We start from the raw sequence: 546,301 nt of genomic DNA, 5'->3' as shown, positions 1-546,301 counted from the left end.
GGCTCCAGGCAGGTGTGCGGCCCCGGGGAGACCGGCTCGAGGGGCCCACTCCCTGCGGCACAGTTCCACAGAACAATAAGGTGTTCACGTCTCAGTGCCTTATCTGCTCCTCGCAACTTGCCCGCGCTTCATCCCAACGTCCCCATCTGAAAGGTGTCACCAGCAGCCCGGTTTCCCAAGCCAGAAACCTGTGAGTCAGTGCAGACTCCTCCCTCTCTCTCCACGCAGCCAGTCTCCCCACGTCCTTTACCTGTTCCTCCCCGTCCCACGGCCCCAGAGTCGTCCTGCATCGACTGGGTGGCTCCGGTGGCAGCTTCCCACCTGTGTCCCTTGCACTCCACATTTCAACCCACGCAGCACCAGCGTTAACGTCCTGAAAAAAAGAGAGAAAGAACTCTGTTTAAAACAAACAGCCCCTGCACAGAGGAGGGGGGAAAGGACCGTATGCGTGTAGTCTGTAAAACAGAACAAAGTGTGTATAGCTGTTTAAAATAGAGAATATATGCGTATGGTATGTAGAGTATATACCAAGAAAATGAGTGTCAAGACCGAGTGATCTTTCTACTTTTTTGTTTGTATTGTTTGAAATCTTGAGCTGCCCCCATACCTGTCCCTTCCACCTCTCATCCCTCTCTCCACCATCACTCCCTCATTACCCACATGGCCACGAGGAAGTTCTCATCATTCAGGCCTTTTTATACTTTTGCAAATGCTGTTCCCCATGCTAAGATTCTCCAAGACCCTCTTCAAATGTCACCTCCCCTAGGAAGCCCTCCTGGCCCACTTGAGGGCTCCCACAGCATTTCAGGGCACACTGTCATTTTTTTTTTTCATCCATTCAGGTTTTTATTTCCATCAGACTTCCCTTGAGAATCTCCTGAGGGCATTGCCACTGTGCTAATCTCTTGGGCAAAGAATAAAGAAGTCCTTATATAGTCAAGGAGTCCAAATAGCAAGCCCTGGAAATCATAAACTGGTATTCAAGAAGTCAATTTGCACAGTAAGGTGGGAGGTATATCAAGTCATAGGGTAACACAGGGCTGGAAACATCCTGTATCAATGTGCCACAGGTGTCCCTCTTAGCACGAGCCTGTGGGCCCCTTGGGGGCAAAGGCCATGTCTTAGTCATAGCACAGTTCCCTGCAAGAAGTGGGTTTGAAAATTGAATGAATGAATGAATGAATGAATGAGTGAATAAATGAATGAAAGAATGCTGTCAGGTTCCTCTGAGTCTCACAGGTCTCCAGGACACTGAAAAGAATGGGCTCAGCCTGAAGCAGTCCAGGCCACTCCTCCACAGAGGGCACAATGTGTCAGGTCACCAGGAGGCCTCAGCCAGGGCCTACCTTGGGTCAGTAGGGACACCACCGAGCCATCTGGGTCCCTCAGTAAATGGTTTACACAGTAGTGGGCACATGAGTTGTGCCATCCCCCCACCAGTGGGCAGCAATGGCATGGGTCATGCCCTACTTTACAGAGAGGGAAATTGAGGGGACCCAGTCCAGATGACCCGGAAGTAAATGACCTGGACATGTCAGGGCCAGGTCTGAAACACAAGTCTTCAAAGCCCTCTTCCTGCCTCACCCTGCTCAACCCTAAAACCAACCTTTTTTTCTCTCACTTGAATCATTTCAATCAGTCCCTCTGGTATTTCCTGATATCTGCTTTTTCTTTCCTTTCTATTTCTTCTCCCCTTGGTCTGGCTCTTGTCAAAGAACACTGTGCTCAGACATTTGTTGGGGGATAGCAAGGAAGGGAGTATGGTTCCTGCCCGCACACTCTTAGCTGGGATCAAGGTCAACACAGACAAAAGGTGCACAACACCGTTAAGTGCCCTGTGTATGCCAGGCCACTCTGCCCCACACTGCCCTTGGGTCAGCACTTCTCATAGTCCTGGAAGGGTATACACTTGTCCTCATTTTATAGGCAAGAAAATAAGGCCCAGAGGCGGGCCAGTCACCCAGCCACGAAGGGGCTCAAGTGGGCTGCAAACCAAAAGCCGCCTGCTCTTTCCACAAACCCACCTTCCCCAGTTTCATAGGCCTATGACCAAGGAATCCCTGTTTACAGAATGAGTAAGGGCTGAGAGAACAAGGTGGGGAGGGGCCAGAACAGGAGCAAGGAAAGATTTCCTGAAAAAAGTCCATTTGAATCTATCAACATAATGTCTTATGCCACACAATGGCGCCCACAGAAGGAATGAAATACAGATACACGCTATGGCATGGAAGTACCTGGAAAATCTGATGCTCACAGAAAGAAGACAGTCACCAAGGACCATATATTGTCTGATTCCTTTGGTACGAAATGTCCAGAGCAAGGCAAATCCAGAGACGGAAAGTTGATCAGTGGTTGCTGGAGAGAGGGAAGAGATGGTGAATGGCAGCCAAAGGTTATGGGGTTTCTGTTTGGTGTGATGAAAATGTCTTAAAATTGCTGGTGATAATGATTGCACAACTCTGACCATATGAAACACAATGGAAATCTACACTCTGAAGGGGTGAACTGTATGGTCTGTGGACTGTATGTCAATAAAGCTGGCTTTTGACATGTCGATTTGGAAAGAGGGAAGACAGACCAGGAATGACAGAGGGAGGTAGGCCCTCCCGGCAGAAGGAAACAAGTCAGGGGTCCAGTTGGGAGAACACAAAGGGGTTTGCTCTGTGGTGCCAAGAGGAAGAGTCAGGGATGGGGGTGGATTCAATGTGATTGGCATTTCCTAACTGGGGGCTGAGGGATGAACCAGCAGGCAGAAAACAGGGACTGGGACCAGGACTGGCAAAAAGGAAACTGAGGAGAGAGAGACCACCCTGCTGGCTTCAGTGGCCTCCCGCCTCAGACCCCACTGGACACCTCACACTCAGTGGGCCCCAAACAGAGGCTACAACCTTCTCCCCACACCAGCTCCTCCTCACGCGCTCCCCATCCCAGGAACGGCCCTGCCTGTTTTCTGTGGGATTTGGCATAACTTCCCACCTCCTCCGTCCCGAACCTTTCATCTCAGCCCCCCTGCCCCCCAGGGACGACTCCTCAATAAACACACGGTCTCCACAGTTAACCCAGATGTTGCCCCATCTCTTCCACTCCCAGACAAGCTGCCGGACACAGTTGTCTACGCTGACCCGACCTGCTTCCTCTTCTCCCATTCACTGCTTGTATTTTTACTCATAAAAAATTTCAAACAAGTTATAGAAAATAATAATAGACACGTCCACATGATCGAGGTCGGCAATGCTAGCATTTTGCCACATTGGCTTCAGATCTTCAGGCTATTTATATATTTAAGAAATAACACGTCAGAGATGGAGCTAAAGCCATCCTTCCCTGCCTCCATCCCTAAAAGTCACCACTTCCCTAGAGTTACCATGCAAGATGTGTATATTTTCATTAGGTTGAACTATATGAAATTGCTACACTTGACTATTTCACCCCACCTATGACCAATTTCTGTGGTTCATCTAATATGATATATGCACCAAACCATTAATAATATTTGTTTTGGGGAACCTGGGTGGCTCAGTCTGTTAAGCATCTGACTCTTGGTTTCAGCTCAGGTCATGATCTCAAGGTCGTGAGATCAAGCCCCACATTGGGCTCACTCTCAGTGAGGAGTCTGCTTGTCCTTCTCCCTCTGCTCCTCCCCACCCCCACTCACTCTCTCTCTCAAATAAATAACATCTTTCAAAAAATAATATTTTGTTGAATATTGAGACATTTTACATAAATGGCATCTTGTATGATTCCTTTTGGAAATCTTTGCATGCAACATTTCATTCTTTTAATCACTGAGGTAAAATATATATCACATAGTATTGACCATTTTAACCATTTTTCAGCATACAGTTCTATGGCATCAGGTGCATTCACATTGTACAACCATCACCACCATCTAGCACCGGAACTTTCTCATTCTCCCAAACTGAAAGTGTACTTATTCAACAACCACTCTCCATTCCCCACTCCCCCCAGCCCCCAACAATCACCATTCTACTCTAAGAGTCATCTATGTTGTAGCGTGTTCAGAATTTCCTTCCTTTTGAAGGCTGAATAATATTCCATTGTTTGTATATACCACATTTTGTTCATCCATTCGTCCATCGCATGGACACTTGGGTTGCTTCACCTTTTGGCTGTTGGGAGTAAGGCTGCTGCGAGCGTGGGTGTACGAATATTTCTTATTAGAGGCCCTGCTCTATCTCAGTCTGTTCAGGCTGCTATAAAAAATACCATAGACTGGGTGATTTACAAACAACAGAAATGTATTTCTCACAGTTCTGGAGGCTCAAGTCCAAGATCAAGGTGCCCTCAAATTTCATGTCTGGTGAGGACCTCGTTCTTGGTTCATAGATGGTGTCTTCTCACCGTGGACATGGTGGAAGGAGACAGGGAGCTCTCCAGGTCTTTTATAAGGGCACTAATCCCATTCATGAGGGCTCCACGCTCACAACCTAATCACTTCTTAAAGGCTCCACCTCCTAATACCATCACACTGGGGATCAGGTTTCAACATACGAACTTTGAGGGGACACAAACATTCAGTCCATGGCAATGGGTGTACAACACTTGTCATTTTCTGTTTGTTTTTATTTTTGTTTTTTTGATAGTAGCCATCCAAGGGGATGTGAGGTGGTGTCTTCTGGTTCATTCCTTTTAACTTCTGTATTGCATTCCATCCCAGGAACAAACCACATTACACCTGTCTGTTCTCCTAAGGAACAGTTAGATTGTTTCTACTTTTTTCCTATGACAAATATTCTTCCACATCTTCCCAAACTGAAACGGCACCTAGGTGTGTCTCTCCAGGGAGAACACTGAGAAGCAGATTTCCTGGGTTTGAGGGTATTTCGTGCAGAATTCCGGCAGAAAAAGACGGCATCCATAAAACAGACTAACTTGCGGCAAGTTTCATAGAGGAAGTACTTACAAAGTCAGGACAGGTTGCACGGACACCATAAGGGACAGCAACTCGGGGGCTAGCAGCAGCTGAGCTGTTACCACCATGAGCCAAAGGAATGTGGAAAGGAATGCTTGCTGGAACCAGGAAAGAAAGGAATTGTGTGGAGATGGCCATCTTTAGAGGATTCAGCTGGCTGGAGGTGTCCCTGACCACTTTCTCTTGCTTTCTGATCGCCTGCCCGGCCGCCCATGTGAACCCAAGCCCAAGGCCGTGGCAGCCTGCTGAGCTCAGCCTCCTGAGACACGGGGCCAGGTAGAGAAGGTTGAAGAGTGGCCCCTGGAAGGGTATATTGGAGCTGTATGGCACATAGGGTATCCTTGTCTTCAACTCTAGTAGGAATTTACACACCCACCAGCATCGTATTGTGATCCAGACCCCCACGTCTTTGTCAATATTGGCTGCTTACCAGACTTACTAATTTTTTCCCCAGTCTTTAGGGTTGAAATGGCATCTCATTATAATTTTAATATGCAGTTCCCTAATTACTGATGAGGCTGAGCATTTTTACATACTTATTAGTTGTCTGGAGTTTTATATGCTATGAATTGCCTGATATATCCTTTGCTTGCTTATTATTTGGTTGTTCATCTTTCTCTTATTCGTTAATATGAGTTTCTTTTTAAATTTTGGATGTGAATCGTCCAAAAAATAAAGTAAATTGAAGATAGCTTCTCCTGTCTGTGGCTTATCTTTGCATATGTAGTGTCTTTTGTCATATGGAAGTTTTTTACATTTTAATTTCTCCCAGTTTATGACTCTTGCCCTCCAGGGTGTGTATTTGTGGCTTAAGATTTCTTTCTATATCCCAATGTCATAAAAACATTCTCCTATGTTTTTCTCCTAAAAAATTTATCGTTTTGCTTTTTCACATCTAGGTTTGTATGTGGTTTCAGGTAGGGATCAACCTCTTTTTCTTGCTGATAGACGGTTTTGTTTATTGAATGCTCCATTCTTTTCTCTTTGATTTGTAATGTTGACTCTTGTCTTATTCCAACCTCCTCTTCATTCTGTTCAATTAGTCTCTTTGGATTCTCCTGCAACATTATTATAATGTTTCAAATTTAGAGAAACTCCTGATGCGTGGCAAGGAGAGTGTCCCCCACCCCTTCTTCCTCTCCAAAGTTGTCTTGACTTTTCCTGGCCCTTTGCTCTTCTATATAAATTTTAGGGTTAGTTTTTCCAGAACCATTAAAAAAAAAAAGAAATTGGAATTTTAATTGGAATTCTATTGACTTTGTAGATTAATTTTAGTAGAGTCTCCATTTTACTTATTTTTAAAGATTTTATTTATTTGAGAGAAAGAGAGAGAGTGTGAGTGCAAAGAGGCAGAGAGGGAGGGAGAAAGAATCTCAAGCAGACTCCCCACTGAGCTCAGAGCCTGACACAGGGCTCCATCCCACAACCTCAAGATCATGACCTGAGCCGAAACCAAGAGTCGGTCACTTAACGGACTGAGCCACCCAGGCACCCCCTAGAACTGCCATTTTAACAATGAGTCTTCCTATCAGTTAGCAAGCAAGATGGAAGACAGAGGAACCCATCACACAACACTGTGGGATGTAATCTACAAAACCCCAAATCTGGAAAGATCTGTAGGAAACACAACTTGGTTTCCCTTAACAAATAAATTTCAAAGGGAAAAAGCATAAAGTAGATAAAAAGAGATTAAGAGACTGAAACAGTGTAACAAGCAATCACATGCGGATGTTGTACGGACCCTGATTCCAGCAAATCAAAATGATGAGACAATTGAAAATTGAAATACTAACTGGTATGGAATGATATTAAGAAGTTGGTGTTGGGATGCGTGGCTGGCTCAGTCAGAGAAGCATGCAACCCTTGATCTCAGGGTTGTGAGTTTGAGCCCCACATTGGGTATAGAGATGACTTCCTTATAAATAAATAAACATAAATAAGAAAGAAAAATAATAAATGTTTCAAAAGAAATTGATGTTAATTTTCGTGTGTGATAATGATACTGTGATTATATATTTTTAAACCAGTCTTTATATTTTAGAGGCATAGGCTGAAATGTTTGTAGATGGGATAATATATTCTATGGGAGGAGTAGATGGGAAACAGATGAAATAAGTCTGCCCAGAAATTGACAGTTACAGACGCTGACTGATGGGCACACAAAGATTCACGATATGATCCTGTATACTTTTGTGTATCTTGAAATTTTCATAATAAAAAATTTGTAGCATATTGACATATCGAGTCTTTCCATCCACAAACACCATATAGCAGTTCATTTATTTACATTTTCTTCTTCCTGCAATAGAGTTTTATAATTTTTTCTATAAGGTCCTGCACATCTTTGGCTGATCCAACCAATTTGCCAAACCCTCTTATTTGTTCTAACAGCACCGAGAGTTTTGTCTAGAATCTCTTGCGTTTTCTACATAAGTCGTTGGATCACATGTTAAAAAAGAAAAAGAAACAATGGAATTTTGTTTCTTTTGTCCAGTACTCAGAACTTCCATTTTTTTGTCTTGTTATATATATTTCTGGCTAGAAGCTCCAGAATAATGCCAAATACATATGATACATGCATCTAAGTCTCGTTACCGGCTTGAGTAAGAACAGTGTTTCCTATAGATTCATTCATTCCACAAATACTCGGTGAACACCTACAATGTGCCAGGCACTGTACCAGGTACGTGGGATACAACAGCAAACAAAACAAAGGTACCTGCCCTCATGGACCTCATGTTCCAGCAGGCAGAGAGAGATAAACGTTATTTTTTTTTTTTTTTGAAGATCTTATTTATTTACTTGAGAGAGAGAGAGTGCACACGACAGAGAGAACACAAGCAGTAAAGAGTGAGAAGCAGGCTGCCCATCGAGCAGGAAGCCCGATGTAGGACTTGATCCCAGGACCCTGGGTCATGGCCTGAACCAAAGGCAGATGCTTCACCAACTGAGCCACCCAGGTGCCCCATGACGAACGTTATTAATGAGTAAATTCTACAGTAAGTACGAGAAGGTGATAAGTACTATGCAGAAAAGAAATGGATTCTGTTAAGGAGGGTCCAGAGTGTCAATGGTGGGGCGGGGCAGGAACAGCATGTGCAATTTTAAATAAGCTGAAGGAGTCATGCCCTGCGGAGAAAATTATATTGGAGCAGAGACCTGGAGGAGGAAAGAAGTGAGCGTGTGAGTGTCGGGGACCCAGGGCAGAGTTAGCTTGCAGCCCCCCAGCAGGGATGCCCTGGGCTGTTTGCAGATGAGAAGGGGGCCGGAGAGGCCGGCAGGGCTGGGGCAGGCTGAGGTGGAAGGAAGTGAGCTCATGGAGGAATGGACTAGCGGGAGGCCCACTGTGGACATGCTGACTGCGTTCTTGGACCTCTTCCTTTTGCTTTACTTTCTTTCTTTTTGTTTAAGCTCATTCTCCATACATAGCATCCTGACTTCGACAATACTTAGACCCGCTGGGACCTTCAGCCAGGAATACTGTTGCTTCTGGGGGCGCTTGAGTGGCTTAGTAGGTTAAGTATCCTGACTCTTGATTTCGGCTCAGGTCGTGTTCTCAGGATCATGAGATCCATGCTAAATGGGAAGTCTGCTTGAGATTCTCTCTCCCTCTATCCCCTCCCCCCCAAAAAAAGGAGTACTATCCCTCCAGGCCATCAGCTTTCCCCTCTCCGTTGAATCATTCCCTTCAGCACATAAATGTGCTCTTACTTCTCCCGTCCTCAAAAGAAGAAACAAACAAACCAACAAACACCCTTCTCTTGATCCCATGCCCTGTCAGTTATCTCTTCACATCCCAGCTCCGTTTTGCTGCAAAACACCTTTTAAGAGTTGTCCCTACGTGTGGTCTCCTATTTCTTTCCTTCAATTAAAAAAAAAAAAAGTTCCATTTACCCATCCCCCTTCCTATATGACTGTCATATCTTTTATTTCAACATGCATTAATAGACCTCATCTAACACTGTCATTATCACTTTAAATAGTCAGTTGTGTCTAAGTTATAAGAAGAAAACGTTTTATTTACTGTTCCCAGTGCTCTTTATTTCTTCTTGTAGATCCGAGTTCCACTTAAGGACCATTTTCCTCCAGCCCAAAGAATTTCTTTAGCATCTTTTAGCTTCGCAGGACCTCTGGCAACAAATTCTCCCAGCTTCTGTTTGCCTGAAAATCAATGTATTTCACCCTCATTTGAAGGATATTTTTATGGATATGAAATTGGGGCTGATGGTTTTTTTTTCCTTTCAACACCTAAAAGATGCCTTTGCACAGTCTTGCACAGCACGCTGGTCCCCATTATTGCTAATAAACCATTCAGCACGCACTCAGAGTGCTGTTTCCAAATATGTCACGGGTCTTTGTGCTCTTGATGCTTTCAAGATTTTCTATCTCTGGTGTTCACAGCACGACCATGACGTGCTAGGTGCACTTGTTTCCGTTTGGCCCCGCTTGGGGTAAATGTAAGATTATCCCTGTAAATTGGTATTTTTCATCAAACCTGGGACATTTTCAGCCATAATTTTCTTAAATTTTTTTCACCTCAATATCACCTTCTTCTCTTTCTGGGATTCCAATTACGTGGATGTCCAATTGCTTGATATTGTCCCGGAAGCTTTGTTCATTTTTCTTTCATCTTTTCCTCTCTTCTTCCAAGTGAATAATTTCTATTGATGCGTCTTCACATTTACTGACTCTCCCACCAACTCCAACCTATTGTTAAGGCCGTCCAGTGATTCTCTTTAAAAAGTTTTTTTGGCCTCAGTTACTGTACTTTTCATTCTTAGAACTTCCATTTGGTTTCCTTTCATAATTTTAATATCTCTGCTGAAATTCTCTCTTGATTCACTCCTTACGACCACATTTTCTTTTAATTCACTGACTATATTTCCCTTTAAAATATATTTGTAATAACCACTTGAAAATATTTATCTGCTAAGCCCAACATCTGGGCCATCTTTTGTTCAGTTTCTATTGACTGTTTCTTCTTCTTTTTTTTTTTCCTTTTCTTTTCTTGACTTTTAGATCATGGTTTCTTATTTATTTGTACGCTTAGTGATTTTTTGATTGAATAACTGATATTGTGGTTAACATATCATAGAGATGATGGATTCTGTTATCTTCCTCTGAAAAGTATTGATCTTTATTCTAGCAAACAGTCCCACCCCTGGCTGATGCCCCTCAACTTCTATAGGCTTGTTCCTGTAGATCCGTAGGAATCTGGGGTTTTCTCCAGCCCCTCTGACTTGGCAGGACTCAACCTTCAAACTCTGCTTCTGCTATGGCTCTTTTCACGGTTTGGTGCTCGATTTTGTTAGAATGAGTCTAGAATACACCTTATTCTAGAGCAGGATTTGGAATACTCCACCCCCTGGGCCACACCTTCCCATCATCTATTTTCTTTTTTTTTTTAATTTTTTTTTTAAAGATTTTATTTATTTATTTGACAGAGACAGCCAGCGAGAGAGGGAACACAAGCAGGGGGAGTGGGAGAGGAAGAAGCAGGCTCCCAGCAGAGGAGCCCGAGGAGCCCGAGGAGCCCGATGTGGGACTCGATCCCAGAACGCCGGGATCACGCCCTGAGCCGAAGGCAGAGGCTTTAACGACTGCGCTACCCAGGCGCCCCCCCCCCCATCATCTATTTTCTGCCTCACTAGAACACAATCCCACACATTTGTCGTGTGCGTCTGTGGCTGCTTTCTCGCTACAACAGCAAAGTTGAAGAGTTGCCGCAGAGATCAGAGAGACCACAGAGCTTAAAGTGTTACCATGTGACCGATCTTTTTCAAGAAACGTTTGCTGGCCCCTGCTCCAAGGCATCATCCTGACTCTTAAGGCCCAGGTCTCAGCTGGCCAGCGGGTTTCCTGATGAGATGTTCGTGCGCTCGTTGTATCCGAGTGGGACCAGAACTCCAGTGCCCCTGCGCTCCTCTTCCTCTGGCTCCCCTGGACCCTCTTGTTTGGAGCAGTGGCCCTCCGGTAAGCCTGGGGTAGAGTCGCCCTACACAAGAACAGCTCAGCCCTCAGTCATGACTCAGGGGGACCTCGCCCCAAAGACTTATGGGGTCCCTCACTTCAGAGCTTCCTCCTCTCCGATGTCTTGCCCCAGGGATTTTTGCTACTTTAGGTTTGCCGAACCCTAAGTTCTGCCTCCTCCTCTTAGTATGGCCACTATGCCCGTTCAGAATCCAGCTCTTTGACTGGCTGGCTTGAGACCCAGTCCTGAGGCAGAGCTCTGGGCAGCAGTGGGGCTCGCTCACGGATGTCCCTTGTCTTGAGCACCACAGTCTTGCTGCACCCGATGTCCAATGCCTGAAAACAGCTCTTCGTGGATTCCTGTGGTTTTACTGTCGGTTATGTTTGCAGGACTAGTCCAGTAAACACAGACTTCATTGTGGCAGGAACTGGAGGCTCTCTATTTGTTCTTATACCCAATCCAGGTGGGCTTTCTCCCCCAACTTTCCACTGGAAACTGCAATTGTCCAGGGCATCAGTGACCTCAAAGTGGTCAAACGCAACACTTCTCACCTTTTCTGACCTGTCAGGAGCATCAGACACAGCTAATGACCCTTCCTTCCTCCCTCCCTCCCTTCCTTCCTTCCTCTCTTATAAAAATTTTATGTATTTATTTGAGAGACAGCAAAAAAGAGAACGAATGGGAAGAGGGGCAGAGGGAAAAGTAGGCTCTCTGCTGAGCGGGGAGCCCAACATGGGGCTCGATCCCAGGACCCCAGGATCATGACCTGAGCCAGAGGCAGATGCTTAACCGACAGAGCCACCCAGGCCCCATGACTCCCTCATTCTTGATCCACTTTCTTTTCTTAGCCCCAGGACCTCACACTGTCTAGTTTTCTTCCTAGCTCGACTAGTCTCTCCTCGCTGTCCCTGGCTGGTTCCTCCTCTTCTGAGTTCTTGATGCTGGAACGCCATGGGGCTCTGTCCTTTTCTTTGGTCTTCTCTGTCTTCCCTTATCCTGTTGGTGGTTTTATTTGGTCTCATGGCCTTAAATACCCCCTAACTGCCCATGACTTCCCAACTGACGCCTCTGTCCCAGACCTCTCTCCTGAACTCCAGATACAGGTGCAACACATATCTCAAAATTCACATGTTCCAAAACTGACCTCCTGATAGTCCCTCCACAATACCTGTTCTACCCAATGTCTTCTTCTTCTGGTTCACCACAACTCAGTTTTTCCAGTTACATCAAAAAAACTTTCCCTTGCCCCACATCCAACTCATTAAAAAAAAAAAATCCTCTAGGGGGCACCTGGGTGGCTCAGTTGGTTAAGCGTCAGACTTCAGCTCAGGTCATGATCTTGGGGTCCTGGGATTGAGCCCTGTACAGGGCTCTGCACTCAGCAGCAAGCCTGGTTCTCCTTCCCCCTCTGCAGTTCCATCCCCTCCCCATTTGTGCTCTCTCTCTTTCTCAAATAAATACATAAAATCTTTAATTTAAAAAAATCCTCTAGGCTCTACCTCAGAAATATATCCAGAATCCAACCCCTCTTCATTGCGTCACTGCTACTACCCTGGTTCAAGTTACCACCGTCTCTTGCCTAGATTACTACAATACTCTCCTGACTGGTCTCTTCTTTCTATCTCACTTGACTACAGACTATAATCAACTGAATATTCACAATGATTTTTTGAAAGTCCAAACCAGGACACTCCTCTGCTTAAAACTGTCCATGGTCCTCCCACTTGACAATCATTCATTCATTTATTTTAAAAAATATTTATTGTGAGCTTTCTATGGGCCAGGCACTGTTCTCAGAACTTGTAATACACCAGTGAACAAATCAGTAGAAAGTCTCTAACCTTAGAGGGAGAGAGTCTAGCACTGGGAGACGCTATTAAATAATGAACATAACAAATCAACTCTACAGTGCACTAGAAGAGGATAAGTCGTCACTGAGAAAAAAGAGCAGAGTAAAATGAGATTGGGAATGTGGAGGCCAGGGTAACATTTTAAAATATTTATTTATTTATTTACTTATTTATTGCTTCTAGGCCCAGTGTGGGGCTTGAACTCACGACCCTGAATTTAGAGTCTCATGCTCCACCGACTGAGCTAGCCAGCTAAATTTTATTTTTTTATTTTTTTTATTTTTTTAAATTTTTAAAAAGATTTTATTTATTTATTTGACAGAGACAGAGATAGCCAGGGAGAGAGGGAACACAAGCAGGGGGAGTGGGAGAGGAAGAAGCAGGCTCCCAGCAGAGGAGCCCGATATGGGGCTCGATCCCAGGACCCTGGGATCACGCCCTGAGCCAAAGGCAGACGCTTAACGACTGAGTCACCCAGGCACCTCTAGCCAGCTAAATTTTAAATGAGATTGTCAAGGTAGACCTGATTGAGAAGGGGATATTTGAGCAGAGACTAGGAGGGGGTCAGCTGGGAGGGCCCCTGGAGGAATGGCCCCCAGACAGTGGGAATACACAGAACAAAGGTCAAAGGCAGCAGCAGGTGAGATGCGTTTTAGGAAGAGCAAGGACACGGGTGTCTGGGAAGGAGTGACAGATGGGTGGAGGAGGAGGTAGGAGACATAATGATGGACTTTGTAAGGCCGTGCGGAGTATTATAAGTACTTTGGCTTTTAGTCTGAGCGAGATGGGAACCACTGAAAGATTCCAAGGCAGAGGAATGAGGTGACTGGATTTGATTTAAAAGGATCCCTTTCGTTGCAAATCACATATCAGATAAGCAACTTGTAGCTGGAATATATACAAGCTATTACAGCTCCATATTAAAGGATAAATAACCCAATTTAAAAATGGCCAAAAGATCTGAATGAAGAGTTTTTCATAGAGCATATACAAATAGCCAATAAGCACATGAAAAATGCTCAACGTCATTAGTCACCGGGGAAATACAAATCACAGCACAATGAGATACCCCTCCACACCCACTCGAAGAGCTAGAATCAAGAAGACAGGACAAAGTATTGGTAAGGGTGTGGAGAAATCTGAACTCTCAGACGTGACCAGTGGATATGTAAAATCATGCAACCACGTGAGAACGGTGTGGCAGTTCGTCAAAACGTTAAACAGAGAGTTCCCATCTCCCTCCAATTTCACTCCTAGGTATGTTCCCAGGAGAAATGAAAACATACGTCTACACAAACACTTGCCCAAGAAATTTCACAGCAGCATGATTCATAATAGCCAAAAAGAGGAAACAGCCTAAATGTCCGCCAACTGATGAACGGATAAACAAAACGTGGTGCATTCATTCCAGGTAGCATGATTCAGTCCTAAGAGGAGTGAATCACTGATATAGGCTACGGCCTGGATCTGTCTTGAGAACAATGTGCTAAGTGAAAGAAACCAGTCACATGGGACCACATATTATATGATTCTATTTATGAAATGTCGGGGAAAATCTATAGAGACAGAAAGTGGATTAGTTACCTGGGGTTGTAGGGGATGGGGGAATCGGGGGTTATTCTGCTTAGGGGCACAGATTTCTTTGTGAGTAATTAAAATGTTTTGAAATTGACCATGGTAATAGATGCATAGCTCTGTGAACCCCCTAGAGGCCGCTGAATTGCATACTTTAAATGGGTGAATTGTATTATAAGTGAATTATACCTCAACAAAGCTGTTTTTTAATAAAGGATGTCTTGGACAAAGCAAATGAACAAAGGGGAAAAAGAGAGAGAGAGAGAAACCAGGAAACAGACTCTGATAGAGAACAGAATGATGGTTACCAGAGGAGAGGTGAGTGAAGGGATGGGTGGGACAGGTGATGGGATTAAGAATACGTTTACCATGGGGCACCTGGCTGTCTGTCGGTAGAGCACGTGACTCTTGATCTTGGGGTTGTGAGTTTGAGCCCCACATTGCATGCAGAGATTACTGAAAAACCAAAAATCCTGGGGCACCTGGGTGGCTCAGCCGGTGAAGCATCTGACTTCAGCTCAGGTCATGATCTCAGAGTCCTGGGATCGAGCCCCACGTTGGGCTCCCCGCTCAGCGCTCAGCGGAGAATCTGCTTCTCCCTCTCCCTCTGCCCCTCCGCCTGTGCATGCTCTCTCTCTGTCTCTCTCTCTCTTAAACAAATAAATAAAATCTTAAAATAAAAAGAAAAGAGTACATTTATCATGATGAGCACTGAGCAATGCATAGAATTGTTGAATCACTACATTGTACCCCTGAAATGCACATAACACTGTATGTTAACTACACTGGAATTAAAATTAAAAATGTAATAAAAAAATAAGACATAAAAATAAAAGGATGTCTTTGCTGCATTAAGAATAGGTATGGGGTAGGGGGCAGTGTTGGAAACCACAATTCCAGGAAGGAGCCTAAAACCTCGAGGTAGGCACTGGAAGCTTGGGCTGGTATTAACAGTGGAGATGGTAAAAAGTGGTTAGATTGCAGATGTACTTTGAGGGGAGGGCCAACCAGATTTCCCGATGAAGTGGAGAGGCGCGAGGGGAAAAGAGAGGGATCAAGCATGACTCCACGCTTCAGTCTGAGCACCTGGACGACTGGGGTTGCCCTTGACTGAACAGGAGAGGGCTGGAGGCCAAGCATTTTGGGGTGAGAGTGTTGGGAGTCAGATCTCAACACACCGAATTAGGCTTTGGTAGATACACTTTTTCAGGTTAAGGAGGTCACATTTGTCCCTTTTGTGTACTGTGAGTTATCAAAAAGAGTGTTGAATTCCATCAGTTTTTCTGAATAGGAGATGAACTTATATATTTTTTCCTTTAATCTGTTAATGCTGTGAAATACACTAGTCGATTTTCTCATGTTAGACCTTCATTCTCTTCTGGAAACAAACCTTACAGGATCATAAGACAATTGAATTTTTTGGTTTTCCCAACTGTTACCATTTTTAATATATTGCTGGACTTAGTCTGCTAGTATTTATTTAGGATTTTTGCATCGAGTTTTATAAATCAGATTGGCTTGTAATTTTCTCTATTTAAATTGTCCTTGTCTCACAGAATTAGGTGAGTTGCTTTCCCTCTTTTTTTTTTTTTTCTTTTTCCTTCTCTGGGATAATTTGTATGAGATACAATATAATCATTCCTTGAATGTTTAGTAGAACTCACCTATAAGACAAAGTTTGTGTGTGTGTTTGTTGTTGTATTTGCTGTGTTTCTGTTACGAATACAGTATTAACTACTGACTCAAGAGTTTTTATGGTTATAAGTTAACGCATGTATTAAGCCATTTTTCAAAACTGCCTGTTTTTTTTCTGTTTTTAGAAGTCTGGGTGAAAAGTTGTCCACAAAACTCTGATTTTTAAAGACTCTGCTGTGCCTGGAGGGATGCCGTTTATTTGCATTTCTCTATTTTTGTGTGTGTGTCCATCAGTCTCACTAGAGTTTTGTCTATTTTATTTTTCTTTTTATAAAACCAAGTTTGTTTTTCTTGATCCCCTTTATTGGTTCTTCGTTTTCTATTTCACTAATCCCTGCTGCGTATTAATATCAATGTAAGTGGCTTGAACACCGCGATTAAAAGGAAGAAATTGTCAAATTGGGTCAAAAAGCAAAATACAACTTCACACTACCTATAAGAAACTTTAAATTTCTTCCTCATTTCTTTTTTTTCTTTAAGATTTTTTTTTTAATTTGTTTATTTGACAGAGAGAGACAGCCAGCGAGAGAGGGAACACAAGCAGGGAGAGTAGGAGAGGAAGAAGCAGGCTCCTAGTGGACGAGCCCGATGTGGGGCTCGATCCCAGAATGCTGGGATCACACCCTGAGCCAAAGGCAGACACTTAACAACTGTGCCACCCAGGCACCCCTCTTCCTCATTTCTAATTACACTTGAGTTATAAAGACAAAGATAGTTAAAAATAAAAGGATGGGGGCGCCTGGGTAGCGCAGTTGTTAAGCGTCTGCCTTCGGCTCAGGGCGTGATCCTGGCGTTTCGGGATCGAGTCCCACATCGGGCTCCTCCGCTGGGAGCCTGCTTCTTCCTCTCCCACTCCCCTGCTGTGTTCCCTCTCTCGCTGGCTGTCTCTCTGTCACATAAATAAATAAAATCTTTAAAAAATAAAAAAAAAAATAAAAGAATGGGGAAGATCATGAAAACACTAATCAAATAGAGGCTAGAGTGGTTATATTCATATCAGACAAAGTCGGTTTCAGCAGCAGGATTATTATTGGGGATAAAGAGAAACATTTTATACTGATGAAGACATCAAATAATTAAAAGTACATAGGAAAACTAAAGTATATGCACCTGATTCAAAACCTATGAAGCAAAAACTAGTAGAATTGAGAGAATAAATAGAAAACTCCACAGGTGGACTTGGCAATTTCAACATTCCTTTATCAGTACGGTAATTGATAGAGCAAGTAGACAGAGACGCAACATAGATACAGACCTTGAATAACATGGTCAGCCAGTTTGGCTAAATTAACGTTTCTAGAACACAGCCCCTAACAACTGTAGAAATACATTGCTTTTAAACACACATGAAACATTCATCAAGACAGTCCATATTCTGGGTCATAAGACAAATTTGAATGAATATAAGAGGATTTAACTCATATAATGTATGTTTCCTGACCACAATGGAAGCTAGAAATAAATAACAGAAAGCTATCTGAAAAATAACCAAATGTTTGGAGATTAAATAAGATAATTCTAAAAACCTTTTTAAAAAAAGATTTATCTATTTATTTTAGAGAAAGGGGGGGAGCAAGGTCATGTGAGCTGGGGGAGGGGCAGAGGGAGAGAGAGCGGAAACAGACTCCCTGCTGAGTGGGGAGACTGATGCTGGGCTTGGTCTCAAGAGCTTGATCTCAAGACCCTGAGACCATAACCTGGGCTGAAATCAAGAGTCAGAATCTTAACCGACTGAGCCACCCTGGCACCCCTATTCTAAAAACCTTTTATTTAAAAGAAGAAACAATAGAGATGTTGGAAAATATTTTGCAATAGGTGAAAATAAAACTACAACATATCAACATGTGTGCGATGTACAAACAGCAATGCTTAAAAGGAAATTTTTAGCATGAAGGGCTTATATCTTAAAAAAAAAGAAAAAAGGCCTCAAATCAATGGTGTAAGTTTACATGCTTAGAAACTAGAAACAATAGAGCAAATTAATACCAAAATAAGCAGAAAGAAGGAAAGAAAGAGTGGAAATCAATGGAAGAAAACAGAAAAACAATGGAGAAAATTAATGACACCAGAAACTGCTTGCTTCTTTGAAAATATCAATGAAATTGAAAAACTTCTAGAAAAAAAGATTAAAATTTTCTGGTATTAGGAATTAGAGAGGAGAAACTATACATATCCCAGTGGGAGTGGTAATAAAAGAATCCAATGAACAACTTTATGCTGACAAATCCAAAAACTTAGATGAAATGGACAAGTTCCTTGACAGTCTACCAAAGCTCACCCAAGAGGAAATAGATTTAATGTCTATGTCTGTTGAAGACATTACATTTGTTGTTAACTTTCCAACAAAGAATACTCCAGGCCCAGGCAGGCTTACTCACAAATTTGACCAAGAATTTAAGGGAAAAACAAAACTGCACAAGGTTTTCTAGAAAACAGAAGAGGAGGGGCCTCTTATCATTTCATTTCAAGAGGACTGTATTCCTCTCCACCAATAATATCAGACAAAGATTACAAAAACAACAACAACAACAACAACAACAATAACAACAAACCCTGCAGACCAATATTCCTAGTGAACATGGGCACAGAAAGCAAATTTAATATATCACGACCAAGTCGGGTTTATTCCAGGAAACGTCAGATTTGTTTAATATTAGAAAGTCAATGATTGCAATGAACCATATTAGTTGAGCACAGTAAGCCTAAAAGAATATCCATGTCAAATCCCAGGGACCTGTAAAAGTGACTTAATTTGGAAAAAGTGTCTTTGAAGATGTGATTAAATTAAGGAACTTGAGGTGAGGAGATGATCCTGAGTTCCCCAGATGGGCCCTACATCCAATGACAAGTGTCCTTCTAAGAGAAAGGCAGAGGGATATTTGAGACACAGACACAAGGGACAGAGACGTGAAGACCAAGGCAGAGATTTGATTGACGCAGCTACAAGCCAGGGAACACCTGTGGCCACAGGGAGCTGGAAGAAGCAAGGGATGGATGGAACCTCCCCTGGAGCCTTTGATTCCAGAACGGAGAGAGGTTAAATTCCGTTGGTTGAAGCTACCAAGTATGTGGTCATTTGTTACGGTGACCTCAGGAAACCTAATAAACTGATTAGAAAAAAAAATTATGATCATCTCTCTTGATTAAAAAAACCTGACAAAATTCAATAAAAATTCATGATTAAAAAAAAAAGGAAAGAGGATATGACCAAGTTCTGCAGGAAAACTGTGGTGACTCTCAGTCAAACCTCATTGAGGTAAAGAAGGATCACAGAAATAAAAGCTGTGCATTTATGAGAATTGTACAGCGGGAGGGACGTCAAGCAAACCAGTATGATTGGTAAATGGGAAATATTGATTCTGATCACTCTTGATCAGCTTCCTCTTTCTTTTCTTTCTTCTTTCTTTCCTTTTTAAAAAGAAAATAAAAATTAGGTTTAACAGTTTTGCATTACAGGCTTGTGATTCATGCTTACTCTAAAGAGGAGGTCAAGGTTGTTTTAGAACTTCAAGCTCAGTAATCTTGAACCCTGAAACATTCATCTAGGATGTGATAGTGATGTTCGGTATGGACCATCGCCGTTAACACAATTTTTAGCTTTCCTCTAGTTAGTTATGTTGTAGGAATGTACCTCAGCAGCAAGCACATGTGGGTTAAGGCAGTGGCACTTAATGTTAAATGTTGCTGTTATACCACAATTCTCTGAAAACTTTGGATGCGTGTTGAGAAGCATGCTTTTCTGTAAGACTCAAATATAGAAGCTGTGTCTACGATTCAGAGTGAAAACATTTGGCGTGTCTCTTAATTCTACCTGTTTGTTTTTGTTTTTTTTTTAAAGATTTTAGTTATTTATTTGACAGAGAGAGAGACAGCCAGCGAGAGAGGGAACACAAGCAGGGGGAGCGGGAGAGGAAGAAGCAGGCTCCTAGCGGAGGAGCCCGATGTGGGGCTCGTTCCCATAACTCCGGGATCACGCCCTGGGCCGAAGGCAGACACTTAACAACTGCGCCACCCAGGCACCCCTCTCACCCATCTTTTTTAAAATTCTTTTTAATTTTTCTTTTTTTTAGAGGGAGAGAGAGTGTGTGAGCAGGGGGCGGGGGGCACAGAAGGAGAAGGAGAGAGATAATCTGAAGCAGACTCCACGCACAGCGTGAAGCCCAACATGGGGCTTGATCTCATGACCCTGAGATCATGACCCGAGCTGAACTCAAGAGTTAGAAGCTTAACCAACTGAGGATCCAGGCACCCTACTCTAACCATCTTACTTAACATCGTAAAGGCTGTCCTATCCAGTGTAATGAAGCAGAGACAGGAAATAAAATGCATATAGAAATAGCAAAGGAAAAAGTAAAACTCTTTATTCACAGATGACATAATTGCCTCTGTATAGAATCCTAAGGGATTTGGAAAAAAGTAATATAATTGATACATGAATTTATCAAGGTTATAGGATATAAGGTCAATAAAGAAAAGTCAGTAGTATTTCTATGACTATAGTAGCATTTCTAGTAACAAAAAATTGGAAATTGATACTAATTAACAATAACATTTCAAACTGCATAAAAATGTGAAATATTTAGGGATAAATTTAGCAAAAGATGTGCAAGACCCATATCCTGTAAACACAAAACATTTCTGAAAAATTAAAGACCCAAATAAATAAATGAGGGGAAATGCTGCTATGGTCTGAATATGTCCTTCCAAAATTCCTATGTGGAAAGCCTGATGTCCAGTATGATGGTATTAGGACGTGGGGGCCTCTGGGAGGTGATTAGGCCATGAGGGGATTGTCCTCATAAATGAGATTAGTGCCCTATAAAAGAGACCCCAGAGAGCTCCTTAACACTTTCCTACATCTAAGGACACAATGAGAAGTCTGCGATTGGAAGAGGGCTCTCACTCAACTGTGTGGCACCCTGATCTCAGACTTCCAGCCTCCAGAGCTGTGGGAAATAAACTTGTGTTACTTACAAGCCACCCAGTCTGTGGTATTTTGTGATAGCAACCCAGATGGACAAAGGCAGATACCATGTTCAGGAACTAGAAGACTCAATATTGCTAGGATGTTCATTTTCCCAAATTAACCTATGGATTTCATGCCACCCCAATCAAAATCCCAGCAGGAGTTTTTAAAAGAAACACACAAGCTACATGAAGAATGTATATGAAAAGTATGGGACCTAGAAGGGCCAGAAGGTCATAGATCTATCTATCCATCCATATCTGTATCTATATCCTTACCTATCTTATGTGTGTAGTGTCCTTGAGAACAATTATGTTATGTGCCCTATTCATTTGTTAAAGCCCTAACTCCCATGTGACTATGTTTAGAGATGAGACTTTTAAAGAGGTAATTAAGGTTAAGTGAGGTCATAAGGCTGGGGTTTTAATCCCATATGACTGGTGTCTTTATAAGGAGAGAAAGAGACACCGGGAAGGTGCATGCCCAGAGGAAAGGCCATGTGAGGACACAGTAAGAAGGTGACTATCTGCAAGCCAAGGAGAGACGTTAGGAGAACCCAACCCTGCTGTCACCTTGATTTTGGACTTCCAGCCTCCAGAACTGTGAGAAATAAGTTTCAGTCGTTTAAGCCATCCTGTCTAGGTCGCCCTAGCAGACAAATACAAGCTATAATTGTTGTTACACCTTCCCTGTCTGCTAATTCCAATGTCTTGTTTATCTTGAGGTCAGTCTCCACTGGTTGTCTTTTCATTTGAGAGTAGGTCACATTTTTGTGTGTCCTTGTACATCTAGTAACACTGAGTGGTTAATGATATAGAGCAGAGACTCTGAATTATGTTATCTTTCTCCAAAGAGTATTGATTATTTTTTTAGCAGGCATTCGACTTGGCTAGACTGTCTTCCAAATTGTCTTCCCCATAGTGGGCAGCAGCTAAAACCTCAGGTCAGTTCTTTTAGTCTTGCTTGGCACCATAAGGATATATTGTTCATGAGTCAGCCAGAGATTTGGAAAGTTTATACACAGAAACTGGAGCACTCCGTCTGTTTCTATTCTTTCTAGGTTTTCCCTCGATGACTTGTGGGACAATATTAAGCGGTCTAAGATATAAGGAATTAGAGTCCTAGAAGGAGAGGAGAAAGAGAATGGACACAAAAAAATTTTTGAAGAAATAATGGATAGAATTTCCCCATATTTGGAGACATACACTTAATAGATTCAAGAAACTCAGAAAACCCCAACCTGGGTAAACACGAAGGAAACTAGGCACTTCATAGTCAAACTGCTGCAAAACTGAAGATAAAGAGATAATCTTGAAAGCAAAGAAAAGTGGCACAATAGACACAGACAACAAGAACCTAGATGATACTGACTTATCGGAAACAATGGAGGCCAGAGAACAATGGAACAACATCTCCAAAGTTCCAAGAGGGGGAAGAAAATCTGCCAACCCCAAATTCCATATCCAGTGAAAATCTCCTTCAATATTTAAGGTGAAGTAGATATTTTCAGATACAAATAAGAGAATCTATTGCCAGTAAACCTTTGCTTTAGACATGCTAAATGATGTCCCGTAGACTGAAGAGAAATTACACCGCTTGGAAAATCGAATTTTCAGGAAAAAATGAACAATACTGAAAATGGTAAATATGTGGGTAAATATAAAAGAACATTTTTTTCATGTTAATTTTGTTGAAATATGTATGTTTAAAGCAAATGTCAAAGGATTGGACGGTAAGGATTACGATGGACGTAGATATAATACATATGACAGCTATAGCATAAAGGACGGGGGTAGGGAGTAAATGGACCACCGCAAGGTTTCTACATCTCAAGCACAGTAGTGTGACATTATCTCTAAGTAGACTTGGAGGAAATTAAGGAGGCACACTGCTATCCTTAGAACAATTACTAAAGAAATGTTGCACAGAGATACTGCTAAAAATATTCAATTAATAAGAAGGAGGCAGGAAAGGGGAAACACTGAAACAAAAGTAGAGTAGACAAATCAAATGGTAAAATGGTAAACTTAATTCCAACCATGGAAATAATTACATTGTATATTAGTGAACTAAACACTCTAATTAAAAGGCAAAATGGTCAACATGGATTATTTATTTATTTATTTATTTATTTATTTATTTATTTATATTTTTTAAGTAGCCCAATGTGAGGCTTGGACTCATGACCCTGGGATAAAGACCTGAGCTGAGATCAAGAGTTGGGCGCTTAGTCGAATGAGCCACCCAGGTGCCCCAACATGGATTTTTTTTTTTTTAAAGCAAAATCCAACCACATGCTATCTACGAAAGTTTGACTTCATATAAAAAGACATAGGTTGAAAGTGGATGGAAAGATGTATCATACAAGCAGTAGACATAAAGTTGCAGCGGTTCTGTTAATAGAAGATAAAATTAATTTCAAGACACAAATGATTACCAGAAAAAAAAAGGAGGGATATTTCATAATGATTAAAGGGTCAACTCATCAGGAACATGTAACAGTCAAAAATATGTGCATGTTCATTTAAGACTTCCATTTGAAGATGGCAAACCAAACATAGGCAGTTAGCTCCACTCCTTCAAAACACCCTACTAAAATGATACTTAAAACATACTTATTATAAAATTCCAAATCTACACAAAGTATAATGAATTCCCACTCATCCATCACCTAGATTGGACACTTATTTACATCATGTTATATTTGTTTCTCTTTTCTCTTCCCCCTGAAGTATCTTAAAATAAATAAAGTTTTTCAAAATGTTAAGTGGTAGCATTTCACCCAGTGAAAAAATTTAAAAGGCACATAAAACTTTTAGAAAAAAATAGAAAATATTTGTGACCTTGGGTTAGCCAAAAAGTTCTTATATATTACAACAAAAGCACAAGACATAAATGAAAACATTGATCGATTGGACCTCATCAAAGTAAAAATCTTTTGGGGGCACCTGGCTGGCTCAGTTGGTGGAGAGCAACTCTTGATCTCAGGGTAGTGAGTTCAAGCCCCATGTTGGGCCTGGAGCTGACCTAAAAAAAAATCTTTTGTTCTTCAAAAGATATCATTTTCAGAAAATGGAAAGGCAAGTCCATTCTGGGAGAAAACATTTTCAAAACACATATCTCTTAAAGGACTTGTATCCAGAATATATAAAGAATTCTTACAACTGAATAGGAAGAGAAACAATCTAAAGATAATATACAAGTAGCAAGTGAGCACATGAAAAAATACTCAGAATCATTAATCATTATGGAAATGCAAATTAAAACCACACAAAGATAATAATTCATCACACTGGAATGGCTACAGTAAAAAATAAAGAACAACAGCAACAAAAAACAGATAATAACAAATGTCAGGCAAGAATGTAGAGAAACAGGACACATGTATTGCTGGTGGGAATATATAGCGATGCAGCCACTCTGGAAAAACAGTGTGGCCATTTAGTAAAAGTTAAACGTATTCTTAGATATGCTTAATCAGAAGTACAATCAGAAGGGGGAATGAAGCATGGGAGACTATGGACTCTGGGAAACAAACTGAGGGCTTCAGAGGGGCGGGGGGTGGGGGAATGGGATAGACTGGTGATGGGTAGTAAGGAGGGCACGTATTGCATGGTGCACTGGGTGTTATACGCAACTAATGAATCATCGAACTTTGCATCAGAAACCAGGGATGTACTGTATGGTGACTAACATAATATAATAAAAAAAAAATTAAAAAAAAAAAGTACAATCAACAAAAAGAAAAAAAATCAATAAATTGTACTTCCCCAAACTGAAAACTTTTATACATAAAGAACATGATCAACAGAGTGAAAGGCAACTTATGGGTTGGGAGAAAATATTTGCAAATCATTCATCTAATAAGTGATTAATATCCAGAATATAGAAAGAAATCCTGAAACCCAACAAGAAGAAAGCAAACAACCCAGTTAAGAAATGGGCCAAGAGGGGCGCCTGGGTTGCGCAGTCGTTAAGTGTCTGCCTTCGGCTCAGGGCGTGATCCCGGCGTTCCGGGATCGAGTCCCACATCGGGCTCCTCCGCTGGGAGCCTGCTTCTTCCTCTCCCACTCCCCCTGCTTGTGTTCCCTCTCTCGCTGGCTGTCTCTATCTCTGTCAAATAAATAAATAAAATCTTAAAAAAAAAAAAAAAGAAATGGGCCAAGGACTAGAATAGACATTTCTCCAAAGAAGATACATAAATAGACAATAAACACATGAAAACATGCTCCATATCACTAGGAATTGGCAAATGCAAATCAAAACCACAATGAGATTCCATTTCACACCCTTAGGATGGTGCGCGCGTGCACACACACACACACACACACACACACACACATAGAATAACAAGTGTTGATGAAGATGTGGAGAAATTGGAAATTTTGTGCAATATTGCTGGTAAGAATGTGAAATGGTGCAGCCACTGTGGAAAACAGTATAGTGTTTGTTTCAAAAATTCAATGTAGAACTACCATATGATCCAGCACTCCACTTCTGTGTATATACACAAAAGAAGCCAAAGCAGATACTCAAACAGATACTTGAACATGCATGTTCATAGCAGCACTATTTGCAATACCTAAAATGTGGAAGCAATAAATAAATAAATGTGGATAAATAAAATGTACATATACATATACATATACATACAATGGGATATTATTAAGTCTTAAAAAGGAAGTAAATTCTGACCCATGCTACAACATGGATGGACCTTGAAGACATGCTCAGTGAGATAAGCCAGACACAATGGGACAGATATGGTATATTCCACTTATATGATGTACCTAGAACATCAAGCGCATAGAGATAGAAAGTAGAATAGTGGTTACCAGGCTGGGGAACGGGAAGTTTAATGGGTACAGAGTTCCAGTTTGAGATGACGAAAAAGTTCTGGAGATGAATAGTAATGAAATGAAAACATGTATCTGCACACAGACTTGCACACAAATACTTAGCAATATTATTCATAATAGTCTCTAGTTGGAAACTACTTAAAGGTTTATCAGCTGTGGGGTGCCTGGGTGGCTCAGTTGTTAAGCGTCTGCCTTCAGCTCAGGGCCTGATCCCCGGGTCTTGGGATCGAGCCCTACATCGGGCTCCCTGCTCCACTGGGAAGCCTGCTTCTTCCTCTCCCACTCCCCCTGCTTGTGTTCCCTCTCTCGCTGGCTGTCTCTCTCTCTCTGTCAAATAAATAAATAAAAACATTAAAGAAAAAAAAAGTTTATCAGTTGGACAAAATGGGGCATACCCATACAATGGAATTCTATTTGGCAGTAAAAGAGAATGAACTATCGATACATGCTATAACATGAACGAAACTCAAAAATGTCATCGTAAGTTAGAGAAGCCAGGTGCTGGTTAGGGTCCAAAAGAGGGTCTTTGGGCTAGAGAGCAGCAAACACAGGGAAAGCAAAGCTCTGATATTGAAAACAGAGGGACTAAGTGAAAGGTACAAACTAATGAAGAGATACCCAGACTTCTCCCATGATGGTGGCAATTGGGCTTAGACCCCCAGGCAGGAGATGGAAAGGTGTTCTCTGGGGGATCTGACCAGCCCAAGATAACAGACCTAAAGATGTTCACAGCTGGGTTCTGCTTACAATAGTTCCAGCCAGTTCAATAACACCAAATGTGACAAGGCCTTCCCACATGCACAGAGCTTCCAGTCTGCCTTTTAGCAGCTCAATTCCAAATAACAGTGGGTGATCAAGGATCATCAGACATTTGAGTAAATCTCAAATGCACCACCCCCACAAGAAAACCAAGCAAGCAAAGCACACAAAGAGAATAACTTGGAGAAAATACAGACTATGCAGAGAGAAGGAAAAATAGCACGCTTACTAAAAAGAGAAGAATGCATTTTTTAAAGGAATATTCAAAGAATACAAATGGACGATTTTAAATGGAAAGGTTGGAGGAGGAAAAAAGAGAAGAAAGAAAGAAAGAAAGAAAGAAAGAAAGAAAGAAAGAAAGAAAGAAAGAAGAAAGAAAGAAAGGCGAGAGGGAGGAGGGGAGGGAGAGAGGAAGGGAAGGAGGGAAGGAGGAAGAAAGAAAAGGAAAAGAATAGAGAAAAATCTAAGAAAATTGGAGAATTTACAGAGGAGGTCCAACACACAACTAATCAGAGCTTCAGAAGGAAAAAACACAGAAAGTGGTAGAGAGAACATCATCCAAGAAATAACTCAAGAAAATTTCCCAGAATGGATGGACATGAATCACCAGATGGGAGGACACCCACCACCGTCTAGTGCTAAGCCCACTCCTAACATTTGTAGGGTCTGGGGCAGGAGTATAAGTGGAGGCCAATATGCCATATGCCTAAATTTTTAAAGTTATAAATGAAGCTAACAAACCAATAAGTCAAATGTATTCTACCCTCCTACCTTGACAAATACACCTGTAGAACTACCCAGAAGTCCAGGTTCTGATACAGAATACTCAGGTTCTTTGGAGTTCTGCTCCACAAGGTGGAGGTGTGGGGAGAGCTGGTCCCTGCTGACATCCTTTGCCCACTTCCCTTTTTCATCTAACTCCTGGATCTGTCCCACACCATGAAGAGCCTCAGAGCATGCACATGGACATGCCAAGCTCCATCCTTGTTTCCCACAAAGAGCTGTTGCTTGATTACTCCATAAGAGTAGGGGTGCAAACCACAGTGGTGTGGTTGGTCCTCAGGACAGATGTAAGAAAGGTACCTGCATGGGTCTTAGAAGTGGGCTTTAGGCCATCTGGGCAAGGAATTCCAGGTATGTACCTAGGTCATTGCCGAAGTATGGGTACTTAGTTGCCTGATGGATGAAAAGATACACACACCAAGGCACATCACTGTGAAATTTCAGAACACTGGAAGAAAGAGAAGATTCTAAAACTTGTAGAGAGAGGGGGAATAGGTTTCACATAAAGAGCTACCATTATCAGAATGACAACGGACTTCTCAAGAGTGATATTAGAAACTAGAAGACAAGAAGTGATACTTTCAAAATTCTGGAGGAAGTGGCTTCTCACCTAGAAGTCTATAGAACCAGCCAAGCTTTCAGTTAAGTGTGAGTACTGAATAAAGGCAGTTTCAGGCATGCAAACTTACTCCCCCAGGGCTTGGCTGGGTTCTGTCTTCTCTGCCTGGAGTCTTTCAAGGCTGAAACCAAGGTGTTCACTGAGATACAGTCTCATCTGAAGGGTCTAGGGAATGATCCACTTCCAAGGTCACTCAGGTTATTGGGGAATCTGGTTCTTGGTGGTTGTAGGACTGAAGGGCCCACTTTCCTGCTGGCTGTCATCAGCTCCTGGGGATTGCTCTTAAGTCCTTGTCCCATGACCCCTTCCATCTCAGCAAAGATAACATCCCTAAAGGGAGACTCTCTACTCGCAATACTTCTGATACCAACTTCGTGAGTTTTCCACACCAAGCAATTCTCTGTGGACACCAACTGGGTGTCCTCCAATTTAACTCAGTTCTGACACCACCCACAGGGCTGCTCCTACTTCCGATGCCAATCACAGGTTTTGGGTCCCCAGGTTATGCACACTTCTGTTTAACCTGGCTACAAAGAGAGGTTCCCACAACCCCCCTCCTTGGTTTAGATAATTTGCCATGATGGCTCACTGAACTCAGGGAAATACTGCTTACTATTACTAATTTATTATAAAGGCTATTATAAAAGACACAAAGGGACAGCCAGATAAGGAGGGTTACCGAGGGAGGTCTGGAAGGGCCCTGAGCACAGGAGCTTCTCCCTGTGGAGACTGGGGTACACCACCCTCCCAGCACATGGACACATTCACCAGCCTGGAAGCTCTCAGAATCCCGTTGCTCAGGTTTCAGTGGAGGCCATGGGGGATTAAGTCCATCCACAGTCCTGAGCCCCACCCCCACCCCGGAGGTCATGGGGCAGGGGGTTGACAGTTCCAACCCATATGCCTAAATTTTTAAAGTTATAAATGAAGCTAACAAACCAATAAGTCAGTAGCTACACGGTTGATTCCAGACCAGACCAGCCCCATCCTGAAACTATTTTGGGGCTCACCTAGAGTCGCACATGAGCACAAACTCGGGTGTGGCCGAAAGGGCCTTGTGATGAGTAACCGCAGATGCCCCTGTCACCTGTCACCCAGGAAATTACAAGGGTTTTAGGAGCTCTGCACCGGGACCTGGGCAGGAAGACCAAATATGTGTTTCTCCGTACGTCACGATCTCACAGTCCAGCCCACTGAGGCCTTTCGCTCAGAATCCGTCCGATTTCCTCTTCTACCGCCCACCAGAGAAAAACCCTCTGCTTGGGCAGAGCGCGTGTGTGATTGGAATAGGCCCACCTGGAAAATCTCCCTATTTTAAGGTCCAGCGATGAGAAGCCTTGTTTGCATCTGCCAACGCCCTGTGATAGGTAACCTCAGAGTCACAGAGGTCACATCTCCTCGTCACCGTGGGTTCCGCCTGCTCTCAGGGAGGGCGTTACACAAGGACCAGGCTCACCAGGGTCATTCTCGGAATCCTGCTGCCACAGGGAGAGTGGAGGGACATGCCGGGGGGCAGCGCGGCCCCAGGAGCAGACAGGGGGCAGGGAGATCGCTTCAGGACGAGACTGACTTCAAAAATGTGTTGGAACATATCGAGAGATGTCTTTCCTACCTGGGAGAGTTTGCGTCGTGTGATGGGTAACACCAAAGACAACCAAGCCAAATACAAAACAAAACCCTAGGCGATTAATATTTTCCGAGAAAACAACATGTTGCTCAGGAGAGGAAAGGGAATCATGGCATCCACGTGGCTCAGAGGTCGGGACAGGGCAACTGTCATAATACTGTGAAACCTGAGTGTCGATCTAACGGGAACCCAGCTATGTCTGGAGGATAAGGACAGAGGAAGTGTGGTGGAGGGAGAGTGAGACACTCGTCTTCCTCTGTACAAAGTACAAACCTTCTCTGAAAACTAAGAATGAGGAACGGGAGCCCGTTGTTCACAGACAGGGAGGTAAATAAGGGGAAAAATCAGCTAAAACAGTTAAAAGGGAGGTGTTTGGGCGGGAATTCTTTTTTCTTTTTCTTTTTTTCTTTTTGGTAATGGGTCTTGTGAAATTCCTTTAGTCTTTATGTATATCTTTGATAAAAATAAAAACTTAAAGAGGGAACGTTTTAAAAACGGACACATCCAGGCCCTGAAGGTGAGTGAGCCCCTCTCCTTAACCCTGGGGGAATCTCACTGCCTGTGGCTTCCACACCGGGGACCCCTGAAAGCTCAGCTTTCTCTGAGGCATGCCCCCGTGCAGCCACACGCTTGCCGCTGGCTGACCCATGGCCCCTTCAGCTCAACCTGTCCTGCTTGGCCACTTCCCCCACCCCCAAACCCGCCGCCCAACCTGCCCAAGTGTTGAATCCCATGATGGGGCAGCGTCCCCAGCTTCTCCCCTCCCTTCACCCCACACCGAAGCAGTCTCCTCTCCAGCCCTGTGGCTCCACAGCAGCCCTCAGCTCTAATCCACACCCTTGGTCTATGCGGCCAACGGCCGCCTCATCTTATTCATTCCAGCTCATCCCATGCACCACTTCCAGAAAGATCCTTACAGCTAAAAATAAATAAATAGAAACTGGGGTTTAAAAGTCCTCCCGGCTCTTCTGGTTGCCTTCAGGATAGGATCTAAGATCTTTTTCTTAATTGTTTATTTGGCAGAGAGAGAGAGAAAGGAGAGAGAGCATAAGCAGGGGGAGCAGCAGGCATAGGGAGAGCAGGCTCCCCACTAAGCAGGGAGCCCGATGCAGGACTCGATCCCCGGACCCTGGGATCATGACCTGAGCCAAAGGCAGACGCTTCACTGACTGAGCCCCAAGATCTAAGATCTTAGGCACAGAACACCAGACCCCATCCGCCTGTCTCCTGACATTCTCAGCCTCAGACATTCATCAGTCCTGACCATACTGCCTGCCACCCCCCAGCCACCGTCACCCCAAAACGGTGCGTTCCTTCTTCCAGTCTCGTCTGCTGCAATGCCCTCCCCCCTCGCCATGTGCCCAGCACATTCTTGCTCTTCCTTGAAGGTTTAAGATGGCATCCATGCCCCTGTGATGAAAACCGCACAGGGACAGCCAGGCGGCCAGGGCTCCATCCCCTGCGCCCCGGGCCACAGCCCCTCGGGCTGTAGCCGCCTCATTCATAGTTCTCCTGACTCATGGCTGCTTCTCAGGATCAGGGGAAGCACCTCAGGGTAAAGCCTGGCAGGAAATGCTGCTGGAGAAATGAAGGAGATGTTGTGTTTGGGAAGCCCTTTTCCATTAGGATTCTTTTAGTTGCAAATGACAGAAAGCTCACCCAAGCTGTCTTAACCAAAGGGAAGTTGTGGGCTATCTCGGCGGAGCTGGCTTCAGAGGCTGGTGACCTGCTCTCAGAAGGACCCCCTGCTTGGGGTAAAGGTCTGCTGTCGCTGTCTTGCAGTTCTTAATGATGCCTTTGAACTTGGGTTTTGTAAGTGAAGTCTGTGGGTAGAGGAGTGTGCGGAAATGCATGTCCACTGTTCCTTGATGCTCATTGGCATCGAGTGGAGATGCCCCATGAGCAAAGAATGCTGGGCACCCACAATGGCTAGGAGTTCAGCGAGACTCAAAGTCAGCAGAAGGTAAGCATTTCATGTCTATAACGGAGTAACTGGGGGGCTCTGACACCCCCAAGAGAACCAGAACTTGCTTCCAATGCAGAAGAAGCCAGTGGTGCTCTAAGAAATAGAACAGTCAAGGAACGCAGTCCTACCTGTCTCATCTGAGTGTTACAGTGCTGCGTCCTTCAGCCAATGACACTGAAGATGCTGATGTCGTAGGAAACGGTCTGCATGGTTCTCTTGCTTCCAGTCCTTCCTTACACAGCAGTAAAGCTGAAGGCCCAGAGAGTCGGTAGAATGTGCTCCTATCAAGGAGTGGAGTGGAGACAATTGAGTTAACTTTGTGCACATTTCTGCTGTTCTGGTAAGAACAAAACATACGTGCATATGCCGTGCCACGTGACACTAACTGTGTAACTCGGTAATTCCATGTACAAGTGAAATGCTCTCATATTTGAATTTACAACTGTCATTGCGCACGTAAAGGTGGACAGCAAAACTCAAACTAAAAATGTAGTTTTAACGTCTCTGACATTAAATAGAAAATTTAATTTCTAAATTAATTTTCTAAAGAAATTTAATTTCTTTCTGTGACATTAAATAGCAAATTTAAAAATGCCACGAAAAATCAACAGAGGCCACAGAAGAGAGGAAAAAACCTATTTTAGTACCTTTCACGCACTTTGCTCCTGCGTTTGGAACAAGGGGCCCCACAGGTGATGTAGCCAAATCTGAGTCCATGAGTAGATCTGGCTTCAGACACCCCAGGCTTGAAGATTTCAAATCACACAATCAGAACTTGGCTTCTCTCTGCCCCTCAGCCTGGCCTCCATTGGTCTCAGGTCTCACTCGGTGGCAGGACAGCAGCAGCAGCTCCAACACTAGCAGCTGGAGGCTCTTTCCTGGAAGCCGCAGCAAAAGCTTCCTTGAGTCCAACGGGCTTTGTGCCCTTCATGAACCCAGCACTCCTGCTGAAAGATGAGATTCCGCAGGTGGGTTTCATCCCAACTCATTTACTCAGCCTCAGCTGCGCTGAGAACAGGGGAGGGAAATCAGGCAACAGCGACCAGAGGAGCAAGACGGTTTACGTCGATATCACAGCTCTCGTTTCCCCTTCCTGGATGCCCAACAGCCACACATACCCTCTCTCCTTACTCTCCCTCTTTCCTACAACGATGCATTTGCCCTGCTGCCCCCATTCTCCTCTGTGCAAGGATCGACCACGGCCTTTGCTCTCTCGGACCCCTGGTTGTGAGGTCCGTCATGGAAACACCTAAGTTGGGTATTGGGGAGAATATCCCTTCTGGAGGCTGCACGTCTTCGAAAGCCCACTTCTTATCAGCATGAGAAACAGCATAGGATATTAGTGATGACTGACGTTCATTTGCCAGATCTGGGTTTTCTCTGGTGACAGAGACTCTGAGGGTCAGGCTCAGCATTCCGTCTACTGACTTCCTACCACTTCCATCGGTAAAGCAGCTGAAACCAGAGACCTGGTCAGGACAGAGTCTCTGGATAGGACAGGTGGCCTGGGAATGTCTGATTGGCCTCTGCCCCAGGACCTCGGTGTCATGCTGTCTGCTGGGCCAGTGTCACCGAGTTGGGTTTCTGCCAGGTGGAAAGTGGAAGCCATAGCTTCCAAGGTGGGCAGCACTGCCCTCTGCCCGCAGGCTGCATGCCAGCTACGTCTTTACACAATTAAAGAGGGGCCTTGCACAGATCGATGCCGAGAAGGAACTGTGAACTGAGGAGCATAAGTCACTTAATCCTCTGTGCCTGGGTCAAAAACCAGAGGGTGGAGAAAGACTAGCAACAAACCCATTCATGTATCACTGGCATAATTATAGAAAATGAAATGTTTTACAAATCATGAGAAAAACTCAATGACGAGAGAAACCACCGTCAGCCAAGGATTAAGACGTCATGAAGAACGTCATCAGCATTAAGGAGGGACCAAAGGATTTGTCAGACACCCACTGAAGACTCCCGTGTGCGTGGCCTGCAGCAGTTGATTTAAGACGCCAGGCAGCTGAGCTCTGTTGAGCCACTGCGAAGACTCGAGCAGGACCCTTGGAGCCATTGGCAGAAGCCCACAGGACAGTCCTTTTTCTCATCCAGCGTTGAAAGCAGATGACCGTCCCACGCACGCGGAGCCTGAGCACGTGGGGGAGTCGAGCTGTGAGCAAACACACTTGTAGCAAGATTCTCCTGGTGGATCCTTGGTGCTACACATAATCCTTGCTGTGTGACACACCGTCAGGCGTCCATGGCAAACACGCCATCAGTGATATTGTTGCTAGGTCACCAAGCATTTCCATGGTCAACCATGGGGAAGGAGCGGGTTAGAGAGCAGGAGTTTGGGAGGAGGCCCGTCTTAAGTCCCTGTGATATAACCCAGTGAGACTCAGGCCTCAGCCTTCCCACCCCATGCAGGTGACTCCTGAGCCTCATCTGTCAGACAGGTCTGTCCCCACGGGTGAAACAGGCTCAAGGGGGATGCTGAGATCCAGGTCACACTTGGATCGGTACAAGGCAGGCCTCCTCCCCTGGAGTGGGGGAGCCCCCCTGACTATTGTTGGCCTAAAAGTGACCGGGGCTGCAGGGACACATCTATGAATGAGTCTCCCCACCGTCATCCCCATCAGGAGTGAAGGACCTGGTTCCCCAGCTGCTGGGAATGCTCTGGGGATTGCCCTGAATGAGGAGACCAGCTTTCCTGGAGGCCTGCCTCCAAGATGGTGGCTTCGGGGGGAGAAGGTCAGCCACGCACCCAGCCCCACTCCGAGCGGCCACCCTGACGTTGCAGCCTGGTTCCCCCCCATGCTGGCTCCTCACAGAGCACCCCAGCCTCCCGCACGCTCACCTCCATCTCAGAGACTGCTTCCCAACAGCGCAGACTCGACAACAGCACTTGCGTGAGTTTCCTGGGGCTGTCCTGGCAAATGACCACAAACCAGCCTGCTTAAAACAAGGGACATTTACTATCTCACAGTCTGGAGGCCCGGAGCCTGAGATAGGAAATGCAGGGCCCTGCTCCCTTCAGAGGCTCAGGGGAGGAGCCTTCCTTGCCTCCTCCAGCTCCCGGTGGCTCCCGGTGTCCCTTGGCCTGCGGCTGGGTCACCCTAATCCCAGCCTCGGTCCTCACGTCTTCTGTGGCCCTCCCTGTTTGTTTCAACTCCCCCCTCTCTCTTACAAGGACCTTTGTCATTGGATTGAGGCCCCATCCGGATAACCCAGGAGGACCTCATCTTGAGACCCTTATTTTAATGACGTCTGCAGAGAACCTCACTCCAAATCCAGTCACATTCTTAGATTCCAAGTGGATGAGTATTTGGGGGGCCACAATTGAACCCATTGCATCCCTACGGCTTCCATTTCCATGGCAACAGGAAGAGCAAACTGTGAGCTCCCAAGAGGGCAGGGATCTCTGCTGCATCTGTTCCGGCCTCCAGGGGCCCCTCCAGAGGGGAGACAGCACAAACACATGGGCCACTGCCCCGTAAAGGGGGTGCTGAGAGCAACACAGAGCACGGGGGAGACACAGCCCAGCCCCCACACCAGCACCCGCAAAGCTGCAGCCAGTGGGAAAGCATTTCCCACCTGTCATAGCCCTGCAGCACTGGTGACGTCCCCTGGCTCAGAGGAGGGGGAGCAGGTGCGACAGTTTGGACATCTTTTGAAACTTACCCTTGGGAAGAATAACCATTTTTCAGAGGAGCTATCAGGATGAAATCTCAAAAGGCTTGATGGGGTCCAAGCCAGTCTCAGAGACCCTCCCTGCTAATGTGGCCCTGTGATTTCCAGCTGGGGGACCCCAAGTTCCACTGGTAAATCTAGCCAGTTTTCATGGGGAATGTTCTCCTTAAGGAAATTGTTAGCTCCACCCCTGTGATGTTTTCTGGTCAATGTGTGCTCTGATTCCTAGACTGGGGCCTCATTTGGGCCAGTCCTCATTTGGATTCTGGCCCTTCTGCTCTGGTCCCGGAAGCCTGAGATGCACAGAGAGAAACATGGAGCTAAGATGGGAGGTGATGCCCGAGGCCTCTTGACCCCGTTCCTTCCGGGGAAGCCAAGGATGGGTCCTGAGACAACAGCCACGGGAGGGGAAATACTGGGTTCTCAAGAGGCAGCACCCGAGGGGAACGAACCCCTTCAGAGAGAACACAAGACGGTCGTCGGGAGCGAGGTGTGAGCTGGCGTGTGGGGCGGGGCCCTCTGCTAATGGGTGGCCCCCCAGTAAACCCTCGTTTCTGGAGGTGTGAGGCTGTGACGTGCTCCCCGGGACGTGGTGGGTTTCAGGGGCCTGGAGGAACTGTGGGGTGAGTCTGAGTTCAGCCTGGGACTTGCAACCCCTGGCCTGTTGGGTGAAGCCGTGCTTGCCGCCCCTCCCGGGGTTGTCATGCGGCCCGGATGAGGTGACAGAGCTGGGGCTGGGGCACAGCAGCAGGAAGGTGAGCTTTGGACTCCGTCAGGGTTCGGTGGCTCCTCCGCAGGCTTTGCCACCCCCCAGGACGGTGGCTTTGGGCACGTTGGGTTCCCAGAGCCCCATTTCTAGCGCTGAAATGCGGGGAGCATCAGAGGAGCGTCCCTGCATGGTGGCCATGGGAGCAATGAGCTCAGTGCCTGGCCCTCCGTGGGGGCTCCACTCACGAACTCTTTCCCTCCCCGAGGGCCACTGGCTGCTCCGTAGCACAGGAGGACTCCGAGGGAGTCTTCGTGTCCTGGGATGGGGGGCCCGAGGGTGGCTGCAAGGTACCCAGGTCGGGCCAGGAATCCACGAGGGATGCCCTGATCGTCACCTCACTGCGTGGTCATGGTTTTCCTCGACTTGAGGCACACGGAAGTGTAACGACTTGCCCAAGGCTATCCCCAGCTCAGGCCGCCGAGTCCCATCTACCGCAGGGTTCTAAATCAGGAATGCAGTCATGCTTGGTGCACATGACTCATGACACACAGAAGCCCTTACAATGCCACAGACGTGGTTCTGTGTGTTCACACACCCATGCACAGATGCATGGCCCACCTGCCAGTCCCATCTTCGAGATAAGTGGTAAACGCTTAGCGGCAGAGAGCAGAGGAGCAGGCGGACGTGCTGGCTTGTTGTGGGGATCAGAGAGCCACCTGCATTGCTCCTTCTTAGAGGCTCTGGGGGCTTGACTTCCCTGTCGGAGGTGGGGCCAGGACAAGGATCCAGACTGCTGTACCTTTGGGCACCTTTTCCTGCTACCTGGTGGCCTCTTCTCCCCCTTATGTCCTTCTGGTCCTCGTGCCACTTCTCTCTAAACCCCACATGTGTGGCCACAAACCTGGGGTGCCTTTGTCCCTCCTCTACCTCCTTAACCCTCTACACTAGCCTTTAAACCATGATACACACAGTCTTCCACGGCAACAGTAGACTTTACCTGCTCCGAGAGGGTGGTGCTCCTTGGAGGACACACACCCTTCCAGGGCAAATGCATATGGCCAGCCATCGAGATGTAGGTGGACCGGGCCTCATCTGCTCTCTCTGGGCACAGGTGGGCCCCACTCGCTCCTGAGCAGCAGAGGCTCTTGCCCTGCCCCCAGCAAGCCCCCCACACCCCCATCTAGACCTGCTCAGGAGTCTGACGTGCAGTGTGCAGACTGGAGGCCAGTTGGAAGGAGAGAGTCAGCAGTGATGAGGTCACAGCACCCCTTGATGGGCCATAGCACAGACAGAGGGAAGGCCGGCACCGGGACACCAACTGTAGGAAATGGGGCCGGCCCTCTGAATGGTGCCCTTGGAGGACTTACTATGTGCCCAGCGCTTACCACGAGGTAAGCACCTTCCACACTTGATCTCGTTTAATCCTCTCCACAGTCGTGGGAAGTCAGTGCTACTATTATCTCCGTTTTACACACGGATTGCCCAGAGCTCAAAAACGTATTCAAGGACAGGCCCGGCTGACCTGGAAATCAGAGCGTTCAGTCCGGTGCTGGGGAGAGAGCGTGAGCCCGCCCTTAATTGCAGGGCTGGGAGTGATCAAACAAGTTCTATCACATACCATCACCGCAGTCCCCTCCGGCTCTTGGAAGACTCAATAAACACCTCCCGGTAATGGACCGAGGGCAGGGGGAAGAAGAGAGGTGAGGCCAGGAGGTCCCTGGTCCCCCTCTTTCCAGCCCCACTCTGCTGAGCACCCCAAGATTCAGCCAGGGGATGGGCCCCTCCAGGCTCTGCCCCAGTCCTGACCCCTGGCACACTACCGCACGGTGGAGCCCAGCAGGTACCCTGGGCACACACTCTGCTGGCCCCTGGTGTACTGTCTTCGTTCCCCCATAGGGAAACCCTAGATTTGGGCATAAGCTGGGCCCATGGCTGGACTCACACATTTCCAGAAACATAGATTTGAGCGGAGGGGTCCAGCTCCACCAGACGCTGGCTAGAGCGGCCAAGGAACTTCTGGACAATAACTCACCCAAGGAAGCAGGGAGCCAGGCCCAGCGGTCTGATCCCGTGACAGGCAGTTGTGTCGACGGCCTGGCAGCCGGGACAGTCTTGTGCGGTAGCAGAGACCTGGGGGAAAGGGAGGGATAGGTGTGCTGTAAATATGGACGAATGCAGACGGTCGACCCTATAAAACAGGACATGGGCACTGCCCTAGCAGTTAGAGCAGCCGCCATTCCCCGGGAGAGCAGACGGGGCCTGGAGAAGCCACCGCAGCCAATCTGTCTGAGCGTCCTCACTGACACACACGTCTCCTCAGGGGCTGTGGCGAGGCTGGTGGACTCCACAAGTGTGGCCACTGGCTGGGCTGTGAGCACCTCCCTCAGCAGCCTACACTGGAGGAAGGTTGCAGGCTCTGGAGACCTGGGTTCTAATCCTACTCCTGCCACTTCCTTGTAATGTGCCTTGGGGCGAGTAATTAAAGACTCTCAGCCTGGGATGGGTGATATCAAAATATGTCCACAAATTCTCTGATCTTCCCTTCAGGAGGTGGAGCCCAGTTCCCTTCTCCTTGAGTGTGGGCCAGACTCAGTGACATGCTTGTAACTAACAGAATAAAACAGAAGTGACAGTGTGCAGCCTCAGAGACCTGGTCACAGAGGGCACTGTGGCTTCCCGCCGTCCCCTCTCTTGCCTTTGGACCACTTGCTCTGGAGAAGCCAGTTGCCACGTCATGAAAAGAGGACTGCTGTGAAGAAATGAGGCTTCCAGCCAACAGCCATGTGAGGGCGCCATCTTGGAATGGATCCTCCAGCCCCACACAACCCCAGCCTCATGGGAAACCTTGAAGGGGAACCTTCCAGTTACGCTGCTCCTGAATTCCTGACCCATGGAAACTGTGAGATTTGTTACACGGCAATAAGTAACAGACACATACCCCATCTCAAGGTACTTCTCAGAATTTGCTGAGATAACATACACAAAGGGCCAGAGGCCCCACACACATTCAGTCTGATAGCTCCTTCCCTCTCTGGGGTTTCAGCATCCCCCTCCCAGGGTGAAGGCTTGGGCTGTGGGTTCTGACCACTTCAGGGGCCAGCTCTCCAGCCAGGTTCCTGGCTTCCTTCCCATTTCCCCCAGCGTGCCTCCTGGTCTTGCCCAGAGACACCGTCACACAGGGGGAGGCCACTCGCTCTTTTATACGAAGGATCAAAGAAATTCATTGGCAACCAGTTTAATCCACATCCTGTGGGAGCAGCGTGTATCAGGCTCTCTTCTCAGGCTCACCTTCTGCACAGCACAATGGGGATATTCAAACTGTAAATCAGTTCACACCACTTCTTGCTTAAAAACCCTCCAGCGGCTTCCCTCTGCCCTCAGTAAAAATCCCAGCTCATACTGTGGCCACCAGACTCGTGATAAGCCCCACCCCCACTGCATGCTATTAATTACGCTCTAAGCTCCCTCTTCCTTATGCCCCTCAACCATGCGAAGCCTCTGCACCATGCATGTTCCATGTGGAGTGTTCTGCCCCCAGACCTTCCCAAGGCTGCCTCCTCCCTGCCCGTGTCACTTCCTGGAAGCCCCAGACCCACCCCGGGTCCTCACCCCCACATTGTCTTATTTTAACCTTTTATCACCAGCTAAAATGACCCATTGGCTTGTTATTTGCCTGAACCTCACTCTGGCAAGGGCACCTCTGGAGTCCGGGGCTAGAATGGTACCCGGCACCCAAGAGACACTTGATGAACATTTGCAAGCCGAGTGGCTTTTTGAACATCGATCAAAGTCCCCTTTGAAGGCTTTGGAGGCAGCTTTCTTCACGGAGAACACTCTGGAAAATCCTTCCAGAGAGGGAATGAATTACCTTCAGGCTTTCTAATAGTGAGTTTTACCTGCATCATGATCATTTTAATCCAGGAAGGGTCTTGTTACGGATTTTGAAAGAAACACCAGTGTTCCTAGGGGAGACAAGTCATGGAGTCTACCCAGGCAGCTGTCCCTCTGTGGAGAGCAGGGGTCTGAGGACCACATGGCTCTATGATGCAAACCTCTTCCGCACCCACCAGGAGGGCTGGAATGAGCCAGGGGAATGTGAAGAAGCCAGAATGTTTTGAGGCCCTGGAGGTTGGAAGAGGGAAGAGAGAAAGGAGGAAGTGGGACGCAGCAGGGGCTTAGTGGGATGGGGGCTCAGCCAGAAGGAACGGCTACAGGGCCGTTGTCCAGTGCCCAGGGCCAGTGGGGGAGGTGGCCGTGGCTTCCAGGGATAACCACACAGGGCTCTGCTTTGCTTGCTCCTGCTTCCAGGACCTGGGGAGCTGCACAGGCTCACAGAGAACCTCAAAGCTAACTGGCCTCCCCACTTCTCTCAGGGCCTGAACCCCAACAGAGCCATATTCTACAAATAAGATGACCTCAGTCCTCTGCTTGAGATACTCCCCCTGTTCTCAAGACAGACCCAACTCCACACTGAATTTCCACTCAGATCTGCCCACTCACCTCCTCCAAAAACCCTTGTTCACCACACTAACTCTGTTCCCAACCCTGGCCTTCTCTGTTCCCTGAGCTGCAAGACTGTCCACCATGCCGCCTCCTGAAATAGGCCATCCAGGCTCTCCTGGCCAGTCCCCTTCCACCCCCTTCACTGTCCTGTGGGGGCACAGCACTGCCAGGCTTTCAGCTCTGGCGAGTGTGCTTGGTTACTGCCCGTCTCCCTCGCTGCCACTGTCCCTTGATAGCAGGGACTTGCCTGACCTACTCACCACTGCACCCAGAGGGCACAGCCTGGGGATTTCCTGGCACTCAGCAGACATTCAGAACATACCTACTGAGCGAAAGAAAGACTCGGAGGCTCTACGGTCAAGGAGGCATTGCCGGAAATGCAATGAAAATGGCGGTTGGGTCTGGAGAGCTGGGTGACGATTCAGGTACACCCCAGCTGTGTCTCCTGGTGGGCAGATGTGTGCAGAGAGGCCAGTGGGGCAGGTTGTGTCTAGCGTGTCCTTCTGGCTGGCAAGAAGGGATGGGCCAGCTGGGGAAGCCCAGGACATGGTGTCAGGCTGAGACCTGGCCCTGTCTCCCATCCTTCATGAAGACAGCATGTGGTCCAGGAAGGAGAGCTCAGCCCAGAGAAGCAGAGGAGCTGGGAGTGCCCAAGGATGGAGAGACTGAAGGTGTCATGAGAAAGTGCTGTGACCTGACAGGTGCCCAGGGAAGTCCAGAGAAGTACTGAGATCTTACTGCCTGGAGCAGCTGCACAAGTATGGGGCTGGTTAAGTCAGCCTCAGCAGGTCTCCCAGCTGGCCACATGCCTTCTCCTGTTGCGCCACCCAGACTTCCACTGGCTCCTGGAAGACACTGTGCTCCCCGGGGCCTTGGTGTACAGTCTTTGGTCTCCCCAAAACCCCTCCTCGAGGTGGGGGGGGATAACTGGGTGATGGGCATTAAGGAGGGCGCTTGATGTGATGAGCCCTGGGTGTTATATGCAACCGATGAATCACTAAATTCTAACCCTGAAACTAATAATAGAGTGTATGTTAACTAAATTGAATTTAAAATAAGTTTTTAAAAATTTAAATAACAAAGTGAATACAGACTTAAAAAAATAACAACAAACAAACAAAACTCCTCCTCATCTTTCCAAGTTCAGCTCAGCTGTCCCGTCCTCATGGAGGTTTTCCTGACCCTGAGGCTGGTCTAGGTCCCGTGGTTTCCCCCAAACACTCGTCCCTCCAGGGCCTGACTGCTGGTGCATTTTTCAGTTCATGTAATTCCAAAGGGATGAGAGTTTCCCACTAAACTCAGCCCAGAGTCTCAGAACTAGAACAGATGTCTAGCAAGATCTCATTAAATATTTGTTGAATGGATGAACAAATGAATGAGTGGATTTAAATTGCCCACTCTCCGTGGATACCATCACCCCTTCCTTGGCTATGTCTTCAGGTAGGTGGTACCACTCTTACATGGTCGGGAAAATGTGGCTTCTGTAAGGGTGCTGGGACCACTGTAGCAAAGAAAGCCCATGTGGGCTGGCTGCGAGGGATGCAAGTCCTACCAGAGATTATGAGGGCAACGTGGCAACCCCCAGGGGCCAGACCTTTGAAGTCTGAACTGAGTGCACTGGAAGGTTGCCCAGGATACACACTGCTGTGCTGATGGGACCTTTTCAGCACAGGCATCTCCTCCCTTAGCTCACCTTTGAGCACCCATCTCAAAATGCATGGGTGAGAAATATTGTTGGCATTGCCATGGACCAAACAACCCACTATTTGATTTCTCTCTCCATTCTGTTGGACTATTCTGCCGAGATTCCCCCCCCCCCTCTAGAAATACGTGATCTTTCTTGACTGGCTGGAAAGGTGGTAAAACAAACAAAAAGTGGTTAAAAGGGGGGCTTAATTCAAGGACATGGGCTAAATAAAAAAACTGTGATATTCTATCCTTTCCTTGGCACCATACTAAGGGTAATGGGTGAGCAACATATGATAGGTCTCCTGTCATTCGGTGGCCTGAACTGGGAAGGTTTCAGCCAGATGTTTCCTGGGACGGATCCTGCGGGAGCTGAATGCAATTCTGTTGGGGGAGGACCGCACACGCTCTCGTTCCCTCCCCTGAATGGACAGCAGTGGAGTGATCTCCACCTGCATAGCCCTGGGCAGAGCCCCCAAGTCCACATGCTGCCAATCAGCTCATGGCAAGTCTGCTCGCTGGCCAGACCCCCTGCATTCATGTCTGGGACTGGGAGACAGCTGGGAGGAAGCGCCACAGAACTGGAAAAACTTGTTCTGGTGTGGGAAAGGCTTTGCTGCAGGGAGCCCTGCTCACAGGAGCTGAGTGGATAGACGTCCATCTGTGGAGGACTTCCATGGTCGCTGCTAATCTTGAATGCTCCCGGGTCTCTCTGGCAGGAAGATTTTTTTAAACTGCATGTAAATTGGGTAAGATGCACTTGTTTATGGGGAGAGAAGAGAAAGAGATGAGAGGAGAGCCTCTCAGTGTTACAGGACAACCTGAGAAACCTGCCAGGGAGGGAAAATTCTAACAAACATGGAATTAGGCATTTGTCCGTCTTGAAGACAAAGGTTCAGGGACGTCTTTCTTCTGCGGAACAAGCTCAGTGGGTCCACCTCTATCCTGGTGGATGAGGGTGAGGCAGGGAAGCTCAAAGCGGAAACAGAGGTAAAACCAAAGACAGTACCGCTGTTCCAGGCAGGTCAAGATTGATGGCATTACTCATCGTCAGGGACATGCCAATCAAAGCCTCATGGGAGACTACTTCATACCCCCTGGGATGGCCATAGTCAAAAACACCAGGGGGTAGCAACTGTTGACACGGATGTGGATGTGGGAGCCCTCACCCACTGCTGGAGGAAATATAAGACTGAGCAGCCACTTTGGAATACAGCCTGGCATTTCCTCAAAAGCTTAAATGTAGAGTCACCATATGACCCAGCAATTCTACTCCTAGGTACGCACCGAAGAGAAATGAAGATTGTGTATGTGCACAAAATCTTGTACACAAATGTTCATAGACACGTTATTCATTTGTTCCCCAAAGTGGAGAAAACTGAAGTGTCTATAGACTGCTGCATGGATAAACACAATGTGGTCCCTCCATAAAGGGAATATTATTCAGCCATAAAACAAGACAGAAGCACTGGCATGGGCTACAATGTGGATGACCCTTGAAAATGTCATACTCTGTGCAAGGAGCCAGATACACAGGATCACGTACTGTGTGACTCCATTTCTATGAAATGATTAGAACGGGCAAATCGGTGAAGACAGAAAGCAGATGAGTGCTTGCTGGAGGCTGGGGGTGGGGAATGGGAGTGTTAGGGAAATGATGATTAAGGGGTGTGGGGTTTCCTTTTAGGGTGACAGAAAATGTCCTAACACTGATGGTGGTGGTGATCGCAACTCTGTGAATACATTAAAAGCCACTGAACTGTATACTACAAATGTGAATGAACTGTATGGTGTGAATGATATCTCAATAAAACCACTTAAAGGAAAAGGATCCTGATGGGGCAGGGAGTCTCTTCTCAGCTGGTCAGGGGCATCCCCCGGAATCCCCCAAGCCACCACTGGGTCTATGAAATGACTGACCTGGACCAGAAAGGGCTGGCAATGAAGAACGTTCTTATTTAATATGTGCATAAGATAAGGGGTACAGGGATGCCTGAGTGGCTCACTGGGTTAAGCATCTGCCTTCAGCTTGGGTCCTGGGATTGAGTCCTGCATCAGGCTCCTTGCTCAGTGGGGAGGCTGCTTATCCCTCTGCCTATTGCTCCCCCTGCTTGTGCGCGCGCTCTCTCTCTCTCGGACAAATAAATGGCACCCTGAAGATTCAGAACTAACAAGAAGCAGCATATAACTGCAGTGATCTTCAGCAGTGTGGGAGATCACAGGCTTGTTTTGCGAGGCTCTGTCAGGTGGCCTGTGTGCTCCAAGAGCCCTCTATGTTCCTGTGTTCCCTGAGTGCTCGTCGCAGCATCACTGCACGTCCTGGTCTCTGGCTTGTGGATAAACTGAATACAAGATGTCTTCCCCAGGAGGTGCTAAGCTCCTTTAGAACAGAAATCTCTTGTTTATTTATCTTTGAATACTTGATGTCTCTAAAACAGTAACTTATACACAGTAGGCACACAATAAATATTTGCTTTAAAAAAAAAAGTATGATGGGTACTTCTACTTCCAATAATGGTGGTCTAGGTAACTGGTACCAATGTGCCCAATGGCAACAACTAAAAATACTGGAGAAAATATAGAAGACAGTGAAGAGTGAGGACAATTGAGAATCACTAGGCCAACATCCAGGCAGGGCAGAGATCTCAAGTGGTGAGCCTGGCATCACCGCTGCTCTCATCCAGGGGATGTTTGCGATCTGAAGAGACAGCTAAGAAGCTGAGCTGCATGTGTTCCAACTTCGTGGGGCTATGGGGAAAAAGCCAGGATCCAGGGCCTACCACTGGTGGAGACCCTGGGAAACCACCCTTTGGTTTGGGCTCTGATTTCAAAGAGCAGCACATTAGGAGGAAGGGTGACCCAGAAGTAATACGGCTACTACATGATCATAGCCTAGCTGCACATCCCCAGGTATCCCAGACGATACCCAGCCCTGACACAGGATCCAGGAGGTCCCACATTGCTCATGTATTCAAGAACCTGGAAAAAGAAAAAAAAAACCTTTCTGGAGTAAGATACGATCATCCCAGTTCTCAGATTATCCTACAAATAATTATTCAAATACAAAATCTAGCACTGGGATAAGCAGCCTCATCAGACAGCTTGATCATAAATAACAGGAACACAGAAGTGGCTCCATGGGACTCCCAGACATTAGGATCAAACACAGATTTATACAAAAAGAATTCTACTTGTTATATTTAAGAAGATGAAAACTAAGTTTGAAAATTTGGGCAGGGAAGTAAAAATTATATTTTGCAAAGCTGTGAAAAGTTTTGAAAAAGAATCCAATAGGAATTATAGAACTAAAATACTATAGCATGATCAGAATTAAGAACTCAGTGGAAGGGTCCATCAGAAAATTAGACACAACTAAAGAGAGAATGAGTAAAATGAAAGTTCCGAGTACTGTGTGTGATTAGTATAAGAATTTGTGAAGGATGTTTCATTTTCCTGCAAAAGTGAAATTCTTTGACACTGCTTTCATCTCGCTTTGTTATAAACACTCTGTTCTTTAAAAAATGTCACATGTTCATGTGAAACTTGTTCTGAACATGATACTCTTAAAACTTTTTTTTTTTAAGTAGGCTCCATGCCCAGTGTGGAGCCCAATGCGGGGCTTGAACTCATGACCCTGAGATCAAGACCTGAGCTGAGATCAAGAGTCAGATGTTACCAACTGAGCCACCTAGGCATCCCAAGAAAACTTTTTAATAAAGGAAAATATGTTTATAGACAAAGAAAAATTAATGTAAAAAAATGGTTTGCATTAAAAGAAAGCCTAAGGAGGCAAAAAAAGAAAATCTATGCTAACACCCCTGGTTAATATAAACTCTAACCTCCTAGTAGAAATTTTAGCGTAAAACAGTGGCCCACTCTAATGCCACTGGGCACTTAGCAACAATCTGCCTGTGTCTTTCTGGGGAACTCTGAACTGGGTGTTTTGCAGGATGCAAAACACAGACCATGAGGAGATTCCAACTTGCGGTTTGAGGAGGGAAGTCTCACTAGCAGAGGTCACGGATACACCAGCTGAGCATCAGCAGCGGCTCAAGGAGAAGACTGAACAATGCCGGTAAGGTCATGTGTGCCTGCCTGTTACCCCGTCTCCCTCCCACTGACTTGCTCCCTGCTTGGGCGAAGGGTGTGTGTGTGTGTGTGTGTGTGTGTGTGTGATCAGTAGCTTCTCTCAGTACACACTCAATTTATGTTTTCATGGCTAACATTGAGTTAATACTCAGAAGAAAATAATCTAGAGTGAAGTATGAAGAGACAAAAGAACGGAAAATATGATAAACTAAGATATAAATTATATGGAAGGAACATCTAACATATGTTTAATTGGAGTTTTAGGAAGGAAGGAGAGTAAGAGTGAGGCAGACACAACATTTGAATGAGGAAACTGAGGATTTTCCGAAATTGATGAAACTTGGCAATCTACAAATTCAAGGAGTCAAATAAATCTCAAGCAGGATAAATAAAGAGAAATCCACACCTAGTACAGAAACTCCACAACAAAGAATTTTAAAAGTAGCCAAAGAAAAACAAGATGACTTTCAAAAGTGCAAGTTTTGCTGACTTTTCAGCAGCAAAACTAGAAGCCAGAAGTAGTAGAATTGTATCTTCAATATGTTGGAAAGAAAACTAAACAAAACAAAAATAGCAAACTTGCTAACCTAGACTTCTACCCGGTTAGAAAAAAAAATCCTTCACCAAAGGAAATTCTCGTCTGCACCTCAAACAGGAAAAAAAAATTGTCCCAGAAGAAAGGTTGGGGATAGAAGTAAAAATGAAATGTCAAAAGTGAAGGTAAATCCGATTGAATCTTGACTTTATAAAAAAAAATGTCTTATTGGGCTTATGATTTAGAAAGAAAGAAATTTCAAAACATTAAAGCATCTAATATGAGAGAAATGTAAATGTTTTAAATTCCTTGATTTCTCTAGGAGCGGAGTAAAGGTAATGATTCCTATTTGATGGTGATAAGTCAAGGCTGGATATCATAATTTCTAGAGTATCACTAAAAACAATGGTAAAAGCCTGACTCACCATAAACTAACAGAAGAACAAAAGGAAATATAAAAAACTCAACGAAATGAAACAAAAATAAAGGAGCAAAAAACAGGCAAGATGAGCAGAAAGTACATCCACAGTAAGATGATGATGATGGATCAATAATGACATTAGTGATAAGAGGGTCAACTGTTCCAGATATAAGATTATCACAGGGGCTAGAAACAAAATCCTATACATGCTTAGTACAAGAGACACATCTAAATCATCAGGATAAAGAAAAATTGAAAGGAAAGTAATGAAAAGTTACATACCATTGAAATACTAGTAGGACAGCTGGTGTAGCAATTTTAAAATCAAACAAACATACTTCAAGGTAAAAAGCATGTTTAGAATTAATGGTCACTCTATAATAATAAAAGATTATTCTAAATTTGTATGAACTTAATAAACATGATATATAGAGCAAATGTGGACAGAATTATATGGAAAGATAGACGAGTCCATATTCACCGTGGGATACTATGACATACATTTTCCATTAATTAATGGAATAATCAGAAGAGAAATAAGAAAAGAAAGGAAATAAGTAGAAGATTTGAAACAATGTGATATAATGAATCATCGAGCCTTACATCGGAAACCGGGGATGTACTGTATGGTGACTAACATAATATAATAAAAAATCATTAAAAAAAAAAAAAGAAACAATGTGATAAATAAACTCGATTTTATAGACATATATAGAACAATGTACCCATCAACTGTGAAATACATTATTTTCAAGACGATATAACCCATTAAAAATTTTGGCTCTATGCTGGGCCAAAATGCAAGTTCTAACACATTTCAAAGAATGGATACAAAATAATGTTTTCTAACCACACTGTAAATAGGTTAAGAATCAATAACAAGAATATAATTGGAAAAATTCCTGTATCTTTGAAAACTACACTTTTGAATATGTTCCAAAATACCGTTCTAACTAATGTATGGTCCCAGAAGAAATAAAAATGGAAATTAGAAATCATTTTTAACTAAATTACACATAATGGGGAAAAAATGACACAATAAAATTTGTGGAATAAAGCTAAAGCAGTGCTTGGAGGGAAATTTATAGCTTTGATTGCATGTTTTAGGGAAGAAAAAAAAGCTGAAATATGAGCTGAGCATTCATTTCAAGAGATTAGGAAAAGAACAGAAAATAAACCCACAGAAGTTAGGTGGAAGGAAATAATTTAGAAGTATTAACAAATGTAAAGGAAAACACACAACAGAGAGAATGAGCAAAGTCCAAATTGAAAAAACTTACAAAACTGATAAACCCACATGAAAATGATCAATCAGAAAAAAGAAGGCACAGACAGCAAGTATAAGAAATGAAAAAGAGACTTCTCTACACAACTAAGAGGATATTATGAACAACTTTATGCCAATAAACTAGAAAATTAGAAGAGATGGACAGAGTCACAGAAAAATATAATATATCTGACACACAGAAATATCAAAAATCTTAGTCCTATAACTATTAAATAAATTAAATCTGTAATTGATAAACATCTGTTGATGAAAATTCAAGACCCAAATGGTTTCACTGGGGAATCCTACCAAACATTGAAGAAAGTAAAAATTCTTATTTATCTACCTCTGGCAGAAAGTAGAAAAATGTTCTCCAACTAATTTTGGGAGGCTAGGGTAATTCCTACTCACACACAACAAGAATAGCACTAGAAAGAAGGCAAAGACGAATTTCATTCATGAATATAGGTGTAAATCCTAAATGAAATAAAACCAGCCGAATCAGGGATTGTACAAGAGGATAATGCATCCTGGGCATCTGGCTGGCAGAGTCGGTTGAGTGGCCAACTCTTGGTTTCGGCTCAGGTCGTGATCTCAGGGTTGTGAGGATGAACCCCGTCTCTGTTCCAGTAGTAAACAGAAGAATAAATTTCAAAGATACTATCTACCATGCCTTAAAAAAACAAACAACCAATGCCTACAGACAAAAATTAAAAAACTAGAGAAAGATATGCAAAGAGCTCTACATGGAAAACTACTAAAAAACCCCCAAAAATTACTGCAAGAAATTTAGAAAGACCTGAATAAATGGAGATGTGATACATTCACGGACAAGAAGATCCAATAATGCAAGTACGTCACTTCTCAAACGGATCCGTACATCCAATGCGATCCTACTCAAAATCTCAAAGGTTTTTAAAAAATAGAACTTGACAAACTGATTCCAAAAAATGACATCGTTCTGAAGTCCACGAACAGTAGAATGGATAAATAACGTGCAATATTCAGAGGTTGGAACGACAATGAATTTACAACGTGTAACGACATGAACGCCTGTCAAGAAGAAGCCAGACGTGCACACACACACGCACACGTGTACACACACACACACACACACACACACACACACGCAGCCATAGGATTTAGGAATGCACGTTCAGGTGGGAAATGATAGGTAAGCACAAGGAAGTGATTAAATAAAAATTAGAACGAGAATGGAGACGATGTGTGACAGGAAGGGGCATACAGTGGGTTCTGAGCTGCTGGCAGGGTTCTGTTTTTTGGACCTGGGTAGTGAGTGTACAATTATTTGCTTTATGATTAACCATTATGATCATTTTGTGCACTTTCCCGTATGGGCGTCCTATTTCACAACGACATTGGAAAGCCACAGAATATTTGTTTCCCAAGCTTCCAAATCAGGGTGCCTTAAGTCTCCATCGGGGAGACAAAAGGAAAGCACCTGTAAAACCAGCAACCGTTGAATGACATGATCATAACATGACCAAGTCCATAAGAGAAGGTAGTGGCCGGGACTGAGGCTAGGAAAAAAGACTGCCCCCCAAGGCTAAGCATTAGCTGTTGTTTCTTCAGTACGAACAATGGGAGAGGGATGCTCTGACTGGCATGAGATCACCGGCCAACGACAGGGATGACTTCACATCCCACCTCAGCCCGGACAGAACAAATAGCATTACCCAGCCCCCTGTGCTCTGCTTCTGGGCATGCTAAGAAGCCTCCACATGGCTAATTTGGTTTCTTGAGTATTTAGAGACTAAGACAGGGATCAAGACAGGGAGAGCATTCCTTGAATAAAAGGTATGCATTTTCAGAGTTTGGGAGGTCTACTTTGATTATAAATCAATAAAACCACATTCTGGTCTAGTTGTTTCGCCTCTATGGGTACCTGTAGTATGATGCAATTCCCTAGGAAATTGTCACCCTTGGGTTATCTGATAAAATTGACTTCTTGGAGCTGTATAGTAGAAGCTCAGACCTTGGTCCCAGCTTTTCCCATCAATGTGCATGCTAAGGGACCCAGGTGGAACTCTTAGCCTGCTTATCTTATCTCATCAACACTGGCAGGTTATTACTCAGGGCATACCCGGGAACAGGGCCCCACCTGGGGAAAATCTCAGGCTTGGAAATAATCTCTATGGGGAGGAATTCCCCAGCCCTCACATTGTATTTAAGGAGGAAGTAGGGCTCTGTAATAAAGATGTTATATATATACCCTACAGACCAATATACCTCATGAACACAGGCACAAAAATCCTCAACAGAATGATAGCAAATAAAATCTAGTAATATATTTAAAGGATCATGACCACGTGGGGTTTATCCCAAGAATATAAGGTTAGTTCAACATTTGAAAATCAACCAGTGCAATGCCCCACGATAGAATAAATGAGAAAAATTCATCTCGGTAAATGCCTAGAAAAGCCCTTGACAAAATTCATCATCCATTCATGAGAAAGACTCTCTGCAAACTAAGAACAGAATACAATTTCCTCAAAATGATGAAGGGCATCTACGAAAACCTACAATGGACATCAAACTTAGTGGTGAAACACTGAATCCTTTCCTCCTAAAATTGGGAGCAGGAAAAAGATGTTCACTTTCACTACTTTTGGTCAACATTGTACTGAAGGTCCTAGCCACCACAATAAGGCATGAAAAGGAAACAGAAGAATTCAGACTGGAAAGGAAGAAAAATCAGAAAATCACAAAACTAATAACAGAGAGGTCCCCTCTGCCCTTTACCAGTTTCCTCCAGTGGCGACATCTTACATAACATCAAAATCAGAAAACTGGCATTGGTGCAATGTCGGTAAACTGATTTTATGGACAAGAGTGTGCCAAAGTAATTCAATGGGAAATAGTTTCTTTTTCTTTCCTTCCTTCCTTCCATCCTTCCTTCCCCTTCCTTCTTTCCTTCTTTCCTTCCTTCTTTCCTTCCTTCTTTCCTTCCTTCCTTCCTTCCTTCCTTCCTTCCTTCCTTCCTTCCTTCCTTCCTTCCTAGAGAGGGAGACAGAGGAGGGGGAAGGGCAGAGGGACTGAGAATCTTAAGCAGACTCCATGCCCAGCATGGAGCCCGACCTAGGGCTCCATCTCACGACCCCAAGATCATGACCTGAGCCAATAAAAACAGTTGGACGCTCAACTGACTGAGCCACCCAGGTGCCCCAGGAAATAGTCTTTTCTTTTTTCTTTTTTAAAGATTTTATTTATTTATTTGACAGAGATAGAGACAGCCAGCGAGAGAGGGAACACAAGCAGGGGGAGTGGGAGAGGAAGAAGCAGGCTCCTTGCGGAGGAGCCTGATGTAGGGCTCGATCCCATAACGCCGGGATCACGCCCTGAGCCGAAGGCAGATGCTTAACCGCTGTGCCACCCAGGCGCCCCAGGAAATAGTCTTTTCAATAAATGGTGATGGATAACTGGATATCAGTATAGAAAGAATGAATTTTAAACAAAAATTAATTCAAAATGGGTCATAGACCTAAACATGAAAGTTAAACTTATAACCGCCAGGAAAAAATCTTGGGGTTAACAAAAATTCCTTAGGATACAAATATTTCTTGGGACTCACAGTAAAAGAAAAAAAAAAACAGGTACAATAGACTTAAGATTTTCATCTTCTGCTCTTCAAAGATACCATCAAGAAAATGAAATGCTTAATTAACTAAATTTGGGGAGCCCTTTCACAGTGTACACGTATATCAGACCACCATGATGCACACTTGGCCTTACAACTTTATATGTCTATCGTTCTTCAGTAATGTTGAAAAAAACAAAAACACAAAGAAAAAAATGTAAATGAACAAGCCAGCCATAAACTGGGAGAACATATTCCCAATACTTGTATCTGACACAGGAACAGTGTCCAGAGCACTTAAAGTCTTTACTCTTTACTTTCCTGGGGCACCTGGGTGGCTCAGTCAGTCCGGTGTCCGACACTCGATCTCAGATCAGGTCATGATCTCAGGATTGTGAGTTCAAGCCCTGTGTTGGGCCGGGCACGGAGCCTACTTAAAAATCCCAAACTTCTTGGCTTTCCCGATAATGGAAGATAAACCATCTGTTTAGAAACTGAGCAAGTGTTAACAGGTCCAGAGGCTGTTTTCTAAGTGATGGAAATGCTTTGAAATTAGCGGGGATGCTCGCACGACATAGTGAATACACTGAAAGGCGTTGAAGGGCACACTTCAAGATGGTGAATTTTGTTATGTGAGGTATATCTCAACTTCTGTTTTTTTTTTTTTTGTAAGATTTACCTATTTATTTGAGAGAGAGAGTGCATGCAGCAAGCGGGAGGAGGGGCAGAGGGACAGGGAGAGAAAGAAACCCCAAGAGGGCTCCCTACTGAGCATGGAGCCCAACCCAGGGCCCGACCCCAGGACCCCAAGACCATGATCTGAGCTGAAACCAAGAGCTGGCCATCCCACCTGCTGAGCCATGCAGGCGCCCAAGTATATCTCAACTTTTTAAAAATGCTCTAAAAATGGACAAAAGACTTGAAGAGACCCCTCCAGAAAAGATATGTGAGTAGACAATACACATGTTATGTTTTGTGTTTTTATAAGGTGCTTAAGAGCACTAATCATCAATGCTAGGGACACGCCAATTAGAACCACAACGCGTACCTGGCCCCACCCACTGGAATGACTCAAATGGTTTTTTGAAGTCCAGTATCAGGGTCACCTTGGTGGCTCCGTCCGTGAAGTGCCTGCTTTCAGCTCAGGTCATGATCCCAGGGTCCTGGGATGGAGCCCCACATCGGGCTTCCTGCTCCGCGGGGAGTCTGCTTCTCCCTCTGCCTCTGCTGCTCCCCCTGCTTTGTGCTCTCTCACTCTTGCTCTCTCTAGAACACATAATACAATCTTAAAAAAAAAAAAAAAGGCCAGTACCCAGTGTTGAGGAAGTCATGGGGTCCCGGGAACCCTCCAACACCTCCAGTAGGAGCCTAAAGTGGTACAACAACTTTGGAAACAGTCTGACGGTTTCTTGTAATATGAAACATTTGCCTATCTGTGATTTCCACTGCTAGGTATTTACATAAGCGATATGAAAACGTAGTCCAAAAAAAGATCCATACACACATGTTCACAGCAGTGTTATTCATAATAGCTAAAAAGTAGAAGCAGACCAAATGTCCATCTACGGAGGAACGGATACACATCCCGTGATATATCTACTCAATAGAATTCAGCACCACAATGACAAGGAGAGAAGAGCTGATGGGCAAGAAACGTGGTGGGGACTCGGAGACACTGCGCTGATGAAAAGCACACGGTATGCGTGGCACGGTGGTAGTTACAAAAAGTTCTGGAACAAGCAACAGAAATCGGGTCAGTAGTTGCCTGGAGCATTGTGGTCGTGTTTGGGAAACTGTAAAGGAGAATAAGGGAACTTTCTGGAAGAATGAAAATGTTCTGTATTTTGACTGTGAGAGTGGTTATGTGGACGTCGACATCTGTTAAAATTCATCGCACTATAGACTTAAAAATCTATGCATTTTAATTATAATTATATATATTTAATTATAATTATATAATCATATGTGTGTATATATATATGTATGTATATATATAAATACATAATTTACACCTCAGTAAACTAAATAAAAAAGAGCATGGGATCCAGAACCAAACTACCTGGGTTTGACTGTATCATCCTTTTTCCCCGGTTTAAAAGCTGTGTGACCCCAGAAAAGTTACATATCCTTTCTAAGACTCAGTTTCCTCATCTGGAAAATGGGGAGACCACTCAGATGCAGGAGAGGGAATATTCCTGGTTGTGTCCAGGTGTCCTGTGCATATTAAGAATGGTTCTGTGCTTTTGTCATGTGCTGGGCGCTGTGCTGAGCAGTCTGCACGGAAGGGCAGAGGACTGGATGGGAAGAAATGTGCATTGCGGGCTCCTGGCTCCTCGTCATCCTTGAACTCTGGGGTGCTGGGGAGCCAGTGGGGGAGGTATTAGTTGGCCAGGGCTGCCGTAACAAATTACCACAGATCGGGTTCCTTATACAACAGAGACTTATTTCTCACAGTTCTGGAAGCTGGACATCCAGGATGGCGGTGCTGGTAGGCCTGATTTCTCCCGGGGTCTCTCCCTTTGGCTTGCAGAGGCACCTTCTCCCTGTGCCTTCATATCCTGTATCCTCTGTGCATGGACATCCCTATGTCTCTGGCTCTTCTGATCTTGTAAGGATGCCAGTCAGATTGGATTAGGACCCACCTAATAGCTTCATTTTGAATTAATGTCTCTTTTATTCTTTTTTTTTAAGTAGGCTCCATGCCCAACATGGGGCTTGAACTCATGACTCCAAGATCAAGAGTCGTACGTTCTACAACTGTGCCAGCCAGGTGCCCGTGAATTACCGCCTAAGACCCTTTCTCTAAATGCAGTCACGTTCTGAGGTTCCGAGGGTCAGGTCTTCAACATATGAATGAGGGGTTGGGGGGCAGCTGGGGGGGGGACACAATTCAGCCCAGAACAGGGGATAAATCCAGATTTGACCCATCTTGAACAAGAATGTCCAAGAACAGGGCTTTATCCTTGACTAGTTGAGAGGCTGCTCAGAAAAATCCACAAGAAAGATCAGTTAGCTATTTTGCCCTTTTCCAGCTGCTTGACCTTGGATGATGCGCTTAAAAGTCTCTGAATTTGGCAGCATGACCCCCACGCCTCAAAGGGGAGACAGGCTTATTTCACAGGGCTGTTGGGAGCAGCATGGACCGACACCATTAACATGGGAAGAACCAGATCAGGCCATGTCTGGGCCATGGACCAACACACAGCTGTTAAAATGATTGGGTAATTATCTTAAAATAGAAAGTTAAAAAAAAAAAAAGACAGAAAAGACCTGCAGATATCTGTGTACATCTGCGTGTGAAGAAGCAGCTCCATGACCTCTAACCGAACGACCCAAGCAAATCCCAAAACCAGAGCCGGTGGGCCCCAACTCTCCTGCCTTACAGTCACTGTGGATGCCCACTGGATTGTTCTGGAGTGAGACCCAGGCACGGGCATTTAAAAACAAATTAGCTAAAAGCAGACAAAGGTTTTCCTCACACGCAGTCGGCAGCCCGGGGCCGAGGGCCGCTGATAACAGTAAGAGCTATTATTTTGTCCTTATTCTGTAGCAGACACTCTTCTGAGCACTTTGTATAACTCCAACTCCCTGAAGCCACACACCTGCTCCGTGTGACGGATGTTTGTTCCTGATCACACAGCTGGCTGGGGGTGGACGTACCATCTGAACCCATGCGGAGTGTGGCTCCAGAGATTCAGCAGGATTCCATGAGGTGAGGGGAGGCAGGAGAAGAACAGAACTTAGGAATTTTCAGTTCCTGGAGTCTGGGGGGGAAAGGCCCCCACAATCTCATTATCAGCCAGATTTGGAAACCCAGAGCAGTGGCTCCCAACTCCCTGATAAAAAACTGCCCTGGGGGAACTCTTTACATATAGATTCCTGAATGTCTTTACTGGAGATTCTGATGCCCCGGTCTGGGGCAGGGCCTAGGAATCCACATATTTAGCCGGGGTCCCAGGCAGGACCGGCTTCAGGGGCCCCTGTTCTGTGCAGGCACACAGGGCCGTATGCTCAAGAGGGCCCGCACTTGGTTCAAAGCTCTGCTGATAATTTTATCTTAGACCTCATGTTTTGCGGGTGATAGCACTCTCCCACGGACACTGGGGTCTCAGAGCCTCTGCATCCCTGTGATCTCACCTCCCAACACATCTTTGCCTCCCTGGGATGGGTTCTCTGCTGCCAGACCCTGGTGTCCCCAGCTCAGCTGGGTCCCCTGCCCTGCTCCTGCATGGTGACCCCTGCCTTGTGTGCCCTTCACCCTCTCGTCCTGATTCTGCCCCTGGTTCTGTCTGCACAAAGGCAGGTTAGTGCTTCTATGCCCCACCCCTGCTCCACCACCTCCAGGGAGACAGGAGAGCACAGGATGGGACATCAGCAGGGCTGCATGCAAGCCTATGCTACCCAGGGTAGGTGAACTCAAAAGAGGTGATTCTGGGGGCAAAGGCAGTAAATGAGGGTGGGCACAAGAAGCAGAGGAGGGGGTGCAGGGGTGCAAGCAGTCTCCCTCCAGGTGTGAGGCTGTGCTCTCAACCCTTAGGCTTATATTAGAATCATCTAGCAAAGGTAGAAAACGCTGATACCCAGACCCCTCCTCACCCAGTTTAATTGGTCTGGGGTGGGGCCCACAGGGACGGCGGGTGTGCCTACCGTTTCTACGGATGGAATAGGGGCTGCGGGGATCTGTGCTCTTGGACTGGACTTCTAGAGCGGGAAGCGCCCCCGGACGTGCTCAGGGCCACTCCCGCCTGCTGTTACACAAGAAGGAACGAATGCCCCCCTGGACAATGGAGACAGGACAGGGCCCTGTCCCCGCTCCCAATCCGGCGCCCTGCCCTTTCCCAGGCACCGCGCCACCAGAGGCCCCGAAGGGAGCTCGCCTCATCCGCTTGAAGGACGCCGCGCGGCCCGGGGCGTGCGCGCCAGGCCTGGCTCCCAAATCCAGGGATCCCTTCTGCTTTGCTTTGTCCGGGACCCGGCGCTCAGGTGCTCGGATTGCGGGACGGAGGGCCTGCTCCGCGCGCGACCAACGCTAGGTGGCGCCCGACAGCCGGGCCTGCCCTGCTCCCGGGAGGGTCCGGGGGTCCTGGGGCCCCCCGCTCCGCGGCTGGGCAGCAGAGCCTCGCCGCTCGCGTGGCCCTGTTTCCTCTCCTCTTTCGCAAAACTGTCGGGCGGATAACGTGCAATAACCTCTCGAGACCTAGCCCTTGCCTGGCCCCTGGAGAGGATGTGGTCCCTCTTCCCTCCCTCTGTGCCATCTCTCACTATAGGTGGGCCTGGGTGCGCAGGTGAGTCGCTCCTCTCGGGTAGCAGGTCTGGAAGACTCTTCGAAAGTTGCCAGCTCAGAGCATGCCTTAGAGGACTGTCCGTTGGCAAGAAAATCAAATTAAACAACAACAACAACAACCAGGAAATTTATCAGAATAGTCCAAGAACGCATTTTCTACACCAATGTGATGGGAGAGGAGAGTCAGCGAGGACCCTGAGACCCTCTACAGTCTCCACTCCGAAGGGATCCCGTTTTGTTCCGCGTTATTTTCACGTGGAGTGCTTTAAGTATTTTAGGACAATTTTGGAAGCAGAGACCCAGCTCTGAGGTTGTTACTATTGGTAGCCTTCCCTGATGCAGAATGTCACAGAAAACCCAGCAGCCAAAAAGCATTTCGAAGGTGTCAACTTGCAGTTCCGAGCACTTAAAAATACTTCCTTTTGTGAAGCTTGAGTTAACGTTTGCAAAATGGTGTTTCCCGTGTTACCGGTTCCCTTTCTCCCTCCCCATTTTATTTGAAACAATTTCTTCAACTAACAGTTATTTGCCAATCTCTGGGTAAAAATGTTCCAACACCCCCTCCCCCATACCCAACCCTCCAATAAATAAGAGGGAACAGTCCATACTCCTAGGAACCGCCCCATCTAACAGAGAGAGAAGGAAGCATGGGAAAATGCCCACAGGGTGTGCTTTGGGATTTCACAGAGACGTGTTTAGGGGAATAATAAGGGAGCAATTCATTACTTTTTAAACTTTGTTATTACAAAAATATTTCAAATATAAACAAAAGTGAAAGGTAGAGTAAAGTAAATCCTGTCTACCTGTTACTGGACTTACAAAATTGCCAATCTTGCCTCATCTATGCATCACCAACCATAAAAATGCATCTGCTGTAAATGTACAACTAAATGATTTTTATAAATATATATACTTTTATATATTTGCAGCCATCAATCCAATGTCATTTTAGAGTATTTCTACTATCTGCAAAATTTTCATTGTGACTGTTTGCCGTCAGTTCCTGCCCTAATCCCTAGACTTAGACAACCATCAATCTATTGCTGTTGATTGGCCGTTTCTTGACGTTGCATATGGTGGAAATATAGAATATGTGGTCTTCTGCATCCGGCTGTTTTCACTGACCATCACATTTTCAAGGTTCATCTGTGTCGTGACATGTATCGGAACTTCGTTCCTTTTTACTGCTGCCTAATATTCCATTGTGTGAAGAGACCACATGTTTATTATTTAGACCACATAATTGTTTATCCATTATTAGTTGATGGCACATTTGGGTTATTTCTGCTTTTTGGCTATTATGAATAACATGTTTTCCTGTGTCTTTGGTAGGGATCTAAGACTGAGTTACTGGATGTTATAGTAAGTGTAACATTTTAAGATTCTTGTGCCAAACTTGTTTTTCCGATGTACCGCTTTAAATTCCCATCAGCGACGTATAAGGATTCCGCTGTCTTCGCACCCTTGCCAACACTTGTCATTTCTTTTTGATTTGAGCCTTTCTGGTGGGTGTCGAGTGGCATCAAATTGTGGTTTTAACTTATATTTTCCTAATGAATGATAATGTGGAGCATCTTTTTGTGTGCTTATTGGCCATTTGTATGTCTTTGTTGAAATGTCCATCCAAACCTTTTATCCAATTTTTAAATAAACGTTTCACTTTATTACAGATTTCTAGAGAAATTGGGAAGAGAGTACAGACCCTTTGCATCCCTCACACCCAGTTTCTCCTGCTGTTACCATCTGACACGAGTCGGGTACATTCGTCACCATTCACTGAAGTCCACACTTTGTTTGGATTTCCTTTTTGAGTTCTTACCTAATGTCCTTTTTCTGTGCCAGGGTCCCATCTAGGACAGCACGTTACATTCAGTCGTGTCACCTCGGGCTCCCCCTGACCATGACAGTTTCTCAGACTTTTTTTTTTTTTTACCTTGACCTCTGATAACCTTGGTAGTTTTGAGGAGGCCTGGTCCGGTATTTTGTAGAACGTCCCTTATTCGGGATTTGTCCCTTGTTCTTCTCAAGATTAAAATGGAGCTACGGGTTTTGGAGAGGAAGGCTTCAGAGATCAAGTGCCTGCGTTGAATTGGCTCGGGCTGCCATACGAATACCACAGACCAGGCAGCTTCCCCAACAGAAATTTATTCTCTCCCAGTTCTAGAGGCTGGTGCCAGCAGGGCTGGTTTCTTCTGAGGCCTTTCTCTCTCCTTGGCTTACAGATGACCCTCTTCTCCCTGTGTCCTCGCATGGTCCTCCCTCCATGTCCTAACCTCCTCTTCTGAGGAGGACCTCAGTTCTATTGGATTAGGGCCTGCCCCCTGATCTCATGTAACACTAATGACCTCTTTAAAGATCCTATCTCCAAATACAGTCACGTTCTGAGGTGCTGCAAGTTAGGACTTCAGCATATAAACTTGGGGGTGTAGGGCTGGGGGACACAATCCTGCCCCAAACAGTGTCATTCTCATCCTATCCAGGGTCCATGCTATCGACACGACTTATCACTGTGGATGTTGACCTCGGTCACCTGGCCGAGGTGCGTTTGCTGGGTTTCTCCACTGTAAGGTTATCCCTTTCTTTCCTATTCCCATAGTGCGCTCTTTGCAGAGAAGTCAGGACATGTGGCGCACCTCATAGGTTTTGTCCCACTGTAGGGATTACGTTCCATATATTGTGTACACCCCTTAGAAGAAATATAGGGGTAAATCTTTGTGACCTTGATTTTGGCAATGGAATCTTAGATATAATACTAAAGGCACAAGCAACGAAAGAAAAATAGATAAATTGGGCCTCATCAAAATGAAAAACTTCTGTGTATCAAGGGACATCAGCAAGAAAGTGAAAAGATAGCCTATAGAATAGGAGAAGATATTTGCAAATTACAGATCTGATAAGGGCCCAGTATCCAGAATATAGAAAGAACACTTACAGCTTAACAATGAAAAGACAGGGGCACCTGGGTGGCGCAGTCGTTAAGCGTCTGCCTTCGGCTCAGAGCGTGATCCCAGCGTTCTGGGATCGAGCCCCACATCAGGTTCCTCCGCTGGGAGCCTGCTTCTTCCTCTCCCACTCCCCCTGCTTGTGTTCCTTCTCTCGCTGGCTGTCTCTGTCACATAAATAAAATAAAATCTTTAGAAAAAAAAAACAATGAAAAGACAAAACTCAAGCGTTTACAAATCACTGCCGGACTGCAGAACCTTGTACAGAAGATACTGTGCATGTTTCAGATCTATAGAATCAATTCCCAGAAGGGTGTGTGCTTTTCTAATTTTGACAGCTGTTGCCAAAGTGCCTTCCTTGGAGGGTGTATCCGTTTAGATCCCTCTAGGATTTTTTCTTTCCAAACCTACTCTGACATATGCCAACACTGATGAGAATGCTCATTTCAGCGTTATTCGTAATAACTCCAAACTGGGAACAACCCAATGCCCCTCCACACGAGAGAGGACAGACACAGTAAGTTCTCGTCATACCACGGAACACTGCAGGGCAATGAGAACAGAGTTCTGCTTCCCGCAACGTGGAGGAATGTCACAGGAGTGTCAAGGAGTAAAAGAAGCCAGACACAAAACAGTACTTACTGTAGGACTCCTGTGAGGTGGCTCAGTCATGGAGCGAAAGGAAGAAGCCATCCATGATGACGGAGATCCACACAGCGGATGCACACAGCCTTGGATGGTGGGGCACCGACCGAGAGAGTCTCCCCAGGTGCTCAAAGGGTCCTATGCTTTGATCTGTGTGATTGTGACATAGACATATAATACATAAAAACTCATTGAGCTGCATGTGCTCCACTGATGTGAGTTATATCTCAATAAAAAGTAAAAAGCCAAACTGCTGGGCTAACCACAGGGCCACGGTAGCAGACAAACTCCTTAGCCACAAAGAGTCACACAGCAGACCCTGCGTCTCTTTTGTCCAGTCTTGAACGAGCTGTGGGTTCTGGATGTAAAGAGGGGGTGCCTAGCAGGGGAGGGGGCCTCTAGGATTCCTCCCACATGCCCAAAGGTGGGCAGGCCCTTCTCTTACTGCACCCTTCCCAATGCCATCTCCTGCTAGACCATTCTCTTCACCAGTTGCTGAGCGGCTGTCTAGTCATTTATAGCCTTGGGGCTCTGCAATGGCTTTTTTCTCCTGCCATGGACCCTGCTCCTGAGCCCTCTCTCCCACCCTCCCCAGGCTTTAAGGTTTCTGGAACATTCCAGGTCCCACTGCTAGGCTACATGTTGCTATGATGAGGGGTCTCTCCTGTAGGGCCTGCCCCCTCCCATGGAGGTTCCCAGTTCTGAGGCCAACCCCCTCCAGGACAGCTTGGCAAGGGGCTGAACTCTCAGCCCTCACCCCCACCTCTTCTTCTGGTGGGGGCCAATGGGCAGTGTCCTTTGGGAGCCTTGAATCTTCTCTCCAAGCCCCGTTTGGCCCCAAGTTAATCGTGTTCCTCATTTTGGAAAACTAGGATGCCTCCACCCCCACCCCTAATTGGAAGGGTGGTTGGCTGCTCACCTGGCCAGCAGTGGAGGAAATGAACCCCCGTGCTTTCCATTGTTCAGCTTAAAACTTCTCAGGGGAGGGGCGCGTGGGTGACTCAGTCCGTTAAGCGTCTGCCTTCAGCTCAGGTCATGATCCCAGGGTCCTCCGAGGCCCGCATTGGGCTCCCTGCTCAGCGGGGAGTCTGCTTCTCCCTCTGCCCCCTCCCTTCATGCTTTCTCTCTCACTCTGCTCTCTCTCAAATAAGCAAATAAAATCTTTAAAAAAAAAACCCAAAACTCCACAGGGGAGGCCCTCTCCTTTGGCCTTACCAGGCGGGGCAGGATACCTGACCGCAGGAGATAAAATCTAGAAATGCATTTGAAAATCCAAATCCATTTTAAAAGTAGTAAAGACATTTGCCTGCCTCCTCTCTCTCTCTCCTTCCCTCTTTTCTCTTTCCTTTTTTCTTTCTTTCCTCCGTCCCTCCCTCTGTGCAGTGGAGGGTCCTCTCCACTTGGGGAGGAGGGCCGGGTAAGCCGGACTTCATGGACTACCCTGGGTTGGCGTAAGGCCTAGGCCCACGTTCCCTGTGCAGTAGACAGGCTGAGCAAGCTGACACCCCCCCCCCCCCAGGGTGGTGGGATCACCGCACCTGTATGGGCTGAGACGTGGGACGAGGGGGCAGTCTGCTCAGGAGCAGAGGGTGTTCACTTGGCTACTAGGCGTCAGCTTCTCCGCTGAGGGCTCTCCGTGTTCTGCATGCAGCTGACCTATGAGAATCCGCCCTCAGGCCCTGCCTGTGCAGAGCGTGTGGGGGCCCAGGAGCTACTGACAGAAAAACAAAAGCAGAATTAGTTTTCGCCCTCTGAGTCTGTGGCTGCCTGCCAACTTCTTCAAATACGAACATTCCTGTTTTCATTCTGGCAGTTTTTGTCAGGTTATTGCAAATGGAAGGCTGAGCAGACAGAAACAGAATGACATTTGCCGAGCTGGAAGGACGGTTTCTAAATCTATTCTCAAGCGCACAGCAATGTATGTATGCTCTTCGGGGGCATTCTCCTCCGTGGGGGCTGTGAATCCAAGTCAGAGACGGCCTCATTTTACCAACCGGTCTCTGGTCTCGATGCATTCACATTTCCGTGCGCAGAATAAGGAGGCATATGACCAATATATGGTGAGGACCACTGTCAGCCACCACTGGAAACATGAAGGACAGTGGGCACTGGATCCACAAGATAACGGAGGATTCTAATAAATTTCATTGGTATCACGTTTTTATGTTCCTGTAAACTTATGAAAACCTTGAAATTAAAATGACTGCCTCACGACATACCAGAGTGACTAATTTAATTGAAAAACAAAACAAAACCCCTCCAGAAAAACCAAAAAATTAAAACTAATACCGCTTGAAAATGGAGAATGATGTCTCCAAGTTTTAACATTTGCTCCCAGATCCCTTTGGCTGTAAGAATTTGTTAGACAAGGTACTTTCTTGGTTTTCAAAAGAATGTTATAGCCTTGGTACGCTGGCTGCGTCAAGTGAAGTGTCTCTCCAAGTGCAAATGGGCGGGGAACCCCTGGTCTCCAACCTCACAGGGAAGGTCTGAGGGGCCACCTGGGATGACCATATCAATCTCAGGAAAGCCGCTGAGCTGGAAAGTGGTCCCTTCCTGGGCATGACTCTATTTAAAGAGATGCTTTCTTATTTTTACACGAACTTGACAACTGGAAAAAAGGTGAACAATGTAATGTTTCCTCTGTGGACAAAAAAAGAAAAAAAAAAGTTGCCACGGGGCATTTGTTAACAAGCACATCTAAAACTTTTCTCCTTACCTCCCTTGCATATCACTAAGTAGCTAGGAGAGCAAGCCTTTTCTCTTTCCAGCTAATTGGGCTGAATTTTAAAACAAAAATGAAAACAAGTTCAGTCTCCTCCCAGGGGAAGCACAGCTACTCTTGGTATTGTGTTTGCTAACCCGCATCACACACCTGTTCACCAACCAGCCTCACACACCTGTTTACCCAACACCAGCTAAAAAAGTCATACTCAGAGCTAGGAAGTACATACCTAACAGTCTGCACAGGGAAGCTGACCCAACCACACATGGGAAGAGCTCTCTCTGATTCCCGGGCACCTCAGCTGGCCGGCTCATTTTCAGCATATTCTTACAACCCAGGGAATTGGCAGTCACAGTTCTGAGTGAAAAGATTGGGAAACTGGGCCAGTGAGTAGATGCTTACTTTGGATCTGTAGTATTGATTTTTTTTTAAAAAATCACTGGAAAAAATGAGCTCTTTTCTTCCATTTTTGCTCAAAGCAGTCCAAAGAAAACAAGTTTGGTTCACTCCTGTCTGTGAGCTCAGCTCGGTGTCGAACAAACCCCAGAGAAATCACAGAAAAAGCTCACAGCAGACGTGCAGTGCGTCCTATCCACTATTCAGAGAGGTGTCACCTTCCCTTCGCACTGGGAAAAGAGACCCCCAGGGAGAGCACACCTCTTTGCTTTCTTTCTCTACGTGCCTGTCTGCACACGTTCCTGCCTGAGGCGAAGGACTAATGAACCCACCAATCCTGACACTGACATTTGAGGCTCCGGGAATTTGCAGCCACACTGTGTGTTCCTGACACATGCACTCCAGTTAGGGAGAGCTGACGGCAGCTCCACCCCCGGAGGCAGGCTAGAGGGAGGCCTGCAGCCCCTTCTCCCGCTTTCCACCCCCTTGGCCTGCAAGGTGTGTGCACACGCGGGTAAGCTGTATGAGTCCGTGTTGCGTTACAGAGAGGTTTCAGGATTCCCGCAGATAAATGCACTTTCTGACCGATAACTTATACGAAGCACATTTTCTATTTGAAATTGTGCCAAGCCCAGAATAAATAAACAACAAAATAGGAGTTTATTATACTGTATTTTGAATTATTTTCCCAGCCTTCTCAATGTCTAGTGTGAAGTTTTCTTTAATACAGGACAACATTTTAGTACACAACAGATTACAAGGTCTGTAGTAATGAATTAAAGATAATGTGCTTCGATCTATATACAGATATAGCTTAGTATTTCATCGATACAATTCTTCCTGGTTTTGGCGGTTGACAAAGTGTAAGCAGTTTCTTATATATCTATTTATTTTTATTTACAGTTAGGCTCCTTCCCTTTAACTGAAAGCAACCTTCGAGTTCCCCCCCCAGCAGTGCTGTCGGAAGAGAGAAGGAAGGGAATGTGTTCAGAGGGGACGAACGAAAGAGCCATGAGCAGTTTCTAGAAAATATGATTTAAAAAGAAAGCTATCCATGCTTTTGGAACGGAAAGATTATTTAGAATCTGTGATTTCTTTCTGTTTCATGACAAGCAAGAAGCAAAGCCCATGCATAGGAGGCTCTCCGTTGGCACGTGTGTGAAAGAACGCCGGGTTTTGGGTGAACGTACGACCATCCACAGGTCAAAAGTCTGCTTGGACAAACCCGTGCTGCCCCTCCACAGTGACTGACTGCCATGAATGGGAAGCTTGTGCCCTGGGAACCTGTCAGGACAAAGCTGGATGGGGTGATGCTGGCGCGTCGGGTTATATCAGGACTTGTGTGCCTCACAGAATTGGTTTTGGTGTAAGGATCATTGCATGCACTGAGACAGTTGGAAGCTGATTTTAGTAACTGGATCATCTCAGGGACGGCTCATCCTAAAATGCTGTCTGTTACAGATCGTGAAATTGACGCAGGATCTCCAAGAGGATGTTAAGGCTTCAGGCTCTTCACTGGATGCTCATCCGTAGGTTGTGACTGGTGCTTGGGCTGGATGCTGTGGCGTGAAGAGGGTGCACCTGGATGCCCTGCCTGGCGCACCCTGATGGCTTATGGCGCACCTGCAGCCCTGGCACTTGGGGGTCGCCGAGGTGGCAACAGGCTGCGTGGGATCCAAGACCTGCTGCATAGGGTCAGGGATGCTGGTGAACTGCTCTTTGTTGACATCCGTTTCTCTGGGTGTTCCCGAATGGTGCTCTGCTTTGTCCCTGACCTCCCCCAAGGCCAAGGACAGCTTTGGGGATCCCAGGAGACTAGGGATTGGTGGGGGTCTCTGAGAGTCAGGCTCGCTGCTGCCCACGATGGCCCCAGAATATCCACTTTGTGAGCTCAGTTCAGACTCTGAGTCCTGGCTTGCTGCTCCAGCAGCTTCTTGGAGCAAAAACCAGAAGGGTCTTGCAGATTATTTCCTGAAGGGTGGTGGGTGCCACAGGCTTCGCCCAGGACCTGGTGGCAGTTTATGGCAAGGGGCTTGGAGGGTCTGAAGCTGGGCCAGCGTGTGAGGGGCAGACCGGGGAAGGGGGAGTGTGACAAGAGCGACATGAAGGACACCAGAGTTCACCAAGAAGACAAGGAGGCAGCAGGACAGTTGGCCCCGGGTAGGTGCTCGGAGATTGTCTTCTTGCACGGCAGAGGAACCAAGGGAAGGGGAGCCAGTCTCTTCCTCGCTGTCTGACTGTCTCAGGGCACACGGGATGTTCACGCTGGCCCTGGCCGGGCTCCTGCTAGAAGTCATCGAAGGCGCTGCTGCTATGAGCACTGATGACAGAGGTCTTGTGTTTGAGGTGGTGGCAGGAGCCACTGGCTGGAAGCACAGACAGACTCTTTTGGAGTTTCGGACCGTAAGTTCGCTAGAACACGCTAGGTTTTCTCTCAAAGTGCACGGGTCTGTGCTCACTGTAACTCTGCCAACAAAATGGGCGGCTGAAGAAGGAGATGAGGAAGCTTGGAAAGGAGGTACTGAAGGTGCTGAAGTGACCCCTTGTACCGGCTGCGCAAGAAACGTGAATCGAAGAATTTGGATCATTGTGTGATTCGTGCAATCAATTCACTTTGTCTCATTAGAAATATTTTAGGGAAAAGGATGCTTTTATCCTAAATTATCTGGATAACAGCTTCAAATATTTTTTTTCCAAATAGTTTTACCTTATCTTGTTAGGTTTCAATTGAACTAATTTCCTGAAAGTCATGAAAATTGCATTTTTCAATATTAAAAACAAACAAACAAATGCAAATGCTCTCCAGGTATCGTGGTAGATGAGGCTCTTTAGAAGTCTACAGAAGTCCTTGACTGAAATTTTTGGAAAGTACAACTTGTCATGCAATTAATAATAGAAACAGGAGATCGGGGACAATATTCAGCCATATTCTTCTGTGCTGAATGAACATTCCAAACATACCTGTGATGCCGTCAGAAGTCTTTTCTCTTGAGGAGGAAGAGGTCACATTCTGGCAAACCAAAATTACCGAAGAAAACTTCCACCAACCCACCATAGAATAAGACTTGCTGCTAAAAATTAAACTACTGGCTTCCTCAGTCCTTTGTGAATAGTCAACAAAGTCCTTTTTTTTTTTTACCCAAGAGCCCCAAACTGGTGGAAACTGCAAATTACATTCTATGATATTTTCAAGTTAAACAGCCAAGTTATATTTTCCTTTCCCTCTAATACTTCCCTGAAATACTAGAGACGTACAGATATATGGTAAAGGTGTTTTTAAAATGACCTAACATTATACATAATAAAGAATTTATTGTGTAATCAACAGTTGGGGGGGAACCTGATATTGTGTTAAAGGTACGCGATCTGTTTCTGTTCCATTCGCAGGAAGGACAGGACTCAACATGACCTGTGCTTTCCACAGATCTTTCTGAAGGCACTGACGAGTTGCGAACTTTGCATTCCCCTGGCACTCTTGGTTAGCACATGGACACAAGTCCATATGGACACTGGAATAATTTTAAAACGTCTCCATTCTAAGCACACACTAGGTAATAACTTAAATGCTCCATGTTTAATTCAACTAGCCACTCTTACACAAAGAAGGGGAGAGGGAGAGAAGGGCAGGTGTGTTCTACCTTGTTGGGCACTTGGGGACCTACTGTCTAATTTCACCATTTAATTGCATGATGACCCACTCCACCACCTGGATTCTTTGTTCTTTCCTGGCAAGAAGGGGGAGGCCACGACAGGCAGTCATGTGCACTTGGCAGTATGCTCCGGGTTCCGGCTCCGTAGCCAGGAGCTGTGGGCAGCAACCGGCAGGACCAGGGCAAGCCTCTCAGCTACGCTCAGCTCTGCAATCTGTTGTATAGATAAAACACCGCTGCCTACCCACATAGGTGAGAAGTGAATGTTGCGGCCAAAGGGTTATTTTCTTTAAATCAATAAAATGGTAGCTCACTGTGCTGTAGGTTTATCTGTATTCCTGAAGTTGGACAGTGAGGATGGCATATGGCATGGAACTGAAACCTACTTGGGAGGTCAAAGAGAGCGGTGGAAGGGGGTGTGGAGCAGGGAGAGTGGAGGCACCTGTGTCCTTGGAGAGGCACGGCTGTCCGTGAGGTGGGGCTGGTGGTCCTCGGTGGGAGGACTCCCAAAGAGGCCAGTGCCGGAGACCCGGGATGCTGGAAGCCAGGGAGAACGTGAACAGAGATCTTCCCAAGGAAGGGCGCAGTGCACTGTGAGGTTTGCCGTGGGCACAAGGGGGTCACCAGGGAGTCCCACGAGTGTGCAGGCGTGCAGCACTTCCCTTTCCCAGTCTGCTTCCTTTCCCGGGATTATGTGGACAAATCCAAACAATTCCTCCTTTCTGACACCATTCACTGCCCTTCCAACCTATGCAGCAAGAATTTTGTTTGCTGAGAAGAGCAAGAAAGTCAGAGGAAGACGAGAGAGAGCAATTTGTTCAGATTACCACCTGCCAGAAGCCGCTACCTTGCCTGGTAACAGGGCCCAGGGCAGGGACGGGACAAGCAGAGACCTCTCATCCCCCCACCCCTCGGCCACCGGCGCTTCTTTTGGGGAGGGCAGGGAGATGCTTTACTGGGTGGTGCTATTCCAGAAAGGCTCCCACCAGCCAAATCAGCCCAAGCCAATGCCTCGTTCTGAGACCCTCATGCTGGGGCCCCAACTGCCGTCTGGAGAGGATGGTTTTAAAAATAAACAGAGGATTTCATGGGATTGTACATGGCGTGGCCACTCTACCCAACACAATACGGGTACAGGTGTTTTCTCTGTTTTGCTCTTTCTTCAAAAACTGAATACTCCTCAAGACCATGAATACAAAAATCATCTCTTTGTTTACAGATGACACCAAGAAGCCGCTGTTTAAAAATGTCAGTAAGGAGAGGATGTCACTGTGCCAACCCAGACACCTGGAACTGCCCTTCTGTCTACTGAAGAATTCGCAGCGGGAAAACAACAGGAAAACCAGTGTCTCTAATCACGGCTGTTGCTCAAATATTCTCGAGCCTCGTGGCAACTTTAACAGCCAAATAAAGGGAGGTTTGGCATTATTTGGCACATCGTAGATACTCAGTAAATACTGGCTGAGTGCTCCTTATCTGTTGGGAAGAATTTGACTAACTTTGTGAAACTGTAAAGTCCTTCGTGTGGCTCCTTGAATACATTTAGAGAATTCAAGCATAAAACACAAAAATATCATTTGCTTGGGAATGCATATGCAAACAAAGTAGCATTAACATGGTCAACCGAATTTCCAGTGGAGTCCGCAAATGCTTGGAAGCCTCACCTGCAGGTAGTTATAATAAAAAATTATCATTCCTTAGTTGTTGTAGATCGGGGGTACTTTATTTGAATCTGGGGACTCCTGAAATTATATGCAACATTAAGAGGGTTTGTGTGTGTGTCTGTGTGTGTGTGTGTGTGTGTTTCTGGAGAAAAGAGCCACAATTGTCATCAAATCATCAAAGACTCTGTGAGCCAAGAAAGGTTAAGATCACTGCTTTCGATGACCGACATTTCAGGAGGGCCTCGGCTCCTGATACACAACCGCTTAATTTGCTTTTCCTTCCGGCGTCCGGGCCCAACGGGAACAGGGAGAATTCCCCAAACTTACGTTACTCTAATATATAGTGATAACTCTTAAGAGTCACGTAATTAAAAAAAGACAATTTTCACGTAGGAACTGTATAAAAATAGACACTTGGGGAGATTTTTAATTTACACGTATAGGGTGTACAAGTGTGTACTTTTCTTAATCACTTCCTCTTACTTATCTCTTCCCCAGTTAGTTCCCTTTTCCTGGCACACGGGATCTATTCCAGGTGGCCACAGGGAGATTCCCCACACAGAGAAAAGCAACCACACGCAAGAGAGAAACCACAAAGGCTAAGTTCTGAGGCTTACTGCAAAAATTAGGGGCTGTCTTTCGGGACTGCCAAGTCCTCAAAAGTCCCCAGGGTACCCTTTCTAGTAAAAAGACCCACATTCTCACATGACCTCCAGTGCAGCACAGACCACGACTGCTTGGGCTCCAGAAAGGTTCCTAGTTCTCAGGAGAGAAAGACGCCCGCAGCAACGAGCAACGCCCTCATAGGCACCAGGTTCCAGCAGAGAACCACCTAGCAGCTTGTGAGGTGATGAACAAGGACTAGGGGACCACATCTTCACCTCCCCCTGCTGAGTCTACAAGAGGATCCTGTGCTCTGAGGTTGCCGATTAATACTGTAGTCACCAGGAAGAACGTCGTAAGGGAAAAGGCTCTACACCCCAACAGATCCATAGTTTTGCTTCAGATCTGGAGGTGTTGTGAACCCCAGGGATATGTACAAAGGGCATGTATGTGTTTCTGGGAAGAGGCTCTGTGACTTTAAATGGGTTCTGAGATAGGTTTGTGACTTCTCCCAATGTGAACACCCCCAGGAACTCTGCGAGGACAGGCTATGTGGGTGCATCTTTTCAGAAAATCTACTTCATTTTCTCGGTCAATTCCTTCTCCTAAGATCTTGCGGGGAAAAATGATTTAGAAGGCCTAATAAAATAGGGATATCGTTGCAAGCAAAACATGTCCTAACACCTGCTTTTTATTTTTTTTTAAAGTTCCATATAGAGTATTTTTCAACCTAAGGTAACTGTAGCAAATATCTCCATTAAACAAAAAGAAAGAAACCACATACATAAACAGGGCTGTTTTGTTGTTGGGTTTGTTTGTTTGTTTGTTTAGTTGTCTTGTTTTCAAAGTCATGATGTGAAAGAAAAGCAAATCTTCTTATTTCAGCCACAAAACGCAGGGAATAAAGAGTGCCCTAATTTCTGAAGTGCTACTGATCTTTTCAATGAGGAAATACCAGGCATCAAATATTTAGATTTTAGAACATTTTAATATCCATTTCTTGAGTGGATGCATTCTGAAATAATTAGAATTAACAATTTAAAAAGAGCAGAGTGAAGGAAAGATGGAAAATGCAAACAGTTGGTTCTTGTTAATTTAATTTCAGGTTCTAGGCATGATGTGATTTTCTGAAACAACCAGCCAAAAAACGTTTACCTCAAAAATCTAGAAATGCAAACGCAGACAGATCTTTGGAAACTACACATTATTATAGTCCACGTAGTGGGAAGCACGCGGCCCTCTGGCTCTCGGTGTCGTGTGCAAATGTGCAGGTGCTGCCTCCAAGAGCGGAGTCAGTGTCAATGGAGTCGCGTGCAGGTGTTGCATAATCAGTGTGACTCTTCAAGCTACTTAAGGGCTTCATAACTGATGCTCTACCTTTGTTGGCACTGGATAAAATCATGTGTGCTTGTTTATATATATATACATATACATATATGTGTATATATATGGTGTATAATTCGATCTGACTTGGGGCCAAGAAGAAAACAGCAATTGCAACTCAAAGCGACTATTTACACACATTCAATTCTGAAGTATTGCTTCCTGACCTAAGTTTGGAAGAGGTATTGCCTCTGCGAAGAGCACATCCGTCGTGTTGGTAGCACTTGAACCGCCGCTTAGGGACCTGTCCTCAGTGACTCTCTGTTCAACGCCAGCAGGGGTGGATGCACGGCGTCTCCGTTCCAGAGACTCTGTGGTCCTGGGCTGAGGTATGCTTCAGGGCAGGGAACTGGGAAGGACCCAAGTCGCCTAGTGGCCCAGAGAGAACATCTGTACTGGTGATTAAGGAAGGCTCAGGGTGATTTTTTTTTTAAAGACAATTTGAAACTCTGGGTGAGCCAACCATCAAAGGCTCCAGTGTGCACGCTGCTGGACCAGCTCACCAGACATTAAGACCCTCTCCCTGTGGTCCACGGCTTTCCAGGGTCAGGAATCACAAACATCTTTGCGGGAGGGGAAGGGAAAAGAGAATGTGCTGGGGGGGAAGCATGTGCAGAGATGAACCTTGTAGGACATGTTCTGAGCGGAACAGCAGAGACACAGGCGACTCGTCGGCAACCGCCCAGCCCCTTAGCTGCTGCCAGAGCTACAGAGCCTGAGGACAGAAGGCAAAAGGAGAGGACCACACTCAAATACATGCCTTAACACTGATGGGAGGAGCCCCTAACATGCCCACAGTCCCTATGGACAAGGACAGTGTTGGGTAGTGTTTTAAAGTAAAAATAAAAATAAAAATTCTGCAGTATCTTGTAAGAATACATTCTTTAGAAGCAAGAGGTATTGTCACGCCACCCTTCCTCTAGCATTGGAAGACCAACAAATTGACAGTAAAACCTGAAGGAAGATCTTAGTTACTGAGAATGCTCTTGACTCCCTGGGACGTCAAGATCCTGGCTATGGCTGCATCAATGGGAGGCCATCCCACGCATGTCCCCCCTGGGGAGCTGGCCCATCAGAATCGGTATTTCCTGAAGCCAGAAATGGCAGATTCTAGATGAATTGAGGGGGGGATTGATAATGGGACTTGATGTAGATGTGACAGTTATACAGAGATATAGCAGCGAAAAGAAAATGCACATGGTTAAGGTGAAGACCTTAAACAGAGAAGGAGCTAGTCCTCCAACTATCCTGTGAACCATACGCCAGTCACCTTGCAAGTAACCATGCCAATGACAGGGCAACATGAGCCTGAGTTCAACTCTACATATGCTCTGGACTCAACACCGCAAAACGTCATCGCAGGCACGATCAGCAATAAAGGACCCAGAAGTGATTTTCCTTAGGTTTTCTCTACTTGCCCTGGCTCAACACCTCGTATGCATGCGGATGATTCTGTCTCTACACACAGCGTGAGGACTCCATCTAAAGAGGGCTGGGACGCACCAGGTTCAAGCCTGCCACACACAGGCCCTGCACAAGCCAAGAACGGGAAAGGGTGAGAAACTTCTCGGACGTGTGCAGGCCAAGCTGCTGGCACTCACGCGGGGCAGGACTCTGACTCGACCCTTGCAGCGGGTAGGCCCCCTCACGCGGGGCAGGACTCTGACTCGACCCTTGCAGCGGGTAGGCCCAGACGGCACAGATCTGCAGCCCACGGGACAGAAGCGGCAGTGCCCATTAGGTTTTAAAACCATGGCTGAGGGCATCTCTGCCCCAGGGCACACTAGCCGGGTGATCGGGTCTTGCTCAGCTCCTGCATGAGGAGGTGGCCCAGAGCGGCCGAAGCACTAATGGACATCTTCTCTTCCTTCTGCTGTGCCCCCTGTAGACCCCCTCCCCCCAACCCAGCCTATGTCCCTTCGCCAGAATGACCTGGCTGCCCCTCCCCGAAACACACATTTCCTGATAAATAAATAAATAAATAAATGCAACCCTCAGACATTTATTTTGAGTTTCCCTCTCAGAGGATTCAGCTTCCAAGACAAATCCCTTCACTCCCAGCTGGAAGACCCCTCGGTGTCCGGGGCAGGATGAAACACAGCTTTTAAATACCTGAGGCCTGGGTTCAGAAGCTCTGCTACTGGTCAGCATCTGCAAGCTTGGCCTGCACAGGGAGGAAGCCCTAATGCCCCGCGGCCGGGGAGCGGTGCCCCCACAGCCCCCAAGGGCCCGGGTGCTCTGGAAGGCGCAGGTTGGGAGGGCGCGGGCTGTCCTGGCTGGCAGCTGCTCGCAGCCCACGCCCCCCCACCTCCCCTCACAGTGAGTTACTGGCACTTGATCTCAGATTCATAAATGAAAGTGTGTGTGCGTGTACATGTTTACATAGAAAGGTCAGGTCACTGGAGAACACTAGTATGTATACAGAAAAAAACCCCGCAAAAACATTGTACTAGCAAAAACAAAACAAAAACAAAACAAAAACCCAAAGTGTCCTGTGAGAAAAAGCAATAAAAATGATATCTTAACCACAGCTTTTGTTTAAAAAGTCCAGCAACACCCAATGCCGCGATCTCCACGGGCAGCCTCTGTCCCCAGACGCGAGGCCGCGGCCAGCCCCTGAAGGCACTTGTTCTCCATGCTGCTGACGGTCACACCCAGGGGACAGGGCTCCGGGGGAGAAAAAGCAAAGAGACGGATGTGTGTGGCTCACACAGACGTCAGGGCAAGGACCACGCGGTGCCATGTCCGGCGACGGAGGCTGTGGCGCTTGGGATGCACGACAGGCTAGTACACACACGACTGTGTTTCAAGGAGCAGAGCACCGTGGCAGCGACGGGCGCTGCGTCACACGCTCTTGGAAACATTGAGCCTGGTGAGCTCGCTGGCTTCCTCCATGCCAGCTTCTTCACAGTCACTTTTCTCTATGGCTTTGCCAAATCGACACCTTTCTTCGGCTTTGAAGGGCTCTTTCCACGGCCTCTTAGAGGACAGGTGAATGTCCTTGGCCTGAACGTTGTTTTCGGAACCCAGAGACATCTTGTCTGCATTCTGTACAGAAGGCACCAGGTTGGCGATCTCGTCCGTGGGAGACCGCCCAATGCTGCCGTCCACCTGGACTCGGATGTCCGGGGAGATGGACAGCTGGTGCTGTGGCACGGCCCCGCTGTCCATGCACTTTGGGTACAGGTAGGTCTTCATCTGGCCCTTGCCCTTCACGTTCACTGTCCCCCGGTAGTCGAAGTCGTAGCCCATCTTGCTCAGGACGCGGTAGCTCTCCTCGCTCACCTGGATGCGGCACTCCACCCCTGTGCTGTCCATCCTGCTGGCGATGTTGACAGTGTCGCCCCAGATGTCATACAGCAGCTTGGTGGTGCCGATGACCCCCGCTGTGAGCGGCCCATGGTTGAAGCCGACCCTGAGCTTAAAGTTGAACCACAGCATGTTGCTGTTGAAGTCGTCCACCACGCGCATCATCTCCTTGGCGAACTCAAACAGGACCTGCAGGTGCTCCTGCGGGTGGCTGCCGTCCTGGCACTGGGCGCCATTCAGACCCGATGCAGCCATGTACGTGGCCCCAATGGTCTTGATCTTCTCGATGCTGCTGTAGCCCGGCCTGCTCAGGAGCTCGTCGAAGTCCCCGATGAGCTCGTTGAGGACCCGGTAGCACTCCTTGCCCCCCTCGTAGTTCTCCTCGTAGAACTCACTGAAGTTGACGATGCTGGCGAAGATGACACCTCCGCTGTCGTGGTTCTTGGAGTAGGTCTGTGAGACCTTCAGCTGCTCGGCCACGTGGTAGGGGATGATGTTTCTCAGCAGCCAGTCAGCTTGGTCCCTCATGCTCTGGATCTTGGTGCGGTGAAGGTCCGCCTCCACGTCCCCATGGTAGTGCAGGCGGTAGCTGACCTCGAATTCTCGATTCAGGAACCAGACCAACAGGAGCAGGAGAAAGAAGACAAGAATCACCTCCTGGCCAATCAGGCTGGCCGTTCCGCCATCACGTGGCAAGGAACTATTGCACGGATTCCCCTCGGAACTGGAGAGTAAAGAGAAGAGAAAGGGCATACCTTCTTAAGTGCATCTTTTAAGGCAGAGGTTGCTGCTTAGGACGTGCAGTTCTGAAAGAGCCCAGCTAACTAGCACTCTGCACCAGGTTCTGTGGACTTCAACGTGTCAACGACCTACAGCCGCGAAGCCACCCGAGCCTGTTAGCTGGCTGGCTGAAGGGGTGCCGAGATAAAGACTGATTTTTGTCACTGATTTCTGAGTAACTACTTGGCGACTGCTTTGTTTTCCAGGAGTCTTTAGCTCCTTGATTTTAAAAATCTTTTCATTTCCACCAACTTTCTATTTTGATAGGAAAGTTAAGAGACTAGTAATACAATTGTATGCCCTTCTCCTGGACTCAACAATTGCTGCCATTTTGCTGCTTTGTTTTTTCCCTCTGTCAACACACACGCGCGCACACACAGCTTTCCCGCTCAACATTATGAAGGTAAGGGGCAGACCTCATGACACTTCGATCCTGAGTATTTCAGTCCCTATCTCCTAAGAATAAGGACATCTGCCTTTGTAACCACACTACCATCATCATACGCAAGAAATTGAACATTCCCTGACACATTTTAGATTTCTAATCCAACTTTAGTTCTGGTAGATACGTAATTTCACAAAGAATTAGTGTAAGTTCACTATTGCTTACTTGCATAAAAGTCTGCCAGTGTATCACTACCCCCTACTGGGTTAGTTCTGTTTTGTCAAAGTCGTTTAAGACAATGTTAACATTTTTACAAATAATAGGTATACTTTTTTTTTTTAAGTGGACTCCATGCCCATCGAGGAGCCCCACATGGGGCTTGAATTCACGACCCTGAGATCAAGACCTGAGCTGAGATCAAGAGTTGGATGCTTAACGGAGTGAGCCACCCAGGCGCCCCAATATGTATACTTTTAAGAGTAGCGCATTGTGAGAAACTCAAATAGCATAAACAATGGTATAAAATGAGTGTCCTTCCTATGAGAGGTTTTCTTGTGGTTGCAAGAAATCCTAATACATACTATAACAATCAGGTTCCAACCCTGGGCATTTGGGCCGTGCCCATCCCTTTTCCCCAGGGAACCCCACCATGCTGTCCCCGTGCAGAGAAAGGAGTCTGTCTGTGGGATAAACTACTGGAGCTGGCAATGCTGAGTCATGTCAACTACCGCACATTTATGATTCCATTAGACATTTCCACGTTGCCCTTCTCATTTCTGTTCCCTCCAGGAATAGCCTGCTCTTGCGGGGCGGGGGGCTGTTCTGTAGTTGGATGGTGCTGACGAGCAACAGCTGTGACTGAAGATTAGCGCAAACACAGTCTCTTGGAAAGCTTCTTTTTTAGAGGTAATTTTTCCACTTAAAAATACTACATACTCATCAGAAGAAATTTAGGGGGAAACGTAGAAAGAAGAAAAGATTCATCCGTTATTGACCATCCAGAGGCTGTCACTGTTAACGAGCGTTGTGTTTCCTCCTTCTCTTTCTTCTGTTTACAAAGCTGTGACTGCTCTGTTAGCATAAATTCTGGGCCCTGATGGGCTTCTAGATTTTATGTGGCAGTGGGATGACTCATTACATAATTATATATAAAATGGATGGGCTCTCAGTTTCCATAGCTCCATGGCACTGAAAACTCAATTCTGTAACTGGAGTGTTTAATGAGTTTTACTATTACCTGTGACTTAAGGACATTACAAAAAATAATGAACTTGACCAGTCTGGCCATAATGGTTCCCTACAAAACACAGTCACAAAAGCCCTGGCCTTGGAATTAGAATCCCAGGACTCTGTCCCAGCTAAACCACTGCAGAGTTCTGGAACCCTGGTCAAGATTTCTAGGTCTCGATTTCCTCACATGTAAACTGAAGAGGGGCTAGAGTATCGCTAAGTCCCTATTGGCCTCAGATTCTGTGCGGAAAGGAGTTAACATAGCAGGCCTGAGGCTGCCATCCATAGAAAGGCCTACCGGCAAGAGTGCCCAAGGTGGTATCAGGATCTTGGATTTGGGGAGGTTCCCACCCTCCTTGATAAGAGGGGCTCACTGTGCCTACACTGTGCCTTCCTTCTGAGAGTCTGGAATTTTGCTCCCTGCCAGCAGAGATGCCTATGTGACCAGCATCTAATAAAAACCCTAGGTACTGAGTCTCTGATGGGGTCCCCTGATGGACAACATTTCACCTGCACTGTCCAAGCTCGCTGCCGGAGGAATTCAGAGTGTACCGGACTATGCCATGGGGACAGGACTCTTGAGAGCTGGCAACTGGTTTCCTCTGGACTCTATCTCATGTACTTCTTCTCGCTGCTAAATCACAGCCATGAGTACGGCTATATGTGGAGTCCTGAATCCTCCTAGAGAATTCTTGGTTCTCGGGTGGTCTTGGGGACCCCTGCCATAAGTTCCATGACTCAGGCCCTGTGAGCTAAGAACCAAAAAATGCCTTTATGGTAAGACACAGCACACTTATTTATTCTTCTGTCATTTAATCAAGTGGCAGTACCTACCATGAATCTCAAGTACTAAACAATTAACTATTTAAGATGACTGAAACAGATGTGTGTCCAGCCCTGCAAGCCTTCTAACTCACTTGAGAGTAGGGAGAGAATGTGCAACAGGAGGCAATAAGTCTTCTCTTGGGTGAGCCCACCTTGTTGGGTTAGGAGGTGACCATTCTTTGTTTCTCCAAAGCGGTGACATTGAGGAACAGCCCCCTTTATAAGTAGACATCACCAAGGCTTAACATCATCTTAAGGATCCAATCAGACTTTGTAGCCCTGTGGCAGAAATGGGTGATGTGTCTGGCTTTCCTCAAGCAGGCTGCTGCTCTTGCTTTTCTCGCTGTGGCATGGCCTGACTCTGGAGAGGGACACAGGCCAGACCCTCTGGGCAGAGGAGGGGAATTGTGGAACACAGGCCAGTGTGAGAGAGAAAGGGAAACAGACTGTGATGTTTGTTTTCATCTTTGTTTAAAAGGGGAGTCCTAATACACAGATTTACACTTAGTGCCCAAGGGGCTGCCATGCAACAGAGATCTGGAGCAAGAAGATAAGAGAATCACTTCCCAATGATAACCTGTATTTCTCACACAACTACAGAAGGAACAAAGACGGCGGTCTTATTCCTAAATTCAAATAGCAAAGGTCAGTTCCAAAAAGAGGAATTTTATGGGATTAAATGCAAGAGTCAATTTTTGACTTAATAGTTGGACATTGTCATAATTGGAAGTTAAGAGTAAAATACAGTATAATTCACTATCATGGAGAAGAGGGATCAAAACAGAGAGAAAAACAGAAAACAAAGATCACTCATGGTCCTGACCAGGTTAACGTGGGATTTGTTAACATTTTGGTGTATTTCAGTGCCATTTAAAATCTATGCCTACAGATGCAAGGCTGGGGCAGTCACCAAGCTGGGACACAAGGGTGATTCTGGGGTCCTGGTCATGTTCTACTTTTTGGTCCGAGTGGCAGTTAATGGGGTGTGCTCACTTGGGAAAATTCACTGAGCCATATTTTTATGATCTGGGTACTTTACTGTGCACACGGTATATATTCATCAATAAAAAGTTTACTTAAAAAGAAGCTAAGTGTTTTATTTTTAAATACTATAGTTGTGATCATCATAGAAACACTCTGCATTCTGCCTTTGTTTCATACTTTTAATCTCCTTCCCAGTGTCTACATGTCCACAGAGATTTAACTTTTTAATTGTAGAAACAGGATTAAAAAAACCATTCATCACTCATTACCAGATCGTAACTATGACGTATCTTACATTTTTTTTCATCTACATAATGAAATATCTGGCTATAGCCACAGGACAGATGTGGGTTCACATGGTGTTTTTCTTATGGCTGCATCTTAACAGTGGCAATATTTGAGCACATGGTCACAATTTAATTCATTTCTTTTTATTGGCAACTGAAGTTGCTGAGGAATTTTCAATGTTATCAGCCATTGTGATCAACATTTTTGGGCAGGTGGCGTTTATCATATCTCCTAATTATCCCCTCGGTAGATAAGTAAAAACAGAATTATTAGGTCAAAGGCTATGAACACTTTTGTAGGTCATCAAATTGCTTTCCAAAACTATGCACCATTCTGAGGAGTAATGAGGCATGGCAGAAAGAGCATGGCCTGGTAGTGAGGGAGGCCAGGGTTTAAACACTGCCAATGACTAGCTGTGTGACCATAGACAGGTTCCTTAACTTCTCTGAACTTCAGCTTCCTCATCTGGAAAATGGGGATAAAATCATCTAATGTGTCAAGTTGTTGTGAGAAATGAACCGTATGTTATAAGCGCCTGGTAGCTTAACAAAATAAACACCCAACCAGGTACAAATGTGCCAGCCCTTGCCGGTACTGGGTATTCACAATCTAAAGTCTTGAAGGTACAACGTAAAAGATCAAAAGGATTTTGTAGTTATTTAAATGTGCAATGACTTCAGTAATAGCATAGTTAGCTTCTCCCTACATTTTCTCTTGTGAAATTTTTGGTTTTTGTCATTTACGCAGGTCTTGATCAGCTCTTCATAAAACGGCCCATAGCTACTTTCCTCTGCCTGCTGACTCCCCCCACCCCATAAGTGTGTTGATCAGTCTTTTCTTTTTGTGCGTGTGTGGTCCTATTTATTATTTGTAAGGCTGGAAAGTTCTCTCTGTCCTAGGGGCCTGCAAACTAATTCCATTTTTTCTAGATTTTTATGTAGTTTTATATAATTTAATGTTTATTTCTGACTCTTCAGTTTATATAGATTTTAGTTTGATGTTTACAGTAAAGCAAGGGTCTAGCATTTATTATTTCAAATTTCTAGTTAGTAATTTCAAAATATTTTAGGGAATTAAAATAAGTACTTTCTTAGACTTGAGAAATTTCCTTTCTAACATGCTGAACTCTTACATAAAATTAAGCCAATCTAGTATGTTCTCAGTAAGATATTATAACTATGATATGATATTTTAACAAGTGGGTATTTCCCACTTATTCTTTTAAGAATTACATACAATTCTTTTTATTCAAGATACGACTGCTTTTTGGGAAGCTGAGAAAGAAACAGTACGCAGACAGTTACCCTTGTTTGTTCAGACACAAGCATGATGTTAGAAGCTTACCTGAAATTCTGTCCTGCATCAAGGTGTGAAATTACTATGGAACTGAAATTAAAATGCAGAAGAATATTATCATAAAAAGCAAAGACGGCGTTATATAAAGCAAAACTGAGAAGAATTCAAAAAAACAATTGCCCTTTTTTTAAATGTGGAGATCAAGTCAGACAACTAAGGATAGTTAATGCTTTATTGTAATTTGATATTGTGAGTTAACTAAAAATCACAGCAGGCAGAGACAGTGATGCAGCCAACAGGCCTTCACATCAGGTATAGAGGCACCATCGCCAAAGAGCAAAACCAAACAAGAAGTCTTTAAGACATTCGCGTGAGGCGAGGACTTCTCTCTGCGGTGCCACGAGGCCAGAAACCAGTCATGATAAACAGCGATGCCCACTGACAAAGGACTGATTTAGAAAGGAACTGCTGGAGACGCTGGCTGACCTGAGAGGGCACACTTGGCTCCTGGTGTGCCCAAAGCAATTGAATCCCCATTCTGGGGCATGGAAACCACACACAATAAAGAACTCTCTCTTGGTGTCGGGGCAGGACCTGTGACGTGTGGTACCCTTTTCACATCCCTCACAGCTTCCTCTGGGGTCCTGCTGCACCCAGCATCCCCCCAGGCTGGTAAATCGGCCTCGTGCCCACACACTTCCTGGTCTGCTAGATCCATCTGTCCCGCTCACTGCAAAGGGGGACCTTACAAAGCTTCTGCAAGCAGCTCCCCTGGGCAGCAGAGGCAAGGGGATGGCTCAGAGTGGCTTTTATCATCATAGGGGGTGTTAGAGGACTTCACGGGGGAGGCAAGAAAGCAAGAGCTACAGCACAGACACTGTTCTGAGGCTGTATGTCATCTCTCCCTGCCCAAGCGCGACTGTGACACCATCCCTCTCCACATGTGCGCAGCTCTTCTTTTATGTCCGTGTCCCCCTGCGAGGCTGGCATGGTTCTCAGAAGTCCCCTCCCCTACACAGGGCGCCTGTCTGTGCTTGTGATCACCACTCCCCACGCTTCTTACCCCGTGAAGCTCTGCGGTGATGGTGGGGTGGATGGGCTCAAGGGATTCTTCGAGTAGGGAGAAGTACTAGGTGAAGGGGAGGTTCAGCTACAGCCCAAGATCTGCTCTTTGAATTCTGGACAAAGGTGATGGAGTTGGTCCCTCATCACTCTGGTCCCTCCAGATCCAAGTGGAAAAGCCCCGCACCAGTGACTGACTGGTACTGCGAGTGGCTGAGAGGGTATTTGTGATGGTTCTTTTAAAAGGTTAAAAGGCAGATTGATGAATCCCATGCTCTTGGGAAAGAGCTTCATAATGACCCTAATTCCAGATGGTCATACCTTCGAAAGGGAAATGTACGCTTTGTTCTGCTTAAAGTAATTTAACTATTCATTAAAGTTTCCTTTCAAATGCTGAATGACAGTTCTGCTGAAAATTCCCTTTTGATCTTAATTTGCAGAAAACTTGAGTGTCTTTCATGTCGTCATTATTTTATTAAGTCTAAGTGAGGAGAAGGATGCTTACTTTGTCCATTACCGACTGCTGCTTTGGTAATACCCAAAGATATACTATGGCAGTTTCGTATTCGATATTGCAACAAATTGGATCATTTTCTACTTCTGAACTTATTAAGGCAATGGTTCTCAGCAACAGTAATGCCATTCCTAGGGGGCATTTTGGAAATGTTGGGGCTCCTTCCAGTTGTCATAATAATTTGAGGAGCCAGGAATATTAGATGTCATGTAAGGCACAAAGAAGGAATGCCGTGTAACTCTGAAATATCTTGCTAGCCTAAACCCACGGGAATTATAAAGAAACGGTTTTTTAATATGTGCTAATAGTAAAGTGTTTTTATAAGCAGTTACAAAAAAAGGCCAAGATTTAGGAGAAGTTTGTTACAGAAACAGAAGCTTAATGGCTTTAAGACATTATCGTGAACTTTCTGAACCACTCACTGTGAGCGTTCTTGCTCTCCACCGTATCACAGTATTCCCAACTACGAATTTAGCTGAAAAAGGCTGATAGCTGCAAAACCAGTTGCAAATGTGCAACAATCAACTTGAGATCTGTTTTTAACAAACTAAGAATCAAACATTATTCAATTAGTAGGACACATGAAAGACAGGGATCTTACTGGATTTCATGAATATAGGATGTTTTAAATACAGCACATATCATTGCCATTCCTATATACTTTCATTTTTCATTTTTTGTAGCACGATGGTAAGAATGGCTCCTGTTTCCCACAGACACTTTCTTTCCCCATGCCATCCTATCCCTTGGCACCTACCAGTGATAGGGTTTTGAAGGCCATTTGAATACCAGAGACTGAAAGTGTTCTCCAATATGTGGAAGGACTTCAAGATAAAAGATGTATTTCCAGTGACTGGTCATTACTCCATTTCACATCATGACACATGTGTCACAACAGTGAGTCGGTATTTATAAATAAGGCCCAGGCCACTTGCAAGAGCACCTTACCTCTTCCCTTCCTCTCCTTCACCAACCTGCAAGCTGTCTGGGTGTATTCCCCTTACTCAAATGAGGTTAGAACCAGCTTCCTCTTTGCATTCTTGTGTCTCCCTATACCTCTACTCCTTTACTTCCTTGATGATCTCGTTTAGAAATGGCTTCTGGTCCTACTTCGCCATCATAAGTAAGTGCAAGCATGTGTCTGCTGCACTATGGCAGGGAGTCACCCGAGGATGTCTATATGCAAATACATGTATATGTCATGAGGAATGATTTTCTTTTTCTTTCTTTTGCATATTCGTCTTCAGACATTTCATTAAGTTGTTGACATTGTGTATGTTGGAAGCTACGTCATGTTGTGACAGTATCTGGTAGAGCAGAGGGAGAGGGCATAGGCACAGATGTGAGAGACAAGCGAGGGTGGGAAAGGTGTCCCAGCCAGCGAGGGCGCCAGATGCAGAGCGCACTGGTGGACATACCTGTCAGGGCACAGGGAGACATAGAGCAGGAGCAGGGGCCCAGCCCCGACGACTGTGGCTAAGGAGGACCTCATCCAGGAGCTGAGCTGGCAGAAGTTACAGTAGTGCACGACGGTGATCAGGACGGCTGAGCCCATAAACACGGTGAACTGCAACGAGGAGCCGGCGCGGTTAGTGACCCATCCCGCCCTCGCCGTGTGGGCCCCTTGCCTCACTTCCAGCTGAGCATGCTGACATCAAAGGATTCACTCACTTATCTTTCTTTCGATATAAAAATACCACGGGTATCGCGAAGTATCTGGCAGTTTCAGGGACAGATCCTAAACCGCTGGGTTAATCACCCAGAGCTTTAGGCTGCGAGCTCACATGGGCACTAGGACTCTCCTTCAGATGTGTGGAAACTGCGCACATCATTCTGGAGGAAAGGGAAGGTAGGCCACCCGTCTCAACACCGCCACCGTGTAAGTGGTTACCTTTACAAAGCCTTCCTTCAGGCATCCTGCTACATGCCAGCAGAAATGTAATTTGCTGTTAAAGTATCAAATGCAGTCAGCCTGCCTGGCAGCTCATGTTACACTCACTTTCACCAAAAATAGAACTTTCCACAGGGCATTAATTCAGTCTTCGTGGGGTTTAACTCAGAAGCTCCTTCCCTGATGGACAGCAGCCAGCCCAGAGGCCAGTCACCTGGCTGTGCCAGTTTGACAGATGAGCAAGGTATCTTGTCTGGAAACGTGGGACAGACGCGGCTTTGAAAAATGCATAGGAAAATAACTGATTTGGAGCTCGGTGAACAGATGAGGCTGGAGAGGGCATGTGTGAGCTGGGCAGGGCAGCGTCGTAGCCCTCTCCCTGACTGTGGTCAGTGACAGGCTCGAGCATCGAGACAGGCTGTGTGCTACCTTCCCTGCCTGCTCCTCTGTCCCAGGCAAGTCTTCTAAGACAAGCTCAAGGTGGTGACAAAGAGTTTGTACCTCTTTAAAGGCCTATATTTAAACTGCTATCCCAAGTCATCAGGCTTATTTAAAAAAAAAATGAGAGAGTCCCGAAGAGCCCAGGAACAAAGTCACTAGGCCTTTACTTACGTGTATGTTTGTCTCAAATTCAGAGGTGACATGTGAATAGACTGCAAGAGCAGGGAGTGACACCAGGATGGCCCCAATGAAATGGCGCGGGAGCCAGCCGGCTATCCACTCCAGCAGGCGCTTCGTACAGGCCATCACATCCTCCAGGAAAAACACCATCCTGGGATGAGGAGGGGAGAAAGGAGAAATGGGGTGTCTGTGGGCGGGTCAGCCTGCCAGGGAAGATGAGGGCAGGAGACCCACCGACTCTTACCAATGCAGCTACTGTGCACGTGGGGGCAGGCGGAGCCCCCCATCCCCTCACTTTGGGTTGGCGGCAAATAAATTGGACTTGCTCAGCTCACCATACCTTATTTTAAGGTAATCTGCTGCATACTAATAACACATGTTCGCACAAAGCCAATCATAAGCTTCTGCGGGTCTCAAAGTAGCTGTAAGAACGGGGCATGCAAACGTTAACAGGCCCTCTGAGAGGTCACCACTTGTTGTCACAGGCTGCTGGGGCGCTTTGGAAGTGTCTGGGATTCTGTCAGGGCCTTTCTGGTTGCCACAATGACTGAGGGGTGCAGACGGCATCTAGTGGACAGGAGCCCGGGATGGGAGGTGCACTGAGACACACAGTGCGGCTCTGCCCTGCATCTCACATGACTGCCACATGCCCCCTGGACACCCACAGAGGAGAGAACTCTGCTGACAATGACCTCAGCCTGGAGCCTCGCTGTGTCTCGGTGCTGCCAACACACCCTGATCTCCCAGGAATGAACCACTATGAGAAGTGCCCTTTGCTTTGGGGCCTCACCAAGGCTCATTCGGCATTTCAGATATCGTGTCACAGGTGGCAACCTGGCGCGTGTGCCCCCAAGCCCGCACACCGCTAGTGGTCCGTGCCTGGAGCTGTCACGTTTGTGTGATTGTGCACATAAAGACACAGCTGACGACTTTGTTATGACTTCCCGGGTAGCGGTGTCCTGGCAAAAACGAGGGGAAACACTACACATTTTCATTTAAATGGCTCCCTTGCTCTTTCTTCTTCGTACTGGAGTGACAACATTTCATCGACTCCTTCTGAAATTGTGTGTATAAGTAGGCTGTATTTCAGGGTACTGATGTGGACATCACAAAATAATTTTCATAAAGAAGGGGGAGCAAGTGCGTGTCCTGAGAACCGCTGTTCAAAAGGAAGAACAGTCTGGCTAAGTGAGGGGCCCCGGGGTCAGCAGGGGCCAGTACCTGGATGCCAGCAGCAGGAGACGGAAGAAGGGGCACCAGGATTCAGCTGGGCAGGGAGACCCACGCACAAAGACCCTCCCCAGGGAGGGGGAAAGGGACAGGCGTGCTGTCCTCACCTCTGGAAGTGCCAGAAGCCGCTGCTGAGCTTCAACGGCACAAGATCCCCTCAAGTGTCTTTGCCACACACCCAGGGGCCTGCACTTTCTGTCCTGGACACCTGCAGTGCAGCGACCACTTACTACAAAAGCGTGATCGCCACAAGGAAACCTCAAATCTCAGCCATTTTCCACGTGGAGCCAGGCCCTGTCTGACTCTTCTAGGGCCTGGATGGTTCTGGCCTCCTGACACTTAACGGATAATGGAGTCCTGGGAATATTTCCAAGAATAACCACAAATATGCTCAAAGGCAGAATACATAAGCCCCATGAGGAGACAGAAGAAGCCAAGTTCCAACAGGGAGAAGGCAGGACTGGGAGGCCCCCATGAAGGTCCCCAGGACGGCAGAGCTCTGAGGATGAGACCCACCTTCTCACGCCTGCCTGGGCTCGGCACAAAGTGAGGGGAGTGAAGGGATGGGCTACAATTCAAGATGCACAAAAGCCTCTGGAGGAGGTGCCAGGCCTGGGACTGGCCCCTGGAAGAGCTGCAGAAGCAGCCTTGCCGGGGCGCCCATATATTCTGCAGCAGAGATTCCTGCTGACCCTCGGAGAGGTGAGAGGGAACTCCGTCATGTCCCCAGCCCCTCCCAGGCTTTGATGATTTGGGTAAAGTGAACTTTTAAAGTCCCACCAGTGGTCACTCAGGAGCAGCGGCCACCTCACTGGAAGACGCTAGCAGAGCATGTGGGTGTGACAGGCCCAGCACACACGGGGGGCAGCCAGCCTGGCATCTCTGTGGCCTATAGCCCTCTGCAGTCTCCAAACTGGGGTTAGGCCAGATTCTGTAGAAGTGGGTCCAAAGGAACAGGGAACAACGGTGTAAAGGGCTTCTGAAAAAGGTACGGAGACAACGCTAGCCTCTAAGAGAGCCGGAGCCTCACCTAGCTGTAGGCCCGTGTCAGACAGAAACCTGCCCCAGGCAAGGGGGCGCAGGTGTGAGGGGACTCCCTGCACATGGGTGCCAGGTTTTCTCTGGGGAGATAGAAATGTTCTAAAATTATATAGTGATGTTTGCACAACTCTGTAGGTTAACTAGGAATCAATAAATTGTACACTTAATGAGTGAATTACATCATGTAATTGTACAATTACATGAGTGAATTAAACACTTACATATGTGAATTATATCACAATAAAGCTGATTTTAAAAAGGAAGAGACAAACTAGGGGCCTGAAGATGCCTTGGTTTGGATTCCCCAGAAGCAGAGCTGATTTGCGAGTGGGTCCCAGGCAGCTTAGCAAGGGTTGTAGAGCCAAGACTTGAGGGGCAGGCCAATAGGGAGGGCTGTGTTACAAGGAGTCCTTTGCTATGCACCATGCACCTCAGTCCTGGTGGAGAATTTGGGTAGACAGTGAGGACACAGTTATCTCAACCTGAAGGAGGCACAGGGGTCAAGTGTTCACACTTGACCCTTGTGCCTTTTTGCAGAGAAGACCCTCTACAAAAACCACAGGGGTAGGGGCAGTGGTGGGGGAATGAGGGGAGGGTGAATACGGGGAGGGGGGAGAGCAATCCAGCCCATATATGTCAAAGGGGTGTGGGGAGGGGGCGACTAGTGTTCAGAAGCCACAGGGCAGACCCAGGGCTGTTGTTTCCTGTCCTGGGGTATTGGGGAAGGGGGGCAGAAACTCAAGGTCAGGGCCCTTCTCCCCCTTTCTGTTTCACCTCCAGCTGCTGGGGGCAATCACGCAGAACTGCCTGTTGAGATGGACAGGGCTGGACAGAGGAGGTGGTCACAGTGCCCTGGAGGCAGACGGGGGCGGGGTGTGTGCTTGTGAATGGAGTACCCTGTGCATTCACACTTAGTCGCAAGTACTCAGAGTGGCTGTGAGCTCCCCCAGGTGCTGGGCTGAACCCCGGCATCAGGCTGAGTGGATCTTGAGGGCCTACCTTCCCTGAGGGGTCCCTGCTGTCTATTCAGACCTTCTGTCCATTTCTAAATTTTCATTACTAAGCTGACATTCTAGGTATCAGACCTCAGCACAGATGCGGTCTGCATATATGCCCCCGTCCGGCAGGCTCCTTCTCACTCTGACCTGAGAAGTGACTGTTGCTCTCTGGAACGGAGAAGCTTTACATTTTGATGAGGTCCAACCTATCTCTTCTTTCTCTGGCTGCTCGTGCTTTTCGTGTCACATCTAAGAAACCACTGCCTGACCCAAGCTTGTGGAGACTGACACCTACAATCCTTCTAAGGGTTTCAAGTCTCACTCGCACATCTAGAAGAGGCACCTGCTGACCAGCAGGTGGCCGCCCATCATGTGCTCCCTGTACGCTCTGTTCTGTTTCTCTTCCCTTTCTCATTCCTTCTCTTCCCACGTGTCCTTTTTAAGTCTCTGAGTGGGGAGATCCAGGGATGGGCTGGCAGTGGAGGGGCTGCAGGGGACACTGACCCTCTGGTAAAGAAGGTGCCCACCTGTGCCGAGGGCTGGGGTCTGTGATGGACGATGCTGAGCAGCGGAGCTTGAGGGGAGGGAAGGAAAGAGGACGGGTCACCCTAAATGCAGAGGCCTCTGGCGTCGGGAGGCGGCTCAGCGGCCCTGCCGCCAGACTGTGCAGCCATAAACTGCTGAGCCAGCAGAGGGAGCTAAAGGCTAAAAGCTGGAGCAGAGCCGGGCAGGTGGGCCTTTACCTGATGGAGACCACAAGGCTCAGCATCTCCAGCAGCAGGGCGGCGCTGAAGACTGCCAGGGCGGCAGGCGGGGGAGCCGTGGTGGCAGCCCCGTACTTCAGGAAGCAGGTGATAGAGAGAATTAGAAACACTGTCGTCGAAAGAAACACATCCAGGAGGGAGCTGAAGGTGGCACTGGCAAAAGTCTTCACGGGAGAATTCTTTATAACCTGTTCAGGGGTAGGAGGGGAGGTGGGAGGCATAAGCAGAAGCTGCAACAGGTGGCCATGGAGTAGGATTTCAATGGAAAACACTGCTAATATTTGTTGACCACTTGCCCACCCTGGACCCAGTACAGGTGGTAAGTGCTTTCGGTGGAGCACCTCTCCTATCCCATTTAATGAGGAAACTAAAGCACAGAGCAGTTAGGAAACTTGCACAAGGTCACACAGCAAGCTATTACAAACCAGTGAGTTCTCACAAACACATTACATACTAAGCCTGAAAGCTGGGTTATGGACTCTGGGTCTGTAAAGGCTGTTGCACAAAAGCCATTTTCTGGAAGCTTCCAGTGAATGGCTGGGTCCCAGGTTCAGGATGTGTGACAGCTGGCTTCATGACAGAAGTAACACGCAGGCATTGGAGCAAGAGCAGATGAAAGCATAGGCGTGTCAACGGATAGTAAGAGATGCTCGTGCCTTCACTCAAGAGCCTGCTCCGGGCCTGGCTTCATGTGTGGGTGCTGGGGGCAGACGTGAAACATCGCCCTCTGGGAGCTCACAGCCTAATAGGAGACGGAGAGGATCTGAAATGTCAGGGTGCTGTGTGACAAAGAGTCATGCACGTAATGTTAGGGAGTCACAGGGAAGGAGGGAGAAAATGAGGATAATGCCAGCACAGAGCAAAGGGGCCTAGAAATGACATGCCAGTGATGCCAGACAAAGGAGCACAGCAAGATTGGGGGTTTTCTCCTCGTGTGGATAAATTCACATGCAGATGTAGTCTGGGGCTACGTGCTCGCTTCGGCAGCACATATACTAAAATTGGAAAGATGTAGTCTGGGGCTTATGGATTATGGGAAATCAGTACTAGCCTTCATTTTCCTATCACTCGAGGGGCGGGGGGGAAAGGATGCCAAAGCACAAAGCTGCTCGTGAACTATCCAGTGCAAAAAACAAATTTCTTCAGTAGAAGAAGGGGAAACACACCTCTTCTTGGTAGCTGGTCCTATAGGATCGCTCTAGCTCCTGATCCAGGAAGTTCAAGCTGAACTGATTGATGGGTGGCTTGAAAAAATAATCTTTCATCAGGCTAAGAGAAACGAAACATGCAGTTGGTCAACACGGTACACAGCCATTGCACTTTATGCTATCAGAAGACTGCAGTCAGCTCCCCAAACACCATTCCCGAAGCATGTCACAAATTTACCGTGTCTGAGAGTCAATACATGACAGATACTGCTTGACCCCTCCTTTAGAACATACATCTGAAAAGTGCTTTGTGTTTTTAAAACACACGTTATGCTTCCTCTCCACTAAACCATGACTGTTTGCCGTTATTATAGTACATGTCATGAGCACCCTGCTTCTGGAAACATCTTCCAGTGTCCGGGGAAGAAGGAGGCAGCTCTGCTGTGCTAGGAAACCACTGCTCTGGAGGACCAGACATCCCCATACCGAGAAGACTCAGGGTGATTCCAAGGCTTCCAATGAAAACCTAACTCAGAGCCGGCTGTCCTGTCATTCAGAGTACTGACAGTAATTACTGCCATCAGAGCTGACAGGTTGTTATCACAAAACTGTTTATAGTTAGAGTAATTGGAGTGCTATTGTCACATATGCAGACTGCGTGTGAAACCTGAAAAACAACACTCAACGATTTTAATAGCAGAGACATCCAACCTGCTTTACGTGACTTTCATTCTTTTACGGTTGCAAGCAAATAGTAATATCCTTTTTATACTGCTGGAAATGTAAGAGAGTGTTAACATGATTTCAGAAGGCAAATATAGCCATGGAGTATAGTCTCTCTCCCTCACACAATAACTTCCGTAATTACATCATATGAAACAGATAAAGTCCCTCACATGTGCCTGACGCACAGGGTCCCTGCAGCCCAGTGGACTCTCTCTCTGTGACAAGTGTGCCATACCTCAACTATGCTCTCAGACTCAGAAGACAGAAAATTCCATCCCCGAATGTGGACAGCCATTTTCCCTTCTACCCAGCAATTGTGGACGGAGGGAAAACCAGCACAGCAGCCGCACGGAGGATGTGCAATGGCCACATTCAGCTAGACACCGTGCTGCTCCTCTGAAATTAATATTGGCAAGTTCCTTTTCTGGGAATGGAGATTAGCTCCTTTTGGGCCAATCCTCTCTCAGATAACAACAATAAAATCTGGACAAGATATAAAAATGACTCCTGGAATGTAGCGGAGACTGACCAAAGCAGGTGGGAAATTGAGGAGAGTCACACCTGGAGGAAGAGAACAGCACCAGCTTAATTTCCCATGTTTTACCATTTTTCTTTTTTGCCTGAAGACAGCCATTAGTCAGCACCATGTGCAGGGTGGCTAAAACTGAGATGGAAAAGCCACGGTCTCGCTGGCTTGGAAAATCAGAAAATAATGTTTGGGTGCCCACAGCTGGAAAATGAGGTTGAAAATCCAAGAGAAAGAAAAAAACCAGAGAAGGGGCATCCCCAAATTCATCATATGAGCTCTGCTCAAATCTCTGGCTGACCCTTGAAATCTGCATGTGCACAGCAGACTCCAAGCAGCCTAATTAAGGCTTAAAAAACAGTAGCAGCCACCTGTGCCAGGGGAGACAAAGTTTGTTGTCCGAGTTTCAGTAAGTTAACTGCATGCTAAAACAAACAAACAAAATATTGACACTCTTCAGAGCAATATAACAGAATCCAGAGTTCCTAAGCATGACACAAGCCAAATTTACACAACACACAAAGAAACAGGAAAATATGATCCAACTCAACAGAAGAGCAATCAATGGAGACCATTCTGAGATTACCAAGAGGGTTGTATTAGAGGGCTGGGTCACAATGTATGCAGACATATCACACGAGAAACTATAGCATAAGACGTGGGAAGAGAGTAACGCATCTACATAGCTACAGGATGTCTACATTTCAAGTGAAATGATATACGGTCGCCTGGCCAGCTCGATCAGAAGAGCATGTGAATCTGGACCTCAGGGTCGTGAGTTCAGGCCCCATGTTGGGTGCAGAGATTACTTACATAAATAAATAAATAAACTTTAAAAAATAAACTGAAATGATACAATGTAAAAAAATTCAAGGATACCTATCTGTAAGTCCTGGAGCAACCACCAAATGAAATGAAATGAAAAATAATGCAAAGAGGTATGGCTAAAAAGCCAGTAAATATATTAAAGTGGAATTAAATGGCAGAGACTTTCAGAATGATTAAAAAAGCAAGACTCCTAAGAGATACACTTCAAATATAAAGATACAGGTTGAAATTTTTTTAAAATGGAAACTGATATACCAGGCAAAGAGTAAGAATAAGAAGGCTAGAGTTACTATATTAGTATCAGATAAAGTGGTTTTTAGGACAGAGTATTACCAGGGATAAAGAGGGACACTTCAAAATGACAAAAGGACCAATTCGCCAGGAATTTATAATACTCATAAATGTGTATGTACCTAAAAAAAGAGCATGAAAATACTTGAAACAAAAACTGTCAGGACTAAAAAGAAACACAGACAAATCCACAATTACAGTAAAAGAGTTTTAAATTCCTCTCTTAACACTGATAGAGCAATAGACCAAAAGTGAAGAGACAGATGATCTAATCCTGCCAACTGCCTGGACCTAACTGTGTTTATGGATCACAACATTCTACAAATGCAGACTACATTCTTTCCAAGTGCATGTGGTATGTTCATGAAGAGAGACACAAGTGAGACCATGAAACAAGTATCAATAAACGTAAAAGGACTGAAATTATATATACAGTATGTCTTTGGCTACAATGACATTAAATCAGACATTAACAATGAACATTTCCAAATACCATTCTTCACTAAAAGAAGCCAAGGCTCTTTGAACAAATGGCTGATTCCTGACTAGGGTTAGGGAAGATATAAGACAAGTCTAGCATATCCTGTTGTGCTAGAACAGGGTCCTAGAAACTGTGAAAAACAACTGATGGAGGGTGTCCTGGGTGGCTCAGTCGGTTAAGCACCCTACTCTTGGTTTTGCCTCAGGTTGTGATCTCAGGATCGTGAGATCGAGCCCCACGTCGTGCTCCCTGCTCAGCGGGGAGTCTGTTTGAGATTCTCTCTCTCCCTCGGCCCCTCTCCTGACCTCTCTCTCTAAAATAAATAAATTGAATTTTTTAAAAACATGACATGGAGTCATGTCAATGTGCTCCCCTTGCCAATGTGCAGTTGGTACTGAAGTAGGACTGACATTCTGAACCGACACAGTAAAGGTTATTTCAAGCAAGAACCACGATGGAGATGAAATCTAGGGAAGTCTGCTGAGGAATGGAATATGTGCATGATCTTAAAGTATTGCTTAGTAGTCACAAGGAGAAAATAACCACAGATTGGAGAGGTCAACAACAGTTGCCTGGCTGCTCAAAATTACTCTCACTGACGGAAGACAAATGGGCACCATGTGCCTCTGGATGGGATACCTGAGAAGGACACGTCATTTCTGTGGCCAAAATTTCTAGACAAGCTGGAATATGAACCATAGATCAAATACATATCCATGTAGGATTTCCTGAATTTGGTAACCATGATTATGTAAAAGAACATCTTTGTAATTTAGGAAATACAGTATTTAGGGGCAAAGGGCATGGCATATCCAATTTACCAAGAAATGGTCCAGAAAAAAAAACACACACATAAATTTCATAAAGAAAGAGAGAGAATAAAACACAGTAAAATGTTACAAATTGATAAATCAAGCAACGGATAAAATGAGAATTCTTTGTATTATTCATGCAACTTTTCTGTAAGTTTCAAATTACTTCAAAATAAAGTAAAATACTGACAATGGAGGGGCAAACACATGGGGATAAGGTGACTCAGGAAAAGGGAGAGACTCCTACCTGCAAATCTTTACTTTCATTGGGAATGGTTGACTCTTACCTGTCTTCTTTGATAACATCGACAAAATGGGCATCTGTTTTCTCCCGGATGTTCTTGAATCTCAGCGGAAGGAGAGCTGACTGGTCCAAGCTCACTCCTGCCCACCTTCCCTTTTCCTGTAAGATCTCACACAGGGAGGTCTGACTGTTGGTGAGCTTTTCCTCTTGGGGAGGGCTCAGAAGTCCATTCTGAGTTTTGGAATTCGGTGCTCCAGGAGCCTGCCTCAAGACAAGGGTGGTGGGGGGCAGACACAGGCTGCAGTGAGCATGCGACAGTGCTATTCCATCCTAACCTTGCCACGTTGGGGCCCCACTGCACACCTGACCAGCACCTTTACATCTCTGTTCTAACCTGACGCTCCACCTCTCCTCCCGTCTGCTTCTCCCCATCCCCCTATCTCGTCAGATTGCACCTCCAGGGGTTGAGGCATCCAGGAAGGTGACATCGTGGGAAGGGCCAGTGAGGAGGTGGAGAGAAGGTCAAGGAAGAGTTGAGGCTCTTGGAGCTTGCTACCACAGACTCGGCACTGCAGAGGGCCATGGGGGAAGGTCTGGGGGGCTGGGGCAGTGGAAGTGACACGAGGATCCATCTAGGGGAAGGTGGCAAGTGAAACAAGGTGGAGGATAACAGACATAGGCCTCCCTGGAGAGTCAGCCTTTATAAGCGTTCTTGGAAGGGCTCTCAGATTTGATCTTTGTTCTGCTTTCTACTGCAGTCCTGGCTCTGTCTCCAGGTGAGAATTCTTTGGCAGTGTCCTCGCTGCTGGCCCCGACCCCAAGCCTCTCTTCGCGATGCACCTTTGCTCCTGCAGAACCCTTTCTCTCTGCACATCCACACTCTACCACATGTTCTGGCCCCAGAGATCTTCCCTAGCTACTATAGTCCATGTGGCTTCAAGCTTTTACTGTCCCTGAAGGGAGTCCCATCCAGCTGGCCATGTGATTACTCTACTTCACAAGGGCTAGAAGGACTCTCCATCCTGATCTTTACTGATCTATTCAAAATCATCAGGATGAGAAGGTGTGGAATGGTGTCACCTAAGAGGAGTTACTCTTAGAAATGAGAAGCCGACCAGACAGGAATGTCACCTCAGGTAGAGGCACCAGGAGAGGAACTGACAGGAATAACAGACAAGAGCTTGTTACCTTGGTGCTGTTTTTATGCTCCTCTTGACAGCCATTTTGGACCGCTCCTCCTTCTGCACCAGCTTCCGATTTGGGGGCAAACGTGATTCCGCATGAAGGACAGGTCTATAAGAAAAACATACACCATAGGAACACACCCAGAAAGCACGGCCACAACCTGTAATTCAAGTTTATTGTTGCAAGTGGCTGCCACACTGAATGGTAGTAACCAAGTGGAAGGCTTCCTGTGCCGCTTGAGCAGGAGTTAAAAACAAACTGGTGAAGTGAAAACAGAAACACGTCCACACGAAGACTGGCACATGGCTACCCAGAGCAGCGCTGTCTGTAACAGCCAAAAAGTAAAACAACTCAAATGTCCATCAATGGATGAATGGATCAACAAAATGTGGTCTATCCACAGAATGGAATATGATTCAGCCATAAAAAGGAAGGAAACACTGACACCTACTCCAACATGGATGAACCTTGCCAACACTGTCAGGTTACAGAAGCCAGACACAAAAGACCATGGGTTATATGATTCCATCGGTAGAAAATGTCCAGAAAAGGCAAATTCATAGAGATGGTGAGGAGATCAGTGGGTGCCAGGGCTGAGGGGACGAAGGAATGGGGAGTGATCTAATGGGTGTGGAGTTCCTTTATGGAAGGGTGATGGAAATGTTCCAAAACAGACTGTGGTGATGGTCGCACAATCTTGCAAGTATACTAAAACCACCAAACTGTATACTATAAAACGGTAAATTTTATGGTAACGTGGATTATATCTCAATAAAGCTGTTATTAAGCCCACCAACCAGCCAATAGCCTACACGAGTTCTTGAGCTCTGTGTGATGGTGAGTTCTTCATGTAAAACAGGCAGGAAAGTCAGAGGGACATGCTTACAGACCTAGGAGTTCTCAGAAGCCTGAGCAATTAACTGATCTAGAAAAGAGAAGTCTAGGCTTAATACCAACAGGTAGAGCAGAAAGGGCCAGGCTTTGCTTCTCACAACCAGGGTGTGGAGATGCCCCTTTCAAATCACTCACCTGCGTCCTCTCACCTATAAAAGAAGGTGCTGACACAGCTCTTGCAGATGTGTGGTGAGAACTAAGTGAAGACGTGTGTAGATAGTCTAGCCTTGCTCCTGGCACTCAGTGAGTCCTCAATCAATTTACTATCGATGGGACCCTGTAAACCGGAGCCACCACCAAGACAGCAACTAAGAGCTTCCAGTGGAGAAGACGAATGGCAGCAGAACAGATTTAGAGGGACTCTGACAATTTCTAGCAAAATAAGCACTGTGGCACACTGGAATACATTACAGAAGGCTAGGCACTATTTTAGAAATTTAAAGTAAATATCACTTAGTACCCACAGGAAAGGGTATGAGCTACATCACAACCTAAGTGAGATTTCAGGCCTCGGCTGTGTTAAATAAAAGAAATAAAGATTCTAAAGAGTTGTGTCATCTGGAAATCTGATGCAATGTGCAAGTTTGAACATTCATATTCGTTCGAAAAATGAAAATATATACGGCAAAGCAGCAGGCCAAGTCATTAACTAACATACCTGAGTAAACAGCAGTACCAAGGTAAAACAGGCCTATAGCTCTTTAAACACTGACATTATTAACAGGAGCAGAATGTTCTAATTGTCAGTAATATAATATATAAATTTATTTTAATGCACCTTGGTAATGACTGAATTAAACTTCAAAACATGTCACTAATGGGGCCACTGATCTTCTCAAATGAAAGAACAAAATCCAACACTATGCCCCTGGAGCGGCCCTCCCAGCCCCTTCGGGAGGGGTGAAGTCACCACCCACCAGTGACAAGCCAAGCAAGACTCCTGAAGGGCTCCCTAGCAGGGGGTGGGAGTGAATGGCTCTGGTGGTGGCCGTGGTGGCAGGCTGCCCCTCTGGTGCAACAACGGCCTTTGCAAGGGCCACCTGGTGGTCCAGGGGGAGCCGTGGGCACGGCATAGTGCCTCAGACAGTCCCACAGACTCTAGCCTGAGTCATACCCTTAGGGTCTGGGGCTTTCCCCAATCTTGAGCAGACACGACAAAATAGTAATAGTTATTTCTCTGGCCAGTTTTTACACTTGAAGACTAGAGAAGTAGTGTGACAACACTAGTTCTACTAAGTTCCTGGAAGTTAACTCCAGTGATTACTGGTAGTGTAGCACAGGGATCAGAGGCACTGGTTTTGAAATCAAGTGTCATGGACCAAATCCTGGTTGAACACTGACTAGCGTAGGGAGATCTCTGAGCCTCAGTTTCTCCTTTCCACAACAGGGCTGTGTCTCCCACGACCGACGTCATGGAAGAGTGGGCAAGGACAAGGAAGCCGCATCCCGCCCCCGTGGCAGGACTGTGACTGACTGGGGATGTCTGGCAGGGGGGAAGGTTGCACGAGCAGACGCACAGGTATTTACCACCCTGGGCTCTGACTGAGGTGCTAGTAGGTACTCAACACATGTTGGTCCTTAACAGTAAAACTTCCGGTTATGAAGACAATGCAGCTGTAATTTGATGTCCTTATCACAGACAGGACAGCCATCCTTGGTATCTCTTGGTCTTGGTTTGTTCCTAAGTACTTTTCTCTCCTCAAGCACACCGCATGTACTTTAAAAATAGACTGCTTCTTAGGAACCCGCCATACACGCTGGCTTTACACATACAAGATGTTTTATGCACTTAGAGCAACAAATATGCAACAGAGACTAGCAAACCCACTGGACAGCAGAGGGCACACACCATCTGCGAAGGACTCCCTGCACATGCACCGAAGGCACACAACTTCAGCACGGTACCCTCTCTCCGGAAGCTGACTGCAAAAGGGCTGGAAGGCCTGTGGAGACCGGGAGTGTCCATGGGGACTGGGCTGATCTCCAGGAGCCTGTGACCATGGTCTTCACAACTGGGCAACCCAAGTCCACATCCCTTTGACACAGAGAGGCTATGCGGCCTGTACCTGGCCGTGATAAAATGGTCTAATACGGAAGTAAGGTCTGGTAGACGGTCCACAAAAGAACCTCAGGGAACAAAGGAACAGACATAATGTTCATAAATGGCCTCAGAGACTGTCCTCAGGGAGGCTCAGGGGCTTGTCAGAGTCACATGTCAAGCAGCAAAGAGCAGGCACTGCGGCTGGGACTCCCCTGAATAGTGCTCATGACTCCCTCTGCACCCCCCGAGCAGTTTCATCCAGGGAATGGGGACTCCAGGCTGGCCCGTAGCAAAGCAGCCCCAGGAACTGACAGCATATGGGGTCAGAAGATCATTTCATTGTGCTTTCAAACTGTGGCTTTTTGTCCTTCTATTTCTTCCTCATCTACTTTGCTTTGGGGGGGAAATTTCATTGATTAAATCTTTAAAAAAAATGAAACAAAAAAATCTTAGAGAAGCCCACCTGCCCTGATGGAGACATCCTCACATCTTGACATTCCCTTCCGATGTGTGGCGAGCGTCCCTTCTGCACTAGGAAGATCCCAACGGGCAACAGAGGGTGGCTCTGTGTCCCCTCTCTACTACCCACAAAAACTTTAACTATTTCCCAGCTTCATTTTAGTCTGAGTTAAAACATGTCACAAACTGGTTTTTGCCAAGCACACAGATACCTCTGTGAAATGTTTCCCCACCCATTAAATGTCTGCCTCTCCTCCTGCTGAGAAGCCCTCACTGGGAAGAGCATTTTGGCCTTTATGTGGGGTATCTTACCATCTTGGGAGGCATCCCCAATGCATCAGATAAAGTCAACAATGACGGCAGCTGCTGTGATGGAGAATCACCTGTGTGCTGAGGACATACCTGTGAACAGTAATCAGGGCCTCATCCGTGCAGTGTCCGTGGTCTCGTGTGCCTGATCTCAGTTAATCCTCATAACACACCACGAGGCCTCTCGGAGGACACAAAGGTTCGTCAGCGATAGGAGTTGGCTTGCAGGCCCTTGGTCCCTGACCACCATGCAGCCTCTCTCTGGTGTCCCTTCCTAACGCAGGAGGACCCAGGGGTAATCCTGGCACTATGACCTCCTGGGCCTCATTCCCCTGAAGTTACCCAAGCAGTTATGACCACCTCCTGGTTCTTCTAAGTGGTGCTACTGGCATGCTGGCACCAAGGGAAGCTTTATTAAGACCAGCTAAGGTCCCCAAAACAGAGGACTCTATGGGCTAAGAAATGTGCTGGCTGTTGCCTGGGAAACCCAAGATCCCTTGGAGAACACCCAAAAGCAAACTCTGCATTTTCCCAGATGATCTCTGCTCCTTCCCCCAACGAAGACGTGGGCTTTGGAGGGGGTATGATAACTATTTCTCTAACACAACTGAGCACATTTGCATTTGTTTTTAACACATTGCAATACACACATTCGGAATATATGGCATAGAGTTATAAAATAGGTTTTTCTTCAAGGCTATTTCTCTTCACAAGATAAATCATTTCTAAGCCAACAGCTGTCCTTTTTCATAACTGTCAAGGAAGAGAGCAGGGAAACCTCTTTTCTGAGAAATGAAGAGGAAACATCAGAAAAGCCCTGGCTTTGCCTGTTTAGTCTGCTGAGCATGACTATTTGGTAAGCTGTCTTATGACCAAGAGAAGCAACCCTTGCTCCCAAACTCAAAACTCAGGCTGAATGTGGCAGACAGGAACGTGCAACAGTAACAACAAACAGACCTACTGAGGCCCACCCGAGGTTCTCAGCTCTCTGCCGGCAGTCCTCATAAGCCCCCAGGAAGCACACGCTATAATTCACTCCGTTCCACACAGAGGAAACTGAGGCAGAGAACAGAAAGGTCTTGCCCAGAGTCTCAGTCAGAGAGTGACAGAGGGGAGCTTAAGCCCAGGCAGCTGAACCCTGGACCCCATCCGTGCATGGGACATCTCGGAGGGAGCAGGAACTGCCTGCACCGTGGGGCCTCAGTCAGCCTGGCCTCTGCTGCCCTCCGGGGGGGGGGGGTGTGACACTGTTTAAGCTAGTGCGTTAGCATGGGCGTGAACACTTCCAAGATGATTTCTGCAATCAAAATACTAGAGAAAAGGAGAAGCAGAAATTGTTACAGAAAAAGAAAGGCATCCCAGAAGCTTTAAGAATAGAAAGTGCACAATCTAAGAATACAGGAGGCAAATAACAACAAAATAAAACAAAAAACTCGTAAAAATCAGACCCAAGATCTCAGAGTCATGGAGTGTAGAGTCACAAAACCCTGCTCAGACTCCTGAACCCTAAACAACCACCGAGTCTCATAACTGAGGCTGATAAGTTGAGCAGATCATTCCTGTGCTGTGGAAATATTCCATCAGGAAGTCAAAATAAGAAAACATTGGGTAGGGGCGCCTGGGTGGCGCAGCGGTTGGGTGCCTGCCTTCGGCTCGGGGCGTGATCCCGGCGTTCTGGGATCGAGCCCCACATCGGGCTCCTCTGCTATGAGCCTGCTTCTTCCTCTCCCACTCCCCCTGCTTGACTCCCCCTGCTTGTGTTCCCTCTCTCGCTGGCTGTCTCTATCTCTGTCAAATAAATAAATAAAATCTTTAAAAAAAAAAAAGAAAAGAAAACATTGGGTATTTTGGGAAATTTCGTTAACGTGTAATACTTCACTACCTGATGATGCTGGACATATCTTCTCATGTCAATTCATACGTAATATATCATAGAAACACAATGTCACACACTTACGTTTGTATTATATATGATTAACATAACATAAATACATTAAAATAGTTAATACATACGTATTAGACATTTAAACTGTGAAACAGCTTAGACTTATGGAGAGCGGGAAAGACAGTTCAGAGAGCTGCCACGTGTCCTTCTCCGGCATTACCGAACGTCAGCATCTCTCGGCAACCACGGCACGGCCATCGAGACTATGGCGTGAGTGTTGGCACAGTACTACTAACTACGCTCACATTTCCCAGCTTTTCCCCAAACCGCCTTTTTCTGTACCGGGATCCCACACTGCATTTAGGGTGTCCTTGTCTCCTCCAGCCTGTGGCAGGTTTTCAGTCTTATCTCGTCTTTGATGACTTGTCACTGTTGCAATGTCCTGGTCAGGCATCAGGTGTTTTGTAGACGGGCCTTGGATCTGCACTCGTCTGATGCTTTCTCGTGAGTTGGACGAGGTTTAGGATTTGGGAGAAGGACCCCACAAAGGTGACGTGCCCTTGTCAGCACATCACATGATGGAGATGGGGGCACGTACACAACACTGCGAGTCTTATTAATTGTGATGCCAGCCTTCATCATTCAGTGAGACAGGGCCTGCCAGGTTTTCCACTGTGGAGTTACTATTCTTCTCTTTGTAATCAGCAAGTATCCTGGGGGGGGGGGGTCCTTGGAGGCTGTGCAAATATCCTGTTTCTCCTTAAACTTTTACCCACTAATTCTAGAACTCACTGAGGGACCCTGCCTGCAGCAAATACTACTGAGGTCCTCTAGTGTTGGTTCTCTCTCTCCCTCACTCCTTCTACCTCCATCAGGTGGAACTCTTCCGTAAGGTGTTGACTTCCATGGACAGGTTTTCTCCTACCTGAAGGAAACACACATGACTGGAACTACAGATAAAACCTGAAAGTCTTTTTTAAAAAAGCTTACTTTATGTTCACATTTCAGCCAGCAATCAGACTATCTATTTTATAACAGCTTTATCAAGACAATTCACATACCACACAATTAACCCATCTAGAGAGTATATAATTCTGTGGCTTTTAGTGTATTCACAGAATTATGCAACCATCACCACTACCAATTTGACCACCATTTATAAGAAATACTTATTTAATGTCTAAATGATAGATAGATAGATAGATAGATAGATAGATAGATAGATAGATAGACAGATATCTACTACCTTTTCTATTTCTGAAATGAACTAAAAGGCCAGCTGCCTCCTCACACTGAGCCCACGGAGCCTACTCATAGTGATTTTACATACAAGTAACAGGGAGATAAAAGAAGTGACCATTTATTTAGAGTCATTAAAAAAGTCATAGGGACTGCCATAGAAGGATAGTCCCTGGGGCTACCAACCTCAAAGGGAAAGTATTACCCTTTTGAAAAGAGAAGAGATCCTCCCTGAATTGCCCCCATGTGGGCAAATCCACATCATTAGCCTCATTACTAACAGTAAACGTGTAGAAATGCTCTATGAGCGCAGAGCCCCAGGGTTCTGAATAATAGATTAAGGTTAAATTCACAAAGACTAGCTGAGCAGGTGTGTTTCCAATGAGGTCCTTTAGAGATGAACTAAGATGCTTTCACGGCTCACAAAGTTCACTGGCTAGGACTGATGTGATTTAAAAAAAAAAAATCCACATCTTTGGTTTTCGTTTCTTTGTTCTTCTCGAAGATGCTAGACAAGCTATGTTTATTGGCACACGTAGTCTCAATCTGTCCATCACGCACAATGCTCCTGGAAAAGGAGCCGCAGACATCCACTGCAGAGCTGGGGACACACTGAACAGGCCAAGGTGCTCATGCTCCGATGTCACATTTGTGACGTGATTACATCCCCTACAGCGAAAACTGAAGAACCTCCCTCACATCAGAATAAACAGAGAAAGCAAGACCTTCCTGAGAGAGTCAGTGATTCCTTGTTGACAAATCAAAGCAGTGTCAGTCTCCTCCTGCCCTTCTTCACTCCTACCATGGTCATTGTCCATTTCTCCACGTGGAGTGAATACACACGTGTCTGGTTTTAACTGAGCTTCTACTCCAAACCTAACATTCATGGGCATTACTTCAGCTAATCTTCACAGCAAACCTGGGAGATACTCATCACTGTCTCACTATGGCCAAGAGAAACTAAGTGACTTGCTCACAGTCCCAAAGCCAAGGCTTCGAGAAGGATCTTTGATTTTAAGTCCTGGCCCTTTCTACAGTAGTACTCCTCTCCCCCCATTATGCTATCCAGGGCCTTCCTGATGAGAAACTCTCACTACCAGTCACTCTAGAAGCCAAGGCTTGGGTGTGGGAAGGGGTCCCTCTGACCTACGACCTCAGGGCCAAACCCTTTGGCCTTTGACATCACTACTAGGTCATCACAGCTCTCAGACTATTTAATGAAGTATTAGGTAAAAATCCTCCAGCTATGAACTGGGAGACAACTCACATAGGACACGTGCACTAGGAGTGGAAAACAAATGCTTCGTTGACATTACCTGCTTCTATTCAGTTCTGCCTGGACTTCTGAACTCAGTCCTTCTTGGCCTAGCTCTGCAGAGCTACGAGTTCTCTGTGTATCATTCAAGAATAAAAAACTTAAACCAAAAGAAAGTTATAATTATCTACCACATGCCAGGCTGTACACTTGGGAAAAACGTAAGTTATTTCACACATGGGTTCTACCCACATTCAAAGAGCTCATAGGAAGCTGTGTAAGAGACAAGTACAGGTATATGTTACAGCTGAACGGACCGAGGATGTGGAGATGGGGAGACAGCACTGTTAGCTGGAGGAGTCACAGGAAACTCCAATGACACTGAAGAGGGCAAGGAAGAGCAGCTCAGAGGAAAAGGGACAGTGAGGTGCCCTGCAGGTGACAGGAACAACAGGACCAAGGCACACATGCAATCACCTGAGGAATATTCACTCAATACCTTTCCCTAATTTCTTGGTTCCTGCATGAAACTCCTTCCACCACACAATCATTCCGCCATAAGGTGTGGCTCGAAGAACGAAGTCTGTGGTCACAGAAGCACGAGGAGACCGCCGCCACATCCCTCTCTGGAGGCCTATCGTGTGCAGTAGCACACAAAAGGCTCCAAGACGTCCTGGAGCACAGAGCCCTCTCTGCAGCATGTAGCCAGGAACTGTGCAGGTTTCCTTGACCAAAGAATGCTTTTTCCATACTTGCCCCCTATTCCCAACCTGAGAACCTACTACTCAAGGGAATGTACTTTCAAGGGAAACACTGCCTGACACAGGCCCCTTCCGCAAGCCAGGGCTTCCTGTGCTGGGCAGGGAGATGCGGGGTCAGTGACAGAAATCCACTCGGGAGCTACCTCTCGCTGGACAAGGGGGCAGCAGCCACAAAGGAAAGAAGCTCATTCACAGGGAGAGTCAACGGACCCTGGCAAAGGATTAGGAGAAACTGGTCGGCGCTTCTAGCTACACAGAAAAACTAAACATAGTGTGGACAACAGAAGGCGACAAACCAACTACATGTGGGAGATCCTGACAAGTGCACAGGATAAATCCACCCCAAGAACTTATAAGCAAGCAGCTAGTATATTTTCTGTTGTGTGAAAACTCTTACTCAAAAGAAAGACTTATGTCAGATTAGAATGTATATAATCCTTGAAGCAGACCTCAGTTTTCTGTCTTTCAGGCTCAACGACAGCTCCTAACAACTCACTCAGTTTCCCTGCGCTTACTATTTGCAAGGCACTCACAGAGGCCTGCTCTCACCTGACCCCACGAACTAAAAGCAGAGGGGCCAGACTGTGCACGACTTCCCCTGAGCGGCAAAGCCTGAGTAGAGACTGCGCTGTCTATCTCTCCATGCTCCTTCCACTCCAACCGCAGGGGCAGTCCTCATCTCAGATGTCCTCACATGAAAATACCTCAGAAATTGTACTTCAAGATCCAGCTGGTCCTTCCCTCCTGGAAGGGGCACAAAGATCTTTTTTTCCCCCCTAAAATTCCTTCTGGCAGACACAGTTAACTTAATAGATCACAAGATTTTCAGAAAACTTCCAATGATTATTTGGAAAATTTATAAATGACAACAGAATATGCTAAATAGTTTTTGTTTATCCAGATTTTTAAAATAAAGATAAATTTATTTATAGCTATAACTCCAACACTGTCAGTATACATATAACTAGCAAGAAATGTCGTTTTGGGATAAGAGAAAACCTTTTAAGGTCAATTTAGCATCAAATCGCTGTCACTAAAATTGGAAGTTATGGGCTATGCATAGAAATACACATACACGTAATCTTACATGGCAGGCAAACACAACACATCATTTATTTTTGGATTTGAGCTCTGTTTCTCTAGTTAAATACAGCTCAGTTTGAAGCCTGGAGGAAATAATTTCTCTCTAAATAATGAAGCTGTATTTGGAAAACTACGTTTTCAACTTCTCCCCCTACAACTGTTCCTGCCCACGCTCAGGGACAGCCTGTGAGCCGAGAGCTCCTCTTCCTGACTGCTGCAAAACATCGCCCCGAGCAAAGAGGCTGTCCTGACAGTGTGCAGACAGTAAGGAAATTTTAGACACGTTAGCAGTCACACGTGTGCCAGAGGACATGGGAAAGGACCGTGTCTAGTGCCCTACCTCAGGGATTCTCAAGTAGAGGGGATTTTACCCTCTCTCACCCGTCAGGGGTCACTGGGCAATGTCTGGAGGCATTCTTGGTCACCATAACGGGAGGAGGGGGGGTGCTCCTCGCATCTGGTGGGTGGAGGCCAGGGATGCCGCTTGACATCCCACAGTGCACAGGCCGGCCCCCAGCACAAACAGTTACCTGGCCCAAAACGTTCCTGGTGCTGAGGCTGAAAAACCCTGCACTAAATTAACAAAGCACATGACAAAAATGATACACAAGTGCTGTTAGAAAACCTGAGCATGAGAATTACAGAAAGCAACTGGTTGACAGGGACGCTGGATTCTGGCGGAGGGAAGTGACCTGGATGCCCACGTTATGATCCTGTTGAACTTAAACACCAGCAGAGCTGGCTTTCAAAGCTGTGAATGAATGTGGATAAACAGGAACAAACTGGATTAAAGCCGTAACAACAGGCCATCATCCAGACCAACATATCATTTGATTATTTGAGAGCATAACACAATGAAGGGGGAACTGCTATGAGTGCCTCCCCTTTCTTTCTTTCTTTCTTTCTTTCTTTCTTTCTTTCTTTCTTTCTTTCTTTCTTTCTTTCTTTCTCTCTCTCTCTCTCTCTCTCTCTCTCTCTCTCTTTCTTTTTTTCCACATGGAAACAGCAAATATTTCAAGAGTAAAAACAAACAAGAGATGCCAGTGGGGGAAACGAAATCACATGTGAAAACTGAGGAGCAGCTCAAACACTGGCATGGTTTCGTATGCCCACGGCCCGCCATGTTAATCCTGTGGTAGTTTATGATGACAGAAACGGGTACGTGTAGACAGCCACCAAGAGGTCTCTGCCCCCACAATGAAATACTGTAACGTTCCTGGCAGGCCCACACTCTGTCAGCGAGCTACACCACAAGACTCACCCACGCCAACAAAATTTAAAATAATCGTGAGACATTGGATTTCAAGAGACGTAGGAGACTTAAGAAAATGGTCTCTGAAATAAGATACCAACTAGTTCGCCAAGTAAGTTGTGAGAAGAATCACCTTTACTATCACTTATCATTGGCTTTCAGAGATCCCAAAAGACAGCATAGGTCTCAGAAAAAGAAAACAACAGCTCAAGTGAGAAGCACAGTGATGCAGTGTGGAAAGAAAATGGAGGTGTGTAATATGTCAAAAAAGCAAAGATATTAAAAAATGCAAAATGCTGGTAACTACATACGAAATTTAAAAATCGCAAAAACTGAAGTGAAGGGCATTCCAAGTCGTCTGCCATAGACCCAAAGGCTGCTTATTATTTCACATGTTCTACTGCAGAATTAATATAAAATTGTAAAAGTAGGAAAAAAAAAACTAACCTTAAGGTTATCAAAGGTTTTGACAGTCTGCGCCAAGTCACTGACACTCCCTGGCGATGCTGTCCCCTGTCTCCTAGGACCTGAGGACACCCGTGAGCCGTCAATGACCTCAAAGCCAGAAAGCAAGGCCTCTGAGCAGCTGCAATGAGACTCCTTCGCTCTCTGACCCGCTATCAGGTATGTCTTCAAACCTATGGATAAAAATTACAATCAGCACAGATGGAAACCACCGTTGGTTGAAATGCAGCTCGATCTTGCACTCTATGCAGAACATGCTCCTGAAAAGTGGAGAGTAAAGTGAAAATATGAATGTCAAATTTAACTACTGATTTCTATGATCTTTTCAGAGACGTGCAGATTTCAGGGAGAATGTTTGCTTCCGAGACACACCATTTATTTATATCATGTTTTCTTTGAACTTTGGCTGCACGTTTTACCTTGGGGGGCTGAAATGAGCATTAAAAGGTTCCTCCATGCAAGGGCCACATGACTGCTTTGTGCCGGTAGCTGAGCAGACACTGATTTTTGACCCTAGACATTCCTGGGTTTATTTTGTTTGGTCGGTCTATATGTAAGGGTGATCGAGAATATGGACCGCATTACCTATGTCATTATTGCAAAACTGCCACAAAAAATGAGACCGTAATGTGCACCAACGGGAGTAATTAAAACCTCCCTTGATTCAGATGATCGAGTATCAGTTTTCCGTTGGATCAAACATTCACAGCAAGAACATGCAGCTTTTGTCAAGCTGTAGTCTACGAGAATTTTATTCTCTCAAAAATCCTCATTAAAAAAGGGAGGGGCACCTGGGTAGCTCAGTCTGTTAAGCTCTTGGTTTCAGCTCAGGTCGTGATCTCAGGGTCCTGAGGTTGAGCCCTGAGTGGGGCTCCACACTCAGCTGGGAGTCTGCTTGTCCCTCTCCCTCTGCTCCTCCCCCCCCTTTCCCATAAATAAAAGATCTTTAAAAAAAAAAAGTTAGTTAAATGGACAATTAACTGGCATCTTTACAATTCTCATTAAAGGCTGAAATAACACACTAAAGTGGGCCACACTGTTAGGTAGCTCTCACAGGCAGGCAGGTCCCTGCTCCGGGTCTTTGGAAGAACTATCTGCTGGGAAAACACTAAGAAGCAGCTTTTCCAGACAGAACTCAAGCAATTTCTGAAAAGGAAGCAAATCTTATTTAAATGAATCCATTGTTAGTCCCTACTGAAATTTAACCACGCTGAAAATCTGTTGAGGGGAGTGGCAACATAATTTGTTCAAATAAACGTTTGTTTTAGGGCTGGGGTCCGCTATACCTGGAGAATAGACTCAAACAAAACAAAGTCCCTGTCTTGGAGAGTTGAAGCCTCAGGAGAAGGTGGTGATGAAAAGGCATTATGGAAACATTTCAGGTGAGGAGTCTACACTCCTAGACGCACATGGGTGCTCACGTTCAGGACATTTTAATAAATGCTTTAAAAGTAATTACCTAAAGAGGAGGGGGGCCTGGCTGGCTTAGTCGGTAGAGCATGCGACTCTTGATCTCGGGATCATGAGTTCAAGCCCCACGTTGTGGATAGAGATTACTCTAAAAAATTAGTTAAACAACCTAGGGATTACTTAATTATCCTTCATCATATTATAGTTACGCCACCATTTCTGCATTCAATCTCTCCTCATCTCCCTTTCTCCTCATAAAAATACTATATGGTATGTGTTTTTAAGTCACCTAGAGAGATCTTAGAGCACAGCCAAATCACAGGTGGAAATTGAAAGACTTAGATAAATAACTTCGGACAGTAACTCACCCCAAAGGAGATCATGAAATACTCAGTCTTTTTTTTTTTTTTTTTTAATTAATAATGATTTTTTATTATATTATGTTAGTCACCATACAGTACATCCCCGGTTTTCGATGTAAGGCTCGATGATTCATTAGTTGTGTATAACACCCAGTGCACCATGCAATACGTGCCCTCCTTACTACCCATCACCGGTCTATCCCATTCCCCCACCCCCCTCCCCTCTGTAGCCCTCAGTTTGTTTCTCATAGTCCATAGTCTTTCATGTTTCATTCCCCCTTCTGATTACCCCCCCTTCCTTTATCCCTTTCTTCCCCTACTGATCATTCTAGTTCTTATGTTCCATAGATGAGAGAAATCATATGATAGTTGTCTTTCTCTGCTTGACTTATTTCACTAAGCATTATCTCCTCCAGTGCCGTCCATGTTGTAGCAAATGTTGAGAACTCATTCTTTCTGATTGCTGAGTAATATTCCATTGTATATATGGACCACAACTTCTTAATCCAGTCATCTGTTGCAGGGCATCTCGGCTCCTTCCACGATTTAGCTATTGTGGACATTGCTGCTATGAACATTGGGGTGCATATGGCCCTTCTCTTCACTACGTCTGTATCTTTGGGGTAAACACCCAGTAGCGCAATGGCTGGATCATAGGGTAGCTCAATTTTTAACTTTTTAAGGGACCTCCACATGCAAAAGAATGAAACTTGACCACTATCTCACACCATACACAAAAATAAACTCCAAATGGATGAAAGACCTCGATGTGAGACAGGAATCCATCAAAATTCTAGAGGAGAACATAGGCAGCAACCTCTACGACATCAGCCAAAGCAACCTTTTTCATGACACATCCCCAAAGGCAAGAGAAACAAAAGATAAAATGAATTTATGGGACTTCATCAAGATTAAAAGTTTCTGCACATCCAAGGAAACAGTCAGAAAAACTAAGAGGCAGCCCACGGAATGGGAGAATATATTTGCAAATGACACTACAGATAAAGGACTGGTATCCAAGATCTACAAAGAACTTCTCAAACTCAATACACGAGAAACAAATAAACAAATCAAAAAATGGGCAGAAGATATGAACAGACACTTTTCCAATGAAGACATACAAATGGCTAACAGACACATGAAATACTCAGTCTTAACTAAGGTCCAGAACTTCCACATTTTTTTTCTCCAACAAAAATACACAATGTACAAGGTCTTTCACAGTCACAACTAAGTCCACGTATCAACTTGAAATGGACACATAAACTGGAATATGACAGAGGAGCAAAAGCACCTTTGTGTGAACTCCTCAGACTCCATCACAGAAGACATTGAACTCACTTGCCGTCTTGCCTTGGGAGGGTCAAAGAATGCAACCTCTGTGGGCTAATCAGAGAAAAGTCCTATTTCTTACCTATCTTGTAGTCTCCATGCTGGTAGACTTACTTCTGGTCAGAGAAGTGCTTGGTAAGGCCTGTTCCCTAGAGCTGCTCTAATGGGCTCTCCCCTGACAGCACAACAGACAGCCTATAAGTCTCCCGGCAGCGGGTGGGGAAGGCCCAGGCCAGCACACCGTGCTGCTGCAGAGGCCGCCCAGGGGACCAGAAGGAGGGAGGAGGTAGGCAGTGAGGAGCTACTGCTGCAGGGACAGGTTTTCATTATGTCTGTAGCTGGCCCTGACCCCAGAAGACAGTTTCCTGCACGATGCTGGTAGCTCCCCTGCCCGAGGCTGCTGCTCCCTGTGGGTGAGGACTTCCCGGGGAAGGCAAAGCCAGGGCAGCCAGAGAGGCCCTGCTCCCGGAAGTCCTTGGTCAGGTAACTGCTTATGCCCCCCACCATGCAGCTCCACACATGCCCAGGAAGTGAAGGAGGCCTTTCCTGGAGGTGTGACAACCAAAGCAGAGAAAAGGCTGAGCCAGCAGACAGAAGAGCTACAGACTGAGCCCAACAGATATATGCATGAAGCTGAAGCTAGTCTTCCAAGTAGAGGCGTGCCCTCCACCAGGGGACGTGAGCGACAGCGGCCTAGCTCTGCAGTCACGAACTCTGATGCTGCCTCAGGGGCCACATCCCTGAGGCCTGTTGTTGCTGAATCGCTGCTCATTCATCACTTATCAAGTGCCTCCTGTTTGCCACACACTGTGATAGGTGTGGGGAGGACAGGTGTGGACGTGTCAGCCATGACCCCCAGCCGTATAGGGCGGTGACCTGAAGACGGATCTAGACAGGGGGCAGGTGTGAGTACAAAATCCTAGGACTAGGAAGTGAGGGTGCCCTGGGAAGCACAGGAGAGTGGCCCTTTACAGACTTGGGGGTTAGGGAAGCCTGCTGGATGAAGTGCCTTCCAAGCTGAGGATGGAAAGATGAAGAGAGGTCAGCCCACTGAAAGCCAACAGGGCCAGGGGCTGCGGCAGCTGCCATCAGGCCATGGGTGTTGCTACAACACATCATGAACAGGCCCCCAGAAAAGGAGACTTTGGCAGGCATAGTCAAGGGATGGAAGTGAATTTAGTATGGCTGGAACAGGGATGCATGTGGGGGAATGGTCAGGGGTGAGCAGGGGCCTGTGCAGGGCACCATGTAGACCAGCTCTGGGAGTCTTCATGCTAGGAGCAACAGGGGGTATGGGTGGAGATGGCGAGGAGCCGGCATGAGACTTAGGAAAGGCCAGGGAGCTGTGGAAATGCCAGTCACAGTGGGTGATAAGGGAGTTAGGGGACCTGGGAATCAGGACGTCACGGTAGGAACAGGAGACCACTCTCCCCCAGACGTAGTGGCAGAAGCAATGCCTCTACAACGGGCCATGCAGAGATGGGTCAGGGCATGGATTCTGCAGAGAAGCCCCCAGATTCAGGACCCACCACCTCACCACCAGGTGACCTAGAGTAAGATACTTTATCACAGGATGAAGCGAAGAACAGGACTTGCCCCATGGGGCTGACGCAAAGATGAAATAAGTAACACGCATGAGGCCTTTATGACAGTGCCTGGAACAGTGATAACTCCGTAACGTGAGGCATTATCATCAATGTGGGTGTCTGACCTGCCTATCACTGGGAGTCTTCTCTGTGTTCCACATACAAAAACATTTGTAGAACTGTTAAATCAACAATTGCCCCAAATTTGTTTCTAATGTGAAGTGTTCTTTAGGGAGCCCCTGATGATCAACATGTACTGAGAACACAATTCTGCTAGTGTTCCAAAAGTCAGATGTATGTAGGTGTCCACAGCAAGCAAAATGGGCTAAGAAATTAGGTATCCACGCTTCCATGTGGAAACCAAAATCTAAAGTGAAACCTTTTGCCAAATCTGGAGCTGTACTGGCCCGGTAGAGTAAGGCAGCCCCGTGTGAAATTCCCTAGAAGTGTATTTGGGCTGGATGACTGAGTTCCGGCCTCATCAAAGTCTCAAGTCAAAAGAGTTTATAAGAGATAAGGATTTAATGAGGAACCACAACACACTTGGACCCAAGTTCGTAAGAATGACTCTCTTGGAGCAAAAGGTCAAAATAAGGCAGCTAATGATTTATTAAGTATAAATAGGAGATTAATAAGATTTCTTACATTCCTTCTTGGTAATTGATTTTAAGCCTCACCAGCATTGATGGCTTTTTTCATTACCTTCATTTTACAGACATTACAGAAGGGGGACAGGTTTCCTACCACCCTCCTACCCGATGGAGGGGCTGGTCTGGTCTGTGGATCTGTGCACCAAGGAGACTGATGTGGTTAATGTTCTTAAGCATACCATCAATTCTTTGAGGATGAAAACTGTGGCTTGCACAAAACTGGTGCTTGGTTTTGGTGAACTAAGAGTAATTTGAATATATGCCAAAGTCCGTTTTGGAAAAGACAGACTATTCCGGCCTTCTTTCTTTATCGTGGCCTTTTTCTGCAGGGCGTTTACTTTGGACTGAGACAGACTCCATTACCCAGAATCAAGGACCTGAATGTCAGCTCGGCAGATAGAGGAGCATACTCAGAAAGGAAAGGATGTTCTGAGATGCGACCTTGGGAGTTAGCAGCATAACATAACAAATGCCTAGAAGCCTGCATCACTAACGATTTGAAACAATAAACATAAGAGAGGCAATCAGTTTGGCCTAGTTCATAAACATTCTAAAAAGTTATTCCACTTTGTACTGTATTTTTCTTCATAACTAGGTCTGCAATGGCCAAGGACATAAGAATTATTTAAACGACAATGTAGTCAGTCGGGGGACACCTGTGTGGTTCAGTCGGTTAAGCATCTGACTCTTGGTTTCAGCTCAGGTCGTGATCTCATGGGTCATGAGATCGAGCCCCATGTCGAGCCCCGTGCTCAGCATGGAGTTTGCTTGAGGTTCTCTGTCTCTGCCCCTCCCCCCGCTCACGCTTTCTCACTCCTTCTCAAGTAAATAAATAAGATGTTTAAAAATAAATAAATAAAATAAAATGTAGTCAGTCAATAAGGAAAATAAACACTAAAAGATTCATCTATCAAATTACCAGGTTCTACAAAATTAAACATACAATATTTCATAATTATCTGTTGCTTCTGCTTAAGAAGACCAGAAGCTTTGGTGGGGAAAACAAAATAAAACAAAACATTTTGCAGCTTGTTAACATGAAAACACTCTGGATGGGTCTCTGTCCTTTCTGCTCCTACATAAAACCACTAATCACAAGGACTAATTCATCCCGGTTGTCACAACACTTGACAATAAATCACAAGTTCCAATGGCAAATGGGTGTTGGTAAAACAACCTTCTTTACAAAAAATGAAGTCCCAGATAATAAAATAGGCTACAGCTACTCAAGCAGGTAAAAGAAACAAAGGGTGGAAAACTTCAGCTAACACAACAAACTTAAGGACAGACACGCACATGCTCTACACCCTGCCTCTGGAACAGCTGCATTTCTGCACCTCGCTTCCCTCTCTCTACCAGTGGGAAATAAATATGCTGCCATCACAGCCAAATGCAAGTGCCAGGCCCTTAATGACTATGCTCCCACGTACCGTCTTCTTCTTCACTTGCATATTTGGCCTTTACTAAATCCCACCCCGTTCTGTGCAATGGTGCCACGTATTAACACTAAAGAGCCCAGTGGTGAAAACTTCAAAGACCCACTCCTCCCACCTCTAAAATACTCTTGAATTATGCTTTCATGCCACAGGCCTTCACAAAGGCCACAGAAACAAGTTCTTTGAAGGAAAACATTGGACACACCCATAGGGAGCCCACCAGGTACTATCTCATTCCTTCATTTGCCCTTTCACTCATTTACTTATACAACAAATTGACTATTTATTGAGTACTTACTGAGGGTGAGGAACTAACTGGGCAGAGTGTTAAAGGGAATGAAGAGGGAAAAAAGCATACTCCAGTTTTAGAGACTGAGTGTAGTTGAAAAGTGTGACTTAAACACTCAACTCCAGTTCCCTGATCAATAAAATGCAAACACTAGGAACTCAGCAATAATCGCATCTCACAGAGCTGTTGTGGGGATCTAATGACTTAATGTACATAAAAAGGGAGAGATGATGCTCTTCCTTAGAGTGTTTTTAGGGGCACTCAGGAGTAACTCAGTAAACAGAAAAGGCATGAAGTAATGTTCACAAAAATTTAAATCGGGGTGTGGGGGGATGGCAGCGAGGGTGAGGACAGTAAGTAAGTAACGACACACATCTACGGGAAGAGAGAATTACATGGATTCGGGTCTCTGTGCTCATGGGATGTTCACAAGTGACAACGGTTTTCTACAGGGAGCTTCAGAAAACAAACAAGAAAAATGAAGGTCTATGATAACTGCCTTGCAATACAGTAATAATAACAGAGTTTAAATAACCAGAAGAGACTGTGAAACGAGGACAAAAAGAGGTGGTGTCAGGAGCCGAAACAGCAACACCTAGCTGATGGATCGTTATTCGCCAGAGGGTAACACGGAATTGCCATCAGGCAGAGGGAGCTTGGAGCTTAGGTCTGAATCAGGCACAGGAGGAGTCACAGACTGTATTCTTTCCCCAAGAGAACTGACAAACAACTACTAATTTTAAGATTTTAATAGTTAATAGTTAAACTAATAGCTTAAAAATTAATAGTTGCAGAGTTGCAGACTTAAGTACAAAGACGATGGACTCTTGGAAGAAGATAAATGACTCAATTCATCATCTGAGAATAGGGGGCAGCTAACCACCTGACAAAGAAAACCGAAGGAAAACACTGAAAACAGACACAGAGCTATGTGACGCTCAGTGAGAGAAGCCGGTCCCAAAGGCCACAGAGCCCATGACTCCGTGTCTATGAAAGGTCCAAACAGGCAAATCCATAGAGAGGGGAAGCAGATGAGTGGCTGATCAGGGCCCGGGGTAGAGGGAACGGGGAGCAGCAGATGGCTGGGGCTTCTTTCTGGGGTGACGAAAATGTTCTACACTTAGTGGGGATGGTCGCACAACTTTGTGAACATACGATAAACTGCTGAATTGTGTACGTCAGAAGGGTGCATTTGTATAGGGTGTGAATCATACTTCAATGAAGCTGTTTAAAAAAAAAAAAGGAAAAGGAAAAGAAAGCAAGCTATGTGAACTTCAAGATGCAACCTTTCTGAGATTCAGAGGAGACATAAAGCCGGTCAGGAATACACCGTCCTTGGGAATTCAAGGTAAAGGAGTGGGCGGCAGCAGGTAGAAAGAAAAAAGAAAAAGATAGGCTTGGAAGTAGCTAACTTGCTAGAACTAGGATAGGAAAATATATAAATAAGAAACAAGGCTGAATAACCTTGAAGAACCAAAAACTCGACATGGCAAGAGCTCAGAAGTTTGGGAGAGATTAAACAAAACAAAACAAAACACCAGTGTGACCTTCACAAGCTACCTCCCAGGATCATTGGATTTGCTCCCCTGACCATGGCAGTGTAATGCCAGAGAGCCGGGTGACCCTCAGGCTGTCTGGCTTCTGCTACTGCCGACCGATGCCTCCACATGGCGCGATACAGCATGGCTGCCCAGGCACCTCGTCCACCGCTCGCTCGCTTGCTCAGCAGCAACAGGGCCGAAGGCTCGGGCTTCCGTGGCCACATTCAACCCTGCTGTTTGCTCCTCATCCAGGGCAGACTGACTTGTAGAGGCATTTCCTTCTGCCACAGGGGCAGACTACCCGCAGCGACATTTCCTGTGAGCATCTTCAGCTGGGAAGAAGGGCAACATCGCCGGCCTCACCCTTCCCTCCCTGCAAACGTCCCACCATGCAAAGGAAAACACCCGATCCTTACAATTCCTGACTAGCCTTCCCTGGGGGTGGCCACGCTGGTTCCTTCAGCACCTGTTCCTCTGTGGAAATGTTGATGCAGGCTTCTGGCGTGACCCCAAGTCCCGTTTCCAGTACCACTGTGAGCCTGCTGGGCTTTTCCTCACTTTTCAAGCCAGTTTGAAGCTCACATCAAGGTTTTCTCTCCTTTGAGGAGTGTTTTTTGCCTGCTGGCTAGAGCACTGACCAAAAGTTTCCCAAACTGCATCTCCTTGTTCCCAGAGAGCACATGGCAGACTTGCTCAAGCCGTAATAGCTGAGAAACCCAAAACCTCTATTGATCAAGAAGCTATATCATCTTTGACATCTCTGATTTCTCATTTCATTTCAGCACTGGAGGCAGTCTTTCCTTTTTAGAACTTCTCCAGATGACCCACAGCTGTGTTTGTGAGGTCTGTTTTTAGTAACCTTAAAAGTGTGGCCAGGCGTGGGCTGAGAAGCCAGAGTGGGGCCACTCTGCCACCCAGGAGGCCAGGGGCTGGGTGTGCGGCTCTCCCACACCAGCCTCACACCACACAACGTGGGACTGCAACCTATGCCTCCAGAAAATCACAACCGTGTTGTACACTCTTGAAAAAAGCAAAACTGAAAGCAAAACCAAGGCAGTGAGCAGTGAGTGCCCATATGAGAAGAGCACGCGCAACAGGGCACACGGACACGCAGAGCTGGGGCAACAACCAAGAGCCCCTCATTCACACAAGGGGTGGAGGAGTCTTCAGAAGTCGCCTGTCTAGGGCTGGAAAGTGGAGGTAGATTCAGACTCCCCGAGAAGGAAGGTTCCAGATGGTTCGGCAAGCAGGTCACTGCCCAGCAGAGGTGCTGGCCCCACACCACACAGCTGAGTGCTTGGAGGAGGACGACAGGAAGAACAGCAGCTAACATCATAAGAAAGAAAAGAAAAGAAAAGAAAAGAAAAGAAAAGAAAAGAAAAGAAAAGAAAAGAAAAGAAAAGAAAAGAAAAGAAAAAAGAAAAGAAAGGAAAGGAAAGGAAAGGAAAGGAAAGGAAAGAAAAGAAAAGAAAAGAAAAGAAAAGAAAAGAAAAGAAAAAAGAAAAGAAAAGAAAAGAAAAGAAAAGAAAAGAAATTATTCTGAACAACACTAGACTAAAAACACAGAAACACAGCCTGGGGACCTAATGTAAAATGTGGTGACCACAGTCACAACACTGTATTGTCTAAATGAAATGTGCTAAGGGAGTAGAACTTCAGTGTTCTTACACACACACACACACACACACACACACACACACACACAAGATAGGGAGTCATAATACACACTTTAAATATCCCACGATTTTTTGTCAATTTTACCTCAATAAAGCTGAAACAATTAATTAAAAGAAACATGGGGCACCTGGGTGGCTCAGTCGGTGAAGTGTCTGCCTTCAGCTCAGGTCATGATCTTGGGATCCTGGGATCAAGCCTCGTGTTCAGCTCCCTGCTAAGTGGGGAGTCTGCTTCTCCCTCTCCCCACCCCCTCCTCTCAAAGAAGCACGCCGAAATATGCCAAAATATTAACAGGGAAATAGGATTATGGAAAACATTCATTCTGTATATTAGATATTTTTGTTATTTATCTATAAAATAAGCATGAATTTTTTAAATTTATTACACAATATTTTAGACACAGAAATATGTAAGGAGAAATATGTTGACCACTCAGGGTCCCATCAGTGTAAGAAATCAAAGGTCGCTTGCCCTGTTCAGGTGCCCTGCGGACTTTTCTCCATGGCAAGCCCTTCTCCCCCCAGAGAGCTTCTAACTCTTCTGAGTGCCAGGCTGCTATATTGTGGAATGCTAAACAATAGGCAGCATTAACAGCGTTTGTTTGTTTGTTTTTAATTTAAATAAATGACATTTTACAAGTATTCTTCTGAAAGTTGCTTTTTCTGGTTCAGCATTATGTTCGAGATTCATCCATATCAGTGTGCACCAACTGCACTCATTTTTTGTCAATACTGTGAAGTTTCCCACGGAATAAATATACCGCAATTTATAAAAGGAAAACTGAAAGTATTAAATTAACACCAACTATGAACTGTGTTCTGTTCAAAATAAGAAAGAAATACGATAAACAGGGCAAAGTTATACTTAACACAAAAATACCACCAAGCCAATAATACATCATAAATAGAAATTTAATAAAGAGATGGAACTTGTGGAGACTAGTTGAAAAAAAAATCAGGGAGGACCTCAAGGATGAAAGAAAAGTTGCTGGAAAAAAGGCCACCGAATCAAACTCAGGGAAAGTGGCAGGGCTAGGCTCTACAAAATCACACTGAAGTGGAAAAACACGAAAGAGAGAAATAAAATACAAGGAATACAGGGGTCTTCAAACTGCCAAGTTAATGAGGCTGAGAGCTAATAACTCCATTATCCCTGGTCAGGAAAGTCCTCATGACCGATGCAGATCTGGGCCAGTATGCCTGCCACTTATGCCAAATGAGAAGGGACAGAGGGCCAGGGAACACACCAGGCTGACTCGTGACCAGGTTAGGGGCAGAGAGCAGCCTAGTCGGCAATACAGTTTGGCCGGGGACTTCAGCCGTACACAGCTGGGCTTAGAGAAGTGTGAGAGGCAGAACTGGAGGAGAAAGTTCCAGATGGTTCCAGATGGTTCCAGAAAACTGAAGAGGCTTTCATCAAAGGGCAACTGTAGGTGATGGGATAATACAGGATCTGGACTAATGGGAGTGTATAAGGCGTCTAGACCTAGCTGTCCAAAAGAACCGTCCACCACAATGGGAATGTGCAGTAGCTGTCAGTGCAGTGGCCACCAGCCACATGTGGCTCCTGAGCACTCGAAACATGGCTAGTGCGAGAAGAGATAGACTTCTAATGTTTTTTTCATTGTGACTTACATTTTCTTTCTTTCTTTCTTTTTTTTAAAGATTTATTTACCTACTTGACAGAGGTAGAGAGAGAGCACATGCACACACAACCAGGGGGAACAGCAGAGGGAGAAGCAGTCTCCCTGCTGGGAGCGGGACTCAAACCCAGGATCCCAGGAACATGACCTGAGCCGAAGGCAGACACCTCACCGACTGAGCCGCCCAGGTGCCCGGTGACTTATATTTTCAAGAACTCCGTGTGGCCAGCTGCTACTGTACTGAACAGTGAAGATCTAGATTCTTCGTACAGGGGAAAAGGAATGGACTAGCAACAGAAGGCTCTTTCTTTATTAAAACAGAGAAGAGATATAAGAACCATGAAAAGAAGAATGGGTGGGATAAAGAGAACAAGTGCATGTGAAACCAGTAAGTATTGACTTTTATTTATTATAGATGACATTTAGTAGCAAATCTAAGGGAGAAATTACCCTGTACACTAATAGCAGGGTAACAACTGGAAATAGGATAGGAAGGGATACTCCATCAAACAAAATGGGAGGATAATTTCTAATATCACTCGGCCATAAAAAGAATGAAATCTTGGCATTTGCAGTGACGTGGACGGAACTAGAGGGTATTATGCTAAGTGAAATAAGTCAGAGGAAGACAAGTATCATGTGGTTTCATTCATTTGTGGAATTTAAGAGACAAAACAGATGGGGAAGGGCAGGAAAAATAAAATAAGATGAAAACAGAGAGGGAGGCAAACCATAAGAGATGCTGAACTCTAGGAAATAAACTGAGGCTTGCTAGAGGAAGGGGGGGATAACAGGGTGACGGGCATGAAGGAGGGCACTTGATATAATGAGCACTGGGTGTTATACGCAAATGATGAATCATTAAATTCTAACCCTGAAACTAATAATACAGTATATGTTAACTAAATATAATTTAAATAATAAAAAAAAGAAAACCAAGCTTGCAAACACTGAATATATTCCAAAGAAGATGAAAATGGTTTGAAAAATCAGTTCAAAAATCTAATTCAGACCCCATCTGTATATATAGCTTAACCTTGCTTGACACATATTATTCCTTAAAAATTTTTTTAATGTGAATATTTGTAAGCTATGCCACATTTTCCACGTTGTATACACTTTACATCTTACTACATGATTCCTAAAAGCAGTTTATAAAACGAACGTGGGCGCTCTCTGATCTTTTACACCCATTAAAAACAACACATGTAGTAAAACACACCACTAAACAAATTGCCATTTCCTGGGGGTTCTGACTCCATGGGGCCTGCATGTTTAACTAGGCATATGGCCACCGTGCTAATAGGATTTGGCACACACCATTGAGCCAGGCCCGGGAATGTTTCAGGAGTAACTGACCCTTCAGCTGAGGCTTCAGCCCCGGGCAAACTTGAAAAGCAGATAAACTCTGGTCGCCTTGGCCAACCTCCCCTTTCTTTCTGCCTCTCCAGGATCCCACTGCCTCCAGGGTCCTCTTTCTCCAGCCAACCTACAATGTGAACACCTGCCAAGCAGCCAGAGGACCTCTGCTTCCAAAAGCCATGGTGTCACCTGACTGATTTGCGCACTATGCCCTCCTGAACTGAATGCAGGTGACAACATCTAGTGCCCTAGTCATATCCCAGAAATTCTTGTATCACCAACATGCAAAGTTCCTGCAAGGCACCGCATGATGGTGCCTCCCACCGAAGTGGCAGGTCCCAGCATAAAGCTCTGCTTCACCTGGGATCATCATGAATCATGACATTCCTGTTGGGTTCTTTGAAATACTTTAAATTCCTTGAGGATCCATAATAACACCTCTGGAAACCAGACAATGAACCACAGGTTCTCAACCCCATCAGACCCAATGGCTCCTATTTATTACATTTTTATTACACACTTAATTTGTAATGTCCTCTTTACCATCCTGAATAAAATTAAACTCATGGACAATCTATAACCCTTTATCACCGACACCATTAAAAAAACATCTCTAACAATTTCTCAAATGCCCCGCTGTGGAGCCTTTCCTCAAGCTGCCTTAGGGTGCAGCAGTGGGTGCCTGGCAAAGGCAGGACAGCAGCAGAGCCTCCCGTCCCATGGCTCTCTTCCCAGGCCTCTCCCTGCCAAGACAGAGCCAGCTTGAAGGACATCTGAAGGCTAAAAATTCCACAATGCTGTATGTGTGCATCTAATACATGATTGTATATATAATGCATGTGTGTGTGTGTGTGTGTGTGTGTGTGTCTGCCTTATTTAAAAAGGAAAATAATTTATTCTACTCATTCTTATAACAAACAAAGTGCTCCAGAGATCAGCCAAGAATGAGGTTAGTCCTATTACAAAGGCTAATAATACCTTGCACCTGACTATGTCTCAGACCCTCCAGCACCTCTCTGAAGGCCTCACAGAGAGGGCATTCAGGTATGTGAAGAATAGGGTTACTTCTCTAAAGCAGCGGTCTGCTTGCAAACAGCGTGAAAATCAAGGAAGGGAAGAATAAAATAGTGCAAGTACCGTAATTTCTTCGGAGGCTGAACTGTAGAGTAGCTTTCCTTACACGATGAGGAACAGGAAGCTACCTGTCTGCTGATTCTAGCCTCTCGCCCACTGTATGCCAGCCTAGACACTAATGATAAAACTGCAAGCATGGTATACATTGTCCCTGATGCCAAGAAACCAGTAGCAGGGAGCGTAAGCAAGGGTCCAAGTCACCAGTTGTGACTAAGGACCCTAAAGAAAACAAACGGTTCCTGCCACAGAGAACAGCAAGTGAACAGGAGGGCTAGTTTGGAGACAAGACTCAAGGAAGGTCTCTATGAAGAAATGGCACTGAAGTGGAGACATCGATGATGAGAAGGAGCTGGTCACACTGTGGGCCTGGGGCAGGCGGAACTGGATGGGGGACCGGTGTGGGAAAGATCATCATCTCTTCTCCTGGCTGAAAGAGGGCCAAGTGAAGTTGCTGAAGCCAAGTGAGGCAGAAAATGTATCACTCCATGAAGCTGGAGGGGCGAGCAGAGCCCTGGAGCCATCAAAAGCCTTCAGAGTCAAGTGCTTGGCATATGGAAGGCTTTGACAGAGTTTTAAGTTCGTGAATGCACAATCCAATGTTCTTTCTTTCTTCTCTTGCATTTTAATTTTTAAAACCTTTTTAATTTGAACTAATTTATACATACAGAAAAGTTGCAAATATAGTACAAGGAGTTCCCTCATATTCCTTGTCCAACTTGTCCTAATGTTAACATCTTACTGTACTATGTCAAGGAAATTAATGTCGGTACAATGTTATTAACTAGACCACAGATTTTATTCAAATTTCAACAATTTTTTGTCTGATTTCTGTTCTGGGATCCCATCCAGGAGCCCACATGGCTGGCCAGCTTTTTTAAGAAAACCACTCATCTATGGGTGATGAATGGCTTGGAGGTATCAAGAGCAGTAGCAAGAAAAATAAAAATTAAAAAGAGGAGTAGCAAGGACTCATTCCCAGGTCGCTGCTGTGGCCCAGGTAAAGGGTAAGTATGGCCCGGCTTAGGGGACAGCAGGGTAGAAGCAGACAGACTCACAATATGATATCCAGGTAGGCCGGGTAAGACGTTCCAACAGACTGGTTATGGGGGGGTGAGGAGAGGGAATGAGGATGACTCCCTGGGTTCTGCCCATAGTAAATGAATGATGATGATGTATTTCCTGGGGTAAGACTAAGGCAGGTAAAGGTTTTAGGGACAAGATCAGAGGCTCAGTTTTGGACCCCTTAAGTTTAAGACGTCTGTGAAATTGCCAAATGAAGATGTCACGGGGCAGCCACATCATCCCAAACAGAGGGAAGATCTAGGCTAGAGGGGGGATGTCTCTACTACCACCCTGGAGATGATGACAAGAAAGGAAAGGGCCAGGAAGTAAGTCTGGGGAACTCAATGTCAATAAATGGTGTGGGGTGGGGGATCCAGCAACAAAGTCTAAAGGGGGACAAGTGGGGTTGGAGGACAGTCAGACAAACAGGAGTCTAAGAAAGCCAGGAGAGGAGTGTTTCAAGGAGGGGGATGGGGCCACGATGTCTAGTACAATGTGGCTAGAAAAATGATCTTGGGCTTGGTGGTATGAAGACTGTTGATACCTTGACAGGTAGAGACACAGGTGAGTGGTGGAGGGCACCGGCCAGGCCTGAGGCAGGGGGTGACATGTGAGCATAAGTGGGAAGTGGAGAAAGCCCTTGTGCTCAAACCTTTAGAGAAGTCTGGCCACGAAGTACGGCAGAGAAGTAGATGACGTGGCATTCTGGGTGGGGGCTAACGGAATGGTCTAGTAGAGAGGAGAGATTAAAGGTGTAGGAAAAGGAAAGGCAGCTAAAAGAGCCAAGTTGCCGAAAAAGGGAGAGAAGATAGAACCCATAACTCAAGTGAAAGGACTGGGCATTACCAGAAGGAAGCAAACTTCTACTGTGAAGAAAAGAAAAAAAAAAAAAAAGACACACCTATTGGTAGACTTTTGGGGAGGGTGTTGGTGCATTTGGTTTGGTGGGAATGGGGACACGAAAGTAAGACTCTTGAGGCACAGCTGTGGCTGAGAGGATGTCACGTCAGGTGATGTGTGGTTCAGACTGGCACAGATGCTCTCGTGGGTAATTATCTAGAACCTTCAGGATGATAGTGCTACCAGCCAAACGATAGCGGCAGCTAGCTCTTTCAGAACAGCACTGAGAAGGCAAAGAAATAGCAAAGACACAACTAAGGCACTTAAATATCTGTTGAATAAACACAAAATGGATGGATAGATGAATGAGTTGATTCACCAAGAAATCAACTCACAAAGTAAAGCCTGTTATGAAAGTAGATCAAGAACAGACAGGAGAGTAAAGTAGGGTGATGTGCTATGGACACCCGGAGGGGGAGTGAATAAAGAACTCTTCCAATAACAAAATGACACCCCGTTTTTTAAAAAGGCGAAGAATCCAAATAGACATTTCCCCCCAAAGAAGATAAGCAGATGGCCAACAAGCACCTGAAAAGATGCTCAACGTCATTAGCCATCAGGGAAACACACACCAAAACCACAATGAGATGCTGCTTCACACTCACCAGGATGGCCACAATTAAAAAGAAGAAAACAGCTGTTGATGGGGATGAACAGAAATTGCCGTCTTCGTACACTGCTGGTAGGAATGTAAAATGAGAACACTGGCAACTCTTCAAAATGCTAAACACACAGCTTCTATACGTGTTACCAGAGATTCTCCTCCGAGGTATACAAATGAAAACTGACGTCCACACACAAATCTGTACATGAATGTTTACAGCGGCGGTATTCCTAACTGCCAGAAAGTGAAAACCACCCAAAGTTCTATCACCTGAATGGTGTATCCATACAATGAATTCAGTCACAAAAAGGAGTGAGGTTTTGATTCAGGCTACAACGTGGATGAACCCCGAACGCATCACGCCCTGCATGATTCCATCTTTATGAAAGGTCCTGAAGAAAACCCGGGGGGGGACCTGGTCTGCAGGACCCCAACAGCTCTGACAAGGCTACAGTGGATATGGCAGTGGATATCGACATAAGGGCAAATGGGTGAAACAACGGAAAGTTGAGAAACAGATTCTCACACATATGGACATAATTTATGACGAAAGAGACACTACAGAGCATGGGAAAAGGACGGCCTTTTCAAAAATAGTGCTTGGTTCAGGATGGATATCTGTCGCTTCCTTTGCAGCCACCCTCAAGACCCTGGGCTGGTAAATATGCACATGAAAAAATATTAACATTACTAGCCATTTAGGAAATGCAAATTTAAAATAGGAAATAAACATCACCGTATGTCTAGTAGTATGACTAAAACGAAAAGTCCTGAGAATGTCAAGTACTGATGAGGATGAGAAACGAGAAGAATGCTCATACAGCTTGTAGCAATACAAAAAAGTACAGTCACTCTGGAAAAATCTACAGCAGTTACTTATAAAGCTAAACATACACTGATGATATGCCCCAGCAACTCCAAACCTGGATATTTTACCCTAGAGAAATTAAACACTATGCTCACACAAAAAATGTACAGATTTTTACAGCAACTCTATTCACAATTGCCAAAATCTGGAAACAGCGTAAATGTCCTTCGATGGGTGCATCCACGGGATGGAGTACCATTCACCATTACAAGGAATGAACAAATACATGCAACAACTGGGAAGAAGCTCGATCTTTCAATTATACTAAGTGAAGGAAACCAGTCTTAAAAGTTTATATACTCTAGGGGCACCTGGGTGGCTCAGTTGGCTAAGCGTCAGGACTTGATTTCGGCTCAGATCATGATCTCAGGGTCGTGGGATCAAGCCCCGCATGGGGCTCTGTGCTCAGCAGGGAGTCTGCTGGAGATTCTCTCTCCCTCTGCCCCTCCCCCCACTTGCACATGCACACACTCTCTCTCTCTAAATAAATAAATAATATCTTTTAAAAAAATTTTCTATACTCTATAGTTCTATTTTAATGACCTGCCCCTAAATGCAAAACTATAGGGACAGATAACAGATTAGTTGTTGCTGAGGGGAGAGATGGGGTTGGAGGTGGGTCTCTAGAGGGTCCACACAAGAAAAAGACTGGGGGTCGAACTGTTCTATACCCTGATTATACTTGTGGCTACAAAATCTATACATGTGTTAAAATTCATAGAACTGTATACCAAAAGAAGAAAGTCAATGCACAATGATTCGGAAAAATAAAATTATACAAAAAGGAATTACCATACAACCTTGCAATTCTAATCCAAGTCTCTAAACATGAGAAATTAAGACATCTGTCCACACTAAGACCTGTACACAAATGTGTACAGCAGCTTTACTTATCACAGGCAAGATGTGGAAGTAACCCACATGTGCATCAGCTGGTGAATGGACAGACAATGGTATATCCATACAATGAAATGAGACTCATCAGTAAAAAGGAACTGAATACTGATCCACGCCACAATATGGATGAACCTCAAACAGTATGCTAAGTGAAAGAAGCCAGATGCAAAAGATCACATACTGCATAATTTCAATTATGTGAAATGTCTACAAAAGGCAAGTCTATAAGGACAGAAAGCAGATTCTTGGTTGCTGGGTCTGGAAGCAGGTACTACGTACAAATGAGTGCAGGGGGCCTGTGGGTGCTGGAAATGTTCTAAAACCAGATCACTGTGATGCTTATACAACTCCATAAATATTCTAAAAGTAAGTAAGCTATACACTTTTAAGAGGTTATTTTATGGTATGTAAATTATACTTTTAAAAAACTTTAAAAATAGGGATGCCTGGGTGGCTCAGTTGGTTAAGCATCAGCCTTCAGCTCAGGTCATGGAATCAGGGTCCTGGAATCAAGTCCCACACATCAGGCTCCTTGCTCAGCAGGGAGTCTGCTTCTCCCTCTGCCTGCTGCTCCCCCTGCTTGTGCTCTCTCTCTGTCTCTCTCTGACAAATAAATAATTTTTTAAAAAAACTTCAAAAATAGTGCTCAATTAGATATGCATATTTTCAATGAAAACTTGACCTGACCTCACAGAATACACAAAAAAATTAATTCTATGTGGATCACAGACATAAATCTGAAAATATAAACAATAACATATTTAGGCAACAATACAGAAGAGTAATTTCACAACCTCAGAGGTAGAAGATTTCCTAAATAGGACACAAAAAGCATTAACCTAACAGAGGGAAAGACTAGTAAACGTCACACGTAGGTAGAACCACACAGAATTACCAATATCTGAACACTGTGATCTACACAAATGGCAATTTCCTACTCAAAGGCAAGACCAGGGTGGGAGAAGTTATTTGCCTGACATACAACTGGTAGCCCGAATATAAGGAACTCCTGACACTTAACAAGAAAACAAAACACAAAAGATGACTCAGTGGAAACTTGAACAGGCACTTCACAAAAGAAGAAACCCAGATGGCCAATGAAGTAAGAAAAGGCACTCAATCGGGGCAAATGCAAATCAAATCAGGGAATCAAAAATGAAAGCTACCAAAAGAAACCACACCCACCAGAGCGGCTGGAAGCAGACGGGCTGACAGGCACTGGTAGGGTGTCATACACCGGAGCTGTTATACACCGCGGGTCAGAGGAGGAACTGCTAACACAATTTGTAAAGCAGTTTACTCTTCTCTGTGAGAGTTGAAAACATTCACACTCTGTGACCCAACAATTTCATCCCCGGACATTTATTTATCCGACAGAAACACATGCAAGTGTGCACCAGGATACAGGACATCCACATGTGTAGGAATTCTGTCGAAGCCAAGATGGATAAGCCACACATCCGTCAATGGGAGGATGGACAGACAGACTGAGATACACCGACACGGAGAACAGCCTACAGCAAAGAAAATGAACCAAATGCAACTATGGGCAACAGGGATTAATCTCACAAGTTTAACAGTGAGTACAGGAGGAGCCCCAAAAGAACACATATCACAGATTCCGCTTCTATGAAATCCAAACACTGGAAAAACTGGTTAATGGGGCCAGAATGTGGTTATATGTAGGAATCGGGAGTGGGTAGCACTGACAGGCACACAGAGGGAATTCTGAAATCCTGACTATTTCATCTAGGTTTGGTTATGTGGATGTGTTCATTTTGTGATAATTCTTCAAACGTAAACTTAAAATTAATGCATTTTTATTTATGCATATTATACCTCAATGCAAAAATTTATTTTAAAAAGCAGACTTCCAAACTCTTCAAAAATGTCAGTGTCATTAAAGACAAAAAAGGCTGGAAGTTGTTCTAGATCAAAGGAGACGACACAGATGTACGATAACTAAATGCGATAAACGATCCCCGACTGGATCCTGGATGAAAAAAAGAAAAGTTCTAAAGGATACTACTGGACAAGTGGGGACATTTGAATATGAACTAAATATTTGATAAGAGTATTTTGTTAATGTTAAATTTCTTGAGTGTGACCATTTATTTTGTCTACATAGGAGAACATCTTTGTTCTTAAGAGAAGCATGTTGAAGAATTAAGAGTGGGGGGCATGATGCTTGCAACTTACTCTCTAATGGCTCAAGGGCTCAGGAAAGAGGACGCATGCGCACACACACAAAGCACATGCACATATATGCGTCCACTATAAAAGATTTATGTGCATATATATATGTATGTGTGTATAAATATATACACCACACGCATTGAGAGAGAGAGCGAAAGCAAATCTGGCCAAATGCTAACCATTAGTGAATCTAGGTGAAAGGCATATTAGTGTTCATTTTAAAACCAGGTAACTTTTCTGCAAGTCTGAAATTCTCCAAAACAAAAAGTTGGGAAAGCAGCAAAAGCAAACCCCAAATCTCGCAAAAGCAAACAACCGAAGTCAAGTGTGTAAGGATGCGCACTTGGGTAAAAAAAACCATAGAGAAGAGAGGGAAGGGACTCCAAGTAAGGGCAAGAGCATGTTTGCCTTTGGCAGGGAGGGGAAAGGAGGGGACATCTGGGTGGCTGGCAGTGTTCTCTTTTTCAGCCTGGCTAGTTAAGACACAGGGTGTTCACTTTACAATAATCAGACTGTACTTTAGTTTTATGTGGTCTTCTGTATCTTCTCATATTTTACTATTTTTATGAAACTGTGGTTTTACTAAGGACAACACCGAGCAAGGCAGAGCTGCATGTGTGGAGTGCGAGGGGCAGGCACAGTCAGGTGCGGAGGGCGAGGGCAGCTCAGCCACTCAGCTCCGGGCTGCCATGGGTCTCGCCAGCCTCGCGGCGTAACTTCCGGCGTGGTTACACCATCCTAACAGCGCGGCTGCCCTTAGCTGCCAAATGTTCTCACAATTTGGTTGCTATGAAAACACACCTAACTTATACTACAGATTGATTTACGAAAGGTGTGGCAAGCTGGTCATTTTTTGTGAAACAAAGTTGTTTTCCAGGAAGTTATTTTCCCATAAATCACATACAAACACTTAACAAAAAATATTTAAAACTCCCATAGTTTTGGTCCTTAATTCTTTTCTCGTGCTATTGCTACAAAGATAACGGAAACAAAATATTTACTGTTTACAGCTGCTTGGAATTTGGTTCCAAATGCGTTGGTGGGTAGACTCACTTATTGCAGAACTAAGTACGCAAGACTCCACGTTGAGGACAAATTCTCTCCATATACAGGATGGAGAAACCCTGGACAGTCTCTCGCTGAGGTCATTCTTGACAAGCTGACAGCAGCGTCTGTGCTGTATGTTAGCTCAAGAACTCCAGAGCCACACTGCCTGCTCTCAGACCCCAATTCTGCTACATGGAGCCTGTGTGATTCAAGCAAATCCCTTCCCCTCTTTGTGCCTCCGGTTCTCTATCTGAAAGGACAGGATACATCACCCACCGTACAGGGCTGTCATGAGGACCTCCTGCTGAGTGTTCAGCAGGTGCTTAGAACAGTGCCTGGCACAAAGCGTCGTATCAATGCTTCTTCAAAGCCAGGACAGAAGTGAATGAAGGAAACAAGCGGGCTCAATACCTTGAGAACCCCCAGAGAATGTGGTTGAAGGGATCACAGGGAAACTTGCAAGGAAGGGGCTCCAGACAGCAGCGCTGCCCTAGAATTTAAGAGCACGGACACTGGTCTCAAGCAGTCTGGCTTTCAGCACCAATTGTACTACTCTTAACCCTCACTGTGCCTGTTTACTTGTTTGTAAAGCTGGAGCAATGGAAGGTCCCAGATCACGGGGTTGTTGGGAGAATTAAATAAAGATATGAAAAACACCTGGAACGGTGCCTGGCACACAGTAAGTGCTCAATAAGTGTTTGCTGCTGCTGCTATTACACCAGTGTATTTGTGCTGTACTGCCCTATAAAATAAATAGTGCCATGTAGCTGATTCTGGACAAAAAAACTGTATTGTCGATTGGTCAACAGCTTGGATGAAGACACGAAAGCTATTTATCACACATGCAGATGCGAGGAACAAACAAAGGCTTGTGGGTGTTGGAGGAGCTGCCGGCCTCACAGCTGCCCCAAGCCAAGAAGGTAAGCCCATGTGCTCCAGCTGTCTCGTGCTGACTTTCTCTGTGAGAGCACATGCAGCTGCTGCTTCACCTCTGTCTTCTAGATCTTGTGAAAACTGCTGCCTGTGGCCCAAGCTACACGCAGATTTCCAACCATGCTGACTCAATATGAATCCACTGCAATCCGCCAATCCTGCCAACGTGGGATCCATACACACACCTCTTTAACCACACTTAACTTCCAAATAAAGTCAATGGTAAAATCAGACTTCCACCTAATATAATGCACCTATCCCTCTCACAGCCAAAAACATGCTAGCCCTCTGTCCAAAAGAGGATCCCAAGTCCCTTTATAGTTTCCTCATCTAGAGGAGTTATTCCTGCTTTGATCAGTAGCCCCTGGAATAAAGAATGCGATCATGTCCTGACATAGGCCAGAGAGCTGGTAGAACCCAAAGGGATAAGTGTGAAGGAACAGTGCCGGCCCTGCCAGGCACAGAATAAAGCAGCTTTCACCAGCATACCATTTGCCAGCAAATATGTGGATCTGTTACAGCAAGAAAACCACATCTGGCACAGCAGCTGCAACCAGAGCCACCACCTGGTTAAGCTTATGATAGCCCCCTGCCATTCTCTAAGACCCACCTGCCCTCTGCACAGGCCAAGCAGGTGGGCTGGAGATGTGGGAGGAATCATCACCCTTGGATCTTTCGAGTCCTGATGGTGGCACTAATCTCTGCCACCCTGCCAGGAATGTGTTACTGCTCTTGGTGCACTATTTTGAAGGGTACAACAGTTCTAGTGGCTTCCACTTGGCCTTCACACCATAATAGCTCTCACTCCAGGGAACTGATGTCAGAATTCTGCCAATGTACGTGTGCATATTTCAGTTAAACATTACAGAACTGGAGGGGAAAAAACATAGAATAGGTCATTATACCTTATTAATTACTAATATATACTATGCAGTAACGTGTGGTATTAAGGGCGTCTGGCTGGCTCAGTCAGTAAGGTGTCTGCCTTCGGCTCAGGTCATGATCCTGGGAATCGAGCCCCACGTCAGGCTCCCTGCTCAGTGGGGAGTCTGCTTCTCCCTCTCCTTCTGCTGCTCTCTCTGTCAAATAAATAAAATCTTTTTTAAAAAGCGTGGTATTAAATATTACATATTAGTCATTATTCTGAAATTGATGAGTACACTGATACAGGTGTAATGGACATGCTGAGTGATTATGCACACTCACTCAAAAGTTAGCCACACTCATGCATTACAGACAAACCCATGAAACATGTACACATGTTTTCAGGTTACCCTGCAAGCCTGTGTGTGTGCTAAGCCAGTCACACACACACAGGGCAAGAAAAGAATATGAGCAGCTTCCCTTCACATGGAACCCTCATTTCCCCCTTCCTCCTCGGGGGGACATTCCTGTCTCCTGGCTCTCTCCTGACTTCATGACTGTAATTGCCAGGTCTCCTAATTCCCCAATTTGGGCCTTAAACATTCCAAGGGACTCCAGGGTCACCGTGTCTTCATCAAACACAAAGTCTGGTCCTCTCCAGCTTCTTTAAGATCTCACAGACACACCACACTCCCTCACAAGTCCTGTGCATCATAAGTACAACCTCGACAGCATGCAGTCTGCTCAGCACCGTTTGGGAAAGGATGAACAGAACCGTTGCATCCTAGCCCCACAAACCCGCTTTTCTCCTCTTTCCCTAGGGGTCGCCATTCCCCAATCATCCCAACCAGAGGGCTCCATGTCACTATTCTCTTTTCAAGCCCTGCCCAGTCCGCCTGCTGAGCCCACCTTCTCTCCACTCCCTCTGTCTGAACCCCAGGTACCAGCCAACAGCTCCTAACTGATGCACTGTCTTCCCGTTTCTCCTCTTCCAGTTCATGGCCTACACTGTCACCCAACAGATCATGCTCTAAAACCTCAGAGGTGTCCTCTGATAAAAATAGTGACAGCAACAACAACTACTGAAACTAACACTTAGAAAACACTTACTGTGTGTCAAACACCATGCTGAGTGCTTGACATGCATGATTATCGCACTGAGCCCACACAGTCCTATGAAGTAGGTGCCATTACAAATAACGGGTAACAGAATAAAGTACAAACTCCACGCGGCGTGGAAAGTGGTTCACAGCCTGGCCCCAGGCTACCATCCCAAGCATAGCTCCCACGCCCGTTGTCTTCACCTCTCCCCTGCCCACTTACGGTGCTACCTGCCAAGCACCCCTGTGCATTATCACATCGCCACAGCCCTTGTGTGGGCTCCCTGCTTGCCTTTTTAGGGGTTCCACTGATGGTCCAATTCTTATCTTTTTAGGTATTCCAATTACACTTAAAAATTGCTTTGAGGGACACCTGGCTGGCTTCGTTGGTGAAACATGTGACTCTCAATCTCAGGATTGTAAATTCAAGCTCCATGTTGGGTAGAGATTGCTTAAAAATAAAATCTTTAAAAAAATTGCTTTGACTGCAGAATTTCACACTTGAAAATGGAAATTCTACTTTCACTAAAAGAATAAAACTAAGCTTACCATGTCCTTTCGCACAGATAACTCCAATGATGGCTTTAGTCTAAAATTTTCAATTCCACGAACACAGCATTTTACTAATAACTGGACAGTCACTGATGCTCCAGGACAGAAATCAGGGCCCCTGAGTCTGAAATTATCGAAAGGATCTAGGTTTTAAGACACCAAGTTATACAAATCAGCTCAAACTAAGTGGTTTTTGTGTTGCTGTTAAGGCTTTATTCCTTTCTTTTTGCATTTTTATTTAATCAAGAAAGCTTCTGTGGGAGCAGGGAAGCTGCAAAGTAATACTCTCTGGCACTCTTCTTCACTCAGGGTATCAGTACTTTCACAACAAACACTTAGTGAAGGTCTGAGCACTATCACATCTCCGGTTTCTTCCTTAAACAGAGATTGCTCATTAAAACGACACTTAATCAAACAAACATTTCTGGAGTGTCTACTAAGTCTAAGGTACTGATTCCAGGTTACATAAAGTATTACAAGTCTTTTTACCTGTTGATTGAATTGTCTTTGATCACTGTGCTTGTGTAGTACTTTGCATTTCCATGACGTCATTCAATTTTCCAGTGAGACTCGTGAAATGAGTCTGCCTCCCATGACGATGGCCACATGAAGTGGCAGGAGCAGGGCTTTACCACAAGGTTCTGGTTTTAAGCTGGAGGTAAATATCCATCCAAAACTTCAGGATAGAAAAGATCACACAAGGGGGCTCCTGGGGGGCTCAGTTGGTTAAGTGTCTGCCTTTGGCTCAGGTCGTGATCCCGGGGTCCTGGGATCAAGCCCCAAGTCAGACTTCCTGCTGAGCAGAAAGCCTGCTTCCCTCTCTCCCTCTGCCCCTCCCCCCTGCTTTCTCTCCCTCTGCCACTCTTCCACTCGCTCTCTCTCTCAAGTAAATACAAATAAAAAAAATTTTTTTTAACTTTTTTAAAAAATCACACATGATAAAGGCAGAAAAGCAAAGCTCAGAGAGGAAAATCATATATATGGAGCATTAAAGAGCAGCAGTGCTGTAAGACTTCCTACAGAATAGTAAGTTCTAGAACAAAGTTAAGTTTGGGCAGGTAAGAAAGATACCTGCCCCCCACCCCCCATAATTCTCTCTTTCTGCACTTATTTTTTCCTTCTAAAAGGTTAGACTCTTCTAAGTTTTCAGATTTATTGTCAAACTCAAGGAACATTTGATTGCAAAAAGTGTGCAACTCTGAAATGACATAGTAGCAAATTCCATCTTTGTTTACTACCATGTTGCTGGTGGGCTAGTACCAAAACAAGAAAATGATGTGTAAAGAAAAAGTGGGTGGTTCATGAATCTAAAAGAAATTTTTTTGTTTTTATTTATCTGAATTCATTTTTTTTTTTAAGTAGGCTCCACACCCAGTGCAGAGCCCAAAGCAGGGCCTGAACTCACAACCCTAAGATCACAGCCTGAGCTGAAACCAAGAGTTGGATGCTTAACCAACTGAGCCACCCAGGCAACCCTGAACTCATTTTTTTTTAAAGGAGAAAAAATATGACTCTCCCCCCTTATTGTTTGATTAAATTTTATGAACTGAATTCTTAGCATACTTCACCTATTTATTTCTTTCTTCAAAACCCATTTTTATACCAGCACCTTAATCTGGCTGACTCTGTTCAGATTTAATTCTAGATAAATACCCAGAAGACCTGCATTCAACTGTTGGTTGAACTGAATTTTCTAGTTACCAGGATCTGTAAATACTTATTACCTGAAAGAGAGGGGATAAACATACAGTCCTTTTGGAGTACAATGTAATACCTGACCCCTTCCCTCCCCAAAACCTGGAAAACTGGACCAGACCAGGGGTGAGATGAGAGCCCACAGCCCCCTGTGATTCCGGGCTGCACTGGCCTTTCCCTTCATCTGTAATGCCTGCTTCTTCTGGGCTCTCTGGATACAACATAATTTGGGCAAACTATTTGGACACATCCAGTTTGGGTCTGATAACTAACAAAGTATCTGACTTCAGCAAGTTACTTAACTTCTTGGGCTTCATTTCTCTCTTTTGTAAAACAGGAGGAAGAATATTAAGACTGCACCCCATAGGGTTGCTTTGAGGATCACAGAATTTCTTACATATAAACATAAAGCATATAAGAAGAGCTGTATACCAATAGAACAAACTCAAAAGAAGATTCCTTTATTTTCTAATAATTTGGACTCTTTTATTCTTTGCCTAGACTCAGTGCGTTGCAAGAATGAGCTCTTTAAGTTCAAATAACAATATCAGTAAATACTTTGTGATGGGGCAGGGCACTTCAGTTCCATGGACCTCCATTTCTCCCTTTTTAAAAAATGGGGAAGTTTAACAACAATCATCTGAACTACAAAGTGCTAATTCCAGACTATAGGATTTATAAAATAAAATTCTACGATTTGATGGAGTAATTTTTGTCCAAGATGTTAAGCAATGCCTGGCAAAGAGAATCCAAAAAAGAGTCCCGAATAGTTAGACTTACACCTTAGAGACTTGGACGTCTCATTACACACCGATAGAATCAAAGTGTGTAAAATGCGGCCACCAATAAGAGCACAGTTCAACATCAGCAAACATAACTGCACTTAACCTGCAAACAGGGTATACAGCTGTTCTTCATGTAAATCAGCTTTGTGTCTGGATATTCATAAATCCCAATTTAGAAGCCTGTTCTATTTTAAGAGAAACACAGCAGGAGAGTATCACTTTCAAACCTTCATACATCAAAATGATGTCTCCAGATTGAGAACCTGCATGTCAATCCTACCAATTTTCCAGGACCTAGCTCAGAGGCCACTCTAGCACTCTGGACAGGCGCATGAACTCTCTCCATCCCACTTCTGTTGCCCCCGGAATAATAAATCTTTCCCCAGACAAACATTCCACTTCCCAGCATTACAGTGATTGGCCCCTGGCTCCCCTAACTGATTATAAATTCTGAGACTGTGCTGGCTCTGCATTTCGTGAAGCAAGCATGCAATAAATATTTATTAAAATAAACTCATATAAATTAATATAATCTTCTTAATTTATGAGTGTAAGTACAAATTACAAATGTGTTGTAAGTGACTCTTTGGACAAAGTCCTGAATTGAATCCCAGTTCTGTTTTTAGATCCTTTGATGATATTTGAGGGGATCTGAGGACAAAAACAGGACCAAAATAAAGTGGCTCCTGAGAAAAAAAGTGAAACCTAGGTACAAATAAGCAGTCTGAACTGTTTTATTAAGGAAGAGCCAAATAATTTTGCTCCCCAATTTTCTCAGTTCATTCAAGAGCAGAGAAAGATCTCAAGGAATAACTCGCTTTGAAAATCTTTATGAATTTACAGTTCATGTTAATGATGACAGTGAGCCTAAGCTAGAAGTCACTGTCCACGGTCACCTAAGTCGTAAGTGGGAGGGCTCAGCTTGAACAACACATGCATTTTCTCGTATTTCCCAAACTTACATTAATCAATGTACTTTGTACAGATTCATGTGTGAGCACAGCTACAATTCTTATTAGATTTATAAATAAGGAAAAATTGTATTAGCCAGCGAAGTTTGTTGCTTGTGTATGTGTGCCCTGAAAGGGTGTTTTCAGCATTGACGATATAAGTGAAGAAACCAATAATGTTTCCACTCATCCAGAAGGAATCATTAATTCTAAATGAGGCTAGTAGCCACTTTGAAGGCAAGGCTAAATGTGCACACTCCATGGAAAGGCACGGAGACCCTTCTACTGTCCTTTTATTGGCATCTAGTAGGTGTTCCCCTCTAGTAGCACTCTAAAGAAAATAAGATTCTCCGAAGATTCTAGGCTGGTCATCTATGTATGTTTTCTTAAACCAAGATTTCTGACAGGCCTCCCTTATCAAGGTAACATTTCTCTCCAGGTAAGGACCAGAAGACTTATACATCTGTTATAATGTCATTAGGTAAAAAAATTTCTGTTCTTGGGAGGGGGGCAATTGCATGGACAAAGAAGCTTCCTTTGCAACCAATCCCTTTGCTTCTGGAGCCTGAGACATGCGCTGGTGTTCATTCCAAATGGAAAACAACGTGACATGGAAGTCTACAATGGGTCTTTAAGACTTCGCCTGCAGGAGTCAAAGCTGCTTTTGGTTGAAACATTTCATTGCCACAGTTTTACCCCCTCCAACACACACTTTTAAAAAAAAATAGAATTTTGGACACCTTCCATTCCTCGCTTCCGACTCTGCACACACAGCAGGTTCAAGGCCTGGCACAGGTTTTCTTGAACAGTAAGGTGGGAGCTGGGTCCAAGGTTACCCCATAGATCTTGCTTACAGTGTCTGAAAACTACAGAGTATATTCCAAGAATTCAAGAGAAAAAGATCTTTGTTTCGGGGATGGAACATCCCCTCGAATATTTGCTGTTATTGTTTAAAGTGCAGATATCCCCCTAATCTTTCTTACTTAGGAGCAATGAAGCCTCTTGGGGACACAGGCTCTCAAGCTGGATTTCTGTCCTCGCTGGGGCCCCACCCTGACCCACTTGGACTTGTAATTCCATCCTCCCCTCAGCCCCACGAGAGGACCCAGGTCTCCAGTGTGCTCATCCTGGACGGAAACAGGTCTGAGGCTGGGAAAGGCGCCAAACACAGATCTTTTCATGGTTTCTGTCCCCCGTCATTTTGCAGGGAAAAGGAAACACTCAACAATCAGAAATTGTCAGGCAGATGTGAAAGAGATCTAATTAATCATAAAGACCATTTTAAAGCTGTATTTGCCTTTTAAAAAGGAGATAACGCTGGAGAGGAGTTAAGATGGCGGAGGAGTAGGAGACACCGTTTTCAGCCGGTCCTCCGAGTCGAGCTGGATAGGTACCAGACCAGCCTAAACAACCACGGAACCAGCCTGAGACGCAGGAAGATGCATCTGGATCTCTACAAATGAACATCTCCAGCGCTGAGTATTGAGGTACGAAGCGGGGAGCCATGAAACTGTGCACAGATATCGGAAGATAAACGGAAGGGGGAGGGAGCCGCCGCGTTCGGGTGCCGGGAAGCGGTAGCCACTTGCACGGGGGAGCGGGCGGGGCTCGCGGACGGCACCCGCAAAACAGCAGACTGAGACCGTGAGCCGGGTGCGCGCGCCACCAGGCATCTCGCGGAACACCGGAATCCCAGTGCGCTCACTGGATCCAGACTGAGACCGGGAGATCCGGGAGCGCGCGCGGGGCGGCTGGCGGCGTTAGAAACACAAAGGACAGAGACGCGCCGGCCCTGGAAGTGAGGGCTGGGACGCCGGGTGTGGGGTGCACATCCGGGACGCTGCAGGGTTGAGCAGCACGAACAGAAACAGAGTTAAAGTGGCCAGAACATTAGTAGAGAACGGGCCGCAATCCTTCTGTTCCGTGACAGAGGCTGAAATTTGGCCGCTGCTGCTCTGACTCTCAGAAGAGGCACAGCAAACCGCCAGGGAAAGCCGCCAGAGAACAAAAGCCTGGAAATACCGGCTCAGGGAGTGCCCATCCCCATCCCCCCTCGCAGGGGACGCGGAGACTCTACCCAAACAGGGTTGCCTGAGTATCGGCGCCACAGGCCCCTCCCCCAGAACACAGAAGGCAGGCTGAAAAATCAAGAAGCCCACAACCCGGGCGCCTGGGTGGCGCAGTCATTGAGCGCCTGCCTTCGGCTTAGGGCGTGATCCCGGCGTTCCGGAAATGAGTCCCTCATCGGGCTCCTCCGCTGGGAGCCTGCTTCTTCCTCTCCCACTCCCCTGCTTCTGTTCCCTCTCTCGCTGGTTGGCTGCCACATAAATAAGTAAATAAAATCTTTAAAGAAGAAGCCCACATCCCCAAGATCCCTATAAAACAAGGGGCACGGCCTGGGACCCAGTCAATAATTTGGGCTCTGGAAACCCCGCAACCTCTCCTCATCAGAATGACAAGAAGGAGAAGCCCCCCCCAGCAAAGAAAAGACAGTGAGTCTGTGGCCTCTGCCACAGAAATAATGGATATGGATGTAACCAAATTATCAGAAATGGAATTCAGAGTAACGATGGTCAAAATGATGAGTAGAATTGAAAAAACTATTAACGAAAAGGTTACTGAGAATATAGAATCCCTAAGGACAGAAATGAGAGCGAATCTGACAGAAATTAAAAATTCTATGAGCCAAATGCAGGCAAAACTAGAGGCTCTGACGGCCAGGGTCGCAGAAGCAGAGGAACGGGTTAGTGAATTGGAGGATGGGTTAATAGAGGAAAAAATGAAAATAGAAGATGGTCTTAAAAAAATCCACACCCATGAATGTAGGTTACGGGAGATTACTGACTCAATGAAACGATCCAATGTTAGAATCATCGGCATCCCCGAGGGGGTGGAGAAAAACAGAGGTCTAGAAGAGATATTTGAACAAATTATAGCTGAAAACTTCCCTAATCTAGCAAGGGAAACAAACATTCGTGTCCAAGAGGCAGAGAGGACCCCTCCCAAGCTCAACCACGACAAACCTACGCCACGTCACGTCATAGTGCATTTCGCAAATATTAGATGCAAGGATACAGTATTGAAAGCGGCCAGGGCAAAGAAATTTCTCACGTACCAAGGCAAAAGCATCAGAATTATATCAGACCTGTCTACACAGACCTGGAATGAGAGAAAGGGTTGGGGGAGCATATTTAAAGCTCTTTCAGAGAAAAACATGCAGCCAAGGATCCTTTATCCAGCAAGGCTGTCATTCAGAATTGATGGAGAAATAAAGACATTTCAGAATCGCCAGTCACTAACCAATTTTGTAACCATGAAACCAGCCCTACAGGAGATATTACGGGGGGTTCTATAAAAGTAAAAAGGCCCCAAGAGTGATACAGAACAGAAAGTCACAGCCAATACAAACAAAGACTTTACTGGCAACATGGCAACATTAAAATCATATCTCTCAGTAATCAGTCTTAATGTAAATGGTTTGAACCATCCCATAAAACGCCACATGGTTGCAGATTGGATAAAAAGAAATGACCCATCCATTTGCTGTCTACAAGAGACTCATTTCAAACCCAAAGATGCATTCAGACTGAGAGTAAGGGGATGGAGTACCATCTTTCACGCAAATGGACCTCAAAAGAAAGCTGGGGTAGCAATTCTCATATCAGATAAATTGGATTTTAAACTACAGACTATAGTTAGAGACGCAGAAGGGCACTATATTATTCTTAAGGGAAGTATTCAACAAGTGGATATGACAATTATAAATATATATGCCCCCAAAAGGGGAGCAGCAAGATACACAAGCCAACTCTTAACCAGAATAAAGAGACATATAAATAAAAATACATTAATAGTAGGGGACCTCAACACTCCACTATCAGAAATAGACAGAACACCCTGGCAAAAACTAAGCAAAGAATCAAAGGCTTTGAATGCCATACTCGACGAGTTGGACCTCATAGATATATATAGAACACTACACCCCAGAACCAAAGAATACTCATTCTATTCTAATGCCCATGGAACATTCTCAAGAATAGACCATGTTCTGGGACACAAAACAGGTCTCAACCGATACCAAAAGATTGAAATTATCCCCTGCATATTCTCAGACCACAACGCTCTGAAATTGGAACTCAACCACAAGGAAAAATTTGGAAGAAACTCAAACACTTGGAGACTAAGAACCATCCTGCTCAGGAATGACTTGATAAACCAGGAAATCAAAAATCAAATTAAACAATTTATGGAGACCAATGAGAATGAAAATACAACAGTCCAAAACCTATGGGATACTGCAAAGGCAGTCCTAAGGGAGAAATACATAGCCATCCAAGCCTCACTCAAAAGAATAGAAAAATCTAAAATGCAGTTTTTATATTCTCACCTCAAGAAGCTGGAACAGCAACAGAGGGACAGGCCTAATCCACGCACGAGGAAGCAGTTGACCAAAATTAGAGCTGAAATCAATCAAGCAGAAACCAGAAGTACAGTAGAGCAGATCAACAGGACTAGAAGCTGGTTCTTGGAGAGAATCAATAAAATTGACAGACCACTGGCAAGACTTATCCAAAAGAAAAGAGAAAGGACCCAGATTATTAAAATTATGAATGAAAAAGGAGAGGTCACGACGAGCACCATTGAAATTGGAAGGATTATTAGAAATTTTTATCAACAGCTATATGCCAATAAACTAAGCAATCTGGAAGAGATGGAATCCTTCCTGGAAACCTATAAACTACCAAGATTGAAACCGGAAGAAATTGATTCCTTAAACAGGCCAATTAATTATGAAGAAATTGAGTCAGTGATAAACAACCTTCCAAATAACAAAACTCCAGGCCCGGACGGTTTTCCTGGGGAATTCTACCAAACATTCAAAGAAGAAATAATACCTATTCTCCTAAAGCTATTTCAAAAAATAGAAACAGAAGGAAAGCTACCAAACTCATTCTATGAGGCCAATATTACCTTGATCCCCAAACCAGGCAAAGACCCCCTCAAAAAGGAGAATTACAGACCGATTTCCCTAATGAATATGGACGCCAAAATCCTCAACAAGATACTTGCTAATAGAATCCAACAGTACATTAAAAGGATTATCCATCACGATCAAGTGGGATTCATACCTGGGATGCAAGCGTGGTTCAATATTCACAAATCAATCAGCGTGATACATCATATCAACAAGAAAAGACTCAGGAACCATATGATCCTCTCAATCGATGCCGAAAAAGCATTTGACAAAATACAGCATCCTTTCCTGATTAAAACCCTTCAGAGTGTAGGAATAGAAGGTACATTTCTCAATCTCATAAAAGCCATCTATGAAAAGCCTACTGCAAATATTATTCTCAATGGGGAAAAGCTGGAAGCCTTTCCCTTAAGATCAGGAACTCGACAAGGATGCCCACTCTCGCCACTATTATTCAACATAGTACTAGAAGTCCTTGCAACAGCAATCAGACGACAAAAAGGGATCAAAGGTATTCAAATTGGCAAAGAAGAAGTCAAAATGTCTCTCTTTGCAGATGACATGATACTCTATATGGAAAACCCAAAAGAAGCCACTCCCAAACTATTAGAAGTTATAGAGCAATTCAGTAACGTGGCAGGATACAAAATAAATGCTCAGAAATCAGTTGCATTTCTATACACGAATAACGAGACCGAAGAAAGAGAAATTAGGGAATCCATCCCATTTACAATAGCACCAAAAACCATACGTTACCTTGGAATTAACTTAACCAGAGACGTAAAGGACCTATATTCTAGAAACTATAAATCACTCTTGAAAGACATTGAGGAAGACATAAAAAGATGGAAAGATATTCCATGCTCATGGATCGGAAGAATTAACATAGTTAAAATGTCCATGCTACCCAGAGCAATCTACACTTTCAATGCTATCCCGATCAAAATACCAAGGACATTTTTCAAAGAACTGGAACAAACAGTCCTTAAATTTGTATGGAAACAGAAAAGGCCCCGAATCTCCAAGGAACTGTTGAAAAGGAAAAACAAAGCTGGGGGCATCACAATGCCGGATTTCGAGCTGTACTACAAAGCTGTGATCACAAAGACAGCATGGTACTGGCACAAAAACAGACACATAGACCAATGGAACAGAATAGAGAGCCCAGAAATGGACCCTCGGCTCTTTGGGCAACTAATATTTGATAAAGCAGGAAAAAACATCCGGTGGGAAAAAGACAGTCTCTTCAATAAATGGTGCTGGGAAAATTGGACAGCTACATGCAAAAGAATGAAACTTGACCACTATCTCACACCATACACAAAAATAAACTCCAAATGGATGAAAGACCTCAATGTGAGACAGGAATCCATCAAAATTCTAGAGGAGAACATAGGCAACAACCTCTACGACATCGGCCAAAGCAACCTTTTTCATGACACATCCCCAAAGGCAAGAGAAACAAAAGATAAAATGAATTTATGGGACTTCATCAAGATTAAAAGTTTCTGCACATCCAAGGAAACAGTCAGAAAAACTAAGAGGCAGCCCACGGAATGGGAGAAGATATTTGCAAATGACACTACAGATAAAGGACTGGTATCCAAGATCTACAAAGAACTTCTCAAACTCAATACACGAGAAACAAATAAACAAATCAAAAAATGGGCAGAAGATATGAACAGACACTTTTCCAATGAAGACATACAAATGGCTAACAGACACATGAAAAAATGTTCAAAATCATTAGCCATCAAGGAAATTCAAATCAAAACCACACTGAGATACCACCTTACGCCAGTTAGAATGGCAAAAATAGACAAGGCAAGAAACAACAATTGTTGGAGAGGATGTGGAGAAAGGGGATCCCTCCTACATTGTTGGTGGGAATGCAAGTTGGTACAGCCACTCTGGAAAACAGTGTGGAGGTCCCTAAAAAAGTTAAAAATTGAGCTACCCTATGATCCAGCCATTGCACTACTGGGTATTTACCCCAAAGATACAGACGTAGTGAAGAGAAGGGCCATATGCACCCCAATGTTCATAGCAGCAATGTCCACAATAGCTAAATCGTGGAAGGAGCCAAGATGCCCTTCAACAGATGACTGGATTAAAAAGTTGTGGTCCATATATACAATGGAATATTACTCAGCTATCAGAAAGAACGAGTTCTCGGGGCGCCTGGGTAGCGCAGTCGTTAAAGCGCCTGCCTTCGGCTCAGGGCGTGATCCCGGCGTTCCGGGATCGATTCCCACATCAGGCTCCTCCGCTATGAGCCTGCTTCTTCCTCTCCCACTCCCCCTGCTGTGTTCCCTCTCTCGCTGGATGTCTCTCTGTCACATAAATAAACAAAATCTTTAAAAAAAAAAAAAAAAAAAAAAGAAAGAACGAGTTCTCAACATTTGTTACAACATGGACGGCACTGGAGGAGATAATGCTAAGTGAAATAAGTCAAGCAGAGAAAGACAACTATCATATGATTTCTCTCATCTATGGAACATAAGAACTAGGATGATCGGTAGGGGAAGAAAGGGATAAAGAAAGGGAGGGGTAATCAGAAGGGGGAATGAAACATGAGAGACTATGGACTATGAGAAACAAACTGAGGACTTCAGAGGGGAGGGGGGTGGGGGAATGGGATAGACCGGTGATGGGTAGTAAGGAGGGCACGTATTGCATGGTGCACTGGGTGTTATACACAACTAATGAATCATCGAGCCTTACATCGGAAACCGGGGATGTACTGTATGGTGACTAACATAATATAATAAAAAATCATTAAAAAATAAAAAAAAATAAAATAAAAAAATAAAAAAAAATTTCCCTAAAAAAAAAAAAAAGGAGATAACGCTAATAATATCGAAATGAAGTCTCTGTTAAAAGAAAAGGACTACGCGTTGCCCAAATCTCAATTACTTCTTTATTTGATGCTGAAAAACCATCCTTAACTCATTACACACACTGACTATGAAACACAGCAGGCTATCCACGCTTCTCCCTTCTGTGGTTTATGTAACTTCTCTTTGTTCAACAAATGGCGGTACAAGGTCAAGACGGAGTGTTTTATAAAAATGATCCATTAAAACCTACCCAAGAAGAACACATGCTACAACTTCACTACTTTCAAAAGGTCATGGGTGAGGTGGAAAGAAACGTGGACACACCTTCAAGAACCACTCAGACTGGCACCTGATTCCCCTGCAGAGGGACACCCACACAGAAACGATAGAGAACATGGCCACGTCCAGCTCCCTACCTTCCTACAGGTTGCCCATTTCTGCCCTTTCTAGATGAAGTGGAAATTTTTTGAAGTTAGGAACACGTGTCATTATTCACCACTCTGTTTTCCACAGAGCTTGACACAGTGTCTTGCACCAACTGAGGGTTCGATAATGTTGGGAAGTGTTTGGTTCCCAGCGTTACTGAGCATTTCCACTGACAATCCCTCTAGCATGGTTGTGCCAGTCCCTGGACCACTCATAACCCTAAAGTTCCCAAGCAGCCACCTGGGCAGGGCCTCAATGGAGAAAACCCAATAACGTTCCTATCAAGTGAAATCTCTAGTCTCAGATCATGACTCCAAGTCCACACAAGTGACCAGAAAGGCCCTGGGACCATCAGAACTTGAAATGACCAAAGAGTCCTGTATTAGTCACGACTCAAATAAGGAAAGAGTAACCCCAGATCAGAAAGGTTTTTAATACAGGGAAGCAGGGGGCTTCAGGGACCCTCGAGTGTGCCACCTGCCACGCATCTATTTCGGGGGCCACAAACAACAGAGAAATGTCTCCAATGACTCCCACAGTTGAGCAGAACCTAACCTGGGGTCACACAGGGAAGGAGCCGGGAAAATACAGCTCCAGGCTTTCCCTGAGATGAAGGAACACGTTGAGGGGGAGGCAGCAGCACCCCACTGATGCTGGACATACTCCCCACAGTGTTCCTGACCCCATCAGACCCACAGATATGGCTAACAAGACACTGGACAACTTCTGCCAGATTATCCTCAAAATCAGTCACTGAAATGTCAACTTAAATCTCTGCAGTCAGCTCTCTAGGCTCCTTCTGACCCAATCACGGTCCATACAGATCTGTCTGCAGACCTTCTGGTAAACTCACCTCATGCTTCCAACCAGCTCTTCCAAAGCACTTTTACCTCCACAGGCCCATCACCAACAGAGTCAGCTGATTCTTCCAAGTGTCAACACCTTCCAGCGAGGCTTAGAAACCAACATTAAGAAGGAAGGCCTTTTTACCCACTTATGTTGGATATGTTGTTCCCCTGCGGATATTGCTATAAAGAACTACCTCTGGGCTAATGGAATGCCTTTTTAAAGCAAACGTGTAGATTTACAAGTACATGTAGTGCTTGCTGGCAGAGGCCTATGGGAGTCGGCCCACCCCTGGGGGCACAGGTCGGAGGAGGGGATGCTTCTGGGGCCAGGGAGTAAGCACCAAAGTGCGGGAGAAGGCTGGTTACACGCAAGGGGGCTGATCAAATAAATGAAGATGTCACAGATGACAGAAGCCACCTGTTGCTCTTATCGTTGGGGAAGAGAGGTATGAGCAGGGACCGGGGAAAAGCTAACGTGAACCGGGGGATCTGGACTGTAACTGGACACGTCATGGCTCTTACAGCCAGGTGGGAGGATAGAGAACTATACATGCACTAGCTCCCGCGCATATATGTACATACTTGTGTGTGGAGGGGAGCGTGCACATATAGTTTCCTAACAATGTCCCCCGAGAAGGCTTAATAGCTATGATGCCCCCGTGGCAGTGGACACATCTAGTACTCCCATCTTGGTTTGTAAAAACCATTCGCCACTAAAACAAACTGGGACTTACTGAAGAAATGGCTGATTCCAGGGCTGGGACAAGGAAGGTTCAAGATAAACCTGCACGTGTTAGGCCCAAAAGTAAGCAAGCGCTCAAAGAATGATGCCCACGTGTCAGAAGTGCACAAGAGCCGGAATGAAGGGCTCCCACAGGCCAAATGTGGGATAATCTGAGCATCAAAGTGGATAATGATAGTAATGGATTATAACCCAATGAATAAGAGAGGAACCTGTGAGTCCGCTGCTAGGAAAGAAGGGAGGGCGGGAGGGGAGTAGGGAGGAAAGAAAGAGGAGAGAAAGCTCTGCCTTACGGTGGGTTACCAACTAATAAGTGTAAAATAAATGATGCAATCAGTAAACCACCATTTGGCAGCCATCATGCTAACTGATTCGGGTAGGAATCACCACAGGGTGCTAAAACTAGTGGGTTTAATGAGAGACAGGATGTTTACAGAGTCTCAAAATACTTCCTCACAAAATACTTAATAGTTGCCAACTGCTCATTCGTTAATTTTGCCATGAAGAAACCTGGTAGACACCTATTCAACCCATGATAAAAAATGAGCATCTCTGGAAACGGGACAAATCAAAACCGTGAGCCCTCCTGTTAGCTGCACCTAGGACACGCAGCCTCACACTCTTGGCCCTCCCGCCAAAAACGTACAAGCAGAATCTCACTGTGTGGGAGCACGAGCACCAGCACCAGACGAGCCCAGCTGTGGGACACTCTACAAAGTAACTAGCGTCTTCTCTTCAAAAATGTCAAGGTCATGAAACACAAACACTAAGAAACTGTTCCAGACTGGAGACAACCCATGTACCGCACAACCCTGGCTTGGCCCCTGGGCCCATAAAGGACACTACTGGGACAAGTGGCAAAATGTAAAGGGGGCCTATGGACTAGGTGGTGTATGACAGCAGTGTTCATTTCCAGACAGTAGGCGGCAGCTACCCAGGGAGGCATATACACAAAGCATGTAGGGACAATGTCTGCAAGCTATTCTCACATGGTTTGGAGAAAAAAACAAGTGTGAGCAAGTGTGTAACTGTGGAGAGAGACAAGTGTGCCAGGACATTAACAATTGAGGGAACCTGGCTGAAGGGTCTGCATGGGGTCGGCAGGGAGCCCGGACACCCCAGCCGCACAGCTGTGGTTACTACCACCGGGCACAGCTCTTCAGAAAACGTACTTGGGCTAGACCACTAGACAGAAAAGCGTGTTACGGGTGCATTCCTCACTTTCAATACTGAATGGCGTTGGATCATCAAAGCCAAGGTGAGCAATAGGGCTCCACAGACTCCTGAGGGAAAGGCTATGTCATCCGTCTCTGAATCCCACTGTCGCACCATGCTTAGTGCCTTATAAATGCCCAAATAGTGAGTGCTCGACAAATACATGTCGAATGCAAGCTATTTATTGTAGGTTGAATAGTGTCTCCCCCAAAATTCCTGTTCATCCAGAACCTTAGAACGTGGCTTTATTTGGAAATAAGGCCTTTACAGATGTAATTAGTTAAGGATCAACATGGGGTCGTACTGGATTAGGGTGGGCCCTAAATCACTCTACAAGAGACAGAAAGGGACACACAGAGACACCAAGAAGGCGGCGAAATAAAACAGGTGGACACAGAGATTATAGTGATGAGTCGATAGGCCAAGAAATGCCAAGGGTTGCCAGCAGCCACCAGAAGCCTGGCAGAGGCAGGGGGCGGATTCCCGCTCAGAGCCTCCAGAAGGAACCATCCCTGCCAACACCTCGATTTTCAACTTCTGGCCTCTGGAACTATGAGAGAATTAATCCTGTCTGTTTGCAGCCACCCAGTTTGTGGGACTTCATTACAGCAGCCCTGGGAAATGATTACACTACTCGAAGAATATTTAATGTGGCTTTTTCAAACTACACTAAAGCCTCATTTAACATGTTAACTTCATTAAAGGTAAAATCACTTTAACATATTCATATTTCAGCTAAATGACTTCTAGCATCTTAAGCCACGCACTGCAGAAGTATAGTTTCTTTATAAAATTAAGCTGCTCTTAACTCAGCACCAGCGCGGTGAGGAAAGTCAGAGACCAGCAAGAGGGCCACGCTGAATTTTTTTCCTTAAGAGACACACTGATTTTTAAATTAGTGTTTAAATTTTAAATTAGTGACAACCTACTACATGAATGGCACAGCTTCAGCTGTTCTGACAGGTTACAAATAAACTACAGTAAAAATTTCTTGGAAAAGAAGCTAAAAATATGGGAATGAACATATTTAAGAGCACGCATTTCCAGCCATGAATCACACTGCATGTACAACACGGTCATACGTAAGTCTATCATTTCAAATGGGGCCACAGGAAATTTTAAAATGCAGCAAAATGGGCAAGATAAACCTGTAATTAACAGTAAGGAGAGAAAAATACATCTGGATTACAGTATTGGAAACAGTTAAATTACACGGCATTCTTCTGCAGAAAACACAGTTGCTTTTTTAATTTAGTCGGTGAAACAAAGAATAATATTGATGTCTGAGAAGGGAACAGCGGTTCGCATTCATCAAGAGAGCACTTGCCCTCCACATGGAGCGTTTCAGGTTCAAGCCTCGCGTCTATTTATAACGGCCGCACACATGTCACTACAATAGTTGATTGTGCCGTGCAGCTGTGATGTGCACCACGAAGGGTAGCCGTGGACAGCCTGCACTTTGATGTTTCCCTTTTGTTGAGATTTAAAATAACATTTAAAAAACTGCCAACCAGCAAGGTCACAAAATATTTTTGGATGGCACGGGGAACGATTGCAAAGTTGTGGTTCACTTCAGATGCGGCGGTCTGGGACTCCGCCAACAGGCCCGATTGCACAACATCCTGCCAATGCCAACTTCAGAAGTTATTTGCTGCAGGGAGCTCACAAACACCTCCTCCCCGTAATAAAACCACACTCTGTAAGTTTGCAGAGGGTCTCCCTGATAGAAAATACCCAAGGAAACAAGGATTTCCCTGACTGCCTTCTTCACAATTATAACCACTACCGCCAGGCCTCTTCGCTGCCCTCACCCCACGCCACCCCAAAGCCCCTGCCCTTCCCTGCTGACTGTTCTCAAAGCACTTACCACTGACACATACATACTTTTCCAATATATGCGTCGATTTTCAACTCCCTCATTCTATTATATATGGTCCAGAAAAGCAGGGCTTGGGGCGCCTGGGGGGCTCAGTCGTTAAGCGTCTGCCTTCGGCTCAGGGCGTGATCCCGGAGTTCTGGGATCGAGCCCCGCATCAGGCTCCTCCGCTATGAGCCTGCTTCTTCCTCCCCCACTCCCCCTGCTTGTGTTCCCTCTCTCGCTGGCTGTCTCTCTGTCACATAAATAAATAAAATCTTTAAAAAAAAAAAAAAAAAAAAGAAAAGCAGGGCTTTGTGTCTGTTTTGTTCACTGATGGATCTACAGACCTGAGACTCGCATCCGACACGTAATATTTACAGAGTGCATACTTGTGGAATTACCTAATTTAAACAGCAGGGACAATGGTTGCAGGAAACACATGGGAACACTGATGACTGATACTAGACTCCAGAATTCGATGCCGCCCTCTCCCCCTACCATACACATTTGGGTTTTCTTCACACATGTATGGCATGTGAAACTGGAAACAGACTTTTAAAATACCTGATTTTCCCAAACTGTGGTGGAAGGCAAAGACCAGGACCACACGGGGCCCAATTATGAAACAATAATATTCACTTAAACGGTGTCTCTGGAGCTCTTAGATCACAGTGTGTCCATCTGACAAATCTTTTTGCTGGAGACGTTGGACATGCAAAGCCCATGAGCTGATGAAGTACGGCCCTAATTAAATGAGTATTTAAAGATATCAAGTCACACAAAAGAATACAGTATTGTGTGCAACAACTCTTGAGGTTTTCATTTTCTCAGGGTTTTACATCAGTGGATCATGAAAACCTAACTATTTTAGGTAAATAAAATCCAACGATACACCCACCACTCAGAAATTCTGGAGGGTCAGAAAGCGGCACAGAGCAGAGCCCCAAGGGAAGGGGGGACACAGGGCAGAGAGCGACAGGAGACCAAGTGGAGACAGGATCAAGGGCTGTCCCGGCGAACTCTGCAAAGCCTTTCTTTCACGCAGTAAACGGACGGCCACACTCAGAAAGCCCGTTCTATTCTGCTGAATTCACAAGTGAAGGAGACTTTAGAAATGCTTTTTGAAGGGGAACAATTCCCTAGCAGAATAAAGTTGTGGTTTAAACATGAGTCACTCCTTATCAAAGATGCCTGGGGAGCAATAAAGCCCCTGCAGCTACAATGGCTGGGACCGGTTTACCGAGAACCTCAGGCATATGGTTTTGAAGCCACCTTCCTGATAGGAGCAAGCAGTGTTTGAAACGCACAATCAGGGGCTCCCACTCAGGGCTCGGGAACCTTAAAGTCTTCAGCTAAGAGAGGGCAGGTCAAGTTCCACTAGAGACTCTTTTTTTTTTTTTTTTTTTTTGGCCCCTCGGACGTTGTCTTTGGAAAGAATCTGTGGATTCTTGAATAATTTCCTCAACATCAGATCTCAAAACATTTACAGAACAACTGCTTCATGCACAGCTGTTTTCCTACCTGCACAAAAGTTCTGTGGCTACAAAGCAAAATTATAAGTAGGGCATTAGTCCTCCCGAGTCAAAGCCAGCTCTCCCTATAAAAGGCAGAATTCTGACTTCAAAACTGGTCTGGGAGCACCAAGGGGTAGCACGTGACCCGCAGAGGCAGATGGACAGACAGCTCACCTCTGCATCAGTGGCACTCAGCACTGTGCTCTGCCATATATCTGAGGGTGACGAAGGCCTGACATGTGCAGATTTCTCTGTGTGTGTTTCCAGTATGGGCTCCCCCGGACAAGATGGTCACACTCGCCACACCCATCCCCTCCCACTGCAATGTGTGAAGCTGCCTCACCACTGGGAAGCTGCCCCGGGACCCGACGAGTGCAAGCCGCCGAACCTCTCCTCTGAGGACCCAGCCTGGTGCTGGCATGTGGCCATTCCCGCAGAGCTCTACCTAAGCACTCAGTCCTCTCAAGTAACCTGCACTGAGGAAACCCACCTCGATCTTATTCTGCTACAATTTTATGTCTGTAGTGGGTTTGGGCAAATAACATTTTTTTAAAGATTTTATTTATTTATTTGAGAGAGAAAGAGTGTGAGGGAGAGAACACAAGTGGGGGGAGCGGCAGGCAGAGGGAGAAGCAGACTCCCCAGTGAACAGGGAGCCAGATGTGGGGCTCAATCTCAGGACCCCAGGATCATGACCTGAGCCAAAGGCAGACACTTAACTCACTGAGCTGCCCAGGCGCCCCATAACATTCTTTTTAAAAAACAAAACAGAACAAAAAGTGTTGTTTGCTTTCTCGTTTCAAAGACAATACATATTTTTTGCTGGAAATATCTGAAAGAGCCAAAAGTGTAGTGTAATGAAAAAATGAACATGATCAGTAACCCCAACCGGAGAGATCAACCCCTTTATTTCCTTTCCACAATTTTTTAATGCTAGCCCAACTGAGGTGGATTTCACACACCACACAGTGTACCCACTGAAAGTGTACAATTCAGTGATTTTCGATATATTTAAGGAGCTGTGCAACCACTGGCATAATCGATTTACAAAATTCTTGACATCCTAAAAAGACACTCTGCACCATTTAGTGGTCACTCCGATATCTTGGCTTGTCTTCTGTATCTGCCCAGTCACTGTCCTGTTCTGTTTTCTTCCTAACACCAGCCTCCCTTCCCAGCCTACCATCTCCCAGCTAGCACCACCCCCCACACCCTGTAGGAAAGTCTTGACTCCACTCAGGATTTATTAATACCAAAGCTTCTGTGAGCACAGAAGAGGTTCCACTCAAAATTTTCTCTCCTATGTGAGATGTCACTACTAAAGGTAATAACAATGATGTAATCAAGGCGATGAGGACAATGACAACAGAGGAAAGCATTCACTGTGTGCTCCAGAGAACCAAGCACTGTTCTGTACACATTACACAGGGTATCCCATTACATCCTTATCGCAACCCAATACAGCAAGGACGGCTACCAGCCCCACTGTACAGATGAGAAAACCGAGGCCCACAGAAACCAAGGTCACAAAGGCTTAGAAGAAGAGCTGAAATTTGAACCCCAAGCAATGTGACACCAAGCTCAGGCCCTCTTAACCCTATACTACTCTGCCCCTCCCTTCAGAGAACTCTCTAAAATGGAGTCGAGCCAGAGTGACATCATGCTGGAAAATGAGTGGTCAGGCACGTGCCTGGAAAGCCTGGGAAAGGATGAGCTATCAGTAGGATAAAGGGCAGGGGAATGACAACACTGCACACAGAAGACTAGACGAGGGTGGCCAAAACCAGGTCTACTTCAAGGGTAAGAGTCATACCAGCCTTAACGTTCCATCCTCACCAGGAGAGAGGCCCTGGGCTCCTTTCAGTCAAAGTAATTATTGCTAATTAAGTTTATCTCCTTGCATCAAGGAGCTAAAAGAAGCCTCGGAATTAGAAACTGTTGTGGTAAGGGGTAAGAAAATTGTGTTGTGAGAAGATATGACCAAAAACGCAATGACTAAATTTAAGGCTTTAGTCTGGAAAGCAATTCACTAACCTATTAGCAGCAGCTATCTTTAAGGAATGGGAGTGGTAAGTACTTTTTATTTCCATTTTATACATTTCATACATATACATTTTATACATTTCATATTGGTAAATTTCTACAGCAAGCTTATATTACTTAGAAAGTTGAAAAAATATCGATATAAGAGAAGGCTTGGAGGGGAGGGGCAGAACTTCTGGAACAGTGTGAAGCTTGGCAAAACTTCCCTCCCAAAAAGCTATGGTAAAACTGGCCAAATTTGTCAAAAACAACCATCTCAGGACTGGAAATCAACCACAGCTATACAACAGATTAAGAAGTATTTATTCAAGAAGAACCACAGAGCCTCAAGTTAAAACAGTGGCAGTGTGGGCATTTTAGCCTGGGATGCTCCCACCCCTCAGCCCAGCTTATTAACAGTGATAGACCTACCAGGGCACGACAAGCTGTGAAAACTGGTGGCTCCTCTGTTGGAGGGGTTGACTTGACGTGAAATAGACAAGCCCAAGGGCATCGTCATAAACAATAGTGGTCTTGGACAATTACTGACCAACATCTCAGCTAGCTTCAGGTTGTAATACCGATTGAGGCAAGCAATAAAAACTGACAGGTAGACGCAAAGAATAAGAGAACCACAGTGACAAGCTGCCACATGTCCCTGGTGTTCTGGAAAGGTACACATCTATGCAAGAGACTGGAGATGGCCCCAGTTATCAACTCAGCCTAGGTGAAGTGAGGTCTAGTGAATGCACAGAAGAGACATAAGAAGGTCTGGCAGAAAGTAAGCTGAGAAAGAACTGTAAATAACCTCAACGAATGTGTTCCTCAACCTAAACACAGACCCACTGCACAACGATGAAGCTTTATTGGCTTAAGGTGTTCAAGCAGACCTCTAAACAATTGCTGGCTAATCGCTAAGCTATACTGGTCCAGGGGTGATCCTTAGGATGCTGGGCTTAAATATAAAAACAAGGGGAAAAATGAGCGGGCTCATCAGCAGCTGCATACTGCCGGAAAGACAGACTCTACAGAATTCATCCAGGCAAGTCATATACACAAAGCAACAACAAACCTGGATTTTGTCAAGGGTGGTCAGAATCCAGAGTTGCTACACTATATGAATTAAAATACCCAGTTTAAAAAATAAAAAGTGAGGGGCGCCTAGGTGGCTCAGTTGTTAAGCATCTGCCTTCGGCTCAGGGCGTGATCCCAGGGTCCTGGGATCGAGCCCCACATTGGGCTCCCTGCCCCACTGGGAGCCTGCTTCTTCCTCTCCCACTCCCCCTGCTTGTGTTCCCTCTCTCGCTGGCTGTCTCTCTCTGTGTGTCAAATAAATAAATAAATAATATAAAAATATAAAAAATAAAAATAAAAAAATAAAAAGTGAAAAAAAAGCAAAACATGCAGAGAACCAGAAAGAGTACTGGGAACTATACTCAAGAAAAAGAGCCATCAATACAAACTCTAAGGGCGCCCAGATATTGGACTTAACAAAGATCCAAAGTAGCGATTATAAATATGGTCAAAGAAAGAATCCATGTTTAAAGAGTAAAAGGAAAGTATGATGACAATGACACATCAAATAGAGAATATAAAAAAAGAGATAAAAATTATAAAAAGGAATGGAAATTCTGGAGTTCAAAAGTACAATAACTAAAGAAAAATTCACTGTAAGGGCTCAACAGCAGATCATGAGATGGCAGAAGGATCAGCAAACTTGAAATTATCCAACCTGATGAAAAAATAAAAAAGAATAAAGAAAAATGCACAGATCTCAGAGACATGAGGGTTACCATCAAGAATATCAATATGAATGTAAAGGAAGTCAAAAGAAGAGAAAAAGCAGCAGAAAAGTATTTGAAAAAAACCAATGGCCCAAACTTTCCAAATCTGATTTTAAAAAGTTAATCTTCACATCTAACAAACTGGAAGTAAGTTTAACAAACTCTAAGGAGGATTAACACAGAGATCCTCTGGACTCGGCAGTCAAACTGTTGAAAGCCAAACACAAAGTGACAATCTCAAATGCATCAAGAGAAAAATGACTCATCATATAAAAGGGAACCACAATAAAATTAACAGTTGACTTCACATTTGAAATGACAGAAACCAGAAGGCACTGACATGTTCAAAGTGCTAAAAGAAAAAAAAAAACTGTTAACCAAGAAGTCTATATCCAACAAAAGTATATTTCAAAAAGTAAGTAGAAATTAAGACATCCCTAGATAAACAGAGACTGAGATAATCTGTGGCCAGCTGAGCTGCCTTACTAGGAATACAAAAGGAAGCCCTTCAGGCTGAATGAAGAGGATACCGGGTAGTAATCTGAATCCACCAAAGAAATATAGAGCATTAGAAACAGTAATTACATAAGTAAATATAAAAAAGAGAGTTATAAATATTTTCTTCTTTTTTCTACAGGTAACTGATTAAAAAGCATATAAAACAGTAACTACAGACCTTTATTTTGGGACTCATAACATATGACGATGTGATATATATGATAATAATACGACAAAGAAGGGAAGGAAAGAGACTTTATTTTTTGGTCTTTGATGCAGTGTTCTTGTCTGGCTCTTCAAAATTCTCTGATCCTGGGAATGCCAGGATGGAGTTTGCCTATCTATGCTAGCTGTAGAATGGGAAGATTTCCTACATTTGATTGTCTCTCTATATATAAGCTACTTATCTAAAAGAAAGAAAGAAATTTTCCAGGCAGGTAAGAAAGATATTCATCCAAAATAATTAATGTCTTTTTTTTTTTTTTTTTGCAGTCCTAAAGCTGCTAACCTTGACTTCAAAAAAGCATCAGTTATAACTCTTCAGAAGAGATCTAATAGTTGGGAATTGACAGAATCAAAACAGTGTATACCCAATTTTTGGAAAAGTACACTTTATTGGTTAAAATGTGGTTATAACACAAAATGTTCAAATGGCATCTTTGTATTTAATATTACTGTGCACTGGGGTGCCTGGGTGGCACAGTCATTGGGCGTCTGCCTTCGGCTCAGGGCGTGATCCCGGAGACCTAGGATCGAGCCCCACGTCAGGCTCCTCTGCTGGGAGCCTGCTTCTCCCTCTCTCATTCCCCCTGCTTGTGTTCCCTCTCTTGCTGGCTGTCTCTCTCTGTCAAATAAATAAATAAATAAATCTTAAAAAAAAAATTACTGTGCACTGAATGAACTGAGAGATTTAATGGAGAAAAGTTTTTTTAATGGAGAAAAGCTTCTATATTTTATTGGAAATGAGTATTAATCTACAGTAGACCACAATGAGATACGTATTACAATCTCTAACCACTAAAACTATAACTCAAGAAAAAATGTAAAAACTCAACAAATCAATTAAATATAGTAGAACACTAGAAAAAAATCTATTTAAGACAAAAGAAGACACTGAGGAGCAATGAACCAAAAAAGACATGAATCAGAGAAAACAAATAGCAAAATAGTAGATATAATAGAACGATAGTGTAAATTAGAGTGGATTCAACACTCCAATAAAAGGCAAAGACTGTCAAAGTGGATAAAAAATAAAAACAATATCCAACCATATGCTGTCTACAAGAAATGCAAATAAGAAAAAGATGTACTGGGGCACCTGGGTGGCTCAGTTGGTTAAGCGTCTGCCTTCAGCTCAGGTCATGACCCCGGGGTTCTGGGATGGAGCCCCACATTGAGCTTCTTGCTCAGCGGGGGGCCTGCTTCTCCCTCTCCCTCTGCCTGTTGTTCCCCCTGCTTGTGTTCTCTCTCTCTCTGTGTCAAACAAATAAATAAAATATTTTTTAAAAAAGAGAAAAAGAAAAAGATGTACTATGTAAACATTAACCATAAGAAAATTATAGTAGCTATACTGATATCAGACAAAATAAGATAAAAAAAAATGTTACCAGAGAAAAAGAGAAAAGTTTTATAATTATGAAAGTGTCAATTCATCAGGAAGATATGACAATTATATACACGTAAGCACTTAACAAAGAACACCAAAATACATGAAGCAAACCTGACAGAACTGAAGGGAGAAATAGGCAACTCAGAACAGTACTTGGAGACCTGAATATCCCACTCTCAGTAACTGATGTAATAACCAAGGAGAAAATCAGCAAGGATACACAAGGCTTGAATAACACTGTCAACCAACTTGACCTGACTGACATCTTGAGAACACTTCCAGCAGCAACAGCAGAATACACATTCTTTTCAAGTGCACATTTGACATTCTCCAGGACAGACAATAGGCTAGGCCAAAAAACAAGTGTCGATACATTTGAAAGGATTAAACTAATATAAAGCATATTCTCCACAATGGAATTAAATTAGAAATCAAGAACACAAAGAAATTTGGGGATCCTCAAATATCTCGAAATTAGAAAACACATCTAAATAATTTGAGAGTCAAAGAGGAAACCACAGGGAACTCAGAAACGACTTCAAACTCAATGGAAATAAAAACAGAGATCAAAATTACAGAAAACAGCTTTGGAAAGTGCTGAGAAGGAAATTTATAACTTTAAAAGCCTGCAGGAGACAAAGAAAAGACTCAAGTCAATAATATGAAATTCCACCTTAAGAAACTTAGAAAAAGAAGATTAAACCCAAAACAATCAGACAAAAGGCAATAATAAATACTAGAGTAGAAATCAATGAATTAAGAAAAAATAAAATCAATGAAACCAAAAGTTCATTCTCTGATCAGGAACAAGACAAGGACTTTCTGACTCATGTCTTATCACTTCTAGTCAACACTGTAGTGAAGGTCCTAGCCAGTGTAATATGGCAGGAAAAGAAAATTTTAAATGTACAGATTGGAAAGGAAGAAGTAAAACTTCCTTACTCACAGAAGACATGATCCTGCATATAGAAAAACCTAAGGAGTCCACCCAAAAAAATCTAGCATGGTAAGTGAGTTACACAAGTTCACAAGACACAAGATCAATACCCAAAAATCTATTGTAGTTCCATATACCAGCAATAAACAATCCAAAAATGAAATTAAGAAACAATTCCATTTACAAGAGCATCAAAATTAATGAACAGGAATAAATCTAACAAAAGAAGTGTCAAATGATGATACATTAAAAAATATTGTTGAAATACTAAATAATATCTATATAAGTGAAAGGAGATAGACACTGCGTTCTTGGATTAGAGGACTCAGTATTGTTAAGATGGTATTTCTCCCCAAACACAGCTACAGATTCAACACAATCCAGGAAGTTTTTTATAGAAATTAACAAGAATGGCCATAAGTAGATAACTGTTTGAAGCTGGGTTATAGACACTTGACAGCTCATTATGATATTCTCTTCATTTTCATAGATTTGAAATTATCCACAATAAAGTGGGTCTTTTGTTTGTTAAAAAAAAAAAGTACTGGAGGAAAGAAAAAAAATTAAAAACTAATGAGGAAACTCAGAATTTCAAGCACTGCCTTAATATTCCTCGCTCTTCAACCTCTGCCTACACCACTCAGCCACAGGCTCATCCTTGCTCAGAGCCCACTCTGTGCACATGGCCAGTGCATAGGTAGATACGAAGGGAAAACTAAGAGAGCAAATACACAGGCTGACAAAGGGAGCAAAGTGAAAGATCATACGCATTTGCTACAGCCGTTCCTGTGGTTTAATCCATCGCCAGGCTTAAATTTTTGGCAGCTAATAGCAACTCCACAAGTGCACGTGTCAATCGCTAATGATTCAGGTGCCAGACTGGAAGCTACCAGAGAACTGTTACAAAATGCTCCTCTATTGTTATGACAATTGCACAGTAATTTACTTGGATCTGAGCTAAGTACAAATTAGTGGTGCTCTAAGATCAAAGCATCCAGATCTTCAAAGTTGCCATCTTCACTGCCCTACCCCATCCTGTCTGGAACACCTGCACATTCCTTTCACTTTCTGTTCCCAAGTGCACACTATACAGTCCTGGCCGAAAGGGAAAGCAAAGCCTATTTAGTTTCCGTCCAAATATTTGGTGCTTTCCAATTTTACTCCTTCCTTCCCTGATGGAATAATACTTTACATTTATAAAGCATCAGTCATCTCCTCTTAAGATCCTTACCAAACCACCATGACATAAGTACGGCAGGTGTTAAAACTGAAATTATGGCAGAAGTCTAATGTCACATAGCAGCATCCAGCCTCCCCTCCAGTCCGTGACTATAACAAATGGGATGGGCATTCCACTTCCTGCTGCTGCCTCTCAAAGCAAAGGGGCCATTTGCTAGCAATAGATGAGGAGGCCCTATTCTAGGAATGAGTAGGAATCTGCCTGAATGATCTGTGATGGGCAATTAGAAAGTTCCACCAACACCTCATCATGGAAACTAAAAAAATAACTCACAAAAACATAGAATCCTGAAGTTTTAAGAAGTATTAAATAGTTCTAACATATAATACTCCATAAATATTTTGTCTGAAAAAAGCACACGTGGTTTTCTCATTTTGATCTATGACTACAAACGTCCTTCTATTCCTTGACTATGTTTAATTTTCTCTCTCTTCTCCCTAGTCTAGAGCAATAATTTTACTTTTTTAATGAGACACATCATCCAATAACATTTCCACGAGATCCATGAAAAAGGCACATATCACTCTTTAGAATAATAAATAATTCATATCAAAACACTTATTAGCTTTAAAACATTCCTACTTGTAGGAGCAATCAGAATTTCAAAAACGCCCAATGAAACATAATCTTGTCCATCCCAACTTTCTCATTTACATATAATTAAAAGAAAGGATTTACTTTTCCATAAATTTCAATTTTCTTTAGATGCAGCAAAGATTCTTTATCATATCAAAGCAAATGTAACTTTACTATTCAATTTCCTTATCCTTTATGCAATTAAACTGCAAATCATCTGAGACAGAATTAGACAACTTGCTGATGCTCAGCTCTTATGAAAAAGAGTTTTAAGAACTGAAATGACGACTTTAAAACAATCAGAATAACGGAGCGCGGAGAGGCGATGAGGAAAAAAAAAAAAAGCATTCCAAGTTAGAAACATGAGCTCCTGCTCAAAGAGCAGGGCTGTTGGGTTTTTTTTAATGTATTTATGAAACAGATTTAAATAATATTTATAACCAATATTATTTCACAAGTATAGTAAAATACTAATTTTTAAAATCCTTCTTCTTGTACTATGGCTATTTTTGTGTTGGCCAACCAAGTCACTTCCTCTCTCCAGGCTTCTAACGATGAACATATTCTGACAGCATTATCCACACCACAACTCCACTACAGACCAAGATGGTTCTGAGTCAAATCCAAGACTTCTGGTTCAAATTAGGATAGTTATCAAATTAAGATAGTTCTGGCTCAACTGAGTCATCCTACACAGGCAGCTGAGTCCATTTCAAGGTTAACTGCCTGCTGTGGGGTAACCCTGAGCATCCCGGATGGCTGCATTTTATGGTCTGCCCTAAACAGAACTGGACCCCCAGAGGAGCTCCAAACTCAACACAGCTTCCAGGTGGTCTTCAAGAGCAGGTTAAGTTACAGTCGGAACAGACCAAGAGGACAGGGTCTCTATCACCAGCAGGTGAGAGGTCATCTCCCCAAACACACTCCCCCACCGTGAGCTAAGTATGCAAACATTTACTTTGTGAATTTGTGTATCATCACTGAGTCAGCAGAATCAGATCTCTGAACCTACTTTTTCTGGTGGCTGAACTTACTCTATAGTTGCACTTTTGGTGAAAAATCGATTCTTCAGTTAAATAGGCTAGATGGGGGAAGGTAACAAACATTTTTTTCTTCTTTCACTTTTGGGATTTGAGTGTCTTTAAGGGTTTCTTTGGGGAAAACAAAGTCTTTCAATACTATGATTTATAATTTAAGCAACTTAAGACATTAAAAAAAAAATGCAGGGGCGCCTGGGTGGCGCAGTCAGTTAAGTATCTGACTTTTTTTTTTTTAAGATTTTATTTATTCATTTGACAGAGAGAGACACAGCCAGCGAGAGAGGAAACATAAGCAGGGGGAGTGGGAGAAGAAGAAGCAGGCTCCCAGTGGAATAGGGAGCCCGATGGGGGGCTCTATCCCAGGACCCAGGGATCACGACCTGAGCCAAAGGCAGACGCTTAATGCCTGAGCCACCCAGGCGCCCCAAGTATCCGACTCTTGATATCACCTCAGGTCTTGATCTTAAGGTTGTGAGTTTAAGTCCCATATTGGGCTCCATGCTGGGCATGGAGCCTACTTTGGAAAAAAAAAAAAAAGAAATAAAAAATGTACAGAATGTGATACTCTCACACCAAGACAAGTTCATAGCCAATCTGCACCCAGTACTGTCAGAGTTAACCTGCATTCACTTTTCCTCACTTCCATGCTTTCAACACACATTCCCACCAATTACAAAAACTCACATACGGCTTTTTAAAAATTAATAGTTTCTTCTTGTCAATAAAAGTAACACCTGTCTGTTGTGAAAAAAAAATTGAAACAAAAATTATAAAAGAAAAAATCAGAAGTTCATCTAATCCCACCCTAATGATAACCACTATTTATAGATTTATATACATCCTTTAATGCATATGCCATCAGCTCTATGTACACAGACTCTTAAAAAATATCTTTTGATGGAAAGTGAAATCATGTTTCACCTATAGTACAGTCACTTGCTTTTTTCAATTAACAACTAGTGATGGCTATTTTCCACACATTGATACACACAGATCTACCCCTTTCTTACAAATACTTGTCAGTATCCACTACGTGGATAGACTAACTGTAATTTACACTTGATAGATATTCAAGTCATTTCAAGTTTCCTGGTATTACAAGTAAGAAGGTAACCGAAATGCTCCTAAATACATCTTTGCACACATTTGCAAGTATTTCCATAGGGTAAATTCCTAAGAGTGGAATGGCTTGGTCAAATGGCGTGGCATGTAAAATTCTGACAGATATGACCAAATGCCCTCCAAACAGGTTTTCTCAATTTATACTCCCAAACACCAGTAATGTCTCAGTTCACCTGGTTTCCGTGCCCCACCACCACCACCAATTATAACCAATCTTTGTCATCTTTGCAAATGAGAAACATTAAAACTCATCATGCTCATTTCAATCTGTTCTTTTAATTATTAGGGACGGTATGTATTTAGCCTTCTATGTTACCAGATGTGTGACCCTGGGAAGGTGTTTAATCTGTCCATGCCTCAGTTTCCTTGTTTTTAAAATGGGGATAAGAGTAATGTCTTCCTCCTTGGGGGAACTGTGAAGATCTAATGAAATAAGGCAGCTAGGACACTTAGCACAGAGCCTGGCACACAGCAGGAATTGAACAACAAAGATCTGTTCAACAATGGGGTAAGTATACTATTCTATCAGGCAGACTTCCCAGAGTGACCTCAGCAATTACCACTGCTGGTAATTCAAGCACTGTTCAATGCTTGCTATTATTATCAATTGCACTACATTCTTTGAGTAAATTGCTCTTTTGTCTCTTTAGGACCATTTTCTAAGGCTATTCTCCCAGGATTTGAAAAGTGGTACAGTTCTTCCTTCTATTCTTGAGAAAAAATGAACTAGCAACAATATGTCACCTATCAAGTTTTAAGATTTTTTTCCTCATTTAATAAATAATGGTACTTCAAAGCATTCTCATTTGTATTTTTTTTAAGATTTTATTTATTTATTTGACAGAGACAGCCAGTGAGAGAGGGAACACAAGCAGGGGGAGTGGGAGAGGAAGAAGCAGGCTCCTAGTGGAGAAGCCTGCTGTGGGGCTCGATCCCAGGACTCTGGGATCACGCCCTGAGCCAAAGGCAGGCGTTTAAGGACTGCGTCACCCAGGCGCCCCTCATTTGTACTTTTAAACTGCTAGTAAGAATATACATTTTCCATATTACTCACTACTTGTAGTTAATTTATAAATTAACACACACATATTTCTTATTATGTGACTTTTCTTCAACCAGCAAAAAATAAGATGAATAAAAGTTTAAAATAATATTATCTTATAAATCTCATATAATTTCTGAGCTTAACCAGATTTCTCAAAAATAACCAAGAAGTTATTTTAAGAAAGCTAGAAAGAGCATCACCCCGTCTTAATAAAAATTAAAGCCAAAAAAAGCTACAAAAATCACAACTCTTCTTGAACCCAACAAAGAGCTAAGGCCACAAAGGCAACCAAGTAGCCTGAAGTCCTATATAACTCCCACATGAGGAGAGAAGAGACACATGGACTGTCCCAATAGTGGTACAGCCCACGAGAAAGACATGTCTACCGCACAAATGGGATCTAGCGGAACAGGTGGGCAACATGGATGAAGAGATTTAAAGCTAGAACAGAGAGACAGAAAAGCTAGGACAGAATCAAATGGAAATTATAGAAATAAAAAACACGGATTCAGGGGTGCCTGGTTGGCTCAGTTGTTAAGCATCTGCCTTCAGCTCAGGTTGTGATCCCAGGGTCCTGGGATCGAGCCCCGTATCAGGATCCCTGCTCAGCGAGAAGCCTGCTTCTCCCTCTCCCATTCCCCCTTCTGGTGCTCCCTCTCTCGCTGTGTCTCTCTCTGTCAAATAAATACATAAAATCTTAAAAAACAAAACAAAACAAAACAAAAACACGGATTCACAGACAGTAAGTACCAGAGACAGATTCACCAAGCTGATGTAAGAATCAACAAAGGTGCAAATAGTTAACAGAATCCCAGAAGAAAGAAAGAATGGAAAGGTAGAAATACTTGACTACTTAAAGGCCAAGGATTTTTCAAACATAATAAAAGACATCAAGCTACAGACCCAAGGGGTGTAGAGGACCCCAAACAAGATAAATACCAAAATCATATCACATCCAAATTGCTGAGAACTCAAAATAAGAAGAAAACCTTACAAGTTGCTGGGGTAGAGGCGGGAAGGGGGGAGACGCATGACCTTAAGAGGAGAATTACAGCAGACACTGCATCAGGAACAATGCAAGTTAAAAGACAATGGTGCAACATCTTTGAAATACTGAAGGAGAGATTCAACGCCAAAGCCTACACCCTGAAAAAATGTCTTTTAAAAATGAATATGAACTTAAGACCTTCAAACAAAAGCTGAGAGGATTCATTCCCATAAGAAATGTTAGAGGAAGATGTTCAGTCAAAAATAACGTGAGAGAGCAGGTATAGCACCCTGGACAGTGGCAAAGGGGGTGAGGATGGGGTGGCATAAGCCAGGGGCTGGGGACCCCCTGGGGGTCAAGGTTCAGAGTTTGCAGGTTTGAGGCCCAGCCTCAGATGCAGAATCAGAAGCTTAGAGAGGTGAAGTGACCTCCCCAAGGCCACACAGCTAAGTGGCTGTGACTGAATTAGAAACCTGGAGTGTCCGGTTCCAAATCAGTGCCAAGTGAAGTTCTGAGAAACAACAGAAGAGGGAAAAGTTAACGGGCCAGTAGAGCTACCAAGTGTTTGGAAGTGAATCACTGCAGAAGGGCAAGCGGAGAGTACAGGCCAGGCCCCGTGGGGCCAACAGACAGCTGAATCGCACTGTTGCTGAGTTTGTTCTGTGTGTTGCTGATGGTGGAGAGGCCCATGTACAGGGGCCCACATTAGCCCCCAGCCTTCAGCCTCAGGTGTGACCCAGACCCCCGTGGTAGAAGTGAGCATCCAGTGTATAGTTCTGTGGCATCCGTACATTCACATTGTCGTGCCACTCTCACCACCATGCACCTCAGAACTATCTTCCTTTTGAAGGCTGAATAATATTCCACTGTATGGGGCACCCAGGTGGCTCCTGGGTAGCTCAGTTGGTTGAGTGTCCGACTCTTAATTTCAGCTCAGGTCATGATCTCAGGGTTGTGAGATCAAACCCCACATCAGGCTCCACCCAGCACGGAGCCTGCTTAAGATTCTCTCTCTCCCTCTTCCCCTCCCCCCAACTTGCACGCATGCGTGCTCCCTAAAAAAAAAAAAAAAAAAAAATTCCACTGTATCGCTATGCCGCATCTTGTTTATCCATTTATCCATCAGGGACACTTGGGTTGCTTCCAAACCTTTTGGCTATTGTGAACAGTGTTACTATGACTGTGGGCATGCAACTACCTAATACCTGGTTCCATTCTTTCTGGTATATACCTAGACATGGATTTACTGGATCATACGGTAAATCTATTTTTTTCCAGTTTTATTGAGATGGAATTGACATCTAGCACTGAAGAAGTTTAAGGTGTAGAGCATAGTGACTAGACTTACACACACTGTGAAATGACAACCGCAATAAGCTTAGTTAATGTCTATCATCTCATACAGACCAAAAAGAAAGAAAGAAAAGATAATGTGAAGAAGAAACCTAGATCTACACAAGAAACTAAGAGTTCCAGAAATGGCTTAAAAAGAAGAAAGTACAAAATAAATTAAAATGAATTCTACAACTCTGTTCATCGGTTACAACCAGCCACCTCTCAGGTGCTCAGTAGTCACATGTGACTGGTGGCTCCCGTGTCGTACATCACACATACAAGTGTTTCTGAGGCTGCATGAAGTTCAAGTGGACAACACCCTCTAAAAGCTAATTTAGTGTCTAAAGCAAAAATAACAACAATGTATTATGGGGTTTACAACATGTAAAATACAATATTATGACAACAATAGCATTAAGCACGTTTACAAGGTTCTTGTACAATAACAGATCAAGTAATAGAATATTTGAAGGCAGACTATGATAAATGAAAGATGTTTATTGTAAGCTTTGGGTAATCCCTAAAATGGGTTAGAAAAAGAGATACAACTAATAAGTTACTAGAGGAAACAAAAACAGAATCTTAAAAAAAAATACTTGGGGCACCTGGGTGGTGCAGTTGGTTAAACGTCTGACTCTTAGTTTCGGCTCGGGTCATGATCTCATGGGTTGTGGATCAAGCCCTACATTGGGCTCCTTGCTCAGCAGGGAGTCTGCTCCTCTCTCTCTCTGTCCGTCCCCCTCGAGCTCACTCTCTCTCTCTCTTTAAAATAAACAAATCTTTAAAAAAGAAAGTTAAAAAAATAAAATACTCAAACCAGAAAGAAAAAGAAACAACACACAGGGATGGGCAAAACACCTGTCCCCAATAGCCAGACTACATAGCCAAAAAGCTGAATTTTAGTGTATGTATGTAAATTATGCCTCACTACATCGGTTTTATTTTTAATCAGAGAAAAAAAATAACAAAGGGGTCTCTGTCCTGATAAAAGGACACCATTTGGCATGACAACAGAGGTATAAGACTTAATACTTATTTCATTATTATATACAGAATTATTTAGTAGTTGAAAAGTATGGGCTGCCTCACAGACAGCAAAATTTCCGTAAAGTGTGCATTTACAGGTAGCCCTTGCTGGTGATCACGGTTTATAAGCAGTAAAGCTAGGATTCAATTTAAGCCCAGATTCATCTAACCCCGAAGTCCACCCTAAATCCACTCTACTAAATCCAACAGGATTCTGTATTTGATGTTTATGAACTGAGTCACATATGCACTTCAAGAGCCAGCTCTTGATAAAAGCGGGTAGGGGTTTTACACGATTCTTTGCCCTGATAGAGGCACTGGGAATGCCTGTGTGATTAGCACTTTGCCAAACACAATGCATCTGGTGTACTGGTCATCGTAATGGGGCGCCCAGCTGTCAGTTGAACAAACAAGACATGACTGGGAACAGGCCAGTCAATGTAGGCACACGTGGGTGATTGTCGTCAGACCGTCATGGTTGCTGGACAACTCAGGTCGCAGACACAGAGGGAGGCGCCCTCCCCACCATGAGTGGGCACTGATCCCCAGCCTCCTGCGTTCTCCCTCTTGTCCAACAACATGAGAAGAAAATGTACCAGCAGACTGTCTATAAAGAGGGAGGATTAAAAATGACAGAGGAAACAGAGAAGCTAAATATTTCTTTGTGTGAAAAATCTCAAAGGTTATTTTCAAACTAACAAAAACTTAAGCAAAACCATTACTTTAAAAAGTCACTTTATGCAGAATATCGACAAACTGAGTCAAAAGACCTCACCTCCAATACTGAGAAGCGTGCAATACAGGCATATATTTTTATTATTTTTATGTAGTTTTAAAAAAACAGAAATTGGTAATATTTTGAGTACCGTTAATGCTTGACTTTTACCCTGTTCTTTTAATCCCTAAATATTTAAGGCCCAGAGGATTATGAACTTATGATAGAAGTGATGAAGGAAAGAAAACTGGATGTATTTACAATTCACTTTATTGAAAGCATGAACCTCATGAACCTAGGTACCGAGTACCTATGAAGCACCAGACACTGGGGGTACGGAAACATCGTCAAGCGTGTCTCAGGAGCTCACGGTCCAGCTAAGGGAAGAGACAACTCCAACAACCTCCCAAAGCAATAAGAACTAAACACAGGTTAGAATTTGTCCTGGGTGAATACACAGGTAGGAATACCGCACTCCACCTGGGGGCTTAGGAAACACGTCACCAAGGAAAAGATATTAGAGCCAGTTCTTAGAAGGTGAGCAAGGGCTCCATGCACATAAATACTTGGCTAATGAGAGAGCGTGCCCTATTCAGAAGGAATGAAGACAGGGTTTTTTGACAAAGTGACCAATTCTGAAGTCTGGAAAAGTGGGCTCAGTCCCATCATCCTGAAATGCAACAGTGTTACTGATTTCAGTGACAGATACCCAGTGAGTGAGGAGAAGAGGAAGGCACAAAAGCACTAACTGACGACAAATCAAATGCAGAACAGAATTAGAGCCCAGTCCCTCAGGTTCACGCAGGGTTGTTCATCTGTGACAGCTCTGCTAGAAAAGCTAATCAGAGCTAAGAAGAGAAATTCAAAAATCAAACCCACGATTCATGGTGGCAAATCTGTAAGCCTATAAACTTAAAAATTCAACAGAACAAGAGATGGAGACTTTGCGTCTTTTCCGCCAAAGGACAAGAGCTTCCATTGTGTACCTCCCATTCTGTTGGCTGACGTTGTCTGTCGGGTCACAGAGGGTGAGTGACACCTCTTGTAGATGAGCGGTGCTCCAGCTTTCACCTCTGGGGTCTAAGCGGACAGCGTGCTAATCAGCAAGAGGTGAGGCACACTGGGGATTTAAGAAGAAAGTACCTGAAATGGTTACAAAAACTGAGACATGTACCTATCAGCAGCTGTGGCCACCACGGGCCCTCAGATCATTTGATGGCCACACGATGCACTGACAAATCAAGGAGACATCTATTCGTAATACCCCAGAGAGATCCAAATGACAGCAATAAATTAAGAATCAGTCTGCTTTCCATGTATGCTTTCCATGGCCTGTAAGCAGACAATTAGATTTCAGTTGGATTACAGGGTATAAAATGGGACCAAAATTTAGGACTTATTCAGGGGAGTCATAGTTTTGTTCAAACTCACTTACATGGGAAACAGCCCAAGATCACAAATGAACAGTGTAGAACAGACTCATTCTGTTCTAGAAAAACCTAGGACAACTCCTGGTGCCACCTGAGTACAGGGGAGAAAACATTCTCAAAGGTAGTTTTTGTTTCTGGTCTGCTTGTAAGGGCTTTTGGCGGTGGAGAGATCAAATGCCCTTCCCCAAACTCCCTTAGGAATTAAAAGGCCGGTTTAGCAGCAATGAGCACTTAAGAAATAAGACATCATTTCCTTCTTTATGATTATTTCCTGCACTTTACAACACCCTTTCTTTTCTTAGGGAGAGAAAATGCATACACACACACACACACACACACACACACACACACACACACACAGAGTCTTAGGTTACTGTAACTCTAAGCAGAGAAAAGGCCTATTTTCACCCTTTACCTTTCAGTTCAGTGAGTAGAAGTGAGATATAAAGACTGAAAAGGAAAGGATTTTAAATTTATATGATTTTCTACCCAAAAAAACATCTAAGACCGTCTGACTTTTAAAAATCAGAACCAAAAAGCATTCAATAAAGTGGCCAGTCACTCAGAAAAATAACATTTTCAGCTGTATAGTTTCATATAAAGTTAAACACATACTCACCATACAGCCCAGTAATTCAACTCCTATGCATTTAACCAGCAGAAATGAAAATATATGTCCACAAAAGACCTTGTGAATGTTCACAGCAGCTTTATTCATCATAGCCAAGAACTGGAAACAACCCAAACATCCATTCCCTGATGAGAGGATTTGTTTTCCATGGTGAGATAGCCATATAAAGGAATACTATTTAGCAACAAAAAGGAACTAGCTACTGATACATGCAACATGGATGAATCTCAAAAGCATTATTCTAACTGGAAGAAATCAGTCACCAAAGGCCAGAAGCTGTGTGAGTCCATTGCTATGGCATTCTGAAAAAGGCAAGGCCCCCGTGACAGAAAGTGAATCTGTGGTCATCATGAGCTGGGAACGGGAGTGGGACTGCCTGTGCTGGGGGCATGAGGGAACTTCTGGGGTGATGATAATGTGCTGTCTATCAAGTGTGGTAGTGATCACACAACTGTAAATATTTGTTAAATTCACTGAACTGTACACTTAGAATGGGTGGGGTTTCACTGTTATGCAAATTACAAAAATGGGCAATTTTCCTGTAACCAACAGTAACTGCCTACCAAATACAATGAAAAAAGATCCCATTGAATGAAATGAAAAACAGTAGCAATGAAAAACAGTAAAACTTAAGAATACATTTAAGAGAGACATCTGGGTGGTTCAGTCACTGCCTTCGGCTCAGGTCATGATCCCAGAGTCCTGGACTCAAGCCCCATGACAGGCTCCCTGCTCAGTGAAGACTCTGCTTCTCCCTCTCCTCTCCGCTCATGCTCTCTCTCTCTTCGACAAATAAATAAATAAAATCTTTTTAAGAAAAGAATACATTGGGGCTCCTGGGTGGCTCAGTCGTTAAGCGTCTGCCTTCAGCTCAGGTCATGATCCCAGGGTTCTGGGATCGAGCCCTTCATCGGGCTCTCTGCTCAGTGGGAAGCCTGCTTCTCCCTCTCCCTCTACTTGTGTTCCCACTCTCGCTGTGTCTCTCTCTGTCAAATAAATAAAATCTTAAAAAAAAAAAAGAGAGAGAAAGAAAACAAACCAAAACAAAAGAATACATTAATGGGGCACCTGGGTGGCTCAGCAGTTAAGCATCTGCCTTCGGCCCAGGTCATGATCCCACGGTCCTGGGATCGAGCCCCGCATCGGGCTCCCCACTCAGTGGGGCATCTGCTTCTCCCTCTGCCCCTAGCCCTGCTTCTGCTCTCTCACTCTCACTCTGCTCTCTCTCAAGTAAATAAAATCTTTTTTTTTAAATTTATTTAACAGAGATAGAGACAGCCAGCAAGAGAGGGAACACAAGCAGGGGGAGTGGGAGAGGAAGAAGCAGGCTCATAGCAGAGGAGCCTGATGTGGGGCTCGATCCCATAACGCCGGGATCATGCCCTGAGCTGAAGGCAGATGCTTAACGACCGCACCACCCCTCAAGTAAATAAAATCTTAAAAAATATATATATACATTTTAGAAATATGTAAGACCTCATTAAAAACTACAAAACTTTACTGACCAACATAAGAAGGACTTGTATACATGGAGATATATACACCAGCTTGCTGGATGACCCAAAATTGTACAGATGTCAAAATCATCTGTAACCTAAAAGAAACTGAATGAAAATGCCAAAGAGAGTTTGTGAGAAAACAGCAAGTCAAGCTTTGATCTGAAAAAATAAATGTATAAAAACAGAAAGACAAAATTAGCCTGATTTTTCAAATTAATAAGGAAAAGACAAATGCCTTGATTCACAGCCAACTTTTAAAGCAAGAAACAATGACAGCAACACACATATGAAAAAAGGGTTTGGCCTGTCTAGTAACTCATGTGAGCAAAGACAATTCCCAAGAAGAACGTCTACTGTCCGTCACATTGCCATAATTTACAGTACTATCTTCCATCAAATCTGAGATGCCACTTGTAAATGCATCACTGCTTTCTGGTCCATCAGGAAATGAGATAGAGTACTGCCAATGTATGACCCACATCAAACTGTGTGATGACGTCCGATTTGAGGGATGTCTGGGAAATGCACATCCTAGTATCATGACACACGTAATACAAAACTGGAAACAATCTAAATTTCCAACATACACCCCTGTAACAAAACATTACAATCATTTAAAATGATGATGAGATAGAGGTATACACAGAGGAACAGTGGAAAGATGTTCATGATCTGTTAGGTGAAGAACGAGGTTATAAAACACTATGTTTAACAGGACACCACTGTGTTAAGAGATCATTATCGATATGTATACCTGCATTGAAAAAGTCTAACAGCCTTGTATCAAAACGTCCCAGTGGCTATCTCTGGATGGGAAGAGTTTTTTTTTTTTTCTTCCTCTTGCTCATCTGTCTTTCCTGAAAGTGAGATCACAAACATATTTCACTTTTGTAATAAAAAATAAAAATAACGTGCCTACCCCCCCTTGTCATCTGTTTAAATGTAAGTCTTCAAAAGGCACACATTCCTGGGGCACCTGAGTGGCTCAGTCGGTTAAGTGTCTAACTCTTGATTTCGGCTCAGGTCATGATCTCAGGGTTGTGAGATAAAGACCCGAGTAGAGCTCTGGGCCGGCACGGTGTCTGCATGGGACTCTCTCTCTTCCTCACCCTATTCCCCTCCCCCCCAGGCTCTCTCTCTCTCTCTCTCTCTAATAAGTAAATAAATCTTTTTTTTTTTTTTAAGGCACACCTTCCTTAAAGGGGTAATATTTACAAGGGGGAAAAATCTTGTAACAGTCTAAAAGGTCAGACAGGAAATGGTTAAACAAATGATGGTCATTCATTCCAAGGACTATTACATTCTCCTTACAAATAAAAATATGTGAAATATGGAGATGCACAGAAAATAAACAGAAAACAGCAACAGAAAATGAAAACACAACTTGATTGACACCAATTTTAACCAAGAAAAAATTAGTCTGTCCCTAAGAATATGAAATTATAGTCCTAAAAAGAGAGGTCAATTAAGGCATCAGGTTTCATATAATTATTTGCTTTTACCTTTCCATTACTTATTCATATAAAATTACTTTAACAGAGGCAATAAAAAAATACACACTTTCCAGAACCACTCAGCATTCTATAAGTCCCTAACATTACTGCCCAAAAACATTCCACATAGAAACAAATGGCCCATAGATAGCAATCTGTTCCCCTCCTGTCTTCTTTAAACTCCTGTTTACAAGTTTGTTTTTTCAATAACCTGTCCTAAAAAGAAGAAAAATTTCAGGCAGAAATGTCTATACTGCAGGGAAATGTAGCAAAAGTTCCCTTCATCTCTTTTTGTGTGTGCTTTTCTCTATTTTCTGGTTAAGGAAAACATTTTCAAGTACATAAAAACAAGGAACTAAAATTAGATAGACACGAACTGAACCTTGACTCACGGTAGGGAAAACGTTATTTTTAAACTGAGAAATATTTATAGGCCTGTGCTCTATGGAAAAGGAAGACAGGCGTGCTAATGTATGTCGATGGAACAGCCTAGGGTAGGGACAGAAGACCCGAGAAGAGAAAATACTTTCACTGTATGTTTATGTTCCAGGAACCGCGGGCACTTTACATATCTCATGGAATACGAATTAGGACTAATAATTATAGAGTATTTGAGGACTCTATTCACTTAACATTAAAGAAAGTGTTGTAAACAGCTCACACCAGACCATGAAACCATCCCTCCTCCTCCTACTGCCATCCATAGAACCAGGGATGCTCCCCAACCCCCGAAGAGTGGCTTTGCTCTAAACACTCCATCATTCCTGCAGGACAGCCAGTACTTTTCAGAGCTCCAGACGAAAGTTATAAAGTTTTTTAAAAAGACACAGAAGTGAAATCTAAGACACTTAGCAGGTGATATTAAGAAATAAATCTTTAAAACATGTTAAAAGCACATTCATCTTGACATTCATAGCACCACTCAAAAACCTTCAAGAGTGCTTTACCTCCCACCACATCAAGTCTAATGTCTTCCTTTCATTCACTCACACCCACCAGGTCAACAGGAGAGCACCTGCAGAGTCCCCAGTCCAGTAGGGGAGGAAGGCAGTTGTGTCTGCAGGGGTGGGTAGGAAACAGCTAATGGAATGGAGGAAGGGGCGCAAGTCATTCCACTCTGGAGGCCGAGGAGAGAGAAGGGCTGCAGAGAAGCTCTGCTCCTTGAGCAAACTCAACTGGTAGGTGTGTGGATTCTAGGGGGAAAAGAACACTTGCAAGTGTAAGAGACAGGGACCATCTTGGAGAACTGGGAAAAGAAATGCAAAGGTTGACTGGGTTGCATGACACAATTTCACAAGTTTCACCTAAGAATAAGCACCTAAATCTTCATTTTAAAAACACTGCATATGGGGCGCCTGGGTGGCTCCATCAGTTAAGAATCTGCCTTCAGGGGGCGCCTGGGTGGCACAGCGGTTAAGCGTCTGCCTTCGGCTCAGGGCGTGATCCTGGCGTTATGGGATCGAGCCCCACATCAGGCTCCTGATATGAGCCTGCTTCTTCCTCTCCCACTCCCCCTGCTTGTGTTCCCTCTCTCGCTGGCTGTCTCTATCTCTGTCAAATAAATAAATAAAATCTTTAAAAAAAAAAAAAAAAGAATCTGCCTTCAGGGGCGCCTGGGTGGCGCAGTCATTAAGCGTCTGCCTTCGGCTCAGGGCGTGATCCCAGCGTTATGGGATCGAGCCCCACATCAGGTTCCTCCGCTATGAGCCTGCTTCTTCCTCTCCCACTCCCCCTGCTTGTGTTCCCTCTCTCACTGGCTGTCACTATCTCTGTCAAATAAATAAAATCTTTAAAAAAAAAAAAAAAAAAAAGAATCTGCCTTCAGCTCAGGTCATGATCTCAGGGTCCTGGAATCAAGTCCTGCACCAGGCTCCCTGCTCTGCGGGGAACCTGGTTCTCCCTCTCCCTCCGCCTGCCACTCTCCCTGCTTGTGTGCTTGTTCTCTTACTCTTCAAATAAATAAAATCTTTTAAAAAAACAAAAACAAAAAGACCCTGCACGTTTTAACTGAAATCATAGCTTTAACGCTTGGTATCCCTAAGGACCATTTCCCTTCTTCATCCCCACGCCACCACCCCCATCCTCCCTATATCAGAAACCTGATTCTGTTTGCGGGATCTTCCTTCCAGCTGTTCAGGAAGGAGACCCCCTGCCATCTGCCTGGTCCCAATGGATGGAGCTGGGTAAGTCCAGGCTGCTGGGGCCTCATTTCCCTTTGCCAGTGACAGGTGAGGACATGGCCCACGGCACATAAAATAAGATATGCATGAGAGGAAAAGGCCCGCTTCTTCGCTAGATGTCATTGTGTCCCCTGGAAAGGCTGCGGCACTTTGTGCCATGAGGGAAGGCATCTCCCACGTGGCAAGAATGGCAGAGAGCAAAGGCAGGAAGCACCTGGATCCTTGAAAATGTCATCAAAACTCTGATGTAATCAACCCTGGAACTGACGTACTTCTTGCTATATGAGATGATAAATTCCTTTTTTTTTTTTTTTAGCTACTTTTAGTTAGGTCTTCATTAACTCTCACACTATTAATTTGAAGGCTTCTTGGCTTTATTTGTAAGGGTTTTTACATATGCTTGCATTCCTTATAAAACGGAGTTTTCTGTCTTATGGTGAGGTTTTGTTTTATATACTTGTCTGTTCTGTAACAACTCACCTTCTTTAAGGAAAGTACAAGGTAAGAGCTTTGACAGCGTTTTCACAGTTCAGGAAAGGCACTCAATCTGGTGGACGCAAGTACTCCAGTCCCTGGTAATATGTACTCGCTGTGATTTCCCCATGGCTAAATACAATATCACATACTTTAAGATCTTTTGCTCGAATACTACACCCCTTAGGCAATCTTGTTACTATTAATTAGGCCCTCCCAGATATCTTGATATTTTGGAAGAAGTACCCAAGGCAGGAGAAATAAACATTCTAGCCACTGGAAGAGCACAGCATCTCCCCCAAAGTAAACTAAATCACTGACACCTAGTTTATAGTCAGTCCCATGATCAGCATGAATCAGTCCTCCGAAACATGTTCCACTCTGAACACTGAGCTGTAACTCACATACCATCCATCCATTAATAGTATACAGTTCAGCGATTCCTTAGAACACTCAGAGCTGAGTCTACAACCATCACCACAGTCAATTTTTATCACCTCAAAAGGAAACCCCAGGCCCATTAACACTCACTCTCCAGGCCCCTCAATCCCCCCAGCCCTAGGCAACCACTAACTTGCTTTCTGTTGCTATGAATTTACCTGCTCTGGACACTTGAAACAGAATCGTTACATACGTGGCCTTTTGTGACTGGCTTCTTTCAACTGCAGTTTTCAAGGTTCACCCGGGTTGTAGCATGAATCAGTACTTCCTTCCTTTTTAAGGCTGAACAATATTCCACTGTACAGACAGACCACAGTTTTGTTTATCTGTTCAGCACTGGATGGACATTTGGGTTGTTTCCACTATTCGGCTATTATGAGAGATGCTGCTGTGAACATTCACGCACAAGATTTTATGCGGACCCATGTTCTCCATTCTTTTGGATGTACACCTGGAAGTGAAACTGCTGGGTCACTCGAAAACTTTGTGTTTAATGTTTCAAGGAGTCACCAGGCTTTTTCCCACAGCCTTCAGGCACTCCACTCCACATTTCCACCAGCATGATAGGGATAGTCTGGGAAATTTTTCAGACAAGGACTACAGTTTGCTTGTCTATCTCCAGGAGGTACTCAAAAACCTTGTTCAATAAATGTGTGCTAGCAAACGTGACTGAAAGAGAAAGCCAGGGGCGCCTGGGCAGCTCAGTCAGCTAAGTGCCTGCCTTCAGCTCAGGGATGGTCCTAGGATTGCGAGTCTGCTTCTCCATCGCCCCCCCCCATACTTATAATAATGCTCGCTCTAGCTCTCTCTCTCTCTCTCTCTCAAGTAAATAAAATCTTGAAAAAGAGACAGAAAGCCAACAGTGGAGTCACAGGGCACTTTCAAGGGCCGTTTCCTCCCTGATGGGCTCCGGACACACACACTGTGCTCCTTTTGTCCCCTGGAGAAGCTACCCCCACGTTTCCAGAATAGTTTTACGTGCCCACCTCCAGACTTGAATAACATCCTAATGAAAGGCAAAGGGCACTTGCCGGCACGCCACTGGCCTGAGGGCTGCCTAACAGTTTGGGGGATCATCCACTTGTGGCAATAATAATCCAGCTGTCCTATGGGATGTCCAAACTGCCCCATGAGGGAAACTTTCCAGGTGGACCAACAAACATGATTGGGGAGCATACTACTCCCCAGAGGGGAAGGCTGAAGTTGGCACTAAAACAGGCCCCTTGGCACCCATGAACATTTCCCACCCACCCCATCTCCTCAGCAAACGGCAGGATGGAGCCTGGGTGACCTCCAAACTCACCCATCTAGCCACAGAGGGACTCTGCCTTCCCTTTGCCCTAAAGGAGGAATACTGTTTTTCTGATTAGAAACTCAGTTTTCTCCTCTTCTACCCTAAAAAGCACTGACACTTGGTAACACTGACAAGTTTACATACTCTTTCTTGTTTTAACTACATAAAAACAAATAAAAATGAACTATGAACCAATGACCATGTTTGGGAGTTGAGCTCTTTCAGTGGCCAATATTTTTTTAGAAAAACGTTCTATATTAAGGCCGTATTGTGGGAACACTGCTGGCTGTGGGCAGTATCCCACATCCCCGCGTTCTAAGGATAGCTAACAAGCCGAGTGTGTCCCAGACGGGCACAAGGGGCCCATGGGCTCACTCGACCCCACAGAAAACGGAGGGGAAGACTAATTTTACCTTGCTGTATTTAGATAGTTTGAAATTCATTTGAACAAGAAAGTTCCTAGAGCTGTTTTGGGCTTCTTTTTCTTTTTTTCTTTTTTTTTTTTTTTTTTTTTTGGGTCAATATTTAAACAGTACTATTTTTTTAAAGCTTGCCCTAGATACCAATGTTTACCTAACACACAATTCCAAAGTTGTCAAATCCAATGCCAGCCTGAAGAGGACAGACAAAATCCATATGTTTATCAGTAAGAAAATGTCTCTAAACATGTTATATCTACATTATAATTTTATCTTAACCACAATACCACTGCAAGTTACAGTGAACGAAGTCATTATTTCAACCAAGATACATAATTCATAGTTATTACCTATTACTAGTTTGACTCTCAACTTGGAAGATGTTTTCGGAAATATCTGACTGTTAGATAAGGCTTTTTATAGGGCTCTTCTTATAAGTTTCGAGTTTTTCATTTTAAAAAGTGGTAGAGATTTGTCAAAAAGACAAACATACAGTTACCATAAGGCCGAGCAATTCCACTCTTAGGCATATACCCAACAAAATTTTTTTAAATGTACTAAAAAAAAAATGTACATGAATGTTCAGAGCAGCACTATTCACAACAGTCCAAAGACAGTAACAGACCAAATGTCTATCACCGGATCAATGGATAAACAAAATGGGGTCTATCCATACAATGGAATATTTTGCAGCCATAAAAAGGAATGACATCCCAATGTACACGGCAATGTGGATGAGCCTTGAAAACATGGTGCTAAGTGAGAGAAGGCAGACACACTGTTCACTCATGTGAAGTATCTAGCAAAGGCAAATGCACAGAGACAGAGAGATTAGTGGTGTCAGGTGCTGGGAGGAAGGAGGGATGGGGAGTGACTGCTGATGGACACAGGGTTTTCTTTCTGGGGGTGATGAGAATGTTTAATTTTTTTTTAATTTTTTTATTATATTATGTTAGTCACCATACAGTACATCCCTGGTTTCTGATGTAAAGTTCGATGATTTAGAATCAGAGATGATGGTTGTGCAACACTGTGAATGTACTAAATGCCACTGAATTATTAATTTTATGTTATATAAATTTCACGTCAATTAAAAAAAGTGAACAGAGCATCAGGAAACTGTAGGATAAAAGCAAGGGCGGGAGTAGGAGGGAAGTGGCAGAATATGAGGCTTTAGAAAGTTCTAGATATGACACAAGAAGCCCATCTGTGGACCAGGGTCACAGAAAGTTTATGAAAGCAATGAAGACAGCACCACCAGGCCTGCAGTTTAGACTGGGAGGCAAGGTGGGTCTCCGTAAATCCTGAGGCCCCCATCCAAGGATTTTTCAGACACTCTTACGAAGACTAACTTAAGAAATGTCGCTCCTCCCCCGCTCCTCAGAGTCCAGGCACTGGATGAGCAGCTCATGCTTCCCCGTGGAGAAGCCCAAACTAAGTATCTGACACGTGAACATACATTTTTCTTTATCTACAGAAGGCAGGAAGAGGAAATTCAAGTGTTGTATTCCAGGTCTTGAATCAGCCATAATATTAACTCACAACTACTCAGAGGGATGAATGCACCCTTTGCCCACCAGATGTAAAGTCACTCGTATCTGTGACGCTGTCTCACCCGGCTTTATTTTCCTGTGCAGCCCCACCGCTCGCAGGACACTGTGTCCGGTTTCTGGTCTAGGTGTCTATCGCTCTCCCTTACTGGGATCACACTGCGCTTCACACTCACGGCCTTGGGGAGGCGAAGCTCAGGGCTCCATGAGGCACACAGCAAGGGCAGGTGAGTACCAAAGTTCTCTCTGCTATGAGGGAAGCCTGCAGCTGACGTCTTCCCTGAATCGCAGTGGGGGCGGAGAGCTTCCTGCCACTAGCACCTGCTGGGCGTGAGGTTTTGGCATTACAGGGCTCATGCTCCCACTGTGCCCCTTGATTCTCGTAGCTGCTTATGGGGTAATATCTATTACATGGGTTTCAATGCTGATGAAAACAGGTTTGGGCCAGGGCGGGGGGGTGAGGAATAGAGCGAAAACTAACAACTGCTGAACACCTACCATGTCCAGGTGCTCTTATGGCATTATCTCATTTAATCCCAACCAAAACCCTTCAGGTTAGGCAATTTGCTCCCCCCGAGAGAAAACCAATATGCAGACTGCCATTTATTAAGTAATTACATATTAATTACTTTACAAATTAAGAGCTGACAATCCATACTCCAAAGAACTGAATCTACTTTAATTTTTATTTTTTAAACATGGCTTGAACTCACCACCCTGAGATCAAGACCTGAGCTAAAATCAAGAGCCGGATGCTTAACCCACTGAGCCACCCAGGCAACCCAAACCTACTTCAATTTTTAATCTAAAAGAACAGCCCTACCAAATTGGTGGGCCAGCACTTTAGCAAACTTGGCAGGGATGCCCGTGTAACCTGTGGAGTGGGGGACAGAGTGCAGACCTGGCTGGGCACCCTCTGGGCAGCCCGGCACCCGGCCAGCCCCTTCAGGAAGAACAAACCTCCCCAAAACAAGCAACAACAACTAACTAGCATTGCTGAATGCCAGACTGCTCAATTTCTGGGATGAAAGTCCATGCACAACTTCAGTTTAGGCCAAAAAAGAAGAAATACAGCCTATTCTTCCTTGGCAGGTATATCAGAGAACACACAAAATCTCTATACAGTCATTCTTACCAGAGGCTTCTTGGGAAAGTCTGCAAAGCACTTTCCCAAAATTCTGGTAAATTTCAACATCAATACTTCCCCAATTTAACATTCACATTTTAGCCTTGTAATGTAACTAGTTAAAGAATTAATTAATTCTAACTAATTCATCATCCAATCTGTTATTCCCATTTTCTATTTCCACATAGTCAAAAGAAATCTACTTTAGTCTTGTGGAAAACATGTTCTGTTTATGAAGACACAAATTTGATTCAAATTTCCCTTTCTCCTCCCCTTTAAAAAATATGCTAAAAATAACTGTCATAACATCTTACTCATTCTGAACTCAGTACCCAGCAACTTATTCAGACTATAGCTGACAACCAAAAAATTGCACAGAGACCTAATCCTTAGTCCTTTTAATCAAACTGTATCTGTGGAGTTAATAAGCTTGGTTATTTGGGTTTCTTTATGGAATAAAGTAAAAACCAGAAGCAAAGCTATTACAGAAAAGCATACCAATCAATACCTATACAAACTGACAGCACGAGAGCAAGCAGGAAAATTATTTTACAGAACTGGAAGAACTGGAAAAACAGAGCAATCTCACTTTATCTAAAGTAAAGCAAAAATTCCTATTCTTAGAAGGAAATTTTATCAAATGCTGAATAACAGGTAATAAAAATAACTGAGTCATTGAGAAGATTAATTCATTTGACATATTTCATTTTTACGAAGGTAAAGTGTTATATACATTTCAGAAATATAAAACCAAATGTTTAATCAGGTTAAAAGAGGAAAATGTCTGCTTGACTAAAGGGGAAAATACTCAGCTCTTGGGAAATCCAGAAAGGTTTACATTAATTGATATTTCTATTTAACAACATACTAAATGAGGCTGGTTTCATATTCAACCATATGTTTCCCCTAAAGCTGTCTTTTAGGGATCTGGATAGGAGAAAAGAAAAGGATCAGAGAATTTAACATTTAATCAACCTGGATGGAGCTCAGAAAAGAGGATAGCTGTTTAAAAAAAAAAAAAACTGATCACGTGAAACATTTGTATTAAAGTACAATTCGGTATCAAATTTCATTTACTCATGCCTTTCGGGAAAACTTGTAAACATCAGTGAAAACAAAGGGACTAAATTTTAATCAAGGCATATTATTAAGAAGAGTTTTTTTTTATCCCTTCCAACTACTTTCAAACAATCAGCTTGACTGTCGATTTCAAACAAGAGCTTTTCCATCAACTGATGAACAGACAAATAAAATATGGTCTATCCATATGACAGAATATTATAGGACTATAAGAAGGGATGAAACACTGATTCACACCACAACGCGCACGAACCTGGAAAACAGTATGCTGAGTGAAAGGAGGCAGACCCAAAAGGCTGCATACTGTAGGACTCCATTCACACGAAACAGACAGAAGAGGCCAATCGTTAGAGAAAGTAGATTAGTGGCTGCCAGGGGCTGGAGGTTTTAGGGGAAATGGGGAATAACTGCTAATGAGTATACGGTTTCTTTCTAAGGTGATAAAAATGCTTTAAAATTGCTTGTATTAATGGCTTCACAGATCTGTGAATATACAAAGAATCACCAAATTACATGCTTTAAAATAAGTGAATTGTATGATATGTGAATTATATCTCCAAAAAAATCTGTTATTAAAAAGAAGAAGAAAAGAAAAATTTAAAATCATCCACTCTGAGAAACTTGGTCACATTCCTTGTTCCGGAAAGTTCCACACGCCATAGCAATGCTGCCGAAAGAAACAGAAACCTTAGTGCAAACTGGAATGCCTCCAGGGGAGTATATGGAATTGGAAATTTAATAGCGACTAAATAAAGTAACATCATGACTGGAGCCATGAAACCAAACATTTCCATGTGAACGGTCAGATGGCAGAGGGACAAAGTTGGTATCTGAGAATCATCAGCTCTGAAAGTGTTCAGAATCACGGTTTTCTTTCAGGAGCCAGAAAGGACACAAGAGTTAATGAAGTTATTCCAGCTGAGAAATTTACTGTGAGATGTGTGTCAGAGAAGAAAGAAAAGAAAAGAAAAGAAAAGAAAAGAAAAGAAAAGAAAAGAAAAGAGAAAGGAAGGAAGGAAAAGAAAGAAAGAGAGAGAGAGAGAAAGGAAGGCAGGAAGGAAGGAAAAGAGAAGGAAGGAAGGAAGGAAGGAAGGAAGGAAGGAAGGGAAGAGAAGAAGAAAGAAAGAAGGAAGGAAGGAAAGAAAAAGAAAGAAAGAAAGAAAGAAAGAAAGAAAGAAAGAAAGAAAGAAAGAAAAGAAAGAAAGAAAAGAAAGAAAGAAAAAATTTTCTATGTGCATGGGAGCTGTAAGAGTTTTGACCTTCTGCTGCTACTTCTACAAAGTCAGTCACTTTAGTCCTCGAAACATGTGACTCCAACAGGCTGTGAACAACACTTTCTCTGAGGGAAGCTACAGTTTCACAAGGTGGGTCTTTGTTGGGGTGAAACTCTCTCTCAGGTCAGATGACACATGTAGCCAATGACAACACTGTCTTTGAGGACAAAGTAGAGTGTTTTTCCTTTCCCACTTTGTTTCACCAGCCATGGACATCACAGCAAATATTATATTACCTTCCCTGAGCTGCTTTGCTCTTCTTAAGACAGGATAAGAAGACCATTCAAAATCTTTTGTAAATCCTTTATAATTAAATCCAAGGGTTTCCTTTTATCACTGGTGACCTCTAATTTCTAATTGCAAGGTCTAAGGTAGACATTTTCCAGGTACACTAATTTCTGGACTACTAGAATCACACTAAGTATACAGTAAATATATGGGACCCTGGTACACTAAGTATCCAGTCATCAGGTCCAGGAACTCACCATCCAGAGCAAGCAAGTCTTTTACTAATGGAATAATCAGTAAGAACATTATTAAATCCAATATTTGCTCTGTTCTGCTAGTGGAAGAACTTGCCAAAACAGTGAAATTAATTGTATTGGCAACTAACCTTCCAATCTCTCTCCAAAACAATGATCAAACAGGAATTAAAACATATTTTTAAAAAATTTAATCACTTCACATTTTCTCCAAGCCATTTCAAGAGTATTTCTCAAACTTTCAAAATGAAGCGGGGTTCCTCTAATGATACTCTGCTTTATATAACAAATGCGATAAAAACAACAACAACAACAACAACAACATGTCAATCATACTCCTGTAACTCAACCTTACTCATTTATACGTAAAGCAAGCAAAGAATCCTCTACAGAAAGTGAAGAATCCCATACTTGCCCTGGGATTTAGTGGTTCTGTGAATCTGAGTTTCCAAATCCTAGATCTGCCTAAATGAGGGCTCACAGTTTAAAGAGATGGATGAAAAAGAAACTACTACTTCATTTAAGAATGCACACTATTTTCCAGTCATGTGAGAAGCTCCGCTGCTCTTAGAGAAGAGTGGGGGGTCTAGTTGAAACTTTCATGTTTTACAAATAGGAGGAAACTGAGAACCAGAAAGTGTTTCACTAGTTAGTGGAGAAAACATCTTAAGATAAAAAGCTAATTCTCCCAAATTTTGGACAGTTCATTCACAAAACAAAAATTAACATTAATGACTATAAGAAGCATTTTCTCATGGGGAAAAGAACTCATGTATGAAGTTACAGAATACAATGCAATCCACACTTTGAATATTAACACTTAGCAGAGGAAAACTCATTGAGCCAATGTGCAATAGACTCTTTTACTTAAAATGTCAAAGCCTTAATGGTTTATTGTATTTTAATATCCCATATACAAGAAAATAAATCACATGCATATGGGTTTTCTTCCTCTCTACAAACTAAGTGGCAAAAAGCTGAAGTTAATATTTCCCAAACAATTCAAACATGAATATAAATGATTCAAAAGCTGCTTTCAGTAGCACATTTTTCTGTGGAAGGAAAAAAATGAATTTAATAGCATTACATAAAAATCCTGGAAATATGCACAAAGACTACCCTGAAGCTTTGCCAAAAAAAAGAATATGCTGGTTTTTCAGGTGCATACACGATAATCAAATAAGAATTATAAGGAGCTACAGTATTATTAAAGATAAATACACTTCTTGAAATCTCCATTTTAAAAAAGCTTAAAAATGATTGCCTAAACTAAGCCATTCAAGCCCACATTTCCTGGGCGCTAAATAAACACTTGGGTTTCAGTGACCTGAGTTCCTGCCCTCCAGGCCAGCCCTCCCTCCCCAGTGGCCTTCACTGGCAGTGCCGTGGAGCCCTCAGTCCCGAGGTTGCCAGGTCTCCCGCACCCATGCCCTAGGTCACATTCCCAGGCACTGTGCATCAGCAGCTCTCTGCCTCCTTTCCTAGGTCCTTGCAAGACCCTACCTACAGCCATTATTTAACAAACCACACAACCATTCCTTAAAAACCAATCATTGCCTTCTGCCTGCCTCCTGCTGTGTTCTGTGTGGATGTCCGGGGTGTGGTTTCTTGCACAACAGAGTGCCCACATGCAGAGTGTAAGCACTTATCATTCATTCATTCATTAAGACAAATACTATTGAGCATCTACTATAGGCCAGACTATGTTCCCAGCGCTAGGAATACAGCAGAAAATAAAACATGGGAAAATCCCCGCTCTCAAATCACATTCTAGTGGGATGAAGAAAGATCATAAACAAAAATAAGTAAGTCAAATACACGTTATGCAAGATGGAAAGGGGAGTGGCAGGGCAGTCATTTCAGGAAGCACTATTCAGAACAAAGTTCCCATGAAGGGAATTCCTGGAGTTGGGCCTTCTGGAACCTTCCACAGCTGTGCTGGGAGATGGGGCTTGCTGGGCTGGGGGCACTCTTCAGTTTGCAGTCCACATTTTGGTTTAGGATTCCTTTCATTTTCTACTTCTTTGTCTCTACTTACCCACATTCACAGGCACCTGTCCCTGGACAGGCATTAGTGGGAAGACAGAGTACAAAGAAATGCTACATTGCTCTGTAATTCTCAATTGTAAGAATGCAAGTTAAAGCTTCCAAAGAACTTGAAGCAGCATGAACCATTTCTTCTGCAGCGTTGTTTCTTTGTATAAACACGCATACGCTATTAATTTTCTTTTCGAAAAAGGAGAGGGAAAACTTTAGCTCAGTCTCTCAGAATAAACCTATCAAACAGAATTAACAAGATTTTAATACCTATTATTTTTCTCTACTCCTTAAAAATGTTACCAAATGCATAAGAAAGCTATTAAAGACTACGGAGTTGTATGAAAAGGACTCGAGGGCAAACTGAGGGGGCTCCCATGGGCCCAAGATGGGACAATTTGAGCATCAAAAATTGTGATCTCTGTAAGAAAGTGAAATACACCAAATAAGCTAAAATCCAAGAATTTATATTGATTCTTGAAAAAAAGTCATTGGTCGGGGCACTTGGGTGGGTCAGTCGGTTAAGCGTCTGCCTTTGGCTACAGTCGTGATCCCAGAGTCCTGGGATCAAACCCCACATCGCATCGAGCTCCCTGCTCAGCGGAGAGCCTGCTTCTCCCTTTCCCTCTGCTGCTCCCCCTGCTTGTACGCTGTTTCTCTGTCAAATAAATAAAATCTTAAAAAGAAAAAAATAGTCATTGGTCACCTTTTAAGGTAATGTTAAGAAACCAACTCAGCCTGGAAACCCTATAATGGAGGGAGGGGGGCACCTGAGTGGCTGAGTCTGTTAAGCGTCTAACTCTTGATTTCGGTTCACGTCATGATCTCAGAGTTGTAGGATCGAGCCCCGTGTCAGGCTCCGCACTGGGTGTGGAGACTGCTTAAGATTCTCTCTCCCCACCTCCTTCTGCCCATGCCCCCCCCCAAAAAAAACAAAAAAACTAAACAAAACAACTATATAATGGAAAAGAAGCAAGCAAATAAAATATAAACTCCTAAACATACACAGTTCCCGTGATCCTAAGACTTCACAACAGTTGAGGTAATAATGTGCGTGCAAACATTCTGAGAACTGGAAAGAGCCACACAAGGGTATGGGTGTTTTCCTGCTGCTGGTGCTAAGAAAAGTGTCTCCACTTTCACTAACTAATGCATCTAATCTCTGCTGAGTGTCACTGGGTGCCAAGTACTTTTCTACATACTTAGCATCATTTTCTCCTTTAATCCTCACCACAACTCCACCAAGTGACACCAGTGTTTCCTAATACAGTCCCTTTAGGTCTAAATACTGGCTCCACCACTTAGCAGCTCTTTCTAGCTGTGTGGCCACTCCGGGTTACTTAATCTCTCTGTGCTTCAGTCCCCTCACCTGTAAAATGGAAATGATAAGTGTCCCTACCTCCCAGCCCCATTTGTAATTTCGATAAGTAAGTCTAGTGTGTATTTGTTCAGGCGATAATTTGATTAATGTCTACTTCCCCTTCTAGGCTGTATGCCCCAAGAGAGCAGAGGGTTCTTTCTCCAGAACCTAGTTCAGGCCTCACAAATAGTGGGAAATCATCTGATATTTATTGAGTAAATACTGGAGTTTTTAGTAGAAAGTGGTAGAGCTAAATAACTGTTCTAGTTCAAACTTCAGCCAGGATCTCCAGAGTCACGAAGCTGAAGATTTCCCCATAATTCCTCAATTATCAAGGGCCACATCATCTTAAGTACCCCTAAGCCCTGGGGACCAGATGCAGCCCAAGAACAATACTGCCTGAACTCCCTGGGGTTTTCAGTCAAGAAGTTGCCAAACTTGGGAGCTACAGTTTAACCAGGGCTATCAGTCTTTTGTATTTTGGACACTTGCCCTTTTTAATTCGAGAAACTGACACAATCACAGTCCCTGATGTGTTTTGGGTTTCAGTACCCAATTATACAAGACTGCACCAAACAGAGTGTAGGGAAAAAGAAACACCCTTGAGTACAGTACAAAAAGTGACTCACCCAGGCAGAAGAGTTAGTTATTAGTAATCAAATAAATCGATACTGGGAGAGTCACTATGCTAACAAGTGCTTTCCTTCAATCCTCTCACTTGATTCTCCCAATAACCCTCTGACAAAGCTACTGTCACTCCTATAAATTGGAGAGTCCCTACATAATTTGCCCAAGGCTTCCCAGTTCAGAAATTGCACAACTGAACACTGAATGCAAATGTATCAGAAAGCAAAATCCATGCCATCATCCACTAAACTATACTGCCAAAGCGTAAGCCCTTGCAAAAGAAGTTAAAAAAACAAATTAGAGTCTTTGTTGTGAACCCTAAACACCATCAACAAAAATTTGGCAGAGCCACAAAGGATTTCTTTGAGAAAAAAAATAAAGGTATGAATTAAAGTCACTCGCTGCTTCCACAATAAGTGTGCCACGTCCATCACACTTCCAGTCTGAGCAGTTTCAGATATGTGAGAATGTGTGTTTGGGTAGTGTGTGCAAAACCCTCAGCCTTCCTATCTTACAGCTTAGGGAAGCAGTTCCTAGAGTATTTCTGCAGACCCCCAAGTGCCCCTGAGACCTCTGCAGCGCATTCATCTGTGGAGTGAAGACTATTCTCATCATAACACTAGGACGTGGGGCACTTGGGTGGCTCAGTCGTTAAGCATCTGCCTTCGGCTCAGGGTGTGAGCTAAGAGTCCTGGGATCGAGCCCCACATCAGGCTCCTCCGCTGGGAGCCTGCTTCTTCCTCTCCCACTCCCCCTGCTTGTGCTCCCTCTCTCGCTGGCTGTCTCTCTCTCTGTCAAATAAATAAATAAAATCTTAAAAAAAAAAAACACTAGGACATTATTTGCCTTTTTCAGTGTCGGCATCAGCACTGATGGTGCAAAAGCAACTGTGCATAAAACCACTAGGAATCAAGATGGTGGCACGAGACCGTCCAAATTGTCAGTGTGTTCTTGATTATCACGCACTTGCAGAAGGAGAAAAAATAGCTTCACCTAAGGAGGTTCTCTGATGATGCAGTACAAATGAATAATTGTGTTAAATCTCAACCCTGAGTGACTGTGTTAAAATAGGAAGTGCAGCCATAGCACCGCCATTGCACACGCAAGGGCAAGGATGGTGAGAAAAGCACTCTCGCAGTTGTCTGGGTTGCAAGCTGAACTAGCTGCTTTTCAGATGGACTGTCATTTATGCTCAACCTACAAACTGTGGTCACACAGACCAGCGTATTTGGCAGACTGTTCCTAAAAAAATGAACAAAAGGAGTCTGTCACTTCAAGGGAAACCACTGACAGTATTTGTTGCCAGTGACAAAATTCAAACTTTCAAGTGAAAACAAGAACAAGAAAACTTCTGCCCCTGTGAAGTCAACATCTTCCCAGTATTTAAAGACTTGGCTTATATCAACATTTGGAAGATCTACACAACTCAAGAAACCAATATTTTCCGAATGACCAATGCATTTGTTACAAAATCATGCCTGTATAAAGATTCATTCAAAAATAAATGGGGTTTTGGGGCACCTGGCTGGCTCAGTCAGGACAGCACGTGACTCTCAGTCTCAGGGTCCTGAGTTCAAGCCCCATGTTGGCATGGAGCCTACTTAAAAAAAAGGGGTGTGGTCTTAATAGCATACCAAAAAACTGACTAATAGGATTTCTGATTCCATTTTGTAACTAACCTTTAAGAAACTCCCACTTACTGGGTGTTGGTACAGCATCAAAGAAAAATATCCACAATTACCTAAAAAAACTATTAAAATGTTCCTCCATTACCGAACTAGGTAACTCTGTGAAGCCAGATTTCTACACATTCTTCAACATACTGCAACAGACTGAATGCTAAAGCAGTTAAGAAAATCCAGCTAACACACTTAAAAATGGTTAAATTGGTAAATTTTTAATGCGTATTTTAACAATTTTTTTCAAGAATCCAGCAGTCTTTTTGTTAATCTGGACATTAAGGAGAAAATATGAAAGCAAAAATGTAAAATGGTACCACTCTTCTCACCAAATTTCTTTGATTTTGAAAATACAAATTGTTGAACCGCTATATTGTACACTGGAAAGTATTAGAACATTGTAAGTTAACTACACTGAAATTTAAAATAAAATTTTTTTTAAAAAGTTATATTTTTAACATATAATTATTTGTATAAAAACGTTCTTTAAATTGAGATGCAGTGGGTACACTGGATGTATTAGCATTTTGAAATGAATTATAAGGAAAGATTCTCTTAAACATCTCAGTTTGTTTCAATTTCTAATATGATAAATATTGATAGGTAAGGCACATAAACACGAGCTCTTTAATTTCTCCAATAATTTTTAGGGGTGTAGAGAGGTCCTGAGACCAGAAATTTTAAGAACCAAACCCGCGGGCGGATGGAAAGCCTCACCGGTTGGTCACAGCTGTTCCTCATCATCCCAGTCCCAGAATCCCACCTCCGCTCCCAAAGCTGTTCCTTCCCTCACTCCCTTTCTGGTTCTGCGCCTGCGACTCCCACCACCAGTCTCTGGGGGGGCTTGACCTTCCAGCCTATTCTAAGGAAATGGGCCTCTCTCCCAACTTCAGCAGAGCACACATGCCGGGCATTTTCTTACAAGTGCAGTGCAGCAAATGTTGGGGGAAGACAACAAAAACCTGATTTTCAAGAGCGAGCAAGTTTTACAAAGTACAGTTTCGCCAAACCTGACCCAAGGTTGGTCACAGGTTGGCTTGGCCGGTACAGTCTACCAGGGCATGAACAAGACGGTGAATGTCATGGCCTTATGCAGCCGTCCTAGGGGAAGACTACCCCCACCCTTGGTCCACTGCTCTGTGCGTGGTGGCCCCAGTCAGCCTGTGATGCACTCAGTTCCCTCACCTCGATCCTGCATTAACATCTTAGCATGGACGGTCTAGACCTCACGTGGCAGTGCCCTTCCTGTTTCAAAAGCTCTCACCTCCTTATAAAATTCCCTCCAAGGATGTGAGTTCCTTCTGGGAAAAAGTCTTTAGGTGTCTCATGTGCAAAGTACAGATGATGCCAAAAGCCACATGGATGAGGAGCCACTCAGCCACTCCTCTGGTGGTCAGCAGCCTCCTATCACCACCAGGTGAGGGGACCTGCAGAATTCTAATGATTAATGATCACTGTCTTATAAAAATTCCAACAGAAATACCAATACTGAAATCACCAACCAACAAAAAGGAAAATTTAGGCACATGGACACACAAGAGAAAATTCAATGTCTTCTTTCAAGATTATTACGACACAGCAAAGTACAGAGGTGACATTGACCAGCGGGCAGAAACACAATCATTATCTGAACCAGGGTGGCTAGTAAAAAAGGACCCTGAAATTTCTTTACTTATGCTATTTGCTTCTTTTTTAATTTTTCCCTTTCTTAGTTAATTCTACCTAAAAGATTACCCTCCTTCCTTCTTCATTTCCCCTACCCTTCAGCAAACCATATCCTTAACTTTGTTTGCCAAAGGCTAATTCTGCTCAAAAGATGGTCCTCAGAATTAACACCTGTATGCTTCTTGCTGGAAAGCATGTAATTTGGCCTGAAGAAGCCTGAATACATCGTCACCAGGGGCTGCCCAAGCATCAACCCCACAGCTGTTTGTCGTCTCCAATCTCGGTTGTCAAGCCAAATTTTCTGCTTCATCTTGTCTCTGCCACTTACTATCCAAGAGGCTATGTCTCAACATGCACGAGACAGCCCGCTCTAGGGTGCAAGTGAGCACAGCATTTCTCGACAGGACTTAGAGGAAGCACTGAACTGTCAGCTGTAGGCTAGCACTCCAGTGGCAAGGGTACATGCTTACGCGGGGACAAGCCATTCACGCTGACAGGTAAAGCAAGGAGCGCACCTGAGCAAGCAAACTGCACCTCAAACTGGTACTTGAGTAGGGCTCTTAGCTGCCAGGGGGCAGGGAACTAGGGCGCCCAGCCTCCAGTTTGGGACAGCCATTGGCAAAGGCTAAAGCTCAGAGTGCCTCAGCCCACTGTCAATTTGAGAAATGGCCCCAGCAGGGGGCTAGACAGGAACTTTTCTAAGTGCCACCTACCAGTACCGGGGGAAGGTCTCGGTCACTGTGGCCAGTGGCTGATGATCTGCTCCAACACACATCAGCAGATCTTTCCGCCAGTTGCTCAGGAGCCTAAAAGGCTGGCAATAGCTACCAGATATTGCCTTTATAAAGACACGGTTGTTGCTGTAGATTTGGAGTGACTGCACACCCCGTTTCAGCTTCCTAATATTTCAGAGGGGAAATAAAGACATTTATAGATATCTTCTGACAGTTTCGCCTTCTGTCTTTGTGACTCTATCTACAAGAGGGAAAAAAAAACAACAGTTCCAGACAATCCTCCTCACCTTTTTGGCTTGTGGTCCAAGGCTAAAACAGAACAGCCAGTACCCTTTTGGGCCCAGTGGTTTGTCCCAAATGGTGTGAAAGGATCCTTCGTCCCATCGCTCATATCACACTATTTCTCCCTATCTTTAGTAATAATTGTCTTTTACTTTTTTGGATCATTTCCAAAATCCTAGTCCTGTGCTGAAAAGTCTTTCAACCTTCACTCTCAGTGACTGGCCACACACAGACACACACACACTCCATATCCTCCTTTTTGCTTTATGTTTTCTCCTTAAAACTTGATGCAAAAGAAATTTTCTATTTCACTTGTTTACTGTCTCACTGTCCTATTAGAACAGAGTACCACTGCTGCTCTCCCTTGCAGAAGCAGCCTGCATGGCTGCTCAGACTGGTGTCTGAGAACTTCATTTCAGTGCACGACAACATACCAAGAGGGCAGGAATTTTTGTCTGTTTTGTTCACTGCTGTATCCCCAGCACCTAGAACTAAACCTAGCACAAAATAAATTACTTGTTGAATGAATGAATGAACAAGCCAGGGGGGTCTGGGCTGTTTCATATTCTGCAACTCAATTCTGCATTCTCCATTCATACCACAGAAACTTCAAAGGTCTCACTCATTCCTGACTGCAAACTGTCCCCAACGTCAACTCCAGAAACCCCAAAAGGCCATCTCCCATTCAGACAATTGAGCCTCTCACCCCCCAAGCTTCTGTTTAAAGCTGGCTCTACTTCTTATCAAGTCCGTCCTACTACTGCTCATATCTGTTCCACCACCTCCATTGCCCCTGTCCTCACCCTGGTTAAGGCTGCCATCAACCCTGCCTGGGATTTAGTGAACAACTCCCTAATCTCCCGTCTCATACTCCTCCAACCTACATTCCCTAAAACTGAAAAAGTAAGCCTTCTAAACTTGCAAATTAGATCACCTAAGCCTCCTGCCTAAAGCCTATCAGTGGCTCCCCATTACCTACAGGACAGAATACAAACTCCTTTCTGTATGACCCACAGCCTTCCTTGTCCTAATGAAATACTGTACTTACAGCCCATGAAGAAACACAGCCCTGAACCTTTGCTCATGCTACTCCCACTGCACCGAATGTCCTTTTATCTACCTGGAGACCACGGCCCGGTCTCGAGATCCAGCTCAGTATGTGCACCTCCATACAGCATTCCTGACTCTCTGCGCCCTACAACCTTTAGAACTGAAAGTTCGCTGAGGTCAGGAACTGTCCTCACTCCGTCTGCTCAACCACAGCACAGGGCGCATCATGAGAGCACGATGAAGATTTTCGAGGAGTGAGTGAATGTGCAGAAACAATGAAAGTCCACCCTTCCACAAACCTTTTCAGATAAGTTACAGAGCAGGAGCTACTTTTCACACTGCCAGGCTAGTTCTGGAGTGCCCAGTCTACCGATATTCGTTTCTACAGAGTCCTCTACTGCGTATTTTAAACCCCATTATCAGAAAGGGGGATGAGAGGTAAAGGCTAAATGCCCAACATTGTAGAGAGAAAATATCTCCACAAACCCCAAGACAAAGCTAAAAGAAATCTTATTGTTTATTTACTTATTTTTTTTAAACAGTGGAGAGCACGAACGCAGTCCCCCACTACCATAAATTATGCAGTCCGGTTTCCCACGTTTGGGGAAATCGCAGGGGTCAGCACATCCGGCATACAACAGATAAACTTTACCCTGGGAAAACGGCCTTTGTGATCATGGTATCCCCGCTACCAGGTAAGTACAGAAATTTTAAATATATAACCTTAACCTCGTGTATAAAAAGGGTTTTCTACAAACTGTGCTACCTTCTCAATTTAGCAGATTTGTACAGTAACAGGAGAACAGAACTGGGCAGCTTCAAAAAGAGGCAGGAAGTTGTGTAGACATCCTATATTACTGGAGTCATGTCCACAAAGGTTTTCAAAATGAGCTGAATAAAGCAAAAATCATGGTCTCAGGGAAACAGTTAAAGGAGAGAATACTGTATAAAAATATCACCATTTTAGCTAAGCCTTCCATCCTTTCCTACCTCCCATCAGTAGTAAAACTTTTCCCTTAAATATACAACGTACACAAATTTAAAGAAAAAGTTAATTTACCAAATTTACACTATTTGAAGTTAAAAAAAATCAATAAACCCATTCTAACATATTTTGTCAGTGTCTTTGAGACCCTTGACTTGAATCGAAATTGAAAATAAAATTACCCACAGATTAACAAAAGTGGGTATTGCCAAAGAGTCAAAGACTTGGCGACTTCCAGACCTACTTCCTGATTACATCTGTTTTTATTTTTGATATTCAAGAAATACACTGTTCACACTAACACTTACAAAACTGCTATCCTTATCATAACGTTATACAGCACAGCTTCATTCTCTGGAATCTATCCCACAACCCCTGAGGACAGAGACTGCAACACTCAGATCTTGAAGATGCCAAAATGTCAAGCAGGGATTACATCCGCCCCACACTCCACTGGCATCGTTAGACTCTGAGGATTCTGAGAGCAAGAGTCACCCTCCTACGGAGAAAGACAATCGCCATGGCAGAATCTGTAGAGTGAACTGCAAAGTGTAGTTTCTGACCTCCTCGATGTAACATTCACAGCTCTCCAGACAGAGGGAATTATCAGGTGAAAATATTTTTCTACTATATCCATAAATTCTTCAACTACTAGCAAAATTAATAAAGAAAAGTCAGGAGAAGGATAAAGTGCTCTCACCGAGTAACGAGTAAATGACATGGGGAACTCCAATCACAAGCAGGGAAAGTATCAGTCGAGCATATAGGATGATGTCAAGTCCGACAACCTATTCAGGCCCCCCCACGCTCTACCACTTATTGTCTCTGATTTACAGTATTACTTCTCTCCTCTCTGACTTAAGCTGTTCCTTTCCCCGACAAACTCTTTTTCCTACAGCTTTTTACTGCGCAGTCATGCAACGTGTGGGCACCACAAAACACGATAAGCTGTACAAATTTTGGCTTTTAAGAATCAATATTATTTTCTCTACACACTTCCAAAATACATGTTTGCACCCCTCCAACCCAGAAGAGTTTAGTAAAACATATGGATGGTTTTAAAAAGGGGGTGGGATGGGAGTTAGGTATTTAGAATCCTTACTTTGGTCCCACTTGCTTATACATCACTTCCAAAAATTTTTGTCCTATGTGAAAATAAGAAAAATAAAACAAGCCCAGTGAAAATATAAAGAACAGCAGTAAGAGCTTAAGACTGAGACAAAAGACCAGATACAAATCCAGGGGATTGGGAATGGGGGTCTAAATACTGCTCTGGGTCTATTTCTAAAATGCTGCAGTCTATATGATAGGACAAATACCATGATAAAAATGAAACTTGAAAGCTGAAAATACATTTCTAAAAAAGAGACCTAGGCAAAGGCAGTGTGCACGTGGGGGTATATAATTCCATCTAATTCTCAAGAGTCCTGCAAGGCTAAGCCAACTTCCTTATTCCAGCAAAGTGAGGCCTCAAGGCAAGAAAGGTTTTATTCTTCACAGTTCTGGAAAAAGGCATAGAGAAATGTTTTGATGGGATTTAGGGGCAACCAAATGAAACACAAAGACAATCTGTTAAAGTACTTCAAAGTTCAGCCTGCTGACAGGCTCTGACCCCCCATACATTCATCAGACCTGCCCCCGGAATTTCAGAAACAGTAAGAGCTGACGGGCAGGATACGCATTTCCAAAGTTCTCCTTCCTCCTAAAGGTCTCATCTAGGTCAGCACTGTCACAGTGTGAACAGATCTGTGATACTTGACTCACCAGAGGAAAAGTTTCACCAGCCCTGAGATGCCCCCATGGTGAGGTGTCCCAAGACAACTGATCTGCCTCCAGATACTGACACTAGAAAAAGATTGTTTGGTTTTTATTTTCCCCAACACAAACAGGACTGGGGAGGGAAATGTGGAGGCAAAGAAATGCACATACCTTTCAACTGGTCAGCAACAACGCTCTGGCCAAGGCGTTCAGTAACTTTCCCATCTTCCATTTCGTACCGATCATCTAAGTATTTTGCTGTGGCCTCAGAAATGTGAACCTTGCCCGCCACTCCCAGCTGCTCCATGAGATTGGCCAAGTTCACATCATTGGACCACACATCGAATTTGAACCTCCTCATGCCCAAAATGCCGCACAAGACAGTCCCCGTGTGAACCCCGACACGCATGTTCACCATCTCTTTCTTCTCCTGGCAGAATTGCTCGATAGCTCTGATCATGCCCAAGCCCATCTCAATGCAGCAGTAGGCATGGTCGGCCCGGGGCTCCGGACACCCCGCCACACAATAGTAGCAGTCTCCCAGGGTACTAATTTTCTCACACTTGGTCTCTTCACACAACCGGTCAAAGCGACCAAACAAATCGTTGAGGAGACCCACCAGGGCGTGAGCAGACTTATTGGCACTCATCTTTGTGAAGCCCACGATATCTGCAAATAAAATACTGACTTCTTCTATCTGCTGCATTTTGAAAGGGCGGAATGCTATAGGGGCTTTCTGTATGGAAGACTTTTTCTTCCTGTTCTTGGGGCTGGAGGTCGCGTGCCTTTTGACAGAATTCTCGCTCTCCTCATCCCCCTGTTTCATCAGGTCATCAGCTATGATTCTCGGCATCACAGAATGAATCATCCTCTCTTTCAGGGCTTTTTCCACTTCCAGATCCTTTCCATGCATAATTGACTGTCCCACCTTGAGAAAGGTGCTCCGAGATCTCACCTGGGACATGATAAATAGGTGGATCCCAATGGCATGAATGCAGAGGTGGAGCAGGGCTCGGCTCAGCAACTCCCAGTGTGGCGCCCCTGCTCCAGGTGGGGGAAAGCAGTCTTTGTCTCGGAAATGATAGCCAAAGGTCTCAAAGAGAACAGAATAGACCACTCCCAAAAACAAGCTCAAGTACAAAGGTAAGTGCATGACCGTGTAGAGTAAAAAGAGCACTTCGATGCACATGGAAAAGCTCCCCACTTGAGATAAGCAAGTGTCTGTGGGCTTGGCTGCGAGGGTATGATTGGAGCTGTCAACACGTCCTGAGAGAGGCGTCAAAACCTGAAACTGGGCAGCCAGGGTCAGGGCGAACACCAGGAGGGTGAGAACCAGAGAGGTCCACACGTAATGCCGGGCATACAGCTTGGTGAAGGTAAACAGAAAAAAGCCCACACACACTACGAGGAAGCACAGAGCTGGGGCTACCATGACAATCAGTTTGGACCTCACGTGGACCCCAAAATAGATGCTCCACAGAAGGCAGGCGAAGCCGATGTAGAAGAGCGCATATCGGAAGCGGCGCTGGGTCTGCGGGAAGCAGCGCTCCATGCAAGCCTCCTCCAGGTTCACGGAGTCGAACTTGGGGTCCCACCATCGGCTGGAGGCCCTCTCGAACAGCTGGGGCAGCTTCTTCTGCCTGCGCAGGCGGCCTCCAGCGCCCACTCTCCGGGGGACACCCCCTGAGTCCCCAGAGCTGCTACAGCTGGAGGAGATGCTGTACTTGCAGTGCTTGGGGTGGCTGTTGGAGGACAGCTGCTTGGGGTTAATTTTGACCCTCACGCTGTTGCTGTCTCCGCTGGAGTCACAACTCACCTCGGTGCTGTGGTGCTGCAGCAGCTGCTGGTGGGGTGGGGAAGCCATGTTGCCGAGCGCTCAGAACCTTCCCGGCCGGGGTCACCGGTACCTGTCGGCGAAGACAACCAGACTTACACTGGCACTGATCCCTCACAGGTACACCCACCTGAAGGCACGAGCTCTACCGGTTTGCTCCGGGGTGGCCCCGGCGGTCCACCTGAAGGGGCACCATATGCTCACGAAAGCTGCGGCTAACGTCTAACCGGGGCTTCCACTGTCCCGCCCCGATGCCGCCCGCAGAAATCGGGACGGACCCGGCGGCCCCGGGCCGGCAAGGTAGCTGCGCCCCTCGGCACCCCGCGCCGCCCGTCCCGCGCACTCGCCTGCTCCGGCCGCCGCGGCCGCGGAGGCAAATCCAGCGGAGCCCTCTCACGCCGCCAGCCGCTCTCGCCGGCACAGCTCTCCCGCCGCCGCCGGCGGGCCCCTCATGCCGCGCGGAGCGGCGCCTCCCCTGCGTCAAAGGCCGGCGGCCCCGCGGGAGGCTGCGGGCCGGCTGCGAGGGGCAGCAGCGAGGCCCCGGCGCCGCCGCGAGTCTGAGGAGCCCGCGGTGCTGCGGCCGCCGCCGTCGGCGCGGCCCGTCTAGCGGGGCCTGCTCCCGGCCTCCGGGACCGACCCAGCGGGGCGGGGATGCCCAGCGCCCCGGGAGACGCCGGGCGCCGAGCGCAGGGCGCGGCGGGCGCGGGCCCCTCAGCCGGCCGCCCTGCGCGGCGCTGCCGCAGAGCCCGCTCCCGCGACGCCGACCCGGGACGCCCGCCCGCCCACGCCCGGGGCGGCCTCCCGAGCTAGCGACACCGCCGCGGCCGCGGCCGCCGCCGTGCCTCCCGCTGCCGCTGCCTCATGTCGGAAGAGCAGCCACAGCCGCCGCCGCCGCCGCCGCCACCATCTCCGGCCCCCTCCCCCTCCCGCTGTCACTGACAGACTCGCGCCCGCGCCGCCCCTCGCCCAGCCGCAGCGCGCACGCGCGGCCCGCGCACGCCGCCGCCGGCCCCGGGCACGCGCACGGTGCGCGCGCCGGGCTGGCGCGGCTGCAGGGCGGGGGCGGGGGCGGGGCGGGCGCGCTGCGGCTCCGCCCTCAGTCCTCCGCCCGCCGCCCGGGACAGCGCGGTACCCTGGCCGCCTGCCGTGGGCGCTGCTGGGCTGCGGGAAGTGCGGGGACTGCGGAGCGACGGGGTTCTGCGAGAGCCGTTTTCCTCCCGGCTCTGGCCTCCAAACCCGCTGGAGGAAAACCAGTGGGTCCTGCTAGTTAAGGAGCAGCCGGGGTGAGACGTTTAGGAAACGAAAATGTTTGCGTCTCCGTCAGCACACCTTTTGTTTTTATTATTATAAATGCAAGTTTCCAACTATTGCATTTGCCGAAAGAGAGGCACCCCTTCAGCAATAAGCACGGGCCCCGGGGCACTAGCCCCTCCCTGAGCGTGCTCCCCGCAACCACTGCAGTCGGAGCCCCAGCCTCTGGGCCTCGGCCCGGACAGGCCTCAAGGGGGTGCTGAGGACGTCCTGCTCTTCCAGCCCCGGAGACGTGCTTTCCCGTGCCTGCGCCATCTGCCACACTGCTTTTACCTTTCCACAAATGACACTTTCACAGGAGTCTGCTATCTGTAGGGCAGTCGCACAGGGGCCTCACTGAGTGTTGTCTGTATCGTGTCAGTACAATCTTGTTACTCCCCAGTGCACCAATCCTGGCCCTTCCCCGCATACTTAGCACCTCCTGCCCGTCACAAGGGTCTCCTCCCTCCTCCCCTCACTTTCCAGGCCCAGCCCTGGGGCCCACACCGGATTTCACAGTTGATTTAGAAAATAAAATAAAATGTGGTCTGTCCACATAATGGAATATTATTCAGCCATAAAAAGGAATGAAGTACTGATCCATGAAGGCACGGAGATGAAACTTGAAAACACAATACTAAGTGAAAAACAGCCAGTCAGGAAAGACTACAGATGACATGATTTCATTTCCACGAAATGTCCAGAATAGGCAAATCCACAGACAGAAAGCAAACAGGTGCTTGTCAGGGGCTGGAGGTGCTGGGAATGGGGATTGCCTGCTGATAAGGATGGAACTAGATGGAGGTGGGGGGTGTGCAACACTGTGAATGTACTAAATGTCACTGAATTGTACACTTTAAAATGGTTTAAGGGGTAAGTTGCATGTTATGTGTATTTTACCATGATAATGATAAAAGAAAAACAAAACAAAAGTAACACAACATCATGACTGGTAATCCTGCCAAAAGTACATAACCTTGATCTAATCACCAGAAAACACCAGGCGAACCCAACTTGAGAAATATTTCTTCCAAGTAATTGGCCAGTACTCATCAAAAGTGTCAAGGTCATGAAAGACAAAAAGCGAGGAACTGTCACAATTTGGACTAAACAGAATGTGGGATCCTGGTGTGGAAACCAGGATGGGAAAGAGCATTTGGGGGAATTCAAAGAGGTCTGAACTTTAGTGAATGGCATTGCCTCTTGCCGGTGTAAATTTCCTGGATTCATCAATGTACTATGATTACATACAATGTCAAGATCAGGGGAAGCCTGCTGTAGAGTGAAGGGGAACGCTCTAGTATTTTTGCAAATTTAAGTCTAAAATTGTTTCAAAACAAAAAGTCAGAAAAAGTCATAAATAAAACCTTTACTGATCATCAACTATGTGCCAAACAACTCTGATGTATTCTGTTTTTTACAGACGAAGAAACTGAGATTCAGTGGTGTATATTGCACAAGCCAGTAAGAGAGATAAGAATAATAAACTTACACTGACTGAACGTGTCGTAAGTGCCAGAAACCACTGGACGCTTTCACTTGTGACCTATTTGGTCCTTACCACAACCCTCTGAGGTACATGTGATTGTCCCTGTTTTAGAGATGTGAAACTGGGGACTGATGAGTGACCTGCCCAAAGTCACACAAAGTCTAGGGACAGAGCTTAGATTCAAAACCAGGTCTGACCCCAGAGGCCACAGTGCTCTTAATGGCCTTGGCACCACCCTCTCTAAGCCTCAGGGTGGCCCCTCACATACCCCAGCGTCTCACACGCCAACCCACCGACCTGGACCAGAAGCCCTTGGAGAAGGTGCTGACAATTTACATCCCCCATTTAATGCAACCCTGCACTCCCCTCTTGCTGGTTTCCTTCAGTAATCGGAAAGATCTGTCTGTGCTTTTCCCCTCCTCCCATAATCATTTCAGTCCACCCACCACTTGTGGTGACTTTGGCATTTGTAAATTAATTAGTTATGTCAGATTTTTAAGACACGAGCATGATTTTAGATCATGCCGACCTCCCTCCTTCTCTCCCGTATGTCTTCTGGAAGCAGTTGGACAGCATTCCCTGTTGATAAAGCCTGTAAACTGCCAAAGTCTCCTCAGTACCCAGGTTAGGGTGTAAGTCATCCCGTAAACCCTTGGGATTGGGGATAATGTGCCCAGCACTGGGGATTAGGCCCTGGATATACAATGATGCACCATCTGTGTCTTCAAGGGGCTTCTACCTGGGAAAGACGCTGGGGAAGGCAATGGGTTAAGAAAATGGAATCATCATACGTGAGGAAGAATGCTACAAAAAAGGTTAACTGCGTTCTCCTAATGCCAAGACCTGGAGGGGAGTCGCTAGCAAGCCCTGGGTCCCTTCTCCTTGACCTCCAGAAAGCACACAGCTGCCTAATACCCAGCAGATATGGGACAGGTGCAACTGTTTTCTCCAACCGCCAACCAGATTGCTGCCAGGTCTGTAAGATTTTCTCTCCATCTGTGATGTGCGCAGAACTTCCACCCCAACACAGCATGTATCAGAGAGTGTCCACACAAACTTTACCAAAGTTTTCAGTAAGTGTTGCCAGCCTCATCATATCACCGTTGCCCTCCTTCACACGCATGTTCACCTGACCTGTGAAGGCCTCGGCTCCAAACTGTCAGAAGTCACACAGGGTAACAACATGACTGACTTTGAGATGAATAGCACATGGATGGAGCTCTGGCCATTCTCGTCACGCTGGTCCTTGAGGTCCCAGCAGTGCCCATGCTATTGCTGGTGGTCAGGTGGGCAGTCATCTTGGAGAACCACCCACTGGAAGGGGGGATTCCCTGCTCTCATCCAATCAAGCTGCAGTTAAAGCTTTGAGTCCTTCTTCTCTTGCCTGGTAAGGGTAAGTTTGTAGGAATAGATCCACATTTCCCCCCTCCATCCGGTGACATCACAGGTCTCAGGCAGCTGCCTCCACACTGGCAGAGGACCGGGTATCCAGGCAAAGTAAAAGAAGGCTGATTAGGGAAGATCATCAAAATCCCTGGCAGGCTCCACTACAACCCAGGCATCTTTGATCTAGCCATCTATATAAATTCCAAATCCTGCTGTGTCTGGTGCATAGCTCAATAATGCCTATTGAATGAACGCATATGGGAATTATAAGAGACAAGACATGTGTGAAATAGTTAAGCTCTTGGTTGCTTTTAATAAGCAGGATAAGTAATATTCGATGTAATGCTTCTGAGTCTATAGCTCTTTCCACTATACTATACATATACAGTAGAGGTTCTGGCTTGAACCTAAAGCTAAAATATGTGATGGGCATATTTATGACCCCAGGGGGGCCAGGGAGGACCAGTCCAGGGGCAGTCGTGTTTTGAAGTAAGGAGCTGCTGGTTGGTTGACCCAGCAAGTTTGACTGAGACAGACGGTGGAGATTCTGAGTACAGCATGATGACCGTCCCTCAAATTTGCAATCTGGCCCAGCTCCAGCTCCTGCTCGACTGCCCATCCCATTCCATAATAGGGAATCCATAATAGGGTCTTAGCAGATGTAATTACTGAAGATGAGGTCATCCTGGGTTCAGAGGGGCCCTAAATCCAGTGACTGATGTCCTAAAGACAGCAGGGGACATCCAGAGAGAAGCTGGCCATGGGGAAGATGGAGGCAGAGGTTGGAGAGATGTGTCCACAAGCCAGGGAACGCCGAGTGTTGCCGGGAGCCACAGAAGCTGGAAGAGGCAGGGAGGACCCTCCCCTAGTGCCTTCAGAGGGAGCACAGCCTTGCTGGCACCTTAATTTCTGACTCCTGGCCTCCCAAACTGTGACCAAATACATTTCTGTTGCTTGAAACCAAGTTTGTGGTCATTGTTATGGCAGCCCCAGGAAACTCCCACAAACTGTTTCATCACAAACTGCAAGTGAGGGTACAATTAGCACTCCAGTTGACCCCTCTAACCATGCAGACACAAAAGAGGAAGAGCAGGAGGGGCTCTCTCTGCTTCACAGAGGACTAGAGCAAACCTTCAGCATCTTGAGAACTGCAGAGCTGCAGGAGACCCCAAGGACACAGCCCTGACCAGTGCAGGTGAGGAAGAGGAGGAATGGGGTCACTTCTGCTTAAAAAGTCTCTATAGACACCTGCAGGAACTTGGGTTACACAATACTGTGCCCATTTTACAGACCAGGAGCGTGAGCCGAGAGGGCACATTGCCCACGGCTGCAGAGTTGTCAAGCGTCTTGTGGCTTCCAGTGTTGTGAGGAGAGCTCAGATGCCTTCTGACTCTTGATCTTAAGTGTGAAAACTGTTTCCTCTCTGGAAGTTTCCCTGTAGCTCTGAAACTTTGCCATGCTGGATCTTCGCGTGGGTCTGTGTTCATCCACTGTGCTGGGCATTGGCTGGCCCCTCTCCATCTGAAGACTCATGTTCGTCATTTTTTTTTTTAAGATTTTATTTATTTATTCCACAGAGATAGAGACAGTCAGCGAGAGAGGGAACACAAGCAGGGGGAGTGGGAGAGGAAGAAGCAGGCTCATAGTGGAAGAGCCTGATGTGGGGCTCGATCCCAGAACGCCGGGATCACGCCCTGAGCCGAAGGCAGACGCTTAACCGCTGTGCCACCCAGGCACCCCCGTGTTCGTCATTTCTGGAAAATTTTATTAAATTGTGTCTTTGATGATTTCTCTCTTCTGTTTTCCCTGTTCTCTTTCTGCAACACTTATTGTTGGAATGCTGGACCTCCTCTCTGTTCCTTTTATTCACTTATCTCTAATTTCCATCTCTGTGCCTTTGCTTTTTCTCTCTTTTTTTGCTCAGTGTTCCAGGAGATTTCCTTAACTTTACCTTTTAATCTTTTTTTTTAATTTTTTTAAAGATTTTATTTATTTATTTGAGAGAAAGAGAGCACAAGAGGGGGGGCGGCAGAGGGAGAAGCAGGCTCCCCACAGAGCAAGGAGCCCAACGAGGGGTTCGATCCCAGGACCCCAGGACCACAACCCAAGCCGAAGGCAGACACCCAACTGAGCCACCCAAGCATCCCACCTTTTGATCTTATTGAGATTTTTCTTTCTATCCTTTCTTTCCTTTTCTCTTCAAAAACTTGGCACAATAATAATTCTACTGTCATGTTTTAATATCCAAGGGCTTTTCTGTCTTCTGAATTTTTTTAAAGATTTTATTTATTTGAGAGAGAGAGAACAGGAGCTGGGGCAGGGGGTGCGAGGGGCAGAGGGAGAGGGAGAAGCAGACTCTTCTGCTGAGCAGGGAGCCCGATGTGGGGCTCAATCCCAGGACCCCAGGATCATGACCTGAGCTGAAGGCAGATGCTTAACCACTGAGCCACCCAGGTGTCCTGTCTTCTGAATTTTTAGAATCTCATCCTTTTCTTATTTCACTAGTGGATGAACTTCTCATCTCTCTGAAGATACCAAAGATAGATTTTAAAAAAAATTTTTTTTTTGCATAATCTCCACCTTTTCTCATTGTTTTGGACTTTTTCAAGTTAGAGGCTTTTCTTGCATGTCTGGTCAGCTCTGGCTGTCCATTCACAGTTCAGAGGAGTCACTAAAAAACTGATTAGAAACTCAGAGCAGGTGGTGCGACTTGCCAACCATGGGCTTCATTTTACACAGTGCTTCTCAGCCCGGCCACATACCACGACCATTTCAAATGCTTGTGGACACTAATGACCTGACCCCATCCTCAGAAATTCTGCTATGGGGGCCGCCTGGGTGGCTCAGTCGGTTAAGCCTCCAACTTCTGACTTCAGCTCAGGTCATGATCTCAGGGTTCTGGGATTGAACCCCACATCCATCAGGCTCCCTGCTCAGTGGGGAGTCTGCTCAAGGAATCTCCCTCTCCCTCTGTCCCTCCCCCTGCTCATGCTATTTCTCTCTTTCTTGCTCGCTCTCTCTCAAATAAATAAATCTGAAAGAAAGAAAGAAAGAAAGAAAGAAAGAAAGAAAGAAAGAAAGAAAGAAAAGAAAGAAAGAAAAAGGAAGGAAGGAAGAAAGAGTAAAGAAATTCTGATGTGACCATTTGGGGATAGGAAGGGGTACAGGAGGGCATTTCAAATCTCCCCAGGTGATTCTTATGATCATTTACTGCTTTAGAATGTTCTGGTCGGGTCATTTTGTAGGAGACCCCCTCCCATGTCAGTACTTCCAAGTGTTTTTCCTTGGATCCATCAGGTTTTCCAAAGAAGGCTCTTCCAGCCTGGCTGCCATCATCTGAGAAGCAAAACGGCTGGAAAGCTGAGCATTCAGCCTGTAAACCTTCACTTAGCAAAACACTATCCAGGACGGTTCCGATTCTGGTGGACTGCTGCTGGCTTTTACCCAGGACCCCTCCTAGGACAGTCCCTTGCACAATGAACCCACAAATTATTAGCTGCATCCATTGGTATCCACCATGGTAGAACCCCATATACTTGTTAGGATGTTGTGGGTATATTTAGGCACATGATCATATCAAATTACCATTAACACTACTCAGAAAGAAAGTCTGTGAGCTAGACAAGTGTTACCACAATGCCAATAAATACATTTTTTTTCAAACACAGAAGCATCCCAGGAGGAAGTTTCCAGTACCACCTACGATGCTCAATATCAGGTCCAGGCTCTATACGACCAGCACAGGTTTTTTCTGGATCTCTCTGCTGTTCTCATTTATGTTTTATGTTTCAATGCTTCGTGACAAGGTCCTCACACAAGTCATGATGAAAACCCACCATGCCACAGCGTGCTGGGGTTGCGAGAGACAAGCCTTTCTCTTGCACAGTGAGTGTTGGAGCCCATAGAAGACTCCACAATAGGGGTGCCTGGGTGGCTCAGTCGGTTAAGTATCTGACTCTTGCTTTCGACTCAGGTCATGATCTCAGAGTCACGATCTCAGGGTCGAGCGATTGAGCCTCCTAGGTCAGGCTCCTCGCTCAGCGCTCAGCAGGGAGTCTGCTTCTCTCCCTCTTCATCTCCTTCTGCCCCTCCCCCCCCGCCCCACCACATTCAATCAATCAATCAATCAATCAATAAGAAGACTCCACGATATCTCCAAAGAGTGCTCTTAACTAACTGCAACTCTTGGTACCTACACAAGATATCTTTGGTTCTGAGAGTCCCATTGCTCACAGTTTCTAGGAATAGTGTTATAATTTGGGGCAACATCCACATCCTCTCTCAGACACAACCGTGAGGTGGGGAGCCTGGGAGGGGGAGCTGGTGGGTCTGCAGGTTTCTCTCTCGCCCTCCCACTGGTGGCAGTTTGGTGCGATGGGCAGTTTATAAGTGTCTCACAGGCTAAATCCTAGGGTTGTGGCAGGGGCAGCCACCACTGCACCCCTGTCCCCAGCACCCTGTACCCCTTCCCTTGATCCTGAGAACGGTGCTGGGAGGTCAGGGGACGAGACAAACAGCCCCGGGACAGAGGCAGACACCGAGGCTGGGGTTGGTCCTGGAGGTCACAGAGCCATTCCTTGACAGAGGCAGGTCTAGCTCGCTGTTCCCTCTGCCCCAGCCTGACAGCAATAATTACCGCTCTGCACGCTTGCTCTGCGTCCGGCTTCTCCACTTACTGTCTCATTCCATCCTCAACCACCCTTTGACGAAACCAAGGTTCAACCAATAAATACTGGGGAGGGGGTGGGATTTGAACTCCGGAGCATCCCCAGATGCCACCTTCCAACTCAGCCGCATTCAATTTCCTCCCATTCCATCCGGTTCCTTTGGACAGGGTTTCTGGTTTATACAAGGCAGGTTTAGGTCTGCAGTATCACCCCGTTCTTCAGCAGGGACAGGGGTGCAGGGGTGGCTGCCCCTGCCACAACCCTAGGACAGGCAGACCTCGGACAAGCAGGCAGAGGGGCCCATCACACAAGAACTGGGGGACAGGGCCAGTGTACTGGTTCCCGGAGCAGGGCCAGGCCAGGCGGAATCGGCGCTTCTGAGATTCAGGGAGATTGGAGAAAGAAAATCCTCAAGAGCCAGGGCAGCATTGCCAGGACAGCCTAAAACCGCATTCCTGGGCTGCTTAAGTACCCCAAGAAGATGGAGGTCATGTTTCTCGTCTCTCCTGCTGTCAGGCCACAGTGCCCTGTGAGGGCGGGGGGTAGCGGGCTAACTTCATCTGACAACTCAGCCCAGAGCTGGGCTTCCTCCTGGTTCCTTATCAGCTGAGGCTGTGGTCACGGTACCATCTGCAGGAAGTGCGGCCCCCACCAGTGCCCAGCCAGGGACAGTGGCCATGCAGGAGTGCCCGGCTGCCAAGATAGGGACACGCAGGGAGCTGGCAGGTCTCATTCCTCACTAGCTCAAGGTGGAAGTCCGAGATGCGACCTGCCACATGCAAATCTGGACTTTGATTATGTTCAACACACCCACTGTCTGCTCCCAGCAAGCAGAACAGGGGCATAAGACATGGGTGGGGAGAGAAAATACCTTGAAGAGCTGCAAGTCCCAGGAGGGCTCCGGGAGGGCTGGAGGGTCTGGGGGATTCTGGAGGAGGGGGCTGTCCTGGGGGGGGGAGCGGTGAGGAGGTCAGCTGGGCTACAGTGCACGGGGGACATGAGCCAAGCAAGCAGCATGGGCAGGGAGGGACCATGTGGAGAAGAGGCTCAGAAGCCTTTGGAAGATCTGCAGGGCAGAGTGTGGGTGCCTGGGCTGCCCTTGCCACAGAGCGCATCAGCAGACACCCCCCCACACCTGTATCTGCTTACAAAGATGGAACCAGGACAGTTGTAGAAATGTGCTTGGGGTGAAGAAGAAACCTACCTCTCATCCGGGACCAATGACGTCACGCACAAACGCAGACCCATTCCTGCCTGGTGGCACCACAGCTCCAAGTCACGAGGCAGAAACACCTGAGGAGGTGGGGGAGGCCTACGGGGGAAGCCGATCTGCTGAGGCTCTCACGTGGAATCTGGGCGTGGCCGCCCTACACAGGGACTTGAAATGTGCCAGGCTGCAAAGTGAATTCCTGGAGCATTTGTGAGGCTCAGGTGATCCTGAAAACAGCATCCTGCAGACACGAGCTCTGAAAGGCAGGCAGTGGGAGCTGGTTTCACCCAGGAGCCCGGCCCACAGCCCAGTGCCAAACGGATGTCATCCCCAGCTCTAAAAGTGGACTTTGGTTTGTAAGCCTGGAGCACGCAGGGCAGCTGAACAGACTTCACCTGCCAGTTCACATGAGGAAAAGGTTTGGGGACAAGGGTCAGTCATTCAGTTCCAGGGGCTCCTCTTCTTTACCAACAGGCTTCCCGCTGGGAACAGAAGTTATGTCTGCTCCTTCTAATGACTGGTTACCAGGGCGCCTGGCCAGCTCAGTCAGTAGTGCATGCAACGCTTGATCTCGGGGTTGTGAGTTCAAGCCCCACGTTGGGTGCAGAGATTACTTTAAAAATTAAAAAACAAAATATTTAATAAGTAGTTACTATAATATTATATATTTGCACCCATTCCTCCAGTTATGTAAATGCCAAGAAAGGACAAGTACAGAGCAGAAGTCATTAAGCTAGAAGCTTCAGGATGTCAGGGCCAGTGTTCCATTTCTAGCAACGGGGAGGCCTGAGTGGACTGAAACATCCTCCTACTCCACGATACCTAAAGAGAAAAAAAAATTATTCTGACAAAATACATATGACATAAACTTTCCCATTTTAACCATTTTTAAGCGTATAGTTCAGTGGCATCAAGTACATTTGTCCTGTTGTGCAACCATCACCACCATCCGCCTCCGGAACGTGACATCTTCCCAAATTGAACCTCTGTCCCCATTAAACACTCACTCCTCGTTTTCCTCTCTGCCCCCTGTCCCCCGTGACCTCTATTCTACTCTCTGTCTCTACTAATCTGACCATTCTAGTGTCTTGTACGAGAGGAATCATGCAACATTTGTCCTTTTGTGTCTGGCTTATTTCACTCAGCATAATGTTCTCAAGGTCCATCGACGTTATAGCAGGTGTCAGAATTTCATTCCTTTTTCAGGCTGAAGAAGATTCCATTGTATGTCTACACCACATCCATTCCTCAGTGGACATCTGGATTGTTTCCACCTTTTTGCTTTCGTGAATAACGCTGCTATGAACATCAGAGGACCAGTATCTGTTTCGAGTCTCTGCTTTTTCTTGACTGACTTTTAGTTATTTTTTTTTCTAGAAATTTATTCTTTTTTTTCTGAATGTGGAAATTATTGGTAGGTTTTTCATAATCTTTTATTATTCTTGTCATCTCTGCTGCATTTATGGTTATGTCCCCTTCTAAAATCTTCATATTATTTATTTGTGTCTTCTTTGTTCTAGATCATCTTGTCAGAGACTTACCAACTGATACTCTTTCAAATAGCTAATCATATTAGAATTGGGTTCAGGGTGGGAGAAAACCTCCAAATAACAGTCACTTAACCCATTCTCACTGTGATACATCCAGATGGTTCACTATGGGGCTGGTCTGGTAATCCACGGTGTTGGAGAACCAGGCTCGTTAGATCCTGTTGCTCTTTCGTTGTCCAACAAAGGGAAAGTCACTGTCTAATATCTGAAGGTCACCCTTCTGCGTAGGATAGTTTCAGGAGCTCCAGACAGGAAGGAGGAGGAGGGAGAAGAAAAGCATGCACACAGCACTTGTGCTTGAATCTCCCTGGCCAGAAGCCAACCGACTTGCAAAAGAGTTTTTTGAAAAATAATTACACTAGCTATAGAATTCCAGATTGATCGTTTTTTCTTCCAGTGCTTTAAAGATGTTCTGATGTCTTCCGGCTTACATTATTGATGACAAAAAATCTGGGGTAATTCTAACTTTTGTTCTATATTTAATGTATTTTTTATCTCTGAAATTTAAGATTTTTTCATTATCACTGGCTTTCAGCCATTTGGTTATGATGTGTCTTGGTTTGGTTTTATGTTTATTCTGTTTGGGATTCTTTGAGTGACTTAGATCCGTCAATATCTTTACAGCTTTCATTAAGTGTGGAAAAAACTTTGGCCATTAGCTCTTCAAATCTATTTCTTTCCTGATCCTCCCCTTCCTGGGACTTCATTACACACAATCACACATATACATGCTGCTTGACATTGTCCCACAAGTCAAAGAGGATCTGGTCAGGTTTTCTTCTTCTTTTCTCTGTGCATTAGTGTGAATAGTATCCATTAGTATGTTTACCAGTTCACTGATCTCTTCTGCAGAATCTATTCTGCTATTAATCCCATCTGGTGAAATTTTCATTTCATATGTTGAAATTTTCAGTGCCACAAGGACCATTTAGGTCTTTTTAATATCTTACTCTTTTCTCCACATTACATGATTTCCTTTAAGTCTTTGAGGATATTTACAATAAGTGATTTAAAGTCCTAGTCTGTTAATCATTTCATCTCTGTCATTTTTGACTCTGTTTCTATTGACTGATTTTGCTCCAAATTATGGATCACATTTGATCACCTCTTCTCATGTCAAGTAATTATTATTATTTTTTTTTTGGATGCTGGACATTGTGAACTGTGCATTGTTGAGTGCTAGAGTTTGTTGCCTTCTTTTCAAGAGTATCAGACTTTGTTCTAACAGGAAGTTAGGTTATTTGCAGATTAGGTTAATTCTCTCAAAGCATTTTTTTTAAGATTTTTATTTATTTATTCGACAGAGATAGAGACAGCCAGCGAGAGAGGGAACACAAGCAGGGGGAGTGGGAGAGGAAGAAGCAGGCTCCCAGCGGAGGAGCCTGATGTGGGGCTCGATCCCATAATGCCGGGATCACGCCCTGAGCCAAAGGCAGATGCTTAACTGCTCAAAGCATGTTTTTAAACTTAGTTTGGACAGATCCTTAATAGCCTTTCCTGTAGAAATAGTTCAGCTCAACTCGTGAAGCTGACCCTTCTGGGGTCTCTATGAATGCCCATGTGTTCATTGACGACTCTCCACTCTAGCTATTTGGAACTCGAGTATCACCCAAGTATTGTTCAGTTTACGGTTTTCTAGTTGTCCTTCGACAAGCTTCATGGAGTTTCCCCCTGTGTATTTGTGGCTTAGTAGTCAATAACAATTTACAGATTTTTGGAACTCTTTCTCTGCAAAGGATCCTCCTCTCTGGGATTCTGCTCTGCAAATTCCAACTGCTTCAGCCTCTCCAAATGCCTATATCTGTCTCCTCAACTCAGCAAGATTGCCATGCTCCACTTGCATTCTCCCTATTGGGCCACTTGGGTATTCCAGAAATGCAGGGCTGGTTTAATATTAGAAAATATATTAATGCAGTTAACCACATTACCGCATTAAAGGAGGCATGATGATCTCAGAAGGCAGAAGAAAAAAATCAGTGAAATCGATGAAATTCAATAACTGTCCATTTTTCAAACTTTCAGCAAACTAGGAATAGAAACTTCCTTAACCTAATTTTTAAAAGTACCTACCAAAAAACACAAAAATTACAGCAAACCTAAGAGTTTTAAATACATTGCTGTGGTTTAAACAGGGTGATCAGGTCTCACTGAGAAGGACACATTTGGGCAGAGATTTGGAGGATGTGAGAGAAGGGACCACGTGGATATCTGGGGACTGATGCCATCGGCAGAGGGAACAATCAAGGCAGCAGGAGCAGCGTGGAGACAGGAGCCCACCTGACCTGCTCCAGGAACAGGAAGGAGGTCCATGTGGCCCAAGCGCAGAAAGCCAGGGGGAGTGGCACATCAATTCAGAGAAGCCATGGGGGTGACAAGCCACTGGAAGGACTTGAGGTTTTACTCTGAGCAGGATAAGAATCTGGAGAATTCAGAGAAGAACTGAGAAGAGTTACATGATTTGTCTTAAATCTGTAGAGAGGATCCCTCTGCCCACTGGGTTGAGCACAGAGTGTCAGAAGGCAGGGCAGAAGCAGGAAAATCAGTGAGGAGGCTGCCTCAGGAGCCCAGGTGTGAAATGACAGTAGCTTGGTCTAGCACAGTATCAGTGGAGACAGCTAACAGTGGTGACATGACACGTTCTCAAAGCAGGGCCAGCAGGTTTGCTCACAGATCTGGCGAGGAATGTGAAAGAAACAGGAGTCAAGATGACTCCAAAGCTATCAGCCTGAGCAGCTGGAAGGACAGGAGGATGGGGAAGACACACCCAAAGAGGGGCTCTGTCCTGGCTGCTTCTGCTGTGCTCGTAGGAGAGAGCAGCTAGGAGCACTCGCATCCTGCAGTGGTCCGCCGGCCACAGCACATCGTTGTGTCTGCGTAATTAGCTCCCGGGGCAGCCCCTTGATCTGCATTGATCCAAAGCTGACTGGGAGCCAGCAGGCAGCCTGCTTGCTTGTGTCAGCCACTAATGCTGCTCACATTTCAGGCCACTAGCAAGAGCGGGCAAGAAATGAGGACCACGTGAGGTTTCCTCCGTGAAAGTGGGTTTAAGTTTGGGCTTTTGTCCTCTAATTCGCAACACCAATTTGATAATGGCTTAGTTTAGAGATCACCTGGAGTCATGGAATAATCACGGAATACACAGGATACTTTAAAATTGTCTGACTGTGGTGTCAAAAGTCCAGTGATCAATTCATTAAGCTGGCTCAACTACCAGAGTTATTCAATATTTTATTGAGTCCCTACTATGCGCCTCCATATTGAGAACCAAGTTAAGGCCTTTTCCTAAGGCCTGTGTGATTACCAACACTTTCTTACTTAACACCACATTGAAATATCATACTTTTATTTTAAAATGGGCATCTTTTTACCCAAACACTGCAACCCATTGTGTTCATCTATTCACTGTAGCTGGAGCCTTCGTGTCTGCTCTTCTGTAAATCATTTACAGATTTTTCTCAAAGACTCATGACCCAGGCACTGAGGTCAGAGCTCAGAGCCACATTCGTCATGATACACACAGGCTTTTAAAAAAAAATGGATGACGGGGGTTTTAGTTAATTAATTTATTTAATTCTATCAAGGCCAACAGAAAATTCACTTGGACTTGGTTTTCTTCTTTCCTTTTACCACGTAACCAGACTGGGTTGTCAAGAAACATCCCTTCCTCTGTGTTACCTGTGTTCAGGAAGGGGAAGGTAACACTTAGGACAGAGTCTGACTTTTTGGTCTGGGAAACTCCCCTTCTGGCAGCAGGTACCTGTTTGCAGTGAAACTGGAAAACACACGCACAAAAAGCGTGGAACCCATGGGTGGAGAAAGGTGACACAGACCCCTCTGTGTCCACGGTCTCTTCTAAAACAAAGTGTTGGCCTGTCACCACATAGTCCCAGATTCACCGTCGCATCCTCGCAAGGGGAATGGCAGAGCCAGGAAACCCATGAAGAAATGCTCCACATCACTCATCGTCAGGGAAACGCAAATCAAAACCACAGTGGGGTGTCACCTCACACCAGTACAAATGGCTGTTGTCAAAAAGATGAGAGAGAGCAAGTGTTGGTGAGGATGTGGGGCAAAGAGAACTCTGCTCACAGCTGGTGGGATTGTGAATCGGCACAGCCACTGTGGAAAACAGTATGGAGGTTCCTCAAAAAATTAAAAATAGAGCTACCATATAACCCAGTAATTCACTTCCAAGTATTCACCCAAAGAAGACAAAGCACTGATTCAAAAAGATACCTGTACCCCTATGTTTACTGCAGCATTATTTACAATAGTCAACGTATGGAAACAGCCTAAGTGCCCAGCCACAGACGAACAGGTAAGAAGATGATATACATACAACACACACACACACGATGGAAATACATACAACACACACATATGCATACACACGATGGAATATTACTCAGCCATAAAAAGCGAGATCTTGCCGTTCACAACGTGGACGGACCTGGAAGATATTCTAAGTGAAATAAGTCAGACAGAAAATGACAAATACCATATGATTTTGCTTATATATGGAATTTTTTAAAAAAGCAAAAAACAACCCAAAACAAAGCAAATGAACAAATAAAACAGAAGTGGACTCCTAAGAACCGAGAACAAACAAGTGGTTGCCAGACGGGATGGGGACGGGTGACACAGGAAACGGGGATGAAGAGGCACAAACTTCCAGTTAGAAAATAAATACGTCAGACGGATGAAAATGATAGGGGAAAAAAGGAAGGGGAGAATTGGCAGAAAACCCCCAAAAGCTGAGCTTGTGCAAAGCTGACGTATACGAAATCTGTTCGCACCTTTTCTTTCCGTGTGTCCGTCTCCCTCAGTGAATCCAGAGCTCCTCCCCCGCACACAGACCGCGGGGTCCAGAAGACAGGACGTGAGACCGGAGATTAAACCCAGTTGAATGAAAGTTGCCTTGGGCAAGTCGTCATGTCCTTCTCTGGGTCTCAAATTGCTCTTCTGGGACATGAGGCTATTCTCGTAATATCCGCCTTGCCCATCTCCACGAGCTTCGGGAAACCCAAAGGAAAAAACCAACCAAGGAATTGCTTTGTGTGCAGTGATGAAACGCAGGCTGGAAAACCCTAGTGTGTTATCACGGTTAGTCTTAGTTCTGCCACTGACTTGTGACCTTGGGAAAGTCACTAAGTTCTCTAAGCTTCCACATCTGTAAAGCAGGGAAAATATGCCCTACCTCAGATGATTAAAATAGGGATTAGATAGTTAATACAAAACAGACACTGAGCTTTCCCAAGCCCAGGGGAGGTCTTCTCCTCCTGAATAAGAAGATAAGGACTTGATAAGGGAAAGCTCTGCATCCTGTCACCCTTCCTCCCTCTTTCTTCCTGCCTGGAACATACGTTTGAGGCCTGGAAGTGCAGCAGCTCTCTTGCAACCAGAAGACAAGAGGCTTGAGAATAAAGGCCTCTGCTAAGGCTAGAGGAACAGAAAAGTAGAAAGAAGCTGAGTTCCTGGTGATCACTGATACTAACCCCAGCACATCTCCCCTGAACTTTTTGCTACATAGGGGAAAAAAATGGTTTTTTATTGGCATCAGCCTGTAAAGTAGAGCTTTCTGTTGTTCATATCCATATGCATTCCAAACAGATATGCTGTCTTAATTTTTTTAAGACTTAATTATTTATTTCAGAAAGAGAGAGAGCACAAAAGTGGGGGGGGGGGGAGCAGAGAGAGATGGAGGGAGGGAGAGAGAAATTGACCCCCCGCTGAGCATAGAGCCTAACACAGGGCTTGATCTCACGACCCTGAGAAGGTGACCCAAGCCAAAATCAAAAGTCGGAAGCTCAGCTGACTGAGCCACGCAGGCACCCCTACACTGTCTTAATTTACAGTAAGTCTGGTCCCCGCAGAGCACAGCTACGGGATAGGGCCTCGGGGTATGGCTTTTACTGTGTTGGCCAAGACGGCTGAAGTAAATGAAGTTTGAAATTAAAGTCTGAGGATTGGATGAAAAACGTGAATCATGAGAACTCTGAGAAATTTGCGAAGCCTCATACATTTCACAGGTCATGAAAATTGCAGTGTTATCGTGAAAACAAGAAGCTCATCCGTCAAAATGTTCCTCTGGCAAATGCTTTTCTTAAAAGTAAATGAATATAGGGGAGCCTGGGTGGTACAGTCGTTAAGCGTCTGCCTTTGGCTCAGGGCGTGATCCCAGCATTCTGGGATCGAGCCCCACATCGGGCTCCTCTGCTGGGAGCCTGCTTCTTCCTCTCCCACTCCCCCTGCCTGTGTTCCCTCTCTCGCTGGCTGTCTCTGTCAAATAAATAAATAAAAATCTTTAAAAAAAAAAAAGTAAATGAATATAACAAAAGAAGCACAAGGCTCGCACCATGGAAGTTACAAAACATCGTAAACCAGAAAGTAGATTAGTGGTTCCCAGGCCAGGGCTTGAGGTGGGCGGGGAGTTAATGCTAAGGGGTGGGCACTTCTTCTGGGGACGATCAAAATGTTCTGGGAAGATGGGGGCGATGGCCGTACAATTCTGTGAATATAACCACCACCACCGAACTGTGCACTTTAAAAGGGTGAGTTTGGTGGAATGTGAATTATTTCTCAGTAACAAAGAATGAATGTAGAGGAAAAACATAAACAAGAGTAAAGGAGACTGAGGAGTTAGTCAGAGCCCCTTCTGACTCCCATCTGAGTCCAATCAATTGACCCCTTAGCCCAAAGACACATCCATGGAAATTTCCACCAGGGATAAACTGAAAATTTTGCTCACATTGCCTCCTCTTTGGCAACGTTCCAGGCATCTGCCTTCAGTGGTTATGTTGACATATAGTTCATAAGGCAATGAAAAAGAAAGAAAGAAGAAGAAGAGGAGGAGGAAGAAGAGGAAGAAGGGAGAAGAAGAAGGAAGAAGACGAAGAAGGAAGAAGAAGGAAAAAGAAGAAAGAAGAAAGAAGAAGAAGAAGAAAAAGAAGGAGAAGAAAAAGAAGAAGAAAACCCCGCCATTTGCACCCATCTAGCTTGCAATACCAACGCGGAGAAAACAGTCCAGGTTCTTTTACCGATTTGCAGTGTTGGTCCTCTTTGATTCAGCATCTGTGATTTCCAGGGTGGTAAGTACTAAGATTGTGGTCTGATAATAGTATTGTGGTCTGTTGCAAATACTTAGAATTGAAGGAAGTACAAAATATACATTAGGAGCGGATAAAGATGTAATTTTTCCCATCCAAAAAAAAAAAAACCCATAAAGATGGATACATATAGGGGCACCTGGGTGGCTCGGTCGGTTAAGGGTCCAACTCTTGATCTCAGCTCAGGTCTTGCTCTCAGGGTCGTGAGTTTAAGCCTCACATTGGGCTCCTCGCTGGGTGTGGAGCCTACTTAAAAAAAAAAAAAAAGATGGATAGATACAAACACTTTGTGCAGTTCCTAGCATACAGCAAGTGCTCAATAAATGTTGGTTACTATAGTTATTAGTGGTGCCAGCAGACATGTTAGAGAATTCAGAAGCCTTCCATGACTGTTTCTGTGTCGACTTCGCTCCCTCCTCCCAAGGTCCCAGTGTTTGGCTAACCCCCCACTCAGCCTTCCACAGTCAGGACAGATGGTGAGGAAAGGTCCTACATACGGGCTCAGGTTGAGTTATCAGTGGCTACTCGGGCCTCGGCGTGTTCCCTCTGCTGTCTGTCCTCAGACACATCATTTCTTCGGGCTCTATCACATCTAAGTCATCCACACTTGCCACCACGTGGGTGTGCGAAAGCATCAACTTTCATTGATGAAAATGATGCTGTTGCCTCCCAAACTGTTTCTCCTGGGAAGGAGGAGGGAAGGGTCCATGCGGAGACCATGTGGTCTCCATGGCAACAAAGCAAACTGGTCCACCCGAGGGACTGGACTTCTGACCTGGACCCCGACACAGTAGCTAACCACAGAGCCAGGCTTGGACTCTCACAGCCTCAACACCCACCCCTGGAGACACCACAAGCTCCCCCCACACCCCCCGCCCCAAGCCCAGGTTCCCGGCTATCGTCTGACACAGAGGCTGGGCTTGGGGGACCTAGGGCGCCAGACACACCCAGGATGTCCTCACCGCTCCCCAGAGCCAAAACACCTTGCTCAAAAAACAGAGAAGTGAAACTTGTTTCCAGACCTTCAGAGTTCTCCCGCCCTGAGCCACCTATCGCGTGTGTGCACATGTGTGTGTGTGTGTGTGTGTGTGTGTGTGTATACAGACACGGAAAATACTGATCTATAGAGACAGATACAGTATATAGAAAACAGACAAACAGATATGGTCTCTGAAACTGCACACATTTTCTGATTTTATCTTGTCAACCTGGGAAGAAGTATTTCATTGATGAGCAAACCGAGATTTACGGAGATTCTTTCAAACTTAGCTAAGGTTTCCAGCTGACAGGAGACTAAGGTGAGGCTGGTGCCCAGATCTGAGGAACCCCGAGACATGAATATACTCTTTCCGTCTCATTTTCCCCAGGCACGGAGAGCCCCACCCGAGCCCCACTGGCCTTCCTGCCATTTCTCAGACTTGCCTGGCGTCTGCGGGCAGGCCCGGCCCCACCTTCCCCACAGCACACCACTCTTTCCCTCCTTCCAAGACTCTCCTTCCCCAGTAAGCTCCCGCTCCTGCTCTGCCTCCCCATGGATCCTGCCTCGAACTCCAGGGGCATTACCCAGTTCTTCCTCAGTCCTCCCTGCCGGAGCAGAGACTTTGCTCAGCGGAGTCACGGGCTTCTTGCCTTCACCCTCGGAAGCCAGCTCTGGAAGAGTGAGTGCAAGATTGCATCTTTGAATCCTCAGGCTTGGCTCGGGAGCTTGGACGGAGCCAGAGGCTGAGGGGTGCTGGCTGAGTGAGCAAATCAGGTGATATTTTTACATCTTACCATGTTAATTCACAGTATTATCCTTTAAGTAATCACTGATTATGCCACAGTTTTAAAAATTAGGACACTGCCTGGATTACACGCATATATTTTTTATTGTGGTAAAATGCACATAAAATTTACCATTTTAACCATTTTTTTAATATTTTTTATTTATTTATTCAACAGAGATAGAGACAGCCAGCGAGAGAGGGAACACAAGCAGGGGGAGTGGGAGAGGAAGAAGCAGGCTCATAGTGGAGGAGCCTGATGTAGGGCTCAATCCCATAACGCCGGGATCACGCCCTGAGCCGAAGGCAGACGCTTAACCGCTGCGCCACCCAGGCGCCCCCATTTTAACCATTTTTAAGTATAAGTTCTGTGGCATGAAGCACATTCACAATGTCGTGCAACGATCACCGCCATCCACCTCCAGAACTCTGCCCCCATTAAATACTAACTCCCCATGTCCCCTCCCCCAGCCCCTGGCAGACACCGTTCTACAGTCTGTCTCCATGAATCTGACTGTTCCAGGGACCTCATATAAATGAAATCACACAACATTTGTCTTTCTATGTCTGACTTATTTCATTTCGCATAACATCTTCAAGGTTCAGCCACGTTGCAGCACGTGTCAGAATCACACAATTTTAAATTTATTTTTTTTAGTAATCTCTACACCCAGCATGGGGCTCAAACTCACGATCCCGAGATCAAGAGTTTCGTGGTCTTCCGACTGAGCCAGGCCAGCGCCCCAGAATCACACAATTTTTAGCAGACATTCACTGGGTCATCAGCATTTTCTGTTGCAAGCAGGGCCGGCACTCAGTGTTCTAGCTAAAACAAACCAAACAAAAGTAAATGATAGAGTCTCTGCTCCAAGGTGGCAGACAACTAATCTCATTTTTAGAGGGTCCAAAGTGCTGCTAAATGAGAGACAGCTGACACAGCTGGCCTTCTTCTTCACCCTCAAGAATGGCTTTCTCCGCTCCAGCCTACAGACTGTAGACTATTTCCCAGGTGTATCTATTGATTTCAGAAGACAATTTAAAAATGGAATTGACTAATGGGAGGAATTTCAGGCCACACTGGGGTAGCAAGACAACAAATAACGGAGAGAGTCTGGTACCTACTCCTCGGGTCACGCTCTGGTGAAGAGCACCATGTGGACACTAATCTGTGGCTCTCTCCAGAAATCCCAAAAGGTGCCAAGACTTCCCACGCAGTAAGACCGCTGCCTCGGCATCCACCACCCCTGCTGCGCCCGCTGGAAGGCCACCAGGAAGGCCTGGGATGGACTGCAGATCTGAGTTCCACAGAGTGGTGGGAGGTCGAGTCGGGGAGGTGGCATTTACTGGGCTCCTGGTCAATGCCACGTAGCACACTCGGTGCTTCCACACACAGTATCCCACTGAATCATCTCAACCACCACGTCCAGGAGACGCCATCGCCTCATGTGCACAGATGCAGGAACTGAGGCGCAGATGAGCTAATGACAACCCGAGGTCGCACAGCGAATTCGTGTCAGAACCGGGCAAATAAATTCAGGCTTGTCAACCTCAACGCTCTTTTCTTTCACTCATGGTGCCCCTCATTCCGTGACGAGGAGTGATACGGTCCTCGTCTCCAGCCCCCACACTGCTCCTTCACTGAAGACCCCAGACAGACACCTCAGGAAGTGCCTCAGTGGTGGGACCAGCCGAAAGCACAAGGAAAGGCATTGTCCTCCACCCCAACAGGAATCATAAAGGGGGCTGGGGGGGGCTCCAAAGAGGTCTATCTGGAAAGGACAAGACTTCTAAAAGCCCTTAAGTGAGAAAGGAGCAAATTCCTACAGCACCAACAGCTTAAGCATGGGCAGGGCTTCTGACTGAACCGGAGAATGCTCAGGCGGCGTTTCTAATTAATGATGGCTGAGTCATACAGAGAAGGAAAAGTTGGCTCCAACCTGATTCTGAGAGGAGGGTGCCCTCTGTGAAATGCCTCAGTAGGCGTCTGTTGCAGCCATATCCCCCGCTCTCTCCTCCAACACTGATGCCACACCTTCTGGCACTTTCTCGTGGATAGAGGCTGCAAAAAGCAGGAGGCCCAGCCCCACAGGTTTGGGAGAGCTCGCTCTGGCCAACCAAACGACTGGTGGGGCTGTTGGTGGGGAAGACATCTCCACGTGGCGAAACGGATCATGGCTGGTCTTCTACACCAGCCACAGGATAATCTGAGGGGCGATGGGATGTCCCAGCCAGAAACACCTCTCCACGTGGATGTCACTGCCTCTGAGAGTTCACCTTGAAAAATGTTTCTCAGAAAGCAATCAGCCTCATAAAAGTCACAGTCACCATTATTCCAATCAAAATTCCAACATGGGACTTAACATAATTCACCCTAGATCCATATGGAAGAGCACTGGCTAAAGAATATCTAAGAAAATTTGAAGAACCAAGCAGGGAGACTTTATACTCCTTTTCTTTTTTAAAGATCTTATTTATTTGAGAGAGACAGAGTGAGCCAGAGAGAGAACATGAGCAGGGGGAGGGGCAGAGGAAGAGGGAGAAGCAGACTCCCCACTGAGCAGGGAGCTGACACAGGACTAAACACCAGGACCCTGGGATCATGACCTGAGCTGAAGGCAGATGCTTAACCAACTGAGCCACCCAGGTGCCCGGACTTTACAGCCTAATGTCAGAAATTACTGTAACACTCTAACAATTAAGATGGCGTGGTTCTAATACCAGAGGGATAGACAACAGACCAATGAACAGACTAGAGAACTCGAAAACCCATTCGAATATAGAAACTTGATAAATATCAGAAGTGGCTATACATACTGGGAGAAATGTGGACTATCCAGTAAGTAGTGCTGGAGTTAAACAAAAAAGTCTTCTTTGGGTTCCTTTCCCCAGGAGAAGTCTTTTTGGGAGGAGAACATTAATCAACTCCTGGTAAAGTGTTAGGCACAGAATCAAATGGATCTTGAAGGTCACATGATCCTGCCCAGTGCAGGAATCTCTGACAGGATCTGCTTGTATATCCCAGGAATATGAAAATCATAATCAGGCAAGGAACACTGTTCCATGGCTATACAGCTCCTATAAAGTTCTTTATATTAAGCCAAAATATTTTCCCATAGCTTCTTCCCTTCCCCATATGGCGCGGGAATAAATGTGTTTCCTCAAGGCTGCCTAGCAAAGCCCCGAGCACCTCCTGAGGAATCCAGTTCTCTCAGTCATGCTTGTGGCAGGACATTCAATGCACATCCCCCCCCCCAGGATGCCTAATGATGGACCCACTCCAAATTATCAGTAAGACCTCTGCCTGTGTATGGTATTTGTATACACAAACACACACACCCTAGTAACAGGGAAAAGCAAAAGGCTCCAAACCGAGGTAACACAACAGACCCAAAGGGAGTCTCAGATGTGTTAGTTGGGTGTTCCTGGCCATCTGGTAGACCCCCAGGCACCAGGCATTCACAGTCCCTAATTGAGCGCTCTGCCATCAAAGTCATTCATTCAGTTCCCCTCTCATACTCTGCTTCTTCCCATCTATCTCTTCTTTTCTCCTCCTCTTCCAAGCGTGCAGTTGATTTTGCCACATTTCCCAGTCACTGTGGCATGGCTTTCCATGCTGGGCCCTTGTGGAGGTTGCTGGCTACTGCTGCTCAGGGAACAGCCTAAGGAGGCTCATCAGGAGCTGGAGGCACTGCAGTTTCTGTCAGGAGGGAGCAGTGAGCAGGACCAGCCCATGCCTGACCTTCATAGTACAGTTGGTGTCCAAAAGGGAGCTAAAGAGGTGTTCATCTCAGTTCATGGAGGGAGTAAGAGAACACAGACTTCTTGGCTGTCATGTCCCCAGAGAATCAGCTTGGTTCTGAAATCCAGATAGAGGGGACTCAGTGAGAATCACTGTGTGACCTGCTGCTTCTTGTTGGTGATCATGTGGAGCTCTGAATAGGGCCTCAATCCCAAACATCAGCCCCACCATCTGTCCACCTACCACCCTTTCATCCCTCTGTGGCTTCCAGTTTCCTCAATTAAAAAAAAAAAAACGCCACTTAAGAATAAATTTAACCAAAGACATACAAGACTTCTATGCTAAAGGCTACTAAACGTTATTGAGGGAAATAAAAGAAGACCTAAATAAACGAAGAGATGTACCATGTTCACAGACTGTAGGACTCAATATTGCTAAGATGTCAGTTCCCTTCAGATTGATCTATAGATTCAATGTAATCCCAGTCAAAATTCCAGAAGGCTTGCTTTTCAGAAATTGACAAGCAGTCAACTAAATAGAAATTTAAGTAGTCAGGGGCGCCTGGGTGGCACAGCGGTTAAGCATCTGCCTTCGGCTCAGGGCGTGATCCTGGCATTATGGGATCGAGCCCCACATCAGGCTCCTCCGCTAGGAGCCTACTTCTTCCTCTCCCACTCCCCCTGCTTGTGTTCCCTCTCTCTCTGGCTGTCTCTCTCTCTGTCAAATAAATAAATAAAATCTTAAAAAAAAAGAAATTTAAGTAGTCAATTTAAGCAGAAATGAAAAGGACTAGAACAGCCAAAATAATCTTAATAAAGATCAAGGTTGAAGGGCTTACAGTAGCTGATTTTAAAATCTACTGTAAACAATAATAATCAAGACAATGTGGCATTAGCATTAGGGTACACAAATAGATCAATGGAACAGCAGAGTCCAGAAACAGACCTACATATATGAGCAACTGATTTTCAACAAAGGAATGAAATATTCAATGGAAAGACAAATATATTCAACATTTTTGGATAGACACACAAATAATTGTCTATCTAAAAGGAAAAACAATTGAACCACAACTCCATACATCACACCAAAAACAAGCTGAAATGGATCCTAGACCTAAATGAAATATGGCACCTTAAAAAAAAAAAGGAAAAATATCTCTATCACCTTAAAGTAGGCAAACATTCTGACAACACCAAATGTTAGTGAGGATATGGAGCAACCAAAATTCTCATACATTGTTGATGGGAGTATAAAATGGTAAAGCCACTCTGGAAAAAAAGTATATCAGTTTCTTACAAAACTAAAAATAAAACCATATTCCATTTCTAGGTATTTAAGAAAAAGGTAAGCAGGGGTGCCTGGATGGCTCAGTTGGTTGGGCATCTGCCTTCCACTCAGGTCATGATCCCAGAGACCTGGGATTGAGCCCCATGTCAGGCTCCCTGCTTCTCCCTCTCCCTCTGCCTGCCGCTCCCCCTACTTGTGCTTTCTCTCTCTCAAATAAATAAAATCTTCAAAAAAAAAAAAAAGGTAAACATATGTCCACGGGAAGACTTTTACAAGAATATCCATACCAACTTTATGCATAATAGCCATAACTTGGAAACAGCCCAGATGTCCATCTGTAAGAAACTGTGGTAAAGTCATTCATTCTACTCAGGGGGGGAGGGAAAGAAAGACACAAACTACTGTCATAACAACATGAGCAAATCTCAAAAACATTATGCCTACTGGAAGAAGCCTCACACAAATGAGCACCTAATACATGACTCGAATTACAGAAAGCTCCTGAACAGACACAATTCATCTATGCTGGAAAAAGATGCCACTGTGGCTGCCTCTGGGGGTAGGGCAGGACTGACTGGGAAGAGGTCAACGTCTTTTTGTTGTGATGGGGATGTTCTGTATCTTTTTTTTAATAACAGCTTTATTGAAATATATTTCATACGCCACAAAATTCACCTTTTCAATCGGTACAGCACAGTGGGTTTTAGTGTATTCCTAGTGATGCAACTATCCCCACCATCTAGTTACAGAAGAAATCAGATACCCACTAGCTCAGCCCCAACCCCCAGCCCAGCCCTAGAGAGACTGTTTCACACCATTCTGTCAACCACGCATCTACTTTCTGCCTCTATACATCAGCCAATTCTGGACGTTGCACATAAATGGATTCACGTACTCTGAAATCTTCTGTGCCTGGGTCCTTTCGCTCAGCATCATGCTTTCAAAGTTCATCCAGGGGCACCTGGGTAGTGCAGTCAGTTAAGCATCCAACTCCTGATTTGGGCTCAGATCATGATCTCAGGGTCATGAGATCAAGCCTCACATCAAGCGCCTCATCAGGCTCCACACTCAGCGGGGAGCCTTCTTCTCTCCCTCTGCCCTTCCACCCCCCCAGCTCATGTGCTCTCTCTCTCATAAATAAATACATCTTAAAAAAAAAAAAAGAGTTCATCCATGTCGTAGCAGGTGTCCATACTTCTTTCCTACTGCTGAGTAATATGCTGTTGTATGGATAGACCACGTTCTGTTTATCCAGTCACTTATCATTGCAGTTGATGGACATTTGGGGAGGTGCTTAACTGGAAAAGGCACAACGGAATGAACTCTCTGGGGTAATTAACACAGCAGTTACATGAGCGTATGTATTGGCCAAAACTTATTGAACTGTCGGGGCGCCTGGGTGGCTCAGTTGTTAAGTGGCTGCCTTCGGCTCAGGTCGTGATCCCAAGGTCCTGGGATCGAGCCCCGCATCAGGCTCCCTGCTCGGCGGGAAGTCTGCTTCTCCCTCTCCCACTTCCCGTTGTGTTCCCTCTCTTGCTGTCTCTCTGTCAAATAAATAAATAAAATCTTTAAAAAAAAAACTTATTGAACTGTGTACTTAATTGTGCATTTTAATGAACAAACTATAATTAAGGAGCACCTGGGTGGTACAGTCAGTTAAGCATCCAACTTTTGGTTTTGGCTCAGGTCATGATCTCAGGGTTGTGAGATCAAGCCCCGCGTCAGGCTCCATGCTCAGTGTGGAGTCTGCTTGGGACTGTCTCTCCCTCTGCCCCTGCCCCCTGAGCTCTCTCTCTCTCTAAAATCAATAAATAAATCTTTAAAAAATAATAATAATTTTTAAAAAGGCCCCAGAAAAAAAGAATAAAGAAAGAGAATATAGGAAGAAAGTAAGGAACAAAGGAGAAAGGGAGGGAGGGAAGGAAGGAAGGAAAAAGGGAAGGAAGGAAGGAAGGGAGGGAGGGAAGGAGGGAGGGAAGGGAGGGAAGGAAGGAGGGAGGGATGGATGGGCAATCACCCAAGCCAGCAGCACTGGTTTCCCTGTGGGCTGTAGCAACTGCTCTCACCGGGGATCAGGCTGTGCCAGGATCTCCTGTGACCCTGCGATAACCAGAGCATAGACCTCACAGGGCACATTCTGTCCTGTAGAGAAAACCTGCCATGTGCAGCCAGCGTGTCAGAGAGGGCACTCAGCTGGTCTGCAGGGCAGCTGCTTTGGGCTGGCCTGTCCCCACACAGGCCCCTGAGTCTGAACACACTCTTTTTTTGAGCTGAATCTGCTGCTTACAGAGCAACTCTGTAATGCCAAGATGTCTTTATGGGGAGATGTTTCTGCTGCAAAAGGGAGATGTAGCTGGTTAGCCTGACAGTTCTATCTCTTGGTGTAAATCAATAAATTGATGTCAAGTTTGCCATTTAAATATATGTATATTTTACATCTGAAGGGCAGCCGTGTCAGAGGGAGGAAGGAAGAGGCAGGGAAGAAGGCCTGAAGACTTGGCCACCACTTGCATCTGGACTCCCTGGGCAATGAATACTGTCTCTCTGTCAAAAGACACTTAGTATCCTGTAGGTGAAAAATGGTCAAACAGCAGCATTTTCATTTGGCTCAACCCTTAGACTGTCTAGTGGTTGCTAGACTCTATGCAGGGCTGGAGACCTCTGTTCTAATTGTGTTGGGGGGGAAGCAGGGCATATGCAGAAAAAAATAACTCATGATATGGGCAGCAGATGCCAAGGGCTGTCCCAGTGCACGCCATGAAGGCTCCAGTAGCAGAGACGCCAGTTCCCACCACTCTGTCGACACGTGCTCTGTGCCAGGGCTGGATGCCGGGACTCATCACGTGTGCCCCACGCTCCAGGATGCTCCCTGGTTGCCTAGGGGCGTGCACTAACTTGCAAACAAAGAATTGGAAAGCACTGGGGTAGTCTGCCAACCTAGGGCTTCTGCCTGAAAGTGGGAGGAGGGGCGCCTGGGTGGCACAGCGGTTGAGCGTCTGCCTTCGGCTCAGGGTGTGATCCCGGCGTTATGGGATCGAGCCCCACATCAGGCTCCTCCGCTATGAGCCTGCTTCTTCCTCTCCCACTCCCCCTGCTTGTGTTCCCTCTCTCACTGGCTGTCTCTATCTCTGTGGAATAAATAAATAAAATCTTAAAAAAAAAAAAAGTGGGAGGAGCACGTTGGAAGGTGAGGTCAAACTGGGGACATTCCAGAGAGAAGAAAGAAAGGCTCTTGGAGTATCGGCACAGAAGTGGAAAGACGCACAGACCAAAGAAGGTCTCATTTTGACCAGAGAAGTGCTCGTGGTCAAGCTCGGCTGCAGGAACCAAGGCTGAGATGCACCCGGCTGGAGGGAGTGGGGCTTGGGGGAGACCACCTGGAGGAGCCAGCACGAGCTCCCGAACGACAGGAAGAAGCAAGATGTGCAAATAGGAACACAAAGCAGAAGCTGGGTCTCTGGGTGTCCTGCATGGGACAGGCTGAACAATCCCCCCAAAAGATGTCTACATCCTAATCTCCAGATCCGTGTCAACTTACATGGAGAAAGGGACTTTGCCAATGTGATTAAGGATCTTGAGAAGGAGAGATTACCCTGCATGACTCGGTGGGCCCAATATAACCACAAGGGTCATCATAAGAGGGATGTAAGAGGTCGGAGTGCATATGGGAGTCAGAGGTTGGGGTGATATGAGGAAGGGGCTGCAAGCCAAGGAATGCAGGCTGACTCCAGAGTCTGAAAGACAAGGAAATGGAAGCCTCCAGAAGAAACACAGATGGACAGACACCTTGGTTTTCGTCTGGTGGGGCTCCTTTCAGACTTCTGAGCCCACACCTGCGGGCTAATCTTTCTGTTTTGTTTAGAGCCACCAAGCGTGGTAATTTGTCACAGCAGCAATGGGAAACTCATACACTGCCGAATCAGGAGAAATGCAACTTACCTAGACCCCACCCCCCGGTCTACTCCTTTCCCCATCCCCAGCAGATACGTTTCCCTCTGGAGATTTCACGCCATCAAAAAGAGTTGGGATGCAGAAGCATGGTTAGCAAATGTGGTCCCAGTAGCTGCTGCTCCCTTCACTCACTCACTTAGCAAGTGACAGGAACAGAGCAAGGTCCATGATCCATACCAACATCCCTGCCCCCAGAGAACTCTGAATCCAGTGGGGAGTACAGACATGTCAACAGCTGGTCACCACACAAGGTGATAAATGCTTCCATGGAGGGAGGCGCGGGGACACAGCAGCACCGAGGAGAGCCAACTGCTCTGGCTTCCCGAGGGTGGAAGGGCCTGGCACAGTCGGTCTCAGCTGGGCTGGGGAGGACGAGGGGGCAGGCAGGCAGACGGGACTGCACTTAGCAGAATGGAGGCAGCAGGATACATGGCTCACCTGGGGCAACAGAGGCCAGAGACCAGGATAGGTGGCTCCTGGTTACACGGTGGAAACAACTGCTTCATGGCCACTTTCTCGGCCCTGTCTTGGTCAGATAAGAAAGCGAAGAGCTGCAGGAAGATTCATGGCAGAGATGGGCGAGGGTCTAGGGATAGCCTCCCGGATGCAAACACAACCTGAACCTTCAAGCTCCAAGTGACATTCCTGAAAGAGACAGTCTAGGCAGGGAAGACCCCGGGGCTAAGCCCTCTGACCCTGTTCCTCCCACACAATACCTCTTCCTGGGATTCGTCCCCCTGCAAGGCCACGGCCATGACACGCAGACCTCAAGGGCCACCAGCTCCCTGCTGCCCCTTGCACCAAGAGGCAATGCAATCTTCCCACTGCTTACATTCGCAAGCACAACAAAGAGGAGACTCCCGCCCAGGGCGTAGCCTGGCTTCCCGAGCGGGTCTCTGACCTTAGCCATTCCCAGATGGTTGATATTGCTGATGACAATGAATGAGCCAGCTGTGTTGTCACAGTCGCCCGGAAAAAAAGAGCCACATTGTTGAAACAGCTCTGCACGTGGGGAGTGACCAGAGGACGTTTGGCCCCAAGCGTGAGGAAATCTAGAGATGGAAGGAAGGAGGAGAAGGGCAGAAGAGAGGGAGAGAGGGATAGAGGAGGAGACTGGGGGAAACGGGGACAGAGGTGAAGAGAAGCAGGAACCGCATCTCCCGTTGCACAAGGGATGTAGTTCAGACTTTCTAAGACACAGAGAGCCTTCCAGGACCCCTGACCTCAGGGAACAAATCTGGGCCACGGCGGCATTGCAGGCTGAGGCCACGGGGACAGAGTTCAGGCCTCTAACCCACTGAAGCCACAGACCTTGTCCATCATGCAGATCAGAGCAGGAGAGCGTGAGGAACTGTATTAAATACCAAGGGGAAGATTTTGCAAATAATTTTTTTAATTGTCACTGTTTAAGTGCGAAGATGCTGCAGCCTGCGAAGCCACGCTGTATTCTCGCTAAGCAGTCAGAGATAAACACAAAGGAGAACTCTCTGTACTTAGTCAGTCTGCGTTGGTGTGGGCCCACACTTGGCAGAGCATGGCACAGGGGGTGGGCAGCGTTGCGGAGCTCCTCAGCACAGTTTCCCTTCCAGATGGTGCAGGCGTGGAAGCTGAGGGGGCTGCAGCTGAGCAGGGAGACAGCAAACCAGGAGAGAAGCCCGCTGAGCAGAAAGCCACAGGGGCCTCGTGGGGAAGGGTGAACAGCTGCAGCGCAGGTGCACAGAGGCACCCTGTGTCCACAACCCCAGATCCTCCTTTGCCATGAAGGCTCCAGAACCAGGGGCTGTTGGCTGCGCTAGAAGAACGGTGTGGCCCTTGAGTGGAACGGGCAGGAGAGCAAGGAGCTAGGAGCTCTATTACCACTTGGCCGTGCAGCCCTGGGCTAGCCATTTCCTCTCTTGGATCCGGTACCACCTCGTTTTGAAAAGGATGGTGGGTGGAGGGGTGACACTTGTTTCGGTAATGTCTAGGACCTCCAGAAGCATCATGGCTGGACGAGAAGGGCTTGACAACCCTCTAACCCCAGTTCGACCCAAATATGCTTCTCACGTTCAGATATTTGCCATCTTTCCTCTAGCTTTCTTAGCCCCTTATCTTTCTTCCCGGGCCAGTAAGCGTGCAAGGGGGCCTCCAGATCTACCCAAGGGAGACGTGCAAAGTCAGAGTCACGCAGAGTGAAGCCTCAGGGAAGCTCTCCGGACACATGCAACTCTGTGACTGAAGCCCAAAGGCTCTTGGGCTGAGAAACCACAAGGTCTTCCTGAGGCTTCCTGGCCTCCTGCCACAGTGACATGTCCAGGACTGCCTTCCACTTCAGTTTTCCTGTTCCCCAACTCATGACACCCTTGACTCTTACACCCTCAAAACCCTCTTCACTTAGACTGATAGGACAAATAGACGAACGAATGGTGTGACTTGATGAAGGGGTTATGACAGGTGTGGGAATCGGGGGGGGCACTTTTAGGGCCCTATGTAATACAGCTCAGACAACGGCTCGCCCCGTTCCTGATGGGCTCTGCCCACCGTGACATTCTCCCTTCTGTGAGCTTCTGCACGTCCGGGATTAGGACGTGAGGCCCAGAGATACCCCAGGCTGGCTGATTCTGCCTTAACTTTCCATGTCTGCCAAATACAGATGACCAAAGACGTCTCCTGTGTTAGAAGGACCTAAGACAGAATCAGACTTGAAGGAATAAAATGTGATTTGGGGAAACCAGAGGGAGGCAGGGTGACTGAAACTCTGGGGAGGAATGTGGATTCAGCGCAAGGGGGTAACATTCCCTCCTGCTCAACAGAGCTGGCTAATGAAACAGTAACCTTTGCTGTTACCACTGTTACTGTTTTTCTTCTACTTCCAAAATGCACCACTTTAAAACAGCTTCGTGGAGAGATACTTCGCACAGTACAAAATTTACCCATTTAAACTGCACAACTGAATGGTTTTTAGTATGTGTGCAAAGTTGTGAAACCATCAGGACTAAGGCGAGCACATTTCATTGCCCCTGAAAAGAAAGCCCATTCCCATTACACTCAGTGCTGGTGCTGCGCCTCCCCACCTCCCAGCCCTGGGCAAATATTCATCTGCATAGCATTCTGCCCCTTTACACACTTTTCCTACAACGAGGGCTGTAAAATCCTATTCAAGATCTCACGACTGATAAACAAATCACCAACAAGAACAAGAGAAGATGCCCCACATCACTGATCATTAGAGAAATGCAAATAAAAACAAGGAGGTACCACCTCCCGTTCATTATCCAAAAAAAAAAAAAAAAACAACCCAGAAACTAGCAAGTGCTGGCGAGGATGTGGAGAAATCGGAACTCACACGCGCTGTTGGTAGGGATGTGACCTGTGCAGCTGCTGCGGAAAATAGTACGGTGGTCCCCCCAAAAATTAAAAACAGAATTACCATATAATCCAGAAATGTCACTTGCGGGTATATACCCAAAATAACGGAAAGTAGGGTCTTGGAGAGAGATTTGCACACCCATGTTCATATAATTATTATAAACGCAGAATTATTCCACGTAGCCACAAGATGGAAGCAGCCCAACGACCTAACAACTGATGAATAGAGAAACAAAATGTGGTCTGTACGTACAAGGGATCCTATTCTGCCCGAGAGGGGGAAATGCCAGCTCCTGCAACATCATGGAGAAAACTTGAAGACACTGCGCTAAGTGAAAGCCACTCCCGAAAAGACAAACACACTGTATGATTCCACTTCCATGAGGTACTAGAGTAGTGGAAGTCATAAAGACAGAAAGTTACGCGGTGGCTGCCAGGGGCTGGGGCCAGGGGATGCGGAGTCCGTCTTTAACTGATACAGAGTTTCAGTGCTCGGAGAAGAGGACAGTTCTAGAGGTGGATGGTGGTGATGGCTGCACAGCAGTATGAAGGCCCTTAAGGCCCCTGATCTGTACACTGCAAGACGGTTGAGATGGTAATTATAAGGCTACTAATCAGCTGATTTCATGCTAATCAAAACGAGATTATCCAGGTGGGCCTGACCAAATCCCATAAATTCTTTAAAAGCAAAGCCTGGGTGGCTCAGTCGGTGAACTGTCTACCTTCAACTCAGGTCATGATCTCAGGGTCCTTGGATCGAGTCCCACATCGGGCTCCCTGCTCAGTGGGGAGCCTGCTTCTCCCGCTGCCTCTCCCTCTGTGATCTCTCTCACTCTCTCTCAAATAAATTAATAAAATCTTTAAAAAAAAAAATAAAGGTTTTCCGGGGCGCCTGGGTGGCTCAGTTAAGTGTCCAACTTGATTTTGGCTCAGGTCGTGATCTCAGGGTCGTGATTTTGGCTCAGGTCGTGATCTCAGGGTCGTGAAATTGAGTCCTGCGTCAGGCTCTATGCTCAGTGGACAGTCGGCTTGAGATTCTCTCCCTCTCCCCCCCCCAACTCATGAGTGCTCTCTCTCTCAAACAAATAATCTTTAAAAAAAAAAAAAAAAAAAGCAAAGGGTTTTCTCCCGCTGATAACAGAAGAGGAAGTCAGACACTCAAAGCACAGGGGGATGAGAGGCCCCACGGCTTGACTGAAGATGGAGGGACACATGGAAAAGACTGAGTGGCCTCCACAAGCTGAGAGCAACTCCCAGCTGGCAGCCAGCGTGTCCTGCCCGGACCCAGGACCGGCAGAAGTGGGAGGTAATGAACGGGTGCCACGCTGAGCTCCTAAGCTGGGTCATTTGTTAGCAGCAACAGAAGACTGATTCGGTCTCCTAACTGGGGCCAGAAAGGGCAAGAAGACGTTTTAGGGAGCACAGATGAGTCTCAGGGATTGACTCTGTCTTCTTCACATATTTCCACCTCCTCCAGAAAGCTTACCCGCCCCTGAGAGCCATTGAGGATCTTTGCCTCTGCCTTCCTCTGCCGGCAATTATCGACCACTCCCTTGGCCCTGCGCACACGGGCCTGCCAGCCGGAATCCCAGGCTCCTCCACGGTCAGCTTGTCTTCTCAAATCTCATCTAAGTGCATCCAACACAGAATCCACAACTTGACCTCTTTCATATTCCCCAAAGCACCCATTACGGGGCCAAGCACAAATAGATATTCACAAATATTTGGTGACTAAACCATTTCCTTTCAGCTCCAGTGACCAGCAGGGCCAATGAAGGGATTCAAAACTGAGGTGGCCACAGACGCTCGATGAGAGCCTTTCCCATTAGACTGGCTTCACCACCCCCTGGGATTAACAAAGCACCAAGATAGTGACACCCCATCCCAGAAGCTCGACCTTCCATTAACACTAGCCAGTCACGTGTCCCAGCACACGTCAGGCTACCATTTCTCTGAAGCTTTTTTTTTTCTTTAATTTAGTTTTTCTACAACTGGAATTTGCAAACAAAGGAAGTGAGAACAGGATGATTTGAGCTCCCACAAAATACACCACCTGTGTTTGGTTCAACAACAGCCTGACCCTGAAAGCCTGCCATGTCGGGGCACCAAGCTGAGGCCCCAGAGACAGAGACATAAATCACAGTAGCCCCTATTCTTGAGCTGTGGTCCAAGTGTACTCTGAGCACAGAGGTCATGGCAGAGTCTCTGACACCTTGGAAACCAGGAGACGGCGTTTCTTCAGGTCAGACCATGGACCCAGGCCTACTACAGCCAGGCGGTGGGTGGGGCTCCCTTCTGCATTCTACCCTGCCCGTGACTCTGGGGCCGCCTCTGCGCCCCACCCTGGGCTCCAAAAACATGCATATGATGTCACTGTCTACATGTGCAACAGTCTTGGCAACTTTCATCCAAAGCCCTCAAGCACAGATTAAAAAGTACATCCATAGCATTTGGACAGACCTTTACAGTTTCCAAGGCACCGTCATCTTCACGGTCTCGGCCGATCCTCCCAGGAGGCCTAGGAGGTAGGAGGAGTATATTATTACCTCCCATTTACACATGAGGATACTGAGGCATAGAGAACTGAAGTGACTTACCCAGAGTTACCTGGTCTAGAAGCCAAAAACCACATCCTTCCACGTTGGATCTAGTCTCTGGGCCTACACAGGAACTCAGTGGAGACAGGCGAGGGTCCTCCCAGCTGGCCTTAGCAGCTGGTGACTTGAGAGTTTGTTCACAGAAAGAATGAAGGAGAGGTAGGGAATCAGGAATAAGAGGAAAACACAATGATGCCTCATATTCTAGCAACACTTTATACTTTTCAAAGAACTCATATTTCTTATCTCATTTGGTTCACAGAACAATCCCAGAAGGTCAATAAGGCAAGTATATAGTCACCAAAAATGGAATCAAAACTACTCCCCAACTCTTCTGATTCCAAGACTCCTTCTATAAGCTAAGACTGAAGAAACAGGGTGAACATGTGGGAAACATGGGCACAGCCCCTCGTGAAGGCAGCCTCAAGTCCACCGCGGCCCCAACCTCAGACGGAGGCTGGCTGGGATCCAGCTTGGACCGCCTGTGAGCTCTGGGCTGGATCCTGCCCCTGCACCACGCGCTCCCTCCTTCCTCAGGCTCTGTGGACTTGCCGCACGTCCCCTAAATCTCAACCGCCCTCTTAACTTACTCATCTTTTTGCTCTTCAGTTGTTTCCCACATGCGTCTTGCTTTCCCAACTAGACTGAAATACTGGTCTCCTGATTCCTTGAGAACATAGCAGAGGGTGTCTATCTCCTACCCCAGCCAGCACGAGGTGGGCACACAGTAGGTCCAACAACCTGTTTGTTGAATGACTGCCAAAGTCTATCGGCCCAAGAATCATGGGATGACAGTTGTATAAACAAGCAGAGTGGGAAGGGGCCATGCTTGTAACCCTCGCCTGGGATTACAGGGACGGGACTAGGAGAAGACACACACTTCTGGTTTTAAGACGACATTTTATAGAACTGATCTAAATTTATTTTTTTTTAATTTTTTTTATATTTATTATTTTTTATAATGATTTTTTATTATATTATGTTAGTCACCATACAGTACATCCCCCGTTTCCAATGTAAGGCTCGATGATTCATTAGTTGTGTATAACACCCAGTGCACCATGCAATACGTGCCCTCCTTACTACCCATCACCGGTCTATCCCATTCCCCCACCCCCCTCCCCTCTGAAGTCCTCAGTTTGTTTCTCATAGTCCATAGTCTCTCATGTTTCATTCCCCCTTCTGATTACCCCCCCCTTTCTTTATCCCTTTCTTCCCCTACTGATCATCCTAGTTCTTATGTTCCATAGATGAGAGAAATCATATGATAGTTGTCTTTCTCTGCTTGACTTATTTCACTTAGCATTATCTCCTCCAGTGCTGTCCATGTTGTAGCAAATGTTGAGAACTCGTTCTTTCTGATAGCTGAGTAATATTCCATTGTATATATGGACCACAACTTCTTAATCCAGTCATCTGTTGAAGGGCATCTCGGCTCCTTCCACGATTTAGCTATTGTGGACATTGCTGCTATGAACATTGGGGTGCATATGGCCCTTCTCTTCACTACGTCTGTATCTTTGGGGTAAATACCCAGTAGTGCAATGGCTGGATCATAGGGTAGCTCAATTTTTAACTTTTTTAGGGACCTCCACACGGTTTTCCAGAGTGGCTGTACCAACTTGCATTCCCACCAACAATGTAGGAGGGATCCCCTTTCTCCACATCCTCTCCAACAATTGTTTCTTGCCTTGTCTATTTTTGCCATTCTAACTGGCGTAAGGTGGTATCTCAGTGTGGTTTTGATTTGAATTTCCTTGATGGCTAATGATTTTGAACATTTTTTCATGTGTCTGTTAGCCATTTGTATGTCTTCATTGGAAAAGTGTCTGTTCATATCTTCTGCCCATTTTTTGATTTGTTTATTTGTTTCTCGTGTATTGAGTTTGAGAAGCTCTTTGTAGATCTTGGATACCAGTCCTTTATCTGTAGTGTCATTTGCAAATATATTCTCCCATTCCGTGGGCTGCCTCTTAGTTTTTCTGACTGTTTCCTTGGATGTGCAGAAACTTTTAATCTTGATGAAGTCCCATAAAATCATTTTATCTTTTGTTTCTCTTGCCTTTGGGGATGTGTCATGAAAAAGGTTGCTTTGGCCGATGTCGTAGAGGTTGTTGCCTATGTTCTCCTCTAGAATTTTGATAGATTCCTGTCTCACATTGAGGTCTTTCATCCATTTGGAGTTTATTTTTGTGTATGGTGTGAGATAGTGGTCAAGTTTCATTCTTTTGCATGTAGCTGTCCAATTTTCCCAGCACCATTTATTGAAGAGACTGTCTTTTTCCCACCGGATGTTTTTTCCTGCTTTATCAAATATTAGTTGCCCAAAGAGCCGAGGGTCCATTTCTGGGCTCTCTATTCTGTTCCATTGGTCTATGTGTCTGTTTTTGTGCCAGTACCATGCTGTCTTTGTGATCACAGCTTTGTAGTACAGCTCGAAATCCGGCATTGTGATGCCCCCAGCTTTGTTTTTCCTTTTCAACAGTTCCTTGGAGATTCGGGGCCTTTTCTGTTTCCATACAAATTTAAGGACTGTTTGTTCCAGTTCTTTGAAAAATGTCCTTGGTATTTTGATCGGGATAGCATTGAAAGTGTAGATTGCTCTGGGTAGCATGGACATTTTAACTATGTTAATTCTTCCGATCCATGAGCATGGAATATCTTTCCATCTTTTTATGTCTTCCTCAATGTCTTTCAAGAGTGATTTATAGTTTCTAGAATATAGGTCCTTTACGTCTCTGGTTAAGTTAATTCCAAGGTAACGTATGGTTTTTGGTGCTATTGTAAATGGGATGGATTCCCTAATTTCTCTTTCTTCGGTCTCGTTATTCGTGTATAGAAATGCAACTGATTTCTGAGCATTTATTTTGTATCCTGCCACGTTACTGAATTGCTCTATAACTTCTAATAATTTGGGAGTGGCTTCTTTTGGGTTTTCCATATAGAGTATCATGTCATCTGCAAAGAGAGACATTTTGACTTCTTCTTTGCCAATTTGAATACCTTTGATCCCTTTTTGTCGTCTGATTGCTGTTGCAAGGACTTCTAGTACTATGTTGAATAATAGTGGCGAGAGTGGGCATCCTTGTCGAGTTCCTGATCTTAAGGGAAAGGCTTCCAGCTTTTCCCCATTGAGAATAATATTTGCAGTAGGCTTTTCATAGATGGCTTTTATGAGATTGAGAAATGTACCTTCTATTCCTACACTCTGAAGGGTTTTAATCAGGAAAGGATGCTGTATTTTGTCAAATGCTTTTTCGGCATCGATTGAGAGGATCATATGGTTCCTGAGTCTTTTCTTGTTGATATGATGTATCACGCTGATTGATTTGCGAATATTGAACCACGCTTGCATCCCAGGTATGAATCCCACTTGATCGTGATGGATAATCCTTTTAATGTACTGTTGGATTCTATTAGCAAGTATCTTGTTGAGGATTTTGGCGTCCATATTCATTAGGGAAATCGGTCTGTAATTCTCCTTTTTGAGGGGGTCTTTGCCTGGTTTGGGGATCAAGGTAATATTGGCCTCATAGAATGAGTTTGGTAGCTTTCCTTCTGTTTCTATTTTTTGAAATAGCTTTAGGAGAATAGGTATTATTTCTTCTTTGAATGTTTGGTAGAATTCCCCAGGAAAACCGTCCGGGCCTGGAGTTTTGTTATTTGGAAGGTTGTTTATCACTGACTCAATTTCTTCATAATTAATTGGCCTGTTTAAGGAATCAATTTCTTCCGGTTTCAATCTTGGTAGTTTATAGGTTTCCAGGAAGGATTCCATCTCTTCCAGATTGCTTAGTTTATTGGCATATAGCTGTTGATAAAAATTTCTAATAATCCTTCCAATTTCAATGGTGCTCGTCGTGACCTCTCCTTTTTCATTCATAATTTTAATAATCTGGGTCCTTTCTCTTTTCTTTTGGATAAGTCTTGCCAGTGGTCTGTCAATTTTATTGATTCTCTCCAAGAACCAGCTTCTAGTCCTGTTGATCTGCTCTACTGTACTTCTGGTTTCTGCTTGATTGATTTCAGCTCTAATTTTGGTCAACTGCTTCCTCGTGCGTGGATTAGGCCTGTCCCTCTGTTGCTGTTCCAGCTTCTTGAGGTGAGAATATAAAAACTGCATTTTAGATTTTTCTATTCTTTTGAGTGAGGCTTGGATGGCTATGTATTTCCCCCTTAGGACTGCCTTTGCAGTATCCCATAGGTTTTGGACTGTTGTATTTTCATTCTCATTGGTCTCCATAAATTGTTTAATTTGATTTTTGATTTCCTGGTTTATCGAGTCATTCCTGAGCAGTATGGCTCTTAGTCTCCAAGTGTTTGAGTTTCTTCCAAATTTTTCCTTGTGGTTGAGTTCCAATTTCAGAGCATTGTGGTCTGAGAATATGCAGGGGATAATTTCAATCTTTTGGTATCGGTTGAGACCTGTTTTGTGTCCCAGAACATGGTCTATTCTTGAGAATGTTCCATGGGCATTAGAATAGAATGAGTATTCTTTGGTTCTGGGGTGTAGTGTTCTATATATATCTATGAGGTCCAACTCGTCGAGTATGGCATTCAAAGCCTTTGATTCTTTGCTTAGTTTTTGCCAGGGTGTTCTGTCTATTTCTGATAGTGGAGTGTTGAGGTCCCCTACTATTAATGTATTTTCATTTATATGTCTCTTTATTCTGGATAAGAGTTGGCTTGTGTATCTTGCTGCTCCCCTGTTGGGGGCATATATATTTATAATTGTCATATCCACTTGTTGAATACTTCCCTTAAGAATAATATAGTGCCCTTCTGCGTCTCTAACTATAGTCTGTAGTTTAAAATCCAATTTATCTGATATGAGAATTGCTACCCCAGCTTTCTTTTGAGGACCATTTGCGTGAAAGATGGTACTCCATCCCCTTACTCTCAGTCTGGATGCATCTTTGGGTTTGAAATGAGTCTCTTGTAGACAGCAAATGGATGGGTCATTTCTTTTTATCCAATCTGCAACCCTGTGGCGTTTTATGGGATGGTTTAAACCACTTACATTAAGACTGATTACTGATAGATATGATTTTAATGTTGCCATGTTGCCAGTAAAGTCTTTTTTTGTATTGGCTGTGACTTTCTGTTCTGTATCACTCTTGGGGCCATTTTACTTTCATAGAACCCCCCGTAATATCTCCTGTAGGGCTGGTTTCGTAGTTACAAAATTGGTTAGTGACTGGCGATTCTGAAATGTCTTTATTTCTCCATCAATTCTGAATGACAGCCTTGCTGGATAAAGGATCCTTGGCTGCATGTTTTTCTCTGAAAGAGCTTTAAATATGCTCCCCCAACCCTTTCTCTCATTCCAGGTCTGTGTAGACAGGTCTGACGTAATTCTGATGCTTTTGCCTTGGTACGTGAGAAATTTCTTTGCCCTGGCCGCTTTCAATACTGTATCCTTGCATCTAATATTTGCGAATTGCACTATGACGTGACGTGGTGTAGGTTTGTCGTGGTTGAGCTTGGGAGGGGTCCTCTCTGCCTCTTGGACACGAATGTTTGTTTCCCTTGCTAGATTAGGGAAGTTTTCAGCTACAATTTGTTCAAATATCTCTTCTAGACCTCTGTTTTTCTCCACCCCCTCGGGGATGCCGATGATTCTAACATTGGATCGTTTCATTGAGTCAGTAATCTCCCGTAACCTACATTCGTGGGCGTGGATTTTTTTAAGACCATCTTCTATTTTCATTTTTTCCTCTATTAACCCATCCTCCAATTCACTAACCCGTTCCTCTGCTTCTGCGACCCTGGCTGTCAGAGCCTCTAGTTTTGCCTGCATTTGGCTCATAGAATTTTTAATTTCTGTCAGATTCGCTCTCATTTCTGTCCTTAGAGATTCTATATTCTCAGTAACCTTTTCGTTTATACTTTTTTCAATTCTACTCATCATTTTGACCATCGTTACTCTGAATTCCATTTCTGATAATTTGGTTACATCCATATCCATTATTTCTGTGGCAGAGGCCACAGTCTCACTGTCTTTTCTTTGCTGGGGGGGGCTTCTCCTTCTTGTCATTCTGATGAAGAGAGGTTGCGGGGTTTCCAGAGCCCAAATTATTGACTGGGTCCCAGGCCGTGCCCCTTGTTTTATAGGGATCTTAGGGATGTGGGCTTCTTCTTTAAAGATTTTATTTATTTATTTATGTGGCAGCCAACCAGCGAGAGAGGGAACAGAAGCAGGGGAGTGGGAGAGGAAGAAGCAGGCTCCCAGCGGAGGAGCCCGATGAGGGACTCCTTTCCGGAACGCTGGGATCACGCCCTAAGCCGAAGGCAGGCGCTCAATGACTGCGCCACCCAGGCGCCTGGGTTGTGGGCTTCTTGATTTTTCAGCCTGCCTTCATGGGGAGGGGCCTGCCGCGCCGATACTCAGGCAGCCCTGTTTGGGTAGAGCCTCCGTGTCCCCTGCGAGGGGGGATGGGGATGGGCACTCTCTGAGCCGGTATTTCCAGGCTTTTGTTCTCTGGCGGCTTTCCCTGGCGGTTTGCTGTGCCTCTTCTGAGAGTCAGAGAAGCAGCGGCTGAATCTCAGCCTCTGTCACGGAACAGAAGGATTGCGGCCCGTTCTCTACTAATGTTCTGGCCACTTTAACTCTGTTACTGTTGGTGCTGCTCAACCCTGCAGCGTCCCGGGATGTGCGCCCCACACCCGGCGTCCCAGCCCTCACTTCCAGGGCCGGCGTCTCTGTCCTTTGTGTTTCTAATGCCGCCAGCCGCCAGCCGCCAGCCGCCCCGCGCGCGCTCCCGGATCTCCCGGTCTCAGTCTGGATCCAGTGAGCGCACCAGGATTCCGGGGTTCCGCGAGATGCCTGGTGGCGCGCGCACCCGGCTCACGGTCTCAGTCTGCTGTTTTGCGGGTGCGGACCGTGAGCCCCGCCCGCTCTCCCGTGCAGGTGGCTACCGCTTCCCGGCACCCGAACGCGGCGGCTCCCTCCCCCTTCCGTTTATCTTCCGATATCTGTGCACAGTTTCATGGCTCCCCGCTTCGTACCTCAATACTCAGCGCTGGAGATGTTCATTTGTAGAGATCCAGATGCGTCTTCCTGCGTCTCAGGCTGGTTCCGTGGTTGTTTAGGCTGGTCTGGTACCTATCCAGCTCGACTCGGAGGACCGGCTGAAAACGGTGTCTCCTACTCCTCAGCCATCTTAACTCCTCTCCGAACTGATCTAAATTTAAATCAAGGGGCTCAGATGTGTTGGGTCACTCCGTGGGCCTGCCCTATAGTTCACCTTCTGTTCTGAGACCAACATCCCAGGGTCCCTTTAATTCATTTTTCTAGTTCCTGCTTAAACATCTTCCAGTGAGACACAGTATCTCTCTCATGCGTCCTCTTGGAAAGAGTGATGGAAAGGGTGGCGCAGTTCACATTTCCAATCTGGGGACTCGAGGACGATGCCACAGGAGAGAGGGGAGCCGGGGCCAGGGTGAGAGTGGGGAGGACCCAGGGCGCAGTACTGCTTCCTACCAGCTAGCCTCCAAGGGGCTGAGGTCTCACCTGAAGGGCTGGGTGGACGGAACTGACAAACAGGGAGACTGGATAGGGTCAAAACCCAAACCGGTCACAGCACCCCCAGAATGGAGCACGAGCAAGCAACCAAGGCAATCAACTAGGAGCCGGGGCAGGGAAAAGAACCAAATGCCCAGGTGGGTTTGGAGGCACAGCACTTCCGTTTTAGGGACTTTCTGATGCAACCCTCTTCTCTAACCCCACAGGGGAGGGCCTCAAACATTCTTTCCTGTGATAGTCTAACCCTGTTCTACCCAGTGTCTCTCTGCATCTTTGACCTTCCAATCCATTCTCCATATTGCTGCCACAATGCTCATTCTACAGCACAGATCAGTTCAATGTCTCCCCTCCACCTTCAGAAGGTCCAATGTCCGCATGACCCACGAAGGCCCTTCGCTGCCAGACCCAGACAGGCCTCCTCTCTACGTCCCCCTTACTTCACCCCACCCGGCCCCACCCCCGAGAAGACACTGCACAACACTCTCCAAAGATGTGAGTCGCACTCTGGTCTGCCAGAAGGATCCCAATTTCAAGGCCCAGCTCAAATGCGTCCTGCGCTGGCTCACCCCCCGCCGCCGGCCAAGATGAGCTCGTTTCTCTTCCATGCTCCCCAAACACCTCTGTACAGCCTTTATCACCCTGACTCGTGCTCATCTACAGAGACTGAGAGACCACTGGGCCAGGGACAGGTCTTGCCTTCCCGTGGTCCCCCTTGCCCTTCCTTCACTCAGCAGGAGCAGGTGGTCAAAAACACGTTTCCTTAAAGAACAAACCCCTTTCCTTCACAGCTGCACAGTGAGCTCCTGGCAGGGCCCAGTGACCACCGAGGTTGTCTGATGCCCAGATCAAGGCACTGCCTTCTCAGCTGCTGCTTCTACCTGTCTCCGTGCCCCTGCAACTGGATGGCTCCCCACCCATCTGGACTTTGAGACGCCAGGACAGCGACAGGCCTTTGCACGAGCAGGATCCCAAGCTGCTAACTGCAAAGACAGCCTTGAACGCCTCTCCTAGGGAAGAGATCTGATTCCCAAGGGCTTCGAACGGTGCTGTGGGCGGCGACAGAGCGGGTGAGTCATGCCGGCCCACACCCGTCCTCTGCTGAAGGGCCCCAGCGTCTGTCTGTCTTGGGTCACATGGGATATGGGTGCTCTGAGCCAACTCAGGTCCCAGGGAGGGGGTGCTGCTGTTCTGGCCAAGGACTCCCCCACCTTTGGTGGTGAAAGCAGGACTGACAGCCTTTATGTATGACAGCAAACACAAAGGGACTATGGGAGCACAGGGGATGGCCTTAGAGAAGCTGCAGCCCAGGATAAAGGTCAAGGGGCGCAGCTCCCCACTCTTGGGACCCCGTCTACACAGACAGATGTGTAGGACCTACCACCTGCGCAGGCTGTTCTCCACTGCCTGCCCTCATCGGTGTCTCTTCACTTCCCCAAACTCAAAGTTCCTCAAGAAAAACACAAGCTGTCCTCCACCATCCATCCTCCAGACTCAACCCAGACATTTACCTTGCAGCTGAATCTTGTTTTACACGAAGTCAGCATGTAAAGTTGAGGGATAAATCTTCGTTTTACAAACCCTTTTCACCACAGAGAGCTCCCCTGATGCATTCACTCCCTGGTGGTTCACTAGGCTGTAAGGTCCTCTGTGAGAAGTTGGAGAAATGAACACTGTTGCAGGGCAGTCCCTCCCCTCAACAAAGTAAATAAGTTGCATATCTGAATTACTGTACATACAGGAAATAATGTGCTCAATCCTTTAGGGGAGGCTCACAAGGTGAGTCTGGGAATCTGGAGGTGAATTAGTTTGGAGGGACATCAGCAGGGAGGTGGCATATGAGCTGGGCTTTAGAGAATGGGTTGTATGTTGCCATTCAGAAACAGGCCAACTGGCCTACCACATGGAGGAGGCGTCATCAGCAAAGGACTGAAGGAGGATGTGCAGACTGTGGATGGAATCAAACATTAGGCAGATCCATGCGGAAACCCACCAGGGTGGGCTGAAAGAGCACGTTCGACATGCCCAAGGCCCAGGGACGTGGGCCACCACACAAGGCAAAGGCTCCGAAGAGCAAAGGTCAACATGACCCTAAATACCACAGCAGCAGCACTTTATTCTGGGTGAGAAGTGTGCCAGGACAGCCTTGGAATTAGACCAGAGGTCAAACGCCGGCTCTCCCCTCAACAGCTGGGTGATCTTGAACCAGTTACCCAACCAGAGTCTTGGTTTTCCATCTGCAAGGCCCCTCCCTAACACTCCCTACCTAGTGTCTCACTAAGAAATGAAATGGGATGATGGAGAGCACCCGTGGCGCGCAGTGGCAGGCACACAGCCAGTGATGGGTCTATGTTAGCTTCCTCCTCCATGCTTGAGGAGCTGGGACAATGAGCCAGCAACAAGTGCAAGACGGGGTGGGGCAGGAAAAGGGGATTGTAAAGAGAGGAGATGGTGCAGAAAGAGGGACCACAGTGAAAGGACACAAAGTCTTTACGCGGAGCTTTCTGCTTAGGGATGCTGGTGAAAGTCCCCACCACACTGGTAGCTGGTTTACCCCTGAACAACGCCGTGGAGCAGCAGCAGCAGTGAGAGCAGTTAACAGGACTGACCTGTGGATGGAGTGATGGGTAGGAGCTGAGCAGAGAAGAGGCAGCACCCTGGACCCCTGCCCAGATTGTGGGGGCACCAGAAATCAGGACCGAATCAAGACGGCTTCAGAGAGAGAAAACTGTTTAATTCCAAAAGCTTCCACTAGGAAAGCCCCAAAGTCCAAGGTTTTTTTTTCAGATCTAGATACCTGCTCTTCTAACCTGAATACCTGGCTCATTACAAGCCAGCAACGGAGATCCCAACTGACACGAGACTCACCTCTGCAGAGAGCCTCCAGTCCCATGGAGAACAGGCACACTGAGGATTCTCAGGGAGATGCACCATCTAATCCTGTGTGTTTGCTCCTCATTCATTCATCCATCCATCCACCACACAAATGTCCACAGAGCAACTACCATACACAAGATCAGGTCCCACAGAGGCAGGTGTCAGCTTAGTTGTTCACATCTCCATTCCTCAAATTATTTCACTAGTCAGTTTCCTTACCTGTCAGATGGAGAAAACAGGGTTTACAGAAAATGCAACAGGATAATGGACATACTTAATACAGATTAAGTACGCAAGACCTATAAACTCTAAATAAACCAGTAGAAGTAGGGGGGAAGGTTATGCTGGATATCTTTCATTTGCTCCTCCAGGCCCTTTCTGCATCCTTTTCCATCTGTACTGTGCTTTAGAATTTACCTGTATGGGCTAATCAAGACTCCCTTGCCCTCTGACTTGGGTTTGGTCCATGGGGAGACTTGACAAATCCCCCAACTGCCTTCCTGAGCCCCTTGACCTGAAGTCCCAGCTCTAGCGAGATGACCCTCCACACAGCCTCTCTGCCTCCAGGCGTAAGATCCCACTGTTACTAGCTCCAGAACATTTCACTATCCAGAGTTGTTTCCCACACCCTGCCTCAAATTACCCATTCGAAATGTGCCATCTGTTTTGTGCTGGCCCCTGACATACATGGTGTAGAAGAGTGAGAACAGGACTGGGAATCAGGAGACCTCTGTCCCATCTCTGCCACCAGCTGATTCTGTGACCCTGTACGCTCTTTGCTTTACTAGGTGTCAGCTTCTTCATCTGTAAAAAGAACAGATTGGACCATATGGCTCTCTGGTGCTACAATTCCCTGTCACGACTGGGTGCTCTGTGAAGTTAAACCCAGAAAAGGGATGCAAATAAGGGAATAAGGCTTCCTAGTGCAGAGGGCAGGTTAGCCACTAAGCCCCACCCCAACTCATTCTGACCCAGGGGACACCTACCTTCTTTTCAAGGGCTTCCCTTTTCCTTCCAGATTCCCTGGGGACCAGATGCCCAAATGATCTCCACTTCAAAGCAACAGCCAAGAAAACCCGGGAAATTACAAGTAACCAACTGGGCAACCCTGACTTAGCCACAGAGGCCCCTTCCCAGGTTCTGGTATGCCCAGGGGGCCAAGCAGAGAAGGAGGTACACACTGCCACCGTGCATTCCCCACGGGGCTGCGAAGGGAAAAGATGGCCTCTCAAAACTGGTCTCTAGGGCAGAGGGAGCCACCCAAACCAGCATCCTATCAGGAATCCCTGAACTGAGATCCCTGTCACTGGACACGTTTCAAATAAAGGCTAAGGACCACTTGATGCGATATTACAGAATCTTTGGAGTCCGTTTTAGCTCCTAAAAGTGACTCAGGGAACCCCAGGAGCCATGAGAAAGACGTGCCAATGAGAATATTACCCTCCCTGGTGTCACCACCACCACCACCACCAAATCTGAGTTTCACCCGCCCCAAGTGAAACCCTCACCCAGAGGTAGTGCAAAGTGCCAAGGGAGGCCTGAGTCTCTAAACCGCAAGGACGGGGGGGGGGGGGGGGGGGGGGGAGTTTGGATACCAAATTCTCTGAGTCTCTGGCGGGGTAAGCGAGGTGAGACAATCTCTTAAAATCTGAGTCCCTGAGCTGGTCGCAGGTGCAAACCACAACCTGATAACTGCCAACACCAATGTCTCTGACGCTCTTCACGTCCCCCAAAGGCCTCCGGAACCAGTGGCCTCTCCCCCATAACTCTGAGCAAGTTCAAAGCCTTTCGCAGTCCCAAATCAAAACTTCCGAGACGCTGAGGGCTTCCAGCGGCCGGACAGCACACAGGGGGCGAAGCCCGGAGGCCTGGCGGGGAGAGGACCCCTTCGCTAATTCAACGTTCATGCAGCCTCGCCGAACCCCGGATCCGTGGGAGCGCAACCTGCGCCTGCGCGCGCCCCGGCGCGTGACTCGGGAGCGCGCGGCTCTCGAGGGGGCGGGGCCAGGCTCGTGGCCACGGCCACGAGCGGAGGCGCATGCGCGGGGCGGGCTCCCGAGGGCGGGGCTTGGCAGGGACTGGGTTCTTCTGCTCCCCCGGCGGCGAGTCCGCGGGGTCGCAGTAACTAACCTCGCTCTGGCATAGCCGTTTGTGCTGAGGGGCCGGCTTGCGGGACGAGGCCAACCTCGGCCAGGGGCCCGGTTCCCCCACCTTCTCGTGCCCGGTCCAGACCGCGCCGTTCGGGTCCTCAGTTTCCCCTCGAAGACGAGGGGTGCAGCGGGGAAGGCAGACCCGGCCGCGGTGAGGACTCGGGCCCGGGAGGCCGTCCCGTGGGATGATCTGCACCCGGGCTGGGGCCAGGAGCAGCTAGGGTCAGCCAGGGGCAGCGGGGTCCAGGGCCCGAGGGGGGCTCCTAAGGAGGACCAGACTGCTGACCAGACTCCTCCACCGCCTCCTTACGGGGCTCCAGCACTGGTCCCCAGCTCCTAGCGGTGGGGCAGCATCTGGGGAGGACCGAGACCCGATAACCCCTCCAAACAGCAGCCGGTGGACCAGATAGGCTGGGTTGCCAAAATAGGCTCCGTGGTGCCAAGCTCTGGTCTCTCCGTGAGCCCCCGTGCTGCTGCCCGCCGGACCTTACCTGCTTCTTCATGGCCCCCTTTGTCCAGAGACAGGCAGTGGCCTCAAGACCAGACTCCTTGAGCTTCCATTTAAGGGCCAGGTTTCCTTAACCCACCCCATCTCACCTTGACTCCTAACTGGCCGCACACAGATGTCTTTCTTTCTCAGTCTGGGCCCTTGGTCTTCCCCCAGGATCTGTCCCTCAGGCACTCCTAAGATTTTAAGTTATCTCTACACCCAACATGGGGCTTGAACTTACTACCCTCAAATCAAGAGTCGAAGGCTCTAGGGACTGAACCAGCCAGGCTCCCCACCTTAATAAATGTTCTAACGCAGGCACCTGGGTGGCTCAGTCGCTTAAGCATCTGCCTTCATTTTTTGTTTTTTACAGATTTTATTTATTTGACAGAGAGAGAGACAGCCAGCAAGAGAGGGAACAAAAGCAGGGGGAGTGGGAGAAGAAGAAGCAGGCTCCCAGCAGAGGAGCCCGATGCAGGGCTCGAACCCAGGACTCTGGTCACGCTCTGAGCAGAAGGCAGACGCCTTACGACTGAGCCACCCAGGCACCCCTAAGCATCTGCCTTCGGCTCAGGTCATGATCCCAGATCCCTGGGATCGAGTCCCACATCAGGCTCCCTGCTGAGCAGGGAGCCTGCTTCTCCCTCTACCCCTCCCCCTGCTCGTGATCTCCCCATCTCTCTCTCTCTCTCTCAAATAAATAAAATCTTTTAAATAAATAAATTTTATAATGCAAATTACATTTAAGTGTTTTAAAATTTCGTTACTATCAAGTGTCACGGTGCTGACGGATCATTTAAAAAATTAGGTAATTCTGCATTTTTGCCAGTTTCTGAAGAGGAGGGAAAGGCCCTGGGATCAGAAAGACCAGTGTCACCAAATGTGACCCTGGGCAAGTAACCTTGCCTGCTTCAGATCGAATTCTGGCCCTCCCACTTCCACATGCCGCCTCCCCACCGCTGACCGTCAGTCTCCTCATCAGTAAATTATGAATAATAATAACATGCATGGAATGCTTTCTGTGGGCTGTGGACTACTTCAAGCATATTGCATGTTTTAAGTGATCTCATCCTCACCTCAGCCTCGCAGAGAGAGGGTCTATTCGTATCTCCATTTCCTGGTTGAGGATTCTGAGGCACAGAACTACTACGTCATCTGCCTAGTGCTGCCCAGCCAGTAAGTGCTGGAGCCCAGGATGGAGCCCAAGCAATCCAACTCCAGAGTCTCTACTCTTTCCCACTCAAGATGGCTCCCTACCTGGGGGGCTGTGTGAGCGTTACACAAAGCACCTGGCGTGTGGCTGTTAGAATTACCGCATCATGTCAAGCGTAACTGTGGGGATGTCTATAGGTCTATAGCCCAGTTCCTGGCAAAAGGAGCACTCTAGAAGTTGGTTCTCTTCCCCACTGAAATGTTGAGAAAACAAGAGAACATGCTTCACGCTGCAAGCAGACACAGAAAGTGCTCACTTACGCATGTTATCTTTTTACCCTTTGGTACAAGGAATACCTCAGAACCTGTGGAATACACCTTTGCTACAGGCAAATCCATGTCTCTACTCTCATTTTCTTGTTTTCCTTATGCTTCTTTTTTGTTGCCTTTATGGTCTTCTCAAGGAAAGCAGTCTTCCCTGGACTGAGAAAAGCCTGAGCCGAATGTCACAGATGGTACAATCAGCATGAAATGTTGCCAGTGCTTATGAGTTTTTGAAGGCTCAGACTCCCCCTCAGTTCACTTGGGGGGGGAGTTACAATAGCAAAACCAGAGCCTTGGAGGTGTCCTCCTATGGCTGGGTCTTCCTGGCTCTCCCCCCACACACACACCTGCCTATGCCCATGCTCCCATAATCTGTCATGCACACATCATTCATACAATCTCCTCTTCACAGCCACACCCAGACATACCTTCCCCCCACCAACCCTCTACACACAACATACGATGCACAGACTCCTGCTTTACTCCCCCCACACCCGCTTACTCTTCTGTTCATTCTGATGGCACTCAGGTAATGAGTCCTCCGTGCTGGGCACTGTGCAACATACTCAGAGATCGTTTGGCCACAAACACTCACATACACTTTGGTTTCCACACACACACCAGTTTTCCATGCAGGCATTCCATGCCCCTTATACATATAACAGGTAACCCCCACATATCCACATACACACGCATCCCTGTGAAGACTCTCTCTCCGCTCAGCCCCTTAGATCGTCTGGCCACGTGCAGACGGGTCACTGATTTTGCTTTCTCCAGGCATCTTGCTGTCCTCGTGGCAGACAACGTAAAGGTGGTCGGCAGGGTACAAGGCTTGTGAAACATTCTGAACATGCTGGCAGGTTCTACTGTGTGATGTTTATCTTCAAAACAGACCTCACCTACCTTCCGTTTTCCAGGGAAACACTCCATATTTCTCCCAATCATAGGAAGACACTGGTTGCAGTAATGGGTGGGAGAGCTGACCTGGGGGAGGGCAGCAGTGGCCTTAGCTAGGTCAAGCTACTCCGTTGCTGAATGTGGCCTGTGGACCCCCAAATCAGGAGGAGGCCGAGGGCGAGGGAGGCAATAAGCCACACTGCCCTACTCGTGCCACCCTGAGATCAGCGTCTCCCGACTTAGGAAACCCAGAGCAGATGGCCACCAAATTCCGTACCCTCCCCGTGCCGACCCTGTCATGATGGCATGTTGTTCACTCTCACACCCACTTCTATTTCCAACCTCCCACTGACTCCCCAGGGCCCAGTTCCTTTTTTGCAAACACGCTTTAAATCAGAGTGTGAAGTCCCTCAGGACCCCTGATGTAAAATTTCAAAGTAAAGGAGCTCTGCTTTGAAGGGCACCGGCTCGGGGAGTCAAGGACGGGGCAAGGTTTTGTTAAAAACAAGAACAAGGAGGAACCCTGGGGTCCTGCCGTGGGGAGCACCACTTTCAGAAGAAGCCACAGGGAGGCACCGTCCTTACATTCGGGGCAGACCCCCCAGTTCTCTCCCCCAGAGCCTTCAGCTACCAAGTGGACATTGGTGCGGTTGAGGGCATGGACCTAGCAGCATGTCTGCCTGAGAGACTTGGGGACAGAAGCTTCCACAGTTCCTGTGAACGGGCTACTGCCCTGGATGCCAGGGAGAATGGCAGTCGGGGGCTGAGAAGGGAGCATGTCTTCATTTCCAATCCTACAACAGGAAGCCTGGGTTTCAAGGTCATCTTTGACACAGGGGTGCTGGGAGCAGCAGGAGGGGTCTAGAGAAGAAGGTGCAGGCAGTGCCTAAAACAAGAGTGGGCAAATCGTGGATTGTCAATCTATCCCTAAGAAACTTAGCAAGCAGCACTCAGGGTTGGGAAGAGACGGGAGGGACAAACAGGATTTTTAGGGCAGTGGAAATACACCGTATATTCTGTAAGGATGCACTCATCATGGCGCCTTGTCCAAAGACGCAGAATGCACACCAGCAGCAAACCCTAACGTACGGGCTCTGGTGACTGCGGCGTGTCCGCGTCAGCTCATCAGTCGGGACACCTGTCCCACTGCGGTGGGGGTGCTGCTAGTGGGTGTGGGGGCAGCTGTGCATCATGGGGCAGGGGAGTGCAGGAAAACTCTACCGCCCTCTCCGTTTTGCGGTGGACCTGAAACTGCTCGAAAAACAATTAAGTCTTAATAAAAAAGGGTCTAGCACTAGATAAAAAGAAGAGAAAGGGATTAAGCTTCCCGGAGACCATGAGAAAGCACGCGGTGTCACAGAGAGACTGAACTTTATTGAGATTTCCTCCCTGATGAAATCAGAATGGCAAGAACACTGGAAAGTTTTCACTTTGGAGAGAAACAGCAACCGTTCAGGCACAAATACTTACAGATAACTCCTCTTGGGGGGAAATCTCTGGATCCTAAATTTACCCCCAGATCCCAATCCCCCCCGCCCAAAGAGTCAGAATTCTGCTTGAAATCCACATCCACAGAGCAGGGGCCCAAAAAACACTGAAAGCCCAGGAGGACTGGCTGACAAGCCAACCGGCAATTTAGAGAAAAGGCAGGTCAACGAAAGAGCAGAGGAACAGGAGTAAGAAAAGGCAAATGGATGGAACGAAGAAAGGTAGAAAGGATCACACTGATAACGTCATCCCCGCCCCCCCATGAAAACATAGTTCCTGTATGAATGTACTGGCCTCCTTGCACCCGCTTCCCCCAAAGTGACGGGGGCATCGGCTGCTACGACAGTTCTGCACTTTGTACGGCCCCGCTGCCGAGAGAAAACCAGGTACGCCAAGAGCAGCTTGAGGGCATGGGGAACATTAAGGAGCAAGGTGGGAGGGCAGACTCTTGAGAGGGTACCTGATGGGGAGGGGAGGTGAGGCGAGGGTTGGTTTTTAATGAGAAGAAAAGCAGCTCGTCAGGCCCTGGTGACCAGGCTCCTTGGGTGTCCCAGCAGGTGCCTGGTGCTCTGCTGGGCTCTGTCCTTGGAAACAATGTCCTGGAGGCTTGGGGCCTCTGGTTGTCCTGCAGGAGGTTCCAGATCCTGCTGCAGCACGCACCTGAGTGCTAATCACTCTGGGAAGCAGGAATTCCAAATTCTTCATGGGGACCAGATCTGATCGATGACCAATTTGCTTCCACGGCCTAGTCCTCAGAGTGCCTCCCGTCTGCCTTCATCTTTGCTTTCCTTCTGGTCCAAGGTGACCTCCTGGTGCTGGTGGGCCCTAACCCAGGCCTCATGGTGAAGCCCCCCAGATCGCTCGCTCCCAAAGGAGGCTGGCTCAGGAGGCCAAAGGTGCCACTCGGGGCAGCCCTGGGCCAGGTCTCCCGGATTTGCACAAACTGTTCACCCACCTGCTTTTCGTCAAAAGGCTCCTTCCCTCCATCCCCTGCTGCCCTCCAAGGTTGCCCACCAGCCAGGCAGGACCCTCACAGCTCATCCTTCCTCTGTGCCTTCTGGCCTCTGCTATCTCCCTCATCTCGCTTGGACAAGGCAGCAGACGCATATTCACACTCATCTGTCCTTGAAGGCCCTGGCTGCCCTGTGCTACATGTGGTAGGAATCAGTATCAAGTTCAGGCGGAAAACTGAAATGGAAGCCTTGCTTGCCACCCACACCAAGTGGCTGGCACTGGTTCTGACTCGTGGGAAATCACTCTGAGTTTTGAGTGTTGGCACATCAGGGAATGGAGAAGAAGGGGAAGGAAAAGCCATGGCATGAAAACCAGGAGGGAACGACTCCTCTGCAGAGCGTCTCTGCAGAGAAGGTGTGGAAACCGCCTCCTCCTCATTTGGGGGAGATGGGCTGCCCAGAGAAGACCCTCAAGAAAAGGAGCAAGGTTTCCACCGTCCCCTCTGAAACCCAACGCCTTTGGGGTCTGAGTTTTCCAAGACATGCAATAGACAAAGACACACTGCAAACCAATTAACCCTCTGAGCCCCTTCTGGTACTTTCACTGAAGTCACTTCCAAGAAGCAAGTTCCCTGAATACGTGGAACACTCAGCCTCCTCTTGGGGCCGAGAAAGGGACCAAGCTTCCCAGCTGGCTTATAAGACTACATCGGAGAAATGGCAGGGGAAGGCAGCTCCTTCTCCTAGCCTGGGGGACTCCTATTCTCTCTTAGTGCTCTGGTATCCTAAACTGTTTCCCCACTCCTTGAGGAAGCAGGAAGGAGGGCCTGGGAGTAGGCTCGAAACCCAGGTGGATTCAGACCCAAGAGACTGTCCCCTGTTGAAGCCAACCCAAGCTAAGGAGCAGGCGAGAGCTGGAGGACCAGAGGACGACTGTATGGGAGGAAGCCACGAAGGACCTGAGCAGCCCTACAGAAATCAAGTCTTCCCTATTTTCCCAGCTTAGAGGGGTAAAAAGGAATTTCAGCTGCTTTCAGCTTGACGCTCATCACCTCAGTATACACTAGAATTTAGCTGCTCTCTGTCCCTTTGCGACAGGACCCAGGAAAAGCCGGCAGGGCCTGACGTGCCTCAGTTAGGCCCCCCACTGAAGCAACAAGACGGGCACACTATAATTCACAGTTTCCTCGCGCCTCCCTCAACCCACACCCTCCCCCACCACTGGCCTCAATTAACTCCCAAATCTCCGGTGTGTAATGATTCTTGCCAGTGTGGCTCAAAGGGTTAATAAACCAGGACTTCTCAGACAGTTAGGACACAAGCTCATCCACCAACAGGAACCCCAGAACAGCTACACAACGACCTAGTGTTTCTTATAGCGATTCTTTGGGGTTTCGCCACACCCTGTTTTGTCACAGTTGAGAGCACCTGGATTCTTCCCTAGCCCGAGGCTTCCCAGGAGGCTGGGGAGCTCTTGTGTGATGGCCCGCTCAATCTTCTCCAGGAAGCAGCCCCCCATATAGGAGCACTGCTGAGACAGCAGCTTGAAACTGGAGATCGGGTTGATGCCAAAGAAGTCCTTGTAGGCCTCGCGGTTGGGAAGGTCAAACTTGCTGACATTGGTCTTTGCCAGGATGGTCTTGAAGATGTAGAATTTGTCAGGGTCTTCCACAATGTCCTTAAAGACCAGCTCTCCATCGCTGAAGAAGGTCATTTTGTCCTTGTAAGTCTGCAGATAGCGGTCGACAAGGAGGGCGTGAATGCGGACCCGGATGGCATGCTGGCGGATGAAGGCGATCTTGTTCTCCAGCCTGTTCTCGATCACCTGGTTCAGGTCTTCCAGGAGAGAGATCTCTTCCTTGAGAAACAGGTCCCGGTGGGTATCAGGCTTGTAGTCTTGTGGCCAGAAGGAGCTGACGTAAACCCTGGGGGGCTCTGTGACGTTGATGAGTGGGGCCAAGCTCCAGAAGAGGGCCCCATAGACCCGCATGAGCATCTGCGTGGCCAGGTTGTCGGCCTTGTTCAGGATGATCCTGATCTGAGACTCACGTCCCTTCAGCTGGCGGAAGAGCATCTCCAGCTCCAGACCCACATCCAACTTGGTGGGGTCAAAGACAACAAAGATGAGGTCCGCTCTGTCGATGAACCACTGGCACACATCATTGAAGGGGTAACCTTGGGTGGGGGGAAGAAGTCAAGCTGAGCAGGCTCACCGTAAACCCCTCGTGCCCCCTTCCAGAACCAAACCATTGCTTGGGTTGAAGGAAGTAAAGGCAGTAGGGATTTTCTGGGCTTCTAAAAACTAAAAACTAAAAGAATTAACTGCATATTTCCTGCACCTTGTCAGCCCTCAGCCAAGAACAGCCTGATCCTTGTTTTAATCTATGGAATCCAAGGCTCCAGGAAAGTAAAATACTTTTTCAAAATGGAGATCTTTCTACTGTCTAAAAAGATATGGGACAGTGGCAAAGACATCAAAGGGATGAAGTCAGGGAATCAGAAGGATATGAAAGAGAGGATGTGCTATTTAGGGGGAAGCAATGTGGAGCAGGCCCAAGACCCAGACTGGAATTTGGGTTCTGTCACTGGCCAGCCCAGAAGAGTAAATGCTTCCAAGCTTTACCATTTTAGCTATAAAATGACAAGAACAATAACACCTAGGATGACATAAGAATTATGATGCTATAAGTGAAGGAAAGTACCTAACTAAAACTGCCTCTCACACAGTAGGTGCCTGACATAGTTTAATTCCTTCCACTTACTTCCACAATGATGAGACTAGGAATATCGGTCTTGAAATTTTTCCACAACAACCAACCAATAACACATACAATTATCTGATGCTTAATAGAAGAATAAAGGTTAATTTACTATTATAATTATTAGTGACAATATTATTACTAGTCATAAAACAGTAATAAAACCAAAATGAGAGTCATAACCATAAATTGAGATCTACCAGCTAGGCCTATAGTCCTACAAATGCCCTGTGATGACTCATCTCTGTCGACAGCCCTGTGTCATGGCGATACTCAGGGGCCTCTGTCATAACCTAGTGTCCGCTGGGCCCAAAGTGGCACTCCTCTCCCACTGGAAGAGGATTTTGGGAAGTCTAACACAGGCTTATAATCAAGCGGGCCTGGTAAAGCAGACACTTGACCAGAAAGGGTTTGAGGTCAGGTTCAAACCAGAACCCAAGTTAACTAAAGGTCAAGTACACGTGGACTGGGATCCAGTTCATCTTGGACAACGTGGGCCACATTACCTCTCCCCTGTCTGCCTACCACCCACTGCTGAACGGTTTTCTAAGACACAGCTCACGCTATTCAGATACAAATGCTCAATTACCTCTTTCTTGCTGCTTGCGGTTCTCAATGATGCCTGGTGTATCCACAAAAGTGACCCGCTCCAGAAGTTTGTGGGGAACCTCGATGCCAATTAGCTTCTCTAGGAAATTCTGGCCAAATTTCTCGAGGGGTGAGAAGGACCGGGCGCTGTCGGCAGCCATGACAATACCCTCGATGGTTTTCAGCTTGGGTCCGTGCATGAGGACAGTGAACTCAGAGGTGGTGGGCTCGGCACCTGCATGCATGGGCATAAGGTCAGTAAACACAGTCACCTCTGGGACAGAGACCCTACTACAAAGTAAGTAAATAAGCAAGTGGTTTCAGGGAGGGTTTGCCACAAGAACTGGGTACCCTGTTTGCTAAGCTAGTGTCTTCTTTCTTTATAAAATATACGTAACGAAATTGACCATTTTAACCATTTTTAGGTGTACAGTTCAGTGGCATTAAGCACGTTCACACTATTGTGCAGTCCTCAGCACTATCTGTCTCCCAAACTGAAACTGTCCCCACTCATTCCCCCTTCCCAGCCCCTGGTAATCTCTGCTCTACTGTCTCTATGAATTGGATGATTCTAGGCACTCGTAAGTGGAATTGTAGGCTATTGTCCTTTGTGTCTGGCTTATTCCACTTAATATAGTGTTTTCAAGATTCATGCATGTTGTAGCATGTTTCAGAAATGCATTCCTTCTTAAGACTGACTAATACTCCATACTGTTGTATGGATGGACCCTTCTGTTTATCCGTTCATCCACCCATGGATGTTTGGGCGGTTTCCACCTCTCGGCCGTTGTGAAAAATGCTCCTGTGAAGACGGATCGTAATTCTCATCGTTCTATTGAAGACATACATGAATGTTTCATGGTGCTTTCATATAGGACACTGAGATGGCAACACACACGCAAAACAACCCCGCTATTACCTGTATAGAGCTGGTAGCGAGTGTTTTCCAACCCGAGGAGGTAGTTTATCATGGTGGACTTGCCAACACTCCACGGTCCCAGGAACAGCACCATGGGCTTGGAAGTAATCTCCCCATCTGTAGGCAGCAGGAATTAGACATGGCAGTGACTGATGAAGTTCATACTTCCCACCGCACCCCGCGGCCCATCTAACAGAGTTATAGAATTCCACACTGGACCAGGCAGGGTCCATGGCACATCTCTTGCTATGTAAGTGCGATCACCCAGTTAAAAGACAGCAGGAGATGTGATTTTGGCCTTACACAGATCCTTGGCACACGGGCTCCAGAAGGAGGAAGTAAGTGACATCACCAAAAACCAACTCAGAGCTCACTGTGGTTGAGGCCTCCTGGTCTGTATCTGCAGGACGGTTCATAAGAAGGGGAGAAGGGAGCTACCACAGGGGGAGAAGTTCAAACTCTGCTACCTGGGGGCGCCTGGCTGGCTCAGTCGGTCGAGTTTGTAACTCTTGACCTTGGGGTTGTGAGTTCGAGCCCCACATTGGATGCAGAGATTACTTAAAAATAAAATCTTTTTAAAAAAATTAAAGAAAGAAAAAAACCTCTGCTATCTGGATTAGTAATAGGAAAAAAAAGACATGAAAGAGGCTCACACAATCTTAGACATCCTGGACGGGGGCCCCCTGACATCCTACCTCAGGCTCATCCTGACCCTGGGCTCCAGGCCAGTCTCAAATTAGCCTCCAGAGACCATGACCTATTTGCCAGGCCCCAGGACCGAGCGCTGACTAGGCAGCGAGAGTACCCTGGCTGAGCCACACTAGTCGGGGTCCCTAGGAAAGGAAAGCAGAATCCTCCAGTGTTTTCAACACCGGGGGGGGCGGGGAGGGGATGCGGCCACGGGCTGCTGACTCGTCATCTCTGAGCCACAGCACAGGAGCCAGCCCAGCGTCACATACACCTCAAGTTCTCCAACCTCTCTGTCTCCCTGAGCCCGGCACAGAGGCCTTGCACAGTACACACTTTTTTTTTTTCCTATTTTTTTCCATTTTGATGTATTTAATTTCTTGGTTCAAAAATCAGAAGTATAGGGGAGCCTGGGTGGTGCAGTCATTAAGCGTCTGCCTTTGGCTCAGGGCGTGATCCCGGGCGTTCTGGGATCAAGCCCTACATCAGGCTTCTCCGCTAGGAGCATGCTTCTTCCTCTCCCACTCCCCCTGCTTGTGCTCCCTCTCTCGCTGGCTGTCTCTCTCTGTCAAATAAATAAATAAAATCTTAAAAAAAAAATCAGAAGGATTAGAAGGTATAGAGTGAAAGTCTCCCACCCCTTCCCCAGTCTGTCTAGGCCATAACCCCCACTACATTTTCTTTCAGGCATTTTAATGCATGCAGTCTAAGCATTAGGAGCCAATGTCACATTCTCCATCTTTTTTCTACAAAGAGGAGTACACTATTCCTCTTGTTTTGCACCTTGCTTCTGGAGGTGCTGGTTTTCTTTCTCTAAGGTAAAACTTAGTCCCAGAAGACCAAGACAGCGTCTCGTAAGTGGCAGGCACATATATAATTGCCTGAAATTGATACCATGGCCCTGCCCCATTCCTCCCTGCCTGCAAACATACACAATGAATCGTTCGCATCTCTGGATGTCAATCCCTGGCTCGAGGACAAGAAGGGATAGGCAGACTGAGGGGGTGTCAGGAGTCCCCAGTTAAAGCCACAGAGATCCTACAGACAGTGTCTTTTACCCAGGCCCAGGACACACTAGGGCAACTGGACCTTCCAGCTCCTGCTGAGACTAACCAGAACCAGGCCCTCTGGGGGCTGCTGTTTCGGCTGTCTGCAGCAGGGGGCGATACTGGCATGTGCAGGAGGCCACAGGTAAGACACAGGGAGGCTGCCCGAAGGGAGGGCAACAGCGGAATCCCTGGCACTGGGACAGGTGAGGGGAGAGAAGTCAAGCCCAGAAAGTGGCATCAGGAGCCAGGAGCGCCCTCCCCGCAGAGCACCATGAGCAGCTCCAGGGCCAAGCCACTGGGTCTGCGGCTGCGAGGGAAGGCCAATGTGGAGGACAGGAAAGCCACAGAAGACTGCCACCTCACACATCCCCTGGGAAGCCCGAGAGGATGATTTGCTCTTAGGCTTGGAAGAGGCTGTAGGGGAAGTCATGGAAAAGGACATTCTCCCAGACAAAGAGCCGAGAGTTCCAGCTCCTGGTTCCAGCTGTGTGATCCTGGGAAACACAGCATTTCCCTGCGTACCAGGTTCCTCTTCTGTGAAGTAGGAATAATGGATTCCCTAAATACCTTACCCACTTTAGAGCCATCGAGAGCATCACATGAGAGAATATAGAAATTGGCAGTTCACACCCAAAGACGTGTAACACCACTCACCGTTCAGATACCATTGTGAAAGTTTTCAGAGACGAACGACTTGGGAAAAGGGCACGACTGCGGGGGAACTAGACTCTCACAGACCATTATCCTGGCTACAAACTGGTCTGACCTAAGGCCACTTGGCAGCAACTATGAAAATGTTTAACTTCACTGTTCCATTTTGAAACATTTGTCCTACAAATATATCTGCACGGAATACCTAACAATTAGAGCCATGTTTGTAACATTTTTGGAACCGAACATGGCAAATGCCCTGTTGACCGTCAGTTGAACAGTGATTACCCAGCGTGGTGCGTTCAGAGGCTCAGAAAGGGCGAAGTGGGGCTGCACACACGCAGCCGTGTGTTGTCATACCATCGGGTAAAACACAAACAGAAAAGGACACGCTTGTGTATGCTCATGGGCACAGAGCAAATGTCTGGAAGTATTTGAAGGAAACTATTTAACAGGGAATCTCAGGAAATGGAAGTGGAGATGCTGGAAATCAAGAGGCGGATTTTTATTTTTCAATTTGTACTGTTTTCCACTACTTCTTTTTTTTTTCCTTTGGCAAGAAGTATCCCTTGTTTTTATTATTCCGAAAATCAATTTTTAAAAGAATCCAGACCCAAGGAAAGCCGACCGAAGAAGTGATAAGGAGAAAAAAAAAGGATTCCAGGCCAATTAGGGGACTTAACACATGATCCCTTCCCAGTCAGGGGACCCTCAGCACAGAGAGATGGAAACTGGCTACTCCTGGAAACCACAACTGTACTACTGAAGCATGAAGTGATCTCCACAAAACCCTGTGCAGACTGGGGCACCCGTGCGGGGAAGGATGATCATATGACCAAGGAAAGCTCAGCTCCACGTGTTCTCATGCCCACCACTCACAAAGTGCAAGAGGGCACGGGCATCAGCCACAAGGAGTACCTGTGATCTCATGCTGCCGAAGCTCGTTGTATTTGTAAGACTGCTCCAGGGGCTTGATGGATGAGTGGTAGATCTTTCGAAGCCGCTGCAGCACCACTGGGGGCAGAGAAGGGTGAAGGGAGAGGGTGAAGGGAGAGAGTCCGACTCCCTCTGCAGGGCAGCTCCAGCCCAGGCCGGTGGGGAGCAGGGCCCCCTCTGGCAGCCTCACTCACTGCGGACTGCCATATATTAGCATTCCTGGAGGGAGCTGGTTCACATCCCAACCCTCAGAAAACGTTAACCAAAAGGCATTCCCTCCCACCCTCAAAACCTCCTGCACTATTTTTTTTTAAAACCTGATCCTTTTCTCCCTCTAGGGAGAAGCAACTCACAGGGTAAGGCTGGGAGCCCGCAGGATGTGAGACCCAGAAGCAGGAACTGGGGCCCCAGGCCAGGCTGTCTAGACCCGACCCTCCCACTGCTCCCCTCTAGCTATGTGCCCCGTGCAAACCGTGGCTGCTCTGAGCTCCAGCTAGCTCATCAATGAAGAGGAGACATGAGCCCCACTGAAAGCCTTGGGTTATTCTGAGGATGAAGTGCCAGAAATAAAAGGGCTTTATAAACTGTAAAAACCAAAGCAGATGGGATGAACTCTCATTAGCAAGCCTCCCCAGCCACCGCATGAAGGCTGGCACCGGGCCCCAGGCGGCAGCACTGGGATTTGTCCTCAACCCTGGCCCTGTTCCCTCTGCTTGGATTGCCTCTCCTCCTTCCCTGCCAATCCAGAACCTCCACCCAGGCCTTGGACGCTGCTCTGTGAGCCTCTTCCAGGGAGCCCACCATCTCCAGGGCTCTCAGCCCTGGGGACCCACTGGCCTCAGAGCCCAGCCCTGGACCCAGCCCCAGTCCCAGGTCCTTCCTATGGTTACCAGAGTAATCATCCACTGGCTTGTCCTCATTCAGCATCAAAGTTTTCTCAATGTGGGAGCGGTCCCTCATCGGGGCTTCTTCACTCACATCCTCCACCTCTTCTGGGGAGAGAAGCAGAGAGCAGGGTTAGGGCAAGCTAAGAGCCGGGCTTTGCTCTTTGCAGGAAAGGGCATAAGGAAGTGCTGCAGGAAGGCTTGCCAGGTTCAACTGAACCAACGAGTTCCGTCTCAAGGAGGGACTCTGAAAACCTGAACTCAGTTTCTGCTAAACTCCATGATCCATTTCACGTATTCAACAAATACTGACTGAGCACCTACCACACGTCAGGCACTGAGCTCCATGCTGGGAATGCGGGGTGCCCAAAACAGACATAGCTCCTGCCCTCAGGGAGTCTTGCTACAGTCTCATGGGGAGAGGGAGAGAAATCATCTTGAAAGTAAGGTAATAATTACAGTCAGCATCGTGGCTAGGGCAGCAAAGATTCCAGAAGCTATGAGAGCCTAAGATGTGTGCCTAGGAAGTCTCAGCAGGGGAGTCACAAACCCTCCTTGTGAGCTGAGATCCGAGAGGAAGGGAGGAGCTAAGCAGGTAAAGATGGGGCAGGAGACAGGAGTGGTTTATAGGAGTCTGCCTTACTTCCTAGGAGCACTGGCAGCCAGGGAGGGGCTCTAAGCAAACAACTGACCCGACAAAATGAGCATTTTATCAGGATCACACAGGCTGCTGTGGGACTTGGGTGGGAGGAGCTGCGGCTGGGCGTCTTGGGTGGGGGTGGGTGAGACAACCCTAACTTCTGACTAAGCGGGAGATGCCCCGGTGACCCCCTGCAGGTTCCCGGGGAGGGGTGCCTATACTGTAGGCCTACCAGGTGGGATTGGACTTGGGCGTGAGGGGCAGGGGAGACCAGTCCCACAAGCGATGGGAGCAGAGAGGAATCACTGTGCCTTGTGCAGCACCTCAGGACTGATTCTCCACCAAGATCCGCCAGGGCAGCCCAACCCCAAACACAGCACAGAGGGGACAGGGGAAAAGGGGAGCCACCAGCTGACCAGCTGACTGCAGGCCCTCCCTCTTGTGGAGGGTGCAAGTACCCAACAAGCAGGATGGAAATGAAATCCTGCAAGGAAATCTGTGGAGGAGCCATGCTGGAAAGTGATGACTGAGCCCAGGCCCTCCATCCTGAAAGCCGCTCTTGGTCCAGGCCAGCATATTCACATGCGACATGGTGGGGCACCAGCCATCCCTAGGATGCATTACATCTCCAGTGTCAGCACCCCCCCTCCCCTGCACCCCTTCCCCCAATCCTGCAGGACCTCAGTGTCCCAGCCAGCCTGAGATTTCTTATCACCATCCTGACCCCAGTCCCCAACCACCCCACTGGACGCGGCCTAGTCTTCAAGAGGAGACCCCAGGGAGCTCCGGAACACACCCTACCCGCATGCCTACCACCACAGGGGGCCTCAAAACCTGCCACTGTGTCCCGTGTCCTTCAGGTTAAGGTACTGGTCCACATTAAAGTAGACTGAGGGACCCTAACAGGGAGGCTCCGGAGGGCCTCACTCTGAAGTGACTGGGTTATTCTGGGCCCCACTGGTCCCTCCGAACAGGCTTTAGTGGCTCAGCTGGAAGGCACCTCATGGACCAGGCATCCTGGCCAGGGCCTCCACCCAGCAAACCCGGAGCTGGCTGGGGTTTCTCCCGCCCCACCCTGTCCCTGCCTATGCCCCCACACACATGTCTTCCAGGGAGACTGTAGCCACCCAAGGGGCTGGGAACAATCGTGGGGATCCCCTACCCTGAGGCCCCTCCTTAGGCTCCTCTGCTTCATCCCCCTCGGGCCCTGTATTCAATTCCTCAGTGCTCAGCTGGGTCCCCTCATCTCCAGGGCTCTCGGTTCCTGCTGCTTCCTGGGGCTCCCCAGCTTCCTCTGAGCCATCCCCTGCTTCTTCTGAACTCTCCCCGTCGCCACTGTCCTCCTCAGATTCTTCGGATGCAGCTCCTTCCTCCTCGCCTCCACTGTGGTCACCGCTCTCTTCTTCAGAGGAGGCCTCGTCCAGGCCCTCCTCAGTTAGCCCTGGTGCCTGGGCCTCGGGGGGCTGGCCCTCCTGGGTGCCCCCTGCCTCAAAGCTCTGTGCATGGCCGGTCTCCGAGGCTGGGCTGGTGCTGGGCTCCCCCTGGTCCTCAGCCCCCTCCTTGGTTGCTGTGTCCGTGTCCAAGACTCCATCTGGCACTTCTGGCCCCCGATCAGGCCCTGGGCTGTCCTCCTGTCGTGTCTCAGGGGCGTGGACTTCTGTGACCTCCATGCCAGGAGAGGCCCCCAAGCCTTCCGGCTGTGCAGTCCCTCCTGCTACCCCCTGCACGGGGTGGTCCCCTAGGACCTCCTCCACTTCCTCAGGGACCACACCACTCCCAGCCTGCCCTTCAGCCTCCCCGGCAGCCCCCTCCTGTCCTGGGTCCTCTCCCAACCCCAGCTCTTCCCCAGGCCCGCCCTCCCCTTCTGTTGGAAGGGTGCTGGCTCCCGGTGGGCCCTCTTCTTCCTCCCCAGGTCCCGCAGGATCCCCGGGGGCAGCTGACTCTGAGGCTGAGGCATTGGAGAGGCTGGCTTCGGGACCAGAGCCCGGGCCTGCGCCGGCGGGGGCCCCAGCAGCTGTCTGCTCCGAGCTCTCAGCCTCCCTGCCATCCGGGGAGTGAAGGAGCAGGGTCTTCTCTCGAGGGGCCGCCTCCGCATAAAGCGCCCTTTCCTTCTCCTCTAGACTTGCTTCTCCAGCAGAGAAATGATTCTCCAACAAATTGCCAACATCTTCTGTGCCACCCGAAGCGGAAACTTGCAGTTCTAAATGATTAGAACACCATTGGTCAGTTTCACAGGGTTGGCACTCACTCCGCTTCTCTAAAGAGTCTAACGCAACCTAGCTCCTGTCCTCCGAAAGTGAGGTGTGGACCTCCCTCCCTGGTCTTCATAGCTGCCCTCTGAGGCAAGCAGAGAAGGCATTATTCAGCCTCCCTCCCAAGACCTGGAAGCTCGGGCGTTATCACCCGTTGTCCATCCCTGGGGCAGTGAGCAGCTGAGCCGCCCCGAGATCCCCACCCCCGGACCTGACTCTTCAGTCTCCACTGGGTCCTGATCACCACCCAGGGAGGGAAACTCAAGGATCTCTTCCAGCCCTTCCTCAACCTTGCGGCAGGCACGTGCAGCCAGGCTCACTGGGAGATCTTTCCAAGATAGGACAGATGCTTGGGCATTCCACCCCCTTGTCAGTTCCTAGAGTCATTAACTGACATGCTTTTTATACTGCTATCAGCAAAGGAGTGAAAACAGGTGGGTACAGGCCAGATCATCTCAGGTTACACGGCAAGTACTTAGGGGATTACTTGTGGCTCTCGGCATTATTAAGTCACACATCCAACTCTGTCCCCTTAAGGGCAGGCATTTGCTGGCCTTGCTAGCTTAAATTAGAGGGGACATGGCCTAAAGAGGAGATACCCAAAACAGGCAGGGCCAGAGCTTCCCGGTGGCCTTAGCCAACCCCTTCCTGAGGGGATCCCCTTCTAAGGGCCCATGGCTTTATCAGGAGAGCTAAGGGCACACAGAGAGCAGAGCAGGAGAGAGTGAGGTGGGGGCCTAGTCTGTGCCAGAGAACTCTGTCAGGAGATAAGTGGGATTTATGGGCAAAATGGGGTCAGGAGAAAGGATTGGGTCTATCCCTTCTGTCCCCTTCCAGCCAGGCTGGGACCCATTTAAGGAGGAAGCTCCAGGAGGGGGACGAGGGAAGACTGTCCCCTGCCTTGGGGTAGCTGAGACAGCCCTGCGGACTCCCTTGACTCACAAAGATGCTTTCTGGGGAAGCGGCATCCCACCTCTGCTGGGGACAGCCATCTCTACCTCCCACAAAGAAAAGCCACATCTTGGGGTGCCCCTCTTGCCTCACGGTACCCACCCATCTGGTTCCCTGAAAGCTGGGGCAGCCTCCAGGGGCCAAGAGCAAATATTTTCTCATTAACCCCCAGAGCAGAAACCTGCTATCAAATCCAGAAGGAGGAAATCTGGGTCCCTGTAATTATAAAGAAGCCTCTTACACTGATAGGCCACTTTCACATTCATGACCTCAGCTGACCTTCTTGGTTACCATCAGACACATTTCAGAAGGTCTAGAGAAAGTCTTTGACTTGCCTAAGACAGCAGGTGGCTAATGAGTGAGGAACTCAGAACTGTCTACTCCTCGTCCAGGCCTCCTGCACCAACCTGTGTTTAGGGGTGCATGGGGGAACCCCTTCTCACTGGGACCTTGCCCCTCTCTGCACACACCTTCTCTCCACATCAGACTGCAAGAATCAAGGCTTTCATAATCCTCCCTGTGTTCCCCAGGCCTGGGACCCTGCCCAGCCCACCGAAAGTGCCATGGAGAGGTCTGCAGTGACATGTATGAACAATAAGAATTTCTGGCCCCTCCAGGGGAGAGCTGGGTTACCCATTAGAATTTTCTTTCCTTATCTTCTAATTCTTCTGCTTACATCTCCATCCCCCCGACCCCCTGGAGAAAAATCTATGGCAGGAACTTGGTTTAACCCAGAGACTGACAGTCTCTGAGCAGCAAGATACATGTAATACATCTCCTATGAGATACATCTGTACAACCAGTCAGTGCGCCAGGCTATGCATAAGCATTTTATGTAAATAAGACATGAACTGATCTTACTCAATTTACTTCATCTCACTTGCTTCTGGAAGACAAGTCTCACTCTTCTCCCCATTTTTACAGCTGAGAGGACTGAAATCTGAGACACTGAATGCTTTGCCCGGCACACAGCTGATAACTGGCTGAAGCCATTTAACTACAGAGCAGCAAAGGAGGCCGTCTGGCCCTAAAGCGGGGTGTTACCCCATGCTACTCAGAGTGAGGTCTGGGCCCCCGCAGAACCAACATCACCCAGGAGCTTGGAGAGATGCAAACTCTTGGGCCCCAGCTCAGACCCACTGAATCAGAATGTGCATTTTCACAAGATGCCCCAGTGATTCATTTCCACATTAGTTGGAGAAGCACAGGTCTCTGCCACCTGATAAAATGCCTCTGACCCAGGTTCGGGGCACTGGCTGCACATTGGAATCACCCAGTTCTTGCTGCCACTCCTCCCCTCTCCTCAGAGGCTCTGATTGAATTAGGATGTATCCTCAGTATCAGGACTTTAACAACAACAACAACAACAAAATCTTGGGTAATTCTACCATGCAGCCCAAGTTGCAAACCACTGATAAACCAAGTAATCCTGAGCCCTGAGGCCAAGGCTTCTGCTCCTGGCCCCTCCTGACTCATGTGCCCACTGGGGGCTCCCAAGTTGGATGAGTCCCCAAGGCTTGGCATGCACCCATGGAACAGCAATGGTCCAGGTTCTCTGGTGAATCTAGCCCTTTCCACAGGCCTCTGTTGTCCTCTACTATTGATGATGATGATGGTAGGGATGGTGGTGATGATGACAGTGGGGATGGTGGTGGAGTAGTGGTGATGGTGATGATGATGATGGTGATGATGGGGGGGATGGTGGTGGTGGGGATCATGGGTAGAACATACTCTGGGTCTGACCACCTGTGGTGTTTTCTGATATTCTCAGAACACCCTCTGTCCCTGGTAAGGTGAAAGGGCGACATAATCCCAAGGGAGATGAGGACCCCAGACTTCATTGTGAACTTCACATTGTTGTGTATTTCTACTCCTGGGCCCTAGACAGGAATTCAGGTATGTGCGTGTGTGTGGACATCCATACCCTTCCCTGGTTTTTATGATTTAGTGTCAAGCTGTCACTGACCTGCTAAGCAATTTAGAGCAAAAAAGACCAAGGGTGACGCCTTCATACCCTGTGACCTTCCTTCCCAGGCTAAAAATTACTCTGAAGGGAAATCTCTCAATGAAACAAGCTGTGCCATTGGGCCTGGTATCCCCTCCGGGAGGCAGTCAGAAGCTTCAAGAGCCTCTGATTAAATTCAGTTCAATTCCAGGAAATCAAATCCAGTGTCTTCCCTCCCTCCCTGATCTCCCCAGCATCTAGCTGAAGCCCCACAGTGGCCCCCGGACACCCTGAATGAGTTGAGAGCCTGGTAAGATGAGTCTTGGTCCACCCCAGGACGCACAGTGCTGTACTGTATGTGCCGCTGCCAAGGGAGCCTCCCGGCCCAGACAGGCCTGGGTGCTTACATCACGGTCCATGAATAGCAAGCCCCCAGCTCAACCCCCACAGACCACGGGAAGGCCCAAGCGCCAGGCAGAGCATGGTATAAACCCGTTCTGCTTTCTCCCCCGACACCACCTCTGCCGTCCTCGGAGTCAGCCTTTCAGCAGCTTGCCCCATCCGCAGCCCCAACAGGGGCTCCAGGCTCAGTTCCTCTCTCTACCACCAACCAAACACCTGATTTTCCGCAGCTCCTAACCCGTTCCAAAGCACTTTCCACATGGTCTCAGAACTGTGGAGTCACCAGAGGCCTTGCCGAGTCCAACTGCAGAGGGAGAAGCTCTGGCCAGGGAGCTCTAGAGACTTTCCCAAGGTCAGGGCAGGGTTGGGGCAGAGCCCAGGTTCACGGCTCTTAGCCCAGAGTTTGTTCTGCCCCCACGTAGCTTGCACACCATGTCCCATGAAGGTTAGGGCTCCGTTGATGTGCCTCGGAGGCGTGGGAAGATGAAGGAGCTGGGGTTTGGCCACCCCTTTATCTCCTGCCAGCTGCTTCCCTTGGGTCTGTCCCTCCCAGAGACAGGATAGGGGGCCTAAGGATGGGGGTGACGGTCACTGCTCCTGCCTCTCCTGTCTTGTCACTAAAAATTCCACTAACCTCCTCTTGATCATTTTCCCCAAAAGCCCAAGGAGCCCCGACTACATCATCTGCTGACTTTGCTGACCAACATACGCCAGGCACTGAGCTGGGTGATGTCTCGCCTTCACGCAGAACGCCACGCGCCCAAAGCAGTGGGGCAGTGCTCTGAGACACGGGAAGCAAGGACTATTAACCTCTGAGGAAGCGGACACAGGAAAGTCAAGCTGTTTGCCCAACAAGCATTCCAGGAATGGGCTAGAGCTCGGGCCAAGAAATAAAGTGGAGCTCCCGGGCCACGTGCAGGCGGTACCCGAGACCTGTGGGGCTTTCCAAGCACGGACGCCCAGTCCAAGGGCGGGTCAGTGTGGAGCTGCGTGTTTCAGAAGGTGAGGCTAAGGAGCACCAAAGCTTGAGAGCCACTGCTCTGAGCCACCTCAGCGCCAGGCGTCAGGGAGTCCGCGTGGAAGCTGGAGATCGGGAAAAGAAAGCTCGGAACCCAAGATTTTGTTTGGCTGACCTGTTTTGAGCCCACTTCTAGGTGTTGAATTTATTGTGTCTCCACGGAACAGAAGGTAAACTCAATCCCACCTGTCCAAGACTCCTTGGCACACGTTTCTAAGGCTCTGCCAAGGTTATCCTCCACGTGTCTTCTCATCCATTTGGAACTACAGAGTCCCAGTCACACACAGGTAAAATACCTTTGACAGTCACTCATACACAGTTATGCAGATGAGTCATCCGTAATAAAGCCCCAGGGGGACAATCACTTTCCAGTTCTAGCCCTGGACACATCTGTACCCAGGAGTCAGGAACACCAGTCTTGCATCCAGCGGGTCCCACGCCTTTCACCGGGCTGTCCTTCATCCAAATACTCAGACAGCTCATCGGCCATGCCTCAAGTGCAGCTGAGAGCCCTTCAGAAAGACAGTTTATACAGCCAGAGCAGCAGACCCCTTCCGCATCCTAGATCTTGTCTCTGAACACTCCTGGACTGGGCCAATGGTCAGCAGCCTCTTTGGGTGTCCCATTTTTTTCTTGACCTTATTTACAAGAGTAAATGTTCACCACTCAGGGCCCCTTGTTCTTTCTCTTCTTGGATGAGCCTTCAGGCAGCTTTGCAGATGCCCACGCTGAGGACCCTAGAAGGGAAGTGTCCACATCCTCCCAGAACCCCGAGACCCTCTCTCTCACCATTCTGTTGGCCTTTAGCTCTCTCTCCCTGGACAATGGACCCAGGGCACAGTGGGCGAGGCAGCCATCCTCAGAAGATTCTTTGGCCTCCCGGGCAAGCTCCTAAAGTCAAGGTTAATCCCACCAGAACAGCTAGTCCCCAGCTGCACTCTAGCCCCAAAACAATTCACCCAAGGGATAGGACGCAATGACAAGGGCACCAATCAGAGAGAACCATGGGATTAGGAGTCAAAAGGGACCCCCTCACAGACCAGACCAAGTGGTTTGATTTCACTGATCGGGAGCCTAAAACTCTGAGGAGTGGCTGCCCCGAGGCCACGGGACTGGTTAAACCAATCAGCCACAGGCTCGTTCTAGAAGCTAGCTCTCCACCAACTGAGTCTCATCGGCTTTCCCAGCACCAGGCCACCAACCCCCAGAAAGGAGAGGGGGTGAGCCAGCTTCTCAGTCTACCCTCTTCCTTCTCCCTTTAAAAAGGATTAAGACTTTGGGGTGCCTGGGTGGCACAGCGGTTAAGCGTCTGCCTTCGGCTCAGGGCGTGATCCCGGCATTCTGGGATCGAGCCCCACATCAGGCTCCTCCGCTATGAGCCTGCTTCTTCCTCTCCCACTCCCCCTGCTTGTGTTCCCGCTCTCGCTGGCTGTCTCTATCTCTGTCAAATAAATAAATAAAATCTTTAAAAAAAAAAAAAAAGACTTCAAGACAATTGTTTTTAACCCATAAAGTCCAGAGAATTGACAGGAGAACTCCACACCCCCTTCCCCATCCCTAATTCCTGGGAATTCTTGCTTTGGGAGCTACGGAGAGAAATCACCCACAATCCCACAACCACCATGTATGCACGTTCTTGTTGCTGATGCCCGGAGGACTCACAGATGCGATGAGTGCTCACTTTTGAAAGGCAAATACCTCGGGAAGAAATAAAACCCGAAGTCCTCACCCCTCAGTGTGACTCAATTATTAAAGGGATAGCCTGTGGAAAATCCAGTTTTCCCGGAGATCAGCCCGGCCTGAAGTGAAAAGAAATCCTTGCAGGAGTCATTGGACAATACTTCCTCCATTCAGAGGGGCTGAGCTGGGCAGGAGAGGGAGGGCAGGAGGGAGAGGTGCACGTCAGGTCCCAAAACAGGTGGCTGCCACCCTCCACCTCCCACCTCCCCACCCAAAGACATGGCATGCCTCCCTGGAGTCTGGAGGATGACCTCTGGGAGGGCTGATGATTGAGTTTTGGTCACCAGGCAGGGAGAGATCTACTGGGAGCCAAAGGAGTGTGGCTCCCTGAGGTCCCGGTCAGAGGGCTGCCCTGAGTTCCAGTCAGAGCCACCTGGGCTTGGAAGTGGGGAGAACAGTGACTCACCAGACCCACCACAGCCCCAAGGAAAGGAAGCAGGGTGAAGTCCACTTGATTCTCCAGCTTGGGAAATGGATCTGACACCTTCCCCAGCCTGGGCTGGGACCACATCTCGGGGCTTCCCTCTGCCACCAGACCCAGACCCAGACTGGTCTCTGAATGGAATCAGAAGTCAGGAGAGTTCCTCCGTGTCTCACTAACTGGCAATGTGACCTTGGTCCTCACTCCCCCTGCACCAATTCCATTCATCCATAAAATACCTCCTTTGCCATCCCCTTCCAAGTATTTAAAGCATCGGTTGATGTTTAAAAGCATCCTGCAACTATGAGAAACAAACTGAGGGCTACAGAGGGGAGGGGGGTGGGGGAATGGGATAGACCGGTGATGGGTAGTAAGGAGGGCACATATTGCATGGTGCACTGGGTGTTATACACAACTAATGAATCATCGAGCCTTACATCGAAAACCGGGGATGTACTGTATGGTGACTAACATAATATAATAAAAAATCATTATTAATAAATAAAAAAAAATAAAAAAAAATAAAAGCATCCTGCAATGTCAGATATAATAATACTAATTTCCTAGAAGAGCAAAGATGCCAGGCCAAATCCCAAGTTCACTGAGTGGGCCAAAACAGAACAAGCTTTGGACAGGAGCCAAGCTGGCTCACCTTTACTCCACTCATTCCAACCCTCTGTTTCTGGGGGGTCAGTCCTTCTGCCTGGGGCTTCTTCTCCCAATACTTCCTCAACTTCCTCGGATGACGAGTTGTGGGCATGCTGGGGGTAAACTGACTTTTTCCATGAGGTTCCAGCTGGCCTGGGACCGGAATGGGCCTCAGCTGTCAACAATCCTGGGGCCCAGATCTCGTCCTGCTGAGCCCCATGTTGACTCCTGTGGTGACTGACCCCCACTTCCAGTCAGCCCTGACTCACCCAGAAACTGTTGAGGCAATGAACAGTTTCCTCTCTGCCCCCAACCTCCCAGACTCCTTCTATCCACCACTGAAGGGAGGTGACCCTGCATGTTGCCTCCAGCACAAATGCACCCTCAGGAGGACGCCTAAGCAGATCCACTTGTGGGCTGCGTGTGTCTGAGAATGGGTGAGAGGCTCTGCCTGGAGGAAGAGCAACTAAGGGCCCTTCTCAGCTCTCACAAGTGGCAACACAGACGGAGAGGCCACCACAGTGCCAGCGTGTCCTCGTTGTCCTTGGAATAAGTGAGCAAAGCAGGGAGCAAAGCAGTAAGCCCTTCAAAATGACTCAGGCCTTGAGAAAGTAGCTTTGACCGCGCCACAGATAGAGCGAGAGTGGCTCTAGCTCCGGCTTGAGTGGCACTTTGCTTGTCCTGCTCGGCTGAAATCAGAGCTCATGTTTTTGCAACTTTGAAGGGCTTCGCATGTGGGTCTGTGCGATCACAGGCAGCCCCTCTTCGCCCCCGTGAGCAGTGCCTGGCCTCGCCCACACGTGCTCAGCAGTGAGGTGTCCTTAGCAGATCCCACCTGCAGCCGCCAAGGAGACCAGAGAAGCTGTTTGCCCCCAAGTCTGCTCCGAGGTGGTTATGAAGGAAGCTCAAGCCGAGGGCAGAGGTTAGAGCAGCAGTAACACGGATATTCTGCCCCGTGTATTGCCCTGTGTGCTCCAGCCCAAAGACCCTTCCAACAAAACTGCTATCCAGATGCCAAGAGGCAGATCTTTCCACCTTCTCTCCCAAACGGCTTCACCAAGTTCACAACAGATGGGCTCCACTCCTAGGTCCTCGCGCTCATGGCCCCAAGCCTCATCTTGTTTTGGTTATTTTTGCATTAGAGCTTTGTAGCACTGGAAGGAAACTTAGAAATTAACTAGCCCAACTCACTCATTTCACAGAGAAAGCAAACGACCGAGCCTGCTGGAAACCGCCTACTGAGCTGGGAGCAAAGATGGACATAAGCACAAACTCCCTGGGCCCCTCACCCTCTCCCTGAGACCCAGCACTCTTGGGATCGCCCAGTCCTTCCTCCAGTTGTTCCTATATAAGGCATAGCCTCCCAAGGAGCGCCAGCTGAGGGCTCTGATGTCAGTTTGGGTACCCAAGCACAGATCTCAATGGAGACTTTGGGAAGGACTGGGGTAAGGTTCAAGCTCCAGGAGGCCATGTGCACCCGGCCCAGCCCCACATTCCCCATGACTCCGGCTGCTCTGCTGTCACGGAGAGGAGAATGCAGGGAGGGGCTCACTGTCCTGTCACCAGGGGATAAAGGTCAGCTGGTTCCACAAAAGCTACATGAGATCAGCTCCTAGCTTCTGAGTTCAGGACTGCAGAGGCCAAAAAAAAACCAGCCAAAAGAGCCTTCCAGAGTCTGAGTCACAAGGGAAAAGGAAGAAGACCTCTGTCCGCTCGCTGCTCCACAGATGGTACAAACTCACAAAGCCTCTTGAGCAAATCCATCCATTACCCTCAGTTAGCACTTCAGAGCTTGGAACACCACAGGCAAAGAATATCCAGGCGGCTCTGTGGTAGAACGTTCTAGAAATCCCATGTCTCCCCTGGGAGCAGGCTTCCCGGTTTGCATTCTCAAGTGGCCTAGCCCACTGAACCTCAGACACGTGGGCCATTCTTTCTCGGTGAGAGGTGGCTCTGTCCCTCCCTCAGACTTCCCCCTCTGGACATCCCCACCCCCGGGGAAAAATCATTTTACACAATTAAACTCAAGAGTGGCTTCCTTCTTGGTGGCGTTAGTGTCACCAAGGGCCGGAGCTCTCCTCTTGTCTCTTCAAACTCTGAAACCGAACAAGGCCCTTGTCACCCAGAGCTTTCCTTTCCTTCAGCAGCCTGGTGACTAGGCAGGTCAGGGCGGGTGGAATTCTAGTTCCCACGGGGCTCCCCTGGGGAGAGGAAGGTCAAAGCCAAGGGCAGGCCAGAGGGCGGGGCAAGAGCAAGTGAACATTCTGCACTCACTGTCCCCAGGATGACCCTTCCTGATCAACACCAAGGGCCCCACGCAGGCTCCACCAGGCCACCTCAGAAGAGCTCCAGCCAGCGGCCTGCCTGCCAGCCAGCCGCGCAGCACCAGGGCTCCAAAGCCCCGCACCGAAGCCTGTTCCTACAGCTGCTGCAACAAAGCACAACCTGGGCAGCTTGAAGCAGCAGAAATGATTTGATTCCCGGTCGGGGAAGCCTTTCTAATCACTGTACTGTATACCTGAAACTAAACCAAGGAAGGAAGGAAGGAAGGAAGGAAGCAAGCAAGCAAGCAAGCAAGGTAGGAAGGAGAGTAGGAGGGAAGGAGGGAGGGAGGGAGGAAATGTATTGTCCCACAATTCTGGAGGCCAGGGTCCAAAATCAGGGTGTCGGCAGGGCCGTGCTCCCACCAACGGCACTAGGGGAGGCTCCTTCCTGCCTCTTCCAGCTTCTGGTGGCTCCCGGCAGTCCCTGGCTCGTCCATGTGTGTCTCCAACCTCTACCTCCATGGCACACGGCCTTCTCCCTGTATCACTATTCTGCATCTCTTCTCCTTCATGTCTAAGGGCACCAGTCAGATTAACTCACTACATCTGCAAGGAACCTATTTCCAAATAAAGCCACATTTGGAGGTACTAGGAGTTAGGACTTCAACCTACCTTTTTGGAAGACACAATCCAACCCATAAGAGGTCCCGACAGCCACACCGCCGCCTGCCTGGAACGCCCTCCCGCCTCTCCTCAGGTCCGGCCGCACCTGCTCCCTCTTGCCAGCCTACATCCTGCTGCCTCCCTGATGTCCTCTGCTTCTCACCCCTCCAGGCCACATGGGTCCCCTCACTGACCTCAACTGATTCAGCGTCCATGACCATCCACACTGAGCCAAGTGACAGCCCCTGCCCCGTGTGGCTGTGACCTTCAGGGGGCCATGCATGCATCCGATCTTCCCTCCTCGACTGTCACTGATTCTAGGGCAAGAGGTAGACCCGAAGCCTCTTCATGTCCCCCCAGGGCCAGAGAAAGCCCTGAGCACCAGACTCACACAACCAGCACCTGCAGAGTTCTCTGAGAAATCGCTTTCAGCTCCCGTGCCTTTCCAACCAGTCTCCCTGAGCGCCAGCCTCACTGTTGTCCATTCCCCCCTCGCCTGGACTTGGCTAATTCCAGCTCACCCCTGGGAGGCCTCCCCAGGCCCCTCAGTACCAAGGTGCTTCTGCTCTGTGTTCCTACAGCACTTGTCACCCTATGTGGCAGCCTTTTAAAATTTGTCCCCATGGATGGTAAGGCCCCTGGGGCCAGGGCCTACAGTGTGTCCCCAGTGGGACTGCAGGTGTCCAGCATGGGCCTGGCAGATACCCAGCACAGCAAACAACTGTTGGATGCCCTGAGAGCACCAGACAGTAATGAGTCTCCTCCCTGGGTCAGCCCTTTGCAAGACGGGGCTCAAGGCCATTTGCAAAAGGATCATAGAGGAGCTTAGTTAAAAGACCCATTCCTGGGCCATTCCTCAAACACACTGAATCACACTCCGCATGATGCCCATCGGCTCTGGGGACATTAGGGTCTGGGGTCTAGCTGGCCTTGCAACCCTGCTGGGGGATGTTCCCTGGAGAAGAGCACAAAGAAGCAGATGTGGCTGGCGAGGGGAGGCCCTCGCAGAAGCGGCCTGTGAAATGGGAACCTGGTGCTCAGGCACAGCTGCCCAGTTCCAGGAGCAGCTGTGGGACCCTGGGCCTCTCAGGAAGGGAGAGAAAGACAGACGGACACAGTGAGGGGCCAGAGTTGCTCTCCTAATCAGCAGTGGAGACCTGAGCAAGTATTTCAACTGTTCTGTGCCTGTTTCATCAGTAATAAGGTGGGAAAAAAATACCAGCCTGCCCACCTCCAGATTTGTGGTACCTTCACTCTGCAGCTGTCACTGGAGCGCCTACTATGTGCCAGATGGCGGGAGGCTCAAATGACACCTGCTAGAGTTCTGAAAGCCATGTAATACTAGAAAAGTGTAAGGTATTTCTAGGGGCGCCTGGCTGGCTCAGTCAGTGGAGCACATGACTCTTGGTCTTGGGGTCATAAGTTCAAGCCCCATGTTGGGCATAGAGAGGACTTAAAAACAAAAACTTAAAAAAAAAAAAAAAAAAGGAAACGTGTAAGGTATTTCTAATATTAAGACAAAATCTCCCAGGGCGCCTGGGTGGCTCAGTCAGTTTAGCATCTACCTTCAGCTCAGGTCATGATCTCAGGGTCCTGGGATCAAGCCCCACGTCAGGCACCCTGCTCAGCTGGGAGCCTGCTTCTCCCTCTCCTTCTGCTCCTCCCATCCCTCCACTTGGGCGCACACACACAGGTGCTCTCTCAAATAAACAAATAAAATCTTAAAAAAAAAAAAAAAAAGACAAAATCTCCCAAAACACACCTCCACACAAGAATGTGTGTATCAGGAGCGGCTGGGTGGGTCAGTAGGTTAAGCTTGATTTTGGCTCTGATCCTGATCTCACAGTTGTGGGATCAAGCCCCATGTCTAGCTCCATGCTCAGCAAAGAATGTGCTTGAGATTCTCTCTCTCCCTCTCCCTCTGCCCCTCCTGCTTATGTATCTCCTCTCTCTCTTTCAAATAAATAAATCTTAAAAGAAAAAAAAAGGGGCACCTGGGTGGCTCAGTCATTAGGCATCTGCCTTCAGCTCAGGGCGTGATCCCAGCGTCCTGGGATCGAGCCCCTCAGCCAGCTCCGTACTCCGCTAGGAGCCTGCTTCTTCCTCTCCCACTCCCCCTGCTTGTGTTCCCTCTCTCGCTGGCTGTCTCTCTCTCTGTCAAAGAAATAAATAAAATCTTTAAAAAGCAAAAGAAAAAAAAAAAGATTGTGTACATCAATGTTCACAGAAGCATTACTCACAAGAGTCAAAGTGTGGAAACAACTCAAATGTCCATCAACTGATGAATGGATAAACAAAATGTGGCCTATCGATGAAGTATTATTCAATGAATATTATTATTATTCTTCAATGAATATGCTTTCCTTGTTATTTGGTGGCATAAGAAGGAATGAGGTCGACACCTGCTACAAGGTGGGTGAACCGTGGAGACATGATGCTCGGTGAGAGAAGTCGGACGCAAGAGGCCATACACCATGTGATTCCATTTATATGAAAGTCCAGAACAGGGAAATGCACAGAGATAGAAAACAGATTAGAGGTGGCCGGGGCCACAGGGGCAGCTTGTGGGGAGTGAAGACTGACAAGGACACAGCTTCCTTTTGGGGGGTGATAAAAAAATGTTCTAAAATTGACTTGCTGATGGCTGCACGTATCTGTGAATACACTAAAAACTACTGACTGGCACTCCTCAAAGAGGCATACTATACATATTTGAATTATATCTCAACAAAACTATTTTAAAAAAAAAGATAAAGTGTTTTTGGTTCTTTTCTTTCTCCAAAACCTTAGCTAAACCTGTTGTCTGCCTTCAAAATCTATCCTCCGTCTAATCTTTTCTCCCACCGCCAGCCTGTCATCTCTCACCTGAGTTGTGAAACAGCCCCTCCCTGGGCTCCATGCCCTCTCTTTGCCACACGTGCTCCCCCCTCTGCACACGCTCCATGGCTCCCTCCTCCACACAGGCTTGCTTTGCCGGGAGCAAGTGCACCAGGCCTCCTGCCCCCCTGCGCTCACTGTGCTTTCTGCTGGGAACGCTCTCCCCACACGGACGCCTGGCTCTCCACTCCTCCCCTAACACTTGGCTCCTTGTCACCTTCTCAGCCAGGCCTTCTCCTGCTACCCTGGTGACATTGTCTCCTGACTAGCCTTCTTCCTCCCCAAGCTAGTCTTTTTCTCCACTGCACCTAAAATCATTCCAAAAAACTAAATAACTTACTTATTTGGTTTCCTTATCATAGATTTTGTATTCTAGCACCTTGGACATCCATTGGATGAGTGGATGGATGGACGGACGGACGGATGATGGTGGCAAAATGTAAGGCCTTCCCTCCACTCAGTGGCAGAGAGCTCCAAAAGAGAGGAGATTTGAGACTGGGATTCAGAACCAGAGAAGTACCTGTGGGTCAAGTCTTTTAACTCAGGCCTACTTTTTTGTGATCAGAGGACTGTAGAAGTAGCTGCCTTATCAGCTCAGAAGGTTGTTGTGGTAACCATGAACTGGATTCCTGAATTAAAGACCTCCCCTTCAACACATGGCATCTAATTAGCGGAGGAGGTGGGAGAGAACTCGCCTCGTGACAGCAGTCTCAGGGGCAGATAGGGATGGGGACCCCAGGAGCTCCTTGAAAGGTAGGGCATTTGGGGTTGGTCGCTGCAGGAGCCAAGGCAAGTGGTCAGGAGGATGGGACAAGGCAGACAGAAGAGACAGAGCGAGGAATGCCAGGCTAGGAGACCAGATGGCATTCACCAGTAAGCTTTTCTAGAAAAGCCAACAGACCCTGGAGACCTGTCCCCATCCCTGCTCTCCTCCAGAACCAGGACAAACCACAGAAAGAGAAACAGAGGTACAGCCACCAGCTTCCAGAGCTGCCTCTGGGCTAGGGACCCCTAAGTCTGCTGTGAGGAGACCCAGATACCCGCCCATTTAGCTGGGCGCTCATGCCGCTGGCGAGGAGGGGGCAGAAAGGGAGAAAGAAAGGCTTGCATCCCGCCACAGGATGCAAGCCTCTCACTGACACTGGCAGAGGACACAGCTGGAAGTTCTCTTTCCAAGGGGCTCCCTCAGGGGGTGGGGAGGCACCTCCGTGTCCTGCTCATTCTCCCGCTGCAGCAGGGACGGGGACTGTGAGGGGCTAGGCACGGGCACACATGCAGGAGAGCTGAGCCTAACGCTGACAGGCCTGAGTCGCTGGCTTCTTGGCCTGTGGCTCTCTCCATCACAGAATCAGCCAAGAACCAGAGCCCCCAGTCCCCAGCACAGGCCCATGCCATCGGCTCCGTACCCGAGCACACCCAACAGGGAGCTGGAGAACTCCCCCCACCAGCCACCCCAACACCACGGCTAGGCTGGGCAGCCTCATGGAACTGCCTGCCCCCGGCCAGCTGTCCGTCCACCCATTCAACAGGCCTATGCTGGGTATGTCACAAATCAGCTGCTGGGGCAATCGTGTGGGCCATGGGGCCAAAGAGAGGGCTAAGAAAACAGGTGCCATTTGTGCCCAGCAGAGGACTACCAGCTAGGAGACAGACGGGAACTACACGTTCAGAGCCAGCAACTACTCAACTGTCGGGTCCAAGGCTAAGGAGCCAGAGAGGTTGAAGAGGGCCCCCTCCCCCCATCCACATCCAGCAGGAACCTTGGAAGGGGACGTTATTTGGCAACAGGGTCTGTGCAGATGTAATTAAGATGAGACTATACTGCATTAGGGTGGGCCCTAAGTCCAATGACTGGTGTCCTTACAAGAAGAGGAGAGGACACACGGACACACAGAGAAGAGGCCACATGACGACACAGAGGCAGAGCATGGAGAGATGCGTCTACAAGCCAAGGAACGGCAAGGACTTCCTGGATCTACCAGAAGCTGGAAGAGGCAGGAAGGAGCCTCCCATGGAGCCTTCAGAGGGAGCAGGGCCCTGCCAACCCCTCCAGGTCTAACTTCAGCCTCCAGAACTATGAGAGGTTAAATTTCTGTTGTTTGAAGCCACCCGGTTTGTGGCCCCAGAAAACTGACACAGGAACAGCACTGAAGCCCGGCTCTACAGGATCTTCCCAACCCCTCTCTCACTAAGCTGGTGGTGCTTCCACCAGCCCCACGGCCCCAGGCCCCGTCCCACCTGCTCCCCTTCTCTGCACACTCAGGCTACTTATTTTTAGCCCCTGATTACATCTGCCTTGTATGGTTCCCTACTCCTGTCATGAGCGGGGACTCTCTCCTGGTTGGTAAGCTCTCTGAGGACAGAGAATCCAAAGGATATTAACAGCCCTGAGAAGGGGCAGAGATGTGGATGGATTCCCTTGATTGTTCATGTTTCATGATATTTGAGGAAACCGGTGGCAGTGACAGCCTGTAATTACTGCCATAGTCCTTTCAACCTTAAAAAGTAGCTGATATCAAAAAACATGTTAAGCATCCGATAGCCATGTTTAAAATTTAGTCACAAACAACCCCATGCTGTAAATAGGGCAAGTATTATTAACCCATTTTATGAGCAAAAAGACAGGTGCAAAATGGGAAGGGGCTTGGTGGCAAATTTGTGGCAAAGCCCGTGCTTGTTCTGTGTTCCAGGCCCTGTGGACTCGCCGTGCCCCCCCCATCCCACCCCAGGCTGGCTGCTCTGCAACCTGTGTGGGCGGCCTCAGGTGACAGGGCTCCAGGTGAAGAGGCTGCTGGCCTAACGACCAACTCAGGAAGGAAACTGAGGCAGGAAAAGTCAGAAGAAAAATGGATTTGCCCCTGGGCTTCTATCCCTCTCACGGCCTGGACACAGGCTCAGTCCTGAGGCCAGGATGGGTTTCCCAGGCCATGCCAAGGGCTATGACCCTTCTTCAATCTTTCCAGACCCCCTCCTAGTGTCTTGACCTCCTGGGATAAGCTAGAGAAATAAATGGTCTTCTACCAGCTGACATACAGAGTAGGAGGAAATGCAGGGAAAAAAACAAAAGAGACCAACAAAGTGGACAGAAGCCCCTCCGGGGGGTGCAGGTACACAGGGCCAGCAGCTGTGGGACCAGGTGCACTTGGAGACACGGTTTCCAAGGCAACAGGTTTGTCAAGTCTATACCTATTGCCGTCTAGGGAAAATTCTATGGGGAACAACCTAGCTGAGGTCCTAACTGAATGGCCACTTGGAAGAGGACCAGGGGCCGCTGTTTTGGCGGTGAGCTGGTGGGGGGTAGGGAACAAGGAGGGGGCTCCCAAACCCCAGGGATCTCCCCTAGCCTGATTCTGGGCTGAGCTCCCAACACAACCCACTTCCTCGGTCCCAGAACTCCAGGCCAGACTTTGCCTGCACCTGTTTGAGCTCAGAATGCAGTCCCTGCTCTAGAAGGATCCAAAAATATCTGAGAGGGAGAAGGGGAGGGGCTAGAGTATGCTGAGGGCCAGAGAGAGCCACCTGGCTCAGCATTCCAGGCCCTTCACCCACCAGGGTGGTCTGATCACCCCCAACAGGAGCCCCACAGCCCGAGTCAGAGCTGGGCTCCTCCCACCCCACCAGTGCGATGCTCTGAGCCTCCCCACTCCTGGTTCTGATCACCTTCCTCCTCTGCCTGCACAAATCGTCTGCTCATTCATCTGACACCGTTAAGTGCTTTCCATGAACCAAGCGAACCAAGCGCCGTGCTAGGCCCTGCTGATGCAGAGGCGAGCAAGTTAAACAAACACACAGCCCCTGTCCTCCTGGAGCTGACAGTCCAGTAACTGCCCCTTTCTCCCAGTTCAGCTGAAACCCTGCCCCTCCATGAGTCCAGCCGACCTTCCAGCCCTCCTCTGAACTCCAACCAGAGCTGCCAGGGGAAGGGTGGGGGGGTTAGTTACATTTTCTCTCCGTGCGTGCCATCGCCCCAAATAGAAGTCAGCTCCTGGGGGCAGAGACATGGCCTGTTCCTGTCTGAGTAGTGTGGCTGGCCAGGGCTGAGGGGTGAGAGCAGCCTGGCCTCGGGGCTGGAAAGCTGGCTTTTCAGAGGACAGTCCCCAATGGCCCACCTTTCCCGCCTCCCTCCAGTGTGTTCCTCCTCTCAGTTGCCACTGTGGACCCCACATCCCTTTTGTTTGCTGAAGTTTTTATTTTCAAGGGCACTTAATTAACGTCTTGTTGTTAGTATCTGGTGCACAGTACAGCGCTCCTACACTCGCACACGTCACCCGGCGCTTGTCACGACAGGTGCGTTCCTTCCTCCCCATCACCTGCTTTACCCCCCCACACACGCATCTCCCCTCTGGTGCCACCAGTTTATTCTATAGAGTTAAGAGTCTGTGTCTTGCTTTGTCTCTCTTTCTCTTATTTTTTCCTTTTGCTCGTTTGTTTCTTACATTCCACATGAGTGAAATCACATGGTATTTGTTTTTCTCTGGCTGACTTATTTCTCTTAGCATAATACCCTCTAACTCCATCCATGTCGCTGCAAATGGCAAGATTTCATTCTTTTTCATGGCTGAAAAATATTCCAGCATGTGTGTGTGTGTATACACACACACACACACACACACACACACACACATACACATACAACCACTATTTTATGAATTCACCTGTTAATGGACACTCGGGCTGCCTCCCTACCTTGGCTACTGTAGATAATGCTGCTGTAAACATCAGGGAGCATGTATCCCTCTGACTTTGCATACTTGTATTCTCCGGCTGAATACCCAGCAGTGTGATTGCTGGATTATAAGCTAGTTGCATTTTTACATCACTTGCTGACCACATACTGCCCCTCACCCCTAATCATGAATTCATTCTGTTCCCAACCCATAGTGGGTACCCCAGGGTGGGCCCTGTCTCCCCTTTTTCCAGGACTCTGCACTGGGCCCTCCTTCTCCCCAGGGCTAGCCATGCAGCCCACACCCACTCTGTGCCCTGTAGCACTCAGAGTTGACAGTGAATGAGAGGGTCAGTGCTGTCGAGGTTGTAAAAGACAAGGACCCCTGGGGGGAGTGTCCACCTAGCATGGAAGAAGAAAAGCCTTTTCTCATTGAGTAACAGCCTTGCACGGAAGCTGGGGAGCCTGCCTCAGCTAGGCCAACGTTCCACCTGAAATCCTTCTGGGCCCCAGGATTTGGAACAGAAGGAGCAGCAGTGACTGTTTTCATGTGGCTCTGATGACACAGTCCCAGGGAAGACAGGCTCCTAGGGTGGCACCAGCCAGGAGCTGCCCAGACACACCATGGTCTCCTGGCCTTCAGAATCGGACACTCCCGCCCTCAGGGCAGTGTGGGGCAACCTCCTCTCCACACAGCTAGGGAGAAGCTGGAGGGCTCGGAGAGAAGGCTGTTGCAGGGCCTGGCTGGGGGTGTGAATGGCTGACCTCCTAACAGCTCGTGAGCTTTCAGAGGCAGGAAACGTTCCGCTGCCGGAACCCCCAACCCTGAGACCAGGCCATTCAGGAAAGGCTGCCTGGGAGCCCTCTGTCAGGGAGGGTGAGGAAGTGACAGGGATAGACAGGTTTCTCCCTGGGACCCTGACTCTGAACAACCACCTTCAGGGCTGGAGAGTATGCGGCCGAAACCAAAGGGGACGGGACTTCCCTGATTCCAAAATGAGCCCTGCTGATGGGCGTAGCAAAGTCCTTCCAGCCAGGAAAACACCCCAGAGGGAACCTGAGCCTGGGCCTGTCTTGTTGCACAAGAAGAATGAGAACCCAGGCCGTCATCCGGGAAACTCACTTCAAGCCTCCGAGCCAGCTCCCACTAAGTCACTGATCCTGATGGAGTCCAAACACAGAACTTTTCCTGTTGCAGGCCAAGGGAACAGTTGCTGAATGACATCTTAGAAGGTAGAGGTTGGGGTCAGACTGCCCTGGCTCGAGGGGGCCAGCTCACCAGGGGCCAACATTCACTGAACGAAAAGGATGGTTCACTGACTTGGTCCCTGGGCTCTGCCTGGTTTTCCTTCAGCATCAGCGACCAGGCTCTGGTCTTAGCCCTGTTGCAACTTGGGGCAATCAGCCTCCCCTTCCACCTCATAGTCTTGTTCCTTCCCTCCCACCCCACTCCGTGGCCCCTAGTTGAGTTCCCTCACTAGCACCGCGGCTCCTGAGTTTACCTCGAAGGTGCAGTGTCCCTCTGAGGTCTCCATGATGCCATGGCATGTGTCCCCTAAGACCTGCCCCACCCTCCCCATACGTCTGACACCTTGGTCACTTCCTCTCCGCCTTGTGCCCGTCAGTCCTTCTCTCTCCTAGGATCCTCATCATCGGCCCATAAACACACTTAGTCTTTCTTGTGTTGAAAAGGAAATTTGCTACATCTGCAAACCCCCTACCAATGTACTCCTATGTGTCCTCTAGCCCTCCTGAGCCCACTGCCCAAATGTGTCGCCTCTGCACTCTCCCTAGATGCGCATAAGGCCCTTGCACTCTGCCAGCGACCTCGGGGATATCAAAGCCAACACCTCATCTTCCTCGGCATCCCTGTGGCCTTCCATCTCTTCGACCACCCTTCTAGAATGCGCCCTTCCCTTGGCCTCCAGGTCACTGTCTCTTCTGGGTCCCTTCCCCTCTTCCTGAAACCCACTCATCCTCCTCTTCCCATTGCCCGAATCTGGTGCTGCCCAGCAACCATCCCTCAATCTCTTCTCTCTCTGCAAATGCTTCCTTCATGACCTCACAGCCTCATCTTCACCCTACTGGATCTCATCTCTGGACCTCCAGGCCTCACTTTCAATCCTCCAATATCCAGTATCTCCACCCAGATGTCCCCCTGGCACCCCAAATTCATAACAACCCCAACTGAACTTTTAAAATCTGTTCTTTTATATTCCTGGTCCTTTTTTTTTTAATTGCTGGTAAGATCAGGCCTCCAGCGACTTACACTAGATCCGTGAGGGCTCCCTCTGGCTGAAGTCCAGTAGATTCCACCCCAGCTCTCTCCTGGGTCTGCCCCTCCTCTCCACCCTCACTCCCTCACGGAGCTCACACCCTTTAACCTGCATTTCTGACTGGGTCCTCCAATAAGCCTCCCTCGTCCTCCCCCTCCCCACAAACACCTGCCGGAGAGATGCTTCCCAAGCCCTCAGTGGTTGCCCGCCACCCACAGCGTGAAGCCACCTTGACCACCGACCACCAAACACACACAGCCCTTCACGGTTGGCCAACCCACCCTTCCAAGTAGCTTCCCCACAATCCCCACTTGACTCTGCCTGCCCTTCTCCCTGCCCTGTTCTCGCCAGAGCGCCAACATTTCCTGACAGCATGAGTTCGTTCATCCTGCCCCTTATGTGGAATTCTCTTTCTTCCATTATTCCATGTCTGAATGCTACTTTCTTCAGGGCCCATCTCAAATATCCCCTCATCTGTAAAACATTTCCTGATCCACTCGGTTAAAAATAATCTCCCCAGGCCCTCCCACCCCACCTCACTTTACCTCCCTCATGACGCTCACATGTGTCCTGCTTGTATGCGTGCAGGTACGAGGTGGGAGATGCCCTATCTCCTGAACTGGGGGGTAAGCACGCCAAGGACAAAATGCCCATCTGGATCCCCCAGTACCACACCTAAACAATAAGAGGTACGCTATAAATCTGGGATGATTAATACGTGGTGAGATGTGGCAAGGTGGTTGAATGAAAGGCTTTGCACTCAAGCAGTATTTAAATGTAAGGGGTTGTGCAGTGAGTGGGTCTGGATTTGGATTTGGAGCCGGGTGTCCAGGAGAGAGCTAAGCAGAGAATCCCACAGCGGCAGACCCCACCCCTGCCCACCGTCCCAGCTGCACCCTCATTCCAGGCCAGGAGGCATAGCACCTAGAACCTGCCCTTGGCCCTGGGGCCCTGCCAAAGGGGAAGAGCTGTCTTCCTCCTGTGTCTGTAGTGACTAGGCTCCTTCCCAGCGCACCACACCTAAATGAGCACCAAATGGCCAGGGGGATGCAGCTGGCCTCATCCAACCTCCTTCTGTGGGAGCAAGGAGACCTGAATTCCAGCGCTGGCCCTGCCTTGAACTAGTTGTCTGACTTTCACTGTCACACCCAGACGTGGGACAAAACCAGCATTCCCACACTCTGGTTCCACAGGCCACCAAGCAAAGTGTGCACATCCACTGGCAAATCCCAGTGAGTGCTTTGTAGACTCGATGCAGGACGTGGCAGATGAGATGCTCCTACGGGCTCATCCAGCTGCTCTGAGCCAGAAGTCGGGGAAATTGCTGGACACAGCTTGCAGGGGGGCTGCAAAGGCTTCTGCTCTCTCCCCAAGACCTTTGAGCTCATACCTTCCCTCAGCGGCCCTCCCCATGGTGGGTTGTGGCAGCTGGGCTGCTCTGTTGAAGGAACATGAACACGACATCTTTCTGAAGATAACCAGACTGGGGCAGGTGAGGAGGGGCCAAAAGGGGGTTCCGGACAGACCCTCATCTCTCATGGAGGGGAGGTCAGCCCCAGCGTGCACCAACTTCTCACTATTGGGATGGCAGGGTGGAGGCCAGAGGAGGTTGTAAGTCTGCAAACCAGGGCTGGGCTGGAGAAGGATGAACAGACTCAGAATCCCCATCTGCCCCACTCTCTGCATCAAGCAGGCAACAGGAAGCAAAGATGTCCAGAATCCAGCCTAACAAACACCAACGGCATGAACCCAAATGCTTTCTCAGCCCTGGCCACTCCCCATCCCACCCCACTCTCAGAGGAGTCAAAGGATCACAGGCATCCGGAGGAAAGCTCCCCACAGGTAGCCTCTCCAAAGGCAGAGGGAGTTCTGTGGCTGTCAGGGAGAGAGAGGCTGAGGGCAGGACAGGAACTCCGGGTGGGGGGAGACAGCCCTGGGCTGAACACGCCTGTCCATAATCACTGCCCAACCTTGTGTGTCTCTCATTCCGCTGGCTTTCACTCTACCCTCGACAATGAGAAGACAGAGTAAACCAACTCGAGGTTGCTTTCCCCTGTCCTTGAGCAGGCCTGTCACCTGGCCAAGTCCCCAAGACAAAGAGGAGGACCCCCGTAGTCACAAATGCCTGGGAGCCATGGATGGGTGGGTGGGGATGTGGGAGGTGCCTGGTGATCCGGCCCTGGCAGCTCCAGCTGTTCCTAGCATCAGGAGAGGCCTTTGGTCCCTTGCTTGGGAACAAGAAGAGGCTGCCATGGTCCAGAAGACCACAGAACCAACATGGGGACAAAAGAAGGAAAGGTAGCTTTACCCCAGGAAGCAGGAAGTAAGTTAGAGAGAAAGTCTGCCTGCCACGCAGCGAGGGGCAAGTATCCAGGGGTAGGGTGGGAAGTTCAGGAGCAAAGCTGCTGCCTTTGGGCAAGGTGGCATTGACTTAGTGGCACAATTCCAGGGGAAATCAACCAGTAGAAAGGACTGTCATAGAGACAGGGAGAAGTCACCCTTATGATTGGAACCTTCCAGTGGGTGCAGGAGAGAACAATCTTTTAGGGTAACCTATAGCTGGAGCAGTATTAAAACCCACCCCTAGGGAAGAACCCACAGCACAAGTGGTGAGCAGGAGGGAGGAGAGAGGGCACCCTGCACATGGTGAGCAAGGCCACCCTGGAAGCCAGGCTAGGGACGCACTGCAGAGTCCAGGAAGGAAAGAGGGTGCACAGAGAGGATCTTTGCACAAAGTGCCTGCCTGCCTCCTTTCTTCGTGGCAAGATCCCTCAGAGAGGTCCATGGAACATTCCAAATGTCCAGTTACGTCGTTGGGAGGAAAGATGAAAGATGTCCCTAAAAGGCTAAAAGTCCCTGGGCCTGGTGTGTGGAAGAGAGGCAAGGTGGCAGCTGGGGCTGGGCGGAGCAGGGCAGGGGCTGTGAAGGGGAGCAGGCGGCAGTGGCTTGGGGCTCAGGATCCAATTACACTGCTGTTTCCATACTTAGCCACCTGACAGCCGCTTGGAATCCTCACCGCTCCAGGCATGGCAGCCCTGCAAGGCCCAAATTAACTCAAGGGCAGACAAGGGCACGGCCCAGGGGCACATGCAAGACCGGAGCCCCCCACCTTGGTCCCTAACCCCCCAAAGGGAACACCTGCTTCTGCCCACCACCTGCTTAAGCGGCTGGGGCTGGGACCTCAACAAATAGAAACTCAAAGGTGGGAGACGCTGGGGCTCTGGACCCCATGGTCCCCTGTACATCTGAAGACTGCCACCTCATGACAAGACAAAGCAGGAGACCCAGATTCCTGGGGGCACCCCAGATCACCCCTGAAGCATCCCCAAGGGGGACCCAGCCCCAGGAGTCTCAGGAAGAGAGAGGTGGCAAACCCTCTGGTGTCCCCTCCATGCCTATAAATAACCCCCATGCTGTAACCCGAGCCTCCACCTCTACCACACAAAGTGCTGAGATCCCAAAGGAAAAACCACACATACAGACCCCCAGCCCCCTTCCAGTGAAGCCCCCAGCCTAGCTCAGGGATACTCTGGAGTATCCCGCCTCTCTCCTGAACTCTGTGCCCAATCCCTAACTCCATCCCCAATCCCATACCAAACTGACCACCTCCTCTATCCCACCATTCCCCAGACAACCCCCAACTCTGTCCACACACCCGGTCCTCAATCATGCAAAGCCAGCCCCCCGCCCAATCTCCACCGGGTGGGAGGGTCAACACGACTCACCTCCAGGGCCCCTCCAGCACCAGGACTGGGCTCTTTTGTCTGTCCAGGAGGGTCCTCTAGTTTTAACTTTTGGGGTCCTCTTCCCCAGCATCTACTGGCCAGACCTGCCTTCTGGCTCCCAGCCCTTGGTTCAGGCCTCACACCTGCCTGCACCTCTCAGTTCACGACTCCCACTTCTGGCCTCCCTGAAACCCCTGAACGCTCTTGGGGTCTCTGTACCCAGTTTTGTCCTGGGCCCCAGGGAGAAGGGAATGGAGATGATGGTGAGACCAGCCAGGAGTAAAGGTTTGCCATCAACCGCAGGAATCACAGAGGCCCCATCTATCATTGGAGCCTCCCTCCTCCCTTCGCCCCCTGCAGTAAACATAAAACCTCGGGGCACGTGGGGGTCACTGTCTGGCCTGGCTGACAGGGGTGAGGGTCATACCTGTTTGTCCTGGGAGCAGGAGCGACGCCACGAAGCAGCAGAGCAGGACCAGCGTCCTCATGGTGACTGCCAAGAGAGCCCAGCTGCTCCTCGCCTCTATTTATAGGGCTGATGGTGGCGCAGGGTGGGGGAGAAGGGTCACACAGTCACTAGGGCAACTGGGTGGACGTGATGGGGAAGCAGCACAGACCCTGACAGGCTGTGCAGAGGCTCGCTCTGCCACTGTCCTGCCAGCTGCCAGGCCCCGGAAGGCACAGCCCGGGCCGGATTCTCTCCCCCCAGCAGCCCTGGGGTCATGTGACATGGGTCACAGGGCAGGGGTGGTGGAGAAAACGTGGGACATCCCTTGGGTCAGGTCTAGGGGTTAGGAACCCAAGCCTTCACGGTATCTGAGCTAACTTGATCTTAAGTCTGGGACAAGTCACTGACCTTCACGTGCCTCGGTTTTGTGAATGAAGGAGCCATAGGGCAAAGCCAGAGAGATTCTACGTGATAGCCACCTACCGACGTCTCGGCCCCACAATGGCTGGTTAAAAGAAACCTGCGACATCTGACCTCTGAGGTTGATGGCGAGGAGCTTAACCTTCTCGGGCCTCCGGAAGATAGAGAACAGTGACAAGAGCAAAAAAAGGGGAGCTAGGAGACATGTCCCATGCTGTGATGTAAGCCAATGGACAAAGATCCATTTCCAATGACAGGGGGTTTCCAGAACCTTCCATCATGCCTATAATGTGCTATTTGATGCAATCTTCCCAAGGGTATGTAATGGCCCCTGAGAGCCAGTTCTATGAAGCTGAGGGACAGCAGACGCTGGCTTGTCTGGCCGGGGGGAGGGTGTCACTGAGGATAGTGGTCGGCCATTGAGGAAAAAAGCTGGTCAACTGGCCATTCTTCTGTGGGCTTTACATTTACCACAGCTTTACTGAGGTCTAACCCACATGCAGCACAGAACACTATTCACATCTGATACATTTTGACGTATGCATAGAAGCATGATTAAAATAACAAACAGATTCCTCACTCCCAAATTTTCCTCACATCCCCTCCTAGTCCCCTCCGCCCACCCCCTTCCCAGGCAACCACCACGGAGCTGCTTTCTGTCACTATGCATTATTTTGCATTTCCTAGATGTGGATACAAATGGAATCTCATCATATGTGTTCTTTTCTATCAGGCTACTTTCACTTGGCATAATTATTTTGAGATCTATTTTCATTGCAGTTATGTATTGATAGCTCAATTCCCTTTTATTCTGAATAGTATTCCACTCATTGTATGGACTGACCACAATCTGCTATCCATTCTCCTCCTGAGAGACATATGGGTTGTTTCCAAGCTTGGGCAACTACTGATTAAGCTGCTGTGAGTATTCATCTATAATGCAACTTATAGATGTTCACTTTCCCTTCTCTTGGGTCAATACCCAGGAAGGGAATGACTGGATCACATGGTGGGCATCTGTTCAATTTTTCTCTAAGATGATGGTGCCATTTTACATTCCCTCCACCAGTCTCTCCACATCCTTGCCAGTCCTTAGTACAGTCAGTCTTTCAGGTTTCAGTCATTGTTGTAGGTGTGTTATGGTATCTTATTGTAGGTTCAGTCTGCATTTTCCTGATGACCAGTGATATTACGCATGTTTCTGTGTGTATATTTGTCATCCGCTTCGTTCGTGTGTTTTTGGTGAAGTGCCTGTTCAAATCTTTTGCCTATTTTTTATGGGTGTTTTCTTCTTCTCAATGTTGATAGTGTTTTTATATACACTGAATACATCAGACACATAATTTGTAAATATTCTCACCAGTGGTGGTTTGTCTTCATGCATGAAGTGTCTTTCAAAGAGCAGAAGTTCATAATTTTTATCAAATCCAAAGAACTCTTCGCCTAACCCAAGATGCCCAAGATGTTTTCCTGTTTTCTCCCAGAAGTGTAATAATTTTAAGTTTTACATTTAGATCTATGATCCATTTTATGTAATTTTTCATATGTTGCAAGATATAAACCAAAGTTTATATTTTTGCATGTGGATATCCAGTTGTTCCAGCAGGATTTATCGAAGAGACCGTCCTTCCTCCACTCAACTGCCTTTGTACCTTTTATTGAAAATCAATTGAACGTATGTGTGTAAAGCTACTTCTGAACTGTATTCTTCCTGTTGGTCTCTGTGTCTATCCTTCCACTGTGGTTTCCTAATCAGTCTTGAAATCAGGTAGTGTGAATCCTCCAACTTTGATCTTCTTTTAAAAGTTGTTGGGGGGGGGCTCAGTTGGTTAAGTGCTCAACTCTAGACTTCAGCTCATGTCATGATCTCAGGGTGGTGAGACTGCGCCCCATATCAGGCTCTGAGCTCAGTGGGGAGTTGGAACCTGCCTGAGATTCTTTCTTTCTCCTTCTGCCCCTCCTCCTGCTTGTGTGCTCACTCACTCTCTCTCTCTAAAATAAATAAACAAGCAAATAAATCTTTTTTTAAAAAGTTGTTTTGGGGGCACCTGAATGGCTCAGTTTTAAGCATCTAACTCTTGATTTCAGCTCAGGTCGTGATCTCAGGGTCATGAGATCAAGCCCCATGTCAGGCTCTGTGCTAGGCATGGAGCCTGCTTAGGATTCTCTCTCTCCATCTCTCTCCACCCCTCTCCCCCAAAAAAGAAAAAAAGTTGTTTTGGAGTTGGCCGGCTGGCTCTGTCAGAAGAGCATGCGATGCTTGATCTCAGGGTCATGAGTTCAAGGCCCACGTGGGGCATAGAGATTATAAATAAATAAACTTTAAAAAAAATTGTTTGGGGGGGGGCACCTGGGTGGCTGAGTCGTTAAGCGTCTGCCTTTGGCTCAGGGCGTGATCCCAGAGTCCTGGGATCAAGCCCCTCATCAGGCTCCCTGCTCTGGGAGCCTGCTTCTTCCTCTCCCACTCTCCCTGCTTGTATTCCCTCTCTCACTGGCTATCTCTCTCTCTGCCAAATAAATGAATAAAACCTTTAAAAAAATTGTTTGGGCTATTTTAGTTCCTCTACACGTCCATATGAATTTTGGAATCAGCCTATAAATTGCTCTTTAAAGGCCTTCTTGGATTTTAATTGGAATTATAATGAATCTACAGACCAGTCTGAAGAAAGCTGGCAAGTTACCAACTGCAATGGTAATTTTATGTGTTAACTTTGGTAAATACCAGTCTGAATGCTGCTGTACAGGAATTTTTTACATGGGCTTCACATTTAATATGTAGACTCTGAGTCAAGCAGATCACCCTCCATAATGTGGGTGGGCCTCATCCCATCAGTTGAAGGCCTTAAAAGACTGTGCTCACCCCGCCAACCCCGGAGGAGGAAGGAACACTGCCTCTAAGTACCTTTTGACTCAAGACCGCAACAATCACTCTGCTGGAATTTCTGGCCACCAGCTGCCTCTGTGGACTTCTGACTTTTTGGTCCCCACAGCCTCCCTCTATAAACAGACATCCTATTGGCTCTGTTTCTCTGGAGAACCTGACTAACACACCAATACTGAGCCTTCCATCCATGTTTACAGCTGGGGAGAGGGGCTCACCATGAGGGGTTGGAGGCAGCACTTGGTCCTGGGACAGAAAAGGAAGTCAGAGTCAATGACGCGCCTACTCCGGGCAGGTACTTCACATGTCAGGAGAGGTAGGCACGCCACCACCATTTCACAGTGAGGAGGCCAAGGCTCTGACTGCTGTGGTAACTTATTCAACACCACCACATAGGAGCAGAGTGGTCTGAATTTGAACCCAGATGGGCCTGACTCACAAAGCCAGGACTACTCCCATCAATCCAAGTGCACTCAGAGGAAGAGAGGAATTGGCATGTCGGGGAAAACGAGTGGAGGGCTGTGTGGGAAAGGCACAGGCTGAAGGGCCAGAGAAAGACACCAGAACCCAAACCAGACAGGAGGGGAAAGCATGAGCCCAGCACTGTTTAAAGGGCTAACTGCATGTGATTTAAAGATGCTCCATCTGGGGGCGCCTGGGTGGCTCAGTCAGTTGAGCATCCGACTCTGGATTTCGGCTCAGGTTGTGATCTCTGGATTGTGGGATCGAGCCCCACGCAGGGAGTCTGCTTAAGATTCTCTCTCCCTCTGCCCCTGCCCCCACTCTCTCTCTCTCTCAAATAAATAAATCTTTCTTATTTTTTGAAAGAGTTTATTTATTTACTTGAGAGAGAGAGAGGGAGAGAGAAGCAGGGGGAGCAGCAGAGGGAGAGGGAGAAGCAGAGTCCCCGCCGAGCAGGGAGTCCAACACAGGGCAGACGCTTAACCAAGTGAGCTACCCAGGCATCCCAATAAATAAAGCTTTAAAAGAAAAAAACAAGATGCCCCATCTGGGCTCAAACAGGTTCTTGCATGGCCTTGTTCACAGTGGCACAATAAACAAGAGCCAAAAGGTGAAAACAACCCAGGTGCCCATCAGCAGACAAGTGGAGGAACCAAGTGTGGCCTATCCATATGATAGGATATTATTCATCCATAAAAAATGAAATTTTAATACAGGTTGCAACATGGATGAGCCTTCGAAATGTTAATGCTAAACGAAATAAACCAGTCACAGAAACACAACGTACTCGTTTGCAGGGGCCACCATGACAAACCACAGACCGCATGTCTTAAACCACAGACATTGATTTCTCGCCATTTTGGAAGTCTGACATCAAGTTGCCGGCAGGGCTGGCTTCTTCTGAGGCCTCTCTCCTTGCTCGTAGGCGGCCTCCTTTCCTCACTGTTTCCTCACATGGTCATCTCCTGGTCTGGGTTATCTGTGTCCTCATCTCCTATTCTTGTATGGACACCAATTGTATTAGGTTAGCACCCACCCACATGACCTCATTTTACCTTAATTACCTCTGCAAAGACCCCATATCCAAGTACAGGCACATTCTGAGATACTAGGAGTTGGACTTCACGAATTTTGAGAGGACACAATTCAGCCCAAAAGAGACAGATATCGTGTGACTGCACTTACACGAGGTACCTAGAAAAGTCAGGGACAGAAAATAGAATGGTGGGTGCCCAAGGTAGAGGGAAGGGGGCACAGGAGTTAGTGTTTCATGGGTAGAGTTTCTATTTAGAATAATGAAAAAAGGGTCGCTGGGTGGCTCAGTCTGTTAAGTGTCTGCCTTCGGGACAGGTCACATTCCTAGAGTCCTGGAATCAAGTCCCACATCGGGCTTCCAGCTCACCAGGGAGCCTGATTCTCCCTCTCCTGCTGCCCCTACTTCGGCTCTGTCTCTCTCTGTCAAATATAAATAAAATCTTAAAAAAAAAAAAGAATAATGAAACATTCTGGAGAAGGACAGTGGTGATGGTCACACAACATTGTGAAAGTGCATGCCACTGGATGAAAAATTTTAAGTGATTAAAATGGTAAATTTTAACCATAATTTTTAAAATCAAAGAACAAAAAAGGACATTCTGTTCAGAAAGCAAGAGATTATAAAGGAAGGTAGACTGAACTGAAAATAGAAAGGGGGGGTAAACAGAAGGCGGAATGAACCATGAGAGACTATGGACTCTGGGAAACAAAATGAGGGCTTCAGAGGGGAGGGGGGTGGGGGAATGAGATAGGCCGGTGATGGGTATTAAGGAGGGCACGTATTGCACGGTGCACTGGGTGTTATACGCAAGTAATGAATCACGGAACATTACATCAAAAACTAGGGACGTATTGTATGGTGACTAACATAATAAAAAATTATTATAAATTAATAAATTATTTAAAATAATAATAAAATAAAAAATAATAAAACGAAAAAAGAAAATAAACTCTCAGGTCATAATTCCTTTTTTTTAATATTTATTTATTTTAGAGAGACATAGGGAGCATCAAGGGAGGAGTACAGGGAGAGAGAATCTCAAGCAGACTCCCCACTGAGCACAGAGCCTGACAGGGAACTCGATCCCACAATGCTGAGATCACAACCTGAGCTGAAACCAAGAGTCCGACGCTTAACCGACTGAGCCACCCAGGCACCCCTCAGGTCATGATCCTTAGAGAGCCTTCACCTAGCCCTGTTAGAGCTCCACCCAGGGCAGGAATCCCCTCCACAAAAACTCTGATATCTGTCCAGCCTTGTCTGAACACCTCCTGTGGCAGGGAACTCTAGCAGAGAGCACTAGCTCTGCCCTGTCGAATATACCACGTGAGGCCTAGAACTAGCCACAGTGCTCCGGGGTCACCTCCCCACCTGCCACCTCACCTTCCTACTGGATCACTCCATGATTCCCTGAAAAATGAGACCGCCTCTCCCCTAATCTCAAACCAGCAGCCCCCCATTAACCCCCAGGGCCTGCCCAACCCCATCGATGCTTCCTTCTCCCCATAGGGGAATAGGAGATTTTCATCAATTCTCTCTTTGGGTTTTCCAACCATCCTCTTTATCTCCTGCAGGGGGGCAGGCAATGGGGGACTGATACCCCTGCAGCACGTGCAGCCTTCCCTACTCACCTTCCTGCTTCCTCTTTAATTGGATCCAGAGTCTGTCCACCAGAACAGGCCGCACCCCGGGGGTGGGATGGGGAGCCTGTGGCTTAGGTCCCCTAATTCAGGAAACTCTGCAGCTGTCACTCCTTGCTCCTTTTCAACACTAGGGGTGTGGTGGGGGGAGAGTGGGTTTGAGGAGGGCATTCCTTTCTACAGCTGCCGCATGCAGGCCCTACAGCCCCCATTCCTACCCCCTCCCCTCGGTCAGCATGCATTCCTGTCCATCACCACCAGAAACCTGCAACTCAGCAGGGCCAGACAAGAGAGGGGACCAGAAGAGGGGGTGGTACTGACTCTACGCCTAGCCCAGGAGTTGTGGGGCAAGAGAGGGCAAGCAGACGTCGAAAGAGAATTAAAAAGGCAAATGCTGGGGCGCCTGGGTGGCTCAGTCGTTAAGCGTCTGCCTTCAGCTCAGGGCGTGATCCCGGCGTTATGGGATCGAGCCCCACATCAGGCTCCTCCGCTGGGAGCCTGCTTCTTCCTCTCCCACTCCCCCTGCTTGTGTTCCCTCTTTCTCTAGCTGTCTCTCTCATTGTCAAATAAATACATAAATAAATCTTTTTTTTTTAAGATTTTATTTATTTATTCGACAGAGATAGAGCCAGCCAGTGAGAGAGGGAACACAAGCAGGGGGAGTGGGAGAGGAAGAAGCAGGCTCCCAGCGGAGGAGCCTGATGTGGGGCTCGATCCCATAACGCCGGGATCACGCCCTGAGCTGAAGGCAGACGCTTAACGACTGAGCCACCCAGGCGCCCCAATAAATCTTTAAAAAAAAAAAAAAGGCAAATGCCACAGCCCAATGGCATCCAGGAAAGCACAGAGGCAGCTGGAAAAAGAAGGGACAGTCAGAAGGGAAGGGCTCAGGTGGGACAGGGTGGACCCAGAGCCAACAAGGTCTGAGGCGAAGTATGGCCCGCCGGCTCCACAGGCAGCTGGAGGATTTCCTTGCGCTTTACGTGTTTGTCTGAAGCTGTTCTGAAGCCCACTCATCAACTGGTAAGGAGGCTAGGTCACAGGAAGGCTCCCACTTCTGCCAGACAACTCTTCAAACATCACAGAGCTGGGGCGACTGCTCCTCTCTCTGCCAAAGATGCCCCAAATCGTGGCATACACGGCATTTATTTATGATAAACCCCCCCCCAGTGCCAGAAGGGCATGGAGACGGCTCCCGAGTACACATGAAGTCTAACGGGAGCAAGCCCTGAAAGTCAGAGCAGAAGAAAACCACATCAAGGCCAGCACATGAAATGGAGCCCTTCGTAAGGCGGACACAAATGCAAACGGCACTTGGTACGTAAGGACCTCACATGTGTGTAACTTGATCACTCGCCAATTCACAGTGTCCTTAAAATAAGAACAAACCAACTGCTCGAGAGAAATGAAATTATTTCTGCTACTGAGACTCCACAGGAATTTCTTCTAAGGATCTTCTTCATAAGAAGGACGCAGTGTAACTTAATGATCCTTGAGAACATCAGCAGACGTACATTTCCATGACATTTATCCCTAACACAGACCCTTAAAAGAGGCCAAGGGAGGCCACCTGGAACCAAGAATGTCCAGTCTCCTCCCAAAGAACCCACCACCAAAGAGGGTCAATGGTACACGCCTGGGGTTTATTTTCTCCTCCACTGCCACTTTAGCACCTCACACACACGACAGGAGAAGGGGAAATTGGCACAATCTATTTGAGGAGACAGTATCTACTAAAATATATTCATGAGAGGGGCACCTGGGTGGCTCAGTTAAGCGTCCTACTCTTTTTTTTATTATTATTATTCATTTATTTGAGAGAGAGAGAGAGCATGAGAGAGAGGGTGAGAGAGCATAAGCAGGGGGAGCAGCAGAGGGAGAAGCAGGCTTCCCGCTGAGCAGACCCTCCCAGAACCCTGGGATCAGAACCCAAGCAGAAGGCAGACACTTAACCAACTGAGCCACCCAGGCACCCCAAGCATCCTATTCTTGATCTTAAACTCAGGTCATGAGTTTAAGCCCCATGTTGGGCTCCCTGCTGGGTGTGGAGCCTACTTTAAAAAAAAACAATAATAATAAAATAAAATATATTCATGATAGCTGTAAGTTGCAAGCAACCTAAGTGTCCACGGCTAGGTGAACGCCTAATTCACTGTGGTACATTCATGCAACGGAATATACTTGGCTGTAAAAATGAATAAACTGCCGATACACACAAAACCATAAATGAATCTCAGAAACATTGTTTCAGGCAAAAGAAGCCACACAATACGAGTATAAATACTGTACGATTCCTATGACGATTCAAAATAGGCAAAACTAGTCCATAGTGATAGAAATTAAAATGGTGGTGAGATTCCACTCTACACCCACCAGAAAGGTTGAGTAGATGCAATTATATTCTGACGATACTGATTGCCAATGAACATGCAGAGCAACTTATACGTCGCTGGTACAAAATGGTCCATCAACACACATACATAACGAAAGCACATAAAACTGGTAAAATGTGTCTGAATAAGGCTGGTGGGCTGCGCCAGTCACGATGATCTGGTTCTGGGGCTGTACTTCAGGCATGCAAGACATTAACACTAGGGAGGCTAGGTGAACGATGCACGGTACCTCCCTAGACATCTAATTGTTTCCACAAAATTTTTTAAAGTTTTAAAAAAATAAACCACTTGAAACCCTGGTGGGGTGCTGGGTACATGGGTATATATTGAGTTTGTGAAAATTCACAGAGCTAAACACTTAAGCTATGCTCCTCTTCCGAGCATGTGTTACGTGATTCTTCAATAAAGAGGTTCTGTCGAACACTGCCTTGATCGTGTCTCTCCTAGGCCCCTACCCCCTCACAAAAAATAAAGTCCAAGCTTCTTAGCAGCCTTGGCCTTGGATGTCCTATACCATCCTACTTGCAGGTCTTCACTTATTTCTCCTCCCAGGCCAGCCTGCGCAAAGCCTGCAGGACACCATGCCCTTCCAGACCACCAGGCCTGGCACCCAGGTGGTGTGGCCAACTGGACCAGAGCCACTGTACATGTAGCTGCTGACCCTGGACCCTGTCACTGCCCCTCGAGTGGCTCCTAACCCTGGACGGGTCCCTGACCACCCGCGTGGCTGCTGACCCTGGACCCGTCCCTGTCCCCCGCGTGGCTGCTGATCCTGGACCCCTGTCACTGCCCCACCCCCGTGGCTCCTGACCCTGGACGGGTCCCTGACCCCCTGCGTGGCTGCTGACCCTGGAAGCCCTGTCGCTGCCCCTCGAGTGGCTGCTGACCCTGGACCCTGTCACTGCCCCTGGAGTGGCTCCTGACCCTGGACCGGTCCCTGCCCCTTGAGTGGCTGCTGACCCTGGACCCGTCCCTGTCCCCCGCGTGGCTGCTGATCCTGGACCCCTGTCACTGCCCCAGCCCCGTGGCTGCTGACTCTGGACCCTTGTCGCTGCCCGTCACGTGGCTACTGACGCTGAACTCCTGTCGCTGTCCCTCGCGTGGCTGCTGACCCTGGACCCCTGTCCCTGCCCCTCTCGTGGCTGCTGACCCTGGACCCCTGTCCCTGCCCCTCTGGTGGCTGCTGACCCTGGACCCTGTCACTGCCCTACCTGTGGCTGCTGACCCTGGACCCTGTCGCTGCCCCCCGCGTGGCTGCTGCGCTGCTATCCCCACGTAGATACGGCCAGGGTAGACAAGGTTCCCAAACATGGCAGGTAGGAAAGAATGAGGTATTTCGCGCGTGATTTCTTACATTTATCACCAGTGCTGAAATGGCACTGTTGCGGACACTGTGGCTTAAAAATTAAACATGTCATTAAAATTAACGTCACCTGTTCTTTTCGAGGCGGCCTCTAGACCATGTAAGACTCCCGCCGGACCGCGCCGGCTACAGCACCCGACCGCAGGGCGAGTCCCGGCCTCTGACGCGCGCGGGAGGAAGTAGGCGAGCGCCTCCACACGGGGAACACGCGGAAGCCGCACGTTTGAGGCGTTTGCGTGTGAGGCGTGCGTGCGAGCGCGCGGGGGCGGGAGCGGAGGCGGGGCCAGAGACGCGGGCTGGCGGGAGCGCGCGCAAGGCGGCCTGAGGCGTCAAGGAGCATGCGCGTCGAGGGGGCGGGATGGCGGGGGTGAGTCCGGGAAGGGGCGGGGACGCGTCCGCGCCCTTGACTTCCGCCGCCTGCTGGGGAGACCGCCTACTGTCGCCAGGAGCGCCACAGAGGGTCGGAGGAGGGAACTTTCCGGCCCCGCCCCCAAATTCCTCCTCTGGCCAATAAGAACTGAACAGTCCCGCGGGCACCGGAAAGAGGCGGAGCCTCCGCCCTCGCAGGTCCTAGCGTCCCGGGCCCACAGCGCCCTCTATTGATGTTTTTAGGAGCTGCATGGAATCCGTGCAGCGCGCTTTGCACCTGGCCGAAAACGGTCGCTCCTCTGGCCTTGGGAAGGGGCGTCCCCACCCAAATCTTAGCTAAAGCCCCTCCCCTCAGACATGCATTTTAATGAATTAAGGAAATTTAGCTAGATAGACCCAAAAAAGGAAAACTTGTTCTAATGCTAAGTGAAAGAATCTAGCTAGAGTCAAAAGGCTAAACACTGTATGATTCCATTTATATGACATTTTGGAAAAGGCAAAACTATAAGACCAGATCAGTGTGGTTGCCAGCGTATGGCCCACAAAGGGACAGTGGGGAACAATGAGGATTGTGGTGATGGTTCCACAACTGTATGCATTTGTCAAAACTCACAAAACCAAAAACTAAGAAGTGTGAATTTTCCCAAATGTAAATTACTTTCATTTTTATATACTAAAACACTTTCGTTTTTAAAAACACGAAAAACAGCAGATTGGTGGTTGCCAAAGACTGGGAGGAGGGAGGAATGGGGAGAGGCTAGGGGGTAAGGGGTTCATTTTGGAGTGATAGAAAGGTTTTGGAAGTGGATAGGGGTGCCAGTTACACAACGTGAATATACTAAGTGCCCCAGAATTGTTCCCTTTAAAATACTCAATTTTAAGTTAGGTGAATTTCACCTAAAAAAAAAAAACACACAAAAAAAAAACCACACACACACACACACACACACATTAAAAGTTCTGGGGGGAAAAATGTTCAGGCTCCTGCCCACCTTTCTATTCAACAAGCTCAGGTCCAGAGGCATTCACTGTGGGTGAGATGTGAATTGGCTCTTCTGCTCTGGCCTCAATGCCCATGTACCTGTCAAGATGTGCGCATGAGGAAAAGCAGGAAAAGGGGAACACTTTGAGGGGTCTTTTGGTGTTTTTTGTGCTTTTTCTTTTCCAGACTTAACTATTTGAGAGAGAGAGATAACGTATGCGTGTGGCAGGGGGAGGAGGGGCAGAGGGAGAGTCCTAAGCCAACTCCACGCTGAGAGTGGGGCCCAATGCAAGGCTCAATCTCAGGACCCTGAGATCACGACCTGAGCTGAAACCCAGAGTCAGATGCTCAACTGTGCCACCCAGGAGCCCCAAGGGGAACACTCTGTAAAGCTGTCTCTCGGCACAGAGGATTAAGAGAGTTAAAGGTCCGCCTCCCTACCCAGTAAGATGAAAGCCCTTGTGCCACTGACTTCCAACTGACGCTCAGAGATCAACGGGCTCACCCAAGGAGGAACTGACTGCTGGCAGACAAACTCCAGGACCTGATCTCTTCAACACCACCTTCTGTAGCTGGGGAGACTGAGGTTCAGGGAGATTGCACAAGATGAGGAAGTGGCAAAGCCAAGGGACAACTAGGACCCCTGAACATTCTGTGCCCTTTCTCTAAGAGATAGGAACCTGTTTCTTGGGGGTTCATTCTCTCCTTGCATCCCACCAAGGAGTTGGGAGATACTCCTCTCACCCCCAATACCATCTCCCCTCTTTGCACGATTAAGGGAGTAATCCTAGGGAGTCTAGGGACCCTGATTGCTCATTGCAACACAGCACTCAAGCCAGGGGAAGTCATCGTGCTCAGGCACACCCAGTCCCCTCTGGTGGGCCCCAAGAACATGCCACACTCTAGTCCAGGAAGCCTTCTCCAGCGACTCAGGACAGCAGACACCCAGGAGACACAGAATCTAAAAAACAAAGTACAAACTTTATTTTGTTTCTTTATAAAGGCACGGTGGCCTCTTGGTTTTTCCCCCCACTTTCTTAACAAAATATAATAGCTTCTCCTTGAACACAAAGACCTCAAAATTGTTTAAAAAAAAACAAAAACAAAAACAAAAAAAAACAAAAACAAAAAAGAAAAAAAAAACAAGAAACAAAAAACAAAAAACAAAAAGATAAACAAAACCAAAACCAAAAAGAACCAACAATAAACAAAACAAAAAGATAGAGACAAAGACATTTTTGGGGTGGAAGATGGGAAACCTGGAGGGAGAGGTGGGGCTGGGTGATGGTGGGGAGTGGCAAATCCTCGTGCTGAGCCGAGGCCGGGAGGGGAGGGGAGAAGGGCAGCAGCAAACCCCAACCGAGAAGCATTGTAAACCCCCGGGCCCCCAGAGAGCCCCGACCCAGCCAGACCCCCAACCCACGTAAGTGCTTAAAGGAGAAAGGAAAAAAACCAAAAAGAGGAGGGAAGGAGTCAAAAACTGATGGTCTAGGGCTGGCTCTGGGGAGGGCAGAATACCTTGGGGTTTTGTTTGATTTTCCCTGTTCTTAAAAACATGTTTAAATGAAAAAATGCTTTTTGGCGGAGAGAGGCCAGGTACCTGTGTCGACTTCCCCCAGCCTCAGGGGCAAGGCCCAGCCCCAGGTGTCCCGGTGCTCCCACACGCTCCTGCCACCCCAGCCCCCGGGACCTCAGGTCAGGTGGCTTCGCTCAAAGGTGGATTTACAGTATTGAAAAAGAGGTCATAAAAGAGACCCAAATGACGTCGTAATTTTGTAAAAATTCCTCACTCGTTCACCTGCGTTGCCCCCCGGCTCCCTCCAGCCCCAAGAAGGGAGAGGAGGGCTGGGGGGTGGTCAGGGAAGCCCCCCGTGCCCTGCTGGCTCCTCCCGGCTCTGGTCCATGGCGTCGCTGTCCGAGGCCTCCGAATCGGAGGCAGTGTCAGAGGCGTGGGCCTCAGGGCAGCCACGGCCCGGCTTCACGATGACTGCTCGCCGCTGTTCCTCCTCCTGCTCCTGCCTTTCCTGGGTGCCCTCGATGTGCTGGATCGCCTGGCGGGAACAGGCTGTGATGAGGGCAGCTGGGGACACTCGGACAGCCACCACACCACCGCCCCCACACACACACACCCCAGAAAGGCCTAGAAGTAAGCCTAGCAAGACAGTGGCCGGCCTGCCCCAAGTTCCGAACTCCTATGCTAAGCTGAAAAATTCCTCGGAGATCACAGTGCAGGGCCACTTGGGAGTCACAAGCATCTCTCATTTATGTATTTCCAAGTGACTGATCACTTATGCGGGGCCTCTGTTATTAACTCTATTATTCAATTTGCTGGGTTTATGTCCAACTACAGTTCTAGGGGTTGATGGGGTTTTTTTGTTTAGTTCTTTCTCTGTGATGATACTGGGTCTCCCAAGGGGTGCCACGCAAAGCTGGGCAGAGGCTTCAGGCCTGACCCACTGAGCTGATCATCTCATCTCTTCCTCCTGTGCAGGAGGCTTAAATGGCCCCCACCCAGCCACTGCCACCTGCACCCCACCCTGGGTCCTGGGAGATGGAGCTGAGAGGAAGCTTTGGACCAACCCAAGAGCTGGATGCAGGAACTTGACACCAGGGGGCTCAGAGAGCAAGGAACCCTTTCCGCAAACCCCAAAGAGGGAAGAACAGGGTCTTCTAGGGCATGCTGGCCCCTCCTTCTCTGCCCTAAACCTTCTCTAGAGCCACCTTCCACCACAGACACAAAAAGGGAGACGCAGGGATGGACACAAAGGGCCCATTCCCACATGATGCCCCGTCCCCAAGGCCACATACCTGCACGATGGTGTCCAGGTTCTGCCGGGACGTGGAAACAGAGTTGATGACTGAGGAGGGGCCCATGGTGACAACGTTGATGTGGTGGGAGGGAGGGGGTGGTGCCGGCACGATCACTGTGGGGTGGTGGGTGGGGGCCGGAGGGGGCAGGAGCTGCAAGACAGAGGCCCTCAGTCTTTTTCCAAAGCTTCCAGGAGCTGCCCCTTCCCTTCTGTCCTTCTGTCGCTCAGGGAGTTGGCTCTCAGCACCATCTGCTTCGAGAGAGCCGCTGCCAACCAGCCCTTGAACTCCTTCACTCACAGAGGGCCAGCCAGTTCGTGCTCCACCCTCTCTTATTTTAAAAATGAGGGAAAGGTGGTCCAGAGAGGTGCTTCCAGCCATCTGAGATCCTGTGCCCCTTCACGCTCCAGCACCAAGCAAGCACTTCAGTATCTAATAAATCCAGTGGTTGTGGGGCACCTGGGTGGCTCAGTCGGTTAAGCATCCAACTCTTGATTTCGGCTCAGGTCATGATCTCAGAGTTGTGAGATCGAGCCCCAAGTCAGGCTCCGAACTCAGAGGGGAGTCAGCTTGTCCCTCTCCCTGTCCCTCTGCCCCTCCCCCCACTCATCCCACTCTCGCTCCCTCTCTCTAAAATAAGAAAATAAAAATTTCTTAAAAAGTAAATAAATTAAAAAAAAAAAGATACGCTGGTTGTGAGTGTAGACTCTGGGTTTAGACGGCCAAGTCACTGCGGATCACGAGTGGGCATGTAATGTAACCTTTCCAGGCCTCAATTCTGCCATCAGTAAAATAGGATGAATATAAAGCCCAGGCCTCCAAGGGCTGCTACAAGGACTCAACGTAATAATGATGCAGGACACCTGGCAACCAGGAACCTTGGGCCCTGAGTCTGCCCCGCTGGAGCCCGGAGGCACTGCCGCTGCGTGTGCGAGCCCCTCCCGCACACCCCTGCTCACCTGGGTCCGCAGGTGCTGCTGTTCCCGCTCCAGTTTCTCCTGGTGCAGCAGCCGCACCTGCTCCTGCTGCTGCTGCAGCTGCACCTGCTGTGCGATCACCTTGAGCTTTTCCGGATACATGTGGGCCTCCAGCGAGCGCACCTGGGGGCCAGGCAACAGGTTCAGGGGCAGGGCTCGGACCACACCCCGGTGCCTCCCCCCACCTCGAGCAGGGCCCTCAGGACTGCTGAGCTCGGCCTCCTCAAGCTCTACCCTTCACCAAGAGGCCACTCACTCCTGCAGCAAACCCTAGCAGGGAGCTCGTCCACCCTCGGGGTAGAGACCAAAGTCCTCAGTGCAGCCTGCCAGGCCCGCCAGGCCTCATCTCCTCTCCCGCCACGGCCTCCCTCGTGCCGTGCTCCCTCCACCTCCAGGCCCCTGCCCATGCTGTTCTGTGCGGAGCACCCCTCTCCCCTCTCTGCGTGGTTCACTTCAAGACTTGACCTCCCGACCTCAGCTCAAGTCACTTCCACAGAGAAGCCACAGAGCAGCCTCTCTGGAACCAGCCCAAATCCACTTCCCTGGTGCCCACCGTTGGCACATGGCCTTTATTACAGCTGTGTTTTTATTTTCCTTTTTTTTTTAAAGATGTTATTTATTTACTTGAGAGAGAGAGAGAATGAGAGTGCATGCACACACAGACAAGGTGGGGGGCCGGGACAGAGGGAGAGGGACAAGCAGACTCCCCACTGAGCAGGGAGCATGACGTGGGGCTGGATCCCAGGACCCTGGGGTCGTGACCTGAGCCAAAGGCAGATGCATCACCGACGGAGCCCCCCAGGCACCCCACAGCTGTGTTTTTACAGTGTGAGATCCTCCGACTCATGTCCCCCCACCCCATGCAGACAGGGACCCCGAGGAAAGGGAGCTGACTGCTTTGCTCCCTGCTGGGTCCCTCACTCGTAGGCCTGGCACAAAGCAGGGCTCCTGTAAAACACTGCTCAACCCAAGAGCCTCACCTGCTCTTCCAGCATCATGCGCACCGAGCGCTCCTTGTCCAGCTGCTGTCTCAGCTCGATCATCTCCCGGCGCAGGTCCTCCGCCTTCTCGTCCTCCCAGATATCTGGTGACCCAATGCCTTCGTCCTTGTCTTCTGCCCGCCGCCGCTTGGGGGATGAGCCGCTCAGCTCCTGGGGACCCCAAGGGGCCAGTGAGTGTGCCTTGACACCCCCATACTACCAACACCACCGCCAACAGGGACGTCAGAGGACTCCCTCACAGCCCCCCAAGGCTGTCAAGCCCAGGTGTCCTGGGCACTAGGGAGCCCCACTCTGCAAATCCAACAAATCGCCAAAGGCCAGAAAGGGAGGCAGAATGGACTCGCTTTCCAGAAATCACCTGGTTCCTTGCAGAGCCCACCCCTCTGCACTTGACGGATGGGTAAACTGAGGCCTAGGCAGGAAGGCAAGTGCCTCAAGTAGGCAGGTCAGTGAGGAAGATGCAGCCTGCAACCACGTCAGAGTCCCAGGCCACAGCTGAGCCGGGACAGGCCGAACAAAGGAAAGGGAGCCAGGAGAAGGGCAGGGCACTGAGGCAGCAGGAGGCCTCCCAGGGCGCTACCTGGATGAAGCGCTTGAGCTGTGTGTTCTGCTGCAAGAGCCTGGTCTTCTCCTGCTCCAGGGAGAAGATGTACTCTGCTGTCTGCTGCAGAATGGCTGCCTGAGGGCGGGAGGGACAAGTCAGGGACCCCAGCAGGCAGTGTCTGCTGAGGCTCCCTTTCTTCTCCCCACCTGAGCCCACCACTTCCTCCAGGAAGCCTTCCGGCCCCTAGCCCACCTTGCTGAGCTTCTCTCCGTCTGTGTGGGGGATGAGGGTCTTGAGGGACTGGAAGCCCGCGTTGATGCTCTGCATGCGCCTCCGCTCGTTGCTGTTGGCGATCTCCCGCCGGATCCGCCGCTCCTGGTCCCGCTGAGTCTCAGGGGTCAGTGGAATGTTGGCAAGGCTGCAGGGAAGGAGATGGACACGCTCAGGCTGGGTGCCCTCTGTGCCCTGCCCCTGGTGGGACCCTGTCTTTACAATTCATCTCCGGGGCGTCTGGGTGGCACAGATGGTTAAGCGTCTGCCTTCGGCTCAGGCCATGATCCCGGGGTCCTGGTATCAAGCCCCACATCCGGCTCCCTCTCTGCGGAGAGCCTGCTTCTCCCTCTCCCTCTACTGTTCCCCCTGCTTGTGCTCTCTCGCTCTCTCTCAAATAAATAAATAAAATCTTAAAAAAAAATTTTTTTTAATAAAAATTCATCTCCAGAGGGCCCCTAGTGTAACTTTCATGCCTCCAGGTGCAGAAGATGCCAGACCTGTCCAATCAGGAGGGTGATGGAGTAGTATGCTCTGGGACACCTGGGCATCAGTAAGAGTGTAGCGCCAGGTCCTAGCCCAGTGTCTGGCCAGCACGTGGGGGTGGGGCCCAGAAGCCTGAATGGCTACCAAGCAGCTCTGTGATTCTGATGCCGATGGTCCCAGACAATAATTGCAGACACCTGTCCCCGGGACACCTCTGAGCTCCTTGCTATACACCCGGACCCCCTCCTTCAGCACTGCAGGCTTGAGGACTGAGGAAGACGTACCTCCCTGCCCACCCCGCAACAACCACATCTCCAGCCACACACTCATCTGTAAGCCCCCAGCCTGGCCCCAGACACCCCATCCTAAGACTTCAAAAATGAGACAGGTACCACTCACTTCCAGGAGACACCAGACCAACCACCCCTGGACACACTTCTCCCCCACACACACCACCCCAAGAGGCAGGCCCACCCAGTGCCAGAGAAGCAAAGCTCCCAGCATGCAGTCGCTAATGTTCCATCAAATTATGTGACTGCATCTTACAGAAGCAGCAGCCAGTGGGGTGAGAGAGAAGGCAGCCAGTGGAAGGGGAGAGGCTGTGGGCCCAGAGGCACTGGCAGGAGGCAAAGACAGCAGCGGGGCCTGTGGGCCCAACCACCGCTCCCGAGGGGCGGGACTGTGTGTGGCCTGGAGGAGGCATTCCCCCTTTCCCGGCCCTCTCCTGCAACTCCCCCCGCCCCTGGCCTGATGGCTTCCAGATGCTGGGCTCCCAGAAGAGGCCACCAGCCCCACCCAAAGCCACAGCCCTGGCTTCTTCCTGAGGGGCCCTCCTGGGGTGACCTGGTCCAGGCCTGGGCCAAGAGAGCTCACACCCCTGGTTCTAGAGAAGTGGGGAAAAGGACTACAGGCAGCCTTAGTCCATCGATGGAGACCCTGGGCTCAAAGAGGCGCCCAAGCCCCCATGCCCATCCCCAGGCGGAAAGGAGTATGCCCAGAAATCCAGGAGAACACATCTGCAAACAGCTGGAGACAGCCAGGGCCTCTCCTGGCCCCCCTGACCCACTCCGTCGGTTCCACTCCAGGCCTGCAGGACACTGGACTCGCCCTTTCCCCTTCCTGGGCCTTGGCCTCCTCTCCTGACAGAGAGGTAGTCCATGTCAGCCTCAGCTGGGGGTCCACAGACAAGCCCTCTCCTCCACCAGCACCCCCAAGGCCTGCGTGGGCCCCCTCCCTCAGCATGCAGTTTCCTCACGGCGCCCTGGAATGTCGATGCTTGAAAGGGGGCCCACAACCCTTTCTTCACAGATGAGACTTAGGGCTCAGAGTGAGGAGGGACAGGGTTTTGGAGTCAGACTACCAGTCATCTGGATCCCCGCTTCTGGGCCAGGGGCACCTTCCTTCTCCCAGTTTCTCTGCCCCTACAGTGCAGGTGATGGGGTGGCTGGACATAACAATGGAGAGGATGCAGGCCCGAGACCTGATGTGCAGTGGCTGGCCTGCCCTTTGTGGGGGGGATTAGAACGTAATCCAGGCTCCCTGGTCTGGCTGTGCCCTGCAGACCCTTGGGGGGGGGGGCGGGGTAAAGAAGGGGGAAGGGGAAGAAGAAGAGGGGGTAGAGAGCCTGACTGGCTCAGTCGGAAGAGCATATGACTCTTGATCCTCCTGATCTTTAGGTCTTGAGTTCAAGCCCCACGTAGGGTATAGAGCTTACTTAAAAAAAGAGGTGCAGAGAGATGTCCAAAGGAAGCCAAGCCACCAAGGTCAGACAGCCAGACCAGGGCTCGACAGGCACCTGCAAATGCCAAAGCCCAGCCCTCCTCCCCCGCGCCGATGGTACCCTCCACTGACCGCGCACAAAGCAGATGCCGCTTACCAGAGCCCGGTGTACGGCCTCAGGAGGTAGTGTCCCTGCCCCTCCCGACAAACACTGGGACAGGCACAGGAGTGAAGTGACCTGCCCGAGTCCACCGTGAAAGACAGGAGGAGCACGGTGCGGCCAATGCCTCCTGCACGTCCCAGCCCCCAGCACCCCGCAGCCAAGTCCTACCAACTCCCCCCGACCCCCAAAGAAACCAGTTCAGCCCCACCTCCTCCAACCAGCCAGCTCATCTGCCCAAGAAAATCTCTGCCCTGGGAGACCCTCAGCTCCTCCCTTCTCCCCAGGGTGCCCAGGAACTGGCAACACCAAAGGAGGGTGAAGGACCCAGGCAGGGAGCAGGAGCTCTTCCAACGTCCCATCCGTCCTGGCCCCTTCGCTACCAAGTCCATCCGCCCAGCCTCCTGGCTCAGAAACCGGCTGCCGGGGAACCTAATGCAGACTTAAGTCCCAGGGAACAGACTTCACCCCAAAGCTGCGGTTCCTCGTGAGGGACTGCCAAGAGGACCCTAATGGATTACTCACCTAAATAGCCCTGGAAGTACCAGCTGACAGTTTAATAGAATGCGGAGTAACCAGGGTTTCTGACTGTGGAATGTTGACTCATGGGGGGTTCTGACTGGCGAAAGCATGGCTAACCAGCTGTTGGTTGGTGGAATCACGGCTAACCAGGAGTTCTGATTGGTGAGAGTGCAGGCCAACCAGCGGTCCTGATCGCTGACCTACTAGGGATTCCTACAATGGATGGCTCTTCCAGCTACTGTACTAAATAGGGATGAAGGGGATTTTCCTGCAAATGCCTGAAAGTTCCCTACACTTCTGAGTTTTGCACACATAAACGTGATTTACAGGAACTGTAAGGCCCTCTGCCCCCTCCACATCAACTTCATACTCCCTGGTGAGCAGTGAAGGTAGCCTGGTCCAAGGTTGCTTTTTTCCCTTCCGCACTGCCCTCCGACAGGCAGTCTCCAGGAGAAGGGCAGCCAACGGCCAAGAACAGTTTGGGTACCAGCCCTGGGTGCCAAGACTGCCACCCCAATACCAGAGCACCTCCAGACAGCCCCCTGGGAATAACACCAGCAAACCAATCTGAGGCTCTGGGGTAGGGAGCACACTCTTCAAGGCAGAATCCTCACCTGTACCTGTTCTTCCTGCCCAGCCCAAAGGCAAGTAGCCCCCATCCGCCTCCACCCCCACATGTAGGCTTGGCTCCAGCCTCAGATTAGCCACAGAGAACTGTCATTTTACACTGCCCAAGGTCATTCACACACCTGTCACTCAACATCTACAGTGAGAGGTGGGAAAGCCCACATGGGATTCCTCCCACAACCAAGAGGAGGACAGCAGGGAAGAAGTGACCCTTGGAAAGGATGCCCAAGGCGTTCATCCTTCTCTGTGCAGCCAAGTATTGCAGCAGCCCAGGGCTTCCCCGGCCCCACTGCTTCTATCCATACACCTCACTCTGACTAGCGTGCCACCCATGCCCTTGGCTCTGAACAAACCATGGCCAGGCTGTTCCCATCAGAAACCCCTCTCCCCTCTCCTCCCCTCCCTATGGCTTCCTCGGCCCCTCAGAGGGAGCTCCCTGCACTGTGTTCAAATACAAACCAGCCTGGCCATTTACCAGCAGTGGAAGCCCTGCTTAGGCACCGCATCTCCCAAAGCCTGTTTATCCACCTGTAAAATGGGGGACTACTGCCTCACTTCATAGGATCATGGTGACATTTAAGAGAGAACCCAATGGGGCTCCTGGGTGGCTCAGTCGTTAGGCGTCTGCCTTCGGTTCAGAGCGTGATCCCAGAGTCCTGGGATCAAGCCCCACATGCAGCTCCCTGCTCCGCTGGGAGCCTGCTTCTTCCTCTCCCACTCCCCCTGCTTGTGGTCCCTCTCTCACTGGCTGTCTCTTTGTCAAATAAATAAATAAAATCTTTAAAAATAAAAATAAACAAAAGAGAACCCAAGATCTCTCTTACAGGGCTGACAAGACTCTTTAGCACCAGACTTTCAGCTCTTAGGGCAGGGCCAGTTCTGCTTCCCAGCACAGAGTAGGTGCCACATGTATACTGGATCAGGAACTCAGCACACAGTGCAAAACCCCAATTGTCTCTACCTCCTGAAAACTGGTCTCTTTCCCTCCTCCAAGGGCAGCAGGTAAACACTTTAGACCACAGGCTCCTAAGAGTCTGAGTGCTATTTAACAGACACTAGGCGCTTTCCAATGCACTGCCAACCTTCACAGGTGCTCCATTTTACAGAAGTGGAGAGCAGTGAGACCACACAGGTCCAAAACCACACAGCGTGGACATGAGCCGAGCTAGGAGGGTGATGTGGGGTGGGGACACACTCGTGCCTGCTGGGAGAGGTATGAGAGAGGTAGGGAGCCCTTCTAGTCACTGAGGGATAGAACAAAGCCCGCCAGCCTCAGAAGCCAGTCCACATAGCCCAAAGGTCCTACCCAACCCACACACTTGATCCCACCTCACCCCACAGCTTCTTCTGAAAATGAACAAACCCAGAGGCCCCAACTCCATACCCAGAGCATGGGCTTACAACTGTCTCACAGACAGGCAGGCTGAGCATGTCCCCGTGCCTGAGCCTGGGGCACTTGACCCCTAGAGACTGCTGGACTCCTCTAAAGCAGGGCTTGGGAAAGGGACAGGAAAACCAGAGTCCTAGGAGGCCAAGAGAGGATTCAACTAAGTCCCAGGCCCAGGAGCCAGAGGTCCCTGCTGTGTCAAGCCTGCCCGGGATCAGGCCCAAACAATCCCTCCCAGCCCTTCTCTGAGTAACCAGTTACTAGGGGTAGGAGCAGGGCTCTGGCATCAGGGTTCAAGTCCCAGCCCCACCACTTGCCCTTCTCAAGCCTGTGTCCTCATCCCGTATGGGAATCATAAGGCCACTTAACTGAGGAAGAAGAGTGAAAATTCAATGAGAAAAATCTAGCAAAACGAGTCCCTAAAACATATTAAATAGAGCTCCAGAATTTTTTTTCTTTACTTATTAGAGCTAGGCCCTCCAGGTAGATCTTCTGGAAGGGCCACCACCCAGGGTGGCCACCATCCTGAACTTGGGAACTGTTAAGGTAGGAGCCCTGGGGCGAGGTGGGGGGGTGTGTGTATACCAGAGCAGCAACCCTCCCCGAACCAGATTTCTGCAGCCCCTGGTGTCCACCAGCCTGGGCCACACCGCCCTGGGCTCCTCCTCCCTCAATCCCCGCCCAGCCTGCCCCGGGCGGCAGAGCACGTGGCCCCAGCCCTAGGGAGCCATTTCGCTCCAGGAGCAGCACGGCTGTTAAGGGGGCTGTAGGTTCCAAACTTGGGCACACAGGAGAGCCCTAGACGCAGCACTGCCATGTCCCCCGGGCCGTGGTCAGTGCAGATGCCAAGGCCCTTCTCCTGGCCATCGGAGTTTCGGGCATGTGCATTTTAACAAGTGTCCAGGGGAACGGCATGCGAGTAGTACATGCACCCATCACCCCTTGATAAAGGGTGGATCTGGAGCAACCCAGGCCAAACTTGGGAAGTGGCCCCGGGGGAGGGCCGCGGACCTGGGATTACCCACCCACGCACCCACCGGGCTGCGAGATTGAACGCTTTCGGTTTATGGCTGGGGGGAGGGGCGTAGGATGGGAAAGTTTGCAGCCCAGACCCGCGTGCGGGAGGCAGCGGCCTCCTGAGGCCAGGGGCGGCGTCCGCTGCCCCCTCCCCAAAAAGCACCCCCACCGGGCCTGCCTGGCCCATCCAGCCCTCGGGAGCAGAGCTTTGTGCGAGGAAAGCGTGGCCCGGGCGCGCCTACAACTCCCACAATGCCGCACCGGCGGGGCACGGGGAACTACAGCTCCCGAGAGGCGGCGCGCCGAGGTCCGCCTACTCCAAGAGGGCTGCAGAGTCACGTCCAGGCCTCGCTAGTAAACAGCGCCCGGGCGCGGGCGGCAAGCAGGCGAGCGGCGGCCAACGTGCCGGAGTCCGCGGCCGGTAGCGCCGGCCTCCCGGGTCCCACCCATTCGCGCACCCCCTCTCGAGCACGCCCCCCAACCCCGCAGCAGCCCCGCTCCCTGCAAACACATCACCCAGCTCCTCGATCCTCCCCCCCCCCCCCCGCTCCCAGAGCCGCGGCGTGGCTGCATTGTAGCCGCCCGCACCGCGGCCCCACGCGCGGCCCGGGCCCCCCAAACTCCCTTGGAGGGGGGCACCCAGAGACAGCGAAGAAGGAGGGAGAGGAAGGAAGCCGCCGCGGGAGGGGGGAGGAGGAAGCGCGGGGGGGAAAGCCACCAGCACCAAGCATGGCCGGGACTGCTGCAGAACCACGTGGGTCTGTTTGCAATTTACAAACGTCGCGACTCGCCCGCCTGCAGCGGACAAAAGTGACCGGGGCCGCTTGGGGCCCCCACGTTCCGGGGGAGGAGGGTCCCCCGGCGGCGCAAGCCCGGCGAGCGGAGCTGTAGTCGCCCCGGCGGCTAAGAAAGGCGAGCGGGGTCGGCAGCGCGGGCCATGCGTGCGCACACGCGCGCCAGCCCGGGCGGGCTGGCCGGGGGCTGCAATCATGGGAAGGGGGTGGGGGGGGAGGAGGAGTACACACCTACAGAGCCCTCCTATCACTTCTTTCTCTGTTTTCCTGAAATGTTGCAAAGAGGGCACCTTCTGAGTGGGCACCATGAAATACTCCATAGCGATCGGCCCCCCTCCTCTGCACGAGCCGGGTCCCGCGGTCCGCCGGAGAATGCAAGATGGAAATCCGAATCAAAGGGCAGCGCCGGACGGAGGTGCAGAAACGGCCGGTCCCAGATGCTGGCGGCGGCGGCGGCGGCGGCGAGGGGAGGGAGGCGGGCGGGAGGGGCGGGAGGGAGGTCTCTCCGGCCTGCCTCCCCGGGCGTGTGTATGTGTGTGTGTGTTTGCAGCTGATCAGATGTCTGTTTCAAGGCGGGAAACAGCTGGTGAAAACTCAGCACTCCCCCGGCCTCCTTCCGCGGAGTAAGGAATTGCATGTAAACAAAGGACTATTTGCAGCGCCCCCCGGGCGGCGCGAGGCCGGGGCAAGAGGGGCGCCGGCCCCCGGGGGCCGGTTGCGGCCAGGGTCTGCAGGCCTACCCCCCGGCACCAGGAGCCGGGGGCCGTGGGCCGGCTGCGGGGGCGCGGCGTGAATGGAGCGAGCTGCGGCCGAGCTACATGCGCCACTATGGGTGATGAGGTCCATCAGCTGACAGGTTGGCAAGCGTTGCAAAAAAAAAAAAAAAAAAAGGCCAGCCACCGCGAGGGAGCCTAGCCCGTGCGTCCGGGGTCCAGCAGGGACTGCCCGGTGCAGGGTCTCCGCGCTCGGCGGCCCTTGGGGACAGAAGGCGTGCAGCTGGGCCCGACGAAGACGGCTTAGGCGGCCTGGAGTGCTGCTCGGGGCTTTTTCTTTTTCACGGTTGCAGCTGCACGGAGAGGAGCCGCTCTGGCACGCTCCCTCCGAGCCCAGGGCCCCCTGGAAACTTGCGTCACAGCCACCTCTTCCCACATGTAACTTGGGGCCGACTTCGGAGGCCAGCCAGCCCCCTCCCTCCCTGCCTGCCCAGTTGGCCGCCCAGCCCGGGCTCCGGAGCCTGGGAATCCCGGAGCCGGGGAGGAGGAAGCAAAGAGGAGCGCGTCGGACGCCTCGGATCCTGGGGCTGCCTTAGGAAAAGGGGGCCCCCGTGGGGAGTGAAGGGTGGAGGCGGGCCAGGACTGCAGCGGCCCCGGGGGCAGGCTTCCAGCGCGGCCCGGAGGTCTGGTGGCTGCCGCCGGGTACCCCCTATTACCCACCCTCCCACTTTCCCCCTGGGCGGGGAAGCTGGACAGCAAGAGGCAGAGGGCCGAAGCTTCTCATTCATGGCTAAGCCAGTGCGGGACCTGCTCCTCCGCCAGGGTGCGCTCTCTACTACGGGTGAAGGCCCGGGGCGGAGAGGGAGGGACGCTGTGCGGCCAGCTTCCGTCCTCCCTCGCACGTCCCCTCCCCTGGCTCCTGGAGGGTTGGCCCCTGGCTCAGGAAGACCACGCCTGCCTTGGAATGTCCTCCCTCCTGCCCACCGCCTTTCCCAATCCCATCCGCCTCCAAGGTTCCGCCCAAATCGTGCCTCCTAATTAAAATATTCCTACTAATAACAAGAGTTACTGTTACTTTAGGAACTATTATTGTTACTAGATTTTGCGACAACCTTGTAGATTTTTGCATTCATGTTCTCCGATCCTTAAAGCAACCTGTTTAAGTACAGAACCCAGTCCCTGGAAAGCCTCATTGTAGGGACAGGAAATGTGCTCAGGAAATGATGACTTCTGGGGAGCAAATAGGATACAGGGCCACATAACTGTACACACGGAGTCAGGTCTATAGTGCCTGAATGGATGAATGAAGGAATGAATGAATGAGAGCAGGGAGAAGTGCTCTCTTACACAACTGCCTTGGTCCAGCCTGGTTCCCCCTGAGCGCCCTGTCACTCAGACCAGTCTCCCCATTTCTGCTAAGGTGCCAAACTACCACCACCTCCCCCCGTGGTGGCTCAGCCACTCCTCCCCAAAGGCCTGAAATACCATGGCAGCCCCCACCACCCCACTCCCACTCCCTCCCAACACTTAGCCCTCTTTCCCAAAGTGACACAAGACTTCCTCAAACTCCAGGCTGTCCCTATTCCCAAGACTCTCAAACTGTCTGCTGTGCCCCCTGCAAAATCCCTTAGAGCCTCCATCGCTAATTCTCTGCGTCACCTTGCTCTAAATTAGGGGTCAGCAAAGTTTTCCCCTAAAGGGCATGTAAAAGTTATTTGTAATAGTTTCCCATTGCTACTGTAACAAATTAACAGAAAGTTCCTGGCTTAAACCAATACAAATGTATTCTCTGGAGGTCAGAAGTCCAAAAGAGTTATATTTGACTAAAATCCTGCTGTTGGGGATGCCTGGGTGGCTCAGTCAGTTAAGTGTCTGCCTTTGGCTCAGATCATGATCCCAGGGTCCTGCTCAATGGGGAGCCTGCTTCTCCCTCTGCCTGCCACTCCCCCTGCTTGTGCTCTCTCACTTTCTTTTCTTTTTTTTTTTAAGATTTTATTTATTTATTTGACAGAGATAGAGACAGCCAGGGAGAGAGGGAACACAAGCAGGGGGAGTGGGAGAGGAAGAAGCAGGCTCATAGCGGAAGAGCCTGATGTGGGGCTCGATCCCATCATGCCGGGATCACGCCCTGAGCCGAAGGCAGATGCTTAACCGCTGTGCCACCCAGGCGCCCCGCTCTCTCACTTTCTGACAAATAAAATCTTTTTAAAAAATCATTTTTAAAAATTATTAAAAAATAAAATCCTATTGTCAGCAGGGCTGTGTTCCTTCTGAAAGCTCTTGGGGAGACTCCTTTCCTTACCTTTTCCAGCTTCTAGAGGCTGCCCATGTTTCTTGGCTGGTGACCCCACTCTAGCGGCTCACTCCAATCCTCTGCTTCTATTACCGTATCTCCTTCTCAGGCTCTGACCCCCCCACCCCCACTCTGCCTCTTTTATGATGACCTTGGGCCCACCCAGATAATCCAGAATAATTCAGAATAATTTCCCCATCTCAAGATCCTTGCCTTAGTTGTATCTTCAAAGGCCCTTTTGCCACATAAGGTAACTTACAGGTTCCACTGATTAGGATGTGAACACCTTGTGGGGATCATACCATTCTTAGTTCAAGGGCCATACAAAACCTGGCAGAGGTTGTAATATTACCCAGCAGTTCCGCTCCTAGGTATATACCCAAAAGAATGAAAACAGGGACTCCAACAGGTAATTGTGTACCAGTGTTCATAGCAGCATTATTCACAGTAGCCAAAGGTACAAACCACCTACTGTCCCTCAACTGATGAGTGGATGAACAAAATGTGGTCTATCCATACAATGGAATATTATTTAGCCTTAAAAAGGAATGAAGTGTTAATATATATTACAACATAGATGAACCTTGAAAACGTGATAAGTAAAATAAGCCAGGATACAAAAGATCACATATTGTATGCTTCCGGAGGCATGAATTACCTAGGATAGGCAAATTCACTGAGACAGAAAGTAGATCAGAGGTTCCTGGGGTGGGGGGGAGGCGGGGGGGGGAGGAAAATGGAGGAGTTATTGCTTAATGAGGATGGTGTTTCTGTTTGGGGTGACGGAAAATTTTGGAAATACTGATGGTTGCACAACATTGAGAATGTAATTAATGCCACTGAATTGTACACTTGAAACGTTATTTTATTTTTATTTTTTAAGTAGCCTCAACAATCAATGTGGGGCTTGAACTCATGACCCCAAAATCAAAAGTCACATGCTCCACCAAATGAGCCAGCCAGGCATCCCCTGAATTGTACACTTTAAAATGGTGAAAACAGGGGCGCCTGGGTAGCACAGTCGTTAAGCGTCTGCCTTCGGCTCAGGGCGTGATCCCGGCGTTCCGTGTTCCGGGATCGAGTCCCACATGGGGCTCCTCGGCTAGGAGCCTGCTTCTTCCTCTCCCACTCCCCTGCTGTGTTCCCTCTCTCGCTGGCTGTCTCTCTGTCACATAAATAAATAAAATCTTTAAAAAAATAAAAATAAAAATAAAAAAAATGGTGAAAACAGGAAACTTTATGCTATGTACATTTTACCACAATAAAAGAAAAAAATTGGCCAGGGGCCTGGATTTGACCCATGGGCTTTAGTTCGCTTGACCCCATTGATCCTGCCAATGCCTTGCCCCTTTGTTGTCTCACTTCCCTCCTTGTCCAACTTAGAATCACAACCCATGAATATAATCCTTCCCTTGCATGTCTAACCCCGCCTGCCTTACCCCTACTCTCCCGACTAGCCGAACAGCCCCAAGAAAAGGAAATCCCACAACCTAGCGGACTGATCTTATTTTCAAATCCCACAGTGGAGCCTCTATTGCCGTGGTCCGTTTTTCCTTCCACCTTCTCCTCTCTCCTCAAGACCTTCATCATCTCCCCACCTTCTCACTCAGCTACGTGACTTCAGGTCCTGTTTCTCTGAGGAAATGGGACCAGCCTTGAAGAAAGATCCCCCTTGCTCCTCTTGCCGTCTGCGCCTCCCTGTCTGTACCTGTCATCTGGCCCACGTCCGGATGAATGTCTGGGCTCTGTCCATGCACGGACAACCCCTCCATGAGTATCATTCAAAGATGTCTCCCCCACATCCTCACTGTGTGCTCTCTATCGGGTCATTTCCATCACCAAGAACAAGCTATGTTATTCCCATTTACAAATACAAAACAAAACACCCACAACCCTCCACCCCTTCCAGCTACCACTCTCTCCCCGCTGTTCTTTACAGCAGAACTCCCTGAAGTGGGTGTTTTGTTCAATCTCCCCTTCTCTCCTGCCCCCACCCAACTCCATGAAAACTAATCTTGCATCACTGGTGACCTCCAAGGAGCTCTGTTTTCTGTCTTCACTGTATGTGGCTTTCTTGTTCTTTTTTGCTTGGCATCTGGGACACCCCCACAGCCAAAGTCCTTGGACTTTGTCTCTGTCTGCACACACTCCCTGCTTTTTGGACAATAGAGTTCCAGAAAGGACGAGAAGCCATATGGTGTGTTTCAGAATCCAGGTTCTACCTGAACCACAGCTTCAGGTATTAAGGTGACCATGGGCAAGTTTCCTAACCTGACTCAGCTTCCTCATCCGTAACACAGAGGCCATACAGCACGTGGCTTACAGGCTGCTGCAAGAAGCCTGTGATCCTCCTGGCATGTCGGAGCATTAGTAAGTGGTAGTTGTTACCACTGATGCCAGGTTGCCATGGGCAGCAGTGACCAGAGGCATCTGAGCCGGCCCAGGAAGAATGAGAGGGTTTGGTGGTAGTGTGCAGGGGAGGGACAGAGGAGGGGCCAAGTTTTTCTCCCTTCCTGCTAAAACCTGCCACAGGTGAAAAGAACAGGTGTCCTGTAAGGTTCTTTGCTGTGCTTTACAGTAGATGCCTGCACATAGGGTCAGGTGGTTTGACAATCAGCCTGCAGACTACTTGCCCTTTAAATTGTATGTACGGGGGGTGGGGGTGGTCTCTGTAAAGACTGTGAGCAGCTCACTGCCCTGGTGGATGATCTGTGTTAGAAATGCAGACTATCATCTACGGAGCTGACGCACAGCTGGCCTACCTGCAGCTGAACTCTGGCTGCAGACCCTGGGCAGGTACTGCTCTACCAAGTAGGTGTGGGGAGGGGGCGGGCTTGACCTGAGGAAAAGAGCTGTGACCGCAGTGTGGCCTCCTTCCTCTACATTGTCAAACAGGAGCCCACCCAGCTGCCTTCTTCCCCATTGCTACACTTCCCCAGTCCCATCCCCAAATTCCAGGTAGGAAGAGTAAATGAGAGTCATCAACAGGCTTTACACGGATAAATGAATACAAAAAAATGTGGTCTCTGCATCCAAAAGGTACTGCTCAGCCATGAAAAGGAACAAAGTACTGGGGCCCCTGGGTGGCTCAGTCAGTTAAGGCTCTGACTCTTGGTTTCGCTTCAGGTCGTGATCTGGGGGTTGTGGCACCCAGCCCCGGGGGCTCTGCACTGGGGATGGAGCCTGCTTAAGATTCTCTCTCTCTCTCCCTCTCGTTCTGCCCTTCCTCCCACCTCTCTCTCCCTCTCTTTCTCTCTCTAAGATTCCATTTATTTGAGAGAGAGAGAGAGAAAGAGAGAGAACACAAGAAGGGAGGAGGGGCAAAGGGGAAGGGAGAAGCAGACCCCCCACTGAGCAGGGAGCCGATTGCAGGGCTCGATCCCAGGACCCTGGGATCATGACCTGAGCCAAAGGCAGACACTTAACCAACTGAGCCACCCAGGCACCCCTCTCTTAAAAAAAAAAAAAAGAAAAAAATGTTTAAAGGAATGAAGTACCTGGGGCGCCTGGGTGGCTCAGTCATTGAGCGTCTGCCTTCGGCTCAGAGCGTGATCCCGGAGTCCTGGGATCGAGCCCCACATCAGGCTCCTCCGCTGGGAGCCTGCTTCTTCCTCTCCCACTCCCCCTGCCTCTGTTCCCTCTCTTCGCTGGCTGTCTCTCTCTCTGGCAAATAAATAAATAAAATCTTTATATATAAATAAATAAATAAATAAATAAATAAATAAATAAATAAATAAAGGAACGAAGTACCAATACATGCCACCACATGGATGAACCTTGAAAACCCAATGCTCAGTGAGAGAAGGCAGTCACGGAAGGACACACAGTGTATGATTCCATTAAGTGAAATATCCAGAATAGGCAAATCCACAGAGACAGGCAGTAAATGAGTGGTTGCCAGGGGCTGGGAGCAGGAAGGAATGGGGAGTGCCTTCACATGGGTATGGAGTTTCTTTTTGAGAAGATGAAATTTTCTAAAATTGACTGTGATGACGGTTGGACAAGTTGTGTGAATATACTAGAAACCATTGAATTGTACACTGATTTTTTTTTTTTTTTTTTACTGAAGTACAGTCGACACACAATGTTACATTAGTTTCAGGTATACAACGTAGTGATCCGACAACTCTATACATGACACCATGCTCACCACGGAACTGAACACTTTAAATGGGTGAGTTGTACAGTATGTGAATTATATCTCAATACAGTTAACAAAAGGAATGAAGTACAGATCCGTATCACAACATGGATGGATCTCGACAACACCACGCTGAGTGAAAGAAGCGAGAAACAAAAGACCACAGTACAGAACAGGCAAGTTCATAGAGACAGAAAAGCGATGAGCTTACCAGGGAATAAGGGGGAATCGGGGGAAATGGGAAGTGATTGCTAATGGGTAGGGGGGGATTTGTTCTTGGGGCGATGACAATGTTCTAAAATTGACCTTGGGGGCGCCTGGGTGGCTCAGTCGTTAAGCGTCTGCCTTCAGCTCAGGGCGTGATCCCGGAGTTCTGGGATTGAGCCCCATGTCAGGCTCTTCCGCTGGGAGCCTGCTTCTTCCTCTCCCACTCCTCCTGCCTGTGTTCCCTCTCTCTCACTGGCTGTCTCTATCTCTGTCAAATAAATAAATATAATCTTTTTTAAAAAATTAAAAAAATTAAAAATAAAATAAAATAAAATTGACCTTGGCCGTGATTGCACAACTCTGTGAATATACTAAAAACCACCTGATCGTACATTTTATTTTTTTTAAGATTTATTTATTTGTCAGAGAGAGAGAGCACAAACAGGGGGAGCAGCAAGTAGAGGCAGAGGGAGAAGCAGGTTCCCCGCTGAGCAGGGAGCCAGATGTGGGGTGGGGCTGGACCCCAGGACTCTGGGATCATAACCTGAGCCAAAGGCAGACACTTAACCAACTGAGCCACCCAGGTGCCCCAATAAATAAATCTTTTTCTAAAATCTTAAAAAAAAAAAAAAAAAAAGAATAGCACCCATTTATCATCACTCAGTTCAGGAGGTCAGAAGGCCAGGTAAGGCATGACTGGGTTCCCAGCTTAGGGTGTCACCAGCTGAAATCCAGGTGTGGGCAGGGGCTATGATCTCATTCTGGGACTCTGATCCTCTTCCAAGCTCACTGGCTGTGGGCAGAAATCAGTTCCTCTCAGCTACAGGATTGAGGTCCCTGTTGTCTTGCTGGCTATTGGCCGGGAACAGGGCTCGCCTAGAAGCCATTCTCAGGTCCTTGCCCTGTGGCCCCCTCATCTGAGCAACAGAGGATGTCCCTCACCGACCCCTTTCTCACTTTGAGTCTCTAACTTCCTCTTCTAAAGGCAGCCAGAGAAAACTCCCTGCTTGTAAAGGGCTCGTTGATTAATCTGTCTACCTCGGGGTCAACTGTGCCATCTCACATAAGCTAATCACAGGAGTTACACCATACGCACAGATACCCCCCATGCCCAACATGAGGGCAGGATTGGAGGACAAACGTCACTGGGGGTCTTATGAGATGCCACAGATGGGGGAACATGTGGGAGGTGACAAGGGGTTTAAGGGATTTCCCTAAGGACATTCAGAGAACTGGAGAGGGAGCCTAAACAGTAATCTAGGGCCCCAACCCTAACTGAAGGCTTCTTCCTCTACACAAATATGCCAGGGCCTGGGGGGGGGGTGTACCAGATGGCCTTTTGAGCCCCAGCATGCTCTGGTGTATATGGGGACCCCAGCCTGCTGGTTGCAGGGACGGGGTGGGGGGGAGGAGGGGGGTTGGTACCAGCTGTTGGAGCTGGGATAAGACCCCGTAGAAGCAAAATGCTCCTGTCGGAGAGAGCATCCTGAATGCTCCCAGGAAGGCAGAATAAGAGTCAGATGGCCCTCCTGGGGTTTGGAGCAAAGGCCAATATCCCCAGTGCCCAGGTCCCCTTTACTAGCCTAGAGAGGGCGATCGCTGGGCCAAGGCAGCTAGGGTCCCCCAACCACTAGAGGGCGCCTGGCACACACGACGCTTTGTGTGTAAGGCTGGCTTGAACACATTTGGGGAACCCAAGGTAGGTACTGGGGTGGAGGGGCTGACCACCTGCATCCCCACACCCCCAGCTCCGCAGATCTGGGGGGCGTCCGGCTTGTCTACGTACCTAAGGCCCTGGCCTCCTGATACCCGCTTCCTTCTTCAAGCTTAATCTGATTCACTTTGCTCATAAGCAAGCCCTTGAAAGGGGGGTGGAAGTCCACCTCTGGTATGCACCCCTGTCCCCATCTCCCGTCCTGTTCCCGGTGTCTCCAGGCCTGACACTTCAACCCACTGGGGTGGAGGGCAGCCCATTGCCCTCACCCCTGCTTACCTCCATCACTGTGCCCCATCCTGGAGCTGGTCAACACCCAGCTCCTTCCATCACATTCCATGGGAAACCTTCACCTCCTTCTATTAGGGACTTTTCCCCCAGGGAAATGTGGGACCTGACACCCAGCCCAGGCCCTTCCCACCAGCGAGTTCAGGGGGAAGTGGGGACAGAGTCTCGGGGCATCTGGTCAACGTTAAAATGAGAGCGAGTCAGAGGGTGCCTGGGTGTCTCAGTCAGTTATTGATCTTTGATCAATATCTTTGATTTCAGCTCGGGTCATGGTCTCGGGGTTGTGGGATCAAGCCCCACATCAAGCCCCATTGGGCTGGGCTCTGCACTCATTGGGGAGTCTGCTTGGGATTCTCTGTCCCTCTCCCTCTGCCCCCCCCCCACATGTGTTCCCGCTCTCTCTAATAAGTAAATAAATCTTAAAAAAAAAAAAAAAATGAGAGCAAGTCAGCCCTGAAACCAAGGGAGTGTGGCCAGAGAGGGCAAAGTTTGAGCAGAGGCACACAAAAATCCAGGAGGGAGTATTTGGGGCTCAGGGGAAAGGTACAAAGCATAGAGCCACTGGAAGAGGACAACTAGGGATGCTGTTGAGCTCAGGGAGGGTGTTCAGTGTCTGTCTGGGAAGTCAGCTCTCCTCTGAAGGAGGGGAGGGAAGGCAGGACCTCAAGTCCCATCTGAGGATAGAAGAGGATGGGCTGGGACTGGCCAAGTGGGGGAAGGGACAGAGGCCTGCTCTGATGACAAAGCAGACCGGGGAGGCTGCGGGAGTGGGTCTCCCTGGGGAGGGGTGGGCTCAGAGCCCCAGCGTATCCAGAGGCACGTGAGTCTATGTGCATCCGTGGCCTGCGCCCCCACGGGAGAGGTGCTGCTCTGGTGGCTTTACTCCCATTCTGTTTGGTCCTCACTATGGCACCTGAAGTCCTGGTATACCCTAGGGACCTGCCCAAGATCATCCCCACTAGTCAGGGCCAGTGCCTGGCTCCCTTCAGGCCCCCCACAGCCGCCCATGCCCCTGCCCCCAGAGTGGTTCCCATGCTGGCCTCAGGACTCTCGAGCTCACCTGCTACTGGTGGCAGGGTACTGGCCAGATGAGGCCAGGTGCAAGAGAGGAGCTGACCTGGCTTGGGGGAGGGGGTGCGCCGGTGGAGAGGAGAAAACATGGTCTGCATGAAATGACAAGGTCAAGGACGTGGTGAGATAGAACCCACATTCCGTGGTCAACCGTCACTGCCCAGACAGCCAAAGGAAGAAACAACTCCTTGGGGTCAGGAAAGACTGTATTCAAGTTTGGTCAGACAGGGAGGAAGGAGAAGAGAGAAGCATCCTGGTGGGGATCCAGGCTGGAATAAAGGGACTGGTTTCGGGTCGGCTTTCTCCTCCCTAAGCGCCTCTGGACCTTGAGTCCCTGCTGTTCATTTCTGGCCATGCTACCGCCAGCACCAGCACACCGGGGGTTAACTCTGTCTGCTGCAGTGGCCTCAGCAGCGGCAGCCGCGGCACGGGGTGGTGCCAGGAACTCAGAAGCTGCAATGTGAGAAGCAGGAGGAGAGGGGCAGGGCTGGGAAAGGCTGAGTCTCAGCAGCCTCGAAAAGAGAGGGTTTCCCTGGCAGGACCCTGAGGCTCCACTCCCAAGGCCAGACCACATCCCCTCAGGACGGCTGCCCTTCCTGCCTTGTGCCGGAGGGGGGGGGGGTGTACGGCAACCACACAGGGTGGTCCACAGTCATGGCCAGTATCCAAGCCCATGGACCAGGGGGCTGCAGGTCTGTGCTACAGATCTGGGGAAGGGGTTGAAGGCCGTCACCAGGCAACCAGAAGAGAATGTACTGGACCCCACCAAGCTTTGCCAGAGCACCAGGAGGGGAGCCGGGCAAAGGGCAGACTGGGGAGAACGGAACGTTCCTTGGGGTCCCGACCTCAGTAGCCTGGCCTTGACATCCCCCTCCTTGAGCAGAACTAAGTCATAGGAGCCTCCCAAGGCTCCAGGGCAAGGAGACACACACAGCTCCCTGCCCTGTCCCTGGGCTGGCTGCCAGCCTGCCTTTGCAGTGAGAACCAACCAGAGACCGGTCACTTCCCAAGTGTGTGTGAGGTGCTAGGTACTGGACTGAGTACCTCACCTCCCTTCTCTCCGTCAGTCCTCATCCACCACATCAGTGGATTCACAGGTAGTATTATTAGGACCACCACTACCAATGAGCAGAGACTCAGAGAAGTTAAGAAACTTGCTCAAAGCCACACAGCCAGAGCGCCAGAGCAGACTTGAACCTGGGCTTGTCTGACTGGCGCACTCGGCCACCATGCCATGTGCGAAGGTGGAAAAAGCAAAGTTCACCCACAGGTGAACATAAGACTACGTGCCAAATCCAAGAAAGGCAGCCCCGGGACCCCCAGGAAATCAAGGTGAGAGCATCATCCAGAGGAGGCAGGGGAAATGCCTGGTCCCAGATCGTGGATGAATCTGTGGCAGGAAGGACCTCCCATAAGCCCGAGGTGCGTCACCAGGGCAGGCGCACGGCTCCTTGACAGATGACAGCGTGCCTGTGGGGCAGTACACCGCAAGGCTCTGCTAAAACCAATGGCAACACCTCAGTAGGAATCATGGGAGCCTGCCCAGGGACTAGGAGCTGGAGAATCCCAGCGCTTCCAGCAGCGTGACCTTGACTCCCCTCTCTGAGCCTCAGTTTCCTGATCTGCCCAAGATGCAGCATACCAGCACCAACATTCAGGGTTTCTGTGAAGATTACATGAAGGGTTTATCAAAAAGCACTTCAATTGAAAACCTTCTTCTTCTTCTTTTCTTTTTTTTTTTTTTTAAGATTTTATCTATTTATTTAGAGAGAGCAAGCATGAGCTAGGAGGGGCAGAGGAAGAGAGAATCCCAAGCAGACACTGAGAGCCCAGCTCAGGGCTCGATCTCACAACCCTGAGATCACCACCTGAACCGAAACCAAGAGGCAGACACTTAACCGAATGAGCCACCCAGGCGCCCCTGAAAACCTTCTTCTTCACAAAAACTTGTACATGCACATTCATAGCAGCATTATTCACAAAAGGTAAAAACAACCCAAATGTCCATGGATGGATGAATGGATGGACGAATTCTGATAATAGCCCAGGAAACACTGGAATATTATTCAGCCATAAGAAGGAAGAAAGCACTGATGTGTGCCACAGCACGGAGGAACCTCGGAGACACGACGCCAGACACGGAAGGCCACAATGTGTGTGATTCCACTGATATGCAATGTCCAGAACAGGCAAATCCAGAGAGACAGAAAGCAGGCTGACGGTTGCCAGGGGCTGGGCGAGGGAGGAATGGGCAGGGACTGCCAATGGATTCCCAGTTTCTTTTTGGCTTTGTTTTAAATCAATTCTATTTTTTTTAGAGCAGTTGTAAGTTCACAGACGTCTTGAACAGCAGGTACACAGATTTCCCACACAGCGGCTGCCCCCCCTCACATGCACAGCCTCCCCCACCATCAGCAGCCTCCACGTGAGCTGTGCATTTGTTGCAACTGGTAAACCCGCAGGGGTTTCTTTCTGGGATGACGAGAATGTTCTGGAATTAGTTGGTGGCAATGGAGGTACCACTCTGTGAATGTGCTAAAACCCACTGGGTGAGTGAATTTTATGGTATGTGAATTATATCTCAATTTTTATTTATTTATTTTAAGTAGGTTCCACACCCCACGTGGAGGCCAATGCAGGGCCTGAACTCACCACCCAGAGATTGAGACCCAAACTGAGATCAAGAGTGGGACGCTTAACCAGCTGAGCCACCCAAGCATTCCTACATCTCAATTTTTAAAAAAACAAGTGGAAAGAGCTCAGAAAATGCAGCTTTCATTACCATGTCCTTCAACTTCAGAGAGTCTATCATATGATGAAAGAGATGAACATATTTTTAAATGCTTGACACCCAGAAGAGAACCGGGCAGAACAGTCCTGGAAGCCTGGGACAAGTGACAGAGTCGGGCTAATGGCACACAGGACACGTACGAGTGACCAACGGCAGGAGCTGCCAGCTGCCATGTCGGCTCTGCACAGAGCTACTGAATGCAAGGCCACGGGGAGAATAACCCAGAGGCACGAGGCTGGCAGGAAAGGCTTCTCCGAGGTGCAGCAAACGGCCAGAGTTGGAGGACTTGAGTAGTTTAGTGGGGATGAGGCCACAGGTGGACTTACAGAGGCTCAGACATGTGCCACTGTGGAGGGCTGGTAGGGGTGGAGGGTGCTGAGCCCAGGGGGTGGCACGGCCATCCTAGCCCTCTGCATGTCCCAAGCAGGTTATGGGAGGTACTTTACTTTGGTTCACAAATCAGTACAAAAAGCTTGCAGCAGGCCTGCCCTGCGCCCTCCCAGAAGCTCTAGACTTCCAGGTTCCTGGGGAGAGAGAATATATGAGATCAGCAAGTCTGGTCCAGGGCAGGGCCCCCATACCCAGTGTCGAATGACCAGACACACTGATAATGCGGCACTGGAGGGACAGAGGCAGCTACTCCTCAGAGCCTGGGCCCTTCCTCCAGCCCCAGGTGGAGCTGAGGACCTAAAGAGGGACTCCAGAGGCAGGCCTGAGCCTGAAGACCCACAGGTGAGGCTCACAGGCTTCTCCTTCCACCCATCTCCTATCCCTCCTGCCTCTCCCCTCTGTCCCGTGTAGTCCCCACCCTGTCCTGGGAGAATCCAAATAGTACAAATGCCTTGGAGAAGGTAAAGGGCCAGGCCTGCTGTGAGTACACACACACACACACACACACTGCACATACACACACGAACTGCCCTTTCAGACCACATAGATCAAGACAGAATCACCTAGAACCTTCGTATAGGGAAGAGAAAGGGAACTAGTTAGCATCATGTCTCCTCTGGGCCAGGAAGGTGCCAAGGGATTTGCATACACTGTCTCATTCAATCCTTAAAAGAATCCTGTGAGATTTCAAAGATGAAGAAAATGAGCTTCTGAGAGCTTAAGAACTTAGCCAGCGGGACACCCAGTATGTAAAAGCCATAAAGCGGAGCACAGTGCCCCAGAAGCCGGTCCTGCAGAGGCAGCTTAGCAGAGTGGGAGTGTGGGCTGTTTCTGCCCACCATCTGGCATTGGCTCCTTTGGGGGCCCCCTCACTCCCACTTTCGCCATGTGGTTCTAGGGGCATTGGCCCTGTACTGGGGCAAGCTCGTGAGCCAGGCTTGTCTCATCAGCATCTGAGATGAGCTGGGACCTGAGAAGACAAGGGGCTTGCTGGAGCCCCAGGGGGAGGCAAGCTGGGGGTTCTCAGGCTTCCAGAAACACTGACAGGAAAGTAGAGCAACACAGAGGACACTGGGCCAGGAGAGGGAAGCCAGTGTCCTGGTGGCATTGCTGAGCACTGGATCCGCTAGGCCCTTGGCCCATGCAGTTATAGGAACTGTTGAGTAACTGGTCTTTGAACCCAGGTCTGACTGCAGAGCTCTGGCTTCCCTGCCCAAGGCTGTTCCCATAGAGGATCTGGTCCTTTCGGGGCTGGGTCCCACCTCTCCCAGAATCCTGGGTAGGGCAGTGTGGGACTCTCTGGGCCCCCTCCTCAAGCAGCTCCATCGCTTAGTTTGACCTTCAAAGTTGGCATCTATCTGCTTGCAGGAATCTGTCTCTCTCCTCCTGGAATTCAGCCTCCAGATGTCAGATCCAAGGCGGCAGCAGTGGCCGCACAGGGCTCCCCCCAGAGTGAATCAGCTGCATTCCAAAGGTGCAAACACAGACGCCACACCCTCGGCAGCCTGGGGCTGCAGACTTCCTCCCCAGGCCTGCCGGCCCCCACTCCCGCTCCCCTCCCCTTTTTTGCCTCTTCCCAGCCAGACCAGGCGTTGGGCTTCCTTTCCAGAGACATTCTCCTGGAACTGCAACAGAGAGAAAAAGAAAGCCACCAGGGCCGGAGACACCCTGATCTGCTCTGCTGCCTCTCTCTCCTGAAGCGAGCGCGGACCCCAGCCCAGACCTCCCCCCGCTGTTAGCAGCGTATCAGGGTCCATCCATTCAGCAGGTATCTGAGCACCTACTATGGGACGATGAACAAGATGCAGACTAGCCCCTGGTGTCACGGAACTCAGCCCAACAAGAGTCGATAGAACTGGGTCCGCAGACAAGCAAAAGATCCTGAGGATGGGAAGGGCCATAAAGGAAAGAAGGGCTGAGACAGATGACCAGTGACAGAGGTGGGTATTGGGGGGGGGGGGCTCTCTCAGGGATGACTCATGAGCTGAGCCCGAAATCCCCTCTATAGAGCACGTCCCCGCCATCACTACGCAGGAACCAGGGCAAGTGCCCAGAGAACGCCAACCACGCAGCAAGTCACCACTTAAAAGCACACAATTCAACGGTTTCCAGTATCTTCACCATGTTGTGTCCAATCAATTTAGAACATGTTCAACACCCCAAAAAGACACCCAGCACCCATGAGCATTTACAGTTCATCACCAGCCCCCCCACCCCCCACCCCCAGTCCCTGACAGCTACTCGGGGGCTTTCTGCCTCCATGGATTTGCCTGTTCTGGAGGCTCCAGATCGACAGCATCACACAGTAGGTGGCCTTTTGCATCTGGCTTCTTGTACTCACACGTTTTCAAGGGTCATCTGGGTGGTCAACAGGTGTCAGTGCCTCGTTCCTTTTTAGGGCTGATGATACCCCACTGTATGGATGGACCACGTAATGTTGCTGTGAGCATCCCTGCGCGAGTTTTTGCCTGGACCTGTGTTTCCATTTCTCTTGGGTAGATACTTAGGAGTGGAACTGCTGGGTCAAATGGTATCTCTATGTTGAGGTGCTGCCAGACTATTTCAAAGTGGGCTGCACCATCCGACATTGTTGCCAGCATGGTGCGAAGGTTCCAATTCCACCCCATCCTCCCCAATACTTATTACTGCCCCTCTTTTTTTGTCATAGCCATCCTGGTGGGTGGAAAATGGTATCTCACTGTGGGTTTGATTTGCAGTTCCCGAATCAAGCCTGCTCTGTGGCTCGTGGGGCCTCAACCCATTCCTTCCATGCCCACCCCACCCCCACGCCCGAGGACCCCAGGCCCTTCAAACCCTACATCGGGTCCTGCTGTGATCCACTTCCTCTTTCACAAGGTTCAAACCAACATCCAGTCCAATTCAGCCAATGTCTACTACTTGAGGCCTTCGGGTCCAAGGAAAAGCGGGGAGGTGGGAGAAGGGTCCTGGTTTGTGCCCCCACGGCAGACAGGGAAGAAAAGGGGCCTCAGGAAAGTTCCCACAACAGTTCCTACACATGTCTTTCTGTGCCCCCCACTAAAATGTGAGCTCTGTGAAGGCAAAGCTTCATCTGTTCACTGCCAAATCCGTAAGTAGTAGGCATGCCATAAATACATGTTGAGTGAATGAATGAATGGACAGAAGATAGAGAAAGAAAACTGAGGTGGGGCTTTAGGGATTAGAAGCTCCAGCTCTGAAATGAAATAATTCACACCAGAATCCCACTTCTGCTCTTTTATAGCTGTGAGTCCTTGGGTGAATCACTTGGCTTCTCTGGGCCTTCCTTTCCTCACTACAAAATGGGCCTAACAGTCACAAGATACCGGACAGGGTGGTTTTGAGAATTAAATGTGACTGTACAGATCAGACAACATTATGTGCCAAGGACTCGTACAGATGAGGTCATGCAATGTCTACCTTCACAAGAACCTTATGAGACAGGGTGATCATTACCAGCTTCGGGCTCTTACGGTTGGTTAGGGCAAAACCAGGATCCGCACCAAGAACCCCTCCGGTCAGGAGCATTGACCCAATGCTGGATGGCCCCTAATAAGAATACCGGGCCATCCCTGAGCGGGCGACAGATGAACTGGCCCAGAGGGGGATCTGCCCATTCAGCAGACAGTCCTGGGTCCAGTGTTGGGCTCTCAGCAAAGGCGGTAGGCTACTGGGGAGTCCAGAGATCCTTAATGCAGGACGGGCATGAGAGACACTGCCAACCAGATGTTAAGCATGCAGGAGCGGGGCACCTGGCTAGCTCAGTCGGTAGTGCACGCAACTCTTGATCTCAGGGTCGTGAACTCAAGGCTCACATTGGGCATGGAGCCTCCTAAAAAAACATAGTTTAAAAAAATTAGTTAAACATGCAGCAGAGAGGTACAAAGAGACCCTGAGGCTGCATGCCCAGGGCGCCAGAGCCAACACCAACTGGCAACTTGGGTCACTGGTCATGAAGGCAAGAGGGTACTAATCGTTTTATCAAGGAGAGCATAAAGAAGTCAGAAGTTCCCGACAGGGAAGCCTGGTTCCTGACGTGACTCCCTTAAAAATGGAAGGTGCTCTTTTCCTCTGTCAGGGTGTGGGAAGGAGCCAAGGAGAACCCACACCAGCTGGACCACCTTAGAGTGACAGGTGTGAATGGATTCCCCTCAATTCAAAAAGTCTATATGGAAGAGCTCCAAAGGGTTAGCCTAGGGGAGACATCAAGTTAGCGCCTAGAAATTCAGCCTGGCACAGCCCGGAGGCTGAGTAGAAATACTGGAGATTCTCCCGAATAGAGATGGGCATCCCCTTCACTTTTGCCTCTTCATCTGAGGAAACAGATGGTCTAAGGATGGAAACTTAAGGAACACCTGTTTTCAGGGGCCACAGGCAGACAGGAAGACAGTACAGACTGTAGAGGGCTTAGGAGGTGAGCAGGACCACCGGCTGTTGGAGAAGCAGCTGAGAGGTCTCTGTGCAAAGAGCTGCTTGAGGGGCAGCTCAGAACAGAACAAGAAGCTCAGAAGCAAGTGGGTGATGTAGAGCGGACCGCTCTTCTGGGAAACTTGGCAGCGGAGTGCTGGAGACAGGGCTATTGCTGGAGACTCCATCATTTATTTTAAACAGGGGAGAAGCTCAGCTGATGACAGCGCTCCAAAGGAGACTGGAATGTGTTTCAATTCAGTCATGGAAAACAATTACACACACCAGGCTCCGGTCTGCTAGAAAGCTCCGGAAGGGGTTTCTCCTGGCTGCCTGGCTGGGAGGTCCAGGGCAGTGGTTTTCCAGGTTGAGTTAGAGGACCACTTGTTAAACATGCAGACCCCTGGGCTCTATCCTAGACTTACTGGGTCAGCATGTCCAGTGTGAGACCCTACTGGGACTCTAAGATTCAGAATACTGGCAGAGAGGCAATGAGTCTGTAGGGAGGGACAGACCAGCTCAATATGAAACAATGCACAGAGTGACTGTTCACCAGCCCTGGCCCACAGGGGTTACTTGAGGGGACCAACTCTCATCTCCTTCTGGCATGCTATCCACATAAGTCTCATGACCTGTCTCCCCCTCCCTCTCCCTGGGCACCCCCACATCACGGCCCACCTGGCCAGTGACCATAGCTCCAGCTGCCCCCTTAGTCCAAGGCCAGGGTGTGCAGATGGGCCCCAGGTGCCCAGGTGGACTCATTCACCAGCTCCAAGACCAAAGCCCCAGACTTTACGAGGAGGAAGCCCCTGGCTGGATGACCCCGCCAGGAGTCCTAAGGCACCTCTGGGCCCACCTACACCAGTCCTGCCCTGAAGAACTGACTGATTTGGCCGAGACCCAAAGGCCTGGGGACAAAGCCCAAGGGCTGTGTAGCAGAGAAGAATAGCAGAAATAGAAGAAAGTGTCTCTGTCCCCTTTGGTCATCATCCCCACAGAGTGTGTGTGGGGGGGGAGGGGGTGTCTCCAAGCCAAATAAAAGTATATCCCCTCTGCTGGGGTGATTCAGCGCCCTGAGGCACAGGGTTTGCTAGCCGAACAGTTTGCACCTGGATTCCATCTCCTGCTACTTTACAGCTGTGTGCTCTCAAGCAAATCACTTAACCTCTCTGAGCCTCTTTCTCATCTATGAAATGCACCTGACAGTAAGTACCCCCTGTGGTCCCGTACCATCAGGACCTCTGACTGCTGACCTGAGCCTTGAACACAGAGGGCTAGGTCCCACTCCTAACCTCACAGCTACATTTCCTGCCGCAGCCAAAAGGCCAAGACTGGAAGTTGTGTCAGGCAGAAGGGGCAGATTGCATAAGATTTCCCCTCCCTGCCCCCATTAGAAACCCACAGGCCTTCCTGGGATCAGAGGCACAGGCCAATCTTCGGAGGAGCACAAAAACACTTCCCCCATTCCCACAGCAGAGAAGCAGTCAGCACAGCCAGCAGAACCCAGATTGGCAACCCTGGGGCCCTTTCCAACCCGTCTGCGCAGCGGTCAGAGAACCCGCTTGCAGGGGCCGACTGGGGTGGATTTCATGTGTATGTTTTAATTGCTCCAGGCTCACGGAGATGTTGAGTGATTCTGCTAGTCCTGCAGTTGCTGGTGGGTACACACAGCCTGCCCGGCTGGCACCGCCTTTGTTACTGCTTGGGAGCACTCAGCCATTCTGGGCTTCCCCCCTCCCCCCACTCCCAGAAGCAGCAGGCTCTGGGCCTTCCGCCCTCCCTCCCTGAAGCCACTTGTACCTGCTCCAAAGCCTGGAGGGTGACAAGTGCTTCCCAGACAATAAGAGACTCCCAGGAGAACAGACATCCTCAGAGGCTCCTGCTACACCCTTGTTTTGTGCACTGAATTCAGACTCGGTTTCAGGGCCCTAACTGCTGGGTATGCATTACAGCAGACTGGCTTTTGGGCCGATTATTGGCAAAAAGGAACCTGCCTGCCCATCCTTCATTTCAGGAGGTCAGTCACCCCCCCAACATACACTTTCCCTTTAGTACTCTGGGAGGAAACTGAGGCCCAGGGTAGAGGACCCATCTTGGGCAGGGTCACCCCACCCTGGGTCTCCTGGGTGTGTTTCAGGCAATGACATCAAACTCCTTGGGCTCCAATGCTGTGGGACCTTGGGCAAGTTATTTAACCTCTCAGACAATGGTACTGTCCAGGTCTGGGTTGTCCAGAGGATGTATGGAAATTATATGCATAAAGCACCTAGCACTTTGCCTGGTACCTTCTCAACACCTGACCCATTATTATCATTATTCCATCCTTTTCATTCTCCCCTCCCTCCACTCCAGCCACCCCACCCTGATTCAGGGCCCTGAGGCCCGTCAAACGCCCAGGCACAGGCTTGGTCACTGGCTTCTCCTCAGGGACCCTTCCTAGCCGCCTAGTTGACGCTCTTCCCCTGCTTTTGTCCTCGACTTCACACTCGGACACACTGGGCGGTTTACTGATTCACCTGCTGGCCTCTCTCGCCCTGAAACGGAAGCCTTCTGAGGGCAGCGTTCCTGCGAGCACTCGCTCGAGTGCGTGAAGGAGTCCTAGCCAGGGAGCCTGGCCCCGGGGCCGACATTGTCCTGGGGACAGCCAGCCCAACCCGGGGCTGGAGGAGCAGCGCGCTCGGGGAGGGGTGGTGGGCCGCCAGTCGCGGCTGGCAGTGGGACGCGGGCTCCAGGGGGCGGCGCCGGGGACAAAGGGTGGCCCTACCTGTGCGGGGGGCGCGGGCACCTCCCCCGAGGTGGCTCCGGCGCGCGCCCGCGAGGTCACGTCCCGGGCGCGCCGGCCGGAAGGAGGCCCCACGCGGGGCGGGGGGCGGGGCGTCAGCGGGCAGACCACGCCCCCAGGCGCGGGGCCGCGGCGGGGGGCGGGGCCAATGGGCCGGGGCCGCCTCGCACTTCCGCTCGCCTGGGCCGGCTCATTCATATTCATGCAGCGGGTGACGGGTGGGCCCCGGGTGCCGGCGGCGCCCCGCCCCCGGGCCGCGGATCCCTCCCCGGCGGAGGCTCCGGCCCCAGTGGGGCGCCCCCGGCTTCCGCCTCCGGGAGGGAGTTTCCACTTGGTCACAACTCAAAAATGTGTCGCTCCCGCTCCTCCGCCCCCTCGTCTCTGCCCTGGGCGGGGGGTCTCCTCCCTCGGAAGGCAAAGGGGCGGGCCCAGGGGAGGGGCGGCTCCTCCTTCCTGGGGCAGGGCCATTGGGATGCGGCTGACCCTTCCCTTTCTCCCTTCCTCCAATTTAGAGCTTGTAACAATACTAATTTTTAAAACAAAATAATAGTTCTACTTTATTGAGCGTCTGTTCTGTGCCAGGCACTGTGCCTTTTATATGAACTACCTCTTTCAAACTTCTCAACAGTCCAACTGAATTAAGTACAACATTCATCACGCCCCAGAAGCTCGGAGAAGTTCAGTGACTTAACCACTATCACACTGCTGGCGTTGAGCTTTTTCGAAAAGGTTGGTACCGATGGGTTGGGGGAGGGGTCAGGAGCTGGACCCCCCCACCGCCTTTTAGGAAATGGGCTTACCTAAGGCCCTCCTGGCTGGCTGGGGTTGGCTGAGGGGTGTATCTGAATGCCCCATTTGAGGGAGAAGCTACTATGGGGGGAAACCAAAGCATGAAGGTAGGACAGGGTACACAATTTGCCCGACCCAATGCAAAATGAAAATGGTTGGCCCTGTGTTCCAAAATGATTAAGAATTTCAAGAATTTGATGGCAGAACATTCAGCCAAGCATAGGCCCTGCCTAAGTACCAGGCTTGTGCGACTGCCCCGGTGAATGTCCACGAAGCCGCCTGATGAAGGGGCTCAGGGGCTTTTCTAACACCTGAGAAGCCTGAGGAGACATCCCCACCTCCAATGTCACCTCACCCACCTCCACCCCCAGCCCAGGAGCCTCACCTCCATGCTGGTATCCAGGGCTCATCCTCCAGAGCTCCAAAAGCTGAGCATTTCAGGTTCTCGAGAACTGGATTCCTGGGGGTCGGGTGAGTCCCGTGGGGAGAGTGTGTCCTGAACCTGAATGACCCAGCTGGCCCTTGGGTCTGTGCCTCCTGGATATTCTCAGCCCGGGCCACGTGGACAGGTAGGCTGGCTTATACTTGCCAGACCCAGCACAGGACTCAGTTCTGACTTGAAGCCCTCTTTTCTCGCTGGAGCAGGGTGTGAGGAGCAGCCACGGCTGCTTCCCAGAATAAACACCCCACCCATAGTCAGCCCCAGCCCTGCAGGCACAGCAAGCCAGCGCCAACGGGAGAGAGCTCACCAGGCCCCAGCTCAAGGTTAATAAGTCACCCTGATCTCACTCCCTCCATCACTCCATCCTTGTTCCTGGGCCCCCACAGTGCGTTGCAGGCTTCATTGATAACAATAGCTACTATTTATTGCATTCTTTTTCCCCATCAGGCATCATCATCATCATCGGAGACCCTCCTGTGCCCTCTGCACTGAGGCTCACACAACCCCATAATAGGCATGAGGATCACCATTTCACATATAGGGATACTAAGGCACAGAAAGATCCCATGGCTTGGCTAAGGTCACGGGCTGGAGTTTGGGGTTTGCTGCCATTCATCTGTCCTGGTTCCTGTTGTCTCTCCTACATGTACAATATAGGTCATAGGGCTCACTTCTTTATGCTGTCTTGTATTAGTTACTTTCAGCTCCTTGAATAGATTAAGGCTCAGGAAAGACAGGAACTGTGTTTATACCGCTGAGTTTCTCTGGACCCAGCATTTTGTGTTAATTGACGAGTCATTTACTAAGCATCTATATTGTGCAGGATACCCTCCTTGCAGTGTGCATGTGTGTGAATGAGGGAGTTGCGTCCCCTCTGGGTAATGATAGTTCCCCCACCAGACTGAGAGATCTTGAAGGCACGGATGGGGTTGCCAATCCCAGTGCACACAGTAGGCCCTCAATAAATGTTGATGAATAAACACACAATAAGAGCTTAATAAGCATGTGTTGAATGAATGGGAACCTAGGAGATGTTTAATAAATGTTTATTGTTGAGCGTTTAGGAGACCAGATTCAGCCTCCCAAATTTACCTATCAGCAATTACCTTAGCTCAGGCTACTATTACAAAATACCACAGATTGGGTAGCTTAACACGCATTACTTCTCACAGTTTTGGAGGCTGAAGTCCAAGTTCAAAGTGCTGGTGGATTCAGTTTCTGGTGAGGACTCGCTTCCTTGCTTGTAGATGGCCGCCTTCTTCCCATGTCATCAAATGGCCAGGGGGCAGGGGAACCTCTGATCTCTCTTCCTCTTCTTATAAGGGCACTGATCCCATCATGGAGACCCCACTCTCATGACCTCATTTAAACCTAATTACCTACCAAAGACCCCATATACAAATAGTATCACATTGGAGAGAGGCGATTAGGGCTTCAACATATGAATTTGGGGGGACACATTCATAACAGAAATATTTATGAAGCATTTACTAGGTGACAGGCCCTGTGACAAAGCAGATACTGCCCTTGTGTCCTGTTCTTTGGGGAACTTGGCAACTTACAGTCTAGTAGGGGAGACCGTCCATAATACAAGGGAGGGGAGCAGGTACCAAAGTTTGGGTGCTCAGAGTAAGGATTCTTAGAGGGAGGAAACCCAGGGTAATGGTAGGGAGGAGGACATCCCTCCTTACCCACCTTTCACCAGGAAGGAGGAAGCCAAGCTTGGCCTGACTGCTATAGCAGGTGCTGCCTCCAAGAAAACCACAACCCAAAAACCCCCTTCAAACCCTGGCGCTCACAGATGTCCTATACCCCAAACCATAATTTATCTGATCCCCCAGGGAGATAGTTGGGTATAACACAAGCTTTGGAATCAGATCAATTGAGACTGCAATCTGGATTGTGCCTCCCACTAGCTTCTAAGACCTTGGCCAAGTTACTTTGCCTCAGTTTCCTTCTCTGTAAAATGGGAATAATAATAGGACTCGCCCTCAGGGTTATTGTGACTATCATAAAAGTAAAGCATCTGGGGGTGCCTGGCTGGCTCAGTCAGTGGAGTATGTGACTCTTGATCTCCAGGTGGTGAGTTCAAGCCCCATATTGGGCATGGAGCCTACCTAAAAAAAAAATAAAAGTATCCAATATAGAGAAAGAACTGGTCTGGCTGAGAATTGGGGGTTTCTGGTTGGGTCAACTCCACCAAGACTATATAGTTCTTCACTCTTGCTGGATTTGCAAAAGCCAAATTTAGGGGCTTATCTGCAGGTAAGGGGACTCCATCTGAGTCCTGGAACTGTGGACACCAGGTAGTGATGGCTAGTATGTGTTAAGAATGTACCTCATTTGGTCGGGGCACCTGGGTGGCATAGCGGTTAAGCGTCTGCCTTCGGCTCAGGGCATGATCCCGGCGATCTGGGATCGAGCCCCACATCAGGCTCTTCCGCTATGAGCCTGCTTCTTCCTCTCCCACTCCCCCTGCTTGTGTTCCCTCTCTCGAGGGCTGTCTCTATCTCTGTCGAATAAATAAATAAAATCTTAAAAAAAAAAAAAAAAGAATGTGCCTCATTTGGGGCACCTGGGTAGGTCAGTCCCTTAAGCATCTGACTTCAGCTGAGGTCATGATCTCCAGGTCCTGGGATCAAGCCCCCCCCCTCCCCCGCCCCTGCCTGGAGCCCCCCCCCCCCAGCAGGGTTCCCTGCTCAGAGGGAAGGCTGCCTGTCCCTCTCCCTCTGCCCCCCCCCACTTGTGCTCTCTGTCTCTCTCTCTCAAAGAAATAAATAAAATCTTTAAAAAAAGAATCATACTGGGAGCAACCTGCTTGTCCATGAAAACAGTTGTGTGTAGAAAAACAATGAGAAAGTCCCTCCAGCTGTAAAGGTTTCTTATGATCAAGTGCCCCTCATGGCGTGGAGGTCGTTGGATTTCCCTGGTCACTGGATTCAGGTCGGACCGACTGATTTTAAGACCCGTGAGGGCAAGGACAGCTGAGGTTGTTGGCTCTTGTCTCCACTGTTGCACAGTGCCTGGCATCCTGCAGGCACGCTATAAACATTATTAATAGATAAAGAAGTAGCCCCTTGTGCACCTTTTTTTCAATATACCTAGATTCCCCCAGGGCTGGAGCCAGACCTGGCGGGTTTGAACGCCATGCCTCCGGCTGTAGGGCCGCGCTGAGGGCGGAATCGCCCAGATACCTGGCGCCGGGAGGGGGCGCTCTGCGGCCCTCAGTCTCTGCTCCTCCCCAAGCACCCAGCGGAACTGGAGAGTCGGCCCTTAACAGCCCCCTCCTGGAAGGTGCTAGGTCCCAACGCTGGCCTGCCCCCAGGCCCATCTGCCGGCTAATGTTTAACTCGGTCTCATTCCACATTATCCACAGGAGGGAAATCGGGGTGGGGTGGGGGCGGAAGAGGTCACCTCCAAATCACTACTTTCCCGGCCTACAAGCCTTTCATGTATCACTCAACAGTTCATGAGCACCTACTCTGTGTCTATTCATGTAAGTCATGAGTACCTGTTATGTGTCCATTCATGCAACCATCGTAAGCACCAACTGTGTATCTATTTGCCCAAAAGAGAGTAAGCATCTCCTGTGTGTCCATGTAACAACTTCAGAGCAGGAAATCTGTGCCCATTTATCCAACAGTCATGAGCACCCACTGTAATTATTCACTTAACTGGTAATGAGCACCTATCCTGTGTCCATCGTGCAACATGTCTTGAGCACCTACTATGTGCCAAGACCTGTGTCAGGAGCTGAGGATGCCGCGTGATCAAGACCCACCGGCCTCTCTGGGGACAGCGGCATCAAATACACACCCGAAAGTGAAATGACACCCGGAGTCAGATGCCTCACCTGCAAGAGGATGTTTTCCTCTCCTGGACTTCTCAAGGCTAAATTGAAGGGGGGGGGGCTGGCCAATAGGAGGAGGTCTGCTTTTGAACCAAGATTTGCCACCCGACAGCAGAGCACCGAGAAGATAACGGGGCAGGGGCTCCAGATTGGCCCAAACAAGACACACTCAAGAACACAAGCCTGGGTTCAACATCAGGAGGGAAAAGACAGCTTAGGCGGGTGCGGGGCTTTCACACTCGCCGGCATCCACTCTTTCCACCTCCTAACCGCGAGCGCCGCGCCCCGCGAGACCAAGGACCTCCGCAGCGCTCAGGCTGGGAACGCAGGTTGTCCCAACTGCTGGGGCCAAGACTGGGGCCGAGCGGAAGCCCGGACTGCTCCCGGCCGGACCTCGTCCTAATTCCACTATGTGGGAAACTGAGGCCGAGGGCAAGACGGGGACTAACCCGGCCGGCGTGGAACGGGAGGGAGGGTCTGATCCCGGCCTCGAACCCAGGCTTGCGCCTCCCCAATCCGGAGCCGGGGCCTCTGCCCGCCGGGCGCTGCCCGCGCGTTCCTGAAACTGGGCTGGGCGGAGAAATCAGGGCCTGCGGAGAGGCATTCCTGCCGCCCTCCCCGCCGCCCGGGGCCGCGGGGGGCCTGGCCAAGGTGACCCCGCGGGAGGGAGGCGAGGGGCCCCCGCCCCCTCGGCCGCAGCGACCTCCTCCATCTTCCCGGTCTTCGGGGCTTTTCCTCTGGGCCCGCACGCCCTCCCTCCGGTCATCCGCGCGCCCGCCCCCTCCCCGGGCTTCCCCAAGGGCGGGACATCCCTCCCCCCCCCCGCCCCCGCCACCCCCAGGCCACCTCCGGGCTGTGTCCCAGCGCTGCCCTCGGGCCGGGGGCGGGGCCGCGGCGGGGGGGTGGTACCCGAGGATGGGGCCGAGGGGGACGCGCGCCGCTCCGCCGCGGCCGGGCGCCCCCTCCCTCCCGGTGCCCGCTCCCGGGGCCTCGCCTCCCTCTCTCCCTCCCCTCCCCCGGCCCAACGCCGGCTCCCGGCCGCCCCCTCCCCCCGACGCGCACGCCCCGCCTGGCAGCTGGCGCCCCGGGCCTGGGGCCGCCGCGGCGAGAGGGGTTTGCTGGGAGGGCGGGCGCGAGGGAACCAGCGGGGGAGGAAGGAGGGAGCAAGGCCGCCCCCCCGCGCCCCTCCTCCTCCCCCTCCTCCGAGGCTGGCCGGGCCCTCCTCCCGCCGAATCCCTCCTCCCTCCTTCCTCCCTCTCTAAGACATCCCCGCACGGCCCGGCCGCCGCGGCCACCTTCCCTGCCGGAGCTGCAGATGTGGCGGAGCGGCCGGGCGCCGGGCGGCCGTGCCAGGGGAGCCCGCGCCGCGTAAGCCTCGCGCCCCGGCCCCCGCCCGCCCCGGCCCCTCCCCCGCTCGCTCCCCAGCAGCCCCCAGACCGCCGGAGCCCGCAGCCGGGAGCCCGACCGCCCCCGCCGCCGAGGTAGGAAGCCCCGGGGCGTCGCGCCGCGGGGACGGGACTGGGCGGGCGGGGGAGCTGGGCTGTCGCGCGGGGGCTGCGGGGGGCTGCGGGACCGGAGAGTCGCCTCCTCCTCCCGCGTCCGCGCCTCGCCCCGGGCCATTGTGAGCCCTCGCCGGGGCCCCTGCGCTCGCTCCCTCGCTCGCTTGGCTCGCGCGCTCCCTCCCTCGCCGGCTCCCCGGCCCCGTCCCTCCGTCTCTCCGTCTTTCTCCTCCCTCCTTCCCTCCCTTCGTCCGGAGGCAGGGCGAGCCACGGCCGGGTCCAGGGCGGGAGCAAACTTCGGCGGGGAAGTTGGGCGGCCGCGGTGGGGGCGCACTGCGGTGTGAGAGGGGGCCCCCGGAGCCTGGGCACGAAGTTGTCTGGGGCAGCCGGGCAGCCGCCCCTTAACACGGCTGCGCCGGGGGCTGTCCTAGGACGGGGTTTGAAAGGTGTCTCCTCCCTTGTCCCGGAAAGTCTCCCCACTGCTGCCCCTGGCTAGCCAGGGCCTTTTCTGGGCCGGGGGAGGGAGGCGTCCGTGGGGGTCAGGACAGGAGGTGCTGCCGCGCGGGGACTGGGAGCTGGAGTTCTGTCTGGCACTTGTTCGGCCACTGCTGTCTGGGTGGAAGCAGAACAGCCTGGCAAAGTGAAGAGGGCAGGGGTATCCGACGGCCTGGAGGAGGGTCTGGAGGGAGTGGGGGAGGGGTGAGGCAGGTGCATCCCGAGGGAGGGAGATGCCGGCACCCTGCTTCCCCGCAGGCCCCCTGGAATGGGGCTGGAATCCAGGCTGGCACCTGGAGGCCTTGGCACACTGCCCTGGCCAGTTGGATACTCAGGCCACAGCAGGGCAGCATGCTGCCTGTCCGCCTGTCCAGGAGGGCCCGCCTGGCCTGGCCACCCGGGGCAGTGATGGTTGCTGGGATCCTGGCCCTGCCCTGGGGCCTGGGAAGCGGGAAGGGATCCTGGGAGGAGCCCTGGGCCCCCAGCCATCACAGCCCGGGATCTTGGCTCTGAAGGGAACGCTTGACACTGAGGGGGCAGCCAGGCCAGCCGGGGACCTGGCCAAGGCCTGGGCTCTCGTGGCTCTTGGTCTAGGCCAGGGACAGGGCCCGAGCTGTGGTCTTTAGACACAGCCTTCCTAAGGGTCTCACGTCCTGGAGGTAAGGTGGGGCTTAGCTGAAGCTAGAGAACAGCAGGAGACACTCTGCTCCCCCAGGGCCTTCCTCAGCTCCCAAGCTCAGGGAAGGGGAAACTGACCCCTTCCATCTGCCCACCCACCCAGTCCCCTCCAAGCCCCACTACTGGTGCCACAGTGCCACAGCTGTTCAGCCCAGCCCACATATCCCTCCCCGTGACCTCAGAGCCTTCCCCCTCTGCTCCTCCTTCTCCCCTCTGGGCCTGGGCTGGGCCTCCCAGCTGGCCCCAGCCCACCCTGGGGGAGGGGCTGCACCTGGGGAGTCCTTCCCAGGACACCCCTCCCCAAGCTCCAGCCCAGGCCATTTTACAGCCCACCCCCAGCTCTGCTTGGCCCTGTCTGCAACCAGCCAGGCAGGAGGCAGTGCCAGGGGGCTGGGGCACAGTTTATGGGGGTTGAGGACCCCTTGGAAGCAGCCCTGTTTTCCTTAGCTCCTTACCCTCCCCCTCCTTTCCGGAGCTGCCATTAGCGCTGACCCTCTGACCCCCAGAGCCTGCCCGCCCTTCCCTGTCTGTGACCTTTGACCTTTGGTGTTAAATCCCTCCAGCTGGGGCTCTTCGGCCCCTGAGTGACCCTGGCCCAGGTCCCCTGGGGGGCCTCTCCCTGCTCCTGGCTCTCTACACAGGGACACCTGCCAGTCCCTCCCTCACTGATGGGGAGGGGGTGCCCCAGGAAGCCAGACAGTGAGTCACCCCACTTCCAGGCACCACTGCTTTTAGAGTCAGTGGCTTTGGGGGATTCGCGAGAGCCAGGCCACAGCCTTGAGGGTGAGTGGGAAAAGCCCCTGGCCTAGGCATCTGATATCCTGGATTTGAGTTTGGGCCAGGCCACCAACTCCCAGGGGCCCTTGGGCCGGCTCCCCCACCCCCTTCTGGGTCTCAGTTTCCTCATCTGTAAAACCAAGAGGTCAGGCAAGGTGAGCTTCCTGAGCTGGAGTCCATGAGAAGACTTGGTGGGGGGGACTGAGAAGTGGGGTCAGGCCAACCAAAGCCAACTCTCAATTATCCGTGGGCGGAGTCAGTATGAATAACTGGATGCCACAGACATCCAAAAACCTCCTTTCAAACAATCGTGTGAACCGCGTCCCCCCAAAGCTTTTGTTGTTTCTAAAAAGCCAGCTGCAAATGGGTAGCCACAGCAATGTCTTCTGCCTGGGCTCCCCTCGCTGGGGGTGCCAGTGGAGGGCACACTGGCTTGCAGGAAGACAGAGCTCTGCCAGGGCCCCTCCCTGGGGCCCCTCTGGGACCCGTACCCCTCTCAGCCCCACCTTGCAGCCCCTACGCTCCCGTCTCCCCTCCTTCCCTGGCCTGGCCTTGGCCCCAGGCGGTGGGAGTGTCTTCTGCCACCTAATCCTCCCGGGGTCTGAACTGTGGTATAGAAGGAAGAATGTGTTTTGCTGACGACATTTTCCCATGTGCATTTTCATCTACCCTGACTTGCCTGGAATCCAAATTTCCCACTTGGGCGAGGGGGTGGGGACGGGTGCTGGGCAGAGTTTGGGGCAATCCCAGGATGAGGGAGGGTGGCGACAGCTGTGGCTGGGGGACCAGATGTTGGGGCCAGGGCCTTGGAGCTCTTTGGGAGGCGTTTGGGGTGGGGCCCTGGTGCTGGGAGGCATGCTGGGGTTTGGTGGGGGAGCTGGCTGCTCCTGGCTCTCGCCTCCCACACCGGATGTCTCCCCAGGTTGTGTACCAGGGGAGGCTGTGGAGGCCCCTCACCCAGGCAGGGAGTTCAGCTTGCAGTGGAGAGGCCCTGAGCTGGATGGAGTAGGGGGATAGCCTTTTCTGAGGCTGCAGAGAAGCCTCCCTCTGTTCAGGGTTTTTACTGTCAATTTTCTATTTCACACAGATGATGGAGGCCAGAGGGTCACTGGTGGAAGGTGCCGGGTGGTCCCCCCTTCACCCAGAGGTGGGGAGAGTCCCCGGCTGGTGAGGAGGCAGCTTAGGGCCAGCCAGAAAAATGCAGCTCTCACTAGCCTGAGTTGGTTCTCTTGTAAAACGGCCATAGAGGTGGGCGGCCCAGACATGTGTGGGGGCGTCACCTCTCTGAGATGGGATACCTGGTCTTTCCCCAGCCTGCCACCACCCCGCAGCTTTTGGAAAGCTCTGGGGACACATCTGCTCCAGTGGCTTCGAAGGGGGCTACCTCAGCAGCACCCTGGTGAATTCGGATTCAGGTGCGGCTCGGGGCAGGGACTCAGCATTTTCCACCTCTGGTGGGACCTCTGGTGCTCTGCTGACCAGCCAGGGTTGAAGCTTTGATGCTGGGACACGAAAGGATGTGCTGCTGGGGGTCCTGTCAGGAGCACAGCCTGGAGGAGACAGGGCCCTCCTTTCAGACCAGGAAACCCCTGCTGCTCTCCAGCTGATAACAGTACCAGCGGAGGGCCCTGGGGGCAGGGATGGGGGTGCTGTCATGGGCGGGGCAACTCCCTGAAAAAATCAGCGCCTTCCAGTGGCCCTGGGGACTTGGCAGGTGTTGGTATCTATCACCTGAAATGCCACATCAGCCCTGTGAGGAAGATCACTGATGGCTGTTTGACAAATGAAGAAACAAGTTTACGGTGGAACGGGGCCAGTGGGCATCTGGGCCCGAGCTGCTGGGTCTGCTGTGGCTGGTGTGGGGGCGGATACCTGGTGGTCAGTTTCCCAGCCTGGGGTGAGAAGGGATCCTGCCCTTGAGGGGAAGCTGAGCTGGCCCCAGCAGCCCCCTCTCCCTGGCACTGGTCCTCTGGCCTAAGCTGCAGACTGCTTCAGGGGGAGGTGAGGCCTGGTGCAGGACTACGGGGGTCACTGGCCCTTCTACCCATTCCAGCTCTGGTGCTAGGAGACCCTCTCAGGGGAGCTCTGAGGGCCTCTATGCAGCTGGTCCCCAGGGAGCCCCAGAGCCTGACCTGCCATCCTGGCTAGGATGCTTCTCTCCGAGCTCCCTCAGGCTGGGCAGGGTAGAAGCCTTGGCTCTGGGCAGCTTGAGGGGCGGGAGCTCAGGCCTTCCTCTCCTCCTCCCCCTCCCCATGGCATGGACGGTTCTGGTTAACTGGTGGTCAGGCTGGGAGGAGCCTGGGGGGCACGGAGATGTGAAGTGATTCCAGCATTGGGTGTGGGGGGGGTACTTTCCATCTGCTCCAGATGCCCCTGGTGGGGGATGGGCAGAGGAACTGAGAATCTTCCAATGCCATGACTGGGGGTCGGGGGAGAGGCTGGGGCTTCCTCAGGCCCTTTGTCTTCAATGCCTGAGAAGCCAGGTAGTACCCGCCGCAGGGAGGGCCCCTCGATGCAGCGTGCGACATGTGTGTGCACACGTACTCCTGCCTTGGCAGATGGCTGCCTGGGGAGGGGACTGACCCAGCCCCTGGCCCCCTCCTCCAGTCATGGCCAAGGGCGGGTGGGAGGCTCCAGAGGCCCCAGGAGACTGCTGAGCTGCCTGAGTCAGCCCTGGGAAAACAATCCTGCCCAGCTGAGGGAGGGTCTTGTCTCCTTTGCACAAATGCACTCACAGGCTAGTGCCCCACTGGGACCCTGGGAGTCAGAAGGCTGCCGGGCAGCAGGGGGGATACTGGGGGGGAAACTGAAGCTCAGAGATTTGAAGGTTTGACCTGGGGTCACTTGGGGTCAGGGAGGGACAGAGGGGGACCAGAGCCTAAGACTGTCCCTGGCCTCTGAAATGTCAGTTCAACCTGGGAATCCCCTCAGCTCTTCTCCTGTTCCCCCCACCCCCATCCACTGTGCGGGCACGGGGGTATGACATGGGGGCAGCTGCGTCCGGAGGAAGCCTCTCTCCCTCCCTTCTCCCCATCGTCCATCTGGGTCTGGCTGGCAAGTCCCAGCCTGCCTGAGCCATTTCTCCCCTGGGCCACTCCCTCCTGCATCCAGAACCCCCAACCCCCATCCCCACACTTTCAGGCTGACTGCCCCTGAGCTGTGATGTCCCCCTCCCCCCCCCAGGCTGTGGGGCCCTGCATTGTCCTGCCTGTTCTAAAGCCCCCCCCCCCCCCCAGTACTGCTGGCTGTCTGCCTGCCAGCCCTACCCTCTTTCAGGCCAGTACCCCAGCACCACCTCAGGACACCTAGTGGTCACCCTGCTGGGTCCAGTGGACCCTGGGTCCCAAGGGCCTCGAGCAAGCCAGGCAGGCAGGGTGCTATCCAGTAGGTGTTTCCTTTTGGGTTTGGAGACTGCCCCCAGCTTCTAGACTTGCTTTGCTGCCAGATTGGACAAGCAGGGGACAGGCGGGAGTGGCAGGGAAGAGGGGCTGTGGGCAGGGGTGGGGTGGATAGGGGTGTGGGGGTGGAGTCCAGAGTTCATGTCAGAGTCCCTCCTGGGCCTTGTTGCTGGCTGTTCTGGGGTGGGCTCTAGGCCAGCACTGGGTGGGAGTGACAGGAGAGAAGCTGGGGGACCTGGGCCCTGCCAGTCATCCCAACTGAACCAGGGCAATGCTGGCCACCCTGTCATCATCCAGGTCTGCTCCTGGGTCCTTTGCCCTGGATGGGGAGGAAGAAGCCTCTGTGTCAAGGCCCAGAGGCCCTGCCTCTCACCTTGACCTTGGGCAAACCACCTTCTTCTTTGGGCCTCGGCCCCTCCATTCCTACCCACCTCACCCGGCTGGTGGGCACCACAGATGGATTCATTCATTCAGTGGACATTCACTGAGTGCCAGGTGTTCAGGAAAAGCAGAGGGCAGGTGTGATGGTGCTGTTCAGGGAGTGGTTAGGGTGCTCAAGCTCCAGGTTACTTTAGGCTAGCCCTTTCCTTTCCCAGATGGGGAAACTGAGGCCCAGAGCTTTGCCCACATCAGACTGGGGCAGGCCAGTTTTCTGGCTCTGAGCCCCCAGCACTTCGCATTGCTGCCCAGTTCCCGATGGCGGAAGGAGTTAGCTCAGTGTGGGGGGCTGTGGGAAATAGTGCAGTGGTCCGCTCCGTGAGGACTTCACTGGCTCTGGGACTCCCTTCCTGGAATGAGGTTCTGAATGCCAGGTGCATGGGAAGTGCTGGGGCAAAGGTCAGGGGGCAGTGCGTATGACACTCTGTGTGCAGGGCCAGGCATCCAAGGTATGTTCAGGAGCTGGTGACATTATGGCATTAGTGAGGACTTGAACCCTGGATGATCGTGGCAGGTAGCACAGGCCGCTGCTGGGCTGGGAACACTTCCCTCAGCAGCACAGAGTCAGAAGCAGGTCCTCTGCTCAGCTGTCGGGCACCTGCTGCAAGAGTCTGAGGCTGGAGAGGGTGAATCAGGGAAGACTTGCTGCAGGAAGGGGTGGGAGGGGAGTGGCAGCTGGAGGAGAATATGGGAATGTGGAAGGTTGTGCAGTGGGGCCTGGCACCCAAGAGGTGAGAGTTGGGCTCGTGGGAGAAAGGGAATCCTGAGAAAGGAGGTGCTGCAGGGGAGGGCTTGAGGACAGGAGCCTCTGGCTGGAAAGGAAGAGGGTGCTTTCTGTATAGAGCACTCCATGGCTCCCTGGTGTCCTCTATGTCCTGGCCCAGCCTCCCTCTTGGGCCTCCTTCTCTCCTGAGTGACAGGCAGGTTTGCTGAAGGTCAGCTGGAGCCACACCCCAGGCCTCTTCAGCTTTGGGCCCAGAAAGAGTGTGGGCTTTGGAACCTGCCAGTGAACCCCAGATGTGCTACTTACAAGCTCTGTGACCTTGGCAGGTGACTGAACCTCTCTAAGCCTCGATATCCGCCTCTGGAAAATGGAGAGACTAGCGGCTGAGGATGAATGGAGAGGGGGAACAGGAGCCTGTCTGGCCTGCAAAACAAGTTAGGACCTGATGCCCTGACACTTCACCCCATGTTCCCCCTGCTCAGCAGCAGCCCTCCCCCACCCTGCTGCTCTTGTTCCCCCACCGAGGTCTGGGTGCCTTTCATCCTCATTCATCTGTGGGCCCCCAGGACTGAGTGGGGTGGAGGGCTTGGTGTTGGAATGCATAACTGAGCGATGGGGTAAATGAGGTGGAGGGAGGGAAGGGCCAAAGTCCAGAGCCCGCCTTGCCAGCCTCTGCTCGGAGTTGGCAGGTGCTGTTGTGAGCCTGGTGCCTGTCCCAGGGTAGTGGGGGGTGGGTGGGCCATGGGGAAGAACTCCCTGGACTCAGGAGGTGTTCATTGGGTTGTCTTACAGCCTGACTTGGTTGGGAAAGCGCAGTGTTTCCTTCCCTTTGGGGCCTGGGCCTCATCCCGCTGCTCCTCATAACTCCTGGGTCCCAGACCTCCTGCTGGTCATGTGTTGTGTTCTGTGTGTATGGTGTTTGAGCACAGGTGTGACACATATGCATTGCCCCTATGTCGGGGTGCAGTGGGTGCCCGCCCATGTCCTGTGGGACACTGGCTATGGCCTTTGCCGGCCCCAGGGAGTTCTGGTGGAGTGCCCAGCCCTGCCTGTCCAGCCTGAGTGGCAGTGCTGCCTAGCAGGGCCTGGACTGCTTCTGCTGAGGCCTCAATGGGTGTGTGTCCCCGTCTGGCTCCCCCCAACCCCATGCCAGCTCCTCCCAGGGATTTGGGCGGCCTGGGCCTGGCCCTTCCCTTCCCAATCCGAGGGCGGGCGTGGGGGCTGCTTGGCGGGCTTGCCTCTGGCTGAGGCCCAGGTGCAGGCAGTGCTCAAAGCCCCACCCCCCCCCCCCCCAGCAAGCTGGGCAGACAGGAAAATACCAGACATAGTTGTGCAAAGGTGGCTGCAGGCAGGCAGGCAGTAGGGGGTGGAGGCCGTGGAGATGGGGGCCTAGAAGCCACCGGGCCTAAGGGAGGCCTCCATGCCAGGCTGGCCTCTGCAGCTGGACAGGCATGCACATCTGTGTGAGTGTGCATGTGCGTGTATGGGCTGGGCCTATGTATGAGTCGCTCCTCCCTACACCCCTCCCCAGCCTGGTGGCATTGGGGAAGCCAGGACTGGTGAGGGGTGTGGGCGTGGGGGGGTAGGGGTGGGGGAGCCAGCTGTGAGCCTTCCAGCTTCAGCACTGCTGAAGTATCTGGGTGACCTTGGCAGGCTACGTTATTGCATGGGGCACCCCCAGCCCAGGGCCAGGAACAAGAATCCTCGGCGCTACATCTCCTGCATGCCAGGCGCTGGGCCTCTGGGATGTCCCTGCGGGATGTCCCGAATCCCCCCGTTGCCCAGTCAGCTGGTACCTTTTTGTGGTACCTATGTTTCTGACCAAGGCTCCTAGGGGGCAACAGGGACCCATCCTAGGCCCCACAGCCAGAGGCAAGAGCACAGGGAACTGGGACCAGCTAGAGTGGAGGTTCCTGGCACACACCCCTATTCAGGTACTGCCCAGCTGAGGGCTTTCCTGAGGCCCCCCGTGGCTGAGGGCAGAGAGCCCAGCCCTGGCTGGGTCACCTGGGGCACTTGCCCCCCCCAGGGGAATCTGGGGAGGCCTGGGGGGGGGGAGGGCTGGCTGAGGGCCCATCTTGGGATGGGGGAGGGGCCTGCCTGCTGAGTGAGAGGTTCCCAAGGAAGGCAAACCCCTTGGTCTTACAGGAAGTACAACTGGCCCTGGCCCCTCTCCTGGGACCTGCTGGGCGAGGCCTCAGGATAAGCCCCTCCCGTGGGTCCTGGGAGGAGGCCTGCTCCTTCCAGGGCAGAGCCTCCAGGGCCTCCCTCCTTTTCTTTGAGCAGTTGGGCTCTAGAAGGTGGCTAGGGGCAGCTGTGGCCACTGCCCAGGACAGCTGATGCCTGAGGCTCTCTGAGGCGCACAGGCTTGGTTAGTCGCACCTTACAATGAAGGCCAGGTGCACTCAGGTGAGGGTGAGACAGCGGCGTCTGTGGATACCATGGGGAGGGTCAGTCCCCCCACCCAGCTGTCCTCACAGCTCCAGAGTAGCCAAAGGCTGGATGTGTCAGTGATGGTGACAGTTAATTCAGCAAGTTTCATCAAGTACCTACTGTGTGCCCAGCATTGTTGTAGTTGCTGAATATTACATAATAATGGGAAACATTAAGAAATCGTTGGATGTGTGCATCATCACCCAAAACCCAATCAGGAGTTCTTATTACTAGTATGATCATCTCATTTTAGAGGTGAGGACAATGAGACAGGGAGGTGACCTGCCCTAAGTCCCATGGGCAGGAAGTAGCAGAGCCAAGATGGAGACCCAGGTGGTCTGACCGGTACTTGGACCCCTGCTCTGCTGCCTGCTCAGGAAGGGGGGCGCTGAGAGGATGAGGTCTGCCCCTGCCCCCAGCCCCTGCCTCAGGCAGCCAGGAGGGTGGAGCTCTTGGCCAGAGCAGGGAGGGAGCCAGAGCAGTTCCCAGGAATGTGGGGCCGTTTGCTTTGGCAGCATATCCGCCCTCAGCTCTCCAAGCTTCCCTATGCGCCCCCCCCCCCAGCTGGCCCCTCCAGCGCCCACCCACTGCCTGCTGCCCGTCCTAGGCTCTACCTAGCTCCCACAAACCCCTGGGCAGGGAGGGCGTGCCAAGCTGGAGTCCTTTTGCCTGCCCCTCCCCACATCCATGGGCAGAGGGGCAGCCTATAGGGAGCAGGGCTTCTGGACTCACCTGGGCTTGAAATCCAGTTCTGCCACAGACAAGCTGTGTGACCTTGGACAGGTCACTTAATCTTGGTGAGCTTCAGGTTTTCCATCTGTAAAATGGGGGTGGCCAGCACCTGCCTTAACAGGTGTTTTGGTCCTGTTGTCGTGTAATATTCACCCAAAGCTTCCAGTGGGCTTGTTCCCCCCTCCAGCCCTCAGGTTCCCATCTCTGAGAACTGCATGTGTATAGTGATGATCCCAGTCACCAGACACCCCAACACCCACAGAGCACAGGGGAGGCTGGAGACTTACTTCCCCTTTCCACTGGCTTTTGAGAGGTGCATCTTGGACCGTTGTCCCTAAGTCCTAGGCTAGATGGACCATGGCTGACCAAAGGGCAGTTTCAGGACCACGGGGGCAGTAAGGGGTGTCCCTTACATGGCCCCATGCTGCTGTGGAGTGGGCAGGGAGAGCCAGAATCCTGTCCTCTCTCTGCTTCTGGCAAGGAGCCCCTGAGTGCTTCTCAGGGTGGGTATGCCTCGCTGCCTCCTACCACCTACGCAGGCACCCCTCCAATCTCTCCACCAGCCAGCTGACCTCCCCCAAGCAGGGAAGGAGAGACTTTATCCAGAGCCCACTCCCGTGAGCCTGGTGAGCTCGAGCCTCAGTTTCCCCGTGTGTTCGACAGGGGCAAGGAGACGGCATCTACTCCCAGTAGGGGTTTTGGAGGGTTCAGAGAATTCCTGGACAGCCCGTGCCTGGGTAGGTGCTGGACGCAGGCTGACTGCCCCCCCCGCCCCCCACGCCACAAGCGCCCCGGGGGGTCCGTGCGCCGGCTGGGCCTCGGTTTCCCCGGCCCCCAGCGCTCGCCCCTCCCGCTGCGGGGTGGGCTTGGCCGCCAGGTAGGCCGGGCCGGGCGGGGGCGCTCGCCGGGCGCTGCAGCTGGGGGCCGTCTGCGCGCGGCGGGGCGGGCGCACAATAGCGTCCATTGTCTGGGCCCGGCCGGCGGGGCGGGCGCGGCGGGCGAGAGCCGGGCCCCGGGGGGCTAGCGCGGCCCACCCTCGGGGTGACCCCCGCCTCGCGGGGAGGCCGGCCGGGGTCCCGCGCCCGCCCCGCCGCCCCGGTGGTCCCCGCGCCGCCCCGCTTCCTCCCGCTCCCTGGGCTCTAATTAGTTCCTTTCGCAGCTGGAGCAGCGGCGCCCGGCAGCGCGACCACCTCGGCGCCGCCTCCCCGCCCGCCTGCGGCGAGGGGGTCGCGCCCGGCCGCCGCACCGCTGCCCTGCCGCGGGCTCCGCCACCGCTTCCGAAGCTCGCCTGTCCCCTCGGAGCCACGCGCATAACCCTGCGGAGCGGCCCTGGCCGCCTCTGGGATACGCGACGCCCGGGTGTCCCCCGCCCCAGCCTTCGCGAGCGTCGAATGGGTGGGGGGATGGCGGGGCTGGCCCCCGGAGGTCCCAGACCCTGCCGCCTTCCCCGCTGGGCCTCCGACCCAGGGAGAGGCCACCCTGGCTGTCGCCTTCTCCCCTTCACCCAGCCCCAGAACAAAGAGCAGAGCCCCGGTTCAGAAATGGCCTCTGCAAACTCGGGGGTGGGGAGTGGAACGAGACACATTGAGGTTGGCCAAGGTCAGGACAGAAGAAAGGTCATAGGGGGTCTTCCCCTTGGTGTGGGGCCACCTTCGGGAGGACAGTTCTGGGTGGGGCCAGCCTGTGGTTAGGGATGCTGAGAGCTGTGGGCTTTTGGGGTAGCTTCTTCCTCCTTCCCAAGGAGTTGGGGTGGGGGGGCTGAGCCTCAGGACTGGGTTCTGGATTCTTCCATCAGAATGAATCCCTGCCTGGGGGGGAGGGCAGAACCCAGTGACAGGAAGTGTGTGTGTGTGTGTGGGGGGGGCTTCTCTGGGGACTGGGCCTGCTGATTAAGGGGGGTGCTGGAGTTCCCACTCCCACCTGGGTACTGTGCCTGCCCTGCCCCAGAAAACAGGCTCCTCTTGAGGGGCCTCCCTAGTTGTACGTTGAGGCATGTCTCCAGCAGGTCTTCAGAACAAGGTGACCCAGGGTCTAGGGCTCCTCCCTGGATCCCTGCTGGCCTGGAGCAGATGCCAAAGGATGTTACCTGGGCAGGGTTGCCAGTCAAAGCGTCAGTTTGAATTCCCAGTTCCCAGACCCTCCTGCCCGCATGGTCCCCTTCTCTGGAAGGTCCAGTTGGGGGTGGGGGACGGAGGCTGTGGGGAGGCCTGTGGCCCTAGGCCAGCTGAAGGACCAGGCCACCAGCCCTTCCTGGCTCCTGAATTCTTAATCAGCATAAATATTTACTTCCTTCCTCCCCTTCCAGGCTCCCAGCACAGAGGAGCTTCAGGGAGGTTGGACTGGGCCTGTGTCTAAAAATAAACAGGTGGAGGGACAGGCAGACAGACAGACATAACTGGGGGAGGGGGGTCAGGCAGAGGGCAGCTCCCTGCCCAGCCAGAGGGAGAGCGGAAGGGGCCCAGGTCCATCCATCACTGTCACCCACTCACCTGCCCACCTTGGGTCTGGAGTTCCCAAAGGACAGGGTGGCAGTCTGATCCCAGCCCCACCTGCATCACTGGGAGCCCCTGGCCCATGCACGGCCTGGGGGGGGGGGGCAAATCCAAACAGATCTGACTGCTCCCACCTGATGCAGTTCAACTGGGACAAGTCAGGTCACAGGCTGGGTCCCACGAACAAGTGTAACTGCCCCTCCTTGGGCTCCTATATTTAGCCATGTGCTGGCAGGGTCCTGGGATGTCCTCCAAGCAGAGGGTCCTATTTGAAGTAGGGGACTTGCCTTGTTCCCTGTGCGCTTGTAGGGTCTTGGCAGAAGGAGAGCTTGTCAGGGGAGATGGATGGGCCAGGACTTGGGATCAGAGAAAATTGTTTAAAGTTGCTGAGGTGCATGGCCTGGAAGAAAGATGAGTGGGGACATAAGGACTGTCCTCCTGCTTCCGGATCCATGAAGCAGCTCTGCATAGACGTGGGCAACTCTGGTTCCCACAGAGAGAGAGAGGGGCGTGCGCACACACACAGCTGAAATGTATGGTCATTTACCACGTAGTGGTTACAGGGGTGTTCTGTATTAAATTATGAATACGTGGATTTGGTGAATGACATGGAGTATTGCATAGTGTTGGGTTGTTTAGCAGGTCGATTTTCAGGGTGTAATCATCTCAGTTAGCAAATGCAAGGATACAGTTTGACCACATGTGGAAAGGTTGCCCCTGGAAAAAGTTTTTGAGTTTGGAGTACAGAGTTGACCTTGCTCTTAAGTGATTTTTATGTGAAAAAACTCACACCACTGAGAATTTCTAAGGCACGGTGAAAATACCAGAGTGAGAACTTAAAATAAAAGAATATCATCACCACTAAAAAAAAAAAATTATGTGTGTATATATCTTATTAACCACCAGACAGAGCTGGTCCACTTCCCTCCAACCCTGTCCCTGGCCGGCCTGGCTGGGCCACAGTCTCCAGCTGCCCCCTGGTGGCGGCCCAGGGTCCTCTGGCTCCCCTGGCCTACCGGCACCTTCCTTCTGGACCTCACTGGGATGCAAGGCCCCCTGTCTGCACCCCCATCCCTTGGGCCAGGCTCTGCACACCTCGTCTGAGACAAGGTCTCAGCCTGCTTCCTTTGCAGGTGACCATAGCTGCCTGGGAGGCCCCACACAGCCAGCACTTGGCCATCAGTAGCGGGGAACCACTAATGGCTACCTTGGAAGACACTCGTTGCTCTTCTGGTCTGGTTCTGGGTCCTCAGGCTCAAACCAGGCATGTGATCCCGAGCACGACTTTCCACTCAGTCAGAAATGACCTTTGGGACTTGGCTGAACAGTTCCTGGGAGAGCTGGCCTTGAAGCTGGTAGCTCTGTCACTTCTTAGCTCTGTGACCTGAGGTGGTGTCTCTGAGATTCAGTTTAATGGCAAAATTGACTCTCTGAGCTTTGCCTCCAGAAAAGACTTGAGGGCCGTGGACATAGAAGCTCTCAGTAGGTGGTTGGTGCTCCTCATGTGACCTGGGGCCAGAGCCACTCAGAGGGTCCCCCTTCCCAGGGAGACAGTGCTCATTCTGCCGCACATCCACGCCTCCCTCCCCTGGCGGCTTCCGTGGGTGCAGTCTGAGAAGCTTGAGGCCACAGTGTCACAGTCCAGCTCCTGTCCTCCCCCAGGTTCCTGCCTGAATACCAGCTTGGGAGCTCCCCATTGCCTGCAGCCACCTCCAACCCAGCCCCCCATCACCATGCACTCCTTGGACGAGCCGCTCGACCTGAAGCTGAGCATCACCAAGCTCCGGGCGGCGAGAGAAAAGCGGGAGAGGGCACTGAGTGTGGTCCGGCACCGAGCTCTGCATAGGGAGCTTGGCCTGGTGGATGACAGCCCCACCCCGGGCTCTCCGGGCTCCCCGCCCTCAGGTACAGCACCCCGGGCAGGGCAGGGGGTCTCAGGCCCTGATGGAGCCGTGGCAATGGGAAGAACGTCCAAGGTGTGTCGCCCAGGATGTAAGCAAGCCCCTTGCAGCTTTCAGCTTAGAGCTAGAGCTCTGTCCATTTATCCTCCCAGCAGTTTGTCTCTGGAGGTGACATGGTCCCTGGGGGGAGGCAACTGACCTGCCCAGTTCCATGGAGCTGGCACAGCAGAGCCAGGATTCAAAGTAGGCCTCAGGGAGGACTTGGAGGAGCTGGTAAGGGGGAGCAGGGGATTCACAAGCGGTGACTGAGGCCCTGTGACCCAACTCCTGGGCTGTGAGGCAGTGTGGCTGGTCCATCAGGTCTGTGCAGATTGGGGACTGAGCCCAGCAAGGGCTTCTCTGGGTGCCTGGGGCTCAGGACTTCCACTCTGCCTCCCCTAGCCCCTGAAAACCAGACCCACCATGTCTGAGCTAGAAGGCTCTGGAAGCAGCCTGGCCCAAACCCTTCCTGTTACAGAAGGGCACAGTGAGGCAGGATGGGGCCCAGGAAAAGTCAGGAAGGTCCCTACCTGCCAGGGTGACAGCAAGCCAGGAGCCTGGCCTCAAGTTCCTGTTCAGTGGGTGCTTTCCACTTCCTGTCTTACCCAAGGGCTGAACTGTCATGGTGGCAAAAGTCACATTTGTCCGTTGTGCAGGCTGCTGCTCAAATGCTTGGGGTCCTGGTGTGGTCTGGGGGTGTGGCTGGTGTCCGCTTCCAGGGTCATGGTGGGGGATTCGGAGGATTCCCAGCTCCAGCACTCTTGAATAATGCTTCTCCCTTAGGCTTCCTGCTGAACCCCAAGTTCCCCGAGAAGGTAGAGGGACGCTTTTCGGCAGCCCCTCTGGTGGACCTCAGCTTGTCACCGCCGTCTGGGCTGGATTCCCCCAATGGCAGCAGCTCGCTGTCCCCTGAGCGCCAGGGCAATGGAGACCTGCCTGCAGTGCCCACTGCTCCGGTAAGGAGGGCATGTGGGTTCTGGAAAAGAGGTGTATGGGTTTCCTGGAAAGGACCACAAACTGGGTGGCTTAGAACAACAGAGATGTATTACTCTGCCACAGTTCTTGGAAGCTCAAGTCTGAAATCAAGGTATTGATAGGGCTGTGTTCCCTCTGAAGGCTCAGGGCAAGAATCTTTCCTCACTCCTTTCCAGCTTCTGGTGGCTCCCGGTGTCCCAGGCCTCATAACTGCGTCATTCTGATCGCTGCCTCTGGTGCTGCCTTGCCTTCTTCCCTCTGTTGTGTCTCTGAGTTCAGATCTCCCTTTCTCTTATGAAGACATCCATCACTGGATTTAGTTCTCCCCAATCCAGTATGGCTTTTTTTTTTTTTTTTTTTTTTTTTTTGAGAGGGAGAGACAGAACTGGGGTGAGGGAGAAAGGGAGAAAGAGAGAGTGGGGGTGGGGGTAGAGGGAGAGAGAGAAAGCAGGGGTGGGGGGTAGAGAGGGAGAGAGATTGGGGGTGGGAGAGAGAGTGGGAGTGAGGGGTAGAGGGAAAGACTGAGTGGGGGTGGGGGGAGAGGGAGAGAGCAGGGGTGAGGGCTAGAGAGGGAGAGTGAGCCAGGGTGAGGGTAGAGGGACAGGGGGCGGGGGCAGAGAAAGAGAATCTTTTTTTTTTTTTTTTTTTTTTTTTAGGATTTATTTATTTGAGAGAGACTGAGAGAGCACAAGCAGGGCCAGGGGCAGAGGGAGAAGCAGACTCCCCACTGAGCAGGGAGCCAGACATGGGGCTCGATCCCAGGATCATAAGATCCCATATGATCCCTGGGATCATAACCTGAGCTGAAGGCAGAGGCTGAAGTGCAGCCACCCAGGCGCCCCAGGAAGAGAGAGAATCTTAAGCAGGCCCTATGCCCAGTGCGGAGCTGAAGCCGGGCTTAATCTCATGACCCTGAAATCATGACCTGAGGTGAAATCAAGAGTCAGACACTTAACCAACTGAGTCACCCAGGCGCTGCCAGTATGACTTCTTAACTTGACTGCATCTGCAAAGACCCTATTTCCAATTGGGGTCACACCCACAGGTACAGGAGGTTGGGACTGGGACATGTCCTCGTGGGGGACAGTTCAACCACTCAACCTGCCACATAAGGAGACGGGGGGGTCTGGGCCTGCTGGCCCAGCAGGGACCACTGACCTGCTCTGCCTTTCCACTGTCCCCCAGGACTTCCAGCCACTGCGCTATCTGGAGGGCGTCCCCAGTTCTTTCCAGTTCTTCCTGCCTCTGGGCTCTGGGGGGGCCCTGCATCTGCCTGCTTCCTCCTTCCTCACCGCCCCCAAGGACAAGTGCCTCTCACCAGAGCTCCCCCTGCCCAAACAGCTGGTGTGTCGCTGGGCCAAGGTGAGTGGGGGGGCTAGGAAGAGGGGGGCCGGGGTGGGTGGCCCCACTCAGACTCAGAACGCTCCCCGGCCCCACAGTGTAACCAGCTCTTCGAGCTCCTGCAAGACCTGGTGGATCACGTCAACGACTACCACGTCAAGCCCGAGAAGGACGCAGGGTACTGCTGTCACTGGGAGGGCTGTGCCCGCCATGGCCGAGGCTTCAATGCCAGGTGAGGGAGGGCAAGGGGGGGCTGTGGGGGGGCGGGAGGGAGCGGCTCGGGTGTCCGGCGAGCTGAGTCGAGCCCCCCTGTGCCCTCCCTGGAGCAGGTACAAGATGCTCATCCACATCCGCACACACACCAACGAGAAGCCGCACCGCTGCCCTACCTGCAGCAAGAGCTTCTCGCGCCTGGAGAATCTAAAGATCCACAACCGCTCGCACACAGGTGAGCGGCCGGCGGGGGCTGGGCGGCGGAGAGGTGAGCGACACTTCTCGAGTGCCACAGCTGGGTGAAGCCTCTCCTGGGGGTGTGCCCCTCAGTGTCCACTCCTGGAGCACGGACGTCAATGTCACTGTCGTCAGTGTCACCGTCCCATGAATGCGAGGCGGCCGTGCGCACTCCTTGCTGTGCTCCAGCACGCGGTGGGGCCAGCACTGGTGACAGAGGCACACACCTCATTTTAAATTTCCTAATCGCAAAATCACAAAACAAAACAAAATCCTAATTGCCACATTAAAGAAAGGACAAAGGAATAGGTGAAATGAATTGTAATATTTTCTTGAATCTGATATATTAAAAAGTTATCAGTGAGACACTGGGATTAACTTTGTACGAAGTCTGGAATCACAGTCCGGTGTGTATCTTTCCCCTCACTCACAGCACATCTCAGTGTGGGCCAGACACACTTCAAAGGCGCACGGCCTCCAGTGGCTGCCAAACATGTAGTCAGTCTGGAGGCATTCTGCTGTGCCAGGACCAGATATAGCGCAGAGGACATTCCTGCAGTGCTCACTATGGGCCACCTCCCAGGAGGGTCTTCTGGAAGTATATAAGCAGACTTATGGTCCTGCCTGTTGAAGTGGTCACTGTCATCCCCAATTTGGAGCACAGGATTGAGGCCAAAGGCACACAGCCAGGCCACAGTAGAGCTGGGGGTGACCAGGATGGCTTCTCAGTGGCTGTGCCCCACTGTCCCCACCTGGGATCAGATCTCGTGCCAGGTGCTGGGGACACCATCCCCCACATCAGACAGTCCTTGCTCTCAGCGGGATCTTGGTCTAGGGGGAGGGGACTGGGGCTGCCCGGTGTGCGGCTGGGGTTAGGAGACTGGGCTGCGAAGAGGCCCCTCACGCCCTCCCCCCCTGCAGGTGAGAAGCCCTACGTCTGCCCCTATGAGGGCTGCAACAAGCGCTACTCCAACTCCAGCGACCGCTTCAAGCATACGCGCACCCACTACGTGGACAAGCCCTACTACTGCAAGATGCCCGGCTGCCACAAGCGCTACACGGACCCCAGCTCGCTGCGCAAGCACATCAAGGCCCACGGCCACTTCGTGTCTCACGAGCAGCAAGAGCTTCTGCAACTACGCCCGCCCCCCAAACCACCACTGCCCACCCCTGACGGCAGCCCCTATGTCAGTGGGGCCCAGATCATCATCCCCAACCCTGCTGCCCTTTTCGGAGGCCCCGGCCTGCCTGGCCTGCCCCTGCCCCTGGCACCTGGCCCCCTTGACCTCAGTGCCCTGGCCTGTGGCAATGGTGGGGGTGGTGGGGGGGCAGGGGGCATGGGCCCAGGGCTGCCAGGCCCCGTCTTGCCCCTCAATCTGGCCAAGAACCCGCTGCTGCCCTCACCCTTTGGGGCTGGTGGACTGGGCCTGCCTGTGGTCTCCCTCCTCGCTGGCTCCGCTGGCGGCAAGGCCGAGGGGGAGAAGGGGCGTGGGGCAGTGCCAGCCAGGTCTCTGGGCATGGAGGGCCGCAAGACGCCCCTGGAGAGGACTGAGAGCAGCCGCTCCCGGCCAAGCCCTGACGGACTTCCCCTGCTGCCAGGCACCGTGCTGGACCTGTCCACGGGTGTCAACTCGGCGGCCAGCAGCCCAGAGGCACTCGCTCCTGGTTGGGTGGTCATCCCGCCGGGCTCTGTGCTGCTCAAGCCAGCCGTGGTGAACTAAACCCACCTGGTGGACAGCTACCCGAAGCCCAGCTAGCAGCTCCCGACCCTGCCCCTGACGAACGGAAACTCTTCTGCGAAATAGCAATAATGTCCTCCTGCCCCTGGGGCCTGGTTGGCTGTATCCCCCAGGTGGACCCAGCCCCAGACAAGCTGGGCAGCAAGGATGGTGCTAGAAGGTCATCGGTGGTGTCCCAGGCTCCGGAGGGGGAGCTGGTCTTGCCAGCCAGGGAGAGCTGTGCTCCTGGGTGCTGAGGCCTCGCTTACCTCTGGCCCTCCCCCTCCCCTGTCCCTTCCACCTAGCCCTCAGTCTCCCTGGTCCTCCCCCCCCCCCCCCCCGTGCCTCCCTCATCCAGTTGCCAGCCTGGGTAGGTCACCCTCCCTGCCTGCCTTGCCTACCTGCCAGCCATGTCCCCGTCCTGTGTAGCCTCTCTGGGCCCCTGCTCTGGGGGCTTCTTGGACCCCTTTCCCTCTGGCCCACTCTCCAGAGGGAGAGCAAGACAGACGCAGGCAAAGCCACAGGAAGAAGCCACCTTATCCCTATGACAAGGTGCCTCCAAACTCAGAGAGGGAGGCCCGCTCTGCCAGCTGCCCCTCACCACTAGCCCGTCCAAAAACAGCCAGCACTACCTGAGGGTCGGCCCCTTCTCTGGGCTGGATGCTCTGCAAAGTAAGGGGACTGCTGACCACTCACCTGCCCCTTCACTGTTGGGCCTTCTCCCTCTACTTTCAGGGAGCCCTGGAGTGTGGGCAGTGGAGCCCTGAGCAAGGAGGGGAGATGCCAGGACCCTGGGCCCTCGCTTGGCTCAGGGAACAGGCAGGGCAGGGCCTGGCCTGGGGCAGTGCCACTCTGCACAAGGGACTACGGAGGCTTGCAGGGTGTCAGGAGATGGGAGGCTGGCTGGGAACAACCCCAGGCTGAGACACAGCTCCCATTCTGGGCGTGCCAAGTCACAGCCAGCACACAGGGGAGGTATGGCTCCAGGCCAGGGCTGGGCATGGGAGCTTTCCAGAGGCCATGGACTGAAAGACCTGGACTTAGGGGGTGGAGAAGCAAACAAGGATAGCCACGGGAAGGCCCAAGCCCTTTGCCTGGGAAGGGGAAGCTGGAGGGAGGAGCCTGGATTCATGACATGGCTGTTTCCTTTGGCTTTTCCCAGCTGAGCCTCTGTCCTAGAGGTGTCCCCACCCCTGTCTACCACCTCCTCCGTGGCACGGGCTGGAATAAGCTAAGGATGCTGGTGCTCCATGTGCCCCACAGCCCATTGCCCCATCCCACCAGGCCCCCCCCCCCGGGGTTGCAGCATATGCTTCTCCCCCACCCTAAGCCCTCACTGCTCCCTCCCTGGGGGCGGCCTGGTGCCACCATCTGGGAGGCGGTGGTCCAGCAGTCAGGATTCCTGGCTCAGCCACACAACCAAGCACTCATTTCCCCTGCTGTAGAACAGGGAGCTGCAGGCCAGCAGTGGGGTCGTCAGCAGCCCTGCGCACTCCACCCTTCCCTGGACTGCCCTTCTGTCCTAGAGGGGTCACCCTGACCTGGCCTGCCTAACAGGGCCTGGCAGTGCTGGCTCTGCCCCTTGAAGGGGCTGTGAGCAGAGCAGGAGGGAGCTGGTCTCCTTTCTTTGGGCCCCACCCAGGACCCAGGCCTTAAGTCCCCAGTTGGGGGTGAGGGCTCTGAGACTCAAGCCCAGGGAGCAGAGGAACAGGGCACTGGAAGGTGACATTAGCTCAGCATGTGACTTGGTGATAGACCAGGCTCGAAAGGGCTGGTGTATGTGTCGTTGTTGTGGGTTTGTTGTTGCACATTCCAGGATATCAGTATTTTAACAGGTTCTAAGTGCCTTTCTATCATAGCTTATGTTTTTCCTCCTCTTGGCTCCATTGCTGTTAGCATAGAGTTTAAAAAAAAAAAAAAGAGATAAGCTAATGACTATAACAATATATTCCTCCATGTGAGAGGAAGTTTATAAAGAAACAATAAAAGTGAGTTGCAAAGATGGTTTCTGTCTTGGCTGTGCCATGAGCAGAGCCACCCTGCTTGAGAACTCTGATCGTCCCTGTATCTGGTCTGGGTCACCCACTCCCAGGGGCCCCGTTCTGGGACTTCCTTCCAATCCTGCAGCAGCACCAACTGCCAGATCTGCTGCTGGGAGCTGGGAGGGGGCAGGGGCTGAGGGAGAGGAGATGAAGATTCTAGATGAAGCATTATGGGCTCAGGTCCTCACCCTGCCACCACCTGCTGTGACTGTGAGAGCCTTCGTTCTGGGGGAGACACAACTCCCTGGCTTCGGTCCAAAGAGAGTCTGGCAGACTTCTCTTTCCCGGCCACACTGGCACATTCCACCCAGATTCCAGAGATGCTACAGTGAAACCCAGCTCAGGGAGAGGCAGCCTGTGGCAGAGCTGAGGGTGCAGGGCTCTGTACCGGGTGGGAAGGGTGAGGGAGTCCTGAAGACAGTGATGCTGCAGGAGGGGTCTGGCGTGGGCGCCGTGATAGCAGGAGTGGCTGTGGCTGGTCCGTGACAGCTCAGTGGGCAGGCCTGAACTGGCTGGCTCCTGGCCAACCTCACCCATCCTAGCCTTCTGGGTGTCAAGGGTATGTTAACAGGGATGTAGTGCCTCTGCCTCCCCCTCCCTGCTGGCAGGAAGAGCAGCCTGCCTTCTGGAATCTGGATGTGTGCATCGAGAAATGCGGAAAAGACATTTATTACCAAACTATAAATTAGAGGAGGTGGCAGGGTGCAGCAGGACGAGCTGAGTGGTCACGTTTTGGGCATCTGTTCCTTCTCTCTGTCCTCCTGCGCCTGAATCCTGAGCTCCTCTTGCAGGCGCTCCCAGGCTCGGACCACCTGGGGAGGGAGTTAGAACCAGGCAGGGCAGTGAGTGGGACAGGCCTTTGCCCTTCCCAGTCCCCCCAGAGCAGTGAGCATGTCTGAGCTAAGAGCCTAGGAAACAAGTGCCTCCTTTACCAGTGCCCAGCATTCCCGGGGGACAGGGCCCAGGCACACCCTGCTGTCCACCAGCTGGTGGTCCTGTTCCCTCAAAGCTATGGCTGGTGGGAGGGCCACTGTCCAGGGTGACACAGGGCCCAGGCCAATTCAGCCCAACTGGCTAGGCTTTATAGAGCTGAGGCAGCTGGAGGGAGTGGCAGTTTGGGGGGGCCTCCCCGAGGCTGGGGCACCAAGGAAGGGCCCGTCACACCTTCCTGCCTGCCAGGCTCTGAACTGCTTAGAAATGAGGGACCCTAGTGAGAAAAGGCCCCTTGGCTTGCCCTTCTCCCAGCATCAAAGAGCACTCACCTTGGACTGCAGGTAGAAGGAGCCACCCACGGATTTATCGTTCACCTTGAATAGGTGTTCGTAGTTCTGTAGGGGAGGGGAGACGGTGAGAGGGTGTGCGGTCTCTGGGTTACAGAGGCAGGGGAAGCTAGGAAATGACAAAGAAGGAAAGCCAAAGGGTTCAACCCTGATGCCCCGCATGGCTCACTATGCAACTCTGGAAGCCACACTGTCACTGTTAGGGCACAGAGAAGTGGACAGGTGCCCACTGGGGGAAGGAGCTCTGTCTCTGCCACTGCCTGCCTTGGGCCTAAAAACAAAGGAGTGACAAGCAGCTCCCGCAACCTGGGAGTCCAAGATGGCAGCAGCCACAGCCTCCACACTTGTCCCTTTCCTCCAGGCCACCTTCACTCCTGATCCTGGTGGCCTGACCCCTCAGCCTGCCATTCTGGTCTGCCCAGGCAAGACCTGTCTCAGAGCCAGCCTTGTAGTCTTACCTTCTGGATCTCCTCGGGGCTCAGCTTGGAGACATTGAGAATCTGCTGGGCCTCCTGGAGGCTGAGGCCAGACAAGCTGGAGGCAGCTGCAGACTGGTGTCCAGCACGTCCTCGAGCGTCAGCTGCTGCCCGGCTGGCTGTGTGGACACACGGGTGAGTGCTCAGCCCTCAGCAGCCCAAAGGTTCCCCTGGGCCTTCCACGTGGGCAGCTCGGCCTGCCAGGTGGCATGGGAGAAGACACACGCAGGGATGGGATGCATCCCTTCTCCAGGAGTGGGTTTCTTGCGGGGGGGGGGTGTGGTATATGAAGTGAGGACAGATTGACCCCACTGGAGAATAGGGGCAGGTTCTGATCCACCCTGGTGCCTGGTCCCCAAAACCATGAGATGGCCCTGTCCCTCTTCTCTCCCCTACCCTCTCATCCCAAGCGACAGCAAGTTGGGGAGCTTTAGGTGACAATGGGAAGCAGGGTGAAGCTGCAGGCAGGAAGAGGCAGTAATAGCTCAGCTGAGACCTGGCTGCCCACCAGTTACTTAGGCCACCAAAGCAGGTGGCTCAGGTGACCTCTTCCCTTTCATTGACCCTAGAATCAGAAGCCATTAAACTTTTCCTTAAAGGGTCAAAGAGTCAATGTCTTAGGCTTTGCAGGCCAATTAATTCTGTGATGCAACTGCTTGACTCTGCCTTGTAAGCAGCCAGAGGGTATGGCTGTGTTCCACTAAAACTTTATTTACAAAAACAGGTGGCCAGGTGAACCAGCTTGCCAACTCCTGCCCCAATTGTTCATGTCAACCAGGTTTCCCTTTCATGAGAATGTCCCAAAATTCAAAGACGCCCCCCACCCCCCGGAAAATGCCCCCGGCTGCCAGAACCCCAGGCTGCAGAGGGTCCCTGCATTCACTATGGGCCCATGGTGAGCGGCCAGATAGGAAAATGTGACCTGGGCAGTAACTCCCAGCCCAGGGGGAGCCAGGGGCTCACACTTACCTGCGAACTCCTGCCGCAGGGCCCGGGCAAAGGCCCTGCCCACCACCTGCACCCCCATCACAATGATCTGGGCCAGGTATTTGGCCTGTGGGCAAAGCAGGTACCTGGTTAGCAGGTTGCATTCTTCAGAGATGGGACCCTGGAAAAGGCTGCTGAGTGGCAAGGTCTCTGAGGTAACGAAGCATAGAGCAGCAGCCACAGGCAACTTCTTCCAAAGTACCCTGATAAAGAGCCTCTGCTTTGGGTGGCTTCAGGTGCTCACTGGCTGGACGACTGCAGGTGAACCTGAGGGAGTGCCCAGAGGCTGATGGGACCCCTGGCCTTCAGACAGGAGGAGAGGGGCTAAGGCAATGGGGCTGCAGGGCACAGAGGCTTCAGAAGCAGCACTAAGGTCTCGAGCCAGAACCAGGGGCTGGTCCCAGACCATTAACTCACCCTGTCACCCCAGGCCTTCTGCGCTTCTGAGATTGGCAGGTCCCACCTTTGTTCAACCAGCAGGGAAACTCCGGGAGCCTGGAGCCAACTCAATTCTCAGGAAACTGTTCGCCACCACTCCAATCAACACAACAAAAGTGAACAAAACTCTCCACCTTCAAGCAGCAAAAAGCTCACGGTGGGGGGTGGGGGGGCATTTAGACGAGGATACCAAGAGCCAACTGCTGAGGGACAGCAGGACTGGCCACCAGTTCCTCCAATGGTTCAAACACTGCAGAGTCAGCTAAGCTCTGCTCAGCACCCTGCCTACAAGGATACACGGAAGCCAGCCGTGCCCTCAGAGCTCCTGCACACTGACCCGGCCCGGCAGGGAAAGCGTCTATAGTGGCGCAGCAGTTTTCTACCCTGAGACGGCGTGGTTCAATGCACCACGGAGGCACAGAGAGTCTCATGAGGCACGCCCAGGAGTGCAGAAAGGCAATGGAGGGAAGCCACAAGATGAGGTGGAAACTCTGGGAAAAGATATTTCTACTGGGCTAGGTTTTGAGGGCAGGTAGAATCAAAATGGGAGTACTGGGGCTTTCTAGGCAGAGGGACCAGAGGGAGCCCAACAGGAGAAAGTGTAAAGGTTGTCCTGGGAGCAGCCAAGAGCACAGGGGACTTGTAAAGTCATTAGAGTTAAGACTAAAAAGGTGGCTGAGATAGGAAACTGTATAGACTTGACTGAGAACAGAGATTCCATACGGACAGCACATATGGACATGGACAGGTGTGTGAGATGGTATAAATGCAGGTGTGCAGAGGACCTGGAGAGGTCTGACACTCTGCAGGCTGACAGTGCTCACAGGCATACCTCAGTGGTTTCCCTTTCTCTTCTTCGAACTTGTCTGTAGTCTGATGTTCTGTCAGTCAACAAGTATCAACTGAACCAGGGTGCCAGTCACTGTGCCAATCACATTCTAGTTACTGTGCCATTTAACCCAAAAACTCAAGACACCGAGGCACAGAGAGGTTTAAAGATTAGCCTGAGGACACAGCTAGTACTCAAAGGGAAGGTGGGCAGGAAACCCCAGATCGGTGCTCTTAGCCATGGCATCTCCAGGCTGCCCACCCCACACCGGATCCTGCAGGAAGGGCAACTGAGCAACCTGACAAGGATCAAGGACCCAACCTAGAGGCCAAAGAGGGGCTCGTCAGATTCCAGCGGAATCTGGACCCCAGAACTGGCCTTGTTTGGCTTCCAATGAACGTGCCCTTACAGGCAGGGGGGGGGTTGTTGGTTCTGGGACGTTAGCAGTAATTAATAAATGGAAGTGGGTTTGGATTTCACAAGTCAGTAAAAATTCATAAGCCCTGTATTTCACACCAGAAAGCAAAGCTCGGTAAGGACTCTGTCCAGTGAGCAAGGGGAGGGGGCGCGGCTGCAGCCAGCTGTGCTGCAGGTGTCAAGACAAACAACGGGCACACTGCAGGTTGGGAAGTCACCCAACTTCCCCCTCCGTGCCCAAAGCCCTTCCAAAGTGGGACAGGAGGTTCCCAGATGGACTGCTGGTCCTGTCTGAGGTATGGAGAGGCTGACAGGCCAACAGGTGACTTCAGAGGGTTCCCCCAGCCTGCACACCCTTCAGGCCTCAGACCATACCTCCATCTGCTGCCACACACCCGAGGACGGCCCCACTGCTCTGCCCATTACTGTCCAGTGACTTCTCTGCCCAGAGCGGTGGCTGTTGCTCAAAATGAACATTAAGAGCTGAGAATGTAACTGGGCAGCTCCCTCAGCCACCGCAGCAGGCTTTAAGCCACCGTGGCATGGTGGCCCCGTCATTCCTGCTGCCAGAGCTCCATGGGTGCAAAACAGGATGGGTAGGGGCACCTGGGTAGCACAGTCGTTAAAGCGTCTGCCTTCGGCTCAGGGCGTGATCCCGGCGTACCGGGATCGAGTCCCACATCGGGCTCCTCTGCTATGAGCCTGCTTCTTCCTCTCCCACTCCCCCTGCTGTGTTCCCTCTCTCGCTGGCTGTCTCTCTGTCACATAAATAAATAAAATCTTTAAAAAAAAAAACAAAACAAAACAGGATGGGTAGCCTGCAGTTTCAAAGGCTACCCCGCTGGCCAAGGGAGCTGCCTGGCGGGTCCACTGAGGCCACCAAGGTTCCTGCTGGACACCTCTCCAGGGGATGAAATGTGGCGTGTGGTCATACAGGCAAGCTCTGGTATCACCTGTGTGCAAATCCCAAATGCGTGCCTGGCACAAGCTCTCAGGTTCCCTCAACCTGTTTCCTCATCTGTGAAATGTGGCCAACAATAGGGCTGTCAGAGGGATTTGATGAGCTAATGCTTGTAAAGTGCCTGGCACAGAACCTGATGATACAGTAGGTGCTTAATAAATGTTGCTTTTCATTTATTACACTTCTTTGTTTCACAAAACTTGACAATGGTCAGACACTATGGAGTAACAGAGCTTTCCCCAAGAAGGCAACTCATTTGACATATCCGCTGATTCCTCAGGGGAGAAGGCTGCAAAAAGCCAGGCTACGTGCCAAATGCAGTGAGCAGCAGTGTGGAAAAGGAGGGAGAGGGCCGCTTTGGAGCTATAACCTGGCTTCCTGGCTTCTCTTCTTGTTAGCTGTGTGGCCTCGGGCAAATTACTCAACCTCTCTGAACCTCAGTTTTCTTATCTGCAAAATGGGGAGAACAATACCTTCCTTATAGGAGGGCCGCAAGGTCCTCAGGAGCCAATCCACATAAAACCAACCAGACAGTCAGCAGCAGGTTCAAAGCTGCCCAACAGCTGCTTTTGCTTCTGGACCAGATCCTGCTTGTCTAGAGATCAGGCACCTATTCAGTACCCAGTGCCAGCTGTGGGTCAGCTATGCTCAGAGTTCTGCCAGTGACAAGAGGTGATGAAGACAGCCACTGGCTGAGGCCTCTCCGAGAAAGTCCCAAAACATCCCACAGTCCACTGGCTGACACTTGGGCCGGAAGACCCTGGACAAGAACCGGCTGACACGGCATCCAACTCAGGTCAAGCTGCCAGTCAAGGAGCAGAGGTTAGAGTCCCAAGCCTGGGACCCACTGTGGATGACACGTATGCTTTCTCATTGAAGGACCAAAGCTCCGCAGCTGGGGCAGATGACCACAGGCGACCATTAGGGGACACTGTGGAACGTGGCTTATCTCGTGTTAAGTGCATCAAGAAAGGAACCTGGTTTTCAGATAGACCTATGTGCAATGTTCCCTTCAAAGCCCAGTTCCAGGCTCTTGGGCTGGTGGGCAGAGACTGCCATTGAGACTCACCCCCTTCTCAAGGATGCACTGAGATAGGAAAGGGGCTTTGTTCACCCAGACCCCCTGTAAACAGCTGCTGGCATCACAACTAGGCAGGAGGACAGTCAGGACCATGGTATGCCTGGGGCCCCCGCCTATGGCTGGCATGGCAGCCCCATTGGTATTTGAATGAATGTGACAACCAGGTGTGACAACCAGGTCACCATCAGCAAAAACTCTATGCCCCCAGGCAGGGTTTCCAAATTCCTGTTCCTACCGCTCCCTCTGCTGGAGGGCTTTGGCCATCCCCCAACACACACAACTCTCCACTGCCACTGCCTACGAATTCAGTCCACTTCTCAGGAAGGCATTCTCAGCTCGCTCTGGCCACAAACGACTTCTCTGGTTTTCTCTCCTCTCACCTCTCTCCTCCCTGCAGCCACACCATTTACTTTTAAATCGGCTCTTACTTCTTTTACCCTGATGTCTCCCAATTCCTACACCATACAAGTCACTCTTCTCAAGCATTCAGTGATGTTAGCATGTTCACAAACTCTGTAAATACACCAAAAAGTACAGAATGTTACTAGTTCCAGAACATTTTCATCACCCCCCAGAAACGATAGCCATTAACCTTGAATGTCCTCCCTACTACTCTGATACTCTGCCAAAACCCAACATCCTTCAAGACGGTACCGCTCCGATCCCACTGAAACCTTCCCAGAACACAACCTTTTCCTATTAATACGCTGTCCTATTTTACAGACTTGCCTGATTCCTCCTTTAGGATACAAACTCCTCCAGAGCAACATTTTACTTGGCTTTTGAGGGTGGCTCAGAGTTACATGCAAGAATGCATGAGAGGGACCTGGTTCAAGGGTTCGTTGTAGGTCCTCAAAAAAACAGCAGTGACCCGTCTCAACACCCGTCTCTGACACCATTGGATGAAATGACCCTGGAGGAATCAAAATCCCTGAAATTCAGGCTCCTTCTCAGTGAAATGGGGACAAGGACAGTACCAATTTCATAAGCATTAAATGAGAGAATCCAGGTAAGGCCTCAGCTCAGGGCCTGGCCCTTGCAAGCTCTTAGGGTTAAGAAGTAGCACCCCAAACCGACTGCCTCAATCACTTGGGGGAACTTCTAGAACGTCCGGTGACTGGGCTCAGGACACTGTATTTTTAAAGGGTCCCCAGGTGACCTGTCGCAGCCAGTGTGGCTCAGGTCTGTGGACTGGCTCCAGGTGCCAACGGTACCGCAGAAACCCTCAGCTTTCGGTGTCGCGGGGCCTGGTCAAGCCCCAGGTCTGCCACTTCCTTGGCAAGGTGTCTGAGCCCGTTTCGTCAGCTTTCAAAAGAGGCAATAACGGCGACACCATCAACTAGCTGAGGGCCCGCGCAGGGGCTCCCGGGCCGGACCTGGCCTCCCGCGGCGGCTGTGGCACATGGCGACCGCCTCTGCTGGGCATTTTCCTGCCGGCCAGGCCCGTCCTGCCTTCCGGCCAAGTGGCTCTCCGTGGCCCCGGGGTCGCCAGCGCCCGCCGCGGTCCTCCAGATGCGACGCCCCCGGACCCCGCTTCCCGCCGGGCACTCAGGCGGCGCGCGGCGCCCGCAGCCCGGCCGGAGCTCGCCCCCCCGGCCCCGGCCCCGGCCCCGAAACGGCCTCCCTTTCCCCCCGGGCAGCACCCAACCAGGGCCTCACCATGGTGGCCGCTCCGCCTCGGGGTCGCGGGCTGCGGCTTCCTTGCCCGGCGGCTCCAACCCAAGGGCGGCCGGCGGGTCAGAGTTCAAGGGGGAGAGCGCGTGCGTGACGCCGCGCTAGGCATGCGCACTGTTCCCTCCAGAGGGAGGGAGGGAGTGTGTGTGTGTGTGTGTGTGTGTGTGTGTGTGTGTGTGTGTGTGTGTGTGTGTGTGTGAGGGAGTGTGTGTGTGTGTGTGTGTGTGTGTGTGTGTGTGTGTGTGTGTGTGTGTCGGTGTCGTGATGTAACTAGTGGGCGGGGTCAGAGGCGGAGTCGGCCTCGGCTCCGGCTCAGAAGACAACCGGGGGCGAGCCGTGGGCGGTCCCAGGACCCAAGGTGGCCCTCACGGTTATCCTGCTGCGCTAGATGGGACAGAATAAATACATCTGTCAAATGCGGGGCAATTTCTTCCCTTCACTTAGCCAAAATATTTGGTTTAAAAGATATGCAATAAATATATATAAGAAAACAGGAAATCTCAAAATGGGTTTCCTTCTAGATTCCTTCTGCCTGGGAAGATCTCACTCTCTCCCCCCTCAAGTTCTTGCTTAATTGTCACCTTCTCGATGAGGCCGACCCCGCCCCCCTACCAACGCTGCAAGCTGCCCCGCATTCTTCTGTGTTTTAGTAACGGCTTTATTAGAAGTGCATACACCAACCAGTTCACTATTTTAAAGTGCACAATTCAGTGCTTTTTAGTGTATTCACAGAGTTGTGCAACCATCACCACTAGAACAGCAGCACGTTTTCATCAACCCCCCCAAAAAACTCCCTACCCATTAGCAATCACTGCCCCTCCCCCTCCCCCAGCTCCTGGTCACCACTAAGCTTTGTTCTTGCCTATAGATTTGTCTGTTCCTTTTTTTTTTTTTTTTAAGATTTTATTTATACAGAGAGATAGAGAGAGCCGGAGAGCACAAGTCAAGAGAGGGAGAAGGAGGCTCCCAGCTGAGCAGGGAGCCCAATGCAGCACCCTTGCATCAGGACCTGAGCTGAAGGCAGACACTCAACCGACTGAGCCACGCAGGAGCCCCTGGATTGGTCTGTTCTGAACAGCTCATGGAAGTGGAATCATACTGCATAACTTTCATGTCTGGCTCTCAGTCCCCTCTATCCCCCCCCCCCCCCGCCAAACTTATCATCTTCTACCATATTATATAATTCATTTATTTTACGTTCACTGTTTATAACCTGTTCCTTTCCACTAGAATGTGGATTCTTTTTTTTTTTTTTTCAAGATTTTATTTATTTGAGAGAGAGAGAACACAAGCAAGAGGAGTGGGAGAGGGAGAAGCAGGTTTCCCATGAGCAGGGAACACGATGCGGGGCTCGATCCCGCGACCTGGGGATTATGACCTGAGCTGAAGGCAGACGCTTATAATGACTGAGCCACCCAGGCGCCCCTAGAATGTGGATTCCTGATGGGCAGGACTTTTCTCCACTCTTGGACAGGTGGCTGGCACAGGGAAGGTACTCAACACATGACTGTTGAATGAATGTAAATCGGGCTGCCTTGGACTACGTTTTGGACCACTGACCTTTCCTCCAACTCTCCAAATTCTTTCTTCCCGCAGTGCGGTGACCACTCTTCCTTTTGTCTGAAATGTTCTTCTTGTGGCTCTGTGGCCTTCAGGTTTCAGCTCTCAGCTTAAAGGTCGCCCCTCAGACTCTGAACACCCTGCTCTCCCTGCATCTCAGGGGCTCCCTTTCATATAATTTGTCCTCTTTTTTAAATTAAGTAATCTTTATGCCCAACATGGGGCATGTTGAACTCACTACCCTGAGATCAAGAGTTGCATGCTCTACCAACTGAACCAGGCAGGTGCCCCTATTTTGTCTTTACAGCTCTCTTCACGGTTTGCTTACTTGTACACGGTCTGACTCCCCTGCACAGGAAGACTATAACAAGTGCCTTGAGGGGCCTTGTCTCTCCTGTTCATTATTGTGTCTACCATCCAGAGCACTATCTATGTGCTGGATGAACGAACGAAATCGTAGCACCTGGAAAGGCTCAAGAGCAGAGTAAGACCTGTGACAAGGGGGAACCCAGAGACAAACTGCCCTCACCCACCCTCCTGTCCCCTTCCCCTTCCAGATAGCCAAAAGACCACAGCAGCACAAGAGGTGGCCAGCTTAGAAAAGTTTAATTGCTGAAAACATCCAGGGTATATTCAGGCCATTCCCTGAGGGGTTCACACCCCCCTTAATTGGGCCATCAGCTCTGTAATGCCCCCTTCTCCCGGTTTCAAACCTGAGGAGGAGGGCAACTGGTCCCTGACCCCTGAGACTGGTGCTGCTCCAAATGGCCTGGCAGGGGGCCAGCCCCCAAGGCTCTTGACTACGAGTGGGGCAGCAGGCAAGATGGGACAGCGTGTAACAACTGGAGGTGCAGGGCGAAGCCAGTCCAGGTGGGGACCAGCCCAGGGACGTGCTACTGACCCCCACCCCACCCCACTGCCATGCCCCTGGCTCCAGATGCGAGCAGGCAGCTGCAGCGAAGCAGCTAGTCCCACAGAAAACAGAAGGGCAGATAATCCACCAGAGTTGCAGCAGGGCCCAGAGGCCACAGAAGTGCCCAAGGCCCAAAGGAAGCCAGGGCTTTTGGGACAAGGTGTGGCAGGGCCAGGAGGCATCTTCCAGTTTGAGGGTGAGATGTGAGGTGTGCAGGGGGCACCACACCAGCTGGTTCCAGGAGGCGGCAGCGGCCTGTGAGGCTAGAGGTAGCGGTGGGCAGGCTAGTCCTGGGGAGATAAACCGAGGGGGTGGGTGAGAGGTCTGGGGAAGGGGGGGTGAAGTGGGCTGCAGGGGGAGGGAGGGACGGAGGGGATGCCAGGACGCTCTTATCTACTTACCCACTCGTCCTCGTCCACACCTTCAAAGGAGTCCTGGGGGAGTGGGTCTTCCCGGTTCCCTAGCTTGGCCACCATGGCATTTAGCAGCTAGGAGAGCGGACAAGAGAAGAGGTGGGAAGGTAATAGGACAGGACTTCCAACCCCAGGAACACAGGACCTCACAGTTTGAACCCCATCACAGTTGTGAAAACAGCCATTTTCATCAGAGTGCTGCTAAAGTGGATGGTTTTCACAGGAAAAGCCACCTCAGCAGAGATCAGGGAGCCAGAGGCAGATGGACACGCAGCACTGTAGTCGCAGGGCAGCTGTCTCTGCACACTGCCTCAGACACTCAAATGTGCGCCAGGGTCCCGAACACAGTTAGGTCCCAAAGCCTTGGCTCTGTTTGGGTTGGCCCAGGCCGGATGGGGGCCTCTTTCTGCCCTTCCCTCTTCCTGAGTCCTGTGCCCCGTGGGTCAGCGTAGGGCTCTAGAAGGTCTCCCCATAAAGCTGCCCAACTAAGAGAGGGGTGACACTGGCTCCTGCCCCAGCCTGGGTTGGACTAGAGAACTGGAAGGCAATCACCTGGGGCAGCCAGGACACCGTGCGTGCCACACTGGCCAACCATCTCCTGTGCCTACCTCTTCCTTCTTTTGCTGGTCTGATTTCTCTTCCAGGTAGAGTGCTGAGGGTGGGACCCGTCGGGCAGGGGCTTCACGGGGGGCCTGACTCACTGGGGTGGGAAAGGGACAGGCACTGGACATCAGAGAATCCCCCCACCCCAGTGAGGACTCCTTGCCCAACCCTTTGGCACCATCCCCTAAGGAATCTTGTGGCAGAGACCCCGGCGGGGGGGGGGGGGGCAACAAGAGCTACTCCACCCTCTGTTCACAAGGCCTATTGTGGGCACCCGGCAGTGTGCGTGCATGCGCTGTGTGTGTGCATGTGCGTTCATGTCAGGGGTGGGAAATGTGGTGGAAACACAGACCCTGGGCCCTGCCCTCAAAAGGCTCAGAGTCTGAGCCTGGAAATGCAAATCCTCTTGGAGTGCCAGAGGTTTCTGTATGCCACCAGGGACAGGGGGATCTTGGACTTAGCCATTTGCCCCTTCCTCCAATCCCTACCCACTCCCCTGCTTCCTACTCACCACCCCCCAGTTCCTCATCCTACCTGGGGTCATGCCGGGGGGCTGCAGGCTGATAAGCCGGGGCTGCCCATTAGCACCTCCCAGCCAGGCACTGGCACTGAGCACCGGCTCCCAGCTCACAGCTGTGTCTGGGAAAACATCATCCTGGAAGAACTCTTTCTGTAGGGAAGAAGGAAGGAGCTACCCTGAGGCACCTACCAGAGACCCAGGGCACACCAGCATCCCTTGGGAAGGGGGTAAGACCCAGGACCCCTGTCTGGGGTTTCTGCCAGTTTCAGAATCTCAGCAGAGTAAGGGGTACAGGTGCCCCAAAGAGCAGTGAAATAGGACAGTTTGGTGACAGGGCCAGTCAGGCCCCAAAGCCCCTGACAGAGGCTGGGAAGGGGGACTAGGTGTTGGGATGCTGGGCCCCCAACCTCACCCTGACTCGGGGTAGCCGGAAGGCGACAGGCTCCAGGGAGGTCTGGCGAAGCCGCAGGCATCGGGCAAACTCTACTTCCCGCACGTCACACTCTGTCTTGGGCAGGAGGATGAAGCCCTGGGAGAGCAGAGGAGTCTGAGCTGGCACCTGGGCCCTCACGGAGCGCCAGAACCACGGCCTGTCTCCAAACTGTGGTGTGCTGGCGGGTGCTTAACCACGAGCTCTCTGAAGGAAAGATGCCCTGATCCGTAGCCCTGATCAGCCTCTTTCTATGGCGATTTCATGCTACCAACATGACTTGTTCAATGCAGAGCTGGGAGGACATCTGGTAGCACCTCTGGATACTTCCACTGATGGATCCCACAGGTAAAATAAGCAAGCTCGACAGCATAAGTAACAGTAAAATCAGCTAAAATAATTAGGAAGTGATACACTGGATGTTTACTGCCCTGGTTTTTAATATAATTTATTTGTAGGTGCATATAACTCAAGATTTTATGGTTTAATTTTTAATAACGGTGGAGTTTAACAACCAGCTCCTGAGAGCTGCCAGGCACACCCTGGCCCAGTGACCTGCTGACCCCACAGGCCCCTGCACTTCCCCGTCTGGCCAGGAGAGGGCGGGGGAGCCCCGTGTCCCACAGTAAAGGAACACCAGGGAGAGCCCCCAGGCTCACCTTGTGGGGGTCGGGAGATGTGAAGCTATTGCACTCCAGGAAGAAAGGAGCCTCGGGGAGCAGCTCGTACAGGAACACGCGGGTGTCACCCTGGGTGGGGGGGTGGTGAGAGTGAGGCGGCCAGCTAAAGCTGCCTTCTTGCCCACCTCTCACCTGCCCACCACCTCCACCTGAAGGCCCAGCCCACCTTGCCGGTGAGTAGCACCAGGCTGGTGTCTGGGTCATAGCTGGGAAGCAGGGTCGAGGGAGCCACATCCAGTCCCAGTACTGCCAAAGGGCCGCCGGCCAGTGCCTCAGTGGGGTACAGGAGTAGCTGGCGCTCACTTCGGCTGCAAGGGAGATAGGGGAGCAGAAGCAGACCCTTAGAGCTGCAGGGGCCTGAGTCAGGGCAAGGACTCCAGCAAACATCCTATCTTGTCAGGCTGGGGGTCCTGAGGGCTTCGGAGCCTGAAGAGTGCCTCTATCCACTCTCTTTCCTGATCCAGCTCTCAGAACTACCGGCCTGGAATCATGCCACAGCCTCATCCCCGACTACCACTCACTCTGCCGCCCCCGACCCTCCTCAGCACAGTCCTAATACCAGCACTGGCCTCGTGGCCACTGTGACCTGTAGTCCGGACTTATCTCCCCACACTCTGCTTCTCATCCTCTGCTCCAGCCAGGCTCATCAGCTTCCTGGCCTTTCCATCCAGACTTGAATGCCCTCTCCTCTGGGTTTCTGGTTACTAGCTCCTTTGTGGCTCAGTTCAGATGACATCTCCTTTAGGAAGCCCTCCCTGATCCCTCCTCCTAAGTCCCAAATACCCATCCCTTGGACCTCTCCAGTAGGCTTGGCTGTTTCATGCTCTTTACCTGGTCCCCACCAGATATGGGCTCCAGGCAGCAGGGTGTGGCTCTCATCCCTCTGGGTTCCCAGTTGACTCATTCTTCCTCCTCACCTCCCTCCCTCCCATCCATCTATCAACCTACCCACCAACCAACCATCCAGCCACCCATGCATCCATGCATGCATCCACCCATCCATCCATCCACCCACCCATCCATCCATCCACCCATCCATCCATCCATCCATCCATCCATCCATCCATCCATCCACCCACCCATCCATCCATCCATCCAATTAGTGGGTAGCAGGGATGGCTTCTGATGCCTAACAGCTGTATGTCTGGGAAAGGAGGACACAATTAGCTGCTTAAGTATGGAGATGGGGATGGTGGTCCCTGAGTCCTTACCTGTCAAAACCAGACACCAGCAAACAGTGACCATCACACACCCAGACAACGCGGGCTCCACGGGCCCCCTCAGGCCCTGGGCCTTCCTGTTAGGATACAGCACGTGAGGCCCAACAGCCATTCCTCGGGTGGGTCTGGAGGCCGCCCCCAGTGCATCCTGCTCACCTGCACGGGCTCAGGGCCACCCCGGGGCTCATAGACCCGCAAGTACCCGTCCTTGCAGACAGTGGCCAGATGCTGTCCGTCGGGACTCCAAGCCAGGCTAAATATCTGCGGGTGCAGATAGACATGAGAGGCAGCCTCTAGGCCTGCGGCTGGGTCCCTGCCCCCACAGATGTCCTACCTGATCCCGGTGGCCCTGCAGCCTCAGCTGCTCGGCTCCGGCCTGAAGGTCCCAGATCCGAATGGTAAGGTCATAGGAAGAGGAGGCCAGCACGTCGGCTGCCAGTGGGTGGAAGCGTAGAGAGTAGATCTTCTCTGTGTGGCCTTGGGGTGAGACATGGGGTAAAGCTGAGCCTCTCAGGAGTCACCACCTGTCTCCCAGCCCCCACCTTGGGCCCAACTGACCTGTGAGCACGGCCTCAGGTGTCGTGAGCATCTCCTGCAGGCCCTCTGGGGGCACCCGCCACAGTCGGATCCTGGCATCCTCCCCACCTGTGAAGTGCAGGCTCATCACTGCTGTCCCCGAGACCTCCGGGCTCCCCCTACCCTCATTCAGACCCCTGGACCCTCCCTTGAACCAAGTGCCCAGCTTCTTACCTACAGCGAGACGGTGGGGATCAAAGGGGTCCCAAGCCAGATCCATCACAGCTGCCCCATTCTGCAGTGTGGGCAGTGCTGTGTCGGGCAGGCGGCCAGGCTTCTGCAGCTGTGGGAGGCATCACCCCGCAGAGGCTCATGAGTAATAGGCAGGAGAGCTCAGTCCCCAGGGGCTGCAGGGCAAGCAGTGTGCCCCACCCACAGCAGCCAATGCCCCACTGCTGGGTGGCTGGTGGCCCAAGCTCTCTGCCTCAGGCAGCTTGTGCTCTGAACCCAAAGTGCCAACTGTGAGGTCCCAGAAAGTAAGGGGGGCAGAGTGGAGTGGTGGAAAGAGCTCAGGCTTGGGGGCCAGGCAGCCTGGGTTTGAATCCCAGCTCCACCACTTACACAGCTGTGTGACCCGACAAGTCACTAAACCTCTCTGTGCCTCACTGCTCTCTTCCATCTGTAAAACGGGGATAAGAGTGGTGGCCCTGCGGGACAGCAGAAGGGATTAAAGGGGATGCCAGGCACATGCCTGGCACGTGGTCTGTGCTCAGAGAGTGTGAGCTGGTGTGGGTACCCAATGCCCTTAGCTTCCTGCAGGGCCCTGGGGGGCACTGTGTGGGTGGGGTTCCTCACCTCAAGCACAGCCACCTGCCCACCACTGCTGAGCAAGGGCACAGCAACACGTAGCCGGTTGGCACAGAATCCGTCACTCTCTCCAGGTGTGGTGAGGTTGAGCCCCTTGAGGTTGGTGATGTGGCTGTCTCGGTGCAGGACAGTACCCTGAGCATGGCGGAACTTGGAACTGGGGCCTGGCAGGTGGCAGGAACAAGAGCCACATGAGGACACCCTGCCTGCCTGCCCTGAGTCCGGGCTGCCTGCTCCCTTCACGGCAGGGCGCATGGCCCGTGCCCCGGCCTCTGCCAATATAACTCACCCAGAACTATGCCTGAGAATGGGACTTGCAAGCCCAGGTCTCCAGGGAACATCCAAGCTGCCCTCTTACTTGAGATTCACCTCATCTCACAAGGACTGGTAACCCCACCGGGAGGGGAGGTGAACGTAGACAGGGTTAGTTCCTGCCCTGACACACTTACCTAGCAGGCTCTGTAGGGACCTCTGGCTGGGGCTGGTGCCAATGCCACTGGTGCTAGAGAGCGAGGGCCCCAGGCTGGAGGGTGTGGAGGGCGAGGTCAGCGAGCTGAGAGGGGAGGAGAAGCCCTCCTGGGGGAGAAGCACCCTGGGTCAGCCAGCAAGACCCCGGGTGTGTTGGCCAAAGAGAGAGGGGGCTCTGGGGTCATCACTCTGGGTCCCTCCTCCCGGGCTGTGGGACACCGTGGGGGCAAGACGCCCCACTGTGGGGTGTTGGGTGGGAACACAAACACCAATGCTAGAAGGGCTGGAGGTGACACAGGGCGAGCTCAGCTTCAGAATGTGGGAAGAGGGTGGCAGCTGCCAGCTCCTAGCTTTGTAGGAGGACAGGCCCAGTTCGGCTAAGATCTGCCAGGATTTCAAGAGAAGCCAGATCTAGATTTTTCTGTGAAAGTCTTGCTTTTCATGTGTTTGCTCAATTTAGAGAACAGTGCGAAGTTCTTTATTTATGCTTCCCGTGTTCCTCTCTGTTGCGCTTGACAGCTAAAAAAGGCTCAAAGACCATCAGGCGGGCAAACGCACTTGCCAGCTTTGACTCAGGGCACCCACTGCGGCCGCATGATGGGGGGACGGGCGGATGGCCCAGGCACTCACGCTGGGGTCCGCATCACCCACAGGTGTCTCTGCAGGCGGGGTTGCTGCAGGTGGGGCTGCATCGGGGGAGGGCTCCGCGGGGGGCACCAGGCAGGAAGTGAAGCTGGGGTAGGGCCGGTGAGCTGGGTGGAGGCTAACCTTCCGCACCTGTGGGAAGAGGCTGGCGTTTGAGGCAGGGAGGATAGGTGTTTGAGGCTGCGTTAGCAGACAGCTGGACTTCGGGGCCATGCAGGGGGCAGATGGAGTTTGGGAGTGGCCAGCCAGGCCATGGCCCCTACCTGCTGGTTGCTCCCAGCCCACCACGCATGGGGGTCGGAGGCGGGCACGCAGCCTGCGGTGTCTGGGAACAGGTCCTCGTGGAACTCCACAGCCTGGTGGCACACAGGTACGTGGCCAGGGAGGTCCAGGCCCCCCAGGCCCTCCTAGTCCCTCACCCAGGGCCCCCCTCACCTTGCGAGGCACATGGTAGCTGACAGGTACGATGGCCGTGTCGCTCAACTGCAGGACTCGGAGCACCTCGCAGCCCATGACGGCCAGCGCCCGCCGGGGCACGAGAGCCGCACCCCGGAGCACGTTCTCCAGGATGCACTGGGTCACTGAGGGACACCACGGGAAGACGGTCAGAGAGGGTGGGAGAGAGGAGGGGGAGGACGGAGGAGAACAGGGCTTACCTGGGCTCAGTGCTGGCTGCTGTGGGGCCACGTCATAGCAATACAACTGACTCTCGCCCTGAAACAAGCCCAGCCTGAGTGCCACTCTCGGCCACACCTCCAGGCACTGCACCAGCTCCTGCCCCCGGCGCCCCCACCAGCTCCCGCCCCCCGGCACCCCCACCAGCTCCTGCCCCCAGCTCTGGGCTGAGTCCTTGGTGGGCTTCAGTGTGCACGCAGTAAGAACAGGGCACAGTCAGGATTTACAGAGCGCCTGCCGTGGGCTAACCCTGCTTGATTGTCAGCCTTGTCCAAAAAGCTGACATTCTTAGGAGTTATAGTCATGCCGAGCTGACAGCCATTCAGCCTGGCAGGGGTGCAGCCTGGTTCGCACCGCTTCGGCTTCTTTCTGGGGGTGGACAGCATCCTGCTGTCCCCAGTCTCCCAGCTGGCTGGCTAGGTCAAAGGTTGGGATGGACCTGGCATGTGAGGGCACTATCCCGGGGGAGTTGACGTGGACCGGCACTCCAGCGTCTTGCTCACCTTTCCTGCCAGGATCAGGAGCCCAGAGTCAGAATCCAGCAGGGGCAGCACAGACCTGAGGGAGAGAGAGCTAGTTGGTGAGATGTGACCAGCCACTGTGCCTTAGGGACAGCTGGAGAGCTGTCAGCCTCATGACTCCAAGCACCATGCTGGCCAGGAGCGATGCGGCCCCTCTAGCTGTGTCCAGCCTGGCCCCTGGGACCCTCCACCTTCTCTCTCCCTGTGCTACCAACACGCCAACGCCGAGCACATCCCCATGTCCCAGACTTTCTTGCTCTGGGTCCTTCACCTGACCACCTGCTTCAGTCCAGGACCTGTATGGGCCCTGGGCATAGGGGAGCTGGCCCCTCTTTCTACACCTGTCTCGAGCTCCATCCCAGGTTCACCAGCTCCAGAAAGACCCCACATACACTCTGTCACTGGTCCACCTTGGCCAACCTAGGCATCAGACAAGAGTTACCAGGGAAGATGAGTGGGCGTGCTGGAACCAGAGACTCCCTCCATCCCTGCCCAGTGCAGCTGGCCTAGATGCTCCAGGTCTGCACTAAGGTTTGGGGAACCCCTCCTCAGTTACCCCAGGCTCCTGATGACATCTTAGAAACTCAGAACCCCCTCAGCATGACGTTAAGCCTATGCCAGGGGCTGGGAGCAGGGCCTCCTTCACCACCGTGCTTCCCTACCCTCCCCATTCTCTGCCCCCACTCTGCTCCGGAGGTGGGGCTTTGGGTGGGGGGCAGTGGTTGGGAACATAGAGGGCAGACCACCCCCGTTGCTCTATGCCAGTCTCCTCTGGGCCGATGGCCTGTCACTGTCCAGGAGAACTCTGGCAGGTGCTTTCATCTGTTTGTTTCTTCTCCTGGTCTTGGTTTCACGTCCCTAGGAACCCAAGGGCCTCGACCCTCACCCCAATTCTGACACTCACCCTCAAACAGAGCCCCTTCCTCATTGTGGTCCCAACGGTCAGAGGTCACCCAGCTGCAGGAGCTGCATCTATCCCTCACCCAGGCAACAGAGGCCCCAGCCCCCGCTTCCCCTGCTTGTCCATTCCTCCTGGCCAGCTGCCCAAAGCCCGCTTGCCCACCTCCCCTCCCCACCCTCCTAGGAGCCACAGAGTGGGCTGGGGAGCTGGGTGGGGCCCTGGGTGTCTCTGCAGCTTCCTGGAGTACTCTGGGCCGGTCACCTGTGAGTAACAAGGCTCTAATTACCTTGGGCCAGCAGGGTAAGCTGGGCTCAGAACTGCCCTTCTTGACCTGGTCTGACCAGTGCCTTCTGTGAGGGAGCAGACGGACAGGGGGACAAGGTGGGCGTGTGATCTGGGGTGCCCCCCACACTGATGCTGGCTTCACTGGGGCCAGAAGCAGGTCCCTTCAGAGGTTCTAAAAGGGCTTTCATTCACTCACTCATTCATTCCCTACCATTTCCTCCTCTGCTGAGCTGATCGGTGCCCAGCCCTTGGCCCAGCCTGCCGTTGTGACTGGAAGTGAGTGCAACACGCCCCACCCCTGTCCTCTGGTTGCTCACGGCTTGGCCTGAGAGGCAGACACAGTCCCCCCCCCACCCCAAAGATGTGAAGGTAAAGTTCTTGGGGACACAGGGCAGGGGGCAGGGGGACCTGACTTTGGCTGGCCGCAGGGGAGGGGTGTGTTCCCTATGCCCCAAGGGTTCAGGAAGAATCAACCAAGTGGGGAGTTCCAGGCAGGAACAGCTGTGTGTGCAAAGGCTCTGTGGTGTGGCAGGCAGGTACATGGGCTGTCTTGGGACAGGGTGAAGGATGATGTGGCTGGTGGCCTGGCAGTGATGGTGAGGGGCTGAGCCTCAGGAGGGGGAGGGTAGAGGCTAGACAGAATGGGGCCTGCCACCTAAGAAGGGGAATTCTGCCTCCCTCCACCAGACACGCAACAAGAAGCTGATGATACATCTTAAGTGAAGGGGGACAGGATCAGACGTGTGCCGAGCAAAGATCGCCATGTGGAGATGGAAGGAGAGTGAGGAAACAAGAGCTGATGAGCTCAGGGCAGCGTCTGAGAGCAAGTGGAGTGAGTCCTGAGGCCCCACTGTCACCTTGGCAAGAAATGGGGAACGGGCCTGTGGGTGGCACTGACAGCTCATCCGTGCTCTAAACCAACCTCCTCAAGACGCCGCACCTGGCCTCCCTGCACTCCCACCCCATCAGCCCCAACTGGCCAGCCCACTGACTCAGGCGCTGGGGGGCGCGGGGGCAGGAAGTCATGGAGGGCAGGGCTGGCTCCTCCAACAGGTCAGGCCAGTCTTCCTCGCCTCGGGCAGAGCCATCCACGGCACAGGCCAGGAAATGGGATCATGGCACCCAGCCCCCAGGGTTGACCAACAGCTGGCACGGGCCTGACCCTGGACTTGTAAAGAGAGACAAGCCAGGTCTGGGTCTGGAATGCAGAACATAGTTCCAGCCTGGCAGAGGACCAGAGGTGGTAAGAGCTGCCACAGGCACCTCTCCCACTGCCATGGGATGGGACAGGGCTGGCATCTGGCCTGATGCTGGAAGAGACTCTGACCCAGGCCCAGGGGTCTGCTCCAGACCTAGTCATAGAAAGTCTAGAGCCCAAATTGGGCCCCCACCTCCAAGCCCTCGTCACAGAAGACGCAGGACAATGGTGGTACCAGGTCACATGAGGGAGGCATTAGCGCCTGATAATCCCATCAGCTTTCCCCAATATTCCCGCATTTAGCACAGGAAGTACTGCCGGTCAGGAAAAGCAGCTTTAAGAGTTCTCTGGTTCTCCTTGCCAGCCCATCTCTCTCCCCTTCAGACCCATCAACCTACACATCCTGGTACTGCTACTGGTCCAAAGCACTCCAAATCCCTTGGATCTGTCCCTGCCACCCAGACTGGGCAGCTGCTGCCCCCCCCCCCCGGCCCAAGACTTGCCCCACACTCCCTAGCTGCCTTAGAATCAGGTTCTAAGGGGGGGAGGTACCTTGATCCCATATGAGAGGAGAATGGAAAAACTGGGGAAGGGGTCCCCTGGAAGCTGCCTTTACACCTCTGGGGGGAGTAGGAGCATAGCACGTGTGAGTCCAGGCTCAGGACTGGGGTACAGGAGAGACTCTTTAGATGGGTAGGATCTCTCCATCAGCAAGAATTGGACACAGAGGCAAGATGTTTTGGGGCCTGTCAAAAAGTCCTGTTCCTTGGGGAAAGTCAGGCTAGAGGCCCTTGGAGCACCCCCCCGGCGGGGCATCGTGGACCCTCCTGAGAGCTTTAGGGGACACAGGGCCATCTGACTAAAGCCACACAGTACTGACTGCAAAGTCAAATGTTTCTGGAATGTGAGTGAGTGAAGCAGCCTGGTGAGAGACACCTGGGAGTGGTGGGGACTGCGGCAGCCAGTAAGCCTGGGCCTCCATCAGAGGGGGCAGCTACTACTCAGCCCTTGCCTGGAGTTCCTATTCAAGGCAAGCTGGGAAGTCCCATTTTAATGTAAAACCACCGGATTTTTCAATGTTGGCAATGCCTTCAAAGTTTTAAAAAGTCCCAGATAGGCCACATGAAACACAGCCAAGAGCCAGGACTGGTCCAGGAGTAGAGGTTCACAAGCCAGGCCCCACATCTACATATACCAAGAAAAGTGTGTTGTGTGGGCCGGTATGGAGGAGATGGCAGGTATCCCAAGGCCTCTGGAAGCTGGGAGCTGAGCTGGTCCCCAAAGGCTCTGAGGCATGACTCTGACCACAAACACGGAGCAGGAGAGAATATTTTCCTGGAATATTCCAAGGAAGGGGATTTTTCTGGACTAGTCTAGCCCCTGGCACCGCCCTCCCCCACCCCCCAAGGGCCACCATCAGCTGCACCCAGGCCCCACCCACTGACGGTGAGGTCCAACGTCCCACCCCGTCCCACCCCGTCCCACCCCATCCCACCCCATCCCACCCCATCCCACCGCTCCAGCACAGAGGGCCTTGGGCAGACTCACTTCCCCTTCCTGTGTCTCAGTCCCTTCATCTAAAATGTGGAGAAGGTGGCCCAGGGATACTCACCTCCCTGAAAGCCCTCATGGCGAAAAGGAACCCAGAACTCAGATTCGGCATTAGAGACTGTACTTAGGAGGCTCTCGGGGGACTCTGTGTGGTCTGCCCAAGAGTGTTTTAAATTGGGATTAGCTACCAACAATAACACATTGAGAGATTTCACCTAAAAACCCCAGATTTCCAGTTTCTCTTGAAAAACCCGAAACTCTGGCAGACTGGGACAGGTCATGGGGGCCGAGCACTCATACCAACCCCCACTTTCCGTCCCCACCCACCGCCACCTCTCCAGGTCTCCACAAGCTGTGGGGTCTGCTCCTTGAGTTTAAACAGTGCCCTTACATCGCCTGCCTGGTGTCATTGGTATCCAGGTTTGGGACTCTTGGTCTCAATATTCTCTCGGTTTTAACGAAAAACAGAGACCCGCCCAGAGTCATAGGCAAACTAGTGGCAGAGCAGACGGGAGCACGGGACTCCGGCCTCGGGAGGTGGAGGAGTGAGTATGAGGCAGCCGGCGAAATGACCCCTTTAGCTGAGAGAGGAGGCGGGTCTCTGTCGGCCCCGCCCCGCCCCGCCCCATGGGGGAGCGGCCCCGCCCCCGGCCCTTAAATCGCGACCCGCCTCCCGCGAGCTGAGTCCGCAGCCCAAACCCGGGGCGGGGAGACACCGACGCGGCTGCCTTGGGACCCCGGAACCCAGGACCCCACCGGGCCGGTCGGCCCGCCCCGCCCGGCTCCTGCCGCCGCCGCCGCCGCCGCCGCCGCCCGGTGAGTGTCTACCGGGCCAGGGCGCTGCGGGCGGAGACGGGGGGGGGGGGGGCGCCATGGGGCGGGCTGTGCAACGCGCCGATCACGCGCGCGAAACCCCCCGTCGCGCGCACAGGCACTCAGGACGGACAGCGACCCCCAGCCCCGCACGATCACCCGGGCCGACCTGGGCCCAGGGCGGGCGGGCCCCATGCACCCCCTGCCCGCGCCCGACTCGTCCCCTCCTTGGGCAGTCCCGGACAGCCCCACGGCCGCGCGCGCGTACAAGGCTCACCGGTAGCCGGCAGGGCTGTGAGCAGACAAAATAAACACCCCCTCCCTCGCTTCCTCCTCCCACGGCTGGGCCCTCCGGCATGACCAGTTTTATGAATCAAACCCCTTTGAGGGGATAGCCAAGCCATAGTCTTGGGTTACTTTTACCTCCTGGAGTGGGACAGTCTGGTTCTGGGCCTGGAGCTCTCCGTGCCCTTGTGCAGATCTGCGTAGACTGGCCGCCTGGGGGTACTGAGGGCCCTTGTCACTTAGGACAGAGCCAGGGGGCCAATAGGCATGCAGCCTTGGGGAGGAGTGGGGGGTGGCTAGGAGGTATCTGATGCCCTGTGGGGGGCAGGGGACAGACCTTGGCTGGCTGGGGCCCTTCACTTTCCAGATATTAGGGTGCCCCATCTCTGCCTCTGCCAGGGACAGGGCTTTGCTTGGGCTATGAACCCAATGGCCTGGAGCCAGCTTAGTCCTTTGTGTCCCTGGGCTGGCAGCTCTGGGGCCTGAGGGCTGCTGAGGTCCCCTGTGGTCACTGGCAGGCCAGGCGATTGGTGCCAACCATTCTGCCTTGCCCCCATTCGTTAAAGATTACCACACTAGGGTCACTGACTGCCTCTCCTGCTGGGGCCCTGGGGTGGAGTCTGCAAGGTGGGAAGGAGGAAAAGCCCCAAGGGTCCCAGTGTCCCCCTGCTTGCCTTCTGCACCAAGGGCAGGTGAGTTTCTGGAAGATACACCAGGACCCAGAGCCCTCTTCTGCAGAGCAAGAGCTTATGGGGTTGGGACACTGTACTAAATTTCAAAGGTTCCTTCCCACTAGGCTGGACTTTGGGTGTTGGGGGCACAGAAGGGTAGCTGGGTGGGTACCCTCCAAGTGGGGTCCACCTGAACTGGCCCAGAGGGCAGTGAAGTCCAGTTTGGGCCCAGCTGTTGGCAAGGCCCAACAGGGATAAGGCAGGCGTGTGGGGGGATGGGAGAGCAGTCCCCTGAGTTGGCTGTCTTCTCCCAGGGGAATCAGCCCCCAGAGCTTCTGTAAACAGAGTGTCAGAGGCAGGAAGAGGGCTCTGGTAATGAGCAGCCCAGCTGGATTCCCTCCAGACCATTATCTGGCCCAGGGACGGAGGATGAGCACACACGTGCCAGACAGGGGGCCCGGGCACTGGCTGTCCCCACCTCCCCCAAGTGCAGACTCAAACAGCTACCCCGGGACCTGTGGGTCCAGATGGTCAGAGGTGGCTGGTAGGGGACTGGTGTCCCCAGGCATTTGCTGGGATGGCACCACTTTCTCCAGACTCTGGAAGGGGGGTTGCTGAACATGAGAAGCCCCTCAGACATTGCCCAGACCTGTGCTCTCCCTAGGAAGACTCCTATGGCAGGCAGGGAGATGCCCTGGGCAGGAGACAGGTCCACAGTTTCTGGCTCCCATTCCTGACACCCCCCACTACTGCCCTGGGGGAGCTGGAGCAAGTCCCAAGTAAAGAGAGTTGAGTCCTCATGGGGTCTTATAAGTGGACCCCACCCCTGAGCTGGGCAGCTCCTGGGAAAAGGAAAGTAGGGTCTCAGCTGGTCCCAGGAGGCAACTCCCATCTCAGAAGGCCAGCCAGCCAGTCCCCCTTGGTGACCGGAGAGAAGGCTGGGTGAGCCTGTCCCACAGAAGCATCCCTGAGCACCTACAGGCCCTGAGCTCTTGGGAAGGGCAGCAATGCCACCTAACTGGGTTAGTGACCCCTCCTGTAGCCCCCCCTCAGCTCTCCTTAGAGTCCCTCCCTGAGCCAGGGAGCCCAAGGCTCTGCGCTGCCAAGAAAACCAGCTCCCCTCACTGCTGTGGAATTTCCAAGAGTTCTTGGAGAAGGGGGAGGGAGGGTGTGTGTGTGTGTGTGTGTGTGTCAGAGCACGGCCCAGTGGGCGTGTGTCTGGCGTGGGCATGTGTCTGCGCGCGCGTGACTGGAACAGGGTTGTGTTTGGGGGCGGGCAGGGGTGCTGCAGGAGTCTGAGTGCACCACAGGCGGACAGGGGCTCAGCCTTCTTCCTTTTATCGGTTTCCACATTCCAGAGTCAGCCGGATTGCTTTCCCTCAGCTGGCTGGGCTGCCTAGGCCCTCGGGCCTCCCCCACTTTTCCTCATTCCAGCCTCCCTGGGTATGAGGAGGCTGAAGCAGGCTCCCTGAGCCACCTTGGTTTTGGGGGGTAGAGGCAGACAAGGGGCCAGTTCTCCAGGCTGAGGACGGTCCCCCCAACCAGTCTCCTCCAGGGGAATGCAATAAGGCTCTGACATTCCTCTGCGGCTGCCTGAGAGATTTAATTAAAGAGGGAGGAGAGAGCTGGCTTGCACTGAGAAGGGGCTGGGGCTGGGACTGAGGCTGAGGCGGTCACTGGGGCCCCTACTGGCCCTGGGCCTGGATGGGCAGCAGTAAGAACTGAGAGACCTGGGCGGGGGAGCTGGGTTGTGGCTCCCCTGATCAGCTCACAGACCCCAGGCAGGGCCAGTTCTGCCGCAGGGGAACCGAGAACCCCAGGCATGGCAAGAGTGAGAAGGTCAAAGACCCCTCTGGGGCCACTTCCTTCTCAATCCCTGCCCAGGACCCAGATAACCTGAGCCCAGCTGGCTTGGGCTGGTGGCCTCCCTTGGTGACTAAGGTCTTCCTCTGGCAAATCCAGGGTTAACTGCAGGGTTAGGGCCTTACTTGATGGATGCTTGGCCCTGGGTGGGGACAGGACAGCTAGAGCCAGGAGGCCCTGCATCTGACTGAGCCCAGCCCCTGTGGCATCACACCCGCGCGTGCTGATGGTGGCATCTGGACTGGCCCATTTCTAGTTGGGCCCCAGCCACCAAATAGCTCCCGGGGCGGCAGGTGTCCTCTCCTAACAGAGTGGCACCTCTCCTGACTGAGATGACATATCCCGCCGCCCTGAGGGCCCACTTGAACGGAACGGCTTTAGTCACTGGTCTCTCAGGCCTAGGCTGACAGGTCTGGTGGCTGCCAAGTCACCCATGGTGCCACGGAAAGCACCCATTTGGAGCCAGGCAGCTTCTGCCTGGGAGGAGAGGGGCAGTGGAGAGGAGGGCCCAGCTCTTGCTCTCTTGGCACCGCCAGCCAGCCACACCTGCTGGCGATCCAGACCTCTCCCTGGACAGGCAGACAAGGCTGACATCCAGACTGTCGCCTCGCAATCTTCTGCCCCAGGGTCTGAGTCCTGTAGGGGAGACTCACCAAAGGAGTTTCTCCAAAATACAACCCTGCCTGGGCCTTATCCCTGAAATTCTTACTTAATTGGCAAGGAGTGGGGAGGGCATCAGGAACTTCCCAAAGCTTCCCAGGAGATTCTGATGTGCACCTGGGGTTGAGAAACCCCTGAGGTTATAGGTGGGAGACACAAAAGCAGAAAGGGAAGGGAACTGGATGAGGTCATGAAGTGGTGTCTTGGGCCTCACGTGTACAATGAGCAGAGCTGGCTGGAGCGGTAAACAGAGTAAGGCAAAGGAACCAAAGCCAGTAGGGACTGCCGGCTTCATCAAAGGGTCAGACTGCAGTCCCCACCCTCACCTTGTCTCCTTCCCCTGAGGGCCCAGGATAGAGACCCTGACCTCTCTGCTCTGCTGTGCCCCAGGGATGGGGAGATGGGCGGACCCAGCCTCGGCTCTGAGCCTCCTCAGACACGTCAGCGAAACCGGAGCCAGCCATCCTGGCCGCCGGCATGGTCCCCGCCTGCCTGGGGGGTTGGCAGACTTCTGGGCTGGGCTGCTGCCAGGCCTGGCCGGCAATGCTTAGCCCAGGGGGGCCGGCACTGGGAGCCAGAGGCCCAGAGCCTCAGGTCAGACCTGCAGCACCTGACCCCTGCACCCACTCTGCAGCGTCTGGAGGGACTGTGCTGGCCTCGTCCGTCTGTCTGTCTGTCGGATCCTATGCCCCACCAGCCAGGCGTGTGGCCTTCCCCAGCAGCAGTGAGATGCACAGCCTAAGCTCTGATGTGGTCCCCCAAATGCCTGGGTCTCACGTCCTCACTAGCACCTGCTTGACCCAGGGCCTGTGAGTGGGTGCCTCCAGATGTCCCCCACACTCAGAGGTGGGTGGGGGCACCAGGGTCCCCCTGAGAGCTGAGGAGGATGTCCTTATTCATAGCCCCTCCCTCTGCTCCCTTCCCCCACTCCCAGGTCATATGCTGCGGGGACCTGGCCAAAGGACAGCTCACTCCTCCACCCCCTTCCAGAACTAAATACAGCCCTCGTCAGGATGCTCTCTCCAGCTCCTACTCTCCCACACCAAAGAGTGGAGGGTGGAGGGCAGCTTCTGCATGAGGCCTCACTCTGGGCCCAGGGGGCCTCCTGTCGGTGCTGAAAGTGACATGAAGCCCCTCCCACACCATGGCATCCTCACCCTTTATGTGCAGAAGGCAGGGCTCAGGTCTTACGGGTAACACCTTCAGTAGCTAATGTTTACTGACCACTCAGCACGTGCTCCAAGTACAAACTGAACAGCCCTGACAATCAGGCACTATAACCAGGAACGCCCCCTCCCCCACCCTTCCCAGACAGGAACTGAGGTGAAGGACCGTGGCCAGACTGTCATGCAGCCAGGCTGGGATCGCAGGCAGTGGGACCTAAAAGCCCCATCCGAGCAACTGTCCTCTGGAGGGCAGCACGGCCTGCAGCAAGAGCCTGGGCCTCAGTTTCCTGCCTTCCCAGCACACCATGGTGGGCCAGGCCAAGGCAAGGCTACAGAGTCCAGGTGGAAGACAGATGACCTGGACCCTTCGCCCTCCTACTCCCACCACCCCCCAAGCGCCAGGGCTGCCCCCAGGAGTCTCTCCACACCCTTTGTAGAGGGAAAGGCCCCACCTCCCTGCCTCAGGTCAGCAGATCAGATATCAAAGCCCAGAACCCTGGTCCTTCAGGGCTGCTGGAATTGCAATGGCCAGGGCAGCCATGACTTCATGAGACACCCCACCCCCAATGCACACACACACATCAGAATGAGCCCAGACAGGCGGAATTGCTCCCAGAACTTGTTAAAAGAACTCCCCCGCTTAAAAACAAACAGAACAACACAAAACTACAACCCCGGGTGCTGAGAACAACTCCAGAGTGACGCAGGGCTGGTGAGAAACTGAGGCCCAGAATTGGAAAGGGACTTGGGAAGTTATTTAGGGGCTGAACTTGGGCCCGAACTCAGACCTCTATCTCCTGGTGCCCTGCTGCCCACCCCCTCTATGGCCGGCCTTCACCTGCTGGGTCCCTTCTGGGGGCTATGTGATCTGCTCTTGGTGCCAGGAGAGCCCATGGCAGAGCCCCTGGAGCTGCCGACACCCAGCTTCCCATCTGCCAAAGCCCCGGGACTGACTCCTTGCTCAGGCACAGGTGCTCAGCCCTGCATCCTAGCAGGTGGGAAGCAGGTTAGTTGCTGCCTGCTGGGGTCTCCCTCACCCAGAATGCCAGTTGCTCTTGTTGTGACCCAGCGCCTGCTCCCCACCAACTCAGCCAGATTGCCACTTTGCGGCTGGACAGACCTACAGCTCCCCCATGATGACTTTATGGATTAAAGGGCCAACAGACTATGGAGTGAAGCCAGGCCCATGCTGAAGCCCCTCCTCAGTGCAGAGTGGGGGACACCCCCCAGCATGCACCACAGGCCCCCAAGGGCCACACCAGGCTGTTCAGTTTTAAGTGTTCCCAGTCCTAGGAGGTGTCAACTGAAATGCCTGGGTAGACAGGGAAAAAAGCGAGGCTCTGAGAGAAAGCTGTCTATGGCCTCAGAACTGGGATGCCCCCGGCCCAGGCTGTCTGACTGGAGCATGAGCTCTTAACCATGACCTTGTACATACATAGCTCAGGGGGAGCCGAAGCCGCAGGGGTAGCCACGTGTAGGGTCCCCTCCCACCCTGGAGCCTGGCTGCTCCCTTCCTGACCCTGCCTGCCCCACTGGGAGGGCTGATTCAGGGGGAGGCGGCTCACCCCACACGTGGATGTGGGAGGCGGGGGTCGCTCACAGCCCACATCTGGAGGCCAGGCCACACCCGCTGCCTTCTGAGTCAGTGAGGGTGGAGTGGGTCCACTTGGGGGAGGCAGCTGGGTGTGGTGCACGCAGCCCCGTTGGGATGGTGCCGGCAGGGCCAGGGGGGCACAAGGCCTTCCAGGTCCTGGTCCTCACTTCATCTGAGATTCAGTGCAAGGCCCTGCCCCACCAAACGTTTACTCAGCAAAGATGAGCGAAGCATGCTCTGGGACTCAAGGGAGCAGACGGGGCCACCCCTCAGAGAGACCAGCGGGGGTCAGGCAAGGCCCCTCTGGCCAGCCTCTGAAAGGTGGTCATCAGTGTTCATGAGTGAGGGGCAGAGGCTGTTAGTCCCACCTCCCTGGCGGACAGGACCCTGCAGGAGGGCAGGGCCTGCGCAGGCCCAACTGGGTAACAGCTCTTTACCCAGAGCTGGTCTCCCCGGTGACTTGTCTCGCCTATCCTGGGACAAGCTGCCCCTCCTCTGCCTCACACTGCAGAAGCCTGTGTTCCTGGGGGAGGAGCCCGAAGGATGGCAGCGGGGCAGAACACAGGCTCGGCTGAGGGGGCCATGTTACCTGCCATGGCCTGACGGCTGGCAGGCGTGAGGGAAGGGGAGGCTGAGCCCCAGCACAAAAGGCCCTTGTGTGAACAGAAGGCGCCTGGAGGGGACGGCTGCTGGCCTCTTGGGGACTCTAGGGGCCCAGAGAGTGGGGATGGCTGCTAGGGTGGCCCCTGGGCTCCCCCCAGGAGCCTGAAAGGGGGCCTCATACTGTGGCCCCATTCTGTCTTGAACAGTTCCAGCTACAAGCTGGAGCTCCGAGCAGCTGAGGGAGCCGCCCCCACATCAGCAGGGCAGGACCATCACAGGCTGCAGGCCCAGCTGCACCTGGACATGGTTAAGGACCTAGGCTCTGGCTCAGATTTCCTGGCAGTGGGACGGCAGCAAGTCACTACACCTCCTGGAGCCCCCCTTCTCTTCTGTCATCTGGGAGCAACGAGAATAGTTTCCACCTGCCATGGCTGCTGGGGGCACCACACAAGGGGGCTGTACATACTCAGTGAGCTAGCATGGGGAAGAGCTGCCGCCCCTTATTCTCAGTGCTCAGGCCAGAGTGGACCCCAAGAAATGGCAGATGAGCCACTCTAAAGAATGTTTCCAGGCCCAGCACTTTTCTGGGGCCACCCTGCAGCCAGTGTCCCTCAACTTGGACCCCCCCCCACCTCTGGATCTGTCATCACACCTCAGAGATGGGGGATCTGAAGACCAAAGCTCCCTGCATCCCTGTCCCCACCCACAGGGGGATACCTGCCAATGGCTCAGGCCCTCCTCTGCCCCCTCCCCTAGGAACATTCCCCCTGGCCACATCCTGGAGGGCCCTCAGCTCCCAAACTGGGCAGGTCTGACTTCACAAGTGGAAAAACACCGATTCCATAGTTTCCATGTGAAGTCTTCCCGCTGCGGTCTCCTCCTCACTTGGAGGACACACAGCGTGGCGGCAGGGGCCGGCGGCACAGGGCAGCCAGCTTCTCTGCTTACGCGCTGGCTGCCCGCCCCTTCTCTCCCAGACACTGTAGGGAGGGGCTGCCGCTCTAGGACCCAGGGTGCTCCCCCTCTTCCCTGTCCACCTCAGCAGAGATTTGTGGGGGGGACAGGACTTGAAGAGAGGGCACAGAGCCTGATGCTTTTTGACCACGTGTTCTCTCTGAGCCACAGAGGTGAGAGGGCCAGGGTTAAGGAGAAGGGAGCTTTTGTGGTCACTGAGTGGGGGCCAGCCTCTCTCTGCATGCATCAGCCCACTGAGCCCTGGTGACAGCACAGGAAGTAGCAACTGATATCGTAACAAAGTCACGTGAGGGCTCAAAGTCACTCAGTGAGGGAGCTGATGGGGCTGGGACAGGAATGGGGCCGGGGCACTGGGGACCTGACTCATAACTACTGTACGCTGTTGGATTTGGGGGCAGGGAATTCCCTTCTTGCTCCTTCTTGGCGTGGCTGTCCCCAGGGCCCCTGACTCACGGTCTCCTGTCTTTCTCTCTCCTCTGCTCCTAGGAACCAGAAGATGTGCTCCAGAGCCCCCCTGCCCCTGCTGCTGCCACTGCTGCTGCCACTGCTGGCCCCAGAGCCTGGGGTGCGGGGCTGCCCAGCCGGCTGCCAATGCAACCAGCCACAGACGGTGTTCTGTACCGCCCGTCAGGGAACCACGGTGCCCCGTGACGTGCCACCCGACACAGCGGGCCTGTACATCTTCGAGAACGGCATCACCACACTCGACGCAGGCAGCTTTGCCAGCCTGCCGGGGCTGCAGCTCCTGGACCTGTCGCAGAACCAGATCGCCAGCCTGCCCGGCGGGGTCTTCCAGCCACTCGCCAACCTCAGCAACCTGGACCTGACGGCCAACAGGCTTCGCGAGATCACCAACGAGACCTTCCGTGGCCTGCGGCGCCTGGAGCGCCTCTACTTGGGCAAGAACCGCATCCGCCACATCCAGCCCGGAGCCTTTGACACGCTCGACTGCCTCCTGGAGCTCAAGCTGCAGGACAATGAGCTGCGGGCACTGCCCCCGCTGCGCCTGCCGCGCCTGCTGCTGCTTGACCTCAGCCACAACAGCCTCCCGGCCCTGGAGCCTGGCACCCTGGACGCTGCCAACGTGGAGGCACTGCGGCTGGCTGGCCTGGGGCTGCGGCGGCTGGACGAGGGGCTCTTCAGGCGCTTACGCAACCTCCACGACCTGGACGTGTCCGACAACCAGCTGGAGCGCGTGCCGCCTGCCATCCAGGGCCTGCGGGGCCTGACGCGCCTGCGGCTGGCTGGCAACACCCGCATTGCCCAGCTGCGACCCGAGGGCCTGGCCGGCCTGGTGGCCCTGCAGGAGCTGGACCTGAGCAACCTGAGCCTGCAGGCACTCCCACATGAGCTCTCAGGCCTCTTCCCCCGCCTGCGGCTCCTGGCAGCCGCCCGCAACCCCTTCAACTGCATGTGCCCCCTAAGCTGGTTTGGGCCTTGGGTACGGGAGAGCCATGTGGCGCTGGCCAGCCCGGAGGAGACTCGCTGCCACTTTCCGCCCAAGAATGCTGGCCGACTGCTCCTAGACCTCGAATACGCTGACTTTGGCTGCCCGGCCACCACCACCACGGCCACGGCGCCCACCACAAAGCCCGCAGTGTGGGGGCCCACGTTATCACCTTCCAGTCCAGCTCCCACTTGGCTTAACCCCACGGAGCCAGCCACTGAGGCCCCCAGCCTGCCCCCTGCTGTGCCACCCACGGTGGGGCCTCCCCGCCGGCCCCAGGACTGCCCGGCATCCATTTGCCTCAACGGGGGCACCTGTCACCTGGGGGTGCAGGGCCACCTGGAGTGCCTGTGCCCTGAGCTCTTTGTGGGGCTGTACTGCGAGAGCCGAGTGAGGCAGGGGCCCCAGCCCAGCCCTGCCCTGGCCACGCTGGAGCCGCCCCAGCCCCTGCCCCTGGGCATCGAGCCGGCCAGCCCCACCTCCCTGCGTGTGGGGCTGCAGCGCTACCTGCAGGGGAGCACCGTGCAGCTCAGAAGCCTCCGCCTCACTTACCGCAACCTGTCAGGTCCCGACAAGCGGCCAGTGACACTGCGCCTGCCCGCTTCACTTGCCGAGTACACAGTCACCCAGCTGCGGCCCAATGCCACATATTCCATCTGCGTCAGGCCTCTGGGGGTCGGGCGCGTGCCCGAGGGTGAAGAAGCCTGTGGGGAGGCCCGCACGCCACCAGCCATCCGCTCTAACCACGCCCCTGTCACCCAGGCCCGAGAGGGCAACCTGCCACTCCTTATTGCCCCGGCGCTGGCGGCTGTGCTCCTGGCCGCGCTGGCTGCTGTGGGGGCAGCCTACTGCGTGCGGCGGGGGCGGGCGGCAGCAGCTGTAGCTCACGGCAAAGGACAGGTGGGGCCCGGGACTGGGCCCCTGGAGCTGGAGGGGGTGAAGGCCCCCTTGGAGCCAGGCCCCAAGGCGACTGAGGGTGGTGGGGAGGCCCCACCCAGCGGGCCTGAGTGTGAGGTGCCACTCATGGGCTACCCGGGGCCCAGCCCCCAGGGGCCCCTCCCCACCAAGCCCTACATCTAAGCCCGGGAGCGACAGGCTGCTAGGCCGGGCTCTCTGCCCTGCTGGGACCTGCCAGTGCCCTCCTGCTGCCAGACCAAGGAAATTCTCAGATCCCTACCAGGAGGACACATCAGGGTGGGGGCTGTATGACCACAGCAAGACCCCGCCCCTCCGTCTCCTCATCTACGAGATTCTGGGACCCAGGTGACCACCTCTAAGGTGCCATAAGCCTGAGTGCCTACGAGGATGGCGTCTGCCCTGTCCTCTGCAATGTACAACCCCTGGGGAAGGGGGGGCAGGCCCTGCCGTGTGCTGGTAACACAGGCCCAGGGCTGCCAGGCCCCCCTCCCAAGAAGACTCTGGGGACCAGTGAAGGAAGCCCCCAGAAAGACAGCAGAGGGAGAGTGGGGCTGGGGATGGGGCATGTGGGTCAGCCTCAGCCCCAAGGAGCAAAGGAACAAAAGAAACTGGAAGGACAGACGCTTTAGGAACATGTTTTACTTTGGTTTTTAAAAAATATATTTATAAGAGATTCTTTCCCATTTATTCTGGGAAAATGTTTTTTCAAACTCAGAGACAAGGACTTTGGTTTTTGTAAGACAAACAATGATATGAAGGCCTTTTGTAAGAAAAATAAAAGATAAAATGAATGTGTTTCTCTGGCATGGCCCAAGGTACCTGGGCTAGGTGGAGGGAGGGTGGGTGTAAAGGGATAGCTCTCTTTGTGGGGAAGCTGGGAGCCAGGAACCCTCTCCCCGATGGGCACCAGGCCCTAGTCAGCAAGCCCTGGACTTGGGAGGGCTGCTGCTGAGGACCATGCCAGGAAGGGTGGCCCTTCCAGGTACCCTGCCCTGGGCTGCCCTGGGCTATGTCTGCCCAGCCTCAACTGGGGTGCCTGGTGCAGCCTCTCAGTTGAGACTGGGATGCAGGCAGGAGCAGGGATGGGAGATGGACAGCTTCGATCTCGGAGAAGAGGAACATGAGGGCAGCCTCACCCCACCCAGGCCCAGTGGTCTGCCAGCAGGAACTGTAGCACTCCTGTGAAGCTGGGGAAAGCTCATGGCGAATAAAGGTCAAGAGGGTCCCCAAGGATCCCTCCTTGGGGAAGGGCCTGACAGGCATTTCACTGCCTACCTTCCTCTGTGAAGGGGGTACCTAGAGCTGTTTCCTGAAGGCCCCCACATGGTCCTGGGCCAGGCAGAGCACACAGCAGCCTTCCCTGCAGTCCTGATACCCTTCTGCATGGGCTCAGGCTGGGAAACCTTGCTCCTGGCCTCCTGTTCCAGCAGCAAAGAGGGGTCTTGGTGGAGGGGCGGCACAGATCCTGAATGACAGGAACTGTCTGGTGAGTGGGGAGGAGGGGCCAAGCCGGGGCTGTTAGGGGCAGGTAGCCCGGGGACAGGACCAAACGTCTGAGCTTGGCTTGCAAAGGCCTGATGGCCCTGTGATGCCCCTTTACTCTCTGCGCTTGGGATGTGCCCAGACTTTCCAGAAACCCCGGAAGTGGGAGTGTTTTCCAGGAAGGCCTTGGGCTGCGTGGGGGCAGGGTCAGGGATGCAGACTGCAGCTCTGGCCTGGACTGGGTGCTGGGAGCTTGGGAAGAAGGACGGTAGCACAGCACCTTCTCCTAGGACTCTGAGACGGGAGGTAAAGCGGGTCCTGAGGCCACAGAGAGGCACTGCAAACCCTGAACAAGCTTCCCCGGGGCGCCATGCCTGTGTCCCCTCTGCAGGTCATGGCCCCTGGGTCCCACCAGCCTCACCCTGGATGGAAGGAGGCAGCTCAGCCAGGCATGGGGAGCAGGCCCCGTGGCTCAGGGCGTTGATGTCAGCGCCGAGTCAGGCCCAGCCACGCGAGGCTCTGGATTCAATTAGCGGCTGCTGAGGGTTCTGGCATGGAAAGGGAGGAGGTGGGCGGTGGGTGGCGGGCAGAGGATGGTGGCAGTGAGCCTGGGTGGGGCCCCTTCTTCCTGAGGCAGCGGCGGCCCAGGTGGATTTCCTGTGAGCCTGGGTCCCATTAGGGGAGCGGCTATGGTGAGGCCTGCCCTCCCCCTCGGCAGCCCTGTCAAAGGGGCCATTGTGGGCCTGTGGGCTGTTGCTGAACACAGCGTGGCTGCTGAATAAATGTTTTCACTACAAAGCCAAACCTGGCCTAGTGGGATGGCTGGGGTGGGGGGAGGGAGGTGGAACCCAAAGACAGAGGGCTAAACACTCACTCCAGTCCTGCCAGAAAAGGTATTTGGTGTGTCCCATCAGATCACGGGCTGGGGGGGTGAAGGGAGACCCAGGGGCAGAGTGGGAGACCAAGCCAAAATGCAACCCTTACGTAGGGCAATCCCAGTGGCTCTGGGGCAGGGACCAGGGACGAACGTAGGGAGATGGCCCCGTGACTGTTGGGTCCTTGCTGCCACAGGCCCTGTGCCATACGGGCTACACGTGCTCCCATTAATGTGGGCATTAAACACACCCCACAGGAGAGAAGCACTGCCTGGGAGGGGTGAGCCAACAGCTTGCTCACGGGGACAAGCTCCCTAGGCCCAGCAGGGAGCTGCCAGCCATGCAGGCCTCGGAGAGATGGGTGGGGCCGAGATGGGTGGGGCCGCTGTGAAGGGCAGAAGCTCCCTGGTGTGAAGAGACTTAACACCAGCCTCCACCCTGCACGGAATAGCTGCTGCAATGACCTTGACAATCAACTTCTCTGGCCTCAGCTGCCTCTTGAGGAGCAAGGAGCAAGGAGCGAGGAGCTACGTTCCCGTCTGCCTGTGGCCTACGATGGGTACAGCTGACCGTTCACCCAACCCAGAAGCATTGCCCCAAGACAGACAGTGTTTCTGCACCTCCCAGGCTACAATGTGAGCTGCCCCTTCAGTGCCAGGCCCGCCCTGCCACTTACCCTCCCAACTCCACCCTGTGCGGAGCACAGTGCCTGGGACACCCGCTGGGCCTGCTGTCTGAGCCTGGCTTCACAGACAGGCCCCTGACACCCTGCTCTTCCAACCATGGCATGTCTCCTCCGAGTGGGCTGCACTCCACGGATGATGGGGATGAGCAGGGAGAAGGACACAGGTGGGAGCTGCGACAGAAGCTTCTGGGAGGGTGGGGCCCTGGGCACCCCCTAGGAGATGACAGGGAGAGGTGTATGCCTGACCCCCCAGCCCTCTCTAGCTTTTAAAAGCTCACTGTTCTGTTCAAATTGAGATGGAAAATCTGTAAAATGGAGAAGAAACTGAGGGGGTACAGTGGAAATCCATGGCTGTCCCCGCATTTGACACCCTGCATACTTCCCATCTTCAGTCCAGATCACTTAGCGGGCTGACACCCAAGGGAGCCTGAGGGGACAGGCGATCCGCCACCACTACACCCTGGTCCACCAGCTTTACGGAGGGCTGGAGAGTCCCCAGTCCCCTGCCAAGGGTGTGGCCTGGCAGGGCAGGGGCCAGTACTGGAGGATGGAGGGGGCGGGACACTGGTCTGGCCACCCATCTGGGAGTGATTTGAGAAATTCCAGGCCTTGCTGGCCCTGCGAGGCTATTCTTAACTGCTATAATTACAGGGTCAGCCTTGGCCAGTGGCACCATGGGGTCTGGGCATTGTTAACTCCTCCAGGGGCCACGCTGGGGATGGGCGGGGGCTGCTCTGTGGGGGAGGGGGACCCATCAGGGGCCAGGGGTGGAGCCTGGAAGACAGGAAGTGGTGGGTGGAGGAGCACTTGATGGCTAGCCCTGGGTCCCCCTTCCAGGCTAGGCCAGCTCCTTCCTTCTGCTGGGGAGCCCCATAGGGAAGGAGTTGTCTGTCTTGGGGAGGTGTGGAGGATAAGATACGAATGCAGCATCAGGCCCAGGGGCTCTCATTCTTCCAGCGCAGGGGGTCCCAGTGACTGACCCCTCCGAATCCCCAGGGCCCAGAGTAAGCAGAGGCCTTGCACTGTGTGGTTCTAAGGCACTGGATCTCACTCAGCTTCACCTTCCTCCTCTGCAAAATGGGTCTCACCAGCTCCCCAGGCTCTCCCTGGGTTGTAAGAAGGGATGGGAGCAGAGGGTCACTGCCACCATTACCCCTTCTCTGGGAGATGCCAGTTCTTATGGCAGTCGGGCTTCCCCACGGTCCCCAGGCTTAACCAAACATGGTCCATGCTACTCCCAGAGCTTGGACAGGTCATTACGCCTTCTGTGACTCAGTTTCCCCAGCCATGAAATGGAAGAGGAAGGGGCTGGACAGATAGCCAAGGACCAAGATCCTCTCCTGGCTCTGACCTTCACAGATCCTTGCCTGGGGAGCAGGTGGGGTTCCCAGCAAGCCCCTCCCAGACTCACGGCTGAGCAGGGCTGAGGCTTCTGAAAGGGAACCAGGCCCCCACCTCCTCCTACCCCAGCCAGGCTGGTCCCCCACTCTCCTGCGCCTGTTTCCTCAGCTGCGAATGGAGAATTATTGCTGAGAGCCCCCTGTGCCTAAGCCCCCATGAGCCCAGGCCCGCCCCTGCATAGAGCTGGCTTGGCCAGTCCCCAAGGCACCACCACAAACCCTCCTGCACGCACTTCCCGGAAGACAGTAAGATGAGGTGCACTCGAAGTCCCAAGCTACCTGAGCGCACCCACCCCCACCCCACCCAGAACCACCAGAGACGGGCGTGTGGCCAGGGCTGAGGTTTCATAAAGCCCGTGAGTCCAAGGCCTGCCTCCCTCTGTCACTTGTGCCTCCTAGCCTTCCTGCCCATCTGTCCCCACATCACCCACCCCACGTCACCCGATGTCCACCCTGCCATCTATCGAAGCTCTGGTCTCCTTGACCCTCGGCACCAACAAAATGGCCACAGCAAAATCCAGTACATTCCCACGTTTCCCACCCATGTGTCTGCCAGGTCACAGTCCCTTCCCCAAATGCTGACACACGCCAGTATGAGCCTGCGGGCTGAAAGACTGAATGACCAAGGGACTCCTCTGCTGCTAGGGACCATGTGGGATGGGGTCAGGAGGCTCATCTGCTCACGCAGAGCTGCCTCGCCACCCTCTGCTGGTGAAGCTCCAGGTTGGCTCTTGCTGCGCCAGGACCGCGTTTCTCCCGCAAGACCTCACAGACCAGCTCGAGCACCCCTGACCACTTCGGTGATCAGCCCCTCACAGACAAGATCTGAGCCAGGTGAGGCTGTTCCACCTGGACTGGGCCCCTCCACTCCACAGGTGGCCTTGCCACAACACATCAGGGGCCCTCACCCCGAGTGTCCATTATAGACCTGGACTCAAGACATCATCCAGGCCCTTGACCCATCCCCCCAACCCATCCCAATGTGCCAGCTGCTCCTACCTGGGTGAGGTGTCCAGGCTGAGGGAGGTCAGAGCACTGGAGAAGTGCCGGGTGTCCCAGAGCTTCACTTCCCGCTCACGCATCTGCAGGCGGGGAGCAAAGAGGGGCTCAGAGACGCCCATTCCTCAGCCCCCTGGGCTCCCTGGGAACCCGGAGCCTGAGGACACAGCCTGGCACAAGGGTACTTGCCCCAGAGCAGAGCTTGGAGGGTGGTGGGGCGGGGAGGGGGGTGAGTCACGCCAGGAAGGGAGAGTTTGGGTTTTCATGTCCTGCCCCTTTAAGAACCCCTAGGTGACAAGGGACAAGGGGCGTTCCCTCCTCCATGGACTCTGCGGGGGGAGGGGGCTGCCATGGTTCCCAGGGTCAGGCTTAGCTATTGCAAATGGAATCTGCCAGTTTTCAGCAGCTGGAGGTCCCCTGGGGCTCTGAGACCCGGCTGCACACAGGGCCGTATATGGACAGGCCTAGAGCTGGCTGGCCATTCCCCACCTCCCAGTGGGCCTCATCCCTACCCTTTTGGTGTAAGTGCCCTGCCCATCTGGGAGGAGCCCTACCTGGTTGAATCCAGTGGACACAAGGTGCTCCTGGGTGCCTGTCCATGCCAGCCGACCATCCTTGCTGTTCTTGTGGGCCTCTGTGCTCTGGAGGAGACAAAAGATGGCACTGAGCCACCGTGGCCTCCTGGGATGGGCCACCTGCCTGAGAGTCCCACAGAGGGCATGAGGGGCCCAGATGGTGACCCCCAGAGGCCAGCTGGGGACAGGGGAGGCCTCTATATCACTACAGGATGGACCCCAGCCTCACATCGGCTGAGGACAGCTCTGCCCCCAAAGGGCTGACCTGGCCACCAAGCTTGGACTCAGTCTCCCTCCTCCAAAGGAGACTGTTGGGGCTGCCCTGCCACAGGGACAGGGCTCGGGGCAGCAGCACATCCTTGTCCTTGCAGGCATCCTAGAGGAGGCACTCAGTGGCCAGTTGCCATCCCCAGGCTCTGGGGATCCCTGTGCTCAGAGACCCTCATTTTTTTCGCTTGTGAGTGGGGCTCATGTTCACAGGGCTGTCCAAGGACCAACTGACACTACATGCCAAGAGCCACCAGCCTACTGCAGATCAAGGGAGTATAAGCATCATGGCCGCCTCCTGACTGCCAGGGCCTGGGGAGAGGGCCTGGTGCCAAGCTCTAGGGAATGGTCCCTGGAGAGGGCAGATAAGTGCCCCTCCTCGCTTTCCTGCAGTGCTGGAGCTGCTAGCAGGAAGGCTCCCCAGGCCCAAGGAGGAGAGGCAAGTTCATACCATAGGCGGCCTTGTCCCCAGGGCCCAGGCAGGGGGGAGCAGAGGGGGCCAGAGGAAATGCACACAGCTCCCTCCCAGTCACCTCGGCCCCTGGAGCCTGAGACCAAAGACCCTGTTACCAAAAATAGCTCACCCCAAACTGTGGCCAGCTTCCTTCAAGCTTCCCACGATCTCCTTGGGAATGAATGAGGGAGGGAGGTAGCCTGGGAGGAGCTGGCCCAGCATCCCCTCCCCAGCCCAAGGAGGCGGACCCCAGCGTGGGAGACCCTGGAACGGCCCATGTTGTTCAAGGGGCTTTTCTCACTGCTCCCTTTCCCACTCGGCAACCGGCACAGGAAGTCGGGGCTGGAGCCTGAGAACCAGCGCCCCACATCCCTCTCCACATACGAGGGGCTGTGGGGCCAGAGCAAGGTCAGCTGTGCCCTGACACCCTAGAATCAGTGGTAAGTGTCCCATGGGCCCTCCCTTTCAATGGTGTGCAAATATCCCATGTATGCAGCAAACCGGACGGCTGGCAAAGCTTCATGCATCACTCCTTCATTCAACAGACACGTGAGGCCTCCCCAGGCCAAGCACCATGCTAGGAGCGGTGGTGGGGCCGGACGGTTCTCAGACGGTTCTCAGATGGAGGGTCACGTCGTTGGGTGAAGCGGGGCTGCTCATTCATCTGCTCTTTCATAATGCGAATGTTTGAGCAGCATACTCCACTAGGCATGGGGGACATAGTGAAAGTAGAAAGGGTCCCTGACCCCGATGAATATACAAGCTGGGAGACAGAGCTGAACCAAACAGATATCACTACGTCCCTCCACGGTATTCTAAGCACCAGGAAGGAACAAAGTGGAGGTGGAGGGTACCAGCTCTGCAGTCTGGGTGAAAACCTGCCCCGTTTAACTGCCTCATTCCAGCACGAATAGCTCTACACCTCCGTGCCTGTTCCCTCATCCGCAGAAAGACCGACTGTGGAGGGCTGTTGTGGGAAGTGTTAACACTGGTGAATGCTCAGGGCTTGTCTGGCACATATCCAATATGCATCTTCTTAAAAAGCATGATAACGGAGTATAATAACAGTATAACAGAAGGAAGTGGATTTAAAGTAACATTTGAGTGAAGGCGGAAGGATCAGCAGGCGTGAGCCAGGTTGGGGGGCCAGCACCTATGAAGAGTGGGGACCTGGGAGAGCAAAGAGGCCAGCGCAGCTGCAGGGGGGAGGGGGGAGGGACCGGAGGCGCCCCCAAGCCTGCAGGGCGTGTGGGCTGCAATGGAGCATTTTTCATTCAGAGGTCCAGGTTGGGGATGGAATCTACCTTGGCCCATCTTCCACCTTCCTATTTCACACCTGGAGAAACCAGAGGCTCAGGGAGAAGAAACCACCTGCCCCGAGTCACCGAGCAAGACAGCTGTCAGCTACCTGAGCCCCCTGTCCCCTGTGGGCTGGGTGATTGCTCTATGTCTGTGTGAGAGGAACCTGAGGTGAGAACAGATGAGCAGACAGCTAGATGTCAACAGAGCTGGGGCCAGGAGGGGCCCCGGGTCCCAGGTGCCGCCAGCACACATCTCTGGAGGAGCTCAGAACAGGGGACCCAGGTTGCCCACAAGGTAGTGATGGGCAGGGCACTGGTCCCTGAGGACACTGAAGGCACCAAGAGGGCGGAGACAAGGCAGGAGCTTAGACTGGGCCCAGCATGCCCACTGTGGGCACACCTGGGGCCACAGGAAGCCCCACAGATTGGGGAGGGATGGTCACTGACCCCCCCCCTCCCTTCCTCTGTCCCCAGATCATTCTTAAAATGATTTTCATTTTCAAAACCGGCAAGTTCTTCTTCCTTGACCTCAGCGGGACTCAGGGAGGAGGAGCCCTCTCTCCAGATCCCCAAATTCTCATTCTCCTAAGCAGAAGGAGGTTTAGCTGGAACTCAGGCAGTCTACCACCCCAAAGTCCCAGCACTGTCACAGGAGGCTCTAGGGGAAACAGCTGGTGGTAATCCCCAGCCTACAGGCCAGGCCTTGGGCTTTCCCCCTCACAGGGGTGGCCTTTGTCCCAATAGGCAGCACGGCATCCTGCTCATGGAGAAGCCCCTCGGTCCCCTTATGTCTCCCCCACACCTGGCCCCAAGGAGAGAACAGGAGGGGCTGACTGCCCAGCACAGGGACGCCAGGAGCAGGCACATACCCAGCATTCCAGCTGCAGTACAGCCAAATCCTCCCCCCCTCTGTCACCATGGCAACGCTTCCTGTATGGGGTAGGGCAGCTGGAGGAGCAGCCCTGGACTCCTGGGCAGCTTCCTAGGGCGGCCCAGGGGACCTTCTCTGGTGTAAGACCCCCAACACCCACCTATGCCCCTCCTCGGCCAGGCTCAGTCCTGGGCTCCAGATGCTGGCCCCCCAAGGCGTGCCTGACACACACAAAAGGCACAGGTCTACCAGCCCATGCCAGAGGTCAGAGGGCTCATCCCAGGCCCCTCCTGCCCCTGATGATGCTGCTGAAGCCTCATTGCTCCCTGGACACCCTTTCAGCTGCAGGCTGCTACTTCCCTGGCACGCCCGTGGCTTCAGGGCCTTGGCTGCCCCCACCCAGGCTCCGGCACAGCGAAGGGGCTTCAACCTCAAACACAGCCTGCCTAGGCCACCCTGCTGTGATGCTGGGACAGAAATGACCAAAGGGCCAACTTTGTAAGACAATCATGAGGGTGGAAAAAGATCGTGTGTGCCAAGGGCTCCGGGTATAATAAATGGTCATAAATGCAATCTAGAAGCAAAGTAGGGGTTGTGGGAATAGGAGGGAGCTGGCCAAGCATCCCCCAACCCAAGTTCAGGTCACACAGGGCCCAAAAAAGACAGCAGAGGGAGGACTCCCCAATGCTCCCCGTCCAGCCTCCAGGCTATAGTGACAGCCCCTAGTGCATCCTCCCCTGACCCCCCTCAACAACGCCCCCCCTCTAGTGGGGAAGGAGGGTCTCAAAAGAAGGCACTCCCAGAAGACCTCTCCCCGGAGCTGGCCCCTCAGCTTACACCAGCCCTGGCCGCCAGCAGTGGTTTTCCTAATAGAAGCCAGGTGTGGGCCAGATGCCCTGGGCGGAAGTGGGGGGCAGGGCCACGAGGAGGGCAGCATTCCAGGCCCTGCTGCCCCCGCACTAGCGCACCAGCAGCAGAGCACAGGCACCATCCCAGCAGCTGGGAGGGGGTAGGAGCCACCCACGCTCTTCCCAGGTCTCTTTGGCCCAGAAGCCCCATTCAGGGGGGCTCCCTCCATAACCAGATCCTCTCCCCCTTCGTTCTTCTAGGAACTTGAAGCCCTTTGGACAGCAGCCACTCTGTCTCCACCACAGCACCATCACGGACCCCCCCCCCCTTGCTGGAGGAGGAGGCAAGGAAGGAAGAAAATGTTCAGGCCAGGGGAGCTGGCCCCATACAAGCCCAGTTAGGGCAAGAATGGGGGTACCATGCGCGGTGCCCTGGGACCCTGAGAAAGCTGGAAGTGGAGGGCCTCAGCCTCTGTCCTTCAACCTGGGAACCCCGTTCCGGGCAGAGGCTTGGAGATCAAGCATGGAAAGCTCCAGTGGGGTGCACTGCTCATACCCACACTATTCTGAGACTCAGATAGCCACCACTGCCAGCCGCAGGGCCAACCTTTCTGGGAAGCATGGCCATGGTGGGCTGGAATGGGGGGCGGGCTAAAACCACTTCTGCCTGGCTTGGTTCACCTGTCAATACAGGACCTCCTTTTGGTCTTCAGCCAGTCAGAAATGGGACTGGGCTGTCTTGGGCAAAAAGTTGCTGCGGCCTACGCATGCTACAGGTATGGGGAGAAGACCCCCCACCCCTAGCTACTGCTGATCAGGTTTAGGCTGGTGAATCACCCTTGACCCCAGGTAGGGAACCTCCTAGAGACGGACACAGGGTATCAGTGATGGGATGGGCCTCGGTTTCACTGGGGACCTCTATCCCTGAGCTGGCAGCAGGACCCTGATCTTCACCTTCCTCAGGAAAGGAGCCTCCTCATCTTCTAGAAAAATTTTTCAAAACTGTAAACCTACTCACCTCATTTTCTGCTTAAAATGGCCCACAGCCCCGGTGGCAGGCCCTTTACCACGTGCCTGGCACTGAGCTGACATCTAATGAACGAATGATTCTCCAGTGGCTCAATGGCTATAGCATGAACCCAGAGCCCATCACCCACCAGCACTCAAAAGGCCCCAAGCACCCCAACCACCATCACAGACACAAACCAAACACGCTCGGTGCCTGGGTCCCACAGACTCCAGGTATAGAATGGGGGTCCAATGGCTATGAGACTGGAAGCGTATGGGGTGGGCAGCTGTGTCTTTCTGGCTCCTCCAAGGCTGGCCTCTGCCAACTGTGCCAGGAAGGGTCGGGGGGGTGAGGGTCTCAAAGAAGGAGAGGAAGCTGGAATCTCAAATTAGCTTCCTAAAGCCACAGGATGTCTCCACTGAAGGCCTGCGGAAAGCCAGGCTGCACCCTACCCTGTGATCAAAGCCAGGTCCTCCCAGAACCCAAAACATGCTTCCCAGAAAGAGCTTCCAGTAGCAGGAGCCCAGTCCCAGGTGACCCCTACACACCCACTGGGCCTTAGCCAGGGGCATGGGATGTGGCAGAATCTCTGCCAAGAAGTGGAGCCTGCCCGACCTTACCTGCTGGAGCCACTAGGGCCTCAACCCAGCCCCCTGCCCACACAACTCACCTGGGAGGCCCCTGGCTTTGCTCTGGGGTCGAAGATCCGCAGCTGCTTGTCCTGGAAAAGGAGAGAGGAGTAAACAGAGAGTGCACTTAAGACAGGCAGCATCCCTAGGGGCCACCCCCAGGCTATGATGGCCCCACTGCTTAGTACACAGGGCTGGCATCACACACCAGGGGACCCCTCCCCAGTCTGGTCCCTTTTTCTCACTGTAGGGGGCAGGCCCCCCTTCCTGCCCCAGTCACCCACAATAGAGAACTCAGAGATAGGAGTTCACATTTCCTGAGCACCTACTAAGTGCCAGGCCTGCTACATACATGAGCCCTCCCCATCTTTCCAACTACCTCATAAAGTGGTGTTCTCACCGTGACTCCTTCACAGATAGAGAAACTGAGGCCCAGAACCAAACTCCAGGCTACCAGCTGGTAAATGCCCGGCCCTGTGTTCAGCCCAGCGCAGGGAGGCACAAGAGATGATGTCATTTCTACACCTAAAGAACTTGGTGTCTCACCAGGATAGCGAGCTTACACATCCTAACCATCACTCAGCATACAGTTATTGAGTCAGACTACCTAAGGGTGGAGATGGGAACAGATCAAAAGACATATATATCAAAATAAAATGTCCATACCTTGCAGAAGAACTTTATTCCTGTGCAGTAATCGGTGTGTGTGTGCACAAATGTACATGTATAAAGAACTGGGGGAGAAAGGGGGCAGAGTTTGCATCCACTGATTACTTACAGGCTTGGCCATGATAAATTGTTAAATGCTACAAGGAAGGTGCAGAATAACATGGATGGTATGATTCTGCTGTGACAAAAATAAACAAAGATCTGTATTTGACCACATTCCTGTAGCTTTTGCAAGTTTACTGAGCAAGAAGAAAGGTCTTGAACAGCATGGGCTGTGCATTAATGCTGGGTACTGGGGAGGGGAAGGTGGGGGGTGATTAGCTTTTCCGATTTTCATCTTAGCACAGTTCCACTTTGTTTCGATCAGCATGGATTCATATTTTCATGTTTTGAAAAAGAGTGAACCAGCAATGAACAATTGGAATTTGAAATGAAAAACACGATACCATTTAGATCAGCACCAAAAAATCTGAAACACTTAGCTATAAATCTAACAAAATACGTACAAGATCTGTGGGAAGGGTACTAGAAACCTCTGATGAAAAGAATCAAAGAACTAAATAAATAGAGAGATATTCCACGTTCATGGATAGGAATACTCAACACTGTCAAGATATCATTCTTCCCAAGCTGATCTACAGATTTAACAAAATCCCAATGAAAATTCCAGCAAGTTATTTTGTGGTTATTGAGAAATCGATTCTAAAGCTTATATGAACAAGCAAAAGATTCATAATGGTCAACACAATACTGAAGGAGAAGACCAAGTCGAAGGACAGACGGTACCTGACTATTCTAAAGCTCTGTTAACCAAGACACTGTGGTATTGGCATAAGGATAAATCGATCGAAGGAAGAGAACAGACAGCCTGGAAACAGAACCCCATAAATACAGTCAACTGATCTTTAACAAAGGAGTGAAGGCAATACAATTGAGAAAAGACAGTCTTTTCAACAAATGGTACTGGAACAACGGTACACCCACATGCGAAAAGATGAATCTACACACAGACTTTACATCTTTTACAAAACCAACTTGAAAGGGATCAAGACCCAAATGTAAAATACAAACCTACAAAAGCTCTAGGAGATAATACAGGAGAAAATCTCGATGACCCTGGACTTGGCGATGACTACTTGTTGTTGTTTTTTTTTTTTTGAAGATTTTATTTATTTATTTGACAGAGAGCGAAACAGCAAGAGAGGAAACACAAGCAGGGGGAGTGGGAGAGGGAGAAGCAGGTTTCCTGCTGAGCAGGGAGCCCGATGCGTGGCTTGATCCCAGGACACTGAGATCGTGACCCGAGCCGAAGGCAGATGCTTAACGACTGAGGCACCAGGTGCCCCTATTTGTTTATTTATTTTTAATTCACTTTCTTTCCTTTTCCTTTCTTTCTTTCTTTTTTTTAAGATTTTATTTATTTGAGAGAGAGAAAGAGAGAGTGCACGCAAGCTGGGGGAGGAGCAAGAGGGGAAGGGATCTCAAGCAGACTCCACACTGAACGGAGTGGAACCTGACAGGGGTCTCAATCTTACAACCCTGAGACCACGACCTGAACTGAAACCAAGAGTTGGACGCTTAACCAACTGAGCCACCCAGGCATCCCTGGCAACAACTTTTTAGATACAACATCAAAAGTATGACCTATGAAAGATGAAACTGGATTTCATTAAAATCACAAACTTCTGGTCTACAGAGACACTGTTAAGAAAATGAAAAGACAAGCCACAGAGTGGGAGAAAATATTTGCACAGCATGTATCTGAGAAAAGACATGTACCCCAAACATACAAAGACACTTAACCTCAAAAATAAGAAAACAATCCAATTTAAAAAGTGGGAAAAAGACCTGAATGAACACCGCACCAAAAAAGATACACAAGATGAAAAGTGAACACATGAAAAGATGTTTAATATCACGCCTCATTAGGGAATTATAAACTAAAACTACAGTGAATTACCACTGCACACCGATTAGAACGGCTAAAATTTAAAAAAATGATAACACCAAATGCTGACAAGGTTAGGGAGCAACAGAAACTCTCATTTGCTGATGGCAATGCATATGGAACAGCAACTTTGAAGACAGTTTGCAGTTTCTTACAAAGCCAGAAATACTCTTACTATATGATCCAGCGATTATGCTCCTAAGTATTCATCCAAATGAGTTACGAGGGGAGCCTGGGTGGCTCAATCGGTTAAGTGTCTGCCTTAGACTCAGCTCATGATCTCAGGGTCCTGAGATCAAGCCCTATGTGGAGCCCCACATTGAGCCCCACCTCATGCTCCGTGCTCAGTGGGGAGTCTGCTTGTCCCTCTCCTTCTGCTCTTCCCCCTGCACACATGTGCGCGCGCTCTTTCTCGCTCTCTCTCTAATAAATAAACTCTTAAAAAAAGAACTTAGACCTGTATAGATGTTTATAACACTTTTAAAGTTGCAAAGAACTGGAAGCAATCAACGTGTCCCTCAACAGCTGAACAGATGAACTGTGGTACATTCATATGATGGAATATTATTCAGTGATAAAAAGACTAAGAAGCCAAACCATAAAAATCCTAGAAGAAAATAGAGGGGCAAAAACTTCATGACATCGGATTCGGTAATGATTTCTTGGATAGGACACTAAAAGCACATGGAACAAAAGCAGAAACAGACACAAGGGACTACGTCAAACTTAACTTTTGTTCCTCAAAGTCATCCTAAGGGATGGGAGAAGACGTCTGCAAATCATGTATCTTTTTTTTTTTTTAAGATTTTATTTATTTATGTGACAGAGAGACAGCCAGCGAGAGAGGGAACACAAGCAGGGGGAGTGGGAGAGGAAGAAGCAGGCTCCCAGCAGAGGAGCCCGATGTGGGACTCGATCCCGGAATGCCCGGATCACGCCCTGAGCCGAAGGCAGACGCTTAACGACTGCGCCACCTAAGCACCCCTGCAAATCATGTATCTGATAAGAGATTAATATCCAGAATATATGAAGATTTCATACAACAACAAAATTAAATAACTCTATTTAAAAAATGGCCACAGGACTTGAACGGACATTCCTCCAAAGATAGACAAATGGCCAACAAATATACGAGAAGAGGTTCATCATCACTAAGCATCAGAGGAACTCAAATTAAAGCCACGAGGAGCTATCACCTCACATCCATTAGGACGGCCACTATCAAAAACTCAGTAAACAAGCGTCAGCGAGGATGTGGAAAAACTGGAACCCTCATGAGCTGCTGCTGGGCACGTAAGATGGTGCAGCCACTATGGAAACCAGCGTGGCGGTTCCTCAGAAAAGTAAAAACAGCATCACCTTCTGATCCAGCTATTCCACTTCCGAGTACATACCCAAAAGAAGTGAGAAGAGGGCCACAAAGAGCACATTGTTATTCACAGCACTCACAGCAGCGTTCTGCACAACAGCCAAGAGGGGGAGCCACCCAAGTGTCCACTGACAGAGGAGTGGGTAAACAGTGTGGCATTCACGCACGGTGAATATTATACAGCCTGAAAAAAGAAAACCTGTCACATGCTACAACATAGATGAACCTGGAGGACATTATGATAAATGAAATCAGCCAGTCACAAAAGGACGAATAGTATACGATTCCAACCTACATGAGGTATCTACGCTGGTCAAAAATCGCAGATATGGAGGGTAGAATGGTGCTTACCAAGGGCGAGGGGGAGAGGCAAAGAGAAGCTGAGGTTTAATGGGTATGGAGTTTCAGTTCAAGAGATCTGTTTCACAACAACGTAAGTAAACTTAACCTCACTGTATACTTAAAAATGGTTAAGATGGTAAATTTTATGATGTGCTTTTTACCAGCATAAAGAAATAGCTGTCAGTCCACAAAAAGACATGGGAGGCCCATAAATGCACATTATTAAGTGAAAGACGCCAATCTGGAAAGGCTCTATGTTGCATGATTCCAGCTATAGGACATTAGGGGAAAGGCAAATCTCATGGCAACAGCAAAAAACTCAGTGGTTGCCAGTGGTTTGGGAGAGGAAGGGAGGGACAAAAGGGTGAAGCCCAGGACACTTTTAGGGCGGAGAAGCTATTCTGCACAATGCTGTAATGTGGGTGTATCGTGTCGTGCATTTGTCAAAACCCCTACGATGCAACAAGAGTGAACCCTAATGTAAACTCTGGCCTTTAGTTAACGCAGCAATATTGGTTTAACTATAACAAATGCACCACGCCAACCAACATGAGACCAGATGGGGGGAGGAGGGATATGGGAACTCTTGGAACTATCTGCTCAGTTTCTGCCTGGTTCCTGCCCAGGTGCTTGGGATGCAGGGCTAGCAAACAGTCCCTGCCTAGTACTGGACTCTGCAACCCACAAGCGGTCACGGGGAACTTCGGGGAGAAACTCAGACCTGAGATGAACCTCCAAGGACAAGCAGAGCTTGCACTAGGAAGGGAAAGGTATTCACAGGAAGTGGAAATGCATGAACAAAGATGTGGAAACAGGAACTTGCTGACATGTAACATGAAGGGAAGACAAAGCCATGCAAGGAGACTAGCTGGTGGGAATGGAGGGGGCAGCGATGAGTGCACAACTGGACAAGGGTGGGGGACAGCCCAGAGGCCTTGGAAGCCCAGCCTCCCTTGATAGGCCAGTCCCAGGTCTTCTGGATGCACCTGGAGGGGTCCCCAGGCTCATGGGTCACTCCTGGCAAAGTCTTCGCAGCTGCCGTTTTACTGAGCACTTGCTATGTGCCAGATGGGAAGCGGACAGTACAAGAAGGAGGTGTGCAGCAGCACCATTCCACACCACTCCACAGCTCTGGGCTCAGGAGGATGAGGTTTCAAGACAGAAGAGGACAGAGAGACACACAGGACCAAAACAGGCAGAAAGACCAGTGAAACAGAGAGAGACAGAGAGACAGAGGACAACTAGAGATGGAGGACAGAGACCAGGGAGCGAGAGGCAGAGAACAGGAAGAGAGAGAACGAGACAGTGAGAGACAGAGGATCTTGAGAGATGACGGGCAAGAGAGAATGCCTCCTTGAGGCGCCTGGCTGGCTCAGTTGGTGGAGTGTATGACTCTTGATCTCAGGGTTGTGAGTTCGAGCCCCCCATTGGGTGTAGAGAGTACCTGGAAATAAAACACTAAAAAAGAGAGAGAGAGAAAGAGGATGCCTCCTGGCAGCAAGGGCCACTCCCAGTTAAGCGCCACAGCCACGTGGAGAGCCAGATGGCCTGGGTTTGGGCACCAACTCCACCATTTACAGGCTCCATGACCCGGGCAAATCCCTGAGCCCTGGGTAGGAAAAGGACGTCTGATGGCAGCACTTCTCGTGGGTCAAAGTCCCAATTCTTGCCACACCGGGTACTCCCCAAAGGCAGCCGGGTCAACAGATGCCAGAGTTTGACACTGGATCCACACCAGGGGTCACACTGGACACGGGAGGCTGGGTCATGGCAGAGGGGGTGGCACTGGGCCTTGGAGGTGCACGTTAAGGGCTGGGCTCACAGGCACAACCAGACCGCGGAGCCGGAGAGCAACTGGCCCGGCCATCCGTGAGGCCGGCGCGCCCCCTAGCGGCTGCCTGCACTCTCCCTTAGCTGGAGGAGCGGGGAGGGGAGCAGGAAAGGGCTTCTGCGGGGCCTTAAGAGGGAATCAGGGGCCCTGGGGGCAGAGCCAGATAGCCAGGTGGGAGATGGTGTGGAGAGCGGGAGGCTCTTGGGGGAGGAGGCAGAGTGTTTCCCACACCCCACCGGCCTCAGGCAGCCCTGTGTGTAAACTCAGAGCCCAGCGGGCAACCACTGGCTAAGCAGAGCTCAGGCTCCCCGGTGCTGAGCGCGGGCCCACTCACTGGCTCCCTCCACATGCTCGGGACAAACCAGTGGGCACCTCCCCCTGATCTTCAGTCATGGGGGTGGCCTTCCCTTTTGCACCATTCCCCAAAGGTTTTGGTACTTGACACACCCAGCCGGGATCCTAAGGATCCCCCTTTATAGCAGAAGAGGGTAGCAGTGAACGCAGGATTATGGTGCCTCCCAAGACAGGTCTCAGGAGTGCAGGTCACACCCTGCCGGGTCAGCGCCCCCTCCAGGATGCGGCACCCTGACAACAGCATTGTAAGGAGCTCTGTCCCCACAACTAGAGCACCTAGGTCCAGAGACAGCAGAGGTGGGGGGTGGGTGAGGGCTCCACTCCAGCAACCCGCTCCCGGAATCTGCATGTTCCTCCCTACAACGTTAGGTTCTCTGGGTCTAGAGGGGACGGGGGAGTTCCACTGGACTGAGCTGTGGCCTCATCACATGTTATCCTTCCTCAGGGGACACCGGCAGGCAAGAAGATGAGTCATCACGCCGGCAGGAGGGGACAGGACACAATGGGGCATTCTGCAACTGGGTAGCTCTTCACCCCCCACCCCACCAACCAAACCATGGTAAATAGGGCTCAGCGCCCTGGGGAGGAGGGGCTGGACAGCTCCTGCACACTTTCTCAGTAGACCCTCTGCAGGAACTCCCCAGACCTGACACCCTCTTCCCCATGCTCTAGGGCCTCCACCCCGCTCCACCTGGGAAGCCACTCCCACCTCCTCCCTGCCCACGCTGTCACCTAGTCACCACAGCATGGCACCTGCACTGCCCCCTCTCCCAGGCGCTGCAACACTCCTCAGTCTCCCCACGTCCCCTCCTGTCCCACCCCCACAGTACCATCAGACCCTGCCACCCCCCCATGCCGTGCCCCCACACACCACACCCACTCCTCTCACCTGGCCTTGTAGCTGACCTCAGCCCACCACCCCCACCCCTTTGCCTACAGCTCCTTCGGCTGACACTCCTCACCTGGCTGCTGTCTAACGCAGCAGAAACCCTGGGAGACATGCCTCCATCCTAATCCATCTCTCTGCAGCCACGGCAAAAACAGAATCAACCATGCTGCGGAAGGAAGATGCCTCTCTGACTGCTCCACGGGGAGTGGGCCATGTCAAGCCTCTAGACACATGACCCTCAGACACCCTACCTGGGGCCGGTGGGGGGGGTTGCGGGGAGATATGGGACGGAGAATGTAAGACCCAGAGGAGCCACCTCTCCCAGGGCCACAGCCTCGACCGGCCTCGGGGGCTGCAGCTCTTAGGTGAAGGGCCATCTAGGTCACACCCACAGGCCAGAGGTGGGCCGTTGGTGGGACCCCCCTCACCAGACAGCAGTCTAGCCTGGCAGCCAGAGAGAGCTCTAACAGAGGTGGCCCCAGCTTGCCCTGAGCCCCGCTGCTGGCTTCCTTCCTCCCTCTCCAGGGCCACGGTCCAGGCAGGCTGGTCTGTGCAAGGGCCACTAAGGCCAGTCCCTGCTCAGAACATTCATACAGGAGGACACCACAACTACCCCTCCTGTGAAGATGCTGCCCTCATCTGCCCAGGGCTGCTCTGCCACTGGGGACACCACGGCACCTTCTTGCCACCCCTCATCACAGCCATGCAGCTCCCACATGGCTGCAGATCTGATCCCCTCAGATACCCACTGGGGCTGTCAGGCCAGAGACAGGCAGGCAGCCCAGAGCCAGGGCCCTGCCTCAGTGACCAGGGCTTTCAACAGCGGGACCAGTACTCCTGCTGCCCCCATTTTTCAGGTTAGGAGCGGCAGGCTCAAAGGGCCGGAATGCTCACCTATAGACATACAAGTCTCCTCCCAAAGCCCAGCCTGGAAACCACAGCCTCCAGGGGGCTGGCATTACTCCTCTGGAAAACAGCTGGCTAAAATCTATCAACCACCTTACCGATCTTCACAACCTAGAAGCCAGCAACATCCCTGGTAAAAATCTAGATCAGGGGTGGGCAAGCTAAAGCCCACAGGCCAAATCAGCCAAATCCAACCCCAGGCCTGATACAGCAAATACAGTTTTACAGCAACGTGGACATGCCCACCCACTGACATTTTGTCCGTGGCTGCTTCCTTGTTACAAGGTGGTGCCGACAGATCCGGTGTGGCCGGCAAAACCCCAAGTACTTACTATCCGGTCCTTTATGGAAGTTTGCCAGCCTTTGCTCTAAGCTAAGTCACGTTGAAAATAAAGACCAAAAAACAAAAAAGCAAAGCAAAACAAAACAAAAAAAAATTTTTAAAGACTTTATTTATTTATTTGAGGTGGGGGGAACAGGAGCAGGGAGAGCGGCAGAGGGAGCGGGAGAAGCAGGCTCCCTGCTGAGCAAGGAGCCCAAAGCTCAATCCCAGGACCCCGGGATCATGACCTGAGCCGAAGGCAGACACTCAACTGACTGAGCCATTCAGGCGCCCCAAGAAACAAAATTTATATGCAAATATATTCAGATGTTACAACTTATAAAAACAGCAAATCGGTAGACCTGTATGATAAAATATCTTGTATAATGTCTGCTCAGAGTTACTGATGAACTGGAGAACATATTTATTATGTGAAACAGGGAACGCAGGATAGAGTAACTTGGAGAGCGTGATCTCCACACATACAGAAAGAGATGCCTCGGAAAAGCTCAGAGAGAAAGATGTCAAAACAGTGACAGGTACTGTCCCTGGGTGGGAGGATTGCAGGTGATGTTTTTTCTTTACTTTTCCACTGCTCTCCCAAATTAGTAAAACACGCACAAACTACTGTACTTTGGTCCCCATAGAGTAAGAATTTCCCGAGAGCATCTGCTCCTGCCTTCCTCCTTCCGTCCCTCTAGGTCTCCTTCTGTGCGCCTCTCTCTCACACACCAGCGGAGGGCGAGGAAATGCAGGGCAGAGAGGGCTTCTCATTGGACGGGGAGGTCACAGCCCAGAACCCTGTGCAGCTGGTGCTTCTGCCTGGAACGCCTGTCCCCTCCTCCTCAGTGAGGCAGGCCCAACTTCACTGTCCCTGGGAAGCCGTGCTCACCAGCACAGAGCCTGAGCAAACGAACCACACCATGCTGTGTGACCACCCCACCTTGCAGCAGGGGCTCCTTGGGCGCTGGCAGCCCCATGGATCCCAGAACACAGGCCAATGTCTAGAACCTACTGTCTGATGAACCAAATGGGGGAGAAGCTGATTAAAAAAACTGGGTGGGGGGGCACTTGGATGGCTCAGTCAGTTGAGCGTCCGACTCTTGATTTCAGCTCAGGTCATGACCTCTGGGTCATGAGATCAAGCCCTGCATAGGGCTCCAAGCTCAATGTGGAGTCTGCTTGACATTCTCTCTCTCCCTCTCCCTCTGCCCCTCCCCGATTCTGCATCCTCTCTCTCTAAAATAAATAAAGTAATTTTTTTAAAGAACTGGAAAATGAGGCTTCTAAGAAGGCAGAGAAGAGAAATTTGGGAACAGGATCCCCCAAGTATGCAGATCCCACATTTTCTCCCTCAGAGAAGCCCTCGACACCCCCAACTCCCCCCAGCCAGTCCCCAGAGGAGCCCTTGCAGACTCCCATGGCCTCCAACCCTGCATATGTGGATCTAGGATACAGCACATCCCCAGAGGTCCCGAAGCTCACCCATCTCCCCAAATCCAACAGATAAGCGTTATTCACCCCTCAGCAGACTCCTCCTGGTGTCCCCAGCCACCTCCCTCAGGGACCCTGTCGCCCTGGGCCTCAGAGCATAGACTGCCAGCCCTGTCCTGGCTTCCTTCCTGCCATGGGGTGGCCCCTTCCGTCTCCTGCACAGATTCCAGCCCTTCCTCCAGGCTCACTCTACCACCCTCTTCTCTCCCACTCCGAGGGCATTCCTCTTTCCCCCCGACACGTACCCTGGAACACAGATGCCACCTGGGCTTCAACCTTCACCTCAGACTACTGCCCAGAGCTCTAGTCCACCGACATCCCAGTCCCCTCCAGCCCAACAGGCCTAGAATTACCCCTAGAAGCACCCTGTCTGGACGGCAGGCTTCCTCCAGCCTGCAACCCAGGAACCGGCCTCATGACCCCCCCAAACCTCACCCCAGCCCAGCACCAGCCCACAGCTCTCCCCTCCGCGTCCCCCAAGCCTCTCTGCATCACCTCTGGCCAAGCATGATCCTGTCTCTCCCAGGAGATGTCCTACTCTCCCTTTTAAATAATGCCCATCCCTGCAATGTTCTGTCCACACTGCAACTGGGGAGCTTTCAAAACACAAATGTGCTCACCTCATGCCACAGCCCACCCCTCTCTGCCTTTAAATGCCCCAAGGGCTCCTGCTGCTTCTACTGTAATCCTGTGCACACAACTCCAACCTCGCCCACTGCACTCTGCACCCAGCTCCTTCTAGGTCTGCACCTGTCACTACTCTGCCCAGCTCTCCCCATCCAACCCCATTAACTCTCCCTTCGGGGCTCCCGCCTGAGGCCAAGCCTCCTGGCCTCTCAACCAGCTCAGAGCTCCTCGTGTCCCTCTCTCTGAGCCCGTGTCACGGCTCACACTGATCTTTTCATGTGTATGATGCCTTGGCCCAGTAGGCAACCAGGTGAGCACAGGGCCTGGCACCCGTGAGGACCCCGAGGCCTGCTGACTGGCTGTGGGGGCTGGCACAAAGCCCTGTGTAGGGATGCTGCTCTACACGACCCTCTGGAGAGGACAGCAGTGTGGACAAAGCCCACAGCAGCCAGGTGAGGCTGGCTGAGGGTGGGGAGCAGTCGACTACACAAACCAGGGCCCCTTTCTGACAAGGGACCCCACGCCCTGGTACCGAGAAGATGTGGGGGTTTTGAGGTGTGAAGCAGAAAGTGAGGACAGCCGAGATGGGGGGACGGGATTCACAAATGCCCCTGACCTGAGTGCTTTTCTGCCCCATAAATATCACAGAGCCAGCCAGGTAGAGCCCAGGACATGTGCTCCTCAACACGATATCCCCACAGAGCTGGGCACGCCTCAGTCCCCACCAGAGGCACTTCCCTAAGACTCACGGCCCAGCGGCTTACCTTGCACATCGTGCCCACCAGGGCTCCGTCCCAGCTCCAGACAGCACCCTGAACCAGGTCCCCATGGGCCGCCAGCTCTGCAGAAAAGCAGCCAAAGTCAGGAGGGGGCCCAGGTCTCCCAACTCTGTCCTGGGCAATGGGGGCACCAGGGAAGTGGGCGCAGGAGGGCCTAGCTTGGGGTTATGCCCAGGATAGAGGCAAAAGCTGCAAGGGTCTCTCTCTTCAGCTGGAGGAGCAAGGGCAACTGCACTTTCAGACGCGCTGCACTGCGCCTGGACTTCTTCCTTTAGCCCTGCCCCCATCAGGCCACGCTTCTACTCAAAGACCTTCTGAGCCTCCCTGCTTCTCACTCGGCCCAGCTCTCACGTCCCGCCCAGGCTTACTTCCAGTCACTCACCAACACACCCCGACTGAGTCACACCAGCCCGTGGCCAAGCCACACACATTCCCACCCTGGGCTCTGCTTGGGCCATCCTTGCTCCTACCCCAGTGTGACAGTTTTAAAATATGTCCACAAATTATGTGATGCTCGTCCTATTATAGGTTGAACTGTCTCCCCACAAAAAAATGCTGGGATGCCTGACCGGCAATGTCGGAAGACCATGCGACTTCTTGACCTTGGGGTCGGGAGTTCAAGCCCCACACTGGGTAGAGAGATTCCTTAAAAACAAACAAACAAACTTAAAAAAAAAAAAAGATGCCGACGTCCTAATCCTTAGCACCTGTGCAGTACCCTTCTTTGGAAACACGGTCTTTGCAGAAAATCAACTTAAGCAGATATCATTAGGGTGGGTCCTAGTCCAGTAGGACTGGTCCTCATGAAAAGGGAAATTTGGACACAGAGTCAGACGGGCACAGAGGGAAGACAATGCAAAGACACAGAGAAAACACCACCTCCAAGCCGAGGGACGCCTGGGAGGCCTGGGACGGACTTGCCCTCATCACCCTCAGAAGGCGCGCCCTGCCCGGCCCCCTGGGTTTCAGACTTCCGTTCGCCAGACTATGAGACAGGAAGTTCCTGTTATTTGAAGTCATCCAGTTTTTGGTGCTTCATTACCGCAGCCCTAGGGATCTAACGCACCCTGCCTTCAAAATGTGGCGCCTAATTCCCCTTCTCTTGAGTGTGAGCAGCACTTAGTAACTCGCTTCTAACGAAGAGAGCCTGGTGTAAGTGGAGGCGTGTGACTTCCAAGGCAGGGTCATGAAAGGCACTGCCGCTTCCTCCCTGCTCCATCCCCCATGGATGGCCCACCAGAGGCAGCCAGCCACCACACTGCGGGGGCACTCAGGCAGCCCAGGGAGAGGCCCCATGGCAGGGACTGAGGTGTCCTGCTCACAGCCAGCACCGTGTCCGTGAACCCTTTGAGACGCCGAGCCTCCTGCCCCAATCAAGTTTTCCAATGAGGAAGCCAATGTCTCAACTGCAACCTCATGGTCCCTGAGCCAGAACCACCCAGTTGAGCAGCTCCCAAATCTCTGACCCTCAGAAACTGTGAGATGATAAATGTTTGTAATTACTTTAAGCCTCTACATTCTGTGATGATCCATTTCGCAGCAGCAGATAACCACTTTGCCCAGGCTTACTCCCCTGGGATTAACCCCAGCCCTGCTGCCCACCTGCTCCGTGGCCTTGGCCCTGTTGTTTAACCTCATCTGTGACATGGGAATGGCAGCGATGCCCAGTGGAACCACTGTGCCGTGTAGGCAGGAAGCCCTCAGTACAGCTCCGGGCCTGAGAGGGCTTGAGACACAGCAGTTAGAGCTGGGTGACCCACTAATGACAGACTGCCTGGTGACTGTCCCCTCTGCTCCAAAGGTCAAGCTGGTCTCCTTGATGGTGCCAGGAGCTGGGTAGTTCACACTACCGACAGCCCTCAGTTGGCCCCTTGGTCCTAGCCCCAGAGCTGAAGACCTCACCTCAGTGAGCTTGGCCCACCCTGGACGCTCTGCACAGTCCTAGAAGGCATGGCTGTCCTTTAACTCTCAGAGCATCATGTCTTTGCCCTAAAAAGGGGATGAGCGTGTCAGGGCCTCGGCAGAAACGACTCCGTGGCGTCAGCACAGAACACTAGGCCTCTGCATAGGTCACAGGGTCACAACCATTCACTGAGGAATCTGACCCAAAGCTGTCATCATCTATGCGGGTCTGAATGTTTGTGTCCACCCCCCACCTCCCATATGTTGAAACCTAACTCCCGCTGTGACAATGTCTGGAGGCAGGGCCTCTGAGAGGTCATTAGGTCACGAGGGTGGGGCCTCCTGAACCAGGTCAGTGACCTCATAAGAGGCCCTGGGAGGTCCCCCGTCCCTTCCGCCACATGAGGACACACCAGCAGGATGGCAATCTATGACCCAGAAGGAGGTTCTCACCAAACACTGAGTCTGCCGGCACCCTGATCTTGGATGTCCAGGCTCCAGAACCAGGAGCAATGAGTTCCTGCCGTTTGTAAGCCGCCCCGGCCGTGGGGGTGGCTTAGAGCAGCCAGACTTGGAACACAGTAAGACAGGCTCAGCCGTGAAAATGAGAGGAGAAGCCTGGGGGAAGGGGCTGCAAGACAGCAAAATCCTCGTCTGGCAGAAAAGCAGCCAGGAGTTTGTTTTCAAAACCGAAGTGACATACGCTCAAGAAATAACAGTATAAGGACGGTACTCAGGCATACGGAAGAAAAACAACTTCACGAAATGAAAACAGATGCCTACAGGAAGTGGGATGGAGCATTTGTAGTAGGTCTGGTAGAATCTCACCACCTTTCCTACCACGGGCACACGAGACTTTAACACATATTTTAAAATTCACGGTATCGAACACATAAAGTGACAGAGTGCCATCCAGATGGCGATGCCTGGGGAGGGGTGGCCAGCGCAGCTCCTACCTGTGAGGGCCTGCTGCTTGGCTACATCCCAGACCTTCACGGCCGTGCCCGCTGCGCTCACCAGGACGCCATCTGCGGTGGGGTGGAACTGCAGCACCTCCACCTGGACTGGCTCAGGGCCCAGCACCAGCCCAGGCACCGAGGGCAGAGCCTGGCCAGGGGCGGGCAGGCGCCACAGCTTCACCTACGGGAAAGAGCAAGTCTGTGAGCCTAGGGCTGCCCCAACGCCAGGGGTTGTACTTGGGCATGGGGGCTGTGTATCCCATGTGAGGAAACACGGGGCAATCCAGCCCAGGATCACAGGGTGTCATCAGAGGCGGGGGTGTCGGGGGGGGGCACACGGGGCTGGGAAGCTCTCCTCCATCTCCTCCACAGTCCCACACCACCCCCGCCCTGCCCTCCTCAGGCAGCCCAGCAGCAGAATAGCAAGCGAGGGCCACAGCTCCCGGCAAGGGCACTGGAGCACATGGGAACACACGGGAGCCGGTGTGGGCCGAGGAACTGAGACTCTGGGCTACCCCAGCTCTGCACGCCTGTGGAGGGCCCAAGGACCCTGGAGGGGAGTGGCAGGGACATCGAGCAGCTCGTCCAGCAGCCCCACTCACCGTCCTGTCAGCTGAGCCCGTGGCCAGGAGGAAGTCGTCAAAGGGAGAGAAGTCCAAGTCCGTGACCAGGTCTACGGGAGAGCAATGGCTGACACAGGCCTGGCGAGAACTTACCAGAACTTTGTTTCCAGCCCAATATGGTATCTCCCCAAGGTGGGGAACCACAGCCCAGGGTTTCAGAGGTGGGGACAGCTCTGCCCACATGGTGGCAGGGGGAAGGTCCATAAGGAAAGGCACCTCTGGAAATCCCCGCCTGTGATGGACCCCCCCCAGGATGGGCAAAGGCCTGGCATCAGGAGGCATGATGACAGGCAGGAAGTTCCTCAAATTACCAAGCACCTGCATTGGTCCCATATCCAGAGCCCAGTGAAGGGCCCGGCCTGCAAATGCGTGAATGAACATAAGCACCAGCCCTGTTATGGGCCCACAGGGATTCTCACACTGGACAGACACCATCTAGCCCTGACAGACCCTCAGCCCCTCCGCAGAGAGAGACACACACACACATATCTCTGCACACTGAGTATAGGGACTCTAAGGTCAGGGCTCAGGGCAGCTTCATGGAGGAAACACGGTGAGCCCTGAAGAATATGAAGGACAGGAACAGGTTAAAACATCAGGGAACCAGGGGCCTGGGTGACATGCCCCAGCTATGAGTTCTCTGCCCCTCAAGTCCCCACCGGGGGCGGGGGATTGTCAGAGTGTATGTGACCCAAGGCTGAGCAGCTGGCTTCTCTCTTAAGGGAATTAAACCAGGAATTGGAAGTCCTAGTGACAGGGTGCCTCAGGGACTAGCCCGGGTGGAGGGCAGCCAGCTGGGAGGGAGCCGTCAGCTCCCACGCCAGGACCCTCCTAAGGCCTGCATGTCCAGCTGCTCCTTCGGTTTTGGAAACTCCCCAGGCTTCAGCTCTGGAAGCTCTCCTCTAAATCCCTTTCTGGCTAAAGCAGGCTAGAGTTGGTCTCAGGTCTTTGCGACCCAAGAACCCGAGCTGCTCAGCTTTGGAAGGCCATGAGAGGGAGACAGGAGCACACAGAGTGAGCCTCAGCCCTGAGAGGAAACCCCCGTTTCCCGAACCTCACTAGGGGGGTGAGGAGGCCAGGGCTCAGTATGGGGAGTGGCAGGGAACGTGAGCATGATGGCCAGGCTCACATCACCAGCGTAAGGAGCACAGTGACTATCTCTGCTGCCTCCACGGGGGGGTCCAGCAGGTATATTTTCCTCTCGGGCCAGAGCCAGACTCTGGGCATCCCAGCCAGAAGAGAAAAAAAGAAGGGGCAGGTGAAGACAGGCACCCCTTGGGACAGCCCTGGTCTGGACTCCCTGCCACCCTGCCTGTGGGCTCCACACTGGACAGGGCAGGGCCCGGGCCGGGTGCAGCAGGCAGCGTGAGCAACCTGGCATCCCCGAGGGAGGGAGCAGCAGTGATGTGGTCGACCTGAGCGCACAGCTGAGCTGGCAGGCCTGTGTCCCTTATGTGCATGTACCTCACCAAACCCTCACAGTGACCCCTCAGGATGGCACTGCGGCATTATCCCCAACTGGGGGACGAGAACATGAGGACAGAAAAGTTAAGTAACTTGCCCAGAGCCACACAGCTAAGAAGGGGCAAGGCTGACGGTCGGGTGGTCAGCTGGGGTTCAGAACCTACATCCTCAGCACAGCACCACACTGCCTTTCCCAGGTCGGAGCAGGTTCCCAGCCGCCCCACAGCCCAGACTGCAGGAACACCCTTCAAACGCTTCCCAGCCCCGTGCTCCCCTGCGCGGGCGGGCTGAAGGGCACTTGGCCCTGAGCCAGGAGGCAGAAGACACCCCTGAAGGCAGGGGAGCAGCTAGAGGCCAGCCCACCACACTCTCCCCTACCAGCGGCACCTCCGAGGACAGAATGGTGCCTGCTGCCTCGAAGGCAGGTTCTGACGAACCAGAGGTGCCCCCAGAGCAGCGCTCTGGCAAGGCTGTGTACAGCTGAGGCCACGGTGAGGCTACACCCTATCCAAAGAGGTCTGGTCCAGCTTCTCCTCAAAGGCCCCCCACCAACAGGCCTCACTACCTGACAGACACCAACAACCTGGGGCAGCTCCCTCATGGGTAACACGCATCAAGCATACAGCGGTCAGGGGTGCCCGAGGGGCTCAATCGGTTGGGCGGCCCACTCTTGGTTTTGGCTCAGATCATGACCTTGGGGTCCTGGGATCGAGGCCCCAGTCAGACTCCACACTCAGTGGAGAGTCTGCTTCAGGATTCTCCCTCCCTCTGCCCCATTCCCCATGCACACGTGGACATTCCCTCTCTGTCAAATAAATAAATCTAAAACATCATCGACAGCAATAAAACACAAAAAAACAATACCGGGGTCAGACAGACCCTGGTTCCAAGTCCAGCCCTGCCAGCAGCACTGCCAGTGTTGGCAGGTTCCTCATCTTTCTGAGCCTTAATTTCCTTAGCTAAAAAATGGGTCATTTAAAAACTTTCTTCAAAAAGGTGTAAGAGTGGTTAGAAAGTAGACTCCTTCCACGTGTTACCAGAAAGATGAAGCTCCACCCGTTATGCTAAGTGAAAGAAGCCAGATTTGAAAGACTATGGGGGTATCATTCTGTTTATGCGAAACGTCCAGAAAAGGCTGGGCTGTAGAGCAAAAGCTGGCAAACGTTTGCTGCAAAGGGCATGATGGTAAATACTTGAGGGCTTGGGGACCATACGGTCTCTGTCACACCTCCTCGACTCTGTGGTTGCTGGGGGAAAGCAGTCACAGGCTGAATGTCAATGAAGAGGCGTGGCTGTGTCCCAAAAAACGCTATTTACAAAGACGGGCAGCTGGCCAGCTTTGGCCGTGCCGGTAGCCTGCAGACCCTGGCAGCAGAGGCAGAAAGTAGATCGACCGGTGTTTGAGGCTTCGGGACCAGAGGTGGAAATGGATTAACTGCAACGGGTCATAAGAATCCTCTGGGGGAATGTTCTAAAACTGGGTTTTGAATACCCAACTCTGTCACTTCCATAAAAGTCATCATATTCCTCGCTCAAAACAAGTCACGTTAATGGTACGTAAATGATGCCTCAATAAAGTTGTAAAAGGCTTTAAGAAAGAATAAGGTGAGAAAGTGTAGACAACGTTCTTAGCACAAAGAGAGCTCTTGACCAGTCTTCACCACTGTTACTTTATTGGCTGCTGTTCTCATCACCCGGATCCCTACACGGAGCTGCACACTCAGACTGGGGACCAAGGGTCAGCCCCCTGCCCTCACCCAAGGCCGCCCAACAGGCGGCCAGGAATGCAAGCCAGAGGGGCTGGCCCACAGCCGCAGCAGCTGGACGGGAGAGAGGAGGCAGCTGGGCCAGTGCTGCCGCGGCCCAGGGAGAGCGAATTGTTCCCTCAGAGCAGGCGGGCTGCCAGGCGGGCTGCCGGGCGCCCCCAGAAGCAGCTGCAGCACACAAAAGCTCTCTTTGTGAGGGCCCATCTCCAGCCCTGAAGCCCAGCCAGCCCCCTCCTTGAAGAGTGTTGAATAGCCTGGCTGGGGAGGAGGCCTGGTGGTGAGGGGTGGTCTGCTGGGCTCCAGAAGACGTGGGGCTAAGAACCCCATTGGGTTGAGTCTTCCACAGTGGACTCCATAGCATCAGCCTGGAGCTTGGTGCTGGCCAGTGCACATCCCTCTCCTCTCAGCTGGACGACCTGGTGCACTCAGCTTCCCCTCTCTCTGCCCAAGTGGAATTCTCAACCAGGACCCAGCTTTCCAATATGGACACTGTCTGTAGGAAGGTATAGCGAGGACAGCAGGAGGGACCTGGCAAGCCATGGGACTGTGGGTCCAGGTGAGTATGAATCCCTGCACCCAGGGAGGGAGGAGCAAGGTCTAGACTTCCTGGGTCCAGACTCCACTCACCCGAATGGCAGCCGAGGTAGGTCACCTGCCTCTTGTCCTCTCCTTGGCCTTCCAGAGGCACAATGCCCAGCACACCTGTCAAACACACAGGAGTTCTGACTTCAGTCCTAATGGGAACTGTCTGCTGCTCAAGGCTCCCAGAGGACACGAGACCCGAAAGCTCAGCCTTGGACCATCCCAGAGCCTCCACTAATCATAAGATAATACCCCTCTGGACACAGTGACTGGTCCAAGATTATTTTCTTACCCTACAAAAGAACCTTCTGTGACATCAGATGTACAGAAGATAATGGAGACAGAGGTTGTCTCTTTTTGGCATTGTGGGTCGTATGAGGTCAGCTTAGGGCCACCAGTGGCCACTTTTCCCAGCTTTACCTGAGAAAGAGGCCATCACCCAAGGGCAGCAGAGCTGAAGACAGGACACCAGTCAAGGCCAACGGCATGTGTGAGCCCCTGGATAGCTCTGCCTAAAGCCTCTGGACATCTTACTTATACCAGCGAAAGAAGTCTCTGAGTTTTGTTTAAGTCAGTTTAAGGTTCGAGTTATCACTAGCAATGAAAATGTCCCAACTAACACAGGGAGCTTTTCAAATCTTGGTGTTCCTATTGACCCAAGCCAATCCCAGACCCCCAGATGAGGAGTGGGTAGCATATGGGGACAGCTGAAAACAAAGGAGACAGTCCTCTCCTTGTCGTCCTGGCCGATCTCTTAAAAACCACAGCCAAGGGTGCCTGGGTGCTGCAGTCAGTTAAGCGTCCGACTTTTGGTTTCGGCTCAGGTCATGATCTCAGGGTGGAGTCTGCTTGACATTCTCTTTTTCTCTCTCTCTCTCTCCCTCTGCCCCTCCCACTCGTGCTGACTCTCTCTCTCTCTCAAATAAATAAATGAAATATTAAAAAAAAAATACCCACAGTGTGGTTTATACAAAGCATACCCACATGCCTGATCAAAATCAATCTGATTACCTCACATTGACCAGTTTGTAGGGGTCTAAGGCCCTGCATGGTGTTGACCTCTGAGCCCCACGAGAAGCCTCCAAGCCTCCAGCCTGAAATGAGCCTGCCCTTCCCCGCCATCCTAATTAGGGTGATATGTCTGACTCTCCATCCACATCCATGTCCACCTCCCTACCTGGACGGTCAGAGTTAAATGCAATCAAGTGGCAGCTGGATTTGATATGGTTCCCACATGAGGGTGTGGTTCCTGCTCGAATGTCACTGATCCAGGCCTGAAAATAAAGAATAAGAATTGTGATGGCCAGGTCTCTGCCCATAATTAAAGCAGGGGCTGCACCATTAGAAATTAATTCCTTTGGATCTAACCCATTCACGCACGCCTTTAGGATATGCAAAATATTATTGAAAGGATAACCTCAGTCATAAGAGGAGTAGTTTGCTCTATTAAGTCACTTCTCTAATAAGGGGGAGAAGAGTGTCAGAAGGGAGGCTCAGGATAAATGAAGTCAAGGGACCAGGGGGGTGTTTCTGTTAAAAGGGAGGAAGAGAAGCAGAGAAAGCAGAAGTGAGCACCTAAAACAAGACAGACTCAACTTCCTCCAGGGCATTGCTGAAGGCCTCCGCCAAGTACAGGGGTCTCCTTGCAGGCTCCAGGAGAAAACACTCAAGCTCAGAAAGGGGAAGAATCAAGGCCTCTCCACGAAGTCTCGATGAAAGGTGAACAATGCACCCCGGAGAAAAGGCAATAATGTTAACACCCCCACACACGGAGGGGAGAGGAGCACTCTTTCTGAAATTGAGATCAGCAAGGTCCAAATGTTTTCTCTGTTGGTATCAAAGCACTGTGTGACAGTCATCCCTGACAACTGAATACCCTTGTTTCCTAACCTACCCACCCACAGGGCACCGGAAATCGCCTCCCCCACGTAAGTTTCTATTTCAATTTTCACCTGCGTTATCATCTTGCATTATTTCATGTTTACTGTACAAATAGAGTGACAGGAAATATCTTTGAAAAGGAGAACACATCACCTGTCCTCCCATTTCCCTAACCCAAACTGTTTAAAGGTCTCTCTCTGTAATCCCTGGTCCCAAGCTCTTCTGTTTACCTTGCTGGACTAAGGCCCACCTGGGACAAGCCCCAGGGCCCATCTAGTAAACTGCAGACCCATTCAAGGAGTGCTTATTGCACTCAGAAGGGCGGTATTAATGCAAATCTGAGCACCTCTCCACCCCTTGCTTTGCTTTCAACCTTTTAGTGCAATGGCTTCCCACTGCCTCAGAAAACAACCCCACTTCTTCCTGTGGCCCTCGAGCTCTGCAGGACTGCTCTGGACTCATCTGACACCCTGCTTCCCCATCACTGCCCTCCATCCACCCTGGCCCACTTTCCATTCCTCCACCGGGCTCTTTCCCTTCCCACTCTTTTTGTAGCTGGCTGCTTCTCACCCTCCTGGTCTCTGCTTAAATGTCACCTCCTCTCTGCAGCCTTCCCTAACCACTCTATGGAGATTAACCTCCACGTGGCCATTTATCTTCATCTCCATCCCAGCTCTTCCTGTGTGTTCTTCAGGGCACTTACTAAAACTTGCAGTGCCCTTGAAGGCCTGTCTGCTTGCTGGATGTCTCCCTCACAAAACTGTAAGCAGTACAGAGGAAGGAAAGTGCTGTGGTGTTCACAGTTGTGGTTCCAGGAGCACACGGAAGTACAGAGGAAATACTGTCCAGAGGATGAAAACTGGGCTTCTGCCCCAGCTACCTGGCTGTGCGTTTGCTCCTGATGGGTTTACTAGAGGTCAGTTCCTAAGCCTTCCAAATAATATTGGGAGCAGCAGACCAGGACTGGCATCATCTCTGAAGCACACCCCTCATCAGGCCGGCTGCCCTTCCGGGGATCCGAGGCGCCCCCCAACACCTGGCTCAGCTCTTCCTCTGAGCCCCACCTCCTCGGGCCTCCCCAGACCCCACCCTGCCCCTGGCAGCATCACCCCAGTAAGAGAAGAGCTGCTCTTGCGCCAGCCGCGAGAGAAGGAAGCTCCGGCGGAAACCCGAGGGAGGGGCGCGCCTCTGTCTGAGGGGCTCCCGCTCTTCAGCTGACACACCCGGACTCGCCAAGCCCAGCGTTGAGAAAGGCATCTTTCCCACACCCCAGCCCCGGGCAGGGCCGATCGGGGCGGCAGGGAGGAGCTGGTGCCAGCAGCGCCCGAGCCGCGGTCCCCAGCGAGGTCGACCGGAAGCCGAGAAGGCAGGCAGCCTTGCAGGCCTCAGGCCTCGGCCCGGCCGGGCTGCACCGCTTCGGGGGTCCCGGGGCGAGGCGGGCGAGCCCGCAGATAGCGGCGCTCACGGAGTAGCCAGAGAGAGAGCCGGCCAGGGAGCGCCGGATTCTGTCCTCTGGGTGCGACGGAACAGCCGGGACACCGGGCCCGGGCCTGAAGGGGGCGCCCCGGGGCAGGCGGGCTCGGGGGGGTCCCCGCCCGGGGTCCGGGGGAGGGGGAGGGGCGGGGGCGCGGGGACCCGCGGGCAGGGCTCACCTCACGGCGGGACGGCCGGGCCTCCGTGTTTCGGAACTTGGACACCTTGAAGCGACTCATGGCGACCGGGACTGCTGCAGGCGCAGCTTCGAGGACCGGGCGTCGGCTCTCAGGTGCACGGACAGCAGCCGCGACTCCCGCCGCCTCCAGCCCCACCCGCTGGCGGCCGCTCGCGGCCACGCCCCGGGACGTCCCCGGCCAATCGCAGCCCGCTCCGGCCCACGGGGCCCCGCCCCGGGTATCTCTCCTCGGGGGTGAGTGCCGCCGGCCCCACCCTCCGACCAATCGCCGCGAGGCCGCCCGGCGAGGCCACGCCCCGATGTCGGCGGGCTGGCCGCGCGGGCGGGGAGGTCACGTGCGGCGCGCTGTCCGCCCCCGACCCCGCGGGGCGCGCGCAAGGTTGGGGGCTTAGTCCCGGGTTTGTAGTCAGGCGTTCCTCTCCGGGAGGCTCTCCCGCGTGTAGGACGCGGCCTCCCCGGGTAGGAGAGGGGGCAGAAGTGGACTAGCTCCATTTCGCAGACAGGGACCGCGCTCAGGACAGAGGAGCCGCTGGCCGCGGTCACACAGATAGCGGGTGGCAGCGGGGGAAGGAAGGGGAGCTCAGGTCTGACGCACATCCCTGTCGCGGAGCTTATTCCAGCGCCTCCGCCTCCCACCCCTCCTGCTCAGGCCCAGTGGGCTCGAGGGCGGGGATGCGGCCTTCAGCATTCCCGCACTAGAGCACGTCTTGGCTGCAGGCCTTGGGCGCTGTGGGGCAGGACTGACCCCTGCAAGGAAACCAAGTACGAGTTAGAGATAAACGGAAAGGGAGAAAGGTGAGAGAAATGAATACCTTTCAGAGCGCCTGTGCCTCACCAATGACTTGCTTAAGTCGCCCAGCCACTCAGGAAGAAAAGAGAACAGCTTCATTCCACCTGGGGCCATTCATTCCACGAGCATTTCTCTTTGCTTTGAAAACGAACTCCAGAATACGCTTTCTGCTTTAGAACAGGCAGAACACCTGCTCAGGCGTGTCTGGAAAAGGGACTTTGATCTGAAGAATGAGAACTACTGCGGCAAAAATTGCCGAAGCCTGTGGCTGAGGACAGCCTGTCCCGAGGAACCTGCCCACGGGGTGATTCTGAAGGCTTTGCGGTGGTGGAGGGCACCAACGGACCCCCAGATGCAAGTTTTTTTTTTCAGTTTTCACAAGTAAACTGTGAGGTCTAAAAGCCTACTTCCTACCTGTATCCTACCCAGTGAGTTAAGAGTGCTCGATCACCGTAAACTAAAAATAGGAAGCCAGTGGAGTTGACTTGAGGCCTGGGATTTGGAATTCTGAACAATCCAGCAGGCGCTGGATACAACTTTCCCAAGGAGCCTACTCTCCAGACTCTGGAATTCCAGCAGCTTTGGAAAAGGTACCATCAGTGCAGTCTCCTGTTGGTTGTGGTGTTCAGTTACTGCTGCTATTGCTTCTTTTTCCAAAAAAAATTGTGGTAAAAAAACATGTAAGATTTACAGTTTTTAAGTGTGCGGTTCAATAGTGTTAGGGATAGTCACAATGTTGGGCAACAGGTATCCAGAACCTTTTCATGCAATACTGAGATTCTATACCCATCAAACAACAGCTCTTCATTTCTTCCCACCAGACCCTGGTAACCACCATTCTACTTTCTATTAGTTCGACTACTTTATTTATTCATTTGCTTTTTAAGATTTCATTTTTTAAAAAAGATTTTATTTATTTGACAGAGAGAGAGACAGCCAGCAAGAGAGGGAACACAAGCAGGGGGAGTGGGAGAGGAAGAAGCAGGCTCCCAGCGGAGGAGCCTGAGGTGGGGCTCAATCCCATAACGCCGGGATCACGCCCTGAGCTGAAGGCAGACGCTTAACGACTGAGCCACCCAGGCGCCCTCAAGATTTCATTTGTAAGTACTCTCTACACCCAACATGGGGCTCAAACTCATGACCCCGAGATCAAGAGTCGCATGTTCCTCTGACTGGAGCCAGTCAGGAGGCCCTAGTCTGACTGCTTTCGTTATCTCATGTAAGAGAAGTCGCTCGCTATCTGTCCTTTATTTTATTTAGCATAATGTCCTCAGGTTCTTCCATTTGTAGCATGTGACAGTATTTCCTTCCCCCCTTTTTTTTTTCCAAAGTAAGCTCCACGCCCAATGTGGGCTTGAACTCACAGCCAGGAGATCAAGAGTCAACACTCTACTGACTGAGCCAGCTAGGTGCCCCCTTTTTGTCATTATTTTTTTAGGATTTCCGTCCTTGTGAGGTCTATTATACCACTGTATGCACCACACTCTATATACCATTAATATACCACATTTTGTTTATCCATCAACAGCCATTGGGTTCTCTCACCTCTTGGCTGTAGTGAATAATGCTGCTATGAACGTGGATGTGCAAATCTCTCTTTAAGGCCCTGCTTTCAGTTCTTTTGGATATATACCCAGAAGTGGGATTACTGGATTGCAGAATACTTTTATGTTTTCACGGTTCCTCCATACCAGATATTGCTTTTAGAATTACAATTATTTATAGTTTAACACCATCCATTACTATAGATTAACTCTATGGTATGCAGTAACCTCTTTTTGCATCAACAGTATTTGACTTATAACCTCCTAGGTGGGGGACACTCAGGCATTATGCATTGCGATTCACATGTAAATCAACTATAAATCTAAAACTATAAAAATCTTAGAGGAAAACAAAGAGCAAAAGCTTCACAGCACTGGATTTGGCAATGATTTTTTGTTTTTGATATGACACCAAAAGATCCAGGCAAAAAAGAAAAAAAATAAATCATGAAGAATTTAAAAATCTGTTCCTCAAAAGATATCATCAACAGAGTAAAAAGGCAGTCCACAGAATGGGAGAAAATATTTGCAAATTGTGTATGTGAGTGATAAGGGATTCATATGGAGAATATAATAGAGAATTCCTAAAAGTCAACAACAACAAAAACAAACCACTTAAATTAAAAACTGGCAAATTTCTGGGGTGCCTCGGTGGCTCAGTTGGTTAGGTGTCTGATTTCGGCTCAGGTCATGATCTCAGGGTCCTGGAATCAAGCCCTGCATGGAACCCCATGTGTGGCTCCACCCTCAGCGGGGAATCTGCTTCTCCTTCTCCCTCTGCCTCTTCTCCTGCTCATGCCCCCCCCCCAAATACATAAATAAAATATTTTTTTAAAAATTGGCAAAAGTCTTGGATAGACATTGCTCCAAAGAAGTTATACCAATGCCCATTAAGGGTATGAAAAGATGCTCAACATCACTAGCCATTGGGGAGATGCAAATCAAAACTATTATGATACCACATCACACCCAATGGGATGGCTACTATCAACAAACAAAAGCTCCGGAAAATAACAGGTGTTGGTGAAGATGTAGAGTAATTGGAGCTTTTGTGCACTGTTGATGAGAATGTAAAATGATGCAGCCACTGTGGAAAACAGTATGGTAGTTCCTCAAAAAATTAAAAATAGAATTATCATATGATCCAACAATTCCACTTCTGGGTATATACCCCAAATAATTGAAAGCAGGTTCAGGGAGGCATATTTATACAACCGTGTTCGTAGTATTTATATATAGTATTTATACAGTATTTATACATAGCATTTATACACAGTATTTATACAGCCTTATTCATAGTAGCTAAAACATGGAAGCAAACCGTGTCCATCAACAGATGAATGGATAAGCAAAATGTGGTTATACATAAGTGGAATTTTATTCAGCTTTAAAAAGAAAGGAAATTCTGACCCCTGCTACAACGTGGATGAATCTTAAGGATGTTGTGCCAGGTGAAATAAGCCAGTTACAACACGACAAATAGTGTATGATTCCATTTATGTGAGGTAGTTAGATTAGGCAAAAAATCATAGAGACAAAGAAGAATTGCACGGGCCAAGGGGGATTTTATGTTATGTGCATTTTCCCACAATAAATTTTTTTTTAAGATTTCATCCATTTATTTGGGGGGGGTTAGGGGTAAAGGGAGAGAATCCTTAAGCAGAGTCTCCACTGAGCATGGAGCCTGAAATGGGGCTCAATGTGGAGCTCCATGCTGGGCTCAGTCCCAGGACCCTGAGATCATGACCTGACCCAAAGTTGGATGCTTAACCGATTAAGCCACCCAGACGCCCCTGAATTTTTTTAAATATAAATTAACTACCTCTACACCAAAGTTTCACGTAAACCTTCCAAAGTTGCTTGATGTCACCTCATTGCCATCCCTGAGTTTGTTTTTGTTTTGCTTTGTTTTCTCACTATGTCAGGTGGGCCTAAATGGCACGTCAGAAAAGTCTTTAACGCCCAGAGGTAACAAATGGATATGTCGTGGGCCAAATCTGGTACACAGATACGTTTTAGTTGGTTCACGTGATGTTTTAAAAATTGGGAAATTTCCTAAAAGTTTGGATTTCAGCCTCTCTGGAAAAATGGAAAGATTTGGCAATGCTAGATCCACATCCCCACATGGCTAAAATCGGCCCATGGAGTACTACCTGCCACCATTACTGCATGTTTTCCCAGTCACCACACTCCCACTGATCCCTCAACTTACATGCCACTACTCCACCCATCCTTTACCGGCCTGGCCCTGGCACGTAGGCTTATGACCTCTGACCTTCTTTCCCAGAAGAGATATAAACCATGACCTTGGCTATGTTGAGTCATATGACTATATTTCCATAAACCGAGGGTTGATGGAAACAGAATAGAAGAATGTCAGCTTTCTCATTCCCACAGCCACCAACTCAAGCTCCACAGCAAGGAGAAGGAAGAGACACAATGTCAAGGCCCAGAGACTGGCCATCTCATGCACTCCCAGATCCATTCCAGGTGGAGAGAGTGATTCTAGTAGAGAGCTCAGAGCTCAAAGGCTGCTGCAAACTTGAACAAATAAATTGTGACTTGCAAGGGTGAACTGACAGTCTCCAAGATTCCTTGCAGTCCCATGAGCCTATAAATTATCGGCTTTGTTTCTTTATACTACTAGTGACTCCACTTTGCTGTTTGTCTACAAGGAACTGGAAGACCTCCCTCTACCCTAAAGGATGGTTTATCGAAAGGTGGATCCAATTCCAGCAAAACAAGGATGTCTGATTAACTTGGGGTGGGACGATTTACATTTCACAGGTGCTGTTTCCAAGAATAATCACTAGCAAACGAACTAGAATTTAGGAACCATTATAGTGAAGTTCTCCTTCTAGAAAACAAAACACCTTATGTACTTGAAAGGATATTAGCAGAGAGAAAAGGGCAGTGAGGAAAAAATAGGGAAGAAAAATAAGGCACAAAAACGTTGAAAGAGCCTCAGGCTGCCTCCTTATTTTAAACCGTGATGCCAAAGAAAAGAAGTTTCCATCCTGATGTTCTCTTAATCTTCTGTGAAGTTGGTGGTTTCCATAAGTCAGAATTTTTGCAAGACAGCAATGGATGGATTCAGTGACAACAACAAATTCCTTAGATCTAGTTATCTGCCCCTGAAATGACTGTTTAAGGTGCATGTTGAGGGCACCTGGGTGGCTCAGTCGGTGAAGCGTCTGCCTTCGGCTCAGGTCATGATCCCGGGGTCCTGGGATTGAGCCCCACATCAGGCTCCCTGCTCATTGGGGAGCCTGCTTCTCCCTCTGCCTGCTGCTCCCCCTGCTTGTGCTTGCACTGTCTGTGTCAAATAAATAAAATCTTAAAAAATAAAAAATAAATGCACGTTGAAAACATTAAAAAAATTTTTCGTACCTTAAGCTGTGCCTTGCTTATTTCAGGAGCTGGTGCAGAAAAACACTTGTAGTTCTCAGCACAGAAAAGAATTATGCAACAAAATACATTTCAAAAATTGGAAAAAATGCTCCATATCCCATCCCAGCATGACAGTGCACTTGGCATTATTTTGTTGTTTCTCAAATGGAGGCGTACCCACATGTTCCTAGGGCTCTGAAACTTTACTACACCTAGTGATTTGTTTTGATTTTTTTAAAGATTTTATTTATTTATTTGAGAGAGAGAGTGAGAGAGAGAGAGAGCATGAGCAGGGGCAGGGAGTAGAGGGAGAAGCAAACTACCCACTAAGCAGGGAGCCCGATGCAGGGCCCGATCCCAGGACCCAGACGCTCAGCCGACTGAGCCGCCCAGGCGCCCTTGTTGTGATTTTTTACAGTAATGTGAAATATTTTAGCAGTCACAAAATTTAACTTTTGTGTTGATAATTTACAACTAAAAGGCGTTTTCATAGAAAAGACTGTCATTTTCTAATGTGATGCTTTTCACACTGGAGTCCACTGATTGCCAGAGGATTCAGGGCTTTATTCTCGGTGTCTGATTTTTTTTTCCTTTAAAAGATTTCCTTTCATTTCTTAGGTTTGTGAAACATTGCTTAAGTTTAAGCCCCTTTTGGGCAGAAGAATATTTAGCTGCGAGCCAGAAACACCTGTGGTTTATTTAAAGGATTTATTAGGAAGTCATTAGCACAGAGGTCCCACTGGGGAACACACAGGCGACAAAGGCACGGACAGTTTGTCTCCTTGTTCTGCAGGGAACTGCTCCCACAGCAGATGTCGTTCATGCCGGGGAACATCTGGGTCACACATCTCGACTATTGGAATTGTGCTATAGTCACTTGAGAAGGAAAGGAAATGCTACAGCTAGAGAAACAGCTGCCTTTTATTGTCTCCGCAGAGACTGGCTCAGGCCCTTCTGTCTTCCCTGGAAGGGATCCTCACTCACTTGGGCAGGGGAACAGCCATCCCATTGGGTAGCCATGGACTCAGCTAGTCCCACTGCGGCTTGGATGGTCACCATCTGCCGGAAGTCACGGAAGAGACCATACTTAAAACTCCCTACTAGGGTCGCCTGTCTGGCTGTCTGAAGAACGTGAGACTCGATCTTGGGGTCAGGAGTTCGAGCCCCACATTGGGTGTAGAGGTGCTTACATAAGTAAATCAACTTAAAAACAAAACAAAACCTCTGTACTAGCTCTCACTGATCTCACTGCCTCAGGGGAGGGGGGAAGGGCCCAATGGAACAGTGCAATGACAAGTGCAGAGGGGAAGATGCTTATGAGCCTCGTGTGCCTTTTGCAAATAACATTTGCTTCTCCTTTTTTTTTTTTTTTTAAGATTTTATTTATTTGACAGAGAGACACAGTGAGAGAGGGAACACAAGCAGGGGTAGTGGGAGAGGGACAAGCAGGCTTCCCACTGAGCAGGGACCAGAACATGGGGGACGTGGGGCTCGATCCCGGGCCAAAGGCAGACGCTTAACGACTGAGCCATCCAGGCACCCCCATTTGCTTCTCCTTAAAGCTAAAGATTTTGGCTTTAGTCGGGAGAAGGGGGGAAGTGGGTGATGGACACATGACACATTCTGCCTGGGGGGGGTGGGTGTGGGTAGCTGTGGCCCATGTGCTTCTCCCAGTTTTTGGCAACAAGCCTGGGATGGGTCATGTTGTGTACTGTCACCGCTGAAGTCCTTGGAAGGCAGGGAAACATTCTGCAGGTGGGGTGGTAATAAATACTTGCCCTGCCTCCCTTTTGTAGTAAGAAGCAGAGGAAATTCAGCATAAGAAAGTACTCTGTAAACTAATTGGGGCTATCTGATTAGGAACTATGGATCACAAAGACAGGGAGGTGCATGGTTTAAAGGGAAGAGCTCTGGGTTTTGTTAGGGGGTCTGGGTGTGGATCTTGGTTCTTCCACACACTAGCTCTGTGAACTTGGACGAGTTTTTCATCTTTCAGAGCTGATTTTCTTGTGTGCAGGGGATGTGGGGGGAAGGGAGTCCATTTGTAAATACAGGAATAGTCTTTGCCTTACCTCACAGGATTGTGATCAAAATAGAAAATATGACAAAGCTCTTTGTGAACTGGAAAGAAAATGTTCTTAACATAGCTGAATTTTTCAGATCTCTCCATAGCCACCAAGTCTGAAATTGGTCCCATAGACATCTCAAGTATGGTAAGTCCAAACAACAGTGACTCATCATCTTTCTCTCCAAACCAGCACCTGGGTTTTTCAGCTTGGTGTTAGGGGAACAGAAAGAAGCTTATTCATTGTCCCCCCAACCAGCTATCCAATCAAGGTAATTCAGGTACCATGGATCAAGGACCTCTGTTGTGAAGATTTCCAGAGCTTTGTAACTTACCCATGTTTACTAATTGTATCATCTCCTGCCTCTCTATAGTGACTAGCAGTGAAAAGGGACCTCATACAGGCCCACGCTGATCTCATCAGGGCGTCTTTCTGGTGGCTTCCCAAAAACCCATCTTCTCCTTCAGTAGTCACCGGCACTCACTGCATTTCCTGGGGGTTCTCTGCTTCCTGAGAGGGAATGTGGGCTCCCCTGCAATCAGCCTTCCTGCTATTCCCTAAAACAAGAACACACTCCCCCTTTTAGTGTGATTTTTTACTGTTAATCACTATGGGGAAATAGATGGGGGGAAAACTAAAGTGCCAAAAATATGAGGAAGTTACAAAGCTGACAAAGTTTTCATATTAGTGAGCCCTCCACTAGTTCCTAACTCACTCTGAGGTGGTAACTGAAAGTCCTTTTGCCTCTTGTTGTCCACGTTTATTACTGAAAGTTTTACTTCTCATGCAGCACCCTCCACCACTCTTCCCCCCTAGGTTTTGGGCTCCTTGTATGCAAGTAACTGTGCCTGAGTTCTGCTTGGTATTCTCAGTGCTTAGCACGGGGCCTGGCACGTAGGGCTAACATATATTGAGAACTTACTATGTGCCAAACACTGTATGAAGACTTTATGTGGATTATCTCACTCATTCCTCAGATGATCCTTTGAGGTAGTTACCATTATGTCCCCATTTTAGAGAAAGGAAACTGAGGCAGAGAGGTAAAGGAAGTTGCCCAAGGACCCACAGTTGGTAAGTGGCAGGGCTGGGATTCAAGCAATCTGACTCCAGGGCCCATACTCTTAACCATTATGCTGAAGACATTTAAATGTTGGTTGAACATATTAAATAAACTCTTTTCTCCACTTCCCACGTTGACAACCTCTGCCTTGTTTCTCTAAAATGCCTCATCTCTAGGTTCCTTAGCCCAGACTCTCAACTACTCCCTGTATTTTACAATAGCCTTGTAACTTTTTTCATTAGGCCAATGGTTTTTATTTTTTCAGGATTTTATTTATTCATTTGAAAGAGCAAGCGAGCGCGCTCACACAAGCGGGGGTGGGGTGGGGTGGGGTGGGGTGGGGGAGGTTGGGGAGAGGCAGAGGGAGAAGCAGACTTCCTGCTGAGCAGGGAGCTGGGCCATGGGGAGGCGCCCCAGGCCAGTGGTATTTAAACCTTCTTTTCTCAGAGCCTGTGGAGAATCTTATCAATGAAAACTATGGCTATTACCCAGATTAACATCCACATCCACAAAAATTTGGGTACAATGGGCAGAAGGGGCAAGGAGCACGTATCAATCTTCAACCCTTCAGTGAACCCTCAGGTTCCCTTCTTATTGTTTGCGGGTGGCAGTCGTGGGGGGGGTGCGTCTAAGTTGAAATTTCTTTGCAAGGCTTACTAGGCCGGGTTTACCTAGCTAGCCTCTTCTCCAGTCACACACCGAAGTTCAGGGCTTAAACATACTGGAGCGCTTTCACACCTCTAAGACATCTGCTTTGGAAGTTCCTGCTACTTGGAACACTTTTCCTCCACCCCTCCACCCCTCCACCCCTCCTGACGCACTTGCTATCAAAGTCCAACTGGAATGTTACCTCTCGACGCCTTCCCTGACACTTCCCAGGCCCCCCAATTTGTTTCAGAAACTCCTCACCTCCAACACTGTTTATATCCACGACAGCATTGATCATGTTATGTTAGTTGCTAAGGACCCTGTCTCTCTCGATTCATCGTTTGCTCCCCCAGAGCAGGGATAGCATGTCATTCATCGCTGTATCCCCAGTAGTCTATAAGAACGTGAGTGACACGTAGTAGGTGCTCACAACGTTTATTAAATTGGTTTGTGCGGGGCTCGGCTCTCCCTCCGCGACTGGCAAGTTCATTACAGAACTGGAGGAGACTAACACGCTTAGGATAAAACCGAGTGATCAAAGTCCGCCCCGTGAGGAATCAGCCAGGGAAAAGGTGAGCCTGAGGCCAGGCTTTGGAAGTTGGGAAGAGGCCCCGCGCGCTCCCGCTGACACAAGGTAACACTCACGCAAGATGTTCAGTTTCGGGTCAGGAGGAGGAAGACGCGCACTGCATGCTGGGATCTGCGCGACTGACGGCCGTATTGCACGGCGGGATTTGTAGTCTCGCCCTTCGCCGGGACCCTCGGAACAGTGACACCTGGCTACTCTCAACCACGTCTTTACACAGATAAGGTACAGTCTTGGCCATCCAGCACAGAATGACGAGGTTCTTCAGTGCCAGTATACCTAGTGGCACTCTTCAGGGCAAATCTCATTTCGGCGTTGGCAACCAGAAAAGCGCACTGAGTGCTGCTGCGCGTGCGCAACGCGTGTGTTCGTGCGTGCGCGCGCATCGGGACCCGCCTCCGGAAGCGCCGTCGCTGCGGCCGCGCGCTGTCCTCGCGAGGCCTCCTTGAGCCGGGTGGCGCAGGCGCGGTGTCCCTGGGCCAAGATGGCGGCGCGGTGCTCTACACGCTGGTTGCTAGTGGCTGTGGGGACCCCGAGGCTGCCGGCTGCAGCGGGGAGAGGAGCCCTGCCGCCCAGGGGGGGCGTGGTGGGGGCTTCGCTGGGCCACAAGCTGAACGTCACTACCTTCGCGCCTTCCTTGGGAGCTCGGGGCTCCGGGGCGCTGCTGACATTGAGAACCGGTGTCAGCTTCAAAGGTGAGGGCAGGTTCCAGAGCCCCAATGGGGGCTCTAAGGCCCGGAAGGGAGTGACTCGATCCGGCTGCGGGGGTAGCGGGGTGGAGGGTGTCTTCTGACCTGTATGCGGAATGGCTTGGAGAGACTGGAAGGCAGGAGGCAGAGAGGCCCAAATGGCTTCTCAAAGTGGTGAACAAGGGAGAGCTGCATGGAGCCCCCGGCGGCGGTAGTGAAACGCTCCGTAGGCCTACAACCTTCACTTCTCTGTCACCATTTCTAGAAACCTCTTTCCGGCCTGCCGCTGCTCCGTTACCCTATTCCGTTCCCGTCTCCTCCCTTCACCTTTTGGCCGGAAGGGAGGATAATTGCTCTTCGGTGAGCACCTGTTATGGTGCTAGTAGGCACTTTTTGCCCTATTTAGCTTGATGCTAACAATCCTGCAAGAAGGATGTCGTCACTCTCATTTTAAAGAATGGGAAACTGAGGCCATAAAGCTAGATGAGAAGCGTTGTCCCAGACCCAGAACTGTCCTTTAATAGATTATGCTCTTTCCACCACATGGTTTTAACTGAAGGGCACACTTAACAGCCTTTCCTAAGTCCTTAAGTTGGTAATTGTAATAAAAATACAAACTAATATTTATTGAGCCCTTTCCATGTACCAGGCCTGGATCATTTCCGTGTGATAGACATTGTTGCTATTCCATTGTATAGATAAACTCAAGCCTAGATGTTAAACAGCTCATAGACTGTGACAAAGCATAAAGATGGTGGAGCCTTGATTTAAAACCAACTTTCTTAGATTGCTGGAGGCGATATTGAATTAATATGTATTAAGCCTCTAAGTGTTTAGCATTGGTGGTTCTGCTCTGTGTTGGATGACTTCCGTTGTAGTGGGAGAAGGAAGGAGGAAACATTGAACCAACCATGTGTCTGAATTGTGCTGTTGGTCGTGTTCTCTAGTCATTCTCCTGTCTGATGATCTTGCTCCCTTCCTGGATAGCCTCAACACCCCTGGTTGTGTTTTGTGTTCAGATTAATTTTTGAAAAGTGGTCTCCCAGGCCTCCAGTTTGTTGTTGTTGTTGAGAGCACTTTCTCTTGGAAAGCCGGTCGATTCCCTGTTTAACACTTGCAGTGTCTCCCTGTTGCCCACATGATAAAATCGGGACTCCTTACCATAGCTCAAAGGCCCTTCGGTTTATTCCTAGTCCTCATTAATCATCAGCAGCATCATTATCTCTAACCACCCCTTTACATGTGTAAAATCTAGTTATGTCACACAGTTACTAAATGCACAGGGACTTTCCTGTGAACCAAAGGTGATACATGATTTAGCAGCCAAATGAGGCGCTTTCGAGCGGTAAAAGGGAAGCTGTTGCAAATAACATCAGGACTGTAGGTGTAGTTCTGGGAGGATTCAAACCTTTCCTTAGCCTGGTTAATTTCTACAGCTTAACAGCAGCTGCCTTAAAAGACCTTTCCAGAACTTTTTCAGTTGGATCATCAGTGGTTCCCAACTGGGGATGATTTTGTCCTCCACAGGACATTTGGCAATGTCTGGAGACATTTTTAGTTGCCAGCGTATGGCAGGGGTAGAGGGGGAGTAGAGTGTGCTACTTACAAGTAGTTGTTTAGGGTGCTGCCGAACATCCTTTGACTTATAGGTATTTTAGTTGGCCAGGATTCCATAACAGAGAACCACATTTATCCTCACAGTTATAGAGGCTAGAAGTCCAAGATCAATGTTTTGGCAGGGTTGTCTTTAAAGACCCTACCTCCAAGCATTGTCACATTCTGAGGCACTGGGGATTAGGGCCTCAACATGTGATTTGGGGGAAGAGGACACAATTAGCCCATAACAATAAGAAAGCCCCTCCACCGGGAGGAATCCAATCCCATCATCAGCAATGTGAGTTTAAGAAACCCTGATTAGGTGACTCTGTACATGACTCTGCATGTCCTTGTGTACTTATGTCTCTGCACACTGCCTCCCACACTCCCCTGCAGGACTGTAAGCCCATTGAAAGTGCTGGCTTTGGCTTTTTTCTTCATCTTGTATCCTCAGTGCCTACTATAGTGTTAAGATCTTGAATACACATAAGCTCCAGAAGGGCAGTTCCTTTCAATGGTTTGCTACCTATTCCCGGTACAGAACCCAGGGCCTGGCGAGTAGTAGATACTCAATGAGTATTTACTGAATGAATGAATGGTGAATCCAGAAGCTTCTCTGTAGGCAGAAGTTGACTTGGAAACCTGGAGCTGTTGTGACTCTTATGCCTTAACATGACTCCCTTCCACCCTCAGCCCTGCCCTCCCTATCTTCAGTTGTCGCAGGATGGGTTGGGGGTTAGGCAGGGCTCAAGGTGTGGGGTGGCCTTGCCTGCTTCACTTGGTGACAGACCAGTCCAGCTTAGTTCTCTACCACATGTACGGAGGGCAGTCGAGTGGGGCAGTGTGTGTCTGCTGGTGGCTGTTCCTCCTGGTGCTGATGCCAGAAGCATGAAAGGGCATATGGCTACCTGCCTTGGGCTTTGACCCGTTAGCTGCTCTGGGGTAAACAGGTTCAGGCATAGCGCCTTTTAACCCTGTGTGTCTATATAGGTGTATTGTTTTGAGGGGAGGAACAGCACTTTTATCAGATTCTCTTCGATCTGTGACTTTGTAATTACGAAGAACCATATCTTTAGTACAGTGTTTCTCAAATTGAGCATGTGACAGAATCATCACCTGGAGGGCTTATTAAACATAGCCTACTGGACCTCCAGAGTTTCTGATTCAGGCCTGGGGTGGGGCCTGAAAATGGACATTTCCAACAAACTGATGGTGCTGCTGGTGCAGGGACCACCCTCTGAGAACCACCCCAGAAATAGATCCCCAGGGTTGCGTGGTGGAAGGAAAGAACTTGGGGAATTGTTAAGCATTGGGGGAGACGTGGCAGGTGCTCAGGTAATGTAACAGTGGGACTAGGTCCCTTTTTAATTATCCCCCAGGTGCAGCCTCCATCTGGGGTGTACCACTTCATTGTGTTGTGTTTGAGCAGAATCAGCCCTGCCCAGTGCTGCTTGTTTTATATTCATTGTATACAGTGGCCTTGGCCATTTTTGAAATGCAGTGAGTTTGGTCTCCAGAGGGCTTGGAGGAAGGCCGACTCCAATGCTGTGATCTCCGTTCCTTCACAGGTATAACCTGTCTGGTTGTTTACTCACAATTTCCTTTTGTTGAGCACATTCCCGGAGTGATTTTCTTTCCTTTTTTCTTTTTTAGGAGTAAAAAGTTACCCTTTTGTTTGTACTGCCTCTTTCCACACAAGCTCCCCTTTGGCCAAAGAGGATTATTACCAGATACTAGGAGTGCCCCGAAATGCCAGCCAGAAGGAGATCAAGAAAGCCTATTACCAGGTCTGTATGGAAGCCAGATTTTAGGGACAAGACTGTAGAAGGGATGCTGTTGGTCTAGTCTGCTCACCAGTGAGGCGTATCTGCCCATACGTATGGGTTCCATGCGGCTGACAGTGTACAATGAGGTGAGAACAGTAGGTGTTACTGGACTGTTCCTCAAGGCCATAGTGCTCTGATGGTTAATGCTTCAGAAAAAGGAGAGGCAGAACCAAAGATTTTTATTTTTATTTATTTATTTTTTTAGGTCTTTTTTTTTTTTTTTTTTTAGTTAAGATTTATTTATTTATTTGAGAGAGAGAGAATGTGCACATGTGCACATGGCAGGGAGGGGCAGAGGGAGAGGGAGAGAGAGGATCTTAAGCAGACTCCCCGCTGAGCATGGAGCCCAACTTGGGGCTCGATCTCACGACCCTGAGATCATGACCCGAGCTGAAACCAAGAGTTGGACACTTAACCGACTGAGCCACCCAGGTGTCCTGTTTGTTTCCCCTTTTTTGCTATTTATCAGTTGTGCTGCTGGGAACATCCACGTATAGGTTTTGTGTAGACCTATGTTTTCATTTCTCGTATGTTCATATACCTAGGAGTGGAATTGCTGGGTCACATGATAAATCCATGTTTAACCTCTCGAGGGACTGCTGGACTATTCCAAAACGCCACGGCCACACCATTTTACATTCCCACCATCGGAGGGTTGCGACTTCTCCACATCCCCAGCAGCACCGTTCTTGTCTGTGCTTTTGGTTATAGCCACCCTAGTGAGTGTGAAGTGGTGTCTCGCTGTGGTTTTAGTTTGCTTGTCTGTGGTGGCTGATGATGTTGAGCATCTTTTTGTGTGCTTATTGGCCATTTGCTGTTTATGTGTTCAGATTCTTTGTCCATTACTGGGTTGTAATGGAATGAGCAAAGGCAGGGGGTAGGAAGCAGAGACCCTGGCTTGGGATAGTGAATAACATACTTCTTCTTTTGAGCTGGAGGGTAAGGCTCCTGATGTAAGAGTGGGAGAGGAGTGAAATGATGGAGGCTGGGGCCAAACTAGTGGGACACATGAGGCTGTTTGTAAGCACCAGAAACTTAATTTAAGAAAGAGCAGGGAGGGGCGCCTGGCTGGCTCAGTTGGTGGAGCATATACCTCTTGATCTTGGGGTCATGAGTTTGAGCCCCATGTTGGGTGTAGGGATTACTTAAAAATAATAAAATCTTTAAGATTAAAAAAAAGAGGGGCACCTGGGTGGCTCAGTCGTTAAGCGGCTGCCTTCAGCTCGGGTCATGATCCCAGCATCGGATTCCCTGCTCAGCGGGAAGCCTGCTTTTCCTTCTCCCACTCCCCCTGCTTGTGTTCCCTCTCTTGCTGCCTCTCTCTGTCAAATAAATAAATAAAATCTTAAAAAAAAAAAGAGAGTAGGGAACCACTCATATTTTTAGGCGTGGAAATGAAAAGCTGTGCAATTTAAAAATGGACATTTTTAAAGTAGCCTTTATAGAGAAATTTCTGGGGTCAGACCTTGATGAAAGCTTTGTGTGTATTGCATCATTTCATCCTCCTGACAGGCTTGGAGAGGCTATGACATACGGTCAAGGCCCCATCAGTCAATACGTGTCGTACATGAGGCTAAAACACCACAAAAGAGCTCTCTTTTCCTTAAGCTAATCTCATGAGTATACCGCTATGTCTTGCCTTGGCTTTTCGGACAGCTTTGTGGCCCAGGTGATCTACTGGCTGTTCCCGGAGACCCTGCTTCTGGGTTAACACACAGCCTCTGACCTTGCTTTCATGAGCTGGTGTGAGGACCCGCATCTCCAGAAGCAGGTTGAGTTCAGAGGTGCCAGCAGAGCTGCACTCTGCAACGGCGGAGCTTCTCCTGGTGCTGCCTTTGCTCTGTCTCCTTGACTTTGGGGAGTGGGTGGATGTTTCTGGCAACCTGCCAGCACCCTCTATCCTCCTGGAAACCAGAGTTGTGTACCACATGACCAGTTCTTTCTTTGCAGGCTTAGTGACTTGTATTGCTTTCTTTTGCTACTGTGGAAGATTGAGAGCTGTTTGATCCTTAGTGTAAAGAGAGGACTCTAGGGGGTCAAGGTATCTAGCCTCAGTTATTTGCCAGGCCGATTTGTAAAAGAGGATTAAAGTTACCTATGAACTAAAAGCAGGAGTTAGGCTTACTGTAATGAAGAGTTCTCCATCAATGAGGGCTGTTGGTCATGGTGCACGCCACCTTGGGTGGAAGTGAGTTCCCTGTCACAGAAGATAATCCTGTCATGTTTCTCAAGACTTGGATAATGTCCTAACACCCCTCTTTTTTTTTTTTAATTTTAAAAATTATGTTAAATGTTATATTAAAATGTACCCAGCTCCCTTTGAAACCATATGAATCTCACATGATCATGTTTGCCTAAAATGAGACCGTTTTGTGTTGTGGTTGTTGTACTTGTGTCTCCAGCATGCCCCCCGCATTCTGTCCTAGTACTTTCTTGAATTTGAACTCCTTTGGGTCCTCATTTGGCACTCTGAGCCATGACGCCATGTTGTCTTTACTTGGCACAAACGTACTGTTTACATATGTCTCCTCTCGTTCCTTTCACCTAAGCCATGGACATAGTACCTCACGTGTGAGCTCTGTGGTTGTCTGCTTCAGTGCTGTATTTCACAGTGGTCATACTGATGATTTGGGGTATACGGATATCAGTCAGTAAGTTTTGGCTCATCACTGACAATTTAAAATTCCTGTCAGAACTTCTTAGATGCCCCCACCTCCTGAACATGTCCTTCTGCTCCCTTCTATGTTCTAATAATAGCTGATGTTGAATGTTACTGTGTGCCGTGCCTCGTGCTCATTTTGGAATATGTGTTATCTCATTTTATCCCCACCACAACCCTGTGATGTAGGTGCCATTATGGTTATTTTACAGATGAGGAAATTGTGCTTAGCGACTTTCTGCCCAAGGTCTCAGGGCTAGCAGACAGTGGCTCTGTGCGCCGTGACCCTCAGGCCGTGCGCTTAACTTCCTGCACCCTGACTGCAGCCAGAGCCATGTGGCTTCTCCAGTAAGCTTAGCATTCTGTGCTCCTCCTTCCCTCATGTGAGGGACCTGTGGTAAGCGAGACTCAAAGGCACCAGTAGCCACAGCACACACAGTGACCACCTACTACGTGCACGGCACTGCTCAGAGCAGCCAGAAGGTCACCTTCGTTTTATTATTTTATTTTATTTATTTATTTTTTTAAAGATTTTATTTATTTGACAGAGAGAGACACAGCGAGAGAGGGAACACAAGCAGGGGGAGTGGGAGAGGGAGAAGCAGTCTCCCAGCAGAGCAGGGAGCCCAATGCGGGGCTCGATCCCAGGACCCTGGATCACGCCCTGAGCTGAAGGCATACGCTTAATGACTGAGCCACCCAGGCGCCCCAGGTCACCTTCGTTTTAGAGCGGCTCAGCACACCTGTATGCTCTGGACAGCCTCGCAAGTTTTTTAATATTTAAACCTGTGTTTTGAATAGGCGGTTTATTTCCTTTGTTCAGAATTTGAAAAGTACAGAGGAGTATACGGTGGAAAGTCTCTCTCCTTCCCATTTATTTACATGCCTCCTGTTGCAGTCAGTGTTACCAGTTTGTTGTGTGTTTTTCCAGAATAGTTTATACAGCTGATCGTTAGTGTCTTCTCTTTTTACGTAGATGGTAGTCTGTCAGACACACTGTTTTACACTGCTTTCTTAAAGATGTCCAAGTTCTGAAGAATCAGTTGTTATTTTTGGTGGACATTTGTTGTGGTTGAAGAATGTGTATATGCTTCAGATTTGTTCAGAGATCTGTTTATTTTATTTTATTTTTATATTTATTTATTTATTTTTAAAAAGATTTTTATTTATTTATTTGACAGAGAAAAAGACAGCCAGCAAGAGAGGGAACACAAGCAGGGGAAGTGGGAGAGGAAGAAGCAGGCTTCCCGCTGAGAGGGGAGCCTGATGTGGGGCTCGATCCCAGGTCCCTGGGCTCACGCCCTGAGCCAAAGGCATACGCTTAACGACTGAGCCACCCAGGTGCCCCGAGATCTGTTTATTTTAAAGTCTTAAACCTCGTTTTAAGAATTACTGTTGGTCACAAAACCTTAAACAACTGCTATACAGGAGGTGAGATTGTGACTGTCGTTTGGGGTCCAGCGTTAGTCATCATCTTGTGTCCATAGTAATTTACCGTTTCCTCCCTTAGCTGGCCAAGAAATACCACCCAGACACAAATAAGGACGATCCCAAAGCCAAGGAGAAGTTCTCCCAACTGGCAGAAGCCTACGAGGTAACGCAACCTACCTGTGTGTGCAGCCGCCGTCATTCGGCCACTTGTGTGCATCTGAGTGTGTGGCACAGGGTGGCCTGACACGTCGTGAGGTCCCGTGTGAAGGCTGCGTTCCCCACACCAGATTACCTCAGTGAGGAAAAGATTCCCCGGTCTCCCGCTAGATCCCAGTTGGCATCTCCGTAGAAAACAGGATCTAATCATCTGTATTAACAGAGCTCCCAGGTCATTTGGATTTATAGCCGGGTCTTGGAGCTCCTGGTTGGATTAATTAATCCCAAATTTACTTGATGACCCTGTTACTTAGGGCATCACTGTCTCATGGGGCTGGTGGGGATTGTAAAAGTAGAAGGCTGCCTTGAGGAATTTGAAATATAATCAGAGGAATAAAGCACGTACTTGTAGACGACTGCTGAGCCATTCCATAGTGACCTCCCCAGACTTCGAGTGTCTGAGGGGTTCAGGATATGTAGAGTATTGCATGTCTGCTCTTTGTGTGTACGCATCCCCCCAGCCGTTTGGGAGTAAGTCACAGACATCTCTCTTTATTCTTCAGTCCTCCAGTGTGTATTTTCTAAGAACAAGAACACTCTTTTGTATGACCACAGTACATTTGTTAAAACCAGGAAATTTAATGTTGCTATAATACCCTTGTCTGTACTTGGCGTGCACTCGTGTTCGTGTTCTGGCTCTGGGAGACTCAGGGGCGCCTGATTGTTGGGCCTTTCCGGTAGGTGCTGAGTGACGAAGTGAAGAGGAAGCAGTATGATGCGTACGGCTCTGCTGGCTTCGATCCTGGGGCTGGCAGCTCCGGACAGAGCTACTGGAAGGGAGGCCCCACTGTCGACCCAGAGGAGCTCTTCAGGAAGATCTTTGGGGAATTCTCATCATCATCTTTTGGAGATTTCCAGAGTGTATTCAGTCAGCCTCAGGAGGTAAGCTTGTTTTGAAGAATCATTCACATTTTAGCTGCTCAGTGTGAGGGAAAGAGATTTTATCAGTTTCTTTTTCTCAAAAAATTAAAAAAAAATAAAAAAGCGTAGCAGCTTCAATGCAATGATCTGGAGGCTGCCATTTTGGTAGAGTATAATTCTAATGTTTAAGAAAAATCGTGTAGGTAATATGTGTACATCCATTTTAACTATATTCTTACAGCTGCTCAGTCAAGTAGCCTAAGACTGGGGCTCTCAGGGTCCATGATTAGGGTGTAAGTATTTTGTCTTGAAGGCCTGCTTACAGTGTTCTAGGAGAGCTCAATCCAGTAGGGAGACACACGGCCTATTTATGTCTTAAGAAGACATGATCAGAGTTGAAGAGACGGGGGATGTTTTATGACTTCAGTTATGATTGTGGATCTTTCCAGCTGTCTTTAAGGACTGTGTCCAAATATCTGAACAGTTTGTTGAAAAGTACATTTTCACTTAAAACAAACATTCCCTGTTAAAAATCCTGCGGAGTGGGCAGAATCAGTTGAATCCCATCCATGTTTATTAGGCTGAGTGTAGATAAGTAAAATAGTTAACAAAGTAGCTGGGTGAGGAGATGAATAGGTGGAGCATGGAGGATATGTAGTGACTTTTCACATTAGTGGAAGTACTCTGTGATTTTGTAACAGTGGGCCTTTGTTCAGACCCGTAGGATGTACACCACTAGGGGTGGACCCTAAAGTAAACTGTGGGTTTTGGATGATTATGATGTGTCTATATAGGTTCATCCTTGATTTTTAAAAAAATGTACATTGCAGGGGCGCCTGGGCGGCGCAGTCGTTAAGCGTCTGCCTTCAGCTCAGGGCGTGATCCCAGCGTTCTGGGATCGAGCCCCACATCAGGCTCCTCTGCTGGGAGCCTGCTTCTTCCTCTTCCACTCCCCCTGCTTGTGTTCCCTCTCTGACTCGCTGTCTCTCTGTTAAATAAATAAAAAAAATCTTAAAAAAAAAAAAAAAGTACATTCCAGGGAGTGATGCTGATGATGGGAGAGGCTGTGCATGTGTGGGGCTGGGTGGACGGTGTGTCGGTGACCTGTGCACCTCCTCAGTATCGTAAATGTAAAATGTCTTTAAAAAAAAGTCTGCTTTAAAAGAAAAATTAAAGTAACTGGAAACTGCTGACCGTTGCCCTCCTTTAACTTTTAAAGTGAAGTATCATGTTGGTAATTATCAAAAGAAAGATGTAAGGCTGTCCTCTGATTTCTTTAGTACATCATGGAGTTGACGTTTAATCAGGCGGCCAAGGGGGTCAACAAGGAGTTCACCGTGAACATCACTGACACCTGTGAGCGGTGTGACGGCAAGGGGAACGAGCCTGGCACCAAGCTGCAGAACTGCCACTACTGCGGAGGCTCTGGCATGGTAAGAGCCCATTGGAGCCCCCGCCCCACCCCTTCCTTCGGGGTCCCCCGTCTCTGGCCCACCCCGCTGTCTGCTCGCCCTCTGGGGATAGTTCTCCGGCTGTACTTGGTGCTTGGAGAGTGCCTAACTCGGTGGGACTGTTCTGTCTATAACCTTTTTCCTTGAGCTCTGTCTTGGTCAGTGGTGCAGTGCTGTCTTCTCTGAAAATGCACGTGAGGATGTGTTGGTAATCTGAACTGTCATGGAAGGAGGGAGGCTTAAATTCTGCTTGAAGCGTCCTCATTTTTTCTTTTACGTTTTATTTTTTTATTTTAATTTTTTTAAAGATTTTATTTTTATTTATGGGACAGAGAGACAGCCAGCGAGAGAGGGAACACAGCAGGGGAGTGGGAGAGGAAGAAGCAGGCCCCCAGCGGAGGAGCCTGATGTGGGACTCGATCCCGGAACGCCTGAGCCGAAGGCAGACGCTTAACGACTGCGCTACCCAGGCGCCCCCTTCTTTTACGTTTTAGTAAATTTTTTTTTTTTAAGATTTTATTTATTAGAGACAGAGCAAGCATGAGTGGGGTCAGAGGGAGAGGGGGAAGTGGGCTCCCAGCTGAGCAGGGGGCCCGATGCGGGGCTGGATCCCAGGACCCCGGGATCATGACCTGAGCTGAAGGCAGACTCTTAACTGACTGAGCCACCCAGGTGCCCCTAAATTTTTTATATAATACAAATTTATAGTACAGTATAAAGAATCACTCCCTTAATCCTTACTCAGATCACCAGTTGTCAGCATTCTGTCCCATTTGCTTTGTCATCTGTGGTGTGTATTTTCAAAGAACAAGAACGTTCTTTTACATAACCCCAGTGCAGTTGTCAAAATGAGGAAAAGTAATGTTGATACAATACCATTATCTGTACTTATTCACTTCTCTTCTTCTTCCTTTTTTTTTTTTTTTTAAATATGACACGCTTCAGGAAGTTGCACGTCATCCTTGTGCGGGGGTCATGCTAATCTCCTCTGTGTCGTTCCAATTTTAGTGTATGTGCTGTGGAAGCGAGCACTCACACTTTTTCATTGTCCTTTTTTTCCTGGTCCAGGATCCCAGCTAGGATCTTGCGTAGTATTTGGTTGTCATATCTTTTGTTTCCTTTAATTTCAAATAGTTTCTCAGCTTTTCTTTTCTTTTATGACCTTGACATTTTTTAGGATTACAAGCCAGCTGTTTTGCAGATTGCCCCTTATTTGGGATTCATCAGATATTTTCTGATGATAAGATTCAGATTACGTGTTTTTGATGAAACACCACATCCCTTTCTGGTGGATCATGTCATTAGTCATAAGGTGTCCGTTTGTCCCGTTAGTGGTGATGTGACATTTGATCACTAGTAGCTGGTTAAGGTAGTGTCCGCCAGGTTTCTTCACTGTAAAGTTATTAATTTTCCTTTGAAATTAATGAGGAAGTTGTGGAGGCACCCTAATACTCTATAAATATCCAGTTCCTCATCAAACTTTTCACCCAATAGTTGTGGCATCCATTGATCATTCTTGCCAATTAATTATTACTGGGGCAGTCGCAAGATGATTTTCTGATCCCAGCATCCCTCTGTGTTTCTTAGTTGGCATTCTTCTGGAAGGAAGAACTTTCTCTTCTCCATTTATGTATTTATCATTCATTTATAGCAGTGTGAACTTAGGTGTTCTTATTTTATTCAGTGGGCTGTAATCAGTATAATTACTGCCTTCGATGTTCAAATTGTTCTTGGCTTGGCCTGTGGAGTCCCTTCTAGCTGGCTCGTGTCGCCTTTGACAGGTCCCCCTCATTCTTTGAGCACTTCCTATCACAGTAAGATGTTCTAGACTCAGTGTTTGCTTTTCCTGCCACACCCTTGAGCCAGTCATTTCTGCAAGGGGTCCTGGTTGCTTCCAGTGTCTCCTGGGATTTAGAAACCAAGACCCGTGCTCTGGATGTGCTCATTGTTTCTGGGGGGTTCACTGAGTCTGTGCCCTCCCACAGACTAGGCCAGGGTAATAAAAGCATGTGTGTGTGCGTGTGTGCAAGCATGCACGTATATACCCATATCTGTATCTCCTTCCGTATTATTCACATTATAGGTAGACACATACATGCACATGTACGCACCTATCTCTCCATCCACCATCGCTCTGACAAACCAGTGAGTTCAACCTGATAGTTCCACTTCCAGCCCAGCACCACAAGGTTCATCTAGTCTTCTGCCTGTCTGTATTTGAAACTGTTTTTCTGATAAAGAGAAGTCTGGCTTTGATTAACCTCAGTATATTTACTCATTTGCTCAACGCCTTAACACAAAAAGTAGTTTCCGAATTGTTACTCTGACCACTGGCTTTTGCCATTTAGAGTTCTTTTCATCTTTTGATTGAAGGTATATAGTTAAAATACTTTGCTCAGAAGTTATTTCGGTCAACCTTTTTCTCCCCCTTCACTGTGATTATATATATGTTTAGTTGTAGTTAGGTTTTCATGGATTATGTTTGTATTCCGTTAAGGTGGATCCTGTTTGAGGGGATTGAGAAGTCCCCTACCACCCAGTTCAAAATCAGTCATTGTGTGTGTATGCTGGTAGGGGGTAGAAGTTGTCTTTGAGAGCAGAACAGTTCTTAAAAAGTGGAAGTCCCTGATAATCTCATCACTCAAGCATTTTAAGTTTGTTTTTGTCCAGTTGTTGATTAGGAATGTCATTTTGGGGGGAACCTGGGTGGCTCAGTTGGTTGGGTGTCTGACTCTTGATTTTGGCTCATGTCCTCAGGTCATAGGCTCAGGGTTGAGCTGTTGAGCCCCATGATGGACTCCATGCTCAGTGGGGAGTCTGCTTGAGATTCTCTCTCCCTCTGTCCCTTTCCCCGGTCACACATGCATGCGCACGCACTCTCTGAAATAAATACATAAATGTTAAAAAAAAAAAAGTCATTTTTGTTTTATATTAGTTTTCAAATAGGTAATAACGCAAATCATTAAAAAGTCAGTGGGTTCAAATTGTAAATAGTGTAAAGTAAATGTCCCTCCCATTCTTGGCTGTCAGCCATTGTGTTTCTTTCCACTCCCCAGAAGCATCCCCTGTCCTCCTAGATGCGTGCATGCATACGCATGTTTTTTTGTATGAAAAGTATAATACAGTTAGCTCTGTTTGTACTTTAGTATTTTATTTTGTTTCTACTTCTCAGTATATTTGGCAAACACTCTGTACATAGCTGCCCCAATCTGCAGGGACACAGCGGCTCCTTCACAGACGCGCTGTCACTTACCTAGCCAGGCCCCTGTTGACGTGCGCTCAGGTTTCCCTCATCTTGTGCTGGAACAGACACTGAATACCTTTGCGTAACGCCATTCTCATGCTCATTTTGCATCTGTCACGTGTGAGGTTGAACATCTTGAAGATTTGAGGGCCAGTTTTCCTTTATGTCTCTTCAGCCTTTTTTCCTTCTTACTGTTGGGTAATTGGTCTTATTCTGAAGCATTTGTAGAAGCTCTTTATAAATTAAGTAGCTTAGTCCTCCTTTAATGATTTGAATTCTGTATTTTCTAGTTTGTCATATGATTTTGAGTGATTTTGCTTGTACGTGTGTAATTTTCAACAGTTGAGGATCATATATGCAGTTTTTACTCACTTTTCATGTATTTCCACATCTTCGAGTATTTCTAAACATTATTTTTGATGGCCAGATAAGAGTCCACTGATGGGTGTACCTGCAGTTACACCTGCAAATACTCCTGTTGAGAAAAGGACCATCTTGCAGCTCCACGTGCAATCGAGTAGACAGTCCTCCAGAGGGCGCTTTTGGGGAGCACATGTGTTCCCGTGGCTACACTGGGTTGCTGCCACTTGTACAGATAGTTTTCATTGATTGTTCCCAATTCCCTCTCACTTGGAGGTCCTTTCTCCAATTGCTGTAACTTCTTTTAAAAAATTTTTTTTCGGAAGAGATTGAGATAATGTAGTAAAACCAAGTGTATTTCTCTCAAAACATGATGTTTAAGACTAGGAAAAAATATTTGCAACAGGTTTGCTAAAGGATTAGTGTTCCTAATATGTAAAGAGCTCCTTTAGAATAACGGGGAAAAGGCTAGCAGCTTATCAGGAAAACTGGGTGAGGTGAACCGTAGAGGAAGTGTGGGTAGCTGGTGAACGTCTCTCAGCAGCAGTCGTGGAAACTGGAAGATGCCTTCGGCTCAACTCTGGAGGGGCAGGAGTTTCAAAGATGGGTACAGTCCGTGCCAGCAAGCCTGTGGGACATGAGCATGCACACTCCCTGATGGCGGAAGTGGAAAGCGCTCTGGCTTTTGGGAGTGGTGCTGCAGGAGCAGTCAGAACCGTGTGTGCATCTCTGTGGGGAGCGACCCTACAGATCACACGTGGGACGCAGTGTGTGCACAGTGTCCCTTGTAGCCTTGTGTATAATACTGAAGCCTCAGGGACCACCAGGAGTGAGTGGCCTGAGAACCCATGGTGCATCCAGGTCACAGGGTGCTGTACGGTGCCGAGAAATGCTTTCTGAGATCATTTAATTGTAAAAACTAAAACAAAGGCTGCAGCACCATGTGCACAGTGCTGCCTTGGGTGACTGCAAACCCATAATGCACATGTAGATGGCACGAAATGCGTGTGTCCGGGTAATGTAGGATACACAAGAGTATTACCGTGGCTGTGTCTCTGAGGAGGGCGCCTGGAACAACTAGGGAATGGGGGGCGGGGGCGCACTTAACTGTTCACTACATCTCCTTTTCCTACCTTAGAATTTTGTACCATGTACAAGTAAATGTAACACATAAATTTTTATTACGTTCAATTAGCCAACATATAGTACATTGTTAGTTTTTGATGTCATGTTCTACGATTCATTAGTTGCCAGTGACACCAGTGCTCATCACATCACGTGCCCTCCTTAATACCCATCACCCGGTGACCCAGTCCTCCCACCCCCCTCCCTTCTGTAACTGTCAGTTTGTTTCCTGGAATCCAGAGTCTCTAACACATACGTTTTTTTTTTTTTTTTTTAAAGATTTTATTTATTTATTTGACAGAGATAGAGACAGCCAGCGAGAGAGGGAACACAAGCAGGGGGAGTGGGAGAGGAAGAAGCAGGCTCATAGCAGAGGAGCCTGATGTGGGGCTCGATCCCGTAACGCTGGGATCACGCCCTGAGCCGAAGGCAGGCGCTTAACTGCTGTGCCACCCAGGCGCCCCTCTAACACATACGTTTTTAAATATAATAGATTTTAAATTGAAAAAATTTAAATATAGTAATTATTTGTCCCAGCAATTCCGCCTTTGGGAATCTGTCTTACAGAGTAGAAGCATCAGAGCAGAAGGGTATATGTGTCGAGGGTTTTTTCCGTAGCTTTGAAACATAACTATTTTTTTTTAATATTTTTATTTATTTGAGGGGGGAGAGAGTATGAAAGAGCTAGGGGAAGGAGACACAGACTCCCGCTGAGCAGGGAGCCCGACGGGCCTGGATCCTGGAGCCATCCAGGCGCCCAGGGGCAGTTCTCTTTTTAAAATGTATCTGCTCAGCTCCCCGGGGGGTTCAGGAACCTCTATAGAGAGGCACTATCTCATTTTCCAGGCTCATATAATCAGCTTACTGATTGGGCGTTGAGAAGTCAGCATGTTCCAGAAGATCACACTGACAGTGTGAGCCTCTGCCCCTGTGCTCTTAGGTGGTGTGTTTCAGTGCATGTTCACACAGAACACGAGTCTTCAGTGAGATGTTTTCTCTAGTGTATGTTGTGTCCCCAGGGGCTTGGCCATTAGAGTTAACCTGTGTGCTTAAGGATTCCATTTTTCTTTTTTTTTATCAGGAAACCATAAATACAGGCCCTTTTGTGATGCGCTCCACATGTCGGAGATGTGGGGGCCGAGGCTCCATCATCACGACTCCCTGTGTGGTATGCAGAGGAGCAGGACAAGCCAAGCAGAAGAAGAAAGTGGTGATCCCCGTGCCTGCCGGTTGGTCTTGGGCTCCTCCACGCCCTGGGAGCTAGGAGAGCTGAGGGCTTTGTTTCCTTGTGATTGGGCTGTTGGAGAAGCTGTGGTTAAGGGCCTGGAGCCCTGGACTAGAGGGAGGCCTAGAATCTCCTTGAATTTTCGTTCTTTGCACGAGTTATGCTACAGGCTACCCTTGTATGCCACATTGGACAAAGGGACCTGACAGGCCTGTTCTGCTCTTCTTCCACCTGCCAGCCCAGTCTGCACCACCACTCCTCCATCCTGGCCCCCAGGGGAGCCTCTGGCTGTTCTCCCTAGCTGGCTCTTTCTCCCGGGGCGGGCTTTTCTCACGGCAGGGTGATCACGTCACTCGCCCTGCAGAGCATGCTGTGACTGTTGGGATGAGAAATGCCCCCTCTTGTTAGTCTCCCCTGGTTGCCCGCCCTGCGGCCTTTCTGACTTTCACATAGCTCCTTGAATGGGCTGTGATGCCTTCCAGGACAGAGCTTGGCATATACCACTCCCTGTGTCTGAAGCTCACTTTCCACCTTCTTTTCAGCAGGCTAACTCTTCTCCCAAAGCTCCTAGCGCAAGTGTCACTTCCCCCGGGCAGCCTTCCGTTCGGAACTCTCCCTGTTTCTTAGATGTCCTTTGTCTTTTCCTTCTAAAACGTGACCCTCTTTGTAATGATGCGTTTGTTAGTGTTCCTATTTAGTCGATAGCGGTCTCCTGCACTAGATTGTGAACTCACTGAGGTACTACACGGACTGGTAGGAGCAGGAGTCCATTACACTTGGATAAATGAATAGAAGGTGCTCTTGTTTGGTCATCAGTTGCTGTATTTGCACTTTTTTTTTTTTTTTAATTTTAAAGATTTTATTTATTTATTTTGGAGAGAAAGAGAGCACGAGCAGGAGGAGAGGGCAGAGGGAGAGAGAGAAGTAGGCTCCCCACTGAGCAGGGAGCCCGATGCGGGGCTCGATCCCAGGACCCTGGGATCATGACCTGAGCTGAAGGCAGAGGCTTAACTGACTGAGCCACCCAGACACCCCTGTATTTGCACCTTTGAAAAGTTAGCCTCATTGGATGTTCTGTTGGTAACTGTGTTGCTCCTCACTAACAGGCATGAGTAAGGAAGTCAGTGGTTTTGTAAATGGATCTAGGTCAGAAAGTTCCTTGGGAGGTCCCAAGATAATTCTTCGCTTTTGAACTTTTGTTCTTACAGGAGTCGAGGATGGCCAGACCGTGCGGATGCCTGTAGGAAAACGGGAAATTTTCATCACATTCAGGGTAGGTGCTCTGCCTGTACGGCTTCTCTCTGGCCCTTGCCCTGGGGGAGGGGGTACGGCCTGGGCTTCTCATTGGAGAGAGGTTGGCGATTGGCCATTTCTGTGGGGTTGTTAAACATGCGTCACATCAAACATTTGTGCTACGTTTGGACAGAACAAAGTTTCCTCAAGATGTTTACAGGTTGGAAACATAGGATACATAAAAATACGGAACACATCTTGTGTGTGTGTGTGTGTGTGTGTGTGTGTGTGTGTGTGTGTGTGTGTTTTAATTTTTATTTATTTGTCAGAGTACAAGCAGGGGGAGCGGTAGGCAAAGGAAGAAGCAGGCTCCACACTGAGCAAGAGCCTGATGCGGGACTCGATCCCAGGACCCTGGATCGTGACCTGAGCTGAAGGCAGACACTTAAGTGACAGAGCCACCCAGGCACCCCTCTTTGTGTTTTTAATTTATGTATTGAATTGTTTGTGGAGATAGCAAGTGCTTTACATACTGTGAGCAGGGGCAGACCCGGTTTTCTGAAACGGGGGGATGGCAAGGGAGATAGCGCCCTGTCCCTGCAGCCCTGCCAGATGCCCACCTGAGGAAGGCCGTGCAGGCTGCATGCGAGACTCCTTTGCTCATGACAGCAAGACTCCGACAACAGCCTGCAGCCCTCGGAGAAGACTGGTTGAGTGAGGACACGGGGGCCAGAGTGCCTCCGAGCAGCCAGAGGAAGAAACCAGAGCCACACGTGTCAGCCTGACACATCTCGAGACTTCTCAGTTACCAGTGAGAGAAACAAAGCAGAGGGAGGTTGCAAGCAGATGTAGGGAGGGAGACTGTCTGTAAACGGTTTACACGTGAGATGGTGCTACGTAGTATTTGGGGACACGTGTGTATATGTAGGAATAGTCACTACTATTTTCAGCGTGGCGGTCACTGTGGAGGGGGTGTGGCTGGAGCCTTGTTAACACCAGCTGGGTTGTGGGCACTGTGTGTGTGATGTTACTTACTTTGCTTGTTCGTATGTGTGTGAAATATTTTGTAATTTAAAGCAAAGATAAATGTACTGTAAAGGGTGAACTGCTAGACCAGGAGATCCAAGACAAAGGTGGCCTGCCGGAAGCCAGGCTCTACACTGGGCTCGGTCAGGGCTGCAGACCCCACTGCCATGTGGTAATAGACAAGAACACAGAGAGGGAACATGGCTGCAAGGCAAGGGTTGTCTTTGAGGCTCGAAAGGTAGTGGTTATAAGGTCAGAGTCATCCAGTGCTGCCCATTTGTACCAAATGACTGGAAAATAAACTGTTTGCCTTTGTAGATGTACTAGTCAGTGTTTCTTTAAACCTTCCAGTGGAGTAAGGTTTTTGTTGTTGTTAGTGTTCAAAAAGCCAGTTTTACTTTTTTCGATTTGTCAGTTGAATGGCTTGATCCGGGACTGACCCTCTTGCATTGCAGCATAGAAACAAATCTGATGTAATTCCTGGAGCCTGGGGTCACATTCTGCTTTGACAAAAGTACTCTGCTCCTCACACAGAAGCAGTGTCACTGTAATGCATGTCAGGGCCTGTGCCCAGGCTGCTGGGATGCGGGGCTGTTGTCCCATCTCAGGGAGGACTTCTCTGCGCATGACTGCATCTCTTGTGCTTGGCCCTAGGTGCAGAAAAGCCCTGTGTTCCGGAGGGACGGTGCAGACATCCACTCCGACCTCTTTATTTCCATAGCTCAGGCTATTCTTGGAGGGACAGCCAGAGCGCAGGGCCTGTACGAGACAATTAACGTGACGGTAAGAGGGCGAAGATGTTTTTGCCAGTCTTGTACTTCATTGCTCTCTTTTTTTGTGAAACGGCTGAGAAGTGGCCAGAACCAGTGAACAAGGAGCATGTCGGGAACTCAGAGATGAGGTCTGGCGGAGGCAGGAGGAAGGTCAGGCCATTCTTTGGGTTCGAATCACAGACCGTGGGCCTTGACTGTGAAATCGCCAGGGAAGGCAGTTCCTGGGTCACGTCTGCTCCTCTGCGGGCACCAGGCGGCAGCCTCAGCACTGTGCCCATGTGTTGGCTTTGCTTCCTCCCCGCTCTTGCTCTCCGTGCTCCCTTACTCTTTGTGGGCTCACCTTCCCCAACTGCCTGCCCGCAAGTCCCCATCACAGGCTCTGCTCCGGGTGGAGCCCAGCTTAGCCGGTTTCTGTGTCGTTGTCTAGAAACCTGAATGGCAGTTCTTTCCTAGAAGTAAGTTTTTGTGTCCTGAAATGTTTCCATGAGCAACTGGAGACCAAGGCAAACCACAGATTTTCTTTCTTTCTAGATCCCCCCTGGGATTCAGACAGACCAGAAGATTCGGATGAGTGGGAAGGGCATCCCCCGGATTAACAGCTACGGCTATGGAGATCACTACATTCACATCAAGATAAGAGTTCCAAAGTGCGTGCCCACGTAGCCATGGTGAGGTCCGCCCATCTCCGCACCTTCCCCACCGAGCACGGCCTGGTTGAGGGCTTTTTACTTGCCCGGCCCTGTGCTGAGTCCCCTGGCCCGGGTCTGCTGTCAACTGCTGTGAGCACTGAGGCTTGTGCAGGCTTATGCTACTTCCTCCCTCTAGTCAGGTGTGTCCTGCCCAAGTTCCCCCTTGCAAAGTAAGGCATAATAATAAAAAAAAAAAAGTCGGACTTCTTAGCTGCCGGAAAATTGAGTGATACATCAGGCACACGTGGCTGTAGCTGCTGTTGTTGATTTTATCATCACTGCTCTCAGGGCACTGGGGGTCTGCGGGGAGAGGCAAATCTGTGACTGGATTATGGCACGTGATGTCTGCATCCTCTGGGGAGGGAGGTATGAGCGCAGTGCTGTGGTGTCCGACCCCTCTGGGGAGGACCTGCTTTCCGGCACTCCTTTTAACTTCCCACTAAGATGCTCGTAAGAGGGCCTCGCCCTCCCCTTTTAAGTAAACTATTAGTATTTATGGAAGCTGTTGAAAAACAGCTTAGGGTAGTTTAGGAGATTTTCTTCTTTCTTAACATTATGTTAGTTTTCAGGTGTACTACAATTGTTTGACAGTTCGATGGGTTATGTGGTGCTCACCATGATGAGTGTCATAGTTTCCATTTTCTTGATTGAAGCTTCAAGGGTGTGGCTCTTAGATTCGGGGTGTGTGCCCCTGCCTAGGTCGGGGGGCCCCACATTTCCCACATGCTGACCTGGGAACTGACCAACCCATCATTTATTTTTTTATTTTTATTTTTTTTTTAAAGATTTTATTTATTTATTTGACAGAGATAGAGACAGCCAGCGAGAGAGGGAACACAAGCAGGGGGAGTGGGAGAGGAAGAAGCAGGCTCATAGCAGAGGAGCCTGATGTGGGGCTCGATCCCATAACACCGGGATCACGCCCTGAGCTGAAGGCAGATGCTTAACCGCTGTGCCACCCAGGCGCCCCCCATCATTTAGAGGGCTGCCCAGAGGAAACACTCAACTGTGTTTGGTCCACAGGAGACTGACAAGCCGGCAGCAGAGCCTGATCCTGAGCTACGCTGAGGACGAGACCGACGTGGAGGGGACAGTGAATGGCGTCACCAACACCAGCACGGGTAAGGCGGCACAGCGACATGCGGAAGTCCTCTCAGTTGTTGGAGGACGCATGGTTCAGGAGCCATGTTGGGGTTTCCGCTTGTGGGGAGCATGGTAGAAAGGGGAACTGTGAGGTAGGAAGAGCTGAGTGCCAGCCGCGCTCCTGAGGAAAGCCGCCCTAACTTGCTCCGTGTGTGGTGAGCTCGGGAAGTCAGAGAGTGCCAGCACGCCTCCTGCCAGAGAGCGGCTGTGTGTCTCTGAGAGCTGCTCTTCTGAGTTCTATCCGTGGTTCTGCCACTTGCCTGTGACCTTGGGCACAACCCTACATGACTCTCCTTGTAGCATTTGAAGGAGAAGATGGATTGGAAGGCTTTCTGCAGTCCTGACCCAGAATGCATCACTGAGACCTCAGTTTAAAAACCGGTCACGTGGGGTGCCTGGGTAGCGCAGTCGTTAAGTGTCTACCTTCGGCTCAGGGCGTGATCCTGGCGTTCCGGGATCGAGTCCCACATCGGGCTCCTCCGCTGGGAGCCTGCTTCTTCCTCTCCCACTCCTCTGCTGTGTTCCCTCTCTCGCTGGCTGTCTCTCTGTCACATAAATAAGTAAAATCTTTAAAAAACAAAACAAAACAAAACAAAAAACCAGTCACGTGACTACAGATCTGCTTGTGCACCTCAGGTCTGACTCTGAATTTGGCCATGAGCACAGGCCTCATTTCCCGCGAGCTCTAGTGTCATGCTCTGTCTGTGGAGAGTATTTACCTGTTAGTGATTCGACACCAAAATGCCAACAGGCAGGAGCTTTGGTGATGGGCACCATAGCCGTGGCACCTCTTCCCGTGGGAGGTGGGGGTGAACTGTGGAGGAATACTCATCCTTTGTTGGTGGGGACAGGCTGTGTGGGTGCGCTGGCTTCAGCCGCCCATGCTTCCTCCTTGTTGCCTCTTTGTGTTTTTGTCTGGTTCGAGGATGTCCCTCCCGTGTCCTCAGAGCCCTAATGGTCAGTCGGAGCAGGTGATGGGAGTTTCCCAGTGAGTTGGAGGGCTTGGTCTGGGAGCCCAGGGTTGGCGGTCCCAGCGGCAACAGCTCTGCATGGACTTTGTTGAGCTGCGTTGAGTCCAGGGGACCAAGTCCTCTGTGCAGAAGCAGCCACTACAAATCCTGTCGGTAGCCTGACCAAACAGAATGGTTTGGTGCCTAGACTTCTATATTCTTGTTACATCCCTTCAACTAAAAAGAAGTGAGAATAGCTGTTCCACATAATTCTGGTTGTGCACCTCCAGTGTCTTCCTGAATGGCAAACGTTCCCAGTCACCTAGCATGGGCATCATGCTCTGCAGACACCCTAGGTTTCCTCCTCTCCCCACTTGTGGGGGAGCTTGGTATCCACCTGAGTGAGCCCTCGGTGCTGACGTGGGCCTCGTTCACTATACTAGGATGTTGGTGTTTTTATAAGTTCCTTTCTGGTAGCTTAAATTGAGAGTTGGTCATTTGGTCAGCTTTTGAGTGCCCCTCTGACCCTTGTGATTTTCATGGTTCCTTGTCCTGATAGCTAGTTCCCTTCCCTTGTTCAGCCAGGCTTTATTGGAATCCTCATGTGTGCCAGACCCTTTGCTTGTTCTTCCTTTTAAATTTTTATTGACAAAGTTCTGCTGAGTATAACTTAACTTTATGCATTGAATGCATTCATTTTTTTAAAAAGATTTTATTCATTTGGGACAGAGGGAGGGAAAGTGTGTGTCAGAGAGAGAGCACAAGCAGGGGGAACAGCAGGCAGAGGGAGAGGGAGAAGCAGGCTCCCTGCTGAGCAGGGAGCCCGATGTGGGGCTCGATCCCAGGACCCTGGGATCATGACCCAAGCTGAAGGCAGAAGCTTACTCGACTAAGCCACCCAGGCGCCCCTCAAAACACTTTTTTAACAGCCTCCAAATACACACAAGTCGGAGCGTTCTTGGAGACTCATGAGAGTCATCACAGATACAAATTGATTCCTGGGTGTCTTTGCTTTCATTTGGGGAAGGGGCACCCGGAAGGCATTTGGGATAGATAGAATTACATAGGAAACTGACCTAAAGTTTTGGGGGGATTTAGGATCCCTTGCTTATATTTGGTCCCTGATGCAACTGATGAAAACCTTAACGGCTGAGCCTAACTTCTTTCCCAGTCTGTGAACCAGAAAGTCCAGAAAGACGTGGTCTGTTTAGGGACCATGAGTGCTCAGGGCTGAGCAACACAGGACACAGGGAATTGGGGCACTCTGATGGGACTGTGTGACTTCTTTTATTTATTTATTTATTTATTTATTTATTTATTTATTTATTTATTTATTTATTAAAAAGATTTTATTTATTTATTCGACAGAGATAGAGACAGCTAGAGAGAGAGGGAACACAAGCAGGGGGAGTGGGAGAGGAAGAAGCAGGCTCATAGCGGAAGAGCCTGATGTGGGGCTCAATCCCATAACTCCGGGATCACACCCTGAGCCGAAGGCAGATGCTTAACCGCTGTGCCACCCAGGCGCCCCAGGACTGTGTGACTTCTTGAGTCAAAGACGGTGTGGCTCATGGTTTGTGTTCCTGGGTTATCGTTAATTCTTGGTGACAACACACATACATACGTTTGACTGTAAGTGTAGAAACCAGTTCCAGAGCTCATTATTGGGGATCCCACCTTCCATTTCTCTTCTCTGACACAGTTGATGGTGTTGACCTTTACACAGAGTGGAGGCAGGAAGAAGAAGAAGGGAAAGACATTTTATTTTATTTTATTTTTTTTTAAAGATTTGATTTATTTATTTGACAGAGATAGAGACAGCCAGCGAGAGAGGGAACACAAGCAGGGGGAGTGGGAGAGGAAGAAGCAGGCTCACAGCGGAGGAGCCTGATGTGGGGCTCGATCCCAGAGCGCCAGGATCACGCCCTGAGCTGAAGGCAGACGCCCAACCGCTGTGCCACCCAGGCGCCCCGGGAAAGACATTTTAATAGAACGGGAGGTACTCTTGCTGGCTCAGTCTATGCATGTAGACGGTTCAGGGAGTCAGGCTGTGACCCAATCCTCAGAAATCAGGTCCTGGGGTCCTACTGGCCTCAGTTTCTTCAGACGTATGTTCATTTAGCATTTGTTGTGTGCTAAGAAATGTGCTAAGAAAAGAAATGCTAAGTGCAGAGACAGGGTCCCTGCCTTCAGCCAGCTTGCAGGTATTGGGAGAAGATGGCAAGCATTGAACCCCAGATGTGTGCCAGGCCCTCCTCATAACACTAGGACTTTGTGCTCATGGAGAAGACATTTTGGCCCCAAAACATGGCACATATTCATGGGATGAGCCCTACCTGTTACTCTTCCCCTGGCGTCACTTTACCTGTAAACAGCCGTCAGGCAGTTCTGACTTGGGATCCCTGCCTGTAGTAAGCTGGTAGTCTCTTTGAATCCCCCAGCACCTTGCACAGCACCTGGCACAAGGCCGGCTCATAGTAAATGTTGGCTGAGTTTATTTGAATTCATTTTCCTAACCATCGGCTGGGAGGTCCTCTGAAGGATGGAAGTGTAAGTCCTTCTCGGGAAAGAGGAGACCTGTGGCCTTGGCTTGAACCTCTGTGTTGGCTGCGCAGCCCCTCTGGCTGTTCACGTTCTGAAGGTGTAGACTAGAAATGCTCGTGTAATGCCCACTTGGCCGGAGTGGGCTTCCACCATGGGCATTTCCTCTTCTGAAGGCTAAAGTCAGATACTGGCTATATTTAAAGAAGCTTTGGAAGCAAAGCTCCCTTGTTTGTATCCCATCCTGAGATCAGAAGGCACCTGAATGTCCAGGATATCCTGTAAGGACACATCCCTCCTCCTGCCCCAGGCTAGAAAAGCAGTGTGTTTTTAGACTTTGTCATCTACGTGCAGTTTATTCCTGACATGTGGTTCAGAACTTTAAATTCGGTGCTTATATCCTTTGATGCCCCCGCCAGTAAACCTTATTCCTGAAGGAGACCGTAGTCCTTTTATCCAAATTTTGAAATAGAGCTCGGGGGTGTCTGGGTGGCTCAGTCGTTAAGCATCTGCCTTTGGCTGAGGGCGTGATCCCGGAGTTCTGGGATCGAGCCCCACGTCAGGCTCTTCTGCTGGGAGCCTGCTTCTTCCTCTCCCACTCCCCCTGCTTGTGTTCCCTCTCTCGCTGGCTGTCTCTCTCTCTGTCAAATAAATTAAAAAAAAAAAATCTTGGGGCACCTGGGTGGCACAGCGGTTAAGCGTCTGCCTTCGGCTCAGGGCGTGATCCTGGCGTTGTGGGATCGAGCCCCACATCAGGCTCCTCCGCTATGAGCCTGCTTCTTCCTCTCCCACTCCCCCTGCTTGTGTTCCATCTCTCGCTGGCTGTCTCTATCTGTCAAATAAATAAAATCTTTAAAAAAAAAAAAATCTTAAAAAAAAAATGTCTGCCTTCAGCTCAAGTCATGATTTTGGGGTCCTGGGATCAAGCCCCATGTCAGGCTTCCTGCTCGGCAGGGAGTCTGCATCTCTCTTTCCTTCTGCGGCTCCCCCTGCTTGGGCGCGCGCTCTCTCTCCCTCCAATAAATAAATAAAATCTTTAAAAAAATAAAATAGATGAGATGGTGTTCCTGGTGGTGGGGGTGGGAATTTCTGGGTGTGTGTCTATGTTTTGTTGTTTCATTTTTTTTTGTGAATCATTAACCAGTTAACTAGGCGCTTGGTCTTGGGACTTTGGCCACTGTGGCTCAAATGTCTGTCGCCATGGGGTATAACGGCTTCCCGCCTTCTGGGTGACGAGGACAGCAGAGTTGGGGGAGGAGGCTGACAGCAATCCGAGTGTTTCTGTGTCCCATCGTGACTGGTAGCTAATAGCTTGGGTTCTGATGTGCTTGGGTTCTGATGTCCGCTGATGCAGGGCCCTGTTCTGCTGTTATTAGCTGGAAAACCTTAGGCAAATCACTTCCCCTCTCCAGGCCTCAGCAGTAGCATCTGTAAGTTGGGAACGATAATAGCACCTACTTCATGGGGTCCTTATGTGATCAGAAGAGATCAAGTAGGGGAAGCGTCTGATGTGGTACCTGGTACATGTTAAACATTCCACCAGCTCTAACTCATAATGATGTGTGCACACACATAAAGATTTGTCATCCCCGTAACAATAACATGACGAAATTCAGTATTCTTGTCCTCCTGTGTCCAAGGAGGCCCAGGAGTGACGGGAACTTTCTGGTTTGTGTGCTGCTTTGTGTTAGGACGGTCTTTGTTACTTACGCCTTTATGTAAGAACGGGGACATGAGAGACTAAGGGAAGGCACACGTGGCCTTGTCATCTGTGGCAGTGGCACCTCTGCTGTGGTGATTGTACAATGCCCAGATCCTTCGTGGGGGCCCGTGGGAATCGGGGATCACCCGGCCACCTTGGCTTAGGTGATTGCTCAGACCTTGGTTAGCATATCTTGTTTGGGGTCACTGTTCTCTCTCTGAAGACATTCCTGAGCTCTGAGAGCATACTGGGTGCACGGGACTGCCTAAGGGGCTGAACCCAGGATGACCCTACCCGCCCCTGCTCAGGGTTTGGTACCCTGGGGGACCATTTCTTACTGTGACACACACTGTACTTGGCATATGCATCCTCGTACGTCAATGACGTGCCCTGCAGGTTAAAATGCTGAGTATGGGTGCATAGTCTAGCTCATGGCAGACGCATGCCCTGCCTGCTGACTGGTTGGCAGATCTTGAAAAGGACGTGCTTATGCAGCAGACTTGATCTCCGTAGCCTCTTCCTGGGCCCTGAAGAAACAGCACAGCAGGTTCCCTTTGTCCAGAGCAGCTAGGCTTTGATGCTTCTGATAGGGAGTTTGCCCAGTGACATACAGGGTCCCCCGCTGCCATCGTTCTAGGTGAGAAGAATGGCACGTGTTGTGGGATTCTGCGAGGCAGCGAGTCCCCTCCCTGAGTGTCCCGGAGATGTTAGGTGCACATGTATGGAGCGTGGAAGCTGATTGGTTGGTCTTGGCACACGTTCTTCACCTTCTAAGAGTTAGTGGCGAGGTTTTTACAAGCTTGGGTTCTGGACCCGACTGCTTGGGTTTGAGCTCCATTCTCCCTCCCACCTACCAGCTCTGTGACCTTGGGCAAACTACCTAATCTCTCTGTGCATTTGTGTTTTATGTTTTTTATTTTTTTTAATCCATGAAATTTACTTGTCAAGGATTGAATAAGCTCCTGTGAAATCTGTATGGCCTGGCCTGGCAGGCATCTGACACTTGGCAGTTGTGACAGTGGTTACGATAGAGATAGCTGGTCATTGTCCCTCTCTGTGTCCTATTTCCCTGTTGTGGGCCAGTGACTCGAGGAGCAGTTGGGATACACTGAAGCACTGAGTGGCCCATTTGCTTCAGTCATCTGTCAGGCGAGGCCGCCCTGGCCCACCGACCTGGGAGTGGTACCCTCCCCTCCCAGGGTGGTGCTTCGTGGCTTCTTGAGTGACCAGCCCCTGGGTGGCCAGGTGTGGGTAGGCGGGGCCAGGGATGGGACTCCTGGAGGTGGTGCCCTTGACCCCAGTTCTTTCTGCTGTTTGTGCCCAGGTGGCAGGACCATGGATAGCTCCGCAGGAGGCAAGGCTAGGCCTGAGGCTGGGGAGGACAAGGAGGGATTCCTTTCCAAACTTAAGAAAATGTTTACCTCCTGATACCCAGCCGAGGTAGGAAAACCCTGAGGTTTCTTCCCCTTTGTTTCCCTGTGAACTAATCCCAGTGTTCCCTCACTTTAACCAATACCATACCCCCTACCCCCTACCCCCAGCCTTGGAAGAGGTGCCAATCTAGGTGTGGCATATCTGGGTCTACTCAGAACCAGGCTTCCCAGTCTGTGCAGATGTCTGCCTCAGGGCAAGGTGGCAGCCTTAGCCGGCAGCGCTGGCCGAGCCAGATCGCTCCAGCCGGCCTTCTGCCCTGTCCACTTCCTGGAGAGGTTGCACTGGGAGGCTGCCTCACAGCCCTCCTTCCAACAGCTTCCAGGGGGCCTGCTTCCCGCAATAGTGGAAACCAGGCTACCCACGGTCACAGAGGGCGAGTCATAGCAGAGCCAGGCCTAGAACTCGGATCTCCCCAGCCTCCTGTCTGACTCATAGTGCCCGACCTGCCTGGGAGGCTCAGGGCCACATAAACCTCCGGGGGCGGCCTGGAGTCATGCTTGTTCACTGTGGTGTCTCGGGACTGGCTTTTGACTTGTTGTGGTCCCTGGTGGCTGGGACTCCTGGTGCAGTTCCCTCCCAGGGATGACAGAAGCTCACCCACAGGGCATCTTCCTCCTGGGATGCTGGTGAAACGTAACCGTTTGTGTCTTGGCTCAGGAAAACGGTCCACTGGAAACTAGGCCGGGAGCTGCAGCCCCTCCTCGTGGCCAGGGCACCAGAAGGATTCCAGAACAGCAGCACCGAGCCCCTGCCTGCAGAAGCCCCGGGCCGCCTTGACAACAGTAAAATCATGTGACAACACACGTCTCCATGGAATGGTCACAGGGGACAGCCCCTGGGTAGTAAGGTGTGGCACGTATAAGGGATGGTAGAACTTTCCTGTCCATGGGTAGGTAACGTGGCCTCTTCTGGCTCAGGTGGAGTAAAACAACTGGACACTTCTTACAGAGCTAAAACTCTAATTTGGAATCAAATGTGGAGATATTAGTTAAAGAATTAAAGGCCATGCTTACAGCTTAAAAATGAAGCCTTAAGCTGCACCGAGTCATGAAGTGATTAATTTCCCTCTCAGCAAACCTCCGGGAGGTTCTGGAATGAGTCTTTCCTGCTAGGTTGTCTTTCTGAGGAACCTGGGGCCTGCATGCCCCACCACATCATCCACCCTTCAGCAGGGACGTCTTATTCCCTTCTTGGAGTTTGTTTTAATTCCCAGAGATCCCAAGCAGCTGGAACGTGGGCACCTTGGGGCCTGGGGAGGCACATACCAAAGGCATCCCTGGAGATGCCATTCCTGATCATGTGGGCCGTGATCTTTATCAGGATGGATAGTCCTTCCTTCCACCCCATGTGGGGTGGCCTCTTGTCCCCAACCATTGAGTTCTGTTGTTCTAAGCCAGGCGTTGAGTGGGGCTCCTGCCCTTCTGCTGGACCACAGGTGGTCACAGCTGCAGCCTGGGCCCAGCAGGCTAACGGCCTCTTAACCTGGAGCCCTGCCCCCTCTGCCTGCCAGGGGCTTGGTTCTCACCACTCACACTGTTGACATCTGTTTTCAGAAGTGTGTGTAAATTATTCAATGCTGAGAATTATCGTCTTCTGTAGAAATGTTTGTTCAGAAAAGGAAAGCACAGTCTGGGCAGTGGAAGGCTTCACCGTCCAGCCAGAGCAAAACACACTGTCCCCCAAACTCAGTTTGTAGGACGTGCGGGTTCCATGTGTTTCCAGAGCCTCTCACTGTGGTAAGACAGGCTAATGGAGAAAACTTATGAATAGCTTCCTTTTTGTTTCCCTTCATAATTACTAAAATAAAGTATCTATTACTGTCTGATCTAAGAATGTAAAATGATTCTGTATCAATGTAAATAAGATTACTGCAAAAAGATATTTAAAGCATAAATTGTGGTCCTTTCTTCTTTGAAATTTCAGAGTTCAAACCACTTTCTTTCTTTCTTTTTTTTTTTTTTTTTTAAGATTTTATTTATTTATTTGACAGAGACAGCCAGCGAGAGAGGGAACACAAGCAGGGGGAGTGGGAGAGAAAGAAGCAGGCTCCCAGCAGAGAAGCCTGATGTGGGACTCGATCCCAGAACGCTGGGATCACGCCCTGAGTTGAAGGCAGACGCTTAACGACTGAGCCACCCAGGCACCCCTCAAACCACTTTCTACAGGAGGTTAGCAGTGGGGTTGCCGGTGTTCATCTACGGACAGGGTCGCCCACGGAGTCATAGGTAGGCCCAGGAGCACACACACACTGGTGGCTGGGTGGTGCTCTGACAAGCACCGACCCTCTAGCCTGGGTCCTAGAGCAGGGAACTTGCCGTAGGACAATGTGCTGATTGGATTGAATGCTCTGGAACTGAGTGTAACTTTTTCTTTGAGAGCCCACGAGAAGATGTGCATGTCACGGTCTCCCTCACTAGATTTTTTTCCCCCTTCTCTTATTTTCAGAGGAACATTGATTATTTATTTATTTACTTACTTATTTAGCATTAAAAGTTTTGCTCATTGTAGTTTAACTAGTTGGGGCTCCCAGCCGAGGCTGTCTCACAAAAGCCCCGATGCCTGACATATCCAGAGTGGCCCTGAGCACAGAGCTCAGGCCCATCTCAGGGCTCTGGGCTGAGCAGGTAAGCTGTGGGAGCCTTTGCCGGCCTGGGCGAAAAGGTTGGGAAGAGCTGGGGCATAGAGAGGCTCCGCGGTGACTTTCTGCAAGTTTCAGATAACCTCTTCATTCACTGGAAGGGGCCGAGCACTGTCCTAGATCCCAGGTGCAGCAGGGAGCTGTCTCATGACAGCTGAAGTCTTCTTCCTGGAGAAGTCAAGCCAAGTCCCCTGCATGTCCTGTCTTTTAAAATCAGAAGTCGAGAGAAAGACTTAGAAATTAGAAAGATGGTTTTCTTGCTGGCGAGACAGCATTCTTGTGGTACCGGGCATCCTGCCCTTGGTGGTAGGAAGGTGGCAGGGCAACAAGCTGGAGAATCAAGTCCCACTCAAGGCTTGGATTTGGCTTCGTCCCACAGGCAGCCCCTGAGGCATTTGTCCCCGGAAGACTCTGTAGCCTCTCAGTTGAGACTGCAGCATGAGATGAGCTATTCAAAAATATAAAAAAGTAACTCAGCCCCTGAACCTTTGGGGACTGAGAGGAGTGGAGAGGTAGGTGGGGAGGGAAGGCGCAGTCACACGTGGGTGAGGCTGACCTGATCTGGGTACTGGAGTGTGGTTCCGACCCACCGGCAGGTTTCTGCTTGGATTTGTTTCCCACCTGAGCCGTTCTCCTTCTGAGGCCTTTGGGTTTGGGTGGATGTGAATGCTTGCTTCCCTGTCGTGAAAACACCCCCTCAAAGATGACAATCCCCTCCAGTCTTTTAAGCTTCTTGGCTACCCAGGTGTCCAGAGACTACCCCGCCCTTGCTCTGCCCTTCTGCCACACTGGGGCCTGTCACTGAATCACATGGACACTTGTAGCTCTCTCAGAGGTGTGTTTTAGCACTGGGAAACCTGTACTTTCTATCTTTTATTTATTTTTTTTTAAGATTTAATTTAGTTTTTTAACTTTTTTTATTTTTTAAAGATTTTATTTATTTAATTGAGAGGGAGTGTGAGTGATTGAGTACGAGTTGAGGGTTGGGCAGAGGGGGAAGCAGACGTCCCGCTGAGCAGGCAGTCTGATGTGGGGCTCCATCCCAGGACTCTGAGACCATGACCTGAGCTGAAAGCAGACGCTTAACTGACTGAGCCACCCAGGTGCCCCAAAGATCTTTTTTTTTTTTTTAAGATTTTTATTTGTTTATTTATTTGACAGAGCACAAGTAGGGGGAGCAGCAAGTGGAGGGAGAAGAAGAAGCAGGCTCCTCACTGTGCAGGGAGCCCAATGCGGAGCTTGATCCCAGGACCCCAAGATCATGACCTGAGCCAAAGACAGATGCTTAATTGAGTCACCCAGGTGCCTCCAAAGATCTTATTTTTAAGTAATCTCTACACCCATGTTGGGGCTTGAGCTCAGAACCCCGAGATAAGAGTCACACACTGTTATCAACTGAGCCAGCCAGGCGCCCTGTATCTCTTCACCAGAAGTTATGTCTCTTTGGCATGATCCTTGTGAAGGGTCGCAGATGAGCCAGTCGGCAACTTTAAAGAAGGGGAAGGCTCTGACCTGCTCCCTCTGTGCCCGGGATACCGTAGGGAGTGGTGGAAACCGGCTGCCCTGTCTGACGGGGACGGCTCCTCCTCAGCTCCACTCAAGGGGGCTCTGCAGGAGTTCAGGCCCGGTGCTGCCAGGCCATCCAGGGCTTTGCCAGAGAGGCTGGGCATCCAGAGTTTTATGAGATGACTTTAGTTACTTTGTTTTTGGGGTTACCTATATTCTCCAACTCACCCGTTCAAAGTGCACAATTTAGTGGATTTTAGTTCAGTGTTGTGCAACCATCACCACAATTCTAGAACATTTTCATCACCCCAAGGAGAAACCCCATGTCCATTAGCAGTAGTTACTCCCCATTTCCCCGGGTCCCCCAGACCCTGCCAACCACGAATCTACTTCCTGTCTCTACGATCCCCCTACTGGGCACGTTTCATATAAATGGAATCATACAATATGTGACCTCTTTGGGTTCCTTCTGGTTTCACTTAATGTCTCAAGGGTCATTCGTGTCATAGCATGAATCCGTACTTACTCCTTTTCATGGCTGAGTAAATTCCATTCTGTGGAAAGACCACATTTGTTTTCCACTCATTCCCTGATAGACATTTGGATTATTTCCAGTCTTTGGCTATTATCAGTAACACTATGAAAGCCGTCTCATTTTAAAATGTTGCCAGCTACTTTTTATAAGGTACTTAGGAGTCGTCAAGCTCACAGACAAAGTAGAATGGTTCCTGCAGGGCGGGGCGGGGGGCGGTGGTGTGGGGAAGGGAATGGGAAGTTGATGTTTCATGGGAACAGAGTTTGGGAAGATGAAAAAGTTCTGGAGACGGATGGTCTGGTGAGGGCTGCGCAACAGTGAACTATACACTTAAATGTGACTAAAACGAGGGGCGCCAGGGTGGCTCAGTTAAGCATCCGACTCTTGGTTTTGGCTCAGGTCTTGATCTCGGGATCCTGGGATCGGGCCCTGCATTGGGCTCCGTGCTGAGCTCGGAGTCTGCGGGAGCTTCTCCCTCTCCCTCTGTCCCTCCCTGGCTCTCTTGCTCTCTCTCAAATACGTAAATCTTTTTAAAAAATGACTAGCACGCAAACTTTCTATTTTTACCACAGTTAGGAAAGTGAGAAATGGCACCTAACTAATGTATTTTAGAAAACCAGGCACCCGTAGCATCCATCCCGCTGGGCCACCTCCACCAGCAGCAGGAGGTTGTGGTGCCTGGAGTCATCCCCAGTGCGGTGCTGAACCACAGTCCTCAGCACTGGGTGGTGTGACCCTTGTGCGCATCCTTCCTGTGGTGACACACAGGCAGGGTACCTCAATTTCAGTGATCAGGGTGTGGGAAGGGCCAGTTTCTCTCGAGCCACATTTGGTTATTGCCAAGAGACAAGGGAAGAGGGTCAACATGGAAGTCTGTTACAGATCAAATGGTTTAAAATAATAGGATTGGGGGCGCCTGGGTGGCTGTCAGTGAAGCATCTGCCTTGATCCCAGGGTCCCATGTCCCGTGTCGGGCTCCCTGATCAGCGAGGAGCCTGCTGCTTCCTCTCCCTCTGCCTCTCACCCTGCTTGTCCCCTCCCCCCGTCAAATAAATAGATGAAATCTTTTAAAAAGTAAAATACTAGATTATTTTGTAACAGACCTATTTTTTAGAACAGTTTTAGGTTCTCAGCAAAACTTAGAGGAAAGTACAGAGATTTCCCGTAGACCCTCTGGCCCCACATGCACAGCCTCCCCTACTATCCATACCACCAGAGCAGAGCGCTCGTTTCAACTGATGAACCGATATTGTTATGTCATCATCACCCAAAGTCCACAGTTTACATCAGAGTTCGCTTTGGTATTGTACGTTCTGTGGGTTTGGACAGATCTAGCATGACCTTATAACATCATGGAGTAGTTTTATGGCTGAGGATTTGGGTTTTGTGTGCAGTGTGGATAGATCGTAGCACCTGGAACCTCCTGATTGTTGTGCAGTTCTGTCTACTTCATTGGCTTTGGATGTGGTCTATTCCCACTGCAGTCAGCTGCTTTGGCCGCACCTGGGATGGGGTCAGTGGGTGCCACCTTTTACGAGGGACAGGGAACAGGCCGAAGGGCACTGGAGGCTAGCAGGGTTTGACCGTGTGTGTCAGGAGAGGGAGGGTGACCCAGAGGTGTCAGATCCTGCTTTCACAAATGATCTCATGGTGCCCTCAGAACAGCCTGGCCAGGTAGCACCAGGTAAGCAGACTGGCGAGGCTCAGCAACGTGCCCAGGTCCCATCACTGGAACTCAGTGTGGGCTCTGCACCTGGGCACAGGGGCTCCTCCCAGGCTCCGTATAGACCATAGGCCACTCCCGGATCTTATCACAGTGAGTCTCAGCCCCAACCAGGTGAATTTCCCACCCTGGGGCATGGGGGACTTGGCATCACATCGGACTGGATGCAGATGGCCATTCTCTTGGAAGGTCACACTGTCACAGTCTTCCTTTCTGCCCTGTCTTGGGGAGGAGTGGTGGGGCTTGTTGCCCTCCCCTCAGTGGCCGTCCCTGTCCCCCTAAAGTAGGCCCCCTCCTCCATTATCTGTGCCTCCTTTTCTCTGCAGCCCTGTGTCAATCTATAACTATTCATGCGTATTTATATCTGGCTCTCCCACCAACCTAATCTCAAGGCACAGAGCATAATCTTTTTTGTTAATGTTGTATTTAGGTTGTCAAACACTTTTTCAAGTAATCAACAGATTGAATGAAAGTGGTGGGACTGCAGGTACAGAGGCTTGGGGAGGATGGAGGTTATGCACATCCGTAGAGGAAAAACAAGCCTGCCGTGGACTTCAGGCACAGGACCTTTGTGTTCTCTGGGCGTTGACCTTCCTCTTCTCTAAAGTGAGTGGGAGAAGTCAAACCAGCCCCACCTTCCCAAGCCGGTGTGCACACCACCAGCAAGTTCACACTGTCACTTCCTTGGCTTTGCCTCCAGCCTTTGCTATAAGCAACGTGTCACCTGTTTTCAGCAGTGTGCAGTTATGGCGACCTCTGCTCCGCAGTCTGCCACTGCCCTTCAGATGTTCTGCCCAGCCTGTGCTGAAGATCACCCACATCTTAGGGCTGCTGCAGATGGGGAAAGCCCCCCCACCCAGAGGGTGACGCCTTCAAGCTCCAAGAATGAACATGCAGCTGGCCTCACCAGCTCTCTGGAGATGAAGGCTGCGTGTGTCTCGTTGTCAACAGGCACCGCTTGTGGCTGACGTGGGGAATCCCCTCTGCGCCTTGGGACTCTACACGGTCCAATGTAGTTGAAGCAGCGGTCAGAGCCGCTTCTCTGGGCTGTGGTCACAGTGCTGTCTCCCACCTGCTGGACGAAACTACAACTGCATTTATGTTCTGTGTCTTCAACCCTCTAGCCCCCTGCAGGGGAGGGGCGCTGGGTTCCTGCCACTTGGTGCTTCCTGTTGGAATTTTCATGCCCCAGCAGCTGGCACCCCAACCCCAGCCCCTGAAACAAAGCCCTCTTCTTTTGGAACCCATCTGTGAGAACAATGGCCTTTATTTAAAAAATAATTTTTTTTTGTAACACAAGAAGGGATCACTGTGACTGTACCTCCCGTCCCCCCGACGGGGCTGAGAGGTGGCAGGGTCAGAGCCCAGCAAAGTCTCCTTTGTGCTGCTCCAGCCACTGGTCCAGCGTCCTGGCCTTGGGGTTGAGCTTCAGGGTCAGTTCGATGTCTCGGTCAGGTTTCAGGACATAGAAACGGAACATGTTGGCCAGGTCCCGGGCGCCAGGGAAGCCATACTTCTCGTAGTCCTCTGGGGTCGTCTAGAAACAGAGGGGAGTCTACTGGGTCTGTCAGCATCTCTGGCACCCCAGCTGTGGGCAACCCAGTCCCAACCCAAGTCCTTTCCAATAAGTTCATCCGAAAACCCTTCTAAAAAGATTAAAGTTCAAAAACCACTGATTTTTTTTTTTAAGGTTTTATTTATTTATTTGACAGAGACAGCCAGCGAGAGAGGGAACACAAGCAGGAGTGGGAGAGGAAGAAGCAGGCTCCCAGCGGAGGAGCCCGATGTGGGGCTCGATCCCAGAGCACTGGGATCACGCCCTGAGCCGAAGGCAGACGCTTAACGACTGCGCCACCCAGGCGCCCCTCAAAAACCGTTTTAAGTCAACTTAAATCCTATTCTTTCAAGGGGCACCTGGCTGGTTCAGTCAGAAGAGTGTGCCACCCTTGATGTTAGGGTCGAGTTTGAGCCCCACAGTGGATGTAGAGATTACTTAAAAAAAAATATAGGGGCGTCTGCCTTCAGCTCAGGTCATGATCCCATCGGGCTCCCTGCTCCACTGGGAACCTGCTTCTTCCTCTCCCACTCCCCCTGCTTGTGTTCCCTCTCTCGCTGGCTGTCTCTCTGTCAAACAAATAAATAAAACCTTTAAAAAAAAAGTCATAAATCTTGTTCTTTTGAGATCGTGAGATGGAAACTTCTCAGCCCTTTCCAAACCAGAATTCTGCAAACATCACTTTCTTGCTCAGAAACCAAAGCTGTTCCCCTTTCCTGACCAAACTGAGTCTACACTCCTCAGCTCCTGAAATCCTCCACAGCTGCCTCAGACCTTTCTTTGTTTAGATGTATGCGCGGCCATTTAGGGCATGTTTTCTAGAGCACCTCCTGGCACTAAGGAAGCACTTACATTGATTACTCCATTCAATCCTAACCACCAGGGAAGGAGATACTATTCATACACCCATTGTATAGATGAAGATACTGAGGCAGAGAGGGTCTGGGACTGTGCCTCTAAGGTCACAGGTGGGTGTTAAGGGCTGGGAGCAGGATCTGAGTCTGGGGGGGTCTGACCCACCTGAAACACACCCTGCCACAGCCTCCCCATCATTGCTCTGCTTGGGTCTGGGAGCTCTGTGGGTAGTTTTTGTCTTTCAATGACTTGGGAGTTTCCCAGATTTTCTTTGATAAGTCACTCTCACTACCATAATGGGAAGAACCAATAAGAAACAAGGCACCCAGGGGTCTGAACAGGAAGACAGAGGGTCAGCGGGGAGAGAAGGGGCCAGAGGGCCTCCTGCCCACCTAGCCAGGCCAAGAGGAGACAGGGATGGGGCCCATCTCTCTGGTCTCCTTTCCCTTCCCTCCCTCAAGTCACACCCCAGAAAAGCCCAGCACCCCTGTGTGTTCACTCTTGTCTTGGACCCTCGTGTCCCCTCTTTCTGGAAACCTTCCTTGCCTCTTGGTCAACTGCCTAAGCCAGAAATTTCTCTCAGCAGCCACACTTGGCCCCCAAGCACAGCATGACAAACGTTCATAGTGATGAATTCAGATTTACCCTGCCCGGGGTCATGGGGCAGCCCTAAATGCTGCTTCCCTACCGCCCATAAAGCCCCCACGGGGGTTAGAATGACCAGAACGGGGCTGGCAGAGCCCCCTGGTGGGAGCTGGGACGGTACCCATCCCAGGCCCGGGCCCCAGGAGCCTACCTTGGCATTGCGCACGGTTTTCCCGGTGTGCTTGGAGAGCAGGGCGGCGTACTCTTCTGCTGTGTGCTTGCAGGTACTGAGCCCAATGTTCCGACCGACGTACTCTTCTGGCATCTTCAGCAGGCTGAGCACCACGGGACCCAGGTCGGTTACAGATAAGCCATCCATGGGCACATCACCCATGGGCAAGCCTGGGAGAGGAGGGAGGAGGGGTGTGCTGGCACATGTTCCCGCCAGCCCATCGCCAGGACACGTGCACAGGTCAGCACCCCTGGTGTGTGTGGTGGACAAGCAGCAGTGAGGTTCAGTCAGGAAACGATGCGATCCGATCTCTGCCACCTTGGCACCTGTTTACGCCCTGAGCCCTGGTTGCTCCATTTACAGAGTGGAGGGAACGCTGGACCTGCCCACCCTCTCGGGGCTGAGACACGAACGGAAAGGAAATGAAGGGGCTGCTCCCGAGGCGCCGGCCCCACTGTACTTTGTCGTATCTGGAATTCCTGATGTGGAAAGCCAACTACACTAACAGGAAGGCCAGAGTGCTGAGGCCAGGGCCTGGCCCAGAGCAGCACGTGGCAGGGGAGGCAGAGCAGTATCACTTGGGTCCTGCTGCATTCCTCACCCATGACAAGGGCTACAGCCGCTGCCCATTCAGGTCACCCGGGGACCTTGTGGGGACAGAGCTCAGCTAGACACGGAACACAAGAGGTATCCCCGAGCAGCTCTGCAAACTATAAAGGGCGATGCCAGTGTGCCAACAGAGGCCCAGACGGCTCACTGTCCCTGCTGTTCGTGCACAGGGGGAGGGGTGGCCAGCTGAGGACCGCGGCCACCCACAGGATACAAGCTGCCTAAGGTTCCCTGCAGCCCATTTACAGCTTGAGAGGAACGTGCTTTCCTCCTCTGCGACACCTACCGCTGGACCTGATCCTCCAGATCCTCTCCTTACCCCCGCAGGAGAAGTAACAATGCACTCATCTCTATAACAGACAAAGCATTGCCTCACTGCCTCCTGGCAGGTTTTCTCATCGCCCCTGCAAAAGTCAGTGATGCCCATTTCACAGAGCAGGAAGCAGAGGCCCAGCAAGGTTACATGCTCTGTTCTAAGTCACAGGCTATGCGAGAACCTGGGCTGGGACCCGGAACCATCTGAGGACAAGCCCGTTTTCTACAACACCCGCAGCTCCCCTTGGGGAGAGCAGACGCTCGGGAAGGAAGAAGGGCACTCACTCAGCAAGTAGCTCTTTCCGTCAGGGGCTTTCTGAGGCAGGAAGTAGGAGAGGAGGTTCTCAAAATAGCAGGAGAGCCGCACGCTGGTCATGGGAACTCCGATGTCCCGGAAATATTCCTCCACCTCCCCTTTGCCATCAAAGTGGCCCGCTGCCAGTCTCCCGGCCGTCAGCTTCTTGATGTTCTCCAGGCCACTGTAGACCACGTAGTGAAGGCCCAGGCGCTTGGCCAGATCGGCCAGCAGCTTTCCCTGTAAGCAGGAAAGGGGAAACCACAAAGCTGAGAGGGAGGATGTGTAATCACAGCCCAGGCTCTCCCACTCCTGTTGCCACTGTGCCTGATGCTAAGAGGCTGACACCACTTCATCCTCTGATAAGGGCCCCTCTTCTGGAATGATGCTCACACGTGGTACCACGCCCTCTCACACACCACTGTGAGCCTTCTGTCCTAGTGTCACTTCTCGAGATCACCCGGGGGGTTGCACTTCCCCATATGCTCAACTGTGGCCCACCCATGTGCACTGTGACAGGTGGGGGTAGGTCTGCTGTTTGGGAGAGCGCTGCATGGAGCTCTCCCCCCTCTGCCTGCTCCATACAAAGCCATCCTCCGTGAAGGGCCCCAGCAGTCCACTAGGGAGGTGGTACAGCTCAGGGATGAAGTACACACGCTACTCAGGGGCCACACCTGCTGTGCAATGCACTAGCCTCAAGATCCTGGACCAGGGACCTAACCTGGCAGCTGTTAAACGGGGAGCCATACCACCTGCCACATAAGGATGTGTAGGGGGTTGAACAGTGGCCTCCAAAAAGATATGTGCACATCCTAACCCCCAGAACCTCTGAATGTGACCTTATTAGGGAAAAGAAATCTGCAGATATAATTAAGGAACTTGAGATCATCCCCGGTGGGCCCTCAATCTGTGGACAAAGGTCCCTATGAGAGACTGAAGAGGAGACATGGAGAGAAGGCCACATGAAGGCAGAGACTGGGGTGATGTGGCCACGAGGAGAGCCAGTTGGGCAGAGACTGGGGTGATGTGGCCACGAGGAGAGGCAGCTGGGCAGAGACTGGGGTGTTGTGGCCACGAGGAGCACCAGCTGGAAGAGGCAAGGAGTGGAGTCGCCCTTAGAGCCTCCCTCTGAAGGCGCCTTCACTTTGGACTTCTGGCCCCCAGACGGGAGAGAGTCAGTTCCTGTTGTTTTAAGCCACTCAGCTTGTAATGGCAGCCTCGGGACGTGAACACAGGCTGTAAGGATAATGAGCCAAGATCTCCATCCACCAGAAGAGCTGTCCTCTCCACTCTGTGGGATGGGCTTCCACTTAAGATGTATTCAAAGAAAATGTCAAGGCTAAAAACATGTCTAGAGACTAGCGGTCCATTCCAACCTCCCTTTATTTTACGAAGGCCCTTTTTTCTAACAAAGCCCAGGGCAGGGAAGGTCCAAGCAAAGCTCCAGCTGGTTGTGGACGACGCAGGGCTGAAAGCTAACGTGCTGGACAGTCAACCAGGGTCTCTCCTCTGCCACCACATTCCACAGATCCCTGAGTGCCCTGTGTGTGAAAGGCTTTGTGCAACTGTCCCCATCTTCAGTGGGACACAATGATGGCCACGTCTCACGTTCTCTGTCTCTTATCCCTCCCCCTGCCGCCTGGGCTCAATAACCAACTAACTGGAGAGAATGTGGGTGGAAAACAGAATAAACAGAAACATACAACACGTGAAAGGAGACATGGGGACTTTCTGGGTTGATGGAAATGTGTTCTGATTAGATTGGTAATATGTGGGTATATTTATATTCAAATTTTATCCAACAGTACAGTTAAAATGTGTGCATCCTATTATGAGAAAATGATGGGTCAACAGAGTTGGTTTTTTAGAAAGTGTAAAAAGTTACTGGATGACAGATTATCAGTTGCCTGGGGCTGGGGGAGGTGGGAACTGGGAGTGACTGCTAATAGGTACGTGTTTTTTTTGGGGGGGGTGATGAAATGTTCTGGAATTAGGTGATGGTGATGGCCACACAACTTTGAGAATATATACTGAACTATACACTTTGAAAGGGCAAACTATGGTGCCTGAATGACATCTAAACACAAGTCACCGGAAGAGGAAAGCATCTGCCTCTCATGCTTATTAAAGTCCAGGAGGACTGCATGGAAGAGGAGGGAAAAGGCCTGCAGTGGACGGTGGTCACAGGCAGAGTCAGCCCCTCGCCCTGCTCCTAGGCCAGCCTTCCCACATCCTCCCACCTGCCCTCACCTGCTTGACCTCCTGCTCCTGGCTTCGGTTTTCCCAGTAGTTGGTCACAATGAAGGCAGCATGGGCCCCAATCAGGGCCAGCTCCATGCTGGCCTCGTCATCCTGGTCTCCCTGTACCACCTCTGCACCCTGCAGCCTCAGCTCCTTTGCTGCCTTCTGCCCAGGGTCCCGCGTCACCACTCGAACCCTGAATGTCCCATCTTCCAGGAGCGTCCGGGCCACTGAGCCTCCCTGAGCACCTGTGAAGAGACAGAAAGACCTGCAGAGTGGGACCTGCCTGGGCGTCCTGCTAAGGGGAAGCCCCAAAGGGAACGCTCCACACCAGCCAGACACCCAGACACTTTTCACCTGTGATCCTCATTGAATGCCTTACACCATTTAAAAAATAACAGCTCTACTGAGACAGCATTCACTCATCTTTTAAAGGGTACATGGTGTATATTTATTTAAAAAGTATTTTGGAAAATCCATATACTAGTGGGTTGATTTTACCCATAGTAAACAAATACTTACACTGGGCAGCTGAGACGTCTCCCACTGTGCACGCATCATACTTGCCTTGAATTTCCCCGGAAAAACTCACGGCTTCAGGTTAAATAAATACATAAAGCGTACAGTAGAGTGGTTTTTCTGCATATTTAGAGCATGCAACCATCATCACAGTCAATTTTAGAACATTTCATTCCCCCGCCCCCAAACAAAACCCAGCAGCACTCACTTCCTCTCAGCTCTGGCAACCACTCATCTACTTTGTCTCTATCCCTCTGCCTCTTCTGGACGTTTCACACAAATGGAATCATACGGTATACAGTCTGCTGTGTCTGGCTTCTTTAACTTAGCATACTGTTTTCAAAGTTCCTCCATGTTTTAGCAGGCATCACACCTTTTAACAAATGTTTAAAATGTGGGACGCCTGGGTGGCTCAGGTCATGATCCCGGGGTCCTGGGATCGAGCCCTCCGTCGGGCTCCTTGCTCAGCAGGGAGCCTGCTTCTCCCTCTCCCTCTGCCTGCAGCTCCCCCTGCTTGTGGTCTCTCTCTCTCTCTGATAAATGAATAAAGAAAATCTTAAAAAAAAAAAATGTTTAAAATGTATTATGGGGCAGCTGGCTGCTTGGGAGGCAGAACATGCAACCTCAGGGTCATGAGTTCAAGCCCCGAGTTGGGAATAGACTTTACTTGTACAAAATAAATAAGTAAAATGTATTACAATATTTAGTGCATACACAAAAGGATGCCAACACCCATGTACCCACCCCTTAGCTTAAGAAATACAGTATCACCTACATCATCTTCTTCTTTTTTTTTTAAAGACTGAGAGGTGCCAGACTCACTCAGTCAAAAGAGCATGCAACTCTTGATCGCGGGGTCGTGTCTCTGAGCCCCACTTTGGGTGTAGAGATTACTTAAAAAAAAATAGACTTTAAAAATGAGAAAATGACAAAAAGTAAAATCATCAAAAGGAATAAAATAAAAATCATCCATAAATATATGTATGAGAAAATTGGATGCAGCACTATTTGCAATAGTGGAAATTTGTAGACAAATGACGTGTCCTTGGGTAAGAATCTGTTAAAGAGTTGGGCTCCCTGCTCAGCGGGGAGTCTGCTTCTTCCTGTACCCTTCCCTCCTGCTCATGCTCTCTCTCAAATAAATAAAATCTAAAAAATAAAAAAGGGATTCTGGTTAAATAAGTAACCGATCCATGCAAAAGTGATAAAAAAGAATGTGGCAAATCTGTATGTATGACCTGGACGGGTGAACACTCTCCTGGAGTGGAAAAGATAAGTTGCAGAACTACAACTAACCTCACACAGTACTGGTGGGAATGTAAAATGGTGCAGTCGCTTTGAAAAACAGTCTGGTGGTTTCTCAAAGGGCTAAACACAGACTTACCATATGATCCAGTAATTCCAGTCTAAGCATGTACCCCCTAAATTAAAAACGTCTCTACACGAAAACTTGTACATGAATGTTCACAGCATTATTCACAATAGCCAAAAGGTGGAAACAAATCAAATGTCCATCAATGGATGAATGGCTCAACACAACATGGTCTACCCATGAAATGGAATATTATTCAGCTATAAAAAGGAGTGGGGTACTGACACATGCTACAAAGTGGGTGAACCTTGGGGTGCCTGGATGGTTGGGTGGATTAAGCATCCGACTCTTGGGGTGCCTGGGTGGCACAGCGGTTAAGCGTCTGCCTTTGGCTAAGGGCGTGATCCCCGCGTTATGGGATCGAGCCCCACATCAGGCTCCTCCTCTACGAGCCTGCTTCTTCCTCTCCCACTCTCTCTTGCTGGCTGTCTCTATCTCTGTCAAATAAATAAATAAAATCTTAAAAAAAAAAAAGCATCCGACTCTTGATTTCACATCAGGTAATGATCTCAGGGTCACACGGGGCATGAAGCCTGCTTAAGATTCTCTCTCTCCTGGGGTGCCTGGGTGGCACAGCGGTTAAAGCGTCTGCCTTCGGCTCAGGGCGTGATCCCGGCGTTCCAGGATCGAGCCCCACGTCAGGCTCCTCCTCTATGAGCCTGCTTCTTCCTCTCCCACTCCCCCTGCTCTCGCTGGCTGTCTCTATCTCTGTCAAATAAATAAATAAAATCTTTAAAAAAAAAAAAATTCTCTCTCTCCCTCTGCTCCTCCTCCCCACTCCAAACTCCAAAAATCCCCCCAAGCCCCAAAGTGGATGAACCTCAAAAAACAAGCCAAGTGAAAGAAGGCAGACACAAAAGGCCACATCTGTATGATTTCATTTACAGGAAAAGTTCAGAATGGGCAAATCTACAGACAGAAAATAGACTGATGGCTGCCAGGGGCCGGGGAAAGTCAGGAGAAATGCTAGTGGGTATGAGGTTTCCTTTGGGAGTGATGAAATGTTCTGAAACGGACTGTGGTGATGGCCACAGAGCTCAGGAATATACTAGATATCAGCGAACTGCACACTTTAAATGGGTGAATTGTATGGTACGTGCTTTATATCTTAAGGTGTTATATGTTTTTAAAAACATACAGGAAAGAAAAAAAAAACAGATGGGAGCAAAATAAGACACTTTACCATTTAAAAAAATAATTGTGTATCTCTAACCTGTCTGGTAGGATACTCTGGAAACGAGGACCGTGATGGATGGGGTTGCCAGGACGGAGGTGGGAGGGAAATTTCGTTTTGGTACTATGTGCACATGCTTATTCGAAAAAGTTAAAGTAATTAATTTTTTAAAACGTGAAAGGGAATGTATGCCCAGGTCCTGTCCCCACCCCCCGCCGGGTCAGGGGTCCGAGACGCAAGACCCTCCCTCCAGGACCCGCTCACCCACCCTGGGAACTCCTCCCAGGCTCCGGGGGCTGGGCTCGCGCTCGCTCACCTGTGGCTCCAAACACCACCACCAGTTTCTTGTCTGCCATGCGGGCTGGTGCGGCAAGTGGGGTCCCAGAGGCCTAGGCGCCGTGGGACGAGGGGGATCGGCGATGGGGACACGCGTTCCTCCTGAGACTACTCCGCGCACGCACCGCGTAGACGCAAAGGGCTCCAGACACCGCGACCCTGTCCGGGTCTCCGTCTTCCACCTCCCGCGCGGTGCACCCGGCAGCCGAGACCTCCACGACGCAGCCCTGGTGGGAAATGGTTGAGCGGGAACTTTGGGCCCCCAGACCTTGCAGCCGAGTCCACTGCCGGAATGGGGGGGGGGAGGTGTGGAACCTGCGGAAAGGCCGACCCCGCCCGCAGTTCCAGCCCCGCCCTGGCAAAGCCATCCCTTCCCGGCCGTCCTGCGAGAAGGAACCCCAGCCGTGCTGCCTCGGGACTCTCAGTGTCCAGGCCCTCACTCCGCGCGGAGCTGACCCGCCTCCCCCCTCGACGGGCACAGATGGTTCGTCCCGGCTCGCGCGGGCCTGGACAAGCGTCCGCGCGGCGCAGCCTCCTCGGCTGGCGGAAACCGGATATAGACGGACCTCCGGGGCTTCTCGAAGTGCACCTGCGGAGCGGTTTTGCGGGAGGCTGGCGGTGAGACCTGAGGATGCAAAAACAAAAGCAGAAACAAAACACACGGCTTTATCTTGCATGAACATCTGAACTTGCAGATACGGGGTGTCACCTAAAGATACTTATATATCATCTGGGACTCTCAACCCCCCAGGCTCTGAGTTCTTGCAAGCCTGACTCACCTTTGAGGCTGCTCCTAGTTGCACGGATTTGAGTTATTTTTTAGCAGAAAAAGTGAGATTTCTTTGTGTTCAGCTAAAACTCAAAAATGGCCCTGTCACGCCTCTCCTGAAAACTTATTACTGGGTAAGAAAAATTTTTTTCCTTTCATTCACTCACTCAATTCAGAATGTGTATTGACCATCCGGGAAGGTCAGCTTCGTAACAGCAGGCACATCTCTGCATTCACTGCTGAATTTCCAGCACTTAGCACAGCGCATGGCACGTAGGCGCTCAATAAATATTTGCTGATTGACCGGTTGTCTCAATGAGTTCCCGGGAACCCTAACTAAAACTGGTGATGTTTTCCCGAATCTAGTGGTGGAGATAACTTACAGGGTAATGTGTATTTTATTTATGTAAAATACTGGTCTTTATTATGAAATGCGTGTATTTATTTTAATACATACTATGTTTACTCGTGTTGGTATTTATAAATGAAGATTTCATCTATGTGTTCGTCTTGCATAAATCTTTTGCAGCCTCCTCCACATCCTGTTATGTTACGCCTCTATGCTGAGACTGTAAAGTTTGCCTGGGTGGGGCTCACCACGTTAGATAGGGCTAATTATTACTTATTCCTTGAGATTCCACATACCCATAATCTCCTCCAGGAAGCCCTCCCTGACCCCTAAGCTAGGCTAACTACTCCTATTCTATTCCCATCTCTATCTCACTGGTAAAATTGGCTACGATAGTAGGAAGGCTTCCTGAGAGCTGGCTTATGTCATGTTTGTCTCTACCTCTTCCTTCGGGCACCATATCCTGTACTTACTAGGAACTCAGTAAATACCTACTAAATGGAACCCAAGTGCATATTACTGTGATAAAAGATGAAGCTTTTCTTCAGTTACATAAGGATAAAGCATAAAACCCAATGTTCCAAGGTCTCCACTTTAAGGAAATAAATCTAAACAAGAAGGCATGTAGCAGGACCAGCTGCAGAATTTGCAAGGCCTGGTGCAAAATGAAAATGCAGAGCTCCTTGTTCAAAAATTATAGAGAATTTCAAGAAAGTAACAGCAGAGCATTAAACCAAGCGTGGAGGCCTTCTCAGAGTGGGACTGGGGTTACAAGCCCAGGAAGCCAGCCCTGGTGCCCAAGTTTAATTGAGTAGCATCTTAGGGCCAAAATGGGACACCGGGATCTCCCCTGCCTTTTGGCCTTGCTGAACCGACCACTTGGAAATCAGTGCAGGCAACGAGTGGCAGAGAATGGCATCTCTGCTCCTGGGTTTCTGATCAGTGGTGCTGGTGCCTGGGGTCTGTCTGGAAGTGGGTAGGTATTATTGACAGCCTGGGTAAAGGTATTGTCTCTTGAAGCCCCACCCAGTCCACAACACAATGGTCCCCTGAGGCCTGAGGAGAAAGATTTGGCTACTGACTGGCGTGCTCAGCTGTGACTCTGCACTTCCTGTTGGACTTTATATCTGACGAAGACTTCCTGCAAAACTCTTGCCAGTTCACTGAGCCCAGTGACATGTGCTAGTAATGATAACGGGGGCGGGGGGGAGGTGGACAACCGTCTCTGAGCAAATCTAAGCTCCACATTATCTCATTTGAAATTTATTTATGTAATCTCTAAGCCCAATGTGGGGCTCAAACCAGGAATTCAAGCCAGGCACCCCCCCATTATCTCATCTGAACCCTCAAAGCAATCCCCCTTCAATCAGTGCCACTGGATTTAATTCAATTTTGTGTGTATGTGATTGGGGCAGGGGCAGTACAGTGTGTACTTCCAATTATTATTTTTAAAGATCCATTCTTTTTTTAGATTTGGTTTTGATAGCCAAGTAATGTATAATGCATTTATGCATCTCATAAAAAACTTTAAATGGTACAAATAAAGCACAAGTGACCCTTGACCTCCCTCTGACATTCTTGTGTGTAAACCTTCTTGGCCTTTGCCTGCATTTAGATATCTAAACATGAACATGTGGAAAGAACATTTTGTAGTTAAAAAAAATAAAAGGGATCATACTGAATATATTTTTCCCCAGATTTTATTGTGAAAATTTGTAGACATATAGAAAATTTGAAATAACTATATGTAGTGAACACCCATATATATACTTACCACCTAAATTCTCTAAAATGTTAACATTTTGCTATATTTATTAGACACCTATTATCCATCGACTATCTTATTTTTTGATATGTTTCAAGTAAATGGCAAACATCAGTGCCTTTCACCCTTAAACACTTCACATACACATTAGAGTTCAGTATTTTTTAGGTTAAACTTAGGCACTGTCAAATGTATTTTTGTATTTTTCTACATCTTGCTTTTCCCTTCTGCTTAACATCCTCCCTAAGGTGGTGTCTGCCCTTCCTTTTTTAACGGAAGCAGAACTCCGTTGAATAAATGTGTCCCTGTCAACCCCCACCCCATCCTCCTTTAATGGACGTTTAGGTTGTTTCAAGATTTTCACCCAAATGACGTACGCATCCCCTTATGTGTTGCAGTGACCTTCCTTGCTTGTTGTCTCTTTGGGTTCTTGCACGCGTTGCTCTACGATAGCTACCGAGAAGTGGAATTGAGCAAAGAGAAGGCCCATTCTTAATTCTAACAGATCTCGCAAATTGTCTCCGCTTCCCCCTAACTCCCACGAACACCGCACGTTCCGCACACCTTTGTCAACACCGGACAGTACCGGTCATTAAACCTGCAGCCAGCTTGAAGGGTAAGGAAATGACGGGAAGCCAGTGCGGCTGGAAAAGAAAGGGCAGGTGGAGCCAAGCGCAAGAGGAGCCTGGACAGGCGGTGATATGGGGCCCGGAGAGCGCATAGCCCCGAGGCACCCTCATTAACACTCGCTCTTGTTAACCTGCTCTTTCGGGAGCACCCCGACTGCCCCGGCGCCCTGGGCCCAGCGGGAGATGCGGCGTACCCGCCGCAGGGGCGTGTTCTCCGCAGGTCCCGCCCCCCGCTGCGTGCGCACGTCGGGCCGCCCCCGCGCCGTCCGCTCCGCTGCGGCGGCCGCGGCACTTCAGGGAGTTGCTGACGGACTCGCGGACGCGGCGACGGACAGACGGCCGAGCGGACCCGAGGCCGGTGAGTGGCTCGCGCTTTCCGCGGCCCTCCTCTGGGCTTCTCGGCGACTCCCGCCGGCTCGGGCCTTCGGGAGCTGGACCAGGCCGGCGGCTGACGCTGCGGCCCCAGCGCCGGCCTGAGGAAGACCCGGCGGGCCGGGGCAGGGGGCTGTCGGAAACGGGCCGAGCGGCGAGGGGGCCGAGCGGCGGAGGGTCCCCACTTTCTACGCGCCGCCTGGGCGGACGGGCCAGGCGCGAGCGGCCGGTCCGCGTTGGGCCCCATTGGGCCCAGCCCCTTGCGGCGTCACGAGTGCGCGGGGCGAGGTGACCCCGGGGGCGCCGCGTGCCATCCTGGCGTTCCCGGAGGGGGTTGCAGCCTCCGACCGCCGTGAGCCTGCCGGGACCACCGCCGGGACCCCCGGCTGTCCCCGGGCGTCCGAGGTCCGAGCCCCGCGTGGCGGCTGGTGCTGGCTCTGCGCTTCCTCCTGACTCACCTCAGTCGGAAGGGCGCTTTGAGTCACTGTCATGACTTCATGAGTGACCCGCGGCCGCCGGGGCGCAGACCGGTCGGGAGGGACCGACGCCCGGGGCGGCCGGTTAGTCCGGGCGGGGAGTTTACCAGTCACTTCGTTGGCGCGCTGCTGTAGGTGTATTAATTGCCCGTGGTTGCCAGGAGCGCCTTGCACAGTCTTTGCACAAGGCCTGCCTGTGTCATGCTATTGAGGTGGATTCTGATGAACCGCTTGTTGTGGCCTGTGGCAGTTCATATTCATGAACCAGACAAGGCGGCAGGTGATTGGGGGGGGGGGGGAAACACCACCACCGTATAATGGTCTGCACTCTACAGTGTCAGCCCCTTCCAAAAGCCTGGGAATTGATAGGTTTTTCCACTTATAAAATGGAATTAATGATGAGTTAAGTGACTTCACCTGCATCCCACAACAGAGAAGAAGCCACGATTTTGATCCTAGTCATCTGCCTATAGATCCGATGATCTTTCCTAAACGGTGTGGTAGAGACTGGAAATGGATTATGTCGTTTAACTCTCATCCCTTTCCCGGTAAACTGTCTTCCAAGTAGAAGGAAACAGAAGCTTACTGGTTTTGTGTATTTGAATTTCTGGTATGACGTTAGCTAGTGTGTTCTGATTAAAATTTTAACTCTCATATTTAACAATTTTAGTTTTTCTTTTTGCAAGGAGTGGGTTAAGGATACACATTAGTAATATGTGTTTTATTCTTTAGGTTTTTCTTTTCTTTTTTTCCAAGCTTACAAGCTTACCAGAAGCTCACAGCTCACTTGGGCATTTACAAGTTTACTTGGTGCAAGAACTGGAAAAAACTTTTAAATACAGGACCTAAGCCAAAACACTGGTGAGAGTGTGGGAGTTAGGGGGGCCTTGGAAAGACTCACTGAGTAACCCCATCTAACTGGGGATGTGAGGAGGAAAATTTATGGTTCTCTTATTGTCTGATTTGATTTGCTTCTTTCTTTTGCTTGGGCCAATAAGTTGAGATGCTGTGAGTCACCAGAGTCAGGAGTAAGAGCTACTCTAGAAATGACAATGCCAAATGAGAAAATGAGTTACAGAAAGTATTCATTGCCTTTAGCTCACCCCTTACTGAGTTTGGTGAAATGCAAAATTGGACAGCTGGGGCCTTTGAGGTACCTTGATTTTTTTTTTGGTTTTCTTTTAATAGCTGACTCTCTTCATAGGGCAGTTGAACTCTGCATCAGTATTGCATCAAAAAGTAGAATATCACTCCTTCAGGAGAAAGATATTTTGAAAATTGGATTTGTGGGGTTAGCTGGATGGCTCAGTTGGTTAAGTGTCTACCTTCAGTTCAGGTCATGATCCCGGGGTCCTGGGATTGAGCCTCATGTCCAGCTCCCTGCTCAGCCCGGTCTTCTTCTCCCTCTTCCCCTCCCCCCACACTCTCTCAAATAAAGTCTTTTTTTTTTTTTTTTTAAGTTTTTATTTATTTGAGATAGAGCACAAGTGAGAGCATAAGGAGGGGGAGCAGCAGCAGGAGAGGGACTCCCCTCTGCCCAGGGAACCCGATGTAGGGGCTCAATCCCAGGACCCTGGGATCATGACCCGAGCCGAAGGCAGACTCTTAACTGACTGAGCCACCCAGGGACCTTAAAATCTTTTTAAAAAATTGGAATTGTGCATTTATTGTAAAGTTGAGAATTCAGCTCGTTAGCTCCTTGGGGGGAAAAAAAAGATGAAAAATTTGAGCTTTAAGTTACCTCCTGGTGTGTTCTTGGCCACAGTTAACTGAAAAGTTATAAGTAGACGTTTAATATAATCTTTTTTTCTTACAGTAATCAGTGAGAGAATTTAGAGTTCTGGATTACATCTTTTGTGTTCAACACAATGAGGGTTATGTGCTTTTTAACTAAATTTATTATATCTGTTAGGTTTGTGCACAAACATAAGATGAAAACTCTTTTGTAATTTGAATGATTTCTCAGGATATTTTTGTAGTTAATTCTTGGGGAGGATTATTTTGCATTAATTCTTGGGAGGGAGGGACAACGAAGGACAGAGAAAAGTAGGAGGGAGAATCTTTTTTTTTTTTTTTTTAAGATTTTATTTATTTATCTGACAGCGAGAGCACAAGAAAGGGGGACAACAGAAGGAGAGGGAGAAGCTGGCTCCCTGCCGAGCAGAGAGCCTGATGGGGCTCCATCCAAGGACCCGGAGATCATGACCCGAGTAGAAGGCAGATGCTTAACCATCTGAGCTATCCAGGCGCCCCAAGGGGGGGAATCTTTAATTGGAACAGTTACTGTAACTGTTTATACCGAGGTTTTTACTTTTTTTTAAATACTGGAAGATATTTTACTCTGGTGACCACTCAGGTTATCTGTAATATTGTTCACTGTATGGTTTACTTCTCTACATTGACTCCGTTTATTTACCAGAAGATATTATCTCCCGTTTTATTACACATTTTAAAGCCAACTACTGAAGGCAGCTGCGCCCCTCAGAAATTTCGTTTTTAAATTCTTTTTTTTTTTTTTTTTAAGATTTTTTTATTTATTTATGTGACAGAGAGACAGCCAGCGAGAGAGGGTACAGAGCAGGCGAGTGAGAGAGGAAGAAGCAGGCTCCCAGCAGAGGAGCCCGATGTGGGACTCGATCCCGGAACGCCGGGATCACGCCCTGAGCGGAAGGCAGACGCTTTAACGACTGCGCTACCCAGGCGCCCCTCGTTTTTAAATTCTAATAAATTTGACACAGCAGCCCGTAACTGATGGTCTTGTTTAGCAACGTTACATATACTTATGAATATGCAGTTACGTATATATATATTTCAAGAAATCTTTTCTGAATGACCATTGTCTTTCCATTTAAGAATAACACTGATTATTGGAGCTCACTACAGATAATTTAAAGATGTATAGCTATTGTAAAAGGAATCCATTTACAAACAGCCCATCAAAGAACTATATCTAAATTGCGGTCATGGTGGACTGAAATGGAGCCAGGAAGTCTTTCTGGGTCGTCATATCAGCACATTTATATTCAGACCTCACAAGGCAGTATTCTGAACTCTTAACTAGGCATTTCAAAACAGCAATTAAATTCATAAGGCTCTTATGTGAACAATTTTTCTATTGCTTTGATGTAATTTTTAAAGTCTTTTAGCAAACATTCATTTCTCTGTGTGATAGATTTCTTTAAGCAAATACTGTAATAGTAATCCAAGGGCTGACGAGTCCATTTATGGAATAGGGATTACGTCAGTGCGTGTATTCTTGCTGTTCAGTGTTGAGGGATGCTGAGGATGGTTCTTTCTTCAAATGTGTGCTTGAATATCTCACTCAGTGAAAGTCTTCAGATAGACTGACTTTTTGTTTGTAATTCAAAGTGATTTAATTTTTTTTTAAGATTTTTAAAATTTATTTATTTGACAGAGATAGACAGCCAGCGAGAGAGGGAACACAAGCAGGGGGAGTGGGAGAGGAAGAAGCAGGCTCCCAGCAGAGGAACCCGATATGGGACTTGATCCCGGAACGCCGGGATCACGCCCTTAGCCAAAGGCAGACGCCTAACGACTGTGCTACCCAGGTGCCCCCAAAGTGATTTAATTGTTGAAGCGCCTGTTTGGGTCAGATGGTAGAGCATGCAACTCTTGATCTTGGGGGGGGTCGGTCATGAGTTCCAGGCCCATGTTGGGCATAGTTTACTTAAAATAAGTGATTGAATTAAGTACAAGATTAAGCTTAGTCAATTTGTAACCTTTTTTTTTCACTCACAGCTGTTCAACAGTAGGAAGTTTTGTTTTACTTGTCTTTGTATGTATCTAAATACATACTCATTTATAAAATATAAAACAAAATAATATAAAATATTATAAAATATAAAATATTATAAAATATAAAATATTATAAAATATTAGAGTGAAAAATAAATGGTTTGTTTCTCCCAAAAAAGGAAATTGTGATGGTATATTTTTGACCGTAAGAAAAACATGTAAGCCCTTTGAGCTGCAGTTTCTGTATCTGAAAAATGGGGTTAATCCTTAATGAGGTTAAGGTTAGCACCTTAAAATACCTTTAGTGCCTTGAATGGTGATCTAAGACAGGGGTTTTCAAACTTTTCTATTTGGGTAAGTTTGGGATTGGGCCAGGGAATCTGTGTTTTTAAGATTTCCCGTGTGATTCTTGTTTAGGGCCCCCTGTCTAAAGTACAGGCTGGACCAAAGTGGAAGTGGACTGGCAAGAGGGTAGAGAAGTGAGTGAGTAGGGTACGTGAGGTAGTGGACAGCAGAAGAGGAAAGAAAGGGGTAATTGTTGCAGGGCAATGACTTCTGTCAGCTTGTACTCCAGAGGCCAAGCAAGTAGATGGTCTCTTCTCTCTGCTTAGGGGGAAAAATTAATTTTTGCCACACAAATGGATTTGTTTCTTTCCCAGGAACATCGTAGGCCTAATTATTACCATAGTTCTCAGTAACTTTAAAAGGGCTTTGAAGAAGAATGGCATAACTGAGATAGTTGTCTTGCACCCTGCCTTTCTGACTTTTTCTGAATACTCCCAGCTTCCTGCCTTTCTCCTGATGAGCTCACTTAGTCTCAGAAAACTCAGGTTTCACTGTTTTGTTTTGTGTTCAACACCACAATTACCTGAGGGCTGTGGGAAGGCACTAGAGTGATTTAAACAATCTGCCATCATGCTTTTAGCTAATCTAGTTGATTGGCCTTCCTCATCAGTTGCTATGATGGTCATGTTTTATGCCAAACACCGAGACCCATAGTCTGAGCATACAGGTGTACTAAAGGAATTGGTGGGACAGGATATTTGATTTGAATTAGAACTGTCCTGGAAAATGTGAAACATAAGGCTCAATCTTTAGCACTGTTGCCTGTACTGTACAATTAATATTTATACTGTGGTACACCTTGTTGTGTTGTTTATCTTTTTTATTTTTCTATCTCTGTCTTGATTGAAAGGTGCTTAAAGTCCAAAGCAGGGTCTTAAGCCTCTTTGTAGTCATAGAGCCCATGAGCATTATAAATGCTTGTTGATGATGCTGTGGCATGTCACGTGCCCGAGTGTAGCCATCTTCTTCCTTAGTTACTGGATCTGCTCTTCTCTCTGGCAAGACCATTACACACTGCTGCAGAGGAACTGTTGTCACGTGGAATTATTTCCAGGGCAATCTGGAGGACGGCAGGCAGGTGAAGGGAAAGAATTAGTGAGCAAAACTGTGTGTGGTTTGGGAAAGGAGTCTACGTAGTGTTTGAAGGCAGATGTAGTGAAGTGTTGACCTTCACTCCCTTGGTTTTCTACAGAAAGGCAGGGGAGAGTCAGGCTTTCTCTTTGTTTAGTAATAGCAGGTATCCCACTAATTAGAAAATAACTTTTTAGTTTTTTTAGATTTTTTAATTTTTTAAGTAATTTCGACACCCAACGGGGAGCTGAAACTTACAACCCCGAGGGATGCCTGGGTAGCTGTCGGTTAAGCGTCTTGCCTTCAGTTCAGGTTATGATCCTGGGGTCCTGGGATCGAGTCCAGCGGCCGGCTCCTTGCACAGAGGGGAGCCTGCTTCTCCCTCTGCCTGCTCTGCCTGCCGCTCCCCCTGCTTGTGTGCACACGCTCTTTCTTAATAAATTCTTTAGGGAAAAAAAATGGACTTACAACCCTGAGACCAAGGGTTGTATGCTCCAGTGACTGAGCCATCCAGGTATCCCCAGAAAATAACTTCGAGAAGACTCCATTCCTGTACCACAGACACTTTTTTTTTTTTGACAGCTTCAGCAGAATTTCCAAGTGTGTGTATTAAGTGTCATATTTGTCTTGCTCTTGGTGTTTGCAAAATCATACTAGGGGACCCAAAAGGAGAAAAGTGGAGTGACTAGCTGCCGTAGGTTATTCTTTCTTGCCTTTGCATTTGGCTTATTTAGGGCATATTGTCCAGTTAAAGTTAACGTTTAAGTGCAAATGCCTAAAGGTAGAAGGGCAAAGTAGCAGTGCTCTCTGCCGGTTGGGTAGTATGTATTGCCTCTTGGTGTGCAGAGTATTGGCACTGAGGGGGCGTGCAAAACAACAACAAACCCAGCATAGTCCTTGTTCATATGGAGTTGGCTGTAACCTTGGGGAAACTTGAAAGAGTAAAATTGCTTTGTAAGGTTTATGATTGTCGTTCCGACACAGTATTCTGGGAGGTCAGGAAAGTGAAGAGCTGAGAAACAGAAAAGACTGAAGAACTTGAACTGAACCCCTTGGGGTTAGGTGAATAGTAAGAGAAAAGAAGGCAGCCAAAGAAAGGGGGAGGCCTTCTTTAATCGGTATTCAGGGTCTCACTGAAAACATATTACAATGAGAATGTCTCTCAGAGAGAGACTCTGCTGGAATGGGGATTCTTAACCTGAATTCTGGGTCTGTGGGTAGACTTTAGGGGCCTGTGGTTGCTCTGGAATGTCATTGGCAACATTTTTTATATGTAGTTGTCCTGGAGAGAGTCTACAGCTATCATCTGATTCTCCAAAGGATTTGCAACCAAAAAAAGGTTAATGTTTATTCTCTTCTGGCAAGTACCCTTCCTACCCATCTTCAGAAGTACAGGTCTCTCAGTTTCTGTCTTCAGATGACAAAGTATTTGGATGGAAGATTAGAGACAGAAACCATAGAATTCCTTTGTAAACAAACAGCCTTTCACCTAAGGCTGTCATGGGACATGCATGAGTGCTTATGCAAAGGACAGTGCGTTCCCACAAAAGTCATGGTCTAATCTGGTTTCCAGGAACAGGGCAGCTAACGCAACCTCCCTTACTAGTGTGGTTGAAGCTCCAGGTCTGCCTTCAGGGACCTTAAAATTAAGTATAGTGGATACAGAATTACAGCTAAGTAAAAGTGTTGGGGCTGGGGTGAATTGAAGACACAGAAACCACAGGCTTTTTGGAATGTCTTCAAGAAGCGGCTGGACTATTGGAAACAAGGTATGAAAGAGTATAGGGAGCCCTGGAGCAGCAGCCAGAAAGCCCTGGGCAGGTCCAGGAACAGTGGCTAATCCAGGACCAGTTTCTTTCTGTTGCTTGGACACACTAGCCTAAGAGACTGTCCTAGAACCACCGTCACTTAGCAGATGCAGCAGGAAATGGAAGCCATCTGTTTCAAAGCAAATGACCTAACTTCCCTAGACCGCAGCTAGCAAACTAGGCTGAGCTCAGAGTTCCTAAGGATGCTGGAGGAGCTGAGCTCTTGAGTACCTGGCCTGACTTTGTTTTCTATTTATTTTTTAAATTAAGCTTTACACCCACTGTGGGTCTTGAACTCAAGACCCTGAGAATCAAGAGTCACTATGCTCTACTGACTGAGCTAACCATGTGCCCCCTGCCACCACTTTAACTGTGGATGCTCCACTCACTGTGTTTGCTTTATGTATTGGCCTTTTGTGTAAGGTTTGGTTTAGGAAAAGGGTTGAGGGACACCAGGGTGGCTCAGTTGGTTGAGCGTCTGACTCTTGGTTTCAGCTCTGGTCATGGTCTCAGGGTTGTGGGCCTGAGCCCTGCATGCAGCTCTGCACTCAGTGCAGAGTCAGCTTGGGATTCTCTCCCTCCCTCCCTCTCTGCCCCTCTTTCCTGCTCATGTGCGTGCGCTCTCTCTCTCTCTCTCTCTCTCTCAAATGAATAAAAATAAAATCTTTTTTTTTTTTTTTTTAAAAGGGTTGAGATACTTCACAGAGTCCTGGAGCACACGGTCCCCTGCCTTTCTTGGCCTATAAGCTGTTGAATATTTGCCCTCCCCATCTTGTGTACCTTCTTTTTCCCTAAAGTTGTTCATTATTGCCTAATCATGTCCTTAGGCAACAGTAGATGTTCTGGGCTATTTGAATTTTTTCTTGATAATGATTAATAGAGACAATGATGTTTGACCAGTTCTTGGGAACTTTTGGGGATTATAGGCACCCACTTCGTGTATCTTTAATTCATTTAGTTTGTGGGGGCTGCCTCATGGAAAAGGAAGTTAATTCAGTTTTCCAGTAGCAAACTATTGTTTCTGTTTTCTTTCAATAACTTGTGATCACTGTAGGATTTTTGCTTTTTCCCTTCGCAATAATGGTAACGTTATTCCTTGATGTATTTCCTCCAAAATGTGCTCAGAGCCAGGATGTGGGCTTGTTAGGAGGTTCTGCAGCTGTATTTGCCTTCTTTGGGTTGACCCCTTCCCTAGAGTATCAAACATGAAAATGCTGCTGTGTATCCCTTCTCTCTAAAGCCAGCTGGAGGAGTAAAGGTTTTTATAGTGGTAGACATGAGGAAGTGTCGAGTGGTTTGTGTTTGCGTGGGGTGGAGGAGTGCTGGCAAGCGTTTGTTACCTTGACTGTTAAAATTTTGCCAATCCATTTCTTTAAAAAGAAAGGGGTGGGGCGGGGGAGGGGGAGGATGCCATAAGGCAGTGTTCTGCTTCAAATCAGGCTTTCACAGTCCTTAAAACAAAATCTAAAAGGTGTGTTTCTCAGTAGCTCTATATGTGGCACGTAAGAAAGCCAGTTTAAAACCAATGCAATGCAAGATTTCTCCTTCAAATATGAAACTGTTAGTCAAGCACAAAGCATCACAGGCTTGGTTCTCCGACATGGCCAGTCTCATCCCTCACCCCCATCAGTAGAAATTTCTGCAGTAAAAATGCTTACTCACTAGCCAGCCATTTTTCTTATTGCTGGGATTTTTTTTTTTTTTTTGGCGGGGGGGGGGTGGGGGGGCGGGGGGGGCGGGCGGCGTAGGCTCCACACCCAACGTGGGGTTGGAACTCACGACCCTGAGATCAAGAGTCACATGCTCTACCAACTGAGCCAGCCAGGTGCCTCTCTGGGATTCATTTTTAACTGCTTTTTGAGAATACCTTAATTTTGAGAATACCTCAAATTCTGGAAATCATTCATTGACTCAGCAAACCCTGATTGGGTGCCCTGCATTGGGCAGTAGGAGAAAAAGACAAATGAGCAATAATCTGGAATGTAAATACCTAAATACTGTAATGGGATACAGGTGCTATAATAGATCATAAAAGGCTTGCTTAGATAACTCTTAATATCATATCAGGCCTCCAAGATCATCAAGCTCATTGTTTTCTATACATTATTTTTAGAAGTAGCACAACCCCATTTTTGAAGGAAGAGTAAGTAGCAAGGAATAGGGGAGCTGCTCTGGCTGAAACAGTTGGGGGAAACCCACAGTTTTTCCTGCTCTTCCTCATGTTAAATACCATTCTCCCTGCAGCTTACTAAGGAATGCCTCTCTTTTTATTTATTTTTAAATTGTATTTATTTGAGAGCACGGACAGAGGGGAGGGGCAGAAGGAGAGGGAGAAGTACGCTCCCCAGTGAGCAGGGAGTTCCATGTGGAGCTCGATCCCAGGACCCCAGGATCATGACCTGAGCTGAAGGCAGATGTTTAACCTGTTTAACCGACTGAGCCACCCAGGTGCCTGCCTCTCCTTTTATAAATGAGGATGTTGGAATTCTCGGAAAGTCCTATAATATAGCTAGCCAGTGCGGTCCTGGTAATAGAACTTAGTTCTCCTGATTCTTAGCCTGCTTGTCAGTCACGCACCAGACTATAAACGATTATTAGATTTCTTCCAGTATTTTGTTCCATTCCACAAAGAAGTCAGTACTGTAAGGGGCTTCACCTGTACCTGGTTTCGTTACTGAGCATGAAGCTTTAAGGGTTTTGTCTCCTAGTGATCCAAATACAAATCAGTCCTATTCCCAGGAAGGTACTGTGACCCCTTTCATTGTTATCTGTGGACAGTGCCTAGTTGCCCCATCGAGTAACAGCCTCTTCTGTTTTCTGGTGGAAATTCAGTTTCCCCAGACATCTCTGTAAAGGATATTTGATAAAGGTGTGACAGTGTAAAGCATAGTGCCAAAATCTCATCTTTTCTCTGTAAGCTGATGAAGGGATAAGAAGAGTATTAGATGCATATCCTTTCTTGAATGATCTGAGTGCTGCTTCTGAGATTCAAGCAGGGTTTCTCAACCTTGATGCTATTGACATTTTGGGCTGGATAATGGTTTGTGGTGGTGGTGGGTGTGTGAGTGCACGCACGCACGCTTGTTGTGTTTGTGCTTTCTGTGCATTGCAGGGTGTTGAGCATCATCCCTGGCCTCTACCCACTAGATACCAGTCGAATGGTCACCCCCCAGTTGTGACAACCAAACATGTCTCCAGACATTGCCAGATAACCTGTGGGGGTGGATGTGTGTCAAGATGGTCCCCAGCTGACAGCCATTGGGGTGGGGGATTGAATGTCATGAGATACAAGTACAAATCAGATTTATCACAGAGGCAAGTAAATTTTTCAGCTACCTAAACCTTTATTTATAGTGATGAGCTATTGTAAAGAAAGAAAACAACATGCCCTGTCCTCCATCCTGACCCTCCATAGCATGAAGGGGACTTTCATCTAACTCATGTCCAGAGTGTCCCTGAAAGAGTTTGAACTTAGGTGATCATCTTCTTTAGATCCTTTGCAAAATTTATTTTGCTAGAAATTACAAGATTTTTCTCTTCCTTTTCTTGGTATTTAGTGTTATCAGAATGAAAACAGAGGTTCTTCACAATGAGCCTTCAACTCAAAGTGTGTGACCCCAGTACAGATTTGATGTTGTCTATAAGGGTTTTCACTGAGACAGGGGTATTTCCATTTCTTGTCTAGAAGCATATGGGGGGTTGCCTGGGAGGCTCTGTCAGTTAAGCGTCTGCCTTCTACTCAGGTGTCCTGGGATCAAGCCCACATTGAGCTCCCTGGAGCCTGCTTCTCCCTCTGCCTGCCACTCCCCCTGCCTGCCACTCCCCCTGCTTGTGTGCTTGCTTGCTCTCTCTCTGACAAAATAAATAAAATCTAAAAATAATAATAATCATAGTAAAAGTATATGAGAACATTCATTAACTTTCAACTTTAAGGGACACTTTCTTCAGTTTGTTAACGTTATACAACTTGTTGCAGTTCTACAAGTAATCTATCTTATTAAATTCTCTTATCTACCTTGCAGAGTTGTTACTACTATCCTTACAGGTGAAGAAATTGAGACTCTGAGAAGTTAAGTAGCCGGTCCAAGGCCACCCAGCTGGTGTGTGACAGAACCAGGCTTTGTTCTCAGTTGTGCCTGACTAGAGCCTGGGCCTTAACTACTTCCCTGCTCTTCCTTTTGGCCTGTGTGGCTGGTAGATTCTTTCTTGGCTGAGCTCAGTTCAAGTCACATTTGTTGGGTGCCTGCCATAGGTCATCTCTAGAGATCATGCAGTGCAGCTATTGCCTCGCCTTCTCCTGTGCCACATCAGCATATCAGCCCTGTGCTGTGCAGAAAGGACTTGTATGCATGTGCTTGCTATTAGACTGCTCTGTGCCACTGACCCCTCTACCAGTGGAGGTAGGCCTCACTGGGAAAGCTGAACTCCTTACTCTGAGAAAGTCCCAATAGCTGCTGTTGCTGGTCCCTTGCTGCCATAGACGAAGCTTGTGTAGGATGGAGCCAGCCTCTTGGAGTTACCAATTCTGAGTCTGGGCTTGTTTCCTTACCCCCACTCCACTCACGCATTGCTTCCCCCTGCTGTCAGAATCTAGGCAGTCATTGTGAAAAAGCCTGGGAATAATACCTAATCTGTAGGCCTGTGGGAACATGTTAAGATCCCTTACAGGTCCAGTGTGAGATACAGGAACTACCTTGTAAGATTGACCAATACCTTGGCCCGTGGAGTTCCTAATCTTACATGAAGTTTATGTTGACATACTTCCTATCCATTGCACTACTGTTCCCATGTAGTCATATATTTTTAGTAGACAAAGATGGGACTGAATAGATTTTTTTTAAAGATTTATTTATTTATGAGGCGGGGGAGGGGCAGAGGGAGAGAATCTCCAAGCAGACTCCCCGTTGAGGGCGGAGCTCAACGCGGGGCTCTATCCCAGGACCCATGAGATCACAACCTGAGCTGAAACCAGGAGTTGAATGCTTAACCAGCTGAGCCACCCAGGCGCGCCAGGACTGAATAGATTTTAAACACTCAGCACATGGAGAACATGCTTTTAAATTCTTGAAACCAGATCTTCTATTTTTCTGTAGTTACTATGGTGATAGGTGCTATAGAGATGTGCAGATCCTATTGTGACCTCTCCTTGGTGCAAGGATGCCGTGAGTCTCTGGCTTCATTGTCCACCAAGGCCTGGCAGGTCTGGCTGCTTGCCTTTATGCATTGAGTGGTAGAGGTGCTGTCCTCCCCTCTGGGACAAGCTGTCTCCAGCCTTGGCCTGCCCTGCTAGTCAACAAAAGCAGGGCTCGCCAGGGAACAATCTTCCCCGGTTGCCGGTTGCCGTGTAATCTGAGCTAGTAAAGGTGAGTGTTGTGGGATGGGCAGCCCCAGCTTCTAAAGCTTCAAATGGGAGCCTGAGCATTTACTTCTCAGAAATCATAGGATTGAGCTACCTTTTCGTACAAAAAAAAACAAATGGCACACAGTGATTTAGAAAACCCCTCTGCTGCACACATAAATGCAGTGTAGCGTAGCTTCATTTTTCATTTTGCTAGTACTCTGTGGTGACATCATACTAATTTCACATGCACATTAGCTGGGACACAGGAGGAATGAGCTTGAATTCAGGAAGGACTCAGGTTTGGTCCCAACTCCATTATTAACTTTCAAAGTGACCTTGGCCATATTACTTAAATCTCTCAATCTTCATTTCTCCCCAGTCAGTGGGACCCTGCTTGAACGTGACTTAGCCTGGCGTGCTCAGGTCTGTTAGACCTCAGTCTGGCTCTCTTCCTCTGTACCATCCTCCCAGGGTGAACTCCAGGACCTTCTGTTCTTGCAGGGGTGGTGCTGAGCCTCTGCTACGTCTCTTTGTAGAGAGAAAAGCACCTAGGAGCCAATAGCACTTCATTTTCCAAAATGAAGATTCAGCAGAAGCATCCTAATCAGCCACTCTCCCTCCACCCCCAAAGGCTGTTCATGGTCGTCATATCTATGAGAGAAGCTGAAGCCGCATGTGACAACTGTTACACCTGAGCGAAAGGGAGTAATGACGATTCTGCTTAAGCCACAGGACATGTTTTCAAGATTGTCCCGAAGTTGGAATAATTTTCACTTGACGGTCCCTAGGGGTGACCCATGGTCATGTCAGCATTTCCTCTGTTAGAACCAGCCCTTGTGAGATATCTGGTGCCTAGGCTTTATTCTTATAAAATGTGGTCCTATCCATTTTAGAATTCAGTCAGGCTTCAACCCCCATCCCAGGTGCTTCTCATGGGAAAGAGTCTTAGTCTTCTGAGCCCTAAGACCTGGTCCTGCCATATGAGGTGGGGTGATTCCCAGGAAACAGGAGAGTCTTAGATTTATTTCATTCATAGTAGGTAGTCTTTTTACCAGGACTTCTCTTTGGCAGCAGCAACAGTAGACTCCTGGCCCCTACTCTGAGCTCTTGTCAGTGCTTCAGGTTTCATCCCCGATGGCTGCTTTGAATGTTTGCTCAATTGTATTTTAACATGCTAGAGATGAGCACACCCCTGTCTCCAGTAAAAAGAAAGCCTGCCAGAGAAATCTTGGACTCCCTAAGCAGTCAGTTTTTGAGGTTACTAAGAGGCTAGTGCCTTTGGACTAGTTAGTGGTTGTTTTGCATTCAGGTTGCTTATTGTCCAGATGTGCAAATGTGTGCTTAGTAAATCTGATGCAAGAGTTTTGTGTCCCTGGAGTCTCTACTTTTCCAGGATTCCTTGTCTGAAACTCGCTCTTTATCGGGAGTGATCTAGTCATCCAGTCAATGAACTGTGGGATTGAATTCACCCAGTGATTAAAATGAAAGGGATGAAGGTTGTGTGTAAGATTTCCTGAGGAGTGGCAGCACCAGAGTTGAGAGGAGACTTCAGGCCATTCCTTGTATAAACTCAGAACCTGTTGACCTAGTGATGTGGTTTCCTCAGAGTTTTGGGAGGCCTCTCTTATCAGGTGTCTTGTTGGGTTAGAGCGGATTCAGACCCACCCACTGCTCCTAGCGTCTGGCTCAGCCAGCATCTGCAATGAGGATTTTGTAGCTGCAGTGGTCACATGTCTCTCCTTGGAAAGAACAGGTATTCCCATTTCCTGGCACTGCCAGAGAATGAGGGCCAACTCAGAACTTCTCGGGTGTGACCTGCTCGGAATTATCTGTTGATTCACTGGATTTTGTCATCTTTCTCAGTGTTTCATAATCACTCAGCTGCTCTTTTTTTTTTTCTTCCCTTCCCTTCTTTTCTTTAAAGATTTTATTTATTTATTTGAGCGCATAAGCAGAGGGAATGGCAGGCAGAGGGAGAGGGAGAAGGAGGCTCCCCCAGAGAGCCTGATGTGGGGCTCGATCCCAGGACCCTGGGATCATGACCTGAGCCGAAGGCAGACACTTAACTGACTGAGCCACCCAGGCACCCCTTAGCTGCTCATTTTCTTTAGCAACTTCCTCAGTAAGAGATCATCAACATTTGAGGCAGCCTTACATTTTATGAAACACTTACATGCACATTAGCTCATTTAGTCCTTACAGCACACTTGAAAATGTGGGTCAAAGGGAGTTACCCTATTTATGGATGAGGAGACTTAGCCTTCAAGGAGTTATGACTTACCTACAGCCATGCAGCTACTAAACATTGAGAGTGCAGATCTCAAACCCAAATCTTTACAACTGCAAAGACCATGCCCTTTGTGCAAGGCCTAGCTGCCTTTCCATTCCCAAAGGTGAGCTGAGTCTATAGCAATAATCAGTAGTTAGCAGGAGTCCAGAAGTGGCCCCAGTAAAGTCCATGGGTGTCACTCCCCTGCCCCCCTCTACATTCTGGCCTCCCTGAGTTCTGGGAGCAGAGCAGGGCTAGTCACATAGCTGTTTACCTAAGGCAGATGGCCCTTCTGCATGTCCATTCGTTGAATGGCGTGCAGAACTGGCCCTTGGTGTGCGATTTACCCTTATCAATGCTTGTTTGTAAACTGTGCCAAGAACAAATTCTTGTCTACACCACATCCAGGAACACGGCTTCTTCCCCCTCTTGAGAGTTTCCTGGTGTCCTACTAAGGTTTGAAAACCTCAGCTGGAGTGTCTTTTTAGGGCAGACTAGCTAGTAAATAGTTCTGGGTTCATTCTCAATTCCTTCCGTAGCATTTGTATGATATAACGTTTATTATGACAGGTTTTCTTTTCTTTTCTTTTTTTTTTAAGATTTTATTTATTTATTTGACAGAGATGGAGACAGCCAGAGAGAGAGGGAACACAACCAGGGGGAGTGGGAGAGGAAGAAGCAGGCTCATAACAGAGGAGCCCGATGTGGGGCTCGATCCCACAACGCCAGGATCACACCCTGAGCCAAAGGCAGATGCTTAACCACTGTGCCACCCAGGCGCCCCTATTATGACATGTTTTCACAGTCATTATCTTATTTAATCCTCCCAGTGGTCTTGTGGTATGGAACACTGGGCAAGTATTCATTCCTCCAGGTGAAAAATATAGAGAGAGATTTGGAGGCTCTGAAGAGATCTACCTTCCTGCCCCCGGTTTCTTCCATTAGTAGTAGCTCTAGGGTTCTTTGTTCCCAGATCATATATAGGGTTTATACGTAGGATGCTAGAATTTACTCTTTGTATGTTGACACGTATTCAGTAAAGAATTTTTAGGTAAACAATCTATTTATATCTGCTGAGGCCTGATGAGACTGTGGCATTATTAAGAATTGACTTGGCCTGATTATGGTTTTGGTAAGCGGAAACAGGTATTCTCTCACTTAAATGTGAAAAGCCTTTAGGGCATATAGAGAAGGAACAGATCCTATAATCCAGTCTGGGGTTCTTGTATTCTCTGTTTATCCGAAAACATTAATGGGGCACATAACGCACACGGTTTCTGTGAGAGGTAAGAAATTATTTTTGAACTGTGACCCTCCTGAATGTCACAATATAACTGGGTGAGGTGAGATCATAGACAGAGATGTATACAAGTGAAAGGTATTTATTGAACACAAAGAGTGGAAAACACCCACCCAAAACCGTGGGCTGTGGGAAGGAAGCTGCACCAATGACCAGAGGTCCTCATTACTTCCAGTACTGGCTAAGAAAAGTCACCAGAGCCCCCAGTGGAGTGCCTGCCTTCATAGGCACATGGGTGAGAAGCAGCCTCCCGGGGCAGGGGAGTGGATGTGGAACTGGGCCTGTTTGGAGGGATCAGAGGGGGGCCAGGGAGCCAGTGCCTAACTCTGATGTGAGGAGAGCAGCTGAGGGCAGGGACTGCAGGGGAGACCCTGGGCCTTCTGGAGCCCAGGGAGGGGAGCAGCAGAGAAAACAACACAGCTGGGTAAATGCAGAAGCCAGCCTAACTGGGCCCTACAGGATGAGAACAGCCTTGGCCAGCTTAGAGGCATGGGAAACACAAACAGGTCATTAGTTAAAAAATTCAGACCATAAGAAAGAGAGAGAGGGAAGGGAAGAAGGAAGGGAGGAAGATCTAAAGAAAGACAAAACCAGATTACATACCAGTTAGAGGCCTAATACCCAATTAAAAAAATTTTCCCCAATTAAAATTTTTACTATTTTATTTGGTATTTATTTTTTTAGTAATCTCTACACCCAATGTGGGGTTCAAACTCACGACCCCAAGATCAAGAGCCGCATGGCTCTTAAGACTGAGCCAGCTAGGTGCCCCTAGTATTTTAGAATTTAACCACTATTTTCTTGTCCCACCCCCATTTAGCCAGCTTTCTCAGTAGGCATCCTGTTTGTGCATCTACAACAGTTACAACTCAAGTTGGAGACTGCCCAGGGTACTGACCTGTAAGTGATTTGGAACATGGCATTGGACTCAGAATCTGAGTCTGAGGGAGTAGGGAAACACGATGACAGCACTTGTGAAAGCCGAAGAATAATCACCTCTTATTAATGGGATGCCAGTTCTATACAGGAGTAAACTCTGAGCTGGGAACAGCCTTCTGGTAAGCAGGCAGGGACTCCTGGTGCCCAGCCACAAGCTGTGTAGCTGGGCGGGGTGGGAGCTATGGCCGACCCAGTACAGGAGTCTGAGCAGCAGCTTACTCCTTCCCTTTGGCTGTTTCCCCCTCTGCACATTGGGGTAACAACACTAGTTCATGTTGTGCGCATCTGTAGCTGGTCACTGTCAATTCCAGAGATTTCAGGGAGCTGGTTGCCCTGCGTTTTCTTACCCCTTCCCCCACCTTGCTCTCTAGTGCTGGCTGAGCTCAGCAACCGGCTCCCTTCTTCAGTGGTTTTCCAGGGCAAAGAAAAAGAATCAAAATGGAAAAGAATTATTATAGATTAAGTCTTTATTGTGCCTTTTTGTTTTGTTTGTTTTTTCAAGCTTTATTTATTTTAGAGAGAGGGAGAGTTCAAGCGCAGGGAAGGGTAGAGGGAGACGGAGAGAAAGAATTGCAAGCAGACTCCCCACGAAGTAGGAGGTCTGGCATAGGGTTTGGTCTCAAGACTCTGAGATCATGACCTGAGCTGAAATCAAGAGTCAGACGCTTACCACCCAGGTGCCCCGTGCCTCTTTGAATCACCAAATGGGGAATGAATGATAATGTAGTCCTGTCTGGCAGCATCTCACTGACTTTCTGAGGTTTGTAGGACGTGAGTGTCCATGGAGGAGGATATGATATCTTTGAACACATCTTCTTTCAGGAGCCCTAGTGCTTGAGCCTGCAGTTTACCAGGAACAAAGTCTTTGAAATAAGTGTTCTGGATCTGCTGGGCAGGTCCACAGAACTTCCTTTGGTGGAAGGAACATTGGTGATGGGACGTTGTTGCTGCTTCTGTCAGATCTGGTGCGGGAGTAAGAACCTGTGTCAGTCAGGTGAACAGCTAGTACGGGAGTTATGGAGGTAGAGTTTATAAACCGACGGTCATAGTTTTCTGGAATTAGAACGCAGAGGGCAGATGGACCTTTCTGAAGTTTGTAAGAGCAAAGTAAAGGTCCAGATGACTTCCTGTAGACTAGTTAGTGCAGTGCAGGCTCTTACCTTAGCTGGTTTGCTTGGTCTACTTCCTCTTTCTGTCTCTCCCTCTCTTCTCTCCCCTTTTCCCCCTTTTCAAGAGAATTAGGCACTTTACATAAAAGAAGGAGCCAGTTAGCTAAAAAGTCAAACAAATAGCAAGTGTTTATACCTTTCCAAACTGCCTTCCTGTTACCATCAGTATACTTAGGTGCTTTGGTTTTTTTGTTTTTGTGTTTGTTTGTTTGTTTGTTTGTTTATTTATTTATTTATTTATGAGATTGAAAGAGCACATGCGTGCCAGCGGGAGGAGGGAAAGAGGGAGAGGGGGAGAGAGAGAATCTGTAGGCAAACTCCCCACTGAGCACAGAGCCCCATGTGGGGTTCAGTCTCACAACCCTGAGATCATGACCTGAACTGAAGTCAAGAGTTGGACACTTAACCGACTGAGCCACCCAGGTGCCACGTTTACTTTTATACTTTTGTTTTTTAAAGATTTTATTTACTTATTTGTCAGAGAGAGAGCGCAAGCAGGGGGAGCTGCAGGCAGAGAGAGAAGCAGGCTCCCCACTGAGCAGGGAGCCCGATGTGGGACTCGATCCCAGGACCCTGGGATCATGCATGACCTGAACCAAAGGCAGACGCTTAACCAACTGAGCCACCCAGGTGCCCCTACTTACATACTTTGCACATACTTGCAGTCAGCATTTTGAGTCCTTTATGTAAAGCAAGTGTATGTAGACTTTTCCATAGTGGATGCAGCCTATCAACTTGTCCCAGCTGTGTGCCAAGATTCTGTGGTTTGCTGTCATTCGAGCAGTCCTACCCTGTATTGTTAGGTGGTGTGACTTCTTTTCTAACATCATAGTGTGGCTACTTATCATTTTGGTACAGATTACTGTTAATACTTCTTGAAGTGTATTTCCCAGAGTGGAATCTTTTTTGTTGTTGTTTTTCAGCAACAAAAGGGGGAGCGAGAAACCTAAGCAGACTTCATGGGGCATGGGGCAGCTTCCTGTTGATAATGAGAGGTTGAAGTCTAGAAAGGTTCTACATTTATGATTTGGCCTCTGATTTTCTAGGGATTCCAGTGGTTGCTGCAAAGAAAAAAGGATTCGAGTGTAGAGGCCAGTCAGACCAAGTTTGGACATGCAGCTTTTCAGAGAATGAAGTGAATTCTGTTTCTGACATTGCAAGTTGGTTTCTGCATGCTGCACCACACAGCCACTCCTTTGAAGAACAGTGACCAGGCCATAGGGATGGACAAAGGCTGCCTTCCCTGGGCCCTGCTTGTGTGGGTTGAATGTGCTAATGGAGCCTTCCCCAGAATGTTCTTCCTGTCTGTGCAGATGCTGCTTTTAGTTCACATTAAGAACTTAGTATTCTTGCCTCTAAATGGAGTAGGCCAGTATCTATTTCTCTTTCAAAACAAAATTGTTAAATCATGTTTTGAGTTTAGAAAATTATTGAAGTAGTCAACAGCAGATTACTTTTTGTTGTCCACAGGTGCCATGTTGTTGGCAGTATGCACAAGACCACTGCCTCCCTGCCTTCTTTCCTTTTTGAATTTTTTAAAAAGTTTTTATTAATGTAAGTAATTTCTACACCCAGCGTGGGGCTCGAACTTACGACCCTGAGATCAAGAGTTGCATGCTCTTCTGACTGAGCCAGCCAGGTGCCCGTCCTTTGGATTTTTTATTCAGCAAGTGTTTGTTGAGAACTTGTTATTTTCTGGGCTCTGGAACTCCACCAGTGAAACAGACAGCTGTGGCCGTGCCTCTGGAGCCAGAGTTGGGCCTCCTTCAAGCTGAGAGGAGGGGATGAGGGGCTCTCAGGCAGGACTAGGGTTGAAGAAGGTAGGAGGAAAGTGTACCTATAGGGAGACTGGCACAAATAAAGTGGTGATGAGAAGACATCCATGGAAACTGGCTTTCCCTTCCTACCTTTTTTTTTTTAAGATTTATTTATTTATTTTAGAGAGTACTTGCAAGAGAGTGGGAGAGGCGCGGAGGGAGAGAGAAACCTAAGCAGACTCCCTGCTGAGCATGGAGCCCAACACGGGGCTCGGGGCTCGATTGCAGGATGCTGAGATCATGACCTGAGCCAAAACCAAGTCGGTTAGTTGGACACCTAACCAACTGAGCCACCCAGGTGCTCCTCCCCGTTTTGTATTTTTAAGAGAAGCAAAAGGCCCTGTTGCTCCAGCAAGACTATGCCCTCCCAGAGCAAGACTGTGCCCTCCCAGAGTGTTGCAGTTATTATCAAACGAAATAATTAATGATCAGATTTAATCATACATATAATCACTGTTGTGCAGCATGATAATTAACTAGTAACCTAGACAACCGGATTGCACTTATTCTTGTCTTTGCCTACTTTTAGTTTCACATGCAAGCAGCATGGGAGCTGCAGTCTTCAGGTGCCTGGGGTATGTCTTCAGCATGGCCACGCTCCTCCACACGTCTCAAGGCTCTGGGACCTTTTACTCTGCCCTCTCCCCACCACTGGGTGGCCCACAGCTCCCATCCAGCACCCTCCTCTCTCAGCAGCCTGAGTGCTGAGTGGCCTGGGATAAATCTTGGCTCTCAGGGTCCCCAAGGACGTAGAGCTCAGATGGTCTTTCTTAAGTCTGTAAAAGGAGGTCAGCATGGACAAGTTGGTGTGGGGCTTACTCTGAAGCAGACAAAGTATACCTTAGCACCTTGGTAAAAGAACGCAGGATGCATAGCTGGCAGCCTTCACCATCTCTGTGGTCTGTCACATTTTACTTTGTTCACGTTGTTCCTTGATCTAGAGGCCCTTCCTCTCTTCCCCAAATGCTGTCTGTCATTGAGGGTCCTGGGTAAGCCCTTCCTTCTCCAGGAAGCCTCTCTGAATACTCTTCTCTCCATGCAATGACCACCTACCTTCGCATTCTGGTCTTAACATTAATGAACTGTACAGTTCATTAGCATTATTGGAGGTGAGAGTATATCTGATTTGGAGTTAAGAGAAGGTCCCATTTTCTATATATTCTGGGTTTTCTTTTTTTTCCAGCTTTATTGAGATATAATTGACAAGTAAAACTACACTATATTTGAAGTGTTCAGTGTAATGATCTGTAATTGTGAATTTAAATCCACAATTGAATCCACATCCATCACCTCACATATTCTTTTGTGATAATGCTTAAAAGCTACACTTCTCAGCAAATTTCAATTATGCAATAAAGTATTATTAACTCTAGTCACCATGCTGTTCATTAAATCCTGAGGCCTTACTCATCATTTGGCAACCACCATTCTCCTCTCTGTTTCTATGACTTAAATATTTTTTTTTATTTTTAAATTTTTATTTATTTATTATTTTTTAAAAGATTTTATTTATATATTTGACAGAACACAGGTAGGCAGAGTGGTAGGAGAGGGAGCAGCAGGCTCCCAGCTGAGCAGGGAGCCCGAAGTGGGGCTTGATCCCAGGATCCTGGGATCATGACCTGAGCCGAAGGCAGACGCTTAACCGACTGAGCCACCCAGGTGCCCCTTAAATCTTTTTTTTAGATTCCACATACAAGTGATACCGTACATGTCTTTTTCTGGCTCATTTCACTTTCTGCTCCTTATTTTCTAGGCATTCTAGGACAACATCAGTTAAGCCTCTATCAAAATATGAATGCACTCATACCTAATATTTAGTGAGTGCTTACCATGTGGTAGTCACTGTGCTAAAAGCCTCACTATCTTTCGTGTTCTCACTTAATCCTTCCTATCATTAATCCCACTGTATAAATGCTGAATCTAAAGGTGTGAAGGTTCAGAAGGAGCGTGCCGAGCAAACCGTGTATTATGATATCTGAAAAGATAAAGAAAATGTAATTACATGCCTAGAGAAAACTCAGGATATATACCAACATATTGGCAATGAGTATATCTGTGGGGTGAGATGGAGCTTGGTTTTTATTTTCTTCTTTATACCTTCAAAGGACCATTGCTTATACTTTTTTTGTCCCCCTTGACACCTGTTTCTGGGTGGAATATGTAGAAAATGCTGAATAAGTAGATACTGGTTGAGGTAGAAAATGAAGGGGTCTTCTTTCCTTGGCTTGATTTGGTAGCTCTGGTTTTGTAAGTTCCTTTAGTAGCTGGTGCAACTGAGCTGCTGTTCATCTGGAAAGTTCCCCAGATGGGTTGCTCCTTTGCACTGCCAGAGTAGAGGCCTCTAGGGGTGGGAGGTTAGCTTGTCTTGTGGGACTCAATTTCCCTGGCTGACGAAGGCTTGGCCCTGGCAGCAGCTCTGGGAACTGACTGGCTGGCTTGTATTGTTTCCTTCAGCCTGGCAGAATCAGGGGTAGGCTGGGGATGCTCTGCTTGCTTGGTGACACCATGTACCTGATACCACTTACTGAGTGCCTTTCGAGCTGCTCTGCATAGCTGCTCTGAACAGTCTGGCTTACTGTTCCCATTTAGTGCCCTGCTCTGCGCACAAGGCTGCCCTGCCGGCGACAGATGGGGTGGGCCAGCCCAGATGCCCTTGCTGCCCGACTCAGAGCCACGTTGTACCCGTCGCTGCTTTTTTGTTTCTGTTTTAAGTTTTATCTCTGATGTTGTTATTTTGTGTTTTAGGTAACTTTTAATTTTGTTTTAATTTCAAACATACAGAAGAGTTGTAAGAATGGTACAAAGAACTCTTGTGTACCTTTTATCCAAATTCACCACCAGCATTTTGCCTCAATTGCTTTCACTTGGTATGTCCTCCCTCTCTCTCCCTAACATGTATATGCATGCACACACATTTTCTGAGCCATTTTACAGTAACTTACAGACAGTGTGCTCCTTTACTTTAAAAAATTTAGGGATACAGTTCCTAAAACAAAGACATTCTCTTACATAATCACAATACAATTTATAAAAACCAGCAGGTTCAATATCAGTACAATGCTATTACCTAATCCACTGTCCATATTCAAATTTTGTCCATATTCAGATAATGGTACCAGTAATGGCAGAGCTTTATTTTTAAAGAAATAAAAATGGACTCTTCTGTTATGTTGGCTCACAGGAGAGCAGCACCAGCAGGTGTTTGGGGGAAGTGACTGCCATGGGCACCACATCACCAGCTCCTTGTGTCTCCCCAGGACCAGAAGAGTGAGCGCAACAGGAATCACATTTGGCAACGATGTCAGCGGAACTGGAGACTTCAGAGGGGGTGGATGAGTCGGAGAAAAAGAGCTCTGGGGCCCCAGAAAAAGAAAACCACACCAGGTGAGTGATGGGGGCTGGCTGTGTGGAGTCCTGTGGGCTTAGGGTGCCAGGGTGTGGTCAGGGTCATGCTGCTGCCGCCCCCCGGGACACCTGATTGGGAGTGCAGAGATGAATAGCACACGGCACCCCGGGCTGCTAAGCATTCTCCCCTTTGTTCCCAAAGGAAGCAGGTCAGGCACTGCTAGGAGTCCCAAGGAATGAAATTTGATGGTATTTCTGATTCTTTTTTCTTCTTAAAACCCTAAGTGTTTTGTCATCTCTGCTGAAAAAGGGTCATCAGGCAAAACTGACACCTTGACCGTGTTTTCCACTCCTTAGAATGTGGGAGCAGCTCTGACTCCAGGGGTTTTTCTTACTGGGCAGGGACAGTTCATGCTAAACCTCAAGTTACCAGAGCCTGTTCTTCCTTGTTGTTATCATTTCATTGTAGTCCTGTCACTGACAAAGTGCTTTTTTATATCTTGAAATAATTGCTAATAATAAATAATTCTTAGCATGTAGGTGATAGGAACTAATCTAAAGAAGCCAACAGAGAGTGGGCTGTAAGGGACCAAGTTTTTGTCACTCTGGTGGATGGATTGTGTGGACCACATGAGCTGCTACCCGGTGCCTCCATATTTAGGGTCATGTGTTCTTTGCCTTGCCGTGTACTGGCTATGGCACCTATCAGCTCAACTCCATCCTGTGTCATTTTAAGTGGTACAGACCTAGGTCCTGGCTCCAACTGCCTCGGCCCGGCTCATTCTGATCCTACACCTGGGCCCAGCCACTTGTAGTCCTGAAGAGGCGGTGGGTCCAAGGAGGGAAGAAGGCAGCAAGGCTGCCTTGGGACATCCACAGTCAGTCCATCACAGCAGCATGGATTCTTGGAGACACGTTCCCAAAGGCTAGCTGCTCCCTAGAGAAGCCAGCAGACATTGTAGTGGGATTAGAGGTAGGTGTTTCATCAGGCACTAGGTGGCCACAGAGGCAAAGCATTGTTCATTTGGGTGGTTCATAGGGACATGGACACTGTTAAGGAGTAGGCCACAGTCCTCTCCCATGTCACCCAAGTCCTTGGGGCCGACTCACATCTGCCTGCTTCCTGGCAAGACCCTGCATTGATGCCGGAGTGGAGTTTGTGAGCAGCTTCTGCCTCCAGCTTAGCAGGGGGACACCCCGAAACTGGGAAGGGCTAATTCACACATGCACTTGCGTACATGCGCACGCACACACACACACACACACACACACACACACACACACACACACCCCGTTTCCACAGGATGGCCGATCTCTCCGAGCTCTTGAAGGAAGGGACCAAGGAAGCACATGATCGGGCAGAAAACACCCAGTTTGTCAAGGACTTCTTGAAAGGCAACATCAGGAAGGAGCTGTTTAAGGTTGGTGCCCTTGGTCGTGGATAGGGTCAGGTTGGGGGTCTTAGTCCCGTGAGGAAGATCCCCTTGGAGCTGCTTGGAGGTGGAAGCTGGGCCTTTCTCTACCTACTCTCTCCTCTTTTGACATCAGATTGTGGTTTTCGTGAAGCTTAAATAGAAGATTATAGTGCTGGTGTGCGGGAAGCAGAAGTATCCCTGTTCCTAAGAATTCACTATGTCATTCCTTTAAGGAACATGAAAGTTTCTTGAGTGGGTGAAATAATTCACTTTATAAAAATGGTCTTCTGGAGATTGGGGTGATGGGGGCACGCTGCTGGAGCCTTCCCTTCTAGTTCCTCAGACGCGGGGGTCAGTGGGCTCAGGAGGTATGCTTGCTGGTCAAGACCCACAGCCCTTTCCCGTGGTCTCCCCCGTTGTCCTTAACAGCTGGCCACTACTGCACTTTACTTCACATATTCAGCCCTCGAGGAGGAAATGGAGCGCAACAAGGACCACCCAGCCTTTGCTCCCTTGTACTTCCCCATGGAGCTACACCGGAAGGAGGCACTGATCAAGGACATGGAGTATTTCTTTGGTGAGGACTGGGAGGAGAAGGTGCGGTGCTCTGAGGCTGCCCAAAAGTACATGGAGCGGATCCACTACGTGGGGCAGAATGAGCCGGAGCTGCTGGTGGCCCATGCCTACACTCGCTACATGGGGGACCTCTCAGGGGGCCAGGTGCTGAAGAAGGTGGCCCAGCGGGCCCTGAAACTCCCCAGCACGGGAGAAGGGACCCAGTTCTATCTGTTTGAGAACGTGGACAATGCACAACAGTTCAAGCAGTTGTACCGGGCCAGGATGAATGCCTTGGACCTGAACCTGAAGACCAAAGAGAGGATTGTGGAGGAGGCCAACAGGGCCTTTGAGTACAACATGCAGGTACTGCTGGCGCTTATGCAGGAGGGGGCACCAGTGTGGGCACCAGTTCACAGCTGCCTGAATAGGCATCGGTGCATTAGGCCAGATGACCTGCAGCATGCCAGAGGGCAAGTGGAAGGACCAAATAGGCCACAGAGGGCATGAGCCCAGCGATGGCTCCGCTTTGTTTGACAAACAGCCTGTGCGTTTTTGCTTTGGGGAGGGCGAGGCCCTAGCACGCAGGGTTTAGGGAAAATGAAGCTGTTTCCCTCCCTCTCACCATAGGATTCTGGTCTTGAGGGGGTTTCTTCCTTTTTAGCGAGGGTTGCTCTGAAAACCCCCACTTGCTAAGTTCATAGAGAGAACCAAGGATAGTGAGGAGCAGAACTCTGTTGACAAGTAGCCTTTAGATGGGCCAAGCCTGGGGAGGCTGATTCCGTCCCTGGAACCCACGCCAGCCCTCAGCACCGGGACAGTGGCCACGGCAGGGGGAATGAAGCACCAGCCCCAGTTCAGGCCCATCGGATTAGTCTGGATTAGTTGGACATTAGCAAGCCTCCAAGGGCCACTTAGGATGGGTCAGCCCTGCTGGGGCCTCAGTTATCCCATGTTCTTCTCTGTCATTCTCGCTAAAAATACCTAGCCGCTGAAAATGGCCAAGTGCCAGCGCTCACAGGGTGTTCTGGGACAGCACTTTTGTTCTCTCATTGTTTCTGCCCTGGTAGTTTCAGTTGTGGGCTGTGTTGTCTGGTCAGCGCCCAGGGAAGAGCCACCACAGCAGCGGTGGGATGCTGGGTAGCACAGGTGTGGTCACACGTCTCCGAGCCTCTGCCAGGCAGAAGTGTTAGGTCGGTGGCTGTCCCTGCTGCTGACTTACTGGTTTACCCTCCTGAGCAAGTCTCACTGGTTCTAGCTCCCTCTGCATGGGGGAAGAGAGAGATTTTTCTCCAAAAGCAGAATGTATGCAGTCCAGTGATGGCTGTTCATCCCCTGCTCCTGCAGATATTCAATGAACTGGACCAGGCTGGCTCCTTGTTGGCCAAAGAGACCCTGGAGGATGCGCTCCCCATGCATGATGGGAAAGGAGATGTGCGTAAATGCCCCTACTATGCTGCTAAACCAGACAGAGGTAGGTCTTGCCTGTGCTGAACTCTCCCTCTCCTCCCAGGGTGGGTTGTGTCCGTGTTCCCCACTGATGCTATGTCCCCTGTTGGTGCCACCACACAGGTGCCCTGGAGGGCAGCAGCTGCCCCTTCCGAACAGCCCTGGCTGTGCTGAGTAAGCCCAGCCTGCAGTTCATTCTGGCTGCTGGTGTGGCCCTGGTTGCCGGCCTCCTGGCCTGGTACTACATGTGAAGGACCCATCATACCACGTTGGCGCCCTCCTCCCGAGTGACCACTGGCCCGTCCCCACCTCCACCGGTGACTAAACTACCACCTCAGGTGACTTTTTAAAAATGCTGGTTTTGAGAAAACAAGCAACCAATAAAGGCCAGACGCTAAAGCCTCTGCCTGTAGCGTCCTCTCTGTGGGCTAGATGCTGAGCTGGCTGTAGGCCCACCATTCCTGCAGCCATTAGGCCATGGTACCGGGAGCAGCCAGTGCAGCTCAGTGGGCCTGTCTGGGCCTCTGGAACCAGCTCTGCTCCTGGGGCATCCACACTGCTCACCCTGAGGCTCCTTCCCTTCATTCTTCCTTGTGTTGGCATTTAGGTGGGTACCTTTCCCCTGATGGGAACAGAGCAGCCAGCAAGCCCAGGCTGCTGTAGCTCTGTGGGAGGGAGCGGGGCCTCTCCTTGGGGAGAAAGGGTGGCTTGCACCTGCCTCAGAGGCCTGGAAAGCTCCGTCCTGAGCAGCCAATCCTCATCCCTCTCAAGGAGAAACCCTGAAAATGGGGGTTTGTTTAGCCGTGGCCTATCTCCTCCCTTGACCTATGTAAATGCTACAGCACTCAATAAAGTGGACTCTGACAGCTGCCTCCCTCTTTCCTGGTGTGAATATTATCCTTCTCAGCCACTCCTGCCCTTCCTGTGCTCCCAACACCCCTGGTCACCTCGCAGCTCTCTGCCCAGAACAAAGCCACCATCTCTCACAAATCCGATCTTGTGATTCTCTTGGAAGTGCTTTGGAGGTTTCCTACTTTTTGAAATAATTTATTTATAAGTAAGGATATAAGGCATATACTTGTATTACAACAATTCATTGTCTAAGATACAAATGTGAACTTAAATATTTTTATTGATAGGAATCAGTTTCTTGTTTTATATATTGAGGATCTGCAAAAGTTTTATTCAGAAAAGGGTTAAATGGTGGGGAAAACTTGTCTTCAACTACTGACCAAGCCTACCCATTTTCACAGTTCAGGTGAGGGGTCGGGGTGGAGCTGGCTCAGAACCTGGGGGCTGACTGGCTGCCCATTAGCCTTCAGACCAAAAGCCTCAGTCCCAGTGACTCTTATCTTGCTTAAGGGAGCAACAGTATTTGCCTGCAGGGTGGGATGACCCCGAGCTCAAGCCAGGGGGCTCCAGCCTGCAGAATCGTGTGGGGAGATGCCGTGGCATGAAGATGGGTGAAACCAGTGTCAAGAGATAGGAAGGTGCCCTTCGAGCGCAGTGAAGCCAGTTCCTACCCCAGCCCAGTCACAGCTTGAACCCCAGGGCTTGTCCACACCCGCTTTGGGTGTGGTTTAATCAGATACTTAGTGTCATCCCTGGGCAGTCAGTACAGCAGAAGCACAAAGACCCTGAGGATTCAAGTCCCTGCCCTTAGACGACTTCTAGCCCCCACCCTCTCTCCCTCAAAGAAGGAAGCCAGGCAAGAGAGCAGAGGCCCAGGGCAGGGGAGTGAAAGGGCCAATTTAATGAGAAACTACAAACTGAGACCAGCCGTGATTCACAGTGACAGGAGGCCATGCAGTGGCAGTGCGAGACCAGGAGAGGGGTGGCAGCAGGATACAGCGGTCCACATGAGCAAGTTCACAGACAAACCATTCAGGAAATACAGTGTGGGCTCAGGCCCAGGGCAGGTGTCCACCAGGGCACTTCCGCCACTTGGGGCTGCTCCTTCCTTGTCCCCGGCCTGTCCCAGTCCAGTGCCACAGCTGCTCCTGCTGCAGTACCTGCCGTTGAAACAAGCACAGTGACACCAAGTCAGCCAGGGCCTAGGGCCCAGCATTTACTGGGAAGAGGATCCATGGAGAGTGCACTACAAATCTGAGTGTGCTTGCAAGGAAGCCCCTTCTCTCTGTCATCTCCAGTCCTGTTGGGACACACCAGCCACTGGGCAAAGGTCTTACTGATATACAGCAAAGATATGGTATGGACAGATGGGTTAGACTCCTGGGCATTCCTTCTGGCCCTGGCAAAGATGGGGATCTGTAGAGGGGTGGCCAGAAAGGGAGCCGGGTGGGGGCCAGAGGCGAGTCCCTTCTTGGCAAGCTGGGGCCTAACCATTCACCCCATAACCTGCAGGTGTGCTGACCTCTCTGCCTTATCCGAGGGAACTCTTGGGCACTTGGACAGGGTGTTAAGAGTTCTAAGGGCCAGAGTCATCCTTCCAATCATCATGCCTACCTCTAGCACCCCAGAAACAAAGCTAGGCCTTGGGACCCTGTCCTGCTTGGGTCCACTCCCCCACTCTTGGCCCAGGAGATCAGAAATAACTATGGCTACAGGTACAGCCCCACTGCAGGCCCGAGGTCTGCTCTGGCTGCTTTTGGTCCCAGGGAGAGTTAGGACCAAATCTATACTGTGTACAGAAATGGAGGAATGAGACCCCAGCAAGGAGACCATGCGAGGAGACCCTTCCCAGCTTCTCTTCCTGATCACAAACATCAAGCAAACCAGCAACACACAGGCTCAGTGCTATCCCCCTGCCACTTGCTGATCCTTGGCCTCAAATCCAACAAAGTTTTTGCCGGAAGAGTCAGATGCTCAGGGAAGGGCAAGCCAAAGAGGACAAGACTTCCAGGGGACTGGTGGAATGGCTTCCATCCCCAAGTGGGAGCAGGGAAGCGAGCCACTGAGCGAGGGGAGCAAAAGCACAGGGGGCCAGCCTGACAGGAGGGAGTCCAGTCCTGGCTCAGTTAACACAGGCGCTTGTACGTGTAGATGTAGGCTTTGCAGCTGGGGCACGTGTGCGTCACATCCTTGAAGTCGTTGATGAGGCAAGGGATCAAGCAGCAGCCCAGATCACACCTGAATCAGAGACAGGGAAGACGGGGAGGTCGGAAGAGAAGGCACTGAAGGCACGGGCCTACTCCAGCTCGGCGGCAGGTGGGCACAGCCCCCACCAGCCAAGTGCCCACACCACCTACCCCATGAAGCAGCAGAAGAAACCCAGCACGAAGTTCATCAGGCCAATCTCATAGGAGATCTTGGTGGTGATAGCCTGCTGGCAGTGGGGACACACTGTCTGTACGGGGGCGCCCTCGAAGATCTCTCCCTGCAGTACTGTCACTGTGGTGGCAGCCCCTGAAGGAACTAGGACTGTGGCGGTGTGGCCCCCAGGGCCAGGGTAGGGCCCCGGCGGGTAGGGCCCTGGCGGATAGTAGCCCATGGGTGGGTGGGGGCCTGGAGGAGGATAGAAACCTGGAATGGCACAGAAGACAGAGTAAAGACGGGTTACAGCTTGACACCTGCCCCATGTGGCCCCCAGCACCCAGGACACAAGGGAGGCCTCCAGAACTGGGCCCTGGGCCAAGGTGATGATCTTCATTCTCCCAGCCCTGTGAGGACCAAGACAGAAAAGCTACTTGGCCCAGCCAGATATGGCAGAGCTAGGAAGAAGGCCTAATCTCTCTTCAATCTCAGCTTGATGTGTTTGCCCCTTGCCTCTGATACGCAGGGGACCTCAACCATAGGAGGGAGAGCCTTGCCATTCACCAGCCCAGCCCTCTCGTGGTCACAGGGCTCTTGGCCCCATCGGTGTCAGATCCTGCACTGAAATACCAGGGACTGGCCCACCTCACCTGGGGCCACCCATGCAAGAGCCCTGGGCCTTTCTTTGGCCTGAGGAGTCCTGAAGAATGCTGGGTGAGCAGGAGCCCAGGCCTCCCCATGGATTCAGGACCCTGGCAGAGAGAGGCCCCCACAGCACCTTCGAGTCAGCACCTGCCACTGTGCCTGAGGGGCTTTCCCAGGAGCTAGCCCTCCTCCCGGCAGGGCCCAGGATTCATGTGGCTTCCCCACAGTACCTGCACAGCAGTGCTTTACTCTAGGATACTCTCCCATGTCCTCTATCCACACAATCAGCGCCCCCCAGCCCTGAGAAAACACTGGGCAGGAAGACCACCTACCTGCAGCAAAGGCTGGATGGCAGCCCAGATAACATGCTGGATGCTGGACTGGGCAGGCCTCTGGGCTCCCCTTTTCCTACTTACCTGGAGGCATGTAGGTGCCATCTGCATTCATATGTGGGGGGATGAAGCCAGGTTGAGGCATTGGGTGACCCGGTGGCTCATAGGGTGGGGGACCAATGTCTGCGGGGGGCATCGACATGCCCGGAGGGGGCTGCATCACAGCTGGGGAGGTGCGGCCTGGATAGAGAAGGGCAAGGAGAGGGAGCTCAGAGGGCAGTGGCTTCCGGGTCAGTGGGAGGAGTGCTCCAGGTACCAGCTTCTAGGAGCTGGGACAGGCAAGGGAGAGGACCATCAGGAGCGCTGAACCCTACCTGGGGTAGGTGGGGCTCCACTCTTCTCCTCCAGAAGGGGGGCTGTGGGGCCTCCAGGATAAGGAGGGGGCGGCTCGTTGGACATCTTTGCTGCTTCTGGACCTGGAAGGAAAGCCGGGGACATTAGGCACGGGTCTGTGACAGTCCTTTGAGCCCCAGCAGCTCAGATGGCCTTTCACTCCTCCACGTCAATCTCTGCGCTCTGGGTGGGGAACAGGGCTCATGGACTGGGGTGGATTCCTTCAGTAGAGCAGTTTAAAGTCACTGGGCTCCCTCTAGGCCTTGGAGATGCCCCACCATCACCAAGGATAACGCGGCTCAGAGCCGCCACCATCCACCATCTTCCCTGCTTCCTGTGTCAAAGCCAGAAGGCAAGGGTGCCCTGCGAGGACAGAAGCTGGTGAGGCAGACCCCCCCCCCCCAGGGCAGCAGACTGCCTTGGTACCAGAGCACCGTGCTTGTGGGAGAGGATCTGGGAGACTTTTACCTCAAATCCCAGGTACTCAGAAGGGAAAGTCAGGAGAGGCTGCTTCCGCTGCTGGCCTGAGCAGACACGCAGGGCTCTAGGGAGCTGTTCTGGGGGAGAATCACAGGCAGAGCCTCAGCACTAGGGCAAGAGCTGCAACCACACACCCTACCACATTCAGCTGGTTCCCACCAGCACAGCAGCAACCCGCTTGTCCACCGACTCTTTAGCTCCCCTTCCCCTCTCACAGCTGCAGGTCGTCCACTCCAGGCTCATACCAGCTACCACAGACACGCACCCACTGCAGGAAGAAAGGAGAGCAGGCTTCTCCCCACCCCAGCAGCTCTTAGAGCCAGCTGCATACAAGGGACCCCTGCCCCCCCCATTTTTGTGGAGGATGGGGTGGAAAGGAAGATGCAGAGTGAAACACTTCCCTCATCTCTTTCCCTCCCAAGGCTCACTGAGCACCTGCTGTTGGGCCCTGGGGCAGAAGCAGGAAACCAGGGGGCCTTCCTGCCTTGGGTCAGCATCCTGTCTCCCTTAGCAAGGCACTTCCTTTCCCTCTATTCAGCATAGAAGGTTAGAAATTAGTAGCATTTTGAAGTGAAGCTCAGTTAATATTTTTAACAAAATAATATGAACTAGAAAAAATTCTCAACAGTACAAAGAGACACACAGTGGCAGCAGCTTTCCTAGTGCAGCTCTGTCCAAGAACCCTGCCAGCGGGAAGTTTAGAACCCTGCCAGGGCAGAAGGAGCCTGGAGTCAGTTTATTAAATGTCACAGATCAATGGCAGGGCCCAAGAGACCAAGTCCAAGAAACAAAAGAAAAACAAGATAAACTGGGTATCAGTAAAATTAAAAACTTGGGCTTTGGGGCACCTGGGTGGCTCAGCTGGTTGAGCGTCTGCCTTCAGCTCAGGTCATGATCCCAGGATCCTAGGATGAACCCACATAAGGTTCCCTGCTGAGCAGGGAGACTGCTTCCTCTCCCTCTGCCCCTGCTCTCTCTTGCTCACTATCAAATAAATAAAATCTTTAAAACAAACAACAACAACAAAAACTTGGGCCTCAAAGGGCACCATCAAGAAAGTGGAAAGACAGCTCACAGAACAACAGAAAAAAAAAATTTCAGATCTGCTAAAAGACTTGTATTTAAAATATCTATATGAAGAACTCTAGCTCATTCACAAAAAGACAACCCAATTAAAAAGCAGCAAAGATCTGAATACACATTTCTCCAAAGATAAAAACAAATGCCCAATAAGCACCTGAAAAGAAGCTGAACACTTAGCCTAAAGGAAATGCAAATCAAAACTACAATGAGGTACCAGCACAAGAATGGCTACAGTGAGAAAGGAACCAGTATTATGCAGAGAAACTGGAGTCCTCACACTGCTGGGGGCTGGAGGGTCGCGTGTGAAATGGCGCAATGGCTGTCCTGTGGTAGCACACAGTTACCACATGACGCAGTCATTCCGCTCCTAGGTGCGCACCCAAGAGAACTGAAAACCACACAAGAATTTGTACATGAATGTTCACAGCATCATTATTCACAGTAGCCGAAAAGTGTAAACAACTGAGGTGTCCAACCACTGGCAAATAGATAAACAATAGCTGTGCGCCTCCAGTGGACATGTACCCAGCCGTGACAAGGAATGAGCTTGCTACGGCCCGGATGAACCTGGAAAGCATGACGCTCGGTGAGAGAGACCAGACACGGTGCGACTCCTTCCACGAGGCGCCCAGAACAGACAAAGGCAGAGATGGAAAGCATACTTATGGTTGTCATGGGCTTGGGGGGTGGGGGTGAACAGAGAGTGATGAACACGGGGTTTCCTTCTAGGGTGGTGAAAATGTGGCAAAACTGGCTATAATGACGGTTGCACAGTTCTGTGAATATATTAAAAACCAGCGAATTGCACACTTTAAATGGGGAAATCATATGGTAGATAATTATATGTCAATAAAACTTATTAAAAAAACAATAAAATTGCCCAATCTCGCCACCTTAATGCAGCTAGTCTCCCTGCATGTCCCTGCCCGTCTGTATGCAGTCACATATATTTTTATACACTTGCTGTTTTGACAGTTTTAACATCGTGTCCTATGTATTTTGTCCATCTTGCAAGACTCCATGACCATCAATTTTAATATTCCCTAAAATGGGCCCATCACTGTTTACCTGACCAGCCGTTATTAAGGCATTTAGAATGCTGCTTGTTACTGTCATAAAAAACAGGGAAAACCTCTGGCTAATGCTCTTTCCCTTTCTTGGATCATTTTCTTTGGTTAAACTCACCAGAAGTGAAATTATTACATCAAAGGGTATGACCATTTTGTGCCCTTGGGAAGGATGATGGCAATTCACAGTACAAACTTTGGACACTACTGTTGTATCACTAACTTGTAACATTAAAATGACACTCGGTTACTTATTTCTTTGGCCACCATGAAGCAGAATATCTTCCCGAGTGCTTGTATATATTATGACCTGCTCTTCTGAGTTGCTACTTAAAATAATCCTTCAAAGACATGGAAGCCAAGAAAAGATGGGACTTACCCAGGTCACGTGGCATATAAGTAGAGCTGAGTCTAGGACTCTGCATGACTTTCCCACCCACCCCTGCCCGCAGGTGAATTTCAATTGCGCATGATCGAGAAAGGGAAGCCACAGAGCCCCTAAGGACATCACACAAAGTCCCCTTCCAGGCAGGACTGGCTGTGTGTGCTGGGCCTGGAGATCCTTGCCAGTCCACCAGGCGCCCTCCTGATGGCAGAAAAAGAGGCTTGTCGTGCTTCTGTAGAAAACTTCATATCCCACCGAGTGTCTTAAATGTGGGCCAGCACCTGTCACCAACTCCTACGCTTCCAGCATCTGGGATGCTGCTGGCTGGCACCACTATCTCACAGCCCCAGCTCCCCAGGAATCCAGCCAGGAAGAAAAGGTGCACTGCGCTTGGTGAGTCACTGGAGCATTTTCCGGTGCTAGGAGAGAGGAATTAGCCTGGGTCCTCCCGGTCCCTCTGTGTCCAGAGGGCACACAACACTTGTGCCACCCTCTAACTTTTTCTTCAGCATTACATCTAGCTCCATAGTTTCCTAGAGCACTGTTCTGCTTCTGGAATTCTGCCATCATAATGATGGTACAAGCCTGGCACACAGGACAAAGCCGTTCCATGGTATCCACCCAACTCTGAGCCATCCTCTGTACCCGGGGCAGGCACTGCTGTGCACCACATGGATGCCACCCACTGACTGGACCACCACTCTCTTCCACACTGTCCCTCGGCCAGCATGGCTGTTGCTCCTCTGTCTCCCCTCCCCTCCACACCCGCACCCACCCTCCAGCTACCTTCTGGAGCTGTCAACTGTGGCAGAGACTGGGGGCAGGACCTTCAGTATGAAGGAGAGAGACTGGGGCACCAGGGTGGTTGGCTGGGCGTCGGCCTTCAGCTCAGGTCATGATCCCAGGGTCCTGGGATCAAGCCCCATGTCGTCGGGCTCCCTGCTCAGCGGGGTGTCTGCTTCTCTGTCTGCCTCTCCCCCCAGTTTGTGCTCTCTCTCTCTTGCTCACTCTCTCAAATAAAATCTTAGAAAAGAAAATGAAGGAGAGGGGTTTCTAAAGAATGAATTGTGAACTTTCCTGGAATTCAACTCCCAGTGCCTCCCACTATAAAACAACAGGCATGCCACAAAACTATGTTGTCTAAGGTGCAACAAAAACTAAAAATGCTATGATCTTAAAAAAAAAAAAATCACACGTCAGGGCACCTGGGTGGCTCGGTTGGTGAGGCGTCTGCCTTCAGCTCAGGTCATAATCCCGGGGTTCTGGGATCAAGTACTGCACCGGGCTCCCTGATCAGCGGGGAGTCTGCTTCTCCCTCTGCCTCTGCTGCTTCCCCTGCTGTGCCCTCTCTCTCTCAAATAAATCTTAAAAATTAAAAAATCACATGTCCAAAAGCAAAACAGTTTTCCGGTAAAAATGCACACTGCTCAAATTACGCTACAAATGCCAGTGTGGACTCTCAGATCGCACCCTGGCGACTTTGACGTTGCGCTGGCGCTGGAGCGTCGGTTACTGGAAGCTATGGAAGGGGCTGCAAGACCCAAGCCCCCGAGGTCTGCAGTTCCCCACAGAGAAGAGGGAAGCCTATAGTCCTGGGAGCTCAGTGAAGGCAGCATGCAGGCCCAGAAACCCAAAACAGGCCTCTCAGCCTCCCATTCCGACCTCTCAGATATGAACTGTGAAGAAACTGAGAATTGCCTGAAAACCCTAAGTCTATCGCACGGAACAGGGGCTACCCTGGGGCCCAGAGGACTGTACGCTCTGTACATCGCTCTGCACCCTCTGGATTCTGTGGATGAAAAGGTGTTGCCACTGCTGGTTCTCAGAACTGGAGATCCAGCTGACTGCTCAGCAGCTGGCCAGCCAACGAGGTGCTGACCCCAGCGGCACAGAAGTGTGAGGGCGCAGAGAGGGGGCACCCAGAACAGCAGGGCATGGGCTCCACTCCACACGGAAGCAGAGGTGCTCTCAGTGCGCCGTAGCACGTCACACAAGAAGGAAGAGTGTTTTTTTTAAAAGATTTTATTGAAGAGGGAGAGCACAGAGGGAGAAGCAGACTCCCCGCTGAGCAGAGAGCCCGACACAGGGGCTCAATCCCAGTACCCCAAGATCACGACCCAAGCTGAAGGCAGATGCCCAACCGACTGAGCTACCCAGGCGCCCCAAGAAGGAAGAATCGTAAATGAAGTTCTCTTAGACGCTGACCCCATGCAGGCCATGAGGGCAGTGTGTTCCAGGGACATGGATCTTCCATGCCTCACAGAACTGCAGAGTCCAAGAGATGGTACTGAGTACGCACTAGAGAAGCAGTAATCCTGACACCCCAGGGTGCTTGCTACAGGTGCTCAGCTGTCCTCCTCAGCCCTACGGGGCAGCCCTACCAACATCTCTCCACTTTAGAGGTGAACACAGCTCACGTCACACCCAGGGTCACACGGGCTCACAATCAGCGTTTTTGGTGTTTTCAACGGTTTCTCTTTGAGCTTTAAATTCCCGTTTACCAGTTTTTCAGCACAGTTTTGGGGTGCTGAGGAATTTCCCACTTAGTCCTGGATAAAAGTGACATGCCACTGCCCCAGTGCCAACGGCTCCTACTTTAGAAGCCACTGGCCCTTGGGAGACAGCTATTTTCCAGAGGTTGGAAGTCTAGGTTGAAACTAAGCAGTATTTGGAAATGTGTGCAGAGCAGAGGTTAGAGTACTAGATGACAGAGATCAGTGTCCCCTTGAGTGCATTTTCAGGATGAGGCTAGCCTGCCAGTCATGGTCCTGACCCTTACCAGGGCAGGGAGGCAGCTTGGGCCAGGTGGCTGATAAGTTAGAAGGCTCAAGACTCTTGGGAAGGTGCTGTGGCGTCCAAAAGATACCCTGTGCCTGCAGCCTCTCCATGCTGTTAATACTGGCCTGTTTCCAGGAGATCAGCAAGAAAACCCTTAGGATGGAAAGGGCCATAGCCTGCCACAGGGAACAGTAAGGCCCCAGGGGTCTGGGGACAGACTTAGGGGCGCCCCAGCAGCGGTAGCAGTATGCCCAGGAGAGAGGGTCTTGAGTGGTCTCTGGCAAGAGAGAGGTAAGGGCAGGCCTGCACATGCTCCTTAGCCCTCTGGGAGACAGAATGGGGCTGCCTGAGGCCCAATCTGGCCCCTGCGCCCATAACAAACACAGCCTAGCAACCACTGTAGTTTTATGTAGAATTGAATTATTCAAGTCCCCCTAAAACGAGATGAAGCCTGTCTTCACATCTGTCTGTGGACCCACTGACTGCGAGCTCATTTCACTTTTCCAAGAATGGCAGATGCTGGGGCCGCTGGGGGCAGGACACAGTTGTGCCAGACATAGAGCCAGGCCCTTTTCCACAGAGCTGCCCACAGCTCGCCTCCTTAGCCCACCTGCTGGACCAGCAGCCCCTGGAGCCTGGCGCTGCTTAGCACTCAGTGCAGGTCCACTGCAGAATAGAAACTTCTGCTCTGCACCCCAGTGTTGGAAACCCAGTCCCACCCTCAGCCATGTCACAGAGAACAAGGCCTCACGCCCAAGGAGCACCCCTTGCTTCTCCTCTGATGAGCTGGTGGGAAAGCTGAGTTTCCCCAGGTGTGAGGAAGGAAATGATGTCCTGAGGTGCCTGCTATGGGTTTTAGGGTTTGGGGCCATGAAACAAGCAAAACTGCCTTATGTCCCACCCCTCCTCCCATCCCACCCAGCCCAGGCCCTGTCTGCACCCAACACAATAGTCTAAGCAGCTACTGAGGACGAGAGCTCCAAGGACAGAACACAATGTTCCAATGTGGGGTCAGGAAGGCAAGAACCCACCCCCTTCTCCCATTCACAGAAGGGCAAGGATTTGCTCCATGTCAGTTGTCAGTTAATGGGAAAACGGGGCACACATGGAGAGTGTGGCGCTCTGGAGTCAGACAGCCCTGGGCTTCAAGCCGGTGGCCTTGGGAGAGTCATGGACCCTCCCTGAGCCTCAGTCTTCTCGGGACTAGAACCCCTGCCTCCTGGCCAGGCTGAGTGCAGAGCAGTGACGACACATGCCCAGTACCTGGGAGACTCACTGGGCAGGGGAGCAGAGCACTTTCAGGTCCAAACACAGGTCTACTGGGGGGATGACAAGGCTCTGGAATTAGACAGTGGTGATGCCAGCACAGCTCTTCAGACCTACTAAAGCCACTGAACTGTGCACTTTAAAACGGTGGATTATATGGCATGTGAATTATAATTACATCCCCCCAAAAGCAGAACCCATCCAGGTGTGGACAGGTGTGTGTGTGTGCATGGTTATAAATGAGAGATGGGGAAGAAACACCGCAGACCAAGATCATCGTCTCTGGGGTTGAAAGTTTGGCAGCCAAAGGTCAAGAGAGGTGAGGCTTTCTGTCATTACACAGACTTACACATATTTTAAACAAAAAGGTATCTCTGTGTTATTTGCATAACTAAAATTTTGAAAAGAAGACAATTTTAGGACAGAGCTGTGATGGGCAGCTTCTATCCCTGGTGAGAGAGAGAAGGCTTGGAGTCTCCATCTCCTGGTGCACTGAGCTCAGCAGCTCTCCTCTGGATCCCCCCACATCCCAGAGAGGAATTCAAAGCAAAGACTTCGGGGCCCTGGGAAAGGCCCTGGCATTCTGCTCAGCTCCCAACTACTCATCATTCATTGCAGAGAGCTGCTGTTGATCCAAAGCTGGGCCAGCTGGCAGCAGCCTACAGTGACCCAGGCAGGCTGCCCATGGGAGCTGGGAGGGCCTGGGTGCAGGCCAGCAGGAGACACTCCTCCCCGGCTGCAACCACAGCTGTAAACCCAATTCTGCAGTCTGAATGGTCCTGCACACCGCCAAGGGATACCCACCCTGCCCCCACGGTCTCCGCTGCACCACACAGGACCTGCCAGGGACACATACTGACACTCTCTTTTTGGAGGAAGCTCACACCAGGAGGGCAGGGAGGGACGTTCTGATGCTAAGCCTCATCTGTACACGAGTGGGCGCTCCTGGAGGACCCAGAAGGGCACCAGGGGATGAGGCCGAGGTGGAGGCACAGGGCAGTGAGGGCAGTGCCCGGAAAGAGGACTTTCTGACACGAATCTGCTAGAGCAGCAGCTCCCCAATGTTTTGGGTCTCGGGACTCCTTTACATTTCATTATTGAGTATTCTAAAAAGGGTTTGTTTTTGTGGGTTATATCTATCAATACTTACCATATTAGAAATAAAAGATAAGGACTTTTTAAAAGTATTTATTAATTCATTAAGAAACATCAAAAAACTCATTACATGTCAGCATAAATAGTTAAAATAACTACCTTCCAAAACAACTGTAATAATGAGACAGCTGGCATTGTTTTCCATTTCTGCAACCCTTTTTAATTTCTGGCTTACGGAAAGTCTGCTGGATTCTCCTGTCTGCTCCTCCACCCAGTCTGTTGTGCTACGTTGTTTTGGTTGAAGTACGTGAAGAAAACCCAGCTTCCCAAAGATAAGCAGCTGGAAATGGGAGGGGCATTTGAAGAGTCTCTTCAGGTACGTAACTGTGGACATTCTTCCATACCACACCCAAACCTGACCGGGGTAGTGTCTCAAAGGTTAGCTGCAATATGGAATCTGAATGTTTAATGAATTCTTTCTTCTGTTACAGTTTATCGGTCTACCCTGCATTTTGAATGGCTTTTACACATGCATGGTTTCTAACCGCACGCAGGGGTCATCTGGAAAACATCGGTTCACAATATGAGCCCCGATTATGAAGACAGAACAGTGCCGATGTGTCTTATATAATATTCCCCCCACTCAAATCACATGGCTAGTATCACCACCAATCTCATCAGAAAAGTCTTTAACTATTGGGAAGCTGTCAAGCTTGCAGTGGCAGATACAAGTTTTCCAAAATTCTAACTTTCACTTGAAAATTCAAATTTTATCATTGGCCACAAGTAGATTAACCAATTTATCACTGGTGACATTTACAAAAACAAAGGTCAGCTGTTTTCCCTGAAGTAGTGGGTTCACTGTTCATTTTCAAGAGAATGTCCACTAAATCCCCAAGTGTGAATAACCACAGTTTGTGTGTCAGTTGTTCAAGTAAACCTGGAGCTCCATGAGATAGCTAGTTCAGCTCACAATTCAAACCACTGTGCATGTGCTTTCCCTGAGGCATCGGTCATACTCCATGTGTGTGTGATGGAAGTCTCATGTTTCATCACACAGAATAGTTGAGATGTGCACTCGAGGGTCAAGATGATTTAATACAGTAAATCATTTTTACTGTTTTTTTTAAAATGAGGCCTGTGGGTGTGGTGAGCATCATCCCAACAACGACGAGCCCAGGTTGGTGCCTCTGCCTTGAGTCAGACAGCAGTTCACTCCTCGCTGCTTCTGCACCACAGATGTGGAGGCCAACACGGTGAGAACGGCACTGTTACCGCATCTTAGCATTGCCATAAAGAGTCCTGACCTTCAGCCCTCTGGAAGCTCCCAGGAAACGGCACCTGTCACCTTTTGAGTACTGCTGTGCTACAGGAAGCCCCTCAGACCACAAGGGGCTCGGCTGCCACAGAGACCCAGAGCGGCCCGCCCTGTTGAGCCTGAGCCTGCTGCTCCTGCACCCCAGCCCCACCCAGGCTGCGGTGCGCCTGGCCTGAAAGGAAGCAGTGGACCAGCTCAGACCCGGCTCACCACTTTGTAGCCGCATGACCTCGCTGAGCCTCAGATTTCCTCATCTGTAACCAGGGGTAATCATGCCTACCTCCAGGGGTGGGAGCAAGGTTTAGAATAAACTGTGTGCAAAATACCCAGAGGAGCAGCTTCGGACCCAGCACACAAGAACACGGAACAATGGCACCTGCTAATATCGCCATTTATTGTGAACAACTTCCAACACGAAGGAAAACAAAACAGGCACCAGGGTCTCTGCCACGGCAGCTTCTGCCCCCACAACTGTGGGGGCCGTGGTGTGTGCTCCTCACAGGATCCGGGGGGACTTGGAATCAAAACCCACCTGAGTGGCCCAGCCCAGGAGAGTTCATCCGTGACACAGCCAAGCTAAGGCCACCTGCTCTGCGGGACTCCTGAAGAGATACTAGCAATCCTCCTAAGGGGCCATCTCTGCTTTCGGGCAACCTCACAGGCAGTAATGGCCCAGCAGGGGCGCTCTGCCCCGAGACTCTGGATGTCTACGTGAGACCCTGGTGGCAGGGTGGTGGCCAGGCAGCAGCAACTGCAGGATCACCTTTCCTGGGGGCCCCTCTCCAAAGGAACTCACCTTCCCAGCAGCCATAGTGGCTAGGATTCCAGCTGGCCTCAGGGGGGCTCCTCAGTCCCCAGGACGCAGGTTCCAGGCGTCTGGCCAGAAGTAGGACTTTGGGATTTGTTGGGGAAACTGAAAAACAGCTTTCTACATTGCCTCCAGCCTCCCATATGCTGAACAACAGACAGGCACCCACTGGTCAGGAAGGGTTGGAGGCCCAGAGTAAAAGCCAAACAACCTCTTGGGTCCTCTGGCCCACAGGTGACTGCATCATCTGTACCCCACCTGCCCACCCCAGGGGCCATGTAAGAACGGACACACAGATGTGCAGAAGTCATGTAAGGACCAGGCAACACGAGGTGTCGCTGACTGGGGAACTTAGTTGCCAGGGATGGCCAATGACTCCCTGGGCAACACCACGTACTGTCCTGTTCTCCCAAGTCCCCAGGGGCAGGTTTAAGAACAGTCCGTGTGGTGGCCACTTCACAGAGGCCCTTGGAGGGTGGGACAGTGAGTCTTCTAGGAATAACTACCTGTCTCTTCATGATGGTAGTTGTGTAGCATGGCAGGAAGTGAGAGCACGGTCCCTGCCTTCCAGAACCTTAAAATCGAGTGGGGGGAGACAGGTATTAAATCATAACACCAAAAATACCAAACATAATGACAAAGTGTGACCAGGGGTGTGCAAAAAAGTCAAGGAGACTCTGAAAGCACAGGAAAACTGGACATGATCTGGGGATCAGGGACTGTCTCTCCAAGCAAGCCAGGAGGAGGTGGAGTTAATGAGACCATCAGGCAAAGGATGGGATATGAAGAGCGGCTGGATGGTGAGTCAAAGACTGAAGGAAGGAGGCTGTCCCTGAGAGGGGGTACGAGGGTGATCAGGTCACAGACTGGAGCCCACGTTCAAGCTGCCCAACTGCTTCAGAGGCACCTGGCCACAGGGGCTGCTCAGCCAGAGCACATAGACCGTGGACCCCCACAGGGAACCTGGGCCAAAAGGCAGGATGAGGATCACGGGCCAGGAAGCCCACAGCACCCCCACAGCAGTGCCCCAGCACTCCTCTTTCCCAGCCCACTCACCTGAGTGGTGCCCCCTTCCCGAACCACTCAGTCTTCAGACACAAAGCCATCAACTTCCTTTCTTGATGACCAGCAATAAAGTTTGAGAATACAGGGTTCATGGGCATCCTGCCCACCATGACAGACTGTATGACCCTGGACGAGTTACTGAATTTCTCTGAACCTGTTTCCCTACCTGGAGCACCACACTCTGTTTTTATTCAGGACAACAGGGTCTTGACTAAGACACTTCCAGCCCTTCCTGCAGTCATCTGTGACCACATGACTAAGCTCTGGCCAATGAGTCATAAGCAGAGTGCTGTAAGGACTCATAGGAAGGTGTCCTCCTGCCCTCCTGTCTGCTGCCTGGAATACGGATGTGACAGCTCCCGCAGCCATGCCTGACCATGAGGTGACCTTGGACATGGAAGCCATACTGAGGACAGCAGAAGGTGCCCAGGCCCCGGAAGAACCACAGAGACACCATGCCAGCACCAAAGGGACCACTTCCCATATCTTCTATGTGAGAAGGAAACAGACTTATTTAAGTTGGTAACTTTGGGTTTCCTAGTAAATACAGCCAAACCTAACTCCAGTAATCAAAGAGAAAACGGAAACGCTAGTTTTCCAGCAATTCTCAACCATACTATAGCCAAAATTTACTTCTCATTGCTAAATTTCCAAATTAACAAAGAAGGAATGTGAGCATCATTAGAAATATGCAGTGCTAGTTAGGCTGAAGGTATGTCAACAAGTGGTCCACAACTGAAAGGCTCCTATTACAGACTTCCCACTGACTTGGCTTTCTCTAGCTGACGCTGCTGCCTCCACACGGGTTCGCTGAGCATGCCCTTGGAGTGCCAAGTTCTAGCCCTGGAGGGCCTGGGAAATCCTGCCTGCGGCCCATTTTCCATTGTTCTTACTGATGGGAGGCAGGACGGAAGAGGCAATCCCTCCCTCAGATAGCATCACTGGTGGCTATGAACCGTTTATTTTTACACGTGAACACGGGCTTATCTGATGCCGTGGGAATTCTAAATACTTCAAAACAAGCTAAAGTTAAGACACAAAGGACCAGAAAGCAGATCTGGTTTTCTCATCTGCCTCTCTCATCCTACCCCACCCGCATGCTCCTCCCTGATCGGTATTAGGGCTCCAAGAAGCTACTACACCAGCCCAAGCCCATGGCCCCAAGAGAAGGCTTGAGCCCTGGGTTCACAGCGCAAGCTGACAGGACAGAATCCTCACCTGCGGGTGCCCAGGCGCTCGGTCCCACGCCAGCCATCTGGTTCCCCAGCTTTCCAGAGGCGTGATGAAGCCTAAGTAGGGTTGTGTGTGAAGACCACACAGCTCAGAGCCTGTCACACAGTGTTCAATAAACACAAATTCTTGCTTGTATCACAGGTATTTATGGAGCCGCAAGCAGAGCATGAGAAAGGAAGCATACAATTTAAAAAGAGAGAGAAAATACACTGGTTGCTCTTAGAAACAAAATCAAAAGGCAGAGAGGACTCAAGGAATGGTTCTAAACTAAAAATTAGTAAGATTTCTAGGAACTGTGATGACGACAACAATCATAATTGAACAATTTACATCATGCTGAATTCTTGTCAAAGTCCTGGCAAACCACTCTGATTGCACGAGTGTCAACAGCACCGGACCACAGCAGAGCAGGTCAGTGCGGCTCCTCTGGAGGACAATTCTGCTGTCTGTACATTCTGTTTGACTCATTAATTCCATTTCGACACATCTGTCCTAGAGCTAAGAGGGCAGGTGAGCAAAGATTCACAGGCAAATGTCTGCATGTACCCATGTCTGTGTTCCACCAAAGGGACTGGTTACCCATCTGGTTTCCCTACATAATGTAATTGTATTCACCCCCCAAAACGACATAGATCCAATTTTGTAGGCAGAACGATGGTCTTGATACTGCACTGTAAAACCAGTATGTGTAGGAATTCTACTTTAAAAGTACATATTTACATACATATTACACACCAAATGTTAATTGTTTTCTCTGGGTGTTAAGATTTTGGATCATCTGGGACGCCTGGGTGGCACAGCGGTTAAGTGTCTGCCTTCGGCTCAGGACGTGATCCCGGCGTTATGGGATCGAGCCCCACATCAGGCTCTTTCGCTATGAGCCTGCTTCTTTCTCTCCCACTCCCCCTGCTTGTGTTCCCTCTCTCGCTGGCTGTCTCTATCTCTGTCAAATAAATAAATAAAATCTTAAAAAAAAAAAAAAGATTTTGGATCATCTGTTTATATACAAATACACATACAGAAGCTGTTATGTGTACTTTCTAGTTTTTCTAGGATGGGCAGCTCCTTGGTTCTTTCCGAAAAAAGGCTCATTATAATTGTGTTAAATTTATGTGTATTCCTCCTCAGTCCAGAAAGGTGCCTCTGACTGTAATCTCTGGGAAAAGCAATAGTCCAAGAAGCAAACCCAGGGGCTGGCTATTTGCCAGTTTTCTCTCCCAAAGTGGTGTTACGGTCTTTATATTGGTGTCCTATCTGTCTGGTAGCACGAGTCCATTCTCTAAACCAGGTTGCCTCACAGTACTCCAGTAACATTGAGGGTCTAGATCTGTAAAGCTGGAACATAAAGACCATCCAAGGTAGTTCTGGCCTCGGAGATCCTGCCTGGACAGCCAGCATGAAGTCTGCCCCAGCAGACGCACATGAAACAGAGACTGACCAGGCAACGGAGCTGCGCCCGGGGCGGGGCCGCTGGCTGGGGCAGCTGCTGGGAGTGAGGCCCAGGCCTCCAAGCTGTGGTCCAGCACCTCCTCTGCCTTCAGAAGTGCCTTCCAGGCAGGAGGGCCTCCGGAGCTGGACACAGGAGGAGGAAGTACAGACAGGAGGAGAATGAGCAGCAAAGGGAGGAAAACAGATACAGCTGCAGCCACTAGAGAAGAAACAAGTCATCTGCACCTGTTGGGCAGACAGGGCTTGGGAACTGAAAGCCCAACTAATTTTAGAAGCAGGATAAGTCTAAAAAAACCATCACTTAGGCAATCAAAATGAAGCCCTGAAAAGAAAAAAATCCTTACCTTTGCCTCCACTGAGCTGACCCAAAGCAGTCTTTGACTCGACTCCATTTTAATCAGTTATCTGAGATCAAGATATACCATTCTGACCCAGGTAAAAGCACGAGGCCCTACGTGCAACCAAGCCACTTGGCCACTATGGTCACGGACACCCAGTTGGAAGAATCTTATTTCAGACTCAAACCCCGTAGCACCATTGCTGGCCCAGGAGGGGAGCTCAGCCAACATCCGGGCCTGGTCCAACAGTGAAGAAGTATCTGTACAGCATTTACATCCTTCATGTTACAGGGCGTCCTCCCAGTTAGTTTAAACAAAGAACAGCTGGATGGAGAACAGGAGTTGCAGCAACCTCACTGGTGTCAGCATGACAGGCTTCTAAAGGTCACCTGGATGGCATCAGTCAAAAGAAAAAAGCCAAAACCAGGAGACATGTCGCAGATTAGTCACTGTTCCTGAGCCCACTGCAGTGGCTGGATGTTGCCGTAGACAACACAGTCAGAAGCTGCAGGACCAACGGAAAAAACCTGAGATGAGAGAACATTCCGGGGCTATGCTCTCCACTGGAAGCGTCCTGGTGGCCGGGGGCACTCAGACAAGCTGTGCCACCGAGCACGTGGGGCCGGCGTCTGTGACCACAACATCAAGTCCAAGAAAGGGAAGAGTGGGAACAGAAGTGCTCTGGGACATACGAGTGAGGAACAAATCAATCAGCAGCTTATATTACATTGCACAACACAGTATATGAAGTTTAAATTCCTGTCACTATAAATGGACATCTGACCCAGGGAGTTTACTCATGCCAGTTGGGACAGAAGAACTATTTTGGATCTTCTTGGGGAAACGGGAGCTCAAGGTACATCTGGGGTTGCCTTATTTATGGCCACGTGCAATTTCTCCACGATTCATACACTTAGAGACCACCTTCCCGGCAGAAATGTCATTAGAGATCACGAAGTCCGCAGTCTCAGCTGACATTCATGACTCTTCAAACATTTGCTGAACCCCCAGCAGAGGCAGGGTGCTGGAGACGGCGGTGGGCAAGACAAGCTGCCCCCCCACCCCCACCCGGCTGCTCTCTGACAGGAGCCAGGCCCAGCTGCTCGGGGAGGAACCCTGACTCATGCCCCAGGCGCACTAGATGCACCGGTCTCGGCTCTGTCTCTTTTCTCACATGTTCTCCGAACTATACTCAAGCAGGATCTCACACTCCCAACAAAGGGCTTTGCATACTAGAATTCCACCGCATGAATTTACGTGGATTTCACTGTGGCCAGAACAAAACAAGAGAAACAACTGAAGTGAGCCTACCAGCCCCTGGCTTTTCCTTTGGTGAGGGCAGGGCTTGGGAGGGGAATGGAACTCAGGGGCCCAGTTCCAGCCCACCTCTGAGCTCACAGGCAACTCGAGGACTTTACAGGGCAGGTGGACCATGAGGTGTCTGCTCTATGAGCTGACTTTAGACCCTAGCCACTGAATGTTCACTTGGGAACTCAACTGTATTCTCCTGTGCTCAGGGGAGCACCGGAGCACATGTATTCTCTGTTCCGCACCCTTCAGGCCTTCACCAGCCTTCCCAAAGCCAGGACAGCTGAAATGCAGGCACAGGACGCAATTTCATTCAACACATAAATACCCAGCCCACGCTCTGAGCCAAGCACTACTTAGGCCCTGAAGGTGGGGAAAACCTGTCTTAATGGAGCTTACATCTGCAAGGGGTTTGGGGGGGAGGGGTTAGAACACAGAAAGAGGTGAAGTATATAGTCTGTCAGACAGTGACGCATGCCATGGAGGAACGATGAGCAGGGAAGGGAGTGCTGCAGGGATGCCATTTTCAACAGGGAGGGTTTCTCAGAATGAGGATCATTAGGGCCAAGACGGGACAGGCCATGTGCACAGCTGGGGAAAGAAGATCCAGGCAGAAAAAGTACAGAGGCCTGGAGTGTGCCTGCACAACCCTGGGGGCTGGGGGCTGGGGGCTGGGGGCTGGGGGCTGGGTGGCATGGTGCAAGGAGAGTGGGAGGAGCTAAGGGAAGAGGGGCTGGCCCTTGAGGGGAGGGAGGCCTGGTCCTCAGGCCACTAAAGGATGTCCACTTTACTCCAAGTGAGATGGCTCAGGAAATCAGGCTGTCCAGTTGTCCCTCGGCTCTCCACTTCCTGCACTATGCCTCATGTACTAATGTGGGCCCCCAAAGTCCTGATATCAATAGGCGGCTGCTAGAGCTGGGGAACCGTCAGTTCTCAGGCCCCACCTCCATCAGGCATGGTTTCTTCTTCGGCAGTTTGACTCAGGCCACAGAGAATTGGGTCATGGCATGGACCATATGCTCTCCAGATAAAGCAGGTAAATGCACACAGAACTATACGTGTAACCTGAGCCTGACTACACAGGGACAGAGACTGAGGCCTAAGCCTCAGACAGTATAGAATGCCCCAGAGCCCAAGAGCTGACAAGTGGTCACAGGGGGCCTTCTCGCCTGGAGCAGTACAGAATTCTTCCAGGCCTAGGAAAAGCCAGTTTTATTCAGCAGAGCCATCACTATCCAAGTTTATTTTTTTCTTTCTTTCAAGTGACTACCTGTTTGAAAAGCCTTCAGATTCTTGACTCCTTAATTCAGCCAACATTTCATGGGCCCCTCTATGTGGGTCACTCACTTTGTGGCCCCTGCCCTCAAGGAGCTAGGAAGCCAGCTCACACATACGAAGAATTTACGAAAGATATTCAGCAAAACCAAAACAAGAACCCATGACAGCAGGTGCTTCAGGTGAGAGAAGGGGCGTCTGTGGGTCAAGACACTGGGGAGGCTTCAGGTACCGGGTGGGCCCTGCAGGAAGGAGGGCAGGGATTCCTGGTCTGGGACAATGGAGTCACTGTGAGCAGAGGGGAAACAGAACACTGTGGTCAAGGGCTCAGCCTCCCCAGGCCAGACTGGCAGCTCCTGGAGGGCAGGGATGGGGTTTGGGGCCAGTGTCTCCATAGAGCCAAGCAGCACATCAAACACTGGCTGTCTGGGTAGATAAGTAATGCAACCTGGCTGGTACTCTGGGGAGGAGCTCTTCCCCATCCCATAGGCCCTGTGCCATTAGCAGTACACCGGGCACTAAGATGGATGTCTGAGAGGTGTTCCAGACTTTTCTCTGGCCCTTAAACCTTGACCTGTCAGCAAGTCCTGCCAATGCCATGGTTCAAAAAGGTCTCAGATCCATTCTCTCATCTATTGCTCAAGGTTTAAGGGCCAAAGTCTAGATGGCCCATGTTCCAGATATCTCTACTACACTCTACTGCAGCCACCCAGACTGTAATCCACTCTTCTCCAAACAAACCAAACCCCACCCCTACCAAAGGACCTTCCACGGACCCTTCCTCCACCTCCACACACCTCCCCCCTGCGCTCCAAGCCCTGCCTTTCCAGCAGACCCTAGCCTTCCCCATGACTCCCTCCACACCTCACTCATCTCCCACCCAGGGAATACTGGGTGGGGGGGAGGTCTCCCACTCGTGTCCCTGCAGGCCCTGCTTGCCCCTGGCACAGGTGCGTTGAAAAAGCGAGTCTGTGAGGGTTGGAGTTAGCTTAACTAGGTTTCCCATGCTGTTTCCTGCCCAAATGCCCACCACCCACAGCCAGTGGGGCAGAACACAGCCTTAGCAGAGATGGAGTCCCTGGCTTCCGGATGAAAGTGCCTGGTTTATGGCCAAATCCAGAAAGAAGACCCTCTTTTAAAGTCACAGTCAACTCCATTGAGCACTTTCCACGATGGGGCTGGGACAGCCCACATTTTCCTCGGCCTCACTCTCTCCAGCCCTGCTGTGCCCATATCTGGCAATCTTCAGTAAGTCACTAACTCTGGCTGTTTTCTCGGCCGCAAGACCAATGCCTGTGTGGCCCCCGGCTGCTTTAAGGACCCCCGAGGACGAAGCCCAGGTGAGGGTGGGCCCGGAGCACTTCCTAAGAGCAGCCCCTGCAAACACAACTGCCTTCGCGGCTGCATCCCCAGCTTGTAAGACTTGCTCTTAATGTTGCTTAGAACCAGGATAGGTTTCACTTCCTCCCATAACAGTAAGGATTGGAATTCTCAAACCCCACCCCAAGAAACCCCTCCCGCCTTCTACCTACTTCTGCCTTCCTCTGTTTCTCCTTCAAGGGAAAACACAGACACTGGAATAGATCCGGATTCAGACTGAACCAACACTTACGGACACATTACGTATCCAGCACATCCCGTTGTTACGACCTTCGTGACAACTCCTTGTGGTGAGATCGATGGTGCAGGGTCACCCAGGGGCCAGACCACAAAGGAGCTCACAGCACCCACAGATCAGAAGCACCAAAAAGATGATGAACAAACATTTTCTGGAAAACGGATCCGACATTACCAAACACATCACAACCACTTTTATGGAAACAATCAGAATGTCACTGGACTTCCTTACCCTGCGCTTCGTGGTTTTATGCTGGTTTTACCTCATCTAACATTAGGGGATCCTAACCTTTCCGCACGAGCGGATACAGGTCTTCATCTCACCTGGGTGTTGCTTTTCACCTATCATAGATGTAGCAAGCGAGGCTCTGGGAGGGCAAACGCCTTGTCACACAGCTTGGAAGCGACAGAAGTGCCTCCAACATGGTCTGAGTCTAGACAGTATTGGTCCCAGGACCTCACCTTTATCACCAGAACCTGGTAACTCACAGAGCAGGACAGGTGCTTGGTCTGCAGGCTCAACAGCGACCAGACCTGCATCTCCCTGGGTGGGCTGCCGTCTCAGGGGGAAGAGGCTTTGCAACAGGCCCAGGCCAAGCGCCCCCTCTCCTCTGTCGCACTAAATTGCGATGCAGCCTCTACCACCTCCTGAGGAGACATGCCTGGGAGAGTCCTGACTGCAGAGATGAGGAGCTGGAAACCCTCTGTGGGGTTCTAGAAACTGGCACATTCCCATTCTGTACACTCCACTTCCAAGTCCCTTTGTGGAGGCCTAATAAACCTTGTGGCATTCCTGCGAGCCTAGCTCTCATCCCCACGAAGGGCCAACGTTATCTGCAGAGCTCCCCTTGCATGCTGCCTTCTCACCAGCATGACGGCTTTACTTCATAGAAGGACAGAGATGTCAGTATAAGGTGCCATGATTCTAACTACCACGTTCCCGTGTCCTCCATGAATAAACAGATGTGCATGCCCGTTGAATAGTGTTGCTGAAGCTGGAAATGAATTTCTACAGGACCTGTCTCCTCTCCCTCTCAGACAACTGAACCGGATTAAGGGTTGGTGTTTGTGCCTACAGAGCACAGTACCTGAGCCCAAGGGACTCAAAGCTGGGCTATGCAGCCCTGTTCCCTGGAGCTTGAGAAAACACACCGAACTGGCAGGTTCAAACCAGGCAAACTTAAACTGTGAAGAGCAGCAACAGAGTATGCAGGCTGACAACTTACATCACTTACTGTCAACGGGACCTGCTGGGGCAATCTGACTACTAGCATACATTTCATTAGCACCCCCCAAAACATTTTTGTTCCCTGAAGTATAACTGCACATCACACATTCCATGTTTCTGCTCTTAGTGATTTTAGAGCCATGACCTACTGTTTTCAAATCTCTGTAAGAACACATGTAAAGTTCCTTCCCGCTTCCAAAGGCCCAACCTATGGAAAAACCTCCAAACTCGTCCAGCTCCTCAGGACGGGAGACAGAGATGACCCTTCAACACCCAGTGTTCTACTGGTTAAAAAACAATATGCAAAAATTCTAAGACTCTACTTAATTATAGGCACGTTTAATTATTTGGGAGGGAAATAGACTGATGTCTACACTTTGACACACATAAACAAGATGAACTGCTGATCGTGAGATTTGAGACAAAATACAATAAAATGCTGCACATTCTAGACAGTGGTCTATAAATATTTGAGTGTAAAGTTTCTTCAACTTTTATGTATGTTTAAAATTCTTTATAATTAAATGTGGGGCTGTGGACAAGGCAGAGCTCGCACGCCTCTCCCCACCCAACTCTTTTTTTTTTTTTTAAAGATTTTATTTATCCATTTGACAGAGAAAGACAGCCAGCGAGAGAGGGAACACAAGCAGGGGGAGTGGGAGAGGAAGAAGCAGGCTCCCAGCAGAGGAGCCTGATGTGGGGCTCGATCCCAGAACGCCAGGATCACGCCCTGAGCCAAAGGCAGACGCCCAACCGCTGTGCCACCCAGGCGCCCCTCCCCACCCAACTCTTAAGTCAGCCCCGAGGTAGGAAACAAAGTGCCAAGGAGAGAGGTCACACTTGCCTAGGCAGTGCCTGCCCAGCAGCAGGCCCCACTGTACACAAAAACTAGAATAAATGCTATGCCCCAGGACCTCCAACCTCCTCACTTCAGGATAAAGGCTCTCAACCCCAAATGTGACTAAGAATTATCTGGGGAGCTTATTAAATACAGTCCTGGCCACATCCCATAACTGCTGAATCAGAACGTGGGGGGGGGGGGGCAGCTGCCCAGGAATCGGCCCTTTTAACAAAGGCCCTGGTGATTCTGAGGCAGAGGATCTGAGATCCACACTGGAGACATTCCGAGCCGCTAGCTCCTTACCTGACACCTGTTGAGAAGCCTCCTGGGAACATTTACAGAAAAACAGAAACGCACACCTACGACAAGTGCCCAAAGCCGGGCTCGAAGACGCCATGGGTTCAACTACACCAAGGTCCTCTACCGCTCGAAGCTGGGCCCGAAGCCAGGCCCGGTCACTGCCTCCCCGCCAGCCCCGGCGCGTGCGGGCCGAGTGCGGGCGCAGAGATTTACAGACATCGGCCAGCGGGGACCGGCGGGGGAGGGAGAGGCGCGCGGGCCTCTCGGGCCTCCCAAGGTCAACGAGGAGCTCAGCAGGGGCTCCTCTGTCCCCGGGACCCTCCTCCCGACCCCCTTTCCTCGAGGAAACCAGCCGCCGCGGGAAGCAGGAGATGCTGTTTCCCCACCTTTCCTTACAGGGATGTGGAAGGTGTGATAAGCGGGACCCGGAGGAGCGGGCGGGCAACCCCCAAGGTAGTGACCCCGGCGCCCGCCAGGGCCTGGCCAAACTGTAACCGCAGCCCCGCGGGTGGCCGGCCAACCCAGCGACGGTGCGACGTCAAAACCCCGAGGGCCGCTCTGGATCGCATCAGTGCCCGGGGAGGAGGCGACAGTCTCGCTGCGCCGCCCCCGGGGATCCTTTACCTCGGGAGGCCGGGCGCCCGAGGCCGAATGAACGCCGAGACAGGCCGGGGTCCAGGCGCTGGAAGGACGAGACCCTCGGCCCCGCGGGGCTTTGCGCGCACGCCGCCCCCCGCCCGCTCAAAGGCCTCTGGGAGATGTAGTCAGTCCGTGCGCCTAAGACGCGCTCCACGGGTCGGGGAGACCACAGTGCCCGACATGCACCGCGCAGACGCCGCAGGCGGGGGCTGGGGGCTCAGCGGTCCGAGGTCATCCCCCTCCCCACCCAGGGCTGCGCGCGCCCAGCCCTGCTCCCGGGGTGCTCCGCCGGAAACTGTCTCCAGTGGCCCAGGCGACTCACCGTCCCCGCGGCACCCGCGGCGGCCACAGCTGCAGGAACGGCCGCCTCCGCAGCTCGCCGTCGCGCGTCTGTCAGAAGGAGGCGGGTAAGCTTTGGAGCAGGGCGACAGGGCGAGGGGCGGAGCCATGATGTCAGCTCTGGGGCGGGGCTTCGGGCGACACGTGACGGCCCCTGGTGACGTCACGGGGAGCGGAGGCACTTCGGCGAAGACAGGACACGTGGGAGGGTCTGGGACGGTTTTGTCCTGCGAAAGAGTGGCGTGAGGTAAGGGGAAGGACCCAGTTAGCGTTCCCTCCCGCCCTCTCAGCACCAGGGCTTCCGTCTGAGAAAGGCGCATCTTCCTTCATGTATTTAACCAGTGCTCTTTGAGGTTAGGTGCTGTGCGTTCTGTGACCGGCACAGAATGGGAAAGGCTTTAGTTGCTAGGTGTGGAGGGTCCAAGCTGAGGTCAAATAAGGCAACAGTGTGTCTTCTTATTTTAGCTCTCATACTGTATACAAGTGTCTTATATATGTTGAGTGCCACGTTTTTTGCATTTTTGTGGGTTTTGTTGGTGATTTAGCTATTTAAAATGATCCGCAAGTGTAGCGCTACGCTACAGAGTGTCCAGTGCAGTACAGGTCAGGTAGGAAGAGGACAGACCAATCTTACTATGCTTGAGGCTCGGGGGAGATTCACTGACCCTCCAGAGTCCACCGAATAGCAGAGGGTTTAAGAGCCTGTGAAAGCCTAAAATTGAGTGAGATCAAGCTGGGGTCAAGTCTTGAACCACAACACTCTATGACTTTGTTCAAGATACTTAATCTTTTTTTTTAAGATTTTATTTATTTATTTATCAGAGAGAGACAGCCAGCAAGAGACGGAACACAGAAAGGGGGAGTGGGAGAGGAAGAAGCAGGCTCCCAGCGGAGGAGCCTGATGTGGGGCTCGATCTCACCACTCTGGGATCACGCCCTGAGCTGAAGGCAGACGCTTAAGGACTGAGCCACCCAGGCACCCCAAGATACTTAATCTTCTAACCAGAAAATGGGGATAAATATGAGGCCAGCCTCCTAGGGCTGTTGTAGGGATGGAATGGCTTACTGCGGTTGGGTCGCTTGGCACAAGCCCACACTGGACACAATTATTATTCGCTCTCCTTAGAGTGCCCTGGGCCTGGGTTCCCCTGCTTACAAAAAGGGAACTGCCATCTCTCACTGGCTGTTAGAGGAATCAAGGAATAAAAAAGAGATGATTGAATTGTATTTGCACTTAAAAGTAAGGGCAGGGGTGCCGGGCTGGCTCAGTGGGTGGAGCATGCAACTCTTGATCTTGGGGTTGTAAATTCGAGCCCCACTTTGGGCATAGAGTTTACTTAAAAAAAAAAACACACTAAACACAAATATTCCTCAAAAGATTAAACAGAGTCACCTAGCAATTCTACTCTTAGGAATATGGCCAAGAAAATGAAAACATACGGCCACACCAACCCTGTGCAGAAATGTCCATACCATTTGTTCACATTCATAGCACAAACACATTTACTCTAGCCAAAAAAGTGGAAACAACCCACCAACAAGTAAATAGAAAAACCGTGGCTGATCCAGGCTACGACATGGATGAACCTCGAAAACAGCATGCTTGAGGAAAGGAAGCCAATCACATGAGGCCACATATTGTATGATTCCGTTTGTATGAAGTGCTCAGAACCAACAGATCCTCAGAGACGGGCAGATGAGTGGTTGCCTGGGGCCGGGGGAGTACAGGGGAAATGGGGGGAGGTGATTGCTAATGGGTGCAGATTTTCCTTTTTGGGGTGATGAAAATGTTCTAAGATTGGCTGTCATGATGGCTGCGCGCCATGGGGAATGTACGAAAAGCCATGGAATTGCACACTTAAATGGGTGAATGTGGATTATACCTTAAAGCAGTTACCAAAACAAGCAAACAACCGGGGAGAGACTATACCCGAAGCAACTCAGGAAGAATCAGACACATCCTAAGACACAGCTGTGCCTGTGTAGAGAGATAGGGTGATGTTCCCCGTGCTATTTGCTGTAGAATCCTCATGGGGCGCATCTGAGACCAGAAGCCCATGACTGTCCCAGGAGGTGTTGGGAGCTGTCGCTTGTGGTCTTGCAGTGTAACTGCTGATTTCACCTTTCCCCCGGAGCGTTTGCGTTCTACTGACACCTGCCCTTCTCAGAGACGCACACACAAGGCTACTTCCACGTCATCTGCCTCCTCCTCCAGCCTCCAAACCTCACACCTGTATTCACACCTGTACTGCAAAGCCAGCCTCACTTTATATTTAGTCCAGGTTATACCCTAAGTGGGTCAGCAGGAGCGCCTGGGGCCCAGCACAGCTTCAGTGGTCCTTTGTTGGCCCCTGCGTCCAGATTATCCTGCTGCCACCAGAAGAACACCTGTCTGCTATCTAGGGGGCTGGACCCCAGTTTCCCAGGTTTTACAGAAAACAGCCCAAAGGCTGTTTACAACACTGTCTACAACCAGTGCCATCTACTGGCCAAACGGTGTGGCAGGGGACATGGTGGCTCCCTTGCCTGCCTTTCCTTCCTGGACTTGGAGCCTGCCTTACGGAAAGCCAGGGGCGATGTTCCTCCCTCTTAGATCTCTCGGGCTGGAGTTTAAACCACACCTGCTCCTACATTGAGACCTCTGAGAAAAGTGCCCATGTATAACGTGTTGAGCTTGATGCAGTTTCACAAACCTCACTCTTGGTGCAGCAGGCACCAACCAGGTCAAGACACAGAGTGTGACCGTCCCCCAGCAACCTCCTCTGTGCCCCCTTCCACTCACCGTCCCCCAAAGAGAGTCACTAGCCCAACTCCTAAGAATAGATTCATTTGCCTGCACGTGCATCTTCATTACAAGTTGGAGCCACTTGGAGACGAAGGGCCTTTTCAGTGCAGTTCTCCCCAAAGGAGCAAAGCCCCGGTATCGCCAGGGGCACCTCTCTCCTCTCCTGCCACAACCCTCTGCCTCCTCCTTCACCCCTTCCTCTGTTAAGCTGACCCACACGGGCTTGAAAGCCTCAAACAAAATCATGTGGTCATTTTGGGAGACTCAGCCAACATCATGCCAAGTACTGTGCTGAGCACTCTGCACGCACCCCTACCTTCCTCCCCACGAGGAGCTGTGCACATTTACCTGAACCTGAGCAGAGCGTGCAACGTGCTCAGAGGTGCAGAGCCCGCGGCTGGCAGACCCCAAATCTTGTGACTCTAGACTGGTGGTCTCATCACTCCCTAATCTGTTCTCCAAAGACGGTGTGAGCCAGGAAACTGTCACATACAGGCCTATTCTCTGTAAAAATCTGTTTTTACACCCAGCACAGGATGTCCTGCGGACCCCACATTGTTAGGTCATTGATTTGTCTGAATGGTTGCGGCTGCTCAGACCTTGGATACAGAAAAGGGCCCTTATCAGAAGTGCACAGCGTGATGCATTTTCACAGCCAGAACACACCCGTGTGCCCACTTCCCAGCAGTCTGCCTCACCCTCCCTCCCAAGCATGGGGTCACCCCACGGCCCCCATGCTCCTAACTTCTAACAGCAAAGATAGTTCTCTCCATTTGTGTACTTTTTATAGAAATGGAGTCATACAGTACGAGCTCTTTTGTAGATGGCTTCTTCTGCTCAATTTTATGTCATTGGAAGTCATGCATACATCCAGCATGGCTGCCTACATTCATCCTCTTGTAGTAGTCCATTACGTGACCATTGCCTGGTCCATCTGTTGTGCCGCTCATGGGCATCTGGGGAATTCGCACATGGGCATTCTTAGCTATTATGGTATTGCTGTCACAGACATCATAGTGCCTGGGATGAGTACTTACTTTTGGCTGCCTGTGGAGGGGTAGAGTGGCTGGGTCGTAGGGTCTGCCTGCATTCAGCTTTCCCCAAGAGCTTCTCCCAATTTACACTCCACCAGAGGATGGGAGTTCTACTCATCGTATCCTCGCCAACACTTGGCACGGCCAGACCCTCCAATTTAAATGCTATATGATTCTAAAGGGAAACCCGAGTGATTTCAGTGTTAACATCTATTTTGTACATTTCTGTTGTTCACACAGCCCATGAGGGTAGACCACGCCATTGGAGCTGTCATCCATTTAACAAATGTTTACTGAGCCCCTCCTGTGTGCTGGTTCTCGAGAGAAGAAAAAAGCCAGAAACCTCTCTGTCCTGAAGGAGCTCCAGGGACATCCTCTCTTCAGGTAACAGCTCAGATGTCACGTTGCAGACGGGCCTCCCGGAGCACCTGCCGTCATCACCCCATCTCCTGTTTCAGCTTTGGGGCACATACATCACCGAAGGTACCTTGTTGACCTGTTGATGTGTCTGCTGACGAGGGCAAGAATCTCGTCTGCTCGGTGTTCTCTATCCTCTAGCATAGCTTCTGGTACATAGTCGGCATTCAGTTAATATTTATTGGGTGAGTGAACGATGGAATAAGTGATAGGCAGGGTGAGACCTGAGATCTTAGGTTCAAATCCTGGCTCTGCCACTCATCAGCTGTCTGAGACCTTCAGTAAATTATTTCAGTTTTCTTTTCTTTTCTTTTTTTTAAGATTTTATTTATTTATTTGAGATAGAGTGTGAGAGAAAGCACGAGCTGGGGGGCAGAGGGAAAGGGAGAAGCAGGCACCCCGCTGAGCAGGGAGCCCAACATGGGGCTCGATCTCAGGACCTGGAGATCATGATCTGAGCCAAAGGCAGACTCACTGAGCCACCGAGGCGCCCCACTCATTTAAGTTTTCTTATCCTCATTTCTTCATCTATAAAACAAGAGGGCTTGAACTGGCAAAGGAAAGAACAAATGAGCTTGAAGCTAGATTGAGAGAAATCACATAATCTGAAAAACAGAGAGAAAATAGAATGAAGAAAAATTGAACAGAGCCTCAGAGAAATGTGGGACACCTTTGAGCACACCAACATATGTGTAACGGAAGTTTCAGAATGAAAGAGGAGAGAGAGAAAGGAACAAAAAAATATTTAAAAAAAGTGTCCCCAAACTCCCAAATATAATCAAAGGGAAAAAAACCTGCATTAATCTACACATACAAGCATCTCAACAAACTCTAAAGAAGAATTTGCAAAGAGCTCCATACCCAGATACATCATAGTTAAAAGCCAAGACAAAGAAAAATTTTTGAAAAGAGCAAGAGAGGGGCACCAGGGTGGCTCAGTTGGTTAAGCGACTACCTTCGGCTCAGGCGATGATCCTGGAGTCCCGGGATCGAGTCCTGCATTGGGCGCCCCGCTTGGCGGGGAGTCTGCTTCTCCCCCTGACCCTTCTGCCTCTCATGTGCTGTCTTTCACATTCTCTCTCTCTCTCTCTCAAATAAATAAATAAATCTTCAAAAAAAAAAAAAAAAGAGCAAGGGAAAAATGACTCTTCACCTACAAGGCAACCCAAATAAGATTTTTTAAAAAGATTTATTTATTTGAGAGAGAGCGTAGGGTAGGGAAGGGAGAGTGAAACTCAAGCAGACTCTGCACTGAGCGGAGAGCCTGACACGGGACTCAGTCTCATGACCCTGAGATCATGGTCTGAGCTAAAACCAAGACTCAGACACTCAACTGACTACACCACCCAGGCGCCCCAGGGAACCCAAATAAGTTTAGCAGCTAACTTATCCTCGGAAACAACAGAGGCCGCAAGGCAGTGGGAGGATATATTCCAAGTGGGAAAAAATAGTAGTAATAAATAAGGGTGACCCTGTGTTGTAGCATTACTGCTTGGATTCAGGAACTGTAAGTTCAGTGTCTGATCACAGCGGCTCCCTGACACATTACTAAGGATCATACCGTGTAGTTTCCCATTGCCTCTTTTGTGTTATTTAATCTACACATGAGTTGACAGCAGCAGCTCAACATTATCGTGGCAGAAGGTAAAAATCAGCCCTTCTACACCCATCTGAAGGTTTAGCCAAAAGGAGCAAATGTCTCCATTTGTGGTCTTTCCTAGGGTAAAGGCTTTCTACAAATGAGTCTGTTTTGTTTATCAATTAGTACATATTTATTAAGCATCTACTGTATGTTTGCTAGGAGCCATACTCCCATGGAACTCAATATCTACCTGCAGGAACTCACAGAGTAGTGAGGGAGAATGGCACTCACCAAATAGCCACACAAATGACCATGCCAAGCACATGAAGGAAGGACGTGAGAAGTGTTAAGATCCCAGAATAGGGAGCATTTATCCCAACCAAGGAGGTAGGGACGGCTTCTGTTGGAAAGGGATGGTTGAGCTGAGGTCGGAATAATGAGTAGGACTTTCCCTTCCCTCATAAATATGGGCAGGAAAAATGTTTCGGCTATGGAGACTACATGTGCAAAGGGCCTGTGGCAGGAGGAAACAGAACAAGGACAAGGGGACTGTAGGTTCACAAGCCTCTTGGGAACTTTCATAGTGTAATCTGAAACCGCCCCCATACACAGAGAGCAGGGAGAGACCAAAGAAAGAGGCAGGCCACTCCGAGTGGGTAGGTAGCAGTTTTAATAATAGCAAAGGGAGGGGCGCCTGGGTAGCGCAGTCGTTAAAGCGTCTGCCTTCGGCTCAGGGCGTGATCCCGGCGTTCCGGGATCGAGTCCCACATCGGGCTCCTCCGCTATGAGCCTGCTTCTTCCTCTCACTCGCCTGCTGTGTTCCCTCTCTCGCTGGCTGTCTCTCTGTCACATAAATAAATAAAATCTTAAAAAAAAAAAAATAATAGCAAAGGGAACTTACATGTGAGGCTTGTCTTGGGAGACAGCAAGATGAGTGGGTCCCTACACTCACCCACCAGATCTTAAAAGCTTAAAAGGGGAACCTGGGTGACTCAGTTGGTTGGGCGTCCGACTCTTGATTTTGGCTCAGGTCATGATCTCAGGGTTGTGAGATCGAGCCTGGGTTTGGCTCTGCATTCAGCAACGAGTCTGCTTGTCCCTCTTCCTCTGCCCAATACCGTCCCCATCCCCGCTCATGTACACTCTCTTTCTCAAACAAATAAATAAATAAATTATTTTTTTAAAAAAAGCTTATAAAGAGGCCCTAACTGGGCTCAGTCAAATATAACATGCAAGTGTCCTCAACATCACACCGTTGTCTCCAGGCTGTGTCCTTGGAGCAGTTTCTGGGAGTGGGAAGAGCAAGTGGAGCCCACATTCCAAGGACGGGAGGGGCTGAGGAGCCTCCAGTGCCCGGGACCCACTCTCAGGTCAAACTGGTGGTCACGTTTTTCTGATCACATTCCCCAACAGGGACTAAAAGAAAGTTAATTGGAAAAGTATATGTCTGATAAGTGGTTAATATCCAGAATATGTAAAGAGCTCCTGCGACTCAACAACAACAAAATTTAAAATGGGCAAAGGACTGGAATAAATATTTCTCAAAGATACAGGAATGGCCAAGAAGCACATGAAAAGATGCTGAGTATCACCACTGATTAGGGGAATGCACGTGAAAACCACGAACTATCCCCTCACGCCCCCCAGGGTGGCCAATATCAGAAAAACAGAACATAGCAAGTTCTGGTGAGCACGTGGAGAAACTGCAGCCCTTGTGTGTTGCTGGTGGGAATGGTGCAGCCGCCATGGAAAACAGTATGGCAGGTGCTCGAAAAATTAACCTTCGAATTACCATATGCTTAGGCGGTTCCACTCCTGGGTTAGAAAACAGAAGGGCCTGGAACAGACATTTGTATTGCTGTGTGCACAACAGCATTATCTATGATAGCCGAATGCAAACACAACCCAAGTGTCCATCGTCCACCAGCGGATGAATAGATGAGCAAAGTGTGTGTATACACAGAGTGGACTGTTCTTCCGTCTTCAGAAGGAAGGGAATTCTGGCACCTGCTACAACATGTATGGACGTTGAGGACACGACGCAAAGTGCAAGAAAGCCAGACACAGAAAGACAAATAGTGCATGATTCCACTCACACGAGTTCCTGAACGTCCTCACAGTTATAGAAATGGAAGGCGGAATGGCGGTTATAGAGATGGAAGGCAGAATGGCGGTTGCCAGGGGCTGGGAAGGAGGAATGGGGAGTCAGAGTAGAAAGAGCTGCTAGGAGTTGAGCCCAAAGAGAGGAGAGGTGGGCCCAGCCGTGCAACCTACAGACCACGACACGTGGTTTGGTCTTTGTCCTAGGCAAAGGACTTCAGAGCTGGTGGTGGACAAGGAGAGGTGGGTGACGTTGGGAGATATTTAGGAGAAAAAGTCAATAGGGCCCAATGACGGATGTAGTGTGAATGACTGGGGGAGGAAGACACTCCCCTGCCCCACCCCAGATCCCTGAGATTTCCCAAGAGGCTCTGGAAACCTCCGGTCTGAGGTCTCATTAAGGAGCAGAGCTCTGTCCAGGTCCCACTGCAAATGTAAACTTACATGTTATACCCTCCAAGAAAAAATGTGGGCACCTACAGCCCGTACCCCCACCTGGACACACCCTTGGGGGGGGCATCGGGGGCCTCAGCAGGTCCAAGCTTGGATTGGCCGTGGCCTCCTCTGCGCACACATCCACCTGCCCTTCACTGAGTTCCATTTGCGGTTTCTCACGGTTAGCCAGCCTCACAGGTGAGCACTTTGGACCAGTCGGGGGTTCTTGATGGCAAGCAACAGAACCTGACTCTGGTTACCTGGGCAGGAAAGGGTTCCCCTGGAAGGTCGTGGTTGCTCACAGAATTATGTTTCTGGTTGAGGAACTGAGCTCACATGGGACCCAGGAAGCTGGGCCTGGCCACAGTGCCACCCCAGGACAGCCTGCCTGGGAAGCTCAGCTTGTACCCGCCCACCGGCCCCTCAACTCCACTGGGGCTGCCCTGAAAGCTTCCTTCCCTTTCCTTCTGCTCTTCCCCCCAGTGAGAGGAGGGCCATTAATTCCCTTTTAGAGACAAGAAAGCTGAGGCCTAGGGAGGTAAGTGGCCTTCATTAGGTCAGGTGTCTTGCCTAACATGGCAAGTGGCTGAGTCACCCGACCCCACATGCCACCCCCACAACCCACAGCTTCCAGTGGGCTAGTACAGATACGATTTTCCCTTAAATTGGTTTTTTAAAAATATTGGTCCTGAGGGGCGCCTGGGTGGCACAGCGGTTGAGCGTCTGCCTTCGGCTCAGGGTGTGATCCCGGCATTATGGGATCGAGCCCCACATCAGGCTCCTCCGCTATGAGCCTGCTTCTTCCTCTCCCACTCCCCCTGCTTGTGTTCCCTCTCTCGCTGGCTGTCTCTATCTCTGTCAAATAAATAAATAAAGTCTTTAAAAAAAAAAATATTGGTCCTGAATTTCAGAACCAGGAACAGCAGTTGCCTTGTTGATTTTTCACACCTAACCATGAATGAGACTGAGGTGGGTGGGGTGGGGGAGATCTGATGGGACCAACAGCTTCTGTAGCAAGGGGCAGGTTGCCTGCACCTGTCATGAGATCGCCCCCCCTCCCCCAGTAAGGAGAATGTCCAGATACTATGCAGCCAGAAATGGCCCACGTTCAGCGCAAACTCTGATCCTTCACCCTCAGTCCTCCCCCTCGCTCCCGGTTCTTGCTGGAGCTAGAGAGGAGAGGTGACCTGGTTATCCTTCTCAGCTATTCATGCAGCATGAAAAATGGCTGGTCTGGGCAAAGTGGACGAACGGCACTTTACAAAACGGATTTAATCATTGACGTCAATTTATTTGGGAGGGAAAAAATGCTAATGGTCATTTCCAATCATGTTAATTAGCTTCTGGCTCCAACCAGCCATCCAAAGAATGTCCGGTGACAAGTTTGTCCTGAAATTGTCAGATTGGGGGTTCTGCCATCAGAACTTGGCGGAGCCAAATCACAGGTGCTGGCTGGTGACCAAAGGGCAGGGTCGCTTCCTGGGTACAGTTCCTCCAGGACAGTGCAGTCGTATCGTGTCCTCTTCCATGCAAACGGCCAAGTCTTTGGCTCTTTTGTTTTTGTAACAAGTGTTTTATTTCCAGACCCAAAATGACATGATCTTTAAAGTTTATGAATCCTCTCAAGTCTAACGCATTGGCTTTCTTTTATTTTGTTTTTTGCATTTTATCACAACTGCTTTGACTTGGCGGCATCAGATCACCTGCCACATACACAACTTTCCCAAATCTTGCCATTCCGTAATATGAAATGAGTGAATGCAGGTGTATCCATCGGTGTGGATTGGTGGTATACATGTATACACTGTACCCGGTATACACTGGTGTATACTTACAGGGTTGTTGGTGTCGTGTGGGAGGGGCCACACAGCGTGTCTTTGCCGGGGGTGTGGGGGTTGTTGGAGGCTGGCTACCCCACCAGCCCGATTAAATTGGTGCCCATCCCTCACTCTCGTTTTGTCCTGTTTTATTATGTTTCTAACTCCTGTCCCTACCTAACGTTAATTTATTTTTTTTTTGTAAAATACCAACATTTCTCCCACTAGCGGGCAAGCTCTGAGATCAGTGGCCTCCCCAGACCTGCTCGCTGTGGTCTCCTCCGTAATTAAGAGCAGTATCTGGCACAGAGTAGATGCCCAGTAAATATTGGTTGAAGAAGAGAACGAAGTGCCAGGCCCAGTGCCAGGTGCAGGGAAACATACTGGTATCTCTGTGGTCAGCTCGTGGCCGTCTCTCGAAGGCCTGAGACCAGATTGGGCTCTTTGAGGTGCGTTTCCAGCTCTCCAAACTGTTGCAACCTGGGCTGATTTGGTAGCTTCACTCTCTTAGAGCCCAGAGGAACACACACACCCTGGGCCCCGGGAGCGACCAAAACCAACGACATGCCCCTGCCCTCACGTCACAGTGATCTGGGGAGCCAGTAAGCAGCACGGCGCCTCCCACCAGGACTCCTCAAGTAGAGGCTTCCCCCCCCCCCCAGTACAGGGATGGTTTCGGATGCTGAGCATCCCCCCCAAGTGACAAAGAACCATTACACCCCTTAGCCACACCCACACCCTGTTACACCCACTTACCCCAATGACCAAGAATTACTTCAAATGCTGGCACTCAAACTTCTTTGTAAGGCCCATGGGGAGCCCCTGGTCTGGCCCTGTGCCCCCCTCTCCAGCCTTGTTTCTGTGCTAACCTACTCATTTCCCCTTAGGGTCCCTTGCCCACTGAGGAAAGTCTTGCTCATGGTTTTGCCATAATACAGCTCCTCAATCCCTTGTCTGCACTTCCAAAATCCACAGAGTTCTGCCTACTGCAAGGTTTTTCGTTAAGTTTGCAGGATCTGCCCCTCCGCCCCTCAACTGTGTTGAGTGAAGTTGGGCTCATTGCCTTGTTGCCACAAGGGAGACCCCGCACAACTGGCATTCTGATTACCTCGTCTACACCACAGGGGTGTGGGAGGGGGCCCCCCACCCCATCCTCAATAGTGTGACACCCAGTGCTGGCCAAGTGAGATTGACAGCAATTATTAGTCACATAGACTCATGGCCGGGGGAAGGAGGACACTGCTTACCATGTGAGGCTACTCGGTGTTGCAGTCAGCAACAGAGTGAACCAGCAAGAGCTGTGGGCTGCCCTTTATAATGATGGGATGGGGTGCCTCCTGGTTCCTGCAGAAGGATGTTATTGGCTTGCAGGCTGGCAGGAAAAGCAAAGCCCCCCCAGACTGAGGACAGGGTGGAGTGTGGCTGGTCTGGCTGGTGGAAGAACTGGCTGGGTGGGGAGGCTTTC

General features: G+C 49.7%; 11 protein-coding genes, 2 long non-coding RNA genes and 2 other non-coding genes across 39 annotated transcripts; 5 read left to right on the top strand and 10 right to left on the bottom strand.

Annotated features, from left to right (window-relative positions):
• Positions 1–70,663: 70,663 nt before the first annotated feature.
• Positions 70,664–205,621, bottom strand: ADCY9 (adenylate cyclase 9). Of its 2 annotated transcripts, none has more exons than XM_045784340.2 (11): positions 205,127–205,621; positions 193,428–195,163; positions 106,460–106,650; positions 94,838–94,942; positions 93,693–93,910; positions 89,760–89,862; positions 88,573–88,781; positions 84,552–84,711; positions 83,467–83,615; positions 80,521–80,562; positions 70,664–75,408 (listed from the first exon to the last, which is right to left on the bottom strand). In XM_045784340.2, exons 2-11 carry the CDS (start codon positions 195,118–195,120, stop codon positions 74,220–74,222), a joined length of 4,059 nt encoding a protein of 1,352 aa, XP_045640296.1. In that variant the 5' UTR covers positions 195,121–195,163; positions 205,127–205,621; the 3' UTR covers positions 70,664–74,219. The 2 variants fall into 2 exon arrangements, with proteins under 2 accessions (XP_045640296.1, XP_045640295.1); XM_045784339.2 differs by lacking the exon at positions 205,127–205,621 and adding an exon at positions 195,438–196,011.
• LOC148110544 (uncharacterized) lies at positions 118,049–120,392 on the top strand. The gene is made up of 3 exons (XR_015728139.1): positions 118,049–118,188; positions 118,425–118,790; positions 119,854–120,392. It is a non-coding gene; the product is annotated as an uncharacterized LOC148110544 (long non-coding RNA).
• Positions 191,053–191,216, bottom strand: LOC123783824 (U1 spliceosomal RNA). The gene has a single exon (XR_006777304.1). It is a non-coding gene; the product is annotated as a U1 spliceosomal RNA (small nuclear RNA).
• A 10,082-nt stretch (positions 205,622–215,703) lies between the features above and the next one.
• Positions 215,704–231,569, bottom strand: LOC123783549 (uncharacterized). The gene is made up of 3 exons (XR_006777237.2): positions 230,477–231,569; positions 230,340–230,397; positions 215,704–216,377 (listed from the first exon to the last, which is right to left on the bottom strand). It is a non-coding gene; the product is annotated as an uncharacterized LOC123783549 (long non-coding RNA).
• A 15,673-nt stretch (positions 231,570–247,242) lies between these two features.
• SRL (sarcalumenin) lies at positions 247,243–283,935 on the bottom strand. 6 transcript variants are annotated; one of them, XM_045784333.2, is made up of 7 exons: positions 283,718–283,935; positions 258,605–259,642; positions 256,809–256,910; positions 255,901–255,996; positions 252,596–252,712; positions 251,678–251,911; positions 247,243–250,504 (listed from the first exon to the last, which is right to left on the bottom strand). In XM_045784333.2, exons 1-7 carry the CDS (start codon positions 283,776–283,778, stop codon positions 249,693–249,695), a joined length of 2,460 nt encoding a protein of 819 aa, XP_045640289.1. In that variant the 5' UTR covers positions 283,779–283,935; the 3' UTR covers positions 247,243–249,692. The 6 variants fall into 6 exon arrangements, with proteins under 6 accessions (XP_045640289.1, XP_045640288.1, XP_045640287.1 ...); XM_045784332.2 differs by lacking the exon at positions 283,718–283,935 and adding an exon at positions 283,291–283,639 and having other exon boundaries at positions 256,809–256,907; XM_045784331.2 differs by lacking the exon at positions 283,718–283,935 and adding an exon at positions 283,291–283,638.
• Positions 283,936–294,652: 10,717 nt separating this feature from the next.
• Positions 294,653–328,468, bottom strand: TFAP4 (transcription factor AP-4). Of its 4 annotated transcripts, XR_015728132.1 has the most exons (8): positions 307,887–309,763; positions 300,867–301,032; positions 300,651–300,749; positions 300,050–300,220; positions 299,052–299,192; positions 298,093–298,245; positions 297,083–297,335; positions 294,653–296,245 (listed from the first exon to the last, which is right to left on the bottom strand). XR_015728132.1 is itself a non-coding variant. In XM_045783924.2 (7 exons), exons 2-7 carry the CDS (start codon positions 300,939–300,941, stop codon positions 297,141–297,143), a joined length of 834 nt encoding a protein of 277 aa, XP_045639880.1. In that variant the 5' UTR covers positions 300,942–301,032; positions 328,373–328,468; the 3' UTR covers positions 296,247–297,140. The 4 variants fall into 4 exon arrangements, 3 of the variants coding, with proteins under 3 accessions (XP_045639880.1, XP_045639878.1, XP_045639879.1); XM_045783924.2 differs by lacking the exons at positions 294,653–296,245; positions 307,887–309,763 and adding an exon at positions 328,373–328,468 and having other exon boundaries at positions 296,247–297,335; XM_045783922.2 differs by lacking the exon at positions 294,653–296,245 and having other exon boundaries at positions 296,247–297,335.
• Positions 328,469–334,493: 6,025 nt separating this feature from the next.
• GLIS2 (GLIS family zinc finger 2) lies at positions 334,494–355,566 on the top strand. Of its 2 annotated transcripts, none has more exons than XM_087870961.1 (7): positions 334,494–334,952; positions 348,800–349,042; positions 349,861–350,033; positions 351,238–351,414; positions 351,492–351,625; positions 351,720–351,841; positions 352,765–355,566. In XM_087870961.1, exons 2-7 carry the CDS (start codon positions 348,871–348,873, stop codon positions 353,562–353,564), a joined length of 1,578 nt encoding a protein of 525 aa, XP_087727087.1. In that variant the 5' UTR covers positions 334,494–334,952; positions 348,800–348,870; the 3' UTR covers positions 353,565–355,566. The 2 variants fall into 2 exon arrangements, with proteins under 2 accessions (XP_087727087.1, XP_045640567.1); XM_045784611.2 differs by having other exon boundaries at positions 334,501–334,952; positions 351,723–351,841.
• A 690-nt stretch (positions 355,567–356,256) lies between these two features.
• Positions 356,257–363,968, bottom strand: PAM16 (presequence translocase associated motor 16). 2 transcript variants are annotated; one of them, XM_045784613.2, is made up of 6 exons: positions 363,732–363,968; positions 358,764–358,880; positions 358,329–358,413; positions 357,342–357,478; positions 356,866–356,931; positions 356,257–356,415 (listed from the first exon to the last, which is right to left on the bottom strand). In XM_045784613.2, the coding sequence occupies exons 3-6, from the start codon at positions 358,384–358,386 to the stop codon at positions 356,329–356,331; spliced, it is 348 nt and encodes a 115-aa protein (XP_045640569.1). In that variant the 5' UTR covers positions 358,387–358,413; positions 358,764–358,880; positions 363,732–363,968; the 3' UTR covers positions 356,257–356,328. The 2 variants fall into 2 exon arrangements, with proteins under 2 accessions (XP_045640569.1, XP_045640568.1); XM_045784612.2 differs by lacking the exon at positions 358,764–358,880 and having other exon boundaries at positions 363,732–363,963.
• A 1,927-nt stretch (positions 363,969–365,895) lies between these two features.
• Positions 365,896–423,406, bottom strand: CORO7 (coronin 7). Of its 2 annotated transcripts, XM_045784605.2 has the most exons (29): positions 423,317–423,404; positions 422,462–423,228; positions 420,106–420,202; positions 418,974–419,048; positions 415,096–415,166; positions 414,491–414,674; positions 411,618–411,694; positions 400,144–400,194; positions 394,703–394,789; positions 394,149–394,231; positions 373,760–373,814; positions 373,238–373,295; positions 373,017–373,162; positions 372,845–372,937; positions 372,567–372,713; positions 371,918–372,044; positions 371,457–371,632; positions 370,836–370,944; positions 370,644–370,730; positions 370,420–370,562; positions 370,242–370,346; positions 370,077–370,162; positions 369,032–369,173; positions 368,845–368,934; positions 368,168–368,284; positions 367,770–367,905; positions 367,241–367,332; positions 366,621–366,707; positions 365,896–366,509 (listed from the first exon to the last, which is right to left on the bottom strand). In XM_045784605.2, the coding sequence occupies exons 2-29, from the start codon at positions 422,519–422,521 to the stop codon at positions 366,504–366,506; spliced, it is 2,787 nt and encodes a 928-aa protein (XP_045640561.1). In that variant the 5' UTR covers positions 422,522–423,228; positions 423,317–423,404; the 3' UTR covers positions 365,896–366,503. The 2 variants fall into 2 exon arrangements, with proteins under 2 accessions (XP_045640561.1, XP_045640562.1); XM_045784606.2 differs by lacking the exon at positions 367,241–367,332 and having other exon boundaries at positions 423,317–423,406.
• On the top strand, positions 378,385–389,498 carry VASN (vasorin). The gene is made up of 2 exons (XM_045784609.2): positions 378,385–378,528; positions 386,829–389,498. Exon 2 carries the CDS (start codon positions 386,839–386,841, stop codon positions 388,867–388,869), a length of 2,031 nt encoding a protein of 676 aa, XP_045640565.1. The 5' UTR covers positions 378,385–378,528; positions 386,829–386,838; the 3' UTR covers positions 388,870–389,498.
• Positions 423,407–433,017: 9,611 nt separating the features above from the next.
• Positions 433,018–462,633, top strand: DNAJA3 (DnaJ heat shock protein family (Hsp40) member A3). 2 transcript variants are annotated; one of them, XM_045784013.2, is made up of 12 exons: positions 433,018–433,260; positions 436,504–436,637; positions 440,846–440,929; positions 441,664–441,864; positions 443,124–443,276; positions 449,105–449,252; positions 450,457–450,521; positions 452,162–452,290; positions 452,812–452,927; positions 453,993–454,090; positions 460,630–460,745; positions 461,397–462,633. In XM_045784013.2, the coding sequence occupies exons 1-11, from the start codon at positions 433,050–433,052 to the stop codon at positions 460,731–460,733; spliced, it is 1,443 nt and encodes a 480-aa protein (XP_045639969.1). In that variant the 5' UTR covers positions 433,018–433,049; the 3' UTR covers positions 460,734–460,745; positions 461,397–462,633. The 2 variants fall into 2 exon arrangements, with proteins under 2 accessions (XP_045639969.1, XP_045639970.1); XM_045784014.2 differs by lacking the exon at positions 460,630–460,745 and having other exon boundaries at positions 433,019–433,260.
• Positions 444,220–444,326, bottom strand: LOC123783834 (U6 spliceosomal RNA). Its single transcript, XR_006777313.1, has one exon. It is a non-coding gene; the product is annotated as a U6 spliceosomal RNA (small nuclear RNA).
• A 5,757-nt stretch (positions 462,634–468,390) lies between the features above and the next one.
• Positions 468,391–477,392, bottom strand: NMRAL1 (NmrA like redox sensor 1). Of its 2 annotated transcripts, none has more exons than XM_045784817.2 (5): positions 477,210–477,392; positions 473,838–474,076; positions 471,578–471,827; positions 470,348–470,538; positions 468,391–468,678 (listed from the first exon to the last, which is right to left on the bottom strand). In XM_045784817.2, the coding sequence occupies exons 1-5, from the start codon at positions 477,247–477,249 to the stop codon at positions 468,499–468,501; spliced, it is 900 nt and encodes a 299-aa protein (XP_045640773.2). In that variant the 5' UTR covers positions 477,250–477,392; the 3' UTR covers positions 468,391–468,498. The 2 variants fall into 2 exon arrangements, with proteins under 2 accessions (XP_045640773.2, XP_045640774.1); XM_045784818.2 differs by having other exon boundaries at positions 468,561–468,696.
• Positions 477,393–477,840: 448 nt separating this feature from the next.
• On the top strand, positions 477,841–509,042 carry HMOX2 (heme oxygenase 2). 5 transcript variants are annotated; one of them, XM_045784814.2, is made up of 7 exons: positions 480,991–481,099; positions 482,346–482,450; positions 504,665–504,791; positions 506,056–506,173; positions 506,597–507,088; positions 508,070–508,196; positions 508,295–509,042. In XM_045784814.2, exons 3-7 carry the CDS (start codon positions 504,706–504,708, stop codon positions 508,420–508,422), a joined length of 951 nt encoding a protein of 316 aa, XP_045640770.1. In that variant the 5' UTR covers positions 480,991–481,099; positions 482,346–482,450; positions 504,665–504,705; the 3' UTR covers positions 508,423–509,042. The 5 variants fall into 5 exon arrangements, with proteins under 5 accessions (XP_045640772.1, XP_045640769.1, XP_045640770.1 ...); XM_087870909.1 differs by lacking the exon at positions 482,346–482,450 and adding an exon at positions 500,634–500,748 and having other exon boundaries at positions 480,992–481,099; XM_045784816.2 differs by lacking the exons at positions 480,991–481,099; positions 482,346–482,450 and adding an exon at positions 477,841–478,132.
• Positions 509,043–509,285: 243 nt separating this feature from the next.
• On the bottom strand, positions 509,286–534,777 carry CDIP1 (cell death inducing p53 target 1). Of its 7 annotated transcripts, none has more exons than XM_045784820.2 (6): positions 534,650–534,777; positions 513,223–513,311; positions 512,736–512,837; positions 512,446–512,601; positions 511,381–511,654; positions 509,286–511,261 (listed from the first exon to the last, which is right to left on the bottom strand). In XM_045784820.2, the coding sequence occupies exons 3-6, from the start codon at positions 512,818–512,820 to the stop codon at positions 511,150–511,152; spliced, it is 627 nt and encodes a 208-aa protein (XP_045640776.1). In that variant the 5' UTR covers positions 512,821–512,837; positions 513,223–513,311; positions 534,650–534,777; the 3' UTR covers positions 509,286–511,149. The 7 variants fall into 7 exon arrangements, with proteins under 7 accessions (XP_045640776.1, XP_045640778.1, XP_045640775.1 ...); XM_045784822.2 differs by having other exon boundaries at positions 513,223–513,306; positions 534,650–534,745; XM_045784819.2 differs by lacking the exon at positions 534,650–534,777 and adding an exon at positions 534,313–534,466.
• Positions 534,778–546,301: the final 11,524 nt, after the last annotated feature.

The sequence above is a fragment of the Ursus americanus genome, chromosome 2, assembly GCF_024610735.1.
Source record: "Ursus americanus isolate L20-20 chromosome 2, mUrsAme1.1.p, whole genome shotgun sequence".
NCBI lineage: Eukaryota > Metazoa > Chordata > Mammalia > Carnivora > Ursidae > Ursus > Ursus americanus.
Note: the sequence above shows the minus strand (reverse complement) of the source record. Positions and strands in the feature narration are given on the sequence as shown.

Coding starts and splice junctions, on each gene's coding strand:
- HMOX2 (XM_045784816.2), top strand. CDS start 504,706: ATGTCAGCGGAACTGGAGACTTCAGAGGGGGTGGATGAGTCGGAGAAA. Junction 506,174..506,596: donor TCAGGAAGGAGCTGTTTAAG/GTTGGTGCCCTT, acceptor TGTCCTTAACAG/CTGGCCACTACTGCACTTTA. Junction 508,197..508,294: donor TGCTGCTAAACCAGACAGAG/GTAGGTCTTGCC, acceptor GCCACCACACAG/GTGCCCTGGAGGGCAGCAGC.
- VASN (XM_045784609.2), top strand. CDS start 386,839: ATGTGCTCCAGAGCCCCCCTGCCCCTGCTGCTGCCACTGCTGCTGCCA.
- CORO7 (XM_045784605.2), bottom strand. CDS start 422,521: ATGAGTCGCTTCAAGGTGTCCAAGTTCCGAAACACGGAGGCCCGGCCG. Junction 373,815..394,148: donor AGCCTGGACACCTCACCCAG/GTAGGAGCAGCT, acceptor TCTCTCCCTCAG/GTCTGTGCTGCCCCTGCTGG. Junction 369,174..370,076: donor CTGGTGTCTGGTTTTGACAG/GTAAGGACTCAG, acceptor TCTCCCTTGCAG/CCGAAGTGAGCGCCAGCTAC.
- DNAJA3 (XM_045784013.2), top strand. CDS start 433,050: ATGGCGGCGCGGTGCTCTACACGCTGGTTGCTAGTGGCTGTGGGGACC. Junction 441,865..443,123: donor TATTCAGTCAGCCTCAGGAG/GTAAGCTTGTTT, acceptor TGATTTCTTTAG/TACATCATGGAGTTGACGTT. Junction 452,928..453,992: donor ATCAAGATAAGAGTTCCAAA/GTGCGTGCCCAC, acceptor TTTGGTCCACAG/GAGACTGACAAGCCGGCAGC.
- TFAP4 (XM_045783922.2), bottom strand. CDS start 308,233: ATGCAATTCCTTACTCCGCGGAAGGAGGCCGGGGGAGTGCTGAGTTTT. Junction 300,750..300,866: donor ACGGAGAGAAGCTCAGCAAG/GTGGGCTAGGGG, acceptor TCCCGCCCTCAG/GCAGCCATTCTGCAGCAGAC. Junction 298,246..299,051: donor AGCAGCACCTGCGGACCCAG/GTGAGCAGGGGT, acceptor TCTGTCTTGCAG/CTCCTGCCCCCTCCGGCCCC.
- PAM16 (XM_045784612.2), bottom strand. Junction 357,479..358,328: donor CCTGCGGCAGGAGTTCGCAG/GTAAGTGTGAGC, acceptor GTGTCCACACAG/CCAGCCGGGCAGCAGCTGAC. Junction 356,932..357,341: donor GCCCCGAGGAGATCCAGAAG/GTAAGACTACAA, acceptor CCTCCCCTACAG/AACTACGAACACCTATTCAA.
- CDIP1 (XM_045784820.2), bottom strand. CDS start 512,820: ATGTCCAACGAGCCGCCCCCTCCTTATCCTGGAGGCCCCACAGCCCCC. Junction 511,655..512,445: donor TGGCACCTACATGCCTCCAG/GTAAGTAGGAAA, acceptor GTGCCATTCCAG/GTTTCTATCCTCCTCCAGGC. Junction 511,262..511,380: donor TTCTTCTGCTGCTTCATGGG/GTAGGTGGTGTG, acceptor TCTCTGATTCAG/GTGTGATCTGGGCTGCTGCT.
- ADCY9 (XM_045784340.2), bottom strand. CDS start 195,120: ATGGCTTCCCCACCCCACCAGCAGCTGCTGCAGCACCACAGCACCGAG. Junction 93,911..94,837: donor AGCATAAAAACAGCACCAAG/GTAACAAGCTCT, acceptor GTCTTGAGGCAG/GCTCCTGGAGCACCGAATTC. Junction 83,616..84,551: donor AATTTGAGACAAACATACAC/GTAAGTAAAGGC, acceptor TCCTCGTTGCAG/TTCACCGTGTTTATGGGCTC.
- NMRAL1 (XM_045784817.2), bottom strand. CDS start 477,249: ATGGCAGACAAGAAACTGGTGGTGGTGTTTGGAGCCACAG. Junction 474,077..477,209: donor GGTGGTGTTTGGAGCCACAG/GTGAGCGAGCGC, acceptor GTCTCTTCACAG/GTGCTCAGGGAGGCTCAGTG. Junction 471,828..473,837: donor AGGAGCAGGAGGTCAAGCAG/GTGAGGGCAGGT, acceptor TCCTGCTTACAG/GGAAAGCTGCTGGCCGATCT.
- GLIS2 (XM_087870961.1), top strand. CDS start 348,871: ATGCACTCCTTGGACGAGCCGCTCGACCTGAAGCTGAGCATCACCAAG. Junction 349,043..349,860: donor TCCGGGCTCCCCGCCCTCAG/GTACAGCACCCC, acceptor CTTCTCCCTTAG/GCTTCCTGCTGAACCCCAAG. Junction 351,626..351,719: donor GGCCGAGGCTTCAATGCCAG/GTGAGGGAGGGC, acceptor CCCTCCCTGGAG/CAGGTACAAGATGCTCATCC.
- SRL (XM_045784331.2), bottom strand. CDS start 283,381: ATGCTGGGGAAGAGGACCCCAAAAGTTAAAACTAGAGGACCCTCCTGG. Junction 259,643..283,290: donor GTGCTGGAGGGGCCCTGGAG/GTGAGTCGTGTT, acceptor CTAATCATTTAG/AACTGCAAGTTTCCGCTTCG. Junction 250,505..251,677: donor CCGCAAGCAGCAAGAAAGAG/GTAATTGAGCAT, acceptor CCCCCACCCAAG/GTTACCCCTTCAATGATGTG.